At 38.9% G+C, this 488,370-nt stretch overlaps 1 protein-coding gene, 1 long non-coding RNA gene and 1 pseudogene across 3 annotated transcripts; 2 read left to right on the forward strand and 1 right to left on the reverse strand.

Moving 5' to 3' along the window:
- Positions 1-53,470: 53,470 nt before the first annotated feature.
- LOC135364111 (uncharacterized) lies at positions 53,471-72,076 on the reverse strand. Its single transcript, XR_010410699.1, has 4 exons — positions 71,950-72,076; positions 65,180-65,266; positions 59,364-59,490; positions 53,471-54,735 (listed from the first exon to the last, which is right to left on the reverse strand). It is a non-coding gene; the product is annotated as an uncharacterized LOC135364111 (long non-coding RNA).
- A 26-nt stretch (positions 72,077-72,102) lies between these two features.
- On the forward strand, positions 72,103-368,006 carry TOX (thymocyte selection associated high mobility group box). Of its 2 annotated transcripts, none has more exons than XM_045899001.3 (9): positions 72,103-72,359; positions 219,499-219,564; positions 238,501-238,743; positions 320,582-320,863; positions 334,954-335,184; positions 346,261-346,341; positions 358,296-358,682; positions 366,005-366,156; positions 366,603-368,006. In XM_045899001.3, the coding sequence occupies exons 1-9, from the start codon at positions 72,258-72,260 to the stop codon at positions 366,637-366,639; spliced, it is 1,581 nt and encodes a 526-aa protein (XP_045754957.2). In that variant the 5' UTR covers positions 72,103-72,257; the 3' UTR covers positions 366,640-368,006. The 2 variants fall into 2 exon arrangements, with proteins under 2 accessions (XP_045754957.2, XP_064444364.1); XM_064588294.1 differs by lacking the exon at positions 72,103-72,359 and adding an exon at positions 124,721-125,037.
- Positions 307,324-307,941, forward strand: LOC123858502 (rRNA-processing protein FCF1 homolog; annotated as a pseudogene).
- Positions 368,007-488,370: the final 120,364 nt, after the last annotated feature.

Genomic DNA, 488,370 nt, shown 5'->3' on the forward strand with positions numbered 1-488,370 from the left:
AATTTTATTTTAATTTTTTAAAGATTTTATTTATTTATTTGAGAAAGAGAGAGAGCACATGCTCACAAGTTTAATCAAGTTATCATCTAAGGTGAAGCAAAATAAGAGCAACAAAAAATGACTTTTATTCTATGGTTATAGAAATAATCATGCACACAAGTGGGTCTTTGTTCTACCTTGGGCATTCTGAGTGGACCTAACTTTCCTGGCTACTTGTAAGGGACAAGAAGACCCATCTCACAAACAGACTTCTACAGTTTCTCCCGTACCAGTCGCCAACATTTGCTGTTCCAAGTTTCCTCCCAGACAGCCATGCTGACAGAACAGGAGAGAGAGCGTGGATTTGCAACCCTGTGCTTCGGAATTCACAGTGACTCCCAGCAAAATCAGTGGAAGAAAGAACTGCTGTCCTCAGAAGATTTCTTATAACTTCACCTCCAAACCCATTTTTCATGAGCTCATCCTTGGACTGCAGCACCAACCCCTCTCAGATGCCTGCCCTGACTTTCTCCAAGGCAGAACTAACTAGACACAAGTTATTCTTTTCTTTCCTATTTGCTTCTTATGTAAGGTAGAAGTTTGTAGCAGGGAGGATTATCAAGAAGAAGGGTCCTCTTTCCAAGGCCATCGTGTGAGGAGTCTGAAGGTCAACCTTTCAAAAGACTTTAACTCTACCTAGTTACTTTAACAACTGTGTTCTTAGCTCCCCTCATTCTTGCATTAAATATATATATATATATATATATAAAATGTCTCTCAGTTCAGCCAGGTCCATTCCGGTGCTCTGTCTGTTACTTAACAAAGTCTTGCAGACCACTACACCTTTTTCTGAATTTACTAGCAACACGTTTTACTTCTTGTACCTGACTTTGATAACTTTCTATACTTTTATAAATAAATAATATCTCAGAATACCACCTCTGGCCTAATAGTGATTACTCCTTAGCTATAAGCAGTCTAAAAGGTAAAATTTTATTTTAATTTTTTAAAGATTTTATTTATTTATTTGAGAAAGAGAGAGAGAGCACATGCTCATGAGAGACCACAAGCAGGGGTCGGGGGAGGAGGGAGAGGGACAAGCAGACTCCCTGCTGAGCAGGGAGCCAAATGCCGGGCTCCATCCCAAGACCCCCGGATCATGACCTGAGCCAAAAGCAGACACTTAACCTCCTGAGCCACCCAGATGCCCTAAAAAGTAAAATTTTAAAAATTAAAGTTATTTTACTAGGATAGGTCAAAGAAGATTATTTTCAGGGCGCCTGAGGGGCTCAGTCGGTTAAGCGTCTGCCTTTGGCTCAGGTCATGAGTCCAGGGTCCTGGGCTTCTCCCTCTCCTTCTGCCCCTCCCCCTGCTTGTTCTCTCTCTCTTGCTCTCTCTCAAATAGATAAATAATAATAATAATAAATCCTCAAGGAGATTATTTCATTTTATTTATTTATTTTTTTTGAGATTATTTCATTTTAAAATTCTATGTTTTAATTTTATTTTTGTGCAAGAATAGAATTTTTTAAATTAACATTTTTTAAATTAATATAAATACTTTTAATTAATAACAATTTCTCAGACAGGAGTTTGAAATCTTCCCAGTGACTTCTCAGGGTTGGGAGGGACAAATGAAAACATATATATGGGTAAATGCTCTGCAAATGGCAAGCCACTTCACAAATGAAGCAGATTATCATTTTAAAAATCTCTACATTTGTTAGAACACCTGGTGTGGTAACTTGGACAATCTAGACTCTAAATTATTGTTTATGGAACAAACTAATTATTTAATATATAGCTGGGTTTATGCAGCCGAAGAGTCTTATAGTTTCATACAGCACTTTATGCATTTATTATAAAATGAAACTTATAATTTCTGGGAAAATAAAAGTAACAAATTTTTCCATTGTAGCTGAAATGATTAAGCCATGATACCAAAGGTGGAAAGCAAAAAAGACCTCATTTATTAATTTTCCAGGGGAAGTGGTTTTATTTTATGTTTAGTGGAAGATTTACCATTCGTTATAGCCTAACTTTGTTTTTAATAGACTTTATTTTTTAGAGCAGTTTTAAGTCCACAATGAAATTGAGCAGAAGATACAAAGATTTCCTGGATACGTCCAGCCACCACACACACCATCTCCCCAACTAGCGGCATCTCGCCCCAGAGTGGCCTATTGGAGACAATAGATGAACCTGCACTAACATATCATTAACACCCAAAGTCCAGAGTTTACATCAGGGTTCACTCTTGGTGCTGTACATACTATGGGTTTTGACAAATGTATAATGGCCCGTATCCATCATCGTATTATCATTTAGAGTAGTCTCCCTACCCTAAAACCCCTCTGTGCTCTGCCTATTCATCCTTCCCTCCTCCCAAATCCTGGCAACCACTGTCATTTAGCCAAACTTTTATAATAGTAACACAACTTCTACAAAAGTGCCTTTTGATGCTGTCTTTATTGGTTACAAAAACTTCTATGCAGCTATCTCTCTCCCACCACCACTATTCCCCACCTTTTTTTTTTTTTACATTATCTGTTGTAGAACATTGTTTTCAGAAATGAAAACCTATAAGCATTCATGCAGGAGAGTTCCTTAAAATTTTAAATGTAAATAACAGTGATGCAATTATTCATTGGGAAAATATGAATGGGACTCCACTGGAAAGTAAGCTGTGGAGATAGAGTGATGAACAAGACAGGTACAACTCCATGTCCTTGTGTTACTCACATTCTATCAATAAAATCTGACACACCAAGGTTCTGGGTGTGGAGTGGGCTGGGACCTATTTGCAGCTCCTGATCCTGTTTCTTGCACCTAGCAAATGAGAAAACAATAAGATAGGGTGATAAATATAAGATTCTTAGTCCAAACACTCTACCAACAGTCATCTCTGCATGGCTTCCTGGAGTGTGAACATTTTCGCTGTTACTGCTCTGATCAAGGAATGTCACAATTAGAACTGGTGTTTCAAAGAAGTTAGAGCTAATGTGATTTTGTTTTCCTCAAATTATTATTTTTTTATTTTTTTTATTTTATTTTTTTTTTAAGATTTTATTTATTTATCAGAGAGAGAGAAACAGAGGCAGGCAGAGGGAGAAGCAGGCTCCTTGCTGAGCAAGGAGCCCGATGGGGGGCTCGATCCCAGGACCCTGGGATCATGACCTGAGCCGAAGGCAGAGGCTTAACTGACTGAGCCACCCAGGTGTCCCAAATTATTATTTTTTTAAAGACTTTATTTATTTATTTAAGAGAGACAGAAAGTGAGAGAGGGAGAGAGAGCACAAGCAGGGGGAGCGGCAGGCAGAGAGAGAGTGAGAAGCAGGCTCCCCGCTGAGCAGGGAGCCCGATGTGGGACTCGATCCCAGGACACTGGGATCATGGCCTGAGCCGAAGGCAGACGCTTGGCCAACTGAGCCACCCAGGTGCCCCTGTTTTCCTTAAATTACTTATCTATAGATTCCAAGTAGAAATTTCTAAGGTAAGTGTCTGTAGAAACAGAGAGAACTGTGTTTTCTCTTTATTGTAGTCGCTATGGCAGTTGGAATAAAAAGAAGAGTTATCATATATGGGGTATAGGCTAAATGCTTCATATGTACATATATACTATCTTACCACATCCTTATAAAGTAAGTATTATTTTTTTAAACATTTTTAAAATTTATTTATTTGAGAGAGAGAATGAGAGAGAGAGAGAGAGAGAGAGAGCACATAAGAGGGGGGAGGGTCAGAGGGAGAAGCAGACTCCCTGCCGATCAGGGAGCCCGATGTGGGACTCAATCCAGGGACTCCAGGATCATGACCTGAGCCGAAGGCAGTCGCTTAACCAACTGAGCCACCCAGGCTCCCCTAAAATAAGTATTATTGGCCACATTTTACCCCCCTCCAAATACCATGCTGACTCATAGTGTATTTATTTAGCATCAACATTGGCAAAAATGTGACGATTCTGAGATGATCAAAAAATTATGAGATGCTATTTTCAAATCTAACAATGAGCAAGATCTCAGCAGTAGTTACCACAAACATAAATTAGAAGTAAATTTACTAGTCTTTCAATTCTTCATTCCATTATTTTATCAAAGAACTATCGAATGCCCCACTCTTTACCAAGCCCAGTGCTAATTTTAGGAAATGTCATGGTTAATAAGACATAATCCCTGCCTTCCAAGAGTGCTGTTTAGTGCTCAAAGGCAACAAGTAAATAGGCAATTAAAATAATGTTTACTAATCGCTAAGCTATGGGTATTTACAGGGTAGCCAGAGAACAGAGATGCATACTAAATAGATATTTTCTGTATACTCTCTCAACCTCCACACAAATTGTTGAATTCCCCTATGTCCCTCTGAATATGTTGTTGGAAGCTATTATGAAAATCTCTGATAGCTATTTTTAATTTTTTTACTATTCCTGGCTGAACCTAAACAGAGGTTATCAAAGCTACCAATTTAGTACCTTCAACTCAACATGAGAAGATGTCTAGAAGAACATGGGGAAAATAAAAATTAGGCTGGAGAATGAAGGAGAACACAAGACTTCTTTTAATTAACATGCAAAGGCGCTCTGTGGCCACATTGATCATTTCCAAGAAAATGCCTGCCAAATACCCAAGGCTGAAAAAATAGCTTGTAAGTCATTGTATCAACTAAAAATTGGTGTTCCATGCAAAAAGTGGTTAGTTCCGCTTGCGACAAAAACAATCACAAAGATGTTTTTCTTTGGAGGCAACCATAATATGTCTGTATGCAGTGAAGTGCTTTCTTTATACCATTTTTTATACAACTTCATCACTTAGAATATAAAAAAGGTATGTACTCAAGGATTGAGATTTTGTAAAAATAGTTATTTTTACTGCCTAAGGATGGACATTCTTTTTTTCCTTGAATATGTCTTTTTATTTTATTGTTAAAAATTTTAAATTAATAAGTGGTAAAATTGAATTTATCTCTTGGTGTACAGTCCTATGAGTATAGATCCATGTAACCTGTATTACGGTTAGGATACAAGGGTTGCCTGGGTGGCTCTGTCGGTTAAGCATCTGCCTTCGGCTCAGGTCATGATCCCAGGGTCCTGGGATCAAGTCTCGCATTGGGCTCCTTGCTCCGTGGGGAGCCTGCTTCTCCCTCTGCCTCTGCCCCTCCCCCCATTTGTGCACTTGCCTACCCTCTCTCCCTAACAAATAAACAAATAAAATCTCTCTAAAAAAAAAAGCAATTAGGATACAGAATACCCTGCAACATTTCTCAGTGCTATCCCTTTGTAATCAAAACCTGCCCCCACCTCCAATCTTTGGCAACCACTGATCTCTTCTTTGTGATTATCATGTAATCATTTTCACAAATGAAATACATTAGCATGTGATCTTTTCAGACTAGTTCTTTCACCCAGTATATATACTACCTTCCGAAATTCATCCAAGTTGTTGCCTGTGCCAATAGTTTGTTCTGCTAAGTAGTTTTCCTTTCTATGAATGAAACATATTTTGTTCAACCATTTAGCCATGGAAGAACACTTAGGTTCTTTCCAGCTGGGGTAAGTCTGAATACAACAGCTATAAATATTCATATAAAGACTTCTGTGTGCACATACGTTTTCATTTCTTTGGGGTAAAGACTTAGGACTGAGATTGCTGGGTCATATGGTAAGTCTATGTTTCCCTCTATAAGAAACTGTCAAACTGTTTTCCAGAGAATCTGTCCCATTTTTGCATTCCTATCAGCCATATATGAAAGTTCTAATTGCCCTGCATCCTAGCCAGCACTTGATGTTGTCAGTATTTTTTATTTTAGCCATTCTAATAGGTGTGTAGAAGTATCTCATCCTGGTTTTAACGTGCATTTCTCTAGTGACAAATAATTTTGAACATCTGTTCATGTCTTTACTTAACCTTCTCTTATCCTCTGATGAAGTGTTGAAGTCTTTTGCCCATTTTTAAATTGGGTTGTTTGATTTTCTACTGTTGAATTTTGAGAGATCCTTACACATTCTAGATACAAGTACTTTGTCGAATATATGATTTTCAAGTATTTTCTCAAGTCAGTAGCTTGTCTTTTCATTCTTTTAACAGCATTTTTCACAAAGTAAAAGTTTTTTAATCTTGAGGAAGTCCAATTATCATTTTTTTCTTTTATGGGTTGGGCTTTGGTGCCATGTCCAAGAATACTTTGTCTAGTCTCAATACTGAAGATTTTCTCCTATATTTTCATATAAGAGTTTTATAGTGTATGTTTTGCATTTATATTTATAATCCATTTTGAGTTAATTTTTGTGTAAGGTATAAAGTTTAGGTGGACATTCATTTTTTGCATAAGATTATCTAATTATTCCAGTACGATTGTTGAAAAGACCATCTTTCTATATAAGGATATTCGGTCTTTTGCAAGTGCATGGTGATAAAGAATATAATGATTTCTAGTATAGTTTAGTGTCACAGCCTTGATTCATGCTAAAGTTCTAGCAGTTTTAACCATTTTGCTTCTCATCAACCATTATTTTAGTACCATCAGTGCAAATTTTAACAAAGTGTAAAAGGCAAATGATGACTCAAGGGAATCTATAGGCTTCATTTTGAAAAATGCTACATCAGAGCATTTTATCCTATTCTCCTCCTACTCATTTCTATTGCCTCACATTCTCCACTTTTTGCTAACTCTTTTTTATTCTTTAGTTCTTGGACCCATAAAACACAGTAAGTATTTTTCCTGTGTGCTCCTATAACACATTGTACAATCTAAAAGATATTTAAAAAGAATGAGATGCTGCTATTTTCAAATCTAACAATGATCAAGACATCAGCAGTAGAAACCACAAACATAAATTAGAAGTAAATTTACTCATTACATCAAGTGCCCTCCTTCACTGAGCACTAGGTATTATATGCAACTGATGAATCACTAAACTCTACCCTGAAACTAATAATACAGTATATGTTACCTAAATTGAATTTAAATAAAAAATTTTTAAGAAGAAGTAAATTTACTAGTTCTTCTCTGACTTAATTCTTCATTCCTTTTTTTTTTAGCAAAGAAAAATTTGATACTGTGTGCCAAACCCAATTCTAAGTTTAAGAAATGTCATAATTAGTTAGACCTCATCAAACAAATAGACCTTACTCTATGAAAGACCTTGTAAAAAGGATAAAAAACAAGTTTAAGACTGGGAGAAAATATTTGCAAACTACATATCTAACATAGGACAAAAATTTACAATATATATAGAACTTCTAAAATTCAACAGTTTTTTTTAAAGGAATACAAATGAAAATGAGCCAAAGGTATGAACAGACATTTCACCAAAGAGGATATACCAACTGGCAAATAAGCATATGAAAAACATTTTAACTTTGTTAGCCTTAGGAAAATGCAAAATAAAATTACAATGAGCTATCACTACACATTTATCAGAATGGCCATAGTAAAATGCAGTGACAACACAAAATGTAACTGAGCATGCAAAGAAACTGAATCATTCATACATTGCTGGTGAGAATGTAAAATGGTACAAATCATTCTGGAAAAAATTTGACAGTTTATTATAAATCTAAACATGCACCTGCCCTATAGCCCAGCAAATTCACTCTTGGTAATTTATTCCAGAAAAATGAAAAGTTATGTTCACACAAAAACTTATTCACAAATTTCCATAGAAAATTCATTTATAATAGCCCCAAGCTGGAAATAACCCAAATGTCTTTCAATGGCTGGATGGTGAAACAAACTAGTACATCCATATCATGGAACATTACTCTGCAATGAAAAGGAATGAACTATTGATGTATACAAGAACTTGGATGAATATCCAGAGAATTGCACTGAGGAAAATAAAGCTCATCCCAGAAAGTTACACACTATATAATTCAGTGATACAGTATTTTTGAAATACAAAATTGAATGGATGGAAAGCATATTAATGGTTTCTAAGAGCTAGGAAGAGAGGAAGGAAGAGGCATGGTTATAAAAGGATAATAGAGGAAATCTTATGGCAAGTGAACTGTTCTGTATTTTTACTGTGGTGTGGATCCATGAACGTACACATATGATCAAACTGCATTAAATAAACACACACATGTAAATATAAAAAGTGGCAGGATATAAAATCAGTGCACAGAAATCAGTGGCATTCCTATATACCAACAACAAGACAGAAGAAAGAAATTAAGGAGTCAATCACATTTACAATTATACCCCAAACCATAAGATACCTAGGAATAAATCTAACCAAAGAGGCAAAGAATCTGTACTCAGAAAACTATAAAATACTCATGAAAGAAATTGAGGAAGACACAAAGAAATGGAAACATGTTCCATGCTCATGGATTGGAAGAACAAATATTGTGAAGATGTCAATACTACCTAAAGCATTCTACACATTCAATGCAATCCCTATCAAAATACCATCCACTTTTTTCAAAGAAATGGAACAAATAATCCTAAAATTTGTATGGAACCAGAAAAGACCCCGAATAGCCAGAGGAATGTTGAAAAAGAAAAGAAAAGCTGGCGACATCACAATTCCAGACTTCCACCTCTATTACAAAGCTGTAATCATCAAGACAGTATGGTACTGGTACAAAAACAGATACATAGATCAATGGAACAGAAGAGAGGGCCCAGAAATGGACCCTCAACTCTATGGTCAACTAATCTTTGACAAAGCAGGAAAGAATGTCCAATGGAAAAAAGACAGTCTCTTCAAGAAATGGTGTTGGGAAAATTGGGAAGCCACATGCAGAAGAATGAAACTGGACCATTTTCTTACACCACACACAAAAATAAATTCAAAATGGTTGAAAGACCTAAATGTGAGACAGGAGTCCATCAAAATCCTAGAGGAGAACACAGGCAGCAACCTCTTCGACCTCAGCCGCAGCAACTTCTTCCTAGAAACATCGCCAAAGGCAAGGGAAGCAAGGACAAAAATGAACTATTGGGACTTCATCAAGATAAAAAGCTTTTGCACAGCAAAGGAAACAGTCAACAAAACCAAAAGACAACCAACAGAATGAGAGAAGATATTTGCAAATGACATATCAGATAAAGGGCTAGTATCCAAAATCTATAAAGAACTCATCAAACTCAACACCCAAAGAACAAAGAATCCAATCAAAAAATGGGCAGAAGACATGAACAGACATTTTTCCAAAGAAGACATCCAAATGGCCAACAGACACATGAAAAAGTGCTCAACATCACTCAGCATCAGGGAAATCCAAATCAAAACCTCAGTGAGATACCACCTCACACCAGTCATAATGGCTAAAATTAACAAGTCAGGAAATGACAGATGTTGGTGGGGATGTGGAGAAAGGGGAACCCTCCTACACCGTTGGTGGGAATGCAAGCTGGTGCAGCCACTCTGGAAAACAGTACGGAAATTCCTCTAAAAGTTGAAAATAGAGCTACCATATGATCCAGCAATTGCACTACTGGGTATTTACCCCAAAGATACAAATGTAGGGATCCGAAGGGGTACATGCACCCCGATGTTTATAGCAGCAATGTCCATAATAGCCAAACTATGGAAAGAGCCAAGATGTCCATCAACAGATGAGTGGATAAAGAAGAAGTTGTATATATATACAATGGAATATTATACAGCCATCAAAAAAAACACGAAATCTTGCCATTTGCAACAATGTGGATGGAACTGGAGGGTATTTTGCTGAGCGAAATAAGTCAATCAGAGAAAGACATGTATCATATGACCTCACTGATATGAGGAATTCTTAATCCCAGGAAACAAACGGAGGGTTGCTGGAGTGGTGGGGTGTGGGAGAGATGGGGTGGCTGGGTGATAGACATTGGGGAGGGTATGTACTATGGTGAACGCTGTAAATTGTAGAAGACTATTGAATCACAGACCTGTACCTCTGAAAAAAATAATACGTTATATATTTAAAAAAAAAGAAGAAGATAGCAGGAAGGGAAAAATGAAGGGGGGGAATCGGAGGGAGAGATGAACCATGAGAGACTATGGTCTCTGAGAAACAAACTGAGGGTTCTAGAGGGGAGGGGGTGGAGAGATGGGTTAGCCTGGTGATGGTTATTAAAGAGGGCACGTACTGAATGGAGCACTGGGTGTAATACACAAACAATGAATCATGGAACACCACATCAAACACTAATGATGTAATGTATGGTGATTAACATAATATAATAAAATAAAAATAAAAACAATGAGGTACTGGCATAAAGACGGACATATAGGCCAATGAAATAGAATAGAAAGCCCAGAAATAAACCCTTACAAATAATGCTTGAAAAACTGGATACCCACATGCAAAAGAATAAAGTTGCACCCTTACCTTACACCATGTATGAAAAATAACAAAACTGATCAAAGACATGTACAATAAAACTATTAAAATCTTAGAAGAAAACATAGGATGAAAGCTTCATGATATTTGGATTTGGATATTGGATTGACTTTCTTGGCTCTAATACCAAAATACAGGAAACGAAAAAAAAAAATTGATGAATTGCACTTCATCAAAATTAAAAAGTTTTGGGGCGCCTGGGTGGCTCAGTCGTTAAGCGTCTGCCTTCGGCTCAGGTCATGATCCCAGGGTCCTGGGATCCAGTCCCACATCGGGCTCCCTGCTCGGCAGGAAGCCTGCTTCTCCCTCTCCCTCTCCCACTCCCCCTGCTTGTGTTCCCTCTCTCGCTGTGTCTCTCTCTGTCAAATAAATCAATAAAATCTTTAAAAAAAAAAAAAAAAATTAAAAAGTTTTGTGCATCCAAAGACATTATCGGCAGAGTGTAATGGCAACACATAGAAGGGAAGAAAATAATTGTAAATCATATATCTGATGAGGGATTAAATCCAGAATTGATAAAGAACTACAGTTCAACAACAATAGCAAAACAAATAATCCAATTTAGAAATGGGCAAAGAACTTGAACAGACATCTATCCAAAGAAGATATACATATGGCTAACAAGTACATAAAAAGATGTTCAATATCACTCATTTTTAGAGAACTGCAAATCAAAACCACAATCAGATGTTTCTTCACATTGGCTAGGAGGCTATGCAAAAACAAACAAACAATAAATAAAATAAAAATAAAAGTCAGGGAGGATATGGAGAAATCAGAATACTTGTACATTGCTTGTGAGAATATGAAACAAAGCAGGTACTGTGAAAAACAGTATGACAATTTGTCAAAAAATTAAATATAAGGAATTGAAGAAGATATAAACAAATGGAAAGATATCCCATGTTCATGGATCAGAAGAATTAACATTGTTAAAAACTATCCAAAGCCATCTATAGATTCCAATGCAGTTGTTATTAAAACTTCAGTGGCATTTTTCACAGATTAAAAAAAAAATCCTAATATTTGTGTAGAACCACAAAAGACCCTGAACAGCCAAAACAATCCTTTTTTTTAAGTTTTACATTTTATTGTGTTTCATATCATCTCAACAATAATTGAAAACTTTTCTTAAACATTAGACCCAGCTATTTTGATAGATGGTACCTATGGAGGATTCTAGATCAAAGCATGAAAACAAATTAGGAGGTAAAACAAGGCAGACTGGCAGAAGCCTAGCTTCAGAGAAAAAGAAATCTGTAAGATAAGACAAACTAGTAGCTCAATTAAGCATTTAAAACCATGATTTTATAACACGAATTACAGTAAAATGTACAGTCTAAAGCAAAAACAAAATTTGTTCATACTGGACTGACATCAATACTTGACCATTTTAACTCTTCTGGAAGAACAAACCTGGAAGCATCATACTTCTTCTTTTCAAACCATACTACAAAACTGTAGTAATTAAAACTCTGTGGTACTAGCATAACATTAAACATATAGACCAATGGAACAAGATAAAGAACCAATAAATAAATCCTTGCATATACAGTCAACTAATATTTGACAGGAGAACCAATAACACTCAATGGAGAAAGGATAGTCTCCTCAATAAATGGTGTTGGTAAAACTGAAGAATAATATACAGAAGAATGAGATTGGATTCTTACTTTACATGACTCACAAAATCAACCTGAAATGAATTAAAGACTTAAATGTAAGACTTGAAACTGTAAAATTCCTAGAAGTAAACACAGGGAAAACTCTTCTTGACATTGATCTTTGCACTGATTTTTTTGAATGTGACACTGAAAGCCAAAGCAACAAAAGGTGTTGAGAGAAAATACAGAATGGGAGAAAATATTTATATATCACATATCTGATAAGAGGTAAATATCCAACATACATAAAGAACTCATTCAACTCAATAGTAAAAAAAAAAAGAAAGAAAGAAATCCAATTTAAAAAATAGACAGAGGAACTGAATAGACATTTCTCCAAAGAAGGCATTCAGATATCCAACAGACACAAGAAAAGGTGCTTGATATCACCAATTGTCAGGGAAGTGCAAATCAAAACCACAAGGCGATGTCACCTTACATCTATTAGACAGGTCTGTCATCTAAAAGACAAGAAATAGGGCGCCTGGGTGGCTCAGTCGTTAAGCATCTGCCTTCAGCTCAGGTCATGATCCCAGGGTCCTGGGATCGAGTCCCACATTGGGCTCCCTGCTCCGCGGGGAGCCTGCTTCTCCCTCTCCTGCTCCCCCTGCTTGTGCTCCTGTTCTCGCTGTCTCTCTCTGTCATATAAATAAATAAAATCTTTAAAAAAATAAAAAAATAAAAAAAAATAAAAGACAAGAAATAATAAGTGTTAGTGGAGATGTGGAGAAAGGGAAACTATTGGTGGAATGGAAACTGGTAGAACCACTGTGGAAAACAGTATGGTGGATCCTCAAAAAACTAAAAAGAACACTGCCATATGACCCAGCAATCCCACATTTGGGTATATAACCAAAAGAAATGAAAACAGGGTCTCCAAGATATATCTTGACTACTATGTTCATTGCAGCGCTATTCATAATAGTCAAGACATGGAAACAACCTAAGTGTCCATCAACAGATGCGTGAATAAAAAATACATGGTATATATATACCCATGTGATATTATTCAGTCTTTAAAAAGAAGGAAATTCTGTCATTTGCAACACCATGGATGAAACTTGAGGGCATTATGCTAAGTCAGACAGAGAAAGACAAATACTGTATGACCTCTCTTGTATATGAAATCTAAAAAAGCCAAACTCATAGAAACAGAAAGTAGAATGGCAGTTACCAGGGGCTGAGGGGTGTGGGGGATATGGGGAGATGCTGGTCAAACGGTTTGAACTTTCAGGTATAAGATGAATAAATTCTGGGGATCTAATGTACAGCATGGTGATTATAGGTTAACAACACTGTATTACAAACATGAAATTTGCTAAGAGAACAGATCTTAAATGCTCTGACCACAAAAAAGAAATGATAAAAATGTGACGTGATGGAGGTGTTACCTAAAGTTATGGTGGTAATAATATCACAATATATGTGTATCAAATCAACATATTGTACACTTTAAACTCATAGTGTTATATGTCAATTTTCTTGATCGGGAACAAAACCAAAAACAGAAAAGAAATATTTGATTTGAAGAGAACATTAGAGACATAAATGTCTAACTGTGAACAGAAGTGTCTAAGGAAAAAAAAAATTAATTTAAAGGCATGATGCAGAATAAATTTAGGATGAAAAGATGAATTAAATTCAGTTCCTTGATGATAATGCCAGAAAGGAAAACAAAATGAAGACAGTACCACATTATTAACAGGGATTGTAAGAAGCAAGAAATTATCTCAAAGAAAAAAACATCAAAAAATTGTAAATGGCTTTATATGTCCCTTAGATGCTGAATCTGGAAAGTAATAACTATCATGGTAAGAAACATGGTTTTTGTGGGCATCACATTCCTTATCTTCAAAGTGAAGCTCTGGATTAGGTTCGGGATATTAAACACAATACCCTCATGATGGCCTCCCTCCTTAGCACCCATGGCAAGCACTGATAACAGATCAAGGGATTTCCTTGCTGTGACCAGACTGAGCCCCATGACCCTTCTCTACACAGACAGGCAGCCACTACCCATCAACTCCTTTATTGCTCAAAATGGAACTAATTTGTTCTTCTCAGTTTTGATATTAAATAACATGTCTTCCAATTTTAAGGTTCTATATTTGTATAACTAATTGGAGTATTCTAGGGGGATAGTTTTGCAATGTTTAATTTGGAAATTTCTTAATTTTTTTTTTTCCAAAAAAAAAGGCATAAATGCTAACAGGGTCAAAGGAAATAACTGTTAACTTAAAATTACAATACAAAGATAAATTCCCCATTCAATTTTATGGTCAGCATTATCAATTCAAATTGATAGATGTCTTACTTGCACTATTTGTGAGCTAGTCTTATATTATTTGTAATACAGATTGTGGAATCATTTATTGCCACATTATTTTACCATGTCCAGGTAAAACTTTTTAAATAAGGGAACATTACCAATGTCTACAATGATTGGGGTAAACAAATGTATTGGATAAGGCATATTATAGGAGCTAATTTATTACTTTAAAAATGTAATCATAAACCATACAAACCACAAGCCCCTTGAGTAAACTCGAGTGAACTGCTCAAGCATTCAAGTAACTAAGAACATACCATGACGTTAGTGACCAGATGGTTTATTGAGTCATTTTCCTGTTTTCCACAAAGCTGAATTACTACATTCCTGAAAATCTTCTCTATTTCTAAATCAGAACATTGCCCATTGCTTCAGTGCTTGATCTTGAAAATGTACTGCAAATGATGGTACTATGCCTTCCTTGATGGAGGAAATTCCAATAACAGAGAAAGAACCAACTGAAAACCGTAACCTCTTGAAGAATACTTTAAGTCTTTGTTTTTGTAACTAAAGATGAAATTATATGATTCATGTCAGAACTAAAAACTTAAAAATTTTTGCCTTTCTCCAGGCATCATCATAATTAGAAGTTTATGAATTATCTGTGTATATCTTATTATATTCAATGCCATACAAAGGAGATGAGATAATCTTTCCTTTTTAGTATTTACTATAAAATATATGGTCTTAATGCATTTGAACTAATATTTAACAGATATCTACAGTATTTGCTTGTTGCTTTTCTTTTTTATCTTTTGACTCCCTTCACCCATTTCTCCCACCCCATCCCCCCAACCTCTGGCAACCACCAATATCCACTTTGTATCTATGAGCTTGGTGGTTTGTTGATGATGTTTAGATTTCACATATAAGAGAGATGATACATAATGCACTTGATGTCCATTCAAGTTGTCACAAATGACAAAATTTCAGTTTTTTAAAGCTAAATAATAGTCTAGTGTGTGTGTGTATATATATATACACACATACATACACATATATCACAATTTCTTTATCCATTCATTCATTGGTGAACACTGTGTTGCTTCCATATCTTGGTTATTGTGAATAATATTGCAATGAACAGAAGCGTGCATATATCTCTTTGGATGGTGGTGATGGTTGCACAACAATATAAATGTATTTAATACCACTGAATTGTAATTGTAATAAATAAATAAAACATTCTACCTTGTACAGATATGTATAATGTCAAGGTGCTATGGTTTTAAAATTACTTAGAGTCTTACAATTTGGTCATAAAGCCTTATAATTTGATCCTAATGCATTTTTAAGACAAAGAATATTTAAGTAGAAACTAAAGAAATAACTGTGAAGTGAATATATGAATTAAAACATAGCCAGTGATATCATGTATTCTGTAATTCTAGAGTTGAAAGCTTACTTCTCTTGAGATGTGATTCTCCCAGACTAAAGGTGAAAAGCAAATAAAATATTGCTCTGTTGCTTCATCACCTTATTAAGAAAGGTTGACTCTGTGCTTAGCTAGCAGGAAAAATAATTTATTTCTCTGTCACTTTATTTATTCACCTACAGCAAGGTAAATATAAGGTGTTACTTGTTATTTATTTAGCTTTTTTAAGATACCTACCCCATTACTGGAAACATAACCTATTAGGAAAGCAATTCTCTTCTCTTGTTTAGGTAGTAAGTATATCAGAATTATTTATAATAAAAGTTTTCTACATATAAAATGTTGATACCTCTAAGGAAATGTATGAAAACTTTAAAGAAAATTAATTTGCAATATTACACTGTTATAGTCATGTAAGTGATTACATTAAAATCAAAAGCAGTGGTCTTCTCCATACTTACAACATTTGATTATGTATCTCAATTTCAATGGTTTTAAAAGAGGCTATAATTGTGTTGAGTCAAATAGATTCTTACATGGATAAGCCCAGATTCAACTTTGTAAAAGCTTTGAAAGACCATTAATTTAATAATTATGGCGCAGTTATATCCAAAATAGGCATTAAAAAAACTTGCATATTTTACAACTGATATGGTCTCTGTAAACTGGGGAGACCTGGTAGCTGCCAAGTGCCTAATCCTAACACCCCTATGGATGAGTCTTCCAAACCCTAGTCAACTTCTTTGTGTCATGGGAATGGAAAGCTTGAGACGAGACCAACATAAGTGTGCCTCAATGGAAGGGAAATCAATTAGTCTTATTTATTATAGAATAGACCAAAGTGAAAGGGGCTCCAGAAATTGACTATCAGACCTCTTTTGAACATCCTTCCAAGAAATCATGATTGTCTGAGTGTCCCTAAAATAAATTGAAAATGTTACAAAGAAGGACACTGCCAGGACAAGGCACGACCCACCAGCTTCTTTCTCAGTCTGTTCATAAAGTTTCATTGTGGTCAGTTACAGAGAATAGAGAGCAAAAATTGCAGACCATGTATTTCTTCATAAAGGGAGTGAATGTTTTCATATATAAAAACAACATTCTTCTATTGGTCACACTGAACTGCACTTGCTATGACTTTGGAAAATGAAGGGAGCCTTCTTCCCCCCCCCGCCCCCCCCGTGGTTCTCTGGAATTAGATGTTCAGTGGTCCTATAAATCCTCACTTGATGATTGCTTTTAAAATATTTAAATTTACCCAAAAAAAATATGTAAGACCACAAGCATTCTGGAGTGGAGAGAGAGGGAAAAGTAAACAAAGTAAAGAAGAGGCCAAGTCTAGGGTGAATAACTCAGTTATTCAGCTGGCTCCTCAAAAATATAGTCAGTAGCAAAATCACAGTGGCTAAAGAAGCATGGATGTTATCAGGCATATATTTATATTTAAAGGGTCTGATCTACAAGGGGTGGAGGTCAGCTTTTTATGATAATACTACCAGTCTAAAGGATGATGATATAATTGTGTTGGGAGACTGTTCCAATGTAGAACTGGTGGGACAGAGGCAAGCTTCAGATCTCAAGGAGAAGTTATCAAAAACAAAGCAGGCAATCAGGGCCATAGCCAGCTAGGTTGGGATTCAATGTCAAGGGCCAGTCTTAGAGGTAAACAAAAATGTACATATGCTTTAATAAGCAGAGTAAAAGCCAGGTCCTAGAGATGGAGCACACAGAGGGTTATTAAAGGTAAAGCTAAGGTTCAAGAGATACACAGTGTTTTCAGTGCAACACACAATATAAATACAATCAATTCTATATAACTGGTAGGAATAGAGTTCTTAAAATATCACCCAGGCCAAAATATATATAACTGAGCCAGAAAGAATCGGAACTAAAGCTACTCTTGAAAAAAAGACATACAACTTCTCTTGACTACAAAATGGATTATTCTCCCATTTGACTGGTTATGTCTGATCTTTATTTAAACTATATGTAGATGTAGAGTTAATAGCTAATTAAAATATTCTTTTAAAATGGGAAGTACAACAACTGAAAACATTATATGGTGGTATGCTTAGTTGTATAAGAAGCATTTGAGTAAATTCAACACTCATTCATTATAAATATCCTTAGCAAACTAGAAAGAGAAGTAACTCTAATCTGGCAAAAATTATCCCAGAACCAATGAACAAAAAAACCTTACACCAAACAATATATTCAGTGGTGTAATCTTGAAAACTTTCTTTAAGATTGGGAAAGAGACAATGGCCACCACTATGACCATCTCTATTCAACAATTTACCAGATACCTTAATATAATGAGGCAAAAATAATAAATAAAAAACACAAGTAAATGGTCATCATTTAAGACAACATGGCTGTATATGTAGAAAATCCATACACATCTACAGACCTGCTATTAAAATTATTTAAGTAAACTTAGCAAAGTTTCTGGATACAAAGTCAATAGAAAAAGGCAATATATATATTCTTATATATCATTAAAAAGATAAAACAGAAGTAGTTTTTAGAAGAAAATTTAATAGAAAATCTTTGTAATCTTGGAGTAATCAAAGATAATTTTTAAGACATGGAAAGGCAAAAAAAAAAAAAAAGGCCAACAAGCATATGAAAATGTGTTCATGTCATGAAGCATCAGAAAAATGTAAATCAAAACCACAATGAGATATCACCTCACACTAAGTAAAATGCCTACTATAAAAAGAGACAAAACAAAACAAAAAGCAGAAAATAACAAATGTTAGAAAGAATATGGAAAAATTGTAACCCTTGTTCTCTGTTGGTGAGATTGTAAAAATGGTGCAACTCCTATGGAAAACAGTATAAAGTTTCCTCAAAAACTTAAAAGTAAAACTATCATATGGTCCAGCAATCCCACTTCTGGGTATGTATCCAAAAGAATCTAAAGCAGAGTCTCAAAGAGATATTTCCAATCCATGCTCATAGCAGCACTATTCAAAATAGACAAGAGGTGGAAAAAACCCAAATGTAGACATATGAATGGATAAACAAATGTAGTACATACACACAATGGAATATTATTCAGCCTTAAAAAGGAAGGAAATCCTGTCATATGTTACAACATAGATCATCCTTGAGGACATTATATTAAGTGAAATAAATCAGTCACAAAAAAAGCAAATACTGTATGATTCCATTTACTTGAGGCATGTAAAGTAGTTAAAATTATAGAAAGAGAAAGTGGAATGGTGGTTACCAGGGTCTGGGGAGGAGGAGGGAAAGAGAATTTGTTGTTTAATGAGCATAGAATCTCAGATTTACAAGATAAAAAAGTTCTGGAGTTCTGTTTCATAATAATGTGAATATACTATACAATAATGTAAATATACACTGAAGTGTATACTTAAAAATGTTTACCATGATAACAAAAAAAGGGGTGCCTGGGCGGCTCAGTCGATTAAGCATCTAACTTTGATTTCAGCTCAGGTCACAATCTTGGGGATGTGAGATCAAGCTCCACCTCAGGCTCCATGCTCAGCACAGAGTTTGCTTAAGATTCTCTCTCCCTCTCCCTCTGCCCCTCTCTGCTCTTGCACGCTCTGTCTCTCTGTCTCTCTCTCTCTCAGTCTCTTTCTAAAAAGAAAAAAAAAGACATAAAAAGCACTAAATTAGACTATATTAAAATTAAGATTTAAAAAAAAAATCAGGATTTACCATTAAAAGCCTGAAAAGGCAGTTGGTAGAATGAGAGACTATATTCACAATATATATATTAACAAAGTGATATCTATCTAGAATGTATTTTTTAATTCTCAGAAATCAATATGAAGAAGACATATAACTTAGTAGAAAAATGGGCAAAGGTTTGAATAGAAATGAAAAAAGAAGATATTTAAATGGCAAATAAACATATGAACACCAAACTAAAAAGATAAAATAAAATATTACTGTAGACCTACAAGAAAGTCTGGGTGAAAAAAGACAGATAATACCAAGTGTTGATGAGGATATGGGTGAACAGGGAACTCATTTACTCTCTGAGTGGAAGAGTAAATTGGTACAACTTCCTTGGAAAACTTTTTGTCAGTATCTAGTAAACCTGAATACCTTCCAAGGTTTATGCCCAAAAGAAATGTATGCATTTGTTCACCAAGAAAAGACTACTAGAAATTCATAGCAGACATACTAGACGACTACTAGCAGTAGTATTCGAAATTATTCAACTGGCTAGAAGAGTAGCATTGTAAATGTGTTCTAGTGAATTCACAACACATGCAAGACTTTCAACAGTAAGACTCAATGGTATTCAATGATTAGAGTAAATGAATGCAATTGCTCCCCCTGAAAAGTTCCATGTATACAATGGATTCCATTTATATAACTAATCTCTACTTCAGAGGTCTTTTGATGAGAAGTCATGTGTTTCTGATCTGAATGCTTGTTACAAGGATATCTTCAGTTTGTGAAAATCCATCTTGATGAACACTTATCTACGCACTTTCCTATATGTAGATTATAATTTAATAAAAGAGTTAAATAAATATTCATAAGGAAAGTGTTCAGATCTTTCTCTGTTCTTCCCCTTCCTTGTCCTTCATCCAATTGGTCATAGAGCTCCATGAATACTGCCTTGTAAACATTTTCAAAAATTTCCTAATATTTCGTTTCCAGTGCCACTTTCTGCTTTCTCTGCCTGCCCACCAACTGCACTTTATCAGTTCATTCAGTAACATGTATGAAAACATACACAACACATCCTGGCACTCTCCTTGAACTGAGGATACACGGTAAATAAGAATGGCACTGTGGCCTCTGACCTCACAGATGCATGGGTCTCTCATACACCATCTGTCACAGTGATGGCCTCACAATGCTGGCCTCACCCAAGCCAGACCAGCTGGAATCTGGGGGAGGGCATGAGTTGTTGCAAACTTCTTGGGAAGTATTTTGGAATATTTATTAAACTACACACATGCTCTTTGATGCTTCAATCTCCTTTTAGAAATCCATCTGAAAGATACATAAAACCTGGAAATCCTAAAAGTCCATTAATGTAATAACTCTTCCTTCCTTTTACATTATTTTTCTCTCTGTTTCTGGCCTTTTTGCCTTCTTTGCCTCCTTTTGATCCCTCTTCTTTCCCAGAATCTCCATTGCCACCCCCAACACATCCACTCTGCTTGATTGGCTTATACTCATCCCCTGGGGCTCAGCTAACATAATTCTGCCTCTAGAGAGTTCTTAGTCCCTCAAGCACTATGGATTTGCTGCTTCTTTTACTTCAATTATATTCCATGATGCTTACTTTATATCTTCCAGGAAATGCTCTAAAAAATTAATTATGACCTGCCTGATTCAGTTCCAAAGTGATACAGTGATTAAAAGAACCCATGTAACCAAAAATAATTTCAAGATCAATCAACACTTTTGTTTTCTCAGACACCTTGAGGAGACTCTTAGTCCCCCAGCAATAGCTATAAAAATCCCCATGCTTCCTATCCCTAATGTGTTATCCTCATAAACTGTAGATATTTTCCTCAAAATTCTTCCTCCCAAGATAAATCTTCTAATCTTTGTCCCTATCAACATTTTCTTGTTCTCCTTCCCTGTTCCTTTCCTCTTAGTATTTCATCTCAAAAACCCAAGAGCTCATTTGGCAAGCAAATTTCTCCTTAGAGAGGAGAAAGAGACTGGAGGGGACCAAGTCTGTGTCCTCTTTAGTATGCACAGGTAGAGAAAAGCTAGCGCTCTTCTTATATTAATAACTGTCAGCCCATCTTTTAGCCCATCACACATCTGTTCTAACAAGTATGACTTCACTGTATAATTAGTATGTACTTGACTGGTTCTCACTAGAATGGAAGCTTCTTGAGTTCAGGGATCCTATCTTTATCATTCTTTAGAACACTTGTGTGCTTACATAAATATGTATTGAGTGACTGATAGAGTGAATTCTTTATACTGTGATTCTAACCTCATACATTTAAAAGACTTTATAAGTGCCATGGAATTTTCATTGAGATTTTTGAGACTGGACTACTTACACTTTAATCAAAACATACCATTGTATACAACGTGTATCCATGGAGAAAATTTCAGTGAGGCTTTTTTTTTTTTTTTAATATATGGAAAGTATAGTATCTTGGACTATCCTTATTTTCTTGAGCAGTCGAGAGTGTTACAAAATTCACTCTTTGTAAAGAGAGCATAGATTATGACTCAACATAGCTATATACAAGAAAGTACATTGCTTTGATCTTAGGACCCAGCACAATGCAGTTTGATCCTAACTCTGTGTTTCCAATTAGGAATTTTAGGCAAGAAAGATTCTATATGTCGATGAGTTCAGCAAGGACTTGGAAAATTTCCCTAGGGCTTAATGAAGATGCTGGATAAAAGATGCTCTACTGAGCAATCTTGAAGCTTTGTGGTACATAGCAGGTCTCTTTCAGAGAAATCTCAGGGTAGGGACACGAACTGAAAAACATAAATATCAAATCATATTTCTATGGCTGAAGTAATCTCTTATGAAATTGTACTGGTGAGGAAGGAATTTCTGCAAGTACAGAACTTTTATGATCTGTTTTCTTTGTTCCCATCAGTCCTACATAGTCTTTAACCCATATCTTCCTATTTGAATTGGGGTTTTTTGATTTTGTTTTGGGGGTTTGATTTGATTTGGGTTCTTGTAAAAATTTAAAGATCACATTTTCATCAGCTTTATCTGCTTTCCCAGAATAGTGCTTCACTAGCTTTTTGAGTTTATTTATTATATTAGACAATTGTGGACCTTAATTAAAAATGGTTGCTTGGTTTGATGGTATTTATAGTGTGACTAATTATGCGTTTCATTCTTAATAATAAAGATGTGTAGAAAAAAATCACTCACTAGTCTTTTATCACACTATTGTGCCTCACATCCTAGAATTGCCATTTTAAACTCATATAAATTATGGTTAAACAAAACCAACATTATGTCAGATTATGAGTTCACGTAAGTGGGTCAAGACTAAAACCCAGATCACCAAAATGTCTAATAAAATCATAGAACCCTATTGCTGGAAGGAATCTGGATAACACCTAATCTACTTATTCTGCAGATGATAAAATGAGGTCTTGTGAGGCTGATTTCCTTGACCAGTGTTACCTGGCTATTTGTAGCTAGAACCAAGATTAGAACTTCAGCCCCAGACTCTAGCATGTAGATTCTCTCCACCTACTCCAGTACCAATGGTTTTGTTTTCTTTTGTTTCAAGATTTTTTTTATTTATTTGAGAAAGAGAGAGAGAGGGAAAGAGCACAAGCAGGGGGAGAAGGAGAGGGAGAAGCAGAGGGAGAAGCCAACTCCCTGCTGAGCAGGGAGCCCAACACAAGATTCCATCCCAGGACCCCAGGATCATGACCTGAGCCGAAGGCAGACGCTCAACCAACTGAGCCACTCAGGCACCCCTAGCCCCAATGGTTTTTATCATTGTCATCATTATTATACTGAACCAATGTAGCAAATTCAAATAGAAATAGTTGGGTTTATTTTATGATGTGAAATGATAATTGCCTCATAAAGCAGTTTTTAAATTGACTTATGTAGGATTTTAATGAACTGAGAAGATGTCTCTCCTTCAAAAGCCAACAAGGAAGTTTTTTCAGCAAAGGACTTAAAAGTCAACAAATTCTAGTAGTTTATCTTTCTGCTCTACCTAAGAGTTAATCCTAACATTTTATAGAAATATTAAATATTAGGTTGACATTTAAGTTTTACATATTTCCCCCCCACATCAGCAACTGACTTCTTTAGTTAACAAGGGAAATGAACTGCTTGAGTCTGACTACCTTAACACAGAAGTGCTTCTGAAAAAGACAGGAGTTTAAAGAATCCAATCACCAGCAGACAAGATCCACCATAACCAAAACATAGCCAACAACAAAATCAGTGTGCTAAGTGGAGAAATACAGAAATTTAGTCCCTTATTTGACCCCAGCTTGGTGAGTTCCAGAGTGAGAGGCAGGATTGAAATTATCAAGAAAATGTGAAAACATTTCTATTAAATAAGTATATTGACAATTCAAAAGAATTTCCTGTGCATCTGCCAGGGTTAGATACAGATGTTAGAAGTTGGTCAAACAATTGAATCATAAAATAAAAAATATGAAAATACTCTCTTTATTCAGAATAAAACAAGGAAAATAATGATAACTGCCATTTATTAAATGCCACCAACATCAAGGCACAATGCCAAGCACTGTACAAATATATTATCTCATTTTATCATCACAAAAGGAATGGTTATTATCCTTATCTAAAAATAAAAGCTTGGGAAACTTAACTAATTTGCCCAGAGCCATAAAGCCAGTTGACATTCAGATTATCATAGAGGCCCCACTACTTACTGGAGTCTCCACTCAGGAAAAATCCAAATCAAATTGACCAACTTAAAAAAATGTTTTTTAAAAAGCATGATGGAAATACAGTTTAAACTAATAGCTAGAAAGAATTTACAGCACTCACTGCTGGTGGATTCCCACTCATCTGAGCTTTCCATGTTATGATGCATCAGAAGTTGGTGGCCCATGGCTTAGCTATCTATGATAAAGCAGTCTTTTCCTCCATTTATTGGTGGCTTGTTTTCTTGTGACTATTTCCTAATACTGAGTGATCTCAAATTTATTTTGCATGTTATTTTTCACATGGAACTTCCGAAGAAAGTTGGCAAAACAGCCTCACTTTATAGATTAGGATACTTCGGTGCAGACAGTTGAGGTGATCAGTTTTACATCTTACAAAACAAAATTGGAAAATATGACAGTCAACTTACTTGTTACTGAACTGCTAGTTCTCAATTTTTAGCTCAACCACGGCATTTCCACTGAGTAGAAGAAGGCATAAAGTAACCCTCTAAAATGTCCAGGAGAATTAGACAGATGAAGAGGTAGAAAGGAAGAAAGAAATTGATGTCTTAAAGAAAACCAACCCATAGGTTCTGAGATCAAAGGAAATGGATTGAAACTTGGCTAAAACTAAGTATATTTCTCAGGAGGAATGCTTAACAAATACAACAACTATAAAATGACATTGGAGATTCTCCAACACAGGAAGCATGGTAGGGAGGCAACCTGTTCACAAACCAAGCACTGAAACAGTGTTCCTGCTCTGGTTTCTATGACTTTGAGTGTGACCTTGGACAAGACACTTGATTTCTCTGTACCTCAGTGTCCCCATATGCAAAGTGCAGATTCAAACAAATGAACTACAAGGTTGTAGAAGTGTATCTCTTCTTTTAGATGGTGTAGGTTTAGAACAGCTTGCAGAGGAAAAGGTTAAAGAATCAAACTTGTGGCTTTATGAATGAAAATCATAGAAATATCTGAATTATGGAAATTCGAAAGAAAATATACTATCCCACAGGGACTCTCCAAAACACAGATTTGGGGAGATCTGGAATCAGAGGGAAAACACACAGTATAACAGAAAATGATCTGATATCACCTACTCAATAGAGGAAAGAAATGCAAAAGTTAAACAAAGAAGGCAAGTTAATAGTCCACCTGAAACACTGCATTTATTATGTGGAATGATATTATCTCTGTTCTTTGGAATGCCCTAATCATATATATATTATATACATGCTATATATATATAAAATATATATACTATATACATTTTATATTTTTATATACTTACATGTTTTTTATATATTTCATGTACACACACACTAAAATCTCTTTGGCATCATTTCTAAGAATGTAATCTTTTGTGGAATGCCTCCATTTCCAAGGATTGTGTTTTTGGCAATTCACTGAATTTTCACATTCTCTAAATAGGATGCATATTGAGTCTAAGTAGCCCAGTACATTAAATAAATCTTTATTACTTTGTCCCTCATACTGTCCACAACATGTTCCCAACAATAAAGATGTTGTGTATGAATCCAGCAGCCATTTAAAAGATGTACATCAACAACAGGTTTAAGTGATTTACTGGATCTTATTTTACCGAATAGTAAAATTTCAGTCAAACTGAAAAGACCAGCTTTATTCCTTTCATTTTCAGAATTCATTAACTTTAATGACATTTAGAAAAGCAGAACTACCACAAGATTGGGCCATTAATTCTTCTGAAACATGAATTTTCAAAATTAACATTTGAGGAGGAAACAATCAATATCACACAGAAACCCTTATTTTGAGCTCTTGGGTCATTGAAGCAGAATCTGACTTATTTTTACAGTATTATAAAGAGATGTAGGAAAGTTGTCTCTAGAAGGATTCATGGCTAATTAAAAATTTCAAATTGTATAATCTGAAAATTAGTGTTTGCAACAAAATCAGCCACTCAGCCTTAAACATGGCATTCTGTGTGCACAGCTATAATGAGCTGCTTTCATGTGGTGTGCGGTCCTTGACATTTCTCATAATGCTCAGACCACCCAAATATAGCAATCTGCTATTTGGAAAAGATGCCCCATGAGTTTCTCTTTCTCTTCTTTAAAGCCATATTTTTAAAGAGCCACCAGTTATCCATAGACTTCACTCATCATGCTAATGGCTTGTATAAATACTCTGACAGATCATTCTTCTCTAAATTGTCTAGCAAAGAAAGGTTAAGAATCATGTCCTCAGACTATGAAGAAGGCCAGGAGCCAACTTTTCACCTCTGGTGAGCACACTGAGAAAGCCACTGAAGGCCCTACCTCCTAGAATTTTCTGTGTGCAACGATGCACAAGAAATTCCAGGTAAAAGTGAGACCACAGTGATTCTCCTGAATATTTTTAAACCTTTTGATTCATAATATTTAAAATGTGGATTATATTTTACTTATCTTAAGATTTCTTTTTTTTAATATTTTATTTATTTATTTGAGAGAGAGAGAGCACGCTCGAGCACGTGGGGTGGGGGAGGGGCAAAGGAAGAGGGAGATGGAGAAGCAGACTCCCCACTGAGCAGGGACCCCCCCCCCCCAGGTGGAGCTCAATCCCAGGACCTTGAGATCATGACCTGAGCTGAAGGCAGATGCTTAACAGACTGAGACACGCAGGGGCCCCATTTAATCAAGATTTTTAAGAACTTTCTTGAGAACTCTATTGGGACACAAGTTATCTATTTTATCTCCCCTTGAATAAAGCCAACTCCTAAAATAAGATTATCAGTTTGCACTCTCATTTCCAGGCAAATTTCAACACCTATGCTCTTTGACCTCAGCCGAAGCAACTTCTTCCTAGAAACATCGCCAAAGGCAAGGGAAGCAAGGACAAAAATGAACTATTGGGACTTCATTAAGATAAAAAGCTTTTGCACAGCAAAGGAAACAGTCAACAAAACCAAAAGACAACCGACAGAATGGGAGAAGATATTTGCAAATGACATATCAGATAAAGGGCTAGTATCCAAAATCTATAAAGAACTCATCAAACTCAACACCCAAAGAACAAAGAATCCAATCAAGAAATGGGCAGAAGACATGAACAGACATTTTTCCAAAGAAGACATCCAAATGGCCAACAGACACATGAAAAAGTGCTCAATATCGCTCGGCATCAGGGAAATCCAAAGCAAAACCTCAATGAGATACCACCTCACACCAGTCAGAATGGCTAAAATTAACAAGTCAGGAAACAACAGATGTTGGCGGGGATGCGGAGAAAGGGGAACCCTCCTACACTGTTGGTGGGAATGCAAGCTGGTGCAGCCACTCTGGAAAACTGTATGGAGGTTCCTCAAAAAGTTGAAAATAGAGCTACCATATGATCCAGCAATTGCACTACTGGGTATTTACCCCAAAGATACAAAAGTAGGGATCCGAAGGGCTACGCGCACCCCGATGTTTATAGCAGCAATGTCCACAATAGCCAAACTGTGGAAAGAGCCAAGATGTCCATCGACAGATGACTGGATAAAGAAGATGTGGTATATATATACAATGGAATATTATGCAGCCATCAAAGCGAATGAGATCTTGCCATTTGCAACGACGTGGATGGAACTGGAGGGTATTATGTTGAGTGAAATAAGTCAAACAGAGAAAGACATGTATCATATGATCTCACTGATATGAGGAATTCTTAATCGCAGGAAACAAACTAAGTATTGTTGGAGTGGGGGGTGGGGTGGGAGGGATGGGGTGACTGGGTGATAGACACTGGGGAGGGTATGTGCTCTGGTAAGCGCTGTGAATTGTGCAAGACTGTTGAATCTCAGATCTGTACCTCTGAAACAAATAATGCAATATATGTTAAGAAAAGAAGAAGAAGAAGGTAGCGGGAGGGGAAGTATGAAGCGGGGGAAATCGGAGGGGTAGACGAACCATGAGAGACGATGGACTCTGAAAAACAAACCGGGTTCTAGAGGGGAGGGGGGTGGGAGGATGGGTTAGCCTGGTGGTGGGTATTGAGGAGGGCACATTCTGCATGGAGCACTGGGTGTTGTGCACAAACAATGAATCATGGAACACTTCATCTAGAACTAATGATGTAATGTATGGGGATTAACATAAGAATAAAAAAAATGTAATAAAAAAAAGAATTCTATAACAGAAAAAAAAAAACCATCAGATACAATAAATTGTTCTGCAGTGGTTTTGCAGCATGTACTAAATCTGTATGGGAGAATGATTTGTAATGCTATTCTCTTCTTGAAATGATATACACATCCCAAAGATGCCTTTATTAACTAGATTAAATCTTAGTATGCAACTGAAGGCTTCTGAGATTCTCCACCAGCTCCATTGTGCTCTCTCAACCTCTAGGTCCAAGAGCAAAGTGCTTTCTTCTCTGGACTCTTCCTTGGAAAGGAGGTAGGGCTGCTCATGTATAGAATACAATGGAGTATCCACTATTCTTTGATGTCCACTTAGCATGAATGAACCACACATTCCTTTAATGAATGAACGCAATACAGCTTACTTAAATGCTTTATAAGAAACGGTTTAGAAAATAAATCAGGCTTCAATATTTGTTACTTTACAAAACAATTTCCAAGTGATTGGTCATTCAAAAAGGAATCAATTATTTACTTTAAAGTCATTACTTTTTATAAAATTGACCTTACAAAATCAGCTGAAACATGTCACTGTTGACTATATTCCCTGGTCCTCAAATTTAATTATTGACTCTCTACAAATCATTAAACAGTGAATGTCCTGGGCATTTACAGAGTTGCATCTGCAATTTATTTGGTTTACTGCAACAATAGGTGACAAAGAAAACTGGGGTCACTGTCTTCGTTCCCAGCATTTTCTCAGGCAGAGAAGCACATTTTCCACAGGGCCACTGGGTCTCTACAAACAGTATTCTTTCTACCAGGCACTTTGTAATGTGCAATGAACGGTGTCATTTATTTTCATTTCCTCATACTTAATTGCATGCTTCTTGCTTCCAACATTAAACCAGAAGGCAGGTGGCAGAAGCAATGAACTAAGCTGGGACTAGCTGTCGTCATTATAGGCTATGCTCCCTCCCTTAAAAGCAAGCAGACTGTTTACAACCCAGCAGAAGCCACTGGGCTGGAAAAATGCTGCCTTCCACTGCAAGTTCTGACTCTGCAGAAGCTACTGTTGGGACTAACGCTCAGTGAGGAAAAGGCACCAATTGACTGTAATTCTCAGCCACATCTACCTGAAGGCGCTGAAGATATTAATCCAATAGTAGATAGCAAAACTAAGTATTCTGACAAACTGCATAAATTAACCAGTAGACTACATATGATGAAAGAAATAATGGTCAGAGAATAGCTGATAGTCAAATGATGTGCCTCACTCTTACTCTCTTGCCATAAATTTTGAGCAAACCTGCTTGAAATTGATCATCCTAAAAAACAGGGTGACTTAGTTGAACAAATTAAAAATCAAATGTATATAATTATTTATGGGCCATTTAACAACATATTCAAAGATAAATAATTATTTTCAACCGCTAAGAGGTATTTCACAATGGTACAGTTTTGTAGCCCAAAAATAAAATTATTCAATATTGAGCCAAAATAAAATTAGTAAAAATTTGTCTTTTTTTAAACAATCGATGCAACTAATAACTGATTGAGATTTATTGACATCTTTCTCCAAATAACAAACCCTTCTTTTTTCTTGTTACAGTCTTCAAGCAATATATCGTGACACATAAATTATGCTTTTTCAATGATGTCACATATGTGTTGCTAATCAGATGTCCTTTAGAATCTGCAACTGAACACATTGTATTTGAATGGTAAAGAGTAACAAATGTCATAAGAATCTGATTTCCTGAGGCTATTTGCTCTTTTATAAGGGGGGAAAAAAAAACCTCGACCATATTGTATGAAATGCACATTTTGCTTACTGTTGGTCATTTTAATACATACGTAAGAAGAAATGGATTGGAGAGTAGAGCTTCAATACAAGCTCAAAGGCCTCCATGGGGCTTTTTTTTTTTTTTTTTTTTTTGCCCCAAGTTTGGACTCTGGCTGCAAATCAGGAATTAAAAGTGTTAACTGTAGTTTCCCGCCACCCCCCCCAAACCCTCTCTCCATCTTTTCCTCAGTCTCTGTTCTTTCTCTGCTTACCATTTCCCTTCAGGTTTTAGCTGTCCTGACACCCCAGGCCTTCTACGTTATCTTTCCACCTAACTTTTATACATCTTCCATCCAGACACCTGCAAACGTTTCTACTCATATAGCTGATATTCTAAAAAGAGCTATCACCAGGAATTGTTTGTGAAGAAATGAATGTCACAAACATGACTGCAAATTTGATATTGACCACATTTGTCTCGTGCATAACATCATTTTCTGACACCTAAGATGGTCCTTGATTAAAATGTTCTGTGACCAAATAAATTTGGGAAATGAAATGCTGCCCATCAAGTTTGGAAATGCATCCACAGTACAAGTCCCATAACAAAGAAACCTGTTTAATGTGGTGTCTTCCAAACTTTCCTGAGCTGGGACCCCACATTTTTGTAAAATGCCCGTTAAACATTTCTTGGAACACATCTTGAGAAACATTAGCTTAGAATCTATAAGTTTAAGCAACTTTAAGATAATAATTTAAAAGCAATCAATAGTTACATTTATGCAACCACAAGGCTAATAAAGCACATCAAGAATATATTCCAAGTATGATTTATGATATTAATATGAATAATGTATTTTAATAGCCATTGAAAATAGTCACAAAGACTTGATTTGTTCATATTCTGAATTGCAAAATCTAATTAGGCTGGATTGTTGGCTTCCATTTATGCCTCAGCATCAAAGACCTTCTGTTATTGGTAAAGTTCTTCTAATGCAGATTGGAAAAATAATGGTTGCTCTTTACAGGTTTATTGTTAGTCTACAGATTTCAATGTTTTTGTGAATCTTTCCATGATTTGCTAAATAATGGATTTTTTTCCACATAAGCAAGATCAAAGTCACTAATTTGCAGCAATTAGAAATGATCATAACTGCTATCTTTAATGATGATTTTGACTTTCCCAATGGAAGATTTATTCATTCATTCATTCATTAAGTATATATTGAGCATTTATTGTATGCCAGGCATTGTTGTGGGGTTTTGAATTCAATTTTAAATAGGGTGGCCAGCATAGGCCTCTTTGGAAAGCAGACATTTGAATTGAAATTTGAAGTTAAAGGAGTTTGATAACTGAAAGAAGAGTATTCTTAGCAGAGGTAATAGACATGCTCAGGCTAGGAGAATATTATGGCACGTCCAAGGAGAAGCAAGAAAGGCAAAATGGATAGAACAGAGTGAACATAAGGGAGGAAAGTAGGAAATGAGGCCACATAGGTTAACCAGGGACTTGGAAATATAAGCTCTTATGGGCCATTGTAAAGACTTTGGTCTCAACGCTAATAAAATGGGCAACAACTTACAGAACTCTAGGAGATAAGTAACATGATTACTTCACATTTTATAGGAATTAGCCTGCCCATTGTTGAGAATAGACTGAGGAGGCACAAGAAGAAGCAGCGATCCCAGCTAGGAAGCACAATAATAGTGGAGGTGATAAAAAGTTTTTGGACTCTGGATATTTTGAAGATAGAGCCCAAGGAGATTTCCTGAAGACTTGGTTGTGGGGTGTGAGAGAAAGAGATGTTTCAAGAATAACTCCAAGGTCTTTTTCCTGAAAAATTGGAATTGTAAAGTTGCCTTCAAATGAGATGAGAAAGATTCTCAGGAGAGAGAATGAAGGGAAGTATCAGAAGCTCAGGGGTGGATATAATGAGTTAGAGATGTCTTATCTATTATTCACCCAAGTGGAGATGCTCAAAAGAGTAAAATATATAAATCTGGAATTCCAAGAAAAAGTTCTGAGCTGGACACATCAATTTTGGAATCATCATCATTTAGGTGGTTTTAAAAACATAAGACTAGATAAGATCACCAAATATGTGAATATAAATGGAGAAGAAAAGAAGATAAATAACTAAAATTAAGGCACTATAATATTAAAACATTGTGGAGAAGGTGGGGACAACCAACAAGGAGACTGAGAAGGCATAGCCAGTGACATAAGAGGAAAACCTAAAGAGAGTGATGTCCTCAAAGCCATGTAAAAGAAGTGTTTCAATGAGGTGCATGAATTCAACTAACGATTGAGTCTAGCAACATGGAGGTCTTTGGTGATCTTGACAAGAGTTGCTCAGTGAGGTGGTGGGAGTAAAACTCTGACTGGAGGAAGCTTAAGTGAAAATGAGAACACAAAAATTGAAGGAAATCAAATATAAGTAATGCTTTGAGAACTTTTCTTTCAAAAAGGAGCTGAGAAATGGGGATATAAATTACACAAATGTGGTGTCAAGAGAATTCTTATTTACCATGAGAAAAATAACAGCATGTTGGTATAGTGATGGAAAGACCTATCAGAGTGCAAAAATATTGATGATGCAGAAGAGACAGTATTGCCAGAAATGTGTCCTTGAGCTAGCAAAAGGGGTCTTTTGCACAAGACTTTCCTAAAAGATTCAAGCTGACATTTGACATTGATTTCTAGGCATCTTTTGGCATCTTCACAGAAATGTGGGTAAAATTAATGAACATAAATAGACTTTTATGACATTTTCTCTATTTTTTAGAAGGCAAGAACTCCTTAGGGAATGAATGTATCCCTCCTACTTGGAGTTTGGTAATCCCACAAAGAATTAAGAATTAATAAATATTTATGACTTTATTCAAATAGAGTTCATAAAAAGCATGAAAGAATTGCTGGCCATTCATCATTTTTCAAAACCATAAATTGTATGCCCAGAGAGATAGTAATCTTGAGAGAATTTGGATAAATAATAAAACATATATTAGTCATGGTCCTCTAATGGCTAAAAATAACCACCTCAGTATATGTTAGTGTGGTTCCATGAAGGATGGGGAACAGGTGGTCCAATTTGCTCTAGTTACTTTTATTTGTATCTTGGCCATTTTCACCACATCATTTAAAGCTGGCCTCAGTCAGCTGAAAGGTGGCAAAGGTGGAGATAAAGGGAGAGAATATGGTATGTGGAGAAAGCATAATTGCTTTTATGTGCCTCAATCTAGGAGTAACATATATCATTTCTGCTCAAACTTCATTGATTGGAACTATCCACATGGCCCTTCCTAAGTGCTAGGACGCTAGGAAATGCAGTTTAAATGTGTGTTCAAAAAGAAGTGATGGGTTTGGTTAGCATCTATCCAGTCTATCAGAAAACAAACAATGTTATACCTTCATATGAATTGTTAGACCCGAATTTCTTCATTTGGCTCATATACTACAAAGCAGGTCATGGGATAGTATGCCAGTGTTTGATAGTCTGTTGCAACCATTGCCCAGATATGACTGCATATCATAGCATAATATGTCATTGTTGATTAAATTAAAAATTTCAATCCTAAAAGTCATCCATGAAAGAAGTTTCACTGAAAATGTTCTAAATTGTGATAGTCATGTATTGGTTAGCAAGGAAATTAAACAAAATAAATGCACAGTTAGATATATCTCTTTTGGAGACTGAATAACAATGTTTCAGGGATATTTCAGAGAAATAGAATAGGAGGTAAAAAAAGATTCAGGCCAAAGAAAAGTGTGGGAAATGCAAATAGTTTCTGAAAGTAGGATGTGTATGGGGGAATATAGAGCCTGAGAGATATGCTCAGGCTGTTATTACAAAAGTGTTTGTCTACCATTCCAGTAATAAATATCTTCCACTGGTACATCACTTCAAAACAAAGCATTAAGACCAATATAGCACAAAATGTCTACTTTGAAAACAGCATTAATCTGCAGATAACAAGAAATAAGATAATGTCTTTATATGCAGAACATCCCTGTTTCATCCTTTTCAGTCAAATACACATTCAAAAAATACTTACCAGCATTATAAGATTCCTGCATTGCAAATAAAGAAATCATAGTGTGGCAAAACTTCAGATGATGAATCCTCTGACTAATCCCCTCTCTGGGAATCAATACACTGACTGGTAGTATGGGATCCTAGATATTGGAGTGGGGATACCTGAGAAGAGCTACAACAGTTGGTAAACCCTCACTCTAGACCAACATCACTGCTTTCCCCCTCCCACTCTCCTGACAAAGCTATGATTGATGACACTTCCCTATGTAAAAAGAATTTAACTGGAATGGAATGTAGAGATGAGAGACTCCCTGATAACTCATCATAAACCCCATTCATGACCATTAAAAGTCCAGGAAGTAGAAGAAAAATCAAATGGGTCAAGCCCTAAAGAATGCTGCTAAGACAGAAATCTTCATGGAAATGACCTATGGGTAGGTAGCCCCAAAGACTGGATGAACCACATTAGATCATTTTTAAAGTACTTATAGGTAGAATTTTCAATCTAAATAAGATGCCATTGAACGATTTTTCCCTGCTCCTCCCTGCTAAACACAAGTAAAAATCCTTGAAATAGTGCAAGAGACAAATGAAGGGAAACTCTAAAAGGCAATAAGAAAAAGGCAAACCAAATCCATGGTCACAAAGATTTACCCCATGTTTTCTTCTAAGACTTTTCTAATTTTAACTCTTATATTAAATTTTTTATCTGTTTTGAGTTAAATTTGGGGTATAGTGTGAAGTAGAATATCTAAATTCATTTTTTGCATATGACTATCCAGTTATCCCAGCACTAAAAAATAAGCAACAAAGGGAAAAATGGATAAATTGGATTTCATCAAAATCAAAAACATTACACTTCAGAGGATACTATCAAGAAACTGAAAAGACAAGCCACTGAACAGAAAAATATATTTGCAAATTATATATCTGATTAGGGATTTGCACCTAGATTATATAAAGAACTCTTACAACTTAATGATAAAGAGACAAATAACCAAATATAAAAACATGGAGAGGGTTGGAAGACATTTCTCCAAAGAAACACAAATGGCCAATAAACACATAAAAAGATGCCCAAAATCATTAGTCATTAGGGAAACGCAAATCAAAGTTAAAGTGAGATATTACTTCATACTCAGTAGGATGGCTAGAATCAAAAAGTCAGAGACAACATCCAGCACTGGTAAGGAAATATGAGAAATCAGAACAGAACACTCATATACTGCTGGTGTGATGCAAAATGTTACAGTCATTTTGGAAAAACTTCTGATATTTCCTGAAAAATGTTGAACACAATATTACCCTTTGAGACAGCAAATCCTACTCCTAGGTATATACTCAACAGAAATTAAAACATTTGCTCACACAAAAACTTATGCATGAACATTCATAGCGGCATTATTCACAATAGCCAAGTGGTAGAAACAATTCAAATGTCCATCAACTGGTGAACCAATAAACAAAATACAGTACACTCATACCATGGAATATTATTCAGCCATAAACTGAATGAAGTACTGATAATATGCTGTAACATGAATGAACCTTGAAAATGTTAAGCTAAGTGAAAGAAATTTATCACAAAAGACCGTATACTATATTATTGCATTTATATGAAATATGCAAAAGGCAAATCTATATAGAAAGAAAGTAAATTAGTGGTTGGTTATGACCGGAGTAGAGGATGAGGGAAATGAAAGGATTGTGGGGTGATGGTTAAAGGGTACAGAGTTTCTTTTTGAAGCTGTGAGAATGTTCTAGAATTGATCTTGATGATGCTTGCACAATACTATGAGTATAATAAAAAACTATTGAATTGTCACACCAGTCAGAATGACTAAAATTAACAACTCAGGAAACAGATGTTGGCGAGGATGTGGAGAAAGGGGAACCCTCCTACACATTTGGTGGGAATGCAAACCAGAGTGCAGCCACTCTGGAAAACAGTATGGAGGTTACCCAAAAAGTTAAAAATAGCACTTCCTTATGACCCAGCAATTGTACTATTAGGTATTTATCCAAAGGATATAAACATAGTGATTTGAAGGGGCACTTGCACCCCAATGTTTATAGTGGCAATGTCCATAATAGCCAAAATATAGAAAGAGCCCAGATGTCCATCGACAGATGAATGGATAAAGAAGATGTGGGGTACACACACACACACTGGAATATTACTGAGCCATCAAAAAGAATGAAATCTTGCCATTTGCAATCACATGGATAGAACTAGAGTATATTATGCTAAGCAAAATAAGTCAGTCAGAGAAAGACAAATACCATATGATTTCACTCATATGTGGAATTTAAGAAACAAAACAGATGAATATAGGGGAAGGGAAGGAAAAATAAAATAAAATGAAAAAGAGGGAGGCAAACCATAAAAGATGCTGAACTCTAGGAAACAAACTGAGGGTTGCTGGAAGGGTGGGGACAGGGAGGGATAATTGGGCGATGGGCATTAAGGAGGGCATTTGATGTAATGAGCCCTGGGTGTTATATGCAAATGATTACTAATTACTAAATTCTACCCCTGCAACTAATAATACACTATATGTTAACTAAGTTGAATTTAAATTTTTAAAAAAACTACTAAATTGTACACTTTGAGTGAATTTTACAGCATGTGAATTATATCTTAATAAAGCTGGTACCAAAAAAGCAGGAGTGGCAATATTAATATCTAATAAAGTCAAATTCAGAATGAAGAGAATACAGAGGAACATTACACAATGATAAAAAATATCAATCCACCAGGAAAACATAATGACCCTAAATGTATACATCCCCAACGAGAGCCTCAAGATACATGAAGCAAAAACATAGATGAAAGGAGAAATAGACAAATCCACAATTATACTTGGGACTTCCCATGCTACTTTCAGCTACTGATAGAACTCCTAGACAGAAAATCAGCAAGGATATAGAATATCTGAACAATACAATCAGCCAACAGCAACCAATTGAAATATATAGACTACTTCACCAAACAACAGCAGAATATATATATTTTTTTCAAGAGCCCATGGAACATCTGTCAAGATAAAACATATCTATGGGCGCCTGGGTGGCTCAGATGGTTAAGCGTCTGCCTTCGGCTCAGGTCATGATCTCAGGGTCCTGGGATCGAGTCCCGCATCGGGCTCCCTGCTCCTTGGGAGCCTGCTTCTCCCTCTGCCTTTCTCTCTCGCTTTGTCTCTCATGAATAAAAAAAAAAAAAGATAAAACATATCCTGGGCCGGGGCACCTGGGTGGCTCAGTTGGTTAAGGGACTGCCTTTGGCTCAGGTCATGATCCTGGCGTCCCGGGATTGAGTCCCGCATCAGGCTCCCTGCTCAGTGGGGAGCCTGCTTCTCCCTCTGACCCTCCCCCCTCTCATGAACTCTCTCTCTCTCTCATTCTCACTCTCTTAAATAAATAAATAAATAAATAAATAAATAAATAAATAAATAAATAAATAAATCTTTAAAAAAAAATATCCTGGGCCACAAAATGAATCTAAAATTTCAATAAATCAAAATCATAGAGAGTATGTTCTCTATCATAGTGGAATAAATATGGAAATCAATAACTAGAAAGACAACAGGAAAAAAAAAAAAGTCAACAAGAAAATTTCTAAACACAGGGGGGAAATTAAAGGCACACTGCCAAATAGTCCATGATTAAAGAGGATGTCTCAAAAGAATTTAAAATACATAAAATGGAATGAAAATGAAAACAAAATTATCAAATTGTATGGGATGCAACTTGAGCAGGACTGAGAGGCAAATTTATAGCAGTAGATGTTTACATGAAAAAAGAGGAAAGGTCTCATCAATAATCTAAGTTCCTACTGACAAACTAGAAAAGGGAGAGCAAAATAAACCCAGAAAAAGTAGGAGGAAAAAATACAGTTAAGACATAGAAAATAGGAATGTAATAGAGAAAAATCAATGAAACAAAAAGCTGGTTCTTCCAAAAAATCAATAAAAATCAAAGCCTCTAGCAAGACTGGCAAGACTAAACAGAGAGAAGACACAAATCCCTAGCTTTGGGGATTAAATAGGGACTATTACTACATATCTTGCAGCCTTTAAAAGGTGAATAAGGGAATGCTATGCCCCTATACTTATGGAGTTCATATTCTAATATGTGTGTTAAACAGCAAACAGGTTTAAGAAGCAAGAAATAAATCAGGTAGCAACATGGTTATGATAAAAATATCTCAGGGTGATGCAAAAAAGTGACCAGATAGTGATTTGAGATGGAGAGGCCAGCGGAAGCCTCTACAGTGTTGATGTTTAAGCTGAGAACAAAACAGAGAAAAAGAGACCAACCTGAAAAGCCCTGGGTGGAAAGAGAACCTTCAAGGTAGAGGTAACAGCCCGTGCAAAGGCCCTGTGGCATGGAAGAGTTTGGTATGTTTTAGGATTAGAAAAAGGTAACTGTGACTGGCATCTATTGAGGAGGAAAGACACTGACAAGGAGTAAAAAAGGTCACCAGAGGTCAGATCAGATGAGACCTTCTAGGCCAGGGACAAGGATTTGAGTTTGTATCTGTTGGGAAGGGGACTTTTGGGGGAGTTTTGAGCAGGAAAGTGACTTGTTCCAAACCACATTTTTTAAAAATCAGTATATGGGGTGCCTGGGTGGCTCAGTCAGCTCTTGATTGTGGCTCAGGTCATGATCTCAGAGTCCTGGGATTAAGCCCCGAGTAGGGCTCTGCACTCAGCGGGGAGTTTGCTTGAGATTCTCTCTCTCCCTCTCCCTCTGCCCCTATCCCTGCTCTTGTGCTCTCTATCTCTTTCTCTAAAATAAATAAGTAAATCTTTAAAAAAAAAAAAGATCAGGATGGTAGCTTTTGGAGAATGGATGGAGAAGAGACAAGAGTGGAGGCTCAGATGGGTTAAAAAGTTGTTGCCAGAGAGGTGGTAGGAGTGTGGACATGGTTTTTAGCTGTGAAAGTGGAGAGAATTGGATAGATTCAAATATATTTTGACAGGTGATAACTTTTTACCCAAACATTAAAATTTAGAATAAGGAATTCTACTGTTTTTTTTCCTCAATGCAGACTTGCTAACAATGTAGTAAGTCTTTCCTGTTTTCCTGTCTACAATTATTATGTATTTTCTCCACTTCATCATGATTCATGCTGATACAGTGTCAAAAGAGAAATAATGTAATAGGTACCACATTTATTATTCCAAAAGAAAAAGTTCTAAAATGCTTGAAAGAACATTTCAATACCAATTTCAGCACTCAATTTAAGCTGTAAATTCTTGTTTTTATTAAATGTATAAGTTTTTCCAAACATCTACTTCCTCCCAATTGGACTCTTTGGTTTCCATCTCAATTCTCAGATAGCACTTTACATAGTAAGACTGACATCACAATCATTAAAGTGTTTTTCATATCAAAAATATTTTGGTTTTACCATTACCGTTGTCAACCAAGATTTGTCTCAAGTTCATCTGTATGACATGACCACCTGCATAAATAAAAAAAATAAATAGGAATGACTTGTAAAGTATCAAAACTATATGGTTTTCTAAGCAGACTCACAGTTAATATTAGTTATGCCAAAAAGAATACTCTAAACCTTTTCAAGACAGTCATCAACAGAATATTTTTGTTTTTGACAGCATATGATTTTATAAGTGATCTGGCTAAATGTGGAAGAGCTAAAAATCTACAAGCATAATCTGGTCCAACAATAATGTAGGTGTTTCTTAATGGTTCAGACATGTAACTCTTAGGTCAAGAGTGGAGATTATCTTTACTTCCTTCTGTGGAAGGAGTGGGGTAGAGATAACAGAGGGCTGAGTATTTATAGCTACATCATCATCTCCTATCTCCTAAAAGTACTAGATACTGTATTGGATGAAGTAACTGGTCTTCCCCAAAGCATGACAGACTTTTTCATGCTCATAAATCCTGTCACTTTCTGCCTTTTCATCCATGAAGACAGAGAATGACTTCTCTGGGCTGCATATCAGAGCCAAAAGCTTAATAAACTACCAAGTGACATTCTTATTATGTTTTAAGTGCTTTCCTTACGTTTCTTAATTCAATCATGCTTAACAGGGGAAAAATTACTTCCTTGGATGGAAGTTTTAATCAATAGTCATATCAAAACAAAACTTAGATTTTGATACATGTTCACAAAGAAAAGTCATGAAATTGATAGAATTTTGGTTTTCAGATTTTCCCTATCACTGAAGAAATTTCAAGAAATTTTTCTTGTAAAAGATCTCAACAATGAGGCTTTGTGTTCAACTGACACTGATAAGATATGCCTGGATAGAAAGAAACATTTGTCTGTGTTGTATATGCATATTGGCATTCTGGAACCATGTAGCTAAATTAAAGAAAAACCTCCATTTCAAAAATGATAGTAACTCAAAAAAAATGATAGTAACTCTTATATTCCCAGTTCACATTAGTAATAACAAAAATCAGGGATCCTTGCTACTATCTTTCTTTTATTTGTTAATTTGATGCATATTTATTTGTCAAAATATTAGTATGTCAGGCACTGTTCTGGGTACTGGGCTTACAGCTATGAATGAAGCAAAGCCTACCTTCCTAAAGTATGTATTCTGGAGAGTCCACCAAATGGAGGGGAGAAAATAATATTCTATATTAGATGATAAAACTCACAAGGGTCTTCGACTCCCACCTGACCCTGATTAGACTCCTCTGAGCATCTGCAGGCACATGCTTCCTTCCCAGCAACAGCTGATGGAGCAGGGCCATGTCACGGCAAAGTTCTAGGAATTCGAGCCCTGCCCACCTCACCAACCTGCTCTCCCAATATTCTACCAGCGCAGTCAGGTCCAGCTGGCTCCCAAACTCCAGCTGTCCCCCAAATCATGGCCTTGGCTTTGATCCCCTTCTCTCAGATCCCCACACAGCTGGCTCCTTTTGGTTACCCAACTCTCAGCTCAAATATCACCTCTTCACAGACGGCTTCCTTGATCACGTTATTAAAATGTGTGAAATGGGTGAAGGGGAATTGGAGGCAGGCTTTCAGTTAGGGAATGAATAAATCAGGGGGATGAAAGGTACAACATGGGGAATATAGTTGGTGGTATTGTAATAGCATTGTATGGTGACAGATGGTAGCTACCCTTGTGGTGAGCATAGCATAACATATAGAGTTGTCTAATCACTATGTTGTGGCACCTGAAGATAATATAACTGTGTGTCAACTGTACTTCAATTAAAAATAAATTTATTTAAAACATAAATAAAAATAAGAAGGAATTCCAAAAACTAAAGATAGATAGATATAGATAGATAGATAGATAGATAGATAGATAGATAGATAGATAGATAGATAGATAGATAGATGATAGATGATGACAGATAGATGATAGATAGGTAGATAGATAGATGATAGATAGATGATAGATAAAGTGTGCCCCTTTCACATCACATCCAAGTTCTGTTTTATTTATTTATTATCTGAAATTACTGTATGTCACTGTTACTTGATTACTATATGTCTTCCAGACTAGAGGCTAGCTCCGTAACAGAAGAGACCTTGTCTGTCTTGTTCACTGTAGCATCCTACCAGCATGTGGAGTGGTATCTGAGACAGCAGGCACTTGGGACATAGTTATTAAATGAGTGAAATGAATGTCACTGCTAATTTACATTTCTTTTTCTCAGCCTGGCCCCTTGGTTTGCTCTTCCTCATTCATAAGTGTGATTCTTATATCATTCCAGAAAAAAACAAAGTTGGAAAGAATCACACACGTTGAGGAGGAAAGACTTGCATTGCTTGGATCAAGTCATCATAAGATGAAGATCTTCTTTACCTCTACTTCCAAACTTTGTCTACATTGCCAAACATTTGTGCTTAAAAATTTACTTCAAGTATTATGCTACCTGGAAGTCTTCATTTTCCTAGGCAGAATTATACATTTCCTGTTTGATATCCCATAGCATATTGTATCTATCTGCAGAGTAAAGCCTATGTGGTAGTGACAATGAAGTGAGAAAATAGTAATTTTTAACTTACTACTTTGGAGGACATGTACTAACTAGAAGGAGTCATTAAACTAGACAGCAGAAAACCTGTTTCCTTACCAAAAGTAAGTGACTATTTCCATCGAAGAGAATCAGAAGTTCCATCACTTTTAACACAAAGTACAGATCACTTAGCCCAAAGAGGAAACACTGTAAGAATATTTAAGTTAAAAAGACAGAGTTATGGCATCATTTCTAGAGTTTAAAAACGAAACAGGCTGAATATGATGCCAAAAGCATGAGAACCAAAAAAAATAGATACATTTGGCTTCAACAAAATTTAAAACTTTGCTAGTCAAAGGACATTGCCAAGAAAGTTAAAGTCAACTTACAGAATGGGAGAAGAAATTTATGAATCATATCTGATAAGCTTCTAGTATCCAGAATATATAAAAAACTCTTGCAACTCAACAACAAAAAAGGCAAATAAACTAAGTGTAAAATGGGCAAATGACTTGAATAGATGTTTCTCCAAAGAAGATATACAAGTGGCCAACAAGCACACAAAAAGATGCTCAACATCATTAGTCACTAGGAAAATGCAAATCAAAACCACAATGAGGTACAACTTCACACCCACTGGGGTGTCTTATAAATTTCTTAATGAAAAATAAATGTAGGCAAGGATGTGGAAAAACTGACACCCTTATGCTTTGCTGGTAGAAATGTAAAATATTGCAGTCACTGTGGAAAACAGTTTTGCAGTTCCTCACAAGTTAAAATTGGAGGGGCACCTGGGTGGCTCAGTCAGTTGAGCATCTGCCTTCAGCTCAGGTCATGATCCCAGGGTGTCCTGGGATCCAGCCCCACATTGGGCTCCCTGCTTAGTGGAGAGCCTGTTTCTTCCTCTCCTTCTGCTGCTTCCCCTGCTTGTGCTCTCTCTCTCTCGCTCTCTCTCTGTCAAATAAATAAAATTTTTTAAAAAGTTAAACTTGGAATTAATATATGACTCCCCAATTCTTCTCCCAGCCACATATGTATATATGTATATACCTCCAAAAGAATTGGAAGCAGAGACTCCAACTAGTCCTTGTTACACTCATGTTCACAGCAGCACTATTCATAATAGCCTAAGGGTGGGAACGGCCCATATGTCCATCAGTGGATGAATGAATAAACAGATTATGACACAAACATGGAATTGAATATTATCCATCCATAAAAAGGAACGAAGTTCTGATCTATGCTAAAATGTGAATGAACCTCCAAGACATTATGCTAAGGAAAAGAAGTCAGACACAAATGATCACACATTGTATGATTTATTTATATGAAATCTCAAAAAAAGAAATCCATGGATCAAAATGTGGCTTGGTAGTTGCAAGCAGCGTAGAGAGGTAAAGAACAGAGAAACCAGCAAATAGGGAAGGGTCTTACTTTGGGTCGATAGACATGCTTTGGAACCAGATTGAAGTGGTGATTGCAACAAGATGAATGTACAAAATGCCTCTGAAATATTCACTTTAAAATGATTAATTTTATGCTATGTGAATTTTATCTCATCTTTTAAGAAAGACACAGGCAACCAGCATTTAAGAGAATATATGAGTGAGACTGAGTAGAAACCAGTTGGTTCAAACTCAATACTTAAGATCTGTCCATCAAGACTTTGATGTTGAAATGGCTCCTCTCTCACAGGCATAGAGACCAATGTCCAGACCAAAGCCCAAATTGGGCAAAGAAAATACTGGTCTTCCATTCCTTACCGGTACTACCACCACATACCCCCAGCTTTCTGATTTGTTGAAACACCACAGGGAAGAGGAAACATTTCAGACATATTAAGGCAGGAGGAACCCAGATTGAAAGTATGTCACCATCCTAGAAGGAGCACTTTCTCAGGTGAAGAGCTGCAGTCTGAGGCCAGGAAAGAAGGAGCCCTGATGATAAGCATCTCATACTTCATGGGGTCAGAAGGTCAGAAAGCCAAACTGGAACAGGCTAAGAAGTTTCTTCTATAATATATAAATATTATATATATAATATATATGCACATATTACATATAATATATAAATATATATAAAGTTCATATATATAAACTTTATATACATAAATATATAGAAATTATATAATTTATAAATACATATAAAGTTTATATTACATATAATATATAAATATAAAGTTTATGTAGTGTATATATTAACTATGTAGTATATATACTATATATAAATATGTAGTATATATTTACTATATATAAGGCTTATATATATACTTATAGGCTTATATATATATATGTAGTGTGTGTGTGTATATATATATATATATATCACATACCTTAAATATACCCTATATAAACCTTATATATATATACTACATATATATATACTAGTATATATAGTATACATAAATGTATGTAGTATATATACTATATATAAGATTTATATCTATAAAGTTTTATATATATACAGTATATATAAGGTTTATATACAGTATATAAAAAATTCTCTTTGTAGGATAGATCTGAGAATTAGGCTAGGAGCTGTTCACATCATGTTCGCATCACATCACACCTGATGTCCATCGTGGCTTCTATCCTAGGGCACTGTGGTTAAGTCCCTGCCTCCTATTTGCATGGCAGATTTAGGTTTGGTGGCGTTCTTCTGATGTTGTTCCATGCCTAAAGACCCAGGAATTGATCTTCTGTATTGGCACAGTAAGAAGACAAAGGAAGCCCTATGGAGCCATCTGTGGCCCATCTGCATGAACACTTCACTTAGCCATTCCTTCCCTGGGATCTTGCCAAGTTTACAAGATGCTAATCAAGGAAACATGCTCCTCTGCTTCCCTTCTTTTCATTTTTCCTTACCCCTTTTTAATTCCCTATGCCAGGAAAATCTTTTTCTAGTTCCTGAAAAAAATCTACCCATTCCTAATCATACTTTTCCCTCAAAAGTACCTCTTTGCCCTGATGTTTTTTGCTGCCAACATAATTGTCTTTAGTTTAGGTAATTAAAACTAAATACCAGAGAATTTCAGTCTCCCCTACTTCAGTCTTGACAATATATCCATATGATTCAACAAACCCAATCAGCTAGAATTGAGGGTTGGAAAATGTAACATGGAAATAAGAGGGAAAAAAATAATAATTCAGTAGTAACCTGCCATAAGGTCTCAACTTTATTATCAATATTATAGAAAAATACTTTTACCAACAACATATGTTTGAGAATTTAAATAAACAATGTATGTATGAGGTGTATATGGTTGGTGTATCATGAGCTTATTAAATAATGGTCTTAGCGTTAGAAGAAGAAATACAAGTAGTAATAGAAGTATGTTATAGTAATAAAAGTAGTAGTAGTTGTATAAATTCCCCTTTAGCTAGACAATTAAGAATTGAAGTCAATGGGACCTGGGTGGCTCAAGCAGCTAAGCAACTGCCTTCAGCTCAGGTCAAGATCCCAGAGTCTTGGGATTGAGTCCTGCATCGGGCTCTCTGCTCAGCCGGGAGCCTGCTTCTCCCTCTCCTTCCTGAGAGTGCTCTCTTTCACTATCTCTGTCTCTCTCTCTCTCTCAAATAAATAAATAAAATCTTAAAAAAAAAAAAGAATAGAATTCAGTATCCCTGTGGCAGTGAAGTAAGCCAAAAATTTGAATTCTCTGTTGATAATTCATTAAAAGAGGAAAACCAGAAGATATTTTTTTCTTCAGGAATGAAAATGTGAAAAAAAATGAGCATATTTAAATTACGATGAGATAAGGGAAAGAAAATAGACTTCTATGAACTTAGGAGGAAAAGATGTCTGCTCATTTATTAAAGAAGTCAGAAGAAAACAAAAAAATAAAGAGGTCAGAAGAATAATTTAGAAAAAGTGTGACCTTCTCAATATGATGCAGAAGCAACAGCCTCTCTGAAATGAAGCAAAAATCTACCCCAGACTACATTGAATGAAAATACAGCCAAATGAAATGAAAGGACTAAGAAAAGAAAGGACTATGAGAAAAATAAAATGTAAGAACATAATAAAGGTCTCTAGTTGGATACTAGACAGTAGAATTAGCACTGCAGAAAATCACTAGGGTGGAAGATACACTTTTGAATCTCTTTAAGAATCCAGGGAAGAAAAAGATCAAGATGAAATAATTATAAGGAAAGTGAAAGTGAGAACATAAAATAGATATAATTGTATAACAAAAATTCAAATAATAAAAAAGCAAACTATGACAGTAGATATAGAAGCTACAATCAGAGATATAATTGAAAAAAACGCTCCAGACAAAAATATGCAAACTACAGTGGCACATCTTCAAGCAAATTTTATCTCATCCTTTGGCCTCATCTACGTTACTTATTTTTAATTCCAAAGATTAAAAAAAAGATCATCTAGTAATCATGGGGAAAAAAAGTAAAAAGGGGGGAACAAAATGACCCTTATATTTCTCACTGCAACACTAAGTGCCAGATCATAAAATGTTTGTAGAATTTTCAGAAAACAGGCTGAGAATTAAGAATTTTAAATAATTAGTTTTCTTAAAATGTTTATTCAATCTATTTAAGCTAAAAGAAAAAACCCCAGCTCACCCATTTTTCCCACCCCCTACCCTCCACGTCTGGTAACCACCTATCTCTTCTCTGTATCTATGACCTTGGTTTGTTGTTGTTGTTTATATTCCACATATAAGAGAGATCATACAGTATTTTTCTTTCTCTGACTTACAGCACTTAGCATAATGCCCTCAAGGTCCACCATGTTGTTGCAAATGGCAAGATCTCATTCTTATTTAAGGCTGAATAACATTCCTCTATATATTATATATATGTATATGTATATATATATATATGTGTGTGTGTATTGTATGTATATATATGTGTGTATATATATGTGTGTGTATATATACATATGTGTATGTATATATATATAAGTCATCCGTCGATGGACACTTAGGTTGTTCCTTTGTCTTGACTGTTGTAAGTAAGGCTGCTATGAACACAGGAATGAATATATACCTTTTTGAGTTAGTGTTTTCATTTTCTTCATATAAATACCCATAAGTAGCGTTGCTGGATCATATGGTAGTTCTATTTTTAATTTTTTGAGGGCCCACCATACTGTTTTCCATAGTGGCTGCACCAACTTACATTCCTGCCAACAGTGTATGAGGTTCCCTTTTCTCCACATCCTTACCGAAACTTATTTCTTGTCTTTTTTATAACAACCATTCTAACATGTTGAGGTGATATCTTATTGTGGTTTTGATTTGCTTTTCACTGATAATTGATGATGCTGAGAATCTTTTCATGTATCTGTTGGCCCTCTTTATGTCTTCTTTGCAAAAGGTCTACTCAGAACTTCTGCACATTTTTTAATTGGATTGTTTGGTTCTTTGTTTTTGCTATTGAATTATATGAGTTCTTTGTGTATTTTGGATATTAGCCCTTCATGAGATATATGATTTACAATTATTTCTCCCATTCAGCAAGTTGCCTTTTTATTTTGTCGATGGTTTCATTTGCAGTGCAGAGCTTTTTAGTTTGATGTAATCTCACTTGTTATTTTTAATTTTGTTGCTTTTGCTTTGGGTTTCAAATTAAAAAAAAAAAATCTTTGACAAGACCTATGTCAAGGAGCTTACCTTCTGTATTTTCATCTAGTTTTATGGTTTCAGGCCTTATATTTAAATCTTTAATCTATTTTGAGTTAACTTTTGTGTATTGTGTAAGATAGTGAGCCAGTTTCATTATTTTGCATGTAGCTGTCCAATTTTCCCAACACCATTTATTGGAGAGACTTTCCTTTCCCCATTCTTGGCTCTGTTGTCAGGAGTTAGTTGACCATATATATGTGGGTTACTTCTGGGCTCTCCATTCTGTTCTACTGGATCTGTGTATCTGCTTTTCTGCCAATATTACCCTGTCTCTGATTACTGTAACTTTGTAATATAGTTTGATATCAAGGCGTGTGATGCCTCCAGCTTTGTTCTTCTTTCTCAAGATTGCTTTGGCTATTGGGGCCTTTTGTGGTTCATACAAATGAACCAATGAAGACCTCTGGTCCTGAACTGTTGTTTGTTGGAAGGTTTGTGGTTACTGATTAAAACTTCTTGCTACTAGTTGGTCTGTTTCGATGTTCTATTTCATTGTAATTCAGTTTTGGGAGATTGTATGTTCATATTCATTTCTTCTGGGTTGTCCAATTTGTTGACATATAATTGTTTATAATAGTCTCTTATGGTCCTTTATATTTCTGAAGTATCAGTTATAACATCTCTTTCATTTCTGATTTTATTTATTTGGGTTCTCTCTCTTTTTCTCTTGGTAAGTCTAACTAAATGTTTGTCAATTTTGTTTATCTTTTCAAAGAACTGCCTATTTGTTTCATTGATCTTTTCTATTGTCTGTTTAATCTCTATTTCACTTATTTCTGATCTAATCTTTGTTATTTCCTTTTTTTTTAAGATTTTATTTATTTGAGAGAGAGAGAATGAGAGACAGAGAGCACGAGAGGGAAGAGGGTCAGAGGGAGAAGCAGACCCCCCGCTGAGCAGGGAGCCCGATGTGGGACTCAATCCCGGGACTCCAGGATCATGACCCGAGCCGAAGGCAGCCACCTAACCAACTGAGCCACCCAGGTATCCCTGTTATTTCCTTTCGTATACCAAATTTGGGCTTTATTTTTCTTATTGCAGTTCCTTGAGGTGTAAAGTTCAGTTTTTTTTTCTTTGAAATTGCTCTTAGTTTTTGTTTGGTTGCTTGTTTTTTGTTTTGTTTTTTTGAGATAGGCATTTATCACTACAAATTTCCCTCTGATAACTGTTTTGCTGTATCTCATAAATTTGGGTATGTTACATTTTCATTTTCGTTTGACTCAAGGTGTTTTTTGACTTATCTTTTGACTTCTTCTTTGATCCATTGGGTGTTCAGTAACAAGTTATTTAATTTCCACATATTTGTGAATTTTCTAGCTTTCTTCCTTCTAGTCTCATACCCTTTGGTTGGAAAAGATTCTTGATATGATTTCAATCTTCTTAAATTTATTGAGACTTGTTTTGTGGACTAACATTATCTTTCCTGGAGAATGTTCCACACGTATGTGTGAAGAATGTGTATTTTGCTCTTTTTGGACAAAATGTCCTGTATGTATCTGTTAAGTCCATCTGTTCTAATGTGTCATTTAAGTCCAGTGTTTTCATATTGATTTTTTTTATCTGGATATTCTCTCTATTGATGTAAGTGGGGTATGAAAGTCATCTGCTACTATTATATTGCTGTCTATTTCTCCCTTTGGATCTATGAATATTTGCTTTATTTTAGGTGCTCTTATGTTGGGCACATAAACATTTACAGATATCACATCCTCTTATTGGATTGGCCCCCTTATCATTATTTAATACTCTTCTTTGTTCCTTATTACAGTCTTTGCTTTAAAATCTATGTGTAAGTTGAAAGTAGAGCTTCCCTATGACCCAGCAATTGCACTACTGGGTATTTACCCCAAAGATACAAATGTAGTGATCCGAAGGGGTATGTGCACCCCAATGTTTATAGCAGCAATGTCCACAATAGCTAAACTATGGAAAGAGCCTAGATGTCCATCAACAGATGAATGAAATTTCCTACCATATTTGCTCTAACACACATGCATGCACACACACACACAAAATATACAATGGAATATTATGTAGCCATCAAAAAAAAGAAATCCTGCCATTTGCAACAACGTGGATAGAACTAGAGGGTATTATGCTAAGTGAAATAAGTCAATCAGAGAAAGACAATTATCATATCATCTCACTCATATGTGGAATTTAAGAAACAAACCAGGATCATAGGGGAAGAGAGGAAAAAAGGAAACAAGATGAAACTGGAGTAATCACAGGAAACAAACTGAGGGTTGCCGGAGTGGAGGGCCGTGGGAGTGATGGGGTGGTTGGGTGATGGACATTGGGGAGGGTATGTGCTATGGTGAGTGCTGTGAATTGTGTAAGACTGATGAATCACATGGGTGCCTGGGTGGTTCAGTCGTTAAGCGTCTGCCTTCAGCTCAGGTCATGATCTCCAGGTCCTAGGATCGAGCCCTGCATCAGGCTCCCTGCTCAGCGGGGAGCCTGCTTCTCCCTCTCCCTCTCCCCCTGCTTGTGTTCCCTCTCTCACTGTGTCCTTCTCTGTCAAATAAATAAATAAAATCTTAAAAAAAAAAGACTGATGAATCACAGACCTGTAACCCTGAAACAAATAATACATTATGTTAATAAAAAAATAAAATAAAATCTATTTTGTCTGAAGGGGATAACTACTCCAGCTTTCTTTTGGTTTCCACTTGCATGGAATATCTTTTTCCATCCTTTCACTTTTAGTCTATGTGCAACCTAACATCTAAAGTGTGTCTCTTATAGACAGTATATAGATGGATCTTGTTTTTTATCCAGTCAGCTACTCTATGTCTTTTGAGTTGAGAAGGAAGCCATTTATCTGTTTAATTGACTCCTTTGTAAGTTATCTGGCTTTTTCCTCTGATTGTTTTTAAGACCTCATTGCTTTTGGTGTTTTGTCATGTCATTATGATGTACTTACCTGGGCATCTCTTTAAGAGGCATTACGTATAGTGGCAAGAGCATGAACTCAGGACCCAAATTGCTCCTATAATTCCCCAATTATGAAAAATTGGGCATATTATTTAAGTTTTCTGTTTCTCAATTAGCTCACATGTTGTAAGGATAAACAGTTGATATATAAATTGTTTAGATTTCTGTCTGGCTTGTGTTGAACACTTTTTCTTTGTTTGTTTTAATCTTTTTTTTTTTCTTGCTTGTGACTCATTGAACTTCCTGATTCTAAGATTCATTATCTTTCAACATTTATACATTTAAAAATTCCTGCTTCCTCATTCTTTCTGTTATATCTTGCAACATTGACTGGACTTTATTGGAGTGTTTCGTTCTATCATACAAGTCTCTTAATGTCTTATTTTTCAGATAGTTTTTCCAGTTTGCTAATTCTTTCTACAACTATTTCTAATTTACCCTTTGATCAGTTCTTTCAGTTTCTAATTTCATTTCTAGAGTATTATTTTACTTATCTAATCTCTAGGATTTTGGAGTCTCTTTTTTTTAGTCACACTTTTATACTACCTTTTTTTAAAAGACATGTTAAACATATTGCTTTATTTTTTATCAGATAATTCTAACATCTGGTGATCAAATATCTGATTCTTTAGTTTTTTGTTTAGTATAATTTTCATTCAGATAGCTTGGTTTCTCCTATGTCCAGAGATACTTCCTAGAATTCTTCCCCTAGAATGACAAGGGAATTCCCTGTGATTAATTAACTGCATTTCTCCAGAGAGGATTTGCTTTTGCATCCACTGGGTTTGGTTAAGGCCTGAGATTAAGATTCATTATTATATGATGCCTCGGCATCTGAAAACTGGAGGGCCTCAAATGGCCTAAGCACAACTTTTCTTCCTTCTTCTACTCCTTTGGATAAGGTCCCCTAGCCAAACAACCCTACTTATCATGGAGACAATGCAAAGTGCCTGCTTATCCCTAAATAGTAAGTTTTAGTTTCCTGCCAGGCTACATAATTATGCAAACAAGCCAATCACTTCCTCCCACAGGAATCAGGAGTCACCCTAACCTCTTAATACTAAAGAGATTGATTCTCATAGCCCTTGCTTTTCATTCTGTTTGCAAGTGCAACAGTGTGATCCTGTATGAACTATCCTCTTCCACCAGGCCATGAGTATATATGATTAATAAATTGCTGTCCCTCTTCCCTGTCCAGTGTTGAGTGCCCTGTGTTGGACCATCCTCATATTCCTAGGGCAGGAAACCCTCCCTCACCAGTAGGATGAAGAGAAAGCCAAAAAAACCATAGAGCTCTGAGGTCATTACCAACATATTACACTTCAACTAAGTTTCTGTCTTGAGAGTTTGGACACCCAGCTTACAATGTAAAATCAGGCCTCACCCCAAGTAAGTGTAAAGCACAGTTTACACCCTCTCTCTAAGAAGTTGTTTGTTTTTTTTTTTCTCATTCTTTTTCTCCTTTACTCAGAGTCAAAGATAAGACACATACACCCACCATCTCTCTAGGGAGTGTGTTTGCTATCTATGATGGGGTTGGGAGGCTGGAGAGCCTGTTAGCAATTCTTTGTAGGTGAATTTCTCCAACTTGACTTTTAGCCCTGTTCAGTCCTGTGGTTTATTTCCTACCCCCTACACACAGGACTTACCAATCCATTCAAAGCTACTCCCAAACGGAACATTAATGCTTGTGCTTACTTACTACATATTTTCTCCCTTTCTTATCCTTTCTGCAAAATTTAATTTTTTCTGTAATTTTATCATCTTTTAATTTTAATTCCAGTATAGCAAAACTTAATTCTTGCTCCACATGCATTAAAAATATTTTTGTTCATGGGGTGCCTGGGTGGCTCAGTCGGTTAAGCATCAGACTCTTGGTTTCAGCTCAGGTCATGATCTCATGGGTCATGGGATCACACTCTGTGGGGAGTCTGCTTGGCTTCTCTCTCTCCCTGCTCCTCTGCCCCTCCTCCCACTCTCTCTCTCTAAAATAAATAATAAATCTTTTAAAAAAATTAACACCCTTACAAAAATATTTTTGCTCGTGTATATTATACAGATCCACTTTTTTTTAGTTATACCAGAAGTTTTCTAAACATTACGCTCTCTCTTCCTTCCCTACTTCCTTCCTCCCTCCCTTCCCTACCTCTCTCTCTCTTTCTAACACACATGCATGCACACATACACACACACACACAATATAAGACTTATTGAACCTTTTTGCATGTCATTCATTGTGTGTTCCGCAAGCATGTGATTATATTGGCACCACAGCATTTAATCATAGAAATGTAGATAATTTAGCTAATTTCTATTTTCAGACATTAAGATTCCAGAAATCTTAATATTTTTACAGCTATAAACAGAGCCACAAATCATGTCCTTGTATAAAAATCTTTGTATCCTTGATTATTTCCTTAGAATAGATTCTTGGATGGGTTATTATCCTGACAAAGGGTATGAACTCTTTTAGGGCTCTTGATGGATTTTGCCAAATTGCTTTCTAGAAAGGTTGTAGCAATTTACAATTCACTGCAGTGTGTGATAGGTGAAAAGTGCTGTCTCTTCGGTGATTTAATGTGCATTTCCTGATTACTCGTGAGATTAGACATTAACCGAATGCACTATATGTTTAACCAATTCCCTTGTAAGAGTATCAGGTGATTTTAATTATCCCGTTTGAAGCTTTGTTCTTCACTCAAAATATTTGTGCATCTTCCTCTAAGCATAACGCTGTGTTATAACTAAGGATTAGCTCACCAGCCCAGCATACTTCAATATCCAAGGAATAACTGGCATACAAGGGAACAATTATGTAATGATGCAAGGAAATGTAGCGGCAAATGAAGGCTTCTGCTCAGCAAACCCACGGCTGTCCAAAAGCAAAGATCCTTATTTCACTGTTTTGAATAATCAAAATGAGGCTTAATATAATTTCATGATTTCTATTGAAAAGGAAAATACCATATTGAAATGTGACTTTAAATGATTTTTAATTTGGCTATTTTACAGCTAATATTGTTCTTCTACCCCAGGGGTATTTTGGATCCATCCAACACATCTATTTTCTATACCAACATCTTGCTCAAACCCACTGCTTGTTTCCATGATCTCCAGGAAGGGATCTGCTAATTGTCACCTAAAGGAATTCCGAGATATTATTTAACAAACTATTACAATTTAATACAATGATAGTAAAACCATTGGCTTTTCTCTTAGTTTTATAAATCACATTCTTAGGAAATTAACTCTTTCCTTCTAAAAATATTCTTTCCATGTGAAATATCCCTTGGAACAGTCACTTGCCTTTTCATTGCATTATTATCCATAACAATTTCTTAGTGAAGGCCTCTCATGTGAAAATATGGCCACCTCGATGAAAGTTTGTGATATCCTCACCAGAATGTTCCTTTAAATCCCAGATAAAAAGCTTTACATCTCTTCATTCCCTTGATATCCAGAGACAGAGGGTCGGTTGACCATGAATGCTGCAGGCAAGAATAAAAACATGTGCATGCATCTCATTTACACCAGAGGACAAAAGAGAAATATATATATTTCTGTTTTAAATAATACAACTAGGTAAAATCTAATGCAGGAAAATAGTAGATTGTGTATCAAGCAGCTCCTTTATTGAGAGACTAATTTTTGTTTTATTATGAAAATTTTTACACTATTTTCTGGGTGCACTGGCTTCATGAAGGGTCTGTTTGCATTGTAGGTTGCCAGAACTAAGAAATGCTTTGCCTAATCTCCATTGCTACAGGCCTAATCCTGGTAGATGTGATGGGCTATTGAGTACATCATTTAGGCAATATTAAAGAAAACTGTATCTTTATTGAAAAAGGGAGAGAGGGGCACCTGGGTGGCTCAGTCGGATAAGCGTCCGACTCTTGATTTCAGCTTAGGTCATGATCTCAAGCCCCATGTCAGGCTCTGCGCTGGGTGTGGAGCCTGCTTAAGATTCTTCCTCTCCCTCTCCCTCTGCCCCTCCCCCCCTTACGTTTTCTCTCTCTCTCTCTCAAATAAATAAATAAATAAATATTTTTTAAAAAGAAAAAGAGAAAAAAAAGAAAGAAGAAAGGGAGGAAGGGAGAGAAAGAAAAAAGAGGGAAGAATCCACAGGGTGGCCAGGCAATGCTCTGTTCTCAGCTGGGTTCGCTTGTCCATCTGTAGTCAGCTTTGCTGATCTTGGCAGGTCTCTTCAGTATGCTAGCTTGAGCTTGCTTTAATGGTGGAAGCACAGCTAAAAACAAAACAAAAGAATAGGTGTGTGCAAGGCCTCTCAAACCAGCATAATATAGTCTCTTCCATTTTCTAGTGTCCAAAGCAAATTCCAGTATTAATTCAGACTTAAGGAATAGGGAAATGGACGGCACCTCCTCATGGGAAAACCTGCAAAGTTGTGTTTCAAAGAGTATGGATAAAAGAAAAGAGAAGAATTTGAGCTATTTTTGAAATTCATCTACTAAAAAGATAACAATTGTCTACAATAAAGTTGCATACATTATTCCCCCCAATTTTTCCTTAAGTTTATCACATCCTACAATGTAATTTTAATAATAACAAATCATGCTATATTTACCTCCAAGTCTGTTATGTAAATAACGTTATTGATAAGCATCTTCTGGGTCAATATATATCTAGTTAGATCCGTCCTTTAATGTCTCTATAAGGTTTAATAAATCAGTGTATCCTCATTTAAGCATTTCCCTATGGGTGAAAATATACTTGACTTTTTTTCCTATCGCAAGCATATCTCTACAAGCGCATCTTTGTATACTCAGGATTCTAGTAATAAAAGTTTGTTTCCTATTAGAGTGATTTCTGGTTCAAAGGGTGGATATATCTTTTATTTTACTGGAATACATTTACTTTACAGAAAAGGACTTGTTTTCGTAATATATGTGTCAAAGTAATTAATGCCAGTTGTTGGAAAAAAGAACCCCAAAGTACGGCCACTTAACACACAGAAAGCCAGATATGGGTCAGGCAGCCATCTTGAATAGCTCTCTACCACAGGGTTACTAAGGAACCTCAGCTCCTTCCTTCCACCACGTGCCTCTGCCACCTCAGAGAGTGGCCTTTGAATTCCTTCACCAGATCCTCTGCATTCAACAAGATGCCAAGAAGAGAGAGTGTTAGGATAAAGAGATAAGGAAATAAATTAAGGCCAAGGCTTGGAGTTTCTTATTTTCTTTCACTGATAATTCTTTGGCCAAAACTCAGTCTCATAGCCTCAATCTAAGTACAAGGGAAGCCGGGAAATGTAGTTTTCTTATGTGCTCAGGGCTAGGAACAGTACCGATGAACATCTGGTCAGCTTGTGTCTCTGATGATATATTTTCTGTATGTGATATTTCTATTATTTTATTATTATTATAATATTACTATTATTGTTATTATTCAAAAATCCTGAAAAACTCAAAAAGGAACAAATCTTGCATAATGCCAGAACTTTTAAAATCATAAAAAGAAGCAAATGCTCCTTATCCATCCCATCCCAACCCTACAGGTAAACACTGTTAGCATTTTAGAGTTTATTCTAGTTTGTTTCTGAAACACGCATCTATTTATCAAGTATCTATCTGTTTATATCTGTTACATATCTACATGATAGGGGCTGAACTGTGTCCCCCCCCAAATTTAACATTTTTCATGTTGAAATTTTAAAGCATCTCAAAATGTGACTATTTTTGGAGATAGAGCCCTTAAAGGGGTAATTAAGGTAAAATGAGGTCATTAGGGTGGGCCCTAATGCAATATGATTGGTGCCCTTATAAGAAGGGGAAATTAGGACAAAGACATGTATAGAGGGAAGGCCACCTGCAGACACAGGAAGAAAGAGGCATTTATGAGCCAAGGAGGGAGGCCGAAGAAGAAGCCAATCCTGCTGACACCTTGATTTCAGATTTCTAGTCTCCAGAATTGGGAGAAAATAAACTGCTGTTTAAGCCATCCAGGCTGTGGTACTTTGTTATGGCAGCCCTAGGAGACAAATACACCCGATATAACTGCACATAAATTATATGCTTTCAAACTCCTTCACATTCCCCTTTGTACATAAACCTCCCCCCCACCCCACTTTTTTTTTTGGCTGCAAATAAATCTTTTTAAGTTTTTGCCTATATTTTTTTTAAAAAGCAGTGATTTTCATTTACATTTTCTCAGTTTCTAGTGAGAATTAGAATTTTTTTTCACATGTTACTATTTGCTTCTGTAAATTCACTATTTGTGCCATTTATCTATTTTCAAGATCATTTTGTTCCCTTTATTTCTAATGCGAAGACATCTGTATGTTATGGATAGCAACACTTTGTTGCATAAAATGTGAAGATTTTTCTCCGGATCTGCCATTGGTATTTTGACTTGGGTTATGGGAACGCTTTGATTTATAGAGGCTTTACATTTTTCTATTTCTTCATGAGCTTCTATTCGTTAGACACTATGCTAGTTGTTGCGGGATATAGCATGATAAGCAAGTCAGAATCTCTGTCCTCAGGAGGATTATAGTCTCTCAGTTAGTTGAGGCAGGTACATAAATATGCAGAATACATAGCAGCCTATGCAAGACATCATGAAAGAACAAACACTCAAGCTGGAGCAAGAAGGTGAAGAAAGACTTTACAAAGAGAGCATTCATGGAGCATCTTGAAACACGAGGTGAGCCAAAAGAGCATGTCTAACTAGTACCCAAGACCTGTTTATTAAAGGCTCCTGCCCACAGAGTCTGAAATAGCAGCCTCAAGAGTATTCCTTTATTTGTTTGGTTGATGATGTTTAAGAGTAGCAAGGTAGGGAGGGGTGAGGTGTGGAAATAGTAGGCAAGAAAAAGCGGGAAAGAGAATGGATCTGCCCTTTAGGTTTCTAGGGAAAGGTCAGAAAAGAGCAGGCTCAGCAAGGTGGTGGTGGCGGGGTGGAGGACATCAGAGCTCCACCTCCACCCCACGCAAGTGATGAACTTGGGTCTCTAACCAATTCTGAACGACTCCCTGGGCCTTGTTGGTACAGCTCAGGAGCACTCAGTGTATTAAGTGGACACATGTCCGTGTGCTCTGGAGGCACCCTGAGTCACATTTGGCCATGCCTATGAGAAAGCGGTTCGCAGAGTAAAGGAGGGTGCATGCATGTGCAGAGGCGCTGTGCCTGAGCTGGAATCCTGGCTAGCACTTTCTTACTTTGGGACTTCCCTACGTGGTGCCTTTACCTTTCTGTGTCCCAAGTTCCTCTCTGATGAACTGGGATTAATAATAGAGCCTGCCTAATGGGGTAAGAAATCAAGTGGGATAATACATATAAGGAATTTAAACCCATGCCTATGCTAAGGACGCGTACATACGAGAAGTATTATCTTACAGTCTTTGTCAATCTGCCTACCAGAAAGCATATTTTGTCTTCTTATTAGCATCCTTGTCATACAGATAGGGAAACTGAGCATCAAAATATGGATCCAGGGGCGCCTGGATGGCTCAGTTGTTAAGCATCTGCTTTCGGCTCAGGTCATGATACCAGCGTCCTGGGATCGAGCCCCGCATCGGGCTCCCTGCTCTGCGGGAAGCCTGCCTCTCCCTCTCCCACTCCCCCTGTTGTGTTCCCTCTCTCATTGTCTCTCTCTCTGTGTCAAATAAATAAATAAAATCTTAAAAAAAAAAAAAAATGGATCCACTCCCCAAAGTCTGGCAGATAGCACAACTTGTATGTAGACCCAAGATGGCAGATCCCAGAACAAGGGTTTGTAATCCCCACACTGTGGTCTCCCCCACCAGCAAGCACACACTAGCCAAGAGTATAGAAGCATTTTTTTTCTACTTCCTTGGCAGAAATTGTTGCTTGCATTGGGGTAGTTTCAAGGTAAGGAGAGCAAAGCCAAATAGTGTCATCTAAAAAAGAGGGGGTAAAAAGAAATTTTCTTTAATATATTCTTCCAGGCTTATTTAATTATCCAGATAAATGAAACCTTAGATCTACATATTCTTCGGTGCCCATAGACCAAATATAAGGGCACACTTACTTGCTGAAGTTGTGTTGGTGTGATCTTTCTTGGCCTGGAGCGGGAGGCCAACATCCCTCCAAATAGCCACGGAGCTAGCACTTTATGACCATTGGAACTGGACCCCTCAGAAGGCAGCCAACAAAGGCAACGGCCAACGAGGTTGGGAGTTTTCCTTTCTGTACAATTCTTTTTCTGTCTGATCACTTGGCAGTGGGAATTATTTAATCTGATTTGTAGCCTCTATATCCTGCCAGAACCTCACATTCTCAAAATATTTTAGAAAGTATTTTAGAAAGGAAATTTTACACTGCCTGTGAAGTAGAATACCTATTTGAGATATTCTTAACAGAGGGGTTGCTGCAGTGACAAGGAGGTTTCAGCCAAGAAGATGGTGGGGAACTGCCCATGGCTTTGAAACTCACATGGGAAGAGTCAACTCAACTGCAAAGATGGAAGAATTGCAGGCAGCTCAGGAGAATTTTGACACAGCTGTTAAAGGACATTGCAGAAAGAGACTTTCTCCCACTCCTGTTCCCCAGAAAGAGCCCAGCCATGAAAGAAAAAGAACTCAAATGTATCCCCAAATGCAGAAGGACATTCAGTGCCATCTCATTGCTTCAGCCAGTTCTTCCTCGGGTTCTAAAATTGAATACAACAGTGCTTTCAATTAGAACAAGCAGTTACTTTATGTGGGGACAGATTAAGTTAGTGTTAGTGTTCAGACTCCCTTTTTGGATTTTCAATTCCCAACACTGAGATGAAAAAGATGTTTTGCAGCTCCCTTACTTCTTCCAATTTCTTGAAGCCCAAAGATCCAGAATAAACCACTGAGTTCTAAGCCAGGTCTATTACAAACCCCACATCCTTGGCTTTAAACCCACCTTTGCCACCTTGGTGCTATTGATGAGTGCTCAGGAGTCTAGGTCTTCAAGTCAGGGATGCTCTATCCAATAGTATACAGTAAATGTCATTACCTCTCTGTGTCTCTACATTCGTATCTTATAGATCCTGAAAAAAAATTCAGATAGACAACAGATGATGAGGTCATAATAAATGTATTAAAGGAATACTCTTTAAAAGGCATATGCTCCCACTCTTTGAAACTAATGTCACAGAAAGAATAAAATCTTTTTTTTTTTTTCACACACTGTTAAGCAGGAAACATTCAGTCTTATTAGGACAATTTTTAGGTTTTAGTGGTTAGAGCTAAACTATATAGCTGGACCAATAACCTTGCAGTGCATATTCTGTTTATTGGAGAGGCAACAAAGTCCTGGGATTTAAAGTGCTGTAAACTGCTGTGTTCAAATCCTGGCTCTACCGCTTCCTGTGATTATGAACTTGTTAGAATTATTTTGTCAACACACAGTGAAGAGAAAGCTGTTTAAATTTATTTGAACTCAATTCAACTAAACAAATAATTACCAAGTACTTGTTATGTTTCAGAAATTGTGCTTGGCATTGCAGAGCCTCAGAAATGAACAGGACATGGGAGGACTGCCCCAACAGCTTGTTGAGAAGAGAGAATAATAGGATCACATACACACACACACACACACACACATACACACAATCGTAGCACAAGGTGAAATGCAAGAAGTCCCATGAAAGAATGAAAGAATCACTAATAATTGTTCAGGGAAGGAGAATGGGGAAAGCCCAGATCGGGGAGGAAGGACCAGGAGGAGTTTCAGGAAGAAAGGAGGGTAGTGATGGTGGCAGGAGGAAGTGGAAGGCAGGGCTGGGCCTTGTAGAAGCTAGAAAAAGACAGGGCATGCTGAAAGAATATGAACTGATCTGCTCTGGTAGATACACAGACACTGAGAGAATTAAGACTACAATTTAATATATTAAAGATCTGGAATGCTGGGTGCAGAGTCCTTACTTAACTCCAAAAGCAATAAAAATGGACAACATTCACTGATATGCACCAAGTGCCTCTGGAAGCTTCTAGAAAGAGATGAAATATTGGCTTAAACTCTAGATGCAAAGATACTGAATCAATAGGAAGCAACATTATGAGTTTTTTTTATGTGGAAAATAGCAGATTAAACTTTGAATGGAAATTTATAAATTAATTTACAATTTTTAAGAATGTGTTGGAACTTTATCACATTTTACCAAGAGGCAGCCTCTCTGAAAGACCTTTTTTTTGCAGGAATTGAAATAATTAAATTGAAGATTCAGTGTACCTTTTCAATCATTTTATTAAAAAACTCATTCTGGTTTTCTCTGAGGGAGAGATAAACCACTGCTTAAGGAAGTGGCTGAATCTTTTTTTAAACTACTGTATTCACTATAAAATATATGACACTATTCCCAAATAACACCTAATAGAAGCTGGTTACATCAAAATCAGAAAAAAACTTGCCCTTTCAAAACGAGCTTTTTGTGCTTGTCTTTAAAGCAGATGTTAGAAGTACAAGGGTGATTGAGATATAATCTAGAATGGGAGAAGAGCTTATGAACAAATCATCATTACAGCACAGTAATGAAGGGCTACACAATGTGCCTTGGTGGAGGAGGAGGGCTTAGCCCAGCTTGACTGAAGGGATATTTGATTTGAGTCTTGAAGGTAATAGGAGCTATCATGTGAATATGTGGTAGTGAGCATGTTCTTTCTAGACTGAGGGAACAGTAGGTGCTAATGCTTGAAATTAAGACAAGCACAAGCAGCTAATTGCTGGAGAGCAAATGGTTTGATGTGTTTGGGTAACAGAAAGGCTCTTGGAGGCATTTAAGTGGGGCAATGGTGTGCTCCCAAGTATCTGCTAGGTTGACAGTCATGGTGGGTGTGTAGATGCTGAGTTGTAGGTAAGGAGAATCGGTAACAGACTTGGTAAAAGCAATAGTCCAGGTAAGAAATGACAAAGGATGAGACCTATTGTTAACTATGGGATTGAGTGTAACCATTAAATGAGATATGCATTCCAGGAGAAAATTATTTATATGTGTATTGCATTTATCAAAATTTATGTGTGTACTTATTTACGATTTTATTTATTTATTTGAGAGGGAGAGCATGAGTGGGGGGGAGGGGCAGAGGGAGCTGGGGAGCAGGGAGCCGGACTCTGACTCGGAGCTCAATCCTAGGACCCTAGGATCATGATCTGAGCTGCAGGCAGACACTTAACTGACCCAGTCACCTGGGTGCCCCGAGATTAATGTGTATATTATGAGGGCCAGTAGACTGGAGAAATACAGCCAGATATAGCTGGTAGACGGTTAGAAATAGGCACCTGGGTGTCAGAAAATAGAAAAGGGACATAGATTTGACAGGGATTAGAAAATAAGTTGTAGTTGGAGTTATGGAAGGAGATAATCATCCAGGAGAGGGTATAGAAAAGCTTTTGTGGACTTGGAACCCAGCACCGTGTCTGGCAATGAGTAAGCACTCTCAAGTGTGGTATTTGTTGTGTGGATGATTGATTGAATGAGAAAACAGGTGAATGTCTACCATTCCCTCCTGGAGAACATTCCTCCTTGGAATCTAGGATTCCATGTTCCCTTGGTTTCTCTTATTTCTGTTTCTTGTCATGCTGCTCTCTTTACCTCTTTGTTCTCTTCATGTAGAAGCTCCCCAGTTGTCTATCTGCAAAGACAAATATAAGGCAGGATCCCTTCACTTAAAGACTTCACAGTCTAACAAGGAACCAATTTATAAAGCTCCAAGAAAGTCAAGTAATGTGAGAAATAAACTGTGCCCAGTGAAACCGTCTGGTATACATTCAATGGGAGTCTTAGAAAGGACAGTTTCAATAGAAAATATTTCAGAAACAGAAATCCAGATTGCTGTGGGTTGAAGAATAAATGGGAGGGTGAAGAAGAAGAGATCGGGAATCTTTTAAGAAGTTTAGTAATAATAGAGTGAGAGGTGATAGAGCTGTATCTGGAGGGAGGGCAATGTCAAAATTTATTTTGTTGGGGGAAAGGGGTTCAGGGCATGGAAAAGTTGGCCAAGAACCTAACAAAGCATAACAAATATTGTCTTAGACCTCAAGGAGCTAATTGTTTATTATAGAAAACAGACATGTAAATTGACCAGGAAGGTAGAGTGTGATAGATGTTTTGACCAGTCTGGAATGTGCCAGTTGGAGAGTCTGCAAGACTGTCCTGAAGAAAATAACGATTCGATGCCTGATCTGAATCTAAAAGAGAAATAGAACCTCTGCATGCAGATAGATACCAAGGCGAAGGGGATGCTGGGTAGAGGAAACAGCAGGAGCAAAGTCAGAGGAATATTAAAAACATAAGCGTTACAAGTAATTTGTCATTTTCTCCCAGCGTGTGAAATACATTTTCATTTCATTAACAATGACTTCTGAAAAGCAAAGTTTTAATTTTTCTACAATTCAATTTATCAAATTGCATTTTGTGTCCTACAGAAGCTTTGTGTAATCCAAGTCGTGATTTTATTCTATATTTTCTTGTATTATTTTTATAGTTTTAGCTCTTAAATTTAAGTCTATGCTCTGTTTAGAGTTAGCTTTTGTATATGGTGTGAAGTAAGAGTTTATTTTTGCATTAGGGTATCTAATTGTTCCAACAGAATTTGTTGAAAAACAATCATTTTCCCATTGAATTACCTTGTCACTTTTGTTGAAAATCAATTAACTATGTATTTATGGGTCTATTTCAGACTTCTCCTTTGTTCAATTGATTTATATGCCTATCCTTATGCCAATATCATGTGGTCTTCATTATTGTAGCTTTACTCTAAGTCTTAAAACAAGTTGTACGAATTTTTTCCAACTTTATTCTTTTCCAAAATTGTTTTGGTCCTTTGTATTTCCATAAAAATGTTAAAGTAAGCTTCTTATTTTCAATGAAAAAAAAAAAACCTAAAACTTTTATTGGGATTTCATTGAATCTATAGATTATTTTGAACAGATGATATCTTAATTATATTAAAGCCTTCATACAATGAACTTGGTATAGCTCTCCATTTCTTTAGGTCTGCTTTAATTTCACTCAGCATTGTTTTTGGAATTTTTAGTGCACAGGTTTTATATATTTTGTGGGATTTATGCCTAAGAATTTCATATTTTTGATGTTATTATAAATAATTTTTTAAAACGCCCAACTGTTGGGGTGCTTGGGTGGCTCAGTCAGTTAAGTGTCTGACTTTGGCTCAGGTCATGATCTCAGGCTCCTGGGATTAAGCCCTGAGTTGGGCTCCCCACTCATCAGGGAGTCTGCTGTACCTCTCCTTTTGCCCCTCCCACATTCGTGCTCTGTCTCTCTCTCTCAAATAATAAAATCTTTTTAAAAAAATGTCCAATTGTTTGTTGCTTGCATAAAGAAATAGAATTAATTCATACTGATCTGGTATCCTGCAACCTTTCTAAACTTACTTACTACTTTTTTTTATAGACTCTGATAAAGGACTTACATCCAGAATATACTCAGCAATAAGTGGACAAACAACCTGATCTTACAAAGGCAAAAGCTTTTAGCAGGCTCTCCATCAAAGAAGATATACTAGTGACAAATGTATGAAAAGAGGTGAGGTATTCTGAAGTTGAGAAAACACGAGGCTGGAGAGAGACGTAGATCACAGAGGATCACACTGTCCAGCTTAATATTTTCCTGGGCATATTTATATACTATAGCTACTAAAATGGCAGATTAATAACTCAGAAAAAGGAGGAACTGGTTTCTCCTTTGGTAACAAACTCCTTTGGTTACTTCTGAAAACCTTACTGTAATGGAAACACTACATGAAAATCTCATTGTCCATAAAATATTACAATACAAAGGTATTGGGGTCAAGTCCTTCAAGACGCCTCAATATCTTCAAGATAAAGTTCCAGCTCTCAGACAAACAGTTTCGGTGATCTAAACTCGCCCTCTGGGTCTCCTCATTGTCTCACCGTCCTTCCCCTACCCCCACCTTGGCACCTCAAAAACCGCCCCAAATACCAATCTCTCTTGTTCTGGTTGTTCCCAAACTTTTCTTTGTCTTTAAAAGCCTCTTTGACTTTGTTAATCCTCTTCCCTCCGATTAAATGCTATTCTCTCCATTCATTCTCTGGTACATTTCTCTTCTAGGGGTTATAAATGCTTATAGAGGCTGCACAGAAAACACAAATGAGTAAAGCATCCAAGGGAGTGGGGAGCAGAGGAGCAACTACCACCAACATATATTGTTATGTAAGACACCCAACATATAGAGGGCCCTTAATGATGATGTCCTTAATTAAAAATGGCATTAGACCCTAATTATACAGCTGAGGCACCATAGAGAATGCAATACTATTGTAACTCTTCCCAACCTGTCACCGTGGAGTGGAAGTGTTTACATATTATGATATCTTGAATTTTTTCCAGTAGCTTCCTAAGTTAACTCCTTCGGAGACAAAGGGGAAATAGCTAAGTTAAGTTGTCTTCTTGCAAAGAGCACTGTTTAAGGAATTGATGATATTTGGGGCCATCAGTCCTATTCAGAGAGATTTCATCTCTTCCTTCTAGGAACTTCTCATCAGCATCAAACACATTCATACAGACAGACATATTGGAGCACCATTAGGAACAAAATGGAAACATTAAAGCAATCCATGGATAGTCAAGTAATTGCATTACATGAAGGTCAAGCATAAGTGGATTTGTAGTGGAAGGAAATAGTGAGTACCTAATCAGGGCAGAGATCAGGAACTGTACTGGAAACTGGGCAGGGCAAGGGTACAGAATCACTTACCTAATCAGCCCTGGAAGATTTCATGGGATGAGTGGGGAGTCAGTAGCAACCATCAGCCTGAGTGGGAGCTGAAGAGTCTCTTGGTATCTTCGAAATGTATGATTTTTGAATTAGTGAATTGAAGGCTACACATTAAAACACACTATTATAAAGCAGGGAGGATTCCTTTTCTTTCATCTTTGGCTCCAAGATGGTCCTATAAGGCCATCCTTACCACGTGAGATTATCCTTTTATGAAAGTAACATTCTAAAAATGTATCCAATAGTTTAACTCTGAGTTAACTCCAAGTTTCAATATTTAATATTTAATTTAAACATTTTAATTCCTAGTTTTATAACATGTCTTAAATTTTGCCAGCAAGATCAGGTGTTTTTCTTTGTTACCAAAGTTCTTGAAAATATACAGGGATAAATCTAATGTAAAAGAAAGCATTTTTCGACTCTAAAGAACTGCAAGAGATGTCTTGGGTCCCTGTCTGGATGAACTTCATTTTATGCTATCCAAAATTTGTGAGCACAGAAACCCTTTAGATAATTAGAGCTAAGTTTGAACCCTCTGCCCACTTGATCATATAGAAGGAAGGTGTATTTCAAGAAGAGGGGTGTCCCTGGGTGCTTGGGTCATGTGACCTGACAAACTTTTATTGGGGGCAGAGATGTTACACCCAGTCCTATGGAGAGCCCACACTCTCCTTTGGCAATACATTCAAGATCCCTGGGGAAAATTCTTTCCCTGTGTGACTAAATCCTCAATGCTCTAGTATGACATCCAATTTCTTACGTTGTTTCTTCAGTGGAGGTGTTCTCTCATTGTTTGTCAAAGAACTCTTGAGATACATGATTTGAGGATATTACATTGCCCCCTCTGAATATGCCCCCTCCAGTCAGGTCCTTTAATCTTTCTTAAAGATCTTATTTTCCCAATCCTTTAATCATCTCTGTGGTAAAAAACTAAGTTCTCATCCCTTTTCGTCTCACTCTAGACGAGGTACTGACTGGCCTCAGTCCTGTGGGTTATATTTATGTTTCCACCCAAGTGATACCTTCCCAGTTTAAATTGAAGTGTTCCTGTTGACTCATCATGTCTTTTTGAAAACCAACAATAACAAAACAGAGTTATGGACACAGTTCAAGATAAGACAGAGTGTACAAGTAAGCCAGAATTATCTTTCCTTTGTATTACTCTGGGTCCTTTTCGGGCTCCAATTCATGGGAACGGGTGAGCTGTGATTGTCTATTTTCACCAAAATAGCATTTACTAGAGCCGGAATATTAACTCAGGTACAGCGAAAGGACTGTTCCTTTCATCTCAGCAGTTCCACACCTACTCACCTTCCGAGTGACTTTTTATAGAATATTAGTTTGCATTAAAAAAATCCCTTTAATTGCTTGGGAGAAACACTTCACGGCCACGCTCCAGGCCAATCCCCTGTTGCAGCTGCTCCTACTTAAGGGATAATTGTGGCCTCGCTCTTTTCCAAGGAACTAATTCTGCTTTTGAAAGGATTTGTCCTCACAGTCTATCCTGATGAGAGAGGACTGGATTATTGCTGTGTAAAATAGCTGAAGAGTCCCATTATGGCTATTATGCCACAAATGTTGTATATTGTTAAAGATTACAGTACTGTCCCACACTCAGTGGTAAGATGTGCAGGCTTTGGCCCCCTTCCCATATTATGTAAAAAATACTGCATTTTATGAGTCATTTAGTACCATGTGAGGTATCTGTGGACCCTATATCATTTCCTTCAAACTTTCCTCATCGTTCTGAAATCCTTTATTTTCTGGTTGAAAGACTTACAATCTAGTCATTTCTCACTAGTCTCCCCAGGAAATAAACTTCAGTACTCTCTGTTCTCCCACTGCATTATATTATGGATTGCATATCATTCTATTTTACATTTAAATTACTTTAGAAAACTATTTAAAAAAAAAACCAAACCTCTGGACAACAGTAAATTCTAACTGGTAAATTGAGAAAATGTAAACGTTCCTATCAAAACCATTGATGATGTTTCTAGAACCTTGAAGATGGGTAGGATTCAGCGTTGATTAGGCAGTAAGGAAAAAAAGACATACCTATTTCAACCATAATCTTGTTAGGAAGGTAAACCTGTAAACACATGCATAACAAGATGGCTTATAATACAACGTGGCCCATACGAGGTGTTCAAATGTATGGTATTTTAAAAGAATGAGGTTTCCTTCTACAAGAGAGACTGAGGTATCAGCTATTACTGGAAAGCTCACCCTTAAATAAGAGAAGGCCAGTGAAGGACTGATATTAATTTTGTTATAAAATACAGCATGCTTTGATTTTCAATATTTGGCATTTCAAAATAAATCCTTCTATAAGATCTTTCATCCCCACTGTCCATATAGAGAGGGCTATTAACCCTTAAAGAAAATTAACTCCAAAAGCTAACCAAAAATACCCCTCAAGAAGTGCCATTTTGTTGTTGTTGTTGAATGATTTTTATAAGACTCTTATAAGTCATGGATAGGATTGACTGTGTAGAGGATATTGTCCCTAATGCAGAACATTCTGTGTGTAGTTTGGAGACATTACTACAAGGTTTAGGACTTACGTCCACAGTACAAAGAATCGGTAAACATAAAATGTGGTCAATGGAAACAAGCGCAAATTTGAAAACACAACAATTATGAAACTATAATTAAAATGAAGATGGGTAGTGTTGAGGGAACAAAATGAGATGCTAAGTGTGGTTTGTAATTAGTGGTTATAGTTTCCAATGTAACTTGTAAAACTAAACAAGAAAGTGAAATGAAATGTAAAGAAATTATGACTAGGTCCAGGACATAGTATGCATTTCAGAAAGGATAGCTATCAATTCTCTTACATCAATACTATTAAGGAGATGTTTTGTTCATGGACACACACATTTTGGTAATGAGAGTTCCTAGTTTAGATGACCAAATTGTAATTTGGGTCTCTACGGCAATTCATTCCCGTTTCGTTAGAATAACTGAGTCAATTGCCACACCAAGTCTCTGTAAAGGCAGTGCAGATGATGGGGACCTGGAGTGGTGACCCTCTATGTCCCCTTGTGAGAGCCAACACAAAATAACAACCCAGCCAGGAAATTCATTCACACGAAAATTTTGTGCTTTTAACATTCCCTTTGTGCCCATGTTTATCTTTCCTCCTAGACCACTGGTTCTCAATCTTTCTTGAAAGTGATAAGCCACTGGACAGCTTTTAAAAACTCCTATGCCCAGATCCTACCCTAAATGGATTGAAACAGAATCTGTGGGGGAGAAGCCCAGGCATGAGTATTTTTCAAAGCGTCTAGGGTGACTCCACTGACCAAAGTTGGAAATACTGCTCTAGAAGACTAGAACACATCTAAAACAGAAACTGTTTTAAGTAATTTGTTCTTACATGTAGGCCTAATATATAGCATAGAGCTTTACTCTGCTTATATGTCTTTGTTGAGTAATATATGAGCAAATGGATGGACAAATAAATTAGTAAACTTAGCCATGATGTAGAGTTGAACGTCCTATAAAGTGAAAAATAATATAATGCCTCTCTACTATTTTTATCTCCCAAATTAACAAGATTTACTCATTGGTTTAGCTATTCAACTTCCCCCAAGTTTTTCTTGGGAGAACTGCTCCCCTTCCATATGTGATGGGCCTTGGGTGGAACATCATAAAGAGAATATTTTTTTCAGATCACACTGAGATGATCTTTACGGTCTACTCTTCATGTATGAGTGATTGAGGTTAACAGCTTTTTTTTTGAACCAAGAGCTCACATTCCCACCTGAGCTGGGAAAAACTCAAGCAATTCTGTCACACCAGCTGGGTGTCCTACAGTCTAACTCAGTTCTGACAGTATCTCCCTAGAGATAGCATCAGATCCCATAGGCTAAGGGCTCAACCCCACAAGACTGCTGGCACTGCCCCAAGAACAAGAAAACCACTTGAGATGCCAATTGAAAGCCCAGGGTTTTAACTGTGCTTCTGACCGATCAGCTATCAATCAGAAGTTCCCATGACCCCCTCCTTGGGTTTGATGATTTTAGTAGAGTGGCTCACAAGACTCAGGGAAAACAGTTTACTTACTGTTTACCCATTTATTATAAAAGTATATGATAAAGGATACAGATGAACATCCAGATGGAAGGGAAACATAGGGTAATAAGGTATGTGGGAAAAAGCATGGAGCTTCCATGCTCTCTCCAAGGGAGCCACTCTCCATGATCTCCATGTGGTCAACCAACCCCGAAGCTTTCAGAATTTTGAACTTCAGGGATTTTTATGGAGACTTCATCAGGAAGGCATGATTGATCATTAACTCCATTTTCATTCCCATGTATCCCCCTCCCCCGACCCATGAAGTCGACCTTCATGGTCTACTCTCCATGTATGAGTGATTGGAGTCAAGAGCTTTTTTAATCAAAAGCTCACATTCCCACCCCTCACACCATACCATGCACAAACATGCCACTTTGACTCTACTGATTGCACACAGAAGAAACCAGGTCCAAATTAAGTAGAGGGACACACAGTTCCCATGCATTTGGGTTTCTCCTCAAGACAGAGCAAAGTAGTAGGCCTAGGGAACAAAGTATAGACATCATTGTCTTCCCTAGGTGTCAAAATGTTGATAAGGAAACTTTTCATCTTCCTGATGTTCATAGGGCCCTCAAACAGACATCAATTACAATTCTAAGGAAGTTTTCAGAATTGAATTTTGAGATGATGTAATACGTTGATAATGAATGCTCAATTGATGATAGAAATTTAAGCTTGGAAGTATTTAAATTAAATTCAAAAGTTTTTTTTTTAATTGTGGAAATACCTATAAGCATATTTTAGCATCTACAACTGAATTTTGAACACTGACAATACAAAACACAAAACATTTAAATTTTATTATAAAGACCTTTATTGAGAGGGAAAACATTTTCTATTTTTTATTTTATCTTATGCCTCAAAGGACCTGTAAATATGGAGTTTCTTCTGAATCCAGTGGAGAGGAATTCTTTTTTCATACTGCCCTCTCTCCCTACACAGTTTCCACCATGTCAATCTTGAGATAAGGAAAGTGCCGGATTTTTGCAACTTATAAAAATGATGAAGGGAAGAAAGAAAACAATGGTTTAAGAGAAAAAGGATGCAAGGAGTACAAAGCAATGCTTAGTAAAAGGTTCCTAAAAAGCCACATATAGACACTCAATGATGTTATCATTTCTTATACTTTCTTCATAGATTTTCTTCCAGATCTCTCTGATTGTACCTGACAGGCTCTCAATTGCAGAGGAAACAACATAGCTGTGAGAAAGTTGTACAGAGCAGTAGGCAATCAACATGCACTGTACAGTTGCGTGGGGTGACAGAATGTTATTTGTATCCTCCTTAGCACCAGAAACAAGTGGAAAGGATGAAGTACTTCCAGGCTCCTTTGCAGGGTCTTGGGCCCTACTGCAGGCTACTTCCTCCTGGGAAGGTAAATATCACCCACTCCTGCCTGGACTTCCCACCAAGGACAGAGCCTCAGGGATAAATCTGTTGGACTACAGCCAAAATACGCGGATTTTTTTTTTTTTTTTTTTTCCAGCCATCTGGAAAAAAACGAAGTTGCAAGTTTCTGTGTTTCAGAGGTAAGGCGGGAAAACATGATTAGTGACTTCCTCCCACTTACCGACCAGAGAAATGGGGAGGCTGATTCCAGGTCTTCCGTGCCTCTCCAAGAGCATCACTGGGCTTCCAATTACAAAAAGACAAGAATCCCATCAGGGGCAACCAGCAAGCCCACGTGTTTTCCCTCTAGCCTGATCTTGTGTGTTGATGATTGTTTCCCTATTTACACTTTGATTTACCCCTGTGGTCTTTTTAGAGTCTCTAGGGCTGCCTTAGCTTTGCGAACCCTCCAGTGGGTCCACAGATCATTGGGAGGTGAGGGCTGGGGGCGGAAGCGAGTGACAGAAGGGGGTAGACCCTGCAACCCCTTCGGGTCCCTAGCCCAGTAGCCCACTACAGCGCACAGATGATTCACGCTCCCTGCGGGTTCCCGGTCCCCAGGACCGGCGCTGCGTGGACTAGCCGCATCCACCAGGGGCTGGGAGTAGGGGTGGGGACGCAGAGATGCGAGCGGGGAGAGCCACCAAAGGGGAGGTGGCGGACGCAGAGAAAGAGGTGGGGACCGCCGCGGAGAGGGCGGTGGGAGCGGGGTGGGGCCGGGGCGGGCCCGGGGGCGGGGCTGCGGGGCGGGGTGCGCCACAGCGCCCCCTTGCTGCGCGCTCCCCGCCGTGCCCCGGGGCCGCCGGTGGTGGGGCTCCGCAGCCCCTTTGTGTGCGACGCGCTGGCCGGGAGGAGCCCGGCTCGGGCACAGCGGAGGCTCCGCGGGGTTCCGCCGCCCCGGCCCGCTCCCGGCCGCGCTCTCCTCCTCTTTCTCCGCTCCTCCCTCCTCCGGCCCCCGGCCCCCGGCCCCCGGCCCCCGGCCCCCAGCCCCGAGCTTGCAGCCATTGGGCCGCGAGCAGCCCCGCGTCCTGCCGCGCACCCTACCCCGCCTGGCCTGGGGCGTTCACCCCCCACTCCCGCCCTGTCCCCCTCTTCATTCCTCCCCCCATCCCAGGCCTCCAAGGTGGAGAAAATAAACTAAAAGCAGAGCAACTCAGAGACTCCAATAAAACGCCCAGGACCTAGAGCCCGAGCGCGAGCGCGTGTGCCGGGCGGCGAGGGGCGCGGGAGGCGGGGATGGGGCGGCGGGCGGGGGGACAATGAGCGCATGAAGTTACCTGCCCGGCGGCGGCGGCGGCGGCGGCGGGACCGGGAGGCGGCGGCGGCGGAGCAGGCTGCGCGCTCGGCGCCGACGGGTGCGCGCCGCGGCTTGGGGGAGAGTTGAGCGCTTTTCCCCCCTCTTTTTTTTTCTTTTTTTTTTTTTCTCCTCTTCTTCTTAAACAAACCACAAACGGATGTGAGGGAAGGAAGGTGTTTCTTTTACTCCTGAGTCCAGACACCTCTCTCTGTTCTGTCTAAGCTTGTTTTGCTGAACACTTTTTTTAAAAAAAGGAAAAGAAAAGGAGTTGCTTGATGTGAGAGTGAAATGGACGTAAGATTTTATCCACCTCCAGCCCAGCCCGCCGCTGCGCCCGACGCTCCCTGTCTGGGACCTTCTCCCTGCCTGGACCCCTACTATTGCAACAAGGTGAACGCTCTGCTTTTGTTTCCACCGTGTTCTTGCTGCTTGATCCCGGGAGGGGGGCGGCGGCGGCGGCGGGCCGGCTCGGCTACCGGTGCCGGTCGGCGGAGGCCGGTCCCAGGCGCGCTCGGCTCGCAGCCCGCTACAGCCCTGCGTGCTCTTGGGTAGTAAATACTGTGCAGCAGCTCCGGGGGTTTGCCAAACACCGCGATTGTGCGGAAAGTGACACGATTTGCTCGGATTCTTTCCTTCCTGCTGTCCGCGACTAAGGCTCCCTGACTAGGTTTGCCGGGGGGCGTTTAAAAAATTTTAAGAGAAAACCACGGAACACTTTGGGGGTGTGTCTGGGGTCCGGGAACGGAGGCAGAGAGTAAGAGAAGTCAGTTTATTTTCTAGTTTCCCCTTCTCCCTCCCGCCCTCTCACGGGCTGCGGGGACTCGTGGCACCGCTTCCCTGACCGGGATTAGTTGCCAGGGGAGCAGCCGGGAGTCGGGGTGCAGGGACCAGGGAGACGCCTCCGCCCCCCGCCGGGACAATTGCTCCACAAGTCTTTTGTTTTCCCAAACCCTTTCGGGCGGCCGAGCCCGGTGTTCGGACGCCGGTCTGCGGGCCAGGGTGCAGCGGGGTAGTGGGGTTTGGGGGACAACTCCCGCTTTGGGGGGCGGCGGTAATTGCAAGTTTGTTAGAAGCCGGGCGAGCGCGTCGAGTTGACGTCCGAAGCTCCAGCACTCCGCACGGGGCTGGAGCAGGGTCCCATGCCGGGCTGTACTCCCAGCCCGGTGACCCCGGGTGCCAAGGCCGCGCGGGACCCGGGCGCGGCTGATCAGGCGGGTGGCCCGGGACGGGGGTTGGGGCGGGGGGAGCCGGCCGGGGCTACTGCTGAGCTCCGCTTGTCCCATAGATAGAATAGTTAGGGGGTGCGAAGGGAGGGTGCTTCTCCAACTCTCGGCCCCGGGAGGGAGGACGCGCGGGGACTGGCCTCCGAGAGCAGCCGCAGGGCCACGGCTGTTCTCGCCTCGGGCTTATTGGACGTGTGTACGCGGTCCCGCCTGGTGAACGTCGGCGGGGAGGAATGAGTTCTCTGAGACGCTGGGCGAGTGGTTTAGACGCCCAGCTCGCGCTCAACCTGCCTGATGCTTTATCCGCTGCAAGCAATTCCTTGTCGGCCCCTCGGTGAATTCCACTGGATAAATCGTTGGGACTCCTAATATTTGCCTGGTGGCGAGGCATCATCAAACAGCTTTTTTTTTTTTTTTTTTTTTTTTACGTGATACAGAGGTATTTAGCGCGCTGCATCCTCATCCCCCGGGGTCCCCACCACGCCACCCCCTCGCAGCTCAGTCTTGGTCAGTCGGGACACACACACACACACACACACACACACACACACACACACAACTGTGAGTTAAGTGAACCACAGATATCACTCCGGGCAGAAGCTCCTTGATGTTGTGTACAGTGTAAGGCTCAGTAAAAGGGATGTGCTGTATGCCTATGATGGATAGGCAAGTTTGAAACGAAGGAAATACAGACTTGTGCAAGGCAGGAAGGCTTTTTATCGCACAGGGAGCTCTTTAGCTCCGAACAGGTTGGAAAGCTCGGGTAACTTTGGCAAGAGAAGTTTGTGTGATGAAGTTTCATTATTTGTTAGTGGCATAGTTCTTTTATTTTAAAATCTGTTTTGCCTTTATAAGCAAGTATTTTGTGTGTGTAACATTCTGTTTTGCTCATAGCACTAATACTAACAAAAATAATAAAGTAGCAGACCTATCATGGATAGTAAACACATCTTCCAGAGTAGTAACCAGTACCAAAAAGTTAGAACCATTTTGGCAGTGAAACTGGACAAATCTTATTAGATTTATCGGTGATTTTAGGCTCCAAAAAGAAGGTAATGACTTGGATACACATTTCACTTGTCATTCTTGTGATAGTAGGGTCAGATTTAATTTAAAAGTTAAATGCTTTGGAAAATCAAGAATTACTTCAATATATTAAATCATTTTCCAATTAAGTGCTTTAAATAATTTTCGTAGGTTGTGCTGTGAATTGAATAAATTAATTTAGAAAGTCTTCAGAATTTCTTTACTAGCTCATTGAAGTTCCTTTTAAGTCCCCCCGTGTATGAGGAGCAAACTGTTCTTTTTAAATGCAAATTAGCCACCCTTTCTATAGACTAGTTGCAAGTCTTCTATTTAACTTATCCAGGGAATAATGGATTTTTAAAGATGCAAAGTCATGATATACTTCCAATAGTAGGAAGGGACTTCATGGAAATGCTTCTCGAAGAACGCCTTCCCCTGCCTTTCTCTGTATAGCAGTCTATCAAATATATTTGTCACTGATCCCCCGATTATATTAAATATACTGAGTAGGTTTGGTAGGCCCCAGAAAATCCAGACACTAGTTTTTTCTACTCCGTCATGATCACCACTGGTACACAATTTCTATCCAGCTTCACTATTTTAGTTGCTTAGAATGTAGTCAACTAGCATTCATTTTTGCAATGACTCAAGTGGATTTGCAGGGATATGGAAGATAGGCAGAAGTTTGGAAGAGGTGAAATAAGAAATCTGCATCTACATTTAGTAAAAACAAGTTGGATCAGACTTCCCTAAAAGAGCCAAGACAGCAAAGTAAACCTTGCGTCTTTCAGAGGTGTAATGAATATGTGGTTTATTACAAGAAACAGTCACTTTGTCAGGTTATTTGTTTTTAATAGGTTGATAAGATCATAAATTAATAATTATCTTTATTTTAAATCTGTCAACACTTTTGTAGTTCAAGTTGGTGTGCTAAATCCCAGTGGAACCAGTATCTTTATGTGCTTCAGAATCATGCAGTTGTACCTATAGTTTTCCCAATGATCTTTTTTTCAATGTTAGAAGAGACCCTAATCTACAAAATGAATATCGTCTTCCCGAAGCTTTTCTAAACTAAAAGGAGGTTGTGTTACCCTGCTGACACTTTCCCGCTGCTGCTCTATAGATTGCCAAAACGCTACTTACATTTTTCAGTCAATAAACTCCAGAGGAGGAATTTTTTTGGAAACAGTTTAATCTACTATTGCTCTGTTGTACGAGCACATTACGTTATGAGCACATCACTATGCAAACTGGCCTCCATTTTCACATAGCCCATTGCGGGAGAAAAGTGAGAACAATGCGGATGATGTTGGTTATGGCAACGGTGCGAGGCATCTCTTATACAAACAGGAGAACGGATGGCATGTTGCTGTATATAGGTCAGCCTTTGAAAGAGCAGCGTAGCTCTTAGACTGGACAGAAACATGCAGGCTGAAAGTAACAGTGTTCACCTCTTGGAACTTAAAGCATGGCTACGTTGCAGACATTGGGAGATGGTACCATAGTCAGTTTCATCTAATTAAGACTATTTTAAGTAACATTGTATCCCTTAATTGAAATTGCGTTAAAGGAGCTCACAACTGGAGTGCAGTAGTAAAATATAGTCCTATTTTTTGTTCTAGTTGAAGGTGTCAGAGCATCAGTTTAAATCTATACCTACGGAGTAATAACAGTTCCTTTCAGTTTCTTAGTGCAGTGTCATTTGTAAAGATTGTTTTCACTGATTTTATGCTAAATTGGGACAAAGAAGTGGCACTTTTTCATTTTTACAGTGATGTGATGTGTTCAGTTCTTGCTCAGTATCTGCCCACATAAGGAGCAGTAATACAATGATGTTATGACATGGCTAATCACAGGGATGCTGACCTCTGCCAGCAGTGGGTGAGGAAATAATGGTCTTCACTGTTCTCAGTGGTTGCTTTTGTGGAATCAGGTCCTGAATCTTTCTTTGCTTGGTTTAGACACAGGGAAGTCCAAGACACAGACCCATGCTTAATACTAGTATACAGAGTAAAGAATAATGGCCATTTGGGATGTTGGGCTTTTGTCATTGAAATGAGGAAGGACAGTGTATAATCTTTTCATATAAACATAGGAAGAAGGACCTATTTGTGATGAACTCAGCATTGAAATGTCAGGGCTAACATTAAACACTCAATAACTTTTGAGAAAAACAAGATTCATTATTGTCTCTGCTAAATCTCCTTTGAGCTTATTTTCATATTTAGTCAGAGCATTATGTCTTGTACTTTAATGTGACAAAACTCATCACATCTAAAATACAGGATGTGCAAGCACACATGAAGGTGGAGTCATTATTCCTGCTTTAATAAATGTAAGAAAAAAGAGGAGGATGGGAGAAGGAGGAGGAGGAGGAGGAAGGGGAGGGTTATAAGCAATTTAGAGCATCATGCTTGATTAGTTCTCTTATCCACCTCCATAACTTCTAGGACTTTAGTAAATTCATAGTTGATACTTGGGGCATCATTAGTGTGATTAAAATTCCCCTGAGAGTTTTATTGGCTGGATCTTTCTTAAGTTTTGAAGTCCTTAAAACGTGCTTTAAATAAAATTTCTATAGGTAAGAAAGAGCATAAAACAAGCAATCATATGGTTTTGGCCACTAAATCAGATATCATACAAAAACCTCAAATGTAGCTATCTTGACTTTGTGGGATATTTCACTGTCACAAATTCCAATTTTAAATGTCTATGAGAAAATTGTAGTTATGGGTTTTGGAGAGCTCAAATGCTATTTTTAACACAGCTTATGTGGTTTAGTATGCTCACAGTTTATCATATATATTTAAAGTTACTGAATAATGATATTAAGGAGTGTTTTAATATTTTGCTTAGTTAGGAAAACTAAACTGATATTTAAATACTATCTTAAATATGCTGCTTATTGTAGATCTTTTTTAAATGATGTGATTGTAGGGGATGTAAGAACAGGAAAGAAATAAGGCACTTGAACCTGGAAGAAAAAGGGAAAGTTCCAGGTTTAACAGTGGCTTTCTTGGGACCCAAACTGGGTCTCAAATATTGGTTTCGTTATGTGGAACTATTTTTGTGGCCATACCTTTTTGTGATGGGCTCAATTCAAGAGAGGGATAACAGTAGAGAAGTGGAGGAAAATCTTATTTAGCTACAAAGGATGATTTATTCTAGTGTTTTCCAACATTTTGCTAGGATACTAGAAAGTTGAAAAGACCCTGGAGATATTTCTCAACTGCTAGTGATCCTTCCTGTCCTGATTCGAAGCCTGCCCTCAGCAGCAGGTCTATCTGTATGCCTCCTGCCTCTCCCCCCTCCTGCCTCCCCTCTTCCCAAACACCTCCAATCCAGGAAGAGCCTGGCACCCTGGCTTCTCTCCGCCCCAATCTTAAATTGAACCTGGGAGGTCTGTACCTTCTAATGTGAACTCTCCTCCCTCTCCTCAGGAATGTGACTCAGCATTGTGGTTATCTTGGAGAGCATGCTCCCTTTCCTGCTTGTCATCACTGTTACCATCATCACGTTGACATATCCATTCTTCCTCCAGTACCTGACCTTATTTTCTGGTTAAGGAAATTGGAATCTGCCAGTCTTCGGGTTCATATCCACTTTTTAAAATCCCAAATTAGGTTCTTCTCTTTTTCTCCATTTCCCTGTCTGAGTGAATGACATAAGGTTGTGCAATGATAGACCAAGAAACCATAGATAGGATGCTATGAGGGGAAATAACTAGGGTGGCCATTTCTAAGCTCTTACTAGTTTCCTCCTTCCCCCCACATTTTAAGCACAGTGTATTTAGAGCTTGGAAACAGCTCCTGGAACATCCCTTTCAGTGGTAAATCTTTATTTAGGTTGTAAAATAGTATGAAAGTGGGACTGTGGTCTCCCGATCTTTAGTTGGCCAAGTTAGGTGAGTTATGCTTACAGAAAGTAAATGGGTTAACAGACTTAAGTGTTCTCATCAGAATGTGCATGGAGAACTAAAATGGGAAGAGTAGGACACACAGAACTTATTTAACTAATCAATTTAGATAACTTATCTTACATTTTAGCTCTCTGAACGTGAATCTCCAGGTTCCTGGGAAGTCTTAACGCAGAATATTTATCTTGTATCTCAATAAAAATGAAATGTAATGATCATGACTTGATCGAATGCTGTTAACAATTACATTTTAAAAATATTATCAATTGTTTAAGATAAAACTTACATTGTAGGGGCGCCTAGGTGGCTCAGTCGTTAGGCGTCTGCCTTTGGCTCAGGTCATGATCCCAGGGTGCTGGGATCAAGCCCCGCATCAGGCTCCCTGCTCAGCGGGAAGCCTGCTTCTCCCTCTGCCTCTCCCTCTCCTCCTGCTTGTGTTCCCTCTCTCGCTGTGTCTCCCTCTGTCAAATAAACAAATAGAATCTTTTTTAAAAAAAAGATAAAACTTACATTGTATACAACCAAATCCAAGAATCTAAAATGTACACCTTAGGAGAAAACAAGACTGTAGTGAACCATAGTTAATAAATACTGTGGCCCCAACTATAGTTCTTGCCTGCAAGAAGCTTCCGTGTGAAGCATCTAAAGACTTGAATGCCACCTTGTTTGTTTAAATTGAACTTAAGCAAAATTCAAATATGGGAATATTTACTTTTACCAATGCTAGAGATACATTCTCGCCTTTCCTTTACTTCCATTTTGGTGTTATTGATATATTTTTCAATTGATCTTTGCACTTCTCAGAGTCAGATAGTCTGTGGTCTCCAGTGGTTGATGGGACCCGCAGTCGGTACTGAATCGTGTTAAATGGACTGTCCATTTGGAAGCTGGAGTGCCAAGACGATACAGCTTACATCTGCCCTAATGAATTTGAGAATTTTTTGTTTTAAACCATGCATGCCAAGTTTCATCCCAAAGAGCAATTTCTCATTAAAAACAGTTGAGTTATAAACTGCTTAGAAATGTGGTTTATAATGGAAGTGCCAACAGACTGTTAATTATAGCTGTTCTTCCATAATACTTTGAGACATGGAATTCACATTAACCTGAATGAGCTTTTCCTGGTTACAACATGTTTCTCCCTATAGCATTCATTTTGAAAATGGGAACATTATATTGCTCTGTGCTTGGATGTTGATGGTGCAGCAGAAAAGACCAGAAGGAAGATAATGCCAGAAAGAAATCCCCTGCTCTTTCATGACAGGAGGTACCAATATTTTTCCAGACCTCTGTAGTTTGGTCTATGGCAAGTTTGCCTTACTTGATGAATAATTTTAAAGCTAACTTTTAAGCACTATCTTCAGATTTCCATTTTACTCATGAAAAATCATCATTTATACATATTTATAATACCAAAGGTCACACACCAATGTTACTATTAATGCTTTTCGTTTGGCCATTTTTCACTTTGGAGTTTTAAATGCTTCTGCTTTAGCCAAGTATTTATTGGTTTTCATTCCTGAGTTATGTGCTTTTATGAAGCTATCTTGAAAGGACTCCTAATTAAACTAAGGCCATGGTTGGTTGATAAGCAGCTTTGCTAGTGGCCAAGAAAATATAAAGTATTTTGAGTTACTCTGAAGACCTACAAGTTATATGTGTCTGATCCACACCAGTGACGATGGCAGCTTCTACATAGAATAGCTTTCCACTGATGTCTTAGAGCATCTATCTGGGGGTTACCTAGTCAGAGATATTGGGGTGTGTGTGTGTGTGTGGGTGGGTGTGTGTGTGTGGGTGTGGGTGAGTGGTGTTTTCATGTGTTCTTCATGTCCTGGATATATTTCTGGCCATACATGCATGAGAATTTATCACAAATGGCAGAATCTATCAATGTGTACAACAACAACAAGGGAAATCATACTGGCTTGTAGGAATGCTTCATTACCATTCCATTTTAAGAAACGTAGCCATATTTCACAGGAGAAGATGCTTTCCAATGCTAGGGCTTTAATTGGGCATATTAAGATAAGATTAAAGAACTAGACCTTTCTGAGGAAAACCATAGGCCTCTCTGAAGAAAAGACCCCTTTTTGTTCAAGATTCGAGATAAAATCTGAGGGCCCTTAAACCTATGTTGACTTACTCCCTAGGCAAAATAAATATAACCATGGAAAGGATAGGATCCCTCCCCCTCTGTTTTCCACTCTCTTTAGAAGCCTGACTTCGTTGTGTCTGGTAAAAGTTCTGACACTAAAAACCTTTAATCCACCTGTGTCCCAGTCTGCCAAGTATTCACTAGAAAAAATATGTTTGTATCAAGGAAGTCTTATGAGAATTAGGGAGTCAGCAGAGACAGGTTATTTTGAAATCCTGTGGTGAAAGATGTTCAAAAATTCAAACAATGTTAGACCTTAGAAAAATACCATGTTCTGGGCCCACTCCTTGTATTTCGGAGTTGTTGCCTGTTTAGCCCCATGGGGAGGTAAGCTAAAAGTTGAGTACAACTGCTGCAGAGGGAATGCCCTCTTACAGCTCCTGACTTCAGGGAAGCGAGCCTGCCCCTCTGTACCTTCTTCTGATGGATGGGTCAGAGCTGCAAAAATACAGTGTGCAAGATTAATTACCGAATGGATCGACTGGGTCTAAAGATAGTCCAATTACACTGAAAGCATATCTGTGCACCACCTGATTTTTCTTTAGTCTTTTAACTCAATTAAATGGTTAATTTAAAAAAATGATGGGGTAAAGTGTAACGTTCATTGGCGTCTTCATACATTGTAAAAACCAGTTCTTCCTTTCTATGCCAACAGGCCTCAGCCCCAAATGCCAGCAACAATTGTATAAAGAGAAATGTTAATAATAAAGAGTCAGGATAACCTTTCAACAAAAAGTATATTTTATCATTTGGCAGATGCAGTCATGAACATTAATCATAGAAACCTGCAGATAGTAGAAGCTTAATATCAAAGCTAATGATTTATTTTATGTTAATGACTTTCTGCCAGGGCATAAAAGACTGTTCATAATGGACTCTCCGCGCTATGTTCAGTTACTAAGGCTAATGGGATAATCTTTTCTCTCCCAAAATTAAGCTTTTTGAAATAAATTATGCTGTTACTTTTCAAGGTAACTCTCAAAAATTTACTGCAAAACTAATCTTTTAAGAACTGCTTAAAGAAATAAAGAGGAAGAAAAATCCCAAAGCAGCTTTTCTAGTTCATGAACAGTTTTACTTAATTAGAGAGAGAAAGTTTGCATGTATCCTAATATCCCTGAACTTGTAATGCCAAATAGTTGTAAAGTCAGCCTTCAGTGACTGACGACATCTGCCTTTTGAGAGTCAGCCCCTGTGGGTACGGCCCACAATTGAACACGTTTTCGTCGATTACCAGCCAATAATGAGGAGAACGGTAGTAAAACGTAGAGTTGTTCACTGGGAAGTTTTAAAAATCATGTTTACAATTAGTTATAACCAACATTGTATTTCAATAAGAGATAATTTGCCTACTAAAGTTCACATAATGTGCTAATCATGTCTAGTGGTTAATAAAGGCCTCCTACCTCACTCCCCTGATGGCTATAAAAGGCTATTATATTCATGGCAGTGGTTCAGGTACAGCTGCTGTGTGTTAATAATGCATCATTGTCCCACTAATCAACACACCAAAGGTCAGCACCCCTAAGCACCTAAACCACCTATTCTCTTTCCAAAATATTTATGAACACCTTAAAAGCATATCTGTTCATTTTCCTTCGCCTCGAGTCCAGTAATTCCACTCCAGGCTACTTGTGTGATAAAGGTTTTGTAACCTGAGCTAGGTCACAGAGGAGATGAATATATATTCACACTAATTTTCTCCCATAAACATGTTTCCCATTTCCACAGCCAATGACTGAATTAGTGTAGGGTTGTTATAGTCATGAGCCCCTTTATAATGAAGTAGGTGCGCTCCCAAATGAGCATGTTTTCAGATTGTGGGTGTTATTTAAGGAGACATTTTGGAAGGAAAACAACTTTTCAATAACCAGAATCATTTGAAGTCTGCAGAGCCAGTCGGGAAGTGGGAAGGGATATTTATAATCGAAACAGACAGGAATCGGTGTTAGTTTATAAACCCGATACAGTAGTGAAGTATTATTTGCTTAATTGTTCTTTTGGCATAGGAAAGCAATAATAGTAAAAGCTTCTTAAAGCATATTTTCTGCACACAAAGAACACATTCACGTGGGATTTCCATTTTGCTAGAAAATCGTGCAAATCAATAAGGTAGCACTTATCTGCATTAAAATTAGGTAGACAACAATTTATAGGCACAGTGATAGTGTAGTTCTCTTGATACCCTTGGTTAGTGTTTAAGATAATCCTTGCTTTGTGTCCTCAGAGAGAAGCCAAAATGTTAAGTGAACAAGATCTCATTTTCCCATCTTGTATTATTGTCTCTGTTTTCTGTTACTCATTTTGATAACCTTGCATGTGTGTGTGTGTGTGTGTCTCCTTCCTTTATGATTTGAGAACCTTAAATGTTTTAAGAGAAGAAAAAGAAATGAAACTCAACTATGTTTCCATCATCAAGAGAAATGCAAAAGACGAACTAGGGGGAGGAGCCTCGTTTGTGCCGCGCATAATGTACAATGGTACATTTGTCATGCTTTAAATATATAATGCCTACAATAAAATATGTACAGGCACAGTTGTGATCTATGAAGTCCCTGGCTCCAGTGCCATTGTTTGTAGTCTCTACGGTTGTCATACATTGTTCTTTGCACATCATACCCTTACAGCAGAATTTGACACAATTTCTAGCTTTCAGCCTGCACCATTTTCATTGCACAATATACATGAGTTTGACAGGGTGTGTTGAGGAAAACTCTGGCAAGCAATTGATATTTTGAAGTGGCAAGCGTTTCAGCAGCTGCCTGCTTGTGAAAAAGGAATGATAAGATATACTGTATTGTTAGTTTCAGGGAAAGCATTAAGGTTTAAGCTCTGTAAAAATGTACACATTATTCGTCAGTGGCGAAGCAAGTCTTTTATGTTTTTTAGAGCTTAGCTCGCCGGCTGATGTGAACTAGAATGACATTGGTCAGTAAATGAATAGGAGTACTTTGAATTTGAACTGCTGCCAATTTTGCACCAACAAAGGAACTGACAAAAGAAAGATTTTATGTGAAATGCAAAGCACACCCAATGTTTTGGGGGCGGGGAAAGGGAAGGGAAGGAGAGAGAGAGAGAGAGAGAGAAAGAGAGAGGGAGAGAGAGACGGGGAAAGAGAAACCCACACGGGAGAATATTCTTTCACACATACTCTGGAGGATACCAAATAGTTAAAACACATCCATTTTTCATGGCTCATCGGCTACGACCTAAGCTGTTTTATCTAATGTTCTTTAAAAACCTGTTGTAGACACATAGGCTTTCAGAATTTGTTCATATGGAATTTAGAGTGTTGTTCTAAATATCACACTGTGCCCTGGAGGCCTGTTGGCAGAGTATCAGAGTTGCCCACTGCTGGAGTCACCAACTCTCTCTCTGGTAGTGGGAAATTATAGTTTAATCAGTTATGGCACTTTTAGTGTGTGACGTTCATTAGCGAGGCAATTTGTCATGACTGCTAATGGTCAGAATGCATCTGCTCTCTCCGTTACAGAGCGCGATAAGGAAGAAGACAAATATTTCAAGATCTGATAGTATTAACTTGTTTCAAATTTGTAATCCAAGGTTAGTTGCTCAAAACAGGCACAGCAGCAGATTAACAAGCATCCTCTATTCAATTTTACTGGGCCCTGTTTTTAGGGATTTATGACTGTAAGGCACACTAATGTGCTATTATGAAGGGCACAGTCTTTGATTAGATGTTCAACAGAAAGTAAGTTATGAGCAGAGTAACTTCTGGGTTCATCTGGAAAGAATTTATGTGCATAATATTTTCTGTAGAGCTCCATAAATTGAAAGGTTTGATGCATGCAATATTTCTGATACGCTAAATATTCCTCTTATGATTAAAAAAAGTCACTTTCCCATTGGTTTATAAAGCAGTCAGTCACTTTTCAAGTGAGATTAGCTTCCTGATCTATTTGAAAAGTTGTACAATTCTAGTGAAAAATTTCAAGAGTGAATTCGAAACATCACGTTTCCCGCCCCCCCCCCCACCCCAGTACACTGCTTTGTAAGATCATTGTTCATTGTTCTACATGGGAAAAGTTGAGAAAGATTCCGCCAGTTGAAAAGGCTGGAATTTTTTAATGTATATCTCATGTTTTCTAGATATTACATCACAGAGCATGCCAGACAAAATCTTTTTGACACATTTTCATTTTTAATGGAAGGCCCTAAAATTCAGAGCATAATGATTTCTTAGAAACTGAACCCAATCTTGGTAAAAAATTCGTTCTTGCTAGTAACAAAAGCTGTTACTGTTTAAGTTCCTGTTGAGCGGTTAGTTGGTACGCTTCGCTGAATGTTGTCAAAAAGGCTTTCCTCATGATTGACAACCCGGCAGGAATGTGAATGGAGATTTTAATTGCGTATCATGTGTGCATATCAGAGTGAGCGAATTCATGACTCTGCTTAGCTCCATATCTCTGCAGGTCAGCCGTGCCAAAAAATGCTCTTTTATGTGCAATTTTTCCAAAAAGAGAAAGGTGTATGTGTACTGAAGTCATCCGTTATTCATTTCTGAAGTGAAACACTTGTGTTCCCTTAGCCTAGGAGTTTGAAAGTGGAACAGAAATCCATTTTGAGATTTCTTTCTTTTACTCTTTGCACTTACACTTGGATGATGTAAATTCTTTAGAGTTACAAGTTGGGAAAAGTCTGCCAGAACATATTTTTCTTATGGCACTTGTTATATGAAGTGTGTTTATCTTTCTTTTTTCCTTTTTTCCCTGAAGAGTACTTTGAAAAGAAAGAAAAAATGTAAGCCAGCGGAAAAAGTTACTGAGGTCAATTGCCTTTCTATATAACTTGCAATCTTTAGAAAAGGTCTGGGGGTGGGTGGAGAAGAAAGGATATATTTCTGAGAGGGGGAAAGAGTCATAAAATTGCATCTGAATTTTGGTTAAAAATAGCAAGAATGCTGTGCTTATGGTAAAACGACATTAATAAATATATGAATGTTCATTTCTTAGAAAAAAATCCTTTGGGCGCCTGGGTGGCTCAAACGGTTGGGCGTCTGCCTTCGGCTCGGGTCGTGGTCCCGGGGTCCTGGGATCGAGTCCCGCATCGGGCTCCCTGCTCCGTGGGGAGCCTGCTTCTCCCTCTGCTTCTCTCTCTCTCTCTCTCTGTCTCTCATGAATAAATAAGTAAAATCTTAAAAAAAAAATTAAAAAAAAAAACTCCTCTGCCGAAAATGTAAAGGTCAAAGTTTCATTTCTGCTGTCACTTCTTTGCCCAGATATAGTGGTGGTGATGTGCCATTTATCTTTATTGAGATGCCTCACCCCAACACACACGAGATTTTCAAAGTGGGGTAAAAACGTACTTTGTAAAGAGACTTTGGCTACACTGACTCCCGACCGCTCCAGAACTTCCTAATGTAAAAACGCGACAAACCCAAAATGTGTGATGAATATGCTTACATAATTTTTCATTGGCGTGATGTGAAAATTTGGCATGTGGATTGTAAATTTACCATATAGCTACTTTTCTATGTCATTTTTGAATAGGTGAGAAAAAGATTAGTGCCGGGGTCATTTTAAATAGAACCATAAGAATAAGTAGGGGAATGTTGAAAAGATGGTGACTTTATAGCCTTAGGAGATCCCATGGGACTTAACTTTGTTCTCGCTCTAATATGTTATCTCAACACATTTTAGAACATATCAAATTGCAGGCTGGTGAGTCAGCCCTTTTTATGGCATGCAGTGCAGGGTGATCGCTCTATGGAGGTGCTACTGTACCTTTAAAACGCCGAAGAAGAAAAATCTATTTTATTTTAAAAATCTAGCTTTATGTATGGGTGACATTTTTCTAATGTTATGGAAGACTATTTTGTACTTTATATGGAGAGCTCAGGCAAGGAAAAATCTATTTACAAAATGAAAAAAAGTGCTCAGCTGAATGCATTTCACTTTTAAAGATGATATTCTGGTAATGAACTTTATCAAGCAGAGAACATTTCAGTAAAAGTATTAAAGTAGTTCCTATTTCGGTTGCCTCACTTAAGGCCGTGTCACTGTTTCCATTATAACTTCTTATTTTCAGGTAGCTCTAATGCAGTCCCCATACAAATATTTGCACAGGGATGAGATGAGAATATTTTAGTCTAAGAAGTAGACTTTTTATTTAGAATGCACTTCTAAAGAAGCGTGGGGCTTTGTTAGTAAGGCACATTTAATTCGTTCCTAGAGATTGCAAAGCATTCACTGGACAGCACCTGTGTGCAGAGCTTTATGCTGAGTGTTAGGCACGAGATGAGGAAGCGGTGGGCCCTGCCTCTGGGTGGCCAATCGAGGGAGGAATACAAAGGACCAGAGCAGAGCTGTGGTATAAATTGATGTGATATGAGGTCGGTGCTCAGAGTGTTGGGGGTACAGAGAACGAAGTAATGGGTTGAGGTTGAGGGAATCCAAGCTGCTTCCTAGAGGAGATGGCATTTCAGTTGGCCTTAAGAACTGGGCCTCGAGGAAGAGGAAAGTTACTCCTATTTTTGAATTAATTTTTATATTCCTACCTCTTTTCGAAATGACTTGAGGCAACTTAAAATTAAGAAGCAATGCCGACAATAAGGCTATGAATAGCCACGCAGAACATTACAGCCCTGGAAATGGAGACACAAGCGTACTTCTTAGCTTAGGTATTATCACTATAATTAAACATTAAATTTGGCCCTTGCTCTCTCATAGAGCAAAAACGGAAACACCCTGAGTGACAGAATTCGGATTACCTGAGAGACATGTGAACACGACTTCTTCATGGGTAGGAAGTTTTCCTCTAATAAAAGGCTACAAAAGATATAAAATGAGGAAATGCGTGGAGGTGACACATGGCGGCGATCTGAAGGGTGATCAGTTATGGTGGCTGGGTTGAGACTGAGGTATGTCATGTGAGAAGTTGGGCATGATGGAGGAGGAGGGGCTCACTGGCATAAGAACCCGGAGAGAACCAGGAGCAACTTCCAGAGCGAGGAGAATGAAAACAGAATAAAACAGAAACCTTGAGGAAGGTAACTGTTGTCATTATTGAGTGGAATTCAAATCACTATTGTCAGTGGGCTAATGTTCTTCCCTAAGAAGAACGTCCCAGAGAAGATTGATTACTGGGGGAAATTACATGATAAAACGAATGATCAGGTATTGATCTGTTTTCAATGACTTTTCAAATCAGAGATGAATGATAAGCTTTTAGTAGTTTTCCACTTCAGCCAAAGGGTTGAATTGTCTTAAAATCTAACTTCTGAAAGAGTACCAGAGTGTTGTAGTCTATAGGCAAATTCTTTTGTTAATTAATCAGCCAATTCATTAACAATGAATATCAATGCTGTATGTGTGGTCTTAGACGTATACCTGCTGAGCTTACTTCCAAAGTTGTTAGCGAACGCTTTCCTGAAATTTCTTGTTCAGTAATAAATATGCATACAATTATCAGTAAATTTGGGAAATATCTTAAAGTGTCCAAGCATATTCAGAAATGTCTGTCAGCAGTTTCGAAGGCACTTCACGATCTTCAAGTAGCCACAGAGCAAAGTTCTCAAGTTTTCTGTGGAAGTGCCCTGATAAATTTACAACCTGAGGTGTTGGAGGACAGGACAAATCCAGAAACGCCTCTGCAATCTACATAGGTCTTAGAAGACTGATGTTCCATCTTTCAGAAATACATGGATTTTATACTACATACCATAATACCTCCATGTCTGTTTTAATGTGATTATGATACTGTAAATCACTTACCATCGAGTCAACTCTATGTTCCAGGAGGATAGTCCTTGTTACTCTATAGTTCTACTTGGCCTACTACTCTGCTCCTAGGGGGTTGAGTTTGAGAAGCATGGAAGAATGTAATGGTCTTTTGTCCATAAGAAATAGTTTGGGGGCCTTGTAGAAGTCTATCTTGTTTGGTCATCTCTCCCACAGAAAATGGGAGAGATGCCCACACTTACTATTTTTTTGACTCTCACTAATGCTCTATTTTTCATTAAAAAAAAAACAAACAAAAATGCTTAACAAAGTACTTGAGTTTAGCCTAAAATGGAAGAGTATTTAGCTTAGGGCTCAATCATTGCTGGTGCAGAGGACATGGTGACATTCCCAGTAAAGGGAGGGAATGGTGAAGAGGAGGGAGGCCAGATACCCACAGGTGGAAGAGAGAAATCCTGTAGTTATGGCCAAACTTGATGCTTAGTGATGGAAGAAGGTAGTCAAGAGTCAAAATATAATGCCTATATTTTTAGGCATTAGTGTATCACCCAACCTGAAAAGAATTTGGAAAAATCCAAGAAAAGGAAAAGTTGGCAAAGATGTTGAATGATTATGGTGACGGTTGAGGAAGGGGGGTGGGGTAGAGGCAGATGTATATAGATCAGAACAAGACCCCTAATGTAACAAGTGGCTGTGGCTTGGATCCCCCCACCGTCCAGTCTGTCCCTCCCTCGCTTCTTTCCTCCCTTCCTCACCCCACAGGCAGACATAATTTGTAAGACGACTGACATTATTTTCCAGATTCCTTTAAGCTTATTTCTTAGATGATATCTTACTCATGCTCTCCTACCTACATCCTCACCTGCCTGCAATGGGCTTCTGTTTCGGGGCAACCATCTTTCTCCTATCTTCTCCGTCATTATTAACACACACTTCAGTGGACTGAACTGTCTTGAAAAAACAGTAGTTTTAATTATGCAGGACAGAGTGGATAGATTTTAGGTGTGTGTATGCAAGATTTCCTAAACAAATGCCAATATATCCTATATCCATAGCACCTGACAAATCAGGGTTGGCTGGCTTTTTTTTTTTTTTCCCCTTACTTCATTTAAGTCTTAACCTGTTTTTGAAATGAGTTCTCTGTAAACAGTCAGGCATGTGTAAATAATGGATATTCCCTTTGAGGACAAAAAATATGCCTTTTCTTCTAGAAATTCGATTTAGGCAGATGAAGCCTTTTAGATTCTTCCGTTACCCAAATCAAGGAGCTTTTCACATACTGAACATCTTTTGAAGTTTCATCTGAAATGGAAGGCCAGGAGGATGAACACTGGGTATGTCTGTAGCTTACATACCTTTATTTACAAGGTCCCATAAAAATGGAGCAAAAAAAAATTAATGAAAAAGAGAAGTGGATTCCTTATATTTGATTCCATAGCCTATTTCTTTGTGGGTTTTGGAACCCATGCCGCAGGGTCGTTAGAGACCCAGCTCCCAGCAGTGTGACATTTGTAAATATTGGTTAATTTATTCATTAAATATTTTCTGAGTGGTTACTATGCATCAGGAACTGTGCTAAGTGGTAGAGATAGAAAAAGCAAAAAAAAATGTGTGCACTTACAGAGATAATAATCTTAGATGTGATAGAAATAATTCTATTTATGGAAGAGGGGTGAACGAGAATCCAGTGGACAACTTTAATATTTGACCTAAAAACTATTAATATTAAGCTCTGAACACCCCTGTGTTCATTCATGCATTCACCTCTTCTGCTCACTTTCTTTCTTTCCTTTTCTTTCTTTCTTTCTTTCTTTCTTTCTTTCTTTCTTTCTTTCTTTCTTTCTTTCTTTCTTTCTTTCTTTCTTTCTTTCTTCCTTCCTTCCTTCCTTCCTTCCTTTCTTTCTTTCTTTTCTTTCTTTCTTCTTTTCCTTCCTTCCTTCCTTCCTTCCTTCCTTCCTTCCTTCCTTCCTTCCTTCCTCTTTTTCTCCCTCTCTTTCTTTCTTTCTCAGTCTAGATGATATGGCTGAGAGGAGAACCAGCATTCCTTGCCCCGTCTCTTGCTATGAGAGCAACTGATAGCCTATGGGATACGGTAACTCGGTAACTTAAGCCAATAGTGATTGTTTATGAAGTAGCCAAAGGAATGAATTTTTTAAAATTGAAATTCTAATCGTACAAATATTTCAATCTTAGGAAATTTGAACTCTGGGTATCATTCGGAAATAAAGAATGGGGTTTATGCTCAGTGCCTGTTAAAAATGCTCTAATGGGCTGCAATCTGTTGCTTAGCATCTTTCAATACCACTTTTATATTTGAAGTTACTCATAAGTTCAGGATACTTTTACATATTAAAATAATCAATGCTTATTTTGTTCAGGTTTGTCACAGTGGCTTTCCAAAGGTAAACACCACTGTGCGTTTTCAAATTATTTTTCTGACAAATACTGCATATTCTAGGAGACCGTCATGGCAGAAATTGCTTACAAAATAATTCTGTGAATCTCATATTTTCTTACCATCTCATTCCTTACCCTAATATGGTATGGAACCAGACTGCAATTACACTTTCACAATTACTTTATTATATGGGTTGAAATATAGTCCTGAAGCTCTTATTACCTTTTCCATACACCATTTGCACAGACCTGCTGATGGCTGTCAGCAACGCTTCCTCGGGACAATCAGCCATTCTTAGCGGGGTTGTGTTTAAATTCAGAGCACCACAAATAGAAAGCACTTCTCTCTCCTTGCTGATGAATTTTTAATGTTTAAGCATTTTAATAATTCCAAGGACTTTATTATAACAGCCTGCAGAATTAGGCATGTGTGGTTTAGGATGTTGGATATTTATTTGTGATCTTGATGGAAAGGAAGAAAAATGAAAACAACACAATATTAATAGTGTGTGTGTTTGTAGCGACCTGAGCATTATGTCACCCCGGGTTAGAACTCCTTTTCCCTGAAAAAGGTTGTTTAAGATTTTCTACTTCAAATAATTCACTCAAAAGCTCTTTTCTCCATAATTGCTTTTTATGGGGGGAAAAAAGACTCAACTCCACTCCATGTTTTTAAGTGGAAACTGGAATGCCATATATTCAAATATGGAATATATTTACATTTAATAACAAAATCAAGAATCTTTCTTTTACATTACAAAGAGACATATTCTTTAAAAAAAAAAAAAAAGCCAGTTCTTAAGGTCTTTGAGAGTCTTCTAAATAGAGATTTGGTTGACTCGGAGAGCCCTATGGTATAAAGTCCTATTATCCTCCTTTGTGAAATTTTATTTACCACTTCATTTTATTCCCAAACTGTACTTACATTAGAAAAACTACATATTAAGCCATCTCTTATAAAGTGATGACATTTAAAAATATATATATTATAGGAAATAGTTAAATAGAATCACCTTATGTGTATCTTGCTGTCAAGTGCCAACGTAGAGTGATTGCTTTCCCCTTTGAAAAATTAGATGGATTTGAGCCCAATGCTGATACCTTATGGGTATTTGTATTCATGTAAGTCCATGTCAAATGTTCAGAAATATTCAGATAATTGATTGCATACTTCGATTGTATTCAGTGCTTAAATTTATCAATATACTTTTTGAAACAACATAATTGTCATTTGGTGTCTGTCTTCCAGGTAAACCGCTTGCATATTTCTGATGATTAGTAGTGACAATGAAATCAATCCATCAAATGGCCTATTGTAAAGCTTAGTGTGATAGAATAAGGAGGAGAGGGAATCCCAGGACTAATTTTAGAACTAACCACATGATGTGGGATGAGTTACTTCTCATCTTTTCTCTAATAAGGTGCTCCATCACCTCTAAGATTCTTTCCTGCCTAAAGAGTCAGGGATATTCATTAATTTGCTAAATAGTAAATTCCATAGTATCAAGAGATCTTGAGAATAAAAGCAATCAGAGAGTCCTCTCTATTACAGACACCAAAGTTAAAAACCTAAGGGTGTTGTCATTTGTTACATATCATGAGGACTCATCATCACTTGACCAGTTTCGTGACTAAAAACACATCAAAGTAGGTTTCCAAGGATCAAACCTTAGAGCAGACGTGGAACATGGCTCTACCTTACCATCTTGACAGAAAATGCCACTTTTTAAAAATGGAGGTATACCCGAGCCATTTTGACTAAGTGGCAGCTTAAGTTTATGAGAGTGGCAAATGATAAAATGTTTCTCCAATGTTTCATCATACTACTAGGGCAGTTAAGGTACCATATGTTAGGCAAGGAATTTGGGAATCACAGGTCAAGGAGGATACTGTGGGTGGATGGGCAGTGGAGTTACCAGGGCATTGGGCAGAACACAGAGGGATTTAGCTCAGCCTGAAGGAGTGGGCCAAACATCCATATCCAGGTGTCCTGATGAACTGAAACAGTTTCCTGTCCCCACTCAGAAGTGTATTATCATCCTTATTAGAATTCTTACATTGCTGTAACAAATCCTAGCGTTGCAATTTCAGGCAACTTGAAAGGCCTTGTCTTAAGTGAAGAGTGTCCAGTCTTTCCAAATGGGCCTGGCTCCTATTGACCTGCTCTCTCACAAATATAGTATCATTAGGGCTCGAGGGGGCCGAGTGCCCAACTTCAAGAAGTTTTTGGCTTAGAGAAAAAAAGAGTTTATTCTTGAAAAATAAAAAAAATTTAGAGAGAATAACATGAAAGAGAAAATACATTCTTAATGCTAGATTTTCAGTCAGTCCTTAACCGTTTTAGTACACCTGTATAAGCGAATATTCTAGAATTTCTGACATGGTACGTGGAGGAATTAATGGGTCCATGCCTTCCAAACAAAGCTTCAGACATTGAAAAAAGAATTTCCCACAGCTGTCCTACTATTCCTTAGCTCCTCCTGTGCTGGTGAACCTGGCTAGGGGTGGTCTCTCAGGGACACGTGAGGTCACATCTTGGGATGGTCCAGTAGCTGCCCCCCCTTTTTTTGTTTTTTGGCTTTGGCTCATCGTTGCTCTTACCCCTTGTACGTTAGATACCAGAAGATCCACCCCATTCGTGCTGGCTGCTTCCATTGATGTGTTCCCATCAGTGTACCCCCTGACCAGAGAGAGCTGTAGTAATTTATCTCAGCAAGGGCAAAATTTGATGAAAATTTAGAGGACCACTGTGAAGGAGTTGAAAAACAGCAGTGTGCCTTGCCAGACTGGTCTAACGACCACTAGTTAAAGGAGTACGGAATATAATGTTTATGTCTGTAAGACACATGGAAGTCAATTGGTGAAATCAGTTGTTCATAAAACATAATGTTGGCAGATTCTAAAACTTTTTTTTTAAGATTATTTATTTATTTATTTGACCGAGAGAGAGATAGTGAGAGAAGGAACACAAGCAGGGGGAGCGGGAGAGGGAGAAGCAGGCTTCCCGCCGAGCAGGGAGCCCGATGCGGGGCTCGATCCCAGGACTCCAGGATCATGACCTGAGCCGAAGGCAGACGCTTAACCAACTGAGCCACCCAGGTGCCCCTCTAAAACTTTTTAATTTATTTATTTTCGATTCCTCAAGAAAGCACTGGAGGCTTTGTGTCCCAGCCACGCCAGCTCTTCTGTGAGGGCCACCGCAGAGTGGAGCGCTAACTCTCGAGTTACTTGAATTACTTAGATGAGTTTTTGCAACAGCTCTGGTGTACAGGATGCCCAGAGAAGGCCGAGTCCCCGCAGAGGAGCTTCATAAAGCATCAGAAAACACTCTGGGCAAGTTTAACGCTCTGCACCTCTGTTTCCTCATCTGCAAAAAAGAAAGAAGAAAACTTTCTTGTATGGGGTTTACAGGACGGATTAAATGGTAGGAATTGCGTAAAGCCCCACCCGAGCTGCCTGCCCGGGACATGTCAGTAACCATGAGCCGTGTTACTGCTGAAGAGCTCCCTCCAGCCAGAGGCCCGCACACTGTGTGTAAACTCCAAAACTTCTGAAACTGATTCAGGAGTCCTCCTTAGAGTCCTCCAAACTGGTGGTGAAGCTGGTGGCTTTGTTGTAAGATCACCCGAGCACACTCCGGCACCTGTTCAGATTATCGTCTTGGTCCAGTGGCCAGAACCTTCCCCGGGATGAGGTCCAGCAGGCCTCCTGAGCCTCAGGTGATCCCCCACATATGGCTCCGCAGTCATAGTCCCAGAACAGAACATGACACATCAGCTACAGTTGGGCCACAAGAAAATGTGTGTCTCACCTGGGATTGTCTTCTAACCTTGCTCCCTTAATACACTTGCTTAGATTAATTGATCACATTAATAAACTGACACTTTAGATTCCAAGAGATGTCAGATGAAGAAGTGTGAACCCAAGATACCTTTAGACTTGTGCACAGGACACACCGTTTGGGCACAGGACGGAGAGAACCGGAGGTTGTTCAGGAAAGAGATAATGCCAAGGGGATGAGCAATGCACTTCACCTGGTTCTTGGCTGTGCTTGCCTTGCATTGCCATGGCAGTGGCCACAAATCCACCACAAGAGTCGGCAGAAGGTCTCCTCCTGTGCAACTCTGTGCCTCCAGCAATATTTTTATTTTCTCTAAAATTACTGGAAACTATAGGGGCATCTGGCTGGCTCAGTTGGTAGAGCATGCAACTCTTGATCTTGGGGTTCATGAGTTCAAGCTCTGATTACTTAAAAAAATTAAAACTACTGGGGCGCCTGGGTGGTTCAGTCGGTTAAGCGTCTGCCTTTGGCTCGGGTCATGATCCCTGGGGTCCTGGGATCAAGCCCTGCCTTGGGCTCCCTGCTCAGTGGGGAGTCTCCTTCTCCTTATGCACTGCCCCCCCACCCCCAATTGTGCTTGCACTCTCTCTCAAATAAATAAATAAAATCTTAAAAAAAAATTAAAACTACTGGAAATTAAATTATGACCATGGCCTATGAAGCAGGAGCTAAATTATCTTTGTTGTGGATCTGTGTAGAGTTTTAATTTTTCAACTAAAATATGGATTCATATTTGGGGGGGTGTGGTGTGTGTGTGTGCACGTGTGTGCATGTCCCGGAGTCCGAAGACCTCTGAGGTACTATGGGGCAATTTCAGTATTATGCACTCCATGAAAGGTGAGAAGCACTCTCTGTTAAGACCTTGAGTTTGAAGTTAGTAAAAAGAATTGAAAAAGTGCAAAGAAGTTGAGATGGTTTAGTAATTCCCTGCATATTAGGGAGCGAATAAAAGTCCTTCCAACTGCTAATTTAGGGGTGCTAATGGGTGTTAGAAAATGAAACTAATTAGTCATTTTTAAAACCATGTTAGTCCATTTTACCAGGTGATAATAAGAGTGTGAAAGAGACATTACCATTCATTTATACTTTTATATAATTTGATAATGAGCAATTATCCTTTAATTGGTATTGCCCTTTACTGTTTTTTGAGACGCTTATACAGACATTTGAAACAGATTGGCAACACTTTCAGGTAGGGGGAGTGGGATATTTGGATCTCCATTTTACAGTAAAGGAAACTGAGGTTCGGAGCATTTAAGTGAATCATTTAAGATCATGTGGCTGGTAAATGACAGAATGAGGATGTGCTAAATGAGTGACCTGATATAAATACATCTCCACATATCTACTCCATAATCTGTCAGTTCTGCTGAATTCTTGAAGCAAGGAGATCCCCAGCATGCATGCCTAAATATTCAAATCATTGGCTCACCGAGAATACCCAAGGAAAGCTGATTTCTTTTACATTGTAGAAGTCTTGTTTTTAAAGAACATACCAGAATCTGCTTCTCTATGTTATTTTTAATTTGACTTTTCTTGCAGAGTACTCCTGACAATGCAGGAATGCTCCTTGAAGAGAATATTAGAAATCTTAAGTATAATTTTTTTTAATGTATTGGAATGTGGGCAGAACATATCTCTGAAATTTCCATGGAGAGCCAATAGAGAGAGAGAGAGAGACTTTTAAAACAAATATTTTCTTGTACCTAATGTATCAAAATGTGTCCTAAAATGAGTGACTTCAATTCCTTAATTCAATTAAAATTAACAAAGCCATGGAAAATACAAAATGATCAGGTATCATTCCTCCCCTCGGGTGCTTAGAACATTATGGGCCATATGAGATATTCGTGTCCTGATGGTAAAAGTAAGTTTTGAAGGTGTTGTGAAAGAAATGCAAATGTTAGTAGATTTTGAATGATAGTATCCAAATATTAGGAAGAGAAATGATCATCTAGTCTTCTCTGTGCCATTATATTGGGATACAGTGTAGCCATGGGCTTTTTTGTGCTCCTATCAAATATAATGACATCAGTAAGACAGAAATGCGCCTTGAGTGTCCTTTCTTTAGAAACCAGAATGAAAGGTGTTTAAAATATGTGTTTCTTTATAGAGTTGTCCCTGAAAATGTATCCCTCCTTGGGGACTTGGATAACTTTGAGGAATACTGCTCATTCTTCAGAAATGTCAAATCTGTTAAAAATGCAGCCTGTGTATTTACTTCCAAATTCTGCACTGCTTCAGAAATCTTTCCACACTGAGACTCATGCCAATTATTGATTTGTCTTTTTAAAAATTTTTTAATTACAAAGTCTTTCAAACCTAATTACTATTTTCACTTATCATAATAATTAAAAATGCCGTTATTATAAATCCTTCAAACCCAATAATTATGTAATAATTATAATAGCTATTATTGCATTTATTATATTTTAAATTGTACAGATGTAAGCAAAATTAAAGTCAAAACATTCCCATTTTCCCTCCAATTCCCCTTCGAGAAATAACCTTTGCTGCTAGGTTAGTGTGTATCTTTTCATCGTTTTTACTCTTTTTATTTAAGCATAAATATTTACATTATTAGAGATATATCTAATATATATTGAGTATTATAGATCTGTAAAACATAGAATTTTTGCCCAAATTGGAATCATGCTCTGTTTTATTATGTATTATTTGTTTATCATAATTTCCAGTAAATAATAATTTATCATCACTCTTGATGTTTGATGTGTAAGTGACTATTTGTCTTGTTTAATGTGACATGCCGATACGTAAATGCAAATGATGTGATACTTTCTGGAGAAAACTTTGTTTGGGGCGCTTACTAACAGACCAGTGAAGGTTGGCCAAGTCTAAACAGTTGACCTTTGAAACCAGGCATGGGTTAGGGGCACCGAACCCTGCGCAGTTGAAATCCCATGTATAACTTTGGACTCTCCCAAAACTTAACTACTTAGAGCCTGCTGTCTACCAAAAGCCTAGGTGGTAACACAGTCCACTAACACATACTTTGTATGATATATATATTATACACTGTACTCTCATAATAAAGGATGTCAGAGAAAAGAAAATGTTGCTATGAAAATCGTCAGGAAGAGAAAATATATTTATAGTACTGCGCTGTATTTTTCAAAAACAATTTCATCTATGCAGTTCAAACCCATGTTGTTCAAGGGTCAACCGTAATTGATTCCTGGTGAGTTACTTTAAAAATGTTGAATTATTAGAGAGAAAAAAATTAAGATCTGTAGCTAAGCCACTCAAGTTACCAAGTGAGTCTGCTCTTTAATTAAGACCATATATACAGAAGCGAGAATACATTTTCAAGTCAACAGGTCCCAGCTGCAAGTGAAACTCAGCTGAAAAGTTTATATCTTACAGCAGAAAGAAAAGATGTCATGTACATTTTCTAGACAGGTATTCCCCCATTACGAAGGTGTGTAGAGATAGCTGTAAATATTTAATTATTTTACCAGGCTTAAAGGAAACATTTATTGAAGTAACAACACTCATAAGAGTTGGTTCAAAAGGATTTCAAGCAACTGAAATATTTCAAATAGATGTAATGTACTCAGCACTTAGGCTATGTCTAGATATAACAAAGTACATAATAGTCATTCAGTGGATGTTAACCTAGCACTTACTATCTGTGCTTGGTTCTATTGGGAATTAAAATAAAAATAAGAAATAAATCATTCAAGGACTCTACAGTTCTATAAATGCTTTCACCTACATTATTTTTTAGCAACTGTGATGGAGAGTAGACACTAGGAGTGATGAAGCTCAAGTGTAATAAATAACTCACAGCCAGTAAGTAATAAAACCAATCGGGAAAAGGCTGTCATCCCAGAGACTACGTGGGAAGGACGGGAAGGTCTCAGTTGCAGAAGGTCCACCATGGCTCTTTCCTGTCCGATGAAGAAAGTACTAAAAGATCTTTGGACTCTTCTTGCTCTGCCTAGATATAGCCTCAGGTTCTACTTCTAGGTGCAGTGCTCACTCTTTGGTTTTGGTATCCAACCCATCACCTGTTGCCAGTCCCATCCAGTGTTCCTTCTGCTACACCTTGTTGCTTTCCAAGAACACACAGTTTCCATCAAAGAACAGAAATTTTAGTACACTTAACCCTGGTCACTAGTTCTAGGTATGGGGAGTTCAAGGTAAATAGGTTACCATTACTCTCCCCAAAAACTCACAGTCTGTAACAAGGCAGAAAGACACATAAATGGGTCATTAGAATATATTGTGGAAGGAGCAATGTAATAGAAGTAGCAAAGTAGAACAATGCACAGGGGGAACAGAAGGAAGCCCTCATCCAGCTGGACTTCAAAGAAGACCTTTTGGAAGACATGATGGGAATTGAAGAATCAGCAAGAATTAGCCAGCTGACGTAGGAAGAGACAGCATGAGTCAAGGTGTGGGTCTGAATCATCCTGAGCCTTTGGGGAGCTCCCTACAGATTGGTTTTGTTAGAATCAGGGATATGGAGTAGGGTTAGACTCGACCTCATGGTTTATGTTAAAGAACTTGGCATTTATTTGCTGATATTTATAAGCAGACATTTAAAGGTTTTATAGAGGGGGTGACCTATTAGATGTAGGTTTTAAAGAGATTACTCTGGCTTCAGTGTAATGAATGGATTTGTAAAGACAGAGGAAAACAAGAATGCCAGTTGGTAATCTATCAAATGGCTAGTTTCCCTACTGTTTTTATAACAGCAAAAACATTCTTTAAAAAAAAAAATCTTATACTGAAATGTAATAAATAGAGGATGTAGAAAAAGAAGAAATCCTGGGGCTTCTTAGAACAAAGTTTGAAAACCATTGATCTAGATGAAGATGAAGGGAGAAGGATGTGGCAGCACTGATCTCTCGTGGCTGAGATCAATGGAAAGATTTGTGATGTATATAGGAGGGAAAATCAGATGTGGATGAGTGCTTGGATGCCAGTCACTGAGAAAGAAAATCATTTCCAACATGATAACAGCATTTATTGATACCATTTACAAGGCATATATGAAGCTGTGTGCTGAGTACTCTACCTGATTTCTGTCATTCTTATAACAGCCCTGGAAGAGAGGTAGGATTATTAACCCCATTTTACAGATGAGGAAAGGGGCTTAGGGAGTTAAGCCCAAAACTGAGTTAGGACTGAAACCTGGGTCTGTCTATTTGTATTATCCCAGAAGAGCATATTCACCATAAAGAGTAATAGACCAGGAATGGAACCATAGGGCACCCAAGGTTTAAGTGGTGAGTGGAGGAAGAGATTTTCAAAAAGAAAGAAGAAGGGGAACTCTAGGGAGTGTGTCGTCAGTAGTAAATACCATAATAAGATAAAAACTGAAAAATAGCCATAGAATGGACATCACTGACAACTTGATGAAAGTAGTTTTAATGGGGTGCTGAGGCTTGTTGAAGTCAGACAGTGATGGACCAGGGAGCTGAAGCTGGAGGCCAGGAATGTGGATGGCTCTTCAATACATTTACCTAAGAAGGGAGGGAAAGAGACAGAGCAGTATCTGGGGGAGATGGAGCCAGAGTGGCTGTTTTTGGATAGGAGAGACTCAGGGATATTTATATGGGAGAGGACAGTGCTGTTGGAGAAGGAGTGAGTGGGGCATCCAGACAGACCACAGCTGTTGCAGACAAGCTCAGGACCCACTGAGGCTGAAGTCGGGCTGTCTTCGGGTGGAAGCAAGGACATCTATGCTTTGCAACCGGAGGGCAGCAGGTAAGGACAAATGCAGAAGGTCGTCAATTCATATTATGGATCTCAAATTTGAGGAAGCTCCCACTAATGTTTCTGATTGTTCAGTGAGGTAGAAGATGGACTCAAATGATCCGAGTGATGAGATGGGGTTGGTTAACAGCCATGAGGAGACAAGTGAAGTCTCTGAACACTGCTGTGAGGTGAGGGAGGAGCCAACCAAGATAAGAACAAGGATTTGTGAGCAACGTTGAGGACCCAGCTGAGAGCAGCGATTTCGGGATCCCTGAATTTCTTCTCCAGGAAGCTCATGACCTGAGAAAAGTTGTGTTTAACTCTCTCCAGCATCCCCGACACCTCCTTTCTTTGGAGATGCTTCTGTTAGTATCCGGGGCTACTGGCATTCTCTGATTTTTCTTTTCTTTGTAGATTTCATGAGAAATACACAAAGGGTACCGAGGTCCCATCTCTTGACATTAGATGATGGCTGGGTCCTACCTGCATTGGAAGCAAGTGGTGGGTACTACCAAAGACCTCTTAGTTCTAGGCAAAATTTAAAAAAATTACAGAGCAATCAGTATGCTGATAATTTTACTTGACTTACCCACAGCAGGACTTTCCAGACTACTTGCTGGAAATATGAGTGTCTTTGAAATTTTTAATAGGTGCTTTTCGAGAACAAAGATTTCCTAGGTCAAAAAATTAAAATATCACGCCTACATTCCCCTCTTCGAGACTTCTTACATGTTAGCTTCTAAAAGGCTCTTAGAAGTCCTGCTAGATTGTCATTTGTTTAACTTTGTGTAACCCAGTAAACACTGCTGGGGGAAAAAATGATCTTGTATTTGGTCATTGTGCTCTGAAAGCATCTGACCACATTGATGGCTAGCAAATTTAGTCCGGTGGGGACTTCAGTCTGGAGAATGGGCCATCACCATAGAATGCTGGTCACAACTCCTCACATTCCCAGAGTGGGTGGTGGTATTAGCCCACAGAATTGATGGTTAATGCTTTGAATTAAGTCTGGCTGATCTTGCTTCCCTGAGGCTCTTGCATGCCACTGAGGAGTGAATGGGATCCCATGGTCGTCCCTGAAACCTTTCAACAGGCACTGCCTTTAAATAGAATAGGAGCTCCTTGAGGGACTAGAAGGAGCTCCAACTGATTGTGCCTGCAGATCACTGAAGAGCCAAAAGAGGTCACTATGATGGTCGCACAAGCAACTGAGCTCAGGACATGATCCTAAAGTGAGAAAATGCACAGCAAGAAGTGATTGAAAGATAATGGCTGTATCCCGCAATCCTAATTGGGGTGTGCCGTCCTGAGCACCCACGCTATGTCTGCTGTCACCCTTAGACTCTCTGAAAGGCTTTTTTGCAGAGTGAATTCAAAGAGGGGAAGCTGGATTTCCAGTTTATCACAGAACACTATCATAGTTCTTTTTAGGTCTATTCTTATTTTACCTTAAACTTGGCTGCCGACACATTTTGTAGTCCATTTCTGTGAAAGCATTCCATTTCACTAACTTAAGAATACTAAAATCAGTATTATTTTTAGTTACCAGGAGGCTATTAGTGCGATCCATAACTTGTGGCTAATAAGTACCTGCTAAAACCTGTAGTCATGTCACTGTGCAAGGGGACCCAGATGTCATCAGTTTGTTTTGATTTGCAAGCAGTGATGCACTGTCTGTGAATGCTCCAGCTTTTCCTACACTGCAGCTACCTCATTTGCCAAATATGGGAATGATCCTTTGTTCATGTTAATTGAAAATGACATCCTTATTCATCATATGCAATTTTTTTAGTCATTAAAATTCTGTCCAAAGCCTATCCAACTGAGGGGAACGGCTGAGTAATACCCCGGGCTTGTTAATCTATTGTTATCAGCCTTCTGTTTTATCCTCCTGACATGAACAGAAATGGGAACTCTGATGTCCAAACTTTGCCTTTGATTCTGCACCCAAAATGTAGTGCTAGAGCAATTACGCTCGCCCCCGGGAAACATGTTTTTGGCCTGACTTATCCAGACAATGTCCAGAGTCTTTCATTTCACTTGAAGGTTCAAAGACTGAGGCCTGATTACATCCCCAGTGGAAATGTACATTCTTAAGATACATTTTCCTTTACATTGTTACCTATGCCTGCTTGAGTCCAGACTATCTAGTGCAATCGATTAAGATAGTGAACTGAAATGAAACTTGAAAGAAAAAAAACAACACCTCTCCCAATAACTCTGGATCTAAATTATACTGCTAATCATCACCGGAATTAAGATACAGTCATAGGCTGTATCTGTTTAATGTCTTATTCTTTCTTTGTGACCTTCTGAAAAGTAGTAAAAACCACATTAAAATAATTTATATGAGATGTCAAAAATGTGTTTTATTTTTTTTGTAATAAAGGTTTCCATCCCTATGATTAAATTTATGTTTATATTTGACGCATTCTTGAGGTGCATAAATTCTCATGACAGCAAAAGTCCACACACTCACAGCACCCAGGGCCAGGTTGAGCTGAATTTGGACACACGACATAAATAAAAGTGGTTTTATGTTTCACCTTCATCTGGTAGGTGAGCACTCCACCTTTTCTTGTGAAACATAATCGGTTGTGACATGGCAAAATTAGATCCTGGCTATTTATTATCTTCTGAAATCAAACCCCATAACTGGGAAAGCATGTGGTTGGTCTGCTGGGGCAGCTTGCATGCAGAGAGGAAAACGGGGGGGGGGGGCTTTCCAGTTTTATAAGCTCAAGGTGATTTTCTCCAACATCTCGAGCATTTTAATTAATTACCCTGAAAGATTGAGTAAATTATTATTTGAATATTTTATGGCATTCCATGTTCACATTTCAAGGACAAAGTGCTGTACTTTGCTTTTCAACAATGCCTCATCTGTCAGAATATATCTTTGAAATTTATGTAGTTTGCTACCGAGTAAAGAGGGGGACAGACCTGGAGTCCTGTGAATTATTAGGAGACACCAGAGTCAAATGTGTTCTATCCCACAACAAAAGGCATGTTTATCGATACCTGATTTCAGGTTAGAAATTAACAAAATGAACGGTGAAATCGATTAGCCGCATTTTCTCAGAACATGCTAAATGAAATTGGCTTTCTTGGGTGAGGTTCTTCTGATTTTTTTTTTTTTTTTGAACCCTTGGCAAAGCTGAAAGGCTAAGCAAATGCCTTCAAATCAGACCAAAACAAATTTTGCAAAAATGGTTTTGGGCATGTCACTCGCACCCTGGGCGCCCACACTTCACAAAGTATGCCGTGGGAGCTGTGTTCTTCTGTTTATACTTATAGATAAAAGATGTTTCTGCTCGGATATCAAAATCTGTAAAGATATATATGAAAGAGCACTCTTTAGCCTGCAGAACGCCTTTGATGCTGAATTTGACAAAAGTCTGTTTAAATGTAGAGAGTGCATAATATGTCATAGGCTGTTCAGTTGATCTTTGTGACCAATAACAAGCTTCCCTTTGCAGATATAATCTTTCTTTCTCCATAAGGGCACTCAACCTTTTACTAACTTCATCCTACCATCAGTAGATTAGATTAAATCCCCATTTACTGCATCATATTAATATTTTCAATGGCACACTAATCCAAGAAATAAATGTGTCAGTTTCTATGGCTACATTGTAATGGGCATAGCCATCAGAGAGTGCCTTAAGGCCACATAAAAGACTTAATGTACAGATTGAATAGAAGCACATTATTTATTACGAAGCTATCAAGCCGAGAAATTTAGCAATCTCATTTTTTAGATTTGCTCATTTGACCTGGGCCAATTTGCCCAACTGATAATATTGAATATTTAGTATCACAATGTTTTTGCAGTTTTAAGGATAAAGTGTTCAGACTAATTTGATTCAGAGCAGTTTATTGAATTGGATGATTTTATGTCCCTGAACTGTTTATTGATACTTCCTTTTTTAGTTTAAGTGACTTAAAATTTAAGTGGGACTAAGGAAGGCCTAGGCCCCTTTATAATGCTGATGAAGGGAATCCATTTAGCAAAAACAGTAACAGAGAGAGTTGGAAGCAAACCTATTTGGCCTGATGCTGTCATCTGGGCATGAACAGGTGGGGAGAGATAAGAACAGGGACACAGGGATGGAGATGGGCATTGAGAGAATGTGCTCCCCACAGTTCCCCCATTCCAAGAGTCAAACAAGGGTTTTATTCTCTATGAGCTTTGGTGGGACAGTTTGATTCAACTGGAAAATTTGTAAAGGGGAATTCAGAGGAAGGAAGGTTTGTAAAGAAAAGCCTCTCCCATTCTCTTTCTCCCAAACCTCATGCCCTCTCTCCTTTCTCCAATAAGAGAAATGCTAGGACCAGTTGGTAAAATGCAAAAGATTCTCTCCCAGTGCAAAGCTTGTTGGTTCCCTTCCGTATATTGGCATTTGAGCCAAAGCCAAAACTGAAAATGACAATTGGTTATTTGGCATCATATAATTTTTAAAAAGTCAATGGATTCCATTTTTCTTAAACGTGAATGTGGACAAACTAATTTAGAAGTCGAATGCAGCTTTTGGTTGCTGGTAGCTAAAAATTACAGAATTGGAATAGAACTAATTATTGTCGATTGATTGATTCATTCATTGAACTGTGCACATAAACATCGAGGGGACTGCTTTTCTTAAAGTTTGCCAGTAGGGGGCGCCTGGGTGGCTCAGTCGTTAAGCGTCTGCCTTCAGCTCAGGTCATGATCCCAGGGTCCTGGAATCGAGTCCTGCATCAGGCTCCCTGCTCTGCGGGAAGCCTGCTTCTCCCTCTCCCACTCCCCCTGCTTGTGTTCCTGCTCTCGCTATGTCTCTCTCTGTCAAAAAAATAAATAAAATCTTTAAAAAAAAAAAAAAATTTGCCAGTAGACTATGTCTCGGATCAAAGGCTGTTTTGGTCAGTGCTATAGTGTAGTATCTGGATGATTTTGAAAATTTTAGGCAGATGTGTAGGGCCCATTGCTGACTGTCCACTTTTATGTATTTCTTTGCTTGGTTTGTTCTTTATTATTTGGCATGATTTATCATTTAAACAGACATAGAATGTGGAGTTACTACTTTGGCATAGCTGATTACATTTATAGTAGGCATTACATTTGGAAAATTGTATTTTCGTTGGGGATTTGGATGGAGGATGTTTAAAATTTGTGGATATTTTACTCTGTTCTAAAAATCTGTTGGAAGAATGATTTTTTTCGAGTATTTCTGTACACTTTCTAAGAGAGGAACCATTAACAGTGTACCATTACTAACATTTTACCATTGACAACAGCTGACATTTCTAGAATTTCACATGTCAGTAAAGTAGTACAAGGAGCCAGTGGGAAGACAGGAGAGACTTAGCAGAGCATATTAGTGGCTTTAACAAAGCCCTCCCAACCTATTGAAGTTTTCAACTTTATGTTCTGGAAAAGTCCATTTCCAGGAAGTCAGAATAACCCCCCTGACAACATTTCATCGGCATCAAATGCTAAGGAGAAGTAGCTGATAATAATATAGATGGCTTAAAATTGAGAACAGACGGAACGTTGTTATCAACAAATCGGTTTGAAATAAAATGTCCATGTGAATTGATGTATTTTAATCTTACTAGAGAATGTTACCTGTCCCTCCTTTAAAAAGTGCCTCCCACAGACTTTTTGTGGCTATTTCCCAGCACAGTATTAACACACTCATCCTCTCATTTTTCTAAGACTTGATTAAAGGGCTCTTTGTTCTTAAAGAAACACGTGTTTCTTTTTCTTTGTCTCTATAACATTTGGTTTGTATTTTGATCATAAAAACAGTATTTTTAAGACTTCTTTCAAGCACAAAATACGTGAAAGTCTCAATTTAAAATAAATGTATACTTTTATAAACCTGGGGAATGAAGTAAGTATTTTAGTAAGGACATTCTGCGGGTTAGTCTTATTGAAAGTTATTTAAGCCTGTGAGTAAAAGAGATGTTTCCTACCATAAAATTCTTTATGGCCTGAGCTTTAAAAGGATTAAATGTATTGTATACTGAAAACATGGAGTATATGTGGTATTGCTGTCATAAAACCCTTCAGAGAGCAACAAGTGTCTTCTGTAGTAACAGTACTTTTCAGTTGAGGTTAAAAATGTGAGGGTTTTTTTCTTTTTTTTCCTCCTGTCATACTGAGGTTTGTTTGTGAATTTAGAAAGGATCAATGCAAATATTCTTGCAGCAGAAAACGTGAAAGGAAATTTCTATAGCGTTTTGCCGTCTTGGTTCCTAAAAGAGTGAGTTATCGTTTCTCTCTCCCAGGGTCATTAATAATGACAGATGTACACGGTGCAGAGTTCACCTACATTATTGTCAGTAACAGGGCTGGCAAGAGAATATTTATTGCAAGAAGAGGAGGGACAGAGAGACATGATGTTGAAACAGAAGACAAGACCAGAGTTCAATTGTTTTTTTTCTATTGAAATAAAATATAATCATTCCCTAAGCTTTCTTAATAGCATTTATTTCAAAGCACTCTTATTGCGAATATATTTCATCTCCATAAATGTTCCTTGTAGTGTTGACTTAAAAACCGAAAATGATCAGGCACTCATTTTTATTTTATTTTTCCAGTAAACCTGTCTAATAGCCAAATATATTAGAATGACTCTCAAAATATTATTTGAATTATTGATGGGAGGACTGTTTGATTGTTAAGGTCTCCTTCCCCCTATGATATGCAGAACTGCAGAAGATTTACAGCAAGCACAGCTAGCATTTAAGTACTGATTTGAAATTTTACCTAAATAAATGTAATAATAATAAACACAGGTTCTGAGATGAAGAATTTCTGGATAAATTTCTGTACCCTTCTTGCTCCTTTCTCTCTCACTTTCCACTCCTTCTTTTCTCTGTCCTACCCCCGTCCCCCCCCTTCTAATTTTAGCCTATTAAGACAACTATACTTGGAATTCCTTTCCTGAGTCAGTCTGTTGATTGTCCATTGAGGTACAAAGGAACGCCTGTACTTGGAGTCAGGTTTTCTCTGCCTACCCCCACTCTCCCACCCCCAGCTACAGCAGTACGAGTCCAGAAATAGCCTCTTCGGTGGAAATCTCTGACTGACTGTGAATTCTTTTTTAAAAAGAGGGGGTGGGGTAGGGAGAAATGAAATGGAATAAAGTGACGTCCTCCCCCGCCCCCCAGTTTCAGAATAAAGGAAGGGAAGGAATGGGGGACATAGCTTAATCACACAAATCACAAGAATGAAGATACACAGAGATACATGAAAAGAAATCTTACAAGCTACTTTATCACTTAGCTGACAAAAGTCATACAACTGCTCAGCATTATTTTTGAAAATGATTGTAGTTGTAACAAAGATGCAGTCTAGGGTACATAGCACCTGGTAGTGTCTCCTAAATTTTAGCTTCCTTTTCCTTTAAGGGCAGAATCTATTACCTTGTTCATTTTCCTATCCCCTTAACAATGAGTATTGTGCCCACACCTAGAAGGCATTAAATAAAGATGTGTTTAATGTATGTAGGAAGGGTAGAGGTGTACAGGATATTAATTACAGGGCATTAATTAATTTCATAAAATTCATATCCATAAATATATTCTTTTTTTTTTTTTTTCAGAAAGGGAGAGAGAGACCACGAATGGGGGAGGGAGAGGGCAGGGGCAAAGGGAGAGGGAGAGAGAGAATCTCAAGCAGACTCCCTGCTGAGCACAGAGCCTGATGCGGGGCTCTATCTCACCACCCTGAGATCATGACCTGAGCCGAAATCAAGAGCTGGACGCTCAGCTGACTGAGCCACTTAAACGCCCCTCCATAAAAATATTCTAAGATAATTATAGCTCTGCTGTCATACTGTTTGCAAGCAAGCCCCCAGTGTTGGTCACAAATAGGTTTCCCAGTGCTGTTTGACATGGGGACACTTCTCATCTCATGGCCTCAAGGCCTCGTGGGTAGAGTTTGGCCAAGCAGACCCATTGAAAAGAGATGTTTTCAATTCCCCAATTCTCTGTGGAAGATTTTCTTTAAAAGCAGACTTTTAGGTCATTAGTGGCTCTCTTCTAACTTGAAAAAACATACATATATAAGCCTTTTCCAAATTAAAACCAAGACAAATACAAAGTTTTATGTAATAAAATTGAACTAGTATCCTAAAATCACTAGTTATGGGCCATCAAATGGTATTAATGAGAGCAGGGCAAATTCAGAACGCAACTAAAATATTGTTCTGTTTCAAAAAGCAACCCTCACATAGTCAAAATGAATTCAATCCCTGCCTTAGTGGACTGGAAACATTCAGGTCAGAGTACCAAATTCAAACAGATCTTTTTGATTATAAGGCTCAAGGTAAAAGGATTTTATCGCTTCTCTGCTTTATAAATATTTAACCATCCCATTTAAATTATGGGGAAGTGGAAAGAAATACATACAGTTTTTAGTAAAGGTCTAGTGTTACAGTAGCCATGGAAAGCCTGTCATACGGGATTCGCTTGTTTAAATGACTCCTACTGTCAGTTAGCTACAGCTTTTTTAAAACAGGGTGGGGTTACCTGTTACTGTTTTGCCTCAGTTTTATCCACTTCTTCACCGTGGCTTGGAATATGATGCCAAGGGAAGCTAGGGCTTCATCCTGCCTGACAAGTTAACAGTTATTAGAGCATTCCCAAGTTCCATGAGCAATACCTTCAGAAGTGTTTTATTCTACTTTACTTAGACGTCACGTAAAGACATTTTTTTCAAGTGCAACTTTTCAGGGAGACTGAATGATGCTCCGAACGCACAGTCAAAATGTGAAACGTGCGCTACCCTGGGCCCACGGAGTGGGTCTTCTGTTGCACCATAACAGAAATATTTAAAAAAAACAAAAACAAAAACAGAAGCAAATGAGTGTGTGTGGCTTAAGGAGTTGCAAGAATCTTGTGTAGAAGCCAGACCTGAATTTTTGCTGTCTCTCAATTCATCTGTGCTGTGATCCCGAACGTACTGGAATACCCGCTTGCTCTTCCTCCCATTGTAAAACCTTTCGCGTGCACTGTCAGATACAGCATGTAAAGATTTATAATTTCCACCAACCTGCAGGTGAGCTCTGACCGGTGGGGCAGGTGCTGCCGTCCCAGGCTCTGGGAGGGACACTGGTGATTGGCAGAGGTTCCCAAAGGCCCGCAGAGATCGTGGCCCCTCTCAGGCCATTCGCTTGCCATCTCTTCTCTGTCACAAGATTCCCAGACTGGCCCATGAAACTCTACTGTCCCCAAGCTGGGGATATAGCACCACGAGAACTAGGCTTTGTGATTCTGGGCGACAGTACTAGTATTTTTCATAATGTAGTTGTTGGTGTGAATAATAAGTTTTGCTCTGTGTCCTTTTTTTCTGTATTTTCCCCCCCAAGTTGATTCATGTTCTCCCCGCAATAGTGCATGCATTCTCGAGTGCAACCAAGACTGCAACGAGTTGCCACTTAATTACATTTAACATTTGTCTTGCCGGGAGTTAAGGGGCCAAAATGATTATCCCAGATACAGGGCTTCCGGGCTTTCAATTGCCTCTATTCTTTATAGTCCAATAAATAAATTTTCCTTTTTAATAGCACATTTTCTCCATCGTAGCCCTTAGCAAACAAGCAAGAATCAATAAGTATTGAACTTCATTCAGCATCAACTGTGTAAATAAAATGTCAATTGTTCAGGCTCTTAGTCTGGAAAAGTCTTCGTCTTTCATCAAGGCTATCTGGAACCTTCTGGCTCCCACCAGGAGGGAATCGGTCCAGGAGCAATTCTCTGGGCCCGGATAATGTAAGTCTGTGCTCCTATAGATCCTGTATGCTTCAGGGAAAGCTCAATAAGAGGCACATCAGAGACCCAGGGGCCAGAGCGATGAGACACACATTCTTGGGGACCAGAATTCAGGGGACCTCTCCTGGCCCTGTACCATTTTACAAGGGTGGAACCTCACTCCTACGAGGCTTTCTGATGCAGAACTGAAGAAGACACTTTAAACTTACACGCGTTCTCGAGAACAGGTAAAATACTTCCGGACAAGCTCCCAAGGGAAAGAGGGAACCAGAGTTGCTGCCCTGACCCTGGGTGTCTGCAAGCATGTGAGAAAAATACCGTGCTCACTGGCAGAACATGGGTATGGTCTTTAAATTACAGAGGGGGACATTCATGATTTCAGCAAAAGGTGTCATCTGTGACTGCAGTAGAGTTCCTCAGAGGTGTTCATCCCAGAGCAGAGCTGCCTCATGCAGCCAGTGGGGTTCTGAGACCATGGGACAGAACGCTGCCTGAAAGATGGGTCCTCCAGGAGCAGCGTGACCTGACCCAGGCTCACTCTCTCTGCCTTCGATTTGCTTGGTAAAATGCAAAAATAAAAAAAAAAAAAAAAGCTTTTGGGTTGTCGTGAGGATTAAATTATGAGGTAATATATATGAAATTGCTTTTTTTTTTTTTTTAAGACTTTATTTAAGAGAGAGAGAGAGCAGGAGTGGGGCTGGGGGGTGGGCAGAGGGAGAAGCAGGCTCCCCGTGGAGCCGGGTGCCAGATGCAGGATGCGGGGATCGATCTCAGGACTCTGGGATCACGGCCTGAGCTGAAGGCAGACGCCCAACAAACTGAGCCACCCAGGTGCCCCTGAAATTGCTTTATAAAGTGCAATACAAATGATATTCTAGTATTGCTACTGATAGTGTCAGAGTTGTTGTTTTTGTTATTAGACTGTAACTTCCCTGAATTTAAGTATTTGAAGAAACCATATATGATGCAACTAAAGAACTATATAAAGAAGAATATAATAAAATGGGCTGGCATTTTGGGTGCTAAAAAGATCTGACATATGATACCTAATGGAAAGAGTATCTTTGACTAGAGAAACTGTTTTCCCTTAAAATCTACATGGGAGACAGTTTGTATATATAGTAACAACTAACTAATAGCAAAAAATTACCAGCATGAAGAACCATTATATTAATCACATTGTATATTTTCACCCTTCTAGGGAATAGATATTTCCAAGTAGGAGGAGGCCAAAAGCACATATGTTTAGTTTCACATGATATCAAAGCTATCTATTTGACATTATTAAGAATTCTTTTTTTAAAATCAAGTAGTGGGGCGCCTGTGTGGCTCAGTCGTTAAGCGTCTGCCTTCAGCTCAGGACATGGTCCCAGGGTCCTGGGATCGAGCCCCGCATCGGGCTCCCTGCTCCGCGGGAAGCCTGCTTCTCCCTCTCCCACTCCAGCTGCTTGTGTTCCCTCTCTCGCTGTGTCTCTCTGTCAAATAAATAAATAAAATCCTTAAAAAAATAAATAAATAAATAAAAATCAAGTAGTTATGTTCAGTTTGTCTCTAATTTCACCAGCGTGAAAATTCACATTCGGCACTATAGGCAAAGCCATAGTTAAGCATCATTTAAAGACCCTCCCACATTCTCTTCCTTGTCTCTCTGATACTTCTCTATACAATTGTTCCTCCATTTAAGATGGGATTACTTCCCAATAAACCCATCCTAAGTTGAAAGTGTAAGTCACAACTACATGTAATACACTACGGGACATCATAGCTCTGCCTGGCCTACCTTAAACATGCTAGGAAGACTTACACTAGCCTACAGTTGGGCAAAATCATCTAACACAAAGCTTATTTTGTAATAAATTGTTGACTCATGCCATGTATTGGATACTGCACTGCAAGTGAGAAACAGAAAGGTTATAAGTGTATCGGCGGTTGACCCTCGTGATCACAGGGTCCCCCTGCCTAGTACCACTAGTCCAGGAAAAGATCCAAATTCACAATTCGAAGTACGGTTTCTCTTGTGTGCCTAATGCTTTTGCGCCATCATCAAGTCAAAAAATCTTAAACCAAACTCTCTCAAATTGGGGATTGTCTGTAGTAAAGGGCTCCTTCGATCACTGGATATAGTTTTTCTTAGTTTGCTTTGCTGAATGGCTGTGATTTTCACTTCTTGAACAGCCTTTCCTTATCAACCCCTTGCAGTATGACTTTCACCTTCTTGAAATTCTTTCAGCCAAGTCATTTGTGCCATTGCTGGCTTCACTTGGATGTGTATCATACAGTGCAGGTACCTCTCTTTGAGAGATTCTTCTCACTTGGTTTATGGCACCTTACTCTCTCTTGGCCCTTCTGAGCCTTTTCTCCTTGATGGACCCTTCATGACCCCTTCATGATGGACAAGCCATTTGACCTGACCTTCATTAAAGAAAAAATTACCCTGACATTTGTCAAAATGGTAGGGAAGACTTTATTCGAGACTCTTGCGACAGGTGGTGTCAAGACTACTGCAATAGGGAAGAGAGAATAGGACCAATTCTAAATACAGTGAGAATAAGTGGGGATTTATAGTCAAGGAGCTAGTTTGAGGCATGTAGAGGTCTGTGGGTGGAAAACCACTAAGGGTGGTTACAAAGAGTAGGGAAAAATTCTTGCTAAACTGACCCAATGGGATTCTTGCTGTAGGCAGGCCAGGGTGATCAGATATTAAGCCCAGGATGATAAAGGATGGGGAATTTGGTGAGAGACTGATGAGGGGATTCTCTCGAAACTGGCTTAGCGGGATTCTTGCTAGAACTGGACATTGCAAGGACAGACACTGAAGCCCATGGTTGAGGCGCAATTGAGAAGTGGACTCCAAGGAATGTGACTGAAGCTTGGTCAAAGAGAGAGCTCTATCTCCTTCCCATTGCTGCCTTTCCATGTTTGCCCTTAGTTCTCAAGTGGGCACATGGATTGGCCTGGTTTTAGCTAGGACTCTGTGATGCTGCCTAAGAAACTAGCCTAGCTAGACTTCAAATTCTGTAATTCTTCAGTTTTCTATTTACGGACATTTTCAAGCCAGCATATCCAGAACCAAACCTATCAACAGTCTCCCTCTCACAATTTTTGCCATTATCGCCTTTGTTCTTCTGGTCCTTCAAGCTAAAAACAGGAAGTCTTCTTTGACTGCATCCTTTCCTTCCTCAATAACTTTTACCAGTAAATTTTGTTGATTTGTCTTCTTGGATTCTGATTGAATTTCTGCTGTCACCATACTATCTCTCGGCTATCTCACCAAAGGGGGCCTTTATCTGCTGTCCCTGACTTCAGTTCAGCTTACGTGGAACAGACCAAGCGGTGGTCTGATCTTCCTTAATCACAATTCAATTATCTCCCTCCTCCAGTGGCTGCTTACTTTCTCTTGAATGAAACTTTAAACTGTGTGTGGCCTCCTCATGATGCTAGCCTTCTGTTTCCAAAGGCCTGGAGTCTCATGCTCTCGCCGAGTGTTGGACATTCTCACCTTGAACGCTTGTGCTTGACCCAAATTCTTGAAGCATAGAGTTAAGGGCTACGTCCTACTGCTCAGTTTTTCCTGATTTCAGTTCACCTTGATTTTTCTCTGATTTCAGTTTCTATCTATAATATTCAGCAGCTGTCTACTATATTTTAGTACTTAATATTACACTACTTTTGTACTATATTTCATTGTCACTTCATCATTTTTTGTGAATAGTGTCTCAACAGTTAGGTTCAGCTTTAGGGGCCCAACATTTTTCATCTAGATCCATCTGGATATCTTATGGGACACATGATAGATAAATTTTAATTCAATACTTATTGCTTGATCTATTGATGATCATTTTTCTTACCCGGAACATGTTTAGCTCTTTACCTGCTGCCTTTCTCTCTGTTCTACAAATACTCAATATTTTGTTAAGAAATGCAAATGTAGGAAGTTCATTTCCTGGTTAGTTATCAGTATATTTCTTAGGTACTCATCCTCTGAGCACTTGAGTAGCAATATTAGCAAAGCACAAAGTTCTTTGCCTCTCTTCAACTGAAGTTTGATAGATATTTGTTCAGAGAACTGAAATACACCAGGTTTGCAGGCAGATTTATTGTTGGAAAAATTAGGAATGGAGAGGTGAAGTGACTTGTCCAAGAACAGAGGGGGAGAACTAAAATTATTACTTGGACAATGCAAGCTTTAAAAAAAAAAAAGGCAAAATATATATGATAATATCAATGACAGTGGGAAAATAGGAGAACGTTGTACAAACTTTGAAAATCAATGCTTTATCTTTTCATAATAATATGTGTAAGCCACACCAGACCCATGTTATTTAGGTGAGGGTCTTAAAGGGAGTGCCTGGTCACAACTCAGGGTCTATTTTGGGGTCCTTTGAAGGACAGAGGGGTGAATGGATATTCATATGATGTTATGTCATTTCTAGATGGAAACACTTAATATTATTTAAGTCAGGTCTTCCAAGTATGTCCAAGAGAAGACTCTCAATTTCTATTAAGTAGATTTATGGAGGCCATGAACATTGCTCTGTAGCTCAGGGATTTGTGTTTAATTTTCTGGGATACCGTCCAATGATAATGTCTTGAGAACTTGAATTTCTGTGATAGAAAAACTGAGATTAAAAAATATTCTACTATCCATGCTGACCTCAAAATAAATTGGACTCTGAATACTAGAGCCAAGATCCCCGTACCCCCAGCAACCCCAGTAACTGTTTGGTTTCGAACAATGTCCTTAGTGTGGTTTTGCTCAGCACAGTTTTGGATATTTGTTGTTGCTTTTATTCATTTTTTGAGGTTTTCCTGATGGTGGCTAGGGCAGAGCAAGAGGATATTTAACAAAATGCAGAAATTATAATGGCTGTGGAATCTAACAAAGTTCATACAATGCTGAAATGTTTCTAACATCTTCTGAGATGATAAACAGAAGCATAGACAGGTTTGCATGTTTCCAGGTGGGGATTTGTTGTATGGATTTTTTGTTGGTTATTTGAAGCCTTAGTTGAGAAATTCAACTCATTTTAGCATTGTGTATGTATAAGAGATCCATAAAAAAATGTGCATGGGTGGTGCCTTAACTTTCTATTTAACCTTAGAATTTTAACCATTCTGAAGAAAGCCAAAATGTGGGAGAATCGTTTATTTGTAGGTAGCTGCCTTGTCACATATTTGGATTCATAAAGTCAATTAATTACTTTTAGCCAAGATGATAAATACATGTATTTGAGTCCCACAGCAATTTTAAATAATGCCAAGCAAAAAAACATTTTCCATATTTTAATGAAAATATGAAGCGAAAATGAAACCAGCACCACTCCTATGTTGTAAATAATAGATTTTGCTCTTTTTAGATATATTATTAAACCTGGGTCACTTGAAATAGCTGTAACTAATAATGGAAGAATTAGAAATACTCTACCCAGTAAGTGACATGTGTGCTTAGTCAAGTTTCCCAGTGGAAGACATTATAGCTGGACAAGATGGTCTCGTGGTCTACAAAGATCTCTATAGTTTCAAATTTTCTGTGATATGCACCAATGTGGCTGTATTCAGAACAAGATACCAAACAACTAATTATTTCATTCATTACTATGTAACTTGCCAAATATTAGCACGATTTATTTTCCTAAAAAAATAGTAATAAAAAAAATGTCCTCTATATAAAACCATTTTCTCAGCTCTTGTTCTTGAGTAGCAATCCTTCCTGTATTACTGGGATCTGATGATGTTACCGATCCACTGCAGTCCAGCAGCGGCGAGATGCCAGCGATAAGAAAAGAAAATGGAATTCACACTGTTTCTACCTAAAGGGCAATATACTTAGGGATGTTATGCAAAAATATCTTTTTTCTTTTCTTTTTTTATGTCTATGTCGGAATGCCTTGATGATCAAGGAAGGATAGAGTTGTAATTGGTATTCTTACATTGATTAGAAATATATAAGTCTTCTTTCCTTTTTGATTAGGAAGTTGATCTATTTGTTTATGTAGTCACGAATTAAAAAAAACAAACACTTGAACTACAATGGATTTCAACTCATTCAACATTTACTTGAACACTTATTCTGTGTACTCTGCTGTCCCTTAGGGAGGCTGAGGGGAAGAGAGGGGAATATAAGAAAATCAGAGGAAGTTCAGGCCTTTAAGGAACTTTAAAAGTGATCTCCTTGATATAACTTTAGCTTGACATTTATTCCTTTATATTCCTTTTTTGGGCAAGTGATGAAATTATAAGAATATTCTACAACACTCTGTCCAAAGGGAAAACATGAGGACTTTAAAAAAGTACAACAGAAAATTTAGAACAATTTGGAATTTCTTTTAAATTGCTGATTTCTCTAGGTTTAACTTCTTTGGTCACAGCTCTAAGTTGCTGGATCACAGAGCCAATATTTTGGGCTACTCCATGAGTGGATATGGATTAACATCCAACTGAATGTCTACCTTGTAAATCCTCATAGCCACCCGTGGTCAAAACCTACTCACCTGGATGAAATGTGCAGACAGTTATTCAGGTTTCCTTTCAGACCCAATCATAACTTAACGCTTCGGAGCATTGTAACCAAAAAAAAAAAAAAAAAAAAAAAAAAAAGGTGTATGGAAGTTTGGCTCTCTCCTAATTCTAAAATTAGTGCATTTTAATCTTTCTGCAATTCTTTTCCCAGAAATTCTTTGTATCTTTTCCTTTCAAATGTGCTACTCCTTAAAATTAATACATAGCTATGGCAAGCTGTCGTTAGAATTTGATGATTGAGCAGTTAATTAAGGAAGGAGCATTTTCTTTTCTGGAGGTTAATAGCAATCTCTGAGCGGAGAGCATTCCGTATGAAGTTTAGCTTTGTAAACTTGTCCAGTTCCTAAGACCTAAGCAGGTGGTTGGTGCTTTGTGGCATGTGCAAAGAATGGCAAATGTGTCAACACAAGTGTGAATCAAGTGTTGACATTCTGAGACTTTCCTTCTGCTCCAGAGCCGCCCCACCCCTCAAGCCCCTGAGCTTCCTCATTTCCTCCCTTCTTTTTAGTGGACTCTGAGAAAATCGGACATTAAATTTGCCTTACCCTTGATCCTTCCCCATGACTGGGGACTTTTCATGATTATTGCAGAAACATGAACACAAGTGAAAAAGGATTCCCACCAAATTGTAATTTATAATATAGCTAGTGATCACTGTCTTCTGTAGATGCAATCCCTATTTGAAAAATTGGAAACACCATTTTCTTACTTTAGAAGATATCTCTAACTTTATCTGTGATTAATATTATTCATCTTACAGGGTTTTTCTTAAAAAAAGTACTTTGGTTTAGGATACAATCACGAGATAGCATCAGTCAGTCGCTTCTTGATCCCCGCCAAAGGTAATTGCACACTTTTACCTCTTTTTCAAACTTGCTATCCCACTGATCTCCTTTCACAAGATGACCCTGAAATATTCTTCAAAAGAAAATAGAGGTTACTAAGTGCACAAATATTTCCTTGTAGCCATAATGTCTAAACCTGTCTGCACCCACTATTCATTCTTTCTTGATGTTCTTTCTCCATCCATCTCTCTCCCACGTCTTCCATCTTGAGGCTCCCTGTGTTCTGAACATACTCATGCCTCTTCCGTCTTGAAATACAAATGCTTTAACCCAAGTTGCTTGTAAGCTTTTGATCTTGTCTTCTTCCATTTACATCCAAGCTTTTTGAAAGGTCAGTCTACTCATGTTTCACACTGTCTTCACCTGTTCTAACTCTTCATTGCCCTATACTTTCTTAGGCCCTTACCATTTTTAAAGGTCAGCAGTGATCTCCATGTTGCCAAATCCACTGGCCACTGCCCTTTGTGAAATTTGTTCTTATGGTATTGGACTCAATGTAAAATATATCCTATTTTTTCTTGTACCTTTCTGGCTTTTTCTCCCTATGTTCCTCTTTCTCCGTGGACCTCTTAGGTTAATGAGCCAATGCTTTTTAATTCACTGAAAATTGTGTTTTATTTTGGAGGTGTCTGGATGCACTGTGCTGAGCTTGTGAACATAACTGTTAACTCACTTTTGAGTTTTCCAGGGTGATCGAGACCAAACAAATCACTTCAACCACTACTCATAAACCGAGGTCTCTAAAATTACATCTTCAATGGATTTCTCTTCTTAATTCTAAACCGCTATATTCAATTGCTGTTTAGGCATCTGTAATTAAATATCTTGCATTTCTGGGGCCCCTGGGTGGCTCAGTTGGTTAAGTGTCCAACTCTTAATTTTGGCTCAGGTCATGATTTTGGAACCTGCTTAAGATTCTCTTTCTCCCTCTTCCCCTTCACCCCCCCCCACCCTGGTGCTCTCTCTCTCTTTCAAAAATAGAAAGAGAGAGAAATATCTTGCATTTCAACATCAGGAGGTTCAAATCTAACACTGTTCCTCCCAATCCTGCTTGTTTCTTTGATATAATCTCTAATGTGGAGAATTGTACCAACTGTCTGGTCACCCAAGCCAATACCCTGGGAGAGATTCTAGATTATTTCTTCTTTTCATCTTCTACCTCCAATGGGTTCCTAATACCTCTCTGTTCTTGAACTAAATCTCTTTCTTATTCACCACCATCCTTTGCAATTTCCTCTCCCTGGGGTTAGCCCTCATCACTTCTCACTGGATCATTTGAAGATCCATCCTTCTTGCTGTCAGCTCTTTTGTGTGGCACATAGACCCTCCTAGCTGGACTCCTGACTTCTTCCCAGGTGTCTGCTCTCAGCATTCCCTCACGCACACTATGCCCCTGCCTCTGCAAGCGCCTTGCTCTTTCAAGCCATCATGAATTCGCCCAGCCTACTCTCCCTGGCTCAGATGCCCCCTTCCTGCTTCACCTGGCTGACTCCTGCAAACTCTTTCCATAGCACTCCTTCCAGGAGAGCCAGCTTCAGTTCTGTGTGCTTCCTCTGGGCCCATAGCTGCCTCTGTATACCTTATCTTAACCTGACGACAGTGGGTAACATTATCACTTTGGTGAAGTGGTTATGAATGTAGGCTCCACAGTCGGGTTGGCTGGGAGTATTGCTAGACTCCAACACTCACATCATGATGGTACAGCAACTTACATCACCTGTCTGCCTCAGTGTCCTAATCTCTAAACTGGAGATCATGTTATCAAGCACACCGAGTAGTAAAGATTAAATGAACAAAAATATGTAAAACACTTAGAATGCCTGGTATGCAAGAGTTAAGACTTAATAAAAGTTGCTTTTCTCTTTATTCTTATTCTTTTATACTTCCTCTTCTTTCTTTTTTTCCTTTCCCCTCCTTGTTTCCCTCCCTTCGTCTTCTCTTTCTTCTCTCTTCATCATCCTCCTTTTCTTCCTTTTTCTCTCCTCTTCTTTCCTCTTCATGTTTTCTTCATTCTCTGCCTCCTCGTCCTTTATTACCCTTTCCCCCACTAGACCTCTGTGGAGGCTCTGTGGCTACTGAGACTATATTATTATATTCAATTCCACACCCCATAACCTGCCACAGAGAATGTTATTTCTTTCTCTTTTTTTAAGATTTATATATTTATTTTAGAGAGAGAGAGTGCATGCATGTAGGGGCAGAGTGGGGCAGGGAGAGAGAGAGAATCTCAGACTCTGTTGAGCACAGAGCTGGGCCAGGGCTTGATCTCACCACCCCAAGATCATGCCCTGAGCCAAAATCAAGAGTCCAATGCGTAATGACTGAGCCCCCAGGCACCCCCAGAGAATGTTATTTCATACTGGACATTGGAAAAAATACTTTTTCTACCTATTTTTTCTACCTTTAAAAAATCATTATTTTCATGATTCAGAGTTAGTGATTATGTTTCATTCAATTACTGATAAAATACGGAAGCCTTCAGGAAACCGGTGCGAATGCTAAATATGAAAGAATGAGGGCTTATATAAATGTATGGTAAGCATAATAATAATGTCAAACACATATATATCACATTTGATGTGCCAGGCATGGTTAAAAGAACATTGCATTTATAAACTCATGCCATTATTGTCCCCATTTATAAGGGGGACACGATATTCACGAGGTTTCTTTCCAATTCACAAAGTTAGATTATTTATTTTATCCATAATAATTGTATACAATAATTATTATAGTAACTAGACATTTTCAAGCTAGAAACGAAATGATGGATATAATTTTATATCTTGGAAGGTCAAGGAAAGAGATGTCATTTTCCATCAGAGAAAGATGTAGGAAAAATCTTTAGTGTATAAGATATGCAAATTAAGTAGGTAAAATAAAGTCTTCATTTTTTAAATTTGTGACCACAATTCTAATCAGAGATGGAGTTTTCAGTAGGAGTTAATCTCTGTTTTTTTGTAATGGAAGGATCCTGATCTTTGGAGTGAATTTCTATCTCCTCTTTTTACAAAGAGTAGCTTTGGGCCAGCCAACCTTGTGGCAAGTGTAAGCTTCAGTTTCCACAATGCATTTGGAAGGAGGGAATTTGTTTAGAAATAATGTGTTATGTTTGTTATTATTATAGTTATAAATCGGAACATTAGCTAAGCTATATCTTTAAGATAGCTTTTTTTTTTCTTTTCCACAAATGAAGAAGGATCCTTGGACATTTGGTTTTCTAAGCTTAAGTAAGTTCAGAAAATGATAGCATACCAACCCTCCTTCTTTTGGGTTTGCTGTGTGATTAAGAGGTACTAAGAGGGTACTTATTCAAGTTGATTTAATTAAATATTTCTTGAGACCCTCTCCTCCTTCACCCCAATATCTGTTAGTATTTCCAGGCACATTAGTGATCTGTGGAGTGCAGTTTGTATGTTAGTCATTTTGGGTTCAATCGTATGAAATGCAATACATTATTTTTATTAATACTAAGTTTTGTTGCATTTTAGTCATAATGAGCTTTTGGTCATAATGAGTTTGACCTGGAAGCTTGTAAGTTGAGAATAACTGATAGCGAACAAGGAAATTTGCAAATTAAACTCTTAGGGAGAGTTTTTGTTGTTTTTTTCCTAACAGTAGTAGTTGGGGCCTCTGAGTTTAGATGGCCCTCATGCTATGATCCAATTCAGCATTACAAAGAGCAGAAAAAGTAATCAATATTGCTGAAAGAATTTGGGGGAAGTTTTGCAATGCAAAGAATTTGTGGAATCTATTGATCTGAGTTGTGAGACAAATAATTTCAGGGGGGGAAAGCAGGCCGTCCATGATTAGTAAAGAACAGGAGCTCATTTTCGTTTCTCATTGTGACAAATATTTAGTATTATGAGATTTGACTTGTGCTTGTTATTAGATTTTTGTACCACAGTTCGTTAAGATTGTAAGCCTGTGATATGTTATTAATCTGTTCTCAAAAGACAACTCATTTGTACTCTGATTTGACCCAATAATAGAGAAGGATGCTAATGAAAGCTCATTGGTGTTCCTTTTGTACAAATGTAACGGACTTCCTACTTGTCTAGGTTTTAACCACGACGTATTTGTTCATAAATTATCCAGCAGCACGTGTATGAAACTATTGTAAGTCCTTTTCTGACTGGTTGAAACTTTATTGGGCACCGTAGCACCATATAATGCTTTTTACTCTTCACAAGACCAGCATTCAGCAATATCCAAGAAGGAAGAGGGTGGTTCTGTGTTCCCCATGGTTTTGGTGTTACTTTCCCTCTTCATTTAAATGTTCCTCCTTTTCCCGTGTGGCTTCCATAATTGAGGTTGATCATTTGACCCATTTGGCCATCTTGGGTCTATTTGGAAGAATTCAGCAATCAAAACTGTTTGTTTCATGGAGCATTTTGGTCTTACTTAAGCTGTCGTTGGTAAGTTGTGGAAACATGTTATCCACTCATTGGTTTTGTCGATATGTGAGACTTAACCTGATTATCTGACAATTTTTGTTCCCTGAGGAACACGAACTTTGGTTCTCATGTGAACTCTCTGAAGGAGGGAGCCCGGAGTGAAGGAGACCAAGCCTTACCTTGGAATGGAATTTGTTTTGTTTCTCCCTTAGTCCACATAGATGGTGTGTCATCCCCCTCCCCCACCTCCATTTCTGTCATCTGGGAAGGTCTAAATGCTTCACTCTGGGACAAAGCTGTTTAGTGGAAAGCCTCTTGAGTGCCAGACTTAGTCTTTTTAACTAGATGAGTGGTTAAGAAGGAGTCATTTAACATTTCTGGACTCAGTTTCCTTATTTGGAAAAAGAAGTGGTCAGATTATAGTATCTTTACTGTGAGCTGAACTACCGTTCTAGGATCCCAGTGTGCAAGTAGTAAAAATATAATAAGATATGAAACTTGTACTAAGTTACTTCCTCTAAAAAAATCATTAATAACAAAACTTGCTAGCTACTTCGTTATTAACTTTACAGGACAACAGAGGATAATAATGGCTTCTGAATCACTGAAAACCAGTGAACTAATGCACAGTAGTAATCCAAATTAGTCACATTTATTCTAACCATCGCTTTACTCCTTTGCCCATTTGAAGTCCCTGGGATCATTTTTTGCTAGCTCTTTGGGAGAAATGGGTTATTTTTTTTTAATTATGAAAATGTTATTTCAGTAAATGTAATTTAATTAAAATGAGAATTTCTGCCAACTGTTTTAAATAAATACAGTATTCTTTTGCTGGTATGAAAGGAGTTACTATTTGCTGTCTCATTTCCTCACTAATATGCTGGCGTGTTTCGCTTGAACCTGAGCTTGTGGAAGTTTATTCTTAACCAAAGCAGTTCCTTTTTCATGTAAGTAGGTTAAATGTGAATTGGGCAGCCTCAGGGTGCTTTTTTTGTTCACTTTTAAAAAGCCCCCTCAAGAGGGCCCCTTTTAGAAACCTAGAATCATATGTTTGGAAGATTGATCCAAATTAACATTAGAATGGCCCTTTTATTTTTAAAAAATATACAGACTATCTAAAATACTATCTAAAATACTAAACTGACATAGATTGAAATAAAACTGAATAGGGGAAGTAATATTTCTTGTTTTATTCTACCTTTGCGGTGAAAGAACTGAAATCAGAGAAAAAAAAATGTCGAGTCTGTTAAGGTACAATTTCTGCCCCCAAAATACAGGAGGAAATGTTTGCACAAAAGGTCCAAATTAATGTCATTCATTTTCCTGTGACTTCATATGCCCTAGAATGGTGCACGCACATCAAGAGTTTATATATGTTTTGACTTCTGAGAAGCTTATTTATTTTTAAAGAAATATTACATTAATAAATTCCTAGAATTGCATTTTTAAATCATCTCGTTGATAGAAATGCTGGCACTCAGTGAAGTATATTCATGTGTCTTCTCTTTTGTAAATTGCATAGCAATTTTTTTTCCAGACAATGCAAACATTTTAATTTGTTGGAAAAGACCGAACCATTAAATATCAGTAAAATTGCTTAAACTGGTTTTTTAAAAAATATGTGGGAAACCAGAGGACTACAAATTTTGTGTTGGCTATAATTCAGGACTATACAATAACCCAGATCCCTAAAGGTCTGAAAAGAATGACAGAGAAGCCATGATTTTCAGGCACGTGCATTATATATGCTAATAGCTTTGCAGTGAGAAAGGTTTATATCCTCGTAATAGAGGAAACATTCATTTTTAGCATTTCAGACCATGGGGAACATAGTAATTACAACAGGCACTAATATCTGTCTCCTCTCTAGCCTTGCTTTCACCCCTCCCCTTCCAAGCACTTGAATAATCCCAGTGGAATTAGTCAAAGGACTTTAAACCTATGTCATTTCTAAAGTCCTTTATTCTCTCTTTAGTACAACGTTGGCCCTCAAGGAATGTATAGCCTAGCTCAGGTATATAGATCATCTGAGCAAAAGAAATTAAGCATGTTTTTCTTTACTTAAATATGTCTACAGACATTTCCATTTATATGATTTACAGTGATGATTTTCAGAAGCACAAAACTGGAATACTCTTTTATAAAAGTTGAGATTAAGTCTAAAAGCTGTGCTCTCTGTAAAAATCAGTGTCCTTCATCGAGCGATCGCACATTACCTAGAACAGTCTGGCTAATGTGCAATATTTTGGAACAAAATAAACTTGCAAGTTTTTTTGCCAGATGAAAAATGTAAAAACAAGCAGTTATTAGCCCTTGACCTGTAGTGTTTGAGCTTTGCCTCGTTTACCTGCAAGATTCCATTAGCAAGCAAATCCCCCCTGTCTTAGCCCACTTCAGATGTAGTGTTAGGAGTCGCAATGCTTGATGAAGATCCTCACATTCTATTGAGGGATGTATAGGCTTTCAGTAGCTAACACTGTATAATTTATATCAACTAAAAATGTGCCTTTTCAGCCCCCCTCCAACATGGCTTTTCTGAAGAATTTTTACAAACTGACTTTTACTCAAAACAGGCAAAAATAATAATACAGAATAAACTCTGAAACTTTTTCCCCCATCTACTATGAAGGAGTTGAATGGTTCTATTTCCTTGTTAAAGGTATTAAATTAAATCACTTAGAGAAGTTAACCTGTTATCAGGAATAAAGCTGATACCACAATAGACTTAAAGCTGGATGATAGATCAGATTTCCTTTTGTTTTATAATTTTAACTCTGTCTCTCTGTCTCTGTCTCCACCCCCCCACCCCCACCCCCCCCACACACCCTCTGTCTCTTGCAAATAGCTGTCACAGACTATACTGTTGAGGAAATTAGAAGGCATACAGATGGACTGGACTTCACTACTAAAGAGTAAAGGTTTGAGAAATCCTATGGTTGTTTCAGTCTCTGTCACTGGGCAGCAAGCATAAAACAACACTTGCTCTTGAATTCCTTTTTTTTACATGGAGCAGATGACCCATCTGCAATTTCCCTTTAAGCTGTCTACTTAGAACAGGTAGTAATCACCATCCAAAAGAGCCATTCTGGTAAAGCGCACTGGTATAAAAGCTCTCAGTAGAAACTGTCCCCTCCCTGACTCCCATGCTGCCTTCAAACTCAATGCATAGTTCATCGTCTAGTCACATTTTCCGTATTTATAAAAATTATTATGCTTTCCTGAGTAATCACCCTGCTCCCCCTCGTGCTGATATGTGCTCTAAAAGCTAATTATTTGGACATATTCTCTCCTGTCTGCCTGGCAAGATTGTGTTCCCTCTTTCAATCCCCTTTAAGAATTTACTCCCAGGAAGGCTCCCCCAACCTCTGGGGAATTAAGACCTCCTTCCTTTCCACGGCTACCACCCTCTCCCCCCACCTGCACAACAGTACTTATCACCCTGCTTTGTAGCTGTTTGTCAATTTGAAAGTCTTATCTACTTGCCTTGAATTCTTAAAGCTGGACACACTTGTCCTATTCATCCTCGGGTTCCTCAGTTCTGGCAAGGTGCTTGGTGAGTGGTAAGTACTCAATAAATATTTATGGAAGCCTGAAGAAAGGATGTGTGCTGGTGTGAGTTGAGACAGACAAAGTGAGAGAGAGAGAGAGAGAGGAAAAGAGGGAGAGAAGGCAAATGAACACTCCAGGAGGCATTGCTATGAGGGTGGTGGGTATTATTTCTATATTTTTTAGCTCCTACTAGCTTTCTACTTTACTTTTAGGTTTGGGGTTTAACACAAAACCCTCTGGTTGTGTTAAAGAAGGATCATGTGGGGCACTTTGGCAGCTTTTTCTGGGGTTGGAGATGCAGTGGAGGTCCCAAAATGCTATACTGGGTCTCAAAATGATTCTTCCAGGTGTGTTCGGTTTTGGAAAAGTGAATATTCCTCAAAACTAGATTTTGAGTTCATAAAATCTGAATGAAAATAAATTAACAAAATTTTTAAAATAATAATAAAGAAAAAAAAAACCTCTCTGAGTCTGAACAAGAGAAAAGCCGAGAAGGCTGCTGGAGAAGTGATACGAATTTGCTCTGCCATTGCCCTTCTGGACCCCCTGGCTAGGGCAGAAGGTTACCTTCTGCTTTTCTCCAGCTCTGCTCTCCTCCTGCCTGGGTGATGTCCAAATGGACTTCATTTCAGACCCTCTGGGCCCCCTGTTAACTAGATTCCTTTATGAAAGAAAGTGTTACATGGTGCAATGACCAGAAGTAGAGGAATGGGTTTTACTCCGGGACTTGGCTGTCCTCTTACCCTCTTACCCTTGGCTACTAACTCGGAAACTGGTTAAGCGTGTTGAAGGCCAAGTGGAAGTTTTGCTACTAGTGAGTGACTGTGGGGAAGGGGAAGGAAGGGGATTTTTTTTACCAGATAAACATTTAAAAAATATATTTAAAAATTGTGGTAGAGGAAATTACAGAAGACAGGGCCCATCAAAGAGAGGAAATGCCAGGTAATGACTAAACCTTCACTGCACATTATCTTTTGAGATACGAGGCTGTATCTCTATTCTCAGGGGGTGAGACAGTTCACAGCATTGCTTTGCATCACATTTTTTAAAATCATTGGATCATAATATCGTTTTGCCTTTTCTCAGTCGGTACCAGTTGGTTGCATTTGTTGTTGGTTATTTAGAAGCTGAAGCCCAGCCTTTTGTACCCCCCTTGATCCAGTCATTTATAACATATTTTGATCACATACACACTCAAATGCAGACTCAGTTTTCAATTGTGAAAGAAAATCTGTTTTCCTCTTCTATTTTTGCATTGTCTTACGATCTGTCATTTTTACTGTACAATCTCTTCATAATCTCCTGTAATCCTTGCTGACTCATTTCTCAGTAAATCGAAGGTGATGGAGCCTTACGGGTAGATTTTGAGTAGGGAGTGACAAAAGGGGAAGACATTCAGCGTGAGAAATTCCATTGTGTTTTCAATTAAGTTTGTGTGTCCCCATGGTAGAGCTGTTCCCCAGCTAGCTCTGTTTGGTGGGGAATGGTTTGGTCTCTCATCGTAAACAGAAAACGTGAAGGGGGCTGGACAACAAGGTGCAGTTGTCCTCCATACAGGATCAGTCAGCATCGTGCATCAGAAATAATGGCTCGTCCTTTATCCAGCCATAAAGAGCCTTGTGATGGTGGCAAGTCACAGTCCGAATCTGTAGTCCTGGCTTCCTCATTTATAGCATGGAACACGGCAGTATCTAATTTAGGATGTCGCTGAGAGAGGTGAATAGCATAACATGCAAAAATAGCTTCAAAAAAGTTACCGGCGCTCAACAAATCTTTGCTATTATTATTACTGTCGAAACTGATGAAACCAAGCTAAAGGGAAGAGTCGGGTAAGAGGATCTGTTGGGATGGGTTTGACTAGTCCACAGGCAAAGACCTAGAGATACACGAGGTTACACAATTTTGCCTTGACAAAATCCAACACTCCGATAAATTAATTATAAAAGGAGTCGTATTGCCACTTGAAACAAAGCTGAATGAGAAGGTAATAGCAGCCGGAGAAGATGGGAAGTTGTTACACAATTTTAGAGTTTTATCAAAGAACGAATGCTTATTTTTATTTATCTCTAATTATGGAAAAAATAACCGTGGTTGATCAAGGGAAAAAGATAAACAGATACTAAGCCAGATACTAAGACAGTACCTATTTACTACCAAGATTTTTTTTTTTTTTTTTTTTTTTACCACCTAACATAAAGGGTGGAAACAAAAATTCAATCACTTCCCAACACTGTAATGTGAACTGTTTTCTAGATGTTCCCTACTCATTTCGGGCTACAATAATGAGAGTTCTTTTGAAACAATGCCACAAAGCAGCACTAAATATGTGCTCTCCCACACACTGCATATAAGGGAAATCAAGAAGGGAACACATTCACTAACTGTTTGCCAAGGTCAACTTCTCTGTTTTTCAAAGAGTAATGTGTTTTCCTTGACAAATAATGTAATCCGTTCTGCATTGAAATATGGGCCTCCTGATAGGAATTCCTTCTTGAATGAAAATATAAACCCCTGCTCTCTAATTTGACAGTAGGCTACTGGGTGGACAGTTAAGAAACAATATCAATGTTAATTTGCTTGATTCGAAATATATTTATTGCTAGTTCTTTTGTATTTCTCCTTTTCCACTCTGTATCTTTACTAACTAGGTAATATGCCTTCATAAAATCCTTTGTAAAACAGCAAAAGACTTCTTTTGACTTTTCCAGCTAAATTGCTTTTGCTTCATACCTGGAACGGGGCCTGGTGGGGGGGGGGGTGCACCTGATCTTCTTCAGATGACCCTCAAAGATTGTTCCACCTTCTTAGACCTTTAGAAAGGAAACCTGGATATGAACGCACTTGATTTTATTTTAATATTGGTAACGTGGGGGAAGGGGAGTAAGACCATATCAAGCTTTTGCAGTTCTCTTCTTTTCAGAGTCTAGAAAACAATTGCTTAGAGCAAACTGTCTCTACATTCCCTGATTACCCTATTTATCTATTTAAATTACTACCACCTCCTCCATTCTACAAACTAACAGGCAAACAACCAGGGCACCAGAGCCAAGATGCATTCAAATCCTCTTGCCTCCTATGTTCTAGAAAGGCCCAGCCTTCTCCTCACCTTGTTCAGAAGTTGCCTGTCGAGGTGTGCTTGTTGAGCTGGACTGAAGACCTGAGCTGGGTGTCTGGGTGTCCCTCTTGATACCCTGAGCTCTCTATTAAAATAATTTTGGTACTGGGAAACGCTGACCTTTTTTTTTTTTTTTACAATTATTTTTACAATTATTTAAGACCTTTATTAATGGGTGCTTGCCGTTTGTTGATTTTTTTGGAAAAAATCAAGTCGTAAACTTGTCCAACCTTCAGGAATCAGGAGCGTTTGGAGTAGTGCAATTCGAACTTTCTGTACCCACTAGAGTGTCTGTTAGCACTTAAAAAAATAATTTGCTATAATAATCCCCGTTACTAGAAAAGAATCTTCACAGATCTTGATGGTAAATAATATGAGGCACTCAAAACTTCATAAGGTTTTCACGGTTTAAGTTTTTTGAATATTTAAAAAATATTTTTAATATTTTTAAAATATTTTTTAAATCCCCAAGAAATAGCTTTGAGAGTGAGCGGGAGGGAGAGGAAGAGAGGAGAGAATATAGTATTTATTTATAATCAGGAAGAGTAGAGTTAGAAGCATAAGCTCAGGAGTAAGAGGATGTTGCTTTAATTTTTCTAATTTATTGCCAGTGTCTTTCCAGAACGGTGTCCAGAGGATGCTGTTCTCATATCCTGAGATGTCTTTCCCTGCAGTCTGGTTAAAGTTGCAGGTTGGGACAGACAAACAAAACTTGGAGATTGGATAGTCCTGGTAAAGGAAGCAAGTACTAGGAATGTAGTAAATTTGTTGGTTTAGTAAATTCAGATTTTGTTGGTTTAGTAAATTCAGATTTTCAGAGAGTTTTTTGTTATACTTCAAAAGGCCTACTTCACTTTGAAATTAAAATACTTTCTACTTTTTTTTTTAACTTTAAATATTGGACCCTCTAGGGGCGCCTGGGTGGCTCAGTCGTTAAGCGTCTGCCTTCGGCTCTGGTCATGATCCCAGGGTCCTGGGATCGAGTCCCACATCGGGCTCTCTGCTCGGCGGGAAGCCTGCTTCTCCCTCTCCCACTCCCCCTGCTTGTGTTCCCTCTCTCGCTGTCTCTCTCTCTGTCAAATAAATAAATAAAATCTTTAAAAAAAAAAAAAAAATTGGACCTTCTAATGATTTGTTTTTGACTAAGGTGTGAGGAAGGGATCGAACATTTTTCCCAAATGGCCCCTTTATCATGTATTCAGTTTCCTATGTGTAGTGGCATTGGTTTCTGGTCCTTCTCTTTGGTTCAGTTCATTGAGGCTCAAATTCATTGAGCCTGTGGTGGCTACACTGGACGCCTCATTTCCTAGCCCTGGTGCCCTGGTGCCCTGGCCACAACCTTTCTCGTTCCCTGAAACCCTGTATTAGACCAATGCGAACAGGTTAAACAGAGGGGCAGTACATGTTTGGGCCATTGTTCTTCATTCACAAGCTCAGGCCTGAGAAAATGGCATGGTTGAGGGAAATAGGTAGAGAAAGCCCTTCTTGGATCTGCCTCTAGCCGAGTCATCAGCTCATCCGGTCCCTGCGTGCTACTGTTGATCCAAGGGTAAGGCCCCTGTTGGTTTACAACTGTGCTTGTCCCCTGGGGCCTGTTTGCAGCTGCTTTGAGCACAGCTCCCCCTTGAAGATCACAGCAAGCCTGGTGTTGAAACAACTCTAGTAGTATACAAAGTAAATCAGCACACTGGTCATCACATCAGCTCATTGGGCATGTCTGCAGTCTGAGAAATGTCCCAGGAAAACTGTAAGCTCTTGCAATGAAACCAAATAGTTTTTCTTTCTTTCTTTCTTTCTTTTCTTCACTGTCTATGAGTTTGTGGTGGCTGGTAATACGTGGTAGGGAACATCTGTAATTTATGAGAGAGTGTACATTTAGAGGAATGTATTTGGTTTGTGGTGAGGAAACTTCCTTTTTCAAAGTTATAATGGGCTATTCTTTAATATAATTCTCAGAACTATGTTGGGTTTTTTTTTTGTTTTTTTTTTTTGATGTTTATTGTTGTTCCTGGAAAAGTTGCTAAACATATTTCTCAAACAATGTATTTGTCTCTGTCAAAGTTTTAGTACCAAATCTCAAACCTTTCTTCCCTTTTAATTACTGAATCCTGACAATTTTAAATTACATGATACATATCGTAGAAGCCATTTCCAGTGAACTCACAACTGTAAGTATAGATTGGCAGCATATAGGTAAACAGTTTCTGATCTTTGACGTTTGGGAACACTGGATAAGGCTTTAAAATTGTCACATGGTTAAAAATGTGTTCTTGTTTCTTTCTGCCAGAGGAAAGAGAGATTACATGAAATCAGAACAATTCCTATATTTTGACTTCTGCATTCATGCCTATTCATGAGATGTTTATAATAGAGTTAATTATAGCTTCAATTATTTATGTGTATTATGATGTAAGCATTTGATTAATAATGAAAATAAATCGCTATTATGCTTACGTAGCTTTAAAGTGCTGGAGAGTTTTATTAGATCATTTTGGTCAATCATTTTCACACATTGAACCATGAACACTGAATACGAGATTAACTTTCCAGTTAGTTCAAGTGGTTGAACTAACCGCTCCTTCACCATTCTCTGGTATTATTTCGGATGTGATTAAAATTACTTCTAGAGCCCAGATGCAAAGTTGGAAAATGTTCAATAAAAGTATGCATGATTTTTTGGAATATACATACATATATACATACATATATATGTATACACACACACTTCTTTAAAACTGAGAAAACAATTTTCACTTTACGTAAAATAGGCAAGGGTCTTGCATCCTCTTGAATGACTGTCATCCTCAGAAAAGTGGCATTAAAACATTGTCAGAGAATCCTCTTTTAATTTTCTTTTTAAATGGAAATGGAGTTCAGTATTTGAATTATCTCCGCGCCAATGGTAAGTCCCCAATCCGTAAATGGTATCCAGGTGTTCTCAATAGCACTTACACATTGATCCAAATTCCCTGGATTCCATAAGGGAAGCAGTGACTTTTGAGCAATAACTCTTCCCCTAAAGCCGTTTGAAATATATGACACTTAAAGAAAAATGGTATAAAAATGTCAGTACAGAACAGACATGTTATAAAGACTGCGTTTCTGGACATAAGACAACTGAATTATCAGTCTTATAAAAGGAATGAAACAACAGTCAAGATTATGTTTTATGTTTTTTCTAGTTGAGGCAGACCAATATATTTCCCAGACAAACCTGCTGAGGTACGAGAGGCGGGGCAGCAAGAGGGGGATTGCTGCAGAATGTGGCCAAACGCAAGCCATGTGTGCTGTTGATCTTTTCACGAGGGATTTGAAGTCCTTTTTGTTTTATGGATGGTAACATTTTTTCATTGTAACATTTTAAGAGATAGAAAGAAAGAAGGGATTTCTACAATTTGGAGGGCGTCAACGTAGTGGGCATTCTGGTGTTTTTATTTGAATCCTGAATGGCTTGGTCAGTGAGAGCATGTGTTTGAGCATTTGGCAAAACACCTGAACAAAACTGTTATCACGAAGCCAAACAGTGGTTGGGTTGATAGTGTAGACGATATCTCTTCATCCAAGAAATGTCAAAGGCATCCTCTGAAAATAAGCATCCGTTTTATTGTTTTGAATTTCAAAGAATTTTTAGACCTATGTAAGTCTTGAATGATTTCTAACTATATTCTTCACTAAGCTCAGATATTGATCCTATGTAATTGATAGGAAAGTAGTACCCACTTAAAAAACTTTATTTTAGGGGCTCCTGTGGGGTTCGGTTGGTTAAGCCTCTGGCTTCGGCTCAGGTCATGATCCCAGGGTCCTGTCTCCGACGGAGCCCTGAGTTGGGTTCCACCCTCAGCAGGGAGTCTGCTCCTCCCACTGCCTCTGCCCCTCCCCGCCTTGTGCGCACTCATTCTCTCTCTCTCCCTGTCTCAAATGACTAATTAAAATATCTTAAAATTTTTTTTAAATTTATTTTAGAGCTTCTACATGACAGGCCTTTTTCTAAGAACTCAGCAAATATTAACTCATTTAAGCCAGGTAGCACCTTTGTGAGGTATATTATGAATATGCTGAGGAAGTCATGTCATGTCAAGCCATGTGAAAATTATACTCATAGTATCAGAGGAAACTGAGGAACAGAGATGTCAAGTAACTTGCACAGTGTCTCTCAGCTGGTGAGCAGCAGAACTGGGTTTCAAATCTAGGAGGACCCTGTTACCTATAGTAGAAGTATAACAGCATATATGGATATTCAACCCAGATGAAACCATTGCTGGTGGAGCACTTGATAGGCTTCTGGTAAGTGGGAAATTGGGATTTTTGTTTTAAGAAGAGTCAACAAAAATCTGTGCTTGAATTCATTCTGAAAACTAAATTTCTGAATTACTAAATATATATATATATCCATCCCATGTCAGGGGTTGGCTATCACTTTAAAATTCAGTAGAGAAGGTAAAGCCTTATTTATTCTTTAAAATAAATAAGCAGGGATAGTGTGATATATCTCTACATTACATGAGACATTTGATTTTATTAAAATGATCTATTCCATAGTCTAGAATCTCACCGTATGCTTTGCAAATGCACTAAATATTCGTCAGAAAATGACTCCAGTAAATTGCAAGTCAATATGTGAGGATATGCTGTTGGCATGGTTATAAGTTTAATTGTAAGAAAACATTTATACATATAAAATAATCTTGTAATGATACTTTCACCTATTTCCACTACATATTGAAAATATAGCATCCTCTCATCTATACTGAAGTCTGTCTTATAAAAGCATCCTGAGATGATTCCTCTTGCATTCAGATTTTCACTCCAAATAGTTTTCTTTATAGGTTTAATATTATGTCAGATTACTAGCCTTTGGTTTTATTTTTTTCTTCACCTATAAATTCTTAACGAGGTTAATATTCTAAAGGAAAGACAAAATAACAAAACAGATTTTGGCAAACATACGTGCCAGTAATAAACTGGGTATGGGATTGTTCAGATATGCTCCTGATACTGACTCACTAAATAGAGCTGACCAACTTCTCTATTTAATTTTGCAATCCAGGCAGACCTGAAGTTGGTGTATGTAATGTTGGGGTTTAAATGTCAATTCAACTCCTTCCATCACCTGTATCATTTTATGGCTTCAGTGAGAGATCTCAACATTCAATGTCCAACAGATACTTTTTGAAGCATCTACTGGAGGCCCATATTACTTACAGAAGTTTTTGAAATTCAAAATAGGTTTTCCTGACTTGTTTGCTAAGACTGAGGTCACATAGAGACACCTGTGATTTTTAAGAAAAAGTGGTGCAATTAGTGGTAACTAAAAAGCAGATTGCGTTTGTTTTAAAGATATGTGCTGTCTTTGTATCCCGACTATGCTGCAACCTTTATGACTATTTGAGATATCTGACATAATCTCCAAAGTATTGTGGATTGTTTGCATCACACTCACTATTTTCTTAAACCTGTCTACTGTTTCCTTACACATCACTTAAAGGAAACTCCATTCTCATCAGACAGTGGGAAATCTGTTTCTTTGCAAAAGGGACTACCCCTGTCTCATTGTCTTCAGTGTAATGCTCCCTACATGAAGGGTTTTTTTGTAGATTATAAATGCCATGTTGATGTCGGATGTTAATGGCAAATGAAGCCATCAACAACCCTTTTTTCATTCTTGAAGTCGCCTAAAATTATCCTGACTCTGCTGACAATTTTATGCCATAAATCAATAACCAATGTATGTGTGTGTGTGTGTGTGTGTATACTCATCTTAATCTTTGTATAACCAGTTTCTAGTACGGTGCATCTCATATAATAGGCTTCCATAAATATTTGATGATGAGTGATTGATCTTTAAAGCAAAGAATGATTTAGTACCTTTTTCAGGAATAATGTGAAGATTTCCATATTGCTGAAATATTGTAAACTACAACACACAGAATTCCACTGAATCTTTTCAGTTTTGTTCTCACAGATATTTCACGGCAAAAACAATTTCAAACTGTCAAAATGGAGGTATTAAAGATAAAAAATACTTCTCCTGCTCCAAATGTGAGGTGATGCAAATATAAAATCCAGAAGGTCCACTTGAGCTTCTTGCCAGATACACAGAGGTTTAGAACATACTCAGGTTTTTATATTAATATAAGGTATTAGGATGAAGCGAGAGCATAGGCTTTTGCTCTTTATAGTAGTGCTTTAAAATCTACAGGAGAGTTAAATTAAACTAGTGTTAACATTATGGTTGGGAGAAATCTCAACTAAAGATTATGTAATTCTGACTTTACTTAATTCATTAAGCTGATGGCTCCTTAAATACTGGATCAAGGAAATAAACTATGGAGAGGATGACATATGTAGGCGTTTCACTTTCTAATGTATGATTTCTAGTATTTGAGTCGTCTTGTGTCGTTCATGAGACATTTTTACAAACATGATGTTCATGCCTGGTAGGGCGACTAACACTTAGCCTGACATTCTGAGTCCAAGTCCAAAGCCCCAGTCAACTCTGAGCTGTTGCTTTATTACATCTGCTTCTTTCTTGCATTAACTCTGACTGTAGATTAACTTTAAAATTGGATAAAAGCTACAATAAATTGTCACAAATCACAAAATTCCAAGCTCTCTGGTATTTAACACAAGGCTTAGGGTAGCGCAGTGGTAGGAAACACACAGGGGGATGGGTTCCCGCAAAGCAACCTCACTTGAAAAGAATCTGGGGATCAATACCAGGCTTATGAAACTGTTCATGTCAAGCATCCCCTGGATGTGTTTTATTGCTTTTATTAGTGTGACTATATAATACAAGAATATATACTTCTTGGCTTTTAATTTTCAAAGCCTGCTTAGTATAGAAACCCCCACCACTCCACTCTGCTCGCTTCTTTGACTACATTCCACAAGAGAGGCTAACTTTCTAAATACTCATATTTCAAACAGATTCACTTTCTTTTGGGAAACTATAAAGCACTCTGTGATCCATAGAAGTGGTTTAACTCAGGAGTTCATAAAGGTATCAGTAGCCAGCAGAAATGTTCTTCTACCTGAGTGTTTGAAAACCATTGTTTGAAATCCTATTGAAATCTTTTTACAAGGGATTTAAAATAATTTATAGATTAGTTTCACCACACTGCTGTTTTCAGTCGGCTGAATAATTGCTTAGCTGTTGGTCTGCTTTGGTTATCTTACTCAGTGAAGGATATTTTCCCCCTAAATCTAGCTTCTAATACTTAATACTTTGTTATATTGTAGATATGATCATTAACACTTGGATTTAATCTCTATTAAAAAGTTGAAAAAGATATTGAAGTGTCAGGTCTTTTCAGCCTAATAGGCTGATAAAAATGTATATTTTCTCTAGTTTATTTAGAAGAACAAGAGATAAAACTTGGGAGTCTTTGTTACCCATTGAAAAGGAGAGCTCATTGATCAGCTACTTAATTGCCTTTGATTCTCTGAGTGACCACATAATTGCCAAGTGAAGCCTGAGTAACATTTGTTAGCAGTTGAGTGATTAATTAACTGTTCTATGGTTCCTAAGTTGAAAGAGGAAACTGACTTATAATATGGATTTAAATACAGTTAAGATAGTTAAAGCTTGTATGTCCTCATATTACCAGTTGGGTTTTTTTTTTCCATTTTATTCCCTGATCAAGTAATAATTAATAGATAAATTAATTTGCTTATAGCATCACTGAAAATGAGTGCATGGACTAGATTCCAAATTAGCTGAAAAGAACTTATGACTAATTTTACGTCCTTGAACAAATTAAAACATTTTAAAAAATGTTTTCATTTCTTTGAAGTGACTATATTCCATGTATTAATGTCTCTATTATGCTTACACATACTTATGTAAACATAAATAGTAGTATGTCACATGATATAAATACAAATTATTTTTAATGGAAGATGCTTAAATGTTTAAGTGATGTCTCTGGGGGCAAGTCTTTGGGCTTTTTGGGCTCCTTTTTGGGCTTAATTCATTCATGATAGCATAAAAAATGAGGACAGTTCCATGAAAGCTCCTTTCTTTGCCTTCTCTTTGAGCAAAGATTTATTAACTTCAAGTCAGAAGACCAGAAACTTTGCTCTCTTATTTGTAAGTTCTGTTTTGAGGGGGGTGAGCTCCCCCACTTCCTGGTGTCTTAGTGCTTCCATCAGTAAAACAGGAAAATATCGACAGTGTTCAGATGATGAGCTTGCATGGAATTGACTGTGGTGTAGGCTCGGGAGGGTAACTGAAGGTACAGACAGGGAGTGATTGCTAAAGGCAACCCAACAGATTGGTTAGCTCTGCTGCTTTGGGATTATTGCTGCTGAGAATGGCCAAGAACAGACTTTGCTAGTTACCATTCGAACTGTAACCTGTCAGCATATAAAGAGACGTTCATGGGGCTGAAGGAGAAGACTGTAGGAACGCAGGCCAATTTTGAGAACTCTTTGTTAATTGTGGTGAGTATCTGTGGTGGGGGTGACTATCAGTGATTGCAGCCTCTGGGACAATGTTCACTTGACCTTTGTCGTCGGGAGGGAATAGAATTCATGTACTCTTAGGAAAATAGCGATTATTTTCTGTAAAGATTTACTTCAGATCTTACCCTGAAGTTACATGGCTATAATAACAATTAATGGCAGTTCATAATTACACACTATTGAATCCATTTGTCTGCTAAATATCGTTCCAAATTGGGCTGGATTTGTAAAATCCATGAGACACTGTGCGGCAAAAACTCTATTAGACGTAATATTCTCTTTTTATTCATAATACAAAGTTGGGAATTCTGAAGAAAATGTTGTCATTAAATTCCTATACTTATTTTTCTGGGTAATTGAATTATCAGCTTATCATCATATCCTGTGATGTTTTGAAATCAGTTTAGATGGTATTTTCTTAGACCCCTTCTTTCTTTAAAATTCTCTGAACTGTCTCTAGGGGTTTTGCTTGCAATACAGTTCTCAGTTTTGTCCTAGTTATTCAATAGTTTTATTTAGTTATTCAATCTAAACTAACCTGTTGTTAAAAGGCTGCATTTAATTATTTTGCACAGTGAGTGCATGGTTGTTTTGTTGCTAGCAGTGAGCAGAAATAAGCAAAAGCTGAAGCTGGAACCTCTTTCCTTCCTCTTCTTTTTTCCCCACGTATACATTTCTCCTCTGGCCTGGCCTATGCCATGGGATAGGGAATTCTTACCAATGAGTAGCCATAAAATATGTCCTGTGCCACGTACAATTTTAAAAACATGACACTGAGGTATGAACGATGACCCAGTTTCTTCCACTGAGGCTTACAGTATTATTTTCCAACAGGAAGATGGTGTTTGTTCCTTCAGAGCCTCAGTAGCTCCCTGTTTGTAAATTATGAACCTTTGCCAATCCTGAGCTTCATTAACACCTAGGTGATTATTTAGTTTTCTGAAATCGCAGCTTGCCCAACGAGACCCTCAGGATTGGAAGTGTTGATGCAGTGTGGGCACCGGGAGAATCTGGTCATCTTGAAATAAATAATGAATAGCGGGGGTTTTCAAAATCTTCATTCTAATATTTAATCTATAAAAAGCTTCTACACAGGATAAACACCATCACAGTAGCAAGTTTTTGTAACTGTTATTTTGTCCTAAGACTCAGTATTCACAGACCATATGCAGAAGCCATTCAGCCCAGATAATGACAATCACTGTTGGGTACAAACATGGGCATGAGTTGGAATTTCTAAGCAAGGGTGAGATGAACCAACTTCACCCAGAATACACTGAGTGATGTTGTTGGTAGTACAGCAATAGCCCTGTTTTACTGCTAACTTTTTGCTAAGATCTCTCTGGAGTCAAGGGCAGAAGAAGCCCTTGAAATATTTTGGCCTCATTTCATGATAGGCACAGGTACTCTGCCAGCACATATTTTTTTGAGTCCTATAAAAGTCAATTTCTACTAAATCATGACTTAATCCTCTGCTAAGTTAGAAGAGCTCAGTGGTTGTTTTTTTGTCCCCCTCCCCCCCCGCCCCGCCACCAGAGGCAGGAGAGAGGTAGAATGGAGCACAAGATCCCAGAGTTTTGCTTATCTGATTTGGATGTTTTTTGAGCACTCATTGTGTCTTGCCTCACATGGGAAAATCCGATCGGGACTCATTTTAACTTGAGTGACTGTTGGAAAAACTAAAAGCTCTCTACAGTTCATCGTGACCTTGCTGTATTCTGCAGACTTAACTACTATGCATCTAGACTGTGTCATTATTCAAATAGCAACCATGAGTAGGAAATAGAATCCTGGCTATTAAACATCAAACATGATTTCTTTGCATCTGAGCAGCAGAATTATTTTTGCACCAGTTATAAGCCTTGCCTATGAATTATTTAAAAAATAAAATCTTGAGCTCTGAGGCATTTTTGAAAAAGCTTTTATTACCACCATCACATAAACATAGAAAGGAACAGATGTGTACTATCAAAGGTGAAACTCTCTTTCATATTTTAAAAGAAACACGGTGCATTTGCTTCTAAATATATGTCATTTAAATAATAACAGAAAAAAATGATATGTCTGCAGGTGATTAAGGAAGTAAAAATTAAGAAGGAGAATCTGGTGAAAGTAGCAATGAAAAATGTAAATAATTGAAAAGAGTATGAAACTGTGTATGAAAAAAAATTAGCCTGATTTTCCACATACACACAAAAGGCTGGAAAAGAATAAAAATCCCATTATTTTATCATTTTAAGAAAATTCTGTACAAAGGGGAATCCATGTGTACACGGAAGCCAAATGTGTCCCATTTTTGCTTAGAGGAATGTTATATGTATGAGGTTACGTGGACTGATGATCCAAGTTTCTAAGCCATTCCATTCTACAACTATTATTTAAAGTTAAAATGAATTTTTGAAAGGAACACAACATGTGACTAGCCAATTATTCATATATACTCTTCATGTGTTAGTTTTACATTTTATGCTTTTTTGTGTTTGATAAGGAGTCAGTATAAAAAAACCTTTTTTTCCCCTACAGAGGGAAGTGAGTGACACCACTCATTCTTAAAATATGCACTCCAACTTCGAACCAGTCTTTACGCATGTGTGAGGAGGAAGCGTGTTGTGTTTTGAAGGAGCCCTCATGTGGAATTTTAAAGCACTCTATTATAATGCCATAAAAAGAGAAATACAGATATTTTTCATCATCTAGTCTAGGTGAAAGGATATAAATACCTGGAGAAATAAGCTAATTTATTTTAAATCACCAAAAAATTCTCTTAAAGAAAACTCTCTGAAACCCCGAGGATGACATGTTATAAATATCTCGCTAGGTCCCCCAGGGTTTCTGATGCGCTGCTGCAGCCTGTGGAAATGTGGGCAGGGAGCGGGGGCTGCAGTCCGCGAGGGCCAGGTGGGAAATCACGCTTTTGAAGGAGTACACTTGTAGTGGTGAGTTACCACAGTCAACTTTCACCTCTGCCAAATGCGTGATTGGCTTAAGCTACTTATATTTTCAAATCTGTTAATTATTCACAGTTTTGGCCGAGCTGTTGCTTTACACAGTGTTGGTGGCTGTCGTCCACCTTTTTTTTTTTTTTTTTGATGAGTTCCATGAAAGGGAAATGGAATGATTTTTTTTTTTCCTTCTGAAGCTTTTAATGAACTCCCACCCCTCCCCCCCATAGTTTTTCTGAATTTGAAACAATGGTATAGTTTTGTTATGGAATGGGTGCTAACCTCCCAGCATAATTCTGTGGTTTTAAAATCTTACACCCAAACTGGCTCGGGGAAATAGCTATGTAGGGAGGAATTGATGGGTTCCAAAAGAGAAAAGGGAACAGAAAAAAGGAAGAGTAGATTTTGTGGTTGCAAGACTTAGGGTTTAGGGGACCCCATGGGGTTCAGTGTTGCTGAAAGGGAGGAAGTATCCATTCATAAGCCTTGGTCCCTTTCTACTGTATTTGGTATCATAATTTAAATGAATTCAGGGCTGAATGCCAGCATCAATCAGTTCCACATGTTTGATCAAATTTCCATTCTTGCCTACATAGTCCTTTCAAAAAGCAGACTTTAGTAGAGGGATGAGAGAACTACTTAAGGGATACACATCAATCTACCATTCCTAGCTGGTGGAGGGAAGTCATAAAGGTGACTCTATGCACTCTGTAATGAATAAAATTGCAGGAATGCATTGATCCAAATAAGTGATATCCCCTTTAACACTACAAAATTAATCCAAAAGTACTGTCATTGGTTGAAGCACGTTGGGAATGCGTCTTCTATAGTTTTGTATGGAAAAATAATTTATGAGCTATGTTATATATATCACAGATATGAAAATTAGCTTATTTAGTTTACATTATTTTACAGGGCCATTCAGGTATCCGACAGACTACCCATTTTATTCATGAAGGTTAGCTCTGATTTTTTCCCTCTACAGTTCATTATGGAAATCCAAACATATAGACAATTTGCAAGATTTTTAAAACAAAGTTAGATTCTACTCTAATGTTTTGCTACACTCACTCTAATACACAGCTGATTGACTTTTGGTAGTTTTTCCAAATTTAATTCAGCCTAAAATAAAGTTTTCCCACCAACACACACACACACACACAGACACACACATGCAGAGGAAGGTAGGTAATTCCAAAACAGGAGTTTTGAGATAAAGATGGATCGGGCTCCCTGCTCAGCGGAGAGCCGGCTTCTCCCTCTCCCTCTGCTGCTCCCCCTGCTTGTGCTCGCTCTCTCTGTCAAATAAATAAATAAAATCTTAAAAAAAAAAAAAAGATGGATCCAGTTAAGATATCATCAAAATAACTTCAGTGCTTTAAAAAGGAGTCATTAGGGCGCCTGGGTGGCTCAGTTGTTAGGCATCTGCCTTCGGCTCAGGTCATGATCCCAGGGTCCTGGGATCGAGCCCTGCATCGGGCTCCCTGCTCGGCGGGAAGCCTGCTTCTCCCTCTCCCTCACTGTGTCTCTCTCTGTCAAATAAATAAATAAAATCTTTAAAAAAAATAAAAAGGAGTCATTAATATCTAAGGTTAAGCTCTGGTATATTTGCTTAAAAAATTAGTCATATTACTTTAGAGTCACACCTCATTTATGGCTTCAGCCATATGATAACTTTACTGTAAGATTAGGTCTGGACATCTACAAAGCACATGGAAGTACTAAAGCTACATAATCAAAACTAGGTATATGGACTTGACAATCAATAAAGATGAATTTATATGTAACTGTTATGTGATACTTTTGACTCCCCATACTTCCTATAGTAATAAAAATGTGGAGAACTCCTATAGGGAAGTATATTGTTTTTAGTTTGGATTAATATTTAAAGGTGGTATCTGACATAAACAGAGAATATTTACCTTAAAACTGGCTCTAAAATTCTTTGATTCAACAAGCTCTGAAATGTCTTTATGACTCTACCATCAAATATTCCTATTTGAAGGATATTAATGTAGGTGTGAATGATAAGAAATGATGTTTGGTTGACTGACTTCTGATCCTTGGCAGGTAATATTGTGGGCTTCTTAACATGTAAAAAACACCCATAAATATCAAATTCCTATAATCCTGGATTTGTTGGGCTCCTAACCCTTTATCGTTCGCCATCAGAATCCTTTAATACTTGGACACGATTTGGATATTATTGGAAATCCCTTTGAAATGTGTTCCCATCTGAAGGACGCATGCTATGTGGAAATGAAAACTAGGGAGACTTTTTCTTTCAGTAGCATCTGATCTGACAATGTATTAAAGAATTCTATGGGCACATCAATGCAAGCAACATTTACATAAATAGCTCGGAAGGGTAATAAATAAACAGATTAAGAGAAAATTTTAGAATTGTAAACATAGAAGAGACCTCAGAGAGACTATTCAGTTCAATCCCTCATTTTACATGTAAGGTGATGATGGATTACTCAGTAAGGTCAACAGTTAGTGTTGATTTCATTGACTTGCCTAAATTCACTCATGTAATAAAAAGCAGAACCAAGACAAGAACACAAGACTCTTACCTTCCACTCTTGCTTTTTGACAACATGTCAAATATTCCTAAAATAGGGTTTTAAAGAGTCTTTTACAGCTAAAGATACTGGGCCACCGAAATTAGGTAACTTGTTCGAGTCTGCATAGTGAATAAGTGGCTGAGCTGGCATTTGATCCAGGATGGCTGGTTGTAGCATCCACGCTTCTGATCACAGAGTAGAATTGCATCCAGTGAGTGAGTGAGTATGTGAGTGAATGAATGAATATGGTAGGGAGGCGAAAGGGAACGGTGACTCACCGGACATAAGAGCTTGATATTAAATAATGAGTATATACCTTCAAGGGGAGAAAGGGTAAAGGGCCCTGGTCAGCTTGGGAACACTGATGTCTCTAAAATAGGGGTGTGGGTTGGGGATTGGAAAGAAGCACAGTTTGGTTCATATGGTGGGGGCTGAGTGTGCCATATTATGAAATTGGAAATCAACCAGCAGTCAAATAGAGAAAGGGAGAAAAAGTAATGTATACTTAATACCTACTGGCTGCCAAATTAAAACATTTGTTTTACCCACACATGCTCTGTGTCCCTCTTATGAGGCACTCCCTGCCGATGGCCAAAGGTCTCACTGCCAGCAAGCGGTTAGAGCTCAGGATTGTGACAAGTTTCGTCTGATGCTAGAGCTTGTTTTGACCCTACCTGGTTGCCAGAGGCCAATGGAAGTTTCAAAGCAGGGATGCAGCCTGATCACATACGTTTGGTTTTGGCCAGTAAAAGAAGAGCCAGGGAGGGCGGACCAGAGAGGGGAGAGGTAGGGATCAGGGAGACCTGCAAGAGCTACCCCAGACCCAGAGGCACCAAAAGCTTTTCCTAAGGCAGTGGCAGTGGGGTTCCAAAGACAATTATTATTTGAAACTCTTCCCAAACTACCTTGATACTTTATAGCCAGGGAATTCTTTGTGCTGTGCTAACAAGGCCCTTGTGACTTAGCAGTGGTGGGTAGCTGGGTCTTAGAGCATTTCAGTAGTTGGCCAGGGCAAGGTGTTGTGATCCCTCCACCAGCAGATTTGGGTCGTGTTGACAGTTGTACACTCAGATGGTTTGTTTATGTAACTAATGATTAGTGCCTCTCACACAGAATATTAGCCCTCCAATTAGTGTTTGTTGAGCTTGACGGAATGCCCATCATTGGCGGGTGGAGGGTACAACTGTATCTAATATGACAGACCTCAGAAACTTCAGTTGCTGCTGATGGTTCAAGATGGCAGAGGACCTCTGAATTCTCCGAAATAGAAGGAAACTGGTGCTTCTGAGAGGCCAGTTGTGACAAAATTACTTTTCCCCTGTAATTTTCTGTTACTTTAAAGGACATCAGATTAGTACAATTTTTGGAGTTTTTTGTTTTTTCATCTTTCCTCAATGGGTATAAAACTGTGTGAGTAAATCAGAATAGTGTTAATTTAATAACTCATATGTTGTTTCTTCTTTGAGAATACAATTTTCTTTTGTATTTGAGCTGTATTCAAATTAGTTTTTGTATTAGTTTTGTGTTGAAATGTATTAAAATTAGTTCTCCTCTGTCCAAAAACAGAAGGTCAATACATAAAGGCTTTATGAGTTCTTGCTGAATATTTTTCTGAAGGGAAAAAAAAAAAACACTTTTCAGCAATTTACAGAAATGTTTTAGATTCTTTAATTTTTAGCCTAAAGGGAAAATTAGTGGGTTGCCAGGATGAGGTAGTTAGGGTAATGATAAGAGAGAAATGAGGAAAAATGGACAAAGGAAGGACATTATCCTGTTAGAAGGATAATGAGAGGGAATAAGTAATAAAGAAAGGAGGGGAGCATTAATGAAAATGAGCAAGGAAATGCATTGTGCATAGGGAAGTAATGAGGATATAAACAAAAATCCTAAAACCTTTTCTCACTCGGGTGTGTTTATTCTTCACTGTATAGGGAAGTATAGAGGACTGCTGGATAGTAAGCCACTGAAAGCGACTGTGGTAAGAAAAAAGAAAGAAAAAAAGCATAAAAATAGTTCTTTTCGACTATATCAGCAGTCTCTTAGATTCATTAGAAGACAATTTGGAAAATATTTGATAATTGTTGCTTTCAGTCATAACAAGGATGTGAACCATACACTTTCTATTCATATCAAATCCGTTTGATTAAAGTTGGTTGAGTTTGACATTCTTTGCTTAATCAAGCTTGCTCATACTTTTTAGATATGTCCCACTAATGAATGATTGATGTGAATTGATATAATGTAGGATTACCATGGCACAGTTCTTGAGTGACTTCAGTGTATTTTGGGAATATTGTTTTAATTCTAAAGCATTGAAGGGAGCTCAGAGGTCATTTAGCCCAACTGTCATTTCATAAATGAAGAAAATAAAATCCTAGAGAAGCTAAGTGCCTTTGCCTAAGGCCCAACGCTGGTTAGGAAAAACCAAAGAATTATTCACATACCCCTAGTCCAGTGACATTTCATCACACCACACTGCTCCAGATCTCAGGGCAATCGTGGAGAAATACATGAAGATTCAGAAAAAAAAACCAAACAAACCTCTTTCCCTCTTTGTTACCATTTTACCAGGCAACTTGCTATTGGCTTCAAAATGGAGCAAACCCAAGAGAAAATAAGTAAACATTTTTATTTTTTTTTTTAAAGATTGTATTTATTTATTTGAGAGAGAGAGCACAAGAGTGAGGTGAGGGGCAGAGGGAGAAGCAGACTCCCTGCTGAGCAGGGAGCCTGATGCGGGACTCGATCCCAGGACTCTGGCATCATGACCTGAGCCGAAGGCAGGCACTTAACCAACTGAGCCACCCAGGCGCCCCATAAGTAAACATTTTTAAAAGAACAAATCAAAGATGCCCATGAAGGGAGGGGTGTGCGGTGTGGGAGAATTAGCATGTGTAAGAGCCAAGGGTCCCTGCTAATTAGTGAGTTTGGCCAGATAGCAAATAGCTTCATGTTCCCGGTGGGGGTTGGAGAAGGTTCCGCAGGTTTTAAGAGGCAGAGACTGAATCTGATGAAACCGGAGGTTTCTTCCGGCTTTAAAATTCTAATGTAATATTATGGGTGCCAATGATAACCTCCAGTTTTAAGGACACTGGTGGTTTCTGCCTTATCAAAATGAGGAAAAATAAGTAGTGTTATCTCTCTGCAATAGCTACTGTTGTTGTTGAGAAATGGTACTATTGGCTAAAAATCTCAGATGGAATGTGAGAAAAATGTTGATGGCTCAGCCCTACCAAAGCGAGGAGATAGCACATTCAAAGAACAAATTTTTTATTGTAAACCACACAAAAAAAACTGACCTTGTTGTCATTCTGGAACTATCATCTACCTTCTGGGTCTTACACAGACATTTATCTCGCTCACAGGGAAGTTTAAAAACTCCCACCCCAGCACACTGCCATAGATTTGTGAAGAGAACTTAAACGGTTGCCTTTCTTTAGAGCAAAATATGTTAACCGTTATGCCAGAATGAAACTTAATATTTTAAAGGCTTTTGTTAAAATAAATTGCCTGAATTCACCATTAGAGCTTTGATATATGCTTAAAGCAGGTACACATAAAAAAATGCCAGGCAATTCATGTTGGATACCTAATTCAGGATTTAATTAGGGTCACGTTGGTGTAAGCAAATTCTTCCATGGAGAAGTCTTACATCGCAGAATCATAGATCAATGGGCGCTCTCTAAACCCCACCAGGAGCCCTCATATTTCATGACTGTCCTGTGTCACATTACTATGTCAGATCCTTTTTCAACATTAAGACAGAATAGATGAACATACAAATTTGACGTGTCTTTGGAATCTTAAGAAAGGAAAAGTAGCACGTAGGATAATAAAGAAGAAAATAATTCAACAGGAACTTTTTAACAGAGAGCATTAAGAAATGTTTAGAGCCAAAGAAGGGGGAGAAGCAACTTTATTTTCATTGTTTTGAACCCAGAATTATGCGTCCAATAACACAAACTGTAACAATTTGTAGGAAGGAAGTGCAAGTCAGTAGATGGTCAATCTGAGTCTATGTTGAACTTTACCGAGACCTTAATAAAGGACAGAAGGGGCGTCTGGGTGGCTCAGTCGGTTAAGCATGGGTCTTTGGCTCAGGTCATGATCCCAGGGTCCTGGGATCAAGTCCCACATTGGGCTCTCTGCTCAGTGGGGAGTCTGCTTCTCCCTCTGCCTCTGCCACTCCCCCTGCTTGTGCGTGAGCTCTCTCTCTCTCTCTGTCAAATAAATAACATCTTAAAAAAAAAATTTAAAAAGGACAGAAGCTGGAAAGGAGGCACTTTGTTGAAACAAAATTAAAAATAAAGTGAGAAGGGGTGCCTGGGTGGCTCATTTGGTTAAGCATCTGCCTTCAGCTCAGGTCATGATCCCAGTGTCCTGGGATCGAGCCCCTCATGGGGCTCCTGGCTCAGCAGTGGAGCTGGCTGCTCCCTTTCCCTCTCCCTCTGCCTGCCACTGCCCCTGCTTGTGTTCTCTCTCTCTGTCTGTCAAATAAATCAATAAAATCTTAAAAAAAAAAAAAATCAAGTGAGAAATATTATACATTCATGAAAAGTAGAAAAAGGAACATGTGAACATCCAATAATGTGTGAAAATGCATGTAGTGATACAATCGGAGAGGGCCGAGATGCGGGCATATTGTTTGTATGAAAACGTTGCAGCTTCTGGTAGTAGGTTATCTGTAATAAGTGATCATGGAGTCACACGGGAGGATGGTTCCGATAGGTGGGAAATGACTCAAAAAGCCTGCCCAGCTCTTGATATAGATCCTTGGCTATGTAAGGGATTGCCAGATATTATTTTAGTGGGATCATTGTTTTTGAGGAAGAGGAGAAACACACAAAGACTCAGAAAGGACACCACGCAAAGGGTCTACATGTTTTAAAGGATAGAAAGATGGTCCAGACAAAAAATAAAGCAGTCTTTTTAACTTGGACCTTATCAGGATAAATAACATTAAACATCTTCAGAGTAACACACATACATGTACACACACACCAAATTTATGAAGAATAATTTATACCAATTTTAATAGCAGTAATGAATAAAGCAATTTCATCCTCTAAATAGGATAAATATTATAAATACTGATAGCCAGCATAGAAAAGAAGGGTAAATTACCTAATATGTCTGAGTGTAACTTCATTTCATTGATCGATGTATAATAGTTTCATTCATAATTTAGGAAAGAGCCTCACTTCTACACATAGATGAACTGCTGGGTGGAGGATCTGGATAGAAGGTGTTTGAAGGATTTCCAAAATTTATACTCTCCACGGAGACCAATGTGGCCCTGAAATTATTAAAAATTCAAATGGCAATTTTCTGTAAGATGCAGGATGAGGCAGGTAGAGATAACAAAGTATCCCAGGGCTGAGCAGGTTAAGAGCCTAACTCTGAGCTTCTCTCTCTGCTCCTTGAAGTGCAAACTCAGTTCACATTGGGCAAACGATGTAGTTTCCAAGAGGGATCAGCTGTTGCTGGACTCGATCCCTTTAGATTCTGTGTTCCCTTCCCACACCACATCCCTTTCCTCTCATTGCCTTATCCACACTTAAAAATTCAAAGACCACCTCCTTCTGGAAGCTTTCCTAAAACCCTTCTCCCACCACCCAAGTTTGACTTGCATTCCTTTTGCTGAGTTTCTAGAATATTCTGACCATGACTGCCGTGGGCACAATATCATGTGATGGTTTGGGGCAGAGACTAGAACTGGTGCCTGGGCTGAGAAGACTAGTTGGACCAAGGGGAGTTGTGTTACTCAGTGTTCATCTCTCTGGGCCATTCCTTGTGGATAAAAGTAATGGGCTCCTGGGGTTGTAACGATGCTAAAGTGAGTTCACATTTGTAAAGCCACAAAAATAGTGTTGCCTGCTGGTGCACAGCAAAGCCTGTAAGTGTGGGCTCTCATCAGCATCCTTGCTCGCATCGTTGTTTTTTTATCATCATTATTATGATGATGATTTGGGCTCACACCATGCTATATGTGGTTGATCTCAGAAAATGTCAGCAATGGAATTTGTTTTTCTTCAGCAAATATAATGTAGGAATGGAAGCTAGACGTAGTCTGGGAATTACTGGTTTACCGGAGTCATTGTAACTGTTACAAAGTGATTGGTTCTAATTTTCGACAATGTACACACTTATGTTGCTTAGCAATTGGATCCATTGTTTTATTAAATTAAGTATATGGGCTCATATTTTTATGGACAGAACTAACCTATTAGTACTACAGAGGAGAACAAGATATGGGTTCAGGCAGCAACAGGTAGAGAATGTGTAATCAATGGTCAGAAGTGTGAACCAAAGGACACACACAGAAAACGTCCACGGTGGCCACCTGTCCAGGAGGTCCATGGTGGGAGGAATGTGGTTTTTACTGTGTTTTCTTTTACTATTATCTGACAGGTTTCACGTACTCATTTATTACTTCTTCAGTTAAAATCCAGTTAGGCAGGTAATTATTTAGTACTAGAGTAGGCCAGTAAAGAATACTGTAGGGTCCATGAAAATGATATTGAGGACAAGCTTGGGTGATGGGAGGGTACTGTTAGTAGCGAGGGCATGCTGTCCTTTCCCTCTGTCTGCTGAAATTCTTTCCCATTGTCCCTCCTCCCAGTCCCCACTTACCTTCCTCCCCACCCTCTTCTCTACTACTTACTGATTGTGAGACTTGGAGCTGGTTCTTCACCTCTGTGCGTCTACATGTGCCCATCTACAAAATGGGGATGATAACCATTCCTACCTCCTAGAGTTGTGCAGATAAAGCGAGTTCATGTTTGGAAGCCCGTGGGGCAGTGTCTGGCACGTAATCAGCGCCAAATATGGATTTGTTGTCATAACTCTTACCAGCTTTTCTTTCTCTAGTTTGCAGTTTCCCTCTCTGGCTCTAAAAATCCAGATGCAAAATATGATGATGGCGGATTGCTGGAGTGGAGGTGGGCCGCTGGTTAGAAATCCATCTTTAGATTTGCTCAGGTCGGGGGTGCAAGGGGCCTCTTCAGTTGGGCTTCCCTATTTTCTGCACTCAACAGTGGGCTCATCTTCTTAGATGATAGCGTCACAACCAACCAACAGAACCAAGCCATTCTGTTTTCATTTTTATGGGGGCAGGAGGCTGTGTAAAGTGTCGGTTTCATGTTGAATACACGTCAAGCATTATTTGTTGCTTGCGGTGGGGGTTGAGTGTGGGGGCCGGGGCAGGGCACACAGGTGGGGCCGTGCGCACCTGTTGTGTGGAGTGTAGACCCATCACCACATCGCCTGGCCCCGTCAGAGTCTGCATCTCGGCAGCACTTTGTGTAGTAATTATAGTAGAGATTACTTTAAAATAAGAGTGGCATAGATTTCAATCTTATCTGGTAACAGTTATCTTATTAATGATCGTTTTGGCCTGTTGGCAGCCGTTCTGTCTTTAAACTGGAGACAGATACAATCTCTGGAGCTGCGAGGGTTAAGTAATTGGATGGGAGACCGAGAAGAACTCTTGGGCATTGTGGGAAGTGTTTTCAAGAACTCGGCCTCTGTCCCTCAGACTGGAACAGCAGTTCTGACAGCCAGCAGTAAGGTCCCTTTGTATCTGGGACACGTGCAAATCAACATCTTGGCTACTCGAGATTTTTATTTGGCTACATTTTCTTTCAGTCTGCTTCCCTGCGGAGTCCAGGGATTTTCAGGCTGAAAGGGCACAGCCACTAAGAGATGACCCTGGAAATAATTTGAGGTGGCCTAACCAACTGCCATCCTTGAGGTCATTCCACCCTGCTCACCTTGCTCCCAGAAGATATATTCTCTGGACCAAATCTACAGTAGATTCTCCTTCTAACTCAGGGCTCAGCAAACTTGTATGGTCATGTCTGGGATAAATTCCAATAGATCCCTTCTTTCTTGCAGCAGTGACGACTGGGCATAGTTTCTTTTTTAAATCGTGGTAAAATACACATAACATAAAATTTACCATTTGGACCGTTTTTAAGTGTATGGTTCAGTGGTATTAAGTACATTCACATTGCTGTGCAACCAGCACCACCATCCTTCTTGAGAACATCTTCATCATCCCAAACCGAAACTCTGTCCCCATTAAAAAATGACTCCCCAGGGATGCCTGGGTAGCTCAGTCGTTAAGCGTCTGCCTTCGGCTCAGGTCATGATCCCAGAGTCCTGGGATCGAGCCCCACATCAAGCTCCCTGCTCAGCAGGAAGCCTGCTTCTCCCTCTCCCACTCCCCCTGCTTGTGTTCCCTCTCTCGCTGTCTCTCTCTCTGTCAAATAAAGAAATAAAATCTTTAAAAAAAATGACTCCCCATTCTCCCTTCTACCAGCCCCTTGTAACCACTATGGAGAGTTCTTTTTTTAGCAAGTTTTGTTTGTTTGTTTGTTTGTTTTACTAGATGTGATCTCTGCACTCAAGAACCTCATAGGAAGTGAGTCCAGCAATTTGGGGGCCATGGTCCACAACCTCTATAGACTCACAGTGGGACATGCCCAGCACACAGAGAGAAAGGGCCTCACTGTCCTTTGTGATCAGGGCACGCGTCTTGGAACAGACATCCAAACTGAATCTTAACTTCTCTTAGCCTTGGTTTCTTATAGAAAATTGGAATTCCATTTACCTTATAGGGTTTAGGGGGGATTTTAAAAGGAAATAATATCATTTAAGCACCTAGCAGAGTGCCTGGCACTGACTAAGCAATCGTGTTAGCTTTTGTTATAACTGAGGAAGTGTAGAAATTAGCTAAAGGGAAAAACATTGAGAAGAGCTATGTATACAGAGCCGATGGCATGGCCAAAGGCTCAGAGGCATCACACTGCAAGTGCTGAAAAGAGTATTTGTAGAGTTACTAATAATAGACGGTTTGCATATTATTTTGATGATTTGATTTTACTGTGTTACAGCTCCTCTTATAAAATTAAAGCGACCGTACCCCCCCAAAATTAAATTAAATTAAAGCAACCCTAAGAGAATTCTAGGTCTTTCCCTTAAACTGTGCCTTCCCCAATACCTCGGAAAGAGATGTTGAATCGCTTAAGGCAACATCCTTGAAGTCATCTCTGATCCCACACTTTCTCCCCTTCATCCCTATCTGCATCTCTTTCCTGCCCCCTCTGAGATCCCCCCTCTAGCCATCCCATGAAAGCAGCCCACCTGAATTGCTGCAGAAACTTCCTAACTTGTCCCTTTGCTTTCCCATGGACTCCTCTCCATCCCTTGTCCACCTAGAAGACGAGAGAGAAAACACAAATCAGAGTGTGTCACTGTTTAGCATCCAACCCCCCAGTTCCTTCCCCCTACACTCGGCAAGGAAAATCCAATTTCATCTCATGAAATGCAAGGCCATGCATTTTCCTGCCCTTATTCATCTCTCCAACCTCATTTTGTATTTTTCTCTGGTGTCTTTATTTATTTTTAATGTTCCTCACACCAGTCAAGCATATTCCAACCTCACAGTTGCCACCATCCTGCTCTCTCAGGCTGGCACGGTCTTCCTTGAAGCTGACTCCTTGTCATTCAGTTCTTCACCTAAATGTCACCTCCTCAGAGAGTGGCCTTTCTTGACCATCCAATCTAAAATATCCTCACACTTGAGTCTCTATCCTTAACACCTAGCTTGGCATTCTTCATAGATTCGTATGCTTGGAAGTTATCCCATCGGATTGTTTATCTTTTGAAATGTCTCTCTCCCCCCCCCTCCCCAGATCTCAAACTCCTTGAGAACAGGGACATGCCTTATCTTTTTGTTCACTAATTTATACCCAGTGATTAAACAGTGCTTGGAACATTGTATGTGCTCAGCAGGTATTTGCCAAATAAGCACATGAATCTCATTCAAATCAATAAACAGTTGACTTGTGCCCAGTGCAGGTAAAGCATGGCACTGCCTTGGGCACTGGGCTGAGATGTGTCTAGATCTTGTCCTAGAACTTTTTAAACTCAACAGAGTAACAAAAAATAAGCTATTTCCATGTGCTGTTAACTTAAACTAATGAAATATCAAAACTTTCTCGCTATTTTCCGTAATGCCTCAACCTAATCGCCTTTCTCCTGTCTAGTTAATCTCTCCCTCTCTCTTTTTCTCTCTCAGCCATGGCCTCTCTCGTTCTTCCTCTCCTGTCTAACTGGAATGTATTTCCCACTCTTGGTTGGCGCATAAGCCTACAGGAATTGCCTGTACTTCTTTGTAACCCCAATAATTTCTTCTTTGCCTCTGGTAAGCACATCTTAGGCATTCCGTTGATACTTTTATTGATTGATAATTTGAATGTGGTATTTCATATCAGATGTTTGGTTTTGTCTTTACAAATGAAATTCTGGCCTTGATTGCTTCTGCCATAATGATCCAGCAGGTAGGGTTGCTTTATAAAGAAAATGAGGGGAGATTCTGCTTCCTCTTTAAAACCTACACAGGTAATGCCTACTTTTTTCAAAAGGTACCAGAGGAAATCCTTGTGGCCATAGTGTAAACACTGTAAATAAGCAATCTGTTATCAATCATGTTTTATTACCATTGGAACATGTTGAGTGCTTTGATAATGACCTCGGGAGCCAATAGCCTCCATAACCTAGATGTAACCAGGAACTCTAGAACAGCTCAAAGCCTAAAACATTGACCTTCAACCTGCCTGGAAGCAGATGGAACACTGAGCACACCTGGCCATGTGTAAATGTTAAGCTGTTTACTCTGTGACGTTAGAAGCAGCAAAGCAACAGCGTATGCTGATGTTTTTCCATTTCCTAGAGCTTCCGTGGCTTTTGTTAAGAAAACTTCTTCAAATATTAAACAAAAGGCTGTGAAATATTAGATTCATTAGAAACGGAAAACTTACTACCATTGCTCCAACAGCAACTGTGCAGCGTGCTTAGAAAAAGTAACATTGACAAACATTACTTATTTCTGTGGTTGTCAACATTTAATTAAACAGGGCCCCTACATCTTCAGATGTCACTGTATTGTATATGTGCAATAAAAGGTTCAAATTAAAATACTGTACAATTAGTTTGCATAGAAAAATGACTTTTGCAGACCTCTACAATAGACAGTTTAGAGAAATAAGCATTTTGTGTTTAAATTGTGCTCCTTGGTATTTTAAACAGATGGCAATGGCTTCCCTCTTGATTATAACTTTGAGGCATGCTTTACTAAATGGAATCAGCGGGGTTCATTAAGGTCCCATTTGATGTATCAGTATTATAAAAATACCATGTTAATTATCCTCAAACGTTGCAAGTTACCTCCATTTTCCTGCAATCAGAAGATGAGAGAAACCCTGTGAAGCAAATTAGTCCTAATTGAAAGAGGACTGATTAATATTTAAATAAGGCATTGTGTGAGGGATTCTGCCATGAGAAAAATAGGCTGAACATCTGAATTAATTGCATAGCAGGTTAAATTAAATTTCATATAATGGGTTGGAAGATGAGTTGGCACAGTGCTTTAGCAGTGAGTACAATGGCTGAAATACCAGTCTTTTCTTTCACTCTTGGCTGAATTCCATCGAGGTCCTTGTAGCCATTACCTCTTTGTTGTCTCTCTTTCAATGCAAACAAAGGTACTAACAGAAAATTGCTACCACATTTTAAAAAATGTTAATCCTTTTTGGGAGACAGCACCTGTCTACATTTTCTCCATTTCTCTTCCACCTTGGCTGTAAAATTGGGAAACATTAGTATCTTTTTCCTTGCCAGGTTTAATGAGGATTGATGTCATAAAATGCTAATGGCTGGAATATAGTTAGAATTGTGCTATTAGTGGGTTATCACTGTCTGACATTTTCCCTGTACTGGAGCATGCATGTGGAGCCTGTTTAAAGTGATTGGGTTACTTAAGGGTCCCTGTTAGGGATATTTAATCCAACATAAATTACTTATGCACTTTGTTAGTGTTCAAAGGAAGAGTGTCACGTTGTACATGCTGGCGGTTTTCCAGTCAAGAGCTGTTAATTACTGTACAGCGAGTGAATACATTTTGCCGCAGTGGAAGTCATGGGGGTGGGAGGGTGGGGACTATCTGTATATTCCATCGAACTAAAAATGAATAGAGGAGAGGGTAAGAGGAAAAGAAATAGACTGAAGTCATTTTTGCCCTTAGGAATTATAGTGCCATTTGTTTTCATTTTGAAAATAAAAACAAATGACAGTATGATTCCCTTGGGGAAAAAGGACTTGAGTTCTAAAGCATTCCTGCCCCCAAACGAGCAATTACCTCTTCGTATGCTGCTAGCAACCAAATCAATTTTCCAAAACCTCAGTTCAGAATTTTACCGCGTTGCGGACCTCAAAGTTTGGGAAGATATCATTTGCTAATCAAGCCAAAAACTACAGCAATGATAAAAACAATTTAAAAACATGGTATGGTCAGGCTAATGTTTCTAAGGTTGTCTTTTTACAAACTTCGGTAGATCAGAAATTGTCTTTTTAACGTTAACTCTGAAGGGTCAAGCAGACTTTGTTTATAGTAAGAGCAGTTTTGAAATCTGCTATTGTTTAAAAACCTAAGGGTGAAAAAGAAAAGTTCTTCGAAAAGACCTAACTTTTTGCACTGACTGCCTTTACAGCCAAATAAAGGAGCCACCTGATCCACATTTCTGGGTTTGTACCTCTGGTATTATTTAGAAATGTATTCATATATATAACCTATATGTGTGTGTGTATATATGTATATATATACATATAACCTAAACATATATATAACATATATATATAATATATTAGATGTCCCAATACTATCCATTTGCTGAAATAGCCAGAAGCATATATCATGAATTTTTTTTACAAACAATCCATTTTCCGTGTCTTAAGAAGATAGAAAAATATATAGTTTCTAAGCCTTTGTAAAATAAGCCATCTTTCTGAATTATGGCTCTGAACAAAGAACATTTCATTTTTGTAGTTGTTATTAAAGTCATCAGTTTTAAATTAAGAGTTGGAAATACGTGCCTAGCATACTTATAAATTTCCTTTTAAAGGGGGGGAAACCCTCGTTTTCTTACTGAAGAAAGATAAGTCAGGCACAAATGGGCCAAACGTCCTGCTGTTTTAATTATGGAAATAAAAATATTTTGATTAGCAATATTAAAGGGACTTTCTTACGAAGGGGAGCCCATCGCTATTTCATACAAGTTCATGGTAATAGATACAAATCCATACAATTAATTCTAATGCTTAGAATATCATCTATTAATGAAGTCATGCTTCGAAAGATTTCAAAGCTGTTTCTGCTTTGAACAGAGTTATAAGTCCTGATGATGGGGAGTCAAAGCCTCATAATTCAGATGGGATAGCCATGAAATATGAGGCCCTCCTAAGTCTAACTGGCTAACAAGCACATGACAAAGAGCAGTAGGTCAAAGTTACGCAAGGAGGGATCTATTACCTTGTTCAAATATATAGAAGTCCATATGCATCTCTTGATGAGGATCATATGTATACGTGTAACTCCTCGTAAGGCTAATGGGAGTTCACCAGAAATACCTTTGTGCGCTTCTGGGCAATGGACCAATCTCCTGAGTGTATTGTGAGTGATGAGACTATTTCAATGAAGTCCATAAAATATCAGATTGGGCAAAGGTAGTAATTCCTTCATAATTGGCTTAATGATGAGAGAAAACGTGAAAAGATATAAATCTCTGCGGCAAATCAAGAATGTTTTAGAAAGGTACTTAGACTCAAACCAGTTGGTGCTATCAAACAGGGTGGTTTTAAAAAGAAACCATTTCCTCATTTTGAATTATCTTTAAGTCATTGAAAAAGTAAAACAAACTCATTCTTACATAAAGACACATTTCATGTGACTAACGCTGAAACAAAGACAATAAACTGCAAAAACGTCAGCAAATCTCTAAGATCCCATTTTTTTTATTTGAAGTCCAATTGAAAGATGATTTCATGGTCTATAATTCGAACATCTCTTAGATACAGAGATATATCTGTGTCCTGGAGATGTTTTATATCTATTTATCTATCTATATTTATATATCTATTTATAAAGATATATAATATATATCTCTATATACTGTATGTATTATATAGATAGATAAATAATTTATGTTTATATATATATATACATATCTTAGATAGATACTTTTACATATGATATATGAAATTTTGACCTTCTCAGTTACCTAGTGTTTTACTAGCCAGGTATGTCCCAGAGCCTCGGGATACATAACCTGGACACAAATTTAACATTGAACCAAAACCCAAAAGTGTTTCCTTTGTAGATTGCACCTGGTCTGTTTCTTTAACAGGTTGTAGCCTTCATGGTGAGACCGTAAATGGAGAGGTGCAAAGGTGCAAACGGAGCTAGCCAGTGGAATCATGGTAATCATCGAAGCCTCCAGTAGTCACCCCCAACCTTCCAACCCCTTCTCCATGCTTCCCCCATGCCTTCTGGCCCGACCAAAGGGGCATGGTTTTTTTTGTTTGTGTGTTGTGTTGTGTTTTTATAGCAATTCTGTAGCTATATTGAATCGCTTCATATTCTCATGTAAATTTCGCATCCAAATATTGGGTGCTCTTGGAGCAAGAGACACAGAAGACTAACATTTGTTACATATTGGAACTTAAGTGAAACACATTTCTTTCTGGCAACTTGAAAGTTGGCGAAGTGAAATGATAGAATCACTCTATCTGGTAGATGGTACCCGAATGTCACTCAAATGGCAAGTGCTGTTAATCGCATTTCTTAGTGCCCAAGGGTTACAGGTTTCTAGGACTGACAATCATAGTGGATTCCAGATCTTGTAAGCTTTCTTATCCAAACCTAGATTGCTAAAGGAAAATAGCTTATTTATCAGACTGAAAGAGGACCTTGAAGAATCTATAACATGATGCTGCGTGGTGCATACACCTCTTGAACCTCCACCCCCATCCTTGTTTTGTTGCCATTGAAAAAAAAAAAATGAGGTAGTCTCATTCATGGCTTTTCTTCTTCTTTCCCTTTCCTTACACGCGCCTCAGTCTTTCCTGTTGGTTCATGACTTTCCTGGCCACTAAAGCCCTGCCCTTGAGACACCAAGAGCCACTCTGAAGTAAACTATTAGAACGACATAGAACTGTGGACGATCCTAAAAAAAAAAAAAAAAAAAAAATAGGTTGAAAGTATATGCAGATATTGTGCAATTTCAGTATTGACTTGTGGTTGAATGAATGAGTGAAGACATAAAATTACGTGAGACGAATCTAAAACTCACGGATAGCTCTGAATGAGTGAAGACCTTGTGCGTCATCTTTTGTCTCATTGTGTTCACTCTTGACACTTAGAGCCCTGAACGTCTACACCACTCATTCACGTGACGGCACGCCTGTCACTGTCAGCTCAATTTTATTCAGTCAGCATTTCTGAGTACATACTCATTCCCAGAACTGCACTAGTCCAAGAGGTAAAATGGGAGCAAGGGAAGGACCCTGTCCTTGAAGAGTCCTGCTCCTGGGGCGGTAGTCCTGTGAACAGAGATGCCGCTGCAGACATGCGCAGTAACGATGATGGGTATGAAGTGGGAGGGACACGCGTACAGTCCTGCCTGGGCAAAGAGCTGGCGTGGTGCTGAGAAGATGATGTCTGAGTGGGGCCTTGAAGAAGGAGGTCGCCAGGCAGATGGAGAGTCGCAGGGAAGAGGTCAGAGGACGGCAGGAGCAGAGGTGTGGCGAAGGGGAGCGGATAGTTCCCGGCAGGAGTGATGGAGTTGGTGTGTTAGGAATGCAACCCTCACAGAGTTAGAATGGTCTTAGAGGAGGCTAGAGGGGTAGGCTGCGATTGCATCATAAAGGCTCTGTGTGCCTGACAAGACATACAAACTTTGCTGCCTATTTGTGTAGGAGTATTACCTGCCGGGCTGGGTAATGGTGAGCCTCTGGGGAGCAGGGACTGGGCTTCAATCTCATACTGGTATAGAGTCAGTGCTTAATGAATATCTGTCAATTTAAATTAAATAAATAACTGGGGAATTTATTGACAGGATAAGCTTACCATTTCTTTTCTTCTTCTTCTTCTTTTTTTTTTGGGGGGGGGGATTACCCCCACCCCCAACACACAGGCACATACTGTAATGAAGTCTCACTTAAGAAATAGCATAGGTTCAGGAGAATCAGGTAGGTTCATCCTGGGAGGGAACTTTAAGGTCAGCTGGCCAAAATGCAAATCTTACAAATAGATACTGAGCGACTTGCCCCAAGCTGCAACACTAAGGGCCATCAGAGCTGGGTCCTGGGTCTTCTGAGTCCAAATCAAGTATCCTTTCTTTTCCATCATGTATTTATTAATTTTTTTCTGAAATATCACTAAAAATCATGTTGCTTAAACTTTTTTCCACTAAGAGTATATTTTTATATCAAAGGAGATGAAGATGCCATCCAGATTTCCCTGCAATTTCAGAATGAGATGTTAGACTGCTGATAGAACTTCCTTTAAATTATAAAAGGAATTTCAATGGCACTATCATTTTCTGCTAATAGTTAATATTAAAAACCACTTTCATATTACCTTTAACAGTTTCATTAGTTGAAGCCTTTGTCAAATTTGACTCATTGGGGAATTTTATGCACTTTAAGATATTTACTTTTAGAAAAGAAATGGATCTTTGGACATGTCACTCTAAATTGCATGGGATAATACTACCCTCACTTTTCTAAAGCTTAGATGGTTTTTTAATTTTCTTTTGGAGGGAGAAATAAAGCCAAACACCCAGAGATGAAAATGTCGCAGCCAGAAGAGATATAATCCACATTATCTTACTCTCATGTTCTATACAGAGTCTGGCTGGGTTCATGATAAGGTTTCCTAGAGCACTGGGTTTAGAAGCAACTAATTATGACGAGGGTTGGTTGTTGGTTACTAGTGTCAGGCCTATAACTAACCACAAAAACGTGACAGCCTGATAGGTATGTAGGATCCTGAAAAACTGTTTTAAACATAATCACTTCTAAGAACGTTCAAAGCATAAAGGCCTGTAGCCATTGATACAACACCAAGGACATACTTAGTAAGCCCCTGAGAATATCATTCTTTTATGGCAGATTATAGTAATTTATGTTCCAATAAAACTATGCTGAGGAGGCTTTTTAAGAAAGTGGTGATTGTATAGTATCATTTGAGAAATATTTATATCCCAAATGCTTAAAATGCTTTAAAAGATAGGTTGTTTCTGAGCTGTATATAAGTAAAAGACAGCTATCCAGACAACTGTCTCAGTACTAACTAAATGCTTCTTATATGTCAGACACTGTTAAATATCAGGACATTACAAAGATTAGGAAGTATGAGACTTGCCTTCGAAAAGTTTGCGGTCCATTGGAAGAGACCTAATGTGTAAGGTAAGCTCAACCACAGGGAGAAAACCATTACCTAGTGATTCAGAAGGCTTTTCCCAGAAAGTTTTGGACAGTTCTTTTCTTGTCTTCTCTTCTCTTGTTCTCTTCTCTTTTTCTTTCCTTCTCCTCCCCTCCCCTCTCCTCTCTTCTCCTCTTTTTTCCTTTTCTTTTTTCTATTCCCTTTTCATTATTATGGCCTTTTGTTTTCATTACCTCTAATGATGAAATATAGTTTTGGCTAGAGCAAAAACTACAAACTCTTTTCTTTCATATGTGCAACTTGAAATTCTCTCCAGTTTTCCCTGTAACGTAGCTGAAACTAAGAAATTTGATGAGTTCAAACACACTTCATTCATTTTTTTTTTTTTTTTCCAAGCTCAAGCTCTTGTGACCAGCAGAATGGTTATGGCCACTTTGGGATGTGACACTTTATTGGAAGGAGAGCAACACATTTATTTGGTGCCAAAAAAAATCCATCTTGGATTCAGTATTATTATTTCCATTTTATAAATGAGGAAAGCAAGACACAGAGAAGCTAATGAGTTGGGTTGGTATTTAGCAATAATCTCTAAACCCAGAAAATAAGTCTTAGTGACCTAACATGACATTATGATAGTCAAAACTTCTTGACTATGGGAAAATAATAGGGTCTTTTATTTGGAATATAGTGGAAAGAACCATTGCACTGAATGAGTTTTTTTCTAAGTGGTAATGGGACTTCGAACGAATCCCTTAACCTCCCTGGGTGGGTTTCTCTAGCTGTAAAATTAAAGGATTGACTAGATGAAACCCAGAAGTATTTTTCTTATCCATTACATGATTCTCAGATATTGAAAACCAGAGTCATAGAGCACCTTTACAATGGTTTTTAATAAAAGTAGTCTATGCAGATAGTTTCTCACTTTGTGAGAGTCTGAAGGATCCAGGCAACACTGTTATTAAGATTGTGGGTTATCACAGTAATAGGCATAGGTAGGACATTAACTGTGTACTAAACCAGATTTATAAATTATTCTTAAAATGGTATAAATGCATTAAATACATGTAAGCTAAGCTGTGGGCTCAAAGGCTTTCTCAAAGGCCTTCCATTTCTCAGTAAGATGGGCTCTCAAAGTAGGTTTGCTGAACATCATTAGCATAGAACTTCAAAAATCGCATGGTGGAAGTCATACACCATTGAGATTTTCATAATTTAAACATAACTGTCAGTGAAAGGAGTTTGAGTTCATAATGATGGTTGGTTTTCAGCCACTTGGGAAAGGTGAGTATGCTTTCCATAGATGTTTTCACCTTTCCCCTCCGACTAGAGTAGTCGAGGTCTCAGTGCCAAACTGTGCAACAAGCTGGGTTTTGCTCTAGTGTCTCGAGGTTGTGGCCCTCTCGGCACAGCGAACCAACAGCTAAGGCCACTGCATGCAGTATTTGGATCTGCTAGCCTTTTACACCTAGCCCTGATAGCTCGCCTGTTTAGTTTTACTTTGCGAAGCATCGGTCATCATTTTTAAATCCCACGCTGGTGGACTGCTTCCACCTAGACATCTCAGGTGACACCTCACTTACCACAAGTGTACCAGTTGCTATGCTTCAAGAAGCAGAAGTAGTTTAAGGAAAAGCATCTCAATCGCCATGCACCCTGAAAGAGAAAATACAAGTTGGAAACAAGGTGTAATGCTATCCTACACAGCCTGTGTCGAGGTAAAGGAAGAGGCAAGGATTGGAGAGGTGGCTGCACGTGGGTTTGAATCCTGACTTTGCTGTTATTGGCTGGGTGAAATTATAGAGGGTACAGAACCTCTCTCATTTTTTAATTTGTAAATGGGGTCTAGAAAGCCAACCTCACATAGAGTTGTTGCACTGATTAAATGACTGTATGTAAATGACTAGTGTGGGAAGTGACATAGAGTCCTTGGTTGGATTCTCTACACTGATCCTTCCCCTCCATTAGTGAGATCCTAGTGGACCACTGACATGAACATGGATAAGTTAAGGACTGAGAACATACCAATGAAATTAGCAAATCTAAACTGATAAAATGATGGTTCATATACACCTTCTCTATTTAATCTGGGGCACAACTTAAATTTCCTCATTAAAAATGGCAAAAACTTAAAGGGGGTAAAGTGATAATTGGCTTCTGTAATAATCCCTTCTTAGAAAGTGTAAATTACTTTGTAACAGAAAGCAACATGATACATATAAGACTTTTAAAATCCCTTCCATACAGACTGACTAAATGATGATTTTGGTGACTTTTTTTTTTTTCCTTTCTCTCCCATTAAGGATCCACAGGGAATATGGTAGCATTTATCACCTAATAAAAATTTAATGGAAAGTTTAGGAAAAGTTAAGAAAAAGATACTCTTAATCCAGCTGTGATGGTTGGGATTTCAATCATGATTTTGGCTCTGTCTATTTGAAAGAAATTAAAATAATATAGATCAGTATATAGTAATTAGTAAGAGCTGCCTACAAGACTCACCTTGTTTTAGAGAACCATTTCACTATTTGAGAAAACCAATCTATTTTTGTACTTTGGACATCTTCCAAATTACAGTTCCCATAGAGACTTTTCCCTGTAGGATGACCTGCTCAGTTAAGAAACAGTCTCAGATTTTTTTTTTTTTTCCAATGACTGTAGAAAACCTATTGCTTGGCAAAATTTCAGAAGTGACCTTTCTTTTCTGACAACAGATGGCAGTGTTTTCAGGGACAATAGCCCTGTATTTATTAGCTACCAAGGAATCTTACATTACATTTCTCTCTCAAACCACTACCCCCTCCATCAGGAGCTGGTACATATAGGGGCACTTTGATTTCACAGGATGTTTCTTTAAACAGGGGAAAAAACAAAAGTTTGGACTGAATTGTCCCTTTGTTAGAAAATTTTCTGCTATTATATTTGTTTAGAGAAATTAAATTTTATAACTCTACCCTTTTAATAAAAAGGAAAACTTCCTTTGTGTATAGGACTAGTTAATATTACCTAAACTATATCCTACAGATACATCTTTATGGAAAGTATTACTTCTTTAGGTTGATAATTATCAAAAGTTAATAGTTTTACCATAAACTGCTATGCTTATTTTATGAAGGTATGGTAACACTCTCATTCTCTCTCTCTCTCTTTTTTAGGATTTTATTTATTTATTTGAAAGAGAGAGGGAGAGAGAGAGAGAGCACCAGCAGGGTGGGGTAGGTGCGCAGAGGGAGAAGCAGTCTCCCAGCTGAGCAAGAAGCCTGATGCAGGGCTCCATCTCAGGACCCTGGGATCATGACCTGAACAGAAGGCAGATGCTTAACTGACTGAGCCATCCAGGCCCCCCAACACTTTCAGATGAAACTTAAAAAGAAATCCTAAGACGTCTGATGATATAATCAGCTAATGCTTTTTCGTAGAAGTGTTTGGCATTTTAGGGCTTTGACAGGAACTGTATCTTTAATATTCTGTTGTATTCATTTAACACGTATTTATGCATTGTAGCTGTGAACTTGGTGCAGACACTATGGAGAAATATTGACTGGAAGCTGGGCCTAAACATTGCATGTCAGCTTTAGACAGGTAGAGAGAATAAAGAAAAGCGTTCTCTGCAGGAAGGAACACCACCAGCCCCATCAGGGACCGACAGGTAGTTCATTGTGTCCCAAGTGAAAGATAAGGAAAAGAGATTGGAAAATGAGGTGGTGCTAAATTGTGGAGGCCCTTGAATGACTCCATGGGCCAATGGTTTTCACATTAAAAACGAAAACTGTGTGTCTTATCCTATAAAAAAGGTTTTGAGTGGAAGCCCAGTGCAGTTTATGAAGCAAAGCAGTTGCTTTGGTCCTTGATGCCATCCACAAAACTCTGCTTTCTCTGCCCAAAAGAAACACCATTGTAGAAATGATTCATAGGCAAGATATGCATGCATTCATTTATTCATTAAATCGTTTTACAAACCGAGCGCCTATTATGTGTTATGCACTTTTGTTTAATACTTGTGCATTTTGTTTAATACTTGCAGAAAGATTATGACTCATTACAAAGATAGAGAGAGAACACCAAAGTTGATGGGGAGAAGATTTTGCATAGCAAATCAACTTATATGTACTATCTAGCCAAATTATAGGATATTAAATATACTGACCATTGACTAAAATAATCTCTACTGATTCCAAAGCAAAAACACCCACATTATGCATACCCACATTCCCCGTTATGTAGTCAAATAGAAATGTCATCTACGCATACACACACACACACACACACACATACATATATATACATGAGTATGTATCAGTGGATCTAAACTATGTATCTATGTGAAAAGAGTAACCCAATTAAACTGCAATTTCTTTTTATTTTAGTTAAATACGTTTTCTTAATATTTTGTCAATTGAGACACCAATTAAAAATTTTATTTTCGGTTCAGCAATCATTTTTGTATTCTCTTCAACTTTCGACAGTAGTTTGTGTCCGCTGTGTAAAAAGTAGAACGACTGTCCTACTTCTGTCCGTTTCCATTATGCTACTCTTTCCCTGCTGCATTTCTTTTTCTCTCTGGGCCTGCTGGGACATTAAAGGTTCTATAATTATTTCGATAAGATCAGGGTTGTAGATATTTTTGGTTGCACTTAGCTGTTTGCTAATAATTTGGCTTCAGTCCTGAAGCCTAACACATATCTTATTTAACAACGCATGTTTAAAACCTGGTGCCCTGAAGAATACTGTAGTTATTCATTTGTTGTATATCTTTTTTTTTGTAGATGATATAGTTATCTCTCAATTTTAGGAAACATACTATCGTGTTTAAAATTTTAAATATTTAAGAAAACTAATGAATTCTGAATATGAAAGAAAGACTATGATGTTATCCTGGTGAGAAAATTAATCAGGACTTATCTAAAAAAAAATTATAGAAGGCAGGGATTATTGGTCGATATAAGGCCCCATCTTAAGAAGTTAAAACAAGACAACAGTAGTGATTACCTGGACCACAAGGTTTAACAATATAGGTGGAGGTCTCAGAAGCCTACAGAACTGTCTTGGCAAATTAAATCATTTAGAATCAACATGAGACAAGCCAACCAGAATAATCTGTATTGTCTTTTTTTTTTTCCCCTTTTTTTTTTTTTATAATTATCTGTTCTCAGTCCTGAGTAATCATAGCGGGATTGTTGGTTGCACCCCAACAATTGGTTTGTCTTGTCTTATTTTGTTTTGTTTCAGAAAGAAGGGCATTAACTATAAATATATTATTAAAATCAAGGGGAAAAAGCCAGAACATTCTGGCCTACAGTTGCTGCACTCACCCTGGAGAGTCCAGTGAACCTCAATTCCCTCTAGGTTCTGGAGTCCCTCAGCAGGAGTGAGGCAATTCAGGGACATGTTGGAGAGTAAAGAGGCGAGAAAAGCATGTGGAATATATGGACTTCAATTCTCTCGCATGATTCAGAACCCTTGGGAAATCTTGGCATAAAGAAGCTCATTGACCTTTGCTTAACCTGGCATGTCCCAACTTACTTAGCCCATTTAAGTATAACCTACCCTCCTATTGTGGAACCCACTTTGGAAAATGCTCTTCTAGAATCTTCCTGATCCTAAAATTAAACACGAGGGCTCTTCTGAGTCCTTTAACTCAACTGCCAGGGCCAGGGGTGGAGGGAAATATGGAGGAACAATTCCCCAGAACCTTCTTAAGTTCCCTGTTCCAGTTGCATATCCGCTTCTGCCACAAGGTGTTTTCTTTCTCTCCAGGGGCCCTTGTCCGCAGAAATATCAACTCTGCTTCCCTGAGCAGTTACTGTAATATGCCATAATATGACATCAGATACAAAATAACACAGTTGATTTCCTTAAGGCTTTACCATTTTAATGGTTGAAAATATATTTTTTAGCAGTGTGACATTACAGATCCACTTAGTCTTTGCTGGAAACATAGGAGCCTAAATTAATATAAAATTCAAATTTTCATAAGCTTTTAAAAATAGAGACTATATACCAACAGGGAGTACAAAACAGTGCTTTGTATTTATCGTTTGCCATTATGGTGGTTGGTATAATGGAGAACATACACTCTCTCTTTCTCTTTTTGACTTGAACACATCAAGGTAAGCAGTTGAGGGAGACAGAAACCAACTGTTTTTCCATTCACCTTATTATTGAGCTGTGGTTATAGAACTTCCGTTTTGTTATCAAAAGATCTTAGCTAAAGTTTCAGTTAAGCAGAAAGAAAGAGTTAACATTTATAAGTGTAGGAAAATAGCTCTAGACACCTATTCTGAGTTTGTATTATATTATTTAGAATAATATTACCTGGTAAATTACAGTTTAAAACTGGTCGTGAGAAACATGTCTTATTATATTGTCTCTCATGTATTTGATGTCATTGTTCTTGTTTATTCATTTTACTTAGTTTTAAAGAACATGTTTCTCTTTTCTGAGGGATCCAGCCCCTAACAGGTGTCTAGTAATGGAATGTCTCTGAAAATTATCTCGAAGGTATCCTCAGCAAAGGACAAACAAGTCATTAACTACTAGTTGAAAGCAGACCTCTAAGCTGTGCAATTAACCAACAAGGCACACTTGTTATGCTGCCTCCTTTCAGGGGATGATCTGGTGCTTCAGGTAGCATTTTGAAAGATACAAGTGAAAGCTGAAGGAGTTAGTGAAAATCTCTCTGGTGCCTAATGCTGTTTAAAGAAAGACTAGAGAGGAAAAATGGGAAAGAAAAAAGAAAAAAAAAAGGCAGAATTTACATAGGCATGGCCTCTCCATATTTCATTTAAACATGGAATTCCTAAGCAATAGGACAATGCCAAGTAGCCTATCTCTATTACAGCTGACGAAGGGTTTGCTTGCAGAATGGGGTAATACCAGGCTCGTAATTGCTTGGTGAATGCCAGGCGCGCTATCAGTGGCCGCCTGGTGGAGGCATCATGCCTCCCAGAGGTGAGACGTGGACTCTTCAAGGAGGAAGAATGCCTTCTGAGCCTCTGGAAGTGTCCATGGCTCTGAACTGTAAAGAAGTGATATAGACATCTTCAGCCAAGAGTTATTAACCTTCATGCTAGAGGAGGTGATAGATAATATTTGGATTGGGAGAATGAACCGAAAGCTCAGCTAGACTCACTCTTGACAAAGCTATAAAAGTCATAGATAGAAATATTTTATTGAAAACTCAGAATCTTAGACAGGTAAAGCAAATGGAAAGGAATCATACAGTAAAAAATAATTTATTCATGTATACATAGCTTATTTTGTCACATAAGCTTAAATAGCCTTTTCCTCTGCAGCTAGTTTGGATCCAATTGAATACAATAAATGTCTTGTGACAGTGCTTGCATTTTGCTTTATGATTGTGAGCAAATGCATAAAGCTAGCCGATGCATTCCTGGTGTGGAAATATGATCTCTGTTGATTGAGTTGACGTGATAAATAGCAGTCTTACATGTTAGTATTCATTTAAAGATACTATTGCATCTATTATGGGCATAAGTGCTTATAGCCACTTATTGACATTCATTTCTTCGTGGAGCCATAGTTATCGTCGGTGGGCTCTCTGTAAATAGACATTTGACACTTGAGTTATATTTAATACAATGTATACTAATTGTGTTTGCCTGTATTTATGAGTCACAATTTTAAACAGGAAAAATTAAATTGGTCCCTTAAAAAAAAATGGATCACCGTAGTTTTGGGAGAAGAGTGAGTTATGTAAATAAAGTTCCTGCATAAAATAAATGGTTTTCTTTTGCCTTGGGTATTACCCAAAAACACTGACTTTATTATTTCTAACTAGCAATAACTGAACTCAGCGATGCTGTGTCTGGATTCTTGTGTATACGCTGGCGTCCAATACAATTCTTGGCACACAGTAGGCACTTACATATTGATTAGAAGAAGCAATATATTTCAAGGAGAGGAGACCAGTGTAGTGACTGAATTCCACTAGACATTGAAGACTTATAAATATGGATTTCTTTAAACTAATTTGTTATTTGGGTCATCAATATTAAACAGTCTGAGAATGGCCTGCTAGAGATTATCTTTTAAGAGCATAAAACTGAAAGCTGAAAAAAAAAAAAAAGATTAGTTGTACCCAAGTATTTTCTGTATTATCTTTAATGCTAACATTTAAAGAATGGCAGCAATAGAAAAATCTCAAATGACTAAACCATAAAGCTTAGCCTCACCATGACAAAATTTGCATGTCCTGATACTTCTCTGAGCCACATAATCACTGTATGTGTTACGTTAAAAGAGTTGATTTTTTATTGTCTTCCTAGCTTTCATTTCACATTTTTGCAATCATTTTTATACTGTTTGTTTTTATTTCAGGGTTAGTCAGCTATTTATTTCATTAGTATCGAGCAAAGCAAACCAATAGATAAAGAACTGTCTTTTTTTATCTCTGTCTTTTATCATCATTTCTTTTTTAAGTAATAAATTTACATTTTATAATCATAATCATGAAATTGCAAATGAAATCAGTTCTAGAAAGATTAATTCAGTCGTGCTCACAGCTGTGAAGATTGTGGAAATAAATATCATTTTGCAATAATGTATTCTTGACAAAGGGCATAACAAAAGAATGATTTCTATTCAGAGATAGTGGGTGTATTTATTTTGCATGTTGGGGGAGGGGCACTCAGCGCTAGCTTTTCGACCCTGACCTAGTTTCCTAGCTGCTTATTATTCAGCTATATGTTTGAGAAATCTCTGTAATTTAATTTGGCATCCTCTTCTGCATGTCTGCACCTAGCAGTAGGGGCTCATGATATTAGCAGTGTCCCATGCTGAATCGTATTTATTTTAAAATATCCTAATGCACTCATAACTCAGAAAGAAAGTGTTAATTGTTACTAGGGAACTGCCTGATTACAGACTTGCTGTCCCGTCCAGGGCCTTGCCATAATTAGTAACCACTGTTGACATTTAGATTTAAATTGAATTTTCTTCTAATTAAACCCAGAGGGGGTTGATCCTCTCAGATGTACAGGTTAATAAAATTAGTCAGAAACTGTTAAACAGTAAGCTGAATTCTCCGAGAGAGCTGTCCCAATGTATTGTTAAGAATTCTGTAATTAATATTAAAGGCATTCATTAAATTTGAATTGTCTTTTTCTGGTTTGAGTTGCATATGGTTTTGTAGCAGTTATTTCTTTAATTAGGCCTGTTTCCTTTGATAACTATAGTATTACTAATTTCTCTCGTGTTTGTAAATTTAGAATTATAAATACCATTCCCCCATTCCATTCTGCTATGCATAATTCACACCACCATTATTCTATGAGTATCCAATGAATAGTAATAAATGCTAAAAATAAATACAGTAGTGGAATGAAATTTGGGCACTCCGGATGACTCTTAACTGCTCTTTGTCGCTGTCCTTGCAACAAAGATATTTAAGCTTTGAGCAGGTCATCAGCATTCCCCCCATCTATATTTTTCTTAACTACTCCTCCTCCCAAGTTTTGACGTAACAGTGGCTTGATTTTGGATTGCTTTGTCTGGTGATAAGAAGTGTTTTCAGTTCTAGCTACTGTTCTAGCTACTGTGTATATTCTACATATCAACACAGGCTTTGATTTGAGTCCTCCTCCCTTCCAAAGATGAGGGGAAAATTAAAAAGCTCAACACTCACTATGAAAACAGATGGCGGGAAAATTTCAAATGATCCATGATGAGAGATGAAGCAAATTTGGTAATTTTAGGGGGAGCGGACCAATATTAACCCTTGGATAGCCTCTGCGTTTAACAGGGAACTTTTACAAAGCAAAGCTTTAGCTACTCCGATCATTGTTCTATTTCTGAGCTCATTTATTAATTCCTTATGTACTCCACAGAATAATAACACATTGTCAACTTTGCCATTATACAAAAAGTCTTGTTTTCAACATACCGATAATAGTTTTATCCGTTAACACTTAATAAATAGCACTCTGTAAATACGCTAGATGATTACAGTTTCTTTTTAACATCATTCATTTCTAAAACAATCACTGTTTCCTTCCTCTCCCTTCTACCCCCCTATTATAAAATCATGTAGTCCATGGTACTAGTCACTTTGGGATAATGGATTTTAGAAAAAGATTCCTACGGGATCTGGCAACATGTTTTTGTGTTATATTTACACCTCAGAAGAGAGACATGGTTATTTTATAAAATGCTTCCTAATTTTCTAATCAAAATAAACAGAGGGAAACAACATGACTTCATTTTTCCTGCTCAGTCTACTTAACTAAATGGAGTTAAATAAAAATATGTCTCATCACAGTTAAGCTCAGACGGGGAAAATTGGGGGCAGAGTAGGGCCAGCACGTGAATTGCCATACCTTGCATACAATCCTGAGAGTCAGAACTTAAAACCTACAGAGTTTCAAATTAGGAAATTTCTTTAACATAATCTGAAACCTCATACTTAGGACATTATGGCTAGAGTACATTTTATAGTTGATGGTAGCCTTGTGTGACCAAATCCAAAATAGGATGCTGTTTAAGAGTCTATTAGATTCTTGGGGTGCCTGGGTGGCTCAGTCCGATAAGCAGCTGCCTTCGGCTCAGGTCGTGATCCCAGGGTCCTGGGATCAAGCCCCGCATCGGGCTCCCAGCTCAGCGGGGAGCCTGCTTCTCCCTCTCCCTCTGCCCCTCCCCCTGCTTGTGCTCTCTCTCTCTCTCAAATAAATAAATAACATCTTAAAAAAAAAAAAAGAGTCTATTAGATTCCAAAATCTAGGCCAAGAGTAAGGTCCTGGGAGCAAAGGGTGTAATATCCAGATAAACAATAGCAAGTCTATTATATGGAATAATTTCACCCATTGGCCTGCCGGAAATCCTAGAATTGAGAACATACTGCTCTGCCCATAGTTGCACGGAAGGATATGTAAACATGGGCTGATAGTCGTAGGCTTCAAGCACCAAGAGGAACAGAATTGCCGGCATATCACAAAGGACTATATATCACGGTATTAACCACAAGTTTAATTTATTTGTTACTAGTGGTTCCTGAATCCATTTATTTTAGGGTATTTTTTAACTTCTGGGAACAGAGGTGGACACCACAAGGGTACACTGCCTGGGAGTGAGAGGTTTCTGCCAGTTTCTGCCAGCCAGCTGAGCACCCTTGGACCAGTCATTTCACGATCTGGGTCTGCTTCCTTCTGGGTAAAGTTGAGACAGTAAGCTCCCTTAACTCCCTGTGAATCTCTCTTTTTTGAAGTCAAAGAAAAAGTGAGGTGTTTGCCAAAAGATGTTTCTTTTACAAATGAGCTGTGATCATGATCGCTCTTCTATTAATGAAAGATAAAATTATCAGGAGTAATATGAATTAATTTCCTAGCTTTTACGCCGTTCGTTATGGTTCCTCCAGAAGCCTGATTCTTTTAGACTTAATATTAATTTCCACCCCAGCCCCCCCCCAAAATATGATTTCATATGAGGTCTCTGGTTGAATCTTGAAGCCTCCTCCAGCACAGGTCAAGTTCTCTGTGGACACACATCTATTCCCATGGGGGGTCGGGGTCAGGGTTGGGGTCCGGGTGCGGGGGCTCGGTTGGTAGGCAGAGTTTCTTGAGTCGTGTTCCCCTCATATCCCATTCCCCCCATATCCCATTGCCCAGTTGCTCCTCCCCATATTCCTGGTGTGCCTCGGACTTATTGAGGAAACATTCATCCCCGAGTTCCTCCATCCCTGCCCCAAACATGGAATTGGACTCTTGTTCTAAACGAATAATCCAAGTTCCTCCAATAGCCAGTAATCCAAATATCAGATTGGTTATTGGTTTACTTCACCATCAAATTTGCTGAGAAGAGGTGAGGGTGACCGGAACGAGGAGGGGGGAGCAAGGGCACGGGGGGGAGGGGTGGTTCTCTGTCAACCCAGGAATGATTTCAACATGAAAAGTCCAGTCAGGCCACTTCACAATTAAGGGCCTTCCCCCTTCAATGAGTGTGTCAAGCCTCACCTTGACCTTTAATGAATTCCTCCCGGTAGTATGTGTGTCCTCACCTTGTGCAGAGGATGTGTTCTTGTACGGAGTGGCTCTTTTACAGAGTGGTTATCAGGGTCCCATGTCCAATGGCGATTAGCAAGCAATGCAAGCAGGTGATCTAGGCCCCACAGCAGAGGTGGCAGGGTAGAAGCTCCGATGTTTGGGTTACAATTGTGTACGAGAAACAGAATCGAAGCTTGTATATATCATCTCACTTAATATTCATGCAAACCCAAAGACAGGTGGTATTATTCTCATTACTATTACTATTTTCATCTTATCCATTCAGAAACTGATAGGAAGAAGGGAAACGTTAAATACCTTGATCAAAGTTTTAGACAACTCGTGACTGAGCTCCTTCCCCCACAGCCCAAGTTAACCTAGTTTGTAGAAAAAAAAAAAGAGAGAGATGATGGACAAATACAGATCTTGGTTAGGAGATTTCAGGACACGAGAGAGGATTTGCTGAGTTTTGCCAGCCCACACTGCCAGATCCAGAGAGCTAGGCTATGATAGAAATGAACACACAAAAAGCCTTCCCTCTTCAGATGGTAGGTACACTTGTGGTGACTTGTGGAATCAGTACGTTGTATACCTGAAACCAATGAATACCGGAAGTCAACTATACTTCTACTGAAACAAAAAGATCCTTCTCTTCTCCCTTTCCAGAGCTTTTCAGTTAGAGAGAGAGCCTGGGGTGGTGAGTTCAGGGGGTTTTCAGCCAACTTTCTTGGGTGAGGCTGCTTTGGGGGGGTGGGCAGCAGTGATTCTTCTACACAGTAAAGCTGCTCATTGTGCTTAGAAGATAGAATCGAAATAAATAGGATTTTCCTCCAAGAGAAAGAGTTTTTGATGGATTGAAATCACATTGGTGGCAGGCTAATCCTTGGTCTCTTTGTTACCTTGGCTTTTGTTAAATAATGTCCAGTCACTACCTGTATCTTTATGTTCTTTAGATAAATTATGTGTAATTGTCAATCCTGACATGTTCCCTGAGTCAAGTGAAAAGGCATCTAAAATACAATATATCTGAAATTAGCTTCATGGTTTTTCCATGAGTTCTTCCTTTATCCGGGCACACTTCTCTCCCCAGAAGACTGGCTGCTTTTTTTTTTTTTTTCTTTTTTTTTTCATTTCAGAAAGTAACGGTGAAAGAAACACCATTTATTTACTCTCATGACGGTTATGATTGCGATTCAGCTATGCAATATGCAAATGGGCACAGATACCTACCAGCCCCTTGGACTTTATGAGGGAGGCCAATGGAGGGGACATGCACAATGATCTTTTGTCAAAAACCCTGCCAGTTTTTTCATTGAACTCTGATTTGGTTTTAACAGGAGTTGTGACCATAGGGGAAATAGACTTGTGTTCCCTTCATACAGCGAATGGGGATAATAGCACTTGGCTCATTAGTATAGTTGATCTTCACAATAACGCTATGTGGTAGGTGCCATTATCTCCGTTTTGTTGAAGAGGGCTGTGAGGACCGAGATTCAGAAAGGTTAAATGGCTTTCATAATCTCATACAGCTATCAGGTGATACAGCTGGGATCACAATCCCATCAAAACCCATTGCACTGTGGTGGAATCCAGCATGATTATGGCAGGCGAAGAGGTAGCCGTAGATAAACCCATTGCAGATTTTACATTTCAATTTTGGTTGGCCTCTTCATTCTTAAAATTATAATGCAATGTTTTAATATTCTCAGTAGCTCCCACATAAAATACTTCAGTACCTTTTGCAGTTTTTAAATTCTGCCATGGTGGTCTGTCTGAAACATAGTAATAATAATGGTCATAGTAATTGCTAACATATTTGTGACCTGCTTTCCAAGTGTAAAGCAACTTAGTAAGCATTTTATTTGTACTGTTTCATTTAATATTTGCAGTAATCTTCTCATTAAGTACTCTTTTTTTTTTTTAAGATTTTATTTGCGAGAGAGAGAATGAGAGACAGAGAGCATGAGAGGGAGGAGGGTCAGAGGGAGAAGCAGACTCCCTGCTGAGCAGGGAGCCCGATGCGGGACTCGATCCCGGGGCTCCAGGATCATGACCTGAGCTGAAGGCAGTCGCTTAACCAACTGAGCCACCCAGGCACCCACATTAAGTACTCTTTGTATCCTTATTTTATTCATGAGAAAACTCAGGCTTCCAGATTTTAAGTCACCAGCCCCAAATTTCATAACTACTTAAGTGAAAGAACTAGAAAGTAAAGTCAGACTTTTTGTTTCTTAAACATGAACTTGGAGGGTCAGTTTTAAAGTCAAGAGTGTAATTCTGATAGAAACTCTCTAGTCCCTCGATCTTCTAATTCAAACAAACCCTCCAGATTTAAAGAAGACATCCTAGTCTCCTTACGTGTTTATTCCAAATCTGTATTACAAATTACTTACAGCTGATCAGATCTTTAAGTACATTTTTCATTTGCATATTTCCTGCTTGTTTCATATCTCCCTTTGCTGGGGCACTTCACCAGGTGAGATTAAGTGGCAGCAGAAGGTGCAAAACTGGGAATCGCTCACATTTATTTGATTACTCTGACATAGTGTCCCGAGCTTGTAGTGGGAAATGAAGGGATCTAAAAGAAATCCTCTACCTCAAGGAGAAGGAAAGAGAAGGAAAAAGGTAGAATGTGGAAGAGAGAAAGGGTGTGGCAAGGAAAAGAGAGATAGAAGAGCCCTCAGTGTACAAGATGGGAGATGGGAATGGCTTATACGCATTAAGACAGAAAAAAAGGAGGAAAAGAAGGCGGGAAAGAATACATAAAGGGAGGAGGGAAGGAGGAAGGAAGGAAGGAAGGAAGGAAGGGAGGGAGGGAGGGAGGGAGGGAGGGAGGGAGGAAGGAAGGAAGGAAGGAAGGAAGGAAGGAAGGAAGGAAGGAAGGAAGGGAGGAAGGAAGGAAGGAAGGAAGGAAGGAGAAGCTGCAGGGAGGGAAGGAAGGAAGGAAAACTAAACACAATTTAAGCCGAAAGAAAGACCTGTAGTGTAAGATCTACTGAAGTCTTCCTGGCCCCACTCCTCCCTTCATGCTCTCTAAGAAGAAGCAATATTTATAGCTTTAGACCAAGCTAACTGGATATTTGTAATGTGCCAAAATCTGTTAAGAAATTAACTTTCTGATGGCCATATTTGAGGCCATCTTTATAGCCTGACAGTGTGATTTGCCAATGAATTTTTCAGGGGAAAATGTCACAAGACAGCCACCATGAGAAATTTTGTTGCCACTGAGGGAGACACCACATGGAAAGACTTCTGGGAATGTGTCATTCCCATTGAACTCTGCAGGACTTATGACTGGCCATTAAATTTCATGTAATTCTGGAGCAATAACACTTAGGGGGAAATGAGTTTCTGTATAGAAGGATCCGCCTTCAGGCGAAGAGTAGCAAGGAAGAGGTGGGATGCCCCATGAACTGCCTGTCCTTTCAAGGTGTAGGGTGGCCTGGCAGATAAGAACAGACATGCAGCTCTGCAGCCTCTCTGATAGGACGTGATTTCAGTGAGCACAGGGGTGGTTTTTTTTTCCTTTATTAAAAGATAGGTACATTCAGTGGGACTCCCACTGTTTCTTATTTATCCATTTATCCATTAATAATCTTGTCACACAGACAGCAATTTAAACCTGTACAATTTCTTTAAATATTTCCTTCTACCACGACATTAGCCTCTAAATGTGGATAATTAAGATACCTTGTAAATCTGGGTATAACATAGTTAACTTATTCAAACAAATGCACAGGTAATTTAGTCTTTTACCAATTGACCTGAGAAAAATGGTAATCGTTCCAATTAAAGTTGTTTTCATTTGACAGAAGAAACTGATAGGAGTAACGAGAAATAATTTTAATCTATAAACATTAAAAAAAAAAAAGACAATGTAGAGGGGCGCCTGGGTGGCTCAGTTGGTTGAGTGTCGGACTCTTAATCTTGGCTCAGGTCTTGATCTCATGGTCCTGAGTTTGAGCCCTGCTTTGGGCTCCATGCTGGGCGTGGAGCCTACTTCAAAAACAATAAAACAAAACAAAACAAACCAACTATGTAGAATACTTTCTCTATTTTGAAAGTTCAAAAACCATGAGTTCAAATTTAAATTTACTGGAAATGAAACAGGTGATATAGATCAGTGCATGGAAGTGCATGCTAAATTTGAAAGTAACTGGGGTATCCTTAAGAAAAAAATCCTTTCCGTATTAGGTTATCAGTGCCATAGCAGAGAACCTTCCAGCTTCTTAGACAAACTTGCCCCAAATGGATTATCCCATATGTCAGCATTGCTATCATCCATGTATTTTAATATCTTTAGAAAATATTTAAATAACATCAGCATGTGATGTAATTTCATGGACAGAATGATTAATCAAGTTTTTCAAAAAATACCAACACAACTTTATTTACGTATTTGTTTTTTGACATTACCCCACCATATTTCAGAAAGAATTAGAGGAGATTCCTTTGTTTATTGAACAATAGATTTCCTTCCTTCTGAAGTAGTTTGATATATTCAGATATATTCACTCAGATTTAGTTCATTGATCTCTATCCCTAAGTGAACATTTCAGACCCCTTCAGATTTTCTCTGAACATAGGTCCTTGGTTTACTCTTTTGGATGGACTGTTTTTAAACTCTAGTAACTACCTGACAGCCCCCAGGCACTTCATAACCTTACCCATATTGTCTTCTTCGGAAAAGTTCACAACCCAATGTTTTTAAGTGCCATTTCTCTTTTTTTCCTGCCAATTTGAGACATATTCCTAGTAGGTTAAATTAATTTTTCAAGAAAGAAGAATTTCATAGAACTGTGTCAAGTGAAAACATTGAAAACATAATTGAAAACAAATTACAACTCCATACTTCCCAGCAGAGCAGTGGAGATTACTGACAGCTCTGAGAACACCTAAGAAGTAGTGGTTTGTTTTGTGGGCATGGAGAGAATGCAAATGCACTATTGTTGGCCCAGGGTGGGAGGCTGAGGGACTTCTTTGTAGCTTCTCTTAACCTCCATGTGTCAGGATTTTGCTCCCCAATTTCTTTTTTTTTAATTTTTTAAATTTAAATTTAAATTTAATTAATTAACATAATATGTATATTAATTTCAGAGGAAGAGTTCGGTGATTCACAGTCTTATATAACACCCAGTGCTCATTACATCACGTGCCCTCCTTAATGCCCATCACCCAGTTACCCCATCCCCCACTCTCCTCCCCTCCAGCAACCCTCAGTTTGTTTCCTATGATTAAGAGTCTCTTATGGTTTGTCTCCCTCTCTGATTTCGTCTTGTTTTATTTTTCCCTCCCTTCCCCTATGATCCTGGTTTGTTTCTTAAATTCCACATATGAGTGAGATCTTACGCTAATTGTCCATTCGCTCAGCATAATACCCTCTAGTTCATCCGTGTCGTTCCTTGCTGCCCACTTTCAACAGGATTCAATTCATCATCAAGTGGCCAAGCCTGTAGTCACCATTACTCCTAAGGGAAGTTAAGAAAAGAAAGAATTTATGCATTCTATAGTTAAAAAGGAGTCTTCTTGGAAGAACTAGAACTTAAGCATTAGAAGACATAACTAAAATACCTGCGTTTAAATGAGTTTTCTTTTATCCAAGAGTTACTGTTTGGTTCTTTGATAGACAAAAAGATCTCACTTATCATAAATTTTGGTTAACTTATTACAGTCAGCTATTTAAATTTAGTACAGGTGAGCCTTGAACAACCAGAGGTTGAACTGTGCAGGTCCACTTATACACAGAGTTTTTTCAGTAAATTAATAAACAGTACTGCAAGTGTGCTTTCTGTTCCTTATGATCTTCTTAATGACATTTTCTTTTCTCTAGCTTACTTTATTATAAGAATACAGTATATAATACATATGACATACAACATATGTGTTCATCGACTTGTTTATTATCAGTAAGGCTTCCACAGGGGGCGCCTGGGTGGCTCAGTAGGTTTAGTGTCTGCCTTTGGCTCAGGTCATGATTCCAGGGTCTTGGGATTGAGCGCCACATCAGGGTCCCTGCTCAGCTCCCTCTCCCTCTGCCCCTCCCTCCACTCATTCTCTCTCTCTCTCTCTCTCTCTCTCGTGCTCTCTCAAATAAATAAATAATTTTTTTTTTTAACGTAAGGCTCCCAGTCAACAGTAGGCTGTTAGTAATTCAATTTTGGAGGAGTCAAAATGTATACATGGGTTTTTGACTGTGCAGTGTACCTAGGGCCAAAGTTAAATATTATGCTTAAAGGAAGGTTGCTGGCTTTAAGTCAATATGGCATTAAGTCAGTATTTAATGGATATTGCCAGAGGGTGAAATACACATTAGGCCCTTTGGCAGAAATATGAAGTATAGAAAAGAATTGACACCTGTCCTTGATAAGCTTGTAATCTAGCCGTCCTTGGCAATGAGGATAGAATTAGAGGGCTCAGATGAAAAAGATGTAAGCAGATACCTAATTACAACTTGTTTTCTTCCCTATACCCCCTTCCTTCTTCCAGTAAAAACGTCCACCACAATAGCATGGCACTTCCTTTTCTAAAGAGGGAGGTAAAGACATCAGGGCAGAGGATCCCTTTAAAAGCAAGTGAGAGGAGCAGTGAACTAGGGAAATAGCGTTCCACTTTTTCTAAAACGATTCCTTTTGTCCTTCCTCAAGAATCTCACATGTGTGGGCAAAGACTAGAGGCTTAGAAGTTCTACATACATTGTTTTCTTGCACTAAATAAAAGCAGCACGGACCCAGTGAAAGTAAACCGTGAATGTTCAGAGCACATTTGATTCCTGCCAAAAAGTGAATTGCATTGCTGTGCTTGTTTGAACATTAGAAGATCCAGAATCCATGCAAAACGTCTCTGTAAGCAAGAGCATATTACAGGGAAGACTTGAGACAAGAAGTGTACACGTATTTGGCAAACTGAGGCATGGAGAGCAGCCAAAGGCTGTGCCTCTAGTGGTCTGAGAAGTAAAGGCCCTGGGGTGTGCTGCTTTACTAATAAAAAGATTGTGGAGAGAAAATGCATCAGAACTGCTAATCTAATAGCTTTAAATCTACCCAGGACAGCCGTTCTCTTTCAACATCAGCCAAGGGGCTGGTGGATACCAGGAGACTGGGCTTTGAGCTTCACTGCAGTCCCATGAAGAAAAATAAAAGGCACTGTGTTCCATTTCCAAGAAGACTGTCAATGAACAAGTCTGTCATTCCAGAAACCAAGTTGATTAGCAGGTCCTGCCTTGTTGTTTCACTCTCATTAGAAAAAAAAAAGAGAGAGAAGATAGAAATCTGGTGATTAATAGCTGCTTATGTAGCAAATTCTACTGGAAAACTAGTCATATTTTATTGTGATAATTCTGTTTTTCAAGTTGTTAATATGTTATATTTAACAAACGAACACAAAAATGTGATAAAATCCTTGTTACTATGTAGAGGATCTCCTTTGCCGGCGATTGTTATTAGTTTATAGAAAGTGTCACCTTCCTTTTAGCTCTATCCCATATGTTGAAACCAAATGATAGTACTTGCTGCAATTGTTTTGATTGTAGAATTTTTAAAAACCACTTACAATAGTGGTATTTTAAGATAACACGAAATAGATTTCTAAAAATATTTAAATATTAGCATTATTTGCAAAATGAAATAAAAATATAATCACACACGTTCCAGGTGTAAGCTACTATGTTCGATTTCTTTCGGGGTTGGAATAAGTGAACCAGCATCACTGTTTATGATGGCCACAAAAAAAGTGTTCTATTTTATTATACCACAATGTCAATAAAAAGTAACCCAACATTAATAACAATAATAGTCACTATTTACTATGTCCTCTAGAGTATATGTCAAGCACTATATTAAAGTACTTATGTTATCTCACTTAATCTCTAAAACTGCCCCTGAAAGATAGGAATTTTTATCCTGCCCTATTTTTCAGATGAGTTCCCACAGAAGTGAAATAATTTGCTTGAATTTTCACAGTTAAAAAGAGGCCGGACCGGGAATCTCAAACAGAGATCAGACTCTTACTGGTCATATTTTAAGTCTTATAAAAGCTGCTTTTTTTTTTTTTTTTTTCAGTAGAAAGCGGGTCTTTAATTATTACAAGGCGTCCAAGTGTTAACGTCTCCACTTAGACTGTAAGTTTCATGTGTGGATTAGTGCCATATGTTAGTCCTTAGAATTATGGCTAAAAGCGGGGCATACTTAAGCAACCACAAAAAATTGAGATAGTGTGTTGGGGATATTACTGAAAGTCACCTCCGTGGGGGAAAAGATAAAGCTATTGAAAATTGCAGTTGACTGGAATCAAACTACACTAGTTGCTCACAATTGATTGTGTGTTATTCAACCACAGAGATAAATTAGAACATGGACTTCTGCAATAGAAAAGTGGTTTAGATGTCACAGAGACAGTGTGACTATTTTTATCTCTCAGTTGTAAACCATAGCTTACGGTGGCTGAAATGACATTGAACTGTTTTTCTCTTTGATGATTTACAGCCTGTATAGTGCATTTGTAAGAGCAGATGTCGCATTTTATGTATTTGAAAGTGTCAGCTCTGCTGACTTATGTCTGAAGATTCTGTTCTTGAATCAATAGAATGTAGTGATTTCCATTTCTTAAAAGTGATTTCCTCAACATCATAAAAAACATATAGTGACTATTGGTCATTATAATGCTGCAGTTAAACTCTTACTTTGGGTCTTGTATTTTACATACATCATATTGTTGATCGTTATTTGGCGAATTCTGACTTGAATGAACAAGGAAGCTTCTAGTGAGGTGACCGTGTTTGAGCTTAAACAGATTAAAAAATGTTTGCATTTCATCCCAGACATAGCTGTCCAAAGTCTAAGATGGATTGAGCAAAGGAAAATGCATCAGGGTTTTCATAATAAAAAATTATTCCCAGAAAGTCCACATATACTTTATTCATCCCATATTTCAAATTGATTTTCATTTTACCATTTAGGGTGCAGTTACTGGTAGTCCCATCTTTTAAAAAGTCAAATTTGCATTTAAATAGAAACTGTTTCAATCATTTAACATCCGAAAACCCGAGCATTTTATTCATTCATTTTTTTTTTCTATCTTTTTTCTGCTTTTCACTGTTGAAAAAAAAGCTTGTGTGGTACTTTTCCATAATCATCATGAATTCAGAACTTCACTAAAGACTGTAAACTTCCTCTTCTTTGTTACTTATTAAAATCCCTTTGCTAATAGGTCTTTGGGAATAGGCCAAGCACAGGTGAGGCTAAAGTAGGGTAGAAGGAACTTTGTAGCGAACAAGTCATGGTAGCACAATTATCTTCTTCAATTAGATCTGGAACAGAAAACATTTCAAAGAATATAACTTATAAATAAATATAGTAACCAAATAGGAAAAAAGGCATTGAAAACAATCGTCGTGCAAGTTGTTATTTTTTAAAAATATTGAAATAATAATTTCTGTTGCCTAATAACTAATTCTAACTATTTTTATGAAGTATAAGTGTGTAAAAATATTTTGAAGGTTGGTTTGATTTTTGTTTATTTAAAATGAATCAAAGCCGTTTATTCTTGGGAGAAGATAAAACCAAAAGTCAGTTTTATAAAAATTAAGTAATTAGCTCCGAACTTTCAAGTTAAAAATTTGAAAACACAATGAAACACTGGCTTAAATGTGAGGAAATGGAATTTTCCTGGTCCCCATTTCTAGACATCTGCGTATCCCTTTCCGTTCAATTGGGACACCATTTTCAACAACTCAAGAACATCAAGAAATGGCTTTAGTTGACCCGATTGTAGTGTATTCATTCTGCCACAAAACTGCTTAACGTAAATGACTGATTTATTCCTGGTAAGACAGACTATTTAAGAACTTTTTGTTCATTTACTGTCTTTGTACTCCTAAAACAAAAAAAAAGGCACTGTAATTCTCATTCAACTGGTAATATCATAAAGATATTAAATGGTTAGAAGACATTTTAAAATATCAAGTGTTTCATTTTATTATGTGCCTGTGTTTTTATTTTTTATTTTTTTAAAGATTTTATTTATTTATTTGAGAGAGAGAGAGAGATAGCAAGAGAGAGAGCATGAGCAGTGGAGGTAGGAGAGGGAGAAGCAGACTCCCTACTGAGCAGGGAGCCGGATGCGGGGGCTCGATCCCAGGACCCTGAGATCATGACCTGAGCCGAAGGCAGACACTCCACTGACTGAGCCACCCAGGCGCCCCTCATTGTGCCTGTGTTTTTAAATAATATATATCAGTTTTGTAAATTGTACTATTGTGAAGGTGCTCCTTGACAATGAATAGGTGGTTTCATTGACAAAAGGAAAGTTTCCATAGCCCACTTATTCATAAGACATGATAATTCTACTATGAGTATTATATCATTTATTTTTCCTGGTCTCTTTCAATTAGGTTTATGTGCGTACATACGCACGTGCGTGTGTGTGGGGGGGTGGGGGTTGCAACAAAGAGTGCCACATATATCATTTTGTTATCTGATTGACCTTTTAGCTATTCCTTACTTTTTGAATAATGATAAAAATGTCAAAATAAGTAGACCTAAGTTATTCAAAAAATAGTACTTTTTTCTTTTTTTTTTTTAAAAGATTTTATTTATTTATTTGAGAGAGAGAATGAGAGAGAGCACATGAGAGGGGGGAGGGTCAGAGGGAGAAGCAGACCCCCTGCCGAGCAGGGAGCCCGATGCAGGACTCGATCCAGGATCATGACCTGAGCCAAAGGCAGTCGCTTAACCAACTGAGCCACCCAGGCGCCCCAAAAATAGTACTTTTTTAATCTTTGTTTTGTTTTGTTCTATTAATGGATCCCTATCTCTAGAGGTCCTTATTTTTGTCTTGAAATTCAGGTCTGTCATTAAAACTCACAACTGCAACTGATTTGCATCCTTGTATGCTCACGTAACCGAGTAAGGCATAGAATGCCATGTTCTCAATTTTGCTCAGTCCTGTCAATTCAGGTGTCATCAAAACTGATGATTGATTGCAGTGAGTTGGCTGGAGTCCCTTTTCCATCATGACTGCTGGTTTTTAGGGTGGGGGTGGAGGTATGTGTTAGATAGAAGTGAGGGAGATTGAATCACAACTACTTAGCATTACTTAAGTCAAGAAAACTCTTCGTATAGAATTAGGAGAGAAAGGACAGAAACACCTGTCAAGCAGCTCTTACTGTTTCTTTGATGTATGAGCATCCTAGGCTACATTTGAAAGGCGGTAACCTTGAAAGTCAGGCTAAACACAAGGAACCTAGGAAAGTCCTTTATGTCATACTGGAGATGAATAAATTGAGGCAGATCAAGAGTGATCTTAGTTCCTGCAGATGTTTGGCCAATTCACTTCTGCTTGGAGACTGTTCTAGAGATTGCTTCTGTGGCAGAGACTGTAATTACTAGCAATTGTGCCAAGCTTGCTACCATAATTTTACTACCAGTCCATATTCTCTATTTTAGAGAATCTAGATTGATTAGTGGGAAGATAGAAAGACACACCCAAATGAAGAAAGCACTTTTAAATTTCATAATTGAATTGGATGGTTTGAATTTAATTTCTTGAATTATTTCAGTATTGGCTTCAGTGTCCTGAATTTTTTACAGTGAGAGTCGTGATATGTGACAAAAAGAAAATTTCTTTTTTTTTTTTTAAAGATTTTATTTATTTATTTGAGAGAGAGAGAATGAGAGAGAGCACCTGAGAGTGGGGAGGGTCAGAGGGAGAAGCAGACTCCCTGCCGAGCAGGGAGCCCGATGTGGGACTCGATCCAGGGACTCCAGGATCATGACCTGAGCCGAAGGCAGTCGCTTAACCAACTGAGCCACCCAGGCGCCCCGTGACAAAAAGAAAATTTCTTTTGTAGTGAAGTTTTGATCTCTCTAATGAGTGTGTGTGTGTGTGTGTGCGTGCATTTTTCTATAGCATCCAGCTCATTTTTTCCCAATTAACTTTAAATAATATTCATGTAGCCTCTAACACCTCCTTTGTACATAGTGGGTATTCCCCCTAGTGTCTTCCCTATAATTACTTTATTATTTCTAGAGTGTATCACCATAGACATGATTTTCCTTTCTTATCACTTTCTCTTTAATATCACTTCTCCCTTGCTGCCAATCATTTTGATTTAGCTTTATTTTATAACCCCCTCAGCTATTATCTGTAAGAACTGAATATACACATCCATTCTTTTCATTTCCTCCAAAGGATTTCCTGCTCTTTTACCCTGTATATGGTAGATCTTTTTAGATCAAATTCTTCCTCCTGTAAAGACATATTTTAAAAGGGTACCGAGTTTTGTGTGTGTGTGTATGTGTGTGTGTGTTGTGTATGAAACCTATATGTATACACAAACACACAATATATATATATATATATCTCCAGATTCCTAATTTCTGTTGCTCATCCAGTCTTGATTTCTGAGATTGCAGAATTCCAAAGAAAAAAACGCTTGTACATTATTTTAAGTTTTCAATTTGGGTTTCAAAGCCAAATCTAGTCTCTCTCGTGGCTCCTATGTAAGTTCTTCTCTTGATCACACAAAATGGCTTGGCTAGCTCTGCTAGACATGACATGATAGAAACTCATTCAAGTTAATAAATCTAATTTTCTCTAGAAATCCCCCAGGGTTACATTGTGATTCTGACTCTATAGCCCCACACACCTCTTTCTAAAAAAATATTATCCTCAGGCCATTGTCCCTGTAGTGCCATCCCCTCCTCATTTGCTCTGCCTGGCTTTGTCACAGGTAGACAGGCCTAGTCCTGCTATAGACTCTCATGAATCTATCTCGTTTGGACGTGTCCTCTCTACCAGCATTCTTACCTCAATGTGATCAGACCTCAACACGTTCATTTAATAATTGATATCAGAGTATGTCCTAGGTGGTCACCGACCCCACATTCCACACTGTTTTTTTTCTTTCCCTTCAGGGCCTACAGAATTCCCACAATAGTCTCGACAACCCTTTCTACTCCTGTTTTTTCATTTTCAGAAATTTTGTTGACTTTACCTCTTAGTTTCTTTTCTTTCTTCTCTTTGACATGCTGTCATTCAGGGCCTTCACTTCCTTTCTCTGGTCATAGTGCTTTAACTTCTTATCTCTTCCTGAAATCATTTACTGATGTTTCAAAGATCAGAGAATTCATCTTTCTTTTGTGTTTGGATTTCTTCGTCCTGTTTATTTTTTTAAATTCTTTATTATATTATTATTATTATTAGAGAGGGGGCTATGGGCAGAGGGACAGGGAAAGAGAGAGAATCTTAAGCAGGCTCCACACCCAGCACAGAGCCCAACATGAGGCTCATGTCCAGACTCCATCTCCGGACCCTGAGATCATGGGGCTCAATCTCCGGACCCTGAGATCATGACCTGAGCCAAAATCAAGAGCAGCATGCTTAACTGACTGAGTCATCCAGGCACCCCCATCAAGTTCATTTTTAATAAACTGGTCAGTTGTATTGTCTTTAAGTTAGTTATGTTCAATCATGTCTCTGATCTCAGAAGCGAAAATATTTTGTTCTCCCTTGATGCTGGTCTGGCCACCAGTAAGAGTTGCAGAAATGAGAAATTCTCTGTAACAGTTTGTACTCAGTTTTGTTTCAGCTACTGGGAAAGTTCAGCTACTCTAGGAAATTCATGTCACCAAAACAAATGTTTTAATTTTAAAGCAAACATTTTGATTATAAACATGATGCCAAAGAAAACATTTGGTAGCTCTAGGAAGCAACAGATTGAACTGAATTAATAAAATGAATTAGTAACTGGCAATTTTGGAGTGTGTTCTGTTGGAAGGATTCAGAGGATTTACGACACTCACCTAATTTTTTTGCACTCAGACTACCCTACTGTTTGCCATCAAGTTCAGCTTTTGGACTTTCATATACAAAATGGAAAACCTCTGTGAATTCATTATTCAGTTAACAGAATCTTTGCAGGCAGAGAATTTTGATTATATGTTCCTGATTATTGTTTGGGGACCAGATACATCTTTTAGGCTGCTGATTAATATCTAAAAGATTTTTCAAATCTCACCGTATATTTTAATTGAGTCAAGGCTAATCCTCTTCCTCATATTAAATTAATTACTTTGTATCTATTCACCACTGATTATCTGATATTAGTATGACCAAAATATTATATCAGATACTGTGGTCTGAGCATTTTTACAATACTAATGGCCTAGGACTAATTTCCAAATTTACAATACTATTATAAATAATATGTATATTTAAAGTGTGTACTTGACGCAGGGTCAAAAGTAAGAAATTACAGTAAAATATGACTTTGATGATCTGTTGCCTGTGACTCTGAACCTTTATTTTGAAGACACTCCATGCTCGGTAAGATTTTGTCAAACACTGATCTGCAAACACAATACTTAAGTGGAACAGAGGAATGACTAACTCATTGACCCTGACGTCCTTCAGCACTTGGCAGGCTGATGAATACAGTTGTTCCAGTAGGATGGGACAGGAATCTGTGACTCTGAAGCCTTGAGGCCTAGCAAAAATCTTCAGAAGGAAAAGACTCATCAAAGTGCTAGTCCCCAGGCACAAATGCACTTACATTGGGTCCAAAGGTTGTTCAACAGAGCTGTTGGTTCATGTCTTAATCCACTGGTCTCCGGCCTGGGTGCAGTCTTGCTTGTTTCTACCTTATCTCTAAGCTGCTCTCATCTCAACAATAACTTTCAAAGCAGCTCTCCAAATTCCCTCTTGTTACAGTTTTCATCACATCTGCTTGTGAGTATCTACCTTTTTTCATGGACTCCTGCCACTTTCAGATTTCTGCCTGTGACGGTTTGGGGGCAAGGCCGTGTCTCCTTTCGGCTTGTTTTGCATTGGAGATAGTCTTACTTTTGTATTTTTATAAGGCCTCTTTCAGAGTGTGCTGACTGAGAGGGGTCAGTCAGTCTGGTTCTGGTTACTTCTCTGAAGATGTGTGTTTCACAGAGTGGTGCGTTTCTAAAAATACTTCGGTAGAAAATCAACCACCACAGCTGTGTGAATCTGAAAGAGATTTCCAGAGGCAGGTCTCCACGTGTCCGAGGCTGAAATGGGGGTACTGACCGTAGATAGGCGTAGGGATTGCATGACTGGCTAAACCCTCAGCTAATTCCAGCAAATCCAAACACCCCAACTGAAATGCAACTATTATGGCCTTTTCAGAAGGAGTTGGTATGACTATTTCATCATTATTGTTGTTTTTATTAAACAAAGAATAGTTTTCTAATGAGGACAAACGTAGCTGTGATTTGCCTAGAGCAATAAATATCTTTCCATGTCATGTTTTTCTCAAGTACAGCTCACTTATACCATTTGGTACAAAAAGAATCAAAAATATCAAGATACAGGAGGAGGAGACTACCTAGTGTTAAAGGACACAAGGCAGTCAATTCAGGTTATAGGAAAGGGGCATTGACCTAATTTATTTTTCCTTCATTATTAAGTTATTTGGTCTCTTATTTGCTTCTTTGTTATAACCCACCTCTTTCCAGAAAGGTCTTAAAAGAAAGGCATGATGGTTATAATCTCATCTGTGTATGATTCCTTGATAATTCTGAGCTGGCGGCCTGATGCTCTTCAGAAATGAGACCCGTTGGCCTGGGAAGGAAGACCCTTTGACATTGCACTTGGCCCTGCCCCCCAGACCTGCCCCAGTCTCTCACAGTCTCCATCTCTGCTTAGCCTCCTAACATGGGAGAACATTGTGAGGCCTTTGTTGTAAAGACTAATTAAACAATACACGTAGAAAATCTGAACCCAGAAATATGTTTTACACATGCAAAGCATTTTCAGGGAAGAGGGCATTTCTTCATATTCTCCAGGACTGAAAGGAGAGTGGAAATATGCTTGTCAGAAAGAGTAAAACTGCTATAAAAATTACAATGTTCAAACTGGACAAGGAATAGATTTCCATATTTATTGAGTAAGGGGAGAACAGGCCTAGTAACGGAGAGAATACCAACTAGATGAAACGTGGCATCTGGGACAAGTAAATTAAAATGATTCCCAGCCCCAGGAAAAACCCACTAAAAACAACTGCTTTTTACTCTGTCTCATTACTGAGTGAGTCACCTCGGTTTTGAAATGGCACAGAGTAATCGAAATGATATTTTACCTGTTGGTAAGGATTCATTCAAGCAAGTACATCACTGAGGTACAAAGTGCTAAAGTATATTTTTCATGATGGAAAAGATGACCAGCATATGAAGAGATGGGTCTAATCTCTTTCCTCCAATTCACCGTATTTTTACAACATAAAAGAACACATTTATTTTTCTATTTTGGTGGTAGTCACTTTTGAGTGTATTTCTAGCTTTATTGTTCAAATCATACATTTTCCCATCATGTGTGTTATCCAGGGCAGTGGAGAGATTTTGATAAACTGTACCTGTGTATGCTATGCATTGGCTCAACTTGATATAAATAATAGGTAATATTCCTTGTGACATTAAAATGAAACGAGATGATTATGTATTTGTTGCAATCTTTACTTTGCTTTCTAGAGCACTGCAGTTCGAGCACTGACAGTTCACTCTCTTCAGAGGAGGCTCAGAAGAAATTTGGGACTCAGAAGCAGAAATTCAGAAACCTCATTTTGTCTTTGGGAAATTGAAATAGAAATTTTGTCTTTGGAGAATAAATCCCTAGCCTCTATATTAGGAAGGAGCTCCTTGTTGGTATTTAGTTTTTGAAATACCAAGAAAATCACATTAGGGGATAAATTGGGTTTTGCAACAAATGCTATACTCTTAGAGATGTATCTCCGTTATCGTAGCAATTGTTCCTCAAATGAATTGAAATGAAGTTAGTGGCAGATGATATTGATGGTGATATTAGTGATGAAAGATTTCAAAATTTGAATAAGCTTTGTTTATATAAATAAAGGTGTGTTCTGTGCCACCAAGGAGCTCATTCGTAATCTAGGAGGACAAACAGTTGTACAAATAATCTGTGATGTGATGGACACAAAGATGTAAGCACGTGGAAGGGAGAGGGACACAGAAGAGGGGAGGCACCATGAGAAGATTTGACTGAAAGTAAGAAGGAACTGTCAGTCTTGTAGGCTTCAGGGCAGTGGGTTGCACCCAACCCTTGGCCAGGTTGGCTTCCCCTCCAGTGGTTTGGTTACCTGTTTGGAAATGAAAGCCAGATCAACAGGGGGAAGAGTCCAACAACTGGGTTTCAGGCCATCTCTGGAAGACTAGGAGGCATTTAGCACTTTTGTTTGATTGAGTATATATTTTATGTTGGATGGCCTTGCTTTTCCATGCACCCTCTAGCTCTGTAACCTAGTCCTACCACAGAACTACTTCCCTGGGGTGTACTGAGAGGGTAGGGAATTAGCAGTCATGCCAGAAAAAAATTCAGCATTCCAGACAGTAGGACTTCTCTACTAGAGGGACCACAGTTCCTAAGATAACTGGGGATTTAGGGTTTTTTTGCATGTGGTGGGTATGTGTGTGTGTGTGTGTTCTAGTCATTCCGTCATTATGCAGATTTGGACGGATTCAGCTGAACACACACTCATGACAACACAAAGTGATTATTTCTCGGAGTCCTTCTCCTCTCAGGCACTGCCATACACCTCAATTGAGCTTCCACCAGAAACGCAGATTTCTCTATACTAAAGTCTCTACATTACTGAAAAAATTTCTAAGTTCACATGGATCTTCATGGAAGGACTGAAAAAGAAGGAAGGTCATTTCCTGTTATCCACAGTCTTGCTTTCTGGCTGTTTTAGACTTGGCTCAAGTCTCTAGAAATCCATGATAAATATTGTGGATCTAGGGTACAATAGGCTGTGTTCTATTTTGGGAAATGTTTTCCTTAGGTAGAACACTTCATAAAGTCTATACTTTGACCATATGTTATTATACAAGCGTGGCACCTGGTCACACAGCTAAGTGGGGAATGCTGATCTCTATTCCAAAATGTGGTAAGATGCTTTTCCCCTTAGGTCATCACAGAAGATCCTAGAATTTCCCACAGAAGATTCTAGAATTTCCCAGAGGGACTATTGCAAGTATACTGAGGATGCAAATTATATGAAAGGACAAAATTAATGACTCAAGAGTAAAGGACTGTGATTTTAGATTTAGAGGAATATATTCAGGCTAGCCGTCCCTCCCTGCCCTTAACCCTCTCTAGAGGCTTGAACATGGAGTGGCATGACTGAAATGAAATGTTCAATCAGCCCCAGAACCCCATCTTGGTCTTGTCCATGGCTGTTATCACTGTAGTATTTTCATTTCCTCTCGGAAAAAACTCTGGCCTCAACTTGTCTTCTATGCATTCATTATCTCTCTATGGAAAGTTTTGAGTTCCTGCACCTGTGGATGAGTAAGATATTTTCCCACCTGTCCCAGTGATTCCCAGCCTGGGCTTTGGAACATCCTGTGATTACTTGACAGGTTCCTCCTTCTGCCATTCCTGGTGGAACTTCATTAATATTCATCAAAGTCCGTGGGCTTCTGGAAGATGCTATAAGCCATAAACAACCCTAGGCTATGTACCCCTCTTTCCTGTGAATGAAATCTATACCAATTAAAACAGTATATTTGCTATGAAGCTTTAAGGCAATGACCCTAGACCTCTCATATATAGAAATCCTGGAGTCTTCCCTGTAGGAAGTCCTTCGCTGTTCCTTCAACCTCTAGAGCAAGAGAGGTGACTCTTCCTCGCCCAGGTTCCAGGCCGTTGGCTGAGTTCCTGCTGTCTGTCGTGGGGTTGCACCCCCAGTTGTCTGCCACCTACAGAACAGAGGTGCCACGCTGAGCCCACTGATCACGGAAACTTTGCTGAGGGTCGCACATTCTCCGGCTCTCCCTGTTCTCTCACTTCTTTTTTCCTGAGGTGTCTGAAGAGTGCGTATTCTGATTTCCAGTGCTGGAATCTTACCAAAGGAAAATATCTTACATATTCAACAATAAAGTTAACAAATAAACACAGTCCCAAATACAGAAAGACAATTTCTTTACATTTCTCTTGCTTTCATCTTCAAACTTTAATTTGTAAGTAAAGCAGAGAATTGAGGTGAAAAGCGTTGAGCTAGTTTCACAGTGACGAGAATCACATTTACTTGGCTTCAAAAAAAAAAAAAAAAAAGTGGAGTAAAGCCTAATTCTAAAAACGCAGCTTTTGCTTAGCAAAGAGTCCTTTGTAACACTGATAAGTATGATCCATTGGAGTGTGAATGTTTTCTTTCGTGAGAGGAAGTGACCACTATTTTTTTCTAGAAGGCTAATGGTAAAGATTCTTCCATTACGTTCAGAAGATGACAGAGTCTAAATCTGGCCATGAATCCATGCAGGAGAAAGGAGTTTACTACCCAAAGCAAAAAATAATGTTGGGCACCTCAATTGTGCACGGGATTTTCAAAGCAAAAATTCATTCTGGATGATCTGGAGAGGAATAGTTTGTATCCTGCTGAAGCAGACAGACGTCCTGTGCCAATACAAGGAAGAGAAATATCTGCACCCTATTCTGGTATTTCCATTTTTTTTTTTTTTTTTTAAACGCTGAGACATTCTACCCGTAGAGAACATTCGCGTACATTGGCTGCCCAAGACAGAAAGGAAAAACTGATGTGGTGCCTCCGGGGCTGTCAGTCAACCCCGAAGCAGCTCACCCTTCGGAATCCTTTTGGGGCTTCTGTTGTAACTTCTTTCTCGGTTGCAGCCTCTGCTTGCCACCGTTCGCCTTGCTTTCATCCCATTTCGGAAAACAACTATTTTTACATAAGCTGCAAAGGTACAGCCAGGAGCACGGGCCGCAGAGACAGAGAGCCTGCGGTTGCCCGGGAACTTCTCGTTTTATCTCCGCGCAGACCCAGCACGGCCTGCCAGGTACAACTAGCATAACGAGGGCTCCGGCGTCTGTCTCCTGCGGACGCGCGATCCGCGCATGGATACTCCGGGGCTGCTTGACAGCGCGGGGAGATCTGTCCATCATGCGGCTCGCATTGATTACAGTCTGAAAGAGCATTAACCCTCCTTACCGCCCCAAGGTACACCTTCTCCACAAGCGTGTGTTGGGAACATCAGTGTGTTACCGGGGCTTTTTGGAGATTAATTCGCTGCTGGAGATAAAACTCACAGAACAAGGACGTTCAGAGCAAGTCTGATGATTGTCTAGCAGGTGCCTTTGGAACAAGATTTAAAGTCACAAATCTCGTTTATGTTTCATGTTACCAGCGCAGAGAGGAAAGGCCTCTTGGAGAAGATACACTTCTTAAGGACAAGAGATACCTTTTTTATTTTTATTTTATTTATTTTGGACAGCTATAACCTAGAGGTGACTCCCCTGCATGTTAGTGCTTGGCTTTCCTGATATTTGACTATTCCGATGAGCACGAGGCCAACACAAGAATTAGTGCCTCTGACTCAAAGATATGCTTTTTAACTAGACATTGATGATCCAAAAAGAGTGCTGAGGACAGAAATTGACCGGGTCTTGAGAAGCCGTCAAGATAATATCCTGAGTAGCAATCTGCCCCGCCCCCCCAATTTACTGTGCTTTTTCATTTTAATTAATCTACTATCTACATTTTGGGTTTTGATAGGCATTGTTGGGTTTTCCTAAATAGTACTGTCTCTTTGGAGAATTGGACTTCCTCTAAAGCCTCAAGAAGAGTGTGATGCACCCTCTTTTCTAGCTTGAAGGCCAATGCTTAATTTTCCTGCATGAACAATTCTCTTCGGCTTCATTAAATAGGATACTTTGGGTGGCGCGATTACAAACCATTTTTTATCAAAATCAAAAGTTACCTTTGTCAGCACATTTTCGTGGTTGTCTTTACCCATCGTGGTATGGGACAGCACAGTAATGTTTTCTTACCCACCGGTAGTGTGATGATGTCGGCTTTGGGACTCCACACCTGAGCCAGAGTCTTGCTGCACACTTCCTTTCTGCCTCAGTTTCCCTCAGGTACAATTTCCTATGATTCTTGTGAAGCTTCTAAAAAATAATACAGGTGAAGGACTTTGAAAAATCCTCAACTTTAGAAGTGCTTAGTAAATGTTAGATTAAAACAAAACGAAAGCCTCTGGCACATGATCTGTCTGTGAGGAGCTAAAAAAGAAAAAAAAAATAGTACCTTTTCTAATGGATATCGCTAAGGGATGCATTCAGCTTGACTTTGGTCCACACTTCAGAGGGGATGGTCAGAAGATGGGAGGATGCCTGAGTGCCCAGGCAGGTGAGCACCAGCCTCACTGTGCTCAGTCACACGCACACCTGTTGATCCGGACAGAGATGCTTTCGACAAGGGAGCTGTGAAAAGGCCTAGCTTCGACAATTGGCAGCCAGCGCATGCATGCCTCCTTCTCCTACAGAGCTCCCTTGTCCCAGCCCTCCGTCTGATCTCTGCTCTTCCACAATACTTCTGCATCGCAGAATTGTGGCATTGACCCTGGAAACTGACAGTGACTCCGCTATCCTCCAAAAGAGGTTTGTAGAGGAAATGGCAAGAAAAAAAGAGAAGAGTGCCTCCTCCTCTATCTAAGTTTATTTTGTTTTCAGGTAAGAGAAACCATTTCTGAGTAGTTTACACAAAAAGGAAAATTTAGTAGGATACTGGACTATTTCATGGAATCTAGGAATTGAAAAACCAAGTTTCAGAAGGACAGCAGGACCTCAAGCCCACCACCATGGCGTGGTTAGAAGCATGGACTCTAGATGCAAACCCTGTCTGAGTTTATATCCCAACTCTTTTGCTTGCTAGCTATGTGATCATAGGCCAGTTCTTTTCCCTGCTCTGTGCCTCAGTTTCCCCATCTGAAAGATAGAGATAATAATTAAAACAGGTAGTATCTCAAGAGTTTGGACCATGGAACACAGTAAGAATGGCATGAGGACTTGTTAAGTTAGAACTGTGGGCACTTGTGGACCCCATCCTCTCCCCCAGTAAAGCTCTGCCGTTGCTGGGACATAGCTCAGGGCATTGGGTGGCTCAGCAGCAAATACGATCTGCCCATCCTATGTCTGACCACAATTTTGGATCAAGCCAGTGTGGTGGTCATGAGGTGTGGATCAAGCTCCTGTGGGTCAGCCTTGGGCTAGAGTCAAAGGGGATGGTGTCCTGAGTCCAGCTTTGGTTAGGAGCCCACCAGCCTTGATACGCTTTGTACCCTCCTGAGTTCAAAAGAATGAGTAGGCAAGGAACATTCCATTTGAAAATACTTTACATGACAGTAGTCCCCGCTTATCCACAGTTTCACTTTCAACAGGTACTCCTTCTGTCCAGTCGTCAGAAGGTGAATCTGGCCTAACACTACATCACAATGCCTATGTCACTCACGTCACTTCCTCTCATGGCGTGGGCATTCTGTCGTCTCCCAGTATAACCACAAGAAGAGGGTGAGTAAGTACAGGACAGTGAGATTGAATTTCATCATAGTGTGTCTGTATAGGAAAAACACGGTATATATAGGGTTGGGCACTATCTGTGGTTTCAGGCATCTGCTGGGGGTCTTGGAATGGAACGCCCCGAGATGGGGGAGGGGGTGGGAGCATTGTAGAGATGAACACATTGCCTAATACAGCTAATTTTTTTCTGTAGAAATACCAAGTCTCCTACAGCTCTAATATTTGAAGAGCTTAATGAGATGCAAGTGAAATAGCATATGTTCTTTTGTTAACACCAAAGGAGAAACAATTACTCAAACAGACATTTAGCTCATAGTTAATGGGAAAAAAACACTGGAGGCAAAATGTGTAAAGCTGCGAATATATATATATATATATATATATATATATATATATACACATATATATATGTATATATGTACATATATATGCAGATACTGGGCACATCATTGCACAGAGGGCTGTTCCTTCCCTCATGGATACCCAGCATCTTAGTATCCACTTGGTCTCTCAGGACGCATCAGTTTATGCTGAGAAGGGCACTTTATAACACCATCCATTAGATGTAGCTAAGAAGAGTTTGTATTTCTTTTCTTTTTTTTTTTTTTTAAGATTTATTTATTTATTTGAGAGAGCGAGAATGAGAGAGAGAGAGAGTACATGAGAGGGGGGAGGGTTAGAGGGAGAAGCAGGCTCCTCGCCGAGCAGGGAGCCCGATGCGGGACTTGATCCAAGGACTCCAGGATCATGACCTGAGCCGAAGGCAGTCGCTCAACCAACTGAGCCACCCAGGCGCCCAAGAGTTTGTATTTTCTAAGGCTTTTTTTTTTTTTTAAGATTTTATTTATTTATTTGACAGGGAGAGAGCACAAGCAGGGAGAACAGTAGAGGGAGAGGGAGACGTAGGGAGCCCGATGCGGGGCTCCATCCCAGGACCCTGGGATCATGACCTGAGCCAAAGGCAGACGCTTAACCATCTGAGCCACCCAGGCGCCCCATGAATCTGGTGAGCCAGTGAAGAAAGAACTGACTTCCTCCCGGTCTTAGTGGCATGTGACAATTGGCTCCCGCTCCTTCGTGGCCCTGAGATGCCTGCAAGTGCCCCACTTGCTCTGATCCTCAGATGACACGGGCGCTGGGAACACTGGTGAAGGGGCTGAGTCACTTGCTGCTTGAACACTCTGTGTCATAACCTTGAGGGCAAGAATTAGGGATTTTCTAAGGTCGTTTAACTATATCTTATTTCTGCCTTGAGCACTCCTTTCAGAACCTAAGCCCCACAAGAAGCAAAATTCTTTTGGACTCTCAGCCTGTCTGCCATTTCTCCAAAATATGCAGACCTCTTGATGCCAAGCTGTAGGCGGCTTACAGAGGCAATGGAATTCAGAGGGGAAGCTCCTCATTTGGGCTTCATTCACCTTCCCATGTTAACACCCTGGCCTTCCTTCACAGCAGAATGAGGTAGGAATGAAGCCCACAGGCTGTGGGGAGGTTAGACAGTGCTTGACTGCTTCTCTCTTATTTATTCAGTCCATTTTCTGCCTTAAGACGTCTTTTCCTTCTGTACTCAAGGCAGCGAGTGAGTGTATCATTTATCGGCTAATAAGTTGTCTGACAAGATAGTTGCTTTGTACCTAATTGTTCAGTTTATTTATGTATTATTGATGAGCCCGGACTTGAACTCTGCCTCCCTTAGAGGCTGCTTGATAAATCTCTTGGCTCATCCTAAAACACTGAATTACCTCCTGGAACATAATACACGACATTGCTTTTACTTTGTGTTCCTATAAAGCTCTGGATATACATTTCAATATCTGCATTTAACAGTAAGAAATAGAATAGAATACATAATTCAGATTGTTCTTTGAGCTTTTTTTTTTTTTTAAAGTATAAAACCTATTCATTAAATCGCTTTCTGACTCTTGAGGCTTATAGGATTTTCATTGCTTAAAGGTATTTTGAACTGCATGAACTAAATGCCAGACTATAATCTCCCTTGCATTTCTGTGGTTTTCTTTGCGACCAATGGAAGTGTGTTCCAGTAACTGAGACAGCACTGGGAATCTGTATTCTGGTTTTAAATCCTGTGAGTTTTTGCTAGATTCCACCATTGAGAGCCCAGCTCTGAAACCATGAAGAATTTCCTGCTCTTTGACAATGGGTCCTCTGATTAGCAGAACCCTGAGTACTTCCCTTAAGTGTCCTCTCTGTCCTGTGTTTCGCCATCAGTAAATTTAAGTGTTGACACTTAAGTGCTGTGTTTGAGAATACTAGTGAGGATTTTTAAATGAGCTGATTGAAGTACATTGGAACTAGACCATGCCATTGATTATTATAAAGATTAGGATTTGAACCATCATCAGAGCACTGAAATTACAGATCAACAGTGAGAATTTTTTGTCCCTTGTTAACTATTGATGAATCATTAGATGACCTTTATGCTCTCAGATTCCTCTACACTTAAAAGCAGAAGAAATGGAACTGGTTTTGTTTTTGTTTTTTTAAAAAGATTTTATTTTATTTATTTATTTATTTATTTATTTATTTATTTATTTATTTATTTAGAGAGAGCATGAGCAGGGGGAGGGGCAGAGAGAGAGGGAGAGAGAGTCTTGATCCCACGACCCTGAGATCATGACTTGAGTGGAAATCAAGAGTTGGACACCCAGCTGACTGAGCTACCCAGGCTCCCCAAGAAATGGAAGTTTTAAAAATGGGAGAACTCCTTGCAAACTTGAAAAAGCATGAAGGGTGGAGAATCATTTCACAAGGCACTAGGACACCACTTACCAATTCGTGGAAAACAACAAGAAAAGATTGTATGGTCTGTTGATCTCTTAACTACAGAACCGGACAACTTCTCAAAATTTATACTAGTCCTGCCTTTATTAAGCATTTTCATACTTTGTTCATTGTGGATTTTTTAGTTATTTTTTAAAATTGTGGTAATTTACACATAACATGAAATTTTCCACCCTAATTGCTTGCAGATGTACAGTTTAGTAATGTTAAGTAGATGGACATTTTTGCCCAGCTTACATCTGGAACTTTTTCATCTTTCTAAACTGAAACTCTGTACCTATGAAACCTGTCCTCCTCCTTCCCATTTCCCCCTCCTCCCAGCCCCTGGCAACCACCATTCTACTTTCTGTTTCTATGAGCTTGATTACTTTAGATACCACATATAAGTGGAATCATGCAGTATTTGTCTTTTCGTGATGGGCATGTTTCACTTAGCATAATGTCCTCAAGCTTCTTCCATGTTGTAGCATGTGTCAGAATTTCTTTCATTTTTTTTTTAAAGATTTTATTTATTTGACAGGGAGAGACACCGCGAGAGAGGGAACATAAGCAGGGAGAGTGGGAGAGGGAGAAGAAGGCTTCCCGCCGAGCAGGGAGACCGATGCGGGGCTCAATCCCAGGACCCTGGGACCATGACCTGAGCAGAAGGCAGACACTTAACAACTAAGCCACCCAGGCGCCCAGAATTTCTTTCATTTTTAAGGTTGATTAATATTCAACGGTTTGTATCTACCACATTTTGTTGATCCATTCATCCGCTGTTGAGATCTGGGGTACTTCGACCTTTTGGCTCTCATGAATATTGCTGTTACTAACATGGGTGTATGAATATCTATTTGAGTCCATGCTTTCAATTCTTTGGGTATGTACCCAGAAGTGGAATTGGTAGATAGTGTGTTCATTCTATGTTTCATTTTTTTGAGGAGCCTCCATACTGTTTTCCATGGCAGCCGTACCATTTTACATTTTCACCAAGAGTGCACAAGGGCTCTAATATCTCCATGTGCTTGCCAACACTTGTTCTTTCCTTTTCTTTTTTCTAGTATAATAGCCATCCTAATGGGTGTGAAGTGGTACCTCCTTGTGGTTTTGATTTGCATTTTTCTAGTGATTAGTAATGTTGAGCATATTTTCATGTGCTTACTGGTCATTTGTCTGTCTTCTTGGGAGAAATGTCTACTCAAGTCTTTTGCCCATTTTTAACAAGGTTAAATCTTTTCTTCTTCTTTTCTTTCTTCTTTTTTTTTTTTTAGCACTGTCAGAGTTCTTCATATATTCTAGATATTAAGCTCTTATCAGATATATGATTTACAAATATTTTCTTTCATTCTGTGGGCTGACTTTTACTCTTGTGATTATGTCCTCTAATGCATGGAAGTTTCTAATTTTGATATAGTCCACTTTAGAGATATTTTTGTTGCCTCTGCTTTTGGTGTCAGACGCAAGAAATCACTGCCAAATCCAATGTTATGAAGCCACTCCCCACCATCATGGGTTTTTTGCATTAGTGCTTATTTAAAACAATATTATGTTAAAATACCATTTGTCTTGACTACTCAGTTATTTAGCACTCCCTCAAGTTTTTGTCCTGAGGCAAAGTAGCCTCGCCCTAATACTAGCCCTGAATTTCAGGGACACATAGGGAATGAGCCAAGTCATTCATTTTCAGTGGAGGGAATTTTTCAACTGATGGGCCAACTGCTTCTATGTGCACCTTGCACACAGACCCAAGGAGAGAATTTCTGAAATATATTTGTTGCATCTGATGTCAAGTGTAGCATTGGGTTTTTTCAGTCACGTTTTACAGAATCTCTATAGGAGAAAAGGGAAGTGATTATTTCACTGGAGAATAAGCTCAAAAGCATACACTGAACAAAGAAGAAAGGGACACCGAGAAAAATATTACCCAAATGCATTTGGCTTTCCGAGGTGGATTGCTTAACTATTTTATCCATTTGACATTTATTTATATGGTGTTCTACATATTTTGGTGATTGATTTTAACCACCATCCGTCATGTATGCAGAACTAGTAGTATTGTGATTTCACTTTTACACATGAAGAACTTGGGGCTCAGAACGTTTGTCTATTTATTCAAAGTTTTGTGGCATTTGAGAGAGAGAAAATAGATTTGAGCCTAGAAGGTTTCACCCTGTCTGTGCAAATGGTTCTCAAATTGTGGTTCCTGGACTAGCAGCATCAGCATCACCTGAGAATCTGTTAGACATGCAAATTCTCCTTTTCCTGACCTAGTGACTCAAAAACTTGGTGGGGTGGGGGGGCAGTAGTGTGTGTTTTAACAAGTTCTGTAGGGAATTGTCTTCGTGGCATGTTTGGGAACCAACACTCTATGTGATGGTGTGTATATAGTCACCAAATTAGACTCAGATCCACAGCCTCTGCTCCCAAAGAGTTTGCAAGCTAGTAGATAAAGTAGGACACATGCACAAATGTTTCAGTCAGACTGATACCGATGTAAAAGAAATAGTATTTCTGATCCGAGGAGGGATACATATCACTCTGGTTTGCGGATCAGGGAGGCTATAAGAGAAGGATGGTCAAATCTGGCTATTTGATGAGGAAGTATGATATTCCAAACAGAGGAACTATGTGAATAAATGCATCTGGGAGGGGAATGGTGAGCTCAGAGGGCCCATGGAGCAGCTCAGTTTGGCAGCGGTTCCAGCTTCACTGAGCTGAGAGCAGATGGTAGAAAGCTTTGGATATCAGAATAAGAAGACTTCATTTTATTCAACTGGCAGTGAGAAGCCAGGGCATATTTTGAGCAGGGGAGAGAACCATGTTTAAAGCTGCAATTTAAGAAATTATTCTCAGAATTATATGGGATGGGTTGCATGAAGAGAAGCCTGGATGGTAGAAGACCAGTTAGAGGCTTATGGCAACAGTCTGGACAAGAGGGGACAGGGCAGGGATTAGGATTGAAGTGGTGGAAATGGGTATTTCAGATCTGTGACCTGCAGGACTTGTTGGTATGAAAGGGAGAGAGAAGTAGCCACAAGCTATTTAAATGATGAGATTCCATGACTAAGGAGCATGAGATGTGACATTAATAAAAATAAAGGAACAACTTTAGAAGGAAGAAGAGCTGAGCCTTGAAGACAGTCAGTGTGCACTTCTGACAGGTTTCCTGGAGGAAGATGGCCAGCAGGGAGTACAAATGAAAAGATGGACATTAGCAGAGAGGTCAGTAGCTGCTCTGTCAAAGAGAGCTCATTCCTGAGAAGAGGATTCAGGGAGCCAATCCCTTCGGTGGGACTTGGGAGTAAGGAAAGTGGAGTGGGGCCAGGGAAGAGGCTTTTGGGGAGATCAGTGTGAAAATCAAAGACTGAGCTATCCAAGAGGGATGGACTGGTTGTTAGTTCTGAATGAGAGGAAGTGTATGAGAAACGGTGTCAGGAGTGAAGATGCCAACACAAGAATTCAAGGGGTCAGGAGACAAGTGAATAAGTGGTTAGAAAAGGCATGTAGCAAGCATACCAGGTTATTTTGAGACGTTTTGTGATAATGGAAAGGAGAGAGATAAGTTAGTAACTTGAAGGAGTAGCTGAGCATAGGGAAGAATCCTATGTTGGTTGTTTGGGTTTTGTTTTGTGTGTGTGTGTGTGTGTGAGAGAGAGAGAGAGAGAGAGAGCATAAAGAAGAAATCTGGGCCTTTTTGTAGGCAGAGGGGTGATAAAAGATGAGACATCACCGATCGGACAATTTGCAAGGGGAGGATATAGTTGAGAGTACACGGGGAAGGCTCTCTCTGAGAAGGAAGAAAAATATACCTCTAAAACCCAAAGGGAAAAAGAAAGAATTTGGTTTCAAACAAAAGTGTGGAGATGGAGAGGAAGAGAATTAGGCAGCTTCTTCGGGTAGATTTTTCTGTACAGGAAGAGGCAAGGTCATCGTCGGGGAGAGGTCATCAGGGATTGAGTATCTGAGGATCGGGGAAAAAGCTTAGAATAGGCAAGGTGGGGAATGGGATGGGAACTCAGTGAGAGCTTCTGCCTGCCTTCACCTTTTCATTTTTACTCCCTGCTAGCCGTCTTCATCAAAGAAACCTCATGCACCTTAGTCACCGAATCTCATAATTTAAATATCTTGTGGATACTTCTCTCTCCTTTGGATACCAAGTCTTGCAGATTATAGATCGGAAATACCCATTCAATCCTAATCTCTGTCAGCTCTTGTCCAGACTGTTGCTATAGTGTTTTTTTAAAAGATTTATTTATTTATTTTAGGGGAGGGAGGGGCAGAAGAAGAGGGAGAGAGAAACTCAAGCAGGTTCCACACTCAACCCGACATGGGGCTCGATCTCATGCCCCTGAGATGAGACCTGAGCTGAAACCAAGAGTCAGACGCTTAACTGACTGTGCCACCCAGGCACCCCATGTTGCCATAGTCTTCTAACCAGTCTTCTGTCACCCGGGATTCTCTTAATGCAACCCACCCAATGTAATTCTGAGAGTAATTTCTTAAATTGCAGCTTTGAACATGGTTCTCCCCTGCCCAAAAGGGGCTGAGCTAATTAGCACCTAAGTAAGACTGTTCAGTGGAATTCATCAGTTCAACTTCATGATAATCTCTAGTAACATCACGTGGCTTTGAAGCAGGGACTAAGAAAGCAAGATAGCGAGATTTTCCCAGGATTAGAGAAGTGTAAGACAGGAACAGGGGGAGAAAAGACAAACATGCCAAAAGAAATAGGACAATAGAAAGAGCTTCCTTGAAAGGACCAGCCCTGAAATCCAACTGACATCTTCTTGGAGTCAATGGAACAAAGACTAGGGAGAAGTGGGTTATTAAAGGTAATGAGAAGAGCAAGATAGAAGACTCAGAAGCTAAAAAAAAATGGAAGAAGTGAAAGGGGAGGAAGTTCTAGTGAGAGCAAGGAATTTTATAACAATATGCACAGAGGTCCATTCTGTATGCTGACAAGTGTACGTTCCTCTCAGCGCCTAACAGGAAGTTGAAGTGTAGTCATTAATTAAAACTGCTCTAACAACAACAAAAAAGTGAAGGTCATTTTGAAAAGATTGGCAGCAGGGATATTGAAACCAGGAAAGGTAATGACTAGGAAAGGAAGGAAACCACGAAGGTGTCCTAGAAACTAAACGACAAGGATTAGGACAGAAGATGTGGGATGAGCAGCCGACACGGACTCAGGAAGAGAAGTTGCCAATGACAGCGGAAGGAACCAGCTCTAATCTCTTCCTTTTGAGCTGTGAGATGAGGAAGTGGGAAGTGTTCTACACTGGAAAGGGGGAAGGAGCTTCAAAGAAGATTCAAGTTTTGTTTTTGTTTTGTTTTGTTTTGTTTTTTAATTAAGAAACAGTGAGTAGACTTAAAAAGGGACATATCTAGACAGACAGAGCCACTTTAGAAGCTATGAGACTCTTGAGGGCAGGGAACATATAATTTTGGCCTTCCCCTCCCCCCCACTTTCCAGAAATGTGCCTGGAGCATAGGGGTGGTGGCATAATAAATGCTGAATTAATGAGTGAATCAATGAAAAAAAATGTAAATTACCAATGAGGTTAAGGAGAGTGAAAAGTCATACCTAGAGTATTGTTAAATTATACTCAATTTTAAGAAACAGCGTTGCAGGAAACAGACGGTTTAGGTGTAGGCTCGAGACACACTGCAAATAGAAGAGTAATTTTTAGGCTTTTTCAAAATTCCCCTCCCAGTGCTGGACAGATGATTAATAGTGACTCGTGGGTGCTGAGAGGACAGGTGAAGAAGTAGCTCAAAGGAGACAGCAAATGAGATGTTCTCCTCCTGTACTAAGAAGCAATTCATCCAACAGGACAGAAGAAAGGACAGGCTCTAGCTCCATTGAGCTTTCTCTTTCCTTCCCTCATGCTTCTCAGTTCTTAGTCTCAGACTTTACAGTTCAGGAGCCTAATGCTATAGAGTTAATAAGGCTGGACACTCTTTTTTTTTTTTTTAAACAGCTTTATTGTGGTATCATTTCTTACCATGAAATTCCCCTGTGCTAAATGGACAATTAAATGATTTTTGTTAAATTTACAGAGTTGTGCGACCACCTGCAAAATCCAGTTTTAAGACATTGTTATCATCCCTAAAAGATACTTCATGGGTTTGGCCAATCTTAACAATGAATTTAATATAAGGATAATAGCTATAGTATTCAGTGCTTACTATGATCTGAGCTCTATTTTAAGCACTTTATATGTACTGGCTCATTTAATCCTCACAAGGACCCATGAGATAGGCACCACTGTTTCCCCATTTTACAGATAGAAAAACTGAGGCAGTGGTCATATATAGAGTAGGAGGCAGAGCCAGCATTGAACTCAAGCATGTTGGCTCCAAAGCTGTTGATATTAGCCACCATGCCATATTGCTTTTTAATGTATACTGGCCATTTGAGAAGCCAGACAAAAATAGCCATAACTATCTATGTTCTCTCTTTGTTTCATTTTACATCATCAGTATGGAGTGAAAAATACAGCCTTAACGCAAAAATACCCATACATTTACATTCATTTCCCTTAAGTAGCTGATACTGGAAATATGAAAAATTATGAATAATTTTATATGGAACAGAATGAAGTTGGAGTCTTGGCAGTTATCTGGTTAACAATTAGATCATCGAGATGAAAAAAAAAATCCTGTTTGGTGGTTTAAAATATCTGGTGTAGCTGTCCACATTCATCAAATTAATAGGATAATTGCCAATTCTGTACTCTATTTTGTTCTGTATCAACATAGCCTGAAACACAAAGGGAAGTTTTTGCCCAAATGATATAAATTTAGTCACTTGCAAACATTCCTGGTCACTAACCTAGAAAGGCTGTTGGGGATACTTGGAAATGTTCCCAGAAATTCAGTTTGAGGATGGAGTAGCACAAGAAATATAATTGTGGTGTTGCTTCTTTATGAAATCAACTACTGACATTTTAATCCATGTAAAAGCCTGTATCTACTTACAGATATTTCTGGAAAGATATCATGTCAAATGAGCAGAGCATTAAATAGGCATGTCATTTTCCATTAACCCTTCCCAAATGTTAATTTAAGAAAAATCCAATTAATACTCAGTGTGGTAAGGACTGCAAGTGGGAGCTTAGACTAGAGGCTTTATTTTTAGCAACATCACTTTTTGGAGGTGGATAGAGGCAGCACTGGCTGAAAAGAATCCTCTTTAACTGTGTAGACAAAAAAAATTTTTTTTAAATGCCACCAGTATAGTTCTTTTTTTAAAAAAAGATTTTATTTATTTATTTGATAGAGAAAGACAGATAGTGACAGAGATAGCGAGAGAGAGCACAAGCAGGGGGAGAGGCAAAGGGAGAGGGAGAAGCAGGGAATCCGATGCGGAGCTCAATCCCAGGACCCCAGGATCATGACCTGAGCTGAAGGCAGATGCTTAACCGACTGAGCCACCCAGGCGCCCCCAGTATAGTTCTTTTTCTACATGATATGTACTGTAGTGGTAGATACATGTCATTATGCATTTGTCAAAACCCATGGAATACACACCACTAACGGTGAGCCTAACTTACTCTATGGGCTTTGGGTGGTAATGATGTGTCAATGTAGGTTCATCGATTGTAACAAATGTACCATTGTGGTGTGGGATGTCAATGCGGGGAGGGGTTGTGCATTGGTGGGGATGGGGAGTATATGAGAACTCTCTGTAGTTTGCACTCAGTTTTTCTATGAACTTAAACTGATCTAAAAAATAAAGCTTATAAACTTAAAAAATATGCTCTTTTAAAAAACAAGTCTATTAATAAATACTTTTCTATTTAGGAACAAATCGTGTTTAAATGCTTGAAAACCTTAGCTAGTTTATTTCCGCTAATATTATCAGAGGATTTTGCAACCAGATTTCTTGCCTTATTCATTAAAGTTACTCAACCAGTTTGAGAGGTGGGCTCCAGCAGTGTGGGGTATTTACCATTTTCAAGGTGTGGAAGAGAACCCAGGCTAACTTTTCTCAGAGTTCTGCCTTATATAGATTTTGTTTTCTCTGAACACTTCTAATTTGCTTTGTCTTCTGATTCCACAAAAATTGAAGTGGTCCTAGGCTCCACTTTCCCACTTCTAGTTATCCACTGGGAAGGCCATCCACTTTATGAATTGCCCGAGGCCATCTAAAATCCCATAGCCTTCCCTTAGCTGACCCTTACATTCCCAAGACACTCCCCTTCATGTCCAACTACCACATTCTAAGCGAATGAAATTCATAATACTATTAAACCAATAAAGTCACTATTGGGGTAATAAGCATGCTGCCTAAAAAAATAGGGAATACATTCCAAATTCAGAAGACTTATTAATTAATTTTAGATTAGTTGCTCTTGCTCTTGGAGAAGATAATTTGGTCACAGGCTCCCCTTCCTTAGAAAAATTGAAGAGATGACTTTATATATGCTTTATATTTGATTTATATTTGTTTAAAAATTGGGGGAAGATAAGGTTTGGTAAATGTACATAGCCCAATATCATATATACATATTATATATTCATGTTTATCTTTTAAAAAATAATATATAGGCCTCCTTGATATCTAGGAAGACTTTTCAAAAAAGAGTGGACATTGTGAATTAGATATATCTGCTTTCTGTTTCTATAAAGAATGATCCTTTTTAGACAGATTGATATCATGTGGAAATACTCATTGTCTTAACTGCATGAAACAGTGTGGTGAAATTCCAATTTCATTTATAAAATTAATACTGCCATCTACTCAGAATGCTAATCGTTCTAATGAAGACACAGCATCTTGCAAACAAATAATTAGTTTTGTGCATGAAAGGATAAATAGAATCCCAATTAACAAATTGCTAATTTTTCTTAGAGCTCTCAGGTTTCAACCATGACAAGTAGCAGTTTTTATGTGTAGTGTGAAGAATTAATTTTGTTTTTCTGTAGTTATCCAGAGTAATTGTAACTCCAAAGTGTATCTAATACAGTGTATGTTTATTTCAAATTAGTGGAGTTGTAGGCATGGGGTGATGTTCTTTAATTCTTGGTTTTGAACACCATGCCCAGAGCACCTGGAATAGGGCTGTCAGACCTTTTAAGAGTTGGGTGATTTCATTGCATTCAACAAGCTATTTAGACCATATGTAAATGGCTTTTTTTTTTTAAGTAGATGATTTAATTGATGTAGGATTTGAGCTACCTTTATTCCTTAAGTGAGTCATTTCATAGTTGATTTCATCTCTCATCTCACAGTTTCTATGAAAATGACCAAACGTCAAACTCAACACATTTCAGACACCAGGTTTCTCTGCAGCAACACTGTTCACACTGGGGCTGATAATTCTTTTGTAAGGGGGCTGCTCTGTGCTTTGTAGGATGTGCAGAGACATCCTGGCTCTACCCACTAGATGCTGGTAGTACCCCTTCAGTCCTAACCATCAAAGCGGGGGTGGGGGGTGGCAGAATTACCCCCAGCTGAGAAACACATCCATAGAGGATGTGGGTTGCCTTGTATATCTATCACGATATTATTAAATAGAATGAGCAAAGCCAGGGCCAAGCAACTGAAAAAAACAAAATCAAAACAAAACTCGAATCCAAAAGGATCCAAGGAAGTGCTAATGACCACTTAAATAATGGAATTGCTTCAACTATGTGGTTGGCATCACAGAATCCTTTTATTAAATCAGCCTCACACCTTAAAGAATGCTGGACTGAAAATAGTCTTCAGTGACTGCTAATGGATGAAATAGAGGAGTTGTGGAGAAAACAGGAGATGTATGAAGCCTCATAAGTTTTCCTAAAAATGCATATCCACAGGCCCTTTCCTTTTCAACAGTGTAAAAATTCAGTTTTAGAAAGCACAGCTTACGATCTGCATAAAGGTAGGAATGTACATGTTTTGAGAAACTACATTAGCTTTGGAACTGCTAATACAAATGTGTTGTTACAAATGCAGTTTCGTTGCCTGAAACTGGGATGCAGTGGGGGCATCTTAAAATATGGATTTTACATGCAAGGTATTTTCCTGTCATGTGTCCAAAGAGCTTTGTTGCCTATATTATGTACAATGGGCAATAGGCACTATAATATAACTTTCTGAGGAAGATCAAGTTAGCTCTGAAGAAAAGACAACATTGTTCTGCTTTTAAAATAAAAATCCATCTTGGATAATTTGATTTTGCTCTAATGTTTAGTTTCCATTCTATTCTGACTTCTATACATGTTTAAATTATTTGTTTCAAGTTGAATGTCTTAAGTAACATTGAAGGATTTCTTAGTGACAAGACTCATTAGATATATTTAAAATATGTACATTTTGCTCAGAACTATTGAGAAGGCATTTCAAACAAAGAAGTCCTGAGACCACTTAATCTAACATTAATATTAATTTACTTAATGGTTATATAAATGTATTATTCCAGAATTTTTCATAGCAAATAGGAAATGTGCAAAAGGTATTAATGATGTAAAGTTTCTTACAGAAAGTGAAATAATAGGTTACAGAGCAGTAGAGATTACATAATTTCTTTGATGTGAGCATTATAAGGAACATTGACTGATTACTGAAACAGCCTAACCTAAGTATCTCGCTGAGTTATGCAACTGGTGAACCAGAACAGAAATTGTTATATAGCTCCATAAAATACAATGAGCAATTGTTATCTTGTGGATAATTTAATACTTAAAGCTAATAAGCTATGAAAAATAAAATGCTATAGGAGACCTATATCATTCTATATCTTACTACTATATATTTAAGTATAACATTGCATTTTTTTATGCCAGAACTGTCTGAAATCTTCATTTTATGACAATAAATTCACCTGAAGCAAGTTTAGTGAATGTGATATAATGTAGTTCACTATGACTGGGTAACAGTTTCTCTGTAAATTAAGAGAGACATTCAGTTGTGCTTTGCATTTTCAGACAACTTCTCCTGCAATTTTATGTGGTGGTTTTTAATATTGCTCTCCTATATAACCTAAAATAACATAAATGAAAGCCAAATAAAGAACATTTCTGGAGAAAAATATTTTGCACGCACACATAGTAAATAAATACGTACATATGTAAAGAACATGTGCTTATACACATATTTATGGGCACAAAGATACACACATGATGCTCTATAAAGTTTTCATTTATTTGGTGATTACACTACTATTTTCTTTTGTCTACTCCATTGCTTTTATCTAATATTTAAGGTAGGATGGTGCACTTACAAGGATAGTGATTAAAAAATAATGTCTACCTATCACTTTCTCTATTAAAGAACTCTTCGCAGGCGAATTTAGGGCATATTGAGCCTGATTTTGCAATACTTTCTGCCTATCGATCTTTCCAACAAATGACAGAAACAGTCCAATAAACTTACCATAAGGCAGAAGTACCATAGTTTCCAGAATGTAGCACAGTGTTTACATGTTTAGTGCTCTGTCATTATCAATGCTTTGGTATATCTCATTTTGAATCTGAAATAATTGCACAAAGAACATATACAAGACCAATCTACTAAGAAGTGTCTGAACCAGGACTCCTATCAGGGTCTTCTCATTTCAAACCCACTCCATGGTGGAATCTCTCCTAAATTCTGTCCTATTCTGCCATGCCTCCGAGGGAACAAGAGGCCCTGAATTACTTACAGACCACATGGGGAAAGGGGAGGAATGACTTGCATTCTGTCTGCCAATCCAGTCGGCTTTTCATTAGCATGCCGGGATAGATTTGGAGATGATTCAGAGAGCAAAATGTTCACCAGCAGCCTGACGTCAGCGTGAAAAAATAAACTAGCTTGAGCTGGAGCCGCATGGGCACAATCTGCTTACTGGAACTGGTCTTGCCTACTTGGTACCATGAAGATGTTAGTGATTATCTAAGATCTCATAAAGTGAACTTCTTTTCAAATGATTCCAATGAGAGCAAGGGAAGAAAATTTGGTCCCTGTAGGACAGGAAGGAAGGGAAAACTAGGGTGCGATGTGGTTTGCAGAAGGTGTTGCCCAATGCCTCTGGGGGAGCAGTTATTTTCATGGATAGAAATTGATTTGGAATTGAAAGCACATGGAATAGATGCTACTGCAGAATAACAGAATAGCGAGATATCCGAGATGATTTTCGTTCTCACGATATTGCACTGAATTTATTTAATCCTTCATCGTTGCCATTTTGGAAATACTACATGCTTGGCCTATGCTCGGCGCTGGGGATAGAAAAATCAAGAGGAAGGTCCTTGCCTTCAAGGAGTTCGTAGTCCAGTGTAGGAGAGAGGTCGTGAAACAAGGGCAATACAATGACATAGAAGCTTCAGGAAAGCACCAGATGCCATAGAGAACTTAGGTTGGCACAGAGGAAGGACCCTAAACCATCAGCCATTTTAGGGCAGGCTTACCTTCAGGTGGGAAGAGACTCATTGGCTGGGAAAGTCCAAGTTCATGCCTTTTATTCAGTCATAATTGTTCAGTCCCTCCTTTCACACCCAGAATGTTCCAGAATGGCTGCTCAACTCCCTAATCATCTTAACTACTGGCACTGCAGCGGCCCAGGCTTTTCAGAGTGGACATCAGCCATGTACAAGTAGTAGAGTCATTCTTATCATGAAGGGCCTTGTGTTTGAAAACTAAGGACGTTGAAATTTCCTTGAAAACCTGAGAGAGTAGCGAAGAATTTTAAGCAGGAAGATGAGTGTAACACACTGATCCGGGCATCGTCTAGGGTATCACACAGCAGAGAGAAAGGTAAGGGACTCACTTCGAGTATCTGGTAGACATGAGTGTGGTGCTGGGTGATTCCCCAGGCAGGCCTGGCCTTCATGACAGTCCCACTGCAGGGCCACATCCTCCCAAGTTCACAGCCACTGAGTGGCAGAGAGGGGTCCGAAGCCCCGCCCTGGATCGTTTGACTCTGGTTTTCGGAACACGCCTCCTGCTTCTGCTGACTGCTCTGGTTCTGTTAGCCTGACTGTGGAGTAAAGCGTGATCTTTTGTTTTTTTTTTTAAGATTTTATTTATTTATTTGAGAGAGAGAGCACGAGACGGGGGAGGGTCAGAGGGAGAAGCAGACTCCCTGCTGAGCAGTGAGCCCGATGCGGGACTCGATCCTGGGACTCCAGGATCATGACCTGAGCAGAAGACAGTCACTTAACCGACTGAGCTACCCAGGTGCCCCGTAAAGCATGTTCTTACAGGAAATACCCGTCGTTGGTCAGTGGGTACTGTTACAGAAATAATAGAATAAGGTCTGCTGTCCTGATAGTCCTTGAATTGGTTATGATATTCATAATGCTGCATTTACGTTGGGATTCCTAAAACTTGCATGTTGATTGAGCATTTCTTTGGCAAGATTCTTGTCTTCCTTGAGCTGATTTCTTCTGCTAGATATTTTTCCGCCATCAGACAGACTAGAACTGAGGCTCTGCTCTACCTCTTCTAGCTTACTCAATTCCTTCAGGCTCACTGTCCTTATTGATAAAGGACATGAATACCACCTGCCTCACAGGGCTGTTGTAAGGATTAAATGAGTAAATACATGTGTGCACCTGTTATACAAGAAGCAGAAAATTCATGTCAGCGGCTATCGCCGGGACTGGGGCCTGGCACATAGTAGGTGCAACATGAGCGTTTGTTGAATTAATGAATGAATAACTACCACATTTTTATCTGGCAAGTGTCAGTACCATTGAATTTTAATGGACCAGGCTGGATGGCTTACCCCAGTTGTCCCACGTGGTGATAGTTTTTTCTCTCAATTTCAACAAAAGAGCATCATACGGTGCCATTCCAGAAAATAAAACAAAGGAGACCAATCACTTCTCACCGTGCAGTATAAATAAGGCTTTGAACAGAAGCACACCTCTGTTTCCAGCAACAAGACTTGTAGTTTCAGCTCTGACATGTTTCTGGCAAGGGAGGATGAAGGACTGGGGAGAATGCTACCAAAAAAAAAAAAAAAAAAAAAGTCAAATGAGAGTGCAGGACAATCTAAGGGGAGTAGTTTGAACTACTATAAACATGAAGACAATAAAAGAAACTTTGGAATGGAAACTCTATAGACACACATAATGCATATGCCTTGGGAAGCGGGGGACATCTTCTGCACAAAGCCTTAAGCTAATGCAGGGAAAATTATTCCATAAGCTTCAGAAAAATGTGGATAAGTCGGCAGGGAAAGTCACATGAGATCACGGATTAAATATCAAAGGAGGTTATGCAAAAATAGATATAACTAAATAGTATTTGAAGATGTTAAAGAAAATTTAAAAATTATACTCCTGATATATATAACAAATGGATTGAGTGACTTCCTGGTTTCTCAAAATGATAGATACATGCCAAATAGAGCTTTGCTTCCTTTCACAGTGGACAGGTTCAGACTCAATAACCTGAAGGATTTAATCCAGTTTCTTACAATGTCATTATGTTTCTATTTGAAAAACAGAAACTCTTTGGAACTTGAAAAAAATAAATGTCAAATGCGATCTCAAAAAGAAAAAAGGGGGTGGATATAAACTGAATCTCTTGTATTTCTAATTGGTCAAGTCTGCCCTGAAATACCAAAATATATTTCAACACCTGTCCTACCATTAGGAGATTTTAATGACCATAAGTCTATTCCTGTAACATCATTGTTATATTTAGGCACAATGTTATTTTCTGAGTAATAATAATAGGGAAGTGAGAATCTCCATCTTAATAACTCTGTACCTTCCTATTTGTATTTTTATTTGGTACTACCACTTTTAATTTCAAAATTATTCAATAATTGTTTGTCCTCAAATCTTTTTTAAAAGTTTGTAATCAGTTGTCACCTAACCAGCTTATAACTTCTCCGTTAATCTTTTTTTGTAAATCCATCATGCAAGTCTCATAACCTTATCAATACTCTGAACTTCTGCTAGTCTCTTTCATTCATCTTGTTTTGAGGTTCCCAGAAAGGGGCATGATCTTCCAGACCAGACATGTGTAGAAAAATACTCTCACTTTTTTTCTGTGTGTGTCAGATACTGAAAAATGCTCCCCATGCTTAAGAAGGAATACTAGCAATAAAAGAACCAGCCCCCCAAAAGTAATGACTTTCATACTTTTCATTCCACATCTATGCAGGATTAGGGACTGTGGTAAATGAGGTGAGAGCTGATATCATGTGGAAATAGTGAGCTTAGGTAAGGATTGCCAACAAGTTTGAATGCACTTCTCAAATTGTTCCCTTACTGCATGGATTCAGAAAAATTTGTCTAAAACATGACAAGTTAAAGGAATGTTCTGAACCGATCATTTGAAATGACACTAGTTTCAACTCAACAGTATAGTTTTACAGCTTTATGCTTTATAGAGATTCAGAAATTACTTGGGAATTCATTTCAAAAACAATGTTCCTACCTGGAATCTGAAATCATTGCTCCTGATTTTCTAGTATCACACACCTTGTGGAGGGAGGCCTTTTAGCGAAAATCATGCGTTTTCAATTGGTTAAACTTATTTCCATTAGATTCACCAGAATAGAGTTGGACTGATAGTTAAGCTTTTATCCCACACATTCTTTGCTTTCTTAAATAATGCATAATGAAAATGTATTGCTTTGTGTTGGAAGTTTGGGGTTAATGAAGGTTTCTAGCAACTTGCATTTTTCTTTCTTTCAAATAGAGTGATGTTTTCATGATACAGGAAAATCTTTGTTCTATTTATTACTATTTCATAAGTTTGTTTCTGTCTTCAACAGGAATTGAAAATAGAATTAACAATTTTTTTTAAGATTATTTATTTGAGAGAGAGAGAGACAGAGCACAAGCAGGAGGAGCGGCAGGCAGAGGGAGGAGCAGGCTCCCCGCTGAGCAGGGAGCCCGATGTGGGGCTTGATCCCAGGAACCTGGGATCATGGCCTGAGCCAAAAAGGCAGCCGCTTAACCGACTGAGCCACGCCGGTGCCCCAGAATTAATGATTCTTAAATAAAATATAATGAAAGCGGAGCAAAGATGGGATCAGATTAGTGTAGCTCTGCCCCAAAGACCACCGTCACTTATGACTGGGCATTGTCCTAGTTGTCCAGAAAGCAGAGCCTGTAGTGAAACTCACGTGCTAACGCTGCGAGGACAAGCCCAGGGAAACTCGGGTGAGGGAGAGAGGAAGCGAGACAGGGAGACAAGGGACGGGGAGAACAAATGGTGAGGCACACATTTCTAAGCTGCAACAAATCCTTCCTGGTTTCTGGGCATGAGGGGCTTCTCTAAATAGGTCCCAGGGAATGCTGTGCGTCAGTCCCCTCCCCTGGGTCCCATTTCCTCCACACTCTCAGGACAGGTGGCTCAGCCCTTTCTGCACCGGCTCTGGGGGAAAGCAGAACTTCTTTGGCTCTAGCCCAGGTGCAGAGCCGCCTGCTGGAAGCTGGTGCCAGGCGTGGGGGTCCTCAGTCCCTAGCTTTAGTGGCAGTGGAAGCGGTCTTTCCGGGGGCTTCGGGACTACGGGCACCGTGTCAGCCAGTCCCGAAAGCAAAGTCAAAGCAGGCTGAGAAAACCTGGGCTGGGGCACATGTGATTGGATCCCTCGCAGACAAGCGACTTAACTCCTTTGTTGCCTCAGTTTTGGCATCTGTAAAATGGGGAGCAATAATAGTCACCATAATTACAAGATAATTAGAAAAACTAACTGCCTTAATACATTCGATGTGATTCGAAAATGCCTGCAAAGGTGAACAAATGGCTTGAACCATCATGGCATCATGATCTTAAGTACGGAGCCTGTACTTCAAAGAAGATATAAGTGTTTGAGTTACAAGTTTATGCATAGCATTATTATTATTGACAATTTCAGTTATCGAAACTAACCAAGGCAACGCGATAGGCAAGTCTTCCCCCAAATAAGTCTATCACGAGGACAAAAATGAGATATAAATTCAGTTCCAAAAAAAAAAATGAGGCCAGATTCTAAGTTCTGGGCACAGTATTTGAGTTGTGGGTCCAGTAATCTCTCTCTGAGAGTGGCCAAGCCTTCCCTGCAGCCTCGCTATGCCCGGATCCTATTTCTTCCCTGTGCCATTCAGATCCGCAGCAGAGTGTTTACCACTCAAGTTCAAGTGACAGGAGTCTGCGGAAAGGGGTTTCTCTTTCCTGTTTCAGCTCTGTGTGCTCTCAGGTTGTAACGTGCGTCCATTCAAAGCCCCAACAGAGCAACTGCTTTCTTTGTATTCAGCCTGGCTCCGCGTGGAGGCATGTTACTTTAGACTATCTTGCATCAACACAGTCAGCCTTGAAGCTGGAGGATAAATAAACACAGATTCCCTCTCCGGTGTCTCCTGACCTTATTACTTGAGAATGGCAGGATGGGTACTAAGTGTAGGAGTTTGCCTTGCTCTGTTTTTATTGGCTACATTGTTCCTGTGCATGGGAACAGCAGTGAAAGCTATATGCTCATCTGCTCATTATCACCCTTCTGGTAGCTTTCAAAATGCTTTGCTTCAATGAAACAACAAAAGTCTTTGACTTCACTGCCCCAACTTAAGTTATTTCTTTCATTATTCAGAAAAAAAAAGGGGGGGGGGAAGATGACTTGTAATCTTATATTGAGCCTAGCAACATAAAAATAGATACTTTATTTTGAGGCGATTACCCTCCCTTATGATTTATTATAATGCATCTTCTCAGAAATGTCAAATTAACTCCCTGCTATAAACATTTCTACTTTTAGCTCTTAAAAAAAATCAAAGTATCAAATATTCCTTCAGAAAACACCCAGAAATGTAAGGTTTTCCCTTTTATAGGCGATACAATGCGGTACTGTTTCATGGAGTCTGTGAGGTTCTCCACCACCCCCCCAAGAGCAGTTTTTTGGGTTTCCTCTAATGGTTTCCCTAAAAAGATCCCGTTTCCTGTACCAATGCCAGTGATTGATTTATAGTTCACATTCTGCCTTTGATTTTTCTGGTTTTAGTGGTTTGGGTAGCCTAATACTGCCCATTTTTTTGCTCATCATTCACTATGTTCAGACAGTGTTGGATGTCAGCTTTCAGTTTTTAAATAGAAGATATAATAACTACCTAGTTTGAAAAGCTCTTTGGGATTATGGGTTTGGTTAATATCCTCTAAAAACAATTTCAAAAAACTGTAGTAGAAGATTATAAATGACTTTTTATGTGATTGCATCCCCTGGTGCTTTGAAATAAAAACACAATAAAGAGTATAAAAACACTTGGTCAGAAAGGCTAATCCTGAGTTGATGCCATTTACATTTAGATTTAAATAAGCCAGGCTCTTTATTCTTTCAAACTTTGCTTCAGGTTTTAAATTGAGAATACATGGAAATTAAAAGTCCTCATATGCTTAGATATATTTTGAAAAGTTATAATGCCTGAATTCAGTTGACTGCTAAGAATAATAACTGTGATAAACATAAGGAAAGGTAATTAGTTATTTTTAATAAAACAATTATTAATAATGTTCATCTAATATGTGGTCCCAGGTAAAGCAAAGCAGGGTCATTAATGTAAGAATGCAACAAGATTGTGGGTTATGCACCTAAGCCATGTGCCAATACAAAGAATCATAGAGCCTGATCCCCTGGTTCTATGAGTGATGGAGTATAAAGCAGCATGTCGTGGTGGCAAAGTCTTCTACTAGGAATCCAGACCTTGATTCTAGTCCCAGATGGACCGGGTGACCAATAAAAAGTCTGTTTTTCCAGTCATAACATGAGAGGTTCAGATATGAGGCTTTCATGGATCTTTCCAAGACCAAAAGTCTAGAGCTCTCTGCACTGTAATTCCATTTTAAATGACATGTGCCCACTACACAGAGGGCAGTTTAAGAATGGTGCATGTGGTCAAGGCCTGCTGGGAATCCCTGGAATCAGCTCCTGGAAGGGGTGTGGGTGGGGGGCGCTGTGAACAGTACCCCAATGACCTTAACCTGATGGGGTGTGTGTGGAGAGGGCGTAGGGTCTGGGGGAGGGCCAGGATCATGGCCCAAGAGTTGGTCCAACCACAAGGAGAATGACTAGGCCTGTTCTGACACACGTAAGTATTTTTGTTTGGCAACTCAAAATTCTTCAGAAAGAGGGCATATGCTCATTTATAGCCTGGCCTCTTGATTCTTGGCCAGTCTATATGTTTTTTCATTATACAAGTCTTGAGGAAGAATGACACCTAGTATTTGAGTAATGGTGTTCTAGCTCTCTCTGTACATTTTTAAAGGGCTTTTGCTTCTAGAGTAACCACTTTTAATCCACTGTAAAACTTTTAGCTGACCCCTTTCCAAAGCCTTCAAACCATTCTCTAAAAGTTGAATCTTCTTTCTCTTCTCAAGTGATCGCCTTCTCTAGGAAAGTAATCTATCTAGTCAAGCAAGTATTACTTAATTTTTGTTATTGAGACATTTCCTAAGGATGCACTATGCACTGGCCCTAAGCAATAGAGACACTAAAGGTAACTAAGATGTGCAGTGTGTCCTCTGGTAGCTCCCAGCTCAGTGCAGTTAGACTCCTAATAACAAAACCCCCGTGGAACCAGAGGGCTCCCTGGGAGAGCCCAGAGGCTGCAGACAGCCTAGCCCTGACCCAGGGAAACCACGGAGTGTAAGAAAATACCAAAGGGTGTAAGAGAAGTAGAAGGGAAGAAAGGCATTCTGGGCAAAGAGGTGTGAATGTATGTGGGATGTACTGAGACGCGGTGAGTTCAGGCACTCTCACAGCAAAATCCACACGGCTTCTGTCCCCCTAGAAAGCAGGCACAGCATGAAACAGATGTCATCCCTTCATGTGTTTCTACATCGGAGGTCCTCTAGAATGAAGCTGTTAGAGCTTCTTAGTTAGGGTTCACCAGAGAAACAGAACCAACAGGACGTGTGACTTGTTACAAGAAATTGTCTCATTTGACTGTGGAGGTGAAGAAGTCCAAAACTATAGCGGAGAAGCTGGAAAGGAGAGCCCGTGGGATAGTTTCAGTCCAAAAGCTGGCAGGCTTAAGACCCAAGAGCTGATGTTTCAAGTCAAGTCTGATGGCAGGAAAGGACTGTTGTTCCAGTTCAATCAGTCAGGTAGTAGGAGTTCCTTCTTACTCAGGAGAGTTAGCCTTTTTGTGCCGTTTAGGCCTTCAACTGATTAGATGAAGCCCACCTCCCCAGTAAAGAGGGTGGTCTTCTTTACTCATTCTACCAATTCAAATGTTAATTTCATCCAAAAATACCCTCACAGACATACCCAGAATGATATTTGACCAAATATCTGGGCACCCTGTGGCCCAGTCAGGTTGACACAAAATAAACCATCATCCTACCTCCTCTCAATACTTTGAGGCTTAATTAGAAATAATCTGGAGATATTCCACCAGCCTGATTACTAAATTGGCAGCTCACTATGATATGACTCTTGCTTTTTTTTTTTTTAATTTTTTTTTTAAAGATTTTATTTATTTATTGGAGAGAGAGTGAGTGAGAGAGAGCATGAGAGGGGGGAGGGTCAGAGGGAGGAGCAGACTCCCTGCCGAGCAGGGAGCCCGATGAGGGACTCGATCCAGGGACTCCAGGATCATGACCTGAGCCAAAGGCAGTTGCTTAACCAACTGAGCCACCCAGGCGCCCGACTCTTGCTTTTTTGAAAGTCTCACAATGCCATAGAATTTCTGGACAGTATCTCGGGGTCGAGATATCACCAACACTCTGCTTTGATAATTTATTGACACTATTTTCAGAATTGATAGCTAACTCATTGTTATAATTCAGAATCTATTTATATGTTCTGGTGGTTAAGTGCCTGTGCTGGAAAGTCAGGCTGCCTGCCTTTGAATGGCAGCCCTGCCTCGTAAGGGCTCTGTGACCTTGAGCATCTAGCTTAAATTCTCTGTGCCTCTGTGTCTTCCTTTGTAGAATGTATGCAATAATAATCCCTAACTCTTGGTTGTTGTGAAGATTGGATCAGTTAATACATATCAGTTAATACATGGAAAGCTCCAGGCAGGTGATGGGGACATGAAATGTACTCCAAAAAATAGCTATTCCCATAGTCACATACCTTTTATTGTAAAATGCTGTTTCAGCCTTGGCTCAACGTTAGTTAAGCATTGGTACTTTTTGAGGAAAGAGTCCTTATCAAGAGCAGTAATATTGAATATGCTCAATTAGCATACACTTTGGATAGACTCAAACCAAAACTTCAAAGTCTTAGTTGGCTTGAGAACGACACCAGATTTAGAAAATGAGTTAGAGATGATGAAATAGAAAGTAACACATTTCTAGAATATGCATAGGCCGTGGAGTATTTGATCCACTCCTCTACTTCTGTTCAGTTGAGTTTGTTATAGTCAGAGAAACTGTCCATATTTTAAATGGTTCTTTGGCATCTTAACATTAAAAACATTTGCAAACAAACCAACAGTGGGTGGGGGTGGAGAAATGCTGACTGATGCTTTTTGTCAGGTTTTGAGTTGTTAGCAGTAACAGGTGGATTGACTGGGGCTAGCCTATCTTTGGGTTGAAGGCATTCACCTGACTGATGGAAAAGCAACCTTGGGTAAGTCACTTGGACTCAGGGCTCCTGAGCCAGATGACAAAGCAACCAAATGTCTAGCTAGTCTTTTCTCAGTGTGCTATTTCTGACTTGTCCTCACAACCCCATCGTTCAATAAGTGATTGCATATCTGTTTAGATAAGTTTGTTCACAGAACATGAAATACATTTGCCGGGTGATGGGTGAGGAAATCCTTCGGTTCCTTGAATTTAACCTTGTGAGTGCTTCAGTGTCCTTAGGAAGGTCTTTACTTGTTTCTGTGAATCTTCAGAGCACCCACCTGCTGTAGGCTCCTGTTCAGAGGCTTTAGGGTATCCCAGTGTTTGTACAACCCTCTTATGTTAGCAGCTCAGAGGTGGTGGAATGCGAGGTCTATTAGCACAATTTTCTCCTTTTTTGATGATATATAAAATATGTCCATATTGCTGTGTATTTGCACCTCCATCGGTAATACTATTCTGTCTTGAAAAGTCATTTTTCAGATTTTCAAGTTCCCATGTCTGAGATTAGTCTGGCAATGAAAGTATATTCAGAGTCAGCTCTTTGAAGCTGGCTGTATTAGTCCACTTGGTTATTTCCTAGGGGAAATTCTTCTTCGAATTAAAAAAAGGAATGCTTTGCCCATTTATCAAATGACTAAAGATAGCTGGGGATTAAATCTGAATGGAGTGATTACTGCTTTCGAAAACCCAAATAATGAAAAGTATGTTGTTGTTGTTGTTGTTGTTGTTGTTATGTTGCCGTTGCTTGAACCATCCAACGGTTCTGCCATTGTATCCCCTGAATCTCCTCCTCCCTTCTTGTTCCCGACTCATTAATCCGTGTATGAATTTCTGTGCATCCCATCCGTAATACCAATATGAATTCTGTATCTCTGAAAAACTTTAAGGAGGGATGTTGAATCGCAGAGCTTGTATATTTTTACTGGTATTCATTGTCATGATCATTCTTAGCCCTGGTTGCAGTCCCACGTACTCTTTTCAAGTGTTACTGTAAAGTTAAAACTGTTCATCCTAAGGCTATTGCGATGAAGCCAGTTTTGGCCTGTTATAAAAGCTCTGCACTTTTTCATTTTTGAGAGCTAAACTCAGAAGGCTTTGAGCTGTGCCTTGGTATATTTGTATAGTGGATAGCACCATTCATTTAATACTTCATTACGACAGAACTGCAGTCCGTATACATGGTATGCAAAATGAGCCATTTTTGTTTTAAAACAGATTGCAGATGAAAGGAAACCATTCATTTCTTGCTTGCTTGCTGTAATTACTAGAGCACTAATTACTCCAAATCACTGACATCCAGGGTCAGGAAGGATGACAACAGAAACATCAAAGAAAAGATGGGGCTCACTTGCTATGACAGATTTTCCGCATTCCCAACCACAGTATTTTTTTTTTTTTTATGGCTACTGTTTTCCAGTTTGATGGTGAAAACAGCAACAACAAACATGCACACAGTCAAGATTGCTGAATGTTTACTATTATTTCATTCGCAGTTTGACGGTGAGAACATGTATATGAGCATGACAGAGCCGAGCCAGGACTATGTGCCAGCCAGCCAGGTGGGTTAATTAATCTTCTCTGCCTTGTTTCAAATTGTAATTAAACAAATTCAAAGAGTTGCATTGCAAATGAGTAGCACTATCAGTAACTGCTGCAATCAGGAATAATCATAATTTATAAACAAAGCATTTAAGCCTTGTTTCCAGTTAATGAGATAGAGCTGATAAAACACCGGAGTTGGCATTTGTTGAAAGATACTACCTTGTTTTCTCTCCAGAATGGCAAGCAGCTGTTTTGCCAGCATGATCTTTCCTAAACAGTTGTTTTACCTTTAGGAAATAAAGTCTTGACAGGTGCAGGTTATTTGTGCTTCTGACTATAGAGGAGTTTAATCATTATAAGCTACACGTGTCACAAAGAGCTTTAATTATCAACTATTGGGGCAGTTTTCAATACAATGTTATATTTGTAACCAAGATCACGTGGCCAGTGAGCGCTATGTGGCTGCTTTCAGAATCTACTGGGGTGGGTAGCTTTCCGGCCAAAATGCATGATCTGATTGAAACCTTTCAAGAGCACGTTTGTATCCATTTCCCTGGGAATTGTTGACAAGGTATTTAATCATGAGAAGTGACAACAAAAGTCCAATGAAAATGCAAATGGTTACCTTTATAAAAGTGAATTCTGGGATATTTATTTTTAGATACTTAAGACCAGCCCCTTTAATCCAGTGAGGGCGTTTAAAGCAAAATTGTAACTGCCGTAAGGTGCCAGCATAATGTAATATGTAAGGACACTGTGAGCAAAAATAAACACGTGGATAAGTGAAAGCGAGGGAGAGTTCATAGGAGCATTTTGTAGATTTGAACATTTTTTTTTTTTCTAGAATAGCAAAACCATGGCAGTTTGAAGTTTCATGTATCAGTAACTATGGCGTAAACCCTAACACAGGGGTTTTCAATGCCTTGCATAGCCGCCCAAAGATATTTGATAACTGGGATGGGTCGGGGGAACAGAGAACAAAAATAAAGCTTCTATTTTTCTTCATGGTGGTTGTCAGTGAATTAATCTAATGTATATGTTAGGGGTGCACTTTGTGAAGCTTTGAAATTTCTCTAAGAACAAAATGTCTTGTGCTTAACTCAAAACAGAGGCAAGCCTGCCTCTCCATGAACTTTGCATTTAGAAGTCATTACCATCACTGCCTTCCCTGGCAGACACTCTGGAAACCACACTATATGGTTTAGATGAGAAGGTCATCATTAAGTTCAAAAGATCCGGACTCCATTTCCTTCCATTCAGCTGAGTTGATCACTTTCAGAATACCTTTGGAAGGCTGAGCTTTGCATTTACAATTCTTACTTCGCTGAATTCATTTGGCTAAGTAGCCTCCGAGATCCATAGGTAGTTGTGAATAGGACTGTTTGATTAAAAAATGAAAAATGTTACTATTAATTTTCTTCTAACCATCAATCCCCAAACTGTACTGACAAGTTTAGTATTACTATTAGATTAAAGCAACCCAGTATCATCTCTTTGGTGCCTTTAGGGTTTTGAAGTGTAAGGGCTAATTGAATTTGTTTGAAACAGTAGAAACACAAACTCAATAAATGATTGCTGTTATAAAGCAGCAGCTCCCGTTCAGAGAATCATTATGTCCGTCTTAAAGACTTTTGGATAAAGGATTGGAAATTCAAAGCATATACATCATAACAACTTGGCTCCTTAGACTTTTAAATTCAAGTACAATGGATAAGATTAAGCCCCTGACTAAAATCAAACAACTAACATTATTTCTTTTAATATTTCAATCAGGAGTTACTAAGAATGTTTTAAATACCAGTGATATTTTATGAAAGTGTAAAGAGCCCCAGATACTTTTTGGGCTTTGTAAAGATATGGCAGGTTTGTGTGCCAGAAGCAAACTATTTTTTAATAATGTAGCACATATGAAAATGTTTTTCAAATGTGCTATTTTAAAAATTAGACTGATGCAAGATAATACATACTCTGGGGGAAATAAACTTTGCAAATTACATAAGTTGAATGGCCTTCGCTAAATTTTACACTTAACATTCCTTTTGTTTACTGTGTGTTTAGAGTGTGTTGTTCAAAAATTCATTACCTGGTATTCTTTTGGGGAATTTTAATCAATTTACCCCTTTCGGCAACCATAAATAGGATTTTAGTCATCTTACAGGAAAAAAAATAGTTTTATCCCTTTTCCTACATAACATCAAACATCTGCATAGTTCAGTAATCCAAGACAACTTGCCTCATAGCGTCACTCAACAATTATAATTCCTGTTCAATTTTCAAATCAGTACATGCTTTGGGACTTACAGACTAAGTTGCTAAGTAGCAACATATGGTAAACTACTCCTATGATGTTGCTGCAAGCAAAGCGCATAATTCTAAACTTGAAATGATTTTTATAGAAAGCCACTGCTGGAATGGCTCCAGAAATGGAAGTACACTGTAAAAATTAATGATATTCTTTTAGACAGTCCCAAAGGGCTCTTTGGCACTATCTACTGCATGCATTCTATACCTCTTAAGCTAGTGTATACAAATCCTTAAAATTTTTTGCATATAATTTTGTAATTGATAGGCAGCTTTTAAATTGAGTATACTACCTTATAATAAGCCTGACAAATATGCAATAAAAACCCATGACATTTCTACTTCTCCCTGGCTCCATTCTTGGAATATTGACTATTTTCCCCTCTATTAGCTCACTGTAAGTGTGCTCGAGCCAGGTCTAGCTAGCTCAGTACTTTATTTTATTTTATTTATTTATTTTGAGAGAGAGAGAGCGTGTTCTCTGCGGGAGAGTAGGGAGAGGCAGAAAGGAGAAGGAGAGAGAGAATCTCAAGCAGGCTCCACACCCAGTGTGGATCCAGATCTCACAACCCTAAGGTCATGACCTGAGCCAGAATCAATAGTTGGACGCTTAGGGGTACCTGGGTGGCTCAGTCGTTGGGTGTCTGCCTTCGGCTCAGGTCATGATCCCGGGGTCCTGGGATCGAGCCCCGCATCGGGCTCCCTGCTCAGCGTGAAGCCTGCTTCTCCCTCTCCCACTCCCCCTGCTTGTGTTCCCTCTCTCACTGTGTCTCTCTCTGTCAAATAAATAAAATCTTTAAAAAAAAAAAAAATAGTTGGACGCTTAACTGACTGAGCCACCCAGGTGCCCCACTCAGTACTTTAATTTAAACAGCACTTAATTTTTTTTTTTTTTTTACTATGCATAGAATTTGAAGCATGTGATGCAAGATTTCTTAGGGTGTTCCCAGACCCTGGCTAAAGGGGCCCATGTTGCTTGACACCTCATGAACTTGCAGATTCCCTCCTAAATAGTTTGTGGGAACATGTGAGCATGTTAAAGAAAGGAAAGCCAGACGTGAAGACTGGCTAACAGTCCTTCATAAACTCACTTCTTTCTCGTTCTTAACCTGTCACGTCTGTGTGACCAATATGGCAGAGTATACAACAGCAAGGCAGGAGGGAATTGGGCTTCCCAACTTAGCTCTGACTCTTCTCTAGAACCTTCCAAGCCCACTCCAACTCACATGCTATGTGGCCTTTCTCTTTCCTGAAAAAACTCAAGCCCCTTTCTCCAGGCCCTAGAATTATGGTACCTTTCATAGCTCCTTATATATGTGATTATACTCAAGATACAAGTGTTCATTTGAATTAAAGACATCAGAGGAAACAGAAGAGGAGCCTGAGTCTCTTGATTGAAGCTTTCTATGGCACCAAGATTATTTATTTATGTTTAGTTTTGAATATGTGCCATTACTTTTTCTCATTCTTTCTTCTTCTATGGAAATTTCTAGAGTATCATTTTCCATGGCTACCTGTTCATTCTGAGCTTTCCATCCACACTGGCAACACCCCCCCCCCACCCCCTTCTCTGGATACAGAAACATTCTCATGTATGCCTCAGTTGGGGTGCTGCATGAAAAAGGTAGAGAAGGACTGATCTTTTTTATCCAAGAAATAATCACTTGATGGGGGAATCAGAAGATTTTTCTAGTGTCAGGTCATGGAGAAGCTTAATTCTTAAGAAAGTTACCTGATTGCACCATATTTTCAATAAATCACTTCCTCCTTGACCTTGGCTTTTACTCTGCTAAACCATGTCCTTCTGTTTGGTTTCCATTCCTACTCCCTGGCTTCCTTTTTTCCTTCCCTCCTCCCATTCCTCCTTTCTTCTTCTTACTCTCCTTCCTTCCTCCTATCTCCATGAATAGTTATCCTTTAAGCTTGAACTAATATTTATTGTTAATTCTGAGCATCATGGTAAACCCTAACTATTAGTGTCCTGAGCTGAGATCTGATTTAGATTATTTTCAGGTCGTGATCAGGTTTCCCTGTCCCTTATCCGGTCCCTCAAATCTCAAGATTAAAAAATAACAGTGATAAAATAGAAGCAATATTATTTTTCCCAGAATCTTAAAACCAAGCACTTAACACACTTTTCCTATTCCATCTTTTGAATATAAAAGTTGAAGGGCATCTATATATTTAGGGCAGTCCTCTCGTGTGTGTTTCAGGTTTGATTTCTAACTCCACTGGGCACCTGTTCCTGACTGCAGCTTGGACTCCACATATTAATTCATCAAATCAAAATTCATCACCTCCAACCTACTCCCTCGCCCCTCAAACTTCTTTTTTTCCTGTATTGCCTATAGTCATAAGACTTAACACCACCTACCCAGTCATCAAGACAGAGACTTTGAGAGTCTCCCTTATCACTTAGCCCTGAGTTAGTGTTGTAATTAGATAGTGTTGATTCTACTTTTTGGCGTAACTTTTGACTCTGTCTCCTCTTTCCTTCTACATGATTATTGCTTGAGTCCAGGCTCACAGTTTCTCATTAATTTCTCTCGTCTCACCTCCACCTTTCCATTTCTCCTCTCCCTGTTGCCAAATGATCCAAGTCTCTTCCCTCCTTACACACTGCCAGGCCTCTCCAGTTGGAGTTGGAGTTATCGATGTACATATTTGCCCCTCGGTGGCATGTAGCATACTAGAATTGGTACCCATTTCCTTGTCTTGCCCACCTGATTGTGAGCTCTTGAAGACAGGACTTGCCCTTGTTTCTTCCTGGATCTCCTGTGCCTTGAGTGTCTGGCTTCAGAAGTATGCAATATTATTTGTTGAGAAACGAGTAAGTGATCAAAATATTTTGTGTGCATTTTTTAAAATCACATTAACTCCTTGGATTTTCTGCTTGTGATGATTTTCAGTCCCACACTGCAGCCATTTAGCAAAGCTGGCCCTGCCCATTTCATTCCAGTAGCTTCTCTCCACCTGGGTGCCGATACCTCAACACATTAACAAAAGGCACCAGTGCTCCCGTCTCCTCAGAGAATCATTTCAAGTACAAGACTCAAAGAATTAATGTGATAATAAACTAGATCATAATAGGCAGTTATTCCTACAAGAATTATTGTATTGCTATTTGTCATAAGCAATATAATGGCAGTGGAACCAAGAGGACTCTCCAAGTTCCTCTTTGTACATGAATTTCTTTAATCTACTGTTAGAATTACAGTGTTTTGAGGTCTGCAAATGTATTAAAAGCTATATATTTTTAATTACATGTTTTTCTAATGAGAAAATTCTCTAGGTTAGAGTGTAAATGAGGTATGAAAAACAGGTCTAAAAGCATAATATTTTAAAGAGCATTTTTGGGGGAAAAAAAAATCTCTTGACTATGGGCCATAAAATTTCCATGATTGTGACATAAATTTGAACTATAAATTAGACCAATTACTTTTAGATTGGTTCCTTTTGGCAGAAATTTCAGGAGTAAAGTCAACTTGACTTTTTGACCATTGACCCAATAAAATGGCAGAGCCGCCATGCTTTGAGTCATCTAGTTAGTCCAACAAAGTCTGGCATCTTAACAAGCCCAAACTAGTTACTCAAACCAGTCTTCAGCGTAACATTCAAATGATTACTCTGCGCAGTCCCGGAGGTATTCATTACAGACAAAATTGCTCTTGTTGCCTTGATAGAAGCTGAGTTTTCAATGGGAAATGAAAGGATGCCTGGAAAAATAGGCCACCTAATTAAGTTAAACTACTCTAGCATTTGGCTTGACATCTTCATTACTCAAAATTAAAAAGATGCTTCACTTGAGCACACAAGTTACTATTGTTTATGTTGTTTTCTGCCTAAATTGGCTTCTTACATGGAAGTCTGTTTTTCAGAATTATATCTTGAAATAGCTCACATATTTCTTACAGTTTATAAAAATGTCTTTTTTTTTTTTAAGATTTTATTTATTCATTTGAGACACAGAGATACAGAGAGAGAGCATGAGCAGGGGAGAGGCAGAGGGAGAGGGAGAAGCAGGCTTCCCGCTGAGCAGGGAGCCCGACGCGGGGCTCGATCCCAGGACCCTGGGATCATGACCTGAGCTGAAGGCAGATGCTTAACCATCTGAGCCACCCAGGTGCCCCTATAAAAATGTCTTAATAGCTGTATGGATTGTGAACATGGGTGCCATACAAATATATATCTTAGAGCTCTTGGTAGTCAAGCACACATCAGTCTCTCTGCATATTTTCTTGATCATTTGCATATTAGTAGCATTGAAATTTAGATAACTTTTTACCCACCCAGACTTGACTATTATCATCGTCATCTATATTAGTGGGGTATTGGCTCTGTTAGCTATAAAGATCAGTTACATGAGAAACATGGATTCCTCAAAAAAACCTTAAGTAGACCGTAAGATTTAAACTGAAATTCATTTGTCCAGTGGAAGTGTTTTATATCAACCTCTCTAGCAGAGCTATTTTGGGAACATAAACACATGTAGAGCACGCCATCCACTGATTGCCAGTTCCCACTCATTGACACTAATGAGGCAGCTGACAGGTTAAATGTTGTGTATCATATACATTTCCAAGCTGTGGGATTTGTGAATATAAGACTCATTTTTTATTTCACAAAATGAGTGTTTGTTGCTGAGTATGCTTGAGAATTTTATGGTAATTGTCTAATAGTATGTTTTTTCAAGCATTAGGGAAATGCATTTCAGTGATAAAAACGATGAAAATATCTGAGTGGAATAGCATTAGTGGTAAAAAAAAAAAAAAACAAAAAAAACAAACAGTTTCTCCAAAAATATCGAGCTTCGTTTGGAGGATGGTTTGATCAATGGGCAACTGTCTAGTGACACCAAGACATTCTGCTCTGGGAAGGGGTGCTGTGACGTCAGGACACCACCTAACCGGGTTCTACAGTTGCATTTGATCCATTTGAAAACAGCGCGTTGGCTGGTTCAAAATTGTACTTTGTAGATTTTTTTTCTTTAGCGTATGAACAGTTATGAAAAGCTCAATGATCCTTCCTGTTAAGTTTTGCAATATATAACATGCTAGATTTTTTTGTCTGGCACTTACTGTAGCAAACCTGTCACTAAAGAATGTCTAAAAAAAAGGTATGGTATTTTAAGTTAAGAATAGAGATATGTTGAATGATGTCATCTGTCTATGCCAACTCCATTTCCAAGACACGTACAGATAGTTCTAAACAAACACTGAAATTTTATTATGCCAATATGTCAAGTAGAAACGATTTTGCCCATTTTTAGCATAAGAACACTGAGGCTTGGAAAAGCTGAGTTTTTTTCCACCCACCCATACCTCTCCTGAGACCTCCTTCTTCATATCCTCATCTGTCACCTAAACACCTTTAAAAAAGTGTCAAGTTTCCCTTTGCAGTTTCAGTTCCTCGGTTTTGGAGGAGACTTAGCTAGACTTCCCAGAAACACAAGGTTTCAGTTTAATCTTTATGCCCATCCGTATTTTTTTTCTTTCTCCTGTGTTTTTTTTTTTCTGCTCTGTGTTGTTTCACAGTTTAGCTATAAAAATGTATGACTATAACCCTGATGGTTTGAAATTAATTGATGACTGTCTTGCAAAATAGCCTCCATGCGCTCCTTGCTGCTCCTTGATAACATTGTGATCATTGTTCCCTGTTGCAAGCAAAGTCAAACAAATGACTTCTTAGTCCTACCATCAAATCATTCAAATGGAATAGGCTGGTCTGAAGGGCTCCAAGGGTCATGATTTGAGACCGATAATGAAGCCTTCCCTGTCTGCAACTGGGTCTCCTTGCATTTCAGAAGGCTCTCCTTCAGGAAGAGCTAAACCTACTGTGAGTTGTTATTCTCTGAAGGCACAAAGCAGAGTGGCCTTGGAAGAATGGGAGGGAGAGAGGGGGCAGGTAATAGGACTGCAGGGGTGGGGCAGGGCTGGTAGCCCCAGACGGAAGTTGCCTTCAGGGAAACCTGGACTCCTCTGCACTGTGACTCCTGAGCTGTTTATTTCTTATGCTGACTTCAATTAAACTTCTTGCTTGTAGTGTTAGTAGGAAGCTTCTGCTTGGCTAGAAGTTTAGGTTAGCCCTCCCCTCTCCCCAAGATAATGAATGAATTAGATCCATAATAGTAATAAAAGCTGTCGCTTGGCAGCTCCCTGTGTCTGGCAAGGGACTAAGCAAAAGCTTTGCATACATTATCTCATTTAATCCTTAACAACAGTTCGGTGAAGATGACAGAGGTAAAGTGATTGGCCAAACGGCAAAAAGCTAGTAAATATCAGAGCCAGGATGTTGCCCAAGTCAAATTCCATCCTTGCTCAGCTAGGCTCCATTTTATTTTAGCACTTTAAGGTTAAGACGTTGATGGACTAACCTCAACCGCTTGGTAGGACTGAGATAACTGCCCAGTACTGTGACCTGTGTGTGGGAATATTCTGAAAAATACTAGTTTGAACCAAATGAAATTGCGAATATTTGACCATCATTGGCTAACAAAAGCAGCAATTTCGTATTCCAATTTCGGTTTCATATTTCATACTTGTTTAAAGACACATACAAGCTGTACAAAGGTGAGGTGTTTAAAGCAGTGCCTGCCTGCTTCTTTAATTTACCCAGAGCAGTGATTCCTTCCTTCCGGTCTTTTCCAGCCTTTCCTGCCCCTTTGCCTCCACTGCTGTCCTCTTTCCTCTGAATTCTCACTACTTTTCTTACCCGGGCCTAATACACTTTTCCCCACCCTTCACACTTGTCCTTCTCTCCTCCAGGAGATACACAAAGTACAAGAGGCCTTCCCATAGAGCATCCCTCCTGCTGCTCTTCCCCAGGATCCTGCTCCTGGGTAACTGAAGGACGGGGGTTTAATCTTCATGAAACTGAGGCAATTGTTTCCAAATGTTCAACTGTTTTTTTCCTTCCATGTCCTTATCTTCAGCTCCCCTTCAGTGTAAACTTTCTTCCTAGCAAAGACCCTAGGAAGCGAGATGCTCCTCAAATATTCAGGGATCCATTTGCAATTGTTTCCTGGCCAAAAGGTAGGACTTGCCTATGAGAGTATGCTGAGTAGAAACAGGAGCTCCTCTTTCCTTTTCCTGGCCCCCTTGACTGAGGGAGGAACAAATCAAGAGCATAAACCAAGCATAGACCATCTGTTTAGTTCTCCTCCTCTGCTGATCTGGCTCCTTTATGAAGAATATGAGTCTACATACCCAACATTTACTGATTTCTACACAACGGGCAAAAATGATAAGAATGGCCATAAACACATGCAACATGTATTTTTAAGTGTACACATAAAATATGTACGTATAAAACTAGGCCAGTGCTGAATGCTCAAGTCCATTCTGGCTGCCTGCGTATGATTTAGCAAAGAGAAAATGACCGTAAGCAAAAGTCAACTCAACACAGGTTTTTTTCAAAAAGAAAATATATTGAAGCTTAAAGACCATAAATGTTTCAAGATGGCATATTAAAGCCCAATGCATTTTATTTAGTTATTATATGTATAAAAAATAAATCTGTCGCTATGCTGGGGGTGTCCTCGCTGCCCAACGAGCTCTCGAAATGCAAGCAGATCATTGAACCTCTGTGAACCTCATTTTCCTTATCTGTAGAGGGAAGGCATAGTCTTCAAGGTCTTCTCTTGTGTGAGCATTCTGTGATTCCATTTGAGCATAAACATAGAACTCTAGAACATTATCCCAAGAAAAAAATGCATAAGGTTATTCATCACAATATGGTTCATAACAGAAAAATCAGAAACACCCTATATGTTTGGTAATAGGGAACTGAGAGAATAAATTATAGAACATGCACACCAGTATATAACTTGCAGCCATTTAAATAATAATGTAAATGATATTTATGGGCATGGAAAATCATGATATATTTTCAGTGATCAGATTAAATAACATCATGGTATAATGACCATAATAAAAAATGATAATGTAGCTAACATTTATTAATTGCTTGTATGAGCCAGTATTTATTCAAATTATTTGTATTATCTCATTTATCTCATTTAATCCTGATTACCTTGAATGAATTGAATACAATTGTTATCCCTATTTTACAGATTTGGAAACTGAGGCTTAGAGGGAGTAGGTACTTATACCTACTAAGCGATCAGCTGAGATTCACATATGCATTTCTAGCTTCAAAATCAGTGCTCCGTCATCTGACTTTTAAAACAAAAACCCGAAACAAAATAGCAAATATGAACTATAAAGAATCTTGAAAGATACACATGTTTTAATAGTGGGTTTTTTTTCTGAGTGGGTGAACTGAGAGTGATTTCTTTTCATATATATGTTTTTGGTTAACATGGATTATTTACAAAATAAAGCAAAAACATGTAGAATTGAATCTCAGAATATAGGAATTCAATGTGAGAACTGAAAACCTCTGAAAAACTAAAAAAATTATAGCTGCATTTGTACATAAAATTGTATGCTAAACAATGAAATTTAAATGTTGTAATCACCTTTTAAATACTCAATTTGGAATGATACCTGTTACCAGAAGAACATCCTTGGGACCCCAGTAGGGTTCCAGAAGTAGCTCTTGTACCTCAATCTGCTCTTCCTAATCATTCATGTGTAGGTTGTGGCTTGTGGAGGGGGGAGTACGTTATTTATTTCCCAGAAATTTGTCTTTTGTGTTTTGGGGGGTTTTGTTTAGCCAAAGGGAAGGCTCATATGACAAGAGCACACAACGCCTGGTTTTAAAGTGTCCCCTAAAAATGCAGCTTGGAGGGGCACCGCTGTGGTGGCTCAGTCAGTTAAGTGTCTGACTCTTGATTTCAGCTCAGGTCAGGATCTCAGGGTTGAGGGATCAAGCCTCACATTAGGCTGCTTGAGATTCTCTCTCTCCCTCTCCCCCCTCCCTGCTTGCGCTCTCTCTCGCTGTCTCTCAAATAAATAAATAAATGAACCAATCCTGGCCCTAAGAAGAGACAATATCAGACATTCCCCAGGGCGGCCTCAAGTCAACCCTGTTTTCTGGTCTCATTCAGGCTTTGCACACTGGGTTTTCAATTATGAAAAAACACAATCCAATAAAAACCAGTCTCACTGGGGACTGAGTTGGGCTCAGTACCCCAACGTTTGTTTTGGTCAGTGGGACCGATCTTGCCCTTGACGTTTCCTTAGAAGACCTGACCTTGCTGTTGAACCTCCTTGGCACATTGTCCAGACTTGCTCATTTGCTGACTTTGTGATCTTCCCTTGATCACATATTGCATTTCAAGAGAAGTGTCTGATATTCAGGCCCTGTTATCAGGGTAAATCTGCTTATAACAATCCCTTCATCATCCCAGCTTCAAGTAATTCCACTTTCATTCACACTCGACACTTCAAACATGCTCTTTATTGGGAGCATATGTTTTTATACATCTTCTAATTCACTTCCTTTATAACAAGCTGCATCTTATAGTTCTTTGTATCTCAAGTCACACTTTGCAGGCTGCCTTACACATAGTAGGTACAGAGCAAATGCTTCTATGGCGGATGAGCTGCTCATTACCTTTTACTTAACACAGGGTACAGAAATTAATGAGCACAAATAAAATAAATGTACTTTCTGCCAAAAAATTGCATTTTGATAACTGTTGCTTGAAAAATTAGTACATTGTGTGTTTTTAAATGAAGATGATTTATTGCTATTGTCTGACATGTGAAGAAAGACAAAAACATTGTTTGCAGGATCATTGGCTTGAGCACATCAATGGCACTGTTGGACAGTTCTTGCTGAGTGTTAAGATGATTTATGTAACAGACCAAAGCTTTGCACAGTAATACATTATAGTCTCAAGCTATCAACCCTCGTTCATGCAGAGACAAAAGAATCGGAAAAATACCTACTTCTGAAGGTCTTCTCAAAAGAAATTGGAGATAATGTTGATGCCGTTTAAACTCTTTTGAGAGAAATCACCATTACATGCAATGTCTTAACTTCTGAAAACAGATAGAGGACGTTTATCATTTTTCTTTTCTTTTTTATCATTTTTCTAATGAACTCTGCAGTTTTCTTTGCTTTCCACTTAGTTATTTGAATCATGCAACACGAATTTTCAATAAAAGATGAGACACATTTAAATATTGGGATTTTTCTATCCTGAAATTCCAGGAATTATGTTACAGATTAAAAATTAAGGCATTCCATATACATGTGATGGCAGTTCTATTTATTTATCTTTTGAATAAAGATCTATATGAGAAACATATTTTACAATGTTATAACCATACCCATATTTTCAGTGTATGCATGATTGCACGAAGCCATCACATAATTTAAAGATATGTACAAGATGATATCTTTTGAATCCTTCTGAGTTATGGGATTTCTTGTCACCAAAGATCGAGTGCTCTGTATAATGATTGCAATATGTGGACAGAGACCCACAAAGACAAGTCCCCTCTGGTAAAAAAAACTAGATTTTAAAAATAGAAGAATAGGCAAAGTCCAGAAGAGAGTTCCCGTTATTTGTTCCTGGTCAGCATATATTAACACTCTATCTAGACAGTATGAAAACATGAATTATCTGTACTCAAAAGAAAACTCATCCTAATTAACATTCCACTTCCAGATGCAATATAAAGTCAAATAAGAATAAAAAAATAAGAACAGACTGTAGCAAAAGGAAATGTGGATTGCAGAAAGAGAAAATAATATAAACAGGATACCAGGGTCATGGAGTATATTAAGCAATATGATTAAAAAGGAATGTGAGTATGTAATTAAACAGACTGGGGCAATGAAATCTTCCAGAAACCAGGTGAGAAGTTTCCTTTCCTTTGTCACTCAGATGGGGGTACTGGGAATGTTCAGCGGGACAGGGACAATGGCTTTAGTCAAATGGCTGAAAAAGCTTACAAAGAGATCAAATCAAAGGAGATTGGAAGGATCCTCTGTTACTTTCCTATAATCCAGTCTCTTGTTTCAAGTCTCAAATACAATCCATCTGATTGGCAATTTCACCTTCTTGCCAAGAGTCTCCCAGGGAAGACAGCCTTTCTACAACACAAGGCAGTGTGTTAGAAAGTATAGCTTTTGTGGCGAATTTAGACACTGAAATTCTGGTTCACAAGTTCATCGACAATGTCCCTAGGTCAGTAGGAGCAGAACTGTCAGGAGCCCATCAGCCAGGGATGCTGGTCTACCTGTGTGGTTCCCCGACAATAAGAGTTGTGGCCCTCTGCACATTTCCGTCATTATCCTCTGAGCTCTTCAGCAGCCTTCCCCTGTTCACTGTTGCCCACTATCATTTTATTCTTTCATTTCAAAAATGCAATTTCATCCCATTAAAATAAAGACAAAACTTGATCTTAGGTATTTGTGGTGGGCAATTAAATGAACATATTATGTGTGAATAGGGCTGCACTGTGTTTCAGTATTTCTGGCAAGTTGATCAATGGCAAATATACTGAAATTCCTTTATAATGGTGTCTAATGGTGTCTAAATCCCCTACTATACTGTCCATAGTTGTTTGTTTTCTTGTCCATGACCCAATCCATGGCATGTATAAATCTATTTAATAATAACCAGAACTATGCTAAAGCTGTCATTTATCAAGAACTTTCTTTGTGGCAGACATAGCTTACTGGGCTTTTTACCAATCTTATTTTTTTTGCTTTCAATGCTTAAAAGAACCCTGTGAAGCAGGTTTTGAAACTGAGGCTCACAAGGAGTCAGAAACGTGCCCTAGAACCCACACTAATAAATGCTTCAGAGCACCTAGATGCAGTTCCTGTCTACTGGACTCCAGAGCCTCCATTCCTTCCAACATGCTCGTGGCCATTCTTATCAGTCACTGAAGGAATCATGAGTACTCTCAGCCCATCCAAAAATCCATCCCCTTCTCATCACAAAAACACGTAGCACTTTATAAGCTAAATGTGCAAATACCAATGGTGAGATTTTAAGAAAATGACTTGAGGGCGCCTGGGTGGCTCAGTTGGTTAAGCAACTGCCTTCAGCTCAGGTCATGATCCTGGAGTCCTGGGATCGAGTCCCACATTGGGCTCCCGGCTCGGCGGGGAGCCTGCTTCTCCCTCTGACCCTCTCCCCTCTCATGCTGTTTCTCTCTCGCTTGCTCTCTAATAAATAAATAAATAAATAAAATCTTTAAAAAAAAAAAAAAGAAAATGACTTGAAATAGTCAATGAATTTGCTATGTAGAACCATGAAAATACTCTCTTGAGGATGATAATAGTTTGAAGTTACTACTTTAATGCTTCCAAGAGTCCCCTGGTGGCCTTGAGAAGTTCGTATGTATTACAGAATTAGCCAAGCCTTGTGACAGTACAGCCCACATTCCATGATTCTTAGCTTCTGTTCCCTGGTCACATGGGGATACACAGAGCCTCCTGCACTAGAGTAGAGCTGTCCTGTGGCGTATCGTAGCACCAGCCATATGATGAGACTCTCCTGCGTCTAGGACCAGTGAGTAGCTGAAGACCAGGGAAAGTCTGGTTAAGTAGCAATGATATAATTTTGATTGTTTGAGTTCTTTAGATCATGCAGACTGGCTACCGGTTAGAGCAAATCACTTTGCATGCTTCTTTGTTTCCAATTTACCTTTCACTAACATGGTGAAGGTCCAAGATAAAATTAAAAGTATTGGCTTGAATCTTATGCCACCATCCCTAAACACTTTGTCTCTGTCTGTGTAGATGGTCACCATTGATTTTTATCATTCCCTGGGGAGAAGGCAAGCTGTATGGCTCAGACTGCTGATAAGATTCTCATCTCTAGACCAGTAGGGGTAAAATGCACTATAAAGGGTGATAAGGAATATGACACCCCCTTGCAAGTCCATACCTGTTCTCCTCCAGAATTCTACTATGGATCCCAGCTCTCTAGATCCTCAGAAGACCTGGGATTGACTTGGTGGTCTCTAATTCAGGCTTAGGGGGAAAAAATTAAAAAGCATAGTCCTGTATCTCATGGGATCTGCAAAGGTCTTAGAAAGGGATGTTGGTCCCAAGACAGCTGGAGAATGAGAAATACTTGGAACTCATGGCCTTCCTGAGATTCAAAGGAAGAAAATAAGCCCAAGTCAGAAAAGGACCTTAAGTCAGGAGACAAGTGTATTAGGTCCACTGTGTCACCCAGGGATGGCCTTAACAAAAGCCTTCTTTGCCCACACCCTGGTCTCATCACTAGTGTCCCTGTTCCTGTGCTCAGAGTACCTTCTCATCCCCTCCATGCTCCCTTGCTGTGGGCCATGCATGGGGCCTCACACCTGCTGTTGCCAAGGGATCCTGATGTGGAGTTGAGGCTTCCTTGGGGTCCTTAGCTGATGTTCTACCTGCAGAGGGGCTAGGTTCCAACAACTTCTGAGAACCCAGGGGCCCCACTCACCCTTACAAGTCCTCTGGGACCTCTGTGTCACTATGGAATGGTAAGTGCAAGCCATTTCAGAGGGACACCAACTACCCTGCCCCAGACTTTCTCAGGCCACTTAAGCCTTTATATCTCTGTGTCTGGCTTCCTGACATGCTGAGAGATTAACTTTATATACCGTGTTGTCAGCTGGCCAGTGCAAAGTCTTGGAAATACAGTGTGGGTATTCAAGCCCTTGGAATAACAATTCACAAATTTCATGCCTTTAAAAAGTCATCTTAGCATTCATTCATTCATTTATGCATTCATTCAGTGATTCATTTGTGAATCCATTCAACAGACATCGAATACGGATTCTAACCGGGCAGCCTCCTGGGGAATAAGAAAAACACTGGATCATATCCTATTGTAATACTCTCTTCCCCAAACTGCAATTTTCTCTAATAATATATATCTTACTATTGTTAAGTCAAACTTATTCCTATTAAGTTTTTCAAAATTAAAATAAAGATGTCAAGTCGTAGAAATCAACATAGAGGAATTAGCTAATTCACTTCCACATTAAAAAATAATTAGTAATTAGTCTGGCATTGGAGTTTTTGTAAGTTTTTTGACATTTTAACAGTCATACAATTATTATTATACTTTTATTTGGCATCAATTACACTGTAATGGGCTCATGGCAAATAACCATATCATGACTTCTAATGTAAAAAACAGAAACTGCTAAGTAACCTTATGTTGTTAAAATTCCTGATCCATGTAACTACCCATTACCAGTTAAGTTGTGGAATCTGTGGTTTAGGTATATAAGTGCATGGATTAAATAACATTAATGTGTCATTACATGAAAATAAACCATGTAGCTTTGTTAAATTGCAGTACAATTGTTATCACTGAATGTAAAGTGATATAAATTAAACTAAAACACCACAAATTAAGATTTAACTACTGAAGAACTGCTAGCATGTAAAGTTATGGTATACCATGGATAAAATATCCTTGAGTATTTTCAGAGGCTTAATAGCATTTATAAAATTAAAAACATCTTTCTCCTTTATCCCTGGCATTAACTGTACCTTATTTAAGAAAGTTTCAAACAGACACCATTAACTTCTTAAAAGAGATGTATCAACAACTTCAGCCTTTGAAATGTCAACACAAAGACAAATTATGCATTCTTGTGCTCATATTGAGTAAATATTTTAGAAGGATAAGCATTGGGATGGAATTTGGGATAAGGAAAGACCTGAGACCAAAGGTAATGTGAATTCTTAAATTGTTGGTCCAAAACTATTGGGTATTGACAACTTTGTATCACTCAACTTAATAAAATAGTAGCAATTAAACTGCTTCTATGTCACAGCATGTGTCCATCTCTCATATATACTGAGCTGATTATTTACCAGCTGAGTCAAAGTGACTTAAGTTCTGAGTCTCCATTTTCTCTTCAGGAAAACAGGATAATGATAGCCACACACAGGATTATTGTTAAGGATTAAGTGAAGACCACATAGTCAAGGACTCAATGCAGCGCTTTTAACAAAACCAGCATTAATACATGTGCTTCCTCTCTCTCCCACCTCCCCACTTCGAATCTTTTATGCTTCTTCTTAAATCAATACTTGTACCAGGAACTGATGGTTTACCTCTATAGACTCAAGGTCTAAAATATACCAAACAAATGAGAATTTAATCAAACTTAGGATTTGATACGGACCACGAATATATTTTTCAGACAAGAGATCTAAACTATAAACAGGAAAATTTGGTACCAGATGATTGAACTTTTAGAGCTGGTGGTTTTGTTAGCAGAACTCTAGATATTAAAGAACAATGATCTGCAGAGATGAATCAAATCTTTTCCTTCACCTACCCCCAGTCACTAACCCACACGTGCCTCTACGTGACCAAGTCTCAATTCCAGATGTTCCCAGTAGTGCTTCATTTCATCATGTCTCCTGACAGCACCTAAACAAATATATCAAAACTTGTACAACATTTAGCAAGTGCAACTTGAAGATTTTCTTTCTGTTAGACAAATAGACGCCATCTGGAAAAAATAACCCCAGGCGCTTGGATGCAGGAGCATGAAGCTTATTGGCTGAACACCCAATGAATACCTTACACTACTTTCTTTGGCTCCTACCCTCTGCCTGCTCATTTCAAATCTTGCACACTTCAGCAGGCTCTGTGCTGTTAGACAAGCAAGTCCTGTTACCCGTGCACTCAAATACTAGGAAGACATGCTTAATTTGAAAGATAGGCTTGCAAGAGTGATCAGGACCCAAATTGTTTCCTTTTTATTATAACACCTGCTCTATAAAGGACTGCTAGATATCGCTATGCCTCTATCTTAATTGGGAACAATATTTTATTATCTGGTCCCTCCTCATAGTTTCAATGTTTACCACCTTCCATTTTAAACAGGAGTGTCCTCATATAATCTTTCCTTCCTTTTTTGCTCCTCCCTTCCTTTTTTTATCTAAAGCTACTTTCCAAAAGGAAAAGGCCCTCATATGTTGTTATTTATTTTACTGTTTGACTTTTATTCCTAAATTAGTATTATGATAATGTCAGTGTGCTATTGCCTTTCAAAGTAGCTGAACTGAATCAAAATGGCTGCAATATTATTTAGCAGCTTTTAGAGGAAAATCAAATAAATGAGAATAGTCAGAAATCAAGAAAACAATCTTCATTTTATTTTGATGGTATAATCTTCATGATAAAAATAGCTTTTAATGGTTTTTTTTTTTCATATATCAAACTTCCTATACAACCACAGTTATGCAACATGCCTAAGTTGTGTCTTTACTAATTATTTTTCTTTTGTCAGTTGTGAGCATGCAACGTTTCAAAACTCAAAAGCAATTGCCCCCAGAACTTCTGGAATTCATTTTATTATGTCTCATGATCTGAGCAGTAGGGAGTCCTATGAAACATGTTTGATTAAACATTAATTTTATAAATTGCCTTCTTTCCCCACAATTCCCATGAAAAAGGTATTCAGCTAGATTAAAACTCTGGAAAATTTTAATGGGACCTTTGAAATCTGTTTGAGTTCAGTTTCTTGGAAAAATAAAACTGCCTAATGGAAGTACTCTTTATACAAGGAGTGGATATGCCTTTGAGGGAATTTTCTTCCGTGCATATTAGTGAAATGACAGCAGGGTAATCTGCATGTTTGAAATGTGTTTGCCAAATCCATAAGGCTGCTTGTAATCACATCTGAAGGGGTCGTGTGTATTTGTTCACGGTGATGAAGAAGAAGGGGAATGATAATTTGCAACAATATCCCTTGTCTTTTCAGTCTTACCCTGGTCCAAGCCTGGAAAGTGAAGACTTCAACATTCCACCAATCACCCCTCCTTCTCTCCCTGACCACTCACTGGTGCACGTGAATGAAGTTGAACCTGGTTACCACTCTCTGTGTCACCCAATGAACCATAATGGCCTGCTACCATTTCATCCACAAAACATGGACCTACCTGAAATCACCGTCTCCAATTTGCTGGGACAGGATGGAGCACTGCTTACTAACTCCATTTCTGTGGTAAGAATCTGTTACTGATTTGTGGTGGGGAGCGAGGGACGTAGTGAGGGTAAGGTCGACTTTCATGGGAGAAGCTTTACATTGTAGTAACGCAGGATTCAGAAACTAAGCATAAGTTTTTAGCTAGGGAAAACATTCTCCATACGTTCCTAAAGTAATTTTCTGTCTTCTGTTGACTTCAAGGCAAAATCAATTAATTACCTGTTTGATCACTCATACGTCTAACCCAAAGTTCTAAACCCTATTTGACACTGAAGGCCCTGTCATAAAGTTGAACTGTCTTACCAGCTTTCAGATAAAAAGTTATCTTTAAAGGGGCCACAAGCAAGACCCTCACATCTTCTGAATAGGAACTGCTGTTCACCGGATTTCTCCCCCATTTTCCACAGATTACAGGATAGGAAGGTAAGAAAACATCTTCATTTGTATTTTGGAGGTACAATTCTAGTGACCAAAATTTATCTCCATTAAAGTGTTTCAATCTATTGGATCCATTGTCCCCATGAATCTTCAAGTGTTCTGTACTTCTCAAAGTTAGTGGGAATGTGTATCATCCAGAAAAACCAGCAAACATTAAATTTCCAGCCCTCTACCCAGAAGTCCAGGGATCTGTATTTTTAGCAAGCATCCCGTGTTTGAGAAACATTGACTTATCATGAAATCTTTCCTTCTGGTTCGTGTGTCATCTAAAACCTTAGTCATTTCTCTGTCTATATCTCAAGTAGTGAAAAATAGTTTCAGCAGTATATGGCCAAGGACAGAACTCTTTACCTTGTCATCAAACTCTCCCTGAGGTTAACAGTGACTTTTAATTAGCACTCTTTGGTTTCCGTTGTTCAATCACTTAACAGTACATGTAACTCAATTGTCATTTTGGTAAGTCACTGAACAGTGCTGTCGTGCTCACGATGAACAAATTGATTAACTTGCTCATCTTATATGGCTTCTGCTAGGCAGCATTCACATTATCACTAATCAAAATCATTTGGGGATGTATCTCTAACTTGAGTGTCTTTACAAGAAGGTTTTCCTATTAATCATGAATGTGAAGGGTGGGGGTTGGGGAGGGAGGGTCAAAGAAACCCTAAAGTCACTTTTCGAGAATGAAACCCAGAGCCTCATGCCATGACAGTGTCCAGATTCCCCTAAGAATTGGCAGCTAGCTCAGTGGCCAAGAGAGAACTCATTCATAGCACTCACGGTGGCAGAAAACTATTGCCTTGATTTTTTATTCTACCTGTATAGATTTGCCCTAAGAATACGAACTATGGCTTCATAAAATAGGACATGGAATTTTAAATGAATAGGCTAAATTCGTAAATCTGAATCATGCTGTACTTCAAAGTAGTCACCTTGAAAAGTCACGTGTCTATTCCTCTTTGGGGCTAGGCCTTCAGACCCAGTTCTGGAGTCAATGAGGCATCCAGGTGACGCCTTTATAAGCACCACCTGTTTGCTAAGAAGGTGAAGAAGAACACATACACTGTATACACTACCAAGTTGTCCTCTAAGCTTTCTCATAGTGTGAATGGAGCGGGGCCATAGAAGGGATAATGAGATATTCACTTCTGTAATTCAAGTCTCAAAACTCTTTTCTCCTTTATATAATTTGCCTTCTTAGCATTCTGAGGACCATCTCGATATACCACTCACTCGTTAAGAGATGCTTCTTCAGTGTATATGTGCATACATACATTGTGTGCAACTTCAACATATATGCCTCAAGGATTTCCCCAGAGTTGCCAAAATGACAGTTACTCCATCCTCAAATGGCATGCTCAGAACTGGACCTAGTCACAGCATGAAATGCACCACTTTCTAGGTCCTTCCTCCACTGTGCTCTCCTCTTGCCCTATCCGGAGCTTCTCCTCATCCAGATTTCTTTATGCTTTCCCCACCCAACCCAATGTCAAAAACTGGACTTTAGGTATTTTCCCTTCAATGTGGTATTTCCTTTGGAATTTTTAACACTGTGCAAAGCAGAGGGGCCCTGTTTGGCCTACGCTAAGGGGTGAAGCTCTAATTTGCCATTCTGGTTCTTGGCAAGGTGCATCTAGCAGGATATTTTGTAGGATGGTGAGCCTTCCCCATACCTCCCAGACCACATTCTGAGGTGGACATCCACTATGCCTACTCCCAGTACTGTCCCTACCATTTTATGCTGTTATGTAAAAAGCTACTCCAACAAATAATCCAATTCTTGGTGAGGCTTTGGATGGGCTTTAGCGCAGTCCAATAGAACTTTCTGTGATAACGGCTTTTCTGTTAGCCATGCCGTCCAATAGCAGTATTCATTGGCTATTGAGCACTTTAAATGTGGCTGGAGTGACTGAAGAACTAATTTTTATTTTATTATATTTGAATTATTTTACATTGAAGGTAGCTACATGTTCCTAGTGGCTGCTAGATTGGACAGCATAGGTCTAGTTAATGTTGATTCCAACATTAAATGTATATTAAACCCATTTTTTAAGCCAATGTGGTCTTGGAGAAAGTAATTTCAGAGATTAAATTTATTGTAAGAATCCTCTTTTAAGGCTGGGATCTCTGGCTGGAGTCTAGGAGCCAGAGTTTGATATACTGTAAAGTTGCAATAGAAATCTAATAAAGTTGGGTTGGCAGGGCTGACTTCATAGGAGTCTACTAATTCCTTTGAGAAACAAGGAGCCTCTTCAATTCTTCTTTTGAAGTATGTGTCTAGAATGCCATTCATCAGCGTGTACATTTTTAATTTATTTTTTAAATTTTTTTATTGTTATGTTAATCACCATACATTACATCATTAGTTTTTGATGTAGTGTTCCATGATTCATTGTTTGTGTATAACACCCAGTGCTCCGTGCAGAATCACAGATCTGTACCTCTGAAACAAATAATACAATATATGTTAAAAAAAAAAAAAGAAAAGAGAGAAGAAGAAGATAGCAGGAGGGGAAGAATGAAGGGGGGGAAATCGGAGGGGGAGACAAACCATGAGAGACGATAGACTCTGAAAAACAAACTGAGGGTTCAAGAGGGGAGCGGGGTGAGAGGATGGGTTAGCCTTGTGATGGGTATTAAAGAGGGCAGTGTGTACATTTTATTTACTGTGATCTAAATGTTTGAAAGTGCTCAAATGACTGATAAGATGTAGTCACTGTCCTTCAGAAGCTTATAAACCACAGAGAAAACATAAATAGGTATGAAACAATTAGAGTAAGATATGAAGCAATTAGAGACCAGGAGAAATGCTAAACTCAGTTTTACTGACCAATGAACCCAGTAGGAATTCCTACTTGAAAGTTGGTAGAGTAATCTGGTTTGGGTAGTCTATAAAACCTAGTGGAAAACGTAGGGCTGGAGGCAGGGCCTGAAAGATGGTCTTGATTTGGACAAACAGAGAGGGAAAGAAAAGGCATATTGGAGAGCGTTTACAAAACAGGTTGGTTATTTTAAGTTGGAAGATTTGACCAAAGGCTTCAAAAACCAATAAAAGGACTAGGGGCTTGATATGATGGATTCAAAGAAACCGCTGGCTGTTTTCACTCGAGGCAAAAGCATTATGAAAGCAGTATCAGAGGAGAATCCTTCTGGCATCTTCCTGGATGGATAGCGATGGTAAGAAACTAGAGTTATGGAAAGTCTGAGCAGCCAGTTGTCATAACTCAGCAAGAGGTGTTGGGGAGATACACAGGGCGGTGACAGTGAGAACAGAAAGATGGGCTACTGAGCTGTTTTCACATCATTCCCAGATACAAATGGATCTAAAGATGAACAACCCTTCTTACAGCCATATTTTACATTTCAAAAGCACTCAAGGGTTCTTCGCTTTGAAAGGAACTTTAAGACTGTAGAATATTTTCTTCACATTTCTTTGTAAAAACAGATTAAAACTCTTCCCTAAAAACTTTGATCGTGCCCAATATGATCTCAAAGTTTAACAACCGAACTCTCGGTCAGTTTGCCAATTGTTGAAATATGTTTGTGAAGAGAGTACAACATAGATCATCAACGCTCATATAGACAAGGAAGTGATGACTACAGAAATCCAGATGTAAGCGCGGCTCGCCTAGAAATACAGTGCTCTTTCCAAGCCCTTCTTTCAAGGTCACCTACAATAATAAAAGCTAACACTTGTAGATTCTAAATAATAAATTTGCTGCAACTTTTATAATCCTATGAGTATAAACCACCCTAGGCAGATTTATGTATAGGACCAACTATCTCCGATTGTATTTTCCAAAAGCTTTTCAATGTTATTAAAGCTGAGCCTTTGTGTTAGTGTGGTGTTCTCATCTTGGTGTTAGTATCTTCACATGACGGAATTTTAGAATTTGAATGAATCAACGGGGTGGAAATATTTTAGTTCTCATTTAAGTATTATACATATTTTAGAGATCGTTGTCATGTTTTGTTTTGTTTTTTAAGATTTTATTTATTTATTTGACAGAGAGAGACACAGTGAGAGAGCGAACACAAGCAGGGGGAGTGGGAGAGGGAGAAGCAGGCCTCCTGCTGAGCAGGGAGCCTGATGTGGAGCTCAATGCGGGGCTCGATCCCAGGACCCTGGGATCATGACCTGAGCCAGAGGCAGACACTTAATGACTGAGCCACCCAGGCACCCCAGATATTTCATTTTAAAGATAAAGTTTCTTATATCTGCTTGTTCTTATCCCCAATGGGCAACATAAGTGATACAATATTACTGATTATAAGCATTTCCTACGAATGTCTAATATATTAGACATAAAAAATTAGTTCATAATTAGAAATCAGTCTCTGAATGAGTATTATTATCCCAATTTCACAATTGGAAAATGGAGGTTCAGAGTTATTAAGTGACTTGCTCAGTGGCTCAACCCATAAATACTCCAACTTTCTTATCTGAAAAGCAAGGATAAAAATAGTCCTTAAGTCATGGTGTTAAATAAATATTAAAGAATTGCTTAGAAACGCTTAGGAAGCGTTATGTAAGTTCGTTAAATGAATGGGAAAAGTGGGGTGCCTGGGTTGCTCAGTCAGTTAAGCATCCGATTCTTGGTTTCAGCTGAGGTCATGATCTCATGGGTCATAAAATCTAGGCTGAGTCTGCTCCCGGCTCAGCGGGGAATCTACTTGAGATTCTCTCTCTCCATCTCCCTCTCCCTCTGCCGCTCCCCACACACTCACGCTCTTTCTCTCTCACTCTCTCTCTAAAATAAATAAATAAATAAATAAATAAATAAGGGCGCCTGGGTGGCTTGGTCAGTTAGGTGTTCAACTCTTGATTTTGGCCCAGGTCATGATCTCAGGGTCATGGGATCGAGTCCCACATCAAGCTTTGCATTCAGCATGAAGTCAGCTTGTCCCTCTCTCTCTGCACCTCCCCCTGCTCTCTCTCTCTCTAAAATAAATAAACTCTCTCTCTAAAATAAATAAATAAATAAAACCTTAAAAATAAATAAATCAATCTTTTAAAAAATGAAAAAGGCAAGCTTTTTCTTGACTCTTTTGGAGGAGTTAAAATGCATGAGAGAGATTTTCCCAGAGTTATTTATACTTTGATCCTTAGTCTTCTTCACATCTGTAGGAAAAAAAAAAAAGACAACAAAATCCTATTCACCAAAAAAAGGCTTTACCCTTTACTGAGTATCCTTGTATACCATTATCATTTAAACCAACATCTTGGAGCCAGACCACCTCAATTCCAATCCTGCCACTGCCACTTACCAGCTGTGTGACACTGAGCAACTTACATAACCTTTCTGTGCCTCAGTTTGCTTATCTATAAAATGGGTATAATAAGATATTTAATCCTATAATGTGAATATTAAAGAAGTTAGTATCTGTAAAGTAGTGCCTGTCGCACAGTACGTGCTAGATATATTCAGTGGGAATCCCTTTCTGATAAAAAGGTCGCCAGGGGGCGCCTGGGTGGCTCAGTCGGTTAAGCGTCTGCCTTCTGCTCAGGTCATGATTCCGGGGTCCTGGGATCGAGTCCCACGTCTGGCTCCCTGCTCAGCGGGGAGCCTGCTTCTCCCTCTCCCTCTGCTGTTCCCCCTGCTTGTGCTCTCTCCCTCTCTATCAAATAAAAAAATAAAATATTAAAAAAAAAAAAAAAAAAAGGTCCCCAGGGTAGAGTATCTAGATTGCTTTCTGAAATTTGTCATAAACCTATATGGAGAGTGAAGCACACTTAGGGTGAAATTTCTTCCTCCCCAAGTTTCCAACATTTCCTTTTTGTATATTCTTGCTGGTGCCATTTTATATGTCAGTAGTCAGTTGGGATGCCCACAAGAAGTTCGATTTCTGGCACTTTAAAAAAAGTTCCATTTTCTTAAAGTCCCTGTTTTCTAAGCCCGGCCTATAAAACAGGGTAGAGTTTCTATTAGTATATACTGTTGAACAAGAGCCAATTAGTTCTGATTCTCTAGGTCCAAGTTAAACAGCTATTCATGACCCAATATTACAAGAGTTCCATTTTTCTCAAAATTCTCTTGAGTTACTTTGATAGTGCATAACTGATGAGCCTGAGCTTCTCAGAGAGTGGAATCTGGTTAGAGGAGCATTGGAACAAGAGTTTGAAAGGCCAGGGTCTGCTTTGGATAAGCTTGTTAAGCATGGGCAATTTACTGCACCCCATCTGTAACCAGCAGGATTGGGTTAGATCCGGAGGGTCCAAATTAAGCTCGTTGGAGCCAGAGGAAAGCAGGAGTCAGCCACAGTGGTGTTGCTGTTATTCGTCTCACTTGTTCACATTTCCTATAAAAGTTCCCCTGCACAACGGATTCTGTCCCCCGAGAAGATGGAAAACCACAGAACTAGTTGATCTCTAAGACCCAGGCCAGGGCTAGCATTTTCCTATGATTCATACTCTGTTGACACACAACTGTGATCCAGACTCACGACTCACCCAACTTTCACTTTGGTCACTTAGTAATTTTTCCTACCGTCACTTTGGCTTTCTAGTGTTTTACCTGTCCCCCCTCCCCCACCCCGGGCCTGATCGGTTATTAAGATATTTGAATCTATTGAACAGAACGTTTCTTTGAGTGGAAAATGTTGTTCTGCCCTTAAGAAGAAAGTGATGTTGCTTGATGAGACCGGACGGTGTTTTCATGTTGTTAAAAAGAAACGACAGAACTATTTTGGGAGAAAGGTAGAATAAGAAAATATCTGTACTAAGTATGCACAGTTTAAGCAAAATCCTTTGGTTCCTACAAAAACTGAAATCAAGAGCCTCTTCTTTTTCTCTCTACTCTGGCACATTCACTGCTGGGTTTAATTATGGATGGGTAGAAGGGAAAATGCAACCTTGTATAAAGTCATCCAAGCCTCACTGCCTGGCCTATATGTGGCCATTGCTTGTTCTTTGTGCAGTCAACAGAAGCTCTTTCATACAAAGAAAAACCATGCAAAGTTTTAGAATGGCCTCACAGAAAGGAGTCATTTAAGACCTGAGCTTTTTGTGGAGTGTGGTTCCTAATGACACATTATAGAAAACTTACAATAAAAAAAAAAAGCAACAAAGGAGATTTCAATTTCTTTGAATGCTTCAAATTTCCAGTTCTGGAGTTGAAAATGGAAAAAAGATGTTAAAAGGCAAGCAAATGGGGGGCAGGAGGGGGTGTGATTTCCCAAATGCCTTATTTTTCCAGGCAACAAAAGCAAGCATCATGTATATACTCAGATTTATTGTCATTTTCGGCATTCAGTCATGCCACACTTTGCATTCGGAGGCCACTGTACAGCTGTCTTGACAAGCATTCACTTCAGAAGGTTCTGGGCAGGACACACGAACTGAAGCAGGGGTGTTCCTCTGGGTCTAGAGGGAGTACGGTACATCAAGGAAGTCAGATGTATTTGAGCAACATGAATTTCTAATATGTTGCCATTATGGAAAGGACCACTGGCATATTGAATAATGTAGCTTTCAAAGCCAAGCAGAAAATGTGATTACAGGCAATTTGATTGCTGTTTTTAAAATAAATATTTTTGAAATCTTGAGATATTTTATTTCATGTAATGCATCAAGTATGTAACAGTGGTCCAGAGCTAACTAAATATCTTTCAGGACACGAAGGAGCTGATGATGTCAGCCCCATTTAGATATGAAATAATAGAAGCATTAGTTTAAAATGGAATGGAAGTCACCGTGGTTTGTTTCTTTCTTTAAAAAACAGGGGATGAAAAGCAATAGAAAGAAATGATTTTGCCCATTTTGACAGAAGAAAAAAGACGAAGAATAATTATTTAGCATTATGCCACAATTCACGAAATGTTTTTGCAATTACAGCCTGGTTTTGGTTGGGTTTTTTTTCTTCCCCACAAATTATCCTTTTTTGAATATTGCAGCACATGAGAACAATGTATTCAACCACTTTAATGCTGTGAAGAAATGGGCTGGTTTTGTTCTTATTTTTGACCACATATAATAAAAATGTGTGGTTTGGGTTTTTTTTTTTTTAATGTCAAATTCCTAATAAGGCCAAAAATAAGTGTTGTTTGTGGTTAGTTGTTAAGCTCTACTTCAGCCCTTTCTTTGCTCAGAACAGGCTACTTTGAATGTGGTATTGATAAGGAGTTCAATGGACTCAGTATGTTAATGATTTGGGACTATCTTTTAGTGCTACAATAAAATATTATTCCAAACTGGAGTTCTCCTTAATAGTGTGCAGGAAAGGAGCCAATTTAAAAATAACACTTTTACTTTCTTCTGCCAAGTAAGGAAACTCAAGATCGACTTTGTGTATAGGGCTCGTTGTACTTTTTCTTCAGCCCTGGAGTTCGTATGGATGTGTGCCTCACCCATGCACAGAAGAAGTTAAAAAGCTATAAAACCAGTTATATAATACACAAACTCTGAGAGTTATTCAATCCAGCCTCTTAATTCCAGGCAGGAGTAAACCTAAACCATTTCAGATATGTGGTTTTCTACCTAAGAGCCAAAATTCCACAATTTTCCTTGGTAGCCTGTTTGTATTTAATTAACCTTGTAACATTAAGTCAAATTGCAGTAAGAGATTTAGATTCCTTCCAGGAAGTTCCTTATTAAAGTTAAACGAAAATCTCTTACTACAATTTTCGTCTACTTTGTCCGCTTCAGACGTCTTAAGGCTTCCTGGAGCACAGCTGATTTCAAGTAGTTGACATTTATGAAGTCGGGTGTGCAGTTGTGTTGTATTTGGCCCCAACAACCCCGATTCCTGTAGCCTTTCCTCAAAGGTCATATTTTTCAACTTTAAAATTGAATTAACTTCCTTTAAAAAAAAAAATTGGGGATCTTCAGGCATGTGCTGACCACAATGGAAGGCATAGCTCCAGACAGGGTCCAAAGTTACAGATTAATTTCTGAATTTTTCAAATAATTCTCTGCCCCACATGGATGTTTTTAGGATAGGCTCTTGAATAGCATCACTGATTGCTGACATATTTAATTTTTGGCTCACTCATAGAAGTGTCCTCAGAGAAACAGATGCTAAGTAGAACCATGAGTAAGACTCCCCGGACCCTGGCATGAGGTTTCGGCCACTGGGTATCCCCTGCAAATTGTTAATAAAATGTTCCCTAAAGTGTTGAGGGGGGAAGCTTGGGAAAAGCAGCACAGAACCCGGATGAAAGACAGGTGGGAATGGGGAAGATAAACAGCCAGTGGGGCCTGTCTGTAGGAATCATGTAGCTGAGGGCTCCATCCCAGGGTGCCGCCCTCCTGCCCTTTCTCATTATTGGCTTCTTCTCCTCATTTTGGGTCCAGCAAACATTCCATCCTCAGTCCCACACCCTAAATCGTAGCAATAATGCTTCATATCTGAAGTTCTCACTATAAATCAGGCCCTAAACTGAGCACTTGACACATGTCCTTCTTGCCCTCTCTTTCCTTCCCTTGCCTTTCGCCAACAATGCTCAGGACGTGCCCTCCCCCACGGAGAGGAAGATTTCTTGTTCCCTCTTGCTCCACTGGGCGAGCTCTCTACAGATAAGAGGACCTAGATACCTTGCGAGCTTACTTAGTTTCATTCCTTTCCGTAGAAATTATTGATAACAATATTATAAGCAGTGCACCGCACTTAGTAAGACCTTGGTAACTCTTTCTGATCAAATGAATGAACTCATTTGTCCCCACTGGGACAAATTTTTCCCCGACAGGTAGGTACAGGATCATTATTGCTCTTTTATGCTGACACTTCTAAGCCATTGTTTAGTCTTCTAAAATGATACAACTATTCCAGTTTTTTAAAAAAGTTTGATGTTCGGGCGCCTGGGTAGCTCAGTTGGTTGAGCGACTGCCTTCGGCTCGGGTCATGATCCTGGAGTCCAGGGATCGAGTCCCGCATCGGGCTCCCCGCTCAGTGGGGAGTCTGCTTCTCCCTCTGACCCTCCTCCCTCTCGTGCTCTCTGTCTCTCATTCTCTCTCAAATAAATAAATAAAAATCTAAAAAAAAAAAAAAGTTTGATGTTCTGTGTCATGGGTCTAAATGTTCTAGCCCACTATAATACTTTAAATATAGCTAAATGAATTTGAACTCTAAATTCGCATCCAATCTCGTACTCTTAATACTTGAATCAATTTACTACTAACTATTCCTAGCCTGTACCACTATCCAATTGATATATTTGACAATCAATTACAGTGTGTTAGTTGAGCTTCCTTTTTAGGTGAATACTTTTATTTTCTGAGTAGAGCTATTTTTATGGAGAAAAATTATCAGTAAAATTACAAGACTTCTAAAGAAATATGTTTCTGCCTAGTCCCCAGAATCTTGGAGGCAGAAGAAGCAATGTGAACAATTAATGTCTGTTAAAGATTGGCCCCTATGACCAGTGAGATTTTTTTTTATTATCATTACAAAATGATTCAGTCTTTGACTTGCCATGTGCTTGATTTGTGCAAGTAGATTATTAACATTAAAATGTTGCATTATAAACCCATTTAGTCATGGAGTCAGAGGAGAATGAGTCTAAAATGCTTTCCAGGAGAACAATGAACCAGTCTCATTTCAAGACACCACTTCCTTCATTATTCATTAACTATTCTTATCTAGAGCATACGGGAACATTTTAAGAGCAGGTTTTGGTTTTTTTCCCATTTCAGTTTTTTTCCAGTTTGAAAGTTCCGAGTTCTCTAATGTGAACAAGCATTACCTATAGAGACATAATAATTGTCTTTCTATATTAGCCGTTTATATACTTTGTCGGAAGCAAGACACACTCCTTTGGAGGAAAGGTATAAGGTGCTACAGGATCTTTGACCATTTGGTACAGTCATTAAAATATGAGATTCTACTTCCCTTTTTTGGACCATTTAAAATATCACAAATGCCATAATCACCCAGAGAACAGATCTTTTTTTTTTCCTTCACCTAATGAATATATTTAGCATTCTGATTAATATATAATAACAAAATTGATAGTTGAACATCTTTGAATTTAATGGAATGTACAAATCCCCCAGAGAAATCTAAGTACCATTTAACAGAGGGAGGATTTAACTCCTTTTTGTAATTCAAGATAGCAATTCTATTTTTGATAGGCATGGAACTTTGTCAAAATTTGTCACATTTGAAAAGTATTATTATTCTTTAGCATTTACGTTTTGCTTTTTTAAATCAAAATCTTGATTGTCTTTAATAAAAAATTACTCAACCCCCAAAACACATTACACTGTTAAAACTTTTCATATTTTCGTATGCATTGCATATTTAATCACACTCTCTGCCAGCCAGCAGACATAAATAATGGCTTACCAAATGGAGCCAGGACCATACTTCATACATCGTGAAACTTGAAAATGCACTGAATGAAAAATAAGTCCTTCTTTGTTCTTTAGACAGTAGATTCATAAAGATTATTGCCAAAAACGTTAAATTAGGAAGACTATGAAAAGACAAAACGTTAACATGTTACAACACTTTCTTCCCATTGTGAGGTTACGCATATCTCATAGTGCTTGAACGATTAACAGGAGGAGAAGAGTCAGGCCCAACCATGTAACTATTATTCCCACACGGAGTAAAAGTGTGCTATTTGCATCTGTATTCATGGATGTCTCTGGCTCCCTCCAGAAATCTATAGAGTTACACATTCATATGTTGAGTGTGTTTGGGCATTTGGGACTCTCACCCACAGTGAGGGGCTCAGTGGCCTGCGAAGGCCATTCCCCCACTGGGCAGATACAAAGTGGGACCTTCTGTTACTTGGGATGTGTTCTTTTTTATGGATTGTTACTGCTTTTCCCCCAAAGCAGCCTCATTTCTAAGAATAGCAGCACATGAGATGAGCCTGTGTTTCCCAGCAAACAGCAGACACTGCATTTTCCGAAGCTGTGCCTTGCTGTCGCATCTCACCCCACTCATCACACTTGTGTGGAGTGTCTTCGTTGTGCCTCGGATCTGTAGGTGTTATGTGGAGTGACTATTAGAATCCAGGAGCTGACAGTTCACTTGGGAGGATGAGGGCCACCTATGACACACATGGAAAATTGGAGACAATGGAAGATCAAACTCTCAACGGCGGTACCTTCCTTAAATTGTCCAGGGAGTGCAGTGGTCCCCTGCAGAACCTGACTAATGGCTTTGCAGTCTTGGGAAGTGGTATGAGTGCTTGGTCCACTGGTGGGTTCTGGGGTGAGGCGGCCTGGACTTGACCCTGCCTGGCCCCTCACTGGCTGCATGTGACTCTGAGCAAGTGACTTCATCTCTCTCTGCTTCACTCTCATCTGGTGGTGATGACTGAATGGGTCTATGCGTCTGAAGCCCTCGAGCCATACCAGGCAGACAGCGTGCCTCATGTCAGCTAAGTTCCATGATCTGCCGTCTTTGAAGTCCCAGTTGCTTGTCTGGGGTTTCCTTATGCTGTCTGTGTTTCCACTTCTAGTCACTGGCGTCCATGTTCTATGTGACATTCTAAGAACTACTATGCCAACATTTACTGAACCCCAACTAATGCCAGGTCCCAGGCAAGGTGTTTTACAGTTTCCTCCATAGTCCCCACAATCACACCAGGAAAGGGTGGTGTAATAATCCTTATTTTACCCGGAAGGACTGAGGACACAGAGGTAGGGCACACAGGTACACAGGTGGCAGGTAGTAAGGTGGGCAGGCTAAGGGATTGTCACCTCTGCATTTCTGGTAAGTCAGGGGCTCAGTAACTTTGCACTGAAAGCCTTAGTTGAGCATTTTGTCCTCTCCCTCCCCCTATGGAGCATGTTCTCCTAAACCCCGATGAGCCATCAATGTTGACCCTAGCCGTGCCAGCCCAGATAACATTCGCCATTCTGCCCTCTTTTATTTTTAAGAAAATAAACTCACTCTATTTTTACATTGCTGAAATAATAATAATCTGAGAGAGTGGGTAGAGGAAAAGAGAGATCATAGAGTCCAGGGGAAAAACGATAGCCTTGCTGTTCTGACTGGGTGACTTTGACAAATCACTTGACCTCTCAGACTCTCCGTTTCCTTCACCATAAAAGGAAAAAAAAAAAAATGGGATGACAACAATAATATTTACATCACCATGTGGTTGTGGGGATTAAGTGAGACACAAGGTGGACATTGCTCGCACCTAATAGTCTAAGTACGTTCTCTAGTCATCACGTTGAATAAATTAGAATTCTGACTAATGAAAAATGTTCGCTATTTGTCGAAAATCCAATAATTTAAAGTTTGAACTCTTCTGCAAGGAAAACGGTGTTGCCTCCTCAGGTAGCAACACACTATGCTAATAGACTAGGATTCGTGCAGTTCTGCCTCGTGACCAGGAGTTGGGCGATCTGCCATTTGCTACAAGTTCGTTATCAGCCAGCCTCAAGATATTCGTTCCTCCCCTTCGTTAGTATACAAAATTTACTTCTAAAAGTACAAAGATATTTAAATTATTTTATAAATAAAAGGAGGGAAAATCCTGGGCAGCTTGCCAAAGATAGCAGATCTGAAATTAGCTAGAAATGGTTCCTTCTCTTTATTAAATTCCTACTCTGTTTTTCTGACGTGTTCATATCAACTTGTCTCTTCATAAAAATTTGAATATTCCGTATGACAGAGGATTGATAAAAGCCAAAGAAATAGATAATTGTGAATAAACTTCGACCAAGTTTTCTTCATTCCTGTCCGTTAAGGATAAATTACTGTAGCCAGAGTTACAAAAGCATCTTGACAGGCCAAGTCCCAAATGAGCAGTGTGGTCAGATCCCCCCATGAGCCCAGGGCCCTCCCCGATATACCCAATGTGCAAGGGACAGCATTGGCCCATGAAGGAGGATGGAGCCAGAGTGTAAATTTCAAAGCTCTCCCCGTCAGTGGCCTCCTCCCCACCCAGCCTACGGAATGTCCCAGGCCCTGAGAGCAGTGCTATGGAGATCCTCTTGTGGGGCCAGAAACCAGCTGGGAAGTTACCCTGTATGCATATTACTGTCCATGCTTAGTTATCTCAGAGGAGCAGCTGCACGGTTTGAACGTGTCAGCACTTAGTGAGATGTTCATAATGATTCGTAATCTGAGCTAATTCAGCTGCCTGTGTAGGATCTCCCAAACAGGGTTGAATCTAGGATGGATCCAACTACTAGGGTAGTTAAACGGACCAAGGTGCTTTTATGCACAGTACAGCCAATCTTCACAGCAATGGGAAAGGAACACATTATCTTTGCCTATTTGGAATAGTCAATGCACAATTAAAATGGCACCTCGGCATTAGGTGATTAGGGTATATACCATGTTTATAGCTTTAATCATGGTACAACAAAATGCTGCTCCTTAGAGCACAAGGTAATTGAAAAGATTATGCATTTTATTGGCACAATGGAAAGAATATTGAAATCAGGGCTCCCTGGGGGCAAACATGACCTCATTGGGTCCAAAGTTCCCATTATCCTGCAGTGGTTACCAAGATGGGCACTTCTTAGCTGCAGGACCCGACACAGGGTACTTCAGTTCTTTCCCCCTTTGTGAAATGGAGGTGCTGGTTGGTATGTTGTGTTTCTTCCCGTGGGACTAAATCAGAGAGTACAAGTAAGGCAATCATAGGTTCTCACATACAATACATTATAAACAGGAGATAAGTGCCTGTTTCTCTGGGATGCACCTTAATACTGGAATTTCCTTACTCTCCTGTGAGGTTTTATAAAACAATGAGTTCTTTATACTGTATGTAACTGATACAACTTGCAAAGGAACGCTTTCTTATCAGTAGTCATTTAAAATTTTGACCTTTTTAAATTAAAACAAATTCTAATTCTCTGAGGCTTAAAAGCATGATTTCTAAATGTAGAGTTTGGGTGAATCTTAAGTTCTGGTCTAAGTTGCCATTGAGAGCTTTGGCGTGAAGGGTGGAAGAGACACAACTGGGCTGAGGGACATGTCAGTGACCGTGGATGAGGGACTGCCATAGTGAAGTCTGGAGGATGCTTCTTGCCAGTAACGGGCTTTACAGCAAGAAAGGGAGGGGCGCTACCATGCCCCACATGTCCTCACATCATTCTGTAATGATCCTATGATACAAAATGGAAAAAGGTGACAGTGTTCCAAAGAAACACAAGCAAAATACACAGAAAGGAAATGACTACAATACACAGCTTCCTGCGGAGGTGAGGAAAAGAAGAAATTAGGAATTAAGTCTCCCTGGGCCATCTATTCAGATGTTGAGAAAAATATGTTACTAAGGAGAAAATATCAAATATCAGTTGGAAGACAAGTGCGCGTTATTCGGAATCGTGGATCACAGAAGGGTTTCCTAAGGCACCTTGATGACAACTTTATGATGCATAAAATAGTGGATGCTCCTTATTGCAGTTTATTGGATAAGCACCTCCATGAGTATAGGGCTACACTCTGCCTGGGAAGGAAGAATCTTGCCCAACAGGCTCTTTCTTGGTCCCAGTTGTGAAGAAGATGCCACTCAGGCATAAAGTATATGAGATGAGAAAGTAATGAGGGATATGTCCACGCGAGAGCAAACAAATGTTTTGACAAGGAGTAAACCTGGTTATGGGTCCTTCACCTTGAGAATGTTGAAGGAGTGTTGAAGACAGTAATTCTGTTGACAGTTATCAGGGAGTTTCATTTCAAACCCTCCCTACTTCTGCTAAGTATAGAAATACAGAGGTGAGAACAACTCGAGCGCTTACTATGTAATTTGGAAATCCCTCCTTCTTACATGTTTTGCAACTTCATATGTCAGTGGAAAAATCACAGAATAACAATACCAAAAATGCATATTTTCCTAATATAACGAGATGTTTGAGGCACAAAGGTTTTCAAATACCTGCAACTTGTCATTCTGCATTCCATTTCCTATTTGTAGACAAAGCTCAAATTTCGGCAGTACTAAGTGTCTTTGCTTTTTGGTTGTATTCTTTATCAGATGATTCTTACCTTGGAGCTTCATGGAATCAGAATCGAACCCCAAGTTTTCCTCTTTGTGGTGCATTCCTATAAGTAGGCTTTGAGTCTTAGAATAATTAGACTGTATCAGGCACCTACCCTATGTAGGATTACCATATAATTTATCATTCAAACCAATACAGTTCTGAAAGTGAGGCCGCTAACTAATTATCATTAGGACTAAAACAAGGACCGCCCTGAGGAAGCTGGAATTTAGGTTCCTGGAGCTATATGTGAAACACTGTGCATGATAATGGTGAGGACGTAACAATTATATGGAAATAGTTCCTGCCCTCAAGTGTCTGGTAAAACAAATGAGGTATGTACTCAAAAAGTCACGCAACACTTGAAAGCATGGCATTTACTATAACAGACTTATAAAATGACATGAGGAACCAGGGCAAATGATCCAATAGAGGTAGTGTTTGAACAAGATCTCAAGAAATGATTCATTCTTGACAGGAAGAGGTGGGGATGTTGTTTTTGGAGTGAGGGAGTTTCATGGAGTGTGTGTTCATGTGAATTGAATCACCATCCACGCTAGAGGCTCAACCCCAAAACCTGGGATTCTTCATTGGTTCATCTTTTCCCCTCCCTCCACACATCCATTATGAGCGAGCCTTGACTGAATTGCCTCCAAAGTATATTCCGATCCCACTCATGTGGTTTCTGTCTTCACTGCTCCCCATCATGGTCCAGAGTGTGGCCTTCTATCTGGATTATAGTCATGGTATTGGAGCTGGCTTCCTCTTGTGACTCTCGTCCCTCCATAATACATTCCGCACACAACGTAGTGTCAGGGTGGTCTTTTTAGCCTGCATTAGATCTGCCACATTTCAATGACTCCCCACTGCACCCAGGATAGAAGAGAAAACAAAATCCATATTTCTTAACATGATATCCAGGGCCCTTGCGAGATTGCTGACCTTGTTTCATGCTATTCCGACCCTAACTGGGCTAAGTCACATTGGTTTTCTGTTACCCACCTCCCACCCAGTGACCTTCACACCATCAGGAACACCCTTTCCTCGGGTCCTCACATTCAGTTCTCTGCTCAAATGTCACTTCCCTGAAACGCTGGTCGAAAGTAGCACTGCCCCCACCGCTCGCTCCTCATCACATCGCCAGGTTTTATCAAATGAGTTAACGCCGTAAAGCACACATGGTAAGAAATGAATAAAATAGTAGCATTGTTACTGTCTGAATTATCTAGCTTATTTAACTCGTTGATTATTTGCCTCCCACTTCCTTTCACTCTGGGAGAGGTAGATTTCTTGCCTATCTAAGAGCTGCCGTATCCGGCGCATCTACAAGAGATGTCACAGGAGGTGCTCACTTGGTAGTTGTTGAGTGAATGCATATATTTTCAGTTAAAGTAGTCCTTAAGAAATTGAGGACTCCTGGGGTGCCTGGGTGGCCGTCTGCCTTCGGCTCAGGTCATGGTGTCAGGGTCCTGGGATCGAGCCCCGCATCAGGCTCCCTGCTCAGCAGGGAGTCTGCTTCTCCCTCCCTCTCTGCTGTTCCCCCTGCTTGTGCTCTCTCTCTCTCTGTCAAAAATAAATAAAATCTTTAAAAAAAAAAAAAGAAATTGAGAACTCCTATCTTAATATAACAGGGATTCCACAGAAGCAGGTGGAAGAGTTTGGTATGTGTACGTGTATATACGTAGACACACACAGACACACACGCTTATTAATATGTACATATTAACACACATACACTCTGTGTAAGTGTGCTAATTTATCATGATTAAAATATATTTTATATTTTATCTTTGCCTTCCTCTCTTGCCCCTGCCTCCTAAACTTCAGTCCTGGGAACCTCAAATTAGTAAAGCACTGAGCCAGGACAATCCCAAGAGAGCATGAAGAAATGATTGAGACACGAGGGAGACTGATGTATAAGCTATATTAATTATCCTATTATTAATTTACACTTATGTAGCTCCTTCACTTAGGAGGAGCCTAAACTAAGGACATGTATTGTTTCCAGCTCAAATGCTTTAGATGGTGTCAGGCCACAGCATGCTCTAATCCAGCAGATAGGAGAAATTAGGGACTAAGAGAGCGACATAGAATTATTCTTCCCAGGGCACCTGGCTGGCTTAGTCAGTTAAGCGTCCAACTCTTTCTTTCGGCTCAGGTCATGATCTCGGAGTCATGAGATAAAACCCTGTGTCGGACTCCACACTGGGCATGGAGCCTGCTTAAGATTCTCTCTCTCTCCCTCTCCCTCTGCCCCTACCCCCTGCTAGCTCTCAGTCTCTCTAAAAAAAAAGGGTGGGGGAGCTCCTGGGTGGCTCAGTTGGTTAAGCGTCTGCCTTTGGCTCAAGTCATGATTCCCAAGTCCTGGGATCAAGCCCCACATAGGGATCCCTGCTCAGGGGGGAGTCTGCTTCTCCCTCTGCCCCTCTCCCCTGCTCATTCTCTTTCTCTCTCCTTCTCAAAAATAAATAAATAAAACACTTAAAAAAAAAAAGAATTATTCCTCCTACTCCAAGATATCTGATTATAGACATCCAAAATGATAAAATCTGGGGGTGTGTAGATAATATAACATCATTATAATGAAAGCTATGTGGTTGAATGGACTTAAAATATACTTTTGAAGTTATAAACATTAAAATAAAAGTATATCTAGTAAAATGGCTTTGAAAACCAAAAATGTAATTTCTTTCAGAGATTTAAATAGCCCAAGAGGTATTTAGGAAATAAATGACCTAATTTTTTAAAAACAATTATAAAAACTTCAGGTTAAAAAATTTTGATGCAGGGCGCCTGGGTGGCTCAGTTGGTTAAGCGACTGCCTTCGGCTCAGGTCATGATCCTGGAGTCCCTGGATCGAGTCCCGCATCGGGCTCCCTGCTCGGCGGGGAGCCTGCTTCTCCCTCTCCCCCTCCCCCCTGCTTGTGTTCCCTCTCTCGCTGTGTCTTTCTCTGTCAAATAAATAAATAAAATCTTTAAAAAAAAAAAAAGTTTTGATGCAATGGGGCACCTGGGTGGCTCAGTCAGTTAGGCATCCGACTCTTGATCTCAGCTCATCTTGATCCCAGGGTTGTGAGTTCAAGCCCTGTGTCAAAAAACAAGTTTTGATGCAATTTGGTAGATTGACAAATAATTTGCATAAAGTAGTTACAAAATGAATAGAGAAGGTCAGAAGAGAGTTTGGAAACTTTTCTTTTTCTTTTCCATTTCTGCGTCTGGAAATCCAGTTAGGAAAGAAATGCTTGTTGTGAAGTGAAATTGGCCCTCATTTAGGAGTAATTAGAAATAACTGAGAGTATAACTGAAAGAGTCTGGCAAATCACTTATCTGAGCTTAACACCAAATGTACTCTTACGTTCTTTTTGGTTATAACATTGTGCAACCATAGGCAACAATTTGGAAAATTATCATATGGATTTATGTCTTACAGAAAGTTGTTTATAAAATTTGGATCCTATCTATTCCTATCTAGGTTAGAATATCAAGCGGATATCCTGTTTGAAGTTGTTTCTGGACTTTTTGGTGACTTTGTTCTTATTTCATTCTCAGTATCAATGGATTAGTAAAATTAAATATCCAAAATAACTATTTTGTATCACTTAATTCAATTTAGAAATTGAATATAGCTTGCCTATCTTAAAGAGATGGTGGGAAATCAGCTCCCCAGCTGAATTTCTTTTAACATTCTGCATGGTATGACCTTAAGAGTGGCACTTCATGGTTCTTATTTTCTTTCTTGACTTTTTGTTGCCACACAAAGCTAGAGATGTCCTAATAAATGACTGGACACTTAATGTAATAAATCAGCCCATGAGTGACGCCATCATGAGTCATAGATGCATTTTTAGAGGGATCTTCACAATCTTATCTCAAAGGGATGATTAAGGGGTTGGGAATATCAAATACTTTAAAAATACGTATGTATATTTTTAGTTCTAACAAGCATATATTGAGGTCTTGTTTCTTGCCCAGAACTATTATAAATGCCAAGGAATTAACTTCTCATAGATGAGTTATTATCTAGTTTACTATCTAGATCAGAGCTTCTTCACTTTGGTGCTGTTGACATTTCAAGCTGAATGAATCTTTGGGGGAGGGGGAATACTGTTCTTTGCATTGTAGAATGTTAGTAGCCGCCCTGACCTCTACTCACTAGATGCCAGTAGAATCCTAAACCTTGTAGTTGTGGTAAATAAAAAATCTCCAGCACGTCACCGCATGTCTTCTGAGGGGAAAATGCTGCTGACTGAGAATGACACTGTAACTAGGTAACTTCTGTAAATGTGGAATGGTTAGGGATTAGAGATTTGTGCAGGCTCTCTCTTAATAAGATACTGCAGAAGCAAACAGGGATTCTACCAATTTGTAGTGTTGTTCCTTCAGGAACAATCATAGAATTGGAGATTTGAGCTGGAAATTTTGTGTATCACTAGGCAAGATCCTTCATTTTACAATTCAATAGTCAATTCTCAAGAGATTTTTCAGGATTGTCTATGTTTATACAGCTACCAAAGGCAGGACTAGACCAACCTCTTCTGACTCTGTCTTTGGGTTCTTCCCATCAGACTTCATTGCTTCTGGAAAAAGGAGGTATTAATATTGACAGCATGGTGCTTAGAACTATGACCTTCACCGTTTTCCTTGGGTAACCATTTTGACAAACACCACTTATGCCAGTTTCTATGATTTAGTCAACTGCAGAATGAGGCCAGGTGGACTGCCTGTCATGTATAATTCTCTCCACCCCACTGAGCACACTTTCAGCTCTCTCTCTCCATTTCTTGTCATTCCAATAACCAGGCCATGATTTATATTTTTCTCAACAAATGGCCAAGTGAAAACCAACTTTGAGCAAAATCCAGTGATACTTAATGAAATCCAAATTACCCTCTTTGGCAAGCCTCTAGAAAGCCAACAATAAATATGTTCACACTTTTGAATAGATCTTTGTAAAACATCTTCATAATTTTAAGTTTTGGTAATAATAACAATAGCAGTGAACATTTTTATTAAGCATCTACTAGCTTCAACACAGAATGCTACCCTTGTAAAAAAAATATGGAAATCAATGAGACACATACTAAAGAGGCAATGCATACATAAATCAAACTAAAGCAATAGTGAGAAGGTGACCTGACCATGATGCTGTCAGTAGAGCACTAGGAACATGGAGAAGAGAGGAGAAAATTGAAAGCAAGCGTTAATCAAGAGAACACTATACACAAGGCACCATGCTAGGTGCTATGCAAACACTATAATGTAGTCCTGTAATTGGAAATGGGCATTAGTTCCTACATTTATAAGAAATAATAGAGGGAACTATGCAAGCAAAGGCACATACGAAGGAAAGCAAAGACAAACAAACAGAACTACTCAATGTCGTCCCATTATAAAATGGGTGAAGGGGGAAAATGGCACCTAAGGTGGGAGTATCTTGGACAATTTCTGGCAAAGACTCCGATCTCGCTAACATCAGTTGAGTGGATATAGATGAAAGAATGAATGTTGGGTTGGGGGCAGTTCATGGAAACCCTTGGATGCGAAGCAAGGCATTTGGGCTTGATTTGTTAGTCTGGGAGAACAGATGGGGGATTTGTAACCAAAGCAGGTGTGATTGGAGTCATACATACAGTGTGCCATTCTTCTCCTGAGTCACTCTGTGGATTTCAGCTATGGATGGGAGTTCTACCATAACATTAAAACATGACTGAGGTGCATTGGGCAGGCTCAAGGTCTGCACAAGCATCACACTCATGCAGAGAAAGGAGAGGGTATGTTTATTTGATACAAAGAGAACCATGGTGATAGAGAGAGAGAGAGAGAGAGAAAGTGTGTGTTCCCATATCATGTGCCCCACTGGGTCTAGAAAGGGAAGTTCATTCTTGAGCCAAGGTCTGTCTCAAAGTGCAGCTCCCAGATGGACAACATCAGTATCACCTGGGAACTTGTTAAAAAGGTAAAGTCTTGGGCCCTACTCTATACCTTCTGAAACCCTGGCTGCTGAGCCCAAGTATCTATCTGGCTTTTAATAAGACCTCCAGGTGATTCTGTTGCACACTCAAGTTTGAGAACTAGAGTAACTTAATTTGAAAGAAAGAATGACTGTTCTTTCTTCCTAGGTGGACAAAAAGAAAATTTATGGTTGGGGGGAAACATTGCCTTAAAAAGATACACAAGGAATTATCAGCAGAGTTTGAATTAGTTTTAGTTTAAGATACAAACTAATGATAACTAGTCAAACGAATTAATTCCCCTCTTCCCTAGCCTGTGAGGGGACAAAACAGTCTATTTGGAAACCTTATTTAAATCCATAAAAGGAATACATTAAAATAGATCGCACTTCTTTTATTTCAAAATAGGAATTCATTAAACTTGAGAAAAGTTATGAAAGGGTCTGTGGAGACAAACAGGATAAAGTTTTATAACCAGAAGGAATTATAACAAAGCCAAAGTCCATTTCAAAGATACTGTCTGGAACACCGAAATCCCATTATCCTTGTAGCTCAAGCCTGTGACTTCAGCTGGAGTGGTAGCGAGGGAGTTAAACTGAAAAGTAATTGAACTTGAGTATTATATATTCTCCTTTTTTTTCTGCTCCAAGATGACTTGATCATCTTCTACCACAGTTCAGAATGATTGGCTTCGGCTCAGCCATGTCAGCATTTAATTAGTGCCGAACAATACATACCTTCCAATGGAGGCTGGTCTGTGGCATAATACTTGATGTAATTGTGCATTTTATGAATTCAGTCCTTAAGTTATTAAACTAGAGTAAATTTAGTGAGAAGAAAGACACATATCCTCAAAATGTATGTATATACATATATATCTACAGTAAGGAAGAGAAACAGTATAAAATTAAAATAAAATTTAGAGAGAACTAGCTGTTTCTGATTTTATTTATCTATTCCCATTCTGTTTCAAGTGTTGCCACTGAAGTGTCTGGACATTTCTAATGATCCCTCCAGCTACATGTCCAAGATATTAAATTAAATAACTACCCTTGTCCCAAACTGAGAGTGACCCATTTAAAACAGTCCCCGTTCAACACTTTCAAAGGGAACTGCTTAAAATGGGCCAACCTGTATTAAACCATGAAATAAACTTCCAAGGGAATTTGGAAGACATCCAAGAGGTTGTGTAATTTGACAGTGAAAAGGAAAAAGACTACAAAATACATTATAGGGAATAATGCTTCTCTGAAGAAAAAAATGAGAACTGGGAAATATTTTACAAATCAATTAAATATAGAGATTTTTTTTGGAAAAGAAGTATCTTTAGTTGTCCAAGATGCATGCTCTGCTGGTCCTCAGATCTCTAGCATCATTTGACCACGATTGTGTTATTTGCAACGATTCTTTGGGTCTCCTTGATAAACACCAACAATAGCTTCAGACTGGAGCTAGGACCCAGGGTAGGGGACACACATCGCTAAAGCAGAGGAATACAAATAAGTCTCTACAAGGCCTATTTCTTTGTGCCTGGGAAAGAATTCACAGGATATGCTCCTAAGGAAACAGACCCTTTAAAAGGTGTTGTAAACTCCGTTTTGATAAATCAAGTCATGCTTTTCAATTAACTGACTATGATATCAGAATTGTATTCCAGGATTAAGAGATAAGTTCCCAAGTAATCTAATTCATATTGTCACATCTTCCAGCAAAATGTGGGCAATCTATTAGACGTGGGAAAGTATCCATTGCATAGAGAGCCGGTTGGACATTGAAATCTCATATCATTTCTTTTCACACAAGGTCCAGTATACCCCCTCTTTGACAGATTGCCCTTAAAATGTTAACCCTAGGAGTTCCCAAACTTTTTACATTTTAATTTCCAAAATTTATCAAGTTCCTCCAACCTTACAATAGTTGACTTTTCAAGATTCATTGATGAGAAAACCACATAACATCCGAATGATTTGGTAATGCTGCTACATTCACATGTGTTTTCTGAATCTAAGGAGCATCTGCTTAGACTTGGAAAACAATTGTCAACTACATCTTTACATTTATATGGTTTGCATGTGGACTTCTAGACCATTGCAGAAACTCCAAAAGGGCCCTAATTCAAATGTGGGTTTTACTGCCTCCATGTGTGGGACAATGAAGGCGATTTAACATGATGCCAAAATGGTCTCTGAGGCTGGGGTCATGTTCTCCCACCTCCCCTACCATACTACCTGCCAGAAACAGGATCTGCTCCCTGATGGACATTGTGGAGACTTGAGATCCAGAAGAGATTAAGAGACAGTGCTTCTGAAACTTTAATGTGTATACAAATCATTGAGAGCTTGTTCAAATGTAGGTTCTAATTCAGCACATCTGGAGTGGAGTTGGAGAGGCGAGGCCTATGCTGCTCATGTAGAGTCCACAATTTTAGGAGCAAGAAGAACCATGCTGTCAAGCCAAAGTGCTCGGCAAGCAAAATGCATTGGGTGGGGTGCCAAGATGACCATGTTTCAAAACTCCCCAGGTGATTGTAATGTGCAGCCATGGTTGAAAACCACAAAGCTACAGTTTTTGTGTGTTCCCTGAAAGTTGACAATCTCCAAACCTGCAAGTTCTTAAAAAGGGAAGATACCCAATGACATCCCGTTAATGAGAAACTCTAGAGGAAAAATGATGAAAAAAGAGAAAAACGCTGTAGGCAATTTTCAACTTTATATAAAAAAAATGTTTTGTATAAAGTAGAACTGTCTATGCCTTGAGGAGGCTGCTTAGGTTAAAGTAATTTTTTTGTCTAGAAGTCCACATGCAAGCCAAGTTGTTACTGATTATACTAACCTGAAGTAGTCTGGTGGTCTATTCAAGAATATCTTCGAAGCAGGAGTAGGGAGTAGAATATGAGGAGGGTCCAATTTGGCCTCTTGTCCTCAACTATCCTCTGTGCTGCCTTTCTGCCTAAAAACTACATTCCTGACCCTCCTTGAATGAATTCACTGCCTCTTTTATGAGATTTTAGTTGAAGCCCATAATTATGAATTCTAGAATGTGTAGACTATTAAGCATTATCACCCACGAACACCTCAGCATAAATATATAGGCCAAAGTAGCAAGTCCTTCACCTGAGGGGGCCCTAGGAGATGAGGAAGTAAAATATGTATGATTTGATGTATATTTAGTGTTTGGGACATTTCCATGGGGTACATGGCAAAGTGGGCGACCCAACAGGAATGAAACCATTGAGTTCCTGGGAAGCAGGTGGGCAGGGGAGTTATAAGGCATGGGGGGGAGGGGTTGTCTGAGATGCGAGGTGGTCTGAGGAGAAATCAGAAGAAAAACATCCCAGTTGACCAGTCTCTTCCCTCATGGGTTCCAGCCATTATTCCTACTTGTGTCTGTAAAGGATCTATAGGCCTTGAACATCAGAATATGATTATGGAAAGAGACTTTGATTTTCATTGCTGCAGACTGAAGGAATTTCATATCTAAGACAGTCACAAAGAGTGTTGCCAGAACAGCCAAAAACTGTGGGTTTTTTTTTTTTTTTTTTCATAATCTCATGCCAGGAGAGAAAGGGACATAAGCAAATATTTTTATATTTTGAAAGGGATGTTTTATTTTATAACATCTTGAAGGAAAGAAAGCAAACAAGCCTGGCTAATGCCTTTTAAAAAGAGAGAGTATGTTTTTCCTAGTTAACGACAAAGATTTCACTGAGATGGAGAAAAAAAAAATGTAGCGTTTATAAAAATGTTGATGTAGATATAATTAGATCCATTTTAGGACCAAAAGTTTTATGCAGAAACTGACAGAAGGATACACAATAATTATAGTTTCCTGACAAGCTGAATAGAGTTTTCTTTTTTTATCTTATGGTTTTAGAAAACCAAACTGTAAATAAATATGCAGTTTGACAGATTGTAATTGCGATCAGCAAGGCGTCTTTTCATTTAATCAGATGATGTTATTAAAATGGGGTTACAATTAAACATTTTATAATGTGACGTAGGACTCCATTAAAATTCTCCGGCAAACAGCAATTTACATCTGATGCTTAAGCATCCTCTTCTATTTGCAGAAATGTTATTGGCTGTGACCTTCCACGGATGGGTCTCTGTTGCCATTTTTTATGTTTTCTTCATACTTTGATGACTGATATTGAGCAGCCACTTGCTTTTCCTTCTTGCACAGACGAAGGTATTGGCTTTGCACGTGCCTCTTGGATTGCTGTGACCCCTTACAGTACACGTGCTGGACCAAACAGAAGGTTTGAAAAAGCATGTTTACTTGTCAGGAAATTCATTTTCTCTGTTTATATAAAAGTCATCTCATCAACTTCAAACTAACATTGAACTTACAGTTAAATTTGTTTCAGGGAAAGATTAATAGGAAGCTTTTGCAAAGTGTAAATATCAGCTAATATTTTATATTCTCTAGAAAAGTACATCCTTAAACAAAGAATGAAAAGGTGTAAAATTGAATTTGACAGTAATTAAAAGGAAAATGGCCTCAAAATGTTGGCAGGGCAAAATTATGGGATGCTTTACTGTTCCTACTCAGAGGCTTTGGCATGACTGTGACAAAACATCGCCCAACCTTCATAAAGAACATTCAGAAATGTGACTAAACATTGCCATAGGATCAAAATCAGATGATTGGATAATGGAACGTCATGGAAAGGGGAATCCAAATTGTGACTCCAGACTTCTGACTGTACACAGGGATAAAGCAAGCTGTGGGACACGTCATGAACTTGTACCTTGCAATCACTAAACATCTGTCCCCATACAAAGCAGGGGCAATACTTGGGTTGATTTAGAGAACAAGAAGCAAATTCAGCAAAGCCTATGGGAGACCTTCTCAGCCTAATGCGGACGGCAAAATGCCCACCTGGTCATCTTACCCAAGTTTACTGCTAATGACCATGATCACTCTCTGATAGCCTAAGTGTTGGAGGTATTTCACATTTCCAAAAAGAAAAAAAAAAAAAAAAAAAGCAAACCATCTTTAGGAAACTACAATTAAAAATTTTCTTCCAAAGGACACCTTTCAAAATTAGAAAAGTTCCAATGGGAAACATTGCCTCTGTAAGTGAGATCTTCCAAGGAGAAAACTTTTCAGACAAGTAATCATTTGACTAATAAATATAATCGTTCCCTGGGGGGAGTGAAATAAAACAATTTCAAATTACTCAATGACCAATTTTCCACTTTGGGGGTAATATAGACATTTGATTTCTCATCTGCTACCTGACTTCTAGCCTCTTGATTGGCTTATTGCTTATCACTAGGCACCGTTTAACAGGGGGAGAAAAATCTGAAAGTCCAATCTGTCCATTCTTTTCGAGCTCAGACGTGGCTGTTCAGTCAACTCCTTCCTTGTGCAGATGAGGAAGCCCCAGTTCGGGGGCAGGGGCGGGGGGTTACATGGTTATACAGTTAATTCATGGAAAACCAAGAATCAGGACCAGAGGCTGACTCTCAACCTTGTTCTCTTCCCTAATAAGATGCTCTCTCTGTTCATTTAGATTTGGTTATTTAATTTTTCTTCACTCCTTGATAAGTATCTCTTGAGCTCCTATCATGTGGCAGGCATGTTGAAATCCTAATGAACTTGTGGAAACTTTGAGTATAAATCATGGTCTGCCAATGCATTGTGGAGACAGAAAAGGTAACTGGGAGGGTCATTTCCATGGCTAGGCCCCTACTGCCACTGCCTGAGTTGAAGAAAAAAAGGAAGTGATGGTTGGAGTGGAGCTATTCTCTATGAGCCTGCCAGGAATCTTGGTGGCAGAGCTGGTCCTTTTGTTTCACTAGAACGCCAGCAAATGTTTTCCAGGGATTGTCAGAGCTCAACTACAGGTGGAAAGCATTCTCCTATGCCCGCTAGGCTGTGGAAATGGAGTGAAGTTATAAAGGTAAAAGTGCCGGAAAACCCCTAAGTAATCTCACCTCAGATATTGATCGTACCCCCTACTTGGAACCAGGCTCTGTGCTTTAGCAGCACATACTTCAGTAAACAAAATATGTGTATATATATCTATGTATATTTATAGTCTACAGTCATGGTGTTTACAATCTAACAGGACAGATAGGAAGTACGCCTACCAAAAAATTCCCACATTTGACAAGGTGAAAGCAGTTTGTAAGTTGTTACTGTGTAGAATTTTTTGCATCCAGAATTTTAGCATCTTTCTGAGCAAAATCATTCAAATGTTTTTCTCACTGGGACACACCGTTCATCCCTTTATAAAATATGACCTGAGCGCTGTTTCCTAAATATATAATCTTCCTTAATTGCTAAAATCAAGTTTTGGTACTACCTGTATGGTACCTTTTTGTACTGTTTGCCTACCCATCCTCCCTCAGCAGGAATAAGAAAATCCATTTTGTTAGATATATAGATATATATAGATATAGATATATAGATATATATAAAACACAACAACATAGGGAACAAGAGCCCTGGGTAATCGGACCAGAGACCAGGGTTAAGAGTTATGGATCTGATATCATACATTTTTGTGACTTTGGGCCACCCATTAATTATATATCTCAAGTACGCACATTAGGCCCTGGATATGTGTTAACTCATTACCAATTCAATTTTCTCTTGTGAAGGAAGGATGCAAGAGTAGGTGATCCCTGAGGTCACTTCCTATTCAAAAATTCTGTATTACCATGTACCCCAATTTAGTGAGATTTTAGTAATGTAAATATTAGCCGATATTCAAAAAGATCCCTTATTAAACTTGGAAAGCAAAGATGAATATTCCTGGAATTGATGGAAAACCCATCTGAGTCCAATTCTAAATACCATTGGGGGTAAAAATGCAGCAGCTGTTTAGCAGTGCGGAGAAAAGCTATATCTGAATTTTGGATTAGAAGTGAAAAATACCTTATCCAGTTGAAACTACACAGGGAATTTAGATTCGATGTAATTACGCAGTTGGAATTTGTCCAGGAGCTTTTGACTAACCCGCCTCCTTCTACAAGAAGTACATTTACCATGGGATCTTTAATGATGGCATATGATCAAGACCCTCCATTTTAACACCCCATCTAAAATACGAGTCCACTACACATTTGTAATATAGTAAATTTCCCTGCCACCCATCTGGGCACATTGTTTTAATACTATATCGCAACAGCACCAATGCCTACAAAATTGTGTCTTCCCTCGGGGGTCTCTAGGCTCACTGTGACTTAATTCTGTAATTCTTAATTTCTGTGATCAGTGCCTGGATGGACCATATGAATCCTATTTGCTCAGTCCGTGCTTTCCAGGAAAGGTTAAGCTTCATTTCAAAGATGTATTTTTTCCAAAATGTAAACAGTATTTTTTTTTTTTTTAATTGAGGACAGCTACTTCTATTTCCGTGCTTCAGGCTGGGCCTTCGGCCAGCAGTTGGTGAGAGCAGAGGGTAGTACAAAGTCGTTTTAAAGCTTTGGCACAGGGGTGACACCAAGAACTAGGAGAGCTGGCCTTATTCGAAGCAAGAGCACACTGAGTAGAGTTCATGTAAAGATGGCGGGGGTTTCAAACACTAACAAAGGATATTCCGCATGATCTGGGGGCATCAGGACGGAATGAGGAAGAAACAAAGAGCCACATTTTACTGTGAAGGGGTAGACGTAATTCACACAGCTATTGAGAGAAAAAGGAATATAAATAATCCAACGAACCAGAGGACAGAAAGATTTATAACCCCTTTTTGACAAAATAACATGATCAACCAGCTTCTCTTTCCAGACAAGTTTCCTGATGCAAAAGGAAACCTAAAGTGATACCCAGCTTCTAGATTTGGGGAAGCCTCCAGACTTGACATTGTCTTCTTGGCCTGGGCTTGAGTCCCAAACTAGGTGCTTCTCCCACCAAACAGCCATTTTCCAGAGATTCTGATTCAGAAAGTCTGGGTGGGCCAACTGACTCCCTTAGAGAAAACCTCTACCGCTACCACCTTGTAAGAACCCCTGGTTTGGATCCACATGTAGATGATGGATTGAATTGTTCTTCTTTCACTCATGCATGAAGATAGAGGAATGGTCGTTCTTTTTCAGTCCAAATATTGCTGGCGACCAGTAAATAAAAGCAATAAGGAAGAGTTGGGATGATTATCTGTCAGAAAAAAAGGCTGTTATTTTTACATCAAAAAGAATATATACCTCATGTGAAGGAGAAAAGAGGAAAAAAAGAAGACTCATTCTAATGATGATTGTCCTGATCCGTTTTTTAAATGCAATAAGATGAATCTATTATAAAAATATGGAGGTGAGTTACCAGTACTGAAAAAAAACAAAACAAAACTAGTGTGCTGTACAATAAATATAACGACTTTAATATATAATACATTTTCCATTTGACGACGATGCGTAAAGTGTCCATGGTATACTCCCAATCCTGTCCAGTCAACCTTGGTCATATGAATAATGCTAGCATGTGTATACCAATTTGTGAAGGTGGCCTGGATTGTTTTAAAGGCTGCAGTGTATTCTATCTATTGTATTTTTACTTTCAACTTGCTTGTCCCACATATTTATAAACCGTCCTGATCAAGCTTGAATCAGCTTGATTACTTTTGATTTGTGCTGTAAGATTTCTTCGTTCTTACTGGAAATTTCAAGACATTTTACTCTAAACCTATTCTTTCTTCCTTTAGATTTATTTACTACCTTTAGAAGTAGAAAAGTCCAATTTCAATCATGTTTGAAATAACTCATTTTAGACAAGTACGTGCTGCTCTGCTTACAAAACATATATGAGTGGAATATGCAATTACTACAACTCAGTTTCCTGCCACAGAAACATTTCAGCATTATAGCATTACAGAAATAGAATGACATGCATAATGAAAGATTTCAAGATTCACCCAAGGCATTTATTCTCTTCACCTTAATGTTCTCAGCAGTAGCAGAGTATCCATTAAAAGGTACTATGAATTATGGTTGCCTAGCAACGGGAAGGAGCTTGTAACAGCACCAAAGAATGAAATGGCTGGTTGATAAAATGAATTTTCTCTGAGCATTAGCCTGTTGAAACTGCCTTTTCTTGTGGAACATAAAGTGCATTTATTTGTCTCATGCATTTTTTATTAGAAAATTATTTGAGTTCCAGGGGCTTGAATCGTTTTGCTACAGGAGATATTTGATTTTAATGTGTTGTACTAAAATAAGTAATAAAAGACACTTTCTTCAAAGCAAAGTCACCAAACAATCCTATGTGGATTTTTGAAGGGAAAAATAAAATATTTGATAAGCTATTCCATTACTGGTTTCTAATTAAGAATGGCCTTAGATAGAACTCAAAATTCCACTGATGCTATAAAAGGTATAAGGTTAAAATAGTGGATTCTTCTTGGTTGTACAGGAATATTTCTACAACTGTAGAAATATTCTGTTGGCAGTGAAATACAAGAGAAGAATGGATTTTTTAAATCTTACTCTTGGCTGTTTCTTTGTAAAAATTTATTTCGACAAAGGCCTAAATATTTACCCAAAACTCTACCAATTATACATGATCTTCAATTAAATTTGTCTAATTTTACTGTTTTGAACATCTTCATCTGAGTGTGCTGTCCTCTTGGAGAAATACATATATTTCACTGTCATTGCTGGCTTTCCTTATTTGTAATAATTAAATTACAGCCTATGTAGGGGCGCCTGGGTGGCTCAGTCGTTAAGCGTCTGCCTTCGGCTCAGGTCATGATCCCGGGGTCCTGGGATCGAGCCCCGCATCGGGCTCCCTGCTCAGCGGGAAGCCTGTTCTCCCTCTCCCACTCCCCCTGCTCGTGTTCCCTCTCTTGCTGTATCTCTCACTGTCAAATAAATAAAATCTTTAAAAAAAAAAAAAATTACGGCCTATGTAGTCTTGCCTTGTAGATCTCTTGCCCCAAGAAATACAGTCAGATGACAGGAATAGATGGTGTCGGCACCTACTGAAAGAATATATTTAAAATTGTTATATTGTGTGAGCATTTTTTCAATTTAAAGTAAGTCGGATCTTCTGCTTAGGTTTGTAGAAACTATAAACAACCAAATATTGAGAGATCAGTTATAGACAGCTTAAAGCAAGAATAATTAAAATGAGAGTTCATATACTCAGTTTTGATTTTCTTCTGGCCACTCATTTTCTACATTCCTGTACGATCAGTATGTATAGATCTAGAATATTGCATATACCATATTTATCTTACTGAGCAAAATATAGTATCACGTATTCATCTACTCATGTATGTATGGAAATTGTATCACTAAATGCCAAGCATTACATTTTTAATAGCCATTTTGTATAATATATTGCTTCTGACTGTTCAGTACATGATTCATTTTTATGATAACATAATCTCTGGTTGAAAAAAAGAATTATGTTGGGCCCATGTTTATTCCGCTGGGTGAATAGGAGATACTTCTTTGTCCTTAAGTATCTATTCAATTCAAACCTGGCCCAGAGCAAGAGAGTTACAGAGGGAGGGTCAAATGGAAATGTTATTGATCACTGTAAATGGAAAGAATTTTATACAGAAGAATTACCCATATAGATAGCAACAAAAGGACCATCTCTTAAAATGACCATCTTGGTGCAGTCTTTACAGTCCAGCTAAAAAAAAGCATTGGAAATGCATTTGTTGAAACCAATCAGCATAAGCAAAGGAGTTTGTGATTTCAGTCAATAATACTCACTGACTGTTCTCTCTGGAGCCTGAATTTTCCAACTGATAGCCTGAGATCTTCACTTCAGTATGAGGGTTTAGCTTTTCTTTTATTATTCTTTTCACTACAATTAGGATAGTAGTATTTCCTCTTTGTGAATTCCATAATTGACCCAGTTTTCTCATTTTCAAGATGGAGAAGTTTGCATTGGGCACTCTTATCACAATTGTGTGTGAGACTCAGGTACCGTTGTGCTTGAGCAAGTCTCAAAGCACTTATCAAAAGAGATAGAATTTATATCTTTTTAAAAGACTGGTGTCTAAGGCCCAGATTCTGACCAAAAAATGAAAAATGAGAGTGTCTGCCTACATTGATCATTAGTGGTTTTCCTAAAATGATTGTCTGGGAGGGCTGGTTTTCCCTGGTTGAGAATGAGAAGCTTGTACTCTTGTTAACCAGTTAGTGGGAGGTGGGAAAATAAAGGTGAGAAATGAGGGTATTAGCCTGTATCTGACAACTCTTTACCGCTCACAGAGAACTTTCCTTTACATGATCTCATCAGATTCTCCCACAGCCCCTGTAATATAAGCAGGACAGGAGCTATATTAAAAAAGGCAGAGTTGACTGCAAACCAGACAGACCCAGAGTGACAAGACCAGTGTTCAGGTCAGGGCTCCCCCCTCACCATGTCTCATTAGCCACGACGCTGGACCTATCAGAGCCTTGATTTGCTTGAAAGGGAGTGATAAGGCCCTCCTGAGAGTTAAATGTATGAAAGTACCTAGCAGGTAGTAAATACTAAATAAATGAGAATAGAACCTGAATTTCAATAATCAATGCAACATACAAGATGCAACTGACTTCCCAAGGTCAAACAGCTACAGAGACAGGGATGGGGTTGAAAACCTCCGAATCTTGCTGGGTGTGCTGGCAGGTTTCACCCCTATGGTTTCCATTATAAAAGAATCACGTGAAGAAGCTGGATTGGGAGGGTAAAGAACAACCTGGACCCATGATTCTTTTCATCACTGGCGTGAGCCCAAAATAAGCCTTTATTCCCCTGTACCACTGCTTGCACGTCCTGAAAATTTCTGGCACGATGCTCAGCCACTAGATCACAAAGAATTCACACTTAGAAATAATATATGAGTTGCTTTCCAAAATCAGAAGTTTTGTGGAATAAATTTTGCTTTGATTTTTAATGAATTAGTGGTTGCATTAACAGAGTTAATTATAACTTATTGGGACTAAAATATATGTTTTTCAACCTAACTGAAGATAAAAGAATACAGCATTGGGAGGTGAGAGCCTTTTTTTTTAAAGGTGTATATGAATAATCAAACATATGAATAAATCAGATATTAATCATTGCTAATATTTTGCAAAAGTGTAAATTAAAATCTCCAGAGAGAGTTTGACTGATTTGACTAACAGTGAGTTTAATACAGCAGAATCCCACTTGCACATAAAACTATTACACTCATAATAATCCTATGTAGTTACTGAGAGAGCCAAATTAAAACTCTTTCTGATATTTACATAGAATTATGAGGTACATTCTGTATGTGTTTACCATGTGCTTACTAGCTAAAGGATTTTTAATGGAGAAAGGTACCTGAAAATATTTTTATGTTTGCATCAAACTTATTCTTAAGATGCTGTGATATTGCTGTAGTTTAGGATGCTGTATTAGTTTATCTTGTGAGTATGGGAAGTCAGTATTAAATTCAAAATACATATTTTAACATAAAAATCTTTAATTTAAAAATGTTTTCTCCATAGAAGCAATCAGGAGCTAGCCAATCTTTTGACGGATTGCCAAGCCACTGATAAAATAAAAAAAAAAAAATTGTAGAAATATCCAGGGTAAGAGGGCAAGCAGGACTTATCATTCATGAAAATTACATTCATGGTTTAGCCACAATTGTTACTGACTCATGTATGTAGGATGTGTTAAAAAAAAAAAAAAAAGACTTCTATTTAAATGAAATCCCACTTCTACAGCCATCTATGAAAAAGTGGCAGAATCTAACATTTTAGTCTTGGAATGACTATAGCCTCATGAATATTCCATCACTGACAGTTGCCAAGATCTTCAAATAAGCAACAACAGAAGGTCAAAAAGAAGCAGAGAACACATTACTGAGTTTTAGTTGATGTTACAGTTTGATTTCAAGCGATAAAATTTTCCATACAATGGGTTCTTATCATGCCTGTTGGTGACATGCATTTATGATATATAGCTGATGCCCTCTTGAATGTTTCCTAAAGTCACTGTCCGCATAGAGTAATTTTCTCTGACATGTTAATTATTTCTGTAGTGTCCAGGAATTCTACTACCTAATTCCTGAATTCTGCCATCCAGATAGAAAAGTCATAGCAAGAGTAAGTTGAATGTTAATTTAAAATAAAATAAACAGGTCTACAGAGTGTGATATAAGTAATAATTAGTGAAAATGGTGATTATAATCTAGGAAAAGCAGGACAACTTCATGTAGTTGAATTTTGCTTCTAGAACTTTCTGTCTCCAGAAAGATATAACCTTGGATATAAACGCCCTCAATCTCTCAGTGATAGGAGAAGGCTGCTAACAATTATTAGGAATAGGTTTTATAAATATCTCCAGGGTATATAAGAATTACAAAATTTCAATTCTAGCTTAGGAAGGGAAATGTAACAATCTGATAAATAAAAGACCAAATATCTTATTTCCCTTTCTGCTACTTGAGACAATACAAGTCCTATTCGTAATTCAGGAATGTGAATTGCAGTAATAAATCTCAGCATTTCTTTGTGTGTGATGCAGAAGAGTGAGTAAGCAAATAATGGGTTTCTTGTCTATTCTTACACAAGCCATCATGTGGTCCATGCTGGGTAATAGGACTAAGCCCAGCCTGTTAGACAGACAGAGGTACTGAAATGGCAGTAGTAAAGGTTCAAAAGGATTTTTTTAAAAATACTGGGATAAGATGATATTCTGAAGGCCAGCTCAAGGAATGCAATGCCCACTACCGAGGCTCAGCAACAGAGCCACCGACCCCATGGTTGTGTGTGACTCTCTTGCCATGTTGCTTGTGGACCCAGGGCTCTGTCCCTTGAACCTCCTTGTGAGCAGGCCAAGGCCTGACTTGTCCTTCCGTATCGTGCCAGACAGGTTCCACCCAACGTTTGACATAGCCAAATACAGGAGGCAAAGAAATGTAGTGAATCAAAGTTACATAAATTTCAGAATTCTTAGAATCTCACTAATATTTTCCCCTCTCAAAAAAAAAAATAGAATAAAAAAGAAGGAATAGAAAGTCTAATATTTATTGGGCGCTCCTTCACATCCCTTTTGAGGATAGTCTGGATATAAAACAAATCACTCTTTTTTTTTTTTTAAGATTTTATTTATTTGACAGAGAGAGACAGCGAGAGAGGGAACACAAGCAGGGGGAGCAGGAGAGGGAGAAGCAGGCTTCCTGCTGAGCAGGGAGCCCAATGCGGGGCTCGATCCCAGAACCCTGGGATCATGACCTGAGCTGAAGGCAGATGCTTAACCGACTGAGCCACCCAGGGACCCCAACAAATCACTCTTTACAAGTCGCCTACTATGGTCGGGTTCTGCACTGGAAGCTGTTACAGATGCATTATGGTGTGTAATCTTTACAGCATCCATCTTGAGGTAGGTACTGTAATCCTTATTTCTGTAGACAGAGAAACTAAGGCTCAATGGACTGAAATAGAGCAAAAATTGAGACCCCATCTGCCTCTCCAGTGGTCTTTCCAGAGCAGTCCCAACCATAACAATTTGCTGTGTTATGAAGAAAAAGTGAAATTTTGACCTCTTCCCACCTCCGATGATTGCCGAATGCAAGCCTGTGACTGTGGCCCACAGAGTGAAGTGGATTCTCATCATTTTCAAGTCGGGCAAAATGCAGTCAAATCAGGTTTTGGTTTAGACATAAAAAGAACCCAACACTTTAGCTGTTAGGCTGCATACCCGGTCTTTTTTTTTTTTTTTAAAGATTTTATTTATTTATTTGAGAGAGAGACAGAGCATGAACAGAGGGGAGAAGACAGGGGGAGAAGGAGGAGCAGGCTTCCCACTCAGCGGGGAGCCCGATTCCGGGCTCGATCCCAGGACCCTGTAGTCACAACCTGAACCAAAAGCAGATGCTTAACTGACTGAGCCACCCAGGTGCCCCATAACCAGTCTTCATAGGAGCTGAGTGCTAAGAATGGACTCACTGAATCACAAATGTACTATAGGACTTCTCCCTCTCCCAGGTTCTTCCCTAATCTGCTGTACAACTTTTTGTGTGTTTGATTTTTATATTCTTTTTAATATATTTACACAAAAATAGATAATACAATATTTTATATGCTTGTATGTTTATGCATAAATAAACATACACATAGAGAACTATATAATCTTTTTGTTTATGGAGATAGACTCTCCAAATCTTCTTGTTAAGTTTCCAAAGACCAGTTATATTTTAAAAATAGAAGGAAGATTCATCAACTAGAATCTAATAAGATTGCAAGTAATCAGAGCCCTGAAATAACCAGAATTGTGAATAATACACATATTAGAAAAGATAAATGATTAGGAAATAAGCCAATATGACTTATTCTTTTAAGAATGCCTCATTATATAAAAACGGATGTTATTTTAGGTCATTCTTTTACCCTTTGAATTAATATCAGTAAAAAGGGATACACCCCAGATGTGAAGTGGAGCACCTGTTTAAACCTCGGCTCAACTTCTTAACTCCCCTTAGATGACAGTTAGCTTCCCAGACCCTTTCTTTACTAATCTGAAAAGTGGGAATGATAGAACCTCCCTCATGAGCTGTTTTGAGAACTAAATGCCACAATGTCTCCAAAGTACCTGCTCAGATCACTGGGGTCCTATGTAGCGAGGCTGGCAATCAAGGAAGGTTCCCTGAATCCAAATGTGACTGATTGGCTTGTGATATAGCAAAGTTCTCATTTTTTCAAAGAAACTTTGAATTATGACCATCGTACTACTATTTCAAAGCACATGAATGCAATTTAGTAAGGTTTTTCACACAATTAAAAACAAAGGAGGCATTCTGGCAAATTGAGTTTTCAATAAAGCTTAAAGAGCAATCCATTTTACTCTAGCGAAGATGATTTATATTCAGCTAAAAAGTGATCTTTATTCTTATCTTACATAAAAATAGTGCATCTAGTTTGTAAAGGGAAAGTGAATGTTTTCCCATCTGCTAACTAGGATAGCTCTCATTTTTACCTGTTGACTAAGAGGCAGGGCATATTTTGAATTCTCTGCTTCATGCATCTATACTAAAAAAAATTTAAGTATAAATTCCTATAACTTTTACATTTGCACTTTAAACAATTTTAAGATAGAACCCAATGTTCAGTTGTCTCTTAAAGTGTTTGAAAGCTTTTGTTACTTTCTGCCAAGTAAAACAGACTTTGTCTTATGAAGATAATAATTGCATTGGATGTGTGGCAAATTAAAGAAAGAATTTTTATAAACATCCACTAAAAATAGTTAGGTGGTGGATTTTAAATTTATATTTTCTGTTTTAAAAAGACTTTGCAAAGGCTATTTCTAGGAAGTATGATACATGTTACTTAGGTACCACTGCAACCATGAATGGGCAATATTGGGAATGAGCACTAATTTCAGAAAATAGATCAAGATAGATAATGCCTGAGGGCACCTGGATGGCTCAGTCGGTTAAGCATCTGCCTTCAGCTCAGGTCATGATCCCAGGGTCCTGGGTTCGAGCCCCGTGTTGGACGCCCTGCTCAGCGGGGAGTCTGCTTCTCCCTCTCCCATTCCCTCTGCTCCACCCCACTCGTACTCTCTCAAATAAATAAATAAAATCTTTAAAAAAATAAATAATGCCTTTGGAGGGAAAAAAGAAACATTTTCTTCTAGCCAGCCAAGATGAGAATGAAATTGTTGAGAACTCAGTTTTTCCCAGCATTTACAGCTGTGTGTGTGTGTGTGTGTGTGTAATTTGGGGCAATTTGAAGGATAAGTCATGATTCCCATGTAAAATTATAACTTTACAAAATTATGATAGACACAAAGCGGTTAGATTTCTGGGTTAAGTAGCAATCTGAGCAAAATAAATAAAGCAATATAGTAGAGTAATATAAAGACAATTTATTGCACTTATACTTTTATTTGACCTGAGGCATATGGTGTTGGACCAACAAATTCATCTGCTTCTAGTTACCCCTAAGACTAGGTAATTGCATAGGTTTGTGACATTTTATTTTATTGTTGATTACATCTTTGCTATTATAATCCTTAGTCCCCACAGTTGCTCCTACTGTCCTGAGCAACAGGGAGCCCCATTTTATAGCTAAGTAAATCAGGGGGCTGGGAGATGAGGTGACTTGCCCAAGGTCATACAGAATTAATACAGAAATGAGGCTAAAAACACTAAGAAGCTAATTCCCAATACAGTACTTCTCCCAAGACCACCTCTTGGGAGCAATACAGTCCATACATTTAGGCAGGAACTGACATGCACAGGCTGCATCTGAATCAAATTTAATCGACATCTTTTGCATATCTCTCTGTTTACTTAGTACTTTAAATCCTGCAAAGCACAGTTCCTGTGGCCATGACACCTTTAAGGGAGTCCAAAGCCATATGCATTCCTTTTTCATTTGGTTCAGATACTGTATAGGTAACATCCTTCATGCAACTATAATCCAAATGGATTTCAATCTAATATCAGGGCAGTTCAAGTTTATGTTTGTTCATTTTAACCATTCAGTGCCCACTGGAAAAATGCAACAGACTTAAAGCCACCAGGAGAAGCAGTTCCGTTGTAAGAGCAGAGAAAAAGAATGTCTCTTGTTAATTCCCTCCCCCCCGCCGTCTCCTTACATTTGCATCATTCAGAACTTTATACATCCTGAAACTGAATCCATCATCGTGTAGATGACTTACTTTGCGCAAAGGCATTCCATAAAATGTAGCAGTGCTGAGCTCCAAAATGTTAGACCACATAATGGCTTTCAGCAAGGGGCATCTCTGATCTGTAGAAAGTGGTGCAAAGCAATTATAACAACAGTAAATTGTGGGCATGTCTGAAAAGCTTGATGAGTAAGCTCTTTAGAAATGGTACCCACCCAGGAATGGTGCTTCTTTTTCCCTCCGCGCACCGGATCGGTCTCCTTGTCTGGTTCTATCTATGGCACGCTGTGACTCTGAGTGCTTTGGAATGGGTCCTGGCCATAGCTCTCTGTGGAGCTCTATTTCCCAGAAGCACAGAGCCTAGACCCTTCCTGTGGCCAAGTCGGCTAGAGCAGATGAGCACCATGAAAGTCTCACATGCAAAAAGGAGAGCTGCTCCTGTATTTAAAGTCATGTTCAAATTCAGGCCCTCGAGTCTCTGGAAGGTCCCAGCTTCTCAGTTCAACAGTGGAACTTAAAGTAATCGTAGCTCTCTAGGAAAAACTCGACTTCCCTCTTTCCTGTGTTTCCCCACCTCCGGGGGACTCTGTTTTTACTACTTTCTTTCCTATGTGGGCACAGGGTGGAGTGATCAGGAGTGAGGGTAGCAGACTGCTTGGGTGGGAACCCCCTCACCATCCACCACTGTGCAAGGCGGGCAAGTTTCCACAGGTCCCCTTGCCTCGGTTTCCTCAAAATTACTACTACTCGGGACTGAATATAAAAAGCACACAGCCTAACATCTTATTCCTCTTGTTATCCTTCTGTCAGGTTTCTGAGGAAGAAGCCTCTCTCTCTTGATTTATTTACTTTTTTTAAAGATTAACTTCTAAATGTCAGTTTCATTTCTATATGTCAGTTATATTGCATGAAAGCGGGGCAGGGTGGAGGGACAGCATGTCTAACTGGATGCTCGACCCTCCAGTAATCCTCTTTGTTTTTAAATATTGAGTCTCGGGGCGCCTGGGTGGCTCAGTCGTTAAGCGTCTGCCTTCAGCTCAGGTTGTGATCTCAGGGTCCTAGGATCGAGCCCCACATCGGGCTCCCTGCTCAGCGGGAAGCCTGCTTCTCCCTCTCCCACTCCCCCTGCTTGTGTTCCCTCTCTCGCTGTGTCTCTCTCTGTCAAATAAATAAATAAAATCTTTAAATAAATAAATAAATAAATACTGAGTCTCTCACTTAGGGCTCACCTCCTTCTACCTCCAAATATGTCTCCCATTTTCTTAAAAGGCAATTAACGACTCCTCCTAAAGATTGTTGTTTACTCAAGTATTTGCCCCATCACTCCAACCGTTCTTCACCACCCTGTATCTCAAAGGGGGCCTGTATTTCTCCTTCTCTGAACCACTAAAAACCTTTGATCTCATTTGTCTCCTGTCGTAACCTCAGTTTGCTCACCTGTAAAATGCAAGGAAGGGAAAAGAGGAAGGGTTTGTTCAAGAGAATGGACACATTGATCTCTTAGGTCTTGTCCTGTTTGGATGTGATTCTGTGACTCCCTGAGTTGCCAGTCCCTTCTCCCTTGCCAGTCAGTGTGAAGGGTGAAGGCCCCCCAAGGTTCTGCTTGTCTGTCTGCATTCCTGTGATCTCAACCGGTCCCACAGTTTCCACAAAACGTTATTTAGGGGACTGACACATCTGTGTCTCCCACGCGACTCTCATTCTCAACCTCTAATTCCGTGACTTCAGATGCCTTGTGACCGCCCCTCCAGAGTTTTCTGCTAGCACCTCAAATTTACCAATTTCCTCACTATACCGAGCTCCTCCTCCTAGCTTCACCCATGCTACCACTGTTCTCCTGGTGACCGAGATCGGAAACCTTGCTATCATCGTTTTCCGCTCACAGGTCTCCAAAGCCTTATTTCTATCTCTGCAGTGTCTCTCACATTATTACTTCCAGCACGTTCCACGTACCAACACCCCCAGTGTAGGAGACTCAGAAATATTTCAAGCAAGAGAAAATGGGAGACAGTCTCTAGTTTGGAGTGATGTTCTTAAGGTCCTAAGGTAGTTCATCTCCTTCCATTCCTTATGCTCAAATTCACAGAATAATTCTTTTATGACATAGTTTTATTGTACCATTTCAATGCTCAGAAATCTTTGATGGATTCCCCATCACCCATTAAATAAAAGACACACTCCTTGGGCAGAGCTGCCATTATATGGTATGTACTCCTTATGGTATGGTAGCCCTATCGTCCCTACAGTTATGTGCCACGGTGGCCCCGTCTTCCCTATGGTCTTATATCAACTATTACCCACCTCCTATTATTTCTCAGCGTGTTCCCTATATATCCAAAAAGTCAAACACTGCTGTTTTATGAATGACTCCCTTACTTTTCTGCCCATCTGAGATTAATTTTACTTGGAATGTTCAACTCTCTTGACCTCTGCTTTCTAAAATTCTATTCACCCTTCAAAATTCAATTCAAAATGCTCTCAAGTGAATGTTGTCTCTTTCCTACTTCTATAGTCTCATAACACAGTGGACCCCTCCAATGAATGGCTTTCTACCACATTCTGCCTTTAATTGTTGGTGTGTGTCTTAGAACCTCTACTATTATGTGTGAGCTCTGTGAACATGACTAGATTCCTCTTTGAATTTCTCCCAGTGTAGAGTGTCAACCAGATTTTGTACTCTGTACAAAAAAACGTTGTAAACCACATCTTTGTATATGGTAACTCTCTTATGTATTGAACAAATTGGTGTATTATCAGATATAGCTTATTTTTAATAAAATCTCCCAAAATGATTATCAAAATTACGGGTATAAAATGTTTTATAAAATGTATAAGATGATTATACCTCACTTCTCTGACTTTCTACTAACATAATTTTTTAAAAATATTTTTCTATTTTCACACCCAACCTTCGGTGAATAATACATATCCATCTGGGAAAGTGTGAGTCGTATGTCATAACGTATATAGCCTCCAAGCTTTTTAAATTGGAAGCCTTGGTTTTTTTTTAATGTTGTTAAGAGATCATTTTAGTCATGGTTTGAATTTTGAACTTTTGGCAACTAATAGGTACCTTTGGTTGATTTTGAAATACACGTGTAACAATATTAATTAAAGTGAACAGAAGACATCCTGGTATTGACATTCGGCTGTGACAGCTCTTTTGAATACAGCAATTCACTTCTTACCCATGACTGCCATTAGATAAGCTCCCTCTTATAAAGTAAAATCTTATTTCAAAATATCTACAAGAGATTTTCTGTTGCTGAAGGATTTTTTTCATAGTATAAATTGTCTCTTTTCATTGCTGTTAACTTTCTTTTAAATCTAATTGTTTGAATTAGTAATACAGTCACATGATTTAACGCCGGGAAGTATCCCCTTCTTGTCCCCCAGCTTCCCATTTCTGCCCTACCACCTAAACAGTTCACTACCGACTTTGTTTCTTCTGTTCTCCTTCTTCAGAGTTTATAGATTCTTCTTCCCTCTCCGCCTTTTTCTTTTTACAGAAGATGACTCTGCCCTCTTATCACTTGGAGATCTTCCATATGAGTGCTTCATTCTTTTGTATCTTGGCATAGTGTTCCATGGTGTAGATGCTCCTAATTCAATTAACAAATCTATTAAAAGGTATTTTGTTTCAGTGTTTTGCAATTGCAGACAATGCTGCAGGAAAGAGCCTTGCACAAATACTTTGTACAAATGTAAGTGCAGTGGAATTTCTGGATAAAAACTGGGTATGCATGTGTGACTTACATAAATATGCCAAACTGTGCTCTATACGTGTTGTACCAATTTACACTGTCATTATTTGGATACGGGAGTGTTTACTTCCCCTTGCTTTGTCAAATTTTGTATTTCAGTCAATCTGATAAATGAAAAAAATCTAAGTGTATTTTTCCCTATAATTAAATGCCATTCGTATTTTCATTTTTCAGTTACAGTCTGTTAGAATTTATCCTGATGTGGACTAGGAGGTATGGATACAATTTAGTGTTCTTCAGTTGGCTTACCAGTTATCTCAATATCATGTATTGAGTGAAGAATCCATCTTTAATTCAGTGACTTGAGACACCCCTTCTATTACCCAGTATATTCATGTAGGTAGTTGAGTCAATTTCCAGAGTTTCCATTATAGAGTATTTCTCTTGTTGTACTGATATTCTACTGTGATTTTTCCAGTGTTTCAATATATTTTAGCATCTATTACTGTTAATCCTTCATTGCTCTTCCTGGCTATTTCTGTTCATTTTTCTATTTACACTATAGGATAACTTGTCCAACCCCATAAAACAAAAAATTCCTAATAGTCTTTTATTAGTATCATGCTATATTTAGAAACTAACTTAATAGAAGTGATAGACTCCTTTTCTTCAGAAACATTGCATGTATTTCCATTTCTTCAAGTCTTTTTTGTGACCCTCAGTAGTGTTTTAGGATTTTATTCTTGTATATCTTGCACATTTCTTACTTAATCTATTACTGTCACTAGGTATATTTAATGCTGCTACTGTAGTATTCTTCTATTATACTTTCTATCAGATTGGACACTTTCTAAAACAAATTAAAATATCAGAACCTATGAAATATAGCTAATGCTGTGTTCATAGGAAAATTCTTACCCATAAATACTTCTGTCAGTAAGTATATAAAATGTATTAAAATGAAATAAATAAGTTAGATTTAAGATATAGGTAAGTTAGAAAAGGAAAAACAAAATAAATGTATGGAGGGCGCCTGGGTGGCTCAGTTGGTTAAACAACTGCCTTCGGCTCAGGTCATGATCCTGGAGTCCCGGGATCAAGTCCCACATCGGGCTCCCTGCTCAGCAGGGAGTCTGCTTCTCCCTCTGACCCTCCCCCCTCTCATGTGCTCTCTCTCTCTTTCTCTCAAATAAATGAATAAATAAAATCTTTAAAAAAAAATTTTTAAAAATAAATGTATGGAAAGCAAAAGAAAGGTATTTACAAAGAGAAGAAAATAGCAAGTTAGGAAACAAAAAGAGTAGAACTGAGAAATAAAATAAAAATCTAGGTTTTTGAAAAGATAATAAAATAGATTGATTCAAGAAAAGAGTAAAGCACAAAATATATAATAAACACAGAATCCTATAGAGGACTGAGAGAATCATAAGACACTGCTTTGTTCATTTCTTTGTAAATAAGTTTGAGACATCTAGAAAAATATAATTTATGAAAAACTGATCACAGAAAAAGATAGAAAATCAAAACAGATTGATATCAAAAGAAGAAAATGAGAAAGTTGCCCCCTTCCCAATAAAAATAGCAACATGTCTAAATGACTTTAGAGGAGAATTCTAACAAATATTTAAAGCTATTAAAATCTATTCCAAAGCATCAGAGGAGACAGAGGACATCTACAACTTTTTTTGTAAGCAGTGATCACAATATTGATACCAAAACTTGACAGAAATTGCACATACACACATAAAAAAAAAAAATTAGAGACCAACCTCTAATGAATATCAACATAAAAGACTGACTAAAATATTAAAGAAATCAGGACTATGAATGTATCTGACCAAGTGAGGTTTATTCCAGGAATGCAAGAGTGACTCAGTATTAGCAAATGCATTAATTTCACATAAATTACATTATTAAGTCCACAGCAGTATTTTACAAAATTCAACACCCATTCTTGATTTTTACAACTTGATAAAATAGGATTTAGTATACTTTCCTAATGGGATGGTATGCAAGTATCTCCGCATAAAAGTCATACTCATGTTAATAGGGGAGACCCTACAATCAGTTCCATTACAGTAAGAAAAATGCGACAAGGTCGCCCCCTATAACAACTACTTTTAACATATTGAAAGTCCTAACCAATATAACAAAACAAAAGGCGTATTAAAGGCATAAACATTGGGGAAAAACTAGGTAAACTTGTGTCCTCACTAGCAGAGGATTTTGTTGTAGACTTGGAAAACCCAAGAAAATCTATTGTAAACCTACTACAAACAATAGAGGGATTCAAATACAAATGTAATATAAATTAATGAATACTTTTCATATGTAATCATCACTCTTAACATTTATCTGAAGAATGTTTTTATTGTCCTGTCAGTTGAGCATCAGAAGTAATTACTTTTAACTGCTGAATTTGTGGATCTTTATTTGACCACAGGCAGAATCCGGGATCTCTTTGGCATTGATCTTGACGTCCTACTTTTCATTTAGGAAGAAAGCCACTTCAGACACATATATGCACAGTCCACGTGTGGCCCTGGTTGTATCTCACCAAATAAGGCATCTCGTTTCCCCTGACTGGGGCTGTGGTGTCAGCGTTTTCAAGTACTATCATTCACAGCAGAATATAGTAGATTTAGGAAACAGTTCGATAAATTAGCTCGAATTAGTTGTGCTTTTAAATTAAACTAATGGCACCTGTGTCTGCTGTAGCTTTCCTTTATACCTCGTGCTTTTGTGAGCGAGAGTGTTAAGAACATAAGCTGTGTGTGGATGACAGGCTAGGGATTCCAGCGTCGTGTTCAGCGAGGGCTGTTGGAGTCCATTTGAGAATATCTAGATGGAAGCACACCCAAGCAAGAAGGTTGCTCTGTTTTAGCTTTGGCAATAGCAGATAACTGGTAGAAGGAACTTTAGCACAGTCATCAGCAATAAATGGTGACCCGTGTACCATTGTGTGAAAACACTGAAACCTCCTAATGGGATTATATTTAACATCTCCATCTCAAGAGTATGTTGTAGATAAAGTCATGATCTGATAGCCCTAAAAATTTTTTACAGATGTCCTACTCTAGATAATCACTTTGATTGAAGTTTTAGGTTATATGTGCATTAATGGAGGGGCAGCCAAATTGTAATATAAGAAGGTCTCACTGAACCATAGACTTTGGGGATTGAATATAGGAATTAACTTCGGAAGATCCCCACAGCAAATACACCAGCCTATCCTGCAGTACTGCAGGGCAGGATGGCTCTCGATGACCATAGGCTTGAGCCGTCTCCGTCATGAAGTTCCAACAGTAAGTCATGGAAATGGCCAAGGACAGGAGATAAGTGAATCTGAGTTGAAAATCATTTGGGGGTCATAGTTGGCCTACTGGCATTTTTTTTCACTAACATAATAAAACTCTTCAGATAGACAAATGAATTGTTATTCCCATCCGAACAGCCTCATTTTGTGAGAACAAGTTCAACAGCCACTGTGACTAGAGACAGGTGATTCAGCAAGAGGTGGAATTTCACAGTTTGTTTGGAAATAAACACACTTGTTATCAGTTGTTCAGCCAGAAGTAGCAACAGGTAGGTTCCAATAGGACTAGTGTAATCAAAGAAAAGGATTTGGTAAGGGACTCATTTAAAATGAATAGTCATAGCTATGCAATTACTCTTTTTGCTGTTTCTCAATAAACATAGGAACGATAGAAGATATAATAACTTATTTCATGAAGTCTATACCCAAGCTAAACAAATAGACATCATCCAGAACCCATTTCTCAGGTTGAAGTACCCTTCCTATCAGAAAGCCCATCCTATTTTCTGAAAAAAAGATTGATAGTGTTTTAACTTGAGTTTCTTCCTCCTTTTTCTCTGGAGGACAAAGAGTATCTGCAATTACAGCTAACTCTTTTGACATCATTATAGGAATATTAAAGACACCTTGTTGCACATGGTCGGAAATAAACATTTCAGCCCGTGTTCAACTTTGAATCACTTCCTTACCTTGTTAGTTTATAATGTTAAATGTTTGAGAATGTATTTACTGTGCATATTAGTATGCAGGCAAGCAATCTTAAGGGAGTCATTGCAACTAGAAATGCTCTAAGCATTATTTGGTAAAGCTAAAAGAAACTTAATTAGGAAGGGTCACAATGAACCTTTGTAGAATAAATGAAGAAAAAAAATGTTTTAAGCCTTTGTAAGACAGTAATAATTCGAGGCAGGACTAAGACTCTACTGAATTAAAAGTTGGTTTTTAAACAAACATGAAACAGCCATAGTTAGAGTGAGTTTTACGGTATTGGTCTTGGTGTCTACTTACTCTAAGCCATCATGATTTCGGTGGAAGCACCAGAGAGCCTTCTTATGCCTACCAAGCTCTTTGACAGTCTATTGTAATGCATTTCAACCAACTTATAAATCATTTTGCAGAGACTAATGATTTATTACTGCTGTAATGAACTTCACAGGCATCGATACATTAGTATCCGCTTTGAAAAGAAACTTGTCAGGTCCCATTGGAATGATGATCAGTTTACTATTGTTATTAATGACCCTGATCAGCTCTTTGGATCTATGAATAACCTTTTTAGATGACAGAGGTCTTCCATTTGGGGAGAAAATCGATGCATATGTAAAATAAAAGTATATGCTGTTCTTTTTCCAATCCTTTTATCAATGCCAGGGATTGTTAGGTTAAAGCTTCAAAATTATTTTAAAATCTACCTAATTCAATCCCATTAAAGTGCTGGTGAATACATCTTTAAAGGACATTGTCATTCCAATTGCTTGTCTCTATGTTACTAAATTATGGTGTTTTCTTTCTTTCTGCTTAAAGCCACAGCTGGACCCCAGTGGTTTGACTAAAATAGAAATTACCATGTTAGAGCCTTTTTTTTTTTTTTTTTTAATGTTCGGTGATGTCAGACATTTGACCTGTGAGGCTTTTAAAACTGACCTCGTTGCTTCTTTCCATTCATTAAACTACAACCTTTGCTCCCCTTGTCATAAAAGATAAATGAAGATTCACACAATCTTTGTTTAAGAGAAGATTTATTGTTTACATTAATGTAGATTAAGTGGAAAGATACCAATTATTTTTCAAGTCAATCAGATGTCTTCTTTGAGGTTTCAATTTATGTCCTGTTTCTCATTATTATAATTTCCATATACTCCCTGGAAGTTTTTCAAAAAATAACATACAAACGAGCAATTTTCATGGAAATCCCACATTCCATACTTTGTCTTAACCAGATAAGCAAGTTTTCAAATATTTTTTTTGATAAGTGATTAAAATTGGGTTTTAAAATGGTACTTTTCATTCTATGAGGTTGTCACAATGATTAATTTCCATATAGGATTAAAGCTTTGGAGAAAATTTTGAAAGCAGGGAGACTATTTGTACAGTTAGTAGAGAATAGTTTTAAGAAGAGAAGCAACATGAAGAAGTTTCCATACAGTAAAACTTCCTAAATACTTTAATCATTGGCCACACAAAAGGTACATTAGTGAAATAAATTATTTTTAATGTAAAAATTTTTAAGGTTTAATGGACCACACAGAGAGGATAGAATGGAATAAGATAGAATTTTTGTAATTGTTTGATCTGAAAGGAAACACATAGATCCTATCATAGAAGTGCTTTATTTTATTGGTGAGAAAACGGAAGCCAGAGAATTTAAGGCATGACTTCCTGTCAGGAGATTACAACCCCCTGGTGACATGGGGCCTGGAACCGGGTCTATGTGTCAACCAGCCTATGGGGACTTCAGATGGGGAACTTAAACTCTGTGGTTTTTGTCACCCTGGAGCCTAGCACTGTGCCTGGGTCAGCCTAGAATTGCTGAGAAGACAGAATAAAAAAAAGAAAAACAAACCAGGTGCGTCCCCGCATATGACCTTAAAGCCTCCTCTGCTTCTTTGTCTCTCATTTAAACATCTTACCTTTATCCTCAGGTTTACCTTTATGATGACTTTATTCAGAAATAGATTTTTGTAGACCTTAAAGGGTAGAATCTCTAATTTGGATATCTCTCATGAATTCTAGATCCTGTCAGTATATAAAGCTTGCATGGGACACTGAAGAATCTTAGAGTTGATGGGGACATTGTCCAATTAACCCTCTCCCTGTTGCAACAATATATTCTACATCTCTTTCCTGTGTTTGTCAAGCTTGTACCTGAACGTTTTCAGTGACGGAAGCTGATTTCTTTGCATGGCAGCCCATCCCAATACCACACAGTCTGTTGTTAAAAGGTCTTTTTTGTGTTCAGTTAGAACTAGCCTTTTCAAATTTTTTTCAAAAATATAACAACATTGGCTGAGTGTTCTTAGAGGAAATGGGTCAGTTTCTAGTGAAATCGGTCTGATTGCGTAGACATAGATGCCCTCAAACACCTAGAGCGTTGCGGAGTAAAGCAGGGCCCAGCCTCGGTGGAACACATCCTGTCAAGTTCTCTGGAGTAAGCTAGAGCTACTATGAAATCAGAGTGACAGTAAGGCAATTTTGACCATGAAGGGATTGTTTTCAAACACCATTTGAAATTGTTTATTTCCCTATTGTTGTCCAGTGTGACGGTAGCTACAAGGTGAAGGCAATGTGAAGCAAGGCACAGAATGGGTAGCAAGTCCAGGGAACTAAAATTTCAAACAAAAGGTATGAGTTAAGACTTTCTTATTCCATATGTAATGCCATCATAATGACAGCAGTAATGATATTGTGAGGCTGGAGAATGGGAGTGGTTTTCTCTTCCTGTCATGGTCCACCGGATATTCACCGCACTGGGAGTGGCTACCAGAATGGGACGGCTGAGTTTTAGGCACAGTTTCTCAATTATGTGACCCTCAGGCCAATTACTGCACCTCTCTGAGTATGGGTTTCCACCTCTGAAAGAAAAGTGACTATCATGCCTTCCCTATCCACTTTACAGAGCAGTTTAAAACAGAGATGATGCATAATCAAATTGGGTGATAGTGACCACAGACCCTTAGCTAGTCTTGATGTCATGGCTTGGCGTACCTGTCATTTTTCCTGAACTAGTCTGTGAGCTTTTAGCTTCCGAGTCAGTGATTCTCACGTGTCCATGCAAGGATGGGTGCTCGTGAGCCCTCAGGTTCTTACTGCTCCTCACAAAAATAGGGAAAACCTATGAAATGTTTTTCATGAAGCAAAATTTATTCCCTTCAGAGGTAAACTCTTTATTCAGAGACGTCCTTCCAATTTCATTAACGTTAACGTGTTCTTTCTTTTGTGAAGGGGTGATAACAAGACCGTATTTGTATTTGCAATGTACTCATTAAGCAAGCCTTAAAAATTAGTAAATCTTGGTGATTTCCATCACTTTGAAGACACTTTGTTGGTGGTGATGTCCTAAAGTTTGGGGATCTGTGTTCTCCAGCTCAACTCCCCCCGACCCCAGGCGCTAGCACAATGCCTTCTGTGCGAGAGGCCACAATAATTATTCATTGAATAAATTCATCAATTGGCTGTCCTTTCCTTTAGAGGATAGCTGATGGAGTAGTCACATTTTAGAGTAGCTGCTCACGGATACCTTCAATATATGCAGCTGAACTGGTAAAAAGTAGCTCTCAATATGCCCAATAGATCCAGTTGCTTCTTGGCAAGTAATGCTGCATCAGAGCATAAATAACTTAAACGAATAGCATGGAAGTTTTATTTGTAATAAGATTCAAGGCCGATCTTAGGTACATGCAAGTACACTTTCAGCTCATAGTTTGCGATGTGCTTTCTCACCATCCCACTCACAAGCCTTGTTTCTCTCATTTTGCTTTGGCGTGTCTCGCTTTTAGAGTCTTATTCTAGCAGAGAGAGAGAATGCCTGCATTTCCTGTTATTTAATAACCCATCCAGAAAAAAATAATCACAATAACCCACCCAAAATCCACTAAGAGGATATTCATGTGTTGCCCTTTTGGTCTGTTCTCGTGAGTATTCCCTCCAGACATAAAAATAAAGTCTTCAGTGTATTAAAACTCTCTTCAGCTGATAGTTGTAATAACAGTCTCCTCCCTTTGTTGATACACTATTGAATTCTCACAGCTCTGTGAGGTTAGGTTTTCTGATCTGCCATTTTACCTTTGAGGCCCTCGAGCTTGGCGATGTTAAGTACCCTGCCCGTACCTTTTCCTCTCAGTCCTTTCCTTCCTCTGCAACACCATCATTGACCTTGCTCCCCCAAGACTCTGACTTCTGGGCACACAGAAGCGACTGGCACAATTTTGTCTTTCCTCCTGTCTTCAGGGCAGCATGTACCTGCTTTTACACACCTCCAGCCCCAAGAATAATATCTCATTCTAGACCAGTCGCTGTGTAAGCTGCTCTAGTTCTCTTCAGAAGTGAATTTCCTGAAGGACCAGTCTTTCTTTTTGAATGTTCCAAGATAGATCTGAACAGTTTTAAAGGACGCTGGAGATAATAAAACATAAATTTATTCAGTGCTGTTTCTTACAAGAAAAAGAGTTAGGGAGAGAGACAGAGAGAGAGAGAGGTGTCAGAAATAGGTTGCCCCAGTGCCTAGATGACATACTATGTGGGTGGTACCAGAGAAAATATTTTTTTAATTCTTAGCAATCAACTGAGATATGTATCCTGAGATTCGTCATAAAAAGTTGATCCAATAAAGCCTAATTTGTTTTGTGATTTGGTCAGCTACAAGCATATGGTTTTGTGTGGTTTTGTTTTATTTTGTTTTTAAGAAATGCTTTGTTTGGTACAAGCCAGTCCCTTGATTTTTGCAGGGAACGTAATGTGGCATTTCCCGAAGGACTATTCAACCACAATGAAGAATTTATTAGACAGCTAGATTACATGGTTGATCACTCTTGGGGCATATTTTTTTTAAAAGATTTTATTTATTCATTTGAGACACAGAGATACAGAGAGAGAGAGAGCATGAGCAGTGGGAGAGGCAGAGGGAGAGGGAGAAGCAGACTCCCGGCTGAGCCAGGAGCCCGATGTGGGGCTCGATCCCAGGACCCCGGGATCATGACCTGAGCTGAAGGCAGACGCTTAACCATCTGAGCCACCCAGGTGCCCCACTGGGGCATATATTTTTTTCATTTGTAGGAAAGTGTATTTGTTTGAGATAATAACAATGACTAAAAATATGTTGTTTCACATAGTCTCCAGTTCACAAAATTAGGTAATTCCTTTTAGTCCTTAAGTGAAAATTAGAAAGGTTTCCTTGAAATGTGGTAATGCTCGTTTGGAGAAAATTAATTTTTATTCTGTTGGGAGAACATCTGACTTTTACTTAAAATTCTGGAAGACTGGAGTGCAATTTCTAAATTATATGCACTAATTGACATTTCATTTTAGCCATGATGGCAAAACTATCTAAAATAAATTACCATAGAAACACAGAAATTCTTAGTTATCATGCCAATAGTCTAGTATGATTTCTGTACCAAATATCAAAGCATCATAGATTCTATAGAATTCTAATTGGAGGCCTTTGCACATGAATGTAGCTCTTAATGGAAATGAGATTTTATTCATTTTCCTTCTGTTGCATTTACCCAAACACAATTCCTATGTGAGGATCTGTCTACTGGCAAAGAATATAATATTCTCAACAAATGCCTTTACAAAGGCTTATTTCCTTTTCAGCCTTGAAACCTGGAAGCTGTAGAAGGGCACCGAGTACAAGACTCAAAAAACGGACAGAAAAATAGAATTTTTATCAAAGACAAAGCAAGCTGACTTTGTTAGGCCAAGAACACATTGCTCTGGTGTCACTGCTGTGAAATAGAATTTGATTGATGATTTCTCTATTTTCGAATGACACAGTTTATCCCAACATTCATCTAAGGATTAAGTCATCCTTTCAGAGCAAATTTTAAAAGAAATACGGGTAAACCCCCCGATGATAAGCATGATTGTGAAGAAAGATGATGGACCTAAATGCTAAAAATTTCTTTGCCTTGCAAAAGACTGTACTTGGGATTTTAAGAAAGGATGTTAGAGTATCTTCTCTGAAGAGCGATGTTTGGCCTTGGCCATCTGTGGTTTTCCCCATTCTTCAGACAATGGTATGAACCTAGGGAGGGCAAAGGAAATTCTCGATTTTCTCTTTTCCTCTAAGAACCACCTGACTTTAAGTCATCGCCTGGTTCCACCTTCCTATAAAGAGGGGGAAAGCATTGTTGGTGTAGATGGTATAAACCTGAAAGTTGATTGCACTGCTAGTGGTGAATTTCAAATCTGAATTCTTCTGAAATCTAAGAGTGAGTCTGTCCACACAAGTTGCTGGCAACCTTCAGACACCTGACATGTCAGTGTTTGATTCTCTCAAACACTAACCCCGCGCCCCCCACCACCTTGGAAATAGAGTCAGGGTAACCTAAGGTAGGACCTCTGCTACCCTCAGGACACTGAGCAATCAAAACAAAATATCTAGAACAGGCAAAATCAATTGGAGAGTTTTGCAGCTTTTTTTTTTTTTTAAACACGTAGTCTTTCCCCACATATTCATCGACTTCTGTAATGAAACAGAGGCTGTTAACGGGGATTAAGAAGTGTTTGCTAGGCCCACACATTTTACTACACTGCACGACTTCATATTTGCTCTGGATGACAGACATATGTTTTCTTTCTGCCTGAAGAGACTGTTTGTTTTGTGAAGTACAAGTTAAGAGAGACGGAATCTAACCTAGAGGATGTTCTTTCAGATCCTTGATTACATATATCTTGGGTGGTAGAAGCTTTATTGGATTCTGTGCAGTGCTGTGATTCTGCTAACCATGTGTGCCAACAGCAGCAAAGTTGGAGTTATTAAAAAGACTCGTTGAGTCTCTGTTTCCCAAGATTGGGAAAATGACTATATTTACTATAATCCGGGGGTACCGGTGCAGAATTAATAAACTTTAGAGACCGTTGTGGACCACACATCCCCTCAAGCCCTGCCATAACTAGCTACGCTGGTGCTTTTCTTCTCTCATCTGATGCATTTTATTATGTTCAGCTGCATGCCCCTGCCCTGTTGCAGTTTCTAATGTATAAAGACCACGTCAAGATCTTTTAGATGTTTACAGAGGAATTATTTGCAAATTGTATATAATGCGGCCGTGGACCATCCACACGCATCATTGTAATAATTAATGAAAAGGAAGACACGTGGAAAATCTTCTCGTAATGAGAAACACAGTTGTGAAATTTGGTTTCAGCTTTGACTTCTTTTGTAAACTGAGATCTCAGAAACTAGGGCATAAATCATTCTATAAATGCGATCCTGTAGTCAAAATACCGTCTCCATAAATATTTCAGCAGCATTTGTGATGCTTTTAATTCTACATCATTTCACTTTAGTTCACTTCAAAGCTAAATTATTAATGTGCCTCTTCCTAAAAGTTCAAAATGTAATATACTGAAGAGACTTTACTAATTGGAATTCAGAACATTCTCTGCATGTCTGAAAGTATATTGTTCATGTTTATTTGCATTTCCAGGAGAAAAATAGAACTGGCTAGGCCAAGTTGTAACTATTTCCTTCCACCCAGCAGTGTCGGGCAAGAATCATTGTGGAATGAAAATGCTCAAACTCGAGTTTTTATTCCAGCCTTTCAAGTGTCCTTCTTTTCTGCTCCTAGACCCCTCATGCTACCTGCTAGCCGCACATGGCTGGCATCTGTATCTTTTTTTGCCCCACAGAAAAGGACCCCTGTCCTACTCTCCTGAGCAAAATCGCATTTGCTCAGTGAAACTGATCCCATCAACTTTAAGAGAAAAGTAATCAGATTAAAGTAATTCAAGCAGAGATATGAATGATTGGGGCCGGCTTCATATATTAACAGTTGCCTCATTTCCGCCCCCCACCCATTTGAAAAAAGGAAAATACTAATACAAATTAGTGATTATTTAAAGATGCCTTTTACCAAAGGTACTTTGAGTCTGGGGAACTTGTATAGGCCATCTCAATAATAACACATTCTGTTCGGCTCACCAGTACCCAGTATTGGCCTATTTAACAACTTTGTTCTCATGATGAAATTCAGACTGATATATATGTACACACACACACAGCTTCTATCATATATTGTTAAATAAATATCTGTATTTTCATTTGGGGGTACTTAGCTTCCCCTTAATACATCAGCAGCAGAATCCTTTCTTTAAAAAAAAAAAAAAAAACATAAAAAACAAACTGTACATTACCATGTGTATTTTGTGGAAATGTTTCAGTGTATAAAATATCTATCTCTTTAACTAGTTTATTAATTAAATATTATGACCTGACAGAAAAATGAGGCATTCTTGGAAACTTTATTACCTATTTCGGGTTAAGCATACAGGGGAAAGAATAATCTGGGTGAATCTGAGAGCCAGTTCTGCCTGTCTTAAGCACCAGTGACAACTTAGATGAAGCTAACTTAAAGCTGTGCATTCATTCTTTTGTAATTCATGCAATATACATATGTTGAACTGCAGTCCCCAAACAGGAAAACTTCAGGAATCACCTAGTCATGCCCCCATATTTTCAAGAACAAAACCTGAAGCTCAGAGACGACTCGTGTTTGCTAACTGTGGCTAGCTTAGAGCAGAAGCCAGAACTTCTGACCCTTCCTGAACTTTCACCAGGGCATGAGCCACACCCTCTGCTCTTGCCTTTTTCTCTCCTTTGGATACAAAACCAACTGCCAAAGAATATCACCAAAACTATTAAAGATATTTAACCAGACGATTTGGGTTTAAATTATTCTAATGCACAACCATGAAATTATAAATTGTGGACTTTATTTTTTTTAAGATTTATTTATTTATTTGAGAACGAGGGAGAGTGCAGGGGAGAGGAGCAGAGGGAGAGAGAGAATCTCAAGCAGACTCCACGCTGAGTATGGAGCCCAGCACGGGACTCGATCTCACAATGAGATCATGACCTGAGCTGAAATCAAGAGTTGGACATTTAACCGACTGAGCCACCCAAGTGCCCCAAGTTGTGGACTTTTAAATTTATTAGTGCTCTATTTTTTTTTTTAAAGATTTTATTTATTTATTTAACAGAGAGAGACACAGTGAGAGAAGGAACACAAGCAGGGGGAGTGGGAGAGGGAGAAGCAGGCTTCCCACTGAGCAGGGAGCCCGATGCGGGGCTCGATCCCAGGACCCTGGGATCATGACCTGAGCCGAAGGCAGACGCTTAACCATCTGAGCCACCCAGGCACCCATTAGTGCTCTATTTTTGTTTGTCTTACTACTCTAAAAGAAAATCACTTTTCTAAGTCTACACTATCACTGAGACTGCCCTTAAAAAAAAAAAAAAAATCACTGACCTCAGAACATCATCTTTGAGAAACTTTATGTCAGAGAGAAGGTGCAAAATATTGAGTTACTCTGTGCTAGTACATTCCTCTTTGGTAGACAACCCACATAATATCTTCATCCCCAAGGTCTTCAAATGACTTCAGGAGAGTTTCTAAGGAAGATACATTTTTGATTGCAGAATCTCTAATATGCTTCCTTGCTCACCATGTTAAGAAACATTATCTCTGCTTAAAATAAATAAATAAATAAATAAACAAACAAGTAAATAAATAAGTAAAAAAATAAAAGAATGTCTTCTTAGTAGGCTTTCTGTGTGTGATGCAGAAGCAGTGACAGAAATCACCACCAGAAAGGTCTTGTACTTAGTCCCAAACATTAAAAAGTACTATTGAAAAGGACTATGAACTGTGATTTGTACTCAAAAGGCCTTCTATGTGCTCACTGGCTCCTGGGATGAATAAAATTCACGAATCCTCCTCTTGAACGTTTAGATAGAGCTTCAGAGTAGAAAAGATAAAGACACAATCTACAGAGTTCTTAGAGATAACAGAGAGTCCAACCTTCCAGTGTTGGACACGCTGCATACTTTTGTATCCTTTGCAACTTTCTTTTCTGCTCCTAAACATTCTTAATGGCATCATATCTGTGTTGTAAATACAAGTAAATAAAAATTAATTTTGCCTTCAACATTTTGCAATTTTTTTTGACATTTTTAGACATCCTTCTTTGGGGATTGAGTCTAATACAAATAGACTTTCTTCTCTCAATAAATAGTACACGATTCTCATTCTTGGCTCTGGCTTTCGAATCTTGGCTCAGAAATGACTCAAGTAGGTGATTCCAGAAACCAGCATTACCTTAGTGCTCACAAAGTGTTTAGGAAGCCAAAATGTTCTTGGGAACACATATATTCCTACCACCATCTACCCACACACACTCAAAACACCCTTCACACTTTTCTTTCTCCAAAACAAAATAAAAATTCCATCATTCTGAAAAGGCACTCCTGTATTTCTGTGGAAATGAAAAAATTTCCCTTAAGAAAATTTTAATAGCAAAGTTTTAAAAATCAACCAGGGAAAACAAAAATGGATGGACTCATTGATACACTTCCAGCACTTAGAAAACCTGTAGAATGTATGCCAGGCATAGATGGATGAAGTCCCTCACAGTAGACTCACTCACTAGTCAGGTAAAAAGAACACTCTCGAAATCTGTTTGTCTTCAGTGTGATTGATGATAGGGTCCACATCCTGTAACACTTGGCCAACAATAGGTCTTCATCTATCATGGTGAGAAAAGCTTCCTGGCATTCATGTTATGTATTCTTTTCAGAAGTGACAAGTCACTCAAGAAATTTCTGGTTTCTGCCCTTAAACAAATTGTGGAGGAGAAATAGCCAATATTCATGGAAACTCTCAGCAGCTAGACAGCTCAAGAGCAAAGAACAGGGGCGCCTGGGTGGTTCAGTCGGTTAAGCGTCTGCCTCCAGCTCAGGTCATGATCCCAGGGTCCTGGGATCGAGCCCCACATCAGACTCTCTGCTCAGCAGGGAGCCTGCTTCTCCCTCTCCCTCTGCCCCTCTCCCACTTGTGCTCTCTCTTGCTATCTCTCTCTCTCTCAAATAAATAAATAAAATCTTAAGAAAAAAAAAAGAGCAAAGAATAAACATAGTCAGATATTCTACTAGTATACACACAGTTCCCAACCTACAATGGTACGACTTAAGATTTTTCAACTAGGTGCCTGGGTGGCTTGATCGGTTAAGCCTCTGCCTTAGGCTCAGGTCGTGATCCCAGGGTTCCGGGATCAAGCCCCACATCAAGCCCTGCATCGGGCTTCTTGCTCAGCAGGGAGTCTGCTTCTCCCTCTGCCCCTCACCCCGCTCTCTTGCTCTCTCTCTCTCAAATAAGTAAAATTGGATTTTTTGACTACATGATGGTACAAAAACAATACACGTTCAATAGAAATTGTACTTGGAATTTTGAGTTTGAATCATTTTCCAGGCTAGCGACATGTAGTACAATCCTCCCTCGAGATGCTGGGCAGGGGCAGTGGTCACAGTCACATGATACACTTACAACTATCCTGTACCCATACAACCATTCTGTTTTTCACTTTCAGTACAGTATTCAATAAATTTCATGAAGTATTCAACACTTTTTTAGAAAATAGGCTTTGTGTTAGATGATTTTGCCCAACTGTGGGCTACTCTAAGTGTCTGGAGCACTTTTAAGGTAGGCTAGGCTAGGCTGTGATGTTTGGTAGGTTGGGGGTTAAATGCATTTTTGACTTGTGGTTTATCGAAGAAGATCTGTACTAGTATGCAGTATGTTACTAGTATCTTCCACAGATGTTTAGTAGAAGTTTTAGCACCTTATTTTTGAACGCTCCCAACCAATGCCAGCACAGTGAGCACTTGGTGGGAGGGGAGGTTGACAAAATTCCAGGCTAACATTTTCAGCCTCACCATGATTCATGCATGTGAGATTGTAATCTGCAGAGAACTTCTTTCTACATCCAACTAAGATTTTTGGAAGGTAGTAGAAAGATCAGGACACAATAGTTACTTGGCCACAAGAGCAGATGAGCAAGCAAATATCGAGTCATTTTGGGGGAGGACCAAGGTTCTCTCAGTGCTGGGCCTGTGATCACAGCCCTGTGTGCAATTTGTAGTATGAACCATAGCCATAAAACTCTGTCTATGCATATTTTCTCTTTCAATTTCTTTAAAACAGTGCAAGAATTTAAAGATTCTTATGAGACAACCTGAAGGAAGATTCTTTATACATGCTTGCAATATTTTTTAAAATCTTTAACAGTATCATTCTGTCATAATTAGGCAGGAAGTTTTTAAATAGCATATGTTTATTCAGTCTTTCCAGAGCATTAAATTTGATTTATACAGAAACAATTCTCTTTGCATGCATGCAGATTTAATCAGTTTGTATGTTTTTTGAATAAATGTTGCAATTGCATTAATAAATATGATGGCATAAATAGGTTTGGGAACTAATATACCTGATTCTTGGTTAGCATATAGCTCAGCTACTAGTAGTAAAACTGGACCAGTTGAAACAACAAAAATTTTTTTTATTTTAGAGAACTTATTAATTTACTAAATTACTGTGAAGATAGTACAGAGGGTCCCTACATACCCCAGACCTAGTTGCCCCTATTATTTACATCTTATGTGAGTATGGTATACTTGTCATGTATAATGAATTCATATTGATACATGATTCTTATCTAAAGTCCATACTTTATTTAGATATCCTCAGCTTTTCCCTAATGTCTCCTTTCTGTGTCCCCAGGATACCATCCAGGATAGCACATTATGTTTCATTGTCATATCTCCTTAGGCTCCTCTTGGGCTATGGGAATTTCTCAGATTTTCCTTGTTTTTGACAACTTTGACAGTTTTAAGAAGTATTGTCAGGTATTTTGTAGAATGTCCCTTGACCATGATTCATCTGATGTTTTTTTTTCACTATTACATTGGAGTAATATGGTTCCAGAAGGAAAACCATAAAGTACCATTCTCATCAGATCATGCCAAGGGTTCATATTATCAATATAACTTATCATGGTTGATGGTAACCTTGATCATGGGGCTGAAGTAGTGTTTGTCAGGTCTCTGCACTGTAGAGATACTGTTTGTTTGTTTTTTAATTCTCCCTTATCATATTGCATTCTTTGCAAGAAAGTCATTTTGTGCAGCTCACATTTAAGGAATGGGGTGTTATGATCCCCAGCCTTGAAGGTGAGTATCTACATAAAGTATTTGAAATTCTCCTGCATTGCAGACTTGTCTATTCTCTCCCATTTATTTGTTTATTTATCCATTCATTTACTTTTTTCATTATGGACTCATGGGTATTTATTTTTATACTTTGGGTTATAATCTAATACTATTTGATTTATCTGTTTAACTATGTATGTATGTATGTATGTATGTATCTATCTATCTATCTATCTATCTATCTATCTATCTATCTATCATCTCAAATTGTTCCACCTTGGCTATTGGGAGCTCTTTCAGTTGGCTTCTGTATCCCTCTAACAAACACCCATGACTCTGTGTGTGTGTGTGTGTGTTTGTATTTTGGACACTTATTTTCTGTCACTACAAAATACTGCAGGTTCATCTTATATATTTTCTGTTCCTGTCCTAGAATCAGCCTTTTCTCCAAGGAGCCCTGGTTCCTTTTATTAGAGAATGGTATCAGAAACTCAGATCTGGCCACTCAGTAGGCTCACTGCTACTGGGGCTTCACTGCTCCCAGGACCTCTCTCAGCTAACAGAGCAGGGGCCTATATGCATGAATATTGACCTGTATTTATACACACATCTATAAAGGTTTGTATATGTAGCCATCTGTGTCTATAATAAGCTAAATAGTACTTCATACTGGTGTCTTCAGCTCTAATCCATTGCCACAGAGCCTTCTGACCTTGCTTATCTGTAACCTCCCACAACAACAGTGAGAAGCGTGGCCCCACTGTCCACTCTTCATTTACTTTATTGTCCCATTCCAAGTACCATGTATAGCAGTATCAGAATTGGTAACCCATGCTCCTGTGGGAAACAACTTTATCAACTAGGATACAGTGCTAACACACAGTTCCTTTTGCCCTTTGTCTGACTACTCATGTCCAAAGTTACTTAGGTCAGCAACTTCTTACCCATCTCCTTATTGAGATTTTTTCATAGATTTGCAATACATAGGGATTCTTTTGTCCTATTCTTCATTCCATTCTGGAATTCCCCAACCTCCTAAATATTTTTTTAATTTGCATACATGAAGATTTACTTTGTGTGCCGTAAAGTTCTGTAGGTTTTGGCAAATGCTTAATGTCCTATATCCACCATTACAACATCATACAGAATAGTTTTACTGCCCTAAAAAATTCCCTTTGTTTTATCTATTTAATCACCTTTTCTTCCTGAACATTTGACCATCTGTGTTTACGGTCTATCTAGTTTTGCCTTTTCCAGAATGTTATATAATTGAAAATACACTGGCTTCTTTCACTTAGCAATATACATTTAAGATTCATTCATGCTTTTTCATGGCATTATAGCTCATTTCTTTTTATCACTGAAAAATATTCCATTGTATGGATATACTAGATTTTATTTATCCATTCACCTACTAAAGGATTTTTTTGGTGATTATGAATAAATCTGCTACAAATATTTGTGTGCATGTTCTTGGGGGGTCATAAGTTTTCATATCAATTGGGTAATTACCTAGGATTGCGATCACTAAATTGTTTGGTAACACTATGTTAATTTTGTAAGAAACTGTCAAAATGTCTTCCAAAGTAATGTACCATTTACCATTCCCTCTAGTACTGAATGAAATATCTCATACATTTTTTCTTTTGCATATGTATGTCTAATAGTTCCAGCATCATTTGTTGAAAAGATGTTATTTCTCCATTGAATTGCCTTTGTTCTTTTGCCAAGGATCAGTGACTATATTTGTATGGATCTATTTCTGGGCTATCTATTCTGTTCCATTGATCCATGTGTCTATTCTTTTGCCAATACCATTCTATCTTCATCACTGTAGCTTGATAGTAAGTCTTGAAATCAGGCAGCCTGAGTCCTCCAACTTTGTTCTTCAGTATTCTATTGGCTCTCCTAGGTCCTTTATTTTCCATGTAAACTTCTTATATCTATGAAGTGTTCTTATGTCTATAAAATGGCTTGCTGAGATTTGATTGGGATTATGTTGGATCTATAGATCTGCATCTATTGATAGGATCATATGATTTTTCTTTTTTAGCCTATTTTTTTCATTGAATATGTTTTTCATATAACATAGTGTAAATTTAAGGTGCAAAATGTGTTACTTTAATACATTATATATTACAATATGATTGCCTTTGTGGTGATATTTATCACATCACATAATTATAGTACAATATTGCCGATATTCATTATACTGTGCTTTACTACTTGATACAAGTTTGTACCTTTAACATCAATTTTTATTCCCCCACCCCTTTCTTTAGCCTGGAGATGTGTTGGATTACGCAGATAGATTTGTAATGTTGAGCTAGCTTTGCATATTTAGAATAAATTCTACTTGTTTGTGGTATGTATTCTTGTTATACATCATTAGAGTCAACTTGTAAATATTTTATTGAAGATTTTTGCATTTATCTTTATGAGAGTTATTGGTCCGTAGTTTTCTTGTCAGGTTTTTAATCTATAGTGATATTAGGAAATTTGAGATCTTGTAACATGGGTTAGGAAGTGTTTCCTCTGTTTCTGGAGATATTACGGAGAATTGGTATGATTTCTTCCACAAATATTTGTTAGAAACTACATGGACCTGGTGATTCTTTTTGGAACATTGTTAATTATTGGTTAATTTATTTAATAGATACAGGCTTTTTTGGGTTATCTATTTTTCTTTGCATGAGTTTTGGTAGTTTTTGAATCTCAAGGAGTTGTTCCATTTCATCTAAATTATTAAATTTGTGAGCCTAGAGGTTTTCATATCATTACTTTATTATCCTTTTAATGTGTTTGGCATCAGTAGGGATGACTCCCTTTCCATATCTGATACTGTAATTAGTGTCCTCAAAATTTTTTTTTTAGTCAGTCTGTTCAGTGGTTTATCAATTTTATTGATTTCTCCAAGAAACAGTTTTTGGCTTTGTTGATTTTTTCTCTATTGTTTTTGTTGTCAATTTCATTGATTTCACCTTTAATTTTTATTATTTCTTTTCTTCTCCTATGTTTAGGCTCAAATTGCTTTTCCTTCTCTGATTTCTTAAGACAAAACACTTAGGTTATTAATTTTAGACCTTTCTTCTTGTCTAATACATGTATTTAATGGTATAAGTTTCTGTCAGCACACTGCTTTTGCTGCATTTCACAAATTTTATTGTTGTACTTTTATTTTCATTGAGTTCTTTCTTAAGTTTTTAGTATGTTGAGAAATTCTAAATACTAATCTTTAAGTATCTTAGAAGGATTTTACCCTAGAATTTGAAAATTTTTGAAGACTAGGAGTCATGGTTTTATTCTCACCTTACCCAAAATTTTCTGTCATGTTTGCTGGATGAAGACCCCTCCGTTCTTGATCCTCTATTAATTAATTAATAATCACCTGGGACTTACAAGAAATAACTTTCTCATCAGTCGACCCACAGAAAAGCCAGTCAAAGTGGCCCATTGTCAGTTGGTAATTCTGTACCATAATTTCCTAGCATGAAAACTAGCATGAGAATCCACAAACAATAGCCAGAATTCTCTGGGAGAGCTTGGAGCTTTACCAAATGGTTCTGTATTCAACTGCTTATCAGGGCAAATCTCTCTGAGGAGGTTGCCCTTGAGAGACTGAAGGGTAGAGCCTTGTTCATCCGGACCCGTCTCCCTTTAGTTCCTCCAGTTCCCCCCACCCCCTCCCCTGTTGCTCCCCCTGCCCTCCTCCCCCACCAAATCCAGACCACCGCTGCGTCCGTGTAACACACAGTGAACATCCAAGGAAAGTTCTGGTGGGGGGAGGCAAGAAACATAAGCCCCCCAAAAGCTATCTCCCTAACTGTTTCATTTAAGAAGGAAAACATTAAAATACAAATATTTATAGTCCTCGACTAAAATACCCCTGGCCTGTGAAAGGGGAAATAAAATATAATACACTTTTTTTTTTTTAAAGGTTCTGACTTCTGTCTTTTCTGAGAACACTTTTTTTCTTTAGAAAATAAATTGTAACTGAAAAATTCTATTAGCTTCTATAAAATGTAGATGCAGAAAAATGATCAGATGGTTTTAAATTTAAAAACTGCAGGGTAGATATTCTTCTTGCTTCCTTGTAATAGGCTCTAAACTTCAATGATGCGAGTTTTTCTCTTTTCCTTCAGTCGATCGATGTAATTGAGACTTTTCCCATTTATTGGAGCTGTCATCTTGTGGTCATATAATGATGCTAGAGATATTAACTATGTTTTAGATGCAAAATTGTAAATACAGTATAGAAAAACCGTGAATTTATTTCCATATCATTAAACTACATTTTACCCATGAGCAAAGTGCATTTTTCATAACTTACAAGAAATATCCTGCCTTGCAGTGGCACCTGTATTGGACATTCTTAACAGCCCCTTGATTCGACATTGCTATTTGGGTTATTTTACTATCAGGGAATAAAGGACAGCAGATTGCGAGTATCAATATACATAACTGACCAGTGAGTAAGATTCTAATTATATTCAAAACTGCCATTCTGCCAGTTAACACTTTTTCTGGATACAGGGTATCATTTGGGAAAAAAATGCACCTACGTTAAGCTTCTTCCCTGGCATTGCGTAAGAAAAGAATAGAAAGAATAAAAGTTGAGGTGTCCAAAAGTAAATTCTAATAGGATAGCTGTTCTTATCAGTAACTTTGTTGCAGTAAGTTCTCATACTAAATAATTTTTATTCTGGTGGCATTGAAATGTTTGGGGTTCACCAGCTTAGCAATTAAGCCAATCCTAGAAAAAATCATCCTTTCCAATGTCCAGAACTTTGTTCCTGTTGCTCTTTCCTTTTGAACCAAAGCTTGATGAGTATGTTGGTTAGTGGAGCTTCTCATACAACGATCTCTATATAACTATATGCAGGTAAAAACTTTTATGATACAGGATTTTATTGTTTAAATAGCTCTGTTAGTATATGGATTCCTCAAAATAGACTTTTAGGCTTTATCTGAGGTGATGGTAGTCCTTTTTTCTTGTTAAAATATGTCAATGCTATTACTAAAATTTAGGAAATAAAATAATAAAGTAACAAGTTGAATATTACTTCTAATTTTAAAAAATACCCCCTGGCAGATTAAAATCTTTATTAACAAGAATCCAACCAAACAAACTTCTTAGCTAACTATTACTTTATTTTATTTTACTTTTCTTTTTGCACATAACACTTTAAAGATCAGAAATGCATTCACTAGGGGTGCCTGAGTGGTAGAGTCTATTAAGCCTCCAACTCTTGATTTCTGCTCAGGTCATGATTTCAGGGTTCGGAGATCAAGCCCCGCCTCAGGCTCCATAATCCACAGGGAGTCCTCTTCAGTTTCTCTCTCCCTCCCTCTGCCCCTCCCGCTCATGCTCTCTCTCTCTAATAAATAAATAAATCTTTACCAAAAAAAAAAAAAAATGCGTTCACCAGAAAGGGTATGTCCACAGATCAGCGAACAATAAGTCCATATTCCACAGTTACAAAATGGCAAAATGATTATTGAGAGAAAAATTCATGTTCTTGAAATCCTTCAAAATTCATGATTAAAAGAATATTTATTCCATTTCATTTAGAATCAGGTGTTGAACTGGGGCAGAAAAGTAGGCAAAGGCGCTCTAGAGCAGTTTTCAAGAATTAAAACAAAACAAAATACCAAGACACTAAATTAAATTTTAATTAAAAAGGACACCTGCTTTCCTGGGAATTTTTAGACATTTTACTGAATTATGTTACCCAGATTATGGGCATGAATATTAAGATCTACTGCTAACTTAATTGAATTCTTATTCTAAGATAGCCTCCCTGTCGGGGCAAGGCCCACGTTAGAATTATAATCTAACACGGATTCATCACCCTCATGTGGATGAATCCTTTGTAGACCATGTCCTAGAAGGCACTGCCTACTGTGCTTTAAGGTCAACGGCTCCCCAGAGTCCCAGACAACCCATTCTTCAGGGAGAACAAGTAGGAGAGACACCACTTAATGATTAAGCAGGTGGAAAAAGTTGTCTTCATCAAAAATTGAATGTAATGTGCAGAAAGATCTTTTCTGTTAAAAGTTCCTGATACCAGCAAACCCATCAAGCATCCATTTAGTCTTTTACTATGAGAGGGGAAGGAAATATATTTTTAGGCAAACGATGTCCACTCAGCACTCATTCCCCACAGCGCATCTGTCTTATACTCCTTGTACTTTTCCTTTTTGTCTCAGGAAGTTGTGAAGCGTTCACATAATTAATCCAGGAGCCCAGCCTAGACCACAGAAAGACTTGCGCCTTCTCACTTCCCTTGCAGAGTGTTTTCTTCTTCTTTTTCCTTCCATAATATCCGTCACTAACAGGTGAATGGCACTGATGGACAAGTGGGGCAAATATCAAGAAAAGTTTTGATCAAAGTGTTTGAGTCAGTGGTTCAATGAAAGCACAGTTTATGTGGCAACACTGGTAGCTAATGAAAGGAATGTTGCAGAGATCCCGATCCAAATGACTATGCTGGTGTGCCCATAAATGTTTTTCAGGACCCAGTGTAAAAACCCAAGTTATTTTTGAAACCGTAGGCCCGTATTTAGGGTTTGATAAAAGGGTCTCTCTGCTAATGTAGCGTCAACTGTTAGTGTGTTTTATGGGCTTCTTTCAGTGAGAACAACTTGATACATCAGAATATTTTGACAGATAGTCTTGAAAGCACAAAGTCTCTAGCAATCCTAAAACTTAAAAGGCAAAACATTGGACACTCAAATTGCTAATTCCCAAGTGGAAACCAAACTATCAGATTGCTCTCGGTCACAGTTTTTTAAAAAATATAATTTGATTGTGTGCTGAATGGTTAAGGTTTACTTGAGTGGAAAAGCCACATGATGATTTTAGTTTTGCTCAATTTTTTCACAGCATCTTAGACAAATCGTCACTTTTGCGAAACTACAGCAAGTAGAGTTGACTGTCCAATAATCAAATGATGTATCTTAGTGTTCATCGTATTGCCTTCAGAGTTCAAGTCCCATTTATTCCCACTTTTCAAATGTCTTCCTATTTAAAAAGCATTTTTTTGTTGAGATATAGTTGACACATGATGTCACTTAGCTTCAGGGGTCCAGCAGCGTGATTGGACAAGTCTGTACGTTATGCTGGGCTCACCACAAGCTTAGCTGCCACCTGTCACCATCCAACGCCAAAACAGTACCATTGACTGTATTCCCTGTGCTGTGCTTTTCACCCCCCAACCACTACCCCCCGACTTACTCATTCCATAACTGGAAGCCCGTATCTGCCTCTCCATTCACAGTTCACCATTTTGCCCATCTGCTCCACCTCTGGCAGCCGTCAGCTTGTTCTCTGTTTTTATTGGTCTATTTCTGCTTTTGTGTGCTTGTTTTGTTTTAAAAACATTCTTAGTTCTCCGCAGCGCTCACAGCAGTTTCAGTCATTGCAGACAGACTTCTTGTTGCAACATTATTTGCACATTTCAGTCCCGGTGGAAATCATACTTCCTCCTCTGCAAGTCTATATAGCAGTGCGTTTTTGGTTACGACAGCTAACCCCCCTGACTTGTATTACAGTATATCTCCCTACCCCGTGAGCTCTTCAATCATAGGGACGGTCTTATCAGCCATTATTTCCCCTACAATCTATCATAGTACCAGGCACAGAGCAAGTGTTCAGTAACACATTTCCAGCTGAATTTCCTACCCAAAGCATCAGCGCTTTAAAGTCAGTCGTTTGAGGTTCTAGCTGTATCTTCCTCAGCAAGCTCTTCCAACTATCCTTTGTTAAAAACACATCTAAAAATATCAGTTCACATACTGGATCAATAACAGAGGTGCCTTGGTAATGATACAGGCTTGCAGGTCAAGCAGCTTGTGACAAATTCCAGCTGGTCCACTTATTGAATAGCTGAAGGATCTCCTCACTGAGCCTTTGGTCCTTCATGGGTGTGATGGTCTCACCTGGTTATTGTGAAGGTTTAACAGGGCTCTGTGCTTAGTATATCAAGGAGGACCAGTAAGTCGTAGATATTATTAATAAAAGAACTTAAGACCACAATTACCAGAAAGAAGAGTGCCTCATGAACGGGGAAGCAAAAGAAAGCGAGGAAGTATTTGACCATGAAGCCAATGCTTAGTCTCTGAGATCAGAGCCTTAAAGAGAAGGATAGATTGAAACCTAAAAAGAAAGAAAAGCAAGATCCCAGTGCACTCAAGGAAAAAGTCTTCCAATATCCTTCCTGCTTATTCTTCCAATATCACACACAGCTGGGCACACCTTACCACATCATGGTTGATACCTACTTTATCAACCTTTCCATTAAAGTCAAACTTGACTTAGTACAGTCAATGAGGGACTACTCCATATGCCAAGTGTATCCTGTATGACTTGTATAACTGACTGTGATGGCTGAAATTGAGAAATAGGGGCAAAAGGATCAAGTGGCTCTAAGGATTGCCAAGGATCCAAGATTTGAATGATTATCATGCACACACAAAGGAACCTATGCAGACGACCACTTAGTACAGAGAGTAAGTCAGCCTAAGTGTTACATTGTGGGCACAGTAGACCGGGACCTTAAACAAAGAATGGGAAGTTCCCCGGAGTTCCCATCATTTCTAACCACAGATACAACACTGAGCAGATGCCAGATGATTGTGGAGCCAGATGATTGTGTTCCTCTGCCTTCCTCCACCAACTTCTTCTGTTGCCAGTTCATATAGCAATATGCTATAGCATAAATCAGTCCAATGACCTATTTGCTCTGTTATGAGCTGAGTATGGGTAAATGCACTCACTTTTTTAAAAAAGATTTTATTGGGCGCCTGGGTGGCTCAGTCGTTAAGCGTCAGCCTTCGGCTCAGGTCATGATCCCAGGGTCCTGGGATCGAGTCCCACATCGGGCTCCCTGCTCTGTGGGAAGCCTACTTCTCCTTCTCCCACTCCCCCTGCTTGTGTTCCTGCTCTCGCTATGTCTCTCTCTGTCAAAAAAATAAATAAAATCTTTAAAAAATTAAAAAAATTAAAAAAATTAAAAATAAAAAAGATTTTATTTATTTATTTGAGAGAAAGAGCACAAGCGGGGAGAGCAGCAGAGGGAGAGGGGAAGCTGGCTCCCCGCTGAGCAGGGAGCCTGACATGGGGCTCGATCCCAGGACTCTGGGATCACGACCTGAGCTGAAGGCAGACGCTTAGCTGACTGAGCCACCCAGGCACCCCAATACACTCACTTTTTGATGTTGTTTTGAAATTGGTATTTTGTATCATTTTAAATTTTGTTACATCTTTTTATAAGTCAGACGACTGCTCACATAAAACAGCAACAACAACAACCCACAGTTACCAAAGGCTAGCACTGAACAGTTGAGACTGATGGGTGGTGTGGACAGTTACCTGCCTGTCAGGTGTAGACCAGTTCAAATCAGTTGTACTAAATGTAATTTCCTGGAGAAATAGATTTAAAATGTGAAAGGTATATTTGCTATTTTTTATTATTGAAACCTAAATTTATGCCATTATCACACAGGGTTATAATCATGCAGAATTATGATCCATTTTAACTTTTTATACTATAATTATCTAATTTCAACATATATTTTATAGATGTTAAGCCTGTAAATGACAGATAATTCAAAATGTTAGCATTAGTGCTTTAAAATTAGTCACTATTAAAACCTAACTATTAGTTGAGTGCGTCTGTTAGTGGACATTGAAAAATCAAAAAAATTGAAGATATTTGTCCAAATTAAAATTAGAACATGTAGTCCATATGTTCTAAATGAACATGTTTTCTTCTCCGATAGTAATTTCATTATCACCAAGTTACAGGATGGAGTTTTAATTATGACCTTTATATCAGTAGAAGCCATGTATTTGGGATTAAAAACCTACTGCTTTAACTAGTCTAGTTAAAGACTGTGGGTTGATACATTCTGGGCTCCAACTTTTATAAAAACCAGAGAACACTTCTAATAACACTTTTCTAATTTCATGGTTCATTGCACAGTCAGTAAAGATTTAAATAATTCAGAAAGAAAGCCTATTCTCTTTCTTTATTAGAAGTTTGAGTCAGGCAAATTCTTTGACATTTAATAGGTTTTTAACCCTTTTAATAACTTTTTATAATGAAATTTATTGGCAGTTGTTTTAGAGAAAGGGTTATTATATTAGCATGAATAATAGTCACTAGTTTTTATGATTAGTTTTGAGACCTTTACCTTATGTAACTCAAAGTGCATAAAAGCATAAATGAGTAATGTTAATATTAACTAAATTAGGTATACCCAGAAATACAGAGACTGCATATAACAATATTCATCCCATTATCTAACATGCTATAATATTTTGGCAGATAAATATTTGAATTTTTAAATTGTTTTAAAGGAGCTTAAGGTCACTTACAGAGTCAGACACTTTAAAGGAACTGAAAGACATTGTAATTTTCCTAGACTGATTTTACCAAATTATTAATATTATACTCAGTAGAAGAGGATTTCCAACCTTTTCCTATCTTGGTTTCATGCTATTTTAATGTTTTATAATACATTATTAAAAGGATTATTGAACGATTTCCATAATAAAATGCTAATTTAAAATTGTACTTTTCCTGAAGTCCCCAATAACTTGGGAACATACAAATATTCTGTATAGGAAAGCTGTCGGGCCCAAGCAGAATACAAAGTTTTAATTTTGCTTCTTGAGATGTACTTTTAAGTGAATGTCATGTGTATCTAATGATTTAAGAGCCTCTAAATGAACTCAAATGTCACTTTCTGAACTGATGTTAAGAAGTCAATATCCCACTTGACATCTCCATTTTTACTAGCATCCCATTAACATTGCAGTGGAAAGTATGAAATTCAGTTAGGTTTTCAGGTTTAAATATAGTATAAAGAACCATTTCAGCTGACTTTTGATGCTATAAATATCCAGAGCTTCTTCCCATAGATAAACCACAACTCCCATAGGGCATGTCTCGTAGCATTTCCCAATTTTCTTATCACCTATCTTTCCAACCTATTCTTTTTGTTTCAATGCACACAATCCTTTGAAAGTATTCTGAAAATAAGGCACATTACTCAATCCCTTCTTTGGGCATATCAAAGCAGAGATGTGAACAGACATTAGCATGTTTGAGTACACTTTAATATAAGATTATAGTCCCATGAACAAAGCACTGCCTACACTTTGTAGTGCAGATGCAAAAGGCACAATTTATACAAATCAAGGGCTTCATTGACTCTAATCATAGGTAGATCCAGAGCCACTCACAGACTCCTCTTAACAGAGGTGTACAATTTTGTAGGAACTGCTAATTCAGGTATTTTGGGAATCAGAGGGTTGATCAGATGGTCTCCCAAACCCTTTCAGATAAGACGGAGCTTTTAGTCGCTCTCCATATCCTGCCATTAATTGGAATTACGAGAGATGCTCTTTGTCAGTTAAGAGTCAAGCTTGCTTGTTGTACATTTGCATGTTTGTTTTATTTGAGCCAGGCAGAGGAGTCCCCTCAAGGGCACACTGGAGCACAAGGTCAGCTTGATAATACTGACGTTGATAGTTTAACAGTAACAGTAGGAGACAAATTGTGTTGGCACGAAGCAATCAGACACGGATGCCTCAATTTGAGTGGAACATCTTTCCAACTGCGTGTCACTCTACGCCATAACCTTCTGGCCATTGTTGCAATCCAAAGGAGGGGTTATGTGTACAGAGTTGATGGGAGAGAATAGTATACTATGATCTAGAATACCTTTTTATGTATTTAAATTTTTTTGAACTTTGTATCTACCAGTTAGCCTATTAGCTGTGATCAGGGAGCCATTAACATCCGGGTAATAAGTTCAACCTTTATCTGGGCTATTGCCTTTCTCAGAGTGAAACCCTGTGCTCTTTGACTTAAGTTGCCCGGCTTCTCCCAGAAAAGGTCTCCACAGATGCAAGCTTTTGGCTACCAGAATGCTTGGCCACAACTCTGTCAGAGGCTCACCAAGAACTAGAACTAGTCAAGGAAAGTGACTCTAGATGATAGCAAAAGATAAAAGATCTGCATCTTCCACAAGAGGTGACCCAGGTGACCAAAAAACCACAAAAATAGCTTTTACGTTTGCCAGAACATCTTCATAGTCTTTATCTTGATCCATCCATGCTTAAGCAAGCATTTAAGGTCAGTACACTTCTCTCATTTTTGTCTCCCTACAATGTAACATTATCAAACAAACCACATCTAATATTTATCCTATTGTCTATCCCCTCCCTGCCCTTGAAAGTGAGCTTGTAAGGACAGAGATCTCATTCACTGTGTTTGCTCACTGTTGTTTATGTGGTTCCTATGGCAGTACCTGGTGCAAAGTAGGCACTCAGTGAATATTTGTTGTTGAAAGATTGTTATCCCTAATTCAGAGATTGAAAATGAGGGTCAATTAAAGGCAAGATTCAGAACCAGTCTGATGATGTCACGAGCAGAATTCCCTTCACTACAACACACTACCTCTCATCTAGAAAAAGAAAAAGAGGGGCGCCTGGGTGGCTCAGTTGGTTAAGCGACTGCCTTCGGCTCAGGTCATGATCCTGGAGTCCCGGGATCGAGTGTCACATCGGGCTCCCTGCTCAGCAGGGAGTCTGCTTTTCCCTCTGACCCTCTCCCCTCTCATGCTCTCTGTCTCTCATTCTCTCTCTCGCAAATAAATAAAATCTTAAAAAAAAAAAAGAAAAAGAAATTTTTAAAAAATGGTGTAAAATTGCTTGTTTGGTTGTTTATAAAAGTGAATCAAGATGCCCACACAGGAAGGCAATTCAGATGCCTTCTACATCTAGGGGATGTGACAGAAATAGAAATCAAGTTCGGTTAAAGAGGGCCAGGACTTGGCACAGACACTGAGGACATTGAGAAGTTGGGGGTCCTCCCTCCCTCTGTGGCTTTTTGCTCATCACCGTCTGATCTTTGGTTCATCCCTGGGAGAGCATACAAAATTTTAATTAGTTAAATTAAAAATAAATTTTTTTGCCATGACTTTTAAAACTTTCAATGATGTTTTCCTCTAACACATCAGATCTCTTGTATAATGAGGGTCTCATTCGTGGAAGGGGCCACAGTGAGGGAGAGACCCCAGTTTGAGGGAGGAAGATGGTGAGGTATTATGGAAACTCCTGTGGGGATATGAGCATTTTTTTTTTTTTTTGAGGTGGTTTTAATCTTTCCCAAGGATGGTGGTTCTGGAGAGTGCTATGTCTCTCCATTTGCAAATATCTAATGAATTGTGCCCCAGAGCTCTTGCTTTCCTGTGATAGTTAGTTTTATAATTACTATTTATCCTAACTAAATGACAAATATCCCATTTAATGTATTGTGAAGAAATCTGAGCCCTATTTATTCACATTGCCTTTTGGAAGGAAACTAGGTTCAATCAAGTTATTCTCACCCCATTATTGAGGATAAAAATATATTTTCATAAAAAAGTCTGATCTTTCTTTTGAACCTCACTTTTTGCTAATCTTTGAAACTATGGCATGTGCTTTGCATAGATATATTTTCCATATTTCCCCTTCTTTTGATATTATCAGTCTTCAATGTCAGAAGTCTAATAGCAAAAATGTTGACATTTATTTAAAATACCTGTTTTTAAATAATGAATAGAACACACGAGGGGATCACCTAGAAACGATTTATTTAATTTGTTTGGACAACAAATAATTTAGCTCTCTCTTGGAAATGCACTTAGGAAAATAATAAATGAAATTTGATTATTAAATTTACCCACGCATTCATTCTGGTGTATACATTTACATATTAATTGAATCCCTGGCAAAAAATGTAATCAAATTGGGGACTTAAATAATATCAACATTTACATTCTTCTCGTACACTCTTGGAGTGCATTATTCCTAAGAAAAATGAGAACTGCCTAGTCTTCTTCCTGGCCTGATTAATCATGTAAGGCTGGATGGGCTACCGAGAGAGGGCTCAGAAGTTTCTCTTTGGATGCTAAGGACGGTATGTGTTTGATAGTGTATATTAGAGGGACCTAGAGTAACACTTGTCACAGCCCAAGCCTACAGGGTCCCCTCACAGCCCTGGGGAAAGCCCTCTGCAGAGAAGGGTGTCAAATGCTGACAGACAGGGGTAAATGGAAGAGCTTCATGGATTCCTCGCGTTCTCTTGTTCCTGCCGCCCCTGGCTCGCTTCCAGGCCTTGCCGGCCAAGACCACAGACAGCAGCAGCTGTGAGCCACATTAGCAAATAAGGCCTCGGGGCTCCCCGTGTTCCAGGCTCTGTTCACCAACTGCTGTTCACTCAAACAGCTGGATCGGAGCAGAGAGCCAAGACGTCGTTAGGGTTTTATGTGTACAACCGTTTTGATATGGATTGTCTGCTAGAGGCAGAGATAATGATAGCTTGCAAGGCTCGCCTGTTGGACTGGGAAGTGGCGCTGACATGTGAAAGGAGAAAACAGACTCTGGAAGGGGCGGGAAACACACACAGTTTTAAACACTGAGACGAGGGCCTTCGTTTGTGCCGGTGCTGTTCGAGTGTGCCATTTGAACACCATTTTGTCACTCATGCACTGATGTTGGGGCCAGTGTTTTGTTTTGGGGGTTTCGGTAGTTGAGTTAAGCCAAAATGTTACTCATTTTTTAAAATAATCCGCAGTGATGGGGCGCCTGGGTGGCTCAGTCGTTAAGCGTCTGCCTTCGGCTCCGGTCATGATCCCGGGGTCCTGGGATCGAGCCCCGCATCGGGCTCCCTGCTCGGCGGGAAACCTGCTTCTCCCTCTCCCACTCCCCCTGCTTGTGTTCCCTCTCTCTGTCAAATAAAAAATAATAATAATAATAATCCGCAATGAGCTACCTGCATTGCTTTTTTTTTTTTCCTTTTCAAAGAAAAGCCAAGAAGAAGAAAGTGCAAACGTGCTGGAATGTGTATCGGATAGTACGCATGAGGGTTCTCACTTGAGCTCTCTCCTCACCCTGGAGCTCTTAACGCTGCAGGTAATTGGTCAAGGAGAGGAAGGAACAGGGTATGGGTCTCAAGCCATAGATTACACGGCAGGTTAGGAGGGAGAATACATGATATCTGCTTTGGTTTCCTAATTGATTTTTTTTTTTTAAGATTTTATTTATTTATTTGACAGAGAGAGAGAGAGCGAGAGCAGGAACACAAGCAGGGGGAGTGGGAGAAGGAGAAGCAGGCTTCCCGCGGAGTAGGGAGCCCTATGCAGGGCTCGATCCCAGCACCCCGGGACCATGACCCGAGCGGAAGGCAGATGCTTAACGACTGAGCCACCCAGACACCCTTTCCTAATTGATTTTAACCGAGCTTTTGCTTTCCATTAATGGAAAGAGGTTTTGAAGGAACGCAATGGAAATCTTCTCTTCACCTTCATAATCTTCCTCCATGACTTTCATTGACTCTTTTTTTTGGCTCCTGTGATTATAAAACAATATCAGTCCTCAGTAGCATATTGGAAAATTTAAGGAAACCGTTCTGATGTTCAAAAAAGCGAAATTTAGTACCCATTTTCGATGGAGTCAGCTTCCCCAGTGGGAAGATACATATTAAATAAGAGTTGTTCAAAACTAAAATTCCAACAACACCAAGGACTTTTAGCCAAGCAAAAATGAAGTTCACTGAGTTTGAAATAAACAAAATGGGAAATAAACACATTAGAAAGTACCTTTGAGATACCAGAGTCCCGAGAATTTGGCAAATGTAGCTCCCAAAAGATCAAGGATTTATAATCCTGTTTATGGGAAGCCAGCATCATGAATCTTCGTTGTACCTGGCCTAAACATCTCTTCAGTGAAACTCAACAAATGTATGTCAAGTACCGATGATATGCCATGATCGGAGCTAGATACTAGGGCTACATTGGCAAACACAAGAGATATTCTATCCCTGCCTTTTTGAGTTTATAATCTATTAAGGTATATCAGTTAAGATTGGGTTTAACTACATATAAAACTCAAAATGACAGTGACTTTAAAAGATAGACACTTAACTTTCCTTTCACGTTAAAGACTCCCACAGTAAGTAGATTCCCAGGGTCTGGAAGCTTCATAATAATCAAACACTCAAGCTCTTTTTGCCTTGTGCCTCCAATGTCCTAAAAGCAATGCTTCTGGGTTCAAGACATCCCCCCCGCACCCTAGCTCTAGTGACCACACCCACATTTTTGCCAATAGGAAAAAACAATGGACAGTGAGCCTTTCCCTTTAAGGGGATTTCTTGGAAGTACCACACAACACTTTCACATGCATTTCAGTGGCCAAAACATGGTTATGGGGCCTGGATGGAGCTGCAAAGGAAGCTAGGAAATGCCCTTTGGTGGCTAGCCTCTTGGCTAGACAGCTAAATATTGGAGGGTACAGAGGGTATGGCCTGAGGTTTCTGCTACAAGGGAGACAGACATTATTCAAATTTTCTTTTCATCTTGTGACTAATGTTAGATGAAGTTTCACTGGAAAAAAGAAAACTCATCAAACTGGTTAGTGGGTTTATACTGGTAGTATTCATTTCTTCACTTATATACTGATTCAGCAAATACGTTTTGAATACTTGGAATGTCTATTTAATTAAAAGAGATCTGAGGAGTGATTGAAAAATGCATTAGTCATATTAATGAAGATTACTTTCTAGAAGGTACAGACATATTAGACTAAGAAATTTACAAGTGGTGGCCATAAAGAAAGGACAGACAAAATGCTTGGGCAGTTCAGAGTAAGAAGATTCTGGAAGCTTTGTAGATGAGGTGACTTTTGAACTTGACTTTAAAATATATTTAGGGTTTAGATATATGAATATGGTAATAGCATTATGGAATTGGGAAAAGGGCACAAATATGTAGACCATATTTCATCTTAACTTTGATCTTTTTTAGTGGAGAGATCTGAGATCAGTTAAGCTCTCCCAACCTCAATGAACTTATACAAAACAGCCATTTCTATAGGGATGCCTCAAAGGGGAATAATAAGGCTCAATAGATAAAAACACTGAACAAACCACAAATCACTGAGCAAAGTTCGGTTTTTTTAACTCTTCTTAAAATTTTTCCAACAGCAAATGCTGAAAGAACAACATGGCCAAAGACACTTGTTCAGGGGGAAAGAGACATAGGCAAAGAGTAGCAATTAATTGGGTTTGGCTGAGCAGTAAATGTGTGAAGGACAGTCCTAGAGACCAAGGCTTATTTGGAAACTTGCGTGGTATGCTGAAGAGTTTGGATTTAATTTGGTAGGCAGATAGCACTGGGAAGGTTTTGAGCCTGTGGCTTATGAAGATTAATTCTGCAGTACTCTTCAGGGTGAATGTGAAGAGATTCTTTATAGTTAAGTAGCCATTGCAGGCGAAGAGGTAATGAAGGCTTGAAATACATGAATGAGTGTGAAAATGAAAAGAAGGGCTGATGGAAGGGTTATTTTAGAGTAGACTCAGTGGAACTCATAAGAGTTTGATAGGAAAGGAAAGAATTAAAAATTACTAGAACATTTTGAGTAGAGGTGACAGGGAGGATGAAGGTGTCATCAACAGAAATTGGACAAAACAGGTTTGAGAAAGGAAACTTTGGGGTGGAAGAAAGGTGACTCAAGCAGAATGTTAGGAAATAATTTAGGGGTGGAAAGTTGTAGGAAGAAGAGAAGTCAATGAAGGACTCGAGAAGAATCAAAGAGAAGAGCAGTTGTTATTAAGAATGCCTTGAGGGGGCGCCTGGGTGGCTCAGTTGGTTAAGCGACTGCCTTCGGCTCAGGTCATGATCCTGGAGTCCCTGGATCGAGTCCCACATCGGGCTCCCTGCTCGGCAGGGAGCCTGCTTCTCCCTCTGACCCTCCCCCCTCTCATGTGCTCTCTCTCATTCTCTCTGTCTCAAATAAATAAATAAAATCTTAAAAAAAAAAAAAAAGGAATGCCTTGAGTAAATTATTCACAGTAAGTTAAAAATACTGGAAATTAATAGGAAATAATATTTTGCAAGTTGAAGTTTTGTATTTGGCATTAAGACTTTAGTCAGTATCTTTCTAGAAGGAAACTGGTAATCAAAACACTTGCTTACCTTCATGAGCTAATTAATTAATCTTATTTTTCAGTAATCAGACTCCATCCAGTTTAATTTTCCCCATATTAAACATTAGGCAGTGATTAATACTGAACTGCCTTCTATGAAAGCAAGGTAAAATGGAAACACCCCTAATTTGGAGATGGGTGTTAATATCTGACATTCCTAAGTGCATCTGAGTGCTGAAGAGATGACTGTGCTCTCCAGTATGTGCTTGTCACCCTCCACACAGGAAAATTATTCTTTAGTTGAGTGTTAAAGCTGCTGTCTGCCTGGCCTAATATCATGGTGATATGATATTTTTGAACTAATGATGAGTTTGTTGAGAAAGAGGTACCCTGTTGAGTATTTCATTGTCCTTACCCAAACTGATTCTTTACCCCACTTTGGTGATGCCCACCTTCTTCTACTAGTAAAACAAAGGTGAGAATACAAATTTTAGTACTCAGAGTACTAATTAACATGAGAAAACAAGTAGAAAGATGACAAAATGGTGGAGGAGCTAGGTGCTATAAAATGAGATTGTAGACCTTTGAAGACCTTTGGTTGTAGTCATAAATCTGGAAACTCTGTATGTAAGTCAATTTAAAAATCATCCTCTGCAATATCATGTGAAAACCACAATATGTCTGAAAGAGTGAGAAGCAATGGGCTTTAAACAAGTAGGTTACAAACTGTCATGCTCTGTAACAGGATTTATATGAAGGAGAAATAAAGTTATAAATTAGTGGGGCGCATGGGTGGCTCAGTCAGTTAAGTGTCTGCCTTCGGCTGAGGTCATGATCCAGGGGTCCTGGGATCGAGCTCTGTGTTGGGCTCCCTGCTCAGCGGGGAGTCTGCTTCTCCCTCTCCCACTGCCCCCCCCCACTCTCTCCCTCCCAAATAAATAAATAAAATAAAATAAAAAAGCTATCAATTAGTTAAATACTTTTGGAAAGATCATTTAGTTGAGATAGGATTTTGCTAGTAAACATTTTAAATTGACAAGGCTATAAAAATGTGTCTTCCTACAGACACGTGTGTTTGAACATGAATGTGAGTGGTCCGTTTGGTGCCAGGTTGGGAGAGGGAACGGCCCTATATAGGCAGTGCCCATTATGAACATCCGTGACTCTGCACCCACAATAAGAGAGCTGTTCTACATGCTGAGAGTCTAAGGAAAAACACAACAAGACTTCGGGACATTAGAAAGTAGTGCCTCTTCAGTGCACTTTGAAAAGTTGGCCCTGATTTTTAGGATACCCTCTGTCACTGGCACAACTTTAAGGATATCTGTTAGAGCTAGTTTTATTTCCATAAGGAAGATCAGGTTATAGAAATTACATGAACATCTGCAAAGGAAAAAAAACTATTTTAGTAAATGTGAATGGAAAGCACATGAATGGACCACATAAAAATCAGGCTGGGTGGACAACATTTGTTAAGGTGGTTTTGATTATCTTTATGAATCTCTCTACAGGACATGTAGAATGTCAAATTCACTGCTAGTATAGTAGGAAGCATCAAAGTGTGGAATTGAGAAATGTAGATTTTGACTCCCCTTCTGTGGTTTGGGAAAGTCATTTAACCTCTGTGGGCTTTATTCATTCACTTATTCATTCATAATTATTTCTATCTTCCTTCAACAGGCAACAGGCTTGTGCTTGGCCCTGAGGTTCCTCTTCTATAGACTAAGAAGGGATCTCTAAGTGCCCTTGCAGCTCTACTGTGTTATCAGTGAATGCTAATAACTGCTTGATGAGGGACTTCATAGATGCAGAACTACTTTTGGAGGATTGGAAGAATACAATTTGAATTAGGGAGAAAATGATGATTTGCACCAGGAAAGCAGTAGACACAAAACCATGGGGCTGGCCTAAGCCTTCACCAAGAAGAGCTAGAGTCTAGGATGATGCATAGAAAGAAGTCTGAGGATGAAGCAGGAGTAAGGGCTAGAAAGTTCGAAAGGATGATACTGACTAATCAGACCTCATGGTGGAGACAGTAAACCAAACACAGAGAACACAGGCAGACATCTCCTCCGTCCCACCTTCAGTTTCGGATAGATCTAACTAGGTTGGTAAAATGACTAGGCAGCATTGGTAGAAAATGATTTTATTACCAAAAGAAAAAAGAGCCTATGACTAAGTAACTTAATTGACCTTTACAGTATTTCTATGTCGTGGGAACATTTGCAGACAGGCAATTATGGGGCATTCTGACACCATGTGGGATTTTTTTTCTTCATTGAAACAGAGAAAGATAACATTATTAAATTTTTTTCAGTTCTGGAACGTAACTAACCATACACCTCTTCACTGCCCTTTTTTTTTTTTTCCATTTTTTTCTTTTTTTCTCTCTCTTGTGTTATAATCCTCTACCTGCATGAACTCCCCAACAGTCCTCAGAGTGAAAGAACTGAGCCACTTCTATAAGCACCGCAAAATACTCATTAGTTTAAGTTTGCAAATGCCAGAGGAACATTAAGTGAAATCCACCATACTCCTCTTATACAACACATTTGACCTCTAGATACGTTAAGAGCTTCATCCTCCAATGCTTTTAATTCTAATCCTTGCAGAGACGAAATTCATTGCTTGAATTACAAGAGTGAGTCTCATTAAGGCTAAAAAGCAGTGACCCAGATAGCATAATGGATTAATATGGCGACCTTGCAACTTTGGAGCTTTACTTTCAAATCTGACGGTGCAGTCAAATCATTTCAATAGTCAATTAATCAATTGGTTAATACCAGCCTGTAGTGTTCTGACCCTGGAAGTCAGTAGATCATTTTAGCCAATACTAGCCTACATGGAATTAAACTAAGAATCATAGTACATTTAACTCACAAAACCTTTCTTAAATGATCAGAATGAAAAAAACAGGGTTTTGTGAATTGCTATAATGCTGTAATCAGTAATAATTATATAATTTTGACACTCTAATAAGCATCAGTGTTTTGAAACTTATGCCATAAACATCTAATAATGATATATGTTTACATTCCATTGGTAAAGAAAGACTGTAAATATAATTAGTTGGGTCTTGAGTAATGAAATGTGATGTTGAATGAATTCTCACATTCTATTCTTTTAGTAACAGTGCCTTTAGAGTGATATATATCATTAGGGTTATTCTATTCTGGAGGGAGGTTGGGGGTTGAGGTGGAAATAGGTATAGTTCAGCAGGACATGCTACAGAATTTTTGAAGTCTAAGGAATTAAAAAAATTTTTTCCAGAAATATGTTTGTGAAAAACTATTCCTATCTTTGTTTTTGGTAGATGCAAGATATACGGAATCCGGAAGGAACTCAATATGGCTCCCATCCCCAGATGGCAGCCATGAGACCAAGGGGTCAGCCTGCAGACATCAGGCAGCAACCAGGAATGATGCAGCACAGCCAGCTGACCACCATCAACCAGTCACAGCTAAGTGCTCAGCTTGGCTTGAATATGGGAGGAAGCAGTGTCCCCCACAATTCGCCATCTCCACCCGGAAGCAAGTCTGCAACTCCTTCCCCATCTAGTTCAGTGCATGAGGATGAAGGCGATGATACTGCTAAGGTATGACTAGGTTATTTTTGGGACCTATAGGAAATGCTTGTTGCCTGAAAGGAGTATCCTTTAGCACCTTCCTTGACCAGAGGGAGGTACAAGTTTACATCATCCAAATGAGAAACATTGGTGGGGGACATACTTTTTTTAATGAAGCGTGAGGTTACAAACTGAATAGATTAAATCGCTTGCTTTCCCAATTACATTTTTAAGTCCCTAGTAAATCCTTCAAATATAGATGTATTAAGCATGAAAGTAGATGTCACCCACAAAATGTAGGGTCTGCATAGTGAATAGGGAGAATAAGTCTTATAGGACTCAACATCCAAAATTAAGCTTAATTCACCACTCATTCAAAAAAAATCTATTTCAATTGAACAATTTTATTTTAAAAAGGCAAACTCTCTCAGGGATACAATGGTGTGTGTGTGTGTGTGTGTGTGTGTGTGATGGTCAGATGAAGCCTTTGAGATTATCCAACCCAACCATTTCATACTGAGCATGAGGAAGGTAAGCACCAGGGATATTCTATGACTCCCTTCCATAAGCAAAAGCCTGGGTGTTTCCTTGCTTACTTTTTGTGGACCCCTTGCCAACATGGCTGTCTGTCTGTCTCTCTGTGTCACATTAAGTTATCTATATAGGAAGACAGGCCTTAAGTGTTCTTAGATTGGAAGATTAGCTATAGGAGGTTTTAGTTCTTTAAAATATCCCAGGCAATGTACTGTATGGTGACTAACATAACATAATAAAAAATAAATAAAATAAAATAAAATGTCCCAGACAGCGTTTTTAAATGACTAACCAAAACCAAGTGCCTTTTCACTCAAAAACACCAAAATAATCTTTTCATTGCCTCGGTTGTCAGTCAAGCATCTTCCAAATTTGTCCCAGTGAGAAAGGACCCTTGTGCCCATTTACCATGAGAAACACTCACAGCTACAGCTCCGTATTTCCTATTCCACCCCCTTTGTTCCTTTAATCTTACTAATGACTTGTCACTTGTGTCAGCCCTTTGTTTTCTTTTGACTTTTGCAAGAATTTTGTTTTGGGGAAATTACTCTGTCAACGTGCTACCAAAAGCAACACAATGGGAATCTGACCTATATGGTTACCTTTCCAATAATTCCACTATTTCTTGAGCCTGATGATAAAGACAAGGCTGCTGCATTGACTATCTTTTATTATTTTCAGTATTCTTAATGCTCTGGCATTTGGGGTCTTGATCCTAAAAAAACACTACTCCTTCCAGGGCTAGCTAATTCCGACAGATAGAATATGACTCCCCTGGGAGCATACTTTTGATAAACAAACCAGCCAATCCAGAGCGCACACCCTGTCATCTCCTTTATCAAACTCACAGCAAGCCAGTATATTCTCACCGCCCTAAGTCACCCCAGGACCTGGTACCAGACAACTAAGAACCGCCTCTGTAGCCCATAGCCCACGGAAATTGTTCAAACCATAGCCAACCCTTGACTTACTCAGCATACCTACCGTGCCTCAACCATTCCTACCCACAAAAAAAAACAATAAAAGCTCTGGGGTGTGCTTTCATGCTCTGCCCTTTCTCTGTGTCTGCCTCCTAAGCCATCTTTTTTTTTTTTTTTAAGATTTATTTATTTATTTATTTGAGACAGAGAGAATGAGAAAGAGAGAGCATGAGAGGGGGGAGGGTCAGAGGGAGAAGCAGACTCCCTGCCGAGCAGGGAGCTGGATGCGGGACTCGATCCTGGGACTCCAGGATCATGACCTGAGCCGAAGGCAGTCGCTTAACCAACTGAGCCACCCAGGCGCCCCCTCCTAAGCCATCTTGAATGCTATGTTGCGCCTTCCATTTCTAGATATATAAATAATATAATATATAATAATTATAATAATATAATAAATAATATAAACTTCTTCCTTCATGACAGTTATTTCTTTATCTGCTATCTTAACCACCCCCGATTAGAACAGATCCTGACTACATTTTAGAAGAGCTGTGTAACTAAACATCATTGACCATACTGGTCCTCTCCGCCTTAACAAGCTTTTCCCTGTTGTTCAGTGAACCACTCTCTCATGAAGTAAGGTAAAAAGGCAGGAGACTAATTGATATTACATAAATAATGAATTGGGCTAGTGACGACCTGACCTTTAGCTGATTATTTAGAGGGCAAGATAATTTTCTTAAGAAAATGTGTATTATTCTAATGGAATTAACGGTCAATGAGTACCGGGACCTAAATGTGAACACCAAGAATTTGGTTGTGGCCGGTGATTTTGATATTGGTTTCTGCATGGATAATTCAGGTTAATTTGGCAAACATAAATGATATGTACTCTATTGCAAAGGAAAAAAAAATTCATGTTCTGCCTATAGTAAAGATCAATTTGTGCATCTGGATTATATCTTTATCAGTATTCTTTGCTGACATTTCAGGAAATTAATGAAAAATTAAAATCTTCTGACAGTAAATTCTATGCAGGATTATCTTACTTACAATAGCATTTTCCACACTCTTCAACTTATATGACGAGAAGACTGAGTAGAAACCAGAAATTCACATAATTAACATTCACAGATTCTGCCATTTCCTATTGCCCCATAAGGTCCATATCTTGTAATTTTGCTGAAGCATGAATTTGTTATGTTAGGCGGTTCCAAGCTGGTGTGAAACTTTGCCGACAGATATCCTATCCAATCACTCAACATCCACATCATAAAATAATTTATAGCTCATCATTAATGATTGTACAAGCACTGTATAGTAGAACTTATATGCTGTAGTGTTATATTCTTGAATTGGCAGTGTGTAAGTCTTAGGGATGGATTTCTCAAGAATGTCCTCATTAAAATGGCTTTTTGTCTATACAGATATTCTCAAGTTCATATTTAGTGTAAGCGTATTTTCCATCTCAAGAAAATCTACCTTCCACTCCAGCTCTGCACACTGTTCTTCACCTTCTCTCTGATCCAAGCTCTTCCTAACCATTTATTCAAATTATATTTATTAAATGGCAAAAAAAAAAAAACCCAACCTTGGTGAAAATGCCCAAGCTTTCTTCATCACAGTAAAAGACTAAACTGGAATTTTTCCCTTTATATGTGAGCAGGATTTATGTGGAATGTTGAATTACCACAGTTCCAGTTAAATGTGAAAGAGCATTAAGTCAAAAAGATCACTTAAAGCATTTCTAGGGGCGCCTGGGTGGCTCAGTCGTTAAGCGTCTACCTTCAGCTCAGGTCATGATCCCAGGGTCCTGGGATCGAGTCCCGCATCGGGCTCCCTGCTCGGCAGGAAGCCTGCTTCTCCCTCTCCCAGTCTCCCCTGCTTGTGTTCCCTCTCTCGCTGTGTCTCTCTCTGTCAAATAAATAAAATCTTAAAAAAAAAAAAAAAAGCATTTCTAACAAGAGAAGTAAAAAAGAATATTTAGTCTCATACCAGAAAAAAAAAAAAGCTTTTAAAACATCCCTCTTCACACTTTGAGCTCTTGTAAGCAATTACGTATTAAATCCAGTTTATCTAATTGAACAATTAAAAGAAATACGTTTGTTTTGACAGAGAAATCGTGTCAATACATCAGTAAAATAAATTATCACCTTATAAACACGACCCATGGTTCTGATTGCTATGGAGCTGTGTTGACAGCCTCAAGTCATAAACTAGACGTACAGTAAAATATCAAAGAAATATAAACTTGGGTAGCTTGTGGTTCTAAGCCTGTAATCCCGGACTTGTAATACAACAGACTCGGTAAGACACTCAAAGTATCCGGCATTAGAATGATATTTTTAGGACAGCATTCCCTTTCGGAAAATTACGAGCTAAGAATCACAGTGTATCTTTTTCCATCATTTTTACTTTCAACTTTTCTGCTTCAAGTATCCTTAAGTTTTATATAGGTCCCTTGTAAATGGCATAGAATTAGACAATCTTTATTTTTATATGAAACTGGCTTTATTTATATTCATATAATCACTAAAATATTTGGGTTTATTTCTCCGTTTAAGTATGTTGCTTTTTATTTGTCCCACATGTTGTATGTTTCTTTTTCTCTTTACCCTCTCTTTTTCTCTACGTTTTAAAGATTGTTCTTGTTTTTCTCATTCCATAGTTTTCCATGGTAAGATTGGAAATTTTATCCTTTCTCTTCATTTAGTAGCTACCTCTGACACACAAAAGCCTAAAATTCTAACACTGATCGATATCTTCACTCTTCTTATATTATTTAACTCCCAACACCTCCCTTCCAATTTGTACTAGAGTAATTATTGCTGTTGGTTTTTTTTTTTAAGATTTTATTTATTTATTGACAGAGAGAGACACAGCGAGAGAGGGAACACAAGCAGCGGGAGTGGGAGAGGGAGAAGCAGGCTTCCCGCGGAGCAGGGAGCCTGATGCGGGGCTCCATCCCAGGGGATCATGACCTGGGCTGAAGGCAGACGCTTAACGACTGAGCCACCCAGGCCCCCTCTTGCTGTTGCTTTAATCATAATTTAATTAAATTATGTAATTTAATAAACTCTATGAAACATGATTTTGATTATTTTTACAGCCTTTTTTCCTTCAGTTTTTTTTTTACATATTTAGTATTTTCTTTCATCTGACATCATTTTCCCCTATGCCTTCAAATTTTTCTTTCATGAGGATATATTGGGAACACGATTGCCTTAAAAAGTACTCTCACTGTGGATGGAATCTTAGACTGATGATGATTCTCTTCTATCCTAGTGAAGATATTCTATTATTCCATAATATCCTGATTTTCATTATTGCTTTTGAGAATTCTACTGCTTCACTGTCTTTTCTTAGAAAGTAATCTGCCTTTATTCTCTGACTAGTTTTAAGGTCTTCTCTTGCCTTTGGTATCCTGCGGCTTCCTTGTGATGTGTGTGGGTCTTTAAATTTATTTGTGAATTTAATATTTCTATTCTACATCAGTCCTGGGAAATTTTCAGCCATTCATGTTTTTCAGATATTGACTCTACCCCATCCTTGCTCCCTTGTCATTCTGTAATTCTGATAAGACATATGCTAGACTTTCTTTCATATTTTCTTGCCCCTTTATATTATTTTCTGATTAATTTGTTTATGTCGATTTCTCACTTCATAATTCTCTTTTCAGCTAGATGTGATCGGAAATTAAAGCTGATCTCCTGAGGCTTTCATTGCAATTATTTATTATTTCTAGTTTTATTTGGTTCTTTCTCAAATCTGTTTGGGCTGCTTTTTGAGTTGCTTGCTCTTTTTCCATATATCTCATCCTTTTGTTCCTTTGACAGTTTGCTAATTCCAACACATTTAAGTCTTTTGAGGTCTGTTTCTATCGTCTGTAGTTGCTGCTGGCTCTTGGGTTTGATGCCATGTTCCATTTTGCTTTTTTGGCTTTTAGCATATGAGCTGATGCTCATTAGAACTTTATGAGGATTCTATCAGATGTGGTCCAAGGGAGGTCCAAGGAAGGGATTCTTCTAAGGATGATTTGCGTTTGCTTCTACCAAGCATCTTGGGCCATTACAATCTAGAACCACTCCTGGCTTGATGTTTTTCAGGTCACTCAAGTAGTATGTTCAGGGTATGAATCCTTAACAAATGCTGGTTTCCGTTGGTGAATTATCACAAAAGATATTTTCCACTCCACACTCAGTATTTTCCTTGCAGGTTCTGAGAGGGTGCGTACAGGGGAAGTAGTTTTATCCCAGCATAGCCCTAAGAGTCTAATTCTTTTCTGTCCTGACTTTGATAGGAACCCTCCCGTTAAGCACCCCGCTTTCAGTCAGCCATGGGCTTTGTCTTCTATCTATTGTGCCTTTTACTCAATTTTACCAGGCTCAGCAACTATCTTCAGGATGAAAGCTGCCCTCAGTAGTCTGCTTACTCCTTTGAGTTCCTGCTTTTGCTTACTTTTTGCTTTTAAGAGTTTCTTACTAATCTGCTAGTTCATCAATGTGTGTGCTTTGCCATGCTGGACAGAAAGAGGTGTTGTTTTTGTTTTTGTTTTTTTTCTCAAAGCAAATAGGGTAAGTCACTAGAGCAACAATTAAATAAGCTTTTAGAAAAGTGCTTTTTATTTACCACTGTTCTGAAGGCAAGAAGATTCCTGAATAAAGTAAAAATGATAAGCAGACAGGTATCTACAAACACTAAGTGAAATCAAGCGATGTTAAAACCAAATGTCAAGTCACATTATCTAGCAACAGGACAGCAAATTAGGACTGCAAAGTCTGGGATTTTCCACTTTGAGTTGTGTTTATTATGCAATTGTTCAACACTTCACATGATATACTAGAATACGTATGATACTTTTAAAGACTTCCTTAGACCCCGCAATTAAAAAAATACATACTCCTCATTTATCAAAATAAGGTATCCCATTGGTTAAGGCTGAGTCTGACGAACTGGTTCTGGGGAAAAATAATAAAATTCAGTCAAACAACCAGTTAGTACCCGATTCAAAATAGTTGCTCCTAAAATCCATTAAAGTAATTAAATTATACTAGGAAAGGCATTTTCAAGGTGTATATGTGCTTAGATGATTCATGCCCTAGATAAGTGAGCACACTTCTTTAATTCATGGAATACAATAAAGTGAGGTTAAATATAAGCACCTGGCATTTTATTCCCCAAGACCTTATGCCAGCATTCTTGAGCATTCTATCTATGGCAGGAGAAACCCTCGATCCAAAAGAATAAGAAGTAAACATATTGCCCCAGACAGGCAAATTTGGAAAAGACCAAGCAAATTCAACAAAATCGATAAATATAACTAATAGGTATATATGACTACAATCAACTCTGTCCCTCACTTTAAAGTAATTTTTCTAGACAGTAGCCTAAATTTCCTAGCCTGACATAAGGCCACTGAGCATCTTTGCTAAACCCATCTTAAAACAATACTCAGCTATGTTTGGCAGAATCAGGGATCCTTAAAAATGAATTTGTCTTATAAACTGTGATACAGATTCACGCTTGTGAATCATTTCAAAAGTAAGGCATTTCATAAGCGTTTTTTTATAATTGATGTTTTGAGTCATTGAATGTACTGTTATTATTAATGATAATAATAAACCTGATTGCAAAATGAAAGAAGTATTACAGCCTTGCTGATTTCACAGTAACTAGATGACTTAACTTTCCATGCTTATTTGAATTTATTCTCATAAGGGGATTTTAGATGGCATAGTTTAGAAAGGAAAGAGAGAATGAATTTAAGGAGCAAAATTTTTTACTTACAGCAACAGTACCATCACAAAAAGTGCTGTGATGTGCCCTGTTTCTATGGTGAAGATTTTATAATATTTACTTTATATGATAAGAGTTATAAGTGGAGTTCTGTGTTGTTTGTTCAGCCTATTATGCAGATGGTGCTTGATTAAAATCTATTTTAAACTACAGCGATTACTGCAAGATAGTGTGCATTAAACAGCTCTCCCAGCTCCATTAAAAGCTTTGGGACCGCGGCAGTTTATTTTAAATATGCTTATAGACGTTTCTAACTTCTCCAGGGACATTTCAATATCAGTGATTCTCTTTCCTTGAGAGTCTTAACTCCTGTACTCTGTATTCTTAAGAAGTATTATCTAAGCAACGCCATTGCCACATGCTTTTTTAAAGTGAAAAATTATTGTTTTCTTGTGATAAATAAGTTAAATACATCACTATAATTAAGCAATACGACATGACAGGAGTGGATTACCAGAAGCCTAAGGACACCTCTAGGGATTTTAGAAATAAATCTATGTCTCCAAGTGAGTTGTATGAGGCACTGCATCTGTGTAAAGCTGATGTGAGAGTAATATTTATTTATGCATTTGTGTATGTCTTTATTTATTCATTAGTGTTTTAGTTGAATGTGAAATAAATCTGTAGGTGATCAGGATGACAGTCAGGGCCTCAACCCAGCCATGTTCGTGGTTGTTAGGATTTTCATCCAACTTTTATACGTGTGTCAAAGGTCCTTTGTCTTGTAACTCTGCGCCTTTGCCCAGTGCTCGGGGACACAGCAGTGAGCATGTGTGGTGATCCACTGCCTGTGAGATCCCACTCTGAGGCTGGGAGAAAGGAAAGATGAATGGCGCCTGGTCCTCACTTTCAAGGCGCTTGTCATCGTGGAGAGTTTCTCTTTTGGTGTTAGATGGTTTCTTTTCTATTCTAAAGACTGTGATGTTGGGATCCAATTGAACTCTCCATGCTTAGAACCCTGGTGAATTCAGAAATCTTGTACTCTAGGGGCCCCTGGGTGGCTCAGTCATTAGGCGTCTGCATTCGGCTCAGGTCATGATCCCAGGGTCCTGGGATCGAGCCCCTCATCGGCTCCCTGCTCAGCGGGGAGCCTGCTTCTCCCTCTCCCACTCCCCCTGCTTGTGTTCCTGCTCTAGCTGTGTCTCTCTGTCAAATAAATAAAATCTTAAAAAAAAAAAAAAAAAAAAAAAGAGGGCGCCTGGGTGGCTCAGTTGGTTAAGTGACTGCCTTCGGCTCAGGTCATGATCCTGGAGTCCCTGGATCGAGTCCCGCATCAGACTCCCTCTCCCTCTGACCCTCCCCCCTCTCATGTGCTCTCTCTCATTCTCTCTCTCTCTCAAATAAATAAATAAAATCTTAAAAAAAAAAAAAAGAAATCTTGTACTCTAAACAATGCCCAGTACACAGTAATATACTATCCAACAGAGTCGCCACTGGGCATGCGTGACTGTGTACCTTTAAATTTAACAAAATTAAAATCAAAGAAATAAACAATACACTTTATCAGTTGTGGCTCTATAACCACATGTGGCTAGTGGCTCCCCTTTCAGACGGCAAAGAGAATATTTCCATCTTTCCAGAAATTTCTATGTGACAATGCTGCTCTAGAATCTAGAAGTCAGGGCCTCTTAGAAAATGAGGATGTAGAATTATAAGCTTTCATCCATCTAGATAGGAATTCAGGATCTAAACAACCCTCAAAATTAAGGTCCAGGGACCTATTATAAATCCATTTGGCTAATTTTTCCACCACAATCATATTCATCATTGTGTCCATCCCAAATAGTTGATGGTCAGAAGAGCCAGGTATCTTTCAAAATGCAATCTGTTACTGACATGTAAGTGGACCCAAATTGTAACAACATTTTTTCTTCAAGGAGGCTTTGCAGATGAGCAGTGATCACGTGTTTTTTAAATATGCGATGAAACTACCTCCAGAAAGCAGATCTTATAAATCCCCAAGTTCATTACATGGAATCTAAAATAACAGCTCATTTCTGTACCCTCAGAAGCACAAGAAAAATGCAAAATAAAAAATAGGACTCCCACACATCAGGAGGTTCCTGTGGCAGACACCCTTGAACCTCACATAGCACTGCCCAGCTACTCGGATGCATTAGATAACAAACCGCAACAGGGAATTTTCATTCCCCTATATTGCAGCCTAAAAGCAAAGATGATGTGCATACCCACTAAGTCTTTATACAAAGAATGCAGAGCAATATAATAAATGATTCCCTTCAAAGCACATTTTATTTAAAAAAAATAGAGATCTTTCATACACTGTTTTTGGTTTTGCTCTTTCCTCTCTGTCAGCTGTGGTGAAAGTCAGGGTGTTAGTTTAAATCACAGTTCAGTTCCATAGGCACAATTCTGTAAGTGGTCAAAATAGCATGATCTAAGAATATATTGGTAGTGATCTCCTTTAATTACTGAGGGAACGGTGGTGAATCCTGAGACATGAATATTTTGTGTGTGTCCTTTAGCTTGGTCCTCTGGAGGTTAGCATGAGTATTTAAAAGGAAAGCGTATCAAGGCACCTGGCTGGCTCAGTAGGTTAAGCATCTGCCTTCAGCTCAGGTCATGATCCCAGGGTCCTGGGATCGAGCCCCGCATCAGGTTCCCTGCTCTGCGGGGAGCCTGCTTCTCCTTCTGCCCCACTTGTGCTCTCTAGCTCTCTCTGTCTCTCAAATAAATAAATAAAATCTTCAAAATAAATAAATAAATAATTAAAAGGAAGGCATATCGATATGCTCTTGCTTTGAGGCCTCGTGAAGACAAAGCAGGTGAAATGCCATGAGACTGGCTGGTAGACTGGGGGGATAACACCCCACCTTCACAGTGTAGGGCCTCTCAGCTACTCAATCAGATAGATAGTTGAAGCCCCCGAGTTACGCTCCATAATGCATAAATGGCGTATCCTGAGCCTTGAAAATGGGAGGAAGAACTCATGAAATGCTTGCTTCTACTAAACAAAACACAGAGGTTGAGCAAGACTACATCTGGCTAACCCTACAGGACAAGCCGGGAAAGAGGGAAACCTTCCAGACCACAAGATGGATTGGTTGCCGAGAACTGTTTAGAATTCCCAACAGGGTTGTCATACATTGCTTCAACATGATAATTCATGGTTTTGATACCCTTGATAGAACTTCTTACTGGTACTCACAGGTTATCCTGCTTCCTTGGGTCATCGTTAGAAAGTAGGGCCGTGTTGTCAGATACCAGAGGACAATTCTCCTGTTACAGCACAGCACCACACATTCAGCAAATCTAAAACCTGCACCCTACGGTCCACATAACAGTTTAAAAAAGAAAGCAGCATGGAGATCAGTGATTCAAAGACCGATTTGGATGGTGGAGGCGGGAAATTATTTACATAATTTGGGGAAATCTTTCAATAAGTACATTTACATTTCCTCATGGAGATTTACTTCTGTGATTGACATTTGATTATTTTCCAAAAAGATTGATGTAATCTGCAATCGTAGAGATTTGGATATGTCAGCTTGCTAATTTCTTAACTGAAATTTAAAATGAGTCCAGGTAATATTCCATATGGAGAAGCATTCATTTTCCTAGACTTTGTTCCCTATTTCTAAATATTTACAATCCTTGATGCAATATGACCTCTAATATCATGTTCCCTCTATTTTTAATATTATTCATTGTAGACTTTGTTGACTCCTTTCTATTTCTCTTTTTAATAAATATTTATTATTATGAATATAGCAATGGTCATGTTTACAAAATTTGGGTCGTATGAAAAATACAAAAAAGAAAATCATAAAGACTCAGTCTATAAGCCAAAGACATTACTGTTAACATGTCAAATGCTTTTAAAAAATTTTAGAAAACTTCTGTTTTCTGTCTTACCACATATTTGCATATTGTCCTAAAGTTCTCAAGGAAATTAGTGTGGTCTAATTTCCTGTAACAGAAACCATTTATGCTTTGATGCATTCATTAAGTTATATTATTATTTTATGTTTTATATGCTTTATATTATTTTTATTATTTTCATTACTATTATAACAAATGTTAAGCACTTACTATGTGTCAGGAACCATGAGAAGGGCTAGTGAGCAAAATCACACGTGGACCTGCCCTAACGGTGCTTACACTCTGGGTTGGGAGAAGATCTAACATATAAATTATTATATAATTAATTACAAGTCTGATATGTGCTATCAAGAAATATACAGAACTACACGAGTGAATCACACAAACTTGACTGAATTTGAGATACTTTAATAAGTCTTTCAAATAGAGTTGTCAAATAGCAGTTGTTTCAATGCGTTCAAAATTCAGGGGCAACATGAGTTTGACAGTCATCCACCACAAAAGATAATGGAAACCCTGTGTACTTATGAGATCACCTAAGTACAAACTCACGAGAGAAGAGAGTTTACAGCAAAAGACATCAGGAAGGCTAAAATTGAATGGCCAGGTGGAGGAGGATGAGCCAAAAAATGATTCTGGAAACAGAGAGGCCAACCAGAGAAGAGTAAGAGCCAGAGACTGTGATGTCAGGGAACCCTTGGAAGAGAGGGCATTCACAGAGAGAAATCAAGTAAGGGGAAGGTGGAAAAGTCCACTGAAGTTAGCAAAATGGCCCTGGGGGACCTTACTGAGAGCTAAGTGATGGGGAAGGCACACTGAGGCGAGTTTCAGAGACTGCATTCAGCGAGCACAGGCAACCACCTGGAGGAGTTTGATTGTGAAGAAAAGAAAGAAAGATATGGCTATGTGTAACCTACAGGAGCAAAGAAAAAGTTTACTTTTTTGTTGGCTTTGTCTCTCAAGTATTTAAATACCAATCAGGACCGTAGAGTTGAGGCTATGACCTATTCATAGGCATTCTGCTTAATTAGTATAAAGCCTGGACTTCCGGATATTATTTAGAAGTGTCCAGGTGATTCTAATGGGCAGTCATATTTGAGAGCTGCTGTTTTAGGTCATACTTGCCCACATGTTTAGTTTAGAGCGAACAGCAGTTTGCCCAGTATCAACTCAGTCCCAACATGCTAGACCTCTCACAGATTTACATGGGGACCAATGATTTAACAGGATCACCTCTCAGATCTATCCTGGGGAAGTTATCTTCTAGCGTTAATCTCCCTTAGTTTGCCAGGTTCAAAGCATCCTTGTCCCCACGGGGGGTGTTTGATCTCCTTCAGTAGACAATTTCAAAATGATAATCTTTTAATTATCTTTCTCACTAAAAACAAAGCCCAAAAATTCACATAGCTTTTTTGCTCTCTTTGGTTCTTGGAGCATATTTTTTTAAACTATGACCACATGGCTTCACAAATTAATGTTAAGGTCGTTTCTTTCCTTTCACTCTGTGGATGTTTTTACGTTCCTACCACATCATGATTAACACTAGAATATCATTTTAAAGTTTAAACAACTATAAATATATACCATCTCAGTAATCACAAAATGACACCGCAACTGGTTTGCAGAGAAAATCGTGGCCCAGAGAAATTGTATCATTCGCCCAAGGTGGCACAGCTAAAGGATAGTAAAGGAGGGCATGAGTCTAGATCCTCTGGTGGCATATCCACTGGATATCCAGCTGGCTCTCCATTGCTGGTAGCTGCTTTACACAAACTCCCCTGTCTAGCAGTTTGTCTGGATGAAATACATATTGTTTGTACATATGTTTGCAGAGAGCAAAAAAGCAACAGCAACAGAAGGTGAAGGTATAGTACCTCATGTGATAATGGCAGCATCATCAGGAGATCATGCACATGCGCGTTTATGCTGGGAGCAGCCTGAAGAGAAGATCCCAACAGAGTCAGCACTATTTGCTACTCAAGTAGATTCATAGAATTGTAGAGCTAGAGAGAAATCCTAGCCAAAATCTCTCATTCTATACAGGTGAAGTGACATCACATATAATTAGTTAATATCAAAGGTAATATTCAAATGCAGATGTTTTCAAAACAATGTGTCTTTTCCCACTTGCATCAGAATAATGATTAAAAGCATCCAAATATTCGTACTTGAGGACAATGGAGAAAATGGAATCAATTTTTAAACTGAGTATAAAGCTGTTCTAGAAACGTCTAGAATCTGGAACCTCATTTCCAGAGATGCACTTTCCAATATGAGGACCACTAGCCACTTGTAACTCTTTAAATTTCAAGCAATTAAAATGAAATAAAACTTTAAATTTTGCTCCTTGTTTATTCTAGCCACATTTCAAGTGCTCATTAGTTACATGTGGCAAGTGGCTACCATTTTGAATAATGGAGATTATAGAACTTTACCCTCATGGCAGAAAGTTCCACTGAGTAGCACTGATCTGCCTAGATTATGCCAGTCACTAAATTATGAGCATTGCTAGGTTTTCCCAATAGCATTTTATAGAGACCTTAAATGCAACATCAAAAGCTACTCAACTTTATTATTGGACATGTCGCCCACCATGGTTTTAAAATCATACTTAGGAAAAAAAGGATAAACTTCCCAGAAGAAAACAAGTTAGATTGTTCACACAATAGGAGGAATCCGCTGCTGTCTCAGTTACAGTGCTGCTTGTCATTCAGCAACCCCAATAAGAAAAATGAAAAGTTGACAGGCAAGGGATAATATTTAGCAGTATAATAATATTATAAAAAGAACCAATAAGACTATTTTAAATTAGACTAGAAGAAGGATAAATATGAAAAGTACAGGAAATATAAAGTTAGTTTTGCCTGAAAAACAACACTGACGAAACACCAAGTGCCCCCCAGTAAAGTCTGGGTTTGTGTGATGAGTGTGGGCAAGCATATCTGTGTAAGCCTCAAAGGGGAGCAATATGATGCATTGCCAAATCTTTTCAGTTCCTCAGTAATTCTAATTTGATGTTTATTTCAGATCAACGGTGGAGAGAAGCGACCTGCCTCTGACCTGGGGAAAAAGCCAAAAACCCCCAAAAAGAAGAAGAAGAAGGACCCCAATGAGCCCCAGAAGCCTGTGTCTGCCTACGCGTTGTTCTTTCGTGATACTCAGGCTGCCATCAAGGGCCAAAATCCAAATGCTACCTTTGGTGAAGTCTCTAAAATTGTGGCTTCGATGTGGGATGGTTTAGGAGAAGAGCAAAAACAGGTAAGAAAGAATCCAAAGTGGAGTGGCAATTGACACACTTTAAGAACATGTAGGCACTCTAAAAAAAATGGCTTCGGGGGACTTTGGGTGAATTTTCTGATGCCAGAACTAAGGCTGAGAATGTGCCCCATCAGAACCAGACTTCGGGAGACTTTCACATAATTTTATACTCCTTTATTGCTCCTTCATAAATAGCCTGTTAGTTTCCTTTGTTTCAAGTTTTATATACTGTAGTTACTTTTGGAAGGACTTTGACATGTCCCAGCCAGGATGACATCATTCCTTAATGTGGCCAGTGTGATCATAAAGACTAAAAAAAAAAAAAAAAAAAAATACTGAAAGTATTTTGAAAACTGTCCACACCTCTCTTTGAGCACTTACTATTTACCCTTTGGTCATCAAAACCCTCTTTGCTCTTTGCTAAATGAACCTCAGATTTAAGGGTTTCTACCCTTAGCCGTTCCCTAAAGACCACTGGAGCATGTTATTCAATCCCACATATACCGTATTTCTAGGCTGTGTTAAATGGGACCAGATGCCTGGTTATTTTCTTCTGGTGTGGATTGCCATGATGCGAGGACCATGCTGAGGGGGGCCATGTGGAGCACTCTGCATCTCAGCCACAGCAGAAGCAGTCCAGAACATCTTGAGGAGGATGGGAATCATGGAGACAGAGCCAAGATTTCATTACATAGATGTAGCCCACCTCAACGAAGAAGCAATATTGATCCATATTTCTAAACCTGGGACTAAATTGCCATTGTCGCCATCTAGAATGTCCTTGTCAAAAAGAAAAAAAGAAATAGACAAGCATCATCACTAAGTTATAGTCATTGAAATGATTATATAGACGCAGCTTTAGCTGCTGCAGGATACCAAACGGTAAAATGATGTAGTAGTCTCACAGCTGATTCTTGATAGAGACCTTTACCTTTCCTCATCAGGTCCAGGGAAGTATGTAAGAAACAGAAAGTCTCAAAGATATGTACATCTAGAAGGACCTCTATATTGTGAATATCGATCAACAACTAAATGTATACAGTTTCTTACTCTTTTAAGAATACTTTCCACATGATTTCTCTCATTTGGTCAGCTGAATACTCATAGATACTTTTATCTAAATTTTGTAGATTTTGCGATAGAGCCAGATAGTTAGCTTTACTCATGTCATTCAACGAGTGTTTGCTGAGCATTTTCTATGTGCCCCAGGCACTGTTCTAGACACTGGAGATCTAGCAGAGAACAAAACCGACTCCCTCATTCTATTGAATGGTTTGTCTAAGATTACTTGGCTGCTGCATGGAATTACTGTGACTAGAACTTACCACTCTGTGAAATCAATTACGGTGGAAATAGTAGAACTGGTTGCTAAGGAACATAGAACCCAAACCCCCACCCCAGTTCTCCCCAAGCCTTCTTTTCTGTAAGCCAAAGCAACTTTGACAGTCTGAAATCTCCACACATTTTCTTACGTCCCTTTCAAGATTGCCGGTCCAGAGATGGTTTCATAGGAAAGCACAGGCCTACCATGTGGAGCACCGTGTTGCAAGAGTCATCCTCCAGGACAGAAGACACACCACTGAAACATTCTCTGTGCACTCAATTAAAATATCCATCTCACTAGTAATAGGGTAGCTGACATCGTGTTTTGTGCTTCTATTGAAAACCTAATATAGTTGTTTCAGGATTTTAGAGCCGATTTCTGTCCTACCACAGATGAGTTTGCTCTCACACTCCCAAAGCTGAGGTGTGGTCCCCAGTTGATGCTGGACATTCACGGTGGGATTCTACAGTAACTTCACTCTTCCACTCAGTAGAGCATTACCGAATGAGAAACTAGCTGCATATAGACCAGGAATCCCAACCTTATCCTTGTTCCAGATTTCATAACCATAATGCCTCCCGGTTCCACCCCTGATGCCACACACCAGGACACACCCCTCTCTCTACTTCAATCACCACTGTGTGTATTCTTAGTTAGGCACCAAGCTTCAATACTATAAATTCTTTTGCTTGGTGAGATAAAATTTCCCAGAGAAGACATTCAGAAAGTGATTTCTCTCCCTAGGGGTTCTGTGCAGCAAGTCTCGTTCATCAGAGGACATAGTGATTCCCCTCTGAAGACTCAGCCCTCCCCTCTACCCAAGACTCAGCAACTAAGCTGGGCGTGGTGTTCCAAGGCTCGTATGTTGCTCCTTTAGCTTCCACTTTTCCGACAGTTTTATTCCACAAAACCTCAGTAGCCTGTGCTCTCACTCGTCTGACTCCTCTCCTCTATCTCCCTGACCCCAGATACCTTTTCCTAATTATTTCCCACATTCGCTAGAGGAACCGGTGTGGTTTTAAGACCAGTGGTTTAAAAGGGGGAGGTGTACAAAGGCCTTCCTTAGCCCAGGATCGGTCCTTCACGTTATCGACGTTAAAAGTCAGTGTCTACACCCATGTCTCCAGTGGAAAGAATAATATTCATATGATGAAAATCAGGTAGTTCCTCAAGGCAGCAAATATAGTGCTGCAGGTGGTTCCCACTAATTCTATTATAATAAGGCCGTTTATTTTTATTACAGCAAGAGGAGAAACATTAAGATAATATTCCACATTCTTTTTGTGTGACCATATAAAGTATTTACAGACCCAAAGAGTATGAGATTCACTGTTCTCAAACTGTCATGTTAAAAAGGAAAATTACTCCCAGTCTCCCATACTGCCTTTCAAATTGGGGCCGATCCTTTCTAATGCAGAGAGGATCATAGTTATGATGTAACATTCAAGGATTTCTAATTGTATACGTGTGATGACAAATGTTTTTCCTCTTTCTCTTGTGCATTTTATTTCCAATTTACTAAGTAACTCGTAACGAGTCTGCCTTCAGGTTCTGTCTTAACAGAAACAGTTGGGGTCTGGGGGAGGAATTTGTTTTACAAACAAGTGGTGAAATTCTCTCACAGTTGGCCTGTAGAACTCATTGGATATTACAAAGCAATTTTGTGATCAGAACCCAGGTGTTAAAAAGTTATGCCGAGATTGTTTGGGGAAATACCTTAATAAACATAACCATCTTTTTCTCTCATTAAAAAATATTAATATTTTTAAAATGGAGTACCATTACCAAATCGAGGTATTGGGAGCAGAGTGAGTCACTCTAAAGTGCTTTATGCTCCTTTGACTTAGCAGGGGTTCAACCTAGCTCATCCTTCCCTCTTACAAGATGATCTTGCTTACTAAAGACAGTGAGGCCGAAGATTATGCGGAAAAGTATGGTCCGTTCCACGCAGAGGATGCAGGCCCATCCCGGGGACAAGCAGAGAGAGGGTCAAATGAATGAAATCAGACACTGTGCTTACGAAAGGGAGCATACCGCATCAGATGGGCCATAGCTCGGCTGCTCGGTGGCCGTGTTTCTCCCACAGTTTGCAAGAATTGCCAGCAATCGCGAACATGCCTGCCTAGAATGCACATTTGGGCATCAAGAGAATTTTAGCAAAATACCCCAAAGTGTTATGATGGTGTATTACCACCTGTTCTTTCCCTTTATGTTGACTCATTGTGCCAACATAATATAGGATCTCTGTTTCGAACTTAAATTAATTGTATTTTCTCCTCATTTAATATTCAAATTTGGGAGCGCACATCCTGCCATGTATTTTTAAAGGAATGTTGCTGGAGCGGATTAGAGGCAGACCATTAAACTCCAAAATTTAGGCGTGTTCCGAGAGCCCCACGTTATGTCATTGGCATTGTGTAGGCAGCTGGTTCGGGTAGAAGCTAGGATTTCACGTGCCACGATTGTTTCAAAAATCCTGTTGTCGTAATAGCCCACAATTATGAACAGCTACAAATATAAACACAAACCCGGGGAAAATGGACAAAATTATTGATGATTTATTAGGGGCTCTGAAAATTACAATATTTAAGGAAAAACAGCCATTAGTGAGATTACAATTGAATGCTTTCTTGACAGCCAGAGGGCACATGACTAATAGAGCTGCCGTGTGTTTATATCACATGCTTCCTCATTGTGGAGGATAGGTGGGCGTGAGAAGCCACTGCAGAAGGGCAGATCTTTATTTTCAGAGTCCATGGTGAGGGAGCAACTGTATGTACTTTGGTTTCTGTGAAGAATCTCTCAAAGAAGAAAAACTAAAAGGAAGCTGAAAGAAGCGATAAAAATCCTCCAGGAACACAAGACCTCCCTTAGGAATCATTCCTACCAAAGCCACTGAACAAACTTCACATATCAGAGATCTCCCCATTTTAATACTTTGGAAGATGGTGCTGAATCTGGAAGGGAAGGAGGATTGTGTTTGGGATTCCAACCAGAGGTTTTAAATGCTAATGAATCGTAAGAAAATGGAGAGCCCATTGCAGAAGCATACTAAGTCGTTCAGAAGGCACCAGATGGAGAAAGGGAAATAAAACATAAGTATTGCTGTGATGTTGGTCTTTGCTACTTATCTTGCACTGACTGGAACCTACAGAGAGTGAAAAATAATAACTTAACAATATCACGCCCTTTATAATAGGCTCCTGGGAGTTTCAGCAACCCTCAGCATCTTTTTTATGAGGTTTCAGCTAAATTTCTTGTCTATTCCTGTTATTCTGAATTCTCTGATTCTGGTCACCGAAGTATAAGATCTGGGTCCACAGTGACAACAGCGAACAAATCAAACCCTACTAAATTAAAGAGTCCATCCAGCTTTGAAGCCGAAGCGATTGGTCCAAGGAACTATAAAAGGGTTCTCGGGTCCTTTTTAGCCACGGAAAGGCAGCTCTTAAGTGGAAAAGGAAAGTCACCTTAAATCAGAACCAGATGTAAATTACTAAATGAACCTTAAGTTCCCAATTGGAGACACAGTTGGGCTGTAATACATTTAGCAAATTACAAACAAAATGTTCTTGTTTACATTACATTAAATGGCTTTAAAGCTTCAGCCAAAGAGCTAAATAAACATGCTGTTATGCTAAAAATGGAGTGGAAGGCCTGTTCGGAGTTTGAGTATATTCAGGAGAAACGGCAGCCCACGGTGCCGGGGGAGTATATTTTTATAAACGTTCGTCCTGTCGTGCATGGAAGAGGAGAGTAGATTTACCTCCAGATCCAGAGCCTAATGAGCAGATCTCACTTGCAGGGAAACTGTTTGAATACTGTAACATATGCCTTCTTTCAGGATGCATAATTCATATCCAAGGATATTAGCCATAGCAGCTCAGCTCAATAGTAACACCTCATTATTTTATCCCTCAGTATTTATTCCTATGTTTGACGCCTCATGAAATTACTGTTAATGTGTTTATATAAGGGCAGATCTGACACAAGTAGCGAGAATGTAATTTCCTACTCATTCTTTCCTGCTGCTGTGTCCTCTTCCCTTGGTAGAAGTGGCAAGTGTAAATAGTTAATTTGCTTCAATTATGAGCCTGTCCTGCTAAATTAGAAGCAGCAGGGATATGAAGAGCCAGAATTATACTTATGAGGCAGCTGACAAATCCTCTGAGCCCATGGAATCAAATCATTTACTCCTCATTGGTGCTCAAACACCCACTAGAGAAGTGCGGCCGGGGATCCCCCCTCCTTATCTTCCAATAAAATTTGGATTTTACGTCAACAATACTTAAGGTTAACTAAAATCCTGTTGCACTGTAACATTCACACATGTGTTTATCTTAGCCATTTCCTTTTTTCTTTTTTCCAACCGGGAGTGAAAAATGCGAAACAATGGTTCATGTATAAACTGTAGAATATAAGAAAAGTTTAATTCCTAAAAATGTGCAACTGAGCAATTAATTTTAGTAATTTTCTTGGATGAAATGGTGAGGCTTTTTTAGTTCTAATATGCAGGTATGGATGTATCCATAGAACTGTTGGCACATAATGGGATTATTGCATGCAGGAGTAAACCAATGTAGGACACATGTAGAAATATCCTAGGCTCATATACGGTGGAAGCAGACATTTCACTTGGAAGTTTCCATGACACTGATGGAGAGAGAATTTGAAGAAAATACTCCTTCAAGCCAGTTGTGCTTTATGTATTATCAGTGGAAATATTTGAAGCGGGTGGGTTGTATATCTATCCAATCCTCTATCTCCATTGGTGTGCATTTTAACGTAGAAGACGCAATTGAGAACATCATGCGCGCTGCGCGCCCATACTTATACTCACAAAAGGAGAAATCTGGCCCTCGAGACTCTACACTCAATTGCACGTATTTCCTGAGCACCTACTGTGTACCAAGCATGGCCCTGTTTGCTGGGCTTCATCTGTAGACAGTGCTGGTGGGTGTCGGAGACACTCATCAAGGGGAGTTCTCCTGCAGCTAGGAGGAGCCATTGAGTCAACGAAGGTGTATCTAGGATACCAGATGGTTCACCACATGGTGTTGCTCTATGTGTTGCAGGATATTGGGTAAAATAACTATCCATTTTAGTCCATGTTTTCTTATCTGTAAAATGAGAGTACTGCTACCATTACAACCTTCTTATTGAAAGAATTAAAAACTGTAGATAGAGGTAGAGTCTGCCACACACACAAAATGCATGCAACAGAGGCATGTTTTTAATGCCTTTTCTGATTCTGTAACTTCAATTTCTCCATCACAGCAGGCTCAGAGAGGGCACTCAATATATTGTTAAGTGTGATTGAATGACATCATGCTTCCAGCCACCCTCATTTAATAAATCAACACATATATTTTGTAGCCTTTTTTTTTCAGACAAAGAGCTTGCCTACCCTTCCATAAGCAGGTTGCACCATTATTGCGTCGACCATTTAGAGGGATCAGATGGTCAGCAAAAGAATTGATAGCAAGATTTTTGTCACATCGTATAATATTTTCAGTCCTCTGAATACCACTTTATAAATGTCTTTGAGCTGCGGAATGCTTAAGAAAACGCTGAGCAAGTTACACATGATGGAAATTTAACCACATTTAAGTACTAAGTTCTATATAAAATACAGATGCACTTGCTCTAGCTGTCCTAAATAATAACAGCATTGAAAGAAGCTGCAAACGTTAATTTCTAAAGGATACAGCAGGGAATTGTGATTAAATTATTATTTCTTATACATAACTGTACTTCTAAGCATTTTCTATAAATATGAACTTGCAGTGGGGACAAAAAAAAAAAAAAAAACCCTACATTTGAAGTCAACCAAAAGGAAAAATGCCTTTTAGGTTTTTTTTATAGTGTTTGAATAGAATACAGAATTGGAAGAATTATACATTTTTTTTTCTTATTATTACTGCAAAGACTTGGTTGAAATAAACTACGACTATAGAGATTAACTAAGGGCCAGAGCAGAAAAGAAGGAAGGAAGAAGGAATTAAATGGTATTTATAAGATTTTCCTTTTTTGTATGAGTTAGATGGATTGTTTGTTTGGGGAAGAAGCAGAAAGTAGAAAAGGAAAATGACATTATATTAGCCTTTTTTTCTATTTGAGTTTATCATATTCATTGATATTGAACTGCTGATTTTAATTAGGGATTAACAGCCTAGAAAAACATGTGTCTGTACTGGTATTTAGTGCATTTCCAAAATGATTCAGTGAATCACTAGATTATATGAACAGGATTTGGATTCTCTAGAATTGCTATTTGATGTCGATCTACGTATGTTTTAGATTAGCCATTATATATGTTTTAGTTTAACCACTAAGATGCAGTCCTTAGATAGGATATGGTAGCTTTCTTAGAATAACAAACCACAGCATATAACTAAGTTAGGACAGGATGAATTCAAAAGTGTTTGGATGAGCTGGGGAAAATGATAAATGATGTATTATGATTTTTAAATCCTCATCTGGCCAACTTTGCACTTTATTTCAAACAGCTGTAGACCATTTGGAAGCCATTTTGTAGCTTGGCCGAGTACTAATATTTACTGTATGAACCACATATCTTTAAAATATTTGTCTTTCCCTGAGGGAGGGAGACCGTTTCTTTCCCAAACTTAACTTTGACATAAATCAGACCCATCCTCCTAGGTTAGAGGGTTTGATCATTGCAGAGCTTGTTCCTAGCCAAACACTGTCGCCGTCATCTTTGGTTTCTGCAAGTAGGAGACCTTCTCCATCCGTGAATAGAGGCTTTGGAACATTTTTGAGGAACTCTTTACTGATGGTTTTTAAATAGCTGTCCTAAAGTCAGGGTTTCCCACTTCACCTAAATGTGGAATTCTTACATGGTTTTATCACTCTCAAACATTTGAGTTCTTGCCCTCTTCAGACATATGCATCAACTACAGAATTCAGAAAGCATCCATGTGCAATCTTAGAAGGTAGCATGAGAAAGACATACAGGGTATATAATAATGGGAGCCATTAGGTAGTTCTCAAAGGTGAAGGTTCTAAATTACCATCAGGGAAACCACCTCAGATTTTAATTTCGCTCTGGGCTACTCCCCTTTAACCACAATTACAGAAATATACCTCCTGAAGTGACCACCCTTTGAATCCTCCTTCTGAACATCTGCAGCTATGCAGGAAAGAGCGGACCCATCGATCCACGTAATATGACATGATGAGTTTACTCTTTTCTAAAGTGGTATGTAGGCACTTTTGTGATGATCCCACATAGTCAATCATCAATAGGCAATAGGGAGCCATTTCTAGAAAACAGGGCACTCTGAATGCTAGTCAGGTATCCTGTAACCACATTGATCCCAGAGTGAAACCAGGGGGCACATATCCAGCCCCAAACCTATTGAGTTGGCCACCTTTCTCCAGTGGTTGTTAATCAACGAATTTCAGGAAAGTTAACACTTTGTGTGATGTTAACTCCTGGGAGCCCCGCAAAGGCACAGCACTGCGGTAACACTGTTGCTGTTTCAGTGGAAACCAAAGGCAAGAAAGATGGCAGATGCTCTAATCAGGCCACCTAACAACACCATCTTATCTACGGCTACTTAGAAAACGATGCTTTTGGTCAACGCTATAGGCCAAAGACTGCTATATTTGCCTTTGGAAGTCAAATGAACCCTTTAGCTGACTGGGGGTCACTTGGAGTAGCGTATTAATAAAAACATGTTGGAAATTTTTTGAGTATACAAATGCATATTACCATTGAAGATATATTTACTAAGTATTTGCTGCAAAGTCCTGAATGGCATCTCTCTCTGTGTGGGGAGAAAACCCTCTCAAAAACAGTTTTAAGGTATTAAAAGTAAATGTAAACATTGTCAGCCTAAGATCATTACTTATAAATCATGTCTTGGAGAAGAGGTTGAAGGGAAAACTATAAACAGCAATCTGTCTCTCAAGAAAAAAAAATAAATCAATAAAAAGCGGGAGAGCTCTGTGTTTCTGACTGTGGCTGAACCAAGGCATCTACTATACACACAGACCATACTATTCAAAGGCATTTGTTGTAGGCTGACATTTGTTTGTTTTCACGTGTGCATTTCCGAAAAAAGAATCTGAATTTGACTTCCAATAATTAGCTCAGTGAATTCAGAATACTCTTGTACTCGAACCAAGGAATTTATTGGCTTTTTTACTAATAAACTTGTTTTAAGTTTCTTTGGTTTTATATTCAGTAAAGATGACACAATGGTTATATGATGATATTGCATGAATTCTTAATTGTCTTATGGTGATTGCCTTTTATTTTACCAAAATGTAGAAGTCTAGGCTGAAGACCTCCCAATAGGAAAACAATTAACACATTCATTTTATAGGGTCTTTTATAATTTTGTTGACAAGTTTAGTCATTTGTTTACCTTAAGTGAAATGTTCTGCTTTAACTAATATATTCATGAGTAAATAATATCTCTCACATCTTGAATTTCGCAGTTGGAGACTGGGCTCAGCAAACCACCTTTGGCATTAGAAACCATAAATTGACCTCTGCTGCTGACTTGGGCAGATATTTGGTCTTTAGACATAATTTATATTTAACGACTCTGACTAATTCTAAAGCCACTTTTCAATACTGATCTGTGTCTGTTTTTGAGCTCAGCATTACAAAATATTAGCCAAGCCTCATTCCCTGCTATAAAATTCAAGATGTGGGGAATTTAAAAATAGTTCTATTGATGAAAATACATTTCCATTTACACAGTAAATGGTGAAAAATATTTTATTCTTTAGGGATGATTTCAAAAGATTGCCAAAAACAGACTCGAAAGCCTTGAAAGAATCAACTTAATGGCAGCCGACAACCATGTGTGTTCACTTTGCTAATCTTTCATTTTCGACTCTAATGACTCCTTTCTGTTTAACTTAGCGATGTGACCTTTAGCATACCAGCAAGTCATTTTTCAGTACTTTTGCTCCATTTAGGATGATTTTACTTTTATTTTCAAGATGATTCCCTCTGAAAGATGAAAAGCTTCTGTAAAATGAAATTCATTTCAGAACATTTGTACCTCTTCACAATGAGGTGTCCACAGATCCATGTCATCCAATGTCTTCGTTGGAAAGGGCATGACCAGAGCAGGCTACACGGCATGGCGTGCATTGCAGTCCTCGGCCACTCAGCATCCCCATTCCACTCCCCAAATGTGTCTTTGACTGCCATAGCCATTTCCTGAGTCTTTGAAAATGGAACTTCAAGGCTCAAAAGGTTAAAATAGTGATGAACCTGCAAACTTTGTAACTGTTCCCTTTGATTTACTTTTCGAACGTAATTGGTCATCTTTGAATTCTGTCCTTGTTTTTATATTTAACATGGACCATGTATACCAAGATTTTAATGCCCTGTAGAATTATCTGCCCATTATATAAATATGAATGGCTTCTTTACCCGCTTGTGGTTTCCCTGGGAACCTTCATCAATAGTATCTTTCTAAGCCAACTACCACCACTCTCAAAGTAACCCAGATAAATCCTTTCATATGCTTAATGTAAATGGAAAATTTTACTATTGTTAATCTTCTTATCTAGTCTATTGCCATACCTCTTAGAAATCTGTTTCATTAAGAAAACACAATCTTTAGGGAGATATATATTATATGATATAATTGCATGTGTATGTGCACGCGTGCGCACGCACGCAATTATCATTCTGCATTGTACTTCTCTGGAAACAAAAGCAGATGCGCTTTCTAATTTAAGATTCTTGGTTGTTGTTACAGGTCTATAAAAAGAAAACCGAGGCTGCAAAGAAGGAGTACCTGAAGCAACTAGCCGCATACAGAGCCAGCCTTGTATCCAAGGTAACGTGCAACTGTGCAGTACCAGGATGGAGTGTGGCCATCTTATTAGAGCCTACAATGGTCATTTAAAAGCATAAAAGATCACTTTAGCATTTCTGCACTATCTTCTTTGTTGAAAAAGAAAAAGTAAATCTTAAACAAGGCTATATGTTATGGAAATATTTGTTCATACCTGAAGTCCAGAGTGGCATCCTCTGGGGCCTTCTGTGAAATATTGTCCACCTGTAGAATATTGGTTTTATGGGTTAATCACAGCACATTTTTAATCCTGTGCCAACATTCTATTTCTCCATATCCTTCCTTAAACTGCCCCCTGTCCATGCCCCATCCCGTTGGCCTTTAGCTGAGGAGAAGCCAACTGACTGAAATTCGAGCCTCATTATAGCAGCATTAGGATGTAAGCCTGCCCCCCCCCAAATAAAATCACAGCATTTCTTTTGAAATGAAAACACCACTTAAAAATATTTTAGGCTTTAGAATATCTTAAACACTAGTCCTTTCTGTGATAAATACTCAAGAGTTGACTCTCTTTGGTCTCAGGTTATTAAAGATATAGTTCCCTTTATAGATTGCTCAGGGAGGTGACCTCAGAGAGACAGAGCTGAATCTGTAAGTACTTGACAGGATGTCCTATCAAGTCCAAATTTGACTATTCTTGGCTCAGAGTGGCTTTGGGCTCTGGACTTCATTGCATTCACCCACGAAAACTGTTTCCTCTTTCATCCACAAATATCCATTCCCCTTCCAACAACCCTAAAGTAATTCTTTAAATGAATTTTCTATCAGGGAAAATATACACTGAATATATTGATGTAGAAAACAAAAGAGACCACAAAATACAAATGCATGAGAAATTTCGTTTCACTCTTGGTCTAATGCAACTTTATGTTCCACTTCTAAGGTATGACATAGTGGGGAAATTTACTATTTATTATTTAACCTTAAAATTTCCAGCTCTCCTGTACTATCTCACTAGAGATCTCACTTTCTAGTTTATCTCACTCCTTTGGAAAATATTTTTATTTTCTGCTGATACCATCTCCCATTTCTGTATATTTACAGAATTCACAGAATGTGTGTGAAATTTCAACCAAAAAATGAGGTACAAAATATTAGATCCAATAGCAAACAAACAAACAAAAAAGAGTTACAAATTACTAGATCCATCCAGCCATTGGGTTAAATAGCCATATTGATATTATTTAGATTAATATGCCCAAATGTAAGAGGGATTTTTTTTAAAAAAATGCATTTTCCTTATTTCTTCTAAGATAAGTTTCTTTTTGAGCATTTTAAATAGAAGTCTAGTCAGAATGTTTTCCATACGAGAAAATCAATACATAAAGTCTCAATCCCAATACAAAGCACTGTGGTTAATGTTATGCAGATTGCCAGAATGTTATAATACTGACTAAGCCTTTACTTTCAAAACAAGTGTCCTCAGATTTGCTCTTCACTGCAACTTTTCTTACTGTTCATTCTCAGAGTTGCAACCCTCAGTATACGGCAATTTATATAAATGCTGCGAATTGCCATTTCTACATTTAAAAAACCAAGCACTTTTTTTACAGCTTACTCTGACTTTTTTTTTTTCTCTCTTTGGCAGTAGGAATTTTGCTGGAACTGTTGAATGTCTATTTATGTACAACTATCTATTGTGTGTATACAAATTGAAGGAAAATTACAAATACCCTCTCCAGGTTAGAAAAATGGCCCTCTGATGTTGTACGCGAGTGGATATTTGTCCCATACAGAACATTTACCAACCTATCTTCCTATTGTACACGGACACTTATGTAAAAAATCCATTTCTTTTCCATTGTAAATAGTGTCAAGGAAAATAATAGCCATTCATATTCACACATACACTTTTTCAATGTTGTAGGTTTTTGTACATTATAAATTTTTTCCGTCTTATGAAAGATCTAAAGGTACAATCATAAAATGCGACATGATAATAATAGTTACAATTCCAGGTAACCACAGTGCACCAGCCAAGCTCTGTTTTCCCCCATTCACTCATTCATGTATTCATTTAGCAAGTTTCCCTGAGCATGTGGTTTGTGCTGAGCACTGTGCCAGGCTCAAAGGACACAGTGGAGAAATAGGCAGATATGGTCCCTGGAGAATAGGCAGATATGCTCCCGGAATTTAAGAAGCTTTCCTTTTTGTCGGGGAGACCAATAGTGAAAATGTAAACTAATAAATGACCAAGAACTTTGAGAATCTAAGCATTCGGAAGGAAATAAAAGCAGGGATTTGATAGGATGGCCTGCAAAAGTCCTCTTCGAAGAGGTGACCTCAGAGCTGAGAGCCAAAGGAAGACAAGGAGCTTTCAAGACCCAGAGGGAGCCTAAGGGGGAGGTGACCAGGCCACAGTCAGCAAGTGTGAAGCCTCTGGAGACAGATATGTCTCCTTGAAGTCACAGGTCAGTGTAGCTACAGCTGAGTGAAGAGAGAGAGCATGGTTTGAGGTGAAGCTGGGAAGATGGGCAAGGGCCAAATCACCAAGACCTTACCGGTCACTGAAAGGAGCTGGATTTTATTCTCAGTACAGAGGGAAGCCACTGAATGGATTTCAGCAGAGGATAGATACGTGGATTTATATTTTTATTTATTTTATTTTTTAGGTTTTATTTTATTTATTTATTTGAGAGAGAGAGAGTGGGGGAAGGGGCAGAGGGGAGGGAGAGGGACAAGCAGACCCCACACTGAGCACAGAGTCTGATGAGGGGCTCGATCTCGAGACCCTGAGACCATGAGCTGAGTGGAAACCAAGAGTTGGACGCTCAACCAACTGAGCCACCCAGGAGCCCTGGATTTATATTTTTAAAAGATTAATTTATGTGAATGTGTTCCCTCCATCCCCACGCCTTATCCCTCAAAGTGAACTTGATTATAAACATTCCACTAAAGAGGAAAAATACCACATACGTAACAAGTGCCCGAGCCCGGAATTGACGTACACCATCCTCCATCCCTGTGCTGGGCCTTGCTGTCATGGGTCCTAACAGTGTGCTTGACCTGCTTCCTTAAAACACCTCCCGCCCCACAAGTCTGGGCAGAGCACTGACATTCTCACTTCGAAGGTCACTGTTGTCAATGAAATACTGTATTAACCAAAGCACCTTGTCTCTTTTCCTAAGTTCGTGTGGGCAAATTTTATTTACTCCTCCAGGGTTACATATATATTTCGGTAGATATTCTCTCTGCAACACATTCACTTCGCCAAATAGGGCTTTGCATCCCTGGACCAAAAGCTCTCCCCCTTGCTAATCGGCAGCCATGTCAAGTCTGCAACTTCTCGCTGCTTCCACTCCAGGCCATGCTCTGCATCCCACCCAGGGTTGCACAACACCTGCCCCGTGTCAGGCACAAGTCTAGGTGCTGAGAACTCAAAGACGAATACAGATCAAAGTAGAATATGTCATGGCCCTTGAAAAGCTTGAAGACTCTAGTCTAAAATTAGCCGCTTCTTACGGAACATAATCAAAAATAGAAACAGCCAGTGAACATTGTCTCCACCTATGAGACTGAGTCATAGGACTAGCAATGCTCCTCTCAATTAGTGACGTTCCCACTTAAATGTACTCTGTACCATCGAATCCAGCATATTAATTCACATGACTCCAGGTCTGAATAAAATTGAAGTCTACCAAAAATAAAAACACTCAGTCATAGTGAATAAATTTATTCTAACCTTCATACTTCCAAATGACAACATTGACAGATTCTCAGCAAGACACTGACTTTTTTTCCAATAATAACAAATACAAATGGTATCTTGCTATCGAGTAGCTTGCGCGTCACACTCTGCGTAGCATTTCCCATGTATCCCTACTCATCATAACACCCCTACAAAATGAGGTTTAGCCCATTTTCTAGAAGGTCTCTAGGCAGAGAGATTAAGTGACTCACTCACAGAAATGAGAGGCTGGCGGTGGCAGACAGGGCTCAAACTCTTTGCCCTCTTGTTCAAAAGCTTATAGGCTTTTTTCTATCCTGAGTGATTGTCAAATATTTATATCTCTAAAACTACAATAAAACTGTAGTTATCCCCCAACAAATTGCATGCCAACTCTTACGTATTAGACAGCTAAGAGTAAAGCTGCCCTGACTTAATTGTGGGTAGGAGGGGGAGCGGGGCAGAGTAGAGGTGTAGAGCCTTCCGAATCTCGCCCTGCCCCCATTCCCTACCCCCCACTACCAGGGGCTGACCAGAGACCCCAGAGGAATCTGGAGCCTGCAGAGTGTTTGGGAAGCACATGCTTTTCCAGCTGTGCAGGCATGTCACCTGGTTCCACAGAGCCAGTGACAGACCCAGACAGCAGAGGAGACCTGCTGTGCAGACACACTGGAATTGAAGGATGCAAGAATAGGAGCACAGGGTATTGCAAATACGACACCAGTCAGACCCCAGAATAACTCATTCAACTTTGGGCTCTATCATTTAAAGGGGGAAATGGAAGAAATTTCAGAAGAAAAAGTCATAAAAGTAACTGAAAGGTAAAAGGCAGTAAGGTAGTAGCTGAGCAGAGAGAATTTGAAATTCCTAAGCCTGAAAAACAAAGGCTCAGGCACGTTCAAGCCCATGACAGGATTTAGCCCCAGGACTGTGATTACCTGTGCCCCATTTTCTCTGACTCCAGAACTGGAAAAAGACGCCATTTCAAACTGGAGGAATTTGAACAGGGCATTATTAAACTCTTGAATTGGCTGGGTACACAACTTCTTTCCATGAGAATTTTAAAAGCAGGAAGCAAAGGTTTATAAATAAGAATTGGAGAAGATCTCTAAGGCATAGGGCATCAAGGAAAATCTATTAAAGGGCCTTTAAAGTGCCACCGACAATTAATTGTCCATGGCCCGTCTACAAGAACGCCCCCGATCTCATCCACAGTGCTACCAACAACACACCGAGAGAGTCCTCAGAGGGCAACAAAGTCCACAGGCCCTGGGAGCAGGTGGATCTGGGTTCAAATTCCAGGTTTCTCTCTTCCTAACTTCAATTCCTTCATGCAAATTATTCAGCTGCTTGAAGTCTCAACTTACTCATCTGTTAAACAGAGAAGACAATAGGACCTACATCGCAGATTTTCCATGAGGACAAAATAAAAAACCCTGTATAAACTCCATGATTCAAGATCCCGAACACAGGAAGCACTTAATAAATACCAGCTATTTATTATTATTATTATTATTATTATTACCATGATTATCATCAACTTTATTTTTCATGTTGTTGGTAGGTGTGCAGAGTTTGTGTGTGATAGAAAATTTAACTGGCCCATATTTTCAATTTGTCTGCCAGACTGCTTTGATATAAAGGAATTTTAAAAGTGACATTAAAATAAGAAAAACTTGCTTCATGGATACATCCTTTTAGAAAGATGAAAAATGATCTAGATATTTAAAAAACTCATCTACACAGCTTTCCTCATTGAAGTGGTCTTTATGAGTCATTAGTCAGGGGAGAGTAAGAGTAGTCCGAGGACCAGAAACATATACTATTATGAAGGCTAGAGCTCCCTGGCTTGAACACTCTATTTAAGGTCATTTTGGGTTGGGCTATTAAGTAAAGCTTAAGGATATATAGTTTTTCCATAGACTCAGGAATTCCTAGACCTAGGTCTAAATTATTATGTTGAAAATAATGTGTAACTTTAAACTCGTTTCATTTTACCACACAGACCAGAATTTATATTCCCAAAATGGGTGTTGCATTCAAAGTAGTCACTTTGGGAGGCTGCAAACTTACTTTATTATTGCTCCCAGAATTCAAAAGATTTTTGAAACTCCTCTTTTAGAAGTGCAGTCAGGAAAAGCTTATGAGCCACATTAGAAAATCAATCTTGTTACATTGTTTTCACACCTCATTCTTTTCCCCAAACATCACCCAGATGTAACCCACAGACCTGGCTTCCAGTGACGATTAGCTGTTTCCCAAAATCAAATCCACCATCAAAAGACAAAGAGTTGTCTGAGGATATGTAAAACAGTGTCCCACAGGCTCTGAAGAGAATTCCAGTAGGGAAATTCCCAAATATTCCAAGTAAAAGCAGCATTATTGAAATATGCATACAGCTTCTTAGGAGTGCCAACCGGGGGCGGGGGATGCCTGGGTGGCTCAGTCAGTTAAACATCCGACTCCCGATTTTGGTTCAGGTCATGATCTTGGGTCGTGGGATTGAGTCCCAAGTCGGGCTCCGCACTCAACGGGGAGTCTGCTAAAGATTCTCTCTCTGCCCCTCTCCGCTCTGAAAATAAATTAAAAAATCTTTTAAAAAAATAAGAAAGTGCCAACCTGGAAGGAGGCAACAACTGAATGAATATGTTGTGGTATGTTAAATAACAGTAATCAGAGTCATGGCTTTAAGGGCACACATCAGATAAGAGACTGTTTCCACCTTGAGCTGGGGTGCCAAAATGTGCAGGGGACAATGGAAGCTTTTTATAAAAATGTACAGTGGAGGACAATATTGAATCAAATTAGGAAAGTTCTCTGTTGCCATGACCAATAGTAAAGAACCACAACATTTAGTTCAATGGAAGGACAATAAACTCAAAAGAAATGATTTCTTTTGTTTGAAATAACTTATAGAATTCATGTCATGGAGAGCTATTGAGACAAATACGGGGTCTGAATTTGAAAATGGGGTGAATTATTTTATGACTGTTAACATAAAATTTGCAGCTCCGTAAGCCCAGATCGTGATTTAAAGATAATAAAATCTCATGCTTCAGGGTGTAAGTTAATCACCTGCAAGGACCAGGAAGAATTTTCCTTTCAGAAGTTAACAATGCACAATTGAGTAGGTGCATAAATTTTGTTTAATTTCCAGTGCATTAAGTATTGGTCAGTGCTGAAAACAAGAATCAAATTAGATGGACTATTAATCTGATTTGGTTCAACAACTCCTATACTGTTGCTTCCACTGAGTTTTATGTCTTGTGTTTATACTTTGCTATTTTAAATAACAATTGCTTTGTCAGTTTCTCATTTTTATAGCACTTATCATCCCAGAATGGGGGCATTTATACACTATTCAGTATTGTGTGCTTTATACAAAGTAAATGGGATTGAAACTGTCTCAGATAATCAACAACATGGTTAATCAGAAGTATCTTAATGTTTATAGAGTTGTGTCTCTTGTGGAAGATTCTATTGAGAAGACCCAAAAGGTCTCTGTTCACACACACACACACACACACACACACACGCGCGCGCTCGTTTTGCTGATGGAAAACATCTTTCAGAATCAGTGGTCTAAAAGCAAATAGGAAATAGAACTCACTCAGAAACTAATAGCAAAAACACATTCCGCCCAGGAAAATGTCAGATTCAGGGGTAGATTTTCAGTTGTGTATACAGTGGTAAAATCACATTTACCAGGTGACCTTCCCAAAGCACACACCGCTAACAAAAAGTGGTTAGTGTATTTGAAAATAGAAGCAAATTTAAATTACTTAGTTTGTATGAGAAAGCAGTTTTAATTTATGAATGGTAGGTATAGAGATCTTCATAAACAATCTAATTGATTTGCAAAATTGTAGCCTTGCTTTCATAGTTTAATTAGAAGAAAGTGACAGAGTAGATTAAATTTATGATTTCTTCATATTCCCACTTAATCGGATTATGAATTCATGGCACTTTGCTATGGAAAATGAACTTATTCTACCTATCTTCCAAAGAAATAAAGTATTTCTGTAATTAATAGGCAGTTTGTTGTATTAGTCTGATTAAGAATTAACCAGAAGTGAAACTAGAAGCAGATTTTTTTCACCATCTAAATGAGTGGACCTTCACATAAAGATACAAATTCTTAAAATTTGTACAAGGAACACAGTAAGCTTCCTTGCAGCCCGCCATCCACCCCAGATCCAGTGGGGAGTAAAGGGCAGGGTACCTAACCAAAGGACAGAGGGTTATAATTTCTCATCACTTCTGGAAAGGTATGGTTCATACTGACAGCAGACGAGAGAGTGGAAAAGACCAATCTGATATTCTGTGGGTTTTCAAAGATTTCAGATCTTTCCTCACCCCTTGGAAAGAGGAATGGCCTATCTTGTCAGGAGTCTCAGCAAGGGAAACAGTGACAGCATGGAGTCTTGGTCAAGAACAGTCATTCGGTCATTCAACAAATGTATTTGTGTTCTCTATGTCCTGTCACTATGCCAGATGCATGAGACACAGATATTCAACTTCTTACCATAACAGAGATCCTTTCCTTGATGATGCAGGACGTTGTCATCAAGAGAGACGTCAGAGAGCGAGCCTCTGTTGGTGTGCCTATCATGTATAAGCACATAGCTAGACACTGGACACGTTATCCATCGTGTCACATTCAACAATTTAGAAAGTAAAGGGAAGGGGCGCCTGGGTGGCTCAGTTGGTTGGGCGACTGCCTTCGGCTCAGGTCATGATCCTGGAGTCCCGGGATCGAGTCCCGCATCGGGCTCCCTGCTCGGCAGGGCGTCTGCCTCTCCCTCTGACCTTCCTCCCTCTCATGCTCTCTGTCTCTCATTCTCTCTCTCTCAAATAAATTAAAAAAAAAAAAAATGAAAGTAAAGGGAAAACATGCAACTTCCCAAACTTCATATTAAAAATTATGTTTTGAGTGTTGTCTAACTCATCATTTTTGGAAATCTATTTAATTTGTTTGCCAATAGTCCTTCTAGGGATTAAAAGTACTAGCTAAAAATAGGTTTAGCATTACTGATATTTACATGCCTTAGTGTGGAGAAGATAAAAGACAAACAAATGGCTGGATAGACAAAATGTTTTGTGTAATTACCATGAGAAAATAGTCTTCATGAGGTTGGCAAGAAGTATCTCAAATTAGGCTGGAATCTATTTTTATGTACCTATGTCTCTGTATCTCCCATCTGTGAAACAATCTTTCTATCATCTCTCTAAACGGTGGGCCGCATGCTATTATTCAAAAGGTGGAATTCAGAAGAATTTGGTTCATTGTTTCTTTTGAATTCACCATTGAAGATAACCATTACCATGTACATGCCTTAGCTCTTCTAGGCTGAAATTGGGAAGCCACCAGCTTCCTAATTCCTTCAAGAAATTGTGTCACTGTCCTTAGCCTAGAATATGAAATTCACTATGCGGATAGTTTTCCAAGAAACATGAAACTATAGATTAGTGTAATATTACACCTGGATTGTGTAATTTAAGTATGCAACTCGAGGCAACAAAAAATTAGCTTATTTCAGGCAAGAAATGACTATTTAAATTGTAGTTCTATTTGCCATTTTAAATATGTATGTGTAATTTATTAGTTCTTCTGAACCAGTGCTTTCCGTTGAAGATGATTCTCATGAAATGACCCATTGAGAGAAGGTTTCTGTGGTTCTCAGTTGGAGATTCAGAACACACATTAGCCTACTGAAGGCTCCGAGAAGGCACTGGCTTGTTTCCCTACACACTTTATCCTGGAACCTTGTTTTTTATAAGATATTTATTTTTCCACACATCCCCCGCAGTACAATTTGGAACTGCGTGTGTCAGCGGGGTGAAGTGGGTGTTGTCCCTAGAAAGGCTTGCCAGGACTGGCTGCAGGCCCCCGGAGCCAGCCCCACTGCTGGCCAAGCGTCTGGACTCACCAGGATTTGGCATTTCTATTTCTACATGTGGCCTAAGTCTATTTCTCGAAGGTTGTTCAGTTGGACAAATGCATTTATTTAATTACATGGCTGCAGTTCCCGGGACGATTGTATGATTATGTCTGAGCAACATGTCATATGCGCCTATGTGCATTTTGTTTATGCATACACACGATCAGGTCACCTAACTATACTCTGGAGATACCGTGTTACTTGATGACGAGGTGATTATTGGCTCGAGAATTAAAAATGAAAACATTTTCCCATCCACATATTTCAGAGCTTTGATAGTATGGGTGATGGGAGTGATTTTTCTTCTATTTAAATTAAAAACATCTATAAAGCAAGAAATAAAGATGCACTCACATGGATTAAATTTTATAGATATCTATCGTGTGTAACAGTTCTGTTCCTGCAGGGAGTTGATGCAGTATGTGACTAAGTATGAAATTAGCCCTTCTGTGGCAGGCTAAGGAGGAGGCGGTAAATACAATGAAACGCTTTCCCAAATGACTTCACTACATGGACACACAATAAACACATAATCTTCTTGGCATATATGGAATGATTTTTGAAGTGTATCACTGGAGTACATGCTATTCTGATGTAGGACTAGTCACTGTTTACACAGCCTGAATTAACCCATTTGACCTTTTCCTGGAATTGTTCACTACTCTGCACATCAACAATAAGAATTTTTAAGTAGAAGCAAAAAACAAAAAAAATCTGCTTAAGTTTCTTTTTTTTTTTAATTGAAAGCACCATTTAAGTCCTGCATTTCACCGAGCGTCTTTCTCCTAAAGCCATCCCTTGAAAATGTGTGTGAACAATTTCTGACATTTTTAATATTCATACAGGAGACAGGGAGTCCGAATGTCGGTTCCTATTTCATAAGGGCACCATCAATATGGACACAGAGATAAATATTGTAAGGAGAGGATTCTTTGGAGGGGCTCGAATTCTCTGGGTACACCCAGAATTCAGAGCCTCCCAGGACCCCAGATTTCCAAGGTTTGGTGTATTTTCACAGATGTCAGTTGTGTCCTTTCTCTGGAGAGAGAATGTGGGGCTGCTCTTTCGTTTACCCCAGCCTACCGTTCTTGAGTCCGCACATAGACACACCGTTGTTCTCATTGTGGTGTCAATTTCATTTTCCTACACTAATGGGGAAAAACGAGTTGCATTGCTAACAGTGTTATAGGGTGACTTGTGAAATGAAGTTCCCATGATGTGTTTCAGGTCATCTTACGTGACGACCAGTGTCCCTAATGTGCCGATCCATTGATGGTGCTGTATGTCTTGGGAAGGTTTCAGAAAGACCCGGCCACAGTAACAGGAGCTCATTTGACTCATAGACATAATAAGCATGATATCAAGGTTGCAGAATAAGGTTATTTGCATCCTCAAGACACTGTTTTGACAAAGCAACTTTTTTCTCCAGAAGGACATGGTAGCATGTTCGTTCCCCAGCCAGTTTCACTTCTCCCCATTTGTTTTATCAGCCTCTTTCTCTCAGCAAAAGTAGGAGGTGGGTTCTTAAGCCGGAAGAAATGCTTTGGGGCTAATTCTTGATTCTTTGCAGCTCCCACTGCTAGGTCTAGTTTTTAAGTCAATGAAAAGATTATTAGGAAATGACCTTATGAAGGTATAAAAAAATTAGGGCAAAATTATATTAATTTATGATGGAGTCAAAAATTTCTAAGATTATTTTTATCCAGTTCATTATGGGGGACAATTCATCACCAACTTCTTTAAAAAATCAAGATGAGTTCTGTGGTTACTTAGAAACTATATTAATGTGGTTTTATATGACTTCAGAAAGGTATTTTAGAACTCCTTTTCCCATATTCATTTCCATCAACCAGCTTTGTTTTCTTTGTGCAAATATCTAGGCCAAGGCTCCCTAAGGCTATAAAAAGGAAACACAGAAAATGAAACAATCAATAGAAGAACTCCAGAACTGAATTACTTTCAAAGAGAGCCATACTTATATTTCCTATCAGGGCACTGATGACATCCATGCCTCCCTCCTGCCCCCCCCCATCTTGTTCATGGTCTGCACGATGAGAAAAGTCACCAAGTTAGAGCTTGCATTGAGGCATAGAAAAAGGAAATGTCATTGGAGATTGTTTTAGATATCACAAAAAGCAGATTAAGCTCAGTCTTGCCTCAGTTGCGTTACAAATAATGGTGGAAGAGTTCTTAGACAAGAGTCAAGAAGAGTAACAGGTGTTGATTCCTGCTGAAGTTCCCTAGCACACTCCCCGAGCATCTTGCTGATATAAATCAACACCCCGTGTGTCCCTCTCTGAACTCTGCTCCTGTCTGTTTCCTCACAGAGCTACAGTGAACCTGTTGATGTGAAGACATCTCAACCTCCTCAGCTGATCAACTCAAAGCCGTCAGTGTTCCATGGGCCCAGCCAGGCCCACTCAGCTCTGTACCTAAGTTCCCACTACCACCAACAACCAGGAATGAATCCTCACCTAACTGCCATGCATCCCAGTCTCCCCAGGAGCATAGCCCCCAAGCCGAATAACCAAATGCCAGTGACTGTCTCTATAGCAAACATGGCCGTGTCCCCCCCTCCTCCCCTCCAGATCAGTCCACCTCTTCACCAGCATCTCAACATGCACCAGCACCCGCCACTTGCCATGCAGCAGCCCCTTGGGAACCAGCTCCCCATGCAGGTCCAGTCTGCCTTACACTCACCTCCCATGCAGCAGGTATGTGCTTACGCTCTGGACTCCAATTCCAAAGTGTGGAGGGGTGGGGGGGCGGGGGACAGGGAGTGAGGAGAGGAGGGGAGAGTGATGGGGGAGGGGGGTCTCTCCATCCAGCAAAAGAGAGGGGGGGATATATGTGTTCTGTGCTATTTAATAGACAGAAAATGGAAGCTAGTCAACAAACATCTGCTTTCTGAAAAATAATAATTTACAGGTGGTGAGTTTGGGCAGCATTATAGGATCACAACAATGGATCGCTGCTTCTTTTCCTAATCCCTCCCTGGCCTTTTGCCACATTTATAGAAATCACATTTCTAATCACCTTCCTTGTTTTCTGCTCCTTGAGTAAAGTACATTTGTAATGTTGAGATGCCAACTCCTGCTAAAGACCTCTTTGGGACTGAGGGTTCTACATTAAAAAAAAAAAAATTTGTTTGGAAAACCTTGATTGGTATGCCTGTTGAGGCCAATAAATGCCACCAAATGAAATCAGACCCATTGTTTTTTGATATTCAGAAATATCAGATTGGTACAACTTTTAAAATACTAAGAAATGGAAATGTTAACTGGTGTTTTGTTTAAAAATAGATATATGGCTTCTGAACAAATCAGAAAACACAAGAAGTTTGGAAGCCTCTCTGCCCACTCCCCAATTACTGAAAGGATTTGTGTGCAATCTTAGCTTAACTTTCCTTCAAAGTCAAGTTTTCCTTTAGGATTTGGTGTTATTTTAAAATTTTAAAATGAGGAGCAAATGGTGCAAATGAAACTAAACATAAAGCAGTCAAGAATCCTGAAAACTTGTTTTAAAAACATACATCAAGCTGAAAACTGCAAATCGTGTCAAATTCATCTATCACTTATAATCCAATTACTCTATTGTTCCCAGAGCTATGACTAAATATGCAAACATGGGCTTCTAATTGAGTTGATATCTAGCCCTCTGTGGAATTTGAGTCTATAGTTGGACCAGGGTGGGATGGAGAGGGGGCAGAAAAAAGAATCTAATATACTACCCCCAAATTTATTTTTTAAGGCTTTATTTATTTATTTTGAGAGAGAGTGAGCGTGAGTGGGGGGGTTGGAGGGGGAAGCAGAGGAAGAGGGAGAATCTCAAGCAGACTCCCTGCTGAGTGTGGAGACCAATGTGGGGCTTAATCTCGAGACCCATGAGATCATGACCTGAGCCTAAATCAAGAGTTGGTTGCTTAACCAACTGAGCCACCCAAGTGCTGACCACGTTTATTTTTATTATTATAATTGTAGACAAGATTTCTGAGAGCTGACAATAGCAAACCATAATATATTACTTTACCTTGTGTTTAATTTCAGAAAATTTGTAGTGCAGGAACTAGTATTATCTTCATTTTACAAGCAAAGAACTCAAGCTTGGCAGAGTTAAGTCATATGCCCATAAGGTTGGTGCTAGAATTTAAAACCCAGTTCTGTTCAGAAATCAGAGCCTGGATTCTTAAATGCTAGCCCTGGGCCTCTCACACTTAATCATTCTTATAGACTATTACCAGTTTTGTATTAGAAAACCTGTGTCTCCCAAGAATTTGGAGGGTCTTTAAATCCTAGTTAGTTTTAAGATTAAAATGATTATAGAGAGCAAATGGACCGAAGTCTCTTTACTGAAGCCTTCCCTGGTCCCTAAGCCGAAGATTTTGATAAAGCTCTGATGTCTTATTATCCAGACTAGCTGTTGATTCACTAGGGAAGAAGTCTGGGGAAAAGTCAACTTCTACCATCATACCTTGTCCACAGCAGTGTCTGTGACTAGCAAGTGACATTCATAGGGTCAAATTTCTGCTCTTTCTATCAGACATCACTCACAATAAAAGGGACACTCTTGGGTGTCCTTGCATGTGAATGAACCAGTAGTGTTTGTGTAAAGAACGAAGAGTTTGAGGAACACAACCTTGCGTTGTTGGATTGACTCCAGCCTAAGGGGCTGCCCGGCTGAGGGCCCGTGTTCTGCTCACGATGCTCTAGCTCGGGTCTGTTTCTTCCCAGACAAGAGAATAGAGAAGGCACAGTCCCCTCCACCAAGTTGAGGGCTAGAGCCCTGTCTAGAGAGGACACTATTTTCTAACTTATCCGCTTAGAGATGGTTCCTTTTTCTACTTACACATACACCTTGGATGAGCTAGCTGTGATCCTGAGGAGTTTTCAAACATTTCAGAATTTCTTAAGGCCACATGTGAAAACTCAAGAGATTTGTCTTTCTATAGAGAATCGGAACTGAATAGGAAAAAATAGAACAGATTACACTGGACACGTTATTCATCAATCTTTAAGTCAGTTCTATTAGTGTATCTCAAAAAGTGTTCTTACTGAGATGGTAGGACCTGATTTCAATTTACATTAATAATAGAAGACAAAATGGCATGAACCCCAAATGGAGAGCAAATAGCTAAAAGACTACAGTGACTAACATCACTTTTAACAATGCCTGGATCATGGTGGTTGAAGTAAAATAATTGTTGAATGGACAAATGAACAAACGAGCAACTAAAAATGAGTAACTTAAGTGTTTAAATATTAGAAGAAATTATAGGTTAGTTTGTAGAATCTCAATTCTTTCGAAGTTTTTTTTAAATTGCATTTATTAAAAAAAGATTAATTGAACCCCAAATGTGTGCCAGACACTGTCTAGGCTCTGGAAATTAAATGATAGGGGTGCCTGGGTGGTTCAGTTGGTTAAGCGTCTGCCTTCGGCTCAGGTCATGATCCCAAGGTCCTGGGATCGAGTCCCGCATGGGGCTCCCTGCTCAGCAGGGAGCCAGCTTCTCCTTCTCCCTCTGCCATTGCCCCTGCTTGTGCTATCTGGCTCTCTCTGTCAAATGAATAAATAAAATCTTTAAAAATACAAAAAGAATTGGAATGATAAATGAGAACAGGTAATGAGGCCTCTGTCCCCATGTAGCTGACATCAGAGTTGAGGAGCAGTGGCGGTGTGGTGGTGGTAATAAGATAAACAGATAAATTAGTAAGATCCTGTGGGGGGTGGGCATTGAACAGCAATTCAGACTGCAGAGTGTATGGAGAAATAGCAGAGCCTTCAGCTGGAATGGTTAAAGAAGGCCCTGTAGAGGGCTGGCACAGACACATGAAGTCTGAGAAGAGGAAGCAGCCTGTATGAATCAGAAGGTGTGTGTGGCGGGGGGGCCCTGGGTGGCTCAGTCGGTTAAGCGTCTGCCTTCGACTCAGGTCATGATCCCAAGGCCCTGGAATCAAGCCCCACATCAGGTTCACAGTTCAGCAGGGAGCCTGCTTCTCCCTCTGCCTCTTCTCGCTCCTTTCTCTCTCATTTTCTCTCTCTCTCTCAAATAAATAAATAAAATAAAATAAATAAAATTCTTATTTAAAAAAAAAGAGGTGGGCAGAGTAGGTGGGGAAAACCAGCAGAGGCCAGAAACAGGGAAAAGAGGCTCAAGGCTGGAAGGACCCATTTGGGGAGGAGCGTGGCTGGTCAGGGACCTGAGTAGGAGGCCAGTGGGAAGTATGGTGAATCAGGGGAGAGCCATGGGGAGTGAGGTCAAGTCATGGGCAGGTCAGTGGAGTAGGATCCTCAGGTTAAGAGGACTGGCAACCCCAACAAGTTGATAATCCTAAAATCAGGATCAAAAAGTCCGTCAGCCATGATGTCACTCAATTTATTAAAATCACAACAGTCTGTCGGGGACAAAGTTCAAGTTCTCAAAGTTGGTCTTTACCCCATGGCTGTAGAACCAGGTTGTGGGTGAAATTTGACCTGTCTGATGCACCATCCAAACCACCTTTATCTTGAAGATGTTTGCTTCCTGGGTGTGGGGGCCATGTTCACATACTCAAACATGAAAAAAAGAAAATGAGAGAAAGAGAAAGCAAGTTACTGGCTACTGTATTTTTAAAATAATCTCATATTTCAGTATTATGTTAGCTATTTTATTATCCTTCTGAAAAAATGAATATATCCTACAAAAATGATTGTATAGTCCACCAAGAATAATAGTTTCATTTTTTTCTAGAATAATATTTTATACACCAAACCCATGGAGCTACTTTTTTTTTTTTAGTCCAGTTTTCTTCCCTTTTTTCTGCTCACTATATTGTCGAATGAGGTCATGAGAAAAAAAATCATTAATATCTGTCAACTTCCTTTATAACCCTAAGAAAAAATCTTTGTATGATATCACACAGACAGATTTTCAATTTCCTCGTGTAATAAACAGCTGCTTTAGGATTTGGGTGTAATTTAAAGGTTTAAAAAAATCACATTGAGATTGATGAATAAATCAGTTGTGAAGACAAAAACATTGATGCCTGTTGAAAATACCTCTCCAGACAGGCAGGAAATGAAATTAGTTCCCAGTAAAGTGTGGATATGAGGATCACTGTTTGGTTGTGCTACAGGCTTTTTAGGACTTGCTATGTGGCCCAACAAAAATGTTAGGGCTACAGAAATCTAATTAAAGAGCAAATGTCCCTTCTGACATCAAATCAATCTTTATCATGTTTTCTATTTTTATTTCAATCTGGCACCAGAAAATGAAATTTAAAATTCCAGGCATGCTACAAAACAGTTGGTGATTTTTCTCTTGAGCATTAAAATGCAAAATATTCAGCCTTGTTTAATTAGACCGCTAAGCAAACATGTTCCAAAAATGTATATCACCATTGTTGTTTCATATTTACATCAATAATAAAAATGTACTTAGCTCTAGGTTCAACCTCAGCACCTCTTTACTAGTGTTAGAAGAATATTGCATTTTCCAAATCAAGAGCAAGTAAAATAATGTTATTTAAGGCTTTACTTGTATTTTTCTTGATCCTTGGTTGCTTGGATGTTACTGATCTTCTTAAATTTAGGCAGTGAGGTTAGCTGAATTTTAAATCTTTGAACTTTGTCGATGACAGATCATTTTGGTTTTATACACTGAAGTTACCCATTTAATCTTAAACTAATAGCTCAAAGGTTAGTGTTCTCCTGACAGTCTCTCACCCGCCCTTCAGGAACCATTTTCATTGGACGGGAAAAAAAGCAATGGTGGTTTCTGTTGTTGATTGTGTAGGGTTGGGTGGAAGGGAGTTGGTTTGTTTTTATTTGTTTTTTGCTTTCTTGTATGTTGTCATGCCTTCAACTAACTCAAGATATTTCCAACTACTCTTTTCTGACACTTGTTTACTTTTAGGTTATGTTTTGTCCATTGCGCAAAAATCCAATATGGAGAACTTCACATTAAAACGATAGGAAAGCCCCTGACATTTACATATTTATACAGCCCATGCCTTCCCAACAGGAGTCTGTGTTAAGCTTTATTCACTGGAAGAGATGATTTATTGAGCCACTACTACAGATTAGGCCCTGAGAATATCCAGTAAGCAATGCAACACTCTGGTCTCCAGTCCCTGTGGCCAGAGCCCTTATGACAGGAGCAAAATGGAAGTCAACATAAGGCTCCTCTCTCTGGGAGCTTTGTCCTGCTGTTTGCCCAGTATCACCCTAGACACTAGGAAAGAAGTCAAGCAAGCTGGATGATAAGCCCCATAAAGACAATACTATAAGATGGCTCATCACTTGAGCATCCAACTCTTGATCTCAGCTGGGGTCTTGATCTCAGAGTCATGAATTCGAACCCTACGTTGGGCTCTGCACTGGGTATGGAGCCTACTTAAGGAAAAAAAAAGAAAAGACAATATTGTAAGACCGTAATGGAATGAATACATTCCATCAAAGCCAGTGGGACTCCTTGTGTGACAGAGGGATAGCATGGTCTCGACAAAGAAAGGAAATCAGCCTGGAAAGAACTAGAGAATCAAACATCCAGTTGTACCTCTTACTTTTCACTTTGCTCTTTTGGAAAATGTTTATAGCTTGAGCTGCAGGTGTTGTCTACACAAACATACTTATTTTCCACAAACCAGTTGTAAAATAAGGAAATATTTTATTCCTTTTAGTCTGTGTGAAGTCAAATAGCCAGGCTGGCTGAATTTTCTACTTTTCAGTGATGTGTTTCTAATCATTCAAAGGTTTGTCTTTCATCCACAGTTTTGGTGGGAATTAGTGTGGACATTGGCTTGCGGTCTTTATCACTGGAATGGAAAATAAGTTAATATCTTAAGGCCAAAATGGAGAATTGAAGACATTTGATAATAGGTACCTTTGAGTGTTTACCCAAGGGATACTGAAACACGAATCAAAGTCTAAGGAAATATCCTTAGTTAAAAGTCAATCCTCTGATCATTCTGCTGAGTTAAAACAAAAACAGAAGCAAAAACAGCAAAAACTCAATATTATGCCTCCCAAAGCTCCCCGCAAGTAAATACGGAATGGTTCATTTTTAAATCTCTTGATTTTTCTGTGGTTAAAAACCATGTATGAAATCCACAGCAGAAGGAGATAACCACGAGATTAATTAAGTTGCTTTTTTGGTCATTTCCAGCAAAGTTTGCTTATGCTGCTCTTGAATTCACCAGATAAGCTAAAAATAAATCTTAGTGTATAATGCTTTTTGTTTACCAGATATAACTATATACTTCAGAGATTCTGTCCTTGAATTTTTAATAGCTTTGCAAGGATTACAAGTCAACACTTCACCATACCAGTGTATTAGAGGACTCTTCCTGAAGTCTGATTATTATTTGCCAGTTAATAGACTTTTCAATTTAAAAATATTTGCTCTGTCTTACACTTTTCCTTCTCTGTGTTTTCCGGTGGCAAGTTGCTTTGAATCTCTTTCCTTATATTAGTCCAACAACTGTTAAAAAGCTTTGGTTGAAATTTTTTAGCTGAGAAAGAAGTACAAATAAAAGAAGAAGCAGATGGTCCCTTTGTGATTGAACGAAGAAAACGGGTTTCAAGAACAATATGTGAATAGGTGTAGTCTAATAAAACACTCAGCCACCTGCTGCCTGAATCCTTCAAAAAAGATTCTGTTGCATATTCTGGGGATTAACTATTAATGTATCCTTAGGTTTGATAGAAAACATAAACTGAGGGGTTAGGTCCTTTTCCCTTTGTTCTGATTGAGTTGGCTTCTCCATATTTTAAGTTGTTTCTCAATTCAGTTTATCTGCTCAAGAGTATGTAATTAAAGGTTTTCTCACACATGTTCAGTGAAGGAAAGGTAAGAAGAATAGGGTCGTGGGCACGTCTTTTCTACCTTTGTTTTAAGTTTTCTGGGCCCTCGGGATACGTTTGCCCTTACAAAGGCACAAGTGAGAAGGCGGGAGTGTGTTTGCAAACAATGGATAAATATTTAGGGGCTTTTCTTCCTTAAAAAAAAAAAAAAAAGAGGCACTTTGATCCTTATTTGTGGATTTGCTTTCCCTTTCAGGGTTTTACTCTTCAACCCGACTATCAGACTATAATCAATCCTACATCCACAGCTGCACAAGTGGTAACCCAAGCAATGGAGTATGTGCGTTCTGGGTGCAGAAACCCTCCCGCCCAGCCGGTGGACTGGAATAACGACTACTGTAGTAGTGGGTAAGCGGCGGGTCATCGCCACCTGGTGGTGGACAGCTCTCATAGCATGCTTGGCGTGCCCGGCTCCCTGGGAGATGGAAAGATCCCGTCTTTTCTATCCTGCTAGTTCTAAAAGATCATCTGGAACGGTTCCATGTTCGGGAAAGCAGAAGACACCAATCCAGAAATTTTTAAGCAGTTCTAGTCGTTCCAAGAATAAACAATGCCTTTCATCCCTGTTCGATGTACCTGGGCCCTTTCCCAGTGCACCGCTCCATCCCTCAAGCTAGAACAAATAGACAGATGCCCCCCGCGGTCACCTGTAGCACCAATCTTGTAACAAGGCGCTGTTTTTTTTGTTTTGTTTTTTGTTGTTTTTTAATTTTTTATTGTTATGTTAATCACCATACATTACATCATTAGTTTTAGATGTAAAGGCGTTGTTTGTCTGTTTTCTCTTCACACAGGGGCATGCAGAGGGACAAAGCTCTGTACCTTACCTGAAAGTCGGAACACCTCTTCTTTCCACTGAGGAATTCAGGGAAGTCTTTTTCACCGGACTGCTTTGTACAGCCAAGGCAGTTCTCCATTTTATTAGAAAAATACAAGTTGCTAAGCACTTAGGACCATTTGAGCTTGTGGGTCACCCACTCTGGAAGAAATAGTCATGCTTCTTTATTATTTTTTTAATCCCTTATGGACATTGTTTTTCTTCTTCCCTGAAGGAAATTTGGACCATTCAGATTTTATGTTGGTTTTTTGCTGTGAAGTGCTGCGCGATAGTAACTGCCTTAGCAACTGTAGATGTCTCGGATAAAAGTCCTGGATTTTCCATTGGTTTTCATAATGGGTGTTTATATGAAACTACTAAAGACTTTTTAAATGGCTTGATGTAGCAATCATAGCAAGGTTTGTAAATAGCATCTATGTCACACTCTCCTAGAGTATAAAATGTGAATGTTTTTGTAGCTAAATTGTAATTTGAAACTGGCTCATTCCAGTTTATTGATTTCACAATAGGGGTTAAATTGGCAAACATTCATATTTTTACTTCATTTTTAAAACAACTAATAGTTCTATATTTTCAAAATATTTGAGAAAAAAAAACGTATTCCCAAATGATTTTAATTTAAAAACAAAATTGGCTTTGTCTCATTGACCAGACAAAAAGAAACGAGTGTTAAGGGAAGCGCAAACACATTTATTTTGTACTGCAGAAAAATTGCTTTTTTGTATCACTTTTTGTGTAATGGTTAGTAAATGTCATTTAAGTCCTTTTATGTATAAAACTGCCAAATGCTTACCTGGTATTTTATTAGATGCAGAAACAGATTGGAAACAGCTAAATTATAACCTTTACATATGGCTCTGTATTATTGTTTCTTCATACTGTGTCTGTATTTAATCTTTTTTTATGGAAACTGTTGCGCCTATTTATGAAATAATAAATATAGGTGTTTGTAAGTAAATTTGTTAGTATTCGAAAGAGGTTTCTTTGATGTTTTAACTTTTGCTGGTAAAAAAAAAAATTCACGCTTGGTGTGAATACTTTATTATTTAGTTTTTACAGTGACATAAATAAAGCCAAACCTACTTTTCATTTAGCAGCAAATTAAAGTAACCAATCCTTTATTTCTACATTTCTTTGGTGGATGCAAACAAAAAACTCATACTTAAGAACTTTCTTTCTTCATACAATATAACAGAGAATTGCCCTAAAAAGTCACACAAGCTCCAGGACTAAACAGATGGGCTCTCTATCTGAAAAGTGTTGCTTCTTGGTTCTCAGCTGGTTTTAGTCAATCCTGTAAACTCCCCTCCTCCAAAAAAAAAAAAAAAAGAAAAACGATTGAAGTTGAATCAACTAAAATTCCTCAAGCTGCATGCTTTTCACAAAATCCAGAAAACATTTAGGAATTAAAGCAGAGGTGGGGTAGGATGGGAAAGCGTACTGTCAAGAATATGTCTCCAAATGAAAGGTGAGTAACCAGACAGCAAAAGAAAAAAAAAAAAAGGAAAGCATTCCAAATTTGAAAGCTATTGATAGAAATTGAGATTCTTGCTGTCTTTTGTGCCTCTACAAGCCACTTCTCTTTCCAGAATTCTGAAGTCTTCCAAGAGAATTCTGAGGGTATTAGAGATTTGCTAGGGAACCAAAAGCATTGAGAATCTGGCTGAAGGTTTGCAAAGCTTTTTATCCAAAAGAGCTAGCAAATTACTCCCTTACAGGGGATTGCATAAAGAAAGCTAGTCTGGTTGGAAATTAAGAGGATGGCTGATGTGTCTTTCATGGAATGTGTGAAATAAACTTAGCAATTTAACTAAATACAAATAAATGCATTGTGTAATCCAGTCAGAATTAAAAAGACAAAAGGTATGCTTGCTTTGGAATGATTTTAGGCATTGTACAACCTTGAATCACTTGAGCATGTAATAACTAATAAATAATGCAGATCCAATGTGATTATTAAAATGACTGTAGCTGAGAGCTCTAATTTTCCTGTCTTGAAACTGTATAAGAACTCATGTGATTAAGTTCACAGTTTATTGTTTGTCTGTTTAGTATTTTAGAAATATACCAGCACTACTAATTACCTAATGTCTTTTATTTATTATATTATGATAAAGTAAAATTTTCACTTGAATTAAGTCTAAACTGAGGAGGTAATTACTGGGATGAGAACGACCAGCTTTGACTTTGACAGGCAGTTTGTACAGGGAAGTAGAATGTTGTTTACAGCTTTTCTAGAGCAGGTGTGCAACCAGGGTAGCGAGAGTGTTAAAACTCGATACCAAAAAAAAAAGGGGGGGGGTAAAAAAACAAATGTAAATAAAAGAAAATACATCGTAAATAAAAATTATTACCATGCGTGACCGTATTCTATTTGGATGTCCATCAGTCTCTAAAGGACAGACCCAGTCAGATGACAAATCCCAAGTGAATTTCATGGCAGTAGTGATGAGGCACGGTAGGGATTCATGCCCGCCACGGCCACAAATGTTCTTTCTGGAAGCCCTCTCATCAACCTGAGCTCTAGGACTGTGAGGTGTTGCTTGAGGAAGCCGGCATCCGGCCTGGGCCACAGCAGCTTGGAGCTTGTGACTTGAAGGAACAGTGATGGTGGACACTGAGTTCCCCGCTGTGGCACTCCGCAGGATTCCCAGATCTCGGAAAAAGTCATTCTGGGAAATTCGGCAATAATGCTGAACATATAGTATCTTTACCAACATACCAAAGTCAAACTTAGAATCAATTAGAAAAGAAAAAAAAGAAAGTGTCCCAGTGGTTAGAGGAGGGTTTTGTCTGTAACATACACGAGAAAGAATAGTGCAAAATCCCAATTCCCAATCAAATGTGAATGAGTGGACAACGGGAAATTGGTCAAGTAATGACTTCCATAATCAAATTAGTGAATGTAGCTAAGAACGAGAAAGTTGGTCTCTGTGACTGTTTTCACCTGTTGCCTTAAAGGAACAGAACCCGTCGGAAAAGGGGCAGGAGTGGTCCACAGACAACCATGGCCTCCAGGGAACAATGTGTCCTGGCTTGAATTCATCACTAAGACATTTTCTTTCATTCATAAATTCAAAATTAAAAACAATAAACACATCAACACTCAGTTTCCTTTTTCCATGGACCTCTTCTTGCCTTTTGCAAAAGAGTTGCCGTACTCGTTTGAAAGGCAAATTGACTGAGTCATAGGAAATTGCCAATATTGGACCCATTTACCTACAAAAAATGGCAATTTCATATGGTTCCACCCAGTGTGTTTCGGAACCAGAGATGATGGGGTTTGGGCTATAACATTAGATACAATTTCACATAGAATTAGAATTAGAAGTTCTTTACAAAGTCCTAGGGGGAAATACTCAAAGAAGTAATCAGTTTTGTTGGTTTGCAAGGTACCTCACTTCAAATCAGTCACAGACAGCTTCATTAAATTAAGAATATTTTGAATTACCAGATTCCAGTAAATCCCAAATAAACATCCTAACGTTTTTGTTACACACAGATGTTTTCTTAATGTTTATTTGTTGAGAGGGGATTTGAGTGTCACTTGCTCGTTTCATTCATAACTCTCATTTTAAGGTAACAGTAGAAAAACAGAAATTCATCTCTTTTGCTGATGACTGAGCACTGAAATAGTGGCAAGGCAAGATACAGAATTCACATGATAAGTTTAACCCCCAAATGCTATTGCACTGAGTCACCTGATGGGGGAATTCATGAGTCGGTCACCCCACAGCACAAATTTCTCTTTGTTTTCCTTAAATAGAATAATCTCTTAACTCTCTTAACTCTGTCATAGCACATAGTAGCTGCACGATAAATGCAATGATATTTAGAAAGATAAGTGAAACATCACAGATTATCCTCAGCAGGAATTGTGTGATGTTTACTTGATGATTTAAAAGCTCTTTAAATATAGAAGGGAATTAGATACTGCAGACAAGCATTAGGAGTGATGAAGAATGCAAAATTTCCATTAAGAAATCTAAACTTACAAAAAGATAACAAAGAATTTCAAAATGAGTTGTGCCTTTTGTTTTTTTGGTCTATGTTACTGAACAAGAGTTTCTAGTTGCAAAAGTAAAAGATAGAATACACACTAGTCACATCAAGAAAACAAGAAGTAAAGGAGAAAAAAAGGTGCTAGACAAGTAGGAGTGTTGAGTGCAGGAGAGAAATTTCAGGAGACAAGTGTATGGAATGCTAAATTAAAACATCGATGAACAGTATGCTGATTTTTTTTCTGATTGCCAAGTGCTAGTATGACTTGATGAAATAAATAAAAGATCATACTGCCTGGACTCTGCCTAAATTATGCCAGGCTAAGAAGAAATGGTCCTAGCTTCTAAGACTCCCAAAAGGAGATTTGGAACCAGGTGCCATCATGGAAAAGCCTTCCCTGACAGAAAAGTTTCCAAATCCGTACACAAGACTATTGCTTGGAGAAAGGGCACAGGGCTGCCGGGGGCGGCGAGGGGGGGGGTGCCTCCTGACGCCACCAGTCACAAGGGAGGTAGGCCAGGAGGGAAGGAGACCTCCGAACCAACAGACACATACCTTGCAATACATGTGCATACAGAGACTTTAGACTTCGCTTTCTCATTTCTTAGCTAATATCTTGTCGTGTGTACCCAGAACCAGATTACACCGCCGAGGTAAGACGTAAAGATGAAGTTCTTGTTCTGGGACCTGGAGACAACAGAAGACAATGTCATGTTACATTTCTGCCCTGGTCACAATTGAGCCTCATTAAAGGAGCCCACCAGCACAAATCCTGTGACTGTCAGGATTTCACATTGTATTAACAGCTTGCTAGCAAAGACATTTGAAAATGAAATTTCATTCACATGGACCTGAGGCCAGAAAAAAAAGGAATAGTGACCGAAAAATAAAATGGAAAGACTTATCATTCTACAGAAGAAAAAGCAAACCCTTCTAAAGAGAGACTACAAACCAAACTACAGTATTTTAAAGGCTGCAACATCCCTGTTTGACAATTGTGTGTTTACAATAAGCCCAAGCATAATTGCTCTGATGGGCTGTCAGGGAAAAGATTAATTTGGCAAAGATTAGTATTGACTTGCTGTTTATTAAGGCTTTTAAACAGCTGTATCTGGCAGCATTCCTGTAAGTGCCTGTCATATCTGAAAATCAGCCTCACACCCTGGTGCTCGCCAACTGTTACTAAACAGTCTTCTACCACTTTGAATGTCTTTCTCCAGGACAAACAGCAAGAGCGAACTATTGCCAAATTAGCCCTTTTCTCCTCCTGTCACTTTTTTTTTTTTTTTGAGGTGGGGGTGGGGAGCTTCTGAATGCTGAAATGTCAGCTCATGGCCGATGGCTTAGCTGATAAGAGGTGCCGGAAGTCAGTAGGTGGTTTGGGTGCTAGATGAATACATTCCCCACATAGAGAGTGGTAGTGCTGTTAGTCCCCTCACACAGACAACAAAACCACAGTTTGCAACTGTTACAAGGCAAGAGGTTTTAAAGACAGTTAGAAAGTGGCGATCGAAGGTTTGAAGACATCAGATTTCCAAAACTGTTTTGTGTCCTCAGACCAGCACTTGCCCTATGGGCCGTAGCGCTGGGAAGAAAGCCCCCGGTTGGGAGGCTGAGGGCAAGTTCAGGAGCGGACATTCATCTTGCTCACAGGGACTGAGGTTTCTCCTAGCACTCAGAAAGAGGACAAGTCACTCGGTAAATCATGCACCTTGCATTTTGATTCAGTGGAAACCTGTAGAATAGGACAGGTCTGGATGTTTTGAAGTCTGTGAAAGAAAGGGCAGATGGAGTTTGGTACTGGAGTAAGACCCAGTAGTTTCAAATCCAAGTGTGGTCATAAAGGCGATGGAAAGAATGGCATTCCAGTGGAGTTAAAACATCAAGCTATAAAGGCCCCAGTGTTAAGGGGAAAGTCACATTAGTCTTCCAACTGGACTGCTTTTTCGAGCATTAATCTCGACCTGTTTGAGTTGCATCGGCCTGGAATAAGTTGTCAGAGCAGATGCAAAAGGACAGTGTCGTCTCATAGCCCTTGCTGGCCCTTTCTGTTACTCTGTGCGCAGCAGCAGGGAGGGGAGGGGATTGGCCGACGGGCCAAGCTTTCTGGATGGGCATTCAAAGCAGGTGTTTGTCCATGTCTAACCTCCAAATACTATTATTTGGAAGTCCAGGCTATGGATGCAGGCTGATGCTTGACGTTCGGATTGGGATCACAACCCCGTGGAATTTGAAGCGTAGACAAGTGAGCCCTACTGCTCAGCCCTGACAGCAGGCCATTCCCCCACAGGCAACCAAGAATTCTGTTCCTGATTCTTTCCACACACCATGATGGTGGGTGAAAACTAGATGAGACGTAAAAATACTAATTCAGCACTACCAATTAGACAAATGAAGTAACTCACTATTGAGAGCAAAAGGCAAGATATGTGTTTCACTGAGCTCCACTGAACCCCACGAGCGGGGCTCACGGCTGAGAGCTTTCATTCCTGGCCCTGTCGATGCCCAGGCTATGGACAAAGGAAAATCCAGAGTGCAGAATTTACTTAAAAATTAATCTGTGACCATAAGTCACGGAGTGTTCTAAATCCTAAAATAGCCCTAGACTCATGTGGTCATTTTCTAGGGCAAGAGCTATGGCTGGAGGAGGCTGCCCACTCTGAGATATTAGGCCGAAGGTCGGATTGTGCAGAAATGCACCCTCTCAACTTGATTGGGTGGTAGATGTTACTCAAAAGGAGCAGCTCCATCACTCAAGTCAAAGCATGCCTGTTGCTAATTCAGTTAAATTCAGAGCATACAGTGGCAACCATCTATTCAAAAAAAAATATATCAATATTATTTTTAATAGAATTCAAGAAAGGCCAGGGTAGAGTGGGGAGAATCACTTTGGTGGATTCTTACCATGTTTTGCAGGAGAACATTTGGCAAGGCTTTTCTTCAGATCTTTATAGGTCTGGCTGCCTCCCACTGGGCTATAATTCTTTGATTATTCACAGGAGTAAACTGAGTAGAAGAGGGGAAGGAATAAACCGTTTCAGGACTCACTGTGATGACACAAACAGCAAAGAGAACAATGAACGGAAGGAAGCTAGCCCCATGGCATGTGGTTAGTGGATAAAAGTCCTTCCAGAAACTTCACATTATTGGTGTGAGTTTCAAACACGCAGAAATCGTACTGTATGAAAGTAGTGTGTCCAATACTCACTGTCGGGTCTATCTTTGATCTCGTTCTATCCAGTTTCCCAAGCCTAAGGAAACGGGCCAGAATTCACCCGTCCAGAAGCCATAACCAATTCTGGGGAGTATTTTGTATCTTGTTTTGTTTGTGTTTTTTCATCAAGGCAGACCCACAGAAACCTAAATCTGGTCTTGGTTAGAGTTTCATACAAGAAGAAAAGAAGAATGCTATATCTAAATGAAACTGCAATTTCAGGGTAGTATTACAAAATACACATATCTCCAAAACCATTCTAGCTGTTGAGTTGGGTCACTTTTAACACCTGGTTTCAAGATGTGGTTTCAGCTGACCAACATAACAGAAGTGACAGTCCTTTACAACACTAAGGTCCCCTGGGGTAGCTCTAGATTGGGGTTTCTTCTCTCTCTCTCTCTCTCCCCTTCTCTCTCTTCTTACAGGGAAAGAATCTGCTACTTTATATAACCCATCAGTTTCTTGAAAACGATTCCGGCCTTGCGTACCCAGAACATTCACCTTCAGCACATGGACAGCTGGGGGAGCCAGATTGCCTGCGTTGTCACTTTGCTGATCACTTTGTTAATTCTCAGATAAATGGAGAACGACTCCATTTTCTCTCCTCCCCTTCTCTCTAATGCAGAGCAATCAGAAGTCTCTGAGGACTTCTCTATATGACTTCCCATTTCACACCACAGATGGTTTAGATAAAAACTATTCGTTTCATTTATTCAAACAGCTTCATTTCACCAAAATGAGCATATTTTTAGCATTTGCCCAAGGTTTGTTTCCCTGTTTTTTGTAGATGTAAAGGAGTTTGGCTGACGTCTCAGACTTCAATCATCAACTTTCCTGCCCCACCGCCCTCCCCCGCACAGCTTTTGGAATGGAGTTGAGGAGTCCTCCAAGAGGCAATTTACTGTTTTAAAAGTGGTGTTACAGTGCATTTACAAATTTGATCTTGTCTCACAACCATTGAATGTTTGCTTTTTTCCAGAGGTTACTTGAGATCATTTCCACTGGAGCACAGGTACTGTATATGTCTGCTTAACACGGGGATGCCAGCTCTCTATCTTGGTTGTATCTCGATGGCATTATTCTGGAGAATATTTTCATGTGGATGACACACCATACCAAACAAAACAAAACAAAACAAAACAAAACAAAACAAAACAAAACAAAACAAAACCCTCTTCAAGAATACATACTCAAAGAGAGGACCTATAAATACACAAGTTCAAAAGTTAACACACTTTTTGTTGTTGCACAGAAAGATGTAAACTGCTTGATGGATGTTACCTATGTTCAGTTCCTGGGCTCAGACAAGAATTTAAAAATTGTCTGTTGTTACTTTAGGATTAAAATGGCAGGTGGAGGCAGGCATCTGGGTGGCTCAGTCAGGTAAGCGTGTGACTCTTGATTTTGGCTCAGGTCATGATCTCAGGATCCTGAGATTGAGCCCTGCATCAGGCTCCACGCTCAGCAGAGAGTCTGCTTGAGATTCTCTCTCTCCCTCTCCCTCTGCCCCTTCCCACTGCACTTGCACTCTCCTCTCTCTCTCTCTCTCAAATAAATAAATAAATAAATAAATCTTTAAAATAAGATAAAAAAATAAAATGGCAGGTGGAAATATATATATAATGTAATATGTAATGCATGATATGTGATATATGACATATTATATATAAATATATATCCATCTGCCATTTTATTTTATTTCATTTTTTCTTTAAAGATTTTATTTATTTATATTGAGAGACAGAGAGAGAGCATGAGCAGAGAGAGGGATAGAGGGAGAGGGAGAAGCAGACTCCCTGCCAAGCAGGGAGCCCGACTCAGGACTCGATCCCAGGACCTTGAGATCATGACCCCAGCCGAAGGCAGACACTTAACTGACTGAGCCACCCAGGCGCCCCTCAATCTGCCATTTTAATCCTGAAATAATAGCAGACAATTTGCTTAAATTCTTGTCTTAAAAGTATTATAGATTTATATATATAATAATCTACTCTGGTATATACAGATTATATAAATATAATCTATTCTATATATAGATTATGTATATAAAATAATCTACTCTAATATATATGAATTATATACATAATAATCTTCTCTAGTATATATAGATTGTAAATATAATAATCTAGTATATATAGGTTATATACATATATATACACTAATCTACTCTAGTATATATGGATTATTACATATAATCTACTGTGGTATATATAGGTTTTATGTATATAATAATCCATTCTAGTATATATAGATTATATATAATAATCTACTCTAATGACTCATAACTAGAATTATACAGTGGTATGAAAACTAGACTAATTTCTTATAACATAGCTGGTGTAAACTAACCAACTTGTTTTCCAGCTCCAACTTCCCTCCCCTCCCCCCATCTCCCTTACCTCTTTGGGGATATTTCTGTTTTTCTCAGAGGGATCATGTGTGCCTGTGGGCTCAATGACCATGGATATGAAAATATTCCTTCCTCTTATTATTTCTCCTCTGTTTTTCAGAAACCCTCAAGGCTTCCCATTCCTTCAGAGACTTTAAAGGCACCAAATATCGATGTTTTATAGGATCAAGCCAGAACACGTCAGCATCCAGTCCTGGTTTTCTTGACCACTAGGTTTATAAGTAGCTCTTAATTGTTTTTTTAACCCATTTGGTATAAGCATAACCAGCCACACCCAATGTAATGGACATGAAGCCACTTTCACTGGCAGCCTATAGTTGTAGACTACATGTCTACCTGCATGAATCTAAAAGTCATATAGAGGAACCATAAATTAAATCTGTATTTCTCAAATCTTAGGGTATTAAAAGTAGATTCCCAGGTTCCATTCCCAGGTGACCTGATTTAGTTAGTCTGGAGTGGTGCTCTCGTATGTATTTTTATGGCTATCTCAAGATTTGATGCAGGTGTCCACAAACTAATCATTCAAAGGGAGGTCAAGTCAATCTTGCCATCACCTTCGAAGACTTCAAGATTCTCTGCTACCAATGCTTAGGATTAACACTGACTTAAAGAATGAACTTCTGATAAGGAAAACACACTCAACTAAGATCTATCTAAATTATCTGATTAAATCTCTTAAACAGTCTTGCACAACAAGAAATCTCGGCGCCCCTCAACCTGGGCTGTGCAATGCTCAACAAGGCCATCTTGCCCATCATCCTGCGTGTAGGCATTCATCCTCAGCCTTATTGCCTCATTCAGCACTGTAGGAAGGAAGAAGAAGGAAGAGCAAAGAGGAAAGACGAAAAGGAGTCATGCCTTCAAAGACAAAATCTCACGAGCACATAATGATTCCCTAGACCAAGAGATAGAGCAAATCACCATCCCATGGTAGTCTTTTCCCAAAACCAATGAAGAAATCAAATTCCTTTTACAATCATGATCACCTTCTAAAGAGTCCAGGTCCTCTTAAAAGAGGGTTTTGTTTGGTTGAGTTTGTCCAGAAGAATGCCATGATGGAATGGCAAAAATGAACCAAGAACTGAATTTAGGTGCAGAGGCTAAAAAGAACTGAATTGCTCAACCAAAAACAGAATGCAGATAATTTCGAGTGACTGAGAATATTTTACACAAAAAGGAGTGAGGGTGAGGAATTAAAAAGGAAGAAATATTGGAGCAAGTAACATGAGCCTAGGGGCTCTGGGAGAGATGAAGTGGCCAGTGGTGACTTTTAGGTATGTCCCCTAAGGAAACTCTCACACGGCATTGCATGTGATAGCTACTACTGAAAACAAGCTAAATGTTTACTAGTAAGAAAATGGATAAATTGTGGACTATTCATATAACGAAATACTATAGAGCTACGAAGGAATGAGCAGGCACTACATGCATCGATGCTGAATAAAAGAAAAGCAAGATAAAGAATGTCACATACAGTTTGATATCAATTATGTACAGTTAAAAACATGTCATACAGTAAACTATACTGATTATGGTCACATATATAAGTAAAATAAGTATAAAACCAGGCATGGGATTAATAGTTAATGAGAGCAGCTGTCTACTGGCAGAGAGGAAGGAACAAGGTTATATTCTTATGTAATAATTATTATTAATTAATAACACTATATTATTAGCTACTTCTGCCTTATATTTTAAATATTGCAAAATTTGAATTTTCTCCTTTTTAATCCCAATACTCAGTAATTTAAGGACATTTAAATCCAGAAACATTAAGTCTAAAATAACCTGCATTTCAAGATTAAACACTTTGCTCTCCCCCAATTCCGTACCCCCACGAATGTCCCCCCCCCACAATTTCACGAAAATCTTCTATACACACAGGAATTCATAAGCATAATTTTTGTGGATATCATAGAAAGGAGCTGGGTCCCACATCTGGGTCGGCACAATGGGAAAGAGTGACAACTTGAATAAAGTGACAAGATAATCAAAAATCTCCCCATATGCAGCAGATGTAGGAGCCTGCAGTCTGAGGCATGCATGAGGTGTGAACCCCACCCTTCCTTCCACTGCCCCAAAATCCTCAGAAACATGGAAGGAGCTTTAGATTCCCACAGGACATGGGAAGGGGGCGTTGAGCAGATCTGACCAGGTCTTCAGAACAAGCAAGCTTCAGACAGTATACACATGTGCCATTGACAGTAATGTCATTAATAATAGAGAGTCCTCAAATCTTTGGGCAAGCATCTATATATGGCTTTAGTAATCAGAGCTTCCTTTTTTCTCTCTGTTTATTTCATTACAATATTGCATTTTCCTCCTCTTATATATTGCGGCTGGACTGAAGAAGAAAATGATAGGAAATTTTCCAGATTATTATTTTCTATCTCCAAAAAAGTTGTGCTCTGACTCTAGCATTTTAAGAAAGATAATCTGAAGCAGTCATATCAACACAAGCGAGTGTAAAGTCAAATCTTTGATACCAACCAAGGTGCCCTCTAGACATTCCCCATTCCTGAGTCTTACCCAAAGCCAAGGATGAGGCCAGAGAACAGGATGGTGGCAGAATGAAGTGACATACATGCATAAGGTGATAGGGTCCATCTGAGACATTATCTAGTAATTTGTTAGGAACGAGAGGCTTTACAGTTTGATTTTAAGGCCTATCAAAATGTCTCTTTTCAAAATGGCCTCACGAAACTGGATGCAACCAAAAGCCACATCAGAATGAAGAGTACTCACATTTTCTGGAAGCCAGGAAAGATAGTGGGGGAAGGGGGAGGAAGAAGAGGGAGTGGGGGAGAAAGTCTTGAATGAATCACTGAACACAGAATATGGTAACAACTGGATTGAGCAGTGACTGAAATATTTCACATGGCCACAGGCCTGAGTAATTCCAATAAGAAATCTCCCAGAGATACTTTTCTGTCTCTACTTCAACCTTAACCTGAGGCTCTTCAGTCTCTGCCCAATGAGTAATTCAGTGGATGAAGAACAACAGTTAATTGATTTTTTTTCTTTCCTTCCTTCCTTCCTTCCTCCCTCCCTCCCTCCCTCCCTCCCTCCCTCCCTCCCTCCCTTCCTTCCTTCCTTCCTTCCTTCCTTCCTTCCTTCTTCCCTCCCTCCTCCTCTCTTTCTTTCTTTCTTTCTTTCTTTCTTTCTTTCTTTCTTTCTTTCTTTCTTTCTTTCTTTCTTTCTTCTTTCTTTCTTCCTTTCTTCCTTTTTCAATGCTTTTGATTCTTAAGTGAGTCATCTATTTAATTGACAATTCTGTCTTCTACAGCACTACAGGAAAATGTTACCTGGAAACCCAAATGATATCAATTGTTCTTATGGAAGAGTGACATTTCTGTTCATTCCTGACCCTCAGCCAAGAGAGTTCCTAGCCTGCATTTGGGGAGGGTCTTCCTGGCTTGTGCCTTTTACTTTTGTTGTATTGGTTAGTTTTTAAATTGGGAGCTTTCTAATTCTCTAATTTAGTGTTGTTAATAAAAAGTGAATGCTCAAAAGAGACTTTGTTGCTCTCACACACACAAAAGAGACACCAATTTCTCTCTCTCTCTCTTTGTCTTTCTCACTCCAGTAGGTAAAAATCACTTAGAAAAATAAATCTCTTTTTCTCCGTCAACCTTGTAATGAAGAAACTATTGAAAAGCATGATTTTAAGATTTTTTTTTAATTAATGTCACTTGAAGACTGCTGAAATTATTTCAAACTAAATTCTTACCAGAAAGTGTCTTGTTTATACCATTAATGGGAGATGGGGGAATGTCATCTTTAAATTTTTTTTTTTTAAGATTTTATTTATTTATTTGCGAGAAAGAGAATGAGATAGAGAGCATGAGAGGGAGGAGGGTCAGAGGGAGAAGCAGACTCCCTGCTGAGCAGGGAGCCCGACGTGGGACTCGATCCCAGGACTCCAGGATCATGACCTGAGCCGAAGGCAGTCGCTTAACCAACTGAGCCACCCAGGCGCCCGGAATGTCATCTTTAATAAAAACAGAAATCGATGCCTACTGCTAAAATGAGCCTAATCTCTTTTAGATGATGTCTAAGGGACGGTGTCAAAATTCTTACTATGAATAGATTTCTGGATGTTGAGCCAATCAGTTAGTTGTTTCAAAATATGAGTTATATTAAACTAATATTACGGAATTTCTTTTTCAGAAGGCATTCTCCATTATTGGTCTTATAACTATCAAATCAAAGAGGTTTGATAATACTTGGGGTTATGTGAGGGTGGGGAATTTTTGAGATGTTTATCTCTGGCTTGTAGTGTTATGATCTATCTTTCCCTGGGACAGCCCAGTGCAGGCCGCAGCTGATGCTAACGCATTTCTCACTCTTCAGACACTCTCCAAATGCAAGCCTCACACCTGAGCCACCATCAGGAGAGTGGCAACAGCTTTGTACCGGAAATGTAATATGGGCCCTTCTCACTGGGAGCTGTATTCAAGGTGCCATTTCCTGGGAAAATACCAAGTATCTCATTGGGCACAGGGTTGAAGATAACTTTCAGAACCTGAAGCACAGAGACAGTCTAGCTCAGTTATAAAAATCAGCACAGGCCCAAAGGTCCTGAGTTTGAAAAAGAATGAGAGAGGGCGTCATCAACCTAGTAAAAAGTTACATCTCTCTGCCTGACATCACTGCTCCTTTGGGGTCTGATTTTTGTGATCCTATGTGTTTGAGAAAAAATTCTTACTGAGAAATGGAGTAGCGACCGTGTCGTGGAGGAAGATGGAAGACCACCAGCAGGCAGAGCCAAGGACACTGCTCAGTGCAGAAGGGGCTGCTCCAGATTGTATAGGCCCCATGAATTTGACAAGCTATAACTTCCTAAGCCCATGAGACTTGCTGTCAAGTGAGCTGGACTCAAAAGCCAGATGACCTGTCATCTGAATTAAGAAACTTGCATGAACAAAAGGGAGGTACTTCTAACAATTATGGCGGAACAATGAAGTAAGCAGGGCCATGCTGATAACACTGGTACACATGAGCATCCTGCCTCTAAGCCACACACACCTTGGGCCAGTCAGTGTGCCCCATAGAGCCTCTGTTTCCTCGTCCAGAAGATCAGGTTGAAAGAATTCCAACATCTCAGGGCTTGATAGCAAGTACTACCCAGACGGAAGGCGCTGCATGTGTAGACTATATTTGGAAATGTGTCACTCAATAGCAGGATATAGCCAATGCTGGAGCAGTTTGCAGACTGCCCGTTTTTACCTCCCAGAACAACACCACAGCCCTCTAGAACTTGGCAGTCCTCCGTGGCCAATGCCTCAGAGCCAAGACTCCTCAGTGAGGAGTGTGTTTCTCTGGTCTAAGAACGCATTTCCCTGTCCAAGCTCCACAGAGTGGTCACAAACTACTCTTAGATGAAAAATGCTTTTTTTGTCATCCTATGGCTACAAATACTCAGGCAGCCGGAGGCTCAGAGTTCTGTGGTCCTTAAGGCCACACCCAGACCTGGCAGCAGAGTTTAAACCAGACACATTTTGGGGTACCTGGGTGGTTCAGTTGGTTAAGTGTCTGCCTTCGGCTCAGGTCATGATCCTGGGGTCCTGGGATTGAGCCCTGCAGCGGGTTTCCTGCTCAGCGGGGAGACTGCTTCTCCCTCTGTTGCTCCCCCTGCTTGTGCTCTCTCCCTCTTTCTCTCTCTCGCTCTCTCTCACTTTCTCTCTCAAATAAATTTAAAAAAATTTTTAAATTAGACACATTTTTTAAAAGCTCATTCTCGAAGCACTTCCCCTCTCCAGCCTTTATCTGCCTCTGTACACCCAGAAAGACTCATAAAATCCTGAGCATACCAGCATAGCACACCAGGTTATATATATGTATATATGTGTATATATATATATATTTAGATTAGATTATATCTAGGTTATATATATATATAGAGAGAGAGAGAGGGAGGGAGGGAGGGAGGGAGGGAGAGAGATATCATGTAATATAGCAATAAACATAGATATAGGATGGGTATATACATACACATACACTATATAATATACTATTTATAAGTGTATTATATATATAAAATACATATACACCCTACCCAGAGGAACTCTAATCTCAGAACTAAGCAAATACATCAATAGGAAACAGTCTCAAGGGAAAGATGCACCATGCAGATGCCATGGCGTGCTACCTGGATCTCTCGCCTCACCATGGAGGCACTCATTCTCTAGCTGCGGAGAGTGTGAGCTACTGGACTGTCAGCCGAGGTCCTTTTTGGGAATTGCTCTCAGCCCAAGAAAGCTGCCTTGCCCAAGTTCAGGCCCCCTCTCCAGGGGCCACACCCATCCAGTGGCTGGCACACATAGTTGCCTCAAGCCAGGATGACGCTGAAGGACCATTCCAGCCCCACAGCTCCCACACAGTCAGGACGAGCGGCAGCCTTTTGGGTGACTGAGCCGCAGTCCTCCCTCTGCCCACCTTCCTTCTCTCATCCTCTGCAGGTGTTGATTCCCCCCACCCCCAGCACTCCCCAGCCATTCTCTTGCCCACAGAGCTCTGTTCCTGGGGGCTGTTTCCTAGGAAACCCAACCTAAGACAAGGCACTGTTCCTCTTTTTGGTTTCTTGAAAGAAAGAGGAAGAACTAATAGATAAAAAGAAGCTCTGCTAAAGGTATTCCCTGAGACCTGCAAAGGTCTCAGGAGTGAGCTGGTGAGAGAGAAACGTTGCCTCCAACCTTCAGCCAGGCGAGGCCCAGGGAAGACACAAGGACAACCAGCCCACCAGGTAAGGGCTTGTATCTGAATGGCTTTAGCCTACCACAAGCACTGAGTCAGGTAGCTGTTCTTTTAATGAAGATATCTTTAAAACCTGGTTTTACATATATATATAATATAAATTTATACAAAATATAAAATTTTATATATTTATATAAAATCCCATTTTTATATATATTTATATAAAATACTTTATATGTATGTACTTATATGTAAGTATATATGTGTGTGTATATATATGTGTGTGTGTATATGTATGGCCATATCCTTAAAAAAAAATGCCTATCAATCCAATTATCTGACCTGGCATTAATCAAGTCTGGGAACACCCTATCCAGTTATTATCCGCTTGCTCATTGGGGGAAACCTACCTGACCTGCAGATAGTTCCAAGAAGGCAAGGTCTCTCTCTGGAAGTCTAATAGGCAAATAGGAAGATTCCAATGTATTTTCATAAGGCAAAGATCAGAGGACAATTCTGTATTCCTAGAATCTAATTCCCGATGCACCTCTTCACTGAAGAGTTTCCTGCTGGCTCATTTCTTTGGCTGAGCACTGTTGGGAAGGAAAATCCCTCTCATATTTGACCTTTCGTCTTTCTGCCCAGATCCGTGTAAAGAATCTGGCTGGAGGGCTTTCCCTCAGGCTCCTGATGGGACAAAAGTTTTACAGTTTGACAATGGGAATTCTCTAAAGCTAATCAGTCAGAAAGGTGGGCCCCTGGACAAGTCAAAAAGTGCCCTTCAAGACGGAGTTTTTTATCATCTGCAAAGCCCTGTGAGCTCAAGGGCAGAGAGACACTAAGGAATAATAGATCCTGAGTCCACTTTTGAAATTGCTATACGCACATAAATCCTTCCTTTAAATTATGAACCATAATACATTAGTAGTGAAATTGAAACTAGGTGAATGAAATGCAAGGAACCAGAAATTATGTATGATTTGCTACACAGGATTCTGGTCTATCTTGAATACCTGAAGGGACTATGAACAAGAGCTAAACAGGTGAGGAGTTAGCATCGTCCCCACGATCTTGTCTTGGGCAGATGTCAAACCCTCCCTCACACTCACAGACTGTGGAACTCAGCAATGAGCTGCCAAACCACATGTATTCCAGGCGGGACCGCCTTATCCTCTCCCTAGCTCTTCAGCCTGGCTCACGATTTCTAGCTACCCTCCAAGAGTAGGTTAGGAATTGAAGTAATTTGCTCCTCCGGTACTTAATCTTTTATTCGATTAGTGGCATAAACACAAACTAACCTCTAAGAGAAGCAAAATGGGGGCCTCTCCCCTGCATGGTATTACATCTCCCCGAATCCATTGCTTTTATGTACCTGATGGAATTCATAGTTTAGAGAAGTGTTCGGGAACGGCTCTTAGACGTGAGGTGCCAAAGAAATCTGAGTGGAGAAATCAAAATGGCCACTCACAGCAAGGCTCTACTTTGTCTGTGGCCTTCTTGCTCCACATACACACCCTGTTTCCTAAATTTTCTCACACCACAGATGGGGATCTTGAGTCCCAAACTATCGGAAAGACAGTCGAAGGGACACATAGTTTTTGAGAAACAGATTCAACAAAACGGCCCAGAAGCTCTTGAGTAGCCTCAGCCATTAGAGCTCCTGGACTTTGCTTCCTCTTCACCCTGAGTCAAGGGGACCCATCCTCAAACAGGGTTCTATCATCAGAAATCAGGTGGATTCTTGGGATGCCCATCAGGAATAGAAAGTCATAATCAGGTTCCACCTGGCCTGACAAGCCAATGGAAACAGGGAGAATGTTCCATTCAGAGGGGTCAATGCAGCCACAACCAGGTGCACCCATCCGGTCTGGGACGGAACGATTCCTAGAATACCAACCAAAGGAAAATGGGTTTACATTCTCATCTGCCTTTGTTTATCATAAAGTTTTCTATTTCCATAACAATTTGAACTTTTTCAGAGCATTCCCATGTATGATTCCATTTCACTGTAAGACAAACAGCACCACGACAACAAGCATAAGCCAAAATACCCTTCTGTGCACAGCTGAGGAAGAGTCCCTGGTGACCTTGGGATGCTTATGGCCACTAAACAGCCAGACCACAGTGCCTGACCATGATGTCACCTAACAGATCAACACTGCTCCATCTCCCAGCAATGTCTAGGTACAGGCAGCTCATTTTCAGATGCCTTTTTAATGTTATAGGCCAGATTTTTCTCCTACTTTGAAGGATTGTCAGGGTTCTAGTTGAAAGTCTCTAGAGTTTTGTTGGACATCCCTTTCATCTTGCTGTTCACCTTTCATTTAAACCCTGGTCTCAAAGATAAACCAAAAATGGGGAGGTTAGAGGGAGTTAGGAAACAAAAATTTTTAAAGAATCATGTGAATTTCTCCTGGTCACTCTCCTGACCTTCTGTGGACTTGGGAAGCATCCCATTGCAAACAGAACTGATTTTTTTTTTCAGTCACTTGACAAGTGGACACCATTTTACAAAGCCCAGAAAGGAAATGCCTAAAGATTTGTTCACATTGGCTTTGCATTCCAGTCAGAGTTTCTCAATCCATTGTGCCACGAGGCCCAGAGAGTAGCTCATAAAAGATGAGCTGTGGCTTCATGATATAACCAGTGCTGATCTCTTTGAAAAGGTGAAGTAAAAAAGTCGGTGCCATCAAGGAAAACAAAAATGATGGAAGAGGGATTTGAAAGGCATGGAAGCTCTATTTTGGAGGGTAGTCTTTGTACGATGCTATTACCTTCAGCAGCCAGACTTTCAACCATGCTGACTGATCACATTAGAAGGACTCCATCCCATATTCTGAAAAGGACTGTTTTGTGTTGTGGGTTTTTTTTTTTTTTTTTTTTTTTGCAATCTCTGATCATCATAAATTATGCAGTTTACAAGTAACTTCTAATTTGTCTTTTATTTTATCATATGACTTAGAGTCAAGGTGATATTTCGATCCCCATACACTCACAATTTTAGCTTAACAAATAGAAAGAAAGAGAGGAAAGAAGAAATGAGAACAAGGGGAGACAGTTTCTTTATGCATAGTGTATTTATTATGCCAGACAGGAGCTGTGCGCCTCAGGATTCTGATTCAAATCACAGAAGCTGTGGTAGGTAATCACGGGATATGGGAAGAAGCCCCATCCTAAGTCATAACCTGTCATCACAGAGGGAGTCAGAGAGGAAAATATGAGAGTTGATATTCCTTAGGGAACCTGAGCATGTCATTTCAGGAACAGGGAAAAACCGAAGCTTCTCTGCTTTTCTTTGTCCTTCATAAACCAGGGAAAATGATAGGTTTCTGAAGCTGATGAAGATCTGTCTATATGGCTCTTGGTATGTTGAGTGCAACAAGATTCTGGTTGCTCCACAGATCACCACTGTCTCAGAGCTGCCTAAAATGTATGGCTGGAATTTAGAGGTGGGAAAAGGAAAATCCCAGAAGGAGGTAGTTTTGTGTCCTCATGGTGAAAGCTCAAGTGCTGTTCAGCTCTATGGGATCACATAAAATACGTATGTCCTAAAATGTGCCGGGGCAATGGAAGGCCAACATATCCTTTGACTGGCCAAGCAACAGGACCCCAGGGGCAAACATGGTAATCTACAAAGACTACCACTAGCAGGGAATCTGCGGCTTCAACCATTTCTCGATGCATAAAAAAAAAAGAGGTGGGGATTTGAATAGTGGAAAGAGTCAAAGGTGTGCCTGACTCAGGAATGAAAAGGACTGTAAGAGTATCAGCGAGAAGGAAGAATGTTGTGCCAGGATCTTCTCTCCAAGGCTTTCGGCAGGTGTTCAGGAGGTGGTTTGTTTTGAAAGGAGGACTATCACAGCAGCGGGCTAAGCCACCAAAAGAAAGACTAGAAGGTGCCAGATGGGATTTCTGTGGGGGCAGGTAGGTCACATGTAACCGTTTATGGCAAGGGGCTGCCAAGGTGACAGCATACCATGCCTGGAGAGAGGCAGATCCAATAGTGTTCTGGGCAAGAGCAGCTGCTGAGGGAAACATCTGTTCACGATCACTCATGGGCTTAACTGTAGGTTCTTATCACCCAGAAGTGTTTGTCTACCCACCACATGCCCTGCCTTATGTCCAACATCAAAGAAATACCCGCACCACTACGAAGCCCATCCAGAGTGCTGATTAGTCATTTGACTCATGGCCTGCCACTTTTCAACCAATTTGATTAGCTTCTTTGATAAGGAGGACAAACACAAAAGGATGGACTTTGGAATTTGAAAGAATTGCCTGGAATTTTTTTTTTTTTTTTAATGGCAGTTTGAATCAGGCAAGTGTTCAAGAAAAGAAAATTAAGCAATTTTTCTTGTTCCTGTTGCCCACTGGGAGTTTCTCCCCAAATGAATCTACAAGTCCCCCGTATAGAATGAGTACTTGATAGGTACATCCACTCAGTCATCCCAATTCTAGCAAATTGCTCTACCCAAACGCAGGCAAAATAAAGCTGTAAACCATTTGTCCCTGATAACTGAAAATGTTCAACTTTTGACATTTGTGGGCCCTGCTCCTGGGTTCCCAGGGAAGCCACCCTTTAACTCTTGCCAAGGTCAAAATGACTCTGCAAAACCTCAAAGCCTGGGCTCTATTTCTACCCAGAACACACATCATACGTTTGCTTCGTTAAAATAGTAATAATAATCCAAAAGATGCATTCCAAACACGAAGACAAGAAAAACAAAAACAAAACAAAACAGAAACCTCCCTGGTTCCCGTAAGATTAAAGTCATACAGCCTTGCACACACTAAAAACATAAAGTCTGTAACTTTCTGGAATTTCCTTCATCATGATGGTTTGCACGTTTGCAACATGTAAAATCATATATAACCCTTCTCCAAATGTCCCTTCCCTGGAACACTCTCTTCTTTGTGAATGTTGTGTACCCTAACTTGGGCTAGAATAAAACTCTTTTTCTTTCTCTTTAAAAAAAATTTTTTTAAATGTGTTCATTTTGCATGGATACTCCTTCCAGAAACTTCTTCTCCCTTAGTATTCTGCTTTCATTTCTTTGCTGTACTGACCACTGGAGATTCAAATTGAAGGCATAATTCCGGCCCTCACTGGGCTTACATTCCATCTGGAGACACACAAAGGTAACAGTGTAGACTTCTCTAGTTTTTCCTGTTATCCTGCAGACTCAGTAGGAATCCCTTGCCCAAGAGATGCACCGCGAATCCCTAATGACAGAGGAGGGAGAAAGGCTCCTAACTCCTGCTTCCTGTTGTCTTTTGCTATTTGAACCCAAATGACCTTTGTCTCGCCTTCTAAGTCCAGGTCCTTCCACCTGTGCACTGCGCACCTCATTTCAGATACTTACCCGGAAACTCTTCAGTTAACCCAACATAATAAAAATATTCGCTACATTCATTTATTTTCTTGTGAAAGAATCAAGTAGCCACATCTGAATGGGATAATATCTGCTGAGATTAATGGAGGCAAAATCATCGTAGAGAACCCTAAAGAAATTTCCATCAAAAAAAGTCTATGAACTCCACTACGGCAGATGAGGTTTTATATGCCTACCTTCTCTAGGGTTTCTATTATGTAAATATAACTCAGTTGATATGGGTACTTCTGGGTTTTCGGGCCTGAGTTTCAAGTCGTTCTGCATTCATACTCTCCCTCAGATAAAACCCCTGCTATGGAGGAAAGTGGTAGTTCTGTAAGGACACAAAAATCTTTCATTAGAACATCTGCTCCTCATAGAGTTTTTCTTTTTTCAATCCTAGAATCCTGTAGAGGGTTTTTTTGTTGTTTATTATTTTTTTTAATTCCGGAACAATTACAAGTATGACTGAGTCTGGGAGAATTGAGTTATTTCTACATTAAAATGAAGGCCAAATTCTGAGCACGTATCAATTCAAAGACAAAGTCATTCACAAGTGGCCTGTTGTGGGCTGTCAGACCATGAATCTATCAACCCTTCCCTTATTAAACAACAACAAAATCATTCTCTGTGTTTCTTAATAGTAGCACGGGGCTAAAATAAGGGCCAGATGCTCATTCTTTTAAATCTCCAAATTCCATTTATGTGATCTTATTTCCTTAGACTCACTCATGAAAGATTATCCCATGGTGACTCCATGGATTTTTTTTTTTTAAGTTGTATAAAATTTTTGGCGAGTATTTCTGGGAGGATTGAACCCACTTCCTCATTAAGTTTTAACCCTTCCTCTTTCTCAGTTCAAGATTTACTGGATGCATATACAATGAGGAAAAGACTATCTAAGTGCCATAAACACAATAAACTAGAAAAAGATCATCCTTTCCCTCCTGGGGCGCCCTGTGCATTCTTATTTTCCTCTCTCGGTGCTTCTCTGCTTTTCTCAGACTCTTTCCATCTCTCCATCTTTGTCTCTCTCTCTCTCATCACTGGTGGATTTCCCAACATGCCCATCCTTCCTAAACCTACTGGCTTTCTCCTTAACTCCAAACCTACTGGTTTTCCCATAGCCCACAACTCAATTAATGACCTGCCACCATTCATCTTCACTCCCTTCTCATTGATCCCAAACCAAAACATGGAACTCATCCACATTTCCCCCTTATCTCTTTCATCTCCTATAATGAAATGGTCACTAAAACCAGCTGCAACCTTCTAAAGACTTTTCTGATTTATCTTTTCTCTCCATTCCCACTGTCACTGCCTAGTTCTAGTTGTTATTCTTTCTCACTGAGACCCTTGCAGTAGACAAAGGATGTTCATGCTAGCTGTCCCTTCATTCTGATCCATCCTTTTGTATTACTTAAGAGGTCTTTCCTAACCATTCAAATTCCTTTTAAAAAAATCTTTCAATGGCACCCTACTCCCTGAAGATGAAACTCACACAATCCTCTTCTACCACAGCACATGATTTTAACATGCCATTTACTTCATTGCATTTGAGCTATTTTTCCATGTCTCTCACACACCGTATCATAAGTTATGTGAAGGTGAATTATTTTGTGTGTGTTCTTTGTATTCCTAGCATCTAGCTCTGTGCCCCACAAATAATATGCTCTCATAAAGCAATGGCTAAGTAAATGCTGATTTTCAACTTCCTCTCAGTTCTACAGCATTCAGCAAGGTCGACCAAAAGTCCTTCTAGAATTTTCTAAGCATCTGTTTTGCAAAGCACTATTCTCTTCTTATCTCCCCCTACCTCTCTGGACTATGCTTTAACCAGATCCTCTGGGGATACCTATTCTTTCTCTTATTCTTATAATATTTGACATTTTATTGATTCCTACTTCCACTTTCCTTTTCTCCCCTGCATCCTTTCCCTGGATGGTATATTGGGACCTTGGCCTGAAAATATAGTCTCAGATGTAACCAGCATTACCATCAGGCTGAGGCAACCTCCCTGAAATGCTACTTTTCTGATGTGTCCCTCTGTTCTCAGAGGCGTTTCTCTAGCCAGGAGGTATGTTTTTAGTCTTCCATGGTCCAATGAATACCTATATTTTTATACATATTCTAGATTGAATAAAATGATTACCTTTTTGTCATTTATGAGGAGCCAATAAATCAAAGGCTTAAAGAGATTTCAAGACCATAATAACCATGAACATAAATAAAGCCTGTGTACATCAGAACCAAAACTATCAGTGTAGACCTAAAAGAATTCAGATAGACACTAAATACAGGTCACCTCTGTTTCCTGTTTCTGTTTAGGGGACCATTGATGGCAATTCACTGTGATCTAACAACTCCTAGAACGATAACTTATTCTACAATGTAAATCCCACTGCTGTGGTCTCACCTGATAAGGTGGGAGAGATTTTATTGGAGTCTTCAGCCCAAATGTGAGCAAACTGCTTATCTTGGTGGAGGGAAAGCCAGCATTATGCTCCCCTTTGGAGATGCCTACTGGGGAGGCAGAAGCAAGTGGGAATTCCTCTCCTGGAAGGATAGGCTTGACTCTCTCAATGGTTGATTTTTTTTTTTTAATAGCTGATCTTTCATCAGCTACTGTATTTGTCTTCTTGGGGTTAGAGCAGGCAAGAACCACATTCACTCATCACTCAATTCATAGCCTTATCATGGGCAGTTTGTTTAGTTTCGGTATTGTGTTCAGGTCTTGGCCTTAAAAGGGAAAACCTTAGGATCTGAAAAGATTGGGATTATCTCACAATTTAGTTGTTTCCCCTGATAGAGAGAACACAATTTACCAAAAGTTCTAATATTTTATTGTGTGTGTATGTATATGTGTGGGCACGTGCATTTAAAAGCAACTGCTTCTCCTTAACTCCACAGTTTAAAGATTAAAGAAAATCACCAATCCTTCCTTTGACTCACCATAAATTGTGCCTGGCCCCGGCCATATAGCTCTCAGCACAGCTGATTTAGTGCAGCGATAAGGTCCCTGCATGTTCACTTCAAATGACCGTTCTTCTCTTCCTGGATGCTCAGTGTCCTCAACTTTGCCCCAGAGCGTTATACTTGAATTCTGATATCATAATTCATGTTCTACAGAGCCATGAAAAAAAATAATAATTCCCTACAAGAACTCCCTTCCACTCACATCCTAACTCTGTTTCTCTTAAGCTGTCCAATCAAAGGTGTAGCAGGCATTATTGGCCACCTACATAACATTCATTGCCCCCAGCTTCCTCCTCTCCATCAGAGCCCCAGTCTTGGAGAAACCCATTGCTCCTCCACATGGCCATGCATCTCCCCTCCCACTACTGGTGACTGGGTTAGAAACATGTGATCTAATCCTGGCCAAGGAAGATCTGCTGGGGGCAGCAGTGATTTCTTAGAAAAGTTTCTTTACTGGTAAAAAGATACATACGTAGATACCCTCTTATTTCTCTGGGTGCTTCATGTGACATGACATTTATTTTGCTAAGTATTAAGACAGCAGACATCAATAGATATGAATGTTATATATAACTCTTTGGCAACAGTAATTTGAAGAGGCAAGTATTTATGTGAAATATACACATTTATTTAATATTTTATTAATGTTTTTGATTAACCATGATGAAGGTTAGAAATTAATACAGATGGAAGATTCAATTTACATTTATAGAATAATAATGGGTCTAAGTGTGTTCTCAGAAATAAGGGAAATAGCCCTAACAAGGAGCATGAAAAATCCTCTAATCTTAATACCCTAGTAACTTATGGTGTTGGGTGTAGGGAGGAACAAGGCCCAGTTTCCTAACCTCAGAACAGATCCACTTCTCTAGCTCTACCGTGTGAGTAGAAATCACCCCACAGGACAGACAGAGCATTGCCAGGGATGAGGAGGCCAAGACTACAAGCCAGGGCTGTGCTGGGCCACTAGGACCGTGGAGCTCACTTTCTTTCCCTTTTACACAGAGAGTTGAACTCATTGGTCCAGAAGTCCTTACAGTTATAGAACCCTTCAACTCGGTGATATTGACTGGTGGCCCACTCCCCAGGGAGAAGTTTCCAGGCCCAAGACATTCAGAAGTACAGGAAGCATGAAGAAAGGACTTCTCAATTGTTGGGACAATTCTAGGGCATCTCTTGCTTTTTCTTCTGAAGGTGTAAAACACTTAATGAAATGTGCTTCCTCCCACGCCCTGCTCTCCTCTCCACTTCTATCCTTTTTTTATGCCCTGCTGTTTCTTGGCTGGCTTTAATCTCTCTGCTCCCCAAAACAGTACCCAACATAGGGAGAAAGACCAGACAGGTGTCCAGGCTCAGGACAGGAAGCAGCCTAGGTGTTCCCTCTGCCCAAATCCTCCTCAAAGCCACTAACTCTCTCCCATAACAGGGTGCTTGTTATATTCCTACAGAGACAAACCTTAAAAGCACCAGCTCCTTTTCCCTTTGGTTCAGTAACAGATTTGCTTAAAGGAAATTTACACTTCTTGTGGCAGTTAATTTCAAGTGTCAACTTGGCTAGGCCAGGGTACCCACTGTTTGGTCAAACACCAGTCTGAACATGGTGGTGAGGGTATATGTTAGGTGTGATTAACATTTAAATCAGTACACTTTGAGTAAAGCAGATTACCCTTCATAATGTGGGTTGGCCTCATGTAATCACTTGAAGGCTTTAAGAGAAAGAGACTGAGGTCCTCTGGCTTGAAATTCTGCCCCTAGACTGCCTTCAGACTCAACCTGCAACATCAACTTTTCCCTGGGTCTCCAGCCTGCTGGCTAGCCCTGTAGATTTTGAACTGGCCAATTCCTTGAAATAAATGAGCCGATTCCTTAAAATAAATTTCGATAGATATGATGATAGATGGATACATAGATACATAGACAGATAGAGCTAGAAATATCTAGATAGATAGAGATATCTATAGATAGATGATGATGATGATGATAGATGATAGATAGATAGTAGATAGATTAATAGAGATTCATTTATATATTATATATAAATACATATTTATTTATATTTATGATAGATATATACATACGCAGACACCACATACATCCTATTAGTTCTATTTCTTTGGAGAACGATGACTAATACACTGCTTAAAAATACAAACCCAAGGCCTCCTGAAACCAAAGAAGATAATCCATAGAACCAATATACTTTTTGGCTCATTGGTCCCTCACCTGGTTTTTATGCTCCACCAATTACATTGAACACTTTATGAGTGATTATCCAGAGGAATTTTAAGATCTCCCTGGAGTAACCACAAGATTATAATGAGACTGAAGTAGGAAATTTGATTTTATGTCTAAATTAATTTTTCAGATATGTTGGTTTACTAAAGCCCTTTTTTTTTTTTTTTTGGTAGTATTGTCAAACTCACATTTGTTTCACATTCTGTTGTAAGGAACAATTTCTCATCGTTTTCTATAAAATTTCCCTAGTCGGTCTTAGTACTTTTCTTAGTGTCTGGCATTTCCTTTGTTTTTAAACTTGGTACAACGTCTGGTGCATAATAGGTTCTCAATATATATATTAAGACTGGAGAATATTTAAGATAGATACATAAATCTTCTTACAGCTGAAACATCTAGGATTTTATAGGAGAAAGATGCCTGGGGATTTTTCCCTTCCCTTTTAAAATTTACTCTAACATTCAAGCAAATTATTGAAAGGGGGAAAACCATTTGTCTTTGTTCCATCTTAATATATTGTATTAATTCTTCCATGACATCTGGGGACTTATAGAAACTGAGACACCAACTAAAAGTCAATATTAGGAACTGATTTCATTTCATACCCAAGCTCAATAAGGTTTTGAATATTTTCACTGCTGCAATCTCGGACTCACTCACCAAATCATGGGCTAGATAATATGGCAGGGATGCCTGCCCTTTTCCTTGCCCCACGGATGCTTGGATAGGTGTCTCCTGTCTGTTCGCATTGGGACCACTGCCCTGCCTGTCACTGAATGCTTTACTCTCTTCCTTCTGGGACACAGCATTAATTCTGCAACTCTGGCCCTGCTTCAGGTCCTCTACAAAGCTACCTTTGGATATTTCAGTAAGAAATGACTTCTGTATTAGCTCATCTCCTCAGAGATTGATTAAAGGTTACCTGTGGATGGATTCATATTTTATATTTCTGTTGTACATTCTCAGAGCACCTGGCCCAGGGTGCAAAGCCATACGCTGAAATAAAGCACAAGAAAAAGATGATAAAAGAAAACCACTCTTGACCAGTTGTGGTCACCCGCCCAGGATAATGCTTCTGGCAATGGCCCCTGGAGCTTTTGATACTGTTGGCAGTTTATTTTGAAAGTCTGGTGTTTAAGACCTTAAACATCTCTACTTTGCTTAAAAATTTCTGAGTTGGGCACCTGGGTAACTCAGTCGGTTAAACATCTGCCTTCAGCTCAGGTCATGATCCTAGGATCCTGAGATTGAGTCCTGCATCTGGCTCCTTGCTCGGCAGGGAGCCTCCCTCTCTCTCTCTCTGCTGCTCTGCCTACTTGTGCTCTCTCTATCTCTCTGTCAAATAAATAAAATCTTTAAAAAAAAATTTTCTGAGTTACATGGACATTGTCCTCCCTACAATTACCTCAACCCTCTTGGACTTTTAACTTTCCTACCCTCATATGGGTATTCTAACCACATCCCAAGACTCACTTTGTGAAGGCATGTACCCTTCCATTAGATATAAAGCAGTGTTTCTCAAGTTTTGTATATTGGCATTCTGGGTTTATTTAAAAAACCCCTATTTATCAGATCCATCCCCCTCAGGATGTTGAAGACTACCATGTTTATCCTGAGACACTGGAAGACACCAAAGGAGGGAAACAAAGCACCTGCTCCAGTGGAGCTTACTTCTGGTGAAGGAAGACAAATAATAAACAAACAGTCAAATAAATATACGGTGGGGACAAAGCTGAGCAGAATAACAGTCAGGAAAGGCCAGCTATAGGCTTACAAACCTGTGCAAGCTATACACGTGCCCATGCTCATAATTGCCTCACACTTGGTGATTATAATGCCCTGTGGTCACTGGCTTGAAATTCTTAATAATCATATTTTTGACTTTTGGTTTAACAAGTGAAGTCTAATGGGATAACGAAGCATGCAGAGGGGGTTTGAAACTTCAGCCAGATCCTGCCTCCCGCCCTCGCCAAGAGAAGCTCTCAGCTGCCTCTCCCTACCTCTGACACTCCAGGCCCCACCTGGACTTCCCATCTATGCCACCACACCATGACCACCACCACCCTTTGGCCCCAGTGGGGCCCTGGACACAGGCATGGCAAAGGTCAGGGTTGGACATGTGTGCCCTGTGGCATCTTAGGGCAGGGCATGACAGTGGTTGTCCCCATCACTGGATTTGGGGTGCCATGGTCATTGGGTGGGTGACTCATTGAGGGTGAGCCTCTCTCCTGCCCCTGATCCAGGTAGGTAGTGCATCATGGCACTGAACTTGTAATCCCCACTCTGGTGCCTGCGTGCAGCTCACAGGCTGCCAGATTCCCCCTCCCACTGGCTGCCTGGCTGCCATGCTGTGCCCAGATGAGGCAAGAGAAGTCGAGCCAGACGTGTCACCTTGCTACAAGCCCACCACACTGTGGACAGGCAACCCCACCTACTTCCGAGGATGTGCCCTCAGTCTACAAGCATCCCCATGACTTAGGGAGCATAACATTAAATAGCAAACAAACAACGTGACAGGTTGACAGAGAGGTCATGAAACAAAGGGAAAAGCTTCCTACTTTAGTACCTTTGACATTACATTTTCCCCAGGTTTTTTGAAGGAGGGATCCCACATTTTCATTTTATGCTAGGCTCCACAAAGTATGTAATTGGTCCTTGGGTCAGGAGAAAGAAAGCAACAGAGGAAGGAGCTCTGGTTTATTTAGTGTTGTCTGTGAGGGCTTCTCTGATAAGATGACACTGGAGCAGAGTCCAAAGAAGGGGGACTGAGCCATGCAGGTACCTTGGGTAAGAGGGTTCCAGACAGTGAAAAGAGCAAATGCAAAGGCCCTGTGGCAGGAGCTGCTCGGGAGACCACTGTGACTTGGGCCAAGTCGACGTGGGTGGAGCAGTAGAGAGGTCATGGTGGTAGTGGGAGCCAATTATGTAGGAAATGGTAGGGATTATAAGGACTTTAGGTTTTACTCTGAGTGAAATGAGAAGCCACTGGGGGTATTTTAATATTTCAAGCCGCTGAGGGTCATACCAAGAAACAACTTGGTATGATTTCTACTTTAAGAGAATTATCTATGTGTTCTTACTAACAGTTTATATAAAATACAACCTTCCCTCTTTCAACATCATTCTCCATCCCTTTACCCTGCTTGCTCCTTCTTCATGGTACTTATCATCACCTGGTATATTGGATATATATTCTCATTTGCTTATCTCCCCACATTAGCATATAAACTCCATGACAGCGGAGACTTGCCCACTGTGTCTCTGGAGCCTAGATCAGTGTCTTACAAGATAGTGGGTGCTCAGTGATTATGTGCTGGGTGAAAGAATGAACGAATTTCTTAAGACAGAGTATAGAACATCTCCAGAGACTAAAGAATCTAATGTTCTCTTTCTTCTCAATCGACTTGACAAATCACCATCTAGAACCATCAAGCCAACCCAGTCCATTCCACCCATGAAAATGTATCACTGTGGTTTTCCAGATACTGACCTAAATCTAACTGCCTCAAATCCATCCATAGTCCTCACTCTGCCTCTTTGCCCTTCTGCTCATTGGTTTCCTTTTAAAAATATGTTTTCCTTAGATACACATATCATGTTTTTGTTTACTAGACAATATTTGGAAAGAATGGGGGTGGAAGGCAATAAAGTGTAATGGCCAAGATTGTAGGCTCTAACATCTCACAGAGCTGGGTTCAAACCTCGGTCCTTTCCCCTACTAGCTGTGTGAAATTAGAAAAGCCACTTACCCTTCCTGGCCCTCAGTTCCCCCATCAATAATATGGGAACAAGACTATTGTCTCACCAGATTTTTCTAAGGAATAAAACAAGGGACATTTGTGAGATGTTTGACACAGTGCCTGGTGGCACTGTAAGCAGTCTAAATAAGGTGGATATTTTAAATAAAAAGAAGAAAGAAGAAAATGAAAAATTATATAATCCCACCACCTAAACACAACCATTTTATGACAACTTTCCTTATGGTTAAAGACAGTTCTTATTCTCCCCCAGGTGTTCATATCTCGGAGTTCGATCTCCCCAGGACCTGAGCCAATATCACACAGAATGGTAACAATTGAGTTGAAATAGGTACCAAGCCATTCTGGTCATCCTCCTGGATCATTTCCAGTTTATCAGTGGCTGTTCTCCTTAAATATGGTTCCCAGAACTGGACCCAACATGGTCTGATTAGTACCAAGGGTCCGCGACTGTCACCTTGACCTGAACACTAAACTTTGAGGAAAACAGCCTAGGTTGTAGTGACTTTTTTTCCCAGAATTCTTTTCAAACCTTCATCCTTTCTTACATAATTTCTTTATCTTCCTTAAAGTACAGTACATTTATTCTGCTGGGTGATGTTTCATGGTTAAGCCTATAAATCTAGCCCCTTGAGATCATTTTGAATCTCGATTTTATCGTCCAATATATGAGCTGCATATTCAATGGGCATATATTCTATGTTTATAACCATGCTCTTGATACAGATGTTAATGGCCAGAACCTAGAGTATGCCTCCAGTGGCCTCTCCCGAGTTTGACAATTATTCATTAATCCATATATTTTGATTGCAAAAAAACTGCATCTACCTAAATTTACCATTTTCTAGAGTATGTCTTTAGTTGGCCTGTAGTGATATCATAAAGATATTTTTGTCAGATATCTTGTTAAAATCAATTTCACCATTGCTATGGACTGAATTATGAACTCCCAAATTCATACGTTGAAGCCCTAATGCCCAATGTGATTGTATTTGGAAATAGAGTTTTTAGGGGGTAATTAAGATTAAATGAGGTTCTGGGATGCCTGGGTGGCTCAGATGGTTAAGCGTCTGCCTTCGGCTCAGGTCATGATCCCAGGGTCCTGGGATCGAGCCCCACATCGGGCTCCTTGCTCAGCTGGGAGCTTGCTTCTCCCTCTCCCTCTGCCTCTCCCCCCGCTCATGCTCTCTCTCTCTCTGTCTGTACTGCTGTGCTTCAAATGAATAAATAAAGAAATATATATATATTAAAAAAAAAGATTAAATGAGGTTCTGAAGATGGTTTCCTAATCCAGTGGTATTGGTGGCCTTATAAGAAAAGGAAGAGAGAGACGGCTCACTCTCCACATGCGTAAACCAAAGAGAGGCCATGTGAGGATAGAGAGAGGAGGCAGCCATCTGCAAGGCAAGAAGGGAGTTCTCACAAGGAACTGAAGGGACTCGCACCTTGGTTGTGTACCTCTAGTATCCAGAGCTCTGAGAAAACAAATTTCTGTTGCTTACTCCACCCAGTCCATGATATTTTGTTATGGCAGCCCAAGCCAACTAAGACGGCCACCTCTGTAACATTCTCCATAGCTCACGGAATAACAACCCTATTCAGAAAGGGAGCAAATTAGGTTCAGCAAGATCTTCTTTTCATGAACTGACTCTGACTTCCAGGAACAAACTATCTAAGTGCTTGTAAAACAACAATTAAATAATGATTTCTGGAGTTTTTCATGGTATCAACATTAAACATTAAATATATACTGGCTTGCAGTTTCAAGAAGACACCTTATTTTCCTTTCAAAAATCCAAACGTTGGTCCATGTCTTCTTTTCTGGCAATATTCCAGATCAAGATGATTCCTGGTAGTTCCATAATCACCTCCACCATTTCTTTCTGTAGCTTGTGATGCAGCAAGGGTATGATTATGTAAGTAAAAGCTTTCTAAGTTTTAGATTCTTCATATCTCATCTTTGTATCACCTGGGCCCAGCACAGTGCCTGGTTTGTGGTAGGCACTCAACAACTGTTTACTCAAACGAAACTGATCTTACTGAAGGAGGGATGATGTTATCTAGTTTGCCAACAACTCAGAGAGTTGTTGAAAGATTCAAGATATGATGAATGTGGGCATACCCAGTAAACTATACAGCACCATACAAAGAATTTCAAATTGTAGGTGACTAGGGGAGCCTAGCAGAAAACATAAATGGGTAACACCTTAGGACTGTAAGAGTTATTATGGAGTGGATCACGCCACACTAGAGATTTTGTGATCCTTATTACAGAACACATTAATTAGAGTCAGGTAACTCTTGTACCAGATAGACCTCAACATAACCACTGACTGGATCAAACATAACAGAGATTGTTTCTTGCTCACAGAGTCTTGTTCCACATTGGCTCAGGGTTGTGGGAAGAGGGAAGGGTGGATAAGGAGGTCTGCTCCACACTTTCATTCAGGGAAACAGACAACCAGGTTGCTATTATCTTTAACAGCTCTGCCCTGGTTATTTACATACAGCCAAGGGAAGAGCAAAGAGCTGGGAGGGTTGCTCATTCATGGTTGGTTTTTATGGGCCAGATGTAGAGGAGGTGCCCATAACTTTCATTCATATCTCATTGACTAAAACTCAATGACACGGGGCACCTGGGTGGCTCAGTTGGTTAAACATCTGCCTTCAGCTCGGGTCACGATCCCAGGGTCCTGGGATCGAGCCCCATGTCAGGCTTTCTGCTCAGCAGGGGGCCTGCTTCTCCCTCTCCCTCTGCGTGCTGCTCCCCTTGCTTGTGCTCTCTCTCTCTCTCTCTCAATCTGTCAAATGAATAAATAAAATCTTCAAAAAAAATTAAAAAAAAAAAACTTGCTGACATGGACATACATTACTGCAATGAAGCCTGAGAAATGAATCAAGCTGTGTGCCCAGGAAGGAGCAGAAGTCATTTGCTGAATCGCCAGCCTGTCTGTGATTTTAAATCTGGGTAAACCACTAAAAATTTTTACAGACACTATCTGGCCAATGCTGCATGAGCCAAACAAATCATATCTGGAGGCTAAATGTAGCTCAGGGGCCTCGAGGTTGCAACTCTGCACTGTATATAAATGTTAAGCACCATTATTATTAGTTAAGATGCCATTCTTTGGGATAATGAGATCTGAACTCATTTAAAGTGGCACATGATTGCTTTAGAATACAGTGAGGTTTTTTTTTTAACTTTTCATTCTTTTCATATGGAAACTTTCTAATTCCTGTACTGTCTTCTACATCATCTGCTAGACCACTGTCATTTGAAGGGCAGCACATAATAAAGTATGTATGCCACCACCGCGTCTCTCCCATGTGAACCTCCAGACCTTCCAGCGGTAACTGCCAGCCAGCTTCTCTCACTTGGAATCGCCCCACTCACCCCTGCCAAAGTCTTTTGTGTCATGCTGACTGGGCAGAGGGCTTCTCCGGCTGTGGGGGACAATGAAGTGCAATAGGGGGAGGTATAGTGGGACAGCTTGCTGGAAATCACCTCCGTGCTTGCTGGCAACATCTTATGCTCCCCTCCTCATCCCACCTCTATCCTCTTTAGCTGTGGGTGCAGCATTTGCTGCTCTAAATCTATCATACTCTGGAAATGCCAACAGGAAATACAAAAAAAAAAAAGTTACAGTTGAAAGGAAAGGAAATTGTAGATGTAAATTTTCATTTCTAGCTACTTAAAACCATCTCTGTCTCCAACCACTCGTTAGCAAGTAAACAGATGACTTTGTTTAAAGCTTGGATCTACTTTAAAGCAGCAAGAATTGCTAAGGAGGGGCGCCTGGGTGACTCAGTGGCTAAGCGTCTGCCTTCTGCTCAGGTCATGATCCCAGGGTCCTGGGATCGAGCCCAATGCGGGCTCCCTGCTTGGCGGGAAACTTGCTTCTCCCTCTCCCACTCCCCTGCTTGTGTTCCCTCTCTTGCTGTGTCTCTCTCTGTCAAATAAATAAATAAAATCTTAAAAAAAAAAAAAAGAATTGTTAAGAAAAGAGATGTGTCTGCTCTAGATTCCAATAGAATGGACCACTGACTAATGGACACTACCAAAATGAATGAAGGTTGTTTCCTTCAAAAAGCCCATAGTCTACAGGAAGTAAAAACAGATACATTTTTTTAAAAGGTTGTGTTACTAGGGATATATTGATAAGTTAAAAGGATAGATGAAAAAAATAAATCTTGAGAAAGATGTAAAGTCTTGATCAAAGTCTAATGTCGGCAAAGATGTGTCAACAGGAATGGTGCCCATTGGTAAGAGTAAGGGTAGGCGCAACCAGCCAGGAGGGCAATCCAGGAGTATGCATAAAATCTGTAAGTATATTTCTCTGATCCAAGTAATTTTACTTCAAATCATTTCTCTTAAAGAAATAATAAGATAGGGGGTAAATGTGTATATATAATTTCCATTTGATTATAGTGTGGCGTTTAATGGGGAAAATTGGAAACACTTGAATATTCATTTATAAGCAACTGATTAAATAAATTATGGCACACATATATAAAGAAATGCTATGTAATCATTTAAAAAGATGAGGCAAAACTATATGGGCTGAAATTTAAAGACATCTATTTACAGTAAATGATAAAAGGAGATTAATTAAGCATAGTATAATCTTAAATTAGAGCAAATGATATTTATAAAAGCATTAGAATGTCCAAAAGGATATTTACTTCATTATGTACCACAGTAAGAAGAGATGGTTCTAGGGGCGCCTGGGTGGCTCAGTTGGTTAAGCATCTGCCTTCGGCCCAGGTCATAATCCCAGGACCCTGGGATCGAGTCCCCCATTGGGCTCCCTGCTCAGTGGGGAGCCTGCTTCTCCCTCTTCCATTCCCCCTGCTTGTGCTCTCTCTCTCTCAAATAAATAAATAAAATCTTTAAAAAAAAAGAGTGGTTGTAGGAATTGTCAGAGTTATAATTTTATCACCATCATTATGCTTATTATCATCACCATTATCAATATCAACATTTGGGGGGCACATATTATGTATCAGATATTAATCTAGACAATTTACAAATACTACCTCATTAAATTGCTATGACAACTCTGTGAGGCATTATTATTCAGAATTTAAATGAAAAAATATGGTACAGAAAGGTAACCTGCCCAAGGCTAACAGTTAATGAGATACAGAGCTGGACTCAAACATCTCTGCCCAAAGAAGATCAGAAACTTTCTCAAGGTCACAGGTTCAGGATCTTAGTGTTTAGCTACTCTACTTATACTCACTCTAAAAGTAGCATAAGAAAAGGACCACTGGGTGGCTGTCGTTAAGCATCTGCCTTTGGCTCAGATCATGGTCGCAGGGTCCTGGGATCAAGGCCCACATCGGGCTCCCAGCTCCAAGGGAAGCCTGCTTCTCCCTCTCCCACTCCCCCTGCTTGTGTTCCCTCTCTCGCTGTGTCTCTCTCTGTCAAATAAATAAATAAAAATCTAAAAAAAAAAAAAAAAAGAAAGAAAGAAAAGGACCACTGGATTTTCTCGAGACATCAAGGGCCAAGGTTATTTCCAAATACTTGTGAGGTCTCTGAGGATGGGGTTCTTGTCTGCCTGTCCACCCTGTGTTTCCAGGGCCTAAAACAGAGCCTGACAATTGGCTCTACCATAAATGGTTGTTGAACGAACATGCTGGAGAAAGCATTTCGTGATGACCTTACAGAACTCTTAGATTTGGGCCAGGGTCGGGAGTTAAAAGCGGCAGGGAAGAGCAGGGAGGACATATATTTCAGACAGAAGAAATTCTGTGAGTTCACTCACTGAGGCTGTGAATGGTGGATCCCAGAAAGGAAACAAAGTAGGGGTACTTGGCTGAACATTAAAGCACAAGAAAGAGACTATGGAAGATAAGCTTGGGAAGTTATGTTAGCAGTAGGTGATAAAGGGCTTTGAATGGCAGGTAAAGGAGTTTAGATTTTAGCAAATAAAGAGGACTTTGTTACTTTTTTTTTTTTTTTTAAGCAAAAGTTTGACAGACACAGAGCTGGGCATTAGTTAGCAAACAGCAAGATAAAATGAAGGAGAGAGAAAGTAGGAACAAGAGATCAATTAAGAGTATTATCTAATGGTCCAGATGAGCGATTGTGAGAATCCAAGCTAACAAAGTCACCTGAGGATGGGGAGGAGCAGAAGGATGCAGAAGATACTGAAAATGTAGAATTGGCAAAAGTCTCTTTGGATCTGCTCTTACGGTTTTTAAAAACAATGGCTGTAAATTCTTTAACATTCCTCCCACTGGAGATGGGGTCTATGTCCCCTGTCTTGAACCTGAGCAGAGTAAGTCAGAAGAGAAACTGTGTGATTCCAAGCATAGGTCATAAAAGGGCACGTGGCTCCCGTGGCCTGCCACTGCACTGCTGGTCTGACTACCTTGAGACCACCATCTGGAGAAGCCACGTGGGGGTGCTCCTTTCAACAGTCCCAGAAAAGCCGGGTCTCCCAGCTATCCTCACCCAAGCCCCAGAGTCTGTGAAAAAAGCTGTCTTGAGCCCCCCAGAACAGCCCACCTGGGAGCTGAGTACCACCCAACTGGCTGTGTTCAAGGCCAGTAGAGGTAGAAGAATTGCCCAGCAGAGGCCTACATGAATTCCTTACCCACAATACTGTGCACTATGTTAAAATTACTGTTCTTTCAAGCCACCAAGGTTTGGGAGTGATTTGTTACATAGTGATTGATAAACATAAGGCGATAGTATAATTTATCACCAAAACCAAGATATTTGGCGGAAGGCAGGTAGGTGTTAATAATAATGGCAAAGCAAAGGCTTAACTAGGATATGGTTGTCCTATCTATAAGCTTCTTGAGATCTTGTTCATTATTGTATCACCAGCATCTAGCATTGCACATAAGCAGACCTTTACTGATTAAACCAGTCAATTTTTCTTTTTTAGTAATATATAACTTCACTAAAGGTTACAAATCTCAAGTGTTCACCTCAAGAAAATTTTAAATATAAATAGACCCATGCAAACACTACCCAGATTAAAATATAGAATATTTTCAACTCTCTTGAGGTCTCCCTTATGCTCTGACCCAGCCTACAACCCACTCAAAGGCAGCATGATTTTAATCTTTAACTCCATAAATCAGTTTTGTCTGTTCATGAACTTCATAAAAAAGAAATCATAGAGTATGTACTCACTTAAATTGTGTCTGGGAAAGTCAGTCATGTTGTTATATATAGACATAGATTGTTCTTTTTCATTGATATGTATAATTCCCCTGTATGACTATATCACAATTTACTTATCCATTCTACTGTGGATGAAGATGTGGGTTAATTGCTCTTTGGGCTATTATGAATAATGCTGCTCTAAACATTTTTGTACATCACTTTTGACCCATCAGCTGACAATTCAATAAGCTCCTCTTTTTTATTTTACCAAAGTTTTAGAAATCACTATCAGATTCATTCACCTTATCAATACCTGGGAAGAACCTTAAAAATTTTACCAACATTTAGCAAGCAATTATTAATTTACCTCTTATTCGTTCACTGGAAGTGCTAGAAAGGCACTTTTTTTTAACCCAGTATATGCAGAAGGGGGGAGAGGAATTACAATAGTGTTATTTTCAAAATACCTTTGTCAATATTATATTGTCCCAAGTTAATTGTTTACAGAACCTACTTTCACTCTCAAGAATGCCCCTGTTTGGATGATAAGTTTTATGGTCACCTGAATTTCTCTACTCCAGGCAACACACCATAGTAAGATCTATACTGAGTGAAAAACATGCCTTTCTTGTATAAAGTGGAAGGAATACGTAACAATAGTGAAGGTGGTTTGCATGTGTGTTCTCAGGAAAACTGGTTTTAGGAAAAAAGTATATGTGGAAGTTGAAGATCTAAATATTAATCCCTTTAAAGTGTTTTTGTCTATGGACCACTTGGAAAATCTTTTCTATACACAGAAGTTATTGGATTCGATTATGAAAACGACTATCTCAGTTCATCTAAAGTAGAACTGCCTCAGAGATCAGACAACAGAATTCACTAATTTAAAAAAAAATTTAGGGGTGCCTGGGTGTCTCAGTCATTAAGCATCTGCCTTTGGCTCAGGTCATGATCTCAGGGTCCTGGGATTGAGCCCTGCATCAGGCTCCCTGCTCAGCAGGAAACCTGCTTCTCCCTCTCCCACTCCCTCTCCTGTGTTCCCCCTCTCACTGTCTCTCTCTCTGTTAAATAAATAAATAAATAAATAAATAAATAAATAAATAAATAAATAAATCTTTAAAAATAAATACATACATACATACTTATATAAATAAAAATTAAAAAGAAATCGGTTGTTCAAGAACTTAAACTTATTAATTATGGGAAAAGAAGTCCTAACACAAGAGCTTTTGTTGAATTGTGATACCTTTCAAAAAGCCATTCATTCATTCATTGACAAATACTCCTTGAGCACCAAGAATGGACCAGGCATGGAACCAGACCCTCAGAAGACAGCAGTGAACAAGGCCAACACGTCCCCACATGCCAGAAGTTTGTGGTCAATGGAAAATGCCAGAGACATAAAGAGGATTGATGTGACCAAAGAATCCTAGAGAAAGAACTTCAAGAAGAGGATTTTCAATAAATTTCCAGCTATCCCCACATTGAAAATGTCCAATGAAATGAAAAGGACATTTTCATTGCTTTGGTTTACAACTTAAAGAAAAGACATGTCTTATTCAAGTGTATATAAATACATGTTTAAATGTAATTTGCTGATTAAAGCCACTAGCCCTGTACTAGACAACATAACTGACCAATGTGGACCCGAGATCCTGCAATGTTGTTGCTTAGAGTCCTGTTTGCATTTGTATTGGGGTTTGCATTGTGTATTGCCTGTCAATGAACTTGATAGACATGTTCAGATTTTTACAGATTCTACTTTTAAAATTAGGAGGAAAGTAATATTTCACATATTAGCACTTAAAACCAAAGCCATGGTGTTTTATTTAAATTTACACATTATGATCCTTCATAGAGCTATAAACAGAACTCTGGTTCATTAAATTGGTAATGACTCTTCCCTGCTGAGCACATTTATTTCTATTTAGTTGTAAGCCACAGTTCATTCCTACTTATAAGCAAAGGGACATCTGAGGAGTTGTTATCTGAGGTTTGCCAAAAGGTTTGTCCTGAAATAACTATCCCCTTTAGCCCGTTGAGCACTATGAAGTAACCAACATTGCACTTAGTGTGTTTCCAAGATCGAGTGATTCTGAAATCATCTAACACATGTCTGGTACATAAATGTTTATAAAATATGAATGGAGAAAAAAAGATTCTTTAATATTGCACATTTACTCACCCGAAGACCAATATATTAAGCTCTTTTTAATCTAAGTGAGGTTATATTATCATTTTAACTGTTCAGTTACTTAATAAGGACTCAAGAGAAGAGGGGAGAATAATGGCTCTTGTTCTAAAACCTCTCTTCCTTAATGCCACAAGCCCTGATTAGAAATTTTAGAAGAAAACTGGGACTGTTCAGGGAGTTGAAAAAAAATTCACTGATTGTAAATGTTCTAAAGAGCTGCACCTTGAACTCCCTTCCTCCAGCCACTGATGTGCTAAAGACTAAAAAAAGTTTTGTTCCCACTAAAAGGTTTTAGTCCAGTCATCTAGTAATGACTGCCTGTGGACCCTGCTGAAATGGATTCCTGACCACATCTGGGCTCTGTGGGTTCTGGGATCTATTAGTACTGTCTGCCACAGGCAGAGCAAGGATGACAAGCAAGACATATGGCACACATCTGTGATATCTGTGTGGCACAATGATGTTTCTGGCAATGAGACTTGTGTTGTGTAAATTTCAAAGTCCGGGAAATTAGAACCATTATCTCCCTAGTAAATTATATTAGATTATCAGATAGTTTATTTGATGCCCCACCATTGTCCTCTTTAGGTGAGTCATCCAACAAACTATTCATTCATTGTAACTTGTCTGGATATTTTCTTCCTTAAATAAGGCTGCAAATATATTTTTAATAGAAGAAAATCTTAAAACTCGATTGAAGTGTCTTGTCATTTTCTGACTAAAGTCTGTCAGTCCTAAGTAACACAATTCCGTGATTCAGAACATTTAATTAAACCACCAGTTCCTACAAAGTAAACCATTAATTAAACAGTTAATTGATGAACTGGCTGGTTACATCCACATGGATTAGGCAGGGTCATTATGAGCTCTCCTTCTGGAGCAAGCTACTTGGGGTCCCTCCTATTTCTTTCACTTCCTCCCCATTGAACTTTAGACAAGTGGTCTAAATTTACCCTATGCTATATATTTCCTTATTGTAAAATGGGTATTCTAATAATTCCTTCTTTGCAGGTTGTTTTGAGGAAATACTGAGATAATCCTAGTAAAGCACACATGGCACATTGCATGCGTTCAATAACTATTAACTATCATCATCACAGTTTAGAAAAACCTGGGAGATTTAATTTATTTTTACCTCATTCAATAGCCAGATGGAAATATGATTAATTTGGTGTTACAAATTATTTCACATTTCCGTTTCTCTCCTTCCTTCCATGATCACAAACAACTGACTTCTGCCTGTTTTGAAGGTTTTAAATATATTTATGTTTAAGAATGTTCCACATGTGAAAGGTCCTATAGTATCAGATATAATTAAAGCCAAAATAAGGTAGGAATTAAATTGTATTATAATTTCCTTAATTCTCTTCTGAGTGTAAACACGGCCTCAAAATACATTAACAGAGACTGTGATGTTTGGAAAGATTCCTAAGATGTGCAGAATTTTTCAGAGAAATTCAAAGATTCCAGAAGCTTTCAAGGGGGCAGGCAGAAGAATCAGAGTTACAACTACAACTACTCAAAAGAGAATATCTATATTTAAAAGGTAACTATTCAGTTACCTGGAAGCTCCCATGTTGGCCTGTTAGCACATTTTATCTCACTTTCCGAGTAACTATGGACTGGTCTGATGATGGATTAACCTATTTATTGTCTTAGGCTATTTATGCATAATTTTTCTTCTTCTAAGCCCTTTTAGATCTCTGTGTACATTCACAGTATGAGAGGATGTTCCTGGGGGAAGCATACAAACATACAAATCATACCTGCTTTATATGAAATAGGTTTACCTGCATACAAACACTGCAACTTTTACAGCAAAACTTTCTATTCGTTTTGTGGCATAATTTTTAACGTGAGTTTGGTTCTTGTGTATGTGTGTGTGTGTTTCTTTTCTTTTCTTTTTTTTTTAAGATTTTATTTATTTGATAGAAATAGCGAGAGAGGGAACACAAGCAGGGGGAGTGAGAGAGGGAGAAGCAGGCCTCCCGCTGAGCAGGGAGCCCCATGTGGGGCTCAATCCCAGGACCCTGAGATCATGACCCGAGCCAAAAGCAGACGCTTAACAACTGAGCCACCCAGGCGCCCCTGTGTTTCTTAATCCCAAAAGGCCTTAATCTACCTACCTATTCGGAACTCTAACTTGTTTTATTCTTCAAATGTAATGGTCTTCATCATTCACTAAGTAACTTAAACATTAGTTCATTCTTGTTGAGACATTAGAGAACCTGGTTACATTTGTTTTGATAGTCTCTTGAGCTGTGTCGCCATTTCCATTTTCCAGAATCAGATACTGAGATGGAGTCTGGCTGCAAAAATTTTATTAGGAATCCATAACTGTAAAGGGAAGGGAGTGGAAGTAGGTTTGGGCAGAGAACGTAGAACCTCAACGCAGCCCTGACAAAGCCTCAGCCACCCTTACGGGGAAGTCCAGAACAAGGGCTGACCATCAGACTGTCCCATGTCAGGCTGAAAGGGCCAGGTTTTCATTCCCCCTTCCACCCCATCACGCTCAGTCATGGATGCGGGCTGCCCCAGGAAGGATGTCACCTCAGCCCGGTGGCTCTCTGCAGCTAGGTAGGTCCCAGAGCAGCTGACTGTTGGATCTTTTTCTGACCACACTCTCTACAGATTGGCAGCACGTCCCTCCTTGAAGGGAGAGCTGGGGGTGTGGATCTGTGTCCATCACATGCTGCCTGTCGACATACATTAAAACCGATGGTCTCCAGAATGAGGTAAGTCAAAGTTATCCACTGCAGGCAAGAAAATAATAAACTCACATTTATCTTTTACCTCATTTTTTTAAATTATGGTAAAAGGCACATAACATTTATCATCTTAAGCATTTTTAATGGTACATTTCAGTAGTGTTACATATATTCACATCATTGTACAACCACTCTCCAGAAATTTTTATCTTAGAAAACTGAAACTCTATACCCATCAAACAACCTACCATTCGCCTCTTCTCCTATCTCCTGGCAACCACCCTTTTACTTTCTGTTTCTATGAATTTGACTATTCTGGGTACCTCATATAGCTGGGAATCATATATTTGTCTGTTTGTGACTGACTCAGTTCACTTAACATATTGTCTTCCAGGTTCATCCAGGAAGCCCGACATGGGGCTTGATCCTGGGACTCTGGAATCATGGCTTAAGCTGAAGGCAGATGCTTAACTGACTGAGTCACCCAGATGCGCCAGAATTTCCTTCCTTTTAAAGGCTGAAAAATATTCCATCCTATGTATCTACCATACTCTGTTTATTCATTAATCCATTAATGGACCCTTGAGTTGCTTTTACTTCTCGACTGTCGTGAATAATTCTGCAATGAATATGGGTGTACAAATCTCTGAGTCCCTGCTTTCAGTTCTTTTGAATATATGACAAGAAGTAAGATGGCTGGATTATATGGCAACGCTATTTTAAAATTTTGAGGAACCTCCACACTGTTCTCCACAGCAGCTGCACAATTTTACCCACCAACAGTGCACAAAGATTCCAATTTATCTACATCTTTGCTTTATTTTCTGTTTTTTTGATAACAGCCATCCTAATGGGTATGAGATGGTATCTCATTGTGGTCACTCCATCTTTTTAACTTTTGTCTGTGATTTTTTTTTAAGATTTATTTATTTATTTGAGATAGAGAGAGAGAACATGAGCTGGGGGAGGGACAGAGGGAGAGGGAGAGAGAGAGAATCTCCAGCAGACTCCCCGCTGAGCATGGAGCCTGACTTGGGGCTGGATCTCACGACCCTGAGATCATGACCCGAGCCGAAATCACGAGTTGGACACTCAACTGACTGAGCCACTCAGGTGCCCCTTGTCTGTGATTTATAACACAAAACTCTAATATTACAGGGGCACATATATAAATTCACTCACTCAACAAGGAGGTCAGAGCATAAGAGGGTCCAAAGCATGCAGCTTTGCACGTTCTGGGGAGAGGATTCCAGCATCTCTCAGCCAACTTGAAAGCTATTGGATCATAAGTATGTAAATATATATTGGGATGAGGACTAAATATTTTATCAATAAAGTTTTAAGATCAAAATCTTCCAAACAACTGTTTTAAGGGTAGTCTTTTGGGGTTCCAGAAAGCAGAATCTAGAATCCTTAGTATCTGCCTCCAACTTCTCAGCCAAAAACACACATAAAATCACTATCATTTGGCTTGTATAAAGCACACACACACACACACACACATTAAGACCTAAATTAAAATGTGCAAAATTCATTTTTTGGCAAAGGAGTAAATATCGCATAAATAGTAATAAAACTGAATAAAACCTAAAGGCATTTAAATTGCTTACTAAAAGACAGGCACCTCTCCTTAACTTTCTAGTTGTTCTCAAAGGCTTAAACCCAAATTAGTGTGGAGAAAATGTCAGTGTTTGAGTGTCTGAGGCAAACTTGAAATGACCTGCACAGGATTGCCCAGTTTTTTGGAGACTGGTGACTTAAATAAGCACATGCCAAAAACAGCCCTGCAAGATGATCACAAAAATAAATAGAATCAGACAGTCCTATTAGACACGGCTCTCTTCCGTGTAAGTTCACCTACTGAGTGAGTGTCAAAAGATACAAGTGCATAAATGAACTGCCCAAAGGCTCTCTGATAGCTTTTGTACTAAAAGCCAAGTCATCTTTTTCCATCCAGCTCCTTTCAAACAATAGAGTGCCTCCGCAAGATTGAAAGCAGATAGGCGATTTCTAAGAGACACTTAGAAAACATAAATGTTAGATATAATTATGAGCTACTTCAAAAACCATGAAAGACTCATTTGGGTTAATCAATTTATACATTAAGTTCTACAGAAAGGTTACATTTATCCCCCCCAAAATCAAGAAGGTAACGTGAGACCAACACAAAGGACACCAGTGATGTGTTCCAAGGAGAAATCTTAGGTTTCATGGTGGCCAACAAGCTCCCAAGATGTGACTCGCCTCTTTAAAATGTAGCAACAGTGAAATAAAGTACAAATTTGCTTTCTAAGACTTTCCTTGCGTTTATTTCCCATATGTTTTTAGAAACCCAGCTAGCTCAAATGATCTCTAGCTTCTGAACGTCATATGAATAAAATGCCATCAGTGAGGTTTGAACCATTTATGAAGATCCAGGTGCCTGAAAAGTGCCTAGAGTTATTGAAACCATTGTAATAATGAAGTAATCTGGATGTCTCCTAGGGTGCAGAGCTGGATGTGTTTTTCTCCATGCTACCAGATGCAAAGCCAAATGTTCCATGTTCATAAAAAATGCATCTAGAGCTGCCCCATATTCATAAACAGTATCTGCATGCATGAATTTTCCATTTCTTATAATATTAGAGCTATGATAAAGTAGCAAAACCATGCTTTTAGATCATGGTTAAAAGAAAATAAACCTTTACAATTAGCATCTGAGATAAGGGAGGTTTTGTGGGGTTTCTCATGATTAAAATGACACAGAATGGGAAAAGCAAAGGTAAGCCCCAAATTTAAGATCAGTTCAATTCCCCAAGGGCAATCATATCATGCAGAAGAAGATAGACTATTTAGCACTGATGATTTTATGATAACCAAATTGTTTCAATCTGTTATACAATCATGGATAAAGTCATTTAAAAAGAGAAAAGTAAAGTCAAAATAAAAAATTTTAAAACTAGCCTAAGAGCCTCATATGTGAATACCAAAAAGAATGCCCCAGACTTGCATAACATTCAGCTAACTCCTATGTTTTGGGCCCCAGCCAAGGGATGTTAGCTCCCAGCAGAATCACAATGGACACAAGCCTTGATCCTGAACTACAAAGTTCCCAAGCCTGGATCTTAACAGCAAGGGAGACACAGGGTATAGTTACTCAAGGTTTAGAGATTGGATCTCATTTACTAAAGGAATCAAGACATATCCATTTTTTAATGGTCACAACATAATATTGTTAATGAGGTCTTCATTTATTATGAATTTTTTTACTATGTGCTAAGCAATAAGGCAATGTGTTACATAAGCATCTTTACATATGGATTTTTAAATTTAATTCCTTTTTTTATGTTATGTTAATCACCATACATTACATCATTAGTTTTTGATGTAGTGTTCCATGATTCATTGTTTGCGTATAACACCCAGTGCTCCATTCAGTACATGCCCTCATTAATACCCATCACCAGGCTAACACATCCCCCCACCGCCCTCCCCTCTGGAACCCCCAGTTTGTTTCTCAGAGTCCATAGTCTCTCATGGTTCATCTCCCCCTCCGATTCCCCCCCTTCATTTTTCCCTTCCTGCTATCTTCTTCTTCTTCCTTTTTTTTTTTAACATATAATGTATTATTTGTTTCAGAGATACAGGTCTGTGATTCAACAGTCTTACACAATTCACAGTGCTTACCATAGCACATACCCTCCCCAATGTCTATCACCCAGCCACCCCATCTCTCCCACCCCCCACCACTCCAGAAACCCTCAGTTTGTTTCCTGTGATTAAGAATTCCTAATATCAGTGAGATCATATGATACATATCTTTCTCTGATTGACTTATTTCGCTCAGCATAATACCCTCCAGTTCCATCCATGTCATTGCAAATGGCAAGATTTCATTCCTTTTGATGGCTGAAAAAAATATGAGGTAGTTATTATTATTGCTTCCATTTTGCAGATGAAGAAACTGATACTTAGGGTGAGTAATTAGGGGATAATATTTACCATTTGCCTGATCTTTTTAAATTTCTATCTTATAACTAGAAAAGAGACACCAGGATCTAAACTCTGGCAGACTGACCTTCAGAGCCCCAAGTGTCAAAATGCCCCCTAGGGAATGGAAGTACATGTACATTAAAATATATTTTTAATAAATAAATAATTTTCCCCTGAAATGTCTTTTTTTAATTTTTGTTTGTTTATATTTTTATTCCAATAGAGTTAACATACAGTGTTATATTAATTTCAGGTGTACAATGTAGTGATTCAACACTTTCACACATTTCTCAGTGCTCATTACGGCAAGTGCCCTCCTTTATCCCCATCACCTATTTCCCCCATCCCTCCATCCACCTCCCCTCTCATAACCATCAGTTTGCTCTCTAGAGTTAAGAGTCTGCTTTTTGGTTTGTCTTTCTCTCTCTTTTTTCCCTTTGCTCATTTGTTTTGTTTCTTAAATTCCACATATGAATGAAATCGTATGTTATTTGTCTTTCTGTGGCTGACTTATTTCACTTAGCATAATACTCTCTAGATCCATCCACGTCATTGCAAATGGCATGATTTCATTTTTTTTATGGCTGAGTGATATTCAATGTTATATATATATATACACACACACACACACCCCACATATATGTATACAAACCACAAGTTCTTTATTCATTTCTCTACTGATGGACACTTGGGCTGCTTCCATAATTGGCTATTATAAATAATGCTGCTATAAATATAGGGGTGAATATTTCCCTTTGAATTAGTGTTTTTGTATTTTTGTAGTGCAATTACTGGATCATAGGGTGGTTCTATTTTTTTTTAAAGATTTTATTTATTTATTTGACAGAGAGAGACACAGTGAGAGAGGGAACACAAGCAGGGGGAGTGGGAGAGGGAGAAGCAGGCTCCCCGCTGAGCAGGGAGCCCGATGCGGGGCTCCATCCTAGGATCCTGGGATCATGACCTGAGCCGAAGGCAGACGCTTAATGACTGAGCCACCCAGGTGCCCCAGGGTGGTTCTATTTTTAACTTTTTGAGGAACCTCCATGCTGTTTTCCACCGTGGCTGCACCAGTTTGCCTTCCCATCAAGAGCGCACGAGTGTTCCTTTTTCTCCACATTCTCACCAACACTTGTTGTTTCTTGTGTTTTTTATTTTAACCATTCTGGCAGGTGTGAGGTGACATCTCATTGTAGTTTTGATTTGCATTTCCCTGATGATGAGTGATGTCAAGCATCTTTTCATGTGTCTGTTGGCTATCCAGATGTCTTCTTTGGAGAGATGTCTGTTCATTTCTTCCGCCCATTTTTTTAATTGGATTGTTTGTTTTGGGGGCTGAAGTGTCTTGTTATAAGTAGAAGTTCCCTTTAGAAAGAACCATCATCTCAAGTTAATCTGGGAGATCCTTCCATTTTGAAGTCCTAGTGACTAATCCCAATTTGTGCTTTTCTTTTGCCATCAATCTCTAATTTCTCATTGTCCAAGATGTCCTAAATTCTTTCTCCAAGATATCAAAATACATTTGGCCCATATGAAACACAACAAAATTTCCAGGAGCTCTGAATTCACAGACCTGTGACTGGCAGGTCACCTGCTCCTGCCATGTGGAGGGTCATAGACACAAGGCACAGCCAACCAGTTCTCACTACATATAGGACTTATCTATCTTATTAGAGGTGTTCTTTTCAGTTTGTCCTGTTTGTCTGCAGGTCCCTTCTTGAAATGAGCTTTACTTAGATCCAATGAGAGGGTCCAACACATGAGGAGGCAGAGCTCTTGCTGAAGGAAAAGACCTGGGTTTTCTATCTGAAACTTCAATAAGCAGTTAAACGTTTTGGTACAATAACAAGAATACAAGGGGTTGTTGAAAATTATAGCCAGTCTGTCGGATATTTCATCCACACATCACCACAGGCTTCCTTACTGCCCTGAAACACTCCTATTTGCACTGCAGAAGGAGGACCTGGAGAGAAGCTGAACCCAAGGGGATCTCGGTGCTGACCTGGAGGGCAGCCATCTTGTCATCATGAGTAACAGCAGACTGCATTCGGGGACTACACCAAATGTGGTTCTTAAGAGCATGCGGGCAATGAAGCAGAAAGCCTGGATTCAAGTCTGTGCTCTCTCCTTACCACATGTGTGATTTGGAGAAAATAACCTTTCCAAACCTCATTTTTCTCATCTATACAATAGGAATACAAATTATCTTTCTCATAGAATTTTTTGTGAATATTAAAGTAGGCAGTGCATGAAAAATTAATAGAAATCCTAGCATGTGGGAACACTTTATAAATGTTTTCCTTTTTTTTTTTTAATGTTATGACACTAGTTTTGGCCTATTTTCCCTTCAGTGAATCAAATTGATTTATTGAATGCTGCAGCATCATCACAACACAGACTTTATCTTCCTTTCACACAACTAAGTATCTCTTATTTATGTTTAAAATAAAGGAGAGATCAGGTTTGGAATTTTTTAAATAAGTATTGTCCCAGTGATGGTAGTTATTTTGGTTCTGACTGTTGAATAATTTTATACAGATCAAGAGAGATTAAAAAAATATTAAGCAGGGGCGCCTGGTGGCTCAGTTGGTTAAGCGACTGCCTTCGGCTCAGGTCATGATCCTGGAGTCCCTGGATCGAGTCCCGCATCGGGCTCCCTGCTCGGCAGGGAGCCTGCTTCTGCCTCTGACCCTCACCCCTCTCATGTGCTCTCTCTCTCTCTCATTCTCTCTGTCTCAAATAAATAAATAAAATCTTTAAAAAAAAATATTAAGCATATTATGGGCAGCAATTACATTTTTGAAAACCCAAATACTTAAAATTTTGAATAGTCCTACCAGTTTCTGAAAATTCTGCAGAAACGATTTTCTTTTCTAAAATTGATAAGACCCTTAAAATTGATAAGGTTACTTTTAGCTTTTCAGAAATAGTACCGCATGAATAAAAGATGTCAGTCTGAAACATTTTTGTCTTCAAGGGCAAAAAGGAGAAACTACATTCTAGCTTTCCCTGCAACCCTCCTCCAGAACCCAATGCCTGGTACTGAGATCTGGTCTGGAGAGGGTGCTGAGCTATGTTCCCACACACATGTGACTCCCTGCCATTCCACCAAGCACACTCTGTGTAATTCTATCTCCCCAGATCCTATCCACTTTCCAAGACACTCTCCAATAAACCTTTCTCTACTATTGAACTCACCCCTTTCAAACTCTACAGCTTTTGTAGCCTGCAGCATACATTCAAAGCTCTATCATCCACTGTAGATCCCAGCAATTTAGCATCATCATCGTCAAGCAGATTGTAAATTCCCCAGTGGTAGATACTATATACCTTTCTTCTACCCACCACTGATAGGACATAGCAAATTGTTAAGTGCTTGTACTCTGAAATGGTACTGCTCCTACTTAGTAACTATGACCTTGAACAAATTGCTTAGTCCCTGTGACTCAGGAATAATCAAAGTACCTGCTTTGTTGGGTTGTGATTTAATAACATAAAATCGTAGGAAAGGGTCCAGAATATCATAAGTCCTATGTAATTGTTAGCATTTATTATAGTGCTGGGCCACATATTTAAGTCTGTTAAGTTCCTGCCTCAGGGAACATGAGAAATGGTAGATGAGGCAAAGTGCAAGATCAATAGATAGTTCAGAATACACTTTGAGAAAAGACAGCAGAAAAGATGGTCTCTGCCTTCTAGGAGCTTACAGTCAACCTGTCATTCATGGAGTAAAGAAAGAGCACCTCACAGGCAAGGGCTACGTGAACCTCATCTTTATTTTCTGGGGCATGGTATAGTCCATGGCACATGGATATTCACCAAATGTCTGTTGAATTAAACAAATCATTAAACTGCAGAAGGAAATCTATTTGGGAAATACTTATGAAGATACATTGCTGCTCTATGACAGTCCAAAAACAACTGGAAAATGAAAAACCTCGTTGGACTGAAAAAAATGGTGGTGTTTAAAGATGGGCTATCAAATTCATAATCTCACTAGCTTCTCTTGGCTCCATTTATGTCCTTGGACTTCTTCTGCCAGGGCTCACTGGTATGAACTTAGTCAAAGCTAGAACATCAGGCTGCTCTCCATAATGGCAGCAGCAAAGATGACAGAGGTGGTACCACAGGATCATAGTATTACCCCTCTTTCATCACCCCCACCCCCGTCCCAGCCTATCAGGCTTCCCCATCAATGAGAGCTTCTATCAGGGACACAGTTTGGAGATGCCCTCCTGGTTAAACCAGTGAGAACTTGGATCCAGACAATGATGTTTCTGAACTGAGTCTTAGTTGTCACTCACTTACCCTTACCTGTTCTGAAAAGGTGGCTTTAATGCTTGATTTCCAAAGTCAATTTCCCATACACACCTCTCTACCCCATCTCAGATAATAATATAGTGACCCATCTTTCTCTAATCTCTTTCTCTGCCTTGATAACTTCTTCCTTGTTCCTGAATCCCACCCATACTGGACCCCTGCTACCAACTGAAAGACCTCTCTAGATATACCTCTTCCCTGTACACCTGACTGGGTTGCCCATCATTGTCTATACTCTGCCCATCTGAGAAGACACAACTGTTTCCTTTGGTGCTGCCTGTTGACAGAAACTGACTTCATGCTAAATTCTTTAGATACCACACTATGCCTATCTGAATCTCCACTTTTACCCAGGCCACTCCCAAGCACTAATGGTAGCCCAGGGAGTCAATCACATGACAGACACCATAGTCTCTTCCTTATATTCCTGCTTCAACACAGAATCCCAAAATATAACAACTAGAGCAATGTCCCACCTTGATGGCTCCTTTGCTAAAGGTCCCAGGTATGGAGAAGTTCTGAAAGACCAGAGCCAAAGCTTTAGACATTAGACTGCTCACCATGAATGTCATTTCCCAAATACTTAATGTTCTAAGAGAGTTCAGCCTTTCTTTCTTCCTTTCTTTCTTTCTTTCTTTCTTTCTTTCTTTCTTTCTTTCTTTCTTTCTTTCTTAACTAAGAAGGATATGTTGCCAAAACTGACATAGAAAATCTTCTGTTTTTTCAAGTCTATGGATATACAAAATGCATTTATATATTAATCATTTATGGATGATTATTTTTGTTGCTTCCAAAATAGTGTTATCCTAAACTACTCTGTGATAAGCAGCCTTTTAAGTAAAAATTTGCATAGGTGTCCATTTATTTCCTTAGAATATGTTTATGAAAGTGGAATGGCAGAGTCAAAATATCTTATCATCTTTAGGGCTTTTAATATATTTGATATATGTGGTCCTTCAGAAAGGTTGTAGCAGTTCATAATTCCAACAGAGTGTGTATAAGTCATAGAATTCTAGGCTAATATCAGAATCTTGGGAATCACCTGCTTAACCTTTTACTTCAAAGGTGAGGATACAAAGACTAGAGGTGTTAAACCATTTGCCCAAAGGTGGAAACCAAAGTGTAATTTTTGACCCATGTTTTCCATGACATTTTTCTTGTCTTCTAGCATACCACTAGCATCACAAATTAAGCAACCCAAATTATGCATTTAAGGATTTAATGTGGGCAACCAATCTGTGTTCTCACCATCACTCCTATTTCTAAATTTTAGTATTTGACATCACATTATAGACTCGTGAAATAGTTTCGATATTCAGGGAATAGCTCAAGCTTCAAATTACCAAGAAGGAAATTCTACTTGGAAAAATGCCTGTAGCTTAATCCCCGGTCCCGCCTTCTGGTCTCTCTTTCAAAACCATCTGTTTTATTGATGGACAGGGCTGGGCTTAGAAACCAGATGTGTTTTCCAAAGAAGTTTCTGTTATTCTAGAGGACAGAATGTCTGACACATGACAAAAGGCAGGAATTTTTTTGTTTATATTAGTTGTTAAATATGGAACAAATCAACAATATGTCTCTTCTTAAAAATACTTTGGCAGGCTAGCTTTTGTCTATTTACAAATCTTTGCTAAGATAATTACAGGATTGCTTTCCTTAAAAATCTTACTCTGAAATTAGCTAGCCTGTAGCTCCCACAGCAGACCCCAGAATCCTGTGTGCCCTTGTGAAAATTTTTGCAAATACAGCACTAATAGTGAACAAGTGTGTCATCCCATTTTTGCTCTCAAATACTAGGGCCCAAAGACAGAAGGAATGACTGGATGTAGTGAGTTTCCGATGGTCACATTAACATTTTGAAGTGTAAGGCAACAGAGGAAAGGTCAGTAGGTTGATCATTCCGTACATTCATTCGAGAAACATTTATCGAGTCCTACCTATAAAGCAAGTACTGTGCCAGACAATAGGGCTACAATACAAAGGTGAATAAAACAAACGTGAACATAACCTACAGGGATGGAGTTTTCTTCTTTGGGGGTTTTCAGTTGCTTTGTTTACGTCTAATTTATAAAGAACTTTGTCAACTTAGCTTTGGTTTCCTTGTAATGCCAAATATAACATTATAAACCTTTCATAAACCCTTAGTGAGGTCTGTGGTGGACTTCTCCCTCTCTTGCATCCTACAAGCTTGAAAGCATCATGTATGCTTGACTCTATCAGGTAGAAAGTACGCAGGGCTTTTGAACATTCTCCTCCAGGACGACAAGTCTATTTCAATTACTAGGACAAGATCCCATTCATTAACATCTGCTTTGATTTGCATAGAATGCAGAATCCACTCTAAGCAAAAAAAGGAATTTTGGTATAAAGATTTGGCTTACTATACACACTGCCAGGAATTTGTAAGTCCAAAACATATTCTGTAGATCTTAGCTGATTTGTGCATTTCTAAGTCCTAAAATTTCTCCTAAGAGGTCTCTCTGTGAACCACCGTAACAAGCTGTTTTGTTCCACATTGTGTCCCTTTAAAGGTTGTTTGCAGTCAAGCCAATCAACAAAAGTCCTACAGGCTCAAGCTAAAGCATAATTAGCCAAATCATTCCTTGACTTAAATCCAGACAATTTCCTTTTGGTACATTCTTTAAAAAACTAATGACCCAACTTTCCCTTCCCCCATCACCCAAATCCATACAAGACCAACTTGTGAACAAATTAAGTTCTAGGGCTGAAGAGATCCAGAGGCCCCGATCCTCTTACCTCCCTTTCAACCAATCACGATGCCTGGAAATCTACTATTAAAGAATCAGTCTTTGGTGTTTTATTTCTTTTAAAGTCTTCGGGTGAGTTTCATATGATTGTAGGAAGAATAGGTCCCATTCATTCATTTGTCCATTTACTCTCATTGGTTCATCCATTTTTGCAACAAATACTGGGGGGCAGGGGGGCATTTTTATATACCCGGCATTGTCCTTCTCTCGTAGTGTTTTGAGTGATTTCAGAATTGAAGTGCCCACAGAGCTCATCTTGCTACATGACAGTACATAGGATCAGACGAGGCGCATTGATCAGAGATCTCACCCAGTTCCAAACTGTACTAATAATTTCGAGGATACAGGTCATCATGAAGCACAGGCAAAGCAGGAAGAGGCCTGCTCATCTTGCTACATGACAGTACATAGGATCAGACGAGGCGCATTGATCAGAGATCTCACCCAGTTCCAAACTGTACTAATAATTTCAAGGATACAGGTCATCATGAAGCACAGGCAAAGCAGGAAGAGGCCTGCCAACCTCATGGGGCTCTCTGGGGTTTTCCCTGCCTTAGTGGGCATGCTCTGGCTCCTTAACATGAAAGATCTCTAAGCTCTGCATGTGTTCACATCACTAACATGTGAAGGCATGACGTTTTTCCATCTAACGCTCAGGGTTGCGTAGCTTCCATGAGAGAGTCCAGGGGTCATGTCCCGTATAACCATAGATTCCAGGTTTGTTTACCACTAGGCATCTTAAACAGATAATACATCCTCAAAACCATTTAGCTTGTTTTCCAGGTCTGCCATTAGCGTGTTTACACAAAGATGACAAAGAGGTCCCATTGGAAGAGAACGGATTGCAAACTTACTGCTTCATCAATTGACTTTCCATTACTCAATGTGAGACAGACTCTAAAACAGAGGTAAGAGCTACAGGGTGGACTTGATGATTTTTGTCCAGCCTTGGCTTTGACAAGTCAGACTGAATCACAGTGGGCTTGCATGCTATTCAGGACAGAAAAGACAGTTGGCAAGAGAGAGAGACAGCGAGAGAAGGAACACAAGCAGGGGCAGAGGGATAGGGAGAAGCAGGCTTCCCTCAGAGCAGGGAGCCTGATGCAGGGCTCTATCCCAGAACCCTGGGATCATGACCTAAGCTGAAGGCAGATGCTTCACCGACTAAGCCACCCAGGCGCCCCTGTTCTTAAGTTTCAAAGAACAGGGATTTTTTTGAGGTAAATGATAATACTTTTTCAGGACTCATAAGAAAAAAAAAAAGGATTTTAATCATACAAATTTTGTAATTGAATTTGGGTATTTTTTCTTCTCCTGCTGGAATAGAGACAATTTTTAGAAAGAAATTGGATGTATGCAACCAAGACAAAGAACATTCTGAGGCACCACACATCTGTGGCTACTGAGTGCCTGTTTCGAATTACATTTAAATTGCCTGAAGAGCATTTGGCAAATGGAAAATTTTAAGTTGGTTTAAGCTTTTCCATGGACAATTTAGGTTTTGTGCTGTTATTGTTATATCTGTGCTTTTGCATTCAAATCTTTTCAACCAGCATGGAAAAGAGAAAAACATTGTGTTAAAGGCTTTTTAATGACATAGTAACTCCTCTTGACAAACAGTGGATCTGTTCCATTATCTTATCTGCCAAAAAAGAAATATCTTCCAGGAGAATAATATGTGCTTAATCATGAAAGCCTTCAGCTTTGAAAGCTTCAAATGATAGAATCAGCAACAGAAATAAGTACTCTACATCCCCAAATTAGATGTGTTCTTTTGATTATCTTGCAGTAACATCTGTGGTAACAATACTTTCTGGAAACCACTGCTGATATACTCAAATAGCTTTACTAAGTTGGCCTGACTTGTCCTGTAAAAAATCAGTGACTTAACCAAGCATGGGATGGCACCACCCCTTGCCATTTGCCCTTTGGCTTGGCTGCCCCAAGAGAAGCTTCTAGAAGCTGCTATGTGAGGTCTGACTTCAGAATACAGCAGTGCTCTGATTCCTGCAGACCTCCGCAGAGGGACTACCCTCCTGTGGGCACTGAGGCCCATCAACTCCAGTGAAGTATCTTTCCTTGTGTTGCCTTGAGGGTTACATAATTACAATTTATACATTTGGAAAATAGCACCCACTCAAAATAGACATATTGTCCTGCTTCGAGACAATTCTTAGTGGAGCTATTCCTATCCCCAAGGCCAGGCTACCTTGCAGGTGAGAACTGAAGGTAAGAGTTCTAAAGGCCATTGCCTGTGTTGGCCCAGATCAGAGGTAGCACAAACACATGGTACTCTGGCAATCTCTGGTTATGAACATGAAATTTTATGATTTAATCTCATTAAGAAATAGATCGCATTCTTTATCTGCATTTGTGGGGTTTTGTGCTATGGGTTTGTGCATTTTTTTTTAAGATTTTATTTATTTATTTGAGAGAGAGAGAACCAGCATGAGTGGGAGGGGCAGAGGGAGAGAGAGAATCTCAAGCAGACTCCACACTGAGCCCAGAGCCCAATGTGGGGCTCGATCTCATGACCTTGAGATCATGACCTGAGTCAAAACCGAGAGTCGGACGCTTAACCGACTGTGCCACCCAGGCACCCCCGGGTTTGTGCATTTATTAAAATGACCTTAATATCATGATGATAGAAAATATAAAATCCATCTAGATCAGCATCAGGATTGATGCATTCATGGAAGATGGTTTGCTTACTTTGGGAGGGGGTGAGTGAAGAATCTGATGGCAGGAATATTAAAATATCAAAGGTTTGGATTCAAATGTGCTCTTGGTTGTCAAAATGCTGACAGATGCTAAATTCCTGAGAGATGTTGAGCTTGTGGGATACTCAGGAAGAGAATGCTGAGGATTTTCCATGTCACTGCTTTAAAACTTTTCATTCTTACCTCTGAAACTAATAATACATTATATGTTAAGTAATTGAATTTAAATTTTTAAAAATGAGAAAAAATAAAAAAATAAAACTTTTCATTCTTTACCCTATTTCACCTCTCCACAAGGGGCAGAACCTATGTTGTACAGCAGAACTAGAAAGAAGCACTTACCCTTCCAGAACCACTAAGTAGTTTATTATTCATGGTTCACATCGTCCCCAAGAGACAGAAAAAGCTGTCCTATATCTTAGATGAAATATTATCAGGGCTGGAATAGAATCAGGAAATGTGGTTCTCACAATGTTATACTTCATATGAAAAGTATAGAAATAGAAATAGAAAAATAAAACCCTGAACAAATGTTATAATCTAAAAATAAAATTTCATATAGCCTCCCTCCTCCTCCTCCTCCTCCAAAAAATAGATAACACAATTAAAATATAACCAAACAATATTATACACGAGAAGGATTGCAGTGGTCTTGTGCATGCCTCACTGGTAAGATTAGCTATAGGTAATTTTGCAGAAAAGGAGAACGTAATATGAAATCATTCTGATGGGAGTGGGTTTTTCAAAAGCATACAAAATCTAGGTCTTGAGTGTGCTTATATGTGTGAAAGAGTAAGTTCAATTTACTTAGGAATTTTTTTACTCTCTTGTAATAAATGGTAAGGAGTATGATGATGGTGATGGAGGTAGCAGCATTTTTGACCAGCTATGGCAGTGTGTTCATACACACTGATTTTATTTTATTTTTTCTCTTTTACACACTGATTTTATTTGATCTCTGTTACAATCCAGATTCAGAAAGAGTCCACCCAAACTTAGGGGAAAATGTATAGCCATTCAAAATGAACCAAAGTATAATTTTTTTTGAATTGGATACTAATAATATGCATGCCTTTTATATCTGAATTTGTAAAAGCAGAATAAGAATGAAACTCAGTAGAGAATGTTTGTGGGAAATTTAGATGTTAAAAACCTGACTTAATTGACTGATAAACAAAGAGAAACTGAGAAAGAGAATGTCTCAATAAAGAAGATGTGGTATATATACAATGGAATATTATGCAGCCATCAAAAGGAATGAAATCTTGCCATTTGCAATGATGTGGATGGAACTAGAGGGTATTATGCTGAGTGAAATAAGTCAATCAGAGAAAGACATGTATCATATGATCTCACTGATATTAGGAATTCTTAATCTCAGGAAACAAACTGAGGGTTGCTGGAGTGGTGGGGTGCGGGAGGGATGGGGTGGCTGGGTGATAGACATTGGGGAGGGTATGTGCTATGGTGAGCACTGTGAATTGTGTAAGACTGTTGAATCACAGACCTGTACCTCTGAAACAAATAATACATTATATGTTAAAAAAAGAAGAAGAGGAGGAAGATAGCAGGAAGGGAAAAATGAAGGGGGGAATCAGAGGGGGAGATGAACTATGAGAGACTATGGACTCTGAGAAACAAACTGAGGGTTCTAGAGGGGAGGGGGTGGGGGGATGGGTTAGCCTGGTGATGGGCATTAAAGAGGGGACATTCTGCATGGAGCACTGGGTGTTATACGCAAACAATGAATCATGGAACACTACATCAAAAACTAATGATGTAATGTGCAGTGATCAGTGTAACATAATAAAATTTAAAAAATTTTTTTAAAAAGAGAATATGTCTCAAGTAAGGGTTTATTTTAATTAAGAAAGAGATCATAGTCCTAATGGTTTTGAAGGAAACTATGTAATGCTCTGCACTTGAGCAGGGCTAATATGGACAATTGCCAACATTTGTGCCTTTCTGCAAATAGGCATTTTTTAACAACACTTCACCACACTGCTTATGAAGCTGGACTGAATATATCACAGTTCGGTAGTGTTTTCCTTCTTTGCCATAGAAGCTGATCACAGAGTCCTCAAATCACTAGTTAGAGGTCAATTTGATATGAATGCTAAAATTATCTGGGCTGACCATATTGTGGCCCAATTATTTTGATAATTGGAATTGGTGAATTATGTGTTGATATAAACAACCGTGCTACAGTTACCCTGAAAATGGTTGATCTCCGAAGCTTTGTAGATGTGCGTGTTCTCATCCTGCAAAACACGTGAGCGAATCAGAAGCGTTACTGAGTTTTGGCTTATCAACTCCAAGTTTCTGACTGATACTAGTTGTCTTTTGCTCTAGATTTCCAACTTTCAGTAGGAAAATCAATTAAACATATTTCCTAGAAAATTTTTCTGATTCAAGATAGTTCTCGGGGCACCTGGGTGGCTCAGTGGTTAAGCGTCTGCCTTCAGCTCAGGTCATGATCCCAGGGTCCTGGGATTGAGCCCCACATTGGGCTCCCTGCTCGGCGGGGAGCCTGCTTCTCCCTCTCCCTCTGCCTGCCTCTCTGCCTACTTGTGCTCTCTATCTCTCTGTCAAATAAATAAATAAAATCTTTTTTTAAAAAAAAGATAGTTCTCAATGGAACTAGTTCCCTGCTGATAAAGCTGATTTAGAAAAAAATGCCTTAGGGCTGAGCATAACACTCTTCTTGTTTCTCTGTCATTTCCCATTATGGAAAAATTGGATTGTTTTAAAGGTATGTCAAAATGCCCCACATGTATTTACTGCCACCGCTGGGCATGTGGCAGAGGAATGAGAGAACTCACCCCAAAAAATGTTTGCTGCGACTCACAATGTCCTTGAGGACAGCTGGGCCAGCAGAGCAAAGTCATGGCTATCTGGAAAAGGCCAAGTGTAAACAAGAAATAAAAGGTAACATACCAGCAACTCTTCTTTCCTTGGCCCAGAAGGAGTTTTGGGCAAGAGCTCAACGAATTCTTCTCCCACTGCTCTATAATTGTGCTGTCCATGATAAACTAAGGGCACAGGGTGAATCTCTTCGGTGTTCTTTGTCATATTATACTCATGCAGAGAAGCCATCAGAGATGGAAATGACATTCTACCATTGCTCCAGAAGACATAGTAAAAAGTGAACCTTGGAATTTGTGATAAAGAAGGAGCATATCTTTAGAGGAGTGAAATCTGATAGCATCTTCCTTCCATGGGACAGGCAGTCAATCAAACAGTATCTAAACCCAGTATGGAAAGAGGGTACAGAGGCACACTCTAAACTCACTCAATGTGATTGAATTCCATTGCCTATCCTACTTTGTTAGATGGGCTCTTGAGGAAAGAATGAGTTAAGCCTCAGGACTGGTATTCCAAAGTATTATTCTTTTTGTTGTTGTTGTACTTTCTTTACACACACACATACACACACACATATATATATACTTTCATCTTCTGTTTTATCTTACCATTGCGAATGTGTAGTTTAGATAAAATTAAATGTATAAATCGGGTAAGTCAGCTATCTTTTATTCTCCCTTAATTATGCTATGCTTAATCAATATGAAAGAGGATCAGGAAACTTCTCTTCAGTGTTGAATAACTATACAAAATTAAACAGAGTGAGAGGTGGCTGTATAATCTGGTATAATAACCTTCCTAAGAATTGCCTTATTACAGAGAGGCTCCGTTATTGTTCCCAGGGAAATGTCTGAAACGGTGAACAGTTTAGGAGGGGAAAGGAGCACAATAACAATGGAAGGCTTTCTCCTGAGATTGTTCAGTTGCTGTTGTAAGAGGAGGACGGTGACAAACATTTATTATCCCTGAGATATGAAAAGCCAATCTGAGCACTGACATCAACTCAATAATTAGCCAAAAATTGAACGTGCTCTGATGTCCTGATTTTAAATTCTTGTTACTTACCATCCAGAGGGAGAAAGAATTGGAAAAGATGAAGGGACAGAAAAAGTACCAGAAATGGGTTTTCTCAAATTCCTGAGTGCACAGATTTATGAACAGAACTGGGTCTGATCCTAGGCCTTGCCCCAGTCATGTGCTGGGGAAGCCTTGGCTGTTTGGCCCAAGGTGCATCTAGCATGGGGGAGAAGTGTTTGAAATCAGAATCTACCCCTATGAGGGACAATTGGTTCTAAAAAAAAAAATTCATCAGGAAAGAGGAATGTGGTACTTCTCTCCCAGGGGGTCAAACATCTAAGGGGATGTCCTTGTCTTGGCTCCTAGCTGATGAGGTCAGAGATATGAAGACATGAACAAGAAAGACAATGGTGCCGCAAGAAAGGATGTTTTCCATGCTCAAAAGGAGACTTCTCCAAAATGGAAGTGTCTTCCAGAATTTGGCTGCTTATGGGAATCCAGGGCTAATTATCCTAAGTAAGTATTCAGAAACTAAACCAACCATTGTCTTCTCTGGGTACTAAAGAAAATGTCACCATGGACAAGTAGCCTCTACTATGGCATGCTTCTTCCTACATTGCATGCTTCACAGAGAGAGTGACTTCTGTGGACTCTATCACTGATATTTCCTTGCCCTCCAATGGATTCCAAGAAGAGATGACTTCAGCAGGTTATCAGAGGACAAGAGAAAAGAGAGGCTGGAATATTTCTCTCCCTTCTCACGCTCTGTTTTGGTGCTCCAGTGCTGGTTGGGTCATTATCTTTATAATTCTGTCTCTTGCCAGACCCCCCTCCTCCACCACTCCAGCCCTTCTAGCTCTGGTAAAACTATTTCCTCCCTCTGCTCCTTGGGGCCTAAGAGTCTGTTCAGCTTGGCTTCCCTAACCATGCTCACACCTTCCTAAATGATTGAATTATATTCAGTGAAGCCCATTTGCTTCTTGCTGTGAACCTCACTGATAAAAAAGCTTCATTTGCCAACAACTTGCTGACTTTCAAAGGTTCATATTCACCTTAGACCACATTCTTATGATCAAGGTCATATATTTATTCAATAAATAATTGTTGAGCATCTATTGTTTGTTAGACGTGATATTTACAACAGTTAACAAGACAGTCTGTTAAACAGTCTAGCAGTCTAACAAAAAGCAGTCTCATTCAGAGTATGCTGAAGTAGAGAGGACATTAGAAATGGTGAGTGAATGGTATTTTAGGGTTATCTAACTGTGGGCCAGGTGTTACTTCCTGGATATCCATTTGGATCTTCATGCACAACATTTTAAAATCTGAACTCACCAGCCCCCAAACCTTCTCCTCACCCTATTTTGCCTCTCTTTGTTGATGGCATCAATACACCATTAAACCACTTGTCAGAGTTAGAAACCTTGGAGTCATTCCAGATTCTTCCCACTCTCTTTTACTCATCAATTAAACACTCAGTCCTGGAAATTACAGCCTAAATAGCACTCAAAAAAGTCCTATGTTCCCCATCCCCACTGCTCCTACCTAGTTCAGGTATCCCCAGCATTCGTCTCCCTGTCTCTGATCTTCTCCTTCTACTGCATTTTCCACCATCAGTCCCTGACAACATATAAACATGACCATAATTCTATTCTAGTCACAGTTTTTTATTTGACCCCTTCAAAGATGAGATGAAAATGTATACTCCTTACCCTTGTGCACTATTGGTGGGAACATGAAATGGTGCAACCACTGTGAAAAACAGCATGACGGTTCCTCAAAAAACCTATGATCCAGCAGTTCCACATCCGGGTATATTCCCAAGAGGATTGAAAGAAGGATCTTGAAGAGATATTTGTACACCCATGTTCATAGCCACATTATTCACAGTGGGATATGAAAGCAGCCCAACTGTTGATTGATGGATGAATGGATAAACAAAATGTTTTATACATAAACAATGGAATATTACTCAGCCTTTAAAAGGAAGGAAATTCTTACATATGCTACAACATGGATGAAACTTGAAGACATTATGCTAAGTGAAATAAGCCAGTCACAAAAAGGACAAATACAATATGATTACACTTACATGAAGTGTTGAAAGTAGTCTAAATCATCAGAAACTAAAAGTAGAATGGTGGTTGTCAGGGGATGAAGGGAGAATGGGGAGTTAGTGTTTAATAGGTATAGAGTCTCAGTTTTGTAAGATGAAAGTTCTGGAGGTGTATCGTGGTGACAGTTGCACAACATTATAAATACGCTTAATACCACTGAACTATGCACTTAAAAATGGTTAAGATGGTAAATCTTGTATTATGTGTATGTTACCATAATAAAAACTTGTCAAAGAAAAAGAAGAAGAAGAAGAAGCATACTCCTTTGTATCCCTTTTATGATCTGGCCCTTAAATACCTATCCAGCCTTGTTTCACCCTATACCCCTGCCCAACTACTGCCTGACTCCTCGCAGTGCTAAAGTAATTGTGGTTCCCCGAACATAGGCCATGCTTTCTTTGGTCATATCCACTGACAACATTCTACTTTTCTTTCAAATCTTGCTCAGATGTGACCATCTCTATGAGGTCCTTCCTGTCTCCTACAAGCACCTCTAATCTCCCATTATACCTAACACGCATCTCCCGTAGCAATGCTCTCATTGTTAACTGTTGAGTCACACACCCATCTCCTCAGGCTAACTAATTCCTTACCTGCAGGAGCTATGTCTTTCCTTCTGTGGATCTATGACACAGGCATTCAGGAGAGAATATTTGAGAAACCAATAAATGAATGCATGCTTTACAATATTTGAATCACATTGGCACCCTTTGTGTCTTTTACTCCTCCCCAGGAACGGCACTTATTACTGATTAATAAGGAGTTAATTGGAGACAATTTGTTGTTTTTTTTATTTTTCTTTCCCAAGTTTATTGAACAAAAATGGACAAATATAACTGTAGATATTTAAAGTTGTACAACATGATGATTTGATATACATATACATTGTGGAATGATTACCAAGACCAAGATAATTAACACATCCATCACCTCACATAGTTTTGTTATTTTGTTCGCTTGTTTGTTTGTTTGTAGTGAGGACACTTAAGATCTGCTCTTAGCAAATTTCTAGTATATAATGCTCTATTATTGATAGTCACCGTGCTGTACATTAGAGTCTCAGAATTTATTCTTCTTATAACTGAAAGTTTATACCCTTTGACCTACATCTCCCCATACACCCCCTCCCCCAAACCTCCTAGCAATCACCATTCTATTCTCTGTTTCTATGAGATTGACTTTTTTTTTTAAATCCACATATAAGTAATACCATACAGTATTTGTCTTTCTTTGTCTGACTTATCTCATTTCCAGCATAAAGCCTTCCATCCATGTGGTTGCAAATGGGAGGATTTTCTTCTTTTTTAAAGCTAAATAATATTCCTGTGTGTGTGGGAGGGGGAGTGTGTTTCACATTTTCTTTATTCATTCATCAAAGGGCATTTAGGTTGTTTCTGTATCTTGGCTATTGTGAATAATGTTGCAGTGAGCATGAGAGTACAGATATCTCAAGATACTGATTTCATTTCCTTCAGATACATACCCAGGAGTGGGATTGTTGGATCATATGGTAATTACATTTTTAATTTTTGGAGGAACTGCCATACTGTTTTCCATAATGGCTGTACCAATTCACATTCTCACCAACAATTTCTCCACATCCTTGCCAACATTTGTTACCTCTTGTCTTTTTGACAATGGCCATCCTAACGAGATATCTCATTGTGATGTGATTTGATTCGTATTTCTCTGATGCTCAGTGGTGTTCAGTGCCTTTTCATGTATCTTTGGTCATCTGTATGTCTTCATTAGAAAAAGCATTTATTCAGGTCCTTTAACTCATTTTTCAAAATGACTTCTTTTGCTTTTTTGCTATTGAGGTTTGTATGAGTTCTTTATATATTTTAGATATTAACCCCTTATCAGATATATGGTTTGCAAATATTTTTCCCCAATCAGTAGGTTGTCTTTTCAATTTATTGTTTCCTTTGCTGTGCAGAAGCTCTGTAGTTTGATGTAGCTTCACTTGTTTATTCTAGCTCTTGTTGCCTGTGTTTTGGGTATCTAATCCAGGAAGTAATTGCCAAGACCAATGTTAAAGAGCTCTTTCCTTCTGTTTTCTTCTAGGAGTTTTATGGTTTCAGGTCTTACATTTGCCTTTAATCCACTTCAAGTTAAGTTTTGTAAGTGGAATAAGATAGGGATGCAGTTTAATGCTTTCTCATGTGGCTCTCCACTTTTCCCAACACCACTTATTGAAGAGACTATCCTTTCGCCATTGTGTGTTCTTGGAGTCCTTCTTAAAAATTAATTGACCATATATACGTAGGTTTATTTCTGGGCCTTCTAATGTGTTCCACTGGTCTATGTGCCTGTTTTTCATATAGTACCATATCGTTTGATTACTATAGCTTTGTAATATAGTTTGAAATCAGAAAGTGTGATACCTCCAGCTTTGTTCTTTTTCTGAAGATTGCTTTGGTTACTTGAGGTCTTTTGTCATTCCATACAAATTTTAGGATTGTTTATTCCACTTTTGTGAAAAAGACCATTGGAATTTTGATAGGGATTGCATTGAATTTGTAATCATGTCGGGGAATATCAGCATTTTCACAATATTAACTTTTCCAGTCGAGACCTGGGAATATCTTTCCATTTATTTGTGTCTTCTTCCATTTCGTTCATTGGTGTGGTGTCTTATAGTATACAGGTCTTTCACCTCCTTGGTTAAATTGTTTCCTAAGTATTTTATTGCTTTTGACACTATTATAAGTGGGATTGCTTCCTCTATTTCACTTTCAGATAGTTTTTATTAGTATATAGAAACACAACTGATTTTTGTAATGTTGATTTTGTATCCTGCAACTTTACTGAATTCATTTGGAGCCAATTTGTTAGTAAGCTTAGCACAGTAAGTACAGTTTTGTGACAAAGAGCACAGATATGGAGACTCTGCAACTCTGGAGCCCCCTATCTAATTTTATGATCTCAGTCGTGAGATCACAAGTCAAGAATCCATAGATTCTTCATATGTAAAATAATAGTGATAATGACAGTAACTGTCACAGAAGTTACTGAGAAAATGCATACTTAGTGCATACAGTATCTGAACTATGGTGAGTCTCAATATATGCTAACTATTACTTCATAACCCACCACACTAAAAATGTTGCTTGTAGCAAAGGTCAGAAGACACAGAGACATGCACTTAATTTATGCACATAATGATATTGCCTTGACTTCTCATATTTTTTTAAAGATTTTATTTATTTATTTATTTGAGAGAGAGAGAGTTCACTCAAGAGAGGGAGAGCAAGAGCAGTGGGGAGGGGCAAAAGAAAGGGGGAGAGGGGAGAGGGAGAAGCAGACTCCCTGCTGAGCAGGAAGCCTGATGTGGGACTCAATCCCAGGACACTGGGACCATGGCCTGAGCCGAAGGCAGACGCTTAACCCACTGAGCCACCCAAGCACCCTCTCATATTTTCATATATATGTGACTATTAGAGTCTCGGCAGTATTCCTAACCTGCCCTGAGCAAGAGTTGTACTTCATTCATCATGCATGAATCTCATATGTGGAAGAGGGGGGAGGAAGAAGAAATGGTAGGAAGTGGTAGAAAGTGGAGAAGCTGATAGCATAGCGGGGAAGGGGAAAATCAGTTGCCAGTCTTCCTAATCTGCCTTTTAATAGAAAAGGCTCAGTCAAGTATATAGTGTTTACTTTCCAGCTAAAAGACATCTTTCTGCAATTCCTATTGTCGGAATAGGTAAGTGTGGTTAGTTGGCAGAGCACCAGATTGGCCTGCTTAATTCAGATAGCACAGGCCTGTATAGTCTGTTTTTATGTAGCTCACATCTTTTTCCTATTGTCAACATTTATTGTAGCTATCTTTAGCACTTCTAGCAATTGTAGGAAAAACATTTAATACCTCTTTGTTGAAGAAGCAAAACAATATGAAAAATAGAGGCATTTTTTTTTCTTGAAAATTTGCATTAGGATGGTGTGCAATTAGAAACTTTATTACCACAGCTTTTGTATATCCTCATCAAACATACATTAAGAATTTGTTTGAACTTTTAGAGCAACTTTTCATTTTTCTTTGTCAATATAAATGTTTCCATTACACTTATGGAGCCACGTAATCTCGAAGAAGGTAGTGGAGGAAGTGATAGTAATGCTTGACATACTTCTCATTTAGCTGATGGGTTTCCATTAAACATGCTATTAAAGTGAAACGAGATGGTTCAAAGGACGAGTAATGGGCCACAGAGCTTTTCACCTATGTGTCAGTGGGGCCAGCATTTCCGTTAGGAAAGTCTGATGTATGACAATTTTTCAGTAATGCAAAAGCATAGTTCCAGTAGGTTCCCTGTAGAACAGCCCATTTTCCAAATGACCACTGAGGGGAAAAAAGCACTAGACCAGGGGTTATAAGACCTGAATTCTAGGGGCGCCTGGGTGGCTCAGATGGTTAAGCGTCTGCCTTCGGCTCAGGTCATGATCCCAGGGTCCTGGGATAGAGTCCCGCATCGGGCTCCCTGCTCTGCGGGGAGCCTGCTTCTCCCTCTGCTTCTCTCTCTCTCTCTCTCTCTCTGTCTCTCGTGAATAAATAAATAAAATCTTAAAAAAAAAAAAAAAAAGACCTGAATTCTAGTCTCAGTGATCAGTAACTTTATTTCTGTCTCACTGAGCTTCCCAGGTGCCTCAATTTCCTCAACTGTCAAAAGAACACATAATAAAAGCCCTATAAATGTTGCAGAAGCCCTTTAAAAGTGCTGTAGAAAGTATTAATTGCAATACAAATTGTAATCCTGTAATCCCAGAGCAAAATGATTCTGATCTGCTCCACCGGTCCCTAAGGTCTTTGAGCTGCAGCGCTGTGTCGCCCATGTCCTGTCAGCCAGGGTTCCTAAATGCAGTCATGGAACCCACTTTAGCTAGCTTATACAAAGAGAATTGAATAACGGAATATACATGACACAACATTTAGGGGAGGGCTGAAGAAACAGACTCCAGCTGAGCTTCCAGGAATAACTCCTACTACAGCACCGTTGTTGTGAGCCACCCAGATGACGGCTGCCTCTCCCACAACCTGGGAGACGCTGGAGCGGCCAGATCTGTGCACACATCACTGGTGCCACATTCACACATTGAACACCAAGGCCTCATATTCGGCTTCTTTCCCCACCAGGATGCCTTTTTAAGATGAAGTCTTGAGTCATTTTATGTCGGTGGTGGAAAATAAAACATAACCTTCTCAAGAGAATCCGAAAGTATAGTTTTTCATTGTTAGCATCTTAGAAGGGAGTTGGGATGGGTATCGCCACAAACAAGAGTCAGATTCTACCAGATGTGCCTGAAAAATCCCTGGCGCATTAATAGGCATTCTTGGCTGAATTTCGTGTAATTTAAAACAATTGTAGCGGCGCCTGGGTGGCTCAGTCGTTAAGCATCTGCCTTCGGCTCAGGTCATGACCCCGGGGTCCTGGGATCAAGCCCCACGTCGGGCTCCCTGATTGGCGGGAGGCCTGCTTCTCCCTCTCCCACTCCCCCTGCTTGTGTTCCTGCCCTCGCTATCTCTCTCTCTCTGTCAAATAAGTAAATAAAATCTTTTAAAAAAAAAATTGTAAAAGCAGTCATGCAACAAATAGTAACTGGATACTGACTATGTGCAAAAGACAGTCTACCCAAAGGAAAAAAATCTGAATTAGCACAACCATCTAATACAGAACTGCCTACACTTTCTCAAGCACCCCATGTCCCTTTGAGTTTCTAAGATTTTCCATAAGCCCTTCTGTCTGCCTGGGGTGGCCTTCTCTCACTCTCCTGCCTCCAACTAACTCTCAGGGATGAGTATCTTTGGTCCTTAAAGACAGTACTCAAGCTTCACTTCTTTACATCAGATAGGATACTTTTGACTCCATGTTATGAAATAGCTGAAAGTGGCTTAAATAATAAGGACTTACTATCTCATATAACAAAAAGAAAAAATGATAGATATAGAAGATTCCAGGTTTGTAACTCAGCAACACTATGTTATATGTATATATGTAACAAAGACCCAACTTTCCTATCTCTGCCCTTCTATCCTCAGCCTGTTAGAGCTCACATTCTCAGGCTGTCCTTTCATCATCACAACATGGATGTCACCTTTTAGATATTATGTTGTCACACAGTTGTGATCAAAGCCAGGAAAGAAGTTTCTCCTGGCATGTCTCCTTCTATCAAGAGAAAAGTCTATTTAGAGTCACATCTGTAGAATTATCTTTACACCTCCCTCTCCAGGGTTGTGTCACATGCCCTCATCTAAACTAATATTGAAAGTAAACATACGGGCACCTGGGTGGCTCAGTCAGTTAAGCTCCTGACTTTGGCTCAGGTCATGATCTCAAGGTCCTGGGATCAAGTGTTGAGTGGGGCTCCATGCACAGCTTGGAGTCTGCTTCTCCCTCTCTCCTTGCCCCTTTCCCCTCTTGTGCTCTCTCTGTTTCTCTCTCAAATAAATAAATAAATAAATAAAATCTTTAAAAAAAAAGATAGTAAGCATAAGCACAGAAGTACAGTGTTTGACAATGATTGGCTTAGACTTGTGAACATTCACTTCCTGCATCCAGCAGGGAGAGGGAGAGTGAATACCATCATTAAATCAGGACTCTTCCAGCAAGGAAGAAGGAGAAAAGAGCAGGTAACCCATTGCATCAGCTATACCTTCTCAAATACAACCGACCCTTAGGCCTTCCTGAGCTGTGTGAGTTGCTCCACTTCAGGGCTCTCATGGCAACTCACAATTAGTGTAATCGTAGCACTTATCACATTGTCAACTCACTTATCAGTTCTGCCTCCCTGTGAGCTCCTCTAGGGCAGAGGCTATTTATTATTCATCTGTATCTCTAGAGTTAGCTCAGTGTCTAGCACATAGAATGCACCTAGTAAATGTTGGTTGAACTCAGATAAGTTGAATTACTCAATCATAAAATTCTATCCATGTAAATGGACATTAGCCATTCAGAAGAGTTATTATTTTATTATCTAACTAGATCTCACTTAGACAGATGGTCTAAAATGTTTTTGCACAATTAAATCTAGTTATTTCAAAATGCCAGTGAAGCTACTGGTAAAATGGACATAAATAAGCAAACAGAGAACTATTTTGTGTATCTCAATCCTGTTAGGTAGCTTGTCTTTGTAGTTAATCATTTCATTTTTAGTTCTTTTATTTATGTCACATCTACATGAGCAAAAACATAAGTTTCATAGCCTAAGTTGAAACAATTCTGGATTAAGTTCAGAAACATGTGAATAGTCACACTGAATTTCTGTGCTAATATGTGGAGTATTTATACAACACATGTTGGACTCACACTTACAGTGAAAATATAGGAGCAGGGAACAGACTTACCCTTCACCTGAAACAGCCAACAAACAAATCTATGTGAAATAATGGCTCATAAGACACTAGCATCTTGAGAAAAACAAAAAAATGAGGTCAGCCCTACAATGGCCCCAGCATAGCACCTTGAGAGAGTTTCCAGGCAGTAGTGATGCTTGTTGGAGGGGGGGAGGGGGGATCTGGTAGAACTCAGAGGACTTGCTGGGTTGAGGAGATGAAACTGAAAGTCTAGGGAGACCGAGGCAGCTGGTGTTCACAGAACAATACTGGAGAAGAGAAAGCTACACAAAGAGAGATCTATAGAGAGTCCCATTTACGTATCTAGCTGAGTTCAAATCAGGACATGCAAAAAAGGGAAGCTATCAGGGGCTGGGAAAAGAACGATTCAAAAGATCAGAGGTAATAGTGTCCAGCATTTACAGTGGGCCAGGAATAGTGCCTGTTCCCACCAGCCAGACAGGAAAACTTTATAATTCATGGGACTTTGAGTAGAGTACCTAGAAGAGTCTTGCCTCAGTAGTGGGGAAAAAATATCACTGAACTGAGCACAGCTCTAATCCTACCTGACAGACATTAAAAGCAAGATCTGAAAGGATCAATCTGTTTACAAGTAACTTAACAGTGATCCAGAAAAAACAAACAAACAGTTCAAGAATATGTATAAGAATTCAAGAAAACCAGCACCCAAGAAAGAAAAATTTGCGATATTATCCATCTAATCAAAAGTTACTTGCAGATTCAATGCAGTCCCTATCAAAATTCCAATGGCATTTTTTTTCCATAGGACTGAAACAAACAATCCTAAAATTTGTATAGAGCCACAAAAGATCCCAAATAGCCAAAGCAATCCTGAGAAAAAGAACAAAGCTGGAGGCATCACACTCTAATTTCAAGCTATATTACAAAGCTACAGTAATGAAAAGAGTTGGTGCTAGCATAAAACACACAGAGATCAATGGGATAGAATAAAGAGACCAGAAATAAACCCATGCATATATGGTCAATTAATTGACAACAAAAGAGCCAATATAGAATGGAGAAAGGAGAGTCTTTTCAATAACCAGTGTTGGAAAAACTGGACAGCTACATGCAAAAGTATGAAACTGAACCCCTATCTTATATCATACACAAAAACCAACTCAAAATAGATTAAAGACTTGAGCATAAGATCTGAAACCATAGAACTCCTAGAAGAAAACATAGAGGGTAAGCTCCTACACATTGGTCATGGCAATGATTTTTTTTTTTTTTTTTTGGACTTGATATTAAAAGCAAAGCTAACAAAAGTAAAAATAAACAAATGGGACTACATCAGACTAAAAAGCTTCTGGACAGCAAAGAAAGCCAGCAACAAAATGACAACCTACGGGATAAGAGAAAATATTTGCAAATTGTATATATGATAACACTGTTAACATCCAAAATAGATAAAGAACTAAAACAACTCAATTTAAAAAAAAATAAAAGAATCCAATAGAAACATGAGCAGAAGACTTGAATAGACATTTTCCAAAGACATACAAATGGCCATCAGGTACACAAAGAGGTGCTCAACATCATTAGAGAAATGCAAATCAAAACCACAGTGAGATATACCACCTCCACCTATTATAATGGTTATCATCAAAAAGACAAGAAATAGCAAGTGTGGGAAAGGATGGAGAAAAGGCAACTCTTGGGGCGGCTGGGTGGCTCAGTCATTTAAATGTCTATCTTCGGCTCAGGTCATGATCCCAGGGTCCTGGGATGGAGCTCTGCATCGGGCTCCCTGCTCGGTGGGAAGCCTGCTTCTCCCTCTCCTTCTGCCTGCCACTCTGCCTACTTGTGCTCTCTATCTCTCTGTCAAATAAATAAATAAAATCTTTAAAAAAAAAGAAAAGAAAAGGGAACTCTTACGCACTGTTAGTTGGAGTGTAAATTGGTGCAACAAGTATGGAAAACAAGTTTCTGCAAAAAATTAGAAATAAAATACCATATGATCCAGTAATTCCACCTCTGGGTATTTATCTGAAGAAAATGAAAACACCATCTCAAAAAGATATCTGCACCCCTGTATTCATTGCAGCATTATTTACAATAGCCAAGACATGGAAAGAGCCCGAGTGTACAACAGATGAATGGAGAAAGAAATATTATTCAGCCATGAAAAAGGAGGAAATCCTGCCATTTACAACAACATGGATGGACCTCAAAAGCATTATGTTCAGTGAAAAAGTCAGATAAAATAAGACAGATACTGTATGATCTCACAGTATGTGGCATTTAAAAAAAAGAAGAAGAACTCATATTTGCCAGAGGTGACAGAGTAAGGAATGGATGAAGTTGATCAAAAGGTACAAATTTCCAGTTAAAAGATAAATAACTTCTGTGGATATAATGTACAGAATGATGACTACAGTTAACAATACTGTACTACATATCTGAAAGATGCCAAGAATGGATTTTAAAAGTTCACATCAAAAGAAATAAAAATTGAACTATGTGAAGTGATTGGTGTTAACTAAACTTACCATGGTAATCATTTTGCAATTTATACATATATGAAATCATTATATTTTATAGTTTGCACTAATACAATGTTATATGTCAATTTTATCACAATAAAACTGGATAAAAAAAAGAAATGATGCAAGCAAGAATTCTATAGAGCAGAGGTTTTAAAATAATAAAAGAAAAAACTGTAATTCTATAATTTTATTTCTTTCAATTTCTCTTTCTTTCCAAAATGAAATAAAAATAAAGACATTTCAGATATATAAAAGCTGAAATAATCATTACCAGCAAACTCACACTATAAAAAATATTAAAGGAAATCCTTTAGGCAGAACAAAAAGAATACCAGATGGAAATCTGGATCTACACAAAGGATTGATGAGCATAAAAAATATATAAGATTTTTCCATTATTTAAATCTCTTTTAAGAATAATTGGCTGTTTAAACAAAAATATCAGCAATATAGTATGGGGCTTATCACATATGGAAAAGTAAAATGTATAGAAATAGTAAGGTAAAAGAAAAAGAAAATAGCACTAAAGTTGGGAGGGGAGAAAGGAAAGTAGACTATCATAAAGTTCTTATATTACCTGTAGGGTGACCAACTATCTCAGCTTCACTGAGAGGTTTCCTATGATACCAGACTTTCAGTGCTAAATTAAGACAGTTACAGGAAAACTGAGATCATTAGTCATCCTAACACACCAGGTGGTGTAATATCACTTAAAGATAAACACCAATAGCCAAGCTGACTTTAGCTCATCAACGCCACCTCTCTGTGCCTTAGTTTACTCGTCTCTAGAATCAGGAACAATAAAGCTTTCTTATTACTGTTATTGCAAGAATTTCATCATATGATGCATGTAAAGTTATCGGTAGATACAAAGGATTAATAAATGTTAGCTGTTATTATGGTCTAGTTTCACTTAAAAAAAATCAAGGTTATAGTATAAAGAATGAATAAGAGAAAACATTACTGTAACCAGAGAGACAATTTAGTAGGCTCATATAGTAAATAGACCAGAGGTGATGAGGACCAGAACTAAGAAAGTGACAATGGAATGGAGGCAAATGGAAAGACTCAAGAGAAAGTAGATCCACAGTGTTCAGTGGTCCCTTCTTTCAATAAACGTTCATTGAGCACCTACTATGTTCCAGGCACTGCACTAAGGCACTGAGGACACACATCCAAACCAGGAGACTTTGGTCTGACTAAATCCAGTGTTTAGAGCTTATTCCGTGTTTCAGTTTTCATCCAGAAATTCATATATTCGTTATAGACTCAGCCAGTGAGTACATTTTCTCCTCTGTGTATTAAAAAAAAAAATGTGGAGAGAAGAAAACAATATTTGGATTCAAAATAGGAAAACATTTTTTGACCCAGTCAGGAAAGACCCATGTGAACCATCAAATCTTAGCAATTCCCTCTTTTTTTATATAATACAATTATTTTAGATTTTAGATATTCATAAAAGCATATGATTGCAATATTTGATATTGCCTGTGAAGACTTTTTTTTCTGTATTAGGAGAGACTGTCATTAAAGATGGGAGATTTTTGATTCATAGCTTTTAAACTGTATTTTTGTTCGATTTTAGGAAATCCACACTGTAATGCTTTCCTATTGTTCTAATATTTCAGAAAATTTGTGTGGGATGCATGAAATACAAATTTGGCTCACACAGCTCTTCCTGGCTGAATTAAGGTTAAAATTAATATCCCTCCTATATATAATATTGCTTTTGGCATTTTGACAAATGGCTGATGATTCAAGAAACATAAAGATGAAATGAATCCTACATTATAAAAAAAGGATCAGATTTTATGTGTGTGTGTGTGTGTGTTGTTTTTTTGTTTGTTTGTTTGTTTTTAGTTTTTTGAGGATCAGATTTTACTATGTGGATTTTTTTCATGTTTTCTATTTTTCAAGTCCAAAACATGTGTCTACTTATTCTTAATATCTATTGTAATACATTTTTTGTTGTTGTTTGTTTCTTATGAGTAACATTTTAAAACATAATACACAACTCCAATTGTTTCATATTGTTAAATAATGCCGAAGGAGTGCTCACTTAAACTTTTTCAATTCTTGAGGGAAATAAGCATTATCTGAATTATGGACAAAGCTATGCTCCTTTGCAGCGAGAGGAAGGAAGTGGTAAGGAGAGCACAGTGTGGTGCTTTATTTTTAAAAGTACAGCATTTAGACTTAAAACCCTGCACAAAATGCATTTCATTTTCTAGCTGGGTTTCTACCTTTAAGACGTGGTGACCTTAATTAATTAATTTATTTATTTATTTTTAAAGATTTTATTTATTTATTTGAGAGACAGAATGAGATAGAGAGAGCATGAGAGGGGGGAGGTTCAGAGGGAGAAGCAGACTCTCTGCCGAGCAGGGAGCCCGATGTGGGACTCGATCCCGGGACTCCAGGATCATGACCTGAGCCGAAGGCAGTCGCTTAACCAACCGAGCCACCCAGGCGCCCCGGTGACCTTAATTTATATATGGACATACTAGACAACCAAATCCTCACAGAAAGGAAGAAAATTTTATAAGATCAGGTCTTAGATTGAACAGAATTACAATTCATCATCCTCATGTTTATTGAATATCCATCTCTCTAAGTCATTGGGTTTTCTGCCATAAGGAACAGAGATGAAAATAAAGCACAAGGTCTGCTCTCAGGAAGCTTTTTGTCTCCCCTTGGAAACAGAGTTTCCCTCCTTCTGAGGCCATTGATAGGCAGAAAGCACCCTGAAATCCTCACACAGAAAGGGAAACCCTTGCAGGATTTATTTTAAGAATTTAGATGAAATATCTTACTTGATGGCAATCAGGAAAAGAGTCTGTTAAGGTTAATCTAAGGAGAGAGACCCTCGTAGCTTTCTTTTATGACCATTACTGGTACTCCATGTAACACCCACAAGTTTGTCTATAGTTTTGTGACTCCAAATCCTGATACAATTAAAGCAAAATTATTTCACTCAGAGGATGCATAGAAAAATTTCTTTCTTTATACCATATGTGCTGTGAAGCTAGAAATCAAGGCTACCTAATTTACTCCATTTTCAGTAAATGCACCCAAAAAAGAATGGTAGCCTCTCCCATTTCTTCTGTGTACCAATTCTCTTCACTGGCCAGGAATCACTGCCCACTGCTTACAGATGAGGAATCAAAGCAAAGAAAGCCTTACTCTGCTTTAAGATCTAAGCAAAGATTCTCCTCCAAGAAGGAAAGCAGCCTCCCCACCCTTTAAACTACAGAACACAGGGCGCCTGGGTGGCTCAGTTGGTTAAGCGACTGCCTTCGGCTCAGGTCATGATCCTGGAGTCCCTGGATCGGGTCCCGCATCGGGCTCCCTGCTCGGCAGGGAGTCTGCTTTGCCCTCTGACCCTATCCCCTCTCGTGTTCTCTCTCATTCTCTCTCTCTCAAAATAAATAAATAAAATCTTTAAAAAAAAAATAAAAAATAAAAAATAAACTACAGAACACAAGTCAATTTGACTGCATCCTCACTGCCAGAAGGTTCTGCCCCTTCCTGCAGTGCATGAAACATGGCATTATGTACTGAATATTTGTGTCCCCACCCCACCCCACCCCGACAAATTCATATGTTGAAATCCTAATCCCTGATGTGGTAGGAAGAGGTAGGGCCTTTGGGAGGTTAATAGGTCATGAGAGTGGAGCCCTCATGAGTGGGATTAGTGTCCTTGTAAGAAAAGCCAGGAGAGCCTGCTTCCTCTCTCCAGCCTCTGCCATGTGAAGATATGGGAAGAAGACATCCATCTGCAAATCAGGAAGCGCATTCTAACCCACCAGCATCTTGATCTCAGACTTCCAGGCTCCAGAACTGTGAGAAATAAAGGTTTGTTGTTTAAGCAACTCAGCCTAGGTCTGACTAAGACACACGGGCAAAATATTCTCCATTTCATTCTCCCCACAAAAGAATTCAGTTAAAAATCTTGTAGGGTATATATATCCAAGATTTTTAACGGAATATATATTGATATTTTTAACTGAATATACATATGATAAATATATATATATCAAGCCTGATCTTCTAAAATCTTAGAGCCAAAGTTCTCTATTTTCCTAGGGTTCATAATTTGGAAGAAGCAAGAAGCAAGAGGATGTGAAAAGTTCTGTTTGTCCTAGAGAGTTTTAATATATCTTTCTTTAATTCTTAAAACCAGCTTTGATTCTTTGGGAATTTTTAATCCTATTTTTTCCTACAGAATATATCCAAAACTCTGAGCCAGAAAAGACCTTTAGAATTCACAGGGTCTAAGATCATGAAAACACATTAATGCATCCAGCATCTATGGGGGGTTAGCCTTCATTCGATGTTAGTGTAGTGCCATCAAGTGGACTAGTTGAAGAAGTGTCATTTCTGAAGGTTTTTTATTACAATCTGACTTGTAGACACTTCAGCCCCCTCTTATGCCTGAAGGCATTTACTGAAAATGGAGTAAATTAAGGAAAATCTTGACTTTTAGCTTCACATTACATATGGTTACAATAAAAGAAATTGGCCCACATTTTCTGCAAAATTTGATAAAACAGATTGTCATTGTCACGAATTTTGTTAAGAATCTTTTCTGTCTGCAACCCTTATGAAAAAAAATGCATGACTCTATCAAAGTTCAGAAAAGCCTAAATATGCATGATTGTAAAAATTAAGTATTTAAGCATACTGCATCGTTTATCAAATATTTTTGTGACATTAGGAAATTGTGATTTGCCCAAGAAAGCCGGAATGACAATCATATTCTTCCTTTTTTGCATAAATGTATAATTTAAAATTATAAAATAGTTACGTAACCAATACCTAAGTTATAAAATAAAGCATTCTCGGGACCCCAGAGGAGTCCTGGTTGTCCTTCCCTCTTGTTTATAATTTAGCTTCAAAGTAAGTATCTCTAAGTAAAATATTTTGCTTTTGCCTAAATGCAATCACAGAGTATGTGGGGTATGCATGTGTGTGTGCTTAGGTGACTGGCTTTTTCCACTGAACCATACATAGATTCTTAAGATTCATCTGCTTTGAAGGGTGTTTAATGAGTTCATTTTTGTTGTTATATTATCTTCCATTGCATGAATTATTAATGCATCCTGCTGTAGGTGACTATCTCAGTGCTTCCTCAAGGATCTCATGAATAATGCTGCTATGAATGTGTTCATCTATGTGTTTTAGAGCATCTTACATACAATTCTGAAGGTGTTTCGGAGGGTATAAACATAGGAGTAGAATCACTCTGTCTTGGAGGATGCATCTCTTCAATTTTACTAGGTTATGCCAGGAAGTTTTCTAAAGCAGTTGTATAAATTTACACTTCCACCAGCAATATGAGCACTCCTGGTGGTCCAGATCCCGGCCAAAGTTGCTGTTAGATCTCTTTTACATTTATTTTAGGCAGTCTGTGGTGTAGTAATGCTATTTCATTTGGGTTTAGCTGGCATTTCCCTGATTAACAATGTGGTTAAGAATATTTTTGCATACTTCATGACCATTGCGATTTCTCATTTTTAAAGAGCCTATTCAAGTCTTTGACCTGTTTCTCAATGGACTGTCTTTTTCATATTGATTTCTGGAGTGCTTTATATGACCCAGGGATGATCTTTTTCATTTATGATTGATGTAAATATCTTCCACTTTGTGTCTTGCCTTTCACTCTTTCTAAGGTGTCCTGATGAGTAAATGTTCTCAGTTTATTGTAATCTTTTTATTAATGACTTGCATTTCATATTTTGTTTCTAAAATTCCAAAGTAATGTCTCCTTATTGGTTATATTTGCCTTGAACACTTGGCTAGATTGGTGTGTTTCTCCATTGTAGTTACTCTCTTTCTCACTGAAATGGATAAATATGTTTGGGGCTGATAACTTGAGACTAGGCAAATCTTGCTTCTACTCAAACTTTTGCCCCCCAAATCTGTGCTCACTGGGGTAGTATGGAAAAACCCTTCTCCACACCTCAGTTCTTCACAAGTCAAATGGGAATAATATAAGTATCTTCCTCAAGGGTTGTAACATTGGACACTTATCTTTGGGGGTATGCCCAATATCTAGTCCATTGCTATTTGAAGGAATCCTATTGTTTGTAGACCTGTATTTATCCCAGAGAATTATTTCTACTAGATTCTCAATTTTTTTCTTGCTACATTTTACCACTTACACACCATATGTAATTTACTGTGGTAACCATCCTCCCTGTTATGTATCTGTCTTCCATGCGGCAAGGATCAGCTTTATGTCCCCAACATTTAGAACAATCCCTGGTTTATAACTGGTTGACCCTATATATATGTTGAATAAGTGAATGAATAGAATGAACAAAATTCACAGATTCACTTCAGTGTTATCTGTGTGAGTATCATGAACAAATTTTGAGTTGAAAACCAACCTAACACATTTGATTACCAGTTTCAATAAAGTACAAATATATGTAGAAAGGAATTTAAAATGTGTAACAATTGAAACTATTAAACCATGGCACTTGCTCTCACCACTCTGGCCAAAGCATGAACACAGAACCTTCCCTCAGTTTCCCACAGCAGAGCTGAGACCAGACTGAAATATGTGGTCAGTTTTTTTTTTTAATTCAATTAGCCTGCATATAGTACATCATTAGTTTTGGATGTATTGTTCAATAATTCATCATCGCATATAACACCCAGTGCTCATCACATCATGTGCCCTCTTTAATGCCCATCACCCAGTTACCCCATCCCCCCACCCACCTCCCCTCCAGCATCCCTCAGCTTGTTTCCTATAGTTAAGAGTCTCTCATGGTTTTTCTCCCTTTCTGATGACTTCCCATTCTGTTTTCCCTCCCTTCCCCTATGATCCTTTGCGCTGTTTCTTATATTCCACACATGAGTAAAACCATATGACAATTGTCTTTCTCTGATTGACTTATTTTGCTCAGCATAACTCTCCAGTTCCATCCACGTCGATGTAAATGGTAGGAATTCATCCTTTCTGATGGCTGAGTAATATTCCATTGTATGTGATCAGTTTTTATTAAAGTCCTGATGATAACAGAAAAAAACTACAGGCAGAGTGTAATTTACAATGACCTACTGGATATGGATGCTCTGGGAACCTACAGGCACAAGATTTCAGGTATTTCAGATCCCAACATAATGGGGATGTGCCTCCTTGCTTAGAACACAGATTGTCTCCATAAGGAAGAAGCCATTGTTTCTTCACCATACAAGAACGCCCTCAATAACATAGATGTCCCAGAGTCCACACCTGAGAGATATTCCCAAAGAAGCGAAAGTATCTTACCCCAGTTCAAAGTCAACCTCTATGGCTCATTTCCTGGCCAAAATATTCTAATTCCAAACATGGCTTACAATAGAAATTTCCTTTCCCTACAAGGGACACCGCAGCATGACCAAAGGGGTGGAATCTTATTTTATGGATTCAACAGGACAATTTTCTCATTATCATGATAAGAGCTAACAATTACTTAGCAGTGTCAAGAATTCATGCATAGTAATTACAGTTACTCTTTACAAAAACCTTATGATGTCAATATTATTCAACCCCACTCTCAGAAAAGGAAACCTGGCTACACTTGGTTGACTTGCCCAAGACTGTACACTGAGTAAGTAGCATGAACCCAGGTCTGACTCTAGAGCCCAAATTCTTAGCTAAATGTCCAATATTAGTGCAAAAGATATATGCATAAATTAACCAGGGCTATAAGATTATCAGAAAGGTATTGTTTCATTCTCTCAAACTATTATAAATAAATCCTAGATTTTAGAGATGGACACACCTGGTTCAAGCCTCACTTATTGAATGTGTGGTCATGTTAAACAAGATGTGTAAACTCTGGGCCTCAGTTTCCTACTTCATTAGCTTACTGTGCAGGTTAAAAGAGATAGTGCATGCAAAGTCTCTAGGACTGCCTGGTACATAGTAGGGATTTAATAAATGCTAACTATAATGTTATAATTGAATTACTTCCTGATTCTTACTCCCAGTAGGCTCATTTGCATTTCTATTCGTTTAAAAAGTTCACATTTAATATGCTTACAGAGAAATGTGTAAAATAACTTGAAATCCATAAAAATATGGTACTTCAAACTGTGACATTAAATAATGCCCTTATTATCATAGGAACTGGGGTGCCTGGGTGGCTCAGTCGGTTAAGTGTCTGACTCTTGATTTTGACTCAGGTCATGATCTCAGGCTCATGAGATTGAGCCCCATGTCAGGTTCCATGCTGAGCTTGGAACCTGCTTAAGATTCTCTCTCTCTCTCTCTCTCCCTCTGCCCTGCCCCTGCTTGCACTCTTTCGATCTCGCTCTCTCTCTAAAATAAATAAATAAATCTTTAAAAAAATTATCATAGGAACTGAGGCACCTCAGAATAAAAGGAAGCTCTGTTACACTGATATGATTTAAAAAAAAAAACAAAAAACACTTCCAGTTATAAGTTCTAAATATTTCCCTGTGTTTGGAATGAGCAACAGAAAGAGAAAAAAAAGTTGATGACATATAGGTGGTAATTTTAGATAACCATATTCTTACTCCAGTAATAGTACATCTATGGATGAAACTGATGTTTGAGAGATTTGTAAAAAAAAAAAAATCTATTGTGTAAATAGCTATATTTCTCCCACATACTCACCACAGATATCTTATATTCTGTTTATAGTAAAAGGATGCACAGTATTTTCTTTACTCATATCAATACGTTTTTAAAGATTTATTTGTTTATTTTAGAAAGAGAGTGCATGCAAGCGAGTGGGGGAGAGGCAAAGGGAGAAGGAGAGAGAGAATCTCAAGCAGACTCTCCACTGAGCACAGAGCCCAACATGGGGCTCAATCCCAAGACCGCGAGATCATGACATGAGCTGAAATCAGGAGTCAGCTGCTCAACCAACTGAGCCACCCAGACGTCCCTCAATATTTTTTCAAGATCTGATGATATTTTTTAATGAACTGTACAATTTCTCCCCTCCACTCCTCCACGTAACACTCTCAGTTAGAAATAAGATGTATCCAAACATAGATAGCAAAGTCTTACTGTCCCAATCTAGGAGTGGCTTAAAAAAAAAAAAAAAAAAAAAAAAAACAACTAATTGCTATAAAAAAGAAAGGCTTCCAGATAAACTATTTCAAAGTCAATGTTGTGCTTTTCGAAGATACTGTTTTCACACTTAATGGGCTAGAAGTCTACTGCCCTATTGAGTAAACTACTGCCCACTTACCAGGATATACATTACCCAGCCAGTTAATCTTGAAGGGTACTCCAGGTGATAGTGTTCAAAGATAAAGATTCTATGAGTCTTTTACTGAGATTGTTTCTTCATGAAGGGTAGGTGTTTGCTTAAAATTTCTTTGAGAATTTTTCAAGATAAAATGCTGCCACCACATTCCCTGCAATTTTGATTGTGTTATAGCAGACATCAAGTAATTTTGAAGCATTTTTTCCATCACAAAGTTGATAGACAGATATATATAGACATATTCACTGTAGATATTATCCATAGACAAGAAAGGGTAAAATTAAAATATTCATAATCCCAATAACAAGGATAACCATTTTTAACACTTATCCTTACATATATTTTTCTATGTGTATAAAAGTATTTTTTTAAAGATTTTATTTATTTATTTGTCAGAGAGAGAGAGCACACACAAGCAGGGGGAGCAAGGGGAGTGGGAGAGGGAGAGGAAGAAGCAGGCTCCCTGCTAAGCAGGGAGCCCGATGTGAGACTCAATCCCAGGACCCTGGGATCATGACATGAGCTGAAGGCAGATGCTTAACCAACTGAGCCATCAGGCATCCCTGAAAGTATTTTTTTTAAAGTAAGATCATGCGTATTGTTTTATATTCTGCCTTTAAACATCATCCAGTGTCAATAAATATTTATGTACAAAATCTATTCTTTTTTTTCCAAAATCTATTCTTCTCAAAATGGCTTTATTAAGATATAGTTCATATACCACATAATCTATTAAAAGTGTACAGTTCAGGGGAACCTGGGTGGCTCAGTCAGTTAAGTGTCCCAGTCTTGGTTTCCACTTGAGTCATGATCTCCATCCACTCAGTGTGGAGTCTGCTTGAGATTCTCTGCCTCTCCCTCTCCATTGGCCCATTGCCCAACTCGTGCCTCTCTCTCTCTCTCTAAAATAAATAAATAAACAAAATCTTTAAAAAATAAAGTGTACAATTCAATACATTTTAGTATATTCACAGATATGTGCAACCATCACCACATTCAATTTTAGAACATTTTCTAAAAATGTTCTCAAAAGAGAAACCCTGTAAGCTTTAGCTAGCACACTTCCAGCTCCCTAGACTCCCCTCTGCCTCTTACCCCCAGGAGCCCTAGACAACCATTAATCTACTTGCTGTCTCTACAGATTCCCCTGTTCTAGACATCTCACATGAATATCATATATTAGAGACTTCTTTCCATTTTTGTTTGTTCATGTTGTAGCATCTATTAGTACTTCAGTCCCTTTTATGGCCAACTAATATTCCATTGTATGGATCTCTCATATTTTGTTTTTCCATTCATCAGTTGATGGACATTTGGGTTGTTTCCACTTTGGACTATTATAAATAAAGCTACTACAAATATTCTTGTACAAGTTTCAGAGTGGACATGCTTTCAATTCTGTTGGGTATATACCGAGGACTGGAATTGCAGAGTCATATGGTAACTCTATGTTTATTTAAGTAACCAGCAGACTGTTTTCCAAAATGGCTGCACCCTTTTACATTTTCACCAGAAGTGTATGAAGGTTCTGATTCCACCACATCCTTGTCAACACTTGTTGCTTTCTCACTTCTCCATTCTAGATATCCTAGTGGGTATGAATTGGTATGTCTTTCTGTGTTTGATGTGCATTTCCCTGAAGACTAATGATGTCCTGCATTTGAGAAGACTGTATATTCTATGATTGCTGGGTGGGGGTTCTATACAGATATCTTTTAGGTATTTGGGTTTATAATGTGTTCAAGTGTTGTTTCTTTTTTGGTTTTCTAATTGTTCTATCCATTATTGAAAGTGGGGTATTGATATCTCCAACTCTTGTTCTTGAACTATCTATATCTGCCTTCATTTCTGTTCATTTTACTTTACTATTTTGTTGCTCAGTAATTAAGTAAATGTAAGTTTATAATTCTTATATCTTCTAGATGGATTGAGGCTTTTATTATTTTTCCATCCTTTTATTTTCAATCTATTTGCATCTTTGAATCTAAAATGGATGTCCTACAGACAACTTATGGTTAGATCATGTTTTTTAATCCAGTCTGACAAGGACTGGGTTTTTTATTGGATTATTTATTCCCTTCTGATTTAATCTATATTAATATAGTTGGATTTATGTCTGCCCTTTTACTTTTTTACTTTTTTATTCCTCTATACTTCCTTTACTGCTTTCTTTTGCAGTAAATGAGTATTTTCTAATGTAACACTTTAATATCCTTATTGATTATTTTCACTATATTTTTTAAGGGTTTTTGGTCTGTTTGTTTGTTTATTGGTTTCAGTGGTTGCCCCAGAGTTTACAGTTTACTGTATCAAAGTCAGCTTTAAAGTTATATAGGCTTAATTCCAGTAGTATATAGAAATGTTACTCTATTCCCTTTCCACTCTTTTATGTTATCATTGCTATACATGTTACACTTATTAATGTTTCAAACCAACAATACATTGTTAATTACTCTATTATCTATAGTAGTTTCCTTAGCCCAACATAGCTTTGCTCCCACATACCTCCTTTGTGCTATTATTGACAAACATATTACACATGTGTTGTATTTCTGTGTTATAGGCCCAGCAATATATTATATAATATTATTCTATGCAATTGCTTTTTAAGTCTGTTAACAGGAAAAAGGAGGGAAATATACATTTATACTGTCTTCCATAGTAACATAATTATCTTTACCAGTGTTCTTTATTGGGGTGTGGGAGAGGATTCAAATTACCATCTGAAGTAACTTACTTTCAGCTTGAAGAACTACTTCTAATATTCCTTGTAAGTCAGATCTCTCAGGTTTTGTTTACTTGTAAAGTCTTTATTTCACTTTCACCTTTATTTTACATTTGGAAGATAGCTTTGCTGAAAATAGGATTCTTGGCTGATAGTGGTTTTTCCCTTTTGGCACTTTTAATACGTTATCCCATTGTTTCTGTTGAGAAGTCAACTGTTAGTCTTATTGGGGTCCCTTGTAAATAATGAGTCCTTTTTCTCCTGCTGATGTTAAGATTTTTCCCTTGTCTTTGACTTTCAGAATTTTTACTGTAATGTGTCTCTTAGTAGATCACTTTCAATTTATCCTACTTGGAGTTTCTATTTCTATTTCTATTCAGCTTCCTGGATATGGAGATTATTGATTTTTAATTAAATTTGGGGAGATTTCAGCCATTTCTTTGAACATTTTTCTCCTTCTTTCTCTCCTTCCTCTCCTTTCCAATGTTGTATGAATTGGTGCTGTTTATTGTGTCAATTTCTCTGGGGGTCTCTTCATTTTTCTTCATTCCTTATTCTTTCTGTTCTTCAGCTTAAATAATCTGTATCAATCTATCTTCCAGTTCATGTATTCTTCCTTCTGCCACTTCAAATGTACTGGTGAGCCCTCTAATGAATACTTTTTAATTAATAGACTTATTTTAAGAACACTTTTAGGTCTACAGAGAAATTGAACAGAAAGTACAGAGAGTTCCCAAATATGCTTTCTCCCTCAGTCGTCTTCTCTATTATAACATGCTGAATTAGTGTGGCAGATTTACTGCAATTGATGAGTCAATACTCACACATTACTATTAACTGAAGTTCATAGTGCACATTAAAGTTCATTCTTTGTGCTGTACACTTCCATATTTTTGACAAACATAATGTATCTACCATTACTGTATCATATAGAATTATTTCACTCTCCTAAAAATTCCCTTGCTCCTTCTATATGCCCCTTCCTGCTGAAGCCTTAGCATCCATTCATCTTTCACCACCTCTAAAGTTTTGTCTTTGTAGAATATCATACAGAACATCAAATTGGCTTCTTTCACTTAGCAATATGCATTTACGGTCCTCTATGTCTTTATATGACTTGACAGCTCATATTTTTTAATTGCTGAATAATATTCCATTATATGGTGGTATCATAGTTTGCCCATTCACCTACCGAAGGACATCTTGGTTGCTTCCAAGTTCAGAGCTGTGAGCAGAATTATGAATAATTATGAACAAAACTGCTATAAACATTTGTGTGCAGGTGTGTGTGGATATAAGTTTTCAACTCATTTGGGTAAATACTAAGGAGCATAATTGCTAAAGCATATGGCTTCTAGTGAATTTTTTATTTCAGTTATTTTATTTTTCAGCTTCATAATTTCCATGCAGCTCTTTTTTTAATTTCCATTTGGTTATTGCTATTCTCTATTTGATGTGATAGTGTCATCATATCTTCCTTCACTTCTTTAGTCAGGATGTCCTTTGATTCTATGAACATGTTTAAATAAGGGCTATTTTGAAATCTTTTCCTGCTAAATCCAACATCTAGTTACTCTCACAGAAAATTTTTGTCACTGTTTTTTTCCCCCAGTATATGGGTCATGCTTTTCTGTTTCTTTTTATACTTTGAAATTTTTTGTTGCAAATTAAATATTTTAGATAACGTATTATAGTAACTCTGGGTACTAGCCACACCCACCACCAGATTTGTTGTTGCTACTTGCTTCTTTATTTGTTTAGTGACTGTCTGGATGATTTTAGAGAAATCTTTTCCTCCTTCACACATTATAAGTTTCTGTTGCTTCTCCTCAGGGAGGCACAGACTTGATCATGTCCATAATCACCCTGGGATGACAGCGGTTGTGCGTGGTAAGGCTTTTTTTCTTTTTTCTTGACCACATCCAAATGACAATCTCCACCAATTGTCAGCTGATTGTTCAATTGTTTTCAACAATGCCCTGGGTCATAAACTGCTTTGAAAACAAATCCAATCAAATTATGGGTTCTCAGAATAGTTTCTGAGGTCTGTGTTTGATATTCACTCTGACATCAGGAGGAGTCTTAGTTGAATCAGGCTGTTATGACAAAATGCCATAAACTGGGTGGCTAAAACAACTGACATTTATTTCTCTGCATTCTGGAGGCTGGGAAGTCCATGATCAAGGCATAGGTAGATTCACCTCCTGGTGAGGGCCATCTTCCTGGCTTGTAGATAGCTGCCTTCTTACTATATCCAAATATGGCAGAGATAGAAAGAAGAGGCAAGCACTCTGGTGGTTCCTCTTACAAGGGCACTAAGCCCATCATGGGATCTCCACTCTCATGACCTCATTTAAACTTCCCAAAGGCCTAAGCTCCTCACACTGGTGGTTAGGGCTTCAACATATGAATTTTAGGAGAACACAAACATTCAGTCCATAATGAGAGGTTTTTTGCCAGCTGACTTATTCCCTGATTCTCTTCTTCAAACTAGCCAGTCTACAGTTTAGTTTGTACTTGAATCTCCTCTAACTGTCTTTCATCACAACCTCCACTATTTTTGAGGTCATCTCTAGACTTGACTTTTTCCATACTCTTTTGCAAAACAGTTAGTTCCTTTGGGAAAAGATTAGAAGCTATTTGTTTTATAGCTTGCCTCTCCATGCCAGACAAAAATCTCTAAGTCAGGGCTCTGGAGCTGAGGGTAGTGATAATGGCAAGCTTCTCTCTGAGAAACACATTCACTATAGAAGCTGAGCACTGGGGCAGGGGAAGGAAGGGGGCTGACAAAGGTCTTTTTGGCTTTCCTTTCCCAGTGTGTAACCATAATCTCATGAGCTGGGGTAAAGATGATTGGTGTCCCAGACTTCAAAGTTTGCTGTACAAAAGGTAAAGCCTACATTCCATGATGGAGGATAGACAACAGAAGGGTGCTCCTACTTCTCAATCACACTAACTCAGGACTTACCTCAGCAACAAATAGCTGTGAGCAGAATGAGAAATGCTAACATCTTGCTCCTCCTTGAAAAAAATGTCTCCTTTTCTAGAAGCATATCCCAACTCTAGTTCTAACTTTCCTATTCACCTAAAGGGAAAGATAATCAACAGGAGGCAGGGCTTCAAGGAAATAGATGGGAACACTGCAGCAAGTAAGGAAATAGTAAGCAGGGGACAAAGTATATCATGAGAGAAACACTTGTGAAGTTCATAGCCTTAAGAAATGGGCCTATTCTAAAACTAAATGCTACTCCTCCCCACACACCAACATAGCCTGAGTATACTAACAGTGCATTACCGCTGAAAGGGATGAAAGACACAGAGTCTCAAGGAAGAGTACATAGGGAAACCCAAAGTCAAGAAAGAAGACAAAATTTAGGACGCTAGAGAAATTTGAAATTTCTGGTATGTATACCAACAACAGACATAAAACACAATCCAACTCCTAGCCAGATTAATATAAATCCCCACACTAAAGGCCTATATACCTCCGTTCCTCCTATCCAGTATATCATGTCCAGCTTTTGATAAGAAATTACAAGGCATGCTAAAAGGTAAAAATAAAAAAAAAAAACACAGTCTGAAGAGAGAAGGTAAGCATCAGAACCAAATTCAGATATGGTAGAAACTTTGGAATTATCAGACCTGGAAATTTAAATAGCTAAGATAATGTGCTAAAATTTCTAGGGGGAAAAGTGGACAATATGCAAGAACAGATGAGTATTGTAAACAGAGGCATGGAAATTCTAAGAAAGAATCAAAAGGAAATGCTAGAAAGTAAGAACACTGTAACAGAAATGAAACAAATGCTTTTGATGAATTCATTAGTATGCAAGGCTGAAGAGAGAATCAGTGAGTTTGAAGATAGGCCACTAGGAACTTCCAAAACTGAAATACAAAAGAAAAAAGAGAGAGAAAAAGAACAGAACAGAGCATCCAAGAACTGTAGAAAATTTCAAGGGTTGCAACATACACAAAACAGAACACTAGAAGAAGACAGAGAAAAAGGAGCAGAAGAAAAATTTAAAGTAAAAATGACTGGACATTTCTAAAATTACTGACCAACACCAAACCACAAATCCAGGAAGCCCAGATAACACAAAGCAGGATAAATACTAAAACAAAAAACAAAAGCACCTCAGTTTGAATATCATATTCAAACTACAGAAAGTCAAAAAATAGAGAAAATCTTGGGTGCCTGGGTGGCTCAGTCGGTTTAGCATCTACCTTCGGCTCAGGTCATGATTCCAGAGTCCTGGGATAGAGTCCTGCATTGGGCTCCCTGCTCAGCAGAGTGTCTGCTTCTCCCTCTTCTTCTATCCCTCCCCCCTCTCCTGCTCTCTCTGTCTCACTTGCGCTCCCTTTCAAATAAATAAATGAAATCTTTTTTAAAAATAGAGAAAATCTTAAAAGAAGCTGGTGGGGAGAGGGGAGCAGCTTGGCCATAGAGGAGGAAGGATAAGAATTGTCAGTCTTTTTCTCAGACACCATGCAAACAAACAAAAAAGTGGAGTAAAATATTGAAAGAAAAAAAAGTCCACCAACCTAGAATTCCATATTTAGGGAAATTATCCTTCAGAAGTGAAGGAGAAATAAAGACTTTCTCAGAGAAACAAAAACTGAAAGACTTCATTGTTAGCAAGACCTGTCTTTCAAGAAATGTTAAAAGAAGTTCAACTTCTTTTAAAAGAAAGTTCTACTTCTTTAAAAGAAGTTCTACTTCTTTTAAAAGAAAATGATATAGGGGCGCCTGGGTGGCTCAGTCATTAAGCGGCTGCCTTCGGCTCAGGTCATGATCCCGGGGTCCTGGGATCGAGCCCCACATCGGGCTCCCTTCTCAGCCAGGAGCCTGCTTCTCCCTCTTCCACTCCCCCTGCTTGTGTTCCCTCTCTAGCTGTCTCTCTCTCTGTGTGTCAAATAAATAAATCTTAAAAAAAAAAAAAGAAAGAAAGAAAATGATATAGATCAGAAACTGGGAAGTTTGAGCCCCATGTTGGGTGTAGAGATTACTTTTAGAAAAGAAAGAAGAAGAAAGAAAGAAAGAAAGAAAGAAAGAAAGAAAGAAAGAAAGAAAGAAAGAAAGAAAGAAAGAAAGAAAGAAAGAAAGGAAGAAAAAAGAAGAAAGAAGAAAGAAAGAAAGAAAAGAAAGAAAGAAAGAAAGAAAGAAAGAAAGAAAGAAAGAAAGAAAGAAAGAAAGAAAGAAAAGAAAGAAAGAAAGAAAGAAAAAGAAAGAAAGAAACTTAGATATAAATAAAGGAAGAGTGCTAGAGAAAGAATAAATAAGGCAAAATAAAATATTTCTTTTTCATTCTTCTTAATTGATCTAAAATATAACTGTTCAAAGTAATGATGATAACAATGATTGGGTAATTCTGCTTAATGGATCAGTGAAATGAATGATAGCAAAGTCAAAAAGGATGGGAGGTGAATTGGGAATTCTCTGTCCTAAGATACCTGTACCATACATGAAGCAGAATAGTATTATTTGAAAGTGGACTCATATTAATTTAAAATCTGCATTTTAAACTCTAAGATAACCATTACAAATATTTTAAAAAGAGGGGTGCCTGGGTGGCACAGTTGGTTGAGCGCTTGACTCTTGGTTTCAGCTCAGGTCGTGATCTCGTGGTCAGGGGATCAAGCCCCATGTTGGGCTCTGTACACTCAGTGAAGAATCCTGCTTGAGTTTCTCTCTCCCTCTCCCTCTGCCCCGAGCCCCCACTCTCTCTCTCTCAAATGAATAAATAAATCTTTTTTAAAGAAATATATTTTAAAAAGATGTAGAATAACATACTGAGGGAGAAGATAAAATAGGATCATATAAAATATTTAATTAACACTTGAGAAGGCGGAAAAAGAGAGAGAGAAAGGAAACAAAGAACAAACACAAAACTTAAGAACAAAGAAAATTATCATGAATATAAAGAGGCATTACATAATGCTACATAATTATCCAAGGTTACATAATTATCCAAGAAGACGTAATAATGTTAAACATGTATACTCCTAACAACAGAGTATTGAAATATATAAGGCAAAACTAATTTTATTTTTTTAAAGATTTTATTTACTTATTTGGGAGAGAGAGGGAAAGCAGGAGGGGGGGAGGGTCAGAGGGAGAAACAGACTCCCCGCTGAGCAGGGAGCCTGAAGCAGGAATCAATCCCAGGACCCTGGGATCATGACCTGAGCCGAAGGCAGTTGTTTAACCGACTGAGCCACCCAGGCGCCCAAGGCAAAACTAATTTTAAAAATGGAGAAGAAATGGATAAAAACACTGCTATAGTTGGAAACTTCAACACCCCTCTGTTAGTAATTAATAAATCAAGCAAGCAGAAATCAGTAATGATATAGATGATCTGAATAGCACCATCAATCAAATTACTTTAATTGACATCCAACAACTACAAAATACACATTCTTCTCAAGTTCACAGGGGATATACAGCAAGATAGACCACATGCTGGCCATAAAACACACCTCAACAAAGTTAAAATATAAAAATCATACCAAATATATTCTTAAACCACAATAGAATTAAGCTAGATATATATAACAGAAAGATAGCTAAAAAAAATCCCCAAATAAACAGCACACTTCAAATTACCTATGACTCAAATGGAGTTTTTTCTCAAGCAAATGTTAAAATATTTTGAACTAAAGAAAATGAAAATATGACATATCAAAATTTGGGGGATGTAGTGAAAGCAGTGCCTAGAGGGAAATTTATAGCATTAAATATAATATGTTACAATGTATTTAATGAAGTCCTTTTGTTTAGATACTTGGATTATTTTTATTATTAAATTATTTCAAGCACAAACAATGCTATATTAAATAAGTTGAATCCTAATTTTTAAGATTATTAAGAAAAATACATACAAATATAATTGTTGATTAAGCATATTTTTAGGTTTTCAATACATATTATCAAATTGCCCAGGAGAAATAGTGTATTAGTTTGTACTCCCACCAGAAATTTCATTCAATCAAGATCAAGTGTTAATTTTCTTCACCTTTGCAAATTAAAAAGATAAAACATGGTACCTCATTTTTCTTTGTATTTTCATTTTTTAGGTTACATGTATACTCATTCAAAAAATGCCTTCCAGAAAATAGGAGCACAAATGAAATTGGACAATACAGAGTTATCATAGCACAGTTCCTCTGACAATGTAGTCCCAGCATCATATATTGGCAATTGTTCTTTTTGTTGCTTAAAATCACATTATCATGACAAGTTTTCTACAACAACTCTGCTAGCTATCTTTTATATGGTTGGACAATAATACAGACTACAGTGATATTTATGAGGCCCCTTACAATATTAATGAATTTCTACCAATCCCTAGCTGCACACTAATCTACTCTTTCTGTATTAATTATCTACTGCTGCTTGACAAATTACTCTCAAAGTTTAGTGGTTTAGAGGCACTGGGCTGGCTCAGTTGGTAGAGCATGTGGTTCTTGATCTTGGGGTTATGAGTTCAAACCCCACATTGGGCATGGAGCCTACTCCAAAAAACAATTAGTGGGGTGCTTGGGTGGCTCAGTTGGTTGAACAGCACACTGGATTTCAGCTCAGGTCATGATCTCAGGGTCATGGGGTCGAGCCCCACCACAGGTTCCACATTCAGGGTGGAGTCTGCTTGAGATTCTTTCCCCTTCCCTCTCCCTCCCCCTCTGCTCCTCCCCACCCCTGCACCCTCTCTCTCTCTCTCAAATAAATAAAATCTTTTTAAAAAATTAGTGGTTTAAAACATTTATTATCTCATGGTTTCTGAGTGTGAGGAATGTAAAAGCTATTTTATTGGGTGGTTCTGACTCAGGGTCTCTCATGAAGTTTTAGTCAAGCTGTCAGCTTGGGACTCAGTGGTCTGAAGCCCTAACTGGGGCTGAAAGATCCATTTCCTAGGAGGCTCACTCACAGTTATTATCTGGAGTCCTCAGTTCCTCCCTGGCTGTTGGCTGGAAGTCTTATTCCCTCACCACATGGGCCTCTCCAAGGGCTGTCTGACTGTCTCCAAGACATGGCAGCTGGGATGCCTGAGTGGCTCAGTCAGTTAAGTATCTGACTGCTCAGGTCATGATCCCAGGGTCCTGGGATTAAATCCCGCATTGGACTCTGCTCAGCGGGGAGTCTGCTTCTCCCTTTCCCTCTGTCCCTCTCCCCTGCTCATGCCCACTCTCTCTCTCTCTCTCTCAAATAAAATCTTAAAAAAAAAAAAAGACATGGCAGCTGAACTCCTCCAAAATGATAAGTAATGAGAGAAAGAAAGAACACATAAAATGAAAGCTTCAGTCTTTCATAACCTTATCTAAAAAGCATCATACCATCATTTCTGCTGTATGCTATTGGTCACATAGACCAAATCCCTGTTCAATATGGGAGAGAATCAAACAAGATTAGGAGAACTGCTAGGAGATAGGGATTATTGGGCATTGTGGCAGGCATAATCATGCACCCCTATGATATTGTGATTTATAATAAGACTATATATTTGGTCTTTTCCCCATTCCTGACACAGAGCTCCTAAAACCCCAAAATTTCTTAAGTAATGACAGCCATACGGTGTCTTTTTTATGTTAATGAGGCAACTTTTGGAAAGCCCTAGGTAACCTAAAGATGGGGACTGGTCAACAGAGAAAGCAACCATGTGTTTAGAGGGTTGGGATTTCTAGTCCCACCAACCCCCCACACACATCTGAGGAAGGGACAGGGACTGGAGATTGAAGTCAATCACCAATGGCCAATAATTTCATCAATCATGCCTATGTAATGAAACCTCCATAAAAACTCAAGAGGACAGGGTTTGGAGAACTTCTAGGTTGATTAATGCATGGAGATTTGGGGGAACAGCCCACTCAGAAAGTATGGAAGCTCCTGCCCCTTTCCCCGTACCTTGCCCAATGGCTTTTTGTGAATTACTGTGTATCTTTTTATAATACCCCAGTATAACCCTTTATAATCTAGTAAGTAAAATGTTTCTCTGAGTTCTGCGAGCTGCTCTAGCAAATTAACTGAACCCAAGGAGGTGCTTGTTGGAACCTCTAATCCATAGCCAGTTGGTCAGAGCACAGGGAACAAACTGGGCTTGCAGTTAGCATCTGAAGTGGGAGGTGCAGACAGTTTGTATACTAAGCCCTTAACCTATGGGATCTGACCCTATCTCCAGGTAGATAGTGTCAGAATTGAGTTGAATTAAAGGACACCTAGCTGGTGTTCAAGAATTGCTTGATGGCATGGAAAGCACACTCATTTGCACGCGTACACACACACACACACACTGTAATTGGTGTCAGAATCTTAGACCTTTCTCCCCCCCTTCCACCCCCACCCCCAACAAAAATTATCAAATCCTAATTCCTGGGAACTGTGATTGTTACTTTGTATGGCAAAGTCTTTGCAGATGTGAATAAGTTAAGGAATCTGAGATGGGGAAACAATTCTGCACACTCCAGGTGAATGACATTACTAAATGCCATCACAAGTGTCCTTATTAGAGTGGTGGAGGGATCTTTCATAGATTTGGAAATATGGCCACAAGCCAAAGAATGCTGAAAAACACCAGAAACTGGGAAAGGCAAGGAATGGATTCTCCCCTAGCGCCTCCAAAGGAAGTGTGGCCTTGTAAACACCTTGATTTGGCTTAGTTATATATTTCAGACTTCTGCCCTCCAGTATGGTAGACAAATATGTTTCTGTTGTTTTAAGCCACCAAGTTTGTAGTACTTTTTTTTTAATAACAGCTACAGTAAACGAATATATCCATCCTAAAAGCTGACTATTACACATTCTATATCCTCAAATATTTCCTAAAAGATACTTTAAGCAACTGCTGTGCAGTTGGCATTTTAATATTCAGAGGGATGCTCCATCTTGATTCTTTGAATAGTTCAACACTTTTTCAGCCATTATAGATAAAAAGTATTTTCAAACACAAAACAAATAGCGAAGCAATAAATATTACATTTAGCAGACTATATATAATTTGGCATAGCACTCACTGGTTTAAAGTTCAGCATAGTAGGCCCAAGTTCATGTCTGAGTATATGATCCATTCTGTTTCTAGCTTTTTTTTTTAATTTTATTTTATTATGTTATGTTAATCACCATACATTACATCATTAGTTTTTGATGTAGTGTTCCATGATTTGTTGTTTGTGTATAACACCCCAGTGCTCCATTCAATACATGCCCTCTTTAATACCCATCACCAGGCTAACCCATTCCCCTACCACCCTCCTCTCTAGAACCCTCAGTTTGTTTTAGCTGAAATTGTACCATAGACAGTGACTGTTTTATAAATACAAATAGCTAGTGGGGAATAATCCTAAGATGAGTAGCATTATAATCAGTTCCGTTCCAGGTGGTATAATTTGGGGTACAGGTATACCAAACCAGATAAACTTTTTAAGGCTATTTTGGACATTTGTATGTTTAATTCGTGAGTTGCTAGTTCTTACCTCTGGTCCAGTTTTCTATTACATTTAACTTTTTCATTTTTAAAAACATTGAGTTCATGTGTCTTAAATGTATTGTTCAGATATTTTCCTTACCTTTTCACCTCTTAAGCTTGTTTAAGACAGATTTTTCTCTGGAAGGAACTTCTACTTTTTTTTTTTTTAGAGGGGGAGGGGCAAAGGGAGCAGGAGAGAGAGAATCTTAAGCAGCCTCCATGCTCAGTGTGGAGGGCTCCATCTCACAACCCTGAGGTCATGACCTGAGCTGAAATCAAGAGTCAGATGCTTAACCAACTGAGGCACCCAGGTGTCCCCAACTTTTACCTTTTTATGTGGTTATGTTGATCACTTTTCTCCAATTACGGGTTTTGCTTTCAGCATAATCCTTAGAAAAGCCTTCCCATTAACTGCAAACTGGTGCAGCCACTCTGGAAAACAGTGTGGAGGTTCCTCAAAATGTTAAAAATAGAACTATCCTGTGATCTAGCAATTGTACTACTAGGTATTTACTCAAAGAATACAAAAGTACTAATTCAAAGGGATACACACACCCCAATGTTTATAACAACATTATCTACAATAGCCAAATTATGGAAACAGCTCAAGCGTCCATCAGTTGATGAATGGATAAAGGAGTTGTGATTGGTATATATATGTACATAATAGAATGTTACTCAGCCATAAAAAAGAATGAAATCTTGCAATGACATGGATGGAGCTAGAGAGTATAATGTTAAGTGAAATAAGTCAGTCAGAGAAAGATAAATACCATGTGATTTCACTCATGTGAAATTTAAGAAATGAAACAAATGAGCAAAGGAGGAAAAAAAAGGAGAGAGGGGCAAACCAAGAAACAGAATCTTAACTCTAGAGAACAAACTGATGGTTACCAGAGGGCAGGTGGGTGGGGAGATTGATGAAATAAGTGATGGGAATTAAGGAGTGCTCTTATTTTGTTGAGCACTGGGTGTTGTATGGAAGTACTGAATCACTAATATTACACTGTATGTAAACTAACTGGAATTTAAATAAAAACTTAAAAAAAGAAAAGAAAAGCCTTCCCATGACTAGTACATACATACATACATACATGTACATGTGTGCACGCTCACACACACACACACATTCATATACAGCCTAAACTATTTCTAAGAAATATCTGAAGTCAGCTTTAGGAATTTCCTCAGCCTGCTGCCATATAGAAATATAATGGCCTTCTCTCCCATAAAGCATCCATCCTTCTTAGACTCCTCGCTTTCATGGGAATGTGTCAGCTGAAATAGAAAGCCCAGCATATACCTGGTAATATAGACTCCCTGTACTCTGGGTACTTTTCTTGGAGCATGTATTAATCAGTCTGGGCTGCCATAACAATATACCATATGCTGGACAGCTTAAACAGAAATGTATTGCTCACTATTCTGGAGGCAGAAAGCCCAAGATCAAGGTGTTGTCAGTTTAATTTCTTCTACGGCCTCTTTCCTTGGCTTGCAGTCAACTTCTCACTGTATACTCACACGGTCTTTACTCTGTGCATATACATTCCTGGTATCTCTTCCACAACTTATAAGGACACCAGTCCAATCGGATTAGGGCCCCACACTCATGACTTTATTTAACCTTAATTACTGTTTTCTTGAAGGCTGTATCTCCAAATTTGGTAGCACTGAGGACTAGAGTTTTAACCTATGAATTTTGGGGGGGACATGATTGAGTCTCTAACAGAGCATAATCTGAAACTGGCTGCCATTGAACACTTATGAAAAGAAAGTCCTTTTTATTCCTCTTGGAACACAATGAAATAAAATTAGAGAAATATAGAAAAAGAAAATCCTATAATATCAACAAGCATGAGAAGTAGCAACAGCATATGAGAAGTTTCAATGAATTGGTGCGCCATGTAAAGTGGTTAGAGTGTATTGTCAGATGAAACATGGCCGAGGGACCAACCATCAAGAATATGCTCCCAGGGTGCTGCCAAAGAAATGAGCACCAATCCACCTTGGGAACATAGATGATTCTTTGGGCTCTGCATCAGATCTGAGAGATGTCAGGAGTAAGAAGTGGGACCAAAAAATAGGGAATTTATTAAAGGTTTGTGTACACAGTGGATATACCCTCTGTACCCCAGCCTGTCTAACAACTCAAAGTATTCAGGAAATTTAGCATTTAACCCTGGGGAAAAAATGCTCTTGGAGAGTTTTAAAGTTTCTAGTGTGGGGATGGCTGTCTAAAGTAAATACCTGATCTCATTTTGGCATTTGTGGATCTGTAAGCCTTCTCTTAAATATAAATGTCAATCATGGATCACTAGAAATAAGAGAAAACCCAGTAGCACAAAAGTCAACTTGAAGAAAGAGAAAACAGATTTAAAAAAAAAATTTAGTATATTCAGGGAGAACTGAGATATTACAGCTACAAAAAAACAGAACAGTATGCCATCAAAGAAAATAATCACAAAGCAAAGAAAGAACCCTTGGCAAAGAGAATCTTGAATGTTAACGGTAAAAGCAGAGTTTGTAAAACACAACAAATGGGTAAATAAATCTTCTCAAAAGCATAGAATGAGAGAAAAGAGGCACAAAGGATCAATCCAACAGAGAAGGTTGGAAAATAAAGTTGGGTAAATATCCCAGGAAGTAGAGCAAAGAAGATGAGAAAACTGGAGAGGAAATACAAGAAAAATAAAGTATCATTTCTTTTAGCTCAACATTTGAATAATAAGTCCAGAAGTAGAACAAGGTCTGAACAAGACCAACTGAACAGGACCATGGAATGAGTGGGGAAAACATCTCACAGTGTTGTGAAATTTAGATCATCAGGGATAAGGAGAAATCCCTAAAAGCTGCCAAAGACAATAAACAGTTCCTACAAAAACTCAAGAATCAGACTGATGCCAGACTTCTTACCTGGAACACCGGGTGTGAGAGAGCCATGGAGCAAGGCCTTCAATGTTTGACATAAAGTAAGACTTAACCTAAAATTCTATACCCTACCAAATTACCAATCACATATGGGGCACGATAAAGACATATTGAGATATTCAAGAACTTAAATTATCTCCTTTATGCTCTTTCATAGGAAGTTACTTGAGATTGAAGAAAATGCGAGAAAGACAAAAGCCCTAGGGTTTGGTTAACCATTGAGAGGTTGAGCAGTGAAGACATATCCTGAGGTGACACAGTTCAGTAGCTCCAGAGAACACATGGGCCAGACGGGAACAGAAGACAGAGGGCATGGGGAGGAATCCCCATGGAGAAAGGGGTCTCCCTGCAAAAGGACCCCAGACAACAGGTAGCATAACTGCAAGAACATGAAAATATAAGGATATTCACTACCACTACTTGGTGAACAAAAAATAAAAGTGTATTAGAAACTCCAGGCAAAACCAAAAGCTGTAAGAGAAAATCATGGCCCATTTTAGCGAATTCAAATATATGATTTTAAGTGCTTTGAAGAATGAATTCCAGCAGACTGTGATGTTAAGGATATTTTCCTTCAAGTGGCTCATGGATGTAACCCACCAGGAAGGAAATATAATACTAGCATACCACTTGGTCTAAAAGTGAATAATAATTTAATAACTATAATAAACTTAACTGTTTATTGATTTTTAATTAAATCAGCATATGAAAAAAAGAGCAATATTACAGAACATAATACAATGGTAGCAACCTTCAGCAATATTTACAATGTGAACATGAAAGTGTAATTTATGAAAGAAAGTAGATAGAAGGGGAGGAGATCTAGAGGTGTGTTTCCATCTTATATAGAGGGGAACTATATAATGATAGAATATGAAATAGTATATACTTTTAGAAGAGCTGAAAATAGTTATTAGTAACCTTAAAAATAAAACTGCCAGTTATTTGACCAGTAAAAATAGGTTTATCCTGAAATAGCAGAGATTTAGAATCCAGTGCAAGCAAGCTACAGCAAAAACCATAGGCAAGTCGGCTGGACAAAGGGGAGGAACTCTCTTTTATAGAGAAAAGGGAGATTTGGTAGGGGCTGTTATAAACAAAAGGTCCATTGGAGTAAACAGGGAGTTGGAAGTATAGCACCTTCTCATGGCTGAGTTGTGACTGTCTCTCATTGGCTGAGCTGTTAGTGGGGGAAGGAAGATAGGAGGGAAGGAGGGAAGCTTTTCTTTCTCCTGCCAGGATGATGAAGTGGTATCCACCCACTGGTTCCCTCACTTCCTGCGGCAGTTGCAATTGACCATGAGTGGTAGGGCATGAGAGCTCCCCCTGTTGAACCTCCTGATTCCATTTTAGTAGAGGTTTCCTTTCATTCATTTTCATGTTATCGATCAACAAAGAGTAGGGTAGCTTAGTTAAATCTAAAATTAAAATTTAGACACTATCTAAAATTTATAAATCAAGAAAGATCTTTTTACTTCGTGTTGTGAAAATAACCACTAGAAGAATTTGATATAGGGTAATAATTGCTTCTGAGGAGTGAGTCTAGAAGGTATGGAGGCCTAGGAGAAGTTTTTTTTTTTTTTTTTAGGAGAAGATTGCTGCATATGTCAAAGCTGTTATCTAGTATTTGATACTTTACCATAGGCATGTGTTATTCTGATAGATCTTTTTAAAATGTTTATCAGAAGTTATTAAAGGAAGCTATCTTTGTGGAAGATTGTCAAAGGACTGGCAATCTAACCCCTCCTCCATTCATATTCTTAGGCTAAAGCCAGAGCATCCTAGTGCTGGCTACATGGGCCATATTGTTTAGGCTCCCCATCCAGAAGGTTGCTTTTATTGAACTGGTTAAGCATTGTAGTATGGATCTCTAATAAGATCTTCTTCTCCATAAGAAACAGCCCTGAGTAAGTAACCTGTGTTTACTATATGGGTAATTTTAAAGACCTTGTTCAGTCCATTGCCCCTGCCCTCCTGATGAGAACCCCCAGAAAAACCTTTTCTCTAGACTTGTTGCCAAAAATACATGTGCCTCTCCTAAGCATTCCTTGGCTCTTATCTTATGATCACTGACTCAGTTAATACACACATTTCCTTCTGTGTGCTATCTCAGAGTCCAATAGATGGTCTACTTCTAAATCCTCAAAGCAGGGTCGAACATTATTTCAGTTCATTTTTCCTCCTTTGACTCCCTCTTTGTCCAAATTTACTCACTTAATTATGTTTACATTAGCCTTGTTTTACTTAGTGCGTGTCCATAAACTGCCTTAAGTCCTTTCCAGAAAGACATGAAGGGAAGGGAGGGGGCAAGGGGGGAAATCTAGTGTATAGATTGAATAAAGGTTCTTAAAAAGATCCTAACACATTCAAGAAATTACTTACAAAGAGATGATAAAAAATAATCTTCTCTTTATGCTACTACAAATATATTTTCTCTATTCACATAAAAGTCTTAACTCCACCAATTAAGATGCTGTTATAATTTAATACATGAAAAAATAAACTTTTATAGTTGAAAAAAGGCTCAGAGAAAAAAATAGGTAATGTATGGCCTATGGATAGTGTTTAGGCAGCCAACAAATTCTCTGAAACTACAGGCAAAATTTTGAGATTGTATCCATTTTCCTGGTGAAAGAGTTCATAGTTTTCACTAGAATTTCAAAAGGTTTTTTAAAAAACTGATCAAAAATCACCAATAAAAGTCCATCCCCACCATATATGTTCTTATTTAGTAAGGAGTTTAGAATAATTTCTTCCTGTATATATTTTCAAGAACTTATCCATAACAAAAAAAAACAAAAAACAAAAAACCTCCTTTATAGCTCTTCAAAATCAAAGTCTTGATTCTAAATATTCCTTTTTTTTTTAAGATTTTATTTATTTGTTTGTCAGAGAGAGAGAGCACATAAGCAGGGGGAGCTGCAGGCAGAGGGAGAAGCAGGCTTCCCACTGAGCAAAGAGCCTGATGCGGAACTCGATCCCAGGACCCTGGAATCATGACCTGAGCCAAAGGCAGAGGGTTAATCGACTGAGCCACCCAGGCACCCCTCGATTCTAATATTCTAAAGATGTCTTTAAAGAAACCACAAATTCAGGGAAACGCAAATTAAAACAATGATGAGATACTACTAGACACCTATTAAAATGACTAAAACTCAAAACAATGACAAACCAAACAGTGGGGAGGATGTGGAGCAACAGGAACTCTCATTCATTGCTGGTGGGAATGCAAAATGGTACGGCCACTTTGGAAGACAGTTTGGCTCTTTTGTATAAAACTAAACATACTCTTACCATATGATTCGGCTATCGTGTTTCTTGGTATTTATTCAAAAGAGTTGAAACATAAAAACCTACACGCTTCTGTTTATAGCAGCTGTATTCATAGTTGCCAAAACTTGGAAGCAACCCAAGATGTCCTTCAATAGATGAATGGATGAATAAACTGTGGTGTATTCAGACAATGGAATACTATTCAGCACTAAAAATAAATGAGCTTTTCAAGCGATGAAAAGACATGGAGGAACCTTAAATACATATTACTAAGTGAAAGAAGCCAATCTGAAAATGCTACATACTGTAGGATTCCAATGACATTCTGGAACAGGAAAAACTAGGGAGACAGTAAAAAGATCAGTGGTTTCCAGGGGAGTTGGGAGATGAATAGTTAGAGCACAGAGGATTGGGGGGGGCAGTAAAAATACTCTGTATGATATCATAATGGTGGATACATGTTATTATATATTTGTCCAAACCCATAAACATACAACACCAAGAGTGAACTGTAATGTAAACTGTGGACCTCGGGTGATTATGATGTGTCAGTGTAGGATCATCAACTGTAATAAACACGCTGATGTAATGGGGGATGTCGATAATGGGGAGGCTACACATGCAGGGCAGGGGGTATGTGGGAAATCTCTATACCTTCCCCTTAATTTCACTGTGAACCTTAAACTTCTCCAAAAATATATATATATAAATAAAATCTTAATAAGGAAAGAAACTACAGTTCTGAACTCAGCAATTAGTTCTTTTAAAATTGATTTTACAGGGGTGCTTGGGTGGCTCAGTCAGTTAAGTGTCTGCCTTCAGCTCAGGTCATGATCCTGGGGTCTTGGGATCGATCCCCACGTCGGGCTCCCTGCTCAGCAGGGAGTCTGCTTCTCCCTCTGCCCCTCCCCCTGCTTGTGTTCTCTCTCTCTCTTTCTCTCAAATAAATAAATAAAATCTTTAAAAAATAAAATAAAATTGATTTTACAAATGACACCTTTTTCTGATTATCAACCCATACCTGTTTGTTGTTTCAAGAAGAAAATAAAATCATGTTACCATTTAACTATTAACAATTAAAGAGAAATATTCTTTCAGTCTCTCTTCCCATCCAACAGTTTTTGAATGTTCTGAGATTTATCAGTTTATGATAGGGGTATCTGGTTTTTTTAATAAAACAAAAATACCATAAGCTGTATCCCAAAGACTGTGCCCTGAGCGGCCAGTCACGGAAGGCCTGTGGGAGAGCTGGAGGATCTTAGGATTTGGTGTCCTGGGTTCAGATTTACCACTCCCACAGTGAACAGATGCAGCAACTTGAGCAAAACACTTTACTTCCTCAGGGCTCCATTTTCTCATCTGTGTGTTGGTAATTAATTATGACAATTAATTATAATAATAACTAATATCTTTTTCACCTACTTTTCTGGTTTGTTATGGTCAGATGAGAAAATATAAGTTAAAATGTGTTTAACATCTAAATAGCTTGCACACATTTTTCTCTTCATTCCAAAAATGCTGCTATTTCCCAGGATATTTTTAAATTTCCTCTTTTGGAATTGCTTGGAAAATCCATTTACAAGTTATGTGGGTAAAAGACATCTCATTAATTAATAGTTGGGTTTTATTTTTGACCTAAGCATACATTACTCAGCGTGATTATCTATTTTATTAACGATTTCTCCTCTCTCAGTCTCCAAAAATCAAACCTACTTCTGAAGACACATTATTTTTCAGCAGTGAGAATATAACTAACATTTTAACATGTTCTCCAAAGTAAAAACCACAGTTCTATTTTACCTTGTTTTATTTTTAAGAGGGAGGGGCCGGTAGGGGCAGAGGGAGAGGGAGAGAGAGAATCTTGAGCAGGCTCCATGCTCAGCGCAGAGCCGGACGCCGGACTCAATCTCACAACCCTGAGATCATGACCTGAGCCGAAATCAAGAGTCCAATGCTTAACTGACCGAGCCACCCAGGCGCCCCCAAAACCACAATTTTAGGTAAAATTTTTCTAATTAGTGTTTAACTTCCCAATATTGTGACTTTGGAAAGGAAAACACTTAATGTTGATATACATCTAGGCTTGGTTTTGGGGGGTTTTCTTGGGGTTTTTTGTGTTTTTAGTTTTTCAGATGGTTTTCTGGTTATATCATAATACAGGCCAATTTATCATTATAATCCTTATATGTTTTGTTTCATTTAAATATCACTACGTAAGTTTTACTTTATAACTTGTATGAAATGACAAAAGAAGGGCATGATAGAACAGATGAGAAAAGTCAGAAAGACACAGAAACTGCACGCTTTAAAATGGTTAAGATGCTGAATTTTATATTATGTGTTTTTGCCACAATAAAAAACAAATAAAAAGAAAGGCACAGACATTTAGATCAGAAGGCAAATGAGTAATTGTGAACGCAAGTCACTGAGCTCTTTCTAATAACATTTCATGAAGTAATAAAAAATCTTCAAAGAAGCTAATAATTAATCATATTGCCCTATTCTAATATACCTGTTCTCAAAATGCCATTAATATGAGCAAACACATAACACGAAACTAAAGCCCTTTCTCCGCCTACACACCATACCAAAAATGTAGCCAAATTCAGAGAACAATAGGGATACAAAATGCGTCCTTTAGAACTCGTTACAGGAGGAAGAATGGCCATTTGCTAGAATGCTTGTGACCTGCCTCCCAGAAACTCTCCTGTCCTTCTTCTGATGGTCACAAGTTGAATAATTATTCTTAATTTGTAAAGCTGAACATCATTCTGTTGCATTCTATTGCAAATATAACTTCTATGATTCTGTTTTGATGATTAGGTCTTAGCAATCACCGTGAGATTGAATGGATGCAGATGCGACAGACGGATGTGTCATAATAGCTTTCAACCACCAGAAGGAGCTCTAAAACAGACCTCTGGGAAGTATTAGACCTGCTGGCAAAGAGGGGGAAATAATATATTGTCTACAGATGGAGAGTTTAAAGCACATTAAAACTTAATAAAGGATTACAAAGTGGCTGAGGGAATTAGAACACTAAAAAGTCTTCAGAAGACAGAATACAAGTGCCTGAAGGCATTAGGTTGGTACTGTATTTTTGTGGCTTTCTTTTTTTTTAGAGAGAGGGAAAAAAATACACAAGAAATATTGATTCAATTAGGGAAGCCAAACAAGCCATGAGATTGTAAATGAGAGTAAAATGACACAGGGTTTCTCAAACCCTCCATCTGCCAGAATATTCCTTTCAGTGGAGCCGGTCTGATGCATGAGTTTTGGAGGATGTTTCAAAAGATGCCAAAAGTTTCCCTTCGTCAGACATCTCTCTTCTGATTAATCCCTAGTACCTAAAATTCTTAAGATTCACATCTTGCCTTAAGATCTTAAGCTTTATGTTTTATCATTCTTACATGTTTAACTGCGCTAAGGCTTCACCTCAACTTGGATGGCTAATATCGATGATTGGTAGGATTTAGCTTAAACACCATCATCTTTTACTATACATCATCATAAGGTGGGAAGGTAAGGCTTTCACGGTTAACCTGATGATGATTTTTAATTATGGGGAGAAGACCAGGTGCGCAAAGCACTGTCTGTAGCCAGAGGAATATTGTATCAGGCAATCTGCCAAGGCCAACGGCGGGCACCTGGGAAAAAAAAGAACAATAAAGGCAAAGAAGCATAAAGATAGTAACAAACTCCCTATATTGGCTTGCTGGGGCTGTCATAACAAAGCACCAGAGACTGGGAGGCCTAACCAACAGAAATTTCTCCTCTCACAATTCTGGAGACCGTAAGTTCAAGGTCAAGGTGTCAGCAGAGTCCTCTGTCCTATGCTTTTATAGATGGCCATCTTCTTCCTGAGTCTGCACACGTAGACGTCTGTGTCCAAATGTCCTCTTCTTGTAAAGACACCAATCCTATTGGATAAGGGCCCACCCTGATGACCTCATTTTAACTAAATTACCTCTGGACAGACCCTATCTCCAAATATGGTCACATTCTGAAGTACCGAGGGTTAGAATGAGGGCGGAAACAATTCAGTACATAACACTCTCCTTCTTCCCCATGTTGCTCATCCTTCTTAAAACCCCACAGCGCGGGAACACCTGGGGGGCTCAGGTGGTCAAGTATCCAACTCTTAATTTCAGTTCAGGTCGTGATCTCAGGGTCATGGGTTTGAGCCCTACTTAAAAAAATAAAATAAAAAAAAAAAGACAAAACAACATCAACAACAAAAACTCCACAGTGCAGTGAACTGGCTATGAAGCAGTGAAGAGTTCTGGAGTTAGGCCTGTATTAGAATGCCAGCTTCCCCATTTCCTAGCAGTGTGACCTGGGGAAATTATTTAGCTTCTTAGCCTTAGTTTCCCCATTTGTAAAACAAAACTAGAAATACCTTCCTCAGCAGGCAGTGACAAAAGTGGAAAGAGATGGTTAATGTGAAAACATGGACACAGCCTCTCTTGCATATGGGCGGAAGCCCTCGTCAGGTTTTCACTGCCCTGGCGAGATGACCCCCCAAATCCTTTGCAAAGCCGAAGAGACCCTGTGTGACCTGACTCCCTCCTTTTGTCAGCAGAGCCTTTCTGAGGTAAGAAGGGCCTGAGCCACGTAGACTTTTCGATGCCTCTGACAGAAAAGAACCACCTTACAAATGATGAAACAGGGATTCAAAAATCATGGTGTGTTTTTAAGTGTTTATTTAATAAACAAATTTAAACATTCACAAATTAGTATGCTTGTATATAAAACCCCAACTGGGGGTGAGATCAGGAGTCTAAACTGGAGGCTGCTAGGAACTTTCGCCACACGTCTAAGCACCTCACAGAGCCTGTGCTCCAGCGATTCTGGCCTCTTTCACTTTGTTTGGCCAGGCTCCTGTCTGCGCTCCAGGCACTTTCCTCACCACACTGGACAGTGGATCTCCCAGAGAGAGACTCCAACGGCAGTTCCTGAAGAAAGGCTTCCGCCATGCCTGCAGCCAGTTCCCGTGTGTGTCAATGTGTCACCCACACAATCTCAGTCAGGCCACACGATCTCACGGGGGCTTGGTACTTAATCTTTTCAGCAGTGACCACAATGGTAATGAAATAATTCACTCCATAATTGGTTGTTTAATCTCCATCTCTTCTGCTAGAATGTAGGCTCCCTGCTAATTGGAACTTCATCTGTCTCGTTCAACTGTCTATCCCCTGAGTCCAGGGAAGGGCCTTGCCTACGCAGGTGCTCACTAACTCTGCCTGACTCGATCAATAAGTGAATTTAAGGTGCGCGTAACTGTTTAGGACTCAGCCCTCTGTATACAGACTTCCGATGTTCTCCACTACAAATGTCAACTAAATCCACCTCCATTTAATCAAAAATAATCCCTGCAAAACTCCAGTGTTTGAAATGCCCTCATTTTAGGTATTTATCCACATATATCATTTACTGTAAGAACAGGCAGCCATGATGACTAGAGAGAGAGGGATAAAATATTACCAACGATACAGATGGTGTGACTTGGTAGTCACTAATGATAAAGCCTTCTGGAAATTATATCATTCAAAGCATGGCTTCTTTTAGCATCTGTTGGATGATGAAATCTGTTGATGAAAACATGTTTCTGGTACTGTTTTCTGATGGTGGTTTCATTTTCACAGTGCTAAACTTGAATATCAGGAAGATATATATCTATCTGTTCATGTCTTATGAGAAAAATGTATTTATGAATAAAGAAACAAACACCAAACTGCTGGAAACACAATTGCCATGGTACAGTGTTTTACTCTGGTTCTCAGAGCCCACCATCCAGTCTGTAAGCAGAACATGTCCTCCATATTCTTTTTTAAACCCAGATAGCTCACACAGATGAACTGGGAGCCTCGCAGGGTCCAAACAAGCGGCTGCCCCCATTCTGCACCAGTCGCTGTGTTAATGAGTATCAGTTAAAAACCACAATGGAAGCAAAATGCAGGTAATTCCATAATTTTCAAGTGCTCGAAGTTAACTCTAGAAACTGGGATATCCCAACATAAGAAAAAGAGACAGTCTGGCCTCTGTGGTAACATGACTTAGAATTATCTGCAGCCAGCCTAGAGAAAGAGGGGACGAAGGAAGGACGCAAGACATGGCCAACTCATTCATTCAACAAATGTTGACTCTGAGCCCACGACGTGCTGGGCACTGTCCTAGGCACCGCAGTGAAAATGTGGCCCCACAGGCTGCAGACCACACACCACAGTGGGGAGGAGCCAGAGCGCCCCTAGAGCCACCACAGAGCTGGTTCCCAGCTGCCCCCCAAGAGAATCAGGTCACCCTAACTCACTCCTTTCCTCTCCCTGCATTGTGGGTAGCTCAGAAGTTTGCTGTGGTAGCAGTATTTTCCTGTCCTCAACAGAATCGTTATCTCCTTCCCCCAACCTTTGCCCATCATCCTGTTTTTTATCTTATTTAGTGGTATCACCACCCACTCCAGAACATTCAGACAAAAAGATTTTGTCTCCTTTCTAGCTGGTCTCCATTTCCCCTGAGTTATCTTTATAAAATATAGGATTGGTCAATCTCTTGACTCTCTTTTCCAATCCAAAGCTGTGTCCAGGCTCTCCACAGCCCATTGCTCAAAATCTAAACTCATCATCATTCCTGCATCGATGCCCACAAGCTCCTCTGGCCTCCTGCTCTGGACATTTTCACCTCCCATATTCCTGCTAGCCACTCTGAACTTCACACTATTGTCTAAACAGGCCACGATATCTCATGGTCTGAATTTTTAATCTCCCTCTGTGTTTCCCTTGACTGAGATAGCTCCCTCTCCTTCTGGAGCTCCAAAAAATCCAATTTATTTTAAGGTCTAACCCCTTCTGGAACTAGTTGGCAGCAGGAAATTGCTGCTCCTTCTGGGCCCCCACAATCCTTTGTCCATACCTGTATTGTAGCACTTCTAATGCTGGTTCTATTTAATTGTGTGTGCGTCTATTTGCTCTGCTAGGTAATAACTTCTTTGAAGATGAACCATCATTTTATTCTTATCTCTGTATTTCCAATATCTGGCTTTAGGGTTTAGAATAATGTGTGATGCAGAGTAAGTCAACTACAGTGATTATTGAATTAGGTCCTTTGTGCTTATGGATACTCGAGGTGTTGGAATTGACAGAGGTCTGGGGTATTTATGCCAACACCCTCTTGCACACGGCTAAGCCTAGTGCTCTTCGGGCAGCATGAAATTACAAATGCAGGTATAAATTACAGGTTTAACGTAATAACACATGTATGGGCACTTGTTTACATTGGGGTTCTTTGGTTGCAAGCCAAAAACTGGATGTCTAGTTACCTTAAGCAAAAAAGGAAGTTTTCTGGAAAGTTATTAGGAGTACTGAGAATCAATGGGCAGGCTGGAAGAGCAGGGTTTTTACGGGCAAGAGCCCAGGTAACTCCAGGGACTAGTGAACAAGAGCAGCAGGAATGAAGAGGCAACAAGACCAGCTTTTCCTAGTTAGGGCTGTTAGAATAAGTCAATACAGTCATCCTCAGTCTGTATTCTACTCGGAATTTAATTTTCACGGCAGGTACATCAAGCTTAGGTTATGTGCCCAGCCATTAGCTTGGTGAGGAAAGAACATTTGACTAACAGAAAATGCCCCCAGACTAAACTCAACAAGAGATAAAATAATCCTTGGGGTGCCTGGGTGGCTCAGTCATTAAGCGTCTGCCTTTGGCTCAGGTCATGATCTCAGGGTCCTGGGATCGAGCCCCGCATTGGGCTCCCTGCTCAGTGGGGAGCCTGCTTCTCCCCCTCCCTCTGCCCCTGCTCTTGTTTCCTCTCTCGCTGTGTCTCTCTCTGTCAAATAAATAAAATCTTTAAAAAAAGAGAGAGAGATAAAATAATCCTCCAAAGGAATTCTTTTTAAAGATTTTGTTTATTTATTTGACGGAGAGAGAAAGCCCAAGTAGGGGGAGCGGCAAGCAGAGGGAGAGGGAGAATCAGGCTCCTCACTGAGCGGGGAGCCGGATGCGGGACTGGATCCCAGGATTCTGGGATCATGACCTGAGTCGAAGGTGTCTGCCTAACTGACTGAGCCACCCAGAGGCCCCACTCTAAAGGAAATGAATAGTGGTCTATGAGAAAGAGGCAGGGGGTGCCGCTTGCCAAAAAGCCACCACCGGTCTTACACACTTATGTCCTAAAATTATTTTTAGCTCAACACTGTAACAATTGTGACAATAGGATCACTATTAAACCATATTGTGTTTTTTTTTTTAAAGATTTTATTTATTTATTTGAGAGAGAGAGAATGAGAGAGAGAGCACATGAGAGGGGGGAGGGTCAGAGGGAGAAGCAGGCTCCCTGCCAGCAGGGAGCCCGATGCGGGACTCGATCCAGGGACTCCAGGATCATGACCTGAGCCGAAGGCAGTCGCTTAACCAACTGAGCCACCCAGGCGCCCATAAACCATATTGTTTTTCATCTATAGCCTTTCACTGAGAAAATAGACCCTAATCCAATTTTAAAACAGCTTTTGTGTTTCTTCTAAACTACTAACTTATGAGACACCGGATGTGCCGTGATAGGATGTAAGTGAATGAGTAGTAAAATAAATGGCAACATCAGTAAGTTCTAGCCACCATTGGCCATCTGGATCGCGTCCAGCCGTTATCACTGTGGCAGAACCGTGCATCATCACGGACTACTTGGACAGCCCTTCCAGGGCCAGGCCTATGTTACAGCCCACTTAGCCCCTGCATGGAGGTAGTGAAGCCTGTGTGTTGAGGGAGTCATTGGCTCGATTAACTGGCATTAAAGTACTGTACCTCTAGAATCATAATCAGGGGAACATGATCATCTACTCCCGAAAATATCTGACACATTTTCCCTGCTGGGTAGAGAGGGAAAATTAAATTACATGAAATAAACTCCCAGTTCTCCATATGTGAACTCTCCACATTACAGACTGCCGGTTCAAGAGCTGCAATTTGTGGCTGTGGCCATGACCATGACCCAGCTGGTCTCTCACATGCAGCTGAGAAATTATATGGATCAGAAATACATTTTCTCTGGTTATTTGCACTGACAGTATACTTGATAGAAACTACAGGAATAAAGAATGTTTCTTAAACTTGAGGTTTTATTTAAATGGGCAGATTACTCTTCTTGTTTCAAATATCCCTCCAACCCCATTAGAGATTCCAGTCTTTCTATAATCTATAATCCTGGTTATCGCCAAGTTTCTTAGTAGTTATTTTCCCTTGAGTGATCCCCAAAGTCTTACCTTCTTATGTCAATTTCCATTCATCCCACCCCCCCTTTCTTTTTAATAAAGTATCATTTTCTCTGATAGCAAAGGACCAAATGTCTTTCATACTTTGCATGTTTATTACTTATAGGATAAGAAAATCTCTTTTATATTAATGTAACTCGTTTATAATTCAGTTTATCACACCAACCAGAAATCTTAGCAGTCATGTGGGTAACTTGAACCATCCTTAGAGCTGAGATGTTTTTAACCCTTCCTGAAATGACATGGGTGACAAACAAATAAGACATCTCTACCTAACAATTTTTGAAATCTCTCTGTCAGGAGCTGCTAGATTCTAGAACTTCCTGACGGTTTGGTTATTTAGTAGTTTTCTTTTCTTTCTTATTTTTTTTTATTTAGTAGTTTTCAAACTTTTTGGTCTACCAAACCCAGTATGCTTTTAAAAATTATTGAGAACTTTTGTGTCTGTGGGTTACAGCTGTTGATGTCTACCATACTAGAAATTAATACTGAGAAGTTTTAAAAATATCTTAAAATGACAATGGCAAACCCATTACCTGTGAATATAAATAATATATTCACAAAAAACATGTTTTTAAAATAAAATTAATTAGAAGAATTGGTTTTGTTTTGTATTTTGGTTATTCCTTTAATGTCTGGCTTCATAGAGCAAAGTTGGATTCCCACAATCTGCTTGTGCATTTAATGCAGGTGATATGTTTTTTGGTTGAAGTATACGAAGAAAATCTGATCTCACAGGGATGTGTAGTTAGAAAAGGGAAGAATATTTAAGAGCTTTCTTGTGTAATTGAATATTCTTCTTTGGTTACTACGTTGGAACTCAACAAGTGGCAACTTTTAAAAGAATGGTTGAATGGGAAAACCAAAACCAAAAGTGAAACAAAGTGAGCTTTTCTTCCCGTTACATGAAATCCATCATTTTCTCTCCCACTCTGAATGGATCTTTTACACATGTGATTGTGTAACTTCCAAATGCTGACAAATTTCATTATTACAAGGTCAAAAAAAGTCACACTTGCTAATATCCTCGCTGATTTCATCAAGAACATTCTTTTGAATATTAGGAAACTATGAAGCTCTTGGTTTTATATGAAGATTTTTTTAAATTCTAATTTTTGCTTCAAAGATGTGTGTGTGTGTGTGTGTGTGTGTTGCAAAGTACTTAAAAAGAGAATTCCTTGCTGACTGGAAAACTTACTCATGGGTCATGATTTCTGGGCTCCACGTTGGGCGCCACACTAGGCATGAAGCCTACTTAAAAAAAAAAAAAATTAGCAGAGGTGCCTGGGTGGCTCAGTCAGTTAAGCATCCAACTCTTACTTTTGGCTCAGGTCATGATCTCTGGGTCATGGGATCAAGCCCCATGTTGGGCTCCCTGCTCAGGGCGGAGTCTGCTTGTCTCCCTCTCCCTCTGCCCCTCCCCTGGCATTGTCTCTCTCTCTCTCTCTCTCATAAATAAATAAATATTTTAAAAATTAAGCAAATAAAGAAATAGATAGGAAAATAGATAAATAAATATCCATAATCTCACTAACAAAGATAATACTGTAAACATTTTAATGTGTATGATATATCTGTTTCTATTTTGCCTTAACTAGTCATTAGACCTATCTAGAAAAAGAATAATCAAAGATAACTCATGCTCTAAGGCACCTGGGTGGCTCAGTCAGTTAAGCAGCTGCCTTCGGCTCAGGTCATGATCCCAGGGTCCTGGGATTGAGTCCAATGCGGGCTCCTGCTCAGTGGGAACCCTGCTTCTCCCTCTCCCACTCCCTCTGCTTGTGTTCTCTCTCTCACTGTCTCTCTCTCTCTTTCTGTCAAATAAATAAATAAAATCTTACAAAAAATAATTCATGTTCTAAAGTTATTTTCCCCATTTCCATATAAATTAGATACAATGCTTAGCCAGATTTTCTTTTTTTTTCTTTCTGGAAAGCAGTTCCTTACTTTTTCAAAAAAGTCATGTTATTTTCTTATGGCTGCTATATCAAATTGTCATAAAGCTAGTGGCTTAAATCAGCACAATTTATTATCTTACTATTGTGTAGAGTGTCACTGAGCTAAAATAGAGGTGTCAGGGAGTCTATGTTCCTTTCCGGAGACTCCAGGGGGAAATCTGTCTCTTTGCCTTTTCTGATTTATAAGGGCCTCCTACATTCCTTGGCTTGTGGCCTCCCTCCTCTGTCTCCAAAGCCAACAAGGGTGGCTTGAGTCCTTCTCACATTGCTATCTAATTCCCACAGGCACATCTCTCCCTGAACACAACTAGGAAAGGCACAGCCTTTCCAGGATATCCAGGATAACGTTGCCGTTCTCAGACTCCTTAGTTTAATCACATCTTCAAAATCTCTTTTCCCGTGGAAGGTAAATATTCACAGATTTGAAGAATTAAGATGTGGACATCTTTGGGGAGCTATTATTTTGCCTTCCCCAATATTGGCAGCATCTGAGGAGGTTTCATTATTTTCAAAAGCAATTTATAACATTTAAAAAGTAATATGTTATATGTGCATAGTCTTCACTGGATATCTTATTCATAAATCTGTGCTGAAGTAGACTTGTATATTTTGTTTTGTTCTATGATTATTTTAGGGCTTAAGTTCTAATTTCCACACTCTTTATGTATCTAGAGACAGATAAGACATCTTTCATCTTCCACCTGTTATTTGTCAATACCCTTTAAATAAATGATTGCATTAAATGTGGTAAGCAACACAATCCTCAGTGATTAAAAAAAAATCTGGTCTATTTTGTAATAAAAATCTCTTGAATGTCAAGGCCATGTGTAGAGTGAGAGTTTGCATCTCTTTCAAAAGGACAACCGGGCCTGTTTTCAGTCAGCTTTTCAAGTCGGTCTTAAGCCCCAGTGAAGAAATTAAGAAATAAAGGTAGAGTGAAGCAGTTACTACATTTTGAACAACAGCACAAAGGGGGTCTGTACTTCATTGTATAGAGGAAGGGAACTGAAAAGATTGGAATAATGGAAAAGAGAAACTCCATTGAAAGAACGAGCCACAAAGCGTGGACTCTTGAATTTGCCAGGATTCAGACTACATAGACACACAGCACACAGATCTAAACCATGTGAGCAAGATGAGACAGATTTGATAGCTAGGTTCAGAATACTACTGTAAGGGGCACTCTGAAACTTGAACAAGATAAGTACAGTAAATAAGAGAAAATGGGACATGACAAAGCAGGTAATAGACTAAAGGAGCTGAATCTCTCCTTCCTTCATCAACTTTCATTGATGAGATATGCATCAACTTTGCAAATGCTTGGGTGTGTGAGTAAGCATGCTCATGCTCCCAGGACAGGCATCCCTCCTGGGCTTCTGAAGCTTGGAGAGACGCAGAAGTGAGCACTAGGCAGAAGTCAATGAGCCATGTATTCTGGACAAAAGACTTTTTCCACCCGTACCTCCCATTTCTCATCTCTTCACTTCTGTTATAACGAGAAGCTCAAACTTCTCAGACCATTTACTGACACAGGACAGACACTCTGAACCTGATCTCATCTCTCATCCCCTTTTTCTCCCCAAACTTTTTTTTTTTTAAGATTTTATTTATTTATTTGACAGAGAGAGACACAGGGAGAGAGGGAACACAAGCAGGGGGAATGGGAGAGGGAGAAGCAGGCTTCCTGCTGAGCAGGGAGCCCGATGCAGGGCTCAATGTGGGGCTCAATCCCAGGACCCTGGGATCACGACCTGAGCCAAAGACAGACGCTTAATGACTGAGCCACTCAGGTGCCCCCTCCACAAACTCTTAATCCTTTGTGCTGTGTCGATCCTGAGTTCTTACACCTCAAGTACCTTTGGATCAAGAGATAAGTGTCTTTGTGCAGCTGAACATTTCCTTAGGAAAAAATTCCTAGGCGTGAATTCAGTGGGTCTTGCCACCTATTTCAATTGCCCCCACCCACCCACCTCCCACGAGGGGAGCTAGTTCACTTGTGCTCATCTCTTCCCAACTCCGTATTCAGTGACGTCATGTTGGTAGCTTGAAATTGGCCGTGACAGGAGTATTTATACCATGGCTATTGGCAAGCACTACAAATCAGTCTGTTTTCTCCCAGGTTGCTAGTTGCTAAATCTGTACCAGCAGACACTCGAAACAGGTACCGAGTTTTACTATCAGTAGTGTTTAAGAATGTACCCAATGCTCTTCTCACATGTACCCAATGCTACCATTAACAGCACTGATTATTTGCTAATTTGATATATGAAAATGGCATCTCAGTTTGGTTCACTTTTTATTTATTTTTTAATTTTTTTAAAGATTTTATTTATTATTTGACACAGAGAGTGAGCAAGAAAGAGCACAAGCCAGAGGAGGGGCAGAGGGAGAGGGAAAAGGAGGCACCCTGCTCAACGGGGAGCCCGATGTGGGACTCGATCCCAGGACCCTGGGATCTTGATCTGAGCCAAAGGCACACCCTTAACCAACTGAGCCACGCAGGCGCCCTTTTTCTAAATTTTTAAAAAGATTTTATTTATTTATTTATTTAGAGAGTGTAAGCGAGAAGGGGGAGGGACAATGGGAGAGGGAGGGAGAGAATCTCAAGCAGACTCTGCACTGAGCTCGGAGCTGGACGCAGAGCTCCACCTCAGGACCCTGAGATCATGACCTGAGCCCAAATCCCAAGTCTACGCTTAACCAAATGAGCCACCCAGGTGCCCCTACTCTCCATTTATTTATTAACGAACTTGACATTCATATATATATATATATATTATTTATATATCTGAAGGATATAATGTATACCTTAAAGCCACTGTTTCATTTGTCATTTGCTGATTACTTTCTAATCTAATCCACACTAATCTCTAATGGGCAATGTGCCTGGTAAAAGAAAGTTGTGGGTGTTTGTTTTTTTTTAAAGATTTTTATTTATTTATTTGACAGAGAGAGAGATAGCGAGAGCAGGAACACAAGCAGGGGGAGTGAGAGAGGGAGAAGCAGGCTTCCCGTGGAGCAGGGAGCCCGATGTGGGACTCGATCCCAGGACCCTGGGATCATGACCTGAGCCGAAGGCAGATGCTTAACGACTGAGCCACCCAGGCGCCCCAGTTGTGGGGTTTATAAAGTACTCATTCATGCGGGGAAGACACTCCATGCGGATGACAGATTACAGGTGCCCTCTGACAAATGTATGTTACCCGAGGAGAAGAAAATTGATGCAATGGTGGGCATATGCATGTCCTGAGGCACGCTGGGATTTTGCAACAGGCCATAGAAATCTGAATTTCAGAAACAATATTAACTGTGTGGGGGAAAATCATTTAAAAGATTTTAAAATCTTGCTTATAAGAACTGTCTGGCAAAAATGTAAGGTCTTTATTGCTCCACTGACCTCAACACTAACTGAAAAGCCTGAACAGGCACAAAAGGGAATGGAAGAGGTACACACCCATAATGCCGAAGTGGACAAATGCAAGTGCTTATGTGCAGTATCTACTGTGAGTGACAAAGCTAACATCTCATTCCTGCCCCAAGATCTGGTCTTTCTCACATACTATTCACTTGTTTTTCCTTCCGTTCTTCACTTAGCCATGTGCTTTGGGGAAAAAACAATCCTACCTTTAGTTTTAGAGATGGCCATGGTCTACATCCCATAGAACATTCCATTCTTCTAAAGTCTTTGCTTCAGAGTAGTCATGCAGGTCTGATCAAGGTGAATCTCTGGATTGTTGCTAGGATGTTGGGCTAGACGGGGTCTCTCACCCCAACAGAGAAAACCTATACAACCTGTCAGCCCCGTGGGAAGGGGGACCAAACTTATAATCAGCTAATGATGCTGAAGGCCGAACACAGATGTAGAGTAATTGTATCTTTGGTGAAAATGTTGAGCCACTGGCTTAATAAACCCTGACGCCCGCAGGTACCTAAGCTGAAAATTCTCCTTGTTACTTAAGCAAGAAATGGAAGAGGAAATAGCCAGTAACTGTTCCTATCTAATTTTCAAAGCTGTCTAGGTAGGTTCTGAGCTTGTACCAGGCTAGTTACACCATAGAAAAATTTAAACATTTAAATCAGATCAGGTCACTCCCCTGCTCCAGTGGCTTCTGTCATACGTTGTAAACAGTGACAAGAACGATACTAGTGAATAGTCCAGTGCCCTCTCTGGCTCCATGGTTCTGGCCCCAGCTGTCTTAGCGCCCCTCCCTTAGTGTGCTTGGCTATTTCAGCTCATGTCTCAGTGCTGCTGTGCTTATTGTCCCTTCTGTCTGAAATGCCTTTCCCGGGATCGTCACATTTATGTCTAAATTCATTCATTAACCAGCTTAAGTATCAGTCATCAGAGGGGGCTTCAATGACCCCCCTTACTGAAAGCAGCACCTACACCCTGCACACTCTAGCCCTTGTTCTGCTCTGTATGTCTTCATGGCACTTATCCCTGCCCGGATTTATATTATTTGCTTTTTAAACCTGTCCATCTCCGCAGAAGGTAAGCTGCCTAAGGGCAAGGACTTTATTTTATTTACAACTCTGTCTCCAGCATCTGGAGCATTTCCTGGCACAGAGCAAACAGTCAGTAAATATTTATTATAGAAAAAAATAAAGAAGACAATAATAGTCTCAAAGAGTGATGTTCCTTAAGAAGAACTATCAAGGGGCACCTCAGTGGCTCAGTTGATTAAGCGTCTGCCTTCGGCTCAGGTCACGATCCCAGGGTTCTGGGATCAAGCCTCGCATTGGGCTCCCTGCTCAGCGGGAAGCCTGCTTCATCCTCTCCCTCTGCCTGCCCCTCCACCCGTTTGTGTGCTCAGTATCTCTCTCTCTTGAATAAATAAATAAAATCCTTTTTTAAAAAAAGAACTATCAAAGTACAGTCCTTGACTATTTTTTATTTTAGCAATGGGGTGCATACTGCTGGTTGAGTGACTCAAGGACCATTCCCCGCCCCCTTCTGTCTGGCTGCTTTCCACTATCCTGACTTCAAGATTTAAATACTTGTTTTCTTAGTCTCCATTGCTGCCCCAGCCTTGCCTATATAACAGTTCTGGCCAATGAGATGTAAGTGCAAGTCTGGAGTGTGTTTCTGGGAGTGTGCTTGGTCGCCTAGTAAAAGGGACAAACAAGACTGACCCTATCTTTCCTCCTTATTTCTGTTCAGAAGCCAGGTATGATCATGGAGATCAAGCACTGATCTGTGGACCATACGGCTATAAACCCAAGAGAAAAGTCATATCATACCACCGAGCTGTTCAAACAAAGCCAATAGAGAGAAAAAGAACTTCAACTGTGGACTGAGTTTTCTATTACTTGTAGTGCAACAAATCATAACAGACACAGTGGTGACAAAAACATTTATTGAGAGGGGCACCTGGGTGGCTCAGTCGGTTAAGCGGCTGCTTTCGGCTCAGGTCATGATCCCAGGTTCCTGGGATCAAGCCCCACGTCGGGCTCCCTGCTCAGTGGAGAGTCTGCTTCTCCCTCTCCCTCTGCCTGCCTCTCTGCCTACTTGTGCTCTCTCTCTATCTCTCTGTCAAATAAATAAATAAAATCTTTAAAAAAAAAACAAAAACATTTATTGAGCAACCACTAAGTGCAAGACACTGTGATGAGTGGTAATGTGGAGGTCGCTGTTCCTGTTTCCGAGGAGTTTCCAACCTAAATGGAGAGAGACCCTAATAACATAAAGTAGACTGGGATCACTCGTAAAATCCCCATCTGACCATGAACTTTGTAAAGTCACTCTCCAGCGCCCACTACGGTGTGTGACATATACTGGTGTGAAATAAACATGTACTGAGTGAATGGATGGATGTGAGACGAATTCCACCTGGATGCATCAGAGAAGGCCTCAAAGTTTTGAGTGGCAACTTAAGTAGGTAGGATTTCGACAGGGAGAAATGTTGGGTGAAAGGCAAAATGGCATTTCAGGCGGAGAACAGGAAGCTTCAAGGCATAATGCTAGCAAGACAAAACATATATAAGAGAATGATGATTGGCCATTTTGTCCAGGTAAAAAAAAAAAACGTATGCTATCATTTCTAACTTAAGAAGGGGGTGATAATTAATTGCCTTCATAATTGTTTTTAAAATTGCCTTCATACATTTTTTTAAAATCACTCAAGCAGACATTCTTCAGAAATATGCATTAGTGAAAGATATTTATTTTACAGATAAGGACAAGATTTTTGTTTATGTTGATGATGGATTCTTTGCAAATAGGAGGTACATAAATGTCCATATCCTTATCTGCAACCAAACATAATTTAAAAAAAATAACTGGTGAGTACAAAGCTCTTTGAAGTTTTTAGAGTCTGTAAGATAAAAATAAAAATATTACCAAGAGTTCAAAAATGTGTCTTGTGATTGCAAAATAGCTCTGAATGGAAACTGTTTCAAAGGAATAAAGCTCTGAGTTTTATGGGGATGATAATGGGGGAAGGGATAAAGAGATAAGGTCTCTCCCAGCGCTTCACCATATTTCCTGGGATGCGCAATCACCTTCATTTGAGGTAGGCAATATCATCTCAAATGATAGTTGTAAGCAACTGAAGATCAAGGTAAGATGGACTTAGGGCTTTACGTGGCCTTACCGGACATCCAATGTTCCATCCCAAACTTCCATTTCCTGAGGGACATACATTTCAAAGGAATCTTTCACTCATCCTCCACTGAAGTCTTTTACTTTGCTGCATGTCCATGTATTCCGTGGTACGTATTCACATGGAAATTTGCTACTCATTTAATTCATACACACCTAGACCCAAGACTTTGTCCCAGTTCCTCCTGCCCTTACCCCACCCCATCATGGTACTGGTTAGAATGATCTGTACAGTGAGTGCAGAGAATCAATGTTATGAAGTTAGGCAGAAGAGAAACCAACCAAGGATACTGAGAAAAAGTAAGAACCAAGGTAAGAGATAAGCAAGGAAACCATGGGATCTTGGAAGTCATGAAGGGAAGTGCTCCCACAAGGAACTAATGTTGAATATATTAGCTCAAGTATGCCGAGTTCTGCTGAGAGTTCAGGGAAGTCGAAAGTAGAAAAGTGACCAGTGAATGCAGTGACTTAACATCACTTCAGTCGGGATGGAAACAGAAGCCCAGTTGGGCTAGATTGAAGAGAATCAATCCAAGGAGAGAAAATGCAGACAGCATGTATGGACAGAGGTCTCAAAAAGTTTTGCTAAGAATGGGGGAGCTGGAGGGAATTAAAGGAACATTTTTTGAAAACTATATATTTGGATGGGATGATTCAAAAGTGAGGGAGAAATAGACAAAGCAAGAGAGAGAAAGGGAGAAGAGACAAAGCATAATTACAAAGGCTAAATTGCTGAGAAGGAAAAAGGTGGCCTTTTGTAGGAGCAAATATACCTCGAAATAGCAGTAATGAAGGCAAGGGGGCAGATGCTAGTAGGCTGGATGATTTGGAGAGAGGGGGTGCTGAGGAAATTCCCACCTTGGTTCCATCTTAATTCTCCACAAACACAAACTCTGTGACAGCAGAAGCATCTCTCTTCTGAGCTATTGTTCAAGAAAATCCTTTTGAGCCAGTTTCTTCCCCTCCTCTTGTCAAAGATAAAACCAGGGAAGTGAAAAATTACAAAGGGTTAATCAGTGTAAATGCTGTATCTGTATCTGGTAGCTGGCAATTATCTTCAGGGACTGGGAGACAGAAGCTGATCCTTCCTGATGACTACATTTCAAAGGAATGGCTTTCAAGTCCACGAGAAAGGCACTCCTGAGTTGTAGGAGGTACACATATGTCTACCTCAAAGGTACAGAGAAAGAATTCACAAATTGTAAGCCCTTTTTAGTAAATGCTCTAAGAAACTGCAGTCAGGGGCTTATGTCATGTGTTGGCTAGAACAAACAGTAAATCCTTTTGGCAGCCTTGAGCTTTCTCAGACAGGGACTTTAAAGGAGGTGAGGGTCATCCCAGGTATGAGGCCTTGAGCCGTTAGAAACTATGTTAGTGTTGGTTTAAGTCTTTTAATGTTGGGGAGAGTGTGGACAAAATCATTTGTCCCGGGAGTCTGTAGTTTTTATAGGACACAGTTGAGGACTAGCTGAGAAGGTTCAAAGAGGCCTGGCTCAAGTTTGGTCAAGGAGAAATTGTCACTCTCCACCTACCAGAATCACATTACCCTTTAATGTTTAAAAGGAGAAAACCTGGGGCACCTGGGTGGCTCAGTCGTTTAAGCATCTCCCTCCGGCTCAGGCCATGATCCCAGGATGTTGGGATGAGCCTGGCATCTGGCTCCCTGCTCATCGGGGAGTCTGCTTCTCCCTCAGCCCCTCCCCCTGCTTATGCTCTCTCTGTCTCTCTCAGATAAATAAATAAAATCTTTAAAAAAATAAAAAATAAAAAAAAATAAAAGGAGAAAACTTGCAGGCTGTTTTCTTGCCTAGTGGTATCTCTCTTCACAATTCATATCTATTGTAGTACTTCTCATAGAGAAAGCTATCATGTTGTGCCTCTTTGCAACTTTTATTAACCTATTTCATCGTGTATCTGTTCATGAATTTATCTTGATTCCTCGATTAACCACAATTTCCTATGGGTGCACTGGGCTAATGTCTCTAACATGTTTTTACAGTTATGGGTTCTGCGCAGCACCTGGTCACATGGGAGGGACTTAATCCAACTTACAGGGTATCCATGCACCTTCACTCATTCCAAAATGGTTGTAATGGGTGCCCACTTTATGCATATCATTTTTACAATGCTGCTGGGATCAAGCTCAATAAGATCCAGCTCTGGCTTTTAGTCTTGGCTCTCCATCTTCCCTTCAGAGTTCTGCCACATCCTAGCGAGCTGATACACACATTTACTTGAAGCTTTTAAAAATCGAATTCTGTAGGACCTGATCTGTAAGACAATATTAGATGCGTGTCAGCATATATACAATTTAGAAGTTTGTTATTCAAGAATCCCTTTACAACTACAGCCTCAGACTCAGGATGTATTAAGGAGTCATAACCACAGTGAGATACCACTCACACCCACAGGGATAGCTATAATAGAGAAATCAGATAATAACAAGTGTTGGCAAGGATGTGAAGAAATTGGAACCCTTATACACTGCTGGTAGAAATGTAAAATGGTGCAGCCATTTTGGGAAACAGTTTGGCAGTTTCGCAAACATTTAAACACAGAGTTACCCCATGACCCAGCAATTCCACTCCTAGGTATGTAGTCAGTAGACATGAAAACATCTGTCGATGCAAAAACGTGAACAGCAATTTTCTTTGCAACATCATTCATAATAGCCAAATGATGAATGAATTAACAAAATGTGGTATATCCACACACTAGAATACTCTCCAGCAATAAAGAATGAAGTACAGGGCGCCTGGGTGGCTCAGTTGGTTAAGCGACTGCCTTCGGCTCAGGTCATGATCCTGGAGTCCCTGGATAGAGTCCCGCATCTGGCTCCCTGCTCGGCAGGGAGTCTGCTTCTCCCTCTGACCCTCCCGACCCTTCCCCCTCTCATGTGCTCTCTCTCTCAAATAAATAAATAAAATCTTTAAAAAAAAAAATGAAGTACAGATGCATGAATGAACCTGAAAAATA

The sequence above is a fragment of the Mirounga angustirostris genome, unplaced genomic scaffold (assembly GCF_029215605.1).
Source record: "Mirounga angustirostris isolate CCGP_5_RB_7025 unplaced genomic scaffold, mMirAng1.0.hap1 SCAF_4, whole genome shotgun sequence".
NCBI classification, from domain to species: domain Eukaryota; kingdom Metazoa; phylum Chordata; class Mammalia; order Carnivora; family Phocidae; genus Mirounga; species Mirounga angustirostris.

Excerpts from the sequence above, each read along its gene's own strand:
- TOX (XM_045899001.3), top strand. The coding sequence starts at position 72,258 with ATGGACGTAAGATTTTATCCACCTCCAGCCCAGCCCGCCGCTGCGCCC. Across the intron at positions 72,360-219,498 it reads ACCCCTACTATTGCAACAAG|TTTGACGGTGAGAACATGTA; the intron begins GTGAACGCTCTG and ends TTTCATTCGCAG. Across the intron at positions 219,565-238,500 it reads ACTATGTGCCAGCCAGCCAG|TCTTACCCTGGTCCAAGCCT; the intron begins GTGGGTTAATTA and ends TTGTCTTTTCAG.